This window comes from Peromyscus leucopus, chromosome 10, assembly GCF_004664715.2.
Source record: "Peromyscus leucopus breed LL Stock chromosome 10, UCI_PerLeu_2.1, whole genome shotgun sequence".
In the NCBI taxonomy this organism is placed as follows: domain Eukaryota; kingdom Metazoa; phylum Chordata; class Mammalia; order Rodentia; family Cricetidae; genus Peromyscus; species Peromyscus leucopus.
The window spans coordinates 53385632-53962347 of NC_051071.1; the positions used below are offsets into that span (position 1 = coordinate 53385632).

The 576716-nt window shown below is 45.4% G+C and overlaps 3 protein-coding genes across 17 annotated transcripts; 2 read left to right on the top strand and 1 right to left on the bottom strand.

Annotated features, from left to right (window-relative positions):
* Positions 1–87036: 87036 nt before the first annotated feature.
* On the top strand, positions 87037–133121 carry Nsun7 (NOP2/Sun RNA methyltransferase family member 7). Of its 5 annotated transcripts, none has more exons than XM_037209067.1 (13): positions 87174–87377; positions 87679–88077; positions 94064–94122; positions 94892–95022; positions 108520–108672; positions 109001–109184; positions 110244–110454; positions 114921–115064; positions 115481–115582; positions 119279–119396; positions 129634–129757; positions 130203–130401; positions 132937–133121. In XM_037209067.1, exons 2-13 carry the CDS (start codon positions 87747–87749, stop codon positions 132963–132965), a joined length of 1785 nt encoding a protein of 594 aa, XP_037064962.1. In that variant the 5' UTR covers positions 87174–87377; positions 87679–87746; the 3' UTR covers positions 132966–133121. The 5 variants fall into 5 exon arrangements, with proteins under 5 accessions (XP_037064961.1, XP_037064962.1, XP_037064964.1 ...); XM_037209069.1 differs by lacking the exon at positions 132937–133121 and adding an exon at positions 130491–130582 and having other exon boundaries at positions 87175–87377; XM_037209066.1 differs by lacking the exons at positions 87174–87377; positions 132937–133121 and adding an exon at positions 87037–87134 and having other exon boundaries at positions 130203–131874.
* A 1345-nt stretch (positions 133122–134466) lies between these two features.
* Positions 134467–484638, bottom strand: Apbb2 (amyloid beta precursor protein binding family B member 2). 11 transcript variants are annotated; one of them, XM_037209060.1, is made up of 18 exons: positions 484556–484638; positions 401082–401237; positions 338206–338320; positions 302621–302689; positions 290244–291059; positions 236538–236743; positions 228121–228183; positions 227615–227700; positions 227461–227521; positions 200715–200861; positions 198407–198534; positions 157771–157776; positions 148508–148622; positions 147382–147469; positions 145934–146017; positions 144378–144493; positions 142962–143141; positions 134467–138007 (listed from the first exon to the last, which is right to left on the bottom strand). In XM_037209060.1, the coding sequence occupies exons 4-18, from the start codon at positions 302637–302639 to the stop codon at positions 137840–137842; spliced, it is 2283 nt and encodes a 760-aa protein (XP_037064955.1). In that variant the 5' UTR covers positions 302640–302689; positions 338206–338320; positions 401082–401237; positions 484556–484638; the 3' UTR covers positions 134467–137839. The 11 variants fall into 11 exon arrangements, with proteins under 11 accessions (XP_037064955.1, XP_037064956.1, XP_028738083.1 ...); XM_037209061.1 differs by having other exon boundaries at positions 145934–146014; positions 236538–236746; XM_028882250.2 differs by having other exon boundaries at positions 236538–236746.
* A 64941-nt stretch (positions 484639–549579) lies between these two features.
* On the top strand, positions 549580–562485 carry Uchl1 (ubiquitin C-terminal hydrolase L1). The gene is made up of 9 exons (XM_028882259.2): positions 549580–549776; positions 549919–549930; positions 550437–550565; positions 555275–555425; positions 558057–558142; positions 558229–558276; positions 558832–558898; positions 559889–559947; positions 562079–562485. The coding sequence occupies exons 1-9, from the start codon at positions 549744–549746 to the stop codon at positions 562163–562165; spliced, it is 672 nt and encodes a 223-aa protein (XP_028738092.1). The 5' UTR covers positions 549580–549743; the 3' UTR covers positions 562166–562485.
* Positions 562486–576716: the final 14231 nt, after the last annotated feature.

Consider the following 576716-nt stretch of genomic DNA (forward strand, 5'->3'; position numbering starts at 1 on the left):
ATTTCCCCCTTCTTACCTGGAAACAAAAATGACCTGCCCCGTCTGTAGCCGATGAAGATACAGGAGACAGGGACCCTCTTCTTTCCCCCTCCCCCTCCTCCTTCTGATTTCTCTGTCCTGGAACTCACTATGGAAACCAGGCTGACCTTGAACTCACAAAGATCTGCTTCCCAAATTATGGGGCCAAAGGCATACTCTTTTTTTAAATTTAAGATTTCAAAATGTTTATTTTATGTGTATGAGTGTTTGCCTGCACGCATGCGTGGTGCCTGTGGCAGCCAAAACAGGGCGTCAGATCCCCTGGCTCGCATCACTATCCCCTCTCACTCTTTCTTCTCCTTTTTTTTTATTCTTTTTTTTTTTTTCTGAGACAGGGATTTTCTGTGTAGCACTGGCTGTCCTGGAACTCTGTAGCCTAGGCTGGCCTCTAACTCAGAGATCTGCCTGCCTCTGCCTCCTGAGTGCTGGGATTAAAGACATGTGCCACCATGGCTGGCTTCTTTTTTATTTTTAAATAATTTATTTTATTTTATGCGTATGAGTGTTTTGCCTGTGTGTGTGTGTGTGTGTGTGTGTGTGTGTGTGTGTGTACTGGAGATTGAACCCAGAGCCTTAGTGCATGCTAGGCACCCTACCACTGAGTATATCCCCAGCCTCCAAAAATTAGTTAATTTATTCCTTTCTTTATGTGGTATTGGTGATGGAACACAGGACCTCATGAATGTTAAGCAAGCATTCTACCACTGAACTACTCCTGTTGTGTGGTATTTTGAATGTGTTCTGACGAATAAAGCTTGCTTGGAGTCAGAGGGCGGAGCTAGCCACCAGCTGACTGAAATTAAGCATAGAGATTTGGAGGACTGTGGACAGATAGGAGACAGGAAGTAGTAAAGCGGGGCTGAGAGAGGGTCTCGGCTCTTTGTGGAGGAGGAATGGAAGAGGTAGGAAGGGACTGTTGGATGCTCCCTGCCTCTCTGATCTTTCAGGTTCTTTTAAAAAGTTTATTTTATTTACTTACTTCCTTATTTATTTATTTATGGTTTTTGAGACAGGATTTTTCTGTGTAACTCTGGCTGTCCTGAATCTTACTCTGTAGACCAGGCTGGCCTCGAACTCACAGAGATCCACCTGCCTCTGCCTCCCAAGTGCTGGGATTAAAGGTGTGTGCCACCACCACCCGGCCTCTTACCCCAATATCTGACTCCTGATTTTTATTTATTTTTTATTTTTATTTATCTTTTTAATTACACTTATGATATTCATTAATTCCACTCATGATATTAATCACATTTGTGGTATTCATTAATTACATTTCAGTATTCCTTCAATAACTATATTTATGATATTCATTAATTATGTTAATTGTATTGATTTATTACATGATATTATGTCCTGATATTACTGTCTGTTTTGGGGGCTTTTCCATCACACAAAACAGAGATTCTGTACTTAGGAAATCATTGCTCTATATTCCTTTCTTCTCCATCTTGATATAATGTCTAACTAATCTTTCTGTCTCTATGAATTTGTATATTCTATATATATCATGTAATACAATTCTATAGTATTCTTCCTCTTATTTAAATGTAAAAACATTTTATGTACAACTGCAGAAGAAATAATACGCAGATAGCTTGAACATAAAAACTGGTTATAATTCAAGAGTTCAGGGTTATTTGAAACTGGAAAATATTTTCTCTGTAGAAAATAGTAAAAATGATAACATTTCCAAATAAGCCAAATAATAGCTGAATTATACATATAAATATTGATTAGATTCTGGGATACAGAAGAAACCTATCTTCATCTGGTCAGAGAGCTATGTTTTACTTAAGTTGTGTAAGTGAGATTCCTATTCATCTTCCCCTTCACTCAAGTCCAAGTGGATCAGAGACCTCAACATAAATCCAGTCACACTGATTTTTTATTGATAAAGAATAATTAAATATTTAAGAATAATTAAAGCTTCACACACCCCCATCCCCAAGAACATATTTGTTTGGAGTCAAGGTCTTACTATGTTGCCCAGGCTGGCCTTGAACTCACTATGTAGCTCAGGCTAGCCTCAGGCTCTTGCATTAGCCTCCTAAGTGCTGGGATCACAGGCATGAGCCACCGTGTACAACTAAAGCGTCTGTTTGCCACAGGTGATGAGAATTAGCATGATAGATTAGCTCCCCAAATCATTGATTGTTTTTTTCTTTTAAATATTTTCTTGAGTTTTGAGACAGGATCTTGCTAGCCTACCTAAACCAAACGGGCTTAGAACTTACTATGAAGCCCAACTTGATCTTAAATTCACCATCTCCTGCCTCACCCTCTCAAGTACTGGAATTACTGCCGTATGTCACCATGCCCAGCTTTTAAAAAAATTTTCAGTAGTTATCCCGGAAGAGCTGGGAAATGCATGCCTGACATGCTCTTACCCCACTTCAACCTCAGCTACAAACCATCCATGCAGTCACCACAGAGTTGAGCATCGGCATTTGGTCAAACTGCCCGAATTCCCATACTGCTCTTTTATTTTTTTATGTAGAAGTAAAAATCAGAAAACGATGTGAAGCTCTGTGTGTCGGCTTCTTTAGGTGCAAAATGAGAATGTTAGGGCTGAGAACCTCGGCTGGTAAAGTGGTCACCTGCCATGCACAACGCCTTGGGCGTGACACCCAGCCCTGCATAAGTGAGGCCTGGTGGCAAAAGACGGTATGTAATTCCAGTCCTGGGGGTGGGGGACAGAAGGAGAAGGATTAGGAGATCGAGACCATTCTAAACCACACAGTGAATTTAAGGCCAGTCTGAGCTGCATAAGATCCCATCTAAAGAAAAAAAGACAGGGCTGGAGAGACGGCTGAGAAGGGAGGAGCGTTTGCTGCTGCCTCAGAGGACCAGAGTTCGGGTCCCAGCACCCATGTTCATCAGTTCACAACCTCTAGCTCCTGGGGACCAACACCCTCTTCTGATCTCCTGGGGCATCTGTACCCACATACACACCCACAAGCACATAAACGTCATTTAAAATAAACTGTTTTATAAAAAGGAAGACAAGTGAGACTATTAATAACAGCTCACATGCATGTAGTAGGAGTTTCTCACTGTCTTCTGCTGTTTTTGCTGTTATTATTATTTGGCTCTCCTGAGGTTTCCATTCCTCATTTATCAATTCAGACACTTGGGGGAGATAACCTACAGAGTAGTGGGCATGGTCTTCTCTTTTGGCCAGAAGGGGCACTTAAGGATGAAAACTCTGAGCTCTGTTTAGAGGCACATTCCTGCTGAGCTCCTCCTTGCCCCGGACTACACAGTGGTCATGTGCTAAAACTCCTTGTGCTGGATCTTTTTTTGGGCGGTGGTGATGGTGAATTTCATTATCTCTTGACTGGATTTAGACTCACCTCATGCCCTGGTTAAGCCTAAATTGTTATCTTCACACAGCCTAGAGTCACTGGAGAGGAAAGCCTCGACTGAGAATTTCGCAGATCAGGTTAGCCTGTGTGCATGTGTTTAGGGAATTGTCTTACCAATTGATGCAGGAGGACACAGCCCACTCCGGGTGGTGTCATTCCCTGGGCAGGTGGTCATAGGCTATAAAAAAGGTAGTTGAGCATGAGTATGAGCAAGCCAGAGATTAAGCTGGCAAGCAGTGTTCCTCCATGGTTTCTGCTATGCTTCCTTGGCTATGAATTCCCTGATATGAGGAAATAATACTGAATAAAATCACAAGCCTCTGTGCCTTCAGGTTCCTGCCCTGACTTCCCTCAGTGGTGGACTGTGACCTGGAAGTGTAGCTGAAGTTTTCTCCGGTCCTGTCCAGCCCCACAGACAACACAGCCGCTTATAAAATAATCACCCAGAAGTTTATATTAATTAAAACTGTTTGGCCATTAGCTCAGGCTTTCCACTAACTAGCTCTTACATGTAAACTCAGCCCATTTCTGTTAATCTATATGTTGCCATGTTTTCTGAGGCTTTACCTGTGTGGCATTACATGCTGCTCCCTGGACAGTGGGCTGGCATCTACTGACTCAGCCTTCCACTTCCCAGAATTCTCCTCTCTGCTTGTCTTACCTATACTTCCTATCTGGCTACTGGCCAATCAGCATTTTATTTATCAACCAGTCAGAGCAACACATTCACAGCATACAGAGCAACATCAACCATCACGGAAATATAATTCAAATAAACCTATTCTTCCTTTCCGTTGCTTTTGGTCTGGGTGTTTTATTAAAGCAACAGAGGGAAACATACCTCTGGGTATTTCCAGGAGGTTTAACTGAGCAGGAATATCACACCCTAAATGTGAGTAACACCATCCTCTGGGCTAAGGACCTGCATAGAACAAAATGGAAAAAGAGAGTTGAGCACTCTTTTTCCATTCATCTCCCTTAGCTTCCCAGCTTCAGAAACAATGCACCCAACTGCCTCATGTCCCTGCCACCATGCACAACCCGCCATGATGGGCTGGCTCTGCCCTCAAGGTGTGAGCAAAAGGAAACCTTCCTCCTTCCAGTCCTTCCTGTCAAATATTTGATCACAGGAGTGAAGAGAGAAACTAACACACTGGGTCTCACTGCTTTTTGTTTTTGTTTTCTAGCTGGCCTGGAACTTGCTATGTAGCTCAGGATGACCTCAAACCTCTCATTCTGTTATCTGGAATTATAATCGTATATAGTGACACTATATTTGGCTGGTATTAGCTCTGACAGACTGTGAATATCTGGTTCTTGCATCTTCCAAGAATGTGATGAACCAGTAATTAAACACAGTAATTATGAAAATAAAATTATATAAACTTCAGTTAGGTAAATTACATTTAAAATGAAGTGAAAACTAGCTCATTGTGTTCGCCTCCTATGATGATATACCACAGCCATCTGTTTTGCACTGTCTTTTAGTGGTGGGAAAAGTGTGAAATGGTGTGCCAGGGTGGCGGGTGAGGAGCCTAGGACTGGCCGTGGCTGGGAGCAGAACAATAGTCTCACTACAGAAATCCACAAATCCTGCAAAAACCACCCTTCCATCCCCCCAAGCTGCTGGTTAAATGTTCACCATCGTATCACCAGCTCAGACGGCGTGTGCCACCCCCATGGGTCTCTTATGAAACTTCCCTCTGCTGTCCAACCGAAAAACGCATAATTATCATCTCCTTGCACTGCACTCAGTAGTAGACACGGCCTTCTTCTCTATTTCCTTAACCAAAATAAAATAAATAACTCCGAGTGCTTGGCTGGTGGCCAAAGACCTCTCAGGTTCAATTCTTCATCTTCTGCTTGCAAGAGTTAATTACAGCGAGGGGCTTGGGAAGCAAGAGCTCTTTGTGTTCCGAGTGAAATAATGGCTTAGTCACCCCTGAGACCACAGAGGCCCTGGACTGCAGCTCGGCACAGCGAGCGCAAATCCCAATCTGATAGCATGTGATTTTCTTTTTCAAATGAATCAGACGTTATGAATAGACATCTCGTTTCCGTCCCCTCCCCCGCCGCCCGAGCCCCGCCGAGCCCCGCCGAGCCCCGCCGAGCCCCGCCGAGCCCCGCCGAGCCGGTTAGCGTATTTTCTGCTTTTCAAGTTGAGTTGACTCATCAATACTCTCATGAGCTTGTTCCCTTCTGCCAGGAAGCTGGGGTCTCCGCTTTGCACACCCCCTGATTGTATAGTGTACATTTGCCTCTGTTTTTTTGTTGAGAGAAAAAGAAACTTACTCCTGAAACAGAGAATTGAGAAAAGGAGTCTTTTTCTCTCCAGGTTTCTGGGGCAAAGGCAGTGGGCCAAGCAAGCCGAAGTCTCAAGTGCCTTTTCATAGGCCCAGGGCTCCGAGTGGAGGTATTGAACTGCTCACCAGACCACTACGGTTACCTATGGCCTGCAGAATCCATGCCTAGCTGGATTCGGGGACACACATCTGTCATACTAGTTCTTGAGTTACAGGTCAAGACCTTGTGTCAAAAACCCAAAAGCTGGGCCGGGCTGTCACTTAGGAGGCTAAGGTAGGATGAATGAAATTTCAAGGTCTGACTGGGGCTATGGAGCAAGATGTGTTTCAAAATGATAACAACAACAATAACAATAATAATAATAACAACAACAGCAATAGGTTTCATCATGACATTTTCATGCATGGTTATAATGTATTTTGATCATATTCACCCCATCACCCTCTCTTGACCCCTCCCACTCTCGCTGATCTCCTTTAAGTAATTGAAGATGCAAAAATGTAGTCAAAACTGATCAAAGAGTCCTCTCTCAGCCATCTTTTCTTAATGTCTACATTTTTTTTTTTTTTTTTTTTTTTTTTTTTTTTGGTTTTTTCGAGACAGGGTTTCTCTGTGTAGCTTTGCGCCTTTTCTGGAACTCACTTGGTAGCCCAGACTGGCCTCGAACTCACGGAGATCCGCCTGGCTCTGCCTCCCGAGTGCTGGGATTAAAGGCGTGTGCCACCACCACCCAGCTTAGATACAAGTTTATTAGGTGAACTCTAAACTTTATGTGTATTTCATCAGTTTCTGCTACTGTCTGTGGTCCCACCCTGGCTCTTACACTGCATCTAGCTGATGCCTCAGCCTCTTCATTGACTTCATGACCGTGACACTATTGGGAAGCAGCAGCCCATTGTTTTACAGAAGTCTCACAGTTGGGGTGTCTGGCACTTAACACGGACTGAAGTTCAGTGTCCTCGAAGGAGTACCATTCAAGCAAGTGAGGTTGAGTTTGGGGCCATCATTTGCGGATAGGTATGGTAGTTTAAATGAGAATGACTCTCATAGGCTATGTATTTGACTACTGGGTCCCCAGATGGCAGAACTGTTTGGGAAGGATTAGGAGGTGTGGCCTTATTGGAGGAGGTGTGTCACCAGGGAAGGCTTTGAGATTTCGAAGGACTCCCCATTCCCAGTGTGTTTCTCTCTCTCCTCACAAATGTGGATCACGATGTGAGTTCTGAGCTGCTTCTCCAACTGCCTGTAACCATCCATGCCTTTGCTCGGCCATCATAGACTTTAACTTTCTGGAACTCTAAGCTCTGTGGGAGGCCATTTACAGGTTCCCTAGGGGCTTTACCCAGCAGGTCTGCATAAAGCAGATGATTGGACCACGGGCCTGAGTGCAGGTGTCTGAGATGGTCTGCACCTGGCTGTGCTGGGGGGAGGTCTTTTGTTCCACCCCTTGGCGTCTCTATCAATACCCTAGGGCAGAGACAGTTGGGGACGGATGGATAAGGATCCAGGCCCTCTGGAGTCTATCCTGTGTTTTCCCTCTGTTTCTCTCCCTTCTATTTCTAGCTAAGTCTCTTATTCCTCAAGAGTCCTTGGGGTAAATAAATGTGGTGTCTTAGCATAACAATGAACAAGATAACAAGCTAGATGTCAATGTCTCCTTGTGATGGTTTAAATGAGAATGGTTTCCTCAGGCTCACACATTTGAATCTTTGAACCCCAGCTGGTGGAATTATTTAGGAAGCTTTAGGAGATGTGGCCTTGTTAGGGGAGGCAGGTTACTGAGGGCAGGCTTTGAGGTTTCAAAAGCCCATGCCATTTCCTGTTAGCTCTCTGCTTCCTGTTTGTGAGTCTAGATGTAAGCTCTAAGCTACTGCCCCATCACCATGCCTGCCTGCCTGCTGCCGTGACCATGACGGTAGCTAACCCTCTGGAATCATGAGCCCCAAATTAAACCAAAGGCCTTCTTTTTTACATTGCCTTGGTAATGGTGTTTTGTCATGACAATAGAAAAGTAACTAAGACACTTAATTCATATTTTTTTTGGTGTTTTGAGACAGGGTTTCTCTGTGTAGCTTTGCGCCTTTCCTGGATCTCGCTCTGTAGACCAGGCTGGCCTCGAACTCACAGAGATCTGCCTGGCTTTGCCTCCTGAGTGCTGGGATTAAAGGCGTGTGCCACCACCACCCAGCCTAAGACACTTATTAATGATGATATTTGTATTGATTACTTAGTTCATATTTCCTATTGTTAGTGAGATTAGAATAAAAAAGGTTCTTTTTGCATAAGCAAACTCTAGATGATATTCTAGATTTATGCTTGTCCTAGGAAATATTTCATACTTCTTAGCCAGCTTTCAATGTCCTTTTGTTTTATTTATTTATTTTTTATTATTATTGTTTTATTTTATTTTACAATACTATTTAGTTCTACATAACAGCCACAGATTCCCTTGTTCTCCCCCTTCCTGCCCCCCTTCCCTTCCCCCCAGCTCACCCCCCTATTTATTTATATTTTTAATTTCCCTGTGCGTGCGTGCGTACGTGCGTGCGTGTGTTTGCATAAGAGCTAGAGCTGCAAGTAGTTGTGAGCAACAGGACGTGGGTGCTGGGCACTGAACTCAGGTCCCCTGGGAGGAGCAGCAAGCATTCTTAACTGCTCTGCCATCTGTTTGGCTCCTATTTATTTTTATCTTTATTTTTTTGAGATAGTGTCTCTCTATGTAGCCTGTTTGTCCTGGAACTCACTATGCAGACCAGGCTAGCCTCAGACTCACACAAGTCCTGCCTCTGCTCCCAAGTGCTGGGATTAAAGGTGTGCATCACTCTGCCCAGACCTCCTATGTGTATGTTTTTGGTTTTTTGTTTTACTTTTTTTTGAGATATGGTCTCAATGTGTAGACTTGACTGGCCTGTAATATGATATGTAGATCAGGCTGGCCTTGAAGACATGGAGATCTGCCTGCCACTGCTTCCTGACTGTTGAATTAAAGGCATTAAAGGCATATACCACCATGCCTGGACTTTATATATAGCTATTTAAACAAATAAATAAATATGAATATACATGTATTATATATCATTATTTAAATAAAGGAATAAAAAAGTATATGCATATATAATAAAATATTAATTTAAAATAAAATTTATATTTTTTATGTTTTAATATTTTGTGTGTGTGTGTGTTGTGTGTGTGTGTAATATGTAAGCATGCACATGTCAGCACTTATGTGCAGGTCAGAGGAACAACCTTGTGGAGTCATTTCTCTCCGTCCACCTTTCCATGCATTTGGGGGGTCAACCTGAGGTCACCAGCCTTGCCTGACAAGTGTTTTACCCACCACACCATCTTGCCAGCCCCCACACTTTCCCCAGGGTAAGAGGCAATGTCAGAACATGACTACAGGTCTATGAACCTTACAACCCATGCCTTACTCTCACTTTAAATGCTATTCAGTTTCCCCTTCCTAACCAGAGAAGTTTTTGAAGAGGGTCAGACCTGGATGTGATGGTGCACGCCTGTAATTTCAGCACTCAAGAGCTGAGGCAGGAAGGTGGTAAGTTCAAAGATTACCTCTACCTCATGTAAAAATCACCAACACCACCAAAAACACCCAGGGTGCTGGCACACACCTTTGTTCCCAGTATTAAGGAGGCAGAAGCAGTCAGATCTCTGTCAGTTCCATGCTAGCCAGGACTACATAGTAAGATTTTTTTTTGGTCTCAAAAAGAATAAGGCGGGCAGTGGGCTAGAGATGGCTCAGGGGTTGAGCACTTCCTGCTCTTGCAGAGGACTTGAATTCAGTTCCCCACACCCACGTCATGCAACTCACAACTACTCATAACCCCAATTCCAGGGGAGCTAACACCCTCTCCCCTCCAAGAGCACCTGCACACACATGGGTGCGCACAAACACATACATACACACAATAAATATTCTTTTAAAGACTGGCAGAGCACGAGACTCCAGGAATTAATTGGTGCTGCTGTTAGTTCTACAATTTACTACAGCTTTAGGCAAATTACAGACACCTGCTCTTCCCCAGCGCCTGTAAAACGTGATTCAGGCAATTAACAACTGAGAACAATCATTATGAAAACTAATTAGCCGCTTTCGAAGTACTCTGAACACTAGTGTTAGGGTTTGGATGGGGAACGTTCCCAGGGCTCCCGTGCGGGAGGCTTAGCCTGATGCAGCAGGTTCAGAGGTCAAGTGTTGGGCAGATGCAGGGCTCTATGTCAGGGTTTGATGGGCTACTGGGAGGAAATGGAAATTTGGAAGGTGGAACCCAGTTGATAAGAATGGGTCGCGGAGGGCATGTCCTTAGGGATTACCTGCTGCCCTCAGTGCCACCACTACTTCTTCACCTTCATCATCCTCATTGTTTTTTTCTTTTGGTTTTTTGAGACAGGGTTCCTCTGTGTAGCCCTGGCTGTCCTGGAACTCACTCTGTAGCCCAGGCTGGCCTCAAACTCACAGAGATCTACCTCTGCCTCCTGAGTGCTGGTCCTCTATTTCCTCCTTTAGCACCTATCATGAGTTGAAAGAAGAAAATCTTTTCATCTTTTCGTGTCTCACAGAAAGAACAAACACTTGGGCTGGAGAGAGGGCTCAGGGGTTAAGAGCGCTGACTCTTCTTCCAGAGGACCTGAGTTCAATTCCCAGCACCCACATGGCAGCTCACACCTGTCTGAAGCTCCAGTTTCAGGGGACCCTGACACCCATGGCAAAAACACAAATGCACATAAAAATAAAGTACATTTAAAAAACAAACAAAAACACTTCTGACACCCGATGTGCGGGGTTTCCCTTTGCCTTACTTTTGTTGACCCGTCTGTTCTTGTTGTAGCTTGTTTTCTCGTCTCTCTAAGACAAGGTCTTGTCGTAAAGCCCAGACTGCCCTGAAATGTGCTGTGGTGGTTTGATTGAAAATGGCCCCCATAGGCTCATAGGGAGTGGCACTCTTAGGAAGTGTGGCCTTGTTGGACTAGGTGTAGCCACTAGTGTGGCCTTGTTGGAGGAAGTGTGTCACTGGGAGCGGGCTTTGAGGTTTCAGAAGCTCAAACCAAGCCCAAAGGCTCTATCTTCCTGTTGCCTGCTGATCCAAGTGTAGAAATCTCGGCTCCTTCTCCAGCACCATGTCTGCCTGCATGCTGCCATGCTTCCTGCCATGATGACAATGGACTTAACCTCTGAACTGTAAGCCAGCCCCAATTAAATGTTTTCCTTTATAAGAGCTGCCGTGGTCATGGTGTCTCTTCATAGGAATAGAAACCCTAAGATGTGCACTATGTAGCACAGGCTACCCTCCAACTTGTGATCCTCCCGTTTCTGCATCCTGTGAGTGCCAGGACTACGGGGGTGTTCCACCACATCTGTGTGTGTGGGGTTCCTTCCACCACATCTGTGTGTGTGGGGTTCCTTCCACCGCATCTGTGTGTGGGGTTCTTTCCACCACATCTGTGTGTGGGGTTCCTTCCTTCTTGTTTTTGCTTCTTGCAGCGTTGGAAGTCAAACCTGGGGCCTTGAACACTGATGCAGGCAGTCTACCACTGAGCTACAGCCCCCGGCCTATGACTCCTACTCATCCCTACCCCCCACATTGTCTCTCCTCTTTCCTTTTCTGTGTTTTTAGACACAGTTTTGTTATATAGCCCAAACTGGCCTTAAACTCACAATTCTCAGGCTTCTACCTCTTCAATGCTGGAATTACAAATCTCCTTCCCGGGCCTGGAGAGATGGCTGGGGGGGGGGGAGCGGGGTGTTGGGGGGGTAGTGTTAAGAGCACTGGCTGCTCTTCCAGAAGACCCAGCTTCAATATCCATCAACCACATGTCAGCTCACAGCTATCTGTAACTCCAGTTCCAAGGGATCTGACACCCTCACACTGGTATACGTGCAGGCAAAACACCAATGCACATAAAAAATAAATCAATGCATTTTAGAACAGCAATGAAAAACAAGTCTCCTTCCCCCCTACCCCCCTTTCTTCCTCCCTCCCTCCCTTAGAGACAAGGTCTCACCCTGTTGCCCCAGCTGGCCTGGAACTCACCATGTCGTCAAAGCTGATTTCAAACTCATTGCAATCCTCCTGCCCCACCTCCTAAGAGCTGGGCTTATAGGTATGTGCCATCATGCCTAATTCGTATTTTAATTATATCACAATACCTTGCTGGTCTTGATTTATTTTTTAGTTTATGATCTCTTTTGAATGTAGGAGGGTGTGTTCCCAGCAGATGGTACATAGAAAGTGCTCCCAACTGAGTGGCCGGGGCTTCTGTCTGTAGCCAGGATGTTGACTGAGCTGAGCTGTTATCTGAGACCACATCTGAATCCATGAGCCAGCTGCAGCTGGGGTCTGTGTTGAAGTCTGTGGCCCAGGTTGCCACTAGGGCCCATACGGAGGCTCAGGATCTGGGCCACAGCCTGTGGCCTCGTTGGAGTCTGGAGGCCACGCTGCAGCAGGGACCATACAGATCTATGTGGTTTGTGTTGCCATGGGGGGCCATGTCCGGGTCTGTGTCCCTATAACAGCCAGGGTCTGGATTGATGTATGTGGCTCCTGTTGCCAACGAGGGCCATGATGATGCCCAGGGTCAGGTCAGCCACCTGAGTCCAGGTTGGTGTCCGAGGGCCACGATGGAGCTGGGTTCATGCAGATCTGAGTAGCCTGAACTATTACCAATGCCGTGGTGACATCCAGGCCAGAGCTGCAGCTGGGTCCATGGCCCTACTTCAGCTAAGGTCTATGTTGATGTCAAAGGCTCCTGTTACCACTGAAGGCCGTGCAGACGTCTGAGGTCTAGGGCCATGTTGGTGTCCAAGGGCCACATCCCCGCTGGGGCCCGTGCGGATTTGAGTGGCCTGCACTGCCACCTGGGCCAATGGTGATATCCTGTCTAGGACCATGTCTGGGGTCTGTGCTAAAGTCCAGGTCCTGTACTGCCACCAAAGGTCACATAGAAGCCCAGGGGCCATGTTGCCGTCAGAACCATCCCAACCTGAACGGCCGCTGCTTCCACCCAGAGCCAGGATGCTGATGCCTAGGGCCATGTCCGGATCTGTGGTCCAGCTGCAGTTGAGGTCTGTGACCTGTGTCTCCTCAGGGGCCCATAGAAACCATGCGAGATGAAATCACAGGGCCATGATGAGCAGGGCGCGCCTTTCACTGGCCCAGGGAGAGCTGGCCATGCCTCTCCCTAGACATGGCAGCAAGAGAGTTGACCCCACCCCTCACCACAGTTGAGAGTGAACCAACCCTGAGGGCTTGGGCCTAGGGGAGCTGACTTTGCACCCCGGCCTGAGGCAGGTGGCCCCAGTGGCCTAGACTGACCAGCTCAGCTACCACCCAGGCCCACAGCCGGGCCCACCCTAACATCCACCCCATCTAGGACCTGCTGGAGCTCGTGAAGGGACAGGTCCTGTGGAACAATACTCGCAGGGTCTCCATGACTCAGGACGGCCAGAGGATGTCCCAGAGGAGTTCTGGTGAGGATCCAGTGAGGATGGTGTGCCAGAAACCAGAGGCCTTGAACCAGACCAGTGACTCATTGCAATGAACATTTGCAAGTAAGGCTGATTGAACCAAAGAGTCTACTGTGTGCCACACCGGGGTTCCAAATGCCACCAGGACAATGAAGAGGTGTTGGGAGGCAGGAGGGATTTTTTTTTTAATTTGTTTGCTTTGTTTTGTTTTGATTTTTTTCCTTTCCTTTTCTTTTTCTTTTTCTTCTTCTTCTTCTTCTTCTTCTTCTTCTTCTTCTTCTTCTTCTTCTTCTTTTTTTTTTTTTGAGACAGGGTTTCTCTGTGTAGCTTTGGAGTCTGTCCTGGAACTCACTCTGTAGACCAGGCTGGCCTCGGACTCATAGAGATTCACCTGCCTCTGCCTCTTGAGTGCTGGAATTAAAGGCGTGCGCCACCACTGTACAGCTGCTTTTTTTTTTTTTTTTTTTTTTTTTTTAGTTTCTTTTGTGAGGGGGTGCTGCAGAGTGAGGGGAGAATATAGGGGGACTGGGAGGTGAGTAGGATTGGGGTTCATGATGTGAAACTCCCAAAGAATCAATAAAGAAGTTGAATTTAAAAAACAAAACAGAAAATGCTCTGAAAATATTTTTAGACTAGTATTTTAGTCTTAAGCCTCACCCTATTGAAGAACAGGTGGATCCATGTCTTAAAGAACAGAGGTAAGTAAGGGCTCACAAATACCAGGATGTTAGCCAAGCTGGTTCCTACTCAGTTCCTTCAAAGAGCTGAGCTCTGACCTCAGAGGGACATCGGAGAGTTTAGTTTATCTGGAGGCCTGGGGTATGGGGATGTCTACAGGACTTCCTGGATATACACACCTAGTGTACATTTAATATAGAGCTAAAACCAATATTTCCTACCAACTGGGTTCTAGTCTCAAAGAGCTGGAGTACAGGAAGAAATCTCCAGACCTGCCGCTCCAGCCACTTTACACACGACCCACCACCATTCCCCCAGCAAGATAAGCCGTCTGGACCGCTCCCTGTCACGTGACTGCCAAGGGCAAGGAGGAACTTCATTCCTGTAGCATCTTGATCATCTGAATTTTATAAATGCAAGCAAGCAAAGGAGCTTTTCTACTTTGGACTTGTTAGCAAATAATGCAAAAAAAAAAAAAAAAAAAAAAAAAAAAAGGAAGTGGGGGGAGGGAAGGGGCCGAAGGATGTTCAGACTGAATGAATTGAAGAGATACAAAGGCTTTTTGTTGTTGTTTCTGAGTCATTTCCTCATTCAGTGTCTCCTGAGCCCCTACCATGAGCTGGGAATTGTTCTGGACACAGGAGTTTCGATGATGAAGAAAACAGGAAAGGTGGGTATGGAGGCCTGTGCCTATAGCTTCAGCTAAAAGGAGGCCGAGGCAGGAAGAGCTCTTGAAGCCCTGACAGGAGTCTGAGATCAGAAGGGAATATAATGAGATCCAGTATCAAAAAAGCACATGCACGGCCCCCACAGACACACACACACATACACATACACATACACACACACACACACACACACACACACAGTGTCTCTCTGCTGTCCTAACTGATAACAAATATATGTATCCTTTGGTGCTGGGGATGAAGCCATAAGCTTGGCTCCTTTAGGTTGTACCCCTAGCCTCTGTACATTTTTGTATGTAAGCGTATCAGGTTGCCAAGGTGCTAGGGGAGAAAAATTAATCAGGGAGCTGGGGACACAGCTCAGCAGCAGAGCATTGCCTGCAGGCGTCAGCCCCTAGGTTCAACCTCTAGTACTGTAAAAAGAAGAAGGAGGAGGAGGAGGAGGAGGAGGGGAAGAAGAAGAAGAAGAAGAAGAAGAAGAAGAAGAAGAAGAAGAAGAAGAAGAAGAAGAAGAAGAAGAAGAAGAAGAAGAAGAAGACAGTCCAACGGCTCAGTGAGTAAAGAGAGGACCCGAGCACCCAGAGCATGGAGAAAGCATCTGCGATCCCAGTGCTAGGACGGGAGACCGGAGGATCCGGGGCTCACCAGCCAGCTAGTCTAGTCAAAGCGGTGAGCTCTAGGTTCAGTGAGAGAAGCTGTCTCAAAAACTACGGTGGAGGATAGACCGAGATGCCAACGTCAATTTCTGACCTGCACACATGGGCACTCATGGGTGTCTACATTGGCACCACCCTCCCCAGCCCTCACACATATGAAAAACAGGGTGAAGTGATAAAGACAGGCAGGGAGCACTATCCGTAGGCTACACACCCTGACTCTTGAAAAAAGGAAGTGCCTCTTGAGGAGAGATCTGAAGGCAGGGCAGAAACTCAAGGACAAGGTTCCTGCCATGCTTGGGTTAGCACGGCCTGGCTACTTAAGGAAGCCTTGTGAGTGGAGGGCAGTAAGCCGGAAGGAGGAAAGGTCACCGGAGTGGGTGGGGGAAGCCAGGGATGACAAGTGCTCTAACAGCTCCTCCCTTTTAAAGCTGACAGGTCTCTGTGGAGCCAGGGCTTTGTTGGGTGTGTTTGCGTTTTTTTTTTCCGAGTGTGAATAAGGCCCTGGCGTTTGTGTTCCCTAACTGCTTCTTCCTGCCAATCTACCTAAACCCACTCAGCTTCCCGTGTGTAGACAACCAGTCACCTGGTGCTTTGTTAAAAAGGGAGGCCAGTCACACACTTTAAGCCGACGTGGCCACTCCCACAGATCGCCATCCTTGCAGAAAACCTCACGCAGGACAGTTTCATGTTGGTGTCTAAAAATAAGTAGGAATCTGAGTCACCCCCTTTTCGGGGAGGGAGCGCTTTATATTTCTCTTTGATCATTTGCTAGCCATGTGGGCAGGAATGGCTACCTAGGTCAAATCCCACCCTCACCACATTCACGGGGCGGTTCTAAGCAGTTATTTGAGCCCCAGTTTCTTTCTCCCTGGCAGGATTAAGGCTGCAGCAGTGCGTCACTGCTGCGTAACAAGTGAGCACAGCCAGAGGATGGGAGCTACACCGGTGTATCTCCTCGGCCTTGGAGCTCAGAAGTTTCAGTGGGCTTCGCTGAGCTCAGTGCTGACGCAAGGGTTGGTGATTTGTTGACAGCTTACAGCTCTCGCCCAGAGCTCTTCTCAGGGTGTTCTCGTCAGGAGAATTATCATCCTTCAAAGGGTAGGACCAAGGTTCCTGTCTCCTTGCTGGCTGTCAGTCAGGGGCCTTTCCGGGCTCTCTGAGGGTGCCCACATCCCTTCCCTCTGTCTTTGCACCAGCAACTCCAGCTACACATTCAGTCCTTGTCCTTCAAATGTCTCTGAATTCTGGTCACTGTCAATCCCTGAGTTCAAAAGACGGAGGCAGGAGAGCAATGAGGTCTAGCTGGTTACATAATGAGGGGCTGGAGAGATGCCCACTGGGTAAAGGGTTTGCTGTGCCAGCGTGAGGACCGGAGTTAAGATGGCCAGAACCCATGTTAAGGGGAAAAAAAAAACTGAGGCACAGCAGTGCATGCCTGTGACCCCAGCATGGGTGGGACAGAGACAGTTGGGTCCTGGAGGCTTGCTGGCCAGTCAGTCTAGCCAAAACGTCAGCTGTAGGGTCATCGAGAGACTCTGTCTCTAATAATAAGATGGAGAGAAATCATAGGGCATTGACTTCTGTCATCCACACGTATATTTGCATATACGTACACAAATACACAAACTAAAAATGACAGCGAAAAGCAGGGTACTTGAGAGGTGAAGGCAGGGTGACCAGAAAGCCAAAGTCATAAGACCCTGCCCGAAAGCAACAACACCAAACTAATTAAATATATACCCAGACTTGGGGTTATCTTGGGGTTATTGTTATTTTGCATTTGGGGAGCTAAGAACCCGAGGTGCTGGGCAAGTTCGCTGTCACTAATCTGCACCCCCAGACCCTCTAAACAGTTATTATTAATCTCTCTCTCTTTTTTTTAAATATGTGTGTGGTTTTGCTGTTGTTGTTTGACTCCTTTTGGGGACAGGGTCCCATGTAGCCCAGGCTGACCCACTATGTAGCTGAGGATGACCTTGGCCTTTCTGTTCACCTTCCAAGTGCTGGGGTTGCATGCATGCAATAGTGCTGGTCATGGAACCTAGAGTTTCATGTCTGCTCGGCAAGCATGCTACCAACCGAGCTGCATCCTACCCCCAGGGCTATGGTTTTTCCATCCGTGGAAGGCAACGTCATATCTGTAAAGAGGTTAAACTCTGGAGTCACTCTGCTAGGGTTCAAGTCCCACCTCAGACATTGTCTGTCTCTGTGACTTTGGGCAAATTGCTTAACCTCTCAGTCCTCCAGTTTAAGCATCTACCTACTGGGTAGCTGTGTGGATTGAATGAAAGTGTTTACAGTGGAGACTGGTGGAGAACAGAACTGTGGTAAGTGTTGGCTGAGCGAATACATCTTCCCACCATAGTTTCCTGTGGTGCTAAGGATTAAACCCAGGCCCCTGCACAATGCTAGGCAAGTCCTCTACCATGAGCTGTGTCTCCAGCCTTCTTCATCATCGTTTTCTTCAGAGCTGCTGAGGGGTACCAGAATGAGTCATTGCAGCACCTTTCTTATTCTGTGATGTTCTCTCTCGCCTTTCTCTCTGGTTGGTTGGTTTGTTCAGATGGGATTCTAAGGTAGACTCAAACTTGATATGTAGCCAAGGTTGGACTTGAACTGCTGATCCTCTCGCATCTGCCCTCATGAGTGCTGAGATTACAGGCAGGTGCCACCATACTTGGTTTTTATATAATATGTATCTTCAGATAAAAGAAAGGAGAGAGAGAATGGGGTGGGGTAACAGTGACGGAAAAATGAAACAAAACCGAATAAAGAAAAAGAAATTTGTGGTTGTATATGTATTTCCTTCCGTGATATTGTACCATTTTACATTCTTTTGTTTTGTTTTGTTTTTTGAGACAGGGTTTCTCTATGTAGCCCCTGGCTGTCCTGGAACTTGCTCTATTGACCAGGCTGGCCTCGAACTTGCAGAAATCCACCTGTCTCTGCCTCCTGAGTGCCGGGATTAAAGGTGTGCGCTACCACCGCCCGGCCCAGTTTACATTCTTAACAATATGTCAGTCCTAATCATCAAAACAGTAAAAATTAATAATAATAAAAAGCTTTCCTTGTGGATGGGAACCCTATCTAACGGCCCGGGACACAGCACCGGTGGGAACTTGCCGGCTTTGAACAAGGACTTCTGGCACTGTCACTCTGAGGATGCTCTCATCAGGTTCAGCAAAGTCCTTCCTGCTCAGAAGCCAGAGGCAACTGTGTACGTGTGGTTCCAGCCAACAGTGCAGTCAACCAGCAAATGCCGGAGTCAGCCAATGACTGCCTGCTACCTGCACTGGATAGCACAGCAGCTCCAGCATGCCTTGTCCTGCTGAGAAGCAGCCTGTACTTTTGCCTGGGAAAGCCCAGGGGCCGCCAGGACGTGTACTAGCTGAAGACATTCCTTCTCTGGATTAACACTTCATCATTGGTCATTCCTGATAAGGTACTTTATACCACTTTATTTCTTTTTTTATTTGTGTGATAATTTAATGCTGCAAGAGTGATTTCATGTAGCAGAACAGAAACAGCTCTGTTTATTTTGGGGAAAAAAAAACAAACAAACTGAGAGGGAATAAAAAGCTGCAAGACCAAACTAGGCAATGTGACGCATGCCTGTAACTTCAGGACTCTGGAGGGTCAGCAGATCAAAGTCATCGTCAGCGACAAAGAGAGTTTGAGGCCAGCCTGGGCCAATGTTCGCAATCACTACCTCAAAGGAATAGCACATGTTGGATTCTTTTGGAATGCAAAAATGGTTCTTGACTCTTTAATACCCAGAAAGTTGAATTCACATATCTACCAGTTTTGTTTTGACAAACAAAACCAAACAAAACTAACTATGAGGGAGTTGAAACTAGGGGGGAAAGTCGCTTTATATCCTCCTTCATGACCCATGTAGCTTTTGCTTACACTTGGTTCTTCCTTTGACAAGTCTTCTCAGGTCTCCTTACTAAATTCTAGAATTTACTTATGCTTAACGGCTGTCTATATACATACACGTATAAATTACAGGCTCCGATCTTCAGGTGGGAGAATGTGTTACTTTTGTTTGCTTGTTTTTCTTTTTGTTTTCTTTCTGAGTTTGGGTCACCTTGCCTAATAGCAATAATTATTTATCATAACATAATCATTGCATCTACTTTGCATTCCCAAATACTCCAACATGTGTTATTGCTTTGAGTCAGTGATTTCAAACATTGACCTTTCTTTTTAATTCCATTCGTTGTCAGTGTGAAGGGCATTAGACATCTCTTGTCACATTGACCCACTTAGAAAAAGAAATTTAGGGGCTGGAGAGATGGCTCAGAGGTTAAGAGCACTGGCTACTCTTCCAGAGGTTCTGAGTTCAATTCCCAGCACCCACATGGCAGCTAACAACTGTTTGTAATTCCAAGATCTGACACCCTCACACAGACATACATGCCAGCAAAACACCAATGTATATAAAAGAATAGTAAATAAATTTAAAAAAAAAAAGAAATTTAAAAGAATAATTTTTTTCTGAGGGAGGATGTCTTATAATCTGAAATTTTCCATTTTTCTTCTATCTAAAACAATATCAAATCATTCTATTATGGTGTTTGCTGTGGAACAATCTTTTTGTATACTGTGAATATTTGTTGCTCTCATTGGTTTAGAGAAGGGCTAATGGCCAATAGCTAGGCAGGTAGAAGTTAGGTGGGACTTGAGGACAAAAGGAGATTGCAGAGAGGAAGGAGGGCAGAGTTACCAGCCAGACGAAGAGGAAGCAGGAGATGAATATGCTATGCTGAAAAAAGGTACTGCCACATAGTATAGAGTATAGACAAGAAATATGGGTTAATTTAAGTTAAAAGAGCTAGTTAGTAACAAGCCTAAGCTAGTGGCCAAGCATTTATAATTAATAATAAGCCTCTGCATGGTTATTTGAGGAGCCAGCAGTCCTGACGAAAAACTCCGCCTACAGGTGTTATTTATTATGTAAATTGTATTGCTATGCATAAAATAAAGCATGCTTTTAAAAAGAAAATTAAAAAGGCATGCAATACCAAATTAAAATTCACTTTGTAAAAAGCTATAAAGTGTAATTATAGTTTTTCCATGTTGGTTTTATATATAGATGTATACATTGTATATAGATACATGCATTATATATAGATACATGCATTATAAATAGATGTGTGCATTATACCCAGATACCAGGACAGCCTGTTCCCAGCTTTGCTGGCAAAAGCTTATCAGTTTTTGGAAATTTTATCTTTGAGCTGAGAGTTCATATTTTTTGTTTTGTTTTGAATCTTAATCTAACTTGAATGGAAGTTTGATAAAACTCTATTTTTTTTTTTTTGTTTCCAGATAAGGTTTGACTCTATTCCAGCATTCATTAAATAACATAACACTTTCCCTACTTTCTTCTCATGATCGATGGCATTTAGCTTATAAGAACTGATATCATGTCACATACAGGGAGAATTTAGATGAAGCCAGACGTGCATACGGTGTTTGCTTGCTTATTGCTAATTTGGATGACAAATGAACTGCCCCATCTGATCGTGAGCATCAACTACAGGAAGATCCCACAGATGCAAAAGCAACCACGCAGCAGCCTTGGTCTGCTAAGCCCGGAACATCTGGAGGAGCAGCCAGCTGAAGAGGCTTCTGCCAGCCGGTGTTCCCGGGCAGCGTCAAGCTCTGAAACCAGTGCTTGTTTGGAGTTTAAGAGTCAACTCCAAGCCATCAGAACTGTATTCAGGGGATGGAGGGATGGCTCAGAGGTTAAGAGCACATATGCTCTTGTGGGTGACTCAGGTTCCATTCCCAACACACATGGCCTGTACCTCTAGTTCCAGGGGACCCACCCCCTTCTTCTGACCTCTTCTGCAGGTACCAGGCATACACATGGTACAAATACATATATGCAGTTAAAACACTCACACACACACAAAGTAAAATAAATAAATCTTAGTACAACAACTGTATAATCAGGCTAGCTAGATGGCTCAGCATTTACCTTCAAATCTGAGCACCCGAGTTCAAGTCCCGAAACCCGCTTGGAAGGAGAGGACTGACTTCCAGAAGTTCTCCTCTGACCTCCACACACATTCATGGCACATACAAACATAGTGATTTTGTTTAAGCAACCCAGACGCTGGTATTTTGTTACGGTATCTCTAGCAAAGCAATCCATTGGGGTCAGCAGGAAAAAGTACAGATGTTTCTACTCTTGTTTGCTTTTTTTTTTTGGATAGTATCATACTTGTGTATAATGCACTTTGATCACATGAATCCCTCTTCCCTCTCTCACTCCCTTCTCTCTCCATTTTCATTTTAATTTTTAAATTACACTTATTTGTAATTTATGTGCACTCATGTGTGTGCACAAATGTCACATTTTTTGTTTCTTGATACAGGGTCTCATTGTGTAGCCCTGACTGACCTGGAAATCACTAAGTAGACCAAGCTGGCTTTGAACTCATGGCAATTTTCCCTACTGTCTCCTGGGGTTACAGGTGTGTGCCACCACAGGTGCCAAGTTTTGATGTTTTGAGCATAAAGATCTTCTCTTAGTCAGAAGACGTAACCTTCTGAGCGAGTTGACACACATTTGATTGAAGGTAGTTTCAACAGAAGGGAGTAGGTCTGAGCTATTAGGAGCCAACACTCAGACTGGATGACAGGATTGCACGCATGCAGATCAAGAGAATCTGGGCAGGACATCGATAGTATTCACTCCACATCTAATATTGGGGGATTGGTGAGTTGGGCTTGCCATAGAAATGCCAGTTCAAGAGGAATCATCTTCTGTTTTAGATGGAGTTTCCATCACTGTACCAAAACATCTGACACAAACCACTTAAGGGAGATGGATTTACTCTGCTTGCGATTTCAGGCGATTTGTGGCTGAACCTGGGGAGCAGCCAGGCAGCCGAGAAAGAATGCCTGTGCCCCCAACCAAGCACAGTCTTTTTGCCCCTGTATCCTATCCAGCTGCCAGCCTATGGGATGGTGCTATCTACATTGAGTTCAGGTCTTACCCCTAAGTTATTCCTCTATTTTATTTTATTATTTATTTTTAAAAACACCCGATCGATTGCTTTGTCTCTCTGGTATTGTCGTCTCTCGAAGGAAGTTTCTCCACTGTATAGTTTTCTGCCACAGAAAATGAAATAATATTCCCCTCTTAATTTGACAACATGTGCAGAATGGGCAATGAGGGACCAGTGTCAGGACAGGAGACAGGGAATCCCAAGTTTGGGAAATGCCAGTTTGAGCCAGCCCTCCAGCAAAAGGACAGTTTTGAGTCCCTACTCAGAGGGATTTATTCAGGAAGGTAAATAAACAAATAAATGGAGACACTGAACCCAGGTGGGATCCCTGGAGTGGCCGCCAGCAGGTACATGGGTGTCCTGTGTACTGCCTCTCTGGCCTGGGCTGGTCTCAGAGGAATAACTTACTTGAAGTGAGTCCATTGGTTTCTCTGCCTAAGGAAATCTGGACTGTTAAACTGAGAGTCCAGGAGCTTGGACGACATTCAGGGCTTTCAACATAACCATGATCTTCCACTCCCAAGATTCCGTGTTCAACTCTTACTTGAAGACTTTTTATGTTGTTTGGGGGTCTTTGAAACCCAAGGTCTTATGCATACTATGTATATGTGCCATCACCAAGCTATACCCCAAGAGTCAGGGGCTTGTCATGTAGCCCAGGTTGATCTGAAACTCATTATGTAGCCCAGGCAGGCCTCAAACATACTATCCTCCTGCCTCAGTCTCAGGAAAGTATCACTATGCTTGGCTACTTGTAATCTATTCTGATCAGGTTCTATTTCTGTTATTGTAACCAAAAGAACATTAGGTAATATACTCTGTAAGCAGAAGACTGGACATGCCTCATACATAACTATTCTGTTTTACAATATTATATTATTAATTAACAATTATTAATTATTATCAGTATCATTAATTAACAGATTATAAATTAATGCTGATAACGACTCTTCTCTGTGACAAATTTTCTCAATAAATAATAAATGTCCAAATGAAGTAAAGATGTGTTGAAATTACTAAGAAGATTGTAATTAGGGAAATGTAAGAAACTATTGATCTAAAACTTTCTTTTAAGAATCATTTCATTTATTTGTGTGTGTGTGTGTGTATGTATGTGTAATGTTGGGGATCAAACCCAGTTCTTGTGAATTTGAGACAAGCATGTTATCATTGAGCTACATCCCTAGCCTAGAGAGTAACTACTTTGATAAGAGTAAAATTGGAACTCATTATTAGTTGAATAGGAAGATTATGTTGAATACTCATATGATGGACATTCTTTCTTGCTGATTTATTATTCCTCTTGAGATTATAGGGTTGTTTTTTTTTTTTTTTTTCTCTTTTGTTTTTGAGGTAGGCTCTCAATGTAGTCCAGGCTAGCCATCACTCATTGCAATCCTCCTGCCTCGATCTCCAAAGTGTTAGCATTATGGGCATGGGCCACTCCCTGGCTTGAGATTGTAGTTGTGAATGATTATAAGTATCATGAATCTTTCATAAAATTTTAATTGAACTATAACATGTGGTTCATTTTAATCAATTCATCTGTCCAAATAAATGGAAGAACCTTGGGTCCTATTGTAAAATTATTTGGAATTTTCTACCTTTTTATTTTAAAGACTCATTTATTTTCTGTGTCTGGGTGTCTTGCCTGCAGGTATGTCTACCACTTGCATGCCTGGTGTCTGCAGAGGCCAGAGCCCATCAGAGCCTCTGATTCGGGGTTTACAGACAGTTGTGAGCTACCCTGTGGGCGCTGGGAATCAGAGCCTGTTCCTCTGGAAGAGCAACCATTGCTCTTAGTCACTGGGCCGTCTCTCCAGCCCTGATTATTGAAATTTTAAAGATAAACTATGTGTTTAAGCATATAAAATCAATAACAATTATAGAAAAGCACATTAGGAGCTACACGCCATTTCCTCCAGCACCATCTCCCTATAGCCTGCCCCCTGCTTGACCCGGATGAATCACAGAAGCAAACACAGCCCGGAGCATCAGTGACTGACTCAGAAGCCACGCTATGCGCTCGCTACCCCTGGCCCCTGGCGCTCTGCCGGGCTGACGACCCCCCTACCCTGCTCTAAAGGCCCAGTGCTGTCCATCGCACTTCAGACGGACTTCCTTTCTTTTTGTTCTTTTCTGTAAAACCGAATACCACCATTTCAAGGTGGCCTGGTTCTGCACCACAGAGAATTTCAGAATGCTAAGGTAGCCTGCCGGCTCCAGTTTTGTTTTGGTTTGTTTTTTTCGAGGCTTTCCCAGGCTGGCCTCGAACTCACAGAGATCCACCTGGCTCTGCCTCCCGAGTGCTGGGATTAAAGGTGTGTATCACCACTGCCTGGCTTGGCTCCAGTTTTTGATATTCAAAATAATTTCTGGAAAAACAAAAACAAAAAACAAAAAACTGAGAGGTCTTCACCATTGGGGAAAACTCAGAACAAAGACCATCTTTCATTTCTTTCTAAAACTGGCGAAAGTCAATTAGATTTTAACTTAAAATGCAGGTGCTCAATTAGAGGCAGTAAGTTTTGTTGGGCAGGGGAGGGTGTGGAGAGATGCCTCAGTGGTTAAGGGCACTTTCTGCTTTACAGAAGACCAGAGTTCAGTTCCCAGCACCACATTGGGCAGCTCACAGCTGCCAATAATTCTAGCTCCAAGGGATCCAATGCCTTCCTCTGGATCCTAAGGGCACCCATGTGCTTGTGAGCATACAAACATTCACATTCTCACACACACACACACACACACACACACACACACACACACACAAATACAAAAATTAATCTTTTTTAAAAGTTGGGTTGGAGGAGGTGCTAGGGATTGCACCCAAGGCTTTATATATGCTTATCACATGCTCTGCTGTAGTTAGATTTTTTTTTTTTTTGGTTTTTGGAGACAGGGTTTCTCTGTGTAGCTTTGCGCCTTTCCTGGAACTCACTTGGTAGCCCAGGCTGGCCTCGAACTCACAGAGATCCACCTGGCTCTGCTTCCCGAGTGCTGGGATTAAAGGCGTGCGTCACTACCGCCCGGCTGTAGTTAGATTTTTATTTGGGCCACCAGCTCACAAATAACAACACAGAGACTTATTATTAATCATGAAAGCTCAGCCTTAGCTTAGGCTTGTCCCACCAGCTCTGATAATTTAAATTAGTCTATTTATATTAATCTACATTCTACCATGTGGCTTTTACCTCTCTCCCATTCTGTGTCTCCAACTTAGTCTCCATCTCCACGAGAACCTTGTTTATCCTCTTCCTCTCTCTTCCCTGAAGTCCCGCCTGTCTCTCCTGCCTAGCTATTGGCCGTTCAGCTTTTTATTACACCCATTAAAGCAATACATTTTCATAGTGTGTAAATACCCCACAACACTCCACCCATTAGCTACATACTCTGCTCTCAATACATATTGCTTTCGTTAGTGATAAATTGAGCCAGGTGTAGTGGCGCCCGGCTTTCATCCCAGCACTCGGGAGGCAGAGGCAGACAGATCTCTGTGAGTCTGCGGCCAGCCTGGTCTCTACAAAGAGAGTTCCAGCACAGCCAAGCTGTTACACAGAGAAAACCTGTCTCACAAAAACAAAAACAGAAACAAAAAAGTTAAATTGTATTTATTATTATTGTATGTGTGCTATGTGTAGGGGGAAGGAGGCGTCTGTGTCGAGGTCAGAGAACTTTGTGGAGATGGTTCTCTCTTTCCATCTTTACTCTCATTCTGAGGACAGACTTGAGGTTGTTAGACTCACTCAGCAAGCATTTTTATAACCCCCCCCAGTCATCTTGTCCCCTGATACATAAATTGACCAGAGGAATATTTGACTTTCTTTTCTAGTTATCCCGGTACCCCCAGATGGAACAGTGACTGTCTGGAAACGGGATATACCTCCATCTCTGAAACAATACATGAAATGTCAGCAAATAATTTCACCCCGCCTGCAATTTCTATTTTTGTCATTCATTTAGATCTAAGATAAAAAATGACTGGTCAGGTTCCTGGTCTTTTGCCTGAATACATTCAGAAAATGGAGGACCAGCAATTATACCAGACTGTACTAATCAACATTAAGGATACTTCACTAATAAAACTTAAGCCGGGAGGTGGTGGCACACACCTTTAATCCCAGCACTCGGGAGGCAGAGCCAGGCGGATCTCTGTGAATTTGAGGCCAGCCTGGTCTACAGAGTGAGATCCAGGATAGACACCAAAACTACACAGAGAAACCCTGTCTCGAAAAACAACAACAACAACAAACAAAAACAAAAACAAAACAAAACAAAAGAAAACTTAATATTGAGGCTGGTGAGAGGGCTCAAAAAGGGAAGGTGTTTGTTGCCAAGCCCATGACCTAAATTGTTGTGGAATATTGGTTTAAGATGTGTTACATTTGTTTATGCTGTGGAACATCTGTTTAATGATGCAAAGATGTGTTGCATTCTTTTATGTTGCATTTGTTTACTCTGTAAAGCTGTGTTACTGTGCCTGTCTAAACACCTGATTGGTCTAATAAAGAGCTCAACGGCCAATAGCCAGGCAGGAGAAAGGACAGGTGGGGCTGCCAGGTAGAGAATAAATAGGAGACACTAGGCTTGAGAGGAACAGCAAAGAGCGAGGAGCAGGAGCAGGAGAAGGAGAGGAGGGTGCCAGGGTCCAGCCACACAGCCAGCCACAGAGTAAAAAGGAAAGAAACATACACAGAATAAAGGTGAAAAAGCCCAGAGGCAAAATGTAGTTACAGAGAAACAGGATAATTTTAGTTATAAACGCTGGCTAGAAACAAGCCAAGCTAAGGCCAGGCATTCATAAGCAAAGCCTGATCCTCCTGCCTCCACCTCCCACGTGCTGGCATTATAGGACTGTACAGACACATGTGGCTTCAGCTACTGCCATTGGAAAGCACACTTGGAGCTCATTTTCTATTGGGAATGAGCGGGTTTTTGTTTTTTTTTTTTTTTTTTTTTTTTTTGTTTTTTTGTTGTTGTTTTAAATTGTTGTGGGGTTTTTTTTTCCCACACACACAATATGCTAAACTCTGGGCAGACCTCCTGCACAGTTGCCCAGCTATTTAAACAGGTGCATTTGCCATATCATATGACACATTTTTCCCAACCAACACTAGCACAGCTGTGTGGTTGCTTAAGCTTTCTTATCTGTAATCTTAAAGCTTTTATTTTGCAGCCACCAACTATTGGCTGGAGCTGTCTTTGCCTCTGGGGAAGGGGCAATAAAACAAGAAAACAACAATCAATGGTGGGGAGGCATGAATCTGAAAGAGAGAAGGGAGGGTGGTCCAGGAGGGTGTGGAGGGAGGGAAAGGAAGGGGGGATGATGTAATCATTATCATCTCAAAAAATAAATAATTAAAAAAAATTGGCTGGCCATGCACACCTTTGATCCCAGCACTTAGGAGACAGATCACTGTGAGTTCAAGGTCAGCCTGGCTACATAGCAAGTGTCAGACCAGCCAGAACCTGTCCCAAAACAAAAAATCTTCTGTCACTTTGGAGGCATCTTTGCTTTCCAGAAGCAGTTTCCGCCTCTCTGTCTTCTCTGCGGACCGCAGCTACTGACTTCTTCCAGTCCATGAACTGCTGGCCCAACGTGGAGCAAGCCAATGTGTTGTTTCTGAGGTTGGACACTAAGTCATGCCTCCTCTAACTGCCAGCCTTCATTTTCTTTTGTTCTGAAGTTATAACCCATATAAGCAGTTTTCTGGGCGAACTTTTTTCTCCAAGTCACTACGAGCCCATGGGCTCCACGGCACATGGCATGTGCAGGTCCATTTAACCCCCTATTTCCAGATTCAGTAATTATAGCTCACCCTCATCTCCATCCTTAGCCCATCTGGTCTTTGAGAAGCTTAGAGAATATGCTCTAAGATTAGAGCCGGGCAGTGGTGGCGCATGCCTTTAATCCCAGCACTCAGGAGGCAGAGGCAGGCGGATCTCTGTGAGTCTGAGGCCAGCCTGGGCTACAGAGTGAGTTCCAGGACAGGCTACACAGAGAAACTCTGTCTCAAAAAAACAAAACAAAACAAACAAACAAACAAACCAAAAAAAAAGGGGGGAGGGCTTTTGAGTTCTCTAATTCAGAAGTTTTGCTATTGGATGTAGAATCATGCTAATCTGGTACCAGTGGACAATATAGATTCCAGAATCTATTGTGGTCCACACCGATCAAATTGGAAAGAAGGGGAAGTTGACTGGAAAGTCTCAGGCAGACTCTTCCCCAGTCATAAGTCTGACGATGGAAGTGAAGTGGGTTATAGGTTCTGAGGATGCAACGGGAGGGACTTATTCTGAGCAGAAATGCGGCAACAAACATCCGAAGATGCTGGAGCTGGGGATGAAGGGAAGGGAGAAAGTGTGCTGTAGAGAGAGCAGCAATTCTTCAAGCCTTGTTCTCCTCCCACTCTCCTTTTCCTCTGCCTCCTCCTCCTCCTTCAGTCAAACAGGATCTCATACCGATCCAGCTCCGAGGACTGGCTATGTAGTGAATGATGTGATGATAAATGGCACTGCCGGTTACCAGCGGAAAAGTCACAAGTCACGGCCACGACTACCAGAGTTACAAAGAGCTTTATTAGAAAGAAGGAGAGGATAGGAGGGAGGAGAGCCAGGCCTGGAGAGAAAGAAAGATGACGGGAGCGGAGCAGAGAGCAGGGAGCAGAGAGGGAACAGAGAGAGAATGTGTGGGGTTCTGTGTCTGGCGTTTTAAGGAGGGTACGTAGTCACTCGTGGCCGCCGATGACATAAGACGCAAGACCTCAGGCTGCTCATGTGCCGGAGTGAGGGAAGGATCCCAACAGTGAAGTCCCTTCTCATCCTGCCTCCACATCCCTGCTGCTAGGATCACAGTGTATGGGACCACTACCGGTTTATATGGTGCTGAGGATCAAACTTGGGGCTTGGTGCATGCTAGGCAAGCGCTCTGCAAACTGAGCCACACTGAGCTGGCTGGTTTGAGCAGTTTTGAAGACAAACAGCCTGGTAGGCAAATGTCACCCGAGGAACAACCTCGGATGACAAACACAACCAACACAGCAGCAGTAGGGTGGCCACTGAGTGTGACGGAATCCAAGGACCTGTGGGTGTCCGTGGGCAATGAGGCTAGGGGAGCAGTCCAGTCGTGGCCGTGGAGAGTTGACCCCGCTCAACACCAGGAGCAACGGATGTGTTGTCGATGAGGAAGCTGCTTACAGCTATGATTTGAGTGTGTCCCCCAAAGGCTTAGGCACTGAACACTGGGTTCTCGTAGCTGAGTTGGGAAGTAGTAGAACTTTGAAGGAGGTAATTAGCTCGCTGGGACACTGCCATCAATCAGACTGGTTGATGTGGTTCTCGGCGGCTCTGCAGTGAGTTCCTGTGAGAAAAAAGTGACATGCTATCTCATGCACACAGTCCCAGCACTTTGGAGGCTAAGGTAGGAGGATCAATGCAAGTTCAAAACCAGCCTGTGGGCAGCCCACAGAGGTAGACGGGCCCAGCGGCGGCCCGCTGAGGTAAACGGGCCCGGCGGCAGGGGCTGACAGGGACATTCAGGCCCGGCGGCAGCCCACAGAGGTAGACAGGCCCGGCGGCGGAGACAAGCAGATGCAGGTAGGCCTGCGGCGGCGGCGGCCCGCAGAGGTAGACGGGCCCAGCAGCAGCCCGCTGAGGTAGACGTGCCCAGCAGCGGCAGCCGACAGGGCTATTCAGGCCCAGCGGCAACCAGAGAGACATTCAGGCCCAGCGGCGGCCCACAGAGGTAGACAGGCCCAGCAGCGAAGACAAGCAGACGTAGGTAGGCCTGTGGCGGCGGCCCGTGGAGGTAGACAGGCCCAGCGGCGGCACCCAACAGGGATATTCAGACCCGGCTGCAGCCGGCAGAGACATTCAGGCCCAGTGGCGGCCCCCAGAGGGAGACAGACCCAGCGGCAGTTGGCAGGGACATACAGGCCCGGCGGCGGACCACAGAGGTAGACAGGCCCAGGGACGGAGACAAGCAGACGCAGCTTGGAACAGGGACTCCCCTAACCCCAACATCTGGGGAAGAAGCTATCTCCGTGGGTCAGAACCAGAACGAATCTGAACACTCCTTCTGAGGACAACCCAGGGCCCAGCTGCTGATCCTTTGAAACACAACAACTTGGAGGTGTTGGTGAGACTACCCTGCTCAGCTGAAACCCATCTGGGAGAGGATTCAGATGCCTACAGTTTAAAGTCTGAAGAAACAAGATCAGCTGAGGAGTTGACAAATGAACAAAACGTGACCTGGGCCGGGCGTTGGTGGCTCACGCCTTTAATCCCAGCACTCGGGAGGCAGAGCCAGGCAGATCTCTGTGAGTTCGAGGCCAGCCTGGACTACCAAGTGAGTCCCAGGAAAGGCGCAAAGCTACACAGAGAAACCCTGTCTCGAAAAACCAAAAAAAAAAAAAAAAAAAAAACGTGACCTGGGAACACAGAAGAAGGCGCTACCCAGACACCAAACCAGATCACCAGAATCATAAGTATATAATTCACCGATCGAAATCAGCTGCCCCTGAAGAAATAGCCCAATAGCACCAATTTAACCAAGAACCACTACTAAACCAAGACTAAAAATTAGAACAAGAGAGGCACTCTCAGACACAGACACCACCTGCACCGCACAGAGGAAGAGATGAGTAGACGCCAGTGCAAAAATACAGGCAACAGCATAAAGACCTATATGGCAACATCAGAACCTAGTGATTCTACACCTGCAAGACCTAAACATACCATGACAGAAGAAACAGAAGAAATCAACCCTAAAAATGACTTTAAGAAGATGATAGAGGCCCTTAAAGAAGAAATAAAACATTCCCTCAATGAGGAAATAAAAACTTTCCTTAAAGAGGAAATGAAAAACTACCTTAAAAGGAAATAAAAACTTTCCTTAAAGAGGAAATTAAAAACTCCCTTAAAGAGGAAATAAAAACTTCCCTTAAAGAAGAAATGAAAAACTCCATTAAAGAGGAAATTAAAAACTCCCTTAAAGAAATGGAAGAAAAACGAACAAAAAATGGGAAGAAATCAAATCAAGCCAAGAAAAAGCAATTAAACAGATGAAAGAAACATTCCAAGATCTGAAAAATGAATTTGAGACAATAAAGAAAACACATGCTGTAGTGGGTAGCCATTCCAGCTTGGATCTGGAAGCTCCAACCCCCATTGAGACTCTGGCAACTGTCACGCCTATGAGGCGGGGCGAGGGGAGGTGCTGGAAACCTGAGAGCTGGATGGGCAAGCGCTCGCTCTGGGCTCGCGCTCTGCGCCTGGACCCTGGATAGTGGAGATTGATTGTGCAGAGCTCCAGAGAACACCGCTGGATTGCGATACACTTTCCCCAGACCCCCGCGACCTATCCATTCCTTCATTTGTAAGTCATCCACTAAATAAATCTTCCTTTTAACTACGTGGAGTGGCCTTTATAATTTTCGCCAATAACATGCTGAGGGAATGCTGGAAATAGAAATCCTGACTAAATGAACAGGAACTACAGAAACAAGCATAACCAACCGATTGCAAGAGATGGAACAGAGAATCTCTGACGCTGAAGACACGATAGAGAAAATAGATTCGTCAGTCAAAGAAAACAATAAAGACAAAAAAGTCCTAACACAAAACGTCCAGGAAATTTGGGACACCATGAAAAGACCAAACCTAAGAATAATAGGGATAGAAGAAGGAGAAGAATACCAACTCAAAGGCACAGAAAATATATTCAACAAAATCATAGAAGAAAACTTTCCCAACCTAAAGAAAGAAATACCTATGAAGATACAAGAAGCTTACAGAACACCGAATAGGCTGGATCCAAAAAAAAAAAGTCCCCTCGCCACATAATAATCAAAACACTAAACACACAGAATAAAGAAAAAAATATTAAGAGCTGCAAAGGAAAAGGACCAAGTAACATATAAAGGCAAACCCATCAGAATAACACCAGATTACTCAATAGAGACTATGAAAGCTAGAAGATCATGGACAAACCTCATGCAGACACTAAGAGACCACGGATGCCAACCCAGACTATTATACCCAGCAAAACTCTCAATCACCATAGGCGGAGTAAACAAAATATTCCAGGATAAAACCAGATTTAATCAATACCTGTCCACAAACCCAGCCCTACAGAAAGCACTAGAAGGGAAAATTCAACCCAAAGAAGTTAAACACATCCATGAAAAATCAAGCAATAGATAATCCTACACCAACATACACCACAGAAGGACAACACAACACAACCAAAAAAATAACAGGAATTAACAATCACTGGTCATTAATATCCATCAATATCAATGGTCTCAACTCACCTATAAAAAGACACAGGCTAACAGAATGGATAAGAAAACAGGACCCATCCATATGCTGCATACAAGAAACACACCTTAACTCCAAAGACAGACACTACCTCCGAGTAAAGGGCTGGGAAAAGGTTTTCCAAGCAAATGGACCTAAGAAACAAGCTGGTGTAGCTATCCTAATATCTAATAAAATAGACTTCAAACTAAAATCAATCAAAAGAGACCAGGATGGACATTACATATTCATCACGGGAAAAATCCACCAAGATGAAGTCTCAATTCTAAACATTTATGCTCCAAATACAAAAGCACCCACATTCATAAAAGAAACACTACTAAAGTTTAAAACGCACATCAAACCCCACACATTAGTAGTGGGAGATTTTAACACACCACTCTCACCAAAAGATAGATCTACCAGACTGAAACTTAACAAAGAAATAAGGGACCTAACAGATGTTATGACTCAAATGGACCTAATAGATATCTACAGAATATTCCATCCTAACACAAAAGAATATACCTTCTTCTCAGCACCCCATGGAACCTTCTCAAAAATTGACCACATGCTTGGACACAAAACAAATCTCAACAGATACAAAAAAATTGGAATAACCTCCTGTATCTTATCAGACCACCATGCCTTAAAGTTAGAACTCAATAACAACAAAAATTATAGAAAACCCACAAACTCATGGAAACTGAATAATGCCCACCTGAAACATCAATGGGTCAAGGAAGAAATAAAGACAGAAATTAAAGAGTTCCTAGAATTCAATGAAAATGAAAGTACAACATACCCAAACTTATGGGACACTATGAAAGCAGTGCTAAGAGGAAAATTCATAGCTCTAAATGCACACATAAAGAAGATGGAGCAATCCCATACCAATGAATTAACAGCACAACTGAAAGCTCTAGAACAAAAAGAAACAAACTCACCCAGGAGAAATAGACGCCAGGAAATAATCAAATTGAGGGCTGAAATCAACGAAACAGAAAACAAGAGAACAATACAAAAAATCAATGAAACAAAGAGTTGGTTCTTTGAAAAAATCAACAAGATAGACAAACCACTAGCCAAATTAACCAAAAGGCAAAGAGAGAGCACCCAATTTCACAAAATCAGAAATGAAAAGGGAGACATAACAACAGACAATGAGGAAATCCAGAGAATCATCAGATCATACTTCAAAAACCTGTACTCCACAAAAATGGAAAACCAGGAAGAAATGGACAATTTTCTGGATAAATACCACATACCAAAATTAAATCAAGACCAGATAAACCATTTAAATAGACCAATAACCCCTAAAGAAATAGAAACAGTCATCAAAAGTCTCCCAACCAAAAAAAGCCCAGGACCAGATGGTTTCAGTGCAGAATTCTACCAGACTTTCAAAGAAGAACTAATACCAATCCTCTTCAAAGTGTTCCACACAATAGAAACAGAAGGAACACTACCAAACTCTTTTTATGAGGCTACAATTACCCGGATACCCAAACCACACAAAGATGCAACAAAGAAAGAGAACTACAGACCAATCTCCCTCATGAACATTGATGCAAAAATACTCAACAAAATATTGGCAAACCGAATCCAAGAATACATCAAAACAATCATCCATCATGACCAAGTAGGATTCATCCCAGGGATGCAAGGATGGTTCAACATACGGAAATCAGTCAATGTAATACACCATATAAACAAACTGAAAGAAAAAAACCACATGATCATCTCCTTAGATGCTGAAAAAGCCTTTGACAAAATCCAACACCCCTTCATGATAAAGGTCTTAGAAAGATTAGGAATACAAGGAACATTTCTAAACATAATAAAAGCAATTTATAGCAAGCCAACAGCAAACATCAAATTAAATGGAGAGAAACTCAAAGCGATACCACTAAATTCAGGAACAAGACAAGGCTGTCCACTCTCCCCATATCTATTCAATATAGTACTAGAAGTTCTAGCTAGAGCAATAAGACAACAAAAGGAGATCAAAGGGATACAAATTGGCAAGGAAGAAGTCAAACTTTCACTATTTGCAGATGATATGATAGTATACATAAGTGACCCCAAAATCTCTACCAGGGAACTTCTACAGCTGATAAACTCCTTCAGTAAAGTGGCAGGATACAAGATCAACTCAAAAAAATCAGTAGCCCTCCTATACACAAATGATAAAAGGGCTGAGAAAGAAGTCAGAGAAACATCACCCTTTACAATAGCCACAAATAATATAAAATACCTTGGGATAACACTAACTAAACAAGTGAAAGACCTTTTTGATAAGAACTTTAAATCTCTAAAGAAAGAAATTGAAGAAGATATCAGAAAATGGAAGGATCTCCCATGCTCATGGATAGGTAGGATTAACATAGTAAAAATGGCAATCTTACCAAAAGCAATCTACAGATTCAATGCAATCCCCATCAAAATCCCAACACAATTCTTCACAGACTTGGAAAGAAAAATACTCAACTTTATATGGAAAAACAAAAGACCCAGGATAGCTAAAAGAATCCTATACGATAAAGCAACCCTTGGAGGCATCACCATCCCGGACCTCAAACTCTACTATAGAGCTATAGTAATAAAAACAGCTTGGTACTGGTATAAAAACCGACATACGGACCAATGGAATCGAATTGAAGACCCTGACATTAATCCATGCACATATGAACACCTGGTTTTTGACAAAGGAGCCAAAACTATACAATGGAACAAAGAAAGTATCTTCAACAAATGGTGCTGGCATAACTGGATGTCAATATGTAAAAGATTACAAATAGATCCATATCTGTCACCATGCACAAAACTCAAGTCCAAGTGGATCAAAGACCTAAACATAAATCCAGTTACACTAAACTTAATAGAAAAGAAAACAGGAAGCACTCTTGAACGCATTGGCACCGGAGACCATTTCCTAAATAAAACACCGACAGCACAGACCCTGAGCACAACCATTAATAAATGGGACCTCTCAAAACTGAGAAGCTTTTGCAGGGCAAAAGACACAGTCAATAAGACAAAAAAGACAGCCAACAGACTGGGAAAAGATCTTCACCAACCCCACATCTGACAGAGGATTGATCTCCACAATATATAAAGAACTCAAGAAACTAGACATCAAAGCACTGAACAGTCCAATTAAAAAATGGGCTAAAGAGCTAAACAGAGAATTCACAAAACAAGAACTACAAACAGCTGAAAGACATTTAAAGAAATGCTCAACATCCTTAATCATCAGAGAAATGCAAATCAAAACGACTCTGAGATACCACCTTACACCTGTTAGAATGGCTACGATCAAAAACACCAATGACAACCAATGTTGGAGAGGATGTGGAGCAAAGGGAACACTCCTCCACTGTTGGTGGGAATGTAAACTTGTACAACCACTGTGGAAATCAGTATGGCGGTTTCTCAGAAAATTAGGAATCGAACTACCTCAAGACCCAGCCATCCCACTCTTGGGCATCTACCCAAGGAATGCTGATTTATACCATAAAGATACATGCTCAGCTATGTTCATAGCAGCACTATTTGTAATAGCCAGAACCTGGAAACAACCTAGATGCCCATCAACGGAAGAATGGATGAAAAAAATGTGGTACATATACACAATGGAGTACTACTCAGCAGAGAAAAACAATGAAAGCATGAAATTTGCAGGCAAATGGATGGAACTAGAAAAAATCATCCTGAGTGAGGTAACCCAAACCCAGAAAGACAGTTATGGTATGTACTCACTCATTGGTGGATTCTAGATATAAAATAAAGAACAATCAGACCACAACCCACAGAACCATAAAGGCTATATATATATATATATATATAGCATGGAGGTCCCTAGGACAACTGTGGCTTATAATAAATTTCAGTTTTACTCAATTATTGAAAAAAAATAGCCAAATGAATGGAAACACATGAACTATGAACCAAAGGCTGAGGGGCTCCCAGCTGGATCAGGCCCTCTGAATAGGTGAGACAGTTGATTGGCTTGATCAGTTTGGGAGGCACCTAGGCAGTGGGACCAAGTCCTGTGCTCATTGCATGAGTTGGCTGTTTGAAACCTGGAGCTTATGCAGGGACACTTGGCTTAGTCTGGGAGGAAGGGACTGGACCTCCCTGGACTGAGTCTACCAAGTTGATCACAGTCCTCGGGGGAGGACTTGTCCTGGAGGAAGTGGGAATGGAGGGTGGGCTGGGAGTAAGGGGAGGGCGTGGGAGGGGGGAGAATAGGGGAACCCATGGCTGATATGTAGAACTGAATGATATTGTAAAATAAAAAATATATATAAAAAAAAACCCAAAAAACAAAAAAACAAACAAACAAACAAAAAAAAAAAACCAGCCTGCACTTCAAAGTGAGACTCTATTTCAATCACCCCTACTCCTCCAAAGGTGGTGGTACAAGTCCCCTCCCTGCCTATTTGTTCAATAAGATTATATTTTCCTTTAACTCGTGGGTTATGTTTTTAATAGTTGCTTTAGTGTTCTTGTCTGCTAAACCCAATCTCTGACTCGCTTTCTGTATTTCCTTCATTCCTTTCTTCTTTCTCTATAGTATGTTATTTTCCTGCTAATCTTGGCAAGCGTTTGGACTCTGAGCCGGGCCTTATGGCTGGGTTCTTGTAACAACATCAAGTGAAGAAGAGTCCAGAATCAAAGAGTCCTGGGGAAACCACCAGATTCCCGACTGAATGAAGGATAAGGCTTAAAAGGGACACAGAAGGAGCAGCCCAGGAGGTGGGAAAGGACCCAAGTGTCCCAGGGACCATTCTTCTTTTCTTTCTGAGGGGAGGGTCTCACTATGCAGCCGTCTATCTATGTCGGCTTCAAAATCATGACCCTCCTGCCTCGGTCTCCTGAGTGTTGCTCTGAGCACACCTGCCTCTGCTCTGTGCATCGTGTCAAAGCTGAGTTTTAGACTGTGCACAGAGTTAATGTGTGTGCGGGCTTTTCTCTAGAGCAATGGTTCTCAAGCGTTAGTTTGTGTTGAACGCAGTAGGAAAGCCAGGTAGCGTGGCACAAAACTGTCATCCCAGCAATTCGCAGGCTGAGGCCGGAGGATCAGTATAAGTTATCAACAGTCGATATGAGTTCCAGGCTAGCCAGGACTACAGAGCGAGAACCAGTCTCAACAAAACATCAAAGAACTGCATGAGCCAGTTCTCACGGCTTATATTTCCAACCTTCTTTCTTTAAGTTTCTGATTCAGTGGTTCTGAGGGAGAGTCCTTGAATTTAAAAAAAATAGAGATTTATTTATTTTATGTGTATGAGTGTTTTTCCTACCTACGTATATATGTACCATGTGCAATCTGGTACCCACAGAGGTAAGAGGGTTTTGGATTCCCTGGAACTGGAGTTACAAATAGTTTCAATCCACCATGTGAGTGCTGGGAAATGAACCCAGGTCCTCTGCAGGAGCAGCCAGTACTTTTACCAGCTGAGCTCTGTCTCCAGCTCTGGCCTGAGTTTTCATTTCCAATAGTCCATCTGACAGATTTCCAGGTGATAGTGGTGCTGTTAGTCAAGGGATAGCACCACAAGAAATATTGTTCTAGAACATTGTTCTGGTTAGAGTTAATTATCAACTTCACTGAAACCAGAATCAACTGAGAGATGGGCCTCTGAACACGCCTGTCTTAAGTGGTCTAACTTGGGTGGGAGGACCCATCATGAATGTGGTTGGCGTTATCTCATGGGCTGGAGCCTGGGCTGAATGGGAATGGGAGCTGAGCAATAAGCATGCGTGCATGAATTCATGGCCCTCTGCTCTTGATCACGGATATGACATGACTAGCTGCTGCACGCCCTCACCGTCTTGACTCCCCTGCAATGATGGACTGTAGTCAAGCATTGGGAGCCAAATCAATTCTTTGTCTCTGAAGCTGTTTTGGTCAGGACGCTTTTATCACAGCAACTGGGAGAAGAAGGGAAGACAAACATTTTCTGACATCATCCTTCTGCCGTCCAGGTTGGATGTCAGTTGTCATCAGTGAAGTGTTAATGTGGCTTTCCACTCACTGAGCCACACTCCCATGGTCTCCTCCCCCCCCCCCTTTTTTTTTAGACAGAGTTTCTCTGTGTAACAGTCCCGACTGTCCTGGAACTCTCTTTGTAGACCAGGCTGGCCTTGAACTCACTGAGATCCACCTGCCTCTGCTTCCCGAGTGCTGGGATTAAAGGCCAGCACCTCCATCGCCAGGCCAGTGTCTCCAGTCTTAACTCCAGTATTTCTGCTCAGCTTTCAGCCCAGAGGAACTGGTAATCCTTCCACAGGTCAGCAAGTATCCAAGGAGTCTCCACGAGGCCCCTAGGCTAGCATTCATCGGGTCCTCTTCTCCCTCCTTAGACCGCAGACCACTGCTTTTCCATCAGGAAAATGCCCTAGATAACAAGCTAGGGTGAGTTTCTCTTCTCTCAAAGACCCCAGGCTTGTCCTGTCTGTAGGTCAGTTCCCGAGGAGTTGACTTATGTATTCTGTCTGATTTAGTGCAATTGTGTTCGCCCTCCACCCCCACCCCCTCTAGCCCATGCCCTGCCTTTCTGCTTCCACAACCTCCCCGTCTACCCTCTGCTTCCCCCTCCTTCCCCACCCTGGTGCAAAGTGATGACTAGTGACGGTTTTAAATGATGGGTGACTAGTCTGATTGACATCAATTAGTATTCCATCCCAGGCAGACGTTTTAGGCCTTCTGAAACTTAGGAAACTTGGATCATCCAGATAAAGAAATGGATGGAGGAGGAAGAAGAGGAGAAACAGCTGTTGTTGGAAGGCAACAGTAATTAGATCAAAAGGTGTAAAACATATGGAAAGTCATATTGTAACTCGGAGGGGGGGGGGAGTTAGGACTCCTCTAGGAAAACTCCATGCTGAGTGAAAATGGGCTGCCTGCAGGAGGGGACCCCAACACTTGTCTCCCGGGAGAAAGACGATCTCCATATGCATATTTCCCGACCTTTGTGACACTTCTGTAAGCTCTCACGCTGCTGTGAGCAAGGCTGAGAATGCCTCTTCACTCACCTTTGACTAAAACTGTAAATAAATCCATTTTTCCATCTCTGTCTGTATTGTGATGTTTTTTCTAATAATGTTGATGAGAGCTTCGACCCAGAGTGAGGCCTTATGCCTGGGTTCTTGTAACAACATAAAATCAAGAAGAGTCCAGGATCAAAGACTTCCGGGGACACAGGAGTGGTCCAGGGGGTAGGAAAGGAGCCAAGTGTCCCAGAAGACTGTGTGCGTGTGTGTGTGTGTGTGTGTGTGTGTGTGTGTGTGTGTGTGTGTGTGTGTGTGTGTGTGAGAGAGAGAGAGAGAGACAGAGACAGAGACAGAGACAGAGAGACAGACACACAGAGAGAGATACAGAGACAAAGACAGAGAGAGACAGAGAGAGCCCACAGGTATGGAGGTCAGAGGACAATTTGTTGGGAGTAAGTTCTCTGCCCCCATATGCACTTCCAGGATCAATCTCTGACCTTTGGGCAGCAACTTTCACTTGCTGAACCATCCTGCCGGCCTCCAGGAACCTCTCCAGAACATAGTTTGAGATTTGTGTGTGCCCTCTTAAGAGGTTTGTATTTTTAAATTTTCAATCAATCTTATAACAATATTATCAACATCAAGACCATTTTATGGATGAAGAAACAGTTATATGACTCCATCGAGGTCACAGGTGTGGTAAGAGGCAGAGACGGGACTTGAACCCAGGCATTCTGGCTCTAATAAAATACTCTATACAGCCTCCCTCAAAACTAACAGGCTGGTACTGCAGACAGCCCCGGAAGATGAGCTTTGAAAGGTGCTAAGGATTAGAGCCACTGGCGAGCTCAGAAAGAACTCCACAGTAAACAATAGGTGCTAATGAGCTGCTCGAGGTGGCTGGCTCTCGGCCCGGCCATTGTTTTGAGCCAGGGGAGAGCCAGACACATACACATGGCCTCTCCCCTGGTCCTCAGAAGCCCATTTCAGGCTTAAGGTCAAAGAAAGGGAAGACACCTCCCTAGGGACCCAAGGAAAACGAGGCGTGAGACTCCAGCCACCCGAGGAGGTGGAGGGAAGGGGAAGCACCCATTTCTAACCTTGAGGTCACTCGGGAGTGCAGATTTACAGGCATTTAAACGCAGGCAGCCTCCACTCAATGACCTCCATGCAGATCAGCCTCCTCAGCTCCGTGAGCTCCCACGGCTGGCTTCAGGTGCTCGGAGGATTATCATGCGGAGATGTTGATGAGCTGGTCTCCGCGTCTCCTGCGGGGCACAACAAAAGGAAGGAAGCTTAAATGTCAGTGGGAGATTTCAACTGAAGGGAGAGCTCGGCGAGGCAGGGAGGTCCGGGGTAGCTTCCAGCCTGCCTGTCTGTCTTATGCTGTTCTTCAGTGGTCCCTTCTGGCCACACTCGTTTTTTTTATGTTTATTAACATCAACAGTGACAACAACAATAATAGCAAATGCTTATATTATAGTTCATTCTTTGTGCACACGTTTTCTAGGGGCTTTTGTTTTGCTTAGTGGTGGTGGTGGGGTTATATTTCATCCTCTAGTTTGTAGTCCATCATCCAGAGAGGTCAGGGCAGGAACTCAAACAGGGCAGGAACCTGGAGGCAGGAGCTGATGCAGAGGCCATGGAGGAGTGCTGCTTACTGGCTTGCTTTTGTTTTGTTTCTGAGAGAGTATCTTACTGTGTACCTCTTGCTGGCCTGATAGTCACTATGTAGCCTAGGCCGGTCTCGAACTTGAGACAGTCCATCTGCTTCACTACCCAGAGTGCTGGTGTTACAGACCTGTACTGCCATGCTTGGCACGGGCCCTGTTTTCAAGTCTTGCTGTTCTTTATTTTGTCTTTAATTTATATCCACTCTTTCAATCCTCACAGCAACATGATGACGTAAATACTATTGCCAGATTCATCTTATAGGTAAGTGTTAAGTCTCTAAGAAACCTGGGACCAGTCTCACTCAGTACCTGTGGTTCCTCCCAGCACTTCTCACCCCGCCCCCTTGCCCTAAACCTCTTCCTCCCAGGGCCTGGGTTTCAATTCTGATCCCTATATAACTCAGCCATTGTGGCTAAGCCTGTCTCTTGGCCTGGGCCGCCTTTCCTAGTCAGCGGCTCCTCTCTGGGCCCCCCCTCCCCCTCTCTCCTCTCATGGTCCAGTTTAGTCAGTCAGCCAGGTTCAACCCAATGCTTGCTTTCTCCCTTATGTCTACAATAAAGTCTTCTTACTTTTTTTTTTTAATTTATTTTTATTTTATGTACATTGGTGTGAGGGTGTCAGATCTTGGCGCTACAGATGGCTGTGAACTGCCATGTAGGTGCTAGGAATTGAACCCAGGTCCTCTGGAAGAGCAGCCAGTGCTCTTAACCACTGAGCCATCTCTCCAGCCCCAAGTCTTCTTACTTTTATGTGCTTCTCCTTTTCTCTTCCTTCCTTCCTTCCTTCCTTCCTTCCTTCCTTCCTTCCTTCCTTTCTTTCTTTCTGTCTGTCTTCCTAATCCGACAAGGAAGCTGAAACACAGAGAAGACAAATAACTTGATACAGGTCCCGTGACAAACGGCAGAGTTGAGGTTTGAGGTCTCAGAGTCCCTCCTCTTAGTCATGACCCTGCTAGTCATAGACGGTGAGAAGAATTCAAGGTAAGGAGACAGGGTAACAAACTGATACAGAGACTGTGTGTGCACATTGTCATATAATGGCCCTGAAGGAACCACTGGCCTCTGAAATCTTGGGCCATTTGCTCCCATGTGGAATCCGTGGCAGCATGATGGCTTCATTGAAGCAAGAAGATGTGGTGTAATTAATTTTTATGAGACATCAAGCCAAGCCTTAAGCAGTCTGAAGCGTCTCATTTTTCTTAGATCCTAATTGCCTTGTAAAGAAGTCTAAAGCCCCAGTGAGAAGGTAGCTCGGTAACAGAGTACTTGTCTGGCAGGCACCAGGCTCTGGATCGGCTCCCAGCATTGCATTGCAGAAGACAAACAACTGTCTAGGCCATCCAGCCACAGACAGAACACATGTAGAGAGGGGGCCTTGGAGGCTGAGAGGCCACAGAGAGTGAACAGAGGCCTTCTGCTCAGAGTGCCCACCAACAGAACAAAGAAAGGTACTCCTTGTCACACTGTCCCAAGAGACATCGCATAGGGCAGAGATGAGTTAAACCTGCTAAACTCCGCCCCCAATTTGATTCTAAAAGTGTTGCATTTTTAATTTACAATTTTTACCATTGCTAACGATGCACACTGCCTCCGAGCATGCCCCAGCCCAGCTTTAACCATTTCCAAGAGTACAATTGAAGGGCAGTAGGTGCGCTCACATTGCTATGCAACCAACACCCACATCAATCTTAAAGGTCCCCATCATCTCACACTAAAGCTCTGTACCCATGAAACAACAGCTCCCCATTCCCCGTCACCAAAGCCTGCTGGGCCACTGCCTTACTGCCGCTGTCCGTGTGAAGGTGTCCATCGGTTTGAAGGTGGTTTGCTAGGCAACATCTTACAACTTAATACTAAGTTTAATGATCACTTTAAGCAAACATTAACGAGGTTTCTCGATTGTCAAGCATCAGTGTCAGAGAAGAACCTGGAACCAGCCCAGAGCTTCAGTTCACTCCGTCATCTGCACATTTAATTCTACTGCACCGTGGACTACAGCGTTATGAGTACAATTATAATCACACCTAACATTTACTTTAAAATTGAGAGGGTGGCTTCATGCTCAAATGTCATTTTTATCGTTCACAATTTCTTTGCATTTAAATATTGCTTTTATATTTTACAACAGAGGAGTTAAAAACAAACAAACAAACTTCATGAACCAAGGGACTGAGCATCAGAGAGTGTAAGCACCTTGCCCAAGTTCACAGAGGAGACTGGGTAGGTTTGCAACTCTTTATTGGCCTCTCCTGTTCGAAAAGGAAATTAAAGAGAAGGCTCAAAGGCACAACTTACCATCTTGATAGAGAAGATATGATTGTGCCTGGTCTTCGAATAGCATCTACTTTTGTGGGCAACATCCTGGGTAGGCCCACAAGAAGGTCCTTGGGTGATATCAATTCAGCTAGGATGGCTCCTGGCAAAGTGTTTTGTAGGGTGTTGCAGTGAAGCAAAAGGTATGTTCAGCTGCAGGAGGGCAGGAGAACCTGAGATCACAGCCCAGGGAGAGTGCCACGAGGTAAAGCCACAGAACTGTGTCCTATGCATAAAGAGGAGTATTGTGTGATAGCTTGATTACATTCTGGCAATAAAGTTTGCTTTGACTCAGAGGGCAGAGCTAGCCACTAGCTGACAAAAATTAACCATAGAGGTTCTGGAGGACTGAGGATAGATAAAGAGACATGAAGTAGTTAAGGCGGGGCTTAGAGAGGATTTCAGTCCTTTTGGATGGAGGACCAGAAGAGATAGAAGGTCACTGGTTGCTTCTCTGCTGCTTCTCTGGTCTTTCAGGTGCTTACCCCCGATATCTGACTCCCGATTTTTTATTGATAAAGAACAATTATATAGCTGGGCGGCAGTGGTGCACGCCTTTAATCCTAGCACTTGGGAGGCAGAGCCAGGAGGATCTCTGTGAGTTCGAGGCCAGCCTGGTCTACAGAGCAAGATCCAGGACAGGCACCAAAACTACACAGAGAAACCCTGTCTCGAAAAACCAATAAATAAATGATAGATAAACAAACAAACAAGCAAATAAATAAAATAAAAAGAATAATTATATAAATATATTAGATGATATTAAAATCCTTTCAATGGGTGACTAAAAGTTTTTGATGAAACCTCAGAATTCATTGCAATTGAATGGGCAAAGAGTTTTTTTTTTTTTTTTTTTTTTTGACTTTTAGTTGTTTATGTATATACATATAAATACTTTCATGGCTTGGTCACTTGGGAAGTAAGTCATGGCACAGGATGTGTGTTTAACTGTGGATGCCGAGGAAGGCACTTGATAACCACTGCCCTCGCCTGCTTCTCCCCTGGCCACGGCCTCTCTCGAGTGTAGAAATGCCCTGCAGATTCTGGGGAAATCTACTTTTGCCTCTGCACACCTTGTCTAACACTGTAGAAAGGGACAGGCGTGACCGTGACCCCGAGGAAAGGTGAGCCTGGGGTCACTCGGGTGCCGAGCTGATTTCATGGGGAGAGGTACGGACCGGCCGGCCACGATGCTGGAACACTGGGCTCCCCCCAGAGAGACTGAGGACCCAGCCTGTTCCTGCACCAGCTCGTTCATTCTTGAGACCCCGTGGGCTCCACTTCCTCTCTGTGGAGCAGAGGTCAGATTAACGTATCTTTAGGTAAGTTTCCGCCAGGGAAGGAGTCTTCAAAGGCTGGTGTAACTACCTCCTTGTTTTCCCAGGACACACACACGGACACACACACACACACACACACACACACACACTTCATCAGCAAACAAAACTGATGGAACAACAGAAGCCTCTTTTAAAAAATGAGCCCCATTTTGGGTTTGTTTGTTCTTTTTCTAAAGTTAGTACAGATAGATAAGTACATTTTTGGGATATGATTTTTACTTATTTATTTGTACGTATGTGATGTATATATGTGCACATGTGTGTACTTGCCCATGTGAGCATATGTAGAGGCCAGAGGAGGGCATGGTATGTCCTGTTCTGTCACTCTCTGCCATCTTCCCTTGAGATGAGGTCCTTTCAGAAATAACCAGCTAGAAACCAGCCATCTTTTGGTCCCCCCCACCCCCACCCCGCTACACTCCAGCACTGAGAATATGGACACATACTCAGCTTTGTGTGTGGGTACCGAGGATTCGAACTCAGGCCCTCATGCTTTCATAGCCACTGTTCTTACCCACGGAGCCATCTCCTGGATCCTCCTAAAGCCACTGAAAGACCGCTAACATATTTTTCCACTCTGAGGTGGGGGAACTTACTTTCAGTGTCCTACCCAATGGGGTAAGCCTGTGTTCGTGATCCTCACGTCACTTTATTCTGATCAACCATCAGCTGTAACGTCAATGTGTTAGTAACTCAGCCACACGTACGATTCTGCCTGTAAGTTAAGCCAAGTGTATGAAAAGGTCCTCGGAATTAACTCCTCAGGAGTTAAAAGCGTGTGGTCACGGTGATCTTTTGCTGGCTGAGCAAACATGAACGCCTTGTTGCGGGCCGGGTTTCGATCCTGGTTCCCAGGCAGAAGGAGGGGAGACTCCCAGACTTTGAAAAGTCACCTGGTAGAAGAGAGGGGAGCCCCGACTTGGACGGCAGTCCTTGTTCTGTTTTCTAGTGCTGACTGTTGTACCCAGGGCCTCCTGCATGCCAAGCAATATACAAAAGGCAGAGGTAGGCGCATTTCTCAGTGGCAGATCATCAAGGAGAAAGGCAAAAAGAGGGCTATGTTTATGGTGCAGCGCCATCCCCAGGACTGCCAAATAGTTCTTTGGGTTTTTTGTTTTGTTTTGTTTTCTTAAGAGAGGAAAAGAAAGAAGTGGGCAGCACAGGACTCTGTTCTGCCATCTGCAGCAGCAGGGCAGGTACAGCGTTCTGAGTGTCCCTTCCGGCTGACTGGGGACCTCCCCGCCCCTGCGCTTCTCTGGGTTAAGAGCTCAGTGAGCAGCTGGCAGCCATAGGCAGGTGGGTCTGGGGAAGATGCTTTGGCTTTACAGCTGTCTGTAACTTCAGAGCAGAAATCGCAGTCATCAAACCGAAAATATTCTGGGGCACTGAAGTTCCAAAGGAATGCTTTCAGAGATGATTTGAGCACGTTAGTTTTCGCTGGGAGAATCTGACACGTTTGCTCAATTTCAGGAGAACAAACAAAATCTCTAACTGTGACTTGGGATATGAGGAGAATCACTTGGTTTGCCCCGCTCTCCACACCCCACCCCTTATGGTGTAGAGAAATGTATGTGATTTGATAGCTGGTTTCTTTTCATGGTTATTTTTTTAAAGGAACTTCAAACAAGACATTCTTATTGCCCAACTCTCTGGATATGTGTGTGTGTGTGTGTGTGTGTGTGTGTGTGTGAGAGAGAGAGAGAGAGAGAGAGAGAGAGAGAGAGAGAGAGAGAGAGAGAAAGCACAGAAGGATACAAGTTGAAGGAGAACGTTAGGAAAGATTAAAGGGCAGGGAATTATATTATTAAAACCAGTTGCTGTTCCCTCCTCCCCTCGCACTAACCCCAAGTCCAACTGATCTTCGCAAGCCAGGGGAAATTGAATCCTGGCCTATATGTTCAGTACCTTCTGGCTGACACTTGAAACCCTGTTTGAAAGCTGGTCGGCTTCCAAGCACACGCAATACTAGAGTGGAGAAATGGTACAGATGACTATCTCATTTTTTCTTTCTCCCCGAAACCCTGACAATGATTCTTTGTACAACGTCTCAGGACACTGAAGGAAGTTATCCGCAAACATTCTGCAGAAATCTATCCGGGGCTGATGATTGCAATTTACATAATGTGGCTATTCTACCTCCTAGGCTCCGTGTGTTGTATGATCAAAACACGCGTGGAAGGCAACAGGGTCTCCTAGCTGCCAAACACAGGGGTGACGGGACCCAAGGCTTAGGTCTAAGGATGGTTTCGGTTCCCCCGAGGACAGAATGAGGACCTCAGGTGACAGAGGCAGGACTGTCCCAGTCGCTCCCAGCTACTGTCCGCATTAGCCAACAGAACAGAAGTTCCTCTCTCTTTGGTTTCTCAGAAAGCTTTGTGAGTGCCCCGGCTTCAGGGAGGAGCCCATGTTAGCATTTCATGTTATTCAGATAAGGCTGACATCTGGGTTCATAGAGAACCCCTTGTCCTTACGATAGCCATTTAGTTGAAGTAAATTTATTTCACCAAAACTGTTACCATGTACCCCCTAGCCAAGGCCTACCTTGTAGGCAGGTTTCTACTCCTTCCCCAACTACAACCTGCAAATCGACCCATTGAGTCGTGGAGTGTGAATTGAAGATACCAAGGCCATAGTTCAGGTCCCAGATGGATGATAATTATTTGGCAGCAGACACCAGAGTGCATCAAAAAGTCTCATTGTAGTGATAGACAGGTGACAGGTTTACCTAATTCTCAGAATCAGCCACCCAAGGCGACCTCAGATCATTCTCCCGATAGTCTCAAGTCTTCATGTAGGGAAGAGACACGCAAGTCATGTGGGGTTTTTAGTTCAGAGCTCACCCATGCCTACCTACTCTTTACCCAGAAAGAGCAGGGCGTTTGCAGCCTTCCCCTAGCTGTACACAGCAATGCCATGCTTGCAAATGCTGAGTAAGCGCCAGGCCACAGTCTTGTGAGTACAAACAAGACTCAGCAAAGGTGATGACATTTTCTTTTATGACATTGTACCTTAACACATCAATTTAATTAAACTATTTGCCTAGAATGAATTTATGTGGAGTAGCCAGGCATGGTGGTGTGTTGTGGAACAGAGTATTTGTTTAACTAAGCAAAGATATATTACTTTTGTTTATGATGTATTTGCTTACCTATGTAAAGGCATGTTGCTGTTTCACCTTGCCTGCCTAAGGCACCTGATTGGTCTAATAAAAAGCTGAACAGCCAATAGCCAGGCAGGAGAGGGACAGGCAGGGCTGGCAGGCAGAGAGAATAAGTAGGAGGAGGAATCTAGACGTGAGAGAGAATGAGGGAGAAAGAAAGGGGAGGGCCTGGGGACAGGGGAATGACCAGCATGGAAAGCAGGACATACAGAATGTGTAGCTAGAGTTTTCCTGCCTGGCCCACAGTCAGGACAAATCTTTGTCACCCACCAGTACCACAGCTCAGACCCAACCAAGTAAACACAGAGACTAATATTGCTTACAAACTGTATGGCCGTGGCAGGCTTCTTGCTAACTGTTCTTATAGCTTAAATTAATCCATTTCCATAAATCTATACCTTGCCACGTGGCTGGTGGCTTGCCGGCGTCTTCACATGCTCCTGGTCATGGTGGCAGCTGGCAATGTCTCTCTGCCTCAACCTTCTGCTTCCCAGAATTCTCCTCTCTTCTTGTCCCAACTACTTCCTGCCTGGCCACCTACTTCCTGCCTGGCCACTGGCCAATCAGTGTTTTATTTATTGACCAATCAGAACAATTTGACATGCAGACCATCCCACAGCAAGAATGAAAGAAAGATAAAAAGCCACTAGACAAAACATAGATGCTGCCGGGCGGTGGTGGCGCACGCCTTTAATCCCAGCACTCGGGAGGGAGAGCCAGGCGGATCTCTGTGAGTTCGAGGCCAGCCTGGGCTACCAAGTGAGCTCCAGGAAAGGCGCAAAGCTATGCAGAGAAACCCTGTCTCGAAAAACCAAAAAACAAAAAAACCCATAGATGCCAAGCATCTCACAGGCAATACTTTTAAAGGTTATTTTATTTTATTCTTTAGTACTGGAGTTCAAACCCAAAGTCCTGAGCATGGTAGGCAAGCAGTCTGCTCCTGAGCCATATTCCTAGCCCCCCAAATAAATTCTTTTTGTTGTTTTTGTTGTTGGATTATTTGTTTGTTTATTTGGTTTGTTGTTTATTGTTGTTTGTTTGTTTGTTTTAGTTCCTACTGGCCTAGAACTTGCTTTGTAGACCAGGCTGGCTCCAAACTCACAAAGATCTTCCTGCTTCTGCCTCCTAAGAGTTGAGATTAAAGGCACATGACACCACACCCAGTCAAAAACATTCTTTGTAGAGATACTTTCAAATAATCATAGCAGCTGAGACTTCTTCTTTTTGTTTATTATTTATTTATTATTATTATTATCATTATAAGATAATTTAGGGGCTGAAGAGATGGCTCATGGATTCAAAGCACTTGCTGCTCTTGTAGAGGACCTGGGTTTGGTTCCCAGCACCCACATGGCATCTTACAACTGTTCTAAATCCATTTCCAGGGGATCCAGCCCTTTCTTCAGGCACCATACAGTGCACGGGCATACAAGTGGGTAAAACAGTCATATGCACAGGATAAAAAGGAAAATTTAAGTAATTTCTGGTCGTCAGTTTGTTCCTGCTGTAGAAATGCATCTGTAACTGAAGCCTTGTCTGGAGACGGCAGGGATGAAGGTTTCCATAGAAACAAAAGACTCCAAAGTGCATAGAGCGGCTTCCTTGCCTCACTCATCACGACATCTTTCCTGTCAGGACAGGACACTTGAGAGAAGCCCTTGGAGTGGTTGTGTTATGAGATCCGCATGTAACTATGGCTTTCTTTATAACAATTGGAATGGCATCATACAGCTCACAAAGTATGTGTTTAGTGTCTCAGGATCCCGGAGAGGTGAGCAGAATAGGAACTAGGATTTTAAAAACTGGGACACCGCCAGGTGGTGGTGGCGCACGCCTTTAATCCCAGCACTCAGGAGGCAGAAGCAGGTGGATCTCTGTGAGTTTGAGGCCAGCCTGGTCTACAGAGTGAGTTCCAGGACATTTAGGGCTGTTATACAGAGAAACCCTGTCTTGAAAAAACAAGCAAACAAACAAAAAATCGGGACGCCAAGGCCAGAAAAGGTTTAGTAACTTGTCACTTGCGCACACTTGTGGCCCATGCAAACTCATACTCTCTTGCCCAATTCACTGTTATGACTATACACCATGCTTCAAAATCGAAACAAAAAAGATGCTGGTGTGCTTTAAGATAGACCCAAACTCCCACTTGCCAGTTCCTTTTCTGAAAGACAACGAAGTATCTCATGAGGTAATGTAGTGTCTCTACCTATACAGTAGGTCCTTCATATTGGACAGCAGGATACAGTCCACCTGGTATGCCAGGGACAGCTTTATAGTTCAGCATCAGCTGCCCTGCGCAAAAATATCCTTGACTTGGAGAATCTCCAAAGCTCTGTGGTTGGGCCATGGCCACCAAATGTTCCTTCCAGTCCAGCCCTGTGGCTCCCAGCTGTATTTGCCACATTCTTATTGTCTGATAGGGCCCAGGAGTGACCTGGGAAGAGGTGTCACAGGGCGAAGGGTTGGCAGAGCTCCTTGTAGATACTTGACATGCACAGAGAAGCAGGAGATCGGAGCGATTGGACACAATTCTTGGAACTGGCCCCAAGGCGGAGAGCCAGGAAGTGTTTGCACAGAGTACCGGGACACAAAGTGCCAGTCTTGGTTCAGCAAACTGTAGTCAGTCAGGTGGGAGGAATTTGGAGAGGTCATCAAAGCATTCATTCATTGATTTATCAGGTAATTATTGAACACCTCGTATTGATAGAGCTAGGAACGAATCAAGGTTGGGGGAGAAAAACCATTAAGCACCAAAACAAAGTAAGTGGTGTACCAGCTGGTCATAAGTACCTCGCAGAAAAGGGGAGTGTCTGAGACACGCATTAGACCATTTTCCATTACTGTAGTGAAATTCTCTGGGCTCAGTAACCTCAGAAAGAAAATGACTCGTGTTTTACTCATATTTCGGAAGGGCACAGAGCTGGCTCAGGCCATGTCTAGTGAGAACCTTGTGGTAGCTGACATCACACATGTGTGTGAGGGAGAGGTCACATGGTAAGAGGAACCTGAGAGTGACTCAGGGGTGAAGCTTGCGATTGCTATGGCCGTTGTATATATTGCTAGGGTGGAACCCAAGGGTTTATGCATGCTAGGCTGGTACTCTATCACTGAGCTCCATCCCCGGCTTAGGCTTTTATAACAACTATTTGTCACGAGAACCCTGCGTCCCATGAGAATGACGCTGGTCCCTTCGCAGAGCACCATCCCCAATAACCAAACCAAGTCCCACCATGCCACACCTCTTGGGGTTCCCACTACCTGCCAACGCTGCTTCTCTCCAGGGCCCGAGTCTTTGGGGGAACAAAGGCAAGCCATGTCCAACCATAGCAAGGTTGGAAATAGGATCCCATTTATGCTAGTTAGTGCTGATGAAGGGTGAGTGAGCCCTTGGTGAAGCCATTTGAATAGAAACGTGATGGAAACGAGGGAAGGAGCCTTGGGGATGTTTGCAAGACAGAGAAGCCTAAACACAGAGACCATTGCAAGTGGAGACTTTACCATGGCATGGCACCTTTAAGGGGCACAGCTGGGAGGCCAATGGCATTGAAGTGGCATGAGGCAGAAATTGAAGAAGAGGTAGGTGAGATTATGGGACCCGAGCTATGGGCCAGCTCTAGTCAGGGGACACAGGACCCACTGCGGGGCTTTAAGCCGGGAAGTGGTAGATTCTGCCTGACCCCCATGTTGGAAAATACCTTGGAGCTCTGCCGTGCACTTCGATGAAAACCCCTTCTCGGAGGACATCCTGCGTGACTCAGTCACCCTGGTGTCTTCCGAGTTGGTTTGCCTACATCTCATGATCCTTTAAAATGAGCAGTTTGAACCTGTCATGTCACTGTTCTTTCCCAATCCCCCCAACGGTTTTGAATGGGTTTCACTTGCTCAGAAGAGAAAGCACAGTTCCTTTTCTGTCCCAGACTTAGCCCTGGGCCACCTCTGCTTCCCACTCTGCATTGCACGTCTTCCTCTTTCCACACCGTCCTTGGCAGTGGGCCAAGGCCTTTCAGGTCTTCCTAGAACAGTGTCCCCCGACCACAGTCCTTCCTGGTATGCTCTTCCTGTGACCAGGTGTCCCGGGTGTGAATCTCCTTTGATGACCAGGTGCTAGGAATCGGCTGGATCTACTCCATCAATCAATTGTGGTCGGTAAAGTGTAGTTATCACTGAATCCACCCTTTGGAGTTGCTCGTTCTGGAAAACAGACTAGATTTCAATAATCCCGAAACTCTATTTAGTGTTCTTTTAAATTATGCCAATGGATTTTGTAATGAGCACATATGATATCAATACATTATGATTTATAGTACTGGTGATTTCTGTCTTGGGGGCGGGCGCTGGGGATCGAACCCTGGACCTTGCAAATGCTAGGCAAGTACTCTACCACTAAGCTATATTACTTATTTTAAATTCTATTTTGTTATTAGTGTATATATGATTATAGGCACATGCATATGGATGTCACAGCTTTCAGGAGTTAGTTCTCTTTTCCACCACGAGCTCCAGAGTCTGAACTCAGGCTCTCAGACTGGTATATGGCAAATGATTTTACCTGTTGAGCAATCTCTCTGGCCCTATTTATTTATTTTTGAGACACAGCCTTGCTGCTTTGTAGCCCAGGCTGGTCTTGAACTCACAATTCTCTTACCCCAGCCTCCCAAATGCTGGGGTCACAGGCATACACCACCACACCTGGATAGTATAGTTCTAACACATCCTCTCATACCATTGCATCATGACAGATTATGTGAGCATTCTTACTAAATATAAGCTTGTTCCCCAAGATGTGGAAGAATATGAGAAGCATATTCCTAAGTGAAAGATATCAGTCCGGGGCCAGTGAGATGGTTCAGTGGGGGAAGGGTGCTGGGAGCCAAGTCTGTTGACGGAGTTCAGTCCTCAGAACTCACATAATGGAAGGAGAGAGCCAACTCCTGCAAGCCTCCCTCTAACCCCGACATGTGTCGCAGACATGCAGACAGAGACAGACAGACAGACAGAAACACACACACACACACACACACACACACACACACACGAGTAAAAAAATGTACAGTTTAAACAGAGAAGTAAATTTGAAGAGATTACATACATGTTTGGGGAGAGGAGAAAATGGATAGACAACACACAGGAATTTTTGAGGCTAGTAAAATATACTCTGTGGGATACTCTAACGGAGAACGTACTATTCATTTGCTCAAACTAATACAATGCACACCACCTCAAGTGAACCCTCATGTAAACTATGGACTTTGAGTGGTAATCTGTCAATCCAGGCGGTTTAAAAACGTACTGCTATGATGACATTTGCTTCTCAAAGGCTAAGCATTGATTAGACATTGACCATGGTGGTAGTGGAATATGGAATATCTCATGCCATTTCTCAGTGTTGCTGTGTACCTAAAACTGCCCTAAATTGTCATTAATGTGTGTGTTTCTCTCTTTGTGTATATATACATGTTTGTTTACCATAAATTTTAGTGTATTTATTTTGCTAATATTTTGTTGATATCTTTGTTGTATGTATATAGTTACCCAGCCTTAGGTACTTAACTATAGTAATGAAAAATTGATAAGTACAATGTCTTTTCAGAGTCTGGAGGTGGTGTGCTTTCAAAGGTCACAGGATATTTAAGTCTTGGGCCAAAAGATAGAGGACATTGAAATTTGGAGCCAAGAAAATGTCTGGGCATAGTGTTCTTTTCTGAAGAAAGGCAATTTATTCTTTACCAACCAAATTACAGAACCCTTAATTCACTTCCTTTAAACACTTTTTTTTAAAACTTTTTTTTTTTTTCTGGTTTTTTGAGACAGGGTTTCTCTGTGTAGCTTTGCGCCTTTCCTGGAACTCACTTGGTAGCCCAGGCTGGCCTCGAACTCACAGAGATCTGCCTCTGCTTCCCAAGTGCTGGGACTAAAGGCGTGCACCACCACCGCCCAGCTTTAACATTATTTTTTATTTTTTGTTTTTTGAGACATAGCTTCTCTGCATAGCTCCGGCCATCCTAGAACTCACTCTGTAGATCAGGCTGGTCTCGAACTCAGAAATCTACTGCCTCTGCTCCGAGTGCTGGCATTAAAGGTGTGTGCCTGGCTAATTTTTATGTTAAATTATATGTATATTTGTGTGTATGTGTGTGTGTGTATATGTGTGTGTTTGTGAGTGTGTGTACATGTGTTTGTGTGTGTGAGTGTATGTGTATGTGTGTGTTTGTATGTGTGTCTTTGTATGTGTGTATATGTGGTGGTATTCTAATTGTACTGAAATGTGATTTTGATTGTATGTTAATAAATAGTTACCCGGGGGTCAGAGCTATTAGAGCCATAGACAGAGTGTGGCAGTGGTGGTACACGCCTTTAATCCCATAGATCTCTGTGTGTTCAGGGATACAGCCAGCATTGGAGACATATGCCTTTAAGACCTAGAGGGCTGTACATACAGACAGTTACGAGGCAGTCACGTGTTTGGGTTTACAACCAATGAGAAGGCAGAATGACTATGAAACGACTTACACACAGGGAAATAGCTCTCTTTCGGGAAGCTGGAACCACGGCAGGAGGAAGGGTGAGATTTTAGCTCTGAGCTCTGACCTCTTGGCTTTCTGTTTTACATTGGTTCTGTGTTTCTTATTTAATAAGACGGTTGGTTACATCTACATGTATGTATATATGTGTTTGTTTGTATGTGTGAGTATGTATATGTGCGTTTGTGAGTGTATGTGTATGTGTGTATTTGTATGTATGTGTGTGTGTGTGTGTGTGTGTGTGTGTGTGTGTGTATGTGTGTGTGTGAGTGACTGTAGGTGCCTGAGAGGCTCTAGAACAGGGTTGTCAGACTCCCTTGAGCTGGAGTTACAGGCAGTTGTGAGTCACCCGATGTGGGTGCTGGGAACAGAACCTAGGTCCTCTGCCAGAGCAGTCTCTGCTCTCTTAATTACTGAGTCGTCTCTCCAGCCTCCCTCAATTCATTTCCCAAGAAATGGTCTGCTTGGAAAATTATACAGGCAAACAGGTATGGGTGATCACACAGACACACACACACAGAGGAAGAAGACAGGAGATGCTTTGATAGCATAGAAGACAGAAAAAAAAAGACCTTGAGAATTTAATTTGAATTATAATTGACAAATACATCCTTACAAGTTAACTCAGCCTTTGGTGTCTGAGAGAAAGCAACAGGTGAAATAGAAAAAACTAGCAAGTGGGAAGGCAGTCCCCAAGGACTCCATACAAGATGCATGTTGAACTTTGAAATGATGAAGGATTTGGGTCTGTTGGTAGAAAAGCATTTTCTCTTCACTCCCATTAACAAATAATCAGTGATGATGTAAGGAGTATTGCTTTTTACTGGGTGTGGTGGGGCAGGCCTGTCATCCCAGCACTGGGGAGGCTGGGGTTAAAGAGGATGGAGAGTCCAAGGTCAGCCTGGGCCACACAGTGAGACCTTGTTTTTTACCTAAATAGTCATCTGGAAAGAATATTGGTTTGAAGCAAGTCATTTAATTAATACCTGTAGCTCCCTCAGAGCCTGGCTTAGCCTTAGAACTATCAATCTATCAATCAGTCTATCTATCTATCTATCTATCTATCTATCTATCTATCTATCTATCTATCTATCATATATATATATATATACATACATATATATGTGTATATATATATAACAAAACTGGCCTCAAGGGAACTAAGTGCTGTGTTTCTTGAGTCATAATTATCAGAATTGAAGCCTGAACCTAATCGACACAAAAACTATATTCTTTGGTGCTAGAAAGATGGCTCAGTGAAATCAGAGTCTTAAGGAATGAAGAGAGATGTGAATGCTCACGAATGTGATGAATCTGGCTTCCTTTCCCTTCTTGCTTGTTCGGCTTACATGGTTATGACTACTTTAAAGAGATGAGAATGAGAAAAGCCATACAAAGATAATTTAACATCTCTGGGGAGGAGCATTTTATTTATTTATTTATTTATTTATTTATTTATTATTTTTTATTTTTTGCCGAATGCCATTTATTGAAGGAGAGAGGAGGTCTTAAATACAGGCTTACAGCACAATGGGAGAACCCTAGAGGGCAGAAGTTCGCTACCGATGTTTTACAATCTTGCATCTAAACTGTTAAGGCCCATTATGCAGGATACACAGACAAGGAACTTCTCTTAAGCATTCAGGAGGGTGGGACCTTGCAGGGAATTAGCATAGGGAAGATATCAAGGTCAAGGTAAGCAAGCAAGGCAACAGTAACCCAAAACGGGGGGCCAGGTCTCCCTTTTACTAGAAAATGAGCTTCTGACTTGGGTTGTGTGGGACGTCAGCAGGTCACCTTACCCGTCATGGAGATGCCTGCCCAGGCCACATAGGCGCTCTGACTTAGGTTGGTGAGCACCCCCCAGGCATTACCCGTCTCTGAATACTCATTATCATACAGGTTCAATTTTGTGTGAGCTGCAGAGTTAATTGCTGCCAAAGATCTCAAAGTGGCGCTGGGCTTGCAATCTGTGTGTTTGACACAGAAAAGACCAACAGAAGTCCTAAACCACCCATAGCCAGTAGGCTAAAGGCAACTGAGCCATGGGGAGGAGCATTTTAAGGTAAAGAACTTGGGCTTTTATGAAGTAACTTTTTCAAGACTTTTTATTTCATGTGCATAAATGTTTACCCAAATGTATGTGTGCACGCCACATATGTGCCGGATGCCTGCAGAGGCCAGAAGAGGGCATTGGATCCCCTGGAACTGGAGTTATTGGTGTTTGTGAGCCACCATGTGAGTTCTAGGAACTGAACCCAGGTCCTCTACACAAACAATAGACTTCTCCCCTCTGAGCCTCCTCTCTAGTCACCCCCACTCCCTTAATATAAACATAAAAGGTTTATTTGACTCACGGTCCTGATCCAGGGGCAAGACCGTAACTCTGGAGGTGGCTGAGCTCCAAGGCTGCAGTACATGATACCACACTGGGTATTTTTACCTCTTGAGACGGTAGTCATGGTATCAAACTTACTGTGTATCTACTGTTGGTCCTGAATGCCCGATCTTCCTCCTGCTCCACTACCCCAGTACTGGGATTACCAGCATATACCGCCATACTGGATTTTTTAAATATTTTAAAACTAAAGGAAAGTTAGAATATCTACCATTATTACTTCATGTCTTAGCATAACGCAGTGGCAAAAATGCAATATACTTGTTATTAGAAATTTCTCCTTCCCTCTGCCTACAGTTTTAGACCACAGTAATGCAAACTCTGGTTGGGTGTGCTGACACACTTATAACCCCAGCATGTGAGATGTGGAGGCAGGAGGATCAGCCTCAACTGCATATGGAGACCAGCCTGATGGTGGCTATTCTCATTCAAACCACCCTGACATCTTTTGGGGATGGATCCCAAGATCTAAGGATGCTCAAGTCTTTTATGGCATAATATTTGCCTACAATCTATATACATGCGCCCATATCCAGTCCTTTAAATCAGCTCTGGATTACTCAAAATAACTGACATAAAAGAAGTATCATGTAGAGGGAGTGGTTACATTTTTCAGAGAATAATGATAAGGAAAAAGTCAACACATGATCAGCATAGGTTCACATTTTTAACTATTTTTGTTCAGCTACTGATTGGCTCTTCCGATGCTGAACTAAGGGTCTAGAGAGACAATTATAATAACCCACTTTCAGAGAAAAGTACAATATCATGTTCTCACAGGCAACAGTCACCAGCATCATGCTCTTTTCTCTCTTTATTTTTTATGACATTTACTTGTCTATAATATGTCTGGGTGAGTGTAGGTGTGTATGTGCCAACGTACTTGTGTGGACCCGGTTGGAAGGCAACTTTTGGGAGTCAGCTCTTTCCTCTACCATGGGGGTTCTGGAGATCAAATTCAGGGAGTCAGACTTGGCAACAGTAGCCTTTACCCTCTGAGTCATCTCCTGACCCCCATCATTCTCTTTGTATTATAATTCACAAAATGGACACTAAACAAATAAACAACTAACAGAGGTGTGGTGGCACGTGTCTATAATCCCAGGGAGGTAAAAGAGGCAGGACCTTCAGAAGTTCTAGGTTATTCTAGGCTACATAGAGTTTGAAACCAGTCTGGGACACATGAATATGTGTTTTTTGTTTTTTGTTTTTTTTTTTTTTGTTTTTTTTTTTGTTTTTTTTTTTGAGACAGGGTTTCTCTGTGTAGCTTTGCGCCTTTCCTGGAACTCATTTGGTAGCCCAGGCTGGCCTCGAACTCACAGAAATCCTCCTGGCTCTGCCTCCTAAGTGCTGGGATTAAAGGCTTGCACTACCACCGCCTGGCGAACATGTGTCTTTAAAGAAAAAAAAAAAAAAGACGGAACAAATCTGCCTCCCAAGTGCTGGGATTAAAGGCATGCGCCATCACTGCCCAATGCTGATTCTTTCTTATTAGGTGCCTCCCACAAAGAGATGAGAAGTTGTCAAGAAGATGCAGAAAATCATTCACTGACCCTTTGCAAGACAAGCTGTTATTAGTATAAATTAAAAAATACTTTCAACACCAACAATATATTAATGGAAATAAAATAAACTAAAAAAAAAAAACTTTGTTTTTTTTCTCCTGCCCAACTTCTCTTATTTCCCTTTACAATCCCTATATCACCTGATAGAAGCAGTCACAGTTCAGAGTCCAGCATAGTGACACATACTACCAACACTGGAGAGGCAGAGCTGAGAAGATCACAAGTTCAAGGTCAGCCTGACCTACAAAAGAGAAACCACAGCACACCAAATGAGAGGCCACGACTCAGGGGCCCTCCAGGGTGCTGGTGGTGGGATGGTTGGAATGAAAGTATCAGGGCGAGAACCCATGGCTTCAATTTTTAAGAATTCCCCCTTTATCCATTATTTCTTCTGTGAAGAAATCAAATCAACAATTCATCGGAACGGTAGCTCCGACTTTGAAAGCCAACTCTTTTTTATCCACAGCATTTGTGTTTAAAGCGAGCAAAACAAGGAGACCCCCATCCCCTCTTCACACCTTAATTCCATACACACAGAAAACTAGAAAGCCAACTCTTTTTTATCCACAGCATTTGTGTTTAAAGCGAGCAAAACAAGGAGACCCCCATCCCCTCTTCACACCTTAATTCCATACACACAGAAAACTAGAAAGACCAGACAGACCTGGAGCAATTACTACTCAGCCAGCTGAACCTTTTACCTGAAGGATTTCTGTCTGTGGGCCACAACCAACCACAACTGCAATGTGACCATCGGTTGAGTCGCTGGCGTAGGTGGGTGGTGCTTCCTTGAATAAATGATCATTTTGTCTCCCCATCGCTGGGTCCTACCATCTCCTGGTCTGAGAATGGACATGACTGCCTTTATCCAGAGGTATTTTCCACTTCTGCTTATAGCATGGGGTGGCCACAATGTTAATTCTTTTCCAAGAGCATTTGGTGTTGAGAACGATAAAATGGTCTAAGGGGCACCAGACGCCATTCAATTCTTCCTGCTTACGCCTTTATCCCCCAAGCCTGGTTGAAGGCTGAAAAACCCCTGGCATCCATATGGAGCAGGATTGCCAAGGACCACTGCTGTTCTAATCTGGTCTGGGAAGATCCCCAGATGCTGCGGTTTTTTTCATGTAAGCTTTCAAGGTAGCTAGCTACAGGCTGGCGGGAGGGATTCCCTTGTCCAGGTCAACTTCAAGCCTGGAGCTAACCAGGACGCACACGCTGATCTGGTAGTCACTGAAAGCGGTACCGTCCTCTTTAAGAACGGGGAGTCAGGCCGCAGGGCACGGATAATGGCCACCCTGTCCAGCATGGGCTCAAGTTCTACTACCCCCGAAGCCTACACAAGGTAGGTTTTAAATCATGGTTCTGGCACCTCACATCTCCTAGTCATTCTGAAATTAATGTATTGTGTGTGTTCATGAAGATGTGCGTGCATATGCGCGCACACACACACACATATGGAGGACAGGGGACGATCTTAGATGTTATTTCTCATAAGCCATCACCTTGCTTTGTGAGACAGGGCCTCTCACCATCTGCTGTTAACTGGGCTAAACTGGCCAGCCAGCCTCAGGGATCTGTACTAGGCCTGGAGGGTTTTTCCCCTCCTTGGTGTGTTTGTCTAAGAATGTATGGATGTGCAGGCAGACATATGCCACATTGCACTTATGGCGGTCAGGACAACCTTGGGTGTCGGTCCTCGTCATCCTCTACTATGGTTGAGATGTTCCTTTGTTAACTCCTGAGTACACCATGCCCGCCCAGTGTCCCGCTTTCTCTTGTTCCTGCCTCCCACCTCACTGTAGCAGTATTGGAACGACGAACATGCCTCAGTCTGGCTTTCCAGGGGTTCTCGGGACTTGAACTCAGGTCCTGACACTAGCGTGGCACTGGCTTTACCCACAGAGCTGTCATCTCAGCTGCCAAACTAGGATCACAAGCACACACGAGGCTTGGCATCTACACGTGGGTTCTAGAGGTGGCGCTTGGCTCTACAAGTTCGTGCAGCGAGCACTTCGCTCGGCTCTCTCCCCAGCCCGGGGCTAAGACTTTTGTGCTTTGACTTTTTTTTTTTTTTATGCTGAGAATTGTAAGACCTCAAGTCTTCCCTGGAAAAGAGAGAAACAAAAGAAAGCGGAAAAAGCACAGTGCTGGTGGGGATGTAAGATGGTGTGGGCTGTGGAAACAAATCTTGAACGTAAGAGTCACCATCTGAGGGAATGCTGTGTAGGAATGTAGTTCAGTTGACGGAGTCGGTTCCCGTGAGTCATTCCTTTATTACTGTGGATAAGGCCACTGTGAACATGGGTGTACATATATCTCTTCAAGAGTCTGATTTTTTTAAAAAACAACTTTTGCCGGGCGGTGGTGGCGCACGCCTTTAATCCCAGCACTTGGGAGGCAGAGCCAGGCGGATCTCTGTGAGTTCGAGGCCAGCCTGGGCTATAGAGTGAGATCCAGGACAGGCACCAAAACTACACAGAGAAACCCTGTCTCGGAAAACAAAACAAAAAAACAAAAACAAAATAAATAAATAAAAAAAATAAAAAAAAATAAAAACTTTTGGGTCACATAGTAATCCCATTTTAAATTTTTCTGAAGAACTAACATACTCCTTTTTAAAGCAGTGACTCTGTCTTACATTCCCACCACACACCACAAGGATTCTAACTTCATTTTTCCAATATTTTAGTATCTGAATTTTTGTTGAAATTTTGGTTTTGTTTTGAAATAGTAGCTAGCCTAGTGGGTATGAGGAAATACCTCATTGTAAATTTTGATCTGCATAATTTCCCTGATTAGTAACGTTGAATGTCTTTTAAATTATTATTATTATTATTGCTGTTGTTGTTATTGATGGGGTGTGTGTGTGTGTGTGTGTGTGTGTGTGTGTGTGTGTGTGTACTTGTGTGCTTACCTTCGTGGTCATTTCTCTGGCCTGTGAACATCTTTTTGCTTGCTTGCTTGTTTTAAGACAGGGTCTATGTAGCCTTGGCTGTCCTGGAACTTACTCTCAAGTGCTGGGATTAAAGGCATGTGCCACCACACCTAGTTCAGTTCTCTTTTTAAATTTAATTTTGATGTGTGTGTGTGTGTGTGTGTGTGTGTGTGTGTGTGTGTGTGTGTGTGTATGCTTGTTTTATAAAATGAGTTAGGAGAGAGTTTCTTCTAGAATAGTAACTAACCTTGTAATTTGCTCCTCTTTTTTGTCTTCAGTTCGTTTATTTGCTTGTTTTATTTTGTTTAAGACAGGGTCTCACCATGTAGCCCAGGCTGGCCTTGAATTCACAGAGGTCTTCCCACATTTGCCTCCCCGGTGCTGGAATTAAGGCGTGTGCCACCATGCTCTGCAGTTTTTGTGTTTTGACAGACATGCTCTGTTGTCTTGTCTTACTCTGTGTACATCAGCTTAGTTTGAATGCTCGCTTCCTCCTTTCTACTTTTGCTTATTTCAGTAAATTAATACACTTCCACTTTTCTTTGTGTTAACTAGGAGTCCTCCTGCATTTATCTGATTCTAGTTATGGATATGGTTATTTCCTTTTCCCGCATGCTGTAACAGACTGTATATCTTTAGTGGGGTTTTTGTTTTGTTTTCAGACAGAGTCTCATGCACCACTGGATGGCCTCAAGCTTGCTATGTAGCAATGACTTTGAACCTCTTACCTTCCTGCCTCTACCTCCTGAGTGCTGAGATTATAATGTAGTGCGGGGTGTAAGTGTTCCTAGGGATCAAATCCAGGACTCTGTGCAAGCCAGCTGAGTTTTGTACAAACCAAGCTGCATCACAGTTGTGTATCTAGTACCTACTATTACTTATATGTCACCCTGAGAGATGCAGTACCTGTCCACCACAACACTCTATTGCTGTTCCTTCCAACTCAGCTTCACCTGTTTCCCCTCACCTCCCCTTCCACAATCCTCTTCTGCTTGGAACTTCTAGGAACCTTCTTCTACAGACTTCAACAGTCAGAACACCTAGAGCCATCTAGTCTCACTTTAAAAAAAAATCAACATAGCACTGGAGAGATGGCTCCTCGGTTAAGAGCACTTGTTGCTCCTCCAGAGAGCCAGATTCCTAGCACCCACATCCTGTGACTCACAACCACCTGGAACTCCAGCTAGGCTTCAGTGCCCTCTTCTGGCCTCAGCAGGCACTGCACTTACAGGCATATACCCACATGCAGACCGATAACAAAATAAATCTTTTTAAAAAGCAATTTAAAATTGACATCGTGACATGAATGATGTTGACTTGTGTGTGAAAGGGTTGGGGGTGAAATGTGAAAACTTTGGGCACTCTGTGGATTGACGTGACATATCAACATCAGACCCAGAGATTTGGAAGAATGTTGGTGGTCAGTAAGGAGACACCATGTTTCTGTGCTGTGAGCAAAGAAGAACGAAGTCAACACCACTTGAGATCGACTTCTCTCATCAAGGTGGTTTATGAAAGTGTAAACGTACTTCAAGGGTGACATCCTGAGACTCTATTAATACCTTGGGAAGCTAAACATCTGTAGAAGAGGAAAGCTCTGATGGGAAGACAGGACCATGAAGCATAGAGAACAACTTGGAAATAGCTCCCAGGAAGGTGTCTGTTGTGGATTATTATTTTAACTAGACAAAGATGTGTTACATTTGTTTATGCTGTGGAATATTATTTTAACTACATGAAACTGTGTTACATTTGTTTCTGCCTCCTTTGTTTAATTATGTAACGATGTGTTACATTTGTTTATGCTGTGGACTATTACTTTAACTATGTGAAGGTGTGTTACATTTGTTTCTGCCTCCTTTGTTTAATTAGGTAAAGATGTGTTCCATTTGTTTCACTGGTCACCTTGCCTGCCTAAGGCACCTGATTGGTCTAATAAAAAGCTGAGCAGCCAACAGCTAGAGAATAGAGGGGTAGTGGGGCTGGTGGGCAGAGGGAATAAGTAGGAGGAGAAATCTAGGCTCGAGAGAGAAGAGAATGAGGGAGAAAGAGAGGGACACACCAGACAGCCATGAGAAGCAGGAAAGTAGGACATACAGAAAGAAAGAAAGGTAAAAAGACCTGAGGAAAACATAAAGAGAAACAGATTAAAATAAAAGCTAAGATAAGGCCAAGCACTCATAACCAATAATAAGTCTCCATGTCATGATTCGGGAGCTGGTTGGTGGCCTAAAGGAAAGCCTAGTACAGGTGTCTGTGGAAAGCTGATGGCAGAGAAGTCAAAAGAATCCTGCAGAACTGGGAATTTCCCTGGGTGTTGTCACCTGGCCTTCATGATTGAAAAGAGGGCCCTTCAGCAAGACATCACTGCTGTCTAATATAAATATAATCACAGCTGAGTGCAGTGTCATGGACACAGACACAGACACACCACACACACACACACACACACACACACACACACACACACCACACACCACACACACACACCACACACATCCCACACCACACACACACCCTACACACCACACCACACACACACACACACACACCACATAGACACACACATACCCTATACACCACACACACATCCTACACACCACACACACACACAGATACACACAGACACACACACCACACACCACACACACACCACACACATCCCACACCACACACACACCCTACACACCACACCACACACACACACACACACACCACACAGACACACACATACCCTATACACCACACACACATCCTACACACCACACACACACACACAGATACACACAGACACACACACCACACACCACACACACACATACACACACATACACACCACACATGGATATTTGAGAAGCTAGACTAGAAGAATCAGAAGTTCCAGACAAGCCTGGGCAGTTTAACAAGACCTTGTCTCAAAATAAGATCAATAAAATTAGAAAGTGCTGAGATGTAGCTCTGTAATAGATGGAGCACTTGCTCAGAATGTACAAGGCTGTGGGTTCAATTCCTCTAACTCTTCCTCCTCCTTGTACCAAAAAAAAGAAAAAAAAGAGGAAAAAAAACAGCAATGAGAACAACACACAATTAAATTAAATTCTAATAGCCACATGTTAAAAAAGTGAAATCTGTAATTAATTTTATTTCATATGCCCACAATGTTATTTGATGTGTCATCAATATGAAAATTATTAGTGAAATATTCTACCTTCTTGTTACCTTACTAAGTCTTTGAGTTCAGTAGGCACACATGGCCCATGGCTGTCTGATCATGTGTTCAGTAGGCACATATGGCCCATGGCCATCTGATCATGTGTTCAGTAGGCACACATGGCCCATGGCCGTCTGATCATGTGTTCAGTAGGCACACATGGCCCATGGCCATCTGATTACATGTTCAGTAGGCACACATTACCCATGGCCATCTGATCATGTGTTCAATAGGCACACATTACCCATGGCCATCTGATCATGTGTTCAATAGGCACACATGGCCCATGGCCATCTGATCATGTGTTCAGAAGGCACACATTACCCATGGCCATCTGATCATGTGTTCAGTAGGCACACATGGCCCATGGCCATCTGATCATGTGTTCAGAAGGCACACATGGCCCATGGCCATCTGATCATGTGTTCAATAGGCACACATGGCCCATAGCCATCTGATTACATGTTCAGAAGGCACACATGGCCCATGCCATCTGATCATGTGTTCAGTAGGCACACATGGCCCATGGCCATCTGATCATGTGTTCAGAAGGCACACATGGCGCATGGCCATCTGATCATGTGTTCAATAGGCACACATAGTCTGTGGCTGTCTGGTCAGTCAGCTCTGCTCTGTAGTGAGGACAGTAAATACAACACAAAGCTGAAGCAACTCCGCCCTCCCTCCTGTAAGCAGCCCTACTGAAGCATGTTGGGTCATTAAAGGAAAAGACCAGTTGAGAAAGGGTTGGGGTTCAACATGAGCGTGAGGAGAACAAGAGAGGGAAATGGGGTAAAAATAGTCAAAATACATTATGCGTGTGTATGAAAATGTCAGAATGGAGCCTATTCTTTACTGTAGGAGACCAGCTCCCACATTTGTTTACCCCAGGGACTCTTAAGGAGTGAGGGATAGGAGCACTAGGTAGAAGTATAGAGGGGAGAGAGACAGAAACATAGGAAAGCCTTGTGTGGATCTGGATCCTTATCCACTGGCCCTCCTGGATCTTCTCAAGGGCTGTTTATAGGAACGCCAAGGGGTGGAGCAAAGTCCTCCCCCAGCACAGCCAAATGCAGACCCTTCCAATCACCTGGTAACCATACACATGGTCCAGCCATCCTCTAACGCAGCCCTGCTGGGTGAGGTCAGCTCAGATCTCACTAGGAACCCTTGTGGGCCTCCACAGTTTATAATTAACATATGCCAATAAGAACATTTAAAAATACCAAATGAGGAGGAAGAGACCAGCCAAAAGTCTCTTGGGACACTGGGGACAAGTCTTTGAAGGATAACGGGGTCTAGCCTCCTCTATGCTCTCTCTCTCTTATGTCCTAGCCATGAGGCGACTGTTTTAGCCATGTGTCACTTCCAAAATATGTCACAGGCTCAAAAGCAAAGGGACTAACCAGGAGACGAAATTTCCCAAATTGTCAGCCAAAAGAAGACCATCTTCTTTAGGCCGTTTATTTCAAGACTTTTTTCTTATTTTGAGTGTGGTGTGTGGGGTGGGTGGGTTTGTACACATGAGCGCCTGAGATGGCCAGAGGGGTTGGATATCCCTGGGCTGGAGTGACAGACGGGAAGTTGTAAGCTAGGAATCGAACTCAGGTCTTCCATAAGAGCAAAAGGTGCTCTCAACAGCTGAGCGTCTCCAGTCCCTTTAGGCATTTTCTTACAGTAAGGGAAAGCTGACTATCCCAGGGTCTGCTCATCTGCTTCAGTGTCTTAGCATTGCCTGGAATGGAATGCACACTCAACACACTCTTCTTCAGTGACAATTTAATCCTAGTGGTATGGCTAGTGAGCGTAGCTTGTTTCTAAAAAATTATTGTCTGAGAATGGTTTGTAAAGTGAAGAGCAAACATTACAATGAGAAGATTTTGAGCCATGTAGATTAAAAGAAAATTCTAAACTAGCCTTAAAATGGAAAAGGGTCAATTTTTTTTTCTTTTTACACACACACACAGAGACAGAGAGAGAGAGAGAGAGAGAGAGAGAGAGAGAGAGAGAGAGAGAGAGAGAATTCAGAACTATTGCTGAAAAACAGCAAAGGAATTTGTCACATGATTGTTTATTAAAAAGCCTAGAGTCAGGCTGGAGAGATGGCTCAGAGGTTAAGAGCACTTGCTGCTCTTCCAGAGGTCCTGAGTTCAATTCCCAGCAACCACATGGTGGCTCACAACCATCTGTAATGAGATCTGGTGCCCTCTTCTGACCTGCAGATATACATGCAGGCAGAACACTGTATACATAATAAATAAATATTAAAAAAAAAAAAAGCCTAGAGTCACAGTTTTCCAAATATCACATAATAAATTTAAAACACTGCAAAGTTTTATGTAATTTTAATCTATTTCTTAAATTCTTTATTTTATTTTTATCTTATATGCATGGATATTTTGCCTGCATGTAAGTCCGCATACCACGTGTGCCTAGTACCTGAAAGGACCAAGCAGATGCCATAACAGGCTGCACTGTCATCTCTCGGAGATCAGACCTCAATTTCAGTTTCCTGAGACTTGAGCAAGCCGTTTCTGGGAGGGCCATGAACAAAAGACCTAGTCCTTTCTGCACGTATTCTGACCGCTCAAGGTTCAGCCAATTGTTTAATGTCTGGGACCCCTCACCAACTTAGAGCTACGTGCATGGCCGCTCAAGGACAAAGCCTGGGACCTGTCCAGGCCTGCCCCAAAATGGATAACTGTAACCGCCCCCCCCAACTAACCCTAGCCAATTAAAAGTTACTAACATGATTGCCACTCGCATAAACCAATCCTGAGTCTGTTCCTGTGTAGTCTGTAGACACCAACCCCCCTTGCTTTAAAAACCCTGTCCCTTTGCTACTCAGGGTCTCTCCTGCTCTGCTGACGCGTCAGAGCGATGGAGAGCCCTGAATTAACTCATAACAATACAAAGACTCTGTACTTTTGCATCAGGTTCGGTCTCTTGGTGGTCTTTGGGGGACTCTGGGTACAACAGATGCCAAACCAGGTGCTGGATCCCCCAGAACTGGAGTTACAGACAGTTGCTAGCTACTGTGTGGGTGCTGGGACTCAAACCCAAGTCCTCCAGAAAAGCAGTCAGTGCTCTTAACAATTGGGCCATCACCCAAGACCCTATTTTCTTAAATTCCTAAAGTTTGAAAAAAAAAATTACTATTAATGCAAGTGTGTGCATGCACATGTATGTGTCCTGGCACATGTATGTAGGACAGAGGACAACTTCTTCCTGGAGTCCTTCCACCTTTGTGTGGGTTCTGGGGGTTGGATTTGGGTCACCAGGCTCGCACAGCAAGAGCCTTGCCCACTGAACCATCTCGCTAGCCCTATTTCTTATTCTCTTAAGCATAGTATCACATGAGCAGGCTTATTCACAGCAGCCGATCTCACTTCAGATACATGTTACTGCATCTTAGGATTTTTAAAACGTCTCTTGAGAACCGCGTTAATTATGGTCATTAACATAATTATTATTATAATAACCAGCATTTGTTGAATGCTTATGTTCTGATAACAATACTAAGGGTTTCACATACATTATCTCATTAAGGCTTGAAAATAATGCTAGCCGGGCGGTGGTGACATTCGCCTTTAATCCCAGCACTCAGGAGGCAGAGCCAGGCGGATCTCTGCGAGTTCGAGGCCAGCCTGGTCTACAGAGCAAGATCCAGGGCAGGAACCAAAACTACACAGAGAAACCTTGTCTCGGGGGAAAAAAAAGATTTACTGTATTATTTATGTACATGAATATGTGTGTATATGGGTATGTGAATGTGGCCATGGAGGCCAGAGAAGGGTATCAGATCCCTTGGTGCTGAAGTTACAGGTGGCTGTAGCCCCCTGATAGAAGTGATGGGAACCGAACTCCAGTCCTATACAAGAGCAGTGTGTGTTGTAACCGTTGAACCAGTGCGCCAGTCCCCAAGGTGTGTTTATTCATTTTATTTTCTCTTTTGTGCTTTTCTGAGACAGGGTTTCTCTGTGTAGCCTTGGCTGTCCTGGGACTCTATCTGTAAACCAGGCTGGCCTCGAACTCACGCAGATTCCCCTGCCTCTGCCTCCCGAGTGCTGGGATTAAAGTTGTGCACCACCACCACCACCTGGCCCCCAAGATATGTTGTTGTTGTTGTTGTTTTCTGGAGCTGAAGACCGAACCCAGGGCCTTGTGCTTGCTAGGCAAGCGCTCTACCACTGAGCTAAATCGCCAACCCCCAAGATACATTTTTTTTTTTAAAATCACCGTAAGTACTTGGGTTCAGTGACATGTGCCTGGTAATCGTGGGTACATTAGAGGTGGGAAGGTCATGAGTTGGAAACCAGTCTAGGTAACCTAATAAGGCTTTGCCCCCCCGCCCCCCCAAAAAAAAACAAAAACAAAAACAAATTGAAATGTACACAGAGAGCAAACTAGTCATCATTGGTTTGTAGTCCATTTTTTTCATCAATAGCAAAGTGTCATACTTGGGAGCCAGGAAGGATATTGGAGGGCTGAGGGACAGAATCAGTGACTATGGTCCCAAGTGATCGAGTGGATCACTGTGTGAAGCTGGCGATTAGCCGTCACTATGGCAGCCGCGACAGAGGGCTTCCCGAAAGAGCACAGAATGGCAGCAGTAACCCAGGGCTCCCGGAAACAGCACCCAGGGCCCTGGGTGGAGCTAAGAAGCATGAAAGGTGGTTTAAGGGGAGAGAGCTGTCCTGGGCTGCTGACAGGTGAAAAGTCTCGCCCCAGATCCCCGCAAAGGTCTCTTCGGTCCACCTCTCTCTGCGCCTTTGACGCTCCAGTTCCCCCATGGCTGGGGGCCAGGAGCCCCGGGGCCCAGGAGCGTCCTTACCCTGGGTGTTTCGGCTTTGGGAAGCAGTGGGGCCTTGTCACTCTCTCTAAACCCCGCAGAACAAAGGCCTCCTCAGTCCTGGTATTTGCCTTGGATCTCTCCAAGGCCACCTCCCTTTCATTTAAGTCCCTTTTTATTGAAGGCAGCTGAATGCTATCTTATCCGCATTAAGGGTTTTGGGGGTACTCGTGGCTACAATTAGGTTTTAAGTCACCTGAGCACACAGTACACTCAGTTCATTTCCCATGTCCCACCATTATCATAGGTTTTCCACTTGGAAGTTCACAGTTAACTTAAATATTTTCAAAAAGGTTTTTTTTTTGTTGTTGTTGTTTGTTTGTTTTAATTTATTTTGTGTGAAAGGATGTTTTTCCCTGCATGTATGATGGAGCCCAGGGAGGCCGGAAGAGGGTGTCAGATCTCCCGACGCTGGAATTGCAGGTGGTTGTGAGCCACTGGGTGGGTTCTGAGACTCGAACCTGAGTCCTGGGGAAGAGAAGCCGGTGCTCTTAACCACTGAGCTATTTTCCAGCCCCACAGTTCACTTTTGATTAGCAAACTATGAGAAGAAAGGAAAACTGGAGCAGCATACAGTAAACACAAGCTGCATCTTACAGGAAGGGAGTCCAAGGCAACCTGACTAACAGCCAACCAGGAGAGGACTACTCACGTGTCTCGGTGTAGACAGCTGTCACTGTTCCCATAACTCCCCTTGCTGGCCATTGTGAAGAGCGACACAGGGGAAAAAATTACTCACTTCCTGCTCTTATAATACCTTCAGGTCCAAATGATTCAAGGTTAGAAAAAAACCCAACAGGGTCCGGGGCTCAGTGGTAGAGCACTCGCCTATCATGTGCAAAGCTCTGGGATTAATTTCCAGCACTGAAAAAACAAAATGGAATTTAAAAATAAGTCAGACATGGTGGTGCATGCCTTTAATGCTAGCACTCAGGAGCAGAGGCAGGCAGAGATCTGTGAGTTCGAGGCAGGCCTGGTCTACAGAGTGAGTTCCAGGACAGCCAAGGCTACACAGACAGGCCCTGTCTTGAAAAACCAAAAAGAAAAAAATGAAATAATTGATAGCTTTTGTTTTCTGTTTGACCAGCGGAAATCTGCCACTCCCATAGGAAACAGAATGGCATCATCGCCAGGATGAAGAAACGGACCCTCCCCACGGTGAACACTGCATGCCATTTACCTTCTGATGCTTTGTAAGGAAGGACAGAAGCGTCCCTGGCAAGATTTATCACCGCAGCACCGAGGAGCCGAGATATGTCAAAGCCATGGCATCCAGCTAATCCCAGAGTAGTGAGTGAGGGTGAATTTTATTTGTTGAATCTGGCATTAACTGTGATAAGCTTCAAATGCAAGAATGCCTCGGCTCAGTTATCTCACTGAAATGACGTTTTTAATTCAGAAAGAAAATAGCCGCTGTGGATACACAGTGAGAAGTTAAAACACTAACACTACCTTCAAGTCACTGAATCTGATGGGAAGTGGTGTGGGGCGTAGAGCCTGCCGCCAGCTACACAGTGTTCTGACAGAATAACCAGGAGACCATCAGGAGAGCTGTAGGTGGGTATCTGCTATAAAACTCGCCGACATCTGAAATGAGAAGTAGTGGCCCTGCTGCCTTGGAGACTCATCTGTTAACAGCGGATTTGGGCTTTCTTGTGACCTGGCCGTCATTAACACGCCCATCCCTAGGTCAGCTTCTAATTGAATCTCATGAACAAATTCTGTATAACAGAGGGATGGTTTTCTCTTCTAATCGAAACTCATGAACAAATTCTGTATAACAGAGGGATGGCTTTCTCCCAGTGGTTGGTTAAACAAGCTTACTTGGGGGCCATTTTGAGGTTTCCCATTAACTCTCTGAAGTTCCCACACACTGAGTACTTTTATGCTTTTATAATAGTTTGCCAACTAGTATTCATGGCATTTATATGTGCTATTGATGATGTGGAGTGATTATTTATTGGCAGTCAGTTGCAAATACAGAGCAGAAGATTACTAACATAAGATCATTTGCATTAAAATGTTAAAACCATGCCTGTCTCTGTGTCACCTCGTTTATCCTGTGTGGGTCATGAGAACTCTAAGTTCTTCTGATGACATTGGCCATTGGGATCTTCCAAGGATGATACCTAAAATAAGATCAATATAGACCGGGCAGTGGTCGCACACATCCCAGCACTCGGGAGGCAGAGGCAGGTGGATCTCTGAGTTCAAGGCCAGCCTGGTCTACAGAGGAAGTTCCAGGGCAGTCAGGGCTACACAGAGAAACCCTGTCTCAAAAAAAAAAAAAAAAAAAACCCACAAAGCTAAAATAATAATAATAGAAATAATATAGTTTTCATCAGACCAAGCTGGGACATGAGATGGAGCGGGGCTTGGAGCTGAATGCCACTTTCTAAAAGAACTGTTGCTAAATGGTAAGGCCAAACTGACAAAAATGAAAATAGGTAATGGAGAGAGAGAGAGAGAGAGAGAGAGAGAGAGAGAGAGAGAGAGAGAGAGGTGTGAAAAGGAAGACTAAAAGTTTATGATGCCAGGAAAATATGGCTCCTTCACCTTCTCTTTACATCGTGTCTTCCTCCAGCTTCACCTACTTTGCTTTTGAACTTGAGGTTCTGTGGGACAATTGTAGTTAGAAGTTTTCCTGTGTCCTGACCGGTCCCCCAACCACTCAGACCCAAATAAACACACAGAGGCTTATATTAATTATAAACTGTATGCCCATGGCCTATGGCTCAACCTTCTTGCTAGCTAGCTCTTATAATTAAACTCAGCCTATTTCTATTAATCGATATGTTGCCATGTGTTCTGTGGCTTTACCTGTGTGCCATTACATGCTGCTCCCTGGGTGATGAGATGGCATCTCCTTCCTCTCCTTTCTCCTCCCACCATCTCTCTTGGATGTTCCCACCTGGCTCCATCTTGCCCTGCCATGGGCCAATGCAGCTTTATTTATCAACCCATCAGAGTAACACATATTCACAGCATACAGGAAGACATCCCACAGCACTTCCCCTTTTCTATCTCATCAAAAAGGAAGGTTTTAACTTTAACATAGTCAAATTACATATAACAGAACAGTTATCAAGCAAGAATTACAGTTATAATATCTAGTCTCTTTGCATTTGGCAAAATTAAAGAAAATATTCTAGCTATCCTATATTTGTGAGTCTAAAGTTTCATATCTAATTTATCTTTTATCATAACTAAGAAAAATTACAATTATAACTATTTAGTCTTCAACTACATCAAAGACCCCAGTGTTAAAAATGATAAGTGGCGCTGGTTACCATGCGGAAAGGTCATGAGGCACAAGCCACGACAAAACCCAGTATCAGAGCTTTATTAGGAGGGGATGGGGATGACAAAAGAACCAGGCCTGGGGAAGAAGCATGTGCAGAGAGCAGAGAGAGGGAAAGAGAGATAGAAATAGTGGAGGACAGAGAGAACAGAGTGTGCAGGGGTGTGTGTGTCTGTGTCCGGCTTTTTAAAGGATTCCCATGAACACACCTGGGTGGACTTACAGAGCTATGCCACACATGCGCAGATTGCGTGACCACGCCACATCACACATAATCACCAGCTCACAGTGATGACGTAAGACACAAGACCCCTTACTTAGCTGCTGAACTGCCCATGTGCGGTCATGTAGCTGGAGTGGGGGCAGAATCCTAACACCCAGAAGGATATAATATTACCTAAGTAAACAGGAAGTGCATTGTAAAACAACTTCCAAAAATCTAGAATGACAGAGACAGCTGGCTGCCTGGACAGTCACCCAAAGTTCCTCTGCAACACTGGGGCATCCATCTTCAGCCCACAGGCCTAGAGTCTCTCAGTCGCTTCTCTCTGTGTCCTGTCGAATGCCTGGCAGTTTCTTCTGCAAAGCAGGAACCTGAAACTAAAATCCACAGCAGTGTAAAACATTTCAAACAAGTTGTTGCCCTTTAAAAGTGGATTCAATAATCTGCCCTTTCATCCTAGCATCTCTATATCCTACATCTCTCTACCAGACAGCAGTCGCTGCAGTTACTCTCTCATACTTATCCATATCAACTGCCAGGTTGTAAATTCTGGATCAACCTGGGCTACATAGCAAGACTTTGTCCCAAAAAAAAGAAAGTTCTGAACCAAATCCCTGTCCACTTCTTAAATTCCCGCTGCTGGGCTTGCAGAGCTCAGGACAATATGTACATTCCTCCCGCCACAAGTCAGTTTTGGTCATGGTGTCTTATCACAGTAACAAAAGGTAACCAACACACTTTTCTTCCCCCCATGACAGTGTCCGCTCTCCCAGCTGAGTAACTTCCCCTGTGCGCCCCTCCCCGATCCTGCCTTATACAGCATCTTGTTCCATTAATCACATCTTTCTCTCCTGCATGTTCAACGACTCTTCCTTGGTTTGTTGACAGCCTTTCACCATTTAAACTTAGTTGACTCTGTCCCATCTCTTGTTTGTTTGTTTGTTTAAGAAAATTTCATTTGGACTGGTCATTTCTCTCTGGCTCTGCCACAGACCACTTTCTTAATTCTTTCTGGTACCTTATTTTCACGTCTCTCATCTGCCTGTTGAAAATTAGACTTCCACTGAAGTCTTCAAGTTACCAGCAACTGCCTTATTACTAAGAATTTCAAAAGAAATTTCGACTCTGTCCTACTGACCTTCCTTCAGCTTTGAGTGTATTTCATCATTTCATCCTCTCTTGGCTTCAGTGACATACAATGACCCCAGGCTTCTCCTCTTTCCTCTTGGCTGTGCCTCTGTCTGCTCTTCAGGCTCCTTCCTTCTATCGGTTTCTTGCCTCATGCTCCTCCTCATGGTTATGCCCTGAGATTCTCTTCTCAATATACCTCCCCCAAGCTCTCCCTCGTACGGCTCCCGTGTCCACTGATTCCGTGAGTCAGCCTCCTGTTACCACAACACCGCCTTAGTCAACTTCAAAGAGGAAAAACGTCTTTAGGCTCAGGGATTCAAAGGCTCAAGTCCACAGTCTCTTGCCCTGCGATGTCCCAGGATATTGTGGTGCAAGTGTATAGAGAAGGAGACCTGTTCACCTCGAGGTAGCTGGACAGCAGAGGAAGCAAGAATGGGTCAGCATCCCACTAACAGCTTCTAAGGGGATGCTCCAGTGTGTGACCTCTCTCCCTCCCTCCAATGAAGTCCCACCTCTTAACGGTTCTGCCACCTCCCAATACCACCGCCGGCTGAGGACCAAACTCTTAACAGGCGGGCTTTGAGGAGCATTTCAGATCCATACTATAAGCAGTGACTCATTTGTCCGTGGCTCCAGGTTAACCTTCTATGCTTTAGACATGGACTACTCAATGCCTTGTTGCCATCCATATTCAATTAAATGTTTGTGGAAGCATCTAAGTCCAGATGTCTATAACTGCAGTCTCCCGATTCTCCTCTCCTGTGTTCCCAAGATAATGAATGATCCATGTAGCTCACGGCAGAAATGTGTGATAATCCTAGGCTCCTCTCTATCATCTTACCCCTAATTGTTCTTTCTAAGTCCTCCTGATTCAAGTTTTGACACATCTGTTCCCTGGTCTTCAGTGCCACCACCCTGGTTAAGGCACACAGTGTCACCAAGATCACCCCTCCCTGTCTCCTAAATTAGTTTTCCTGCCCCTAGCCTTCCTTCACTCCAATCCACTCCCTGTTCTGCAGAGACTCAGATCAGGCTGTGTCACTTGCTTTCTGAAAACCTCTTGACAATATCTACTGTCCCATGTGATCTGACTCCTCCTCTCACTTCCCCCTGCTTCCAACTCTGTTCCAGCTGAACTGATCCACCTCCTGCCCCCCAGTATTCTAAACACGCTCCAGATTGTTTCCTTTAAGCCCCGCCCCCCCAATCCACCGTTTACTTTGCAGGGAGCATCATAATAGATTTCCTGCTCCTCCAACTAACTTACCTGTTCGTAAATGTCGCTCCCTTTGTAAAATGTCACAGACTTGGCTCTTCCCTTTCCACTCATCACATTTAACAAACGGGGCCGGCATGAGGGTTATTCCTGTCTTCCTTCCTCATAGACACTAATCTCCATGAATACATTGGCTGGGCCTATTTGCTCTACCATTCTGTCTCCATTGACGTGAGAAATCAACAGCCCCCATATCCATGAACACACTCCCCATTCCACCTCTCACCAGCCCTTGACAGCCTCTAGTCTACACTCTGTCACTATGAGATTACCTCCCTCAGTAAGGTGACAACCGGAAATAATAAGCTTCGATCTACTACTAACTTCTAAAATAAGAGTACTGAGGAACTTGTGGGAAATGATTAGACACTCTTACACCAATTTTCCTTAACTTTGAAAGGATGCCTACTCATCCAAGGGCCTGGGCCCTAAGCTGGACTACAGCTTTTAATAAATCAACTGTATATAATTTGACTTCCATAAAAAAAATTTTTACATTTCCTAGTTTCTCACTTCTTGTTTTGGTGTATTCCTAGAATTTCCAATTATATGAAAGTTGCTTTCTGTTGTAATGAGCAAAGCGCCTGCGTTCACCTTGAAGAAGCCACCAGAGCTGCTGTGACTTCAGGTCCCCACCAGAGCCGCTGTGACTTCAGGTCTCTGCCTTCGACTCCCCAATCTCTCCTGTTCTCCAAACTTGAGTTTCTTCCACTTGGATCTCAAGGAACTGGGATTGTTGTAAATCAATGTTTAAAAACATGCCTTACGGTATCACATTGTTTCTACATAAAATCTATTTTTTTTTAGCTAATATTTAAAGGCCTGTTTTCAGAAATATGTGATAAAAAATAGTAGTGGAAAAATGATAGTCATTATCTGACGGGATTGAGAGATCCATCATTGTCGAAACTTGGGGCTTATTTTGTGAATTTTAGCTAGAAGGAAAAGCTGAGCAATTCATCTTTTCCTCAGACCCATAGTTAATGTTAATAGGAGACTATTGTACAATGCTAAGGCAGCTTTGTTACTTTATTCAAAATCCAGGACAGACAACTCAGCAAGGTGGAAGATGTCCTCTTCTTCATTTTATGGAGGAGGAAACTAAAGCCGAGACTAAATGGCTTTCCCAAAGTCACACAGGTAACGGTGACAGAAAGTAGTGGGTTAGCCTCTGAGCGTCGCATCCAGAATCCACCGTTTTGTTTTTCCCAAGGAAGTCATTAATGGTGAAGTTAAACAGCAGCTAATCTCACGATATCTGTCCCCCTGAAAAATACTAATAAATCCACTTCAAACATTCACATCACTCCTTTTGGTATCTTGATAATAGAAAAATAGAAAAATGTGCTTATGTGAGCCTGTCAAGAAACACTGGTGTTGGGGCTGGAGAGATGGCTCAGCGGTTAAGAGCACTGACTACTCTTCCAAAGGTCCTGAGTTCAATTCCCAGCAACCACATGGTGGCTCACAACCATCTGTAATGAGATCTGGCGCCCTCTTCTGCCACATGCAAGGACACACGCAGGCAGAATTCTGTGTACATAATGAATAAATAAACCTTAAAAAGAAAGAAAGAAAGAAAGAAGCACTGGTGCTTCCTAACCACAAATTCCCAGGGCCCTGGTTTTCCAGCTGTTGATGTGATTATCACAGGATAGACAGGACTAGGGAAGTTCAGTAGTGAGAAAGAGCTGCTTACTGGCTTAGTAGATCAGCAAAATCCTTCCTATGACTAACTTCCCACAAGGCTACGGGAATGTTTTTATAATGAGTCAGATTATTAGAATTTAGATGTCTGTTCACAGTGGGTACTTACTAAATACCTAATTGAATAGATGATGTTTGCCTCTTTGTGGAATTTTATTACCCTGACTTCTGTCAGGAAAGACTCACAAAAAGAGGACTTAAGGATAAGTGGGTACCAAAAGAATGGAATTCAGTGGGTCTAGACGTAGCATTTGCTTCTAACATGTTTGGCTAGTTATTCCATAGCTGCTTCAGGCTATGTTAGCCTTGTTGCCATAGCCAGATTTCAATTGAAATTTGCCGTTTAAATCTTGTATTAGCCCCATAGAGCCTAGCGTAATGCTGACCTTAGTTGGTGATTTAGCAGAATCCTTATCATAAATGATAAAGGTTTAAGGAACCCTAATATGGTTATAAAATTAATTTCCAGCTGGCGCACGCCTTTAATTCCTGCACTCAGGAGGCAGAGCCAGGAGGATCTCTGTGAGTTCGAGGCCAGCCTGGTCTCCAAAGTGAGTTCCAGGACAGGCTCCAAAGCTACACAGAGAAACCCTGTGGTGGTATTCTAATTGTACTGAAATGTGATTTTGATTGTATGTTAATAAATAAAGTTGCTCAGGGGTCAGAGCTATTAGAGCCATAGACAGAGTGTGGCGGTGGTGGCACACGCCTTTAATCCCATAGATCTCTGTGTGTTCAGGGATACAGCCAGCATTGGAGACATCTGCCTTTAAGACCTGGGGGGCTGTACATACAGACAGTGAGGAGGCAGTCACGTGTTTGGGTTTACAACCAATGAGAAGGCAAAATGACTATGAAACGACTTAGACACAGGGAAATAGCTCTCTTTCGGGAAGCTAAGACCACCACAGGAGGAAGGGTGAGATTTTAGCTCTGAGCTCTGATCTCTTGGCTTTCTCTTTTACATTGGTTCTGTGTTTCTTATTTAATAAGACAGTTGGTTACATCTACAAAACCTTGTCTCGAAAAACCGAAAAAAAAATTAATTTCCATTTGACAAAATTATATTAGAGACACCAACAGATTTGTTCTTTCTAATATTTACAATTTGCCCTGTATCTTTTTTTCTATGGTTAGTGTATGTATGGTGAGCAATTTATATTGCTTTTCAAATTTTCTTATTTCGTTGTGTGGATGGGTGCTTGCACATGCGTGTGTGTGGCATAGTACATGTGGAGGTCAGAGAACTTGCTGGAATCGCTTCTCTCCTCCCGCCCTGTGGACCCCCGGGACTGACCTCAGGCCCCTCAGCTTTGGTTGGTGTCAAGTACCTTTACCTGCTGAGCACCTCACCGGCCCTTGACTTGATTTTAATTCGGATAATTCTCACCCTCCTTATGACTGTCTTTCTGTAATTTCCCAGAATCTTTTGCTCCTCGGGGAACATTGACCCCCAAACTCCAAACCACTGTTAAAGAAAGCACAAATCCATTTACATCTATCCCAAGCTACTTGGGAGAAAACATTACCAGAAAAAGATTCCCTCCTGAGAGGAAGATTTGAAGTGGAAAAATACCTTCACTCTCTTGGAGACCACACGGCAAGTCCTTCAGAGTGTGTTGTGGGAAGCTGCTGGGCAGGGTGGAGAAAACAGAGAGGACTGTGAGGTGGGCCTAGAGCCAGGTGTGTGGACCTCGCTGAGGAGGAGGAGGAGGAGGGCCTAGGAGTTTCTGTGTACAGGAAAGTTTTAAATTATGAAGATTTTAAGGGGCCTGGCAAGACGGCTCTGTGGGTGAGGGCGTTTGTTTACCAGGCCTGATGATACAACTTTGTACCCTGGAACCCACAAAAAAATGAGTGGAGAGGACTGACTCTTCCAGGTCATCCTCCAGCTCTGTGCACACATAGTGTAATAGAAAGTTGTAAAAACAGGTTTTATACCAAGCGGTGGTGGCACACACCTTTAATCCTAGCACTCTGGAGGTGGAGACAGGCAGATCTCCATGAGTTCAAGGCTAGCCTGGTCTACAGAGTGAGTTCCAGGACATCCAGGATTACATAGAGAAACCCTGTCTTGCCTGTCCCCCCTAAAAAAAAAACAAAACACAAAACAAACAAAAAACAAGTTTAACATGAGATAATTTGCACTTGTACATGAAGTCTTTAAAATTTTTATTACATTTATTTATTTATTTATTTATTTATTTATTTATTTATTTATTTATTTATGTGTGCGCGTGGAAGTTAGACGACCATTTGCATGAATAAGTTCTTTGCTCCTCCACGGAGGTGTCAGGGTTCAGACTCAGGTCTTCAGGCTTGGTGGCAGGTCCCTTTCCTGCTGAGCCATCTTGCCAGCCCAAGGAGCGTTTGAAGTGTTTGAGAGAACACAGGGTCAACTTTCTCTTCAGGATGACTTTGACGCAGCAATGCCGGTCTGCGATTGTCCTACGGAAGCCCCTGCTTTGTGAATCTTCTCTGCTCGTTTGCAATAGCTGGTTAGGAGGGCAGTTAGGACACGGGAATGAAAAACACAAGCCCGGTGGCAGGCGACGGAGGACATCCCTTGTCAGGTTACAGAGGACATCCCTTGTCAGGTTACAGAGGACATCCCTTGTTTTGTACTTCTGGGTACCTATTTCTCGGTAAGAGAGAGACAAAGCTGGATGAGCTACGTTCCCTGTCCTCTGTAAGATCATTGCCTAGCAGAAAAGAAGAAATGTCATCAAACATTTGGTTACAATTCAGACGTAACCAGGGTTTATTGAGTAGATTCCACTAAGGGCCAAAGAGTTGCTTTTCTAAGAAAGAAACCAGCAGGGCCTTGATGTACAGAGGTGGGCCACTTCCTGTCCAGCTAGCCCTGAGTGTTCTCAGAAGACGGCCTGCTACTCACAGCCATAAATCTCCTCATAACCTCATGGAGCACTAATGCTAGTCAAGGTCACCCTGCGATCCCAAGGAAGGGAAAAAGCAAACAGACCATTTCCCAACGCAGTCTAAGCTCAGCCATGGTCACTGAGTTCCGCGCACTGCCAGCTAACTCCTCTCTGAGCCGTTGGAGTCACAACTGATTCTTTCCTTTCCAGCGTTCAGCCTCCCCAAGTCTACCCTCCATATCATTAATAATGAGCCTTGGTCACAGAGTGCCATTGCTTTCGGAGAACATTTAACCCAGAGCACACCCAGGCATCTTTGGATCCTCCTACAAGCCCCATGGCCTGAATCCAGTAACGGGTCCTCCCCATCTCCTGCTGAGCAGTCACAGAGCTGCTACTGATGATGAGGATTCTCCATCAGGATGCGTACATACCTGTTTGTTCAACTGCACCCTTTGTCCTGGTGGGCTTTGGATCGAGGCCTCTGTCCCTTCAAATGTTTAATTTTTATTATGAGCATAGTTGGGAATTTATAGATGACATAAAGGTCATCTGACTTTTAATTCAGAACTACAAACCAAAATCCATAATGCTGAGGCTTTGAGAGCCACCATCTAATCTCCTGTACCTCTGCCTTCAGTAATGTACCTCCTCATGATGTCACCATCCCAAAGTGTCTTGGTTTCTTCCTTCTGCACACAGGAATTTCCAGGTACCTGAAGGATAGGCTGGGTGACTTTTCAGTGCATATCTTTTGCATCTTAGTATTGGTAAAGGTTGGGACTATGTGAGCATGTGCTTAGCATGAGCGGGGTCCAGGTATGATCTCTGGCACCAAAGGAGGAATGTGTAAAGGTGTAAAGGTCAAGAATAAGCTATTCATGTAGATCCCTCTTATTGCTCCAAAACAGAATCTTTAGCTAAGAAATTACAGAGAATATAATGAATTTTCTTTTGGTGTTTTATTCACCAAAAGCAATAGACACAGATTGTTTAAATGTGACTCTGGAGTGGGAAAAATGCCAACCAAGAATACCAGTAATTCCAACGATGGGGAGGTTGAGACAAGAGGATCTAGAGTTCAAGGCCAGCCTGGACTAAAAAGCCAGACCCTGTCCTCAGAAGAAATAAAACAGACAAACAAAAGCCCATATCCCAGCAGCAGCAGCACCACCATCAGAACGTGTGGACAAGAATTCAGATGCCAGGAAGAAGCGGGGAGGGCAGAACTTTACATTGACGCAATGGGAACAGAGCAAGGTAGATCAGCAAGTCTAAATAACTGTGCTGTTTACAGCAAGGACTACATACAGAGACCCTGTCTCAAAAACAAAAATACAAAGCCGGGTGGTGGTGCACGCCTTTAATCCCAGCACTCGGGAGGCAGAGGCAGGTGAATCTCTGTGAGTTCAAGGCCAGTCTGGTCTACAGAGCAAGTTCCAGGACAGGCTCCAAAGCTACACAGAGAAACCCTATCTCAAAAAAACAAAAAAACAAAAAACCAACCAACAACAAACCCCAGTAATTGTGTTGTTTGTAGTTCAAGAAAACCTTCCAGAGTCATTTACAAGTGTTTAGAACAAAGTGGCAACGGCATGTGGAACAAATATTGTGTTACCTTAACACATGTAAACACTGAGAAATTATACATCTGAGATTTAACTGGGCAGCTGGGCAGCTGGGCAGTTTTCTGGAAACCCAAACAGTAAGTCCATTTAAAAAAAAAAAAAAAAAATCAAAGACGACTGTTTGCCAGCAGATGGCTCTCTGAATCCAGTTTATAATAAAACATGTTTGGCCCTCGTAACAAATCTTATTGTTTGGGGGTTTTGTTGTTTAGTTTGAATTAATCAGTCTTTCATGCGGTAGAGGAATAGAAAGGTTTTATTTAGTTATATGAAAATGTTAAATATGTCTCTCCCTCTCCACCATTTCATGTCATTCTTCATGATCCTTCATTTGTTTGCACTAACATGCTATAATGATACGTATGTATGGAGCACACTCCGCTATTTCTAATGTGTGTATAGTGTATTTTGATCCTATGCAGGCTCCATTCCCCTCCCTTGGCCTCCTCCACTCTCTCTGGAACCTTCCCTTCCTAATCTTTCCCTGATGGCTTTTTTCTTTTTTCTTTTCTTTTCTTTTTTTTTTTTTTTTTTTTCCGAGACAGGGTTTTTCTGTGTAGCTTTGAAGCCTTTCCTGGATCTTGCTCTGTAGTCCAGTCTGGCCTCGAACTCACAGAGATCCGCCTGGCTCTGCCTCCCAAGTACTGGGATTAAAGGTGTGCGCCACCACCTCCCGGCTTGTCTGATGTTTATATACATATATATATATATATATATATATATATATATATATATATATATATATATATATATATATAATGTGTAATGACCAAAGCAGGGTAATTAGGATTTCTATCTTTTTATCGTTTGTGTTTGAAGCCTTAGAGCTCCTCTTCTACTTCTTCTGGACCACATTCCAGCTTGTTACATAGTGCAGTCACCCTGCCGTGCTGGTCTAAAATGCATCCTGCCTGTCTGACTGTCCTCTGGTGCCTGTCACCTGACCTTTACCCCCCCACCCCCCATTGTCATATTGTCCTCAACCTCTAGTAATTACTATTCTACCCTTTAATACTCTGAAATCAACACTTTTGAGCTTCAAATCTAAGATAAAATATTCAGTATTTGTTTTTCAGGGCTTGCCTCATTTCACTTAACATTATACTGTTCCATTTTGGTGCAAAATAAAAGGGTTTCACAGGGTCTGATCACATTCTATTGTGCATGTATGTGTTTGGGGGGTATCGTGTCTTTTTGATTTGTTTTGTTTTCCTTTTTCTGTATCATATCTTCTTTACTCAGTCACATGATCCCTAAAATTCAAGTGAAAAATAAATAGTAACTTAGTTTTTCATATTTCCTTTCTTTAGTTATAAAAGTATTTAAATGCTAGAACAATGTATAATAAGATACGACATTTCACAAGGGAATCCTATATCCATTGGACTATATGCTGAATATTAGGGAAAGGATCTGTGTTAAAAATCATATCTTACCTTTTTCATAAAGTGAATGAAATGTAGATGCCAGAATATTTTGAATTTTTAAAACCAAAACACACCCAGGGGATAGAGCTCAGTTGGTAAATGCTTGTCTAGCATGCATGAAGCCCTAGGTTCAATCCCCAATACCGTATCAACTGGGTATGACACACCTGTAATCCCAGCATTTGGGAGGATAGAGGCAGGAGGATTAGAGGTTCAAGGTCATCTTCAGCAGCACAACAAGTTCAAGGCCAACCTAGGCTACATCAAACCCTGTCTCAGAAGGATAAAAGAAGGCCATGTAAAAGCAGTGTTCCCGATGAAATTATTGGTTCAAGTAGACTCTTAAGGCTCGCCACAGTTAGCCTTGCTGAAGGAACACTTCATTTTGAATCTATTGCGGTTTTGTACAGGGCATTCTCCGGACTGGTTTGTTGTGGTTACAATGTAATTACACAGACAATTTATTGGTATCTATTCCAAACTTGCGTGTTCCGTGTTATTTCCCCCCCTTAATCCATGCAAATTTTGATTTGGATGCCATTGGAGCTGGGCGTGGCGGCGGCAGCGGCGGCGGCAGCGGCGGCACACGCCTTTAATCCAAGCACGGGGAGGCAGAGGCAGGGGGAGCTCTGTCAGTTCGAGGCCAGCTTGGTCTACAGAGTGAGTTCCAGGACAGCCAGAGCTGTTACACAGAGAAACCCTGTCTCAGAAAAAACAAACCAAAGCAAAATAGCAACAAAAATATGTTGGAAATGTGAAAAAAAGTTGAGGACAAAAGTGTTGTAATGAAAATCAACCACAGGCTGGGGCACGGCGGCACACACCTTTAACCTCAGTACTCGGGAAGCTGAGTCAGATCGATCTCTGTGACGTCCAGCCCGGCTACATAGTGAGGCCCTGTCTCAAAACAAAAACAAAATATAGTAACTCTAGTTTCAAGTATATTGAGGCCTGATGTTTAAGATGACCCAATGAAACCCTTTACATCTCATATTCCTTTTTTCCTTTCTATAACAAGCATCAGTGGAACTGGACATAGTTTCCTATGTCCAGGTTAAATTTAAGCAAGTGAGCAAATATTACATAGCTAAATTATGCCCGTGCTCGAAGTCACATGTAAGGAATATTAATTTATAAATATTTCACATATTCTAGCTCCCAAGGGAAAACCATTCTTTTAAATTCCTTTGGCAGGCAGAAAGCCCTGGGTATCTAAGTTTGAATTCTATACCATCTCCACTTCAATGTTCTGATCATGTTACCGAGTGTGACTTAGACAAAGGCTACCTATTTTTATTTTCCAGCTTTCACAACAATTGAATCCACAGACTTATCCCTATGGCTACCTGTTTGCACTGTACACTGAAATTTAATATGTTTTTCGGCAGCCTTCACTTCCAATACAGCAAGTCCACAGTGAGGCCACAAACCAGAAGTAAGAGCTGAAGAAGCAGGATTATAATCATTTATACACATGATTAAAATAACTAGTAACCATGGATTTACTAACACAGCTATTTTCGGTGGTTGATAGATTGTGCACCCCAATAAACTTCTCTGGAGTCAGAACAGAACAGACACTAGACAGACATAGAAGCCAGGCAGGGTGGCACACACCTTTAATCCCGGGATTTGAGATCTCTTGTCTTGCTTGGGAGAGACACACGCCTTTAATCCCAGGAAGTGATAGCAGGAAGCAGAAAGGTTTATAAGGTGTGAGGACCAGGAACTAGAGGTCTTTTTTAAGCTTTCAGGCTTTTAGCAGCAGTTCAGCTGAGATCCATTCCTGTGAGAACTCAGAGGCATCCAGTCTGAGGAAACAAGATCAGCTGAGAAGTTGGCAAGGTGAGGTTGGATGTGGCTTGTTCTGTTTCTCTGATCTTTCAGCATTCACCCAAATATCTAGCTCTCAAGTCTTTTTTTTTTTATTATTAATAAGACCATTTAAGATTAGTGTTACAATTTGCTAAAGTTTTGCTTAGAGAGTATGGATTTTCTTGTTTAATCTCAATTTCAGTGCAGCAAAGTGTCACACAATGAACTACTATGTAAAAAAAAAATTCCTCAAATTATATCCTGAAAGTTATACTTAAAAGTTTATAGCTATCTATTGTTTTATATTCCTTACAGATTGTACTGTGCACTGTGTAATATACAATAAAATAGATTATGACCTTCAAGACACCTTTCATATTTGTGACCTTCTGAGACAATAGCACTTTACTAGCATTTTAGAATAAAAAGGTATGTAATAAATTGAAAATAAAGATCTAGCATAACTATTTTAGAGTGTGTGCTTTGTATCTAGAAATCAGGAGGAAGGTCTATACAGGTATGTACACAAATGTCTACAATCAAAATTAAAGGATGCCAAAACACCACGTTCTCGATGCTAGGTCCCTAGTCCTGTCTGTATTTACTTTTTGCTCGCTCTCAGTACTGAACACAATGACAAGCACACAGTAAGATTTAATACAAACTTGTTCACGTCAGGGGGAAGAGGCATGTCATAGAAAATGATACTTTCGATTCATTACCAATTCTTCCAGGGGTTGTCGTGGGACACATTTCCCAACCTTTGTTATGAAACATGCTACGTGACTAATTCTGGTCAATGGAAATCAAGCAAAGGTGATGTGTGTGTGTGTGCATCTTCCTAGTCCTGTCCCTGAAAGGCATGGTGAGCACGCCTTCTTCCTCCTCACCCTCCCTTTATCATTGTCTGCAAAGGGGCATGGGATGAGCCATCTTACACTAACTTGACAAAGACACATGCCTTAGATGAAACCCCTAGGAAGATCCTGGGTCCGTGATAACTTTGTGCAGGACAGTCGAACTATTAGTCTAACAGGATGAGGAAGAGGAGGAGGAAGGTTAAGATAGAGTCTTACTGTGTAGTCTGGGCTGGCCTGGAACTCCCTATGTAGAGCAGGCTGGACTCACAGAGATTTGTCTGCCTCTGCCTCCCGAGCGCTGAGATGAATGATAAGTACTACCAAGCCAGTGCCAACAGGATTTTGAGTGAAAACTTCTGCCGTGTTTAAGCCCACTGTGCTGAGATCTCTGCCTCAGCATCTAAACTTACATTCCAACAAAGGCAAATGTTAGAAAAGGCAGAGATTTTGTAGTTTGCTGGGTAGACAGAAGGACAGACTTTTCAAGACAAAGAGAAGCCTCACGGGAGTGCAGGCCTGTGATTCCAGCCCTGGGGAGGTTGAGGCAGAAGAATCAGGATCTGAGTTTGGAGTTGGGGTTCGGGTGGGGTAGAAGGAAGAAAGAGGAAGGAGAGAGGGAGGAAAAAGGGAAACCTCAACGGGAAGCCATAGCATGTAATACACACGCGCACACGGTAAGCAAGCTTGAAGAGGCCGAGCCATTAAAGATGGAAAAGTACCAAGGGCCATCTACCAGAAGACCTTGCCTTTCTCAAAGGGTTGGAATTTACCGTGTACTAAGATACTGTACGGCAGGCGCACAGCAGGATGGAAGATTCAAATATCCTATCACGACCGGCATGCAAAGCAAGAGGGATCATCAATCTAGTTTACAGAAGGAGCAGGAAGGTCAAAGGACTTCCTATAAACTAGATTGATGGAGTAACTAGAGTTTTTCACACCGCGGCCTTTGGGCTAATTGCATTGGGATTACAAGAGTTACAGGGGAAAAAAAAAAATTGCTAAATCTCGAGTCCCGTGCCCAGACTCAGAATCCTTGATGATGGGTGCAGAGATCTCCAGCTTAACGAGGCCCTCAGGTGCCTGAGGATTAAACCACGGAACTAACACCTGAGATTCTTCAAAGTATCTCTAAGAGTTCACGAAGGAGACCAAGCCAACCAAGGTGCTCAGGGACTGAGCGGGTGTCACCGCCCGCCCGCGAGGGGGACAAGCAACTGGTGAGAGGCAGCCAGGAGCCTAGGTACCACCCTCCCCTCGGGGTTGCCATGGAGATCCGGGCCCTGCTGGGCCGGCCAACGCCTCCGGGCCCAGTGGGAACCCCGTGCCTCTCTCTCTCTCTGCGTCCGAACCCCCTTCGGGCGGCCTCGCGAGCTCAGGTGCGGGCCGAGGAGCGACCCCTCGGGGACCCCGAGAGCGGAGGGCGCGACCCCGAGGAGCGGCGCCCCCCTCCCCCGCCCGGAGCCGGCGGGTGGCGTGGCTGCACTTGAAAGAAACGGCCTCCGCGGGCCGCCGCCTCCCGGGGCTCCCGAGGGCCTGGTACCGCCCCCAGCACCCCAAGTACAGCGGCTGCCAGCCCCGGGAGACATCCCACCCCAGCCAAGGGCGGGTTCGCGGAGAAGGTGACAGGGCGCTCAGTCCCTTGGATGCTGGTGATGCGAGGCCAGGGCCGCCTTAGGACCCTTGTGTGTGTGTGGGGGTCTGTCCCCAGTGGGTTGTGGCAGAATCCTCTCCTTTCAGGGGACCCAGTCCTCCAGCCGGCCTTCCCATCCCCGAGGGCAAGTTTTCCTTGCAGTTGAAGTATGGGATGTCCGGGTGGGCTAGTCCATGCCAAACCCCCGGTGTCTAAGGTCACCCGAAGGGGACCACCAGGAGAGGGGCTGCAGGGACAGTGATGTACTGATGTACCTTTTCTTTTCGCAGAGACGATGCTTAAGGCTACAAGGACAGCAGTCTCCTGGACCACCTGAATTGCCCTTGAAGCTTGAGTTATGACATCAGGGGCGAATATGCTGGACCCCCAAAGTGAACTGGAGTTTTTTAACCAAGACAATATGGAGGAGATCTCCCAACTCGCTACCCTGGAGATGTCAAGGGAGGCAATAGCCAGGAAGAAATCTTTAGCCGTTGTCCCGGAAAAAGCTTACTATCCAGACTCCGTGTACGTTATGGCAGCGAACATTTTTCAGGGTATTCAAATCGAAAAGTCGCCAGACAGAGTCATAATAAAGTACGGGAATGAACCCCTGCCGTGCTGGTTCCAATCTGAGGATGAATCTTTTCAGCGTTTGTCCTATGAGCTGGCTTTCAGTACCCTGAAGTGTGAGTAATACCAGTCTTGAAGGTCAGCGCTAAAAGACAATAGCAAAGCCAGGCATGGTGGCTGATGCTCAGTTCAAGGCCAGCCTGGGCTACAGGGTGAGATTCTGTTTCAGAAAACCAAAGAAAAAGAAAAGCGTTGGGGTGGGGGGAGAAAGCAAGGAAATTTCTAGGATGCAGAGGGCACCACCCTAGCCCCTCAAACATGCTGAATTTTGTTTTGTTTTGTTTTTTTTTTTTTACACGTGTATGTCTTTGGCCAATTACAGCAGTCTAAATGGGTGAGTCCTAGTGAAATTAGAAGAGTTTTCCTGCACCTGTCCTTAGACAGTTTGTAGTGCAGTCATTAAAGTGAACAGGAGTCGGCATGGTTATCCAGGCCTGTAATCCCAGCTGCCGAGCCAGGACTTGTGTTCCAAGCTAGGATGGGCTGGATAGCCAGACCCTTCTCAAAAACAAAAAGAAAAGAACAAACTTCTCTCTGTCTCTTTCTGTCTCTCTGTCTCTGTCTGTCTGTCTGTCTCTCACATGCACTACTACACTCCGATGCTTCACTGCATTCTTGTTATATTTGCATCTTTTATTTTAAGTTTATGAGGCATCACAAATACACAGGAGATTGGGGAGAGAAAAAGATGAAGGAAGGTACAGTCTTTAAAAAAGTGAATACTACAATTAAGTCAACCCCAATCGTGATTATCCAATTCTTAGCCAATAGCTTTAATCTGGAAAGCCAAATTTAAGTAGAATTCTCCTTTCTAATTTGTCTCCAAAGTGCTAGACTCAAGTTTCCCGAGCCCCTTCATGATAGTTAACTATCAGCTTTGGAGGTAGGACACAACCAGATATGGGTTCTAGGAGGAGAGCTGTCAGGAGGTTTCTTATATAGATTATTTTTATTTTATATACATGGGTGTTTTGCTTGAATGAATGGACACTACATGTGTGCAGTACCAGAGGAGGCCTAAAGAGGGCGTCAGATCCCCTGGAACTGGACTTAGAGATAGTTGTTAGGTGGGTACTAGTAAAGGAAACTAGATCCTTTGGAAGAGCAGCAAGTGCTCTTAACAACTGAGCCAGCTCTTCAACCCCCTGGAGTTGTATTTTATACTAATTGCTACTATAAACTTGATACTGGTTTGTAAAACTAAATGTAGGTCCAGAGAGACAGTTCAGAAATGTTTGAACATCAGCAGCAAGGCTCAAATGATGAGTGAATGTATAAGAGATCACTTGGAAGAGGCTAATGGCCTTTTTTTTATGATTTCTTTAGTACTAGAAGGCCTTGTAGAGAGGAGGAAGTAAAAAAATGTTAGGTAAATTAAAATGTTCCTATTGATTAATTAGACATAAATGTACCTTGTCTTCAACTCTGAAGGCAGGAATTTGTTGTCACAGAGAAGAAAATGTAATGTCTAAAGCAGTGGGCCCCAGCCTGTGGGTCACAGCCCCTTCTGGGATCAAACGACCCTTTCACAAGGGTTGCATATCAGATACTTATCTTGCAGTCCATACAGTAGTAAAGCTACAATTATGAGGTAGCAACGAAAATAATTTTCTGGTTGGGGTCACCACAGCGTGAGGAACTTAAAGGGTTGGGTGGCAGCCTTAGGAAGGTTGAGAACCACTGGTCTAAAGCATCTGCTCATTACTTTCAACTCCTTTGTTTTCCTGTGCTCATGATTTTTGTGGGTTTTTTGTTTGTAGTTTGTTTTTGAGACAGGGTTTCTCTATGTTGCCCTGGCTGTCCTAGAACTCACTCTGTAGACCAGGCTAGCTTTGAACTCAGAGAGCTACACCTGCCTCTGTCTCCTGTATGCTGGAATTAAAGGCGTGCGCCACCACTGCCCAGCCTGATTTTTTTCTTTTAGATTCTGTTTTTGTCTCCCACACTTTCCCCTCATTACGATTCTGCATTTTGCACCAAGAGTCAGTTGTACAACTTTGCATTTTCTCCTGGAACAGTGAAATGCAGCTTGATGAGCTATGTTAATTAATTGATATTTAATGTTAATCCAATTGTAGGCAGTTTTCCTAATAGAGTGTTGAACCTCATCTTTGGAAACCAATAATAAAAGCTTGAATTTTTCTACATAAAAGTAAATCATCAATTACACGATTGTTTTTGTACCAGTAACATGAAGATGTGTAGTAGATTATAGTGTCTTCTGCCCAGTACTGTATTCTGTTTTCTGAAAGGGCCTTGTGACTGTTTGATATTTCTTACTGACCCAGATAATCTTACTCAGATAATTGTTGTCCTGAGCCTTTACAAACTTGCTTATTATTTATTTTTCAGGGTCTTGCCATGTGGCCTAGTCTATATGATAGGCTCTGGGTTTGATTCCTCCAGCACCATATTAAAAACAAACAAATGAACAAATCAGAATTCCAGTATAGTGAGTTTCCCAAGAAAAATGCCTAATACTTTGCTTTAAAAATTCTGAGAGTTCTTATGCATTTTATTTTATCTTCTGTATTATCTGTGTTCTACAAATGTTTTCATGTGATACTGTGTACACTCACACTCTGCTTTAACATTTTAGGTTCCAAGAGTCACAGTTTAGAAAGTAGATTTCAATTTTTTTTTTATGACTCTTGCCAAAGACAATCACTTGTGTGCTGTCTTTGATATTATTCAGAATGCATTAACTTTGAGTAGTATCTGAAATTAATATGACATCCTTACATTGAGATACCAATTTAAACAATAACTATACTATAGTAAAGCTATAACTAAACAATAATAGATATGATATGTTTTATGTGCAAGCTCTTTCAAGGGAGTCTATTTCTCTGACTCCCCTTATAGCTCAGTGTGATACTTCTTCAAATGAAGACCACAATTAGATCCTCTTTGTCAAATTAATCCTAAAGTAATCCACTCTCCTCAAATTCACAGAGATCCTCTTGCCTCTGAGAGGGCTGGGATTTAAGTCATACATCACTACACCCAGCTCCTCAGGTCAATTTTTGATGAAACAAGATAGTTATTAATAAAGTCTGTTTTTCTAAAATAGAAATTAAGAGAAGCTTGACCTTTGTCAAAATAGAGTTTGAGTAGTTAATTTTAAGAAGAATATCTACATACTTCAAAGGAATATAGATTTTTTTTTTAAAGAAGGAGTGGGAATTGGATATATCTATTATCCCAGCACTCAGGAGGCAGAGGCAGGAGGATTGCCTTAAGTTCAAAGCAAGTCTACATTACATACCCATACCCTCTCTAAAAAAGCCAAATAAATAAATAAATAAATAAATAAATAAATAAATAAATAAGAAAAGCCTGTGAAACAATCTCTTGAAAAATGTATGAACAACAAATAAATGTTTTAAAAAGCTTGAGGAAGAGAAACTCCTGAAATTGTTAATCTTTTTTCCAAATTGTGTTTCTCCAACTTCTCTAAGTGTATATAGTAGTTGATAAATTTCACTCCCACAAATAGACCATGTCATTAACCTGGACTTTTTGGACTTTTGTAATCTGCCAATGAATAACCCAATAAATGCTTAACATGCATTCAGTTCTAGCTTTTGTGACTTAGTAATTATAGCTAAGGGTTTTCAAGACCACTCTTCAACAATTCCCTAAAAGGGTTTGTAGAACCCAGCAAATATTTTATATGTATGGTTTAGTACAACAAAAGAATAGGTATTAAGTTAGCAAGCAGTATGCACGCATAGGGCAGAGTCCAGGAGAGACCAGATACCAAGGGCACATTGTCCTTTCCCGAGGAAATCTCACGACAGAGCTTGATGTCTGACTGTGGGAAGGAGACATTGCTAATGAGGGGAGCTCACTCTGCCCTGGCTGTGTAGAGTTTGGATTGAGATTTGTCCTTAAAGGAGTGCATTCTTCAGCTGTGGTTGACTGACCGGTTACTCAACTCTGACTTCTGTAAAGGTCAAGATAATATGGTGTGGCACAGAGGTCCAAGGTAAACAAAGACAGTTTGGACCAGGCGAGTTATTTCAAGTGTTTAAAGGCAACCAACCTCCTAAGCCACTCAAGGGCTGGGTCTTTCTTCCTAATGTGGGGTTTGTCTTCTAAAGGCTGTCGGGTACTTGTTGATTGTGTTGTGATTTGTTAGGAGGATGAGCTAGAACTCCAGTAACCGCTTCAGCTATCACCCACGAGTCGAGGCAATTCTCTTCAGTGACAGTAACAGCACTTCTTACTTGTTTAATTTTTTTTTTCCACAAAGCACCTAATTTCATTTGATAGAAACGGGAAGAATATTCTCATTACAAATGAAAGAAAATGGAGGAAGCTCAAGGAGAAATTAGATGGTATGCCTAAAAAGACAGCAAGGGGAGTAAAAAGAGAAGTACATTGTCTGGCTGGGAGAGTAACACCACCTACCCATAACTCTAGTTTTCTATGCCCCACATTGTTTTATTTTGACTGTATGGTTATTTTGCGTTTGTTAGTGGCTGTTCTAATTGTTCTCAAAAGACTAAAATAATTTTGTCAAGTTTCCTTTCCTTGCCCAAAACATAGAATACATTGAATAAAGTATAGCTATTGTTTAAACTGATATTTCAAAGTAAGAATGCCGTATAACTTTAGATACATAAGGTTAATGTCTTCTGCGCACCACCAAAGGCAGGCAGAGGTGATTGCTTTGGCAAGAGTCCTGGAGAACAGGTGTAATGCTGGCGAAACCACGTTCTGTTTTCCTTCATTCTACCCCTGGGATTTATAGCGACTCCAGTGGTCAGAGTTTTATAGCCTACACACGTCTTTCATGTTAGAAGTCCTTCATGGTTATGGAAATTCTATAAATTTTACTTATAAAATAAATGTTATTTTGTATACAAAGCTGGTGGCTTAAATATGTATAATGTTTCCTAAAAGATTTCCTATGAAAATTATAGTCTCCACTTCAAAATTAGTCTTCTTTGAGTTTCTAATTTCCCAAACAAAGATTGAAATTCAGTGTCTACATTATAAATAATAGGTTTTTTATGAGTGTTGAATGAATCAAGACTAGGCCTTGCTTCCTGTTTGCCTAACTAAAATATACATGATGTTCATAGTTTAAGTCTATCAAAAGTACTCATGAATCCAGGGGAAGGTTGAAAATATGTTAAACTGTTTCTACTTAGCACCTGTGCAGTAATTATTCTGTTCTCTGTTTGGACTGCTGTCCTTATTAAGATCCTTACATGGTAATTCCTGTCATTTGGATCTTAGGTTAAATATTTCATCTGTGTCTTCACTAGTAAGTTTTACCAGATACTTAAGTTAAAATTATGTCTAATAAAAGTCATATAAAAGAATAGAGGAAGATAAAACACTTCCGATTCCTAAGGCTAGCAATAACCCTAATAATTAACACCACACGGATGTTAAAAGAAAGTACCTCGCTTATAAACATAGAAAATCCAGAACAAAATATTAACTCTACTTAACAACTAATACAACATATCAACAATACTTAAGGCTGAAAAGAGCAAGGCTGTTTAACATTTTTCATTTTTTAAATGTAAAATGGTTGTCTTGCTTGCATACCTGACTGTGTGCCATGTATACACAGTGCCATCGGAGGCCAGAAGAGTACCAGATTCCTCTGGAAATGGAATTCCAGAGTCAAATGTGAGTCACTGTCTGAGTGTTGGGAACCTCTGGAAGGGCAGCCAGTGCTCTTAACTGCAGAGTCAACTCTCCAGGCCTGCCGTTTAATGTTATTAGTTATAACTTCTTCAACGACTTTCACAGGTCCTAAGTTAAAAGTCAAAATTCCTTTATGACTACATTGGTGATGCTTTAACTATGAGTCTCTGTAAAGCCTGAACTATATGAGCCTGGGATTCATGATGATTATAAATAGTTCACTTGCTGCTGTAATTTATGTCTTTATGAGGAGTTGAAGTTCATTTTAGATGTGAAAGTAATTTTACAACATTATTTCAAGTGTATTTAATTCAAAGGCCTTTATTTTAAGATTTGATATTTTGGGTAATAGACTTTTCCCTTGTCTTGCAGATCAAGATATTTTGGAAACTATATTAATAGACAGCTATATCTTCCCAAGTACCAAAATAGTAAGTAAACAACTTTTAGAATTAGTCTGCCTTGCTAGTGGTGGTGGTGCACGCCTTTAATCCCAGCACTTGGTGGGAGGCAGAGGCAGGCGGATCTCTGTGAGTTGGAGGCCAGGCTGGGCTACAGAGTGAGTTCCAGGAAAGGCGCAAAGCTACACAGAGAAACCCTGTCTTGAAAAAAAAAAAAAAAAAAAAAGAATTAGTCTGACTCATTATTACCTTTTAGAAAGTATGAAAATTCCCTCAGATCTAAATAATAGTTTGCCTAGTGTTGAGACCTCTTTAAAATATATGTTCTTTCCTACTTCTAATACTTGCATTTTGACCCTGGCCCTGTTATTTTGACTCATATATCCCAAGTTGTCTTTTTGGAGAAGCTTTTCTTCTCAAACTAGATTTTCCCCCCTTTGAAGACCTTCTCTTAGCCGGGCGGTGGTGGCACATGCCTTTAATGCTAGCACTCAGGAGGCAGCGGCAGGTGAGTCCAGTCTACAGAGTGAGTTCCAGGACTGCACAGAGAAACCATGTCTTGAAACCCTCCCCCCAAAAAATCATCTTTATTTCTAAATCTAACCATACTATGTAATCATGTTCTTGTTCTGTTATAAAAAGTAATGGAATGCAAAGCATTACTATTATCCATATTCACTCTTACCCTCAGGGGATCAAACCCAAGGCTTCCTTCAGGCAAGCATCTACTCCTGAGTTATGTCTCAAGCCTTTGGATATTGTTTCTTTAGTCCTCTTCATGTGTGTTTCCCCTCGGTAGCCAGATCAGTTGAGCAGTCTTATTATTGTGATGCTGTACGATTTCCAAGATAGAAAATTTCAACCCCGTGTCCTTCCCGATAATGAAGAGTCCATATCAGAAGTTCAAGAAGTAGAGAGCCTTCTTAACAGGTAACTACAGGTAAAAAGGACATTCATACAAAACCAACATTAGCATTTTTATTTACAAAATTTATGTAGTATAATTTATAGATACCTATGTCTTAAATATTTATAAAAGATATCAAAGTACCTTGAGTTCTTTTACAAACAGTCTTGAATAGTTTGAATAACTAACTTTAGAGCAAATTGTTTTAAGATGTTGAATTGTATGATCCAGTGTATAAACATGGGAAATCATTACAAATTTCTAATAGTTTTAGTATATGCATAAGCTAAACTTAATTTGAAACAACTAACTTGTTTCTTTAATTGATGTCTTTACAAAAACAATCTAACTTATAACAAAGGAGAAAATTCCAACACTATACAAAATTTCACTGTTCTGCCAAACTAAAAGAAGTCTGTCTAGTTAAGAACAAGCTGATGTGTTCTAGTTTCCTCTTCATCCTAAAGATGAACAAGAGACTGCCATGTGGATCATAAGTAAGTACTCCTCTGGAAGGGTGGCCAGGAAGGATAACAGATTAACAGTGGAGTTAGAACTGGACACGTGGTAAGTATGTCCTGGGTGTTAACGCTACTGTGTGTTGTGTTTTGATGCTGGCCCCAGAGTTCAGATGTTGAGATCTTAATTCTCATGTAGCAGTGTTGGGAGGTAGAGCCATGTGAGGGGTGCATTAACGACTAGGGCTTTGTATCCCAGCATGACTCGGAACTGCTTCTGTGGCTGAGAATGACTTCGATCGTCTGACCCCCCGCCACCATCTCCTAAGTGCTGGGGTTCTATAGGCTTCTGCAGACACACACACACACACACACACACACACACACACACACAGACACACACACACACACACGCACACATGCACGCACGCATGCACGCATGCAAGTACGCACACATTTTCTCGGCCATCATAACTTAGTCTCAGTGTGGCTATTGGGAGCTCAGGTTAGCTGAGTTAGCCAGAAAAGCCACAGCACTCCAAGAAAGGCCAGTGCGTGGTTTCATCATCGATAGATTGGTGACAGAGCTAGGAAGGGCCTGCTTTAGAAGGCCAGAGAAATCAGAAGGTTTTACTGCTTAATGAAGGACTCCTGATCCCTGGATATTTTCTTTTCCTCATAATACACAGCATCCTCCTTTGGACCATAACACAGATATGGCTGCATTGCTACCCACATAGCCCACCCCACCCCACCCCAGGTTTATATGAAACCGGGTCTGGTGGTACATGCCTGTAATCTTGGGAGACTGAGACAGAAGGATTGTGTGGGTCAGGCCAACATGAGCTACACAGTGAGACCCTGCTTTTTAAAACTGTCATAAAATGCAAACCTTATCCAAAATTAGTCAGTCACATTATACTCATATTCACAATATTCTATGTAAGGAATGCCGTATTTAATAGTTGAATTGTAGAGAACAGCAGAGCGATTCAGAGAAATATATATATATATATATATATATATATATAGAGAGAGAGAGAGAGAGAGAGAGAGAGAGAAATATAAATATATATATATAGAGAGAGAGAGAGAAAGAAAGAAAGAGATAGATAGATAGATAGATAGATAGATAGATAGATAGATAGATAGATAGATAGATAGATAGATAGATATAAAGGTATACGGGGCTGGAGAGATGGCCCAGTGTTAAGAGCACATACTGCTCTTGCAGAGGACCTGAGCTGGGTTCCTAGCACCCACTTGGATGGCTCACTACCTGTAAACAGCTCCAGGGGACCTGATGTTATCTTCTGACCTCTGCCAGCACCGCCCTCATGTCCACAAATGCCTCCTTCTCAAACACACATACAAATAATTAAAAATTTTAAAAATCAAATCTCTAAAGAAGATACTCAATGGTATTTTTTTGAATACCATTGTTGTTGTGTTGCTGAAGTTGGTTTCAAACTCCTAAGCTCAAGTGATCCTCATACCTCAGTCACCAAGTGCTACCATGCCCAGCAAAACCGAAGTACTTTAATTAAGGGTCCTCACTCTCCAGAAGCTGTCCTCAGCTTGAGCAAGAACAGCCAGTGTTCCCATAGAGGGAGTTCTCACCTGGGAAGAAGTGGGGTTAGGATGGAGGGGTGGAAGGAGCTTGGCTGCTTCTTCCTCTTCTTTTTTTTAAGATTTATTTATTATGTATACAAATGTTCTACCTGCATGTATGCCTGCAGGCCAGAAGAGGGCACCAGATCTCATTACAGATGGTTGAGAGCCACCATGTGGGTGCTGGGAATTGAACTCAGGACCTCTGGAAGAACAGCCAGTGCTCTTAACCTCTGAGCCACCTCTCCAGCCCGAGCTTGGCTTCTTTAAGCCTCACCCTTTATATCACTCCTCTGCCTTTCTGTCTTGGTCTCTCCCTCTTTGCAGCTCTGTCTTCTCCACATGGGAAAGCCTGGTTGTTGCACCCTAGAGCCTGAGTGTTTATGGTATAGTCTTGTGGCTACTTTCTTTTCTTAGATGAACAGATTAGCTCTGTAGCCTAATTCTAAATTGTTATCAGAGGATTCCCAAACTGTTCAGCCTCAGGTCTTCCATATTATAATTAAGGCACTATCATCTACCTAAATATTTAACTCATCTCTCCTTCCCCCTGTTACACTCTGTGATACCTAATGAACCCAATCCTGTGACTCCAAGTTCAAAACATATGCCGAATCTGCTCATTTATTCCCATTTTTACTATAGCCATCCAAACCCATACACTATGAATAGACTCTTCATTGGATTCCCTGCCTATAATTCTTACTTTACCATGCCCTGTCCCATAGGGCAAGTGGAGTGAGGTTTGTTTATCACTGAGACAAGATCTCATGTAGCCTCGGCTGGCCTTGGACTTGCTGTGTAGCTGAGGCTGGCCTTGAACTCATGACTGCTTTGCCTCCACCACTCAGATGTTGAGATTGCAGGTGTGCACCCACCCACCCCACCCCCGTCCAGCTAGAGTAATACATTTGAAAATTAATTATGTGGTCAAAACAGAATGTGGTGGAGCAGACTTAGAAAATGTGAAAAAGAAACGAGGTAAATGTTCTGGCTGCTGTGCCAGCATAAAAATTTGATCCCGAGAGGACAAAAACAAGTGAGTTGAGCCTTAAATAGTCTTGGCTTCGTGCCTAGAGGGACTTTCCAAATTGTATATAGGAAGTGGGAACAACAGTCTTGCTGAGTTAAGAAAGCAGAGATCAGTGTTAAACAGCTGCCGTGACGTCTTTCTCACTCTAAGTGGCGACGACATGTATTAATGATTTGTGACTATTAAGCTATGCAGGTAACTCACATTTGCTCAGACGTGGTTTTCTTATTTCCTCCAATTTTCTCTTTGCCCATCATTACTCAGAGTGTGTCCTTTGGCAAAATATCCCTTACACGACTCTTAAAAATGAGTTTTTCAAAACTCTTGTGTTTTTTTCTGGCGTTTCTTGGAACCGCTTTAACCTTTCTAGTGGAGAATCTGAAACAGCTTATCTGTATAGGGTCTGGTCTTACATTTTCAAGCAGAAAGACTATCTCCAGGCCCCAAGGAAATGTTCAGGAATGTTGGGAACTGGGGCCGATAGTGACTTAGCAGCCACATCGGGGTAAGTGGTTGATCACAGGGTAATTAAGGGACTGGCACTTATCAGACTTCTCTTGTCTCTATAATCTACTTGCTTATGGCTCCCCACGAACTTCTCGCACATCAGATCAGTAGATGCTACTATAACCACTGTGTGGCTGCCATAGACCCCTGTAGGGCCAGCCTGAGGGGCCTTGCCCAGGAAAGCTGCTGGAGCTCTGTCACTAGAGATCTAACAGAAGGGGCCCCCACTGACCAGTGCCCCAGGAATGCCCTCAACACCCAGCAGGGAACCCAAGACATCTGGGAAGATGCTCAACCTCCAAACAGTGCTTCGGCTGGATGTGACTGTTTATGTTGCCTGAGTGCATATCTGTAGTCTTCTCTCTCCAACTGCCTTTAACAAAAACTCCCATACCTCCAGCTCTTTTAACTACCATTTCCCCACTGATGTACATTACCTTCCTCTACTTCATGACTAGCAACCTAGTACTGATCACTGGTCTCACCATGCTTTCTTCTCTCTTTCCACTCACATCCATAATAACTCAGTACACACAGTATGGTCAGTACCCTTTACTCTCTAAAGCAGTTGGTTCAAAGGAGAGATTGCTTAGCGGTCAACCACTACTCTGTTTCATAATGGCTTTACTGCTGCTCGGGCACCACTTTCAGACGATACTCAACTGTTAGGGGAGAACTTGGGATAGATCTCAGTGCTTTGAACACCAGTTTAACAAGGGAAGACATCGTCTCAACCCTTCTGCAACTAGTGTCCTAAGAGCTCTACAAATACCCCCACTGCATGAAAAAACAAAACAAAACAAAACAAAACAAACAAACAAAAAAAAAAAAAAACAGAGTGACTTGAAATAAGAACAAATTCTGTCTGCCCCATTAACCAACATTCTAACTTCAGATGGGCAAGCCCCAGTACAAAACCATAAGAAACATGAGAAACCGAGACCACACACCTCCTTTAAAAATTACCAATTCTGGCCGGGTGGTGTTGGTGCATGCCTTTAATCCCAGCACTTGGGGTGGGGGGCAGAGCCAGGTGAGTTCTTTGTGAGTTCAAGGCCAGCCTAGGCTACAGAGTGAATTCAGGAAAGACACAAAGCTACACAGAGAATCCCTGTCTCGAAAAACAAACAAACAAAAAAAATACCAATTCCATAGTAACCCCCTGTAAGAGCGACTTAGATAAAAGTCCAGACAAATATACAAATCAATGATTATCATTATATTCAAATAATTTTTTGGACACAAACTCTTGAATGAATTCCAAGAGATCAAAAACAACTTAATGAAATAGATAATTACTTTCAAGATATGAAAATAAAGAGATTGCTGGGCAGTGGTGGCACATCCCTTTAATCCCAGCACTCAGGAAGCAGAGGCAGACAGATCTCTGTAAGTTCGAGGCCAGCCTGGTCTACAGAGTGAATTCCAAGATGGCCAGGACTAACTTGAAGCAGAGGCTGGCAGATCTCTTGAGTTCAAGACCGGTCTGTTCTACAGAGTGAGTTACAAGACAGCCAGGACTACACAGAGAAACCCTGGAGGGGTGGGGGGAGAAAAGTCAAACAAAAAGGTGAGTGGAAAGCCTCATCGATGGAATGAATCACGTGGAGGACAGAAGATCAGGGCTGGAAGACAAGGGAGAGTATTTAGATCATACAGCTGAGGCCAATGATACATTTTTAAAAAGTATGAATGAAACATGAAAGATATTCAGGATACTATGAAAAAATGAAATCTAATAATTATGGACACAGAAGAAGAAAAAACATCATGCCAAAGAAAGACTTAGAGAATATTTTCAGTAAAATCAAGAAAAATGTCCCAGGCTGGGGAGATGGCTCAGTGGATAAAGAGTTTACTGTGCAAGCCTAAGGGTCAATGTTTAGATCTCCAGCATCCACAGGAATAAAATATCCAGACCTAGAAAATAAAGTGAGGAAGGTGTTAGGATACAGCATGCGGGAGGCTTTGGCGGGTTTGGACCAAGGTGCCCTGCAGTGGGTGAGACATGCCATGCCGGCACGGTGGTGGATGGCATGGCAGGATGGAAAGCTACTCACACCCCAGGCACAGGTCCATGGGGGAAAAGAGTTTATTTGGGGGTTTGGGGAGAGGGGAGGAGATAGAAGAGAGAGAGGTGCGTGCTACTTCTGGCACGCAGGGGTGGGGTGGGGTGGTGGTGGTGGTGGTGGTCTTAAAGGGGGCTTTAACGTAAGATGATGTCAAGATGCTTGGTGGGTCCCTAAGGGGTGGGTCAGAATACTAACAGAAAGATTAAGGAAAACACCTGATATCAATCTCTGGGCTCCAAATCCACACACATACAAACACACAATGATACATACCACACATACATACATGGGGAAATCCCAGCCAGATCAAAGAGGTACCCAAATACCAGATAGATAGGACCAGAAAAGAAGCACCCCGTGCCATAGTTAAAATATTGTTTATACGGAACAAAGAAAGTATATTGAGCCCGGTGGCGGTCGCACACGCCTTTAATCTAGTGCTTGGGAGGCAGAGGCAGGCAGATCTCTGAACTGAAGGCTAGCCTGGTCCATATAGTAAGTTCTAGGACAGCCAGGGCTATGTAGTGAGACCCTGTCTTAAACAAAACAACACAACATTAACAACAAAAAGCTGAATATTAATGGTCTTGGTTCCTATTTAAAAAGACAAAGATTAAAAATTTTATTAAAATAGGACATTTTTCTTTGCTCCCTCTAAAACGCACACCTCGTATCAAATATAATCACTCTCTTAGGGTGAAAAAAATCAAATGGGACTAGAAAACAAGCTCCACTATTGTAATATCTGACAAAACAGATGCCAACCAAAGATCATTTCACACTGATGTGCTCAAACTACATTCCTAGAAGTGGTTAGGTAAAAATGTTAGGAGTCTATAATGTTAGTGTAAATCATGAGTAAACTAAAACTGCTTATATTTCTTTAGGGCTTAAACTGTCTCGGTAACTCAGTTGTGGTGTTTTCTGGCAGGGCGGGGATGTCTAGGCAGCTGTGTCACAGCTTGATGCACCTGGTTTGCAAAAAGTCCTTTTGCTCTAAGTTAAATGTTGAAATGGAAGTTCTAGAGATACTGCTAAGGTTGTAAAGGAGGGTCTGAGCTTAGTTTGCACAAGAAACAAAGCTATGCACCTAATGTCCAATGTCTCAGTAAGGTTGTTTACTTTAGTTTAGGTGCCTAGTGGGTGGTCTGTCCAGCTATTCTCCCTGTCACTTTCCTTGGATGCTTTGTTTGGAGCGGTCCCTGGTTTTGAATGCTTGTTAAAGGAGAATTGCAGAAGGCAGACATCTAATTCAAATGCTGAAGAGGAGCAGAGAACTTGGAGATGGGAACCTTGCCTATGTGACTGTATTCAAGTACCTTTAAATGTACATGCTGAAGGAAGGATCCATCCACGCTGTTTAGAAGTTGTTGGGGCAGCTATGAGTATGCACATGGAATTCATAGCAGGAAACAGCTGATACATTAAAAGCTGAGTAACACTAAATACTCCTTGAGATTTGGCTTTTCCTCTGGAAGAATTCTGTGATTCTTCCAGGTATAGCTTTACAATACACAGCTGAATTCCTACTACATTCCTGCAGCTCATAGCACAGAGTAATAGTAGGTGACTTTAATACCCTGTTCTCATTATTAGATCACCCAGAAAAAAATAAAATAAAGGGTGGATTAAAATGATGTTATAGATCAAGAGGACCTAATAGACATCTTCAGAGCATTCCATCCCAATACTACAGAACATACATTCATCTCAGAAGCCCATTGAACTTTCTCTAAAATAGATCATATATTGGGAAACAAAATCCATCCCCTCCAAATATAGGAACACCGAAATGATGTTTTGTATTTGAAGCAGTTACACTAAAATCAGGACTAAGACAAGGTTTTTACTTTCTCCATTCCTATTCAATATAGTATTCAAAGTCTTAGCTACAGCAGTAAGACAAAAGAATGAAAGAAAAGCAATATAAGTAGGAAAAAAGGAAGTCAAATTATCTGTATTTTCAGAGGATATAATTCTATACATGAGACCCTAAAGACTCCACTAGAAAACTCTTAGTGCTGAATACTTTTGGCGAAGTTACAGGATACAAAATAAATACACAAAGATAGGTAGATTTCCTATGACAAACATTAAGAAAGAAATTAGAAACAATCCCATTCACAATAGCTTAAAAAAAAAAACCTAAGGAGTGAAAGACCTCTACTGTGAAATTTTAAGACACTGAAGAAAGAAATTGAAGAAGTAACTAGAAGATGGGACAACTATCTATGTTCCTGGATTGGTAGAATTGATGTGAAAAATGGCCATCCTACCATACTGTGGGATAATGCTTTTGTACACTGGTTAAATAAAACACTGATTGGCCAGTAGCTAGGCAGGAAGTATAGGCGGGATTAGCAGACAAAAAGTATTCTGGGAAGAGGAAGGCTGAGTGGGGAGACGCCAGTCCATCGTCCAGGGAGCAGCATGTAATGGCACACAGGTAAAGCCACTGTACATGTGGCAACATATAGATTAACAAAAATGGGCTGAGTTTAAGTGTAAGAGCTAGTCAGTGGTAGGCCTGAGCTAATGGCCGAGCAGTTTTAATTAATATAATCCTCTGTGTGTTTACTTGGGTCTGAGTGGCTGCGGACTGGGTGGGACCAGGAAAACTTCAGATACACTACCATAAGCAATCTACCCATTAAATGCAACCCCAATCAAACTTCCAGTGGCATTCTTCACAAAAATAGAAAAAATATTAAATTTTACCCAGAAACATAAAAGACTCTGGATAGCCAAAGTAATCCTGAGTAAAATGAATACTGCTGGAAGTTATCACCATACCTGATTTCAGAGTATACTGCAGAACCACACCAATAAAAACAGCATGGCACCTTCACAAAACATGCATGTAGATCAGTGGACTAGAATAGAGGACCAGATGTAAGTCTATGTTACTACAATTACCTGGCTTTGACAAACATAAAAAACACAGAAAAAATAGCCTCTTCAGCAAATGGTGCTGCAAAAACTGGATATCTGTATATAGAAGAATAACACCAGATCCTTTTCTTATCGTGCACAAAAATAAAGTCCATGTGAATCAAGGGTTTTAAGACTTGAAACTCTAAAAGTGCTAGAGGAAAAATTAAGGTGCACATGTCAAGTTGTAGGCATAGGTAAGGACTTTCTGAACAGGACTCTGATGTCTCAGGAAATAAGGACAGCAAATGACAATGGGACCTGATGAAATTAAAAACTTCTGCACAGGAAAGGGAGCTGTTAATCTAATCAAGTGGAGAGGCAGCCACAGAATAGGAGAAAATATTTGCCATCTATATATCTGACAGAAGATTATAGACAGAGAACTAAAATACCTAAATATTATAAAAACAACCCAATCATAAAATAGGCTATGGAACTGAGCAAGGAGTTTTCAAAAAGTAGAATACAAATGGCTAATAATTTTTTAAAAGTGTTCAACATTATTCACCATCAAAGAAATGAAAATTAAAACTACGTTGAGACTCTATCTTACCCCAGTCAGAATGGCTATTATCAAGAAAACAAATGAAGGGCTAGAGAGATGGCCCAGGAGTTAAGAGCACTTGCTCCTCTTGAAGAAGACCCTGGTTCAGTTCCCAGCACCCACATAGCAGTTCACAACAGTCAGTAACTCACTCCAGAGGATATCCTGCCTTCTTTTGGACTCTGTGGGCATTGCATGCATATGGTACAGTTGTATAAATGCAGGCAAAGTACTCCTAACCAAAATAAAATCTTTAAAAGGGCAACAAATGACAACAAATGCTGGTGGAGATGCAAAGAAACAGGAACCTTGTTTACTGTTAGTGGGAATTTAAACCGATTCAGCCACTATGGAAACCAATATGGAGGTTTCTCTAGAAGCTGAAGAGAACTGCCATATGGCCCAGCATATCACTTCTGGGCATATTCCCAAGAGACTTAATATACCATGCTAGAGCTTTTTACATGTCCTTGTTCACTGTTGCTGTATTCACAATTGCTAGGAAATAGAACGAACAAGCCTTGGTGTCTATCATTTGATGAGTGCATAATGTAATTATAGTGCCTATACATAGTGGAATTTTACTCAGCTGTAAAGGAAAATGAAATTACAAAATCTGTAGGAAAATGGATAAAACTAAAAAAATACACCAAGTGAGGTAACCCAGGCCCAGAAAGACAGATTTCACATTGGCTTGAGCTGCTCCAAATTTCCATTTCTGTTTCCCTTTCCTCTACATAAGCTCTACATATCTTTATCTGTGGTACATATTTTGGAATTGGTAAGTACTTTCTGGGTTGAAGGTTCCTCCACTTTGACTGTTGGCAACACATCTCATTATGTTCTGCTTTATCTTAGTTGGAATTTAACTTCTAGGAAATGTCCCTTGACTCCCATAGCAAGTACCTTTTATTACACCATAGCACAAATGCAATGCCTTTCCTTGTTATTAGCATTTAGAACATCTCAAAAGGGTTTTTTGTTTGTTTGTTTGTTTGTTTGTTTGTTTTCTACCAGACTCTAAACTTTTTATGTTAGGAGGAACTTAGAACAATGCCTGTAATAGACAGTAAGAAAACAAATGTATTTGCTCAATGAATTCACTACTGTTTCTCTACTTTTAAGTATCCCTCTGTTTTCTGCACAGAAAGTTCCGACATCCTAGCCTTAGTATGCGTGATTTGTTGTGATTTCCCTCTGGGTCTCTCCACCCTCTGCTCAGTAAATGTGCTGTGCTGTTTAATGTCTCCACATCTCTGTGGCACTGTGCCTTTTGTCTGTGTGTCTTTTCTCACTTGTGTCTGGGAAACTCATGCTCTGTCTTTTCTCCTTTTATGATCTGGAAATTGTTGCTCTTCCTTTGCTAATTAACTCAAGCTTTTCTAGAAACCCCTTTGGACTGATATCAATATATTTCTTCTTAACACATTTACCCTACTCTTTATTTATGTATCTCACAGCAATCATCGTATTATGCTGGGATTGTTTCTATGTCTCTCAGCATCAAGCTATCACGTACCTAAGGATCAAAATCAGTTTTTTTTTTTTTTTTTTTTTTTTTGAGGGGGTAGTAGTGGCAGGGTTTTATTAGGTAGTGCGGCTGGCTTGAAACTTGCCAAGCAGACCAAGCTGGCCTTAAGTTTACAGCAATCCTGGGTTTGCTTTCCTAGTGCTGGGAAGTCTTAGCTGAGGTTTCTGTTGCTGTGAAGAGACACCATGACCATGGCAACTCTTATGAAGGAAACATTTAATTGAGTTGGAGGCTTACAGTTCAGAGATTTAGTCCATCATGGCAGGGATCACGACAGCATACAGGCAGGCATGGTGCTGGAGAAATAGCCAAGTGTCCTACATCTTGCAGGCAACAGGAAGTTGACTGACACACTGGGCATTATCCTGAGTATTTGAAATCTCAAAGCCCACCCCACAGTGACACACTACCTTCAACAAGACCATACCCACTCCAACAAAGCCACGCCTCCTAATAGTGCCACTCCCTATGAAATTTTGGGATGATGGGGGCCAATTCCATTCAAACTACCTCATGGGATTACAGGCAGATGCCACTGCATGCCCAAATTATCTTTTAGTCTTTACAAATCCAGATCTCATCACAGTATTTAGTCAATAGCAGAAATGTGATAAACATATTAATTATAATATTTTCTTTTTTTAAAATGTATTTATTTTTATTTTATCTACATTGGGGTTTTGACATGGTGTTAGGTCCCCTCGAACAGGAATTACAGGCAGTTATGAGCTGCCATGTGGGTGCTGAGAGTTGAACCTGGGTCCTCTGGACAAGCAGTCAATGCTCCTAACCATTGAGCCATCTCTCTAGCCCCATAATATTTTCTTGACTAGCCTGATTTTAAGGAAATTTTCATAAGTATCTTTGCAACAACCCTGCTCATTATCTACTAATTACTAAAGTAATTACTTGTAGAGTTTAGAAAGGTTAAATAACTCGTCTAAAGCCATGCTGCTAATAATTTGTGGAATAGAAGTTTGAATGGGCTGGAGAGATGGCTCAGAGGTTAAGAGCACCAACTGCTCTTCCAGAGGTCCTGAGTTCAATTCCCAGCACCCACATGGTGGCTCACAACCATCTGTAATGAGATCTGGCACCCTCTTCTGTATAAATAATAAATAAATAAATATTAAAAAAAAAAAGAAGAAGTTTGAACTTAGGTAATTTGATTCAGAGGCCAGGCAGAAGAGAGAGAGGGAGAGGGAGGGGGAAGAAGGAGGGGTGGAGAGAAAAAGGGGAAGAGAAAGGGGTGGGGAACATGTGTATTATAGGCTTGCAAATAGTTGTATATATGCCTACGATAGACTTGTGTCAGGGAGGGGTGGAATTGTGGCGGGAAGAGCTGGTTGAGGCTGAATCACTGGTATTCTAGTATATTATGGTAAAGCTAAAGGACTCTGTTCTGTGGCTAATGAAATTCATTTAAAAGTTAGGTCTTAGAATTAAATAATAATGCTTAGAAAGGAATCTCTCTGTGTGTAATGGGAATCCTGGTAAAGGAGGCAACCGGGCAGCTTTGATAGCAGAAATTAATCAGATAATTCACTCAGTGGCATTTATTATGTATAGCAAACTTGAACTAAGTTGATATTTGGAAATAATCTGTCAAAATATTCTGTAATCAAGCATCTACACATGTATACTATAGAACAGTAATTTAGTCTTTATGTTTGTTCTTTGGTGTGCATTAATACGTTACCATTTTTAAGTGTCTCCTGCTATAATTCTATAATATTTAGACATAAAATTAGATACATTTAATTTTACTCTAGCTCTAATAAGTTTACTGCTTGCCAAACCCTCCCTCCTCAGGTGCTCCTAATTTCCTCTCTCAGGCCTTCAAATTAAGATTTTTATGTTGGTTAGCGGAGAAGTTTAGACTAGGGAGTCTGAACGGCATAAGGAAAAGACAGCGGTGTCCAGCACTTGGTGCTGAGATGGTAACTGGGGTGGTAACTCATTCATCACCGAGTTCTGCACTCTAGTATTCTTTCAAACAACTCTGCTGGGCCACATAACAATTCCTCAAGGATGTCCTCTTTTGTCTAGATACGAGTGGACCTCAGTTTGTACTCAACTTTTTGTGACATCTCTTCCTTATTTTTCCTTTATTGCAGTTGGATTCCTTCTGAGAAAGTTCTAGAAGAGCCCCAAAGAAATCTTATTTACACTTGTTATAATGTATTGTGTCTTCGTAGTATTAATGTTTTTCTTTTCTCTTGCTTAGGGCTTTGAGTCATGGGATATTCAGAACTAAGCAGGGTTTGAGAGAGATTAATGAAATCTTTTGAATGTTGTCAGCACATACTATTGATATCTTGGTAATATTAACTGATATTAACCAGACTATAGTGGCTGCCTGCTACGTGTCTGTCCTGTGCTAAATATTTTGCACAGGTGATTGGTAATAAGCACGTTAATACTAAGGTAAGCTGGCTGCCTTTAAAGATGGGAAACTGAAGCTAAGCGAAGGAGTGACAGCCCCAGGGTCTCACAGCTGGTAAGTGACAGAACCTGAGTTCAGCTCCCACTTCGTCTGACTCCAAACTCTAGAGACTTACTCCTTCAATGACTGTCTCTTAACGACCGATGTTGTAATAGTTTAGGAGTGTATAACTATATGGCAGCAAAAATAGAACAAAAGATCAGGACTATTGAATTTCTAGTTTTGAATATCACAAAATTTTATTTTAGCCTTCAACAATTTGAAATGGGACGACAGATGAATTTGTTAAAATTCTAAATGGGATTATTTTTAAATGTTTCAAATGGAGAATGGATAATCTTATTTCAAGTCCATGGTCATCAAGAATGAGTTTTCTGTCTCCAGCTTTAAGACAAAATTGGCTGCAGCATTGGCAAGATGTCGGATCAAGCATGATGCTCTCTCGATTTACCAAATCCTCCCGGAGACAGTCAGGAGACAGGAGCAGAGGGCCTCCACTCTGCCTCTCTATGCTTGGATAAACACTGGTAAAATCAGGTATGCACGTCAGGCCACTTCTCATCCTATTTCAAAATCCTGTTCTCTTAAGAGAATGTAATAAATATTTCCTTCCTAAGGGGTGAGGCCACATTAGGGAAATGATTAGAGCCACAGTTTAACTTTAGCTCTTACCATCAATTTACTAAATTGATAAGATTCTATTAATACGCTACACTTTCTGTTTCTAATTACCTTTTAACTTTGCTAAAATTGTTTTTATCACATGCAGTATGTATCATGATATTTTTTACTGTTGCAGGAACGAAAGTATTAATGTTAAATACGTTTTAATGCATTCTGTTTGTAATTATGTTTGTACTTACAGCCCTGAAGAAGTTTATAGTAGTTTGAGGAGAAAAGGTTATAATAAAGTCAAATCTGTATTGCATCTCGATGAGAAAGTGTTTGCTGTGGATCAGCATTGCTATGATGTCTTGATTTTCCCATCTCATCTCAAAAAAGATCTTGCAAACATAGATCTTTTCAAAGATTATAAACTCATTTTTCAGGTAAACTACTGTTTACTTACATTGTGAATCTGAAGAGTCTTGTTTGCCCAAAGAATCCTTGCACTTGAAAATGAGTTTAAGGTGGATTAACTCAGTGCTCTCGGGTTATCCCTCCCCTACACCTATATTCTTCTGTTTTCCTGAGATAAGATCTTGTTATATAGTTCAGGCTACCCTGGAACCCTTTGTCTTGCTCAGGCTAGCCTCAAATTCCTGGCGGTCATGCAGCTTCGGCCTCTCAAGTGCTGGGATTATAGATCTATGCCATTATGCCCAGCTCCCACCCCCATATCCTTAGGTAGAATCTCTTTTCCTTTCTGCCCAGTTTCCTTTTATAATTTTCTCAAACATCTCCGTTTTAAACTGAGCTAGCAGCAGTTTAGATGCTGGTGTAATTGGGAGTTAAAAATGGTAGTAGTGGGTGAATGGGGTTTCATTAATGGAAACTAAGGGACTGGAGAGATGGCCCACAGGTTAAGAGAGCACCTACATCAGGCATCTCACAACTGCCTATAACTTGGGCTCCAGAGGACCTGATGCCACCTTCTGGCCTCTGGAGGCACTGCATTCATGTGCACAAATCCCCACACAGCCACATAATTAAAAACATTCACAACTCTTAATCCCAGCACTCGGGAGGCAGAGCCAGGCGGATCTTTGTGAGTTCAAGGCCAGCCTGGTCTACAGAGTGAAATCCAGCAAAGGTGCAAAGCTACACAGGGAAACCCTGTCTTGAAGAAAAAAAAAATCACAACTCAAAAGAATGGAAGCCAAGCCATAATAATCTATAAATTTTGATGTTTTAGGATTGGTTTGTCACTATACAGGGAATAAATGGTATACATAATTTAGGTTAAATGAGTAAGCCTTTTGTTTTAAATATATTTATCAGTTATCTTTGTTAACTTTCATTTAGACATATATTAAGATGCTTCACTAAAATGGATCAGGTACCTTTTCAGAATTCCTACCAAGTGTTTATTTGCATTTAAAGTAAAAATAAGTCATCTTATTTTTCTGTTACACACTTTGAAATTCTAATCATACTATTCTCTGTAGGATAAATCTCGAAGTCTTGCTGTCCACTCTGTAAAAGCTTTATTAAATATGGATGATGATATCTTAATGGTCAACACAGGCTCATGGTACACAGTTGCCCATATGTCAATCTTAACAAATAATAATACTTCAAAAATATTTGTATGTGGGATACAATCACCAGATAAGGAACCTGACGTGAAGAAACTTTTTACAAAAATGGGATGTCAAAGTATGTACAAATATTATTTGATGATTATTGTTCCAAAAGAATCTAGAAATAGTCAAGTGCTTGAATTTACTGTCTTTGTAATATAAACTGTATGTGAACTAGTCTTCTAAGATTCTCACAAATCTACACCAGGCTGTTTGTATTTAATATTGGGTTAATAGGTCTAGGTTAAAGTAATTAGCACCTAAGTATTTTGGGATGTAGTTTGCTTTTCTGTCTGACATAATAACATCTGATTCAAGGCTTATCGTTTAATAGATAAGAAGATGTTAATGCAGATGTTTAATTGACAAAGGGAACTTCAGGAAATAGAAATGAAGTCTTTTATGCTCCCATTTTTAAAGTTCTCATTGGGTCATGAGAAGACCACACTTTACTAGAGATGCAGTAAGACTGAAAAGTAGACAATGTGGCTGGCGGAGTCACAGAGCCAGAGAAACAATCTGTATGAAATTGCAGGATTGACTAGGAAAGGCAGCCTGGAAATCCAGGATTTCACTCAGAACACAGAAGTGTACCCTGGGAGTGGTCAGTCCTTGGTCCTCTAGCAAACTGAATCCCCAATGTCTTCCCTCTTAATTTCTAATTGAGTTAAGGTGAGGTTACCTGGGGCTTATAGTAAGCAGTCTTAGGTGGGCCCACACTACCTGCTAAAAGCAAAAGTAACCCCTCTGGGGGGGAAAAATCCAAGTTCAAGTTATCTCCTAAATATTTCCAAATGCAATGTCTAGTGCTCAGTTAAAAATAGATACAAAGAAGGGAAGATGTGGCTCAAAAACACTGAACTGAAAAGAAAAGAGACTATATTATTTTAGCCCTAAACCTGAGAAACGATAGATAGGACTCAAAGAGAGGACCCTAGACGGGAGTGAGACCCACCGAGGACTCAGATACTGGATCTGTCAGCTGCGGACTTTAACTGGAGCTAATGGTTCCAAGCTACTCAGCTAAGTTAATACTGCAGACGTCACAGTATGGCTGCTGGAAGGCAAAGCATAGCCAGCAGCCAGGCTCACCATCAGTAACTGAAGAGACTGATGGTAAGCTATAGACTTTGACCAATAACGCAAGCCCAAAGAAGATTCTAGAAATATAAAAATGCGGTGTGTACAATTAAGAAATACAGAGGTTGGGGGAGCCCAGTGAGGGGAATGTGTACACAGCATTGCACAGCATGTTCATAGCATGGACACCACCCTGGGTGTGATCTCCATTACCAAATAAAAGGAAAAAGAAGAGAAGAAAAGACTTGAGAAAAATTTCAGACTGAGAATGGATACATCCATGCATACATACATGCCTGAGCCAGCTCCCCCCATACACATGTAGTTATAAATAAAAAATAAATGTTAAAAAGAGGGCCAAACGTATAAGAATATACTGAAAGCGAAGCACAAAGGAGAAAATTTGATAATATGTAAAAATCCACCACAATGGATGCAGTGTAAAGGGGGTAAGGAACACGAGGGGACAGGGAGGGTCTAGACACCGCCTGCACATATAGTACTTCCCTTATGACTAAGGCCACCCTGCAGAATGCTGAGGAATACATCTTCTTGGTAAACTATGCTAGGAAGAAAACTGATACTTCATTTCATGTGCACAGCTAGAATCTCCTAGAACATGTTACAGGAAAAGAGTTCTTCAAAAGAATGTATAATATGTTTATCATAGAAGAGTTATTAGCTAGACATCAGAAAATATTAAAAGTTCTGTTCAGTAATAAAATAAGCTATAGAAGAAGTATATCAATTGATTTTAACAATAATACATAAAAATTCTTATGAATTAACAATAAAAAACCACATGCTTCAGGATGGCAAGATAGCTCCCTGGGTTAAAAAAAACCTGCTGTGTAAGTCTGATGGTTTGAGGTCAATCCCTGGAACCTTTATAAAGGCGGAAACAGATTCCAATGCCCTTAAGTAAGTTGTCTTCTGACCTCTGCGTGTGCACATGACACATGCATGCACACACACTCACACACACACACACACTCACACACACACACACACACACACACACACACACTAATGAGAATAACAATAATAATAATATATCCCATATCTCAATAGAAAAAGTACAAGAGACACAGCCATATATTACACACAAGAAAGAATATACCCAGAGCAAAATCAAAACAAAAATTTACATTAAAAGTAACAAACCTCAATGGTAACCAGAGAATTGTAATTAGAATTATAATATTGCAACATTTTAATCTTTTAACATTTAACATTCATGCCTACAGAATGATTAAAATAGAAAAGATTGGCAATACCATGTATTGACAAGATAAAAAAAAGCATGAGAAATGTTCTAATACCACTTGTGGAACTGTAAATTTAAGTAACCAATTGAGAAAAACTAGTTATTTATTAAAGTTGCATGTATACCTGTACACCCAGAATTTCAGGTCTGTGTTGATTACTGCCTTGTGCAGTAATATTCATAGGAGCATTATATATTTTCTAACAAAATACTGGAGGCAGACTAATTCATAAGAAGTGAGTTGTTTAGCTCACAGACGACACCAGCATCTGCTGGCCCCGGCAGGGCCGGTCTACATCACAGCTTGGCAGCTGGCAGAATTGTGGGGCCATGTACAAGATGAAATACATGGTCAGAACAGGAAGCCAGAGACCACAGAAAGCGAGTTATGCTATCTTAAAATAGTCCACTCTCATAGGAATTGAGTCACTCAATAAGACCCTCATTAGTTCCTTCTGGGGGTAGTGTCCAAAATCATCTAGTTACTTTCCATGAATCTCACCTCCTGGAGAGTCCATTTTTTATTTAAATACTGCCACATTGAAAACCAAGCTTCTAACACATCAACTTGTTGGTCACAGACTACATCTAAACTATAACATGTTACTTTCCATAGCCTCAAACTAGAGACAACCTCAATATCCATCTAATGGAATTTTACATGGAATAAACTATTACCATACCTAATAACACGAATAATTCTTACAAATGTAATAAACATCTTCTAACTAATATGGAATAGATTTTTAAGACAAGTAGTGTTAGTGAGATTTAGAGCAGCAATATTAATAAGAACTATCTACACAAATTTTAATGATTTTTTCAACAAATATTTATTGACGTATGTTATATATCTACCTTTCTGCCTATCATTGTCTTAGAGGTCATGGCATTAATTTTGTTCTGTTTTGTGAATACAGCTGTGAAATACAGTTTCACTCATAAAACTTACATTGTAGTATGAGTATGAGAAGAACAAGTGTTTAAAAAGTACACACACACACACACACACACACACACACACACACACACACACACACTAGACAGTCCTTAAACCCTTGATCTTCTTGCCTCAGCCTACAAATGCCAGGATTACAGGCTAATTTAGTTTGATTTCTGTTGCTGTATAAAACACTCTGATAAAAAGCAATTTGGGGAGTAAAGGGTTTTTATTTTAGTTTACACTTTCAGGTCGTAATCCATCCTTGAGGTAAGCCAGAACAGGAACTCAAGGCAGGAACCATAGAGGAAGGCTGCTTACTGTTTTGTGCTCAACTAGGTTTCTTGTACAGTCCAGGTCCACTTGCCTAGGGATGGTGCCACCCACAGTGGTCAGGGCCTTCTTACATCAATCAAGAAGATGCCCCCAAAGACATTCTCACAGTTCAATCTACTTGAGGCAATTTTTTAACTGTTAGTCCCCCTTCCCAGGAGACTCTAGGTTGTGCCAAGTTGACAATAAAAACTAACAACAACAACACCACACACACACACACACACACACACACACACACACACACACACACACACACCCCTCACAGAGCAGTCAGGATAAATAAACAATATTTACAAATAAGTATTTAATAAAAGGGATTTTGGGCTGGAGAGTTGACTCAGTGGTTAAAAGTACTATTGCTCTTATAGAAGACCCAGGTTTGGTATCTGGCCCCTACATGGTAGATCTCAGCCATTTGTAACTCCAGTTTGAGGGGATCCAACACCCTCTTCCAATCTCTGGGAACCAGGCATGTATGTGGTGCCCATACATACATGGAGCCGAAACACTCATATACATAAATCTAATGTTTTTAATAAAAAGGGGGGGAGGCAAGCGGGTTGGCTTCGTAGTTAAGATCATGCACAGCTCTTGCAAAGGACCTGAGCAGTTCTGATCACCCAAGTTGGGCCACTTACACCAGCCTGTATCTCAGTTTCAGGAGCTCTGGTACCTTCTTCTAGCCTCTGGGAGTAACCGCACACATACACCCACTTAAAAATCAAGCTTAAAACAGAAAGAAAACCACTTGATTGGCTTTGGGATGTCAATGGAGAAGACCGGTTTCCTTTTCTAATTACATCGGGTTTAGTTTCTGTGGGGCTGAGGATTTGGAAATGAAGAGTAAAGAGTACAATCCCATGCTGCACTCAGATTTTTAATGTTTGACGTGAGTTTTTTGTTTATTCTTCCTTCCCAGATATTGAGATCCTTCCTGAGACATTTATTGGCCTCGAATCCAAGGACCACAGGCTACAGAATGTCAAGGTCATTCTGCTGTTGCCTCGCTGTTCAGGACTAGGTGTTAGTAACCCGGTGGAGTTTATTTTAAACGAACATGAAGGTACTTGTTTTGATTTCTAAATTAATGAAATTCGTTGACTCTAACTCATCAATTTCAACATTGGAGAATTAATCTTAGTTTTTATTTTCTGTATTGCTCTTCAAATTAGTTGTATTTAGTGTATAAATGGCTTATATATAGCTCTTTGAATGACTATTTCATAGAAACTTGGAGAAAACCAATATTAAATGTTTTCTATATTCATTTTGAAAAACAATAAAAGCTAAACATAATTACCTTTATTGATGTTTCAATTTCGAGTCAATGTTTTAATATTATCAATCACGTTAGTAGGAATTTTCTGTAAAAATTTATATTGTTAGATACTTGATTGAAAAATAGTGTGTCAACAGCAATATATGAAAAGTACCTATAGTACTGTATTTAAAAGTACTTATTTACTTTTCAAAATTTAGATACAAGTTTACTTCAAGATCTTTCTCAAGGCGGTCCACCAAAAAGTAAACTTCAGATTCTTGTTCAGCAGCAATATGAACAGCTAACGCATGCAATGAAATGTAAGTTTATTATTAGTGCTGGTTTATTAAAATACAGTGTTAGTCTTTGAATCGTAAACACACACTTTGTTTATCTATTGGAATAAAGCAATAATTTGTGGACCACAAGCAAAATTTCAATCTTAGTGTCTTCAAATGAAATGTTCATTTTAATAAATTTAGTAAGTTTTTTAAATATATGCTTTACTCTCATAAGCTTAGTTATCTAGTATAACTTAGTAATTTATTAATCTGAGGTAAAATAATTCTGTGAATCTATAACATTACATTTATTTATACCTAGTCTTGCGGTGTAGTCCAGCTGAGCTTGCCTCAGTCTCCCAAATGCTAGGGCTATAGGTCCGTGCTACCATGCCTGGTTCGTGAGAGCACATTTTCGCCTTTCCTACTCTGTCCTGGGACTTCTCCCGTGGTGTGATTCTTCTCTTGTCATTCTGTCCATTCCTGACAACTTTTCAACAGTTTATTATGCTTTTTTTATTTACTTATTTGGAGACAGGCTTTCATAGCCCAAGCCAGCCTGGAGCTCTCCTGCTTTGCGTACTGAGTTCTGGGATTACAGGTCTGCATTTCCAAGCCCAGTTAAAGCAGCCCTCATATCGGCATTCTTCCTGTGGAGAGAAGAGAGGCGCAATTACAGATAAAGACTAGATCTCCCAGCTTGAAGTTTGAGCAACAACTTTTTTTTTTAGCTTTTAATTTTTTATTAAGAAATTATTCATTTTACATACCAACTATAGATCCCCCCATCCACCTCCTACTTATCCCAAGCCTTATCACCCATCCCATCCCCCATCCTCTCCTCCGAAAAGGTAAGGACTCCTTATGGGGAGTCAGTAGAGCCTGGTACATTCAGTTGAGACAGGTCCAAGCTCCTCCCCCTGCATCAAGGCTGTTCAAGGTGTCCCGCTGTAGATAATGGGCTCCAAAGAGCCAGTTCCTGCACCAGGGACAGATCCTGATCCCACTGCCAGGAGCCCCTTAAGCAGACCAAGCTACACAACTGTCTTGCTTATGTAGAGAGCCTAATCCAGTCCCATGCAGGCTCCACAGCTGTTGGTCTAAAGTTCATGAGTTCCCACTAGCTTGGTTTGGTTTTATCTGTATGTTTCCCCATGATGATCGTGATGGCCCTTGCTCATAGAATTCAAGCTGAGCAACAACTCTCGAAGCACACACATCGCTCTTCAGTCCCTCCATGCAGATCTGAGTGCCTCCACTGCTCTTCTACATTTGGATGCTAAGATCTAGACATCTATGAGAATCCTAGCCAAACATGGTACCCCAGGCCTATTGATCCTAGCACTTAGGAGGCACAGGCAGGAGGGTCAGTTACCATTGGTTACATAGCAAGTTTGAGGCCAGCCTGGGCTACATGACATCCTGTCTCAAAAAGTAAACCAACAAATCAGTGTGTTTTCTTTTACTTCAGTGTAAATTTATTAAATGTCTCTGGTGGGCCAGGTGTCAAAAAACTGCATATTAGGCTTATAAGTGAGAATCCATAGTTGGATTTTTTTTACTCTTTGCTCTTGTGAGTGCCTGCCACCCAGCTCCCAAATAATCACATGGAGATTTATTCTTTCTTTCTTTCTTTCTTTCTTTCTTTCTTTCTTTCTTTCTTTTTTTTTTTTTCGAGACAGGGTTTCTTTGTGTAGCTTTGCGCCTTTTCTGGAACTCACTTGTTAGCCCAGGCTGGCCTCGAGCTCACAGAGATCCGCCTGCCTCTGCCTCCCAAGTGCTGGGATTAAAGGCGTGCGCCACCACCGCCTGGCCAGATTTATTCTTTCTTATGAATGCCCGGCCTCAGCATGGCTTGTTGCTAACCAGCTTTTCTTAATTTTAAGTTATCCCATCTACCTTTTGCCTCTGGGCTTTCACCTTTTTCTGTTTCTGCATATCTTTTCTTTCCTTCTTATTCTGTGTCTGGCTGTCTGGCTATAGGCTGTGTAGTTGGGTGGCTGGGTGACTGGCCCTGTCATTCTCCTCTTCTCCTTTTCTTGTTCCTTCTCTTCTCTTTTTCTCCTATTTATTCTGTCTGCCTGCCAGCCCCGCCTATCCTTTCTCCTGCCTGGCTATTGGACATCCAGCTCTTTATTAGACCAATCAGGTGTTTTAGGCAGGCACAGTAACGCAGCTTCTCAGAGGTAAACAAATGCAACATAAAAGAATGCAACACATCTTTACATCATTAAATAAATAGTCCTCGGCATAAAAGAATGTAACACATCTTTAAATAATATTCCACAACAAGAATACTTATGAAAACTCAAAGATGAGTCTGTAGGAACAGAACTTACTAATACTGATCCAGTGTTCATAAGGAAAAGTAAGGCAAAACAGCATGAAGGAAGTCTTCCCTTGGAACTGAACATGGACACAGCCATGGAATGAGCTGGGTGGGAGGTTAGGAGCCTGTAAGTAATGTACATTTACTAATGAACTTCTACTAAGTTTAATGGAATAAGGCAGAGAGTGGTGGAACATTCCACCTGCCATCCTGCACAGCCTCTGCACACGTGCACATGTGTGTGAGGAGGAGAGTGGTGGAATATTCCACCTGCCATCCTGCCAGCCTCTGCACACGTGCACATGTGTGAGAGGAGGAGAGTGGTGGAACATTCCACCTGCATCCTGCACAGCCTCTGCACACGTGCACATGTGTGTGAGGAGGAGTGTGGTGGAATATGACTCAAAGATCCATTTGAAATCAACGATGTGAATGATGGTCTGGTCCTCTTACTATTTATGAAAATATTTTAAATATATTTGGATGCTGGCTGAACAGTTATGAGTTGCCAGTCACCTCACTCTGTGCTTTATTATCCGGTCCTCATAGAATCTTCTTCCTGAGCGTCTCTGCCTTTTTTGACCAAGGAAACAGGGAGAGGGAATCAGAGTTCCTCCTTCCCCTGCCATCTAAGCCTCACAGCCTTTCACAACCCTCTGCTCTGAATTCGTCCAAACCCACATGCTTCTATCTCTAAACTAGCGGAGGCAGTGAAGTCAAGAAGCCCCCCAGGTCATTGCCCATCTCTGGTTGCAGGTGTCCGGAACTCTGCGTAGCCCTTGTCTGCCCTCCTCTCCCAGTCTGTGCTCACTGGAACGAGAATGGACAGGAATCCCCTACACTGTAGCTTTTCAGAGTTAAAGGTGGACATGGAGGTTCTGCAGTTCCCCCGCCCCACCCCACCCCCGCACTGCCATTCAGTTAGGGACAGTATCAGCAGCCCTCCAAGAAGGGTGACATGATAATGTGCTGTATTTATTGTGTGGGGACTCCATGGGTCAGGATAATCAAATTCTTGTTTGTATAGTCTAGCTGAATTTACTTACTGGTCACTGTTTACAGAACGAATACAAAGCTCTGTTGTAAAGGGGAGCCATTCAGGGGGGACAGTGAGCAGGTGAGGGTGCTCGCCTCTGTGCCCGATGGATTGAGTCTGATGCCTGCCTGGACCTCCATGGAAGGAGAGAATCAGTTTCCACAAGTTGTCCTCTGAGCTCCACGTGTGTGTGCCATGGCACACACACACACAAATGTGATTTTTAAACTAAAAAAATAAAGGGGACGTATTTAAGCATCCATAGAAGTCATTTCCATCACTATCTGGTGGTACTCATTAACAAATGTGTGTCTGGAAACAGCAGATTTGCACTGGGTCACCCTACTGACTCTGTCTTCTTTCGATACAGTTACTAAAGTGCAGGCCGTTGTTTACTGCACATGTTCTGTTTATACAGAAGAAAACGAAGCTGTTGTTATGAAGGCACTGGAATGTCAAACCCAGGGGATTAAAATACAGCCTTACAGGTACGGAAATGACACTAACCACTGTCACACAAAGACTTGAAAAAGACAAGTATGATTTTTAGAGTTATATAAGTATTATACTTTTTTTTTGTTTTGTATTGTTTTGGTTTGGTTTTGTTTTTCGAGACAGGGTTTCTCTGTGTAGCTTTGCGCCTTTCCTAGAACTCACTCTGTAGCCCAGGCGGTCCTAGAACTCACAGAGATCCGCCTGCCTCTGCCTCCGGAGTGCTGGGATTAAAGGCATATGCCACCCTTGCCTGGCAAGTATTATACTTTTTTTTAGGATTTAATAAGATGAAACAACCTAAATTTGTACAGCTTTAAAGTGGATTCTATAGAGCTTTTGAATGAACACTTTAATAGTTTTATATGTGTTTTGTGTGTGTGTGTGTGAGTGAGTGTGTGTGTGAATATATACAGATGGTCTCAGGGATTGAACTCAGGTCAGTAGACCTGGCAGCCAGCAGCTTTACCCTGGTTCATGAACATTGCATTGTACATAAAATGAGTCTTCTGGTTTTGTTATTGTAAAGCTAAAGGCATTTGACTTTGGTTTGGCTGATTCCTGAATAAACGGGGTCCAAATTTCATGTCCTTCTTAGATACATGTATTATTCCACAGAGGAAAAATAAGTATACAAAGTATTTTTAGAAAGTAGACAGAAAACTGGATGTGTATTATCTTAAGCTCTTTTAGTATTTTATACCCACTGGGACATTGGTAAAACTGATGAAGGTGTCTATGGCAGCTTCCAGATAAACTACAGCAGTAGAGTCAGGGGACGGAGAGGGCATTAATGCTAACTACAACCTGAGCTGTGATGGTTCACATTCCAGTCTCCAGCCCTTGGAAGGCTGAGGCAGGAGAGTTGCCACAAGTCTGAGGCCAGCCTGGGCTACTTAGAGAGACCTACCTCAAAAACCCAACACTGCAGGTCTGGGGATATAGCCCAGCTGCAGAGTGCTTGAGGTTCTTGGTTTAATCTCCAGGACTGCCGAACACACACTAAGTAACTCTGACCCCCTAACTTGATACCTTCCCGTTTTTCCCATTTTTCATTTCATAAGCTGACAAGTTAACCACACCAACGTTTCCTCTCTTGCTGACTTTCCTTTCTTATTTAGAAGCTTCTGTTGTTGATAGCTGTCCTAGTTAGGGTTTCTGTTGTTGTGAGGAAACACCATGACCAAAAACAAGTTGGGGCTCTCACTTCCACATTGTAGTCCATCTTTGAAGGAAGCCACGGCATCAATCACTGGGTAAGAAACTGCCCTCCAGCGGGATCTTCTGGAGGTGTTTTCTTCCTCAGTTGGAGTTCCCTCCTTTCAATTGATTCTAGCTCATGTCAAGCTGACAGAAAAGTAGCAGCACAATTGAGCCCCTGACAACTTGACACGTGGACACATCACGGTTAAGCGATGACCTTTCCTTTCTTGTTTGTCCCTGAATACCAACATTACAATTTAAACATTTCAAATTTTAAAAGCCCCACAGTTGAAAATTTTAAACACTTAAAAAGTCAGTATCTTTTAAATATTCAGAATCTTTAAAATATTCCATCTCTTTTCAAATCCAAAGTCTGTAACATTCCAAAATCTCTTTAAAAGTTCATCTCTCAGCCGGGCGGTGGTGGCGCACGCCTTTAATCCCAGCACTCGGGAGGCAGAGGCAGGCGGATCTCTGTGAGTTCGAGGCCAGCCTGGACTACCAAGTGAGTCCCAGGAAAGGCACAAAGCTACACAGAGAAACCCAGTCTCGAAAAACCAAAAAAAAAAAAAAAAAAAAAAAAAAAAAAGTTCATCTCTCAACTATTACAAAATGAAAATTAAGCTAAATAATTTCTTGCTTCAAGAGGGAAGAACCAGGGTACAGTCACCATCTTAAGAAAGAAAAACCGAACTCCAAGACCGTACAAGTCAACGTCCAATACTTTGGACTTAAATCGTCCAGGCTCCTCCCAGGGGGCGTGGTCACGTCTCTGGCTCCGCCCTCTGCAGCACACACAGCTTGTCTTCTAACTCCAGGGCTGCTGCTTTCTTGGCCATGGTCCCAGGGGACTGGCATCCAGCTGCACATTCACCGATAGCCTCTCCTGGGCTCTCTTCATGGTACCAAGACTCATCTTCTCTATGTGACCCCTTCAATCCTGGGCCTTTGCTACTCAGGCTGCACCTTCACCAAAGGCCTCTCCTGGCTTCTCACAGAGCCAAGCCTCAGCTGCTCTCCATGGCCCCTTCATGCCTTCAAAACCAGTACCACCTGGGTGACAACCAGTACGATCTGGGTGACTCTTGGTGTGGGGGAACCAAGTTCAGCTGCCAGAGTGAGGTACACTGTGGCCACCTCTGGAACACAGCTTCTGTGTGCTGACTCTCGGGAAACACTTTCTAGAAGATTCCACCCCAGTGATGCTGGTCTCTTAATCACCACTGTTTTCTCAGCTCCACCGAACAGCATCAATTAACCCAGCAAAGCAAAGACATCACTTCAGTGGCATTGGTCTTTTGTTAATTACAGCTGACTCTTCAGCCCCTGATGACCAGAACCACAGAATTTTAATTCAAAATAGTAAATATGCAAGTTTCCTGATAGTCTTAAGTAACTCTCAAACTTCCCTCTGGCAAGTTCCCTCCAAAAGTCGATGCAGTCAAGAGTCACTATGCATTGCCTTATGGAGATAGACTATATGGTCTATAATAATTGTTCACTTTTTAAAATTACATTTATTTAGTTATTTGTGTATGTGTGTGTGTGTGTGTTTGTGTGTGTGTGTTGTATACATATGCCACAATGTGCCTTAACACCACAATGTGGAGAGTTTAGAATGGGGTTTAGCTGGGCAGCGGTGGCGCACGCCTTTAATCCCAGCACTCGGGAGGCAGAGGCAGGCGGATCTCTGTGAGTTCGAGGCCAGCCTGGGCTACCAAGTGAGTTCCAGGACAGGAACCAAAACTACATGAAGAAACCCTGTCTCGGGGGGTGGGGGTGGGGGAAGAATGGGGTTAAATATCACATGCCATCTAATCTAGTCACCTACCTATTACTTATATTACCTTATACTAGCCCCAAAATATTTACTTCATTTTGGACTGAGCGATCATGATGTTAACTATAGGCCCAGGTCAATGCTTTACTTATTCAAATCTCACGTGTAGGCTGGGGAGACTGCTGAATGGGTACAGTGAATGGTGTGCAAGCGTAAAGACCTGTGTCTCGAACCCCAACAGCCTTGTAGAGACTCGCATAGCTGTACATAACCCCAGCACAGGCATGGAGGGCAGGACAAGATGGAGACAGGAAAAGTTCCTTTGTTAGCCGACCAGCCTAGGCAGCCGAGGAACTGTCCTACAAAACAGCAAGGTAGAGGCCAACAGAGGCCGATGTCAAGTCTCTGACCTCCACAGATGCATGTTTTGACACCCCCCCTTCCCTGTACATACCCAAACATGCACACACACCAATCTCATGTGTTAGAAGTAGTAACCTGAAAAGATGTCATAGGGCTGGAGAAACGTGTCAGTCTTCAAGACCAAGTTCAGTTCCCAGGATCCGCATAGTGGCTCACAGCTGAGTATAACTCCAGTTCCAGAGGACTTCTGATTTTCATGGACTTTTGAATGAATGTGGCACACATACTGATACTTAGGCATTTATACATAAAACAAACAAATACATATTTTTAGAAGAACTTCTTAGATATAGCCTGTAGTTCGTACCTATTCCACCTATGACCTTGAGGTACCAGCCCCTAGGGCGTGGCCTCAGGGCTAGCTTAAGACCTGAGGGGCACATAGGCCTCACTGTCTTCTCTCCTTCGTGGGCTTGGGTGGTGTGGATTTACTCAGGGGGCAGAAGCAGCATGGGACCAACCATCAGCCTTCCAGGACTCGGCGCCGATTTTGGCCAATCCTGTCTAGTGAGTTGTTCTCCCCAATTTATATCACAATAAACTCCCTAATACTCATTAAGCAGACTTGCTTGGATTTCTCATTATAATAACCATTTTTTAAAGTTTGATTTATAGTCTAGATTGTTCTGGCACAATAGAACGTGCATAGTTTATTGCTAATTGCCATTGCCAAGTTATCCAACAAAATAATCACTTAAAATTTTATTTTATGTATATGAGGGTTCACCTGCATGTGTGTGTGCACACCATATGTGTGCCTGATGCCTGCAGAGGCCAGACGAGGGTCGGGTCCTCTGGAACTGGAGCTGTGGATAGTTGTGAGCTGATGCATGTGTCCTGGGAACAGAACCAGGTTCGCTTCAAGAGTAGCAAATGCTCTTACATGCTGAGTCATCTCCCCAGACCCCAAATAGTCACTTGACAAATCTGTGGCTTTATAAATGCTGGGTTTTATTAGACTTACATCTTTACCAATCTGAAGGGTGAGAAGAGTCCCTTTCCTTGTGGACTAAACTTGTGTTTATCTGTGTCTGAGGTTGCACATGTTTCCAGTGTACTGACTGAGCAACAGAGTGGAGAGAGTCAAGAATGAGGCTCTAGAACAGAAAGAAGCCTTCAAACTTTTAAAACAAAGTCACACTACAATGTTTAATAACTCTGAAGTTGATAGCTAACATTTTTCATTGCAAATTTAGATAGTTGTGAAATGTATTTTCCCGGAATATTTATTATTTCTAAAATATTATAGATAGATTTTTAAATATGTTCCTCTTAATACAAAAAAATTCTACTAAATATTTAGACTTACAGTAAGCTTTGCTATTTGACCTATGGAAAAATGATTAATTTATTACTTGTTTTATATCTAGCTTTCATTTTCAAAATCAAATTTACCTTGCCAGAGGAGTCTTAACTTATTCTTTGGTTCAAATGAACATATCAATATGATTTTGTGACTTAAAAATTTTAATCTAAGATACATAGAAATATAGATTCAAATGAATAGAAGACATAACAAGAATGAAAAAAAAGAAACTCTTTCTTTAGGGAGTAGTTAACAAAAACTGAGGAGGTCTCTGCCAGAACCCCACTCGTCACCAGGCAGTCAGTAAACAGCAAACACACTCAACCTCTCTAACAGAAGAGGGGAAATGTAACTAAGGGGAACAACCCATCTCCTCACCCCGCACCCAACAGTTCTGAAGCTGTGGGGAACACACTTATGAAAGTGGATATCTTACAATACCGGCTGGAGAGGGAAGCAGAGGAGAGGAAAAACGGGTCTGTAGTTCAAGAACAGAGCTGAAACCCTCTTAAAAATCCCCACCTTGGGCTGGAGAGATAGCTCAATGGTTAAGAGGCTTGATGTGCAGCCCTGAGCAACAGAGGTCAGATCCTGGCGCTCACATAACAAGTTCAGCGGGACCACCTGTAATTCCAGCACCCAGGAAGCTGAGACAGGATGATCTCTAGTTCAACAACAGCCTGGGTTACGTTGTGTCTTAGTCAGGGTTTCTATTGCTGCAACAAAGCACCAGAACCAAAGAGCAAGTTGGGGAGGAAAGGGTTTATTTACACCTCAACATTGCTGTTCATCACTGAAGGAAGTCAGGACAGGAACTCAAACAGGGCAGGAACCTGGAGGCAGGAGCTGATGCAGAGGCCATGGAGGGTGCTGCTTACTGGCTTGCTCCACATGGCTTGCTCAGCCTGCTCTCTTATAGAACCCAGGACCACCAGCCCAGGGATGGCACCACCTAGACTGGGCTGGGCCCTCCCCCATTGATCACTAATTGAGAAAATGCCTTCCCGCTGGATCTCATGGAGGCATTTCCTCAACTGAGGCTCCTTGCTCTCTGAGGACTCTAGCTTGTGTCAAGTTGACACACAAAATCAGCCAGCACATATAACAACAAACAAACACACTTACCCAAACTCTGCTCCGGATGGGAGAAGGAAGTCACACCTGAGTTGTTCCTTTGTTGACCTCCCTAGAGATTTTGATCTTGTACTAAACAAGATAGGTGGCAGTTAAATGAGAAAGGCATTGTGAGTGGAGGGTAGGGAAATTTGCCTGTAATACAGTTTCTGTTGTTACTTGCTTCAGTGGGTCTTTGTTGGGATTGAACATACTTAACACATGAATAGTACTTGCTCCAGAGATGCTGCAGGATATTTTATCACACTGTGTGAAGATGTGTCGCCAGTTTGCCTTATCTGCCTAAGGCACCTGATGGGTTTAATAAAAAGCTAAATGAATGGCCAATAGCTAGGCAGGAGAGGTTAGGCGGGACTTCTGGGCAGAAAGAGGAACTCAGGGAGATGAATTTAGGCGCACGAGAGATGCCCGTGAGACACTGAGGAAGTCGGATGTACAGACTGGAGGAGAGGTAAAAAGCCACGTGGCAGAACATAGATGAATAGGGACAGGTTAATTTAAGTTATAAGAGCTGGTTGGGAAGAAGCTGAAGCTAGGCCAAGCATTCGTAATTAATAACAAGTCTCTGTGTCATTATTTGGGGGGCTGGTGGTCCCAAAGAAAGTCCAACTACACAGAGAAAATAGTCAACATTTTTAAATTGCCATGATTATTAATTTGTACATTGCATACTTAGCTGCTTTCCAATATATATTTCCATAAATATTAAGAGTATATGTCTTCATATAAATTACGTTTCACATTATTGCTTGCTTTTTCTTTTTCTATTTCCTCCCCTTCTTCCTTTCTTCCCTTCTTTTCCAGTACTGGAGATTGGACATAGGGCTTTACCCTTGTAACCGCAATCCTACCTCCCATACCATTTCATTTTTAATGTTTTTTTTTTTTCATTAAAAACTTGAACCCTTTCCTTTATACGTATTTACTCATGCATGGCTCTGGAGGTCCAAAATCCTAAAGTCTCCTCTGTTGACAGGGTCAGTCCCTTGGGAAGCCTGTGGTGGAGACTGGTCCATGCTTTTGGTGGTTGCTGGCAGTCCTCGGCATTTAGTTCACAGCTGAGTCTCAGCTTCTGTGTTCATGCAGCCCCTTCTCTGCATGTTGGGGTGTCTTTCTTTTCTTACAGGAACGCCAGTATTAGATTTGGGGTTCTCTAACTCCAAGTGGATCTATTCTCCAACAAGGTCTCATCTTGTGATATATTGTGTACCCTAATAAACTTGCGTGAGGATCAGAGGACAGAGCCAGCCACTAGATTAGACATAGAGGCCAAACAGTGGAGGCACACACCCTTAATCCTATCACTGGGAGGCAGAGATCTGTTTGGATCTCTGTGAGTTCAAGGCCACACTGGAAACAGAGCCAGGCAGTGGTGGCACATGCCTTTAATCCCAGTACTGGGAAGCACACATGCTTTAATCCCAGGAAGTGGCATGGCTGGGCAGAGAAAGATAGATAAGGCGTGAGGATACAGGAACTAAGGCAGTTCAGCTGAGAACCTTTCCGGTGAAGACTCAGAGGCTTTCAGTCAGAGGAAACAGGATCAGCTGAGGAACTGGCGAGGTGAGGTTGGCTGTGGCTTGCTCTGCATCTCTGATCCTCATGCAAGTTTATTAGGGTATACAATTTATCACCTCATTGAGGTTTTGAGTGGACTTAAATTTATTGGGTGGGAGTTGCTGTTCATCACCCAACAGTCTATTCTGTGGCTGCCCAAAATTTACACTTTTCGTTTACAAAATACATTTACTCTACCCCAACACCTCCAAAGATTATAAATTCCAAGATTATAAATCCGCACCCTCATATTATCATTTAAAAAACAAAAACAAAACAAAAAAAGTCACCATCTAGATCAGAGGTGAACAAGATTCTGAGTGCGGTAATAGTTTATATTTAAAGAAACAGGTTATAAAGTGGAATTCAGAAACCATTCTGTAGGGTCAGCTTCTGTGAAGATGACTTGTCTAGTCTTACTTATGAATTACTACTATCATTAGAATATACGAATGTAGCTAAATGTAGTAGCATTTTAAACAATTATATGTTGAATACCTAGTACGTGCCAGGCACTCTACTAGATACCAGCAATTTATCAGTGGAATATTTGTACACACATGAGGTATTGGGGTAGGGATGGAATGCAAGTCTATACAGAGTTCACTTATGTTTCATATGCTTTTTACACAGTAAGCCCAAGGGTACCTTTTGACAATATTTCATGTATTAGTGTTTTGAGTGCGACCTGACACCTGAGGTCCAATGTGGACCATTGCACTGTGGCATCAAGTCAGCATAAAAAAAAAAAAAATACTTGGCTGGGAGTGATACTGAGTACATTTGATCCCGGAACTCTGGAGACAGAAGCAGGTGGATCTCTGAGCTTGAGGCTAGCCTGGCTGACATAGTTCTAGGCTAGCCAGGGCTACATGGTGTGACCCTGTCTCAAAACACAAACAAAAGATGGACTTCTGTGCACAGTAGCCCTCAGGTGATCTGGCGAGGCTGTCTCCTCAGAAACCGAGGGCTGGCTGTGTGGTTGGTCAGAGGAAGAACTTGTTCTCCACCACAATTTGCTGTTCTGTTTTTCTTCAGCACCATCACATGACAGACTCTCTGATGAGTCATTTGAGGTCATGTATGTCTACTCCTTTCCCAAGTGGCATGTCCTTATGCACCTGTTGTCCCAGGCACATGGGAAATACTTGTGACACAGCGTGATTTTTGGGTACGTGATTTTCCTCCTTTTCTGTTCTGTTCACGCTCTTCACTACTTTAGAACTACTAACTCGTCAAGATGCAGCATTGGTGCCCCACTTCTGTGGAGGCTCCCTCTTTGTGCTCTCCACGGTTACCGTCAGCTGCTCCTTACCTCTAGTCTCCTGTAGGGTCTGTCTCTGCTTGTCTCGGCATTCATTCTTGGCCTTTTTTGTATTATTGGAAGTTGATTTATTTTCCTAATGTATAAACTAAGTGAGCTACAGTTCTATTCATGGGCTTTGCAGCTAGTAGGCAAATAATGAAATAAATATACATTTTAAATTGGTTTAATTTCACAATAGACAAGATGAATGAAGTATTCCTGATGCTTTAATTCATGTGGACAGTGTTTTATTGCTTTGATTAGATAGATTTCAAGCCTCAATTATGGAAACATAAGTATGTTATCAAAATAGGTGAGTATAGCAGTCATGTATACTACCATAATCACATTTAGTAACATAGTATGAACATAAACATCTTACTTATAAATGATATTAAATATACTTATAAACATGCTAATAGTTAAAAGTTTTTCTGGGGCTGGAGAGATGGCTCAGAGGTTAAGAACACTGACTGCTCTTCCAGAGGTCCTGAGTTCAATTCCCAGCAACCACATGGTGGCTCACTACCATCTGTAATGAAATCTGGTGCCCTCTTCTGGCCTGCAGGCATACATGCAGGCAGAACACTGTATACATAATAAATAAATCCTTAAAAAAAAAAAAGTTTTTCTATTTGTGTTAGAAAGTCTTTATTATATACTTTTCTTTGGTGACACTGGCTCTCATGTATCTTAGGCTGGCCTCAAACTCATTGTGCAGTTGAGGATGACCTTGAGGGGTGTGTGTGTGTGTGTGTGTGTGTGTGTGTGTGTGTGTGTGTAGTGTAGTCTTGAACTTTGTGTGTGTGTATAGTGTAGTCTTGAACTTTGTGTGTGTGTGTGTGTGTGTGTGTGCGCACAAGCCACCAAGCACATGAGGTGGTCGGAGGACACCGTGGGGGTCATTTTGGTTCTCCCGTGTGCCCCAGAGTTGAACGCAGGCATCAGCTTCCTGCTTCTGCTGCTGCACTATCTCCCCAGCACTGCTGTTGTGTTGTGTTGTGTTGTTGTTGTTGCTGCTGCCACTCTGAGACAGGATCTTCCGTAGCCAGGTACTCCGTGCCTAACTATGACCTTGAACTTCTGTCCCTCCTGCCCTCCTTCCCAAGTCCGTCACAGTGCCCAGCTGTGCAGTGCTCAGGACCCAACCCACAGCTTCCTGTGTGTCAGGGACGCATGTGACCCCGAGTCACATCTCCAGTCCTGTGCGAGACAGTTGTCACTTGTGATTGCTGCAGCCCCTATTTCCATAACGTGTTAATCCTTGGCGAGGCTTTCGGCTTGTTACGAGGTTATTCTTGGCACAGTTATTTAGAGACTTTGGAAGGATAATAAATTATGAGCTAACATGAAATACTGAGCTTTCAATTTAAAATCTGGGGGAAGACAGCTTTAACATTTTTTCTTATTTGGGATTTTTTACTTAAGTGACTGGCAAAACAGAAACTAGAGGTGAGAACACTCTCTTCCTCTCTTGGGTCAATAGTCATCTGAACTGCTGACTGTCTCTTTTCTCTATGGCAGACTCAGTCCCCCCGTTCTTCCACTGTGCTCCCTAGAAGAAATACAATTGTCTATGGACAAGTTTTTCAGAGTGGAACCATCCGATGTTACCAATGGTTGTTTCCTTTCTATTTTAACAAGAGAGGTAAGTAGGAAGAAAAAATCCAAATCCATGACATACCTTGCAATTGAAAACAACACACTCTCATCATTGGAACCCACTTCATGACCATGTTGCCATAGCTGCTCAGATCATCACTGTGCAGCACACAGTCTCTGCTCTCCATGCTTCTCCTCAGTGTTCCTCTTTGACTCATCCATTCCTACCCCTCCCAGCAGTGTGCCAACTGTCAAGTGTATCTTCCTTAACATATAAGAAATAAGCAATGTGATTCGTATGAGGTTTGTAAATGGGGAAGTTGAACTAAGAAAAAAAGTTATTTGCTGGGGCTTATGAATTATGTTAGGGACTAAGGCCTAAAAACCATTTACTTTAGTATGTTTTAATTTTCACTAAATCACCGACAATTATTTAAGATTTGCACACCGATGGTGGCCTCTCACATTAAGAGCTACTGCTTTCATTGCAGCGAGATCCCTCCGAGACAGTGTCTGTGAAGGATGTTCTGGCCCGAGCTGCAGCCAAAGGTCTACTGGATGGGGTTGACGTTGGGAAGTCATTGAAACGGGAGAAGAAGAGGAAGAAATCCAAAACAACACTGCCCAAAGCTCCTGCTCATGATAACAGTGGCATCCAAATGAAAATCACTGAGTTCCTGAGTCGAGAAGGTAAACTGAGTACTTTGCAAGGCGAGGTATTAACAGTAAAAACACCTCTCCCACCAAAAACGGTGTCTCAAGTGGGCACTTCCTCCCAGGTTAGAAAAGCCGGCAGGCCTGCCACCAACAATACTTTAGTGACCACACTGATGAAGACCACCTGTCCTCCCAGGCCAGAAGAACGGCCGACGAACTTGAGACGAACTCGGCCAGAAGGCAGAGTGATTCCTCTGAAATCCGTGGAGATTGCCTTGCCGCCGGTGATGTTCCCATTCTCGAGTCCCCAGGGGGTCAGAGCTCAGATCCCAACAAACAATTTTTACTATCGCTTGGTTGGAGCAAAGGCTACTATGCCGGGCTATGTTCCACCCTCCCCGCCCAGGAGAGGGGAGAAGTCTAAGGAAAGCACCCCCTCCTCCTTCCTTAAACACCCTAAACCATGGCTTTGACTGGGCGGCCCTCCTTCTTCCAGGGTGGCTGGGAGTTCTCTACATTTAGACACCCTTACACAAGATACTGGGGCTTTGAGTAGCTTAGTATCTTATAGTGCAATTTTACCTCCCGAGAATGAAGACAGATGAGAACTACCAATGGAGGGGATCGAGTGAGCGAACGGAGGTCTCATCAGCTCAGTGCTAATCTGTTTTAGGATGCCCAGTTTCAGACCGGCTCAGCTGGTAGAACTTGGCTCACTCACTCCGGGGAGTCTGAAGTGCGGGCTGAGCAGCTGTCTTACCTGAAGGGAGCCGAGGATACCTCCCAGCAGGCTGCTCTGCAGACTTCCTTGAGGGGCTTGGGAGAAGTCCTCAGATACAAAGACTGCTGTCCCCTCCTGCCCGCTCCAGCTCCAGCCAGGAACCTGAACCCACTCCTTAGCCAGGCAGTTACTGTGTGTAGTTGAAGCCTCTTGAATCCCAAATGAGGCCAGCCTTTCCCTTTAGCATCCCACTGTTCCTGAAACAGTACTTGCCAGGAGGTTCTGTAATGGATTGAGCTTTGAGTAGGAGGACAGGAAATGTCTAGTGCCAGGTGTGCAGTCCAGACGTCCACACAAAAAAAGAGGGTTCTGGAGAGTTTCCAGATTCCCTCCCTTCTGTTTACGTCAAACATTGTTGGAAAAAGGACAGTGAGCAAATTTCTACCTAGTTATTCTTGTTCTGAGAAAGAGGCCTAACTATTGAACACACGCAATGGATCATTGAAAAAACTCCCAGATTTCTGATTCTATGCAATGATCAAGTGACAGAGCCGAATGTACAGGTCATTTCGATGGCACATGGTGACCAAACCTTGGTAACTCATTTCTGATGCACAATTAAAATATATTGTAGCACTATGTTAATACATTAAATGTCAATTACTTTTAGCTATATTAACAATTGCCTGCCAATATTGACATGATTATCGTTTCTGGGTCTGATTTTTTTCATCATGGCAACAGAAATTGTTTGACACTAAATAAAGTTATGACTAAAAGTCTTATTTTTAAAGAGTTCCAACACATTCGGAGTTTGAACACAAAGCTTTCTCTTCAGGCTTCAGCCGTGGACAGGCGTGAGTGAGTGCTAAGCGCTCGGTTTCGGTGGTGGCACTTTTGTAGACCGGGGTCTGTTTTTAGCTCTGCTGGCCTTTCCTGGCTCACCTGAAGTGGGAAGGACAAAGGCTTGGTGGGTTTAGTTCTCCCAGGACAGTTTTCTTTCAGCCCGAGACTGAACTTTTCATTAAAATTTGTGAGTGAAGAAAATGAGCTTATACTTCAAGAGGTTTATATTTCTATTCCAAAGAAACCATCTTAGTTATGACTCTTAAAATGCACAGAACGTGGGATGAGAGATGGCTCAGAGGTTAAGATCACTGGCTGTTCTTCCAGAGGTCCTGAGTTCAATTCCCAGCAACCACATGGTGGCTCACAACCATCAATAATGAGATCTGGTGCCCTCTTCTGGCCTGCAGGCATACACGCAGGCAGAACATTGTATACATAGTAAATAAATAAATCTTTAAAAAAAAAATGCACAGAACATAGGAAACAGGTTCCTTCCCAGTTTCGGTCTGGCCAGAGCTACACAGTAAGATCCTGTCTGGGCTGGGATGTGGCTCAGTGGTACAGCCCTTGTTTAGCATGTACCGGGTGTCGTTTTCCATCCCCAGACTTACAAAACACCCCCCACACTGCTTCCATTGCTTAGTTTACGGACATATAAAATACATCTCTCTTCAAATTATGTGTTTTGAGGTGCAGCCTAACCATTCAGAGGGGCTGCTATTGCATCCCGGTAACGGGAGCTCAGGCTGCAAACCATTCCACCCGGTTTGAGATTTTGATTTTCAAGTGTATTTTCTGGGTTAACTCTTGGCCTTACAGAGGCTCAAGATATCTTCTTGTCTCTAGCAGCACGTGATTCATGCCACCACTTGGGGCCACTTCAGTGTCTCTAACAGGCACCTTGGCACAAAATTAGTTTTCTCTTTGCACATTCATGGAGGTTCTGAATGGAATCATCATCTATTAAGCTTGTATGCTCTTCTTTGGCAATCTTCTAGGGAAGACAGCATCAATTATTTACTGGTAAAGTAAGAAGGAAAACGGTGTAAAAGCAACATGAGAGAACGCTAATGAAGATCCCTGACCACACTGGCTTTTAATTTACATTTTGCTTTCTTGAGCTTCTTAAAGTGTTGCAAAATAAAAAAATAGTCAAACGACTTGTTTTTAAATACTGACATAACAACTCATGTTTTTTCATTTCATTTACTTACTTTGTGGTACCGGGGACTGATCTCACCCAGAGCCTTGCCCACACAAATTCAGAATTTTTACCTGAAACTCTTACCAGCGGAAAACCCCTGGAAGCAGGCTGAAACGCTGTTCACTGAGAGTTCCTGTCTTTAGTAACATAAGAAGGTGGAGTGTGGTGGCACACCTCTCGAATTCTGGTACTCGGGAGGCTGAGGCAGGAGGATCACCTTGAGTTCAAGGCCAGCCTGGGTTACATAGTGAGATCGATCTCAAAGACAAAACGACACAACAAATGAATAAAACCTTTAATTATCTGTCTTCTGTGCGTCAGGGAGTTAAAGCAGATCCAACGGACTCTCCAGTTAGCACCGTTCGTCTTAGATTTAATGCATTTGCCACCTCCACTCCACATTCTAGGAATGAAAGGCAGACTTGAGTGTGCTGACATACCTTAACTCTAAGAGATTGCTTACAAAAAAACTCCAACTGATGACTAGCTGGGTTTCTGTGTTCAGAAGGCCAGCTAGCTCTCTTCACTGACCAAAAAGTGAGGTTAGAGCCATTACTCAGTTAAAGAAGCTAGTTCACTCTCGCCAAGCGGGGAATTGCAAACACTAAGGAAAGCAGAATCTTACATTACTAAAATGATTTTGAAAAAGTTTAATTTGAAGTAAGAATAATACAAAAATAAAAGAACGACTGTAGAGACACTAAATTTGTGTCTGTTTCTTGCATCTGTGGCCGTTTGTCAGGGAAGTGAGTCAAACATTGTACGCAGCTACATTTATTCTCACAACATCTTACATTTCAATGTGTAGACGTGGTCAACAGCAAAAGGCATCAAAAAGAAAACAAGATGTCCTCCCAGGAGGAAGTGGCCCATGTGGCTGCCTGGCAACGCTCTCACAGATGTTGCAAGCAAAGATCTTTGCCTCGAAGTGCAAGCCTTCCCCACCCTGTGGTTCCAGGGATTAAACTCTGAGCCCTGCAAGGCACGGCACGTCTTATGCAAGCTCTACCACTGAGCCACAAAGCCACACCCCCAGTATGCTGAAACAAGGCCAATTGCTTTCTTACTGGCTGTAAACACATCAGACGTTAGGTTAAACCCAGCCAACTAGAGAGAGCTTTTGGTTTGATTAAATTGTGCCAATGTCAGGGAGGCATTTTTCCACGTGGTTTTTGAAATCTTGTGTTGCAGTGCTTATAAAGTGAGTGTGCTATACATGAAGGGAAGCTTTGGGACTACACGTGGCCCTGTTTTGAGTGGTTTGTTATGTGTCCTCCTTAAACACCTACTGTGGATTTTAAAAAAAAAGCATCAGTGCCAACAGTTGTATCACCAAGAATTTGTTTTAATGGAAATGGGTCTAATGTCCCTTCATGCAATAAGACAGACAGACAAACCAAACAATGGTTCTAATTAGCTGTAGGTGATCTTGAATCCAGGTGGAAACAAAGGGCACATGGAGATACGTGTATCTCTCTGATGAAATCACACGCTTTATGAAGGATATAAAAATGAAGCACCACACAGTGCCTTAGTCTACAAAGGAAAGTCCTTAGCCATAGGCATGTTGGCTACCACGTTGATGATGCCAAGGAACACAGGTAAGGTGGGAAGAGCACATCTACCTAGTTGCTTTTAAAAAATAAAAGGAACTTTAAGCGTTTTGCCCTTGCTTCTACATAGTCCAATAGAAATGTGACTACAAATCATTACAAAGCCACCGTTGAGGCGATGTAGTTCACTGAGATTACTTAGATCCGGGTACACTGACATTATACCCGGGAAAGAGAACACATTAACACAACAATGCAGTATATTTCAGTAAAAATAGAATAAATAAAATAAAAATATTTTAAGCTGTATTTAACAAGTTAATTAAAAAAATGATAAGACACACAAGGCATATAGTGACCGCGGCTGCCTGTTCACCGAATCACAGATATACAGAATGCATAGATAACCGAAGTATCACTAAGATCTCAGGGAAAACATTGGCATCCTTTCACAGACAAATGCAAACATACTTTCATACATACTTTTTGGCCATGGCAGAAAGTTGTCTGAACATATTGTTTAACATAACAAATTTTATAAAATCAACCTGCAGTTAGTACGCAAAGCTATTTTCGAAACAAAAGACCTGCAGTAAGAGTGTTTCATGGGGTAAAGGCTACCATTCATCTTACCGCATCCTAAAATTGCATATAGAAATCAGTCTGCTACTTAAAGCTAGCTCAGTATTCTTGATCCTGAAAGCAAACAAATGTATGTCTCAAAAAACGAACAGGGTTTGGGGTAGAGTCTTCCTATAGAAACATGGATGACTTTAGAGTTTTGAAGCGGAGTGCATTAAAACATTTCACCGTGGAGCTCAAAATGAGAGACCATGAGAACGGGATTCTGAACAGTTTTTCTCTGGGCACAATAAGGTTTTCTGAACGCAGACAGGTCTCAGGAGGCACCAGTTACTTCAGCTAGTGTGCAAGTTGGCACCAAGTGTTAATGCATTTTCTCAAGTAACATCACTTTTACAGTAATGTGCGGATGCCAGCAAACAGTCCAGGTCCTCTGCATCTGACTCTACGGGTTTTCTGAGGGACCCACGGGTGGAAGATACTCACTCACTTCATCACACTCTTGTGATTACCACAACGTAATGTAATTTCTAGAAAATCTCAGCTTGGAACAGGAGGCCGAGGACAGACATTTGTCCTCTACAACATTTTTGAGGAACACAGTCCTGGACTAAGAAAGGACAATGGTCTTAACAACAAATGCCACTGGACATTTTCCTTAACACACACGGGAATTCTGAAATTGCCTGACAGTATTTTCAATACCTGTTCTTTGTCTGGACCCAGAGTCATTTGTGAAGGGTCTTCCTGACTGTGTAGAGGAGGCATTTGTGAAGGGTCTTCCTGACTGTGTGGAGGAGGCATTTGTGAAGGGTCTTCCTGACTGTGTGGAGGAGGCATTTGTGAAGGGTCTTCCTGACTGTGTGGAGGAGGCATACTGTGGCAAAGCTGGGAGACGTGGGTCCTAATTCTGGCTCTCAGGAACTTTGGTGAGACCCTCGGCCACTTAGCCTCTTAATACAAAACACTGTGCATTTTGATTTCTTCAGTGAGTTCAGTACCTCTTCTACCTCATAAGGCTCAAATGTGATAAAACTGGTGAAAGCATTCCCAACAGCTGCAAAGCAGTGTATAAACATAAAGCATTACTTTTATAATGATATTAATTTTGACACTAAAAGTCAACAAGAATAATATTAAGATTGATCGCCTTTGCAACTTCTTTTTAAAATAATGTCAACAAGAGTCTAAATTGGTGTATCTTTATAGTTAGGTTTCTTAGCTACATAAAAAGAGGCAAGAAAATGATATCTGGGGGACATTATCAAACAATCCATTATTTCTGTGTATATTTTGTTCAGAGAAGAAAAAAAATCTTTTGAAAGTAAAATGGAAAAATAGAAATATTAAAACATACTTAGTCAAGTCTTACCAAATTTCTAACATTGAATACATAAATTCAAGAAAAGTACAACTTAAATTGTTGCCATGGACAAGATATGATGGGTAGACAGCTTTCTGGACAAAAAGCACAGAGAAAGGTGGTAGCAGATTGGAAATCCTAGGAGGACATTTACCTCCAGGATGTGAACAAGAGTCAGACAGTGGAAATCTAAAACCATAGTGTGTGTGTGTGTGTGTGTGTGTGAGACAGAGATATAAATGACATTTCCTCAACTCTAAAGTGCATATTAGCTCGTTATCAAACTAAGGATGGAAAGTGTAGGAACATTTCATTTTCAGGTGTGGGTAGAGAATGGCCATAGTATACTTGAATTCTCTAGCTGCATTGTACAATGTAAGGCAGAAGTTTGAAATACGTCCCATCCCAAATGCACGATGACTGTTAATCTCTCTCTCTTTTTTAAGCAACCAGTTTGAAAACCATCTGAAAAGAAAGGCTATTTTTTTTTTTGCTTGATTTTAACTCCTCAAATTTAGTTTTCTATCAATTTTAAAGTTTTCCTTTGCCCAGCACCCCAAACAGCTGGAGACATGAAACCGTGTCCATGCATGAGAAAGCTCGCTGAGGAAAATGGCTGGGTGATGTCTGGATTGATGCCAACAGCCAATATCTGTCAACTGACAGGTTCACTTTTATGAAAAACTGAAACCCAAATGTGTCACCTTATTTTTGAGAGCAATTCAATGGTATCTGTAACTCAGGGTCTGACTGTGTGAAAAGCCGAAAACAGGGCACAGTGCCGAGGGACCCCAACGTTGCTTGTGGCAGTTCCAATCCAGAGGACAGAGAAATGAACTTGGGCATTGTTCACTCCAAGCGCGCAGCGTTCGTTCTCTCGGAAGGGTGTGGCCCCATCCTTCTGAGTGTGTGTGAAGTCCTGTTCACAATATTTACAATAAGAAAAAGACCTCCCACTCCTCATGATGTAACTTAACAGAAAAACAAAACAAAACAAAACAAAAACTCATGCTTCTTTTCATATCACATGATGGCGGCAGGACGAGATCACATGCTTGTTGAACACTGTTTGCTTAAGGATAAAATTCTCTGGAGACAAAGCATCAGCAACTGAATGGAAGGCCAGCCGTCAGCTTCTTTAGTGGAGCTGTTTGATGTTTTTCAGGTAAAAGTGACAGAATCCTTCGAGCCCCGAGCTGCTAGGGTGCTTCTGTGACGGGGCGTTTCTGTTTCAAAGTGTCAATGAGAGACAAGACCCCTCGTTTTACATTAGTTGTGACTCTTCTAGTCATGGAGTCCGCGGGCGGGGGCGGGGGTCGAACTTTCTGGGAAGGTGGCCTGGCTACCAAGCATTTCTGGTATCGCAACTGGAACAGAAAAAAAGCAAGCAGCATTTTAGGTAATATCATTTCCTCTCGGTCACTGTGCTTGTGATTCACTACCAATACGCGGACTCTCAAAGGTTAATGGCCTGGCTTCTATAGATATAAATTTAGGAGCTCACCACCACCACCACCACCACCACCACCACCACCACCACCACCACCACCACCACCACCACCAATAATACTATTAGCAGCAGCAGCAGCAATACTATTACCATCACTACTGCTACTACTTTTCATCACCATGACAACCACCGCCACTACCCGCCCCCATACTAGCACCATTACTATCGTGGGGTAGGGAAGATTGATTCGGGTCCTTGTGTATGCAAGGCAAGTGCTCTATCACTGAGCACATCTGCAGTCCAGATTCATTTCATTCTGGATGTGGGATGTTCTCAACTCCCACCGCTGCGGCGGTCCCCACCCTTTCCTTTCCATCCACTGCTCCCAGCCAACAGCTAAGCAAGCGGAGAGGGTCAGCACCCAGAGAGCGTTAACCAAGTTTTCCATCAGACACGGGCATCCAGGTAAGTGCTCGAGACGCGGCATGATAGGGAGGACACAGCCGGCACCCAGGCTCTATCGCTGTGAGCTCTAGGAACCCCGTTTTTATATTTCTCCAACCCTCGGTGTCTTTGACTCTAAAATGGTCTTGATTTGTTCCTGTCCCTGTTTCCTACTTGAACAGAAAATGTCGTACTGAGATTTCAGTCTCTCTTCTATGTTCAAGTATAAACCCCAAGAGATTAAAAACAAAACAAAACAAAAACAAACAAACAAAAAACAACACCCTGCCCTTAGCATTGGCAGCATGGGCATAGGTATCCTTCAGAAATATAACAACACAAGCCTGCTGTTTGATGCCAGAAACCACAGTAAGAAAGAACGAACTCTCCAATGTTGTCACCTGATGTCTACATGTGGCCCCTGGGCACGAGCACCCCTTTCCCAGGCACACCATTTACACACATACACTCATAACTTCTTTTTCCCCCCAAGACAAAGTTTCTCTGTGGAACAACCCTGGCTGTCCTGGGCTTTGTAGACCAGGCTGGCCTCCAACTCACAGAGATCCACCTGCTTCTGCCTCCCAAGTGCTGGGATTAAAGGCGTGCACCACCACCACCTGGCAATAAAAACTTTTTAAAGGGAGAAACACATCAACACAGCCCACTTGCTTTTGTCCTAGTAGGAAGCTAAGTAATTCTTCAATGTTACATGGGAAGATAAGGCTTATCATTCTGATCTCCAAAAGTCAAGTTAAATGTCCACAGACTCCTCAGCATAGTTACAGCCGATTCTCCCTCAAACACATGGAAACACCCACCAAAAGATGGGACAGGGTGTGTTTAGAATGTTCTCTCATATCCTACAGGCCAGAAAACTGGTCCCTTCGACTCAATACATACAAAAGGATGGCTTACCATATGTCTGCTCTGTGGAGAACATCTTGCTAGGTCTGCGTCACCAATTACACACCCCTAAAGCATCAATTTATCAGCAGGCACATGGGGCTGCATTCAACTCTGGACTTGAAATTTCAAATAGTAGCTTGTATGTATATCGTGAATCAAAACTGTGCATAACTGATGAAATTCACAAATAAAGAATCCCCTCTGACCTATTTTAAATTTCACTCACGTGTTTTCACATAGGCCTATACAACACAGCTGCAAAACGGGCCTCAAAAGGATGCGTCACTACCATATCTCCGATGGAGAAGGACCTGGATTGAAGGAGGCAGGGTACCGCTGCATTGGGGAGAGCCGGATTCAGAGTGTGGTGGGGAGCTTGGATTGTACCCACATGCCTCTACCACACTGCCTGAGCTAATCCAGCTGGTTGCATCAATAAAAATTTTATTAAAAAAAAAAAAAAAAAGAGTGTTTTCAAGTGGAAAAAAATGACTCTGGGAATCTGGAAAAACAAAATTGTAGCCACTGATAAAACTAATTAGCTAGCTGTCATTAGCATTTAAAATGTATAATTAAGAATGAAAGCCATTCATTTTAGACCCAAACCATCTGTTAGGCTCCATTTCAATTTTGCAAAATATCTAGTTTTTTTTTTTTTTTTTCTGGACTGAAATCACACTTGTTTATCTCCCACAGCCCCTTCCTCCCTCTAGAGGCTCTACACCTGGATCCCAGGGTCACCTCATCCTTCACCCCCTGCTCCTCTCCTTGACGTCCAGGCTTGTGAGCCTTCGGATCCTGGATACGCAGCACTTGAGAAAACACCCATCCCACTGAGGACCAGTGAGTGGGAACCAGATGGAGCGTGGATCCCAGGTCTCTCTCTTCCTCCCTCCCCAGTCAACAGTGTCTGAAAGATTAAAAAAAAAAAAGTGCATGTGTGTGTGTGTGTGTGTGTGTGTGTGTGTGTGTGTGTGTGTGTACGTACGTGTACCGTGTGCTACAGGACACATGTGGAAACCAAAGGACAACCTGTAGGAGTTGGTCTTTTCTCATATGGGCTCCAGGGCTCAAAATCCAGGTTTGGTGGCAAGTGTCTTTACCTCCTGACCATTTCACTGGCCTCAGCAGGTATCCATAACCAATTTGTTCTTTTCCTATTCCGTTGTCCTAAATAGTTATCAATGTCCTTCACCCTGGGAAGGCAACAATACCTGAGGCAGAAATTTAGGAAAAGCCTCCGGAATGAACAAAATGTACGAAACCACACCAGAGGTCATTTTTTGTGTCCGGATTCAGAACTCATTTTGGGGACGACGCAACAACAGGCTTTGGTGTGATTTATGATGCCTGGGACCGTGCAAAGAAAAATGAGGCCCGGCAGCCTCGCAAGACATGGCCTGTAGGAGAAGAAAAAGATGCCAAGAAAACAGCCAAAGGAGCTGGTGATGAGTGGGCGGGCGGGGCGGGCGAAGGGCAAAGGCAAGAGGGGGAAGAGTCTGCGGGGAAGGATCTGCGGGGTGCTGCAAACTTTTACACAGAGGACTGGAAACTGCAAAAACTTCAAAACAAACCAACCAACCAACCCACAAATGTGCCGCAGGCAACAGGTAATTTCCAACGCTACTGCACTTTCATGAAACCCCTGTCTTCTGTGTGGCCCGTCATTCACACAAATGTCATTACGTGGCACGCGATAGGCGCGGAGTCTTTAGCACACGGAAGTGGGCAGATCGCCTCCATCGTAGACTAACAAAGCTCACCGACCAGCCACGGTTGTCCCTTAGACGACCCCTCGACAGACTTTCTTGGCCCCCACCTTCAGAGTCCTTCTCTGTCCAACTCCTTCTCAATTTCATGCAGTCTCGCTCCATCAGAGCTCTCTCCACACACCGTGGGACTTTGTATTTTGTGTCTCTCCCATGACACCTGAGCTCCCTGACTCACGGGATCATACCTGGGGCTCTCTGGGGTCTGTGCAGCTCATGGACACAGCAGAGGGGAGTCCTCCATGCCCACTTAAGGAAGTGCTCCATCTCATCACTCAGAGATCACCACCTCATTAGCCCCCTTCTGACTGCCTCCTGCTGAGGACCCCCCTTGTCTTTCTTGTCTACACTAGCTGATGAGCCCCGGGGGTCAATCGCTACACCTCAAGCTATACTTTAAACCTGTCCTCACGAGGAAAGATCTCCAGAAAGACGGACTGTATTCCTTTTGAATGGCATACTATTTCAAAACCCAAGTATGAGCTGGAAGTGGAGGTACACGCTCATAGTCCCACTGCTTGGAAGGCTGAGGCATCCGATGCTGAGAGTTTGAAGCCAGTCCAGGCTACACCAGGAGTTCCGGGCTAGCCTTGGCTACTGTGAGACCTTACCTCAAAACACCAAAACCAAACCCAAAAAGCTCCAGAAGCTAGAGATGACCAGTGCCTACTTGGTAATCTTTGCTGGAGAGAGTCAGACTTCTCCAGTCTTCCCTGACCGGGGTCCTGTTTCTTCCAGCAGTTCCCGGGACTCAAACTACTATCACTAGACTGTGCCCTGGACCTCAGGCTCTGGTACCTACCTTTACAGTTCCTTTGCTCTGAACAGAAGCTTTTCCAGTGTGTGCACATAAGCTCAACGAAGAGATGTTTCTGTCTCAAATTAGACACGATGTGAAGTGCCCTGGCCCTTATGACCCAGAAGCATGGGGCTGACCCTAGTTTGTTATTTACTGATCTCTCTCTCCCTCCCTCCCCTCCCCACCTCACTCTCTTTCTCCTAATTTTTTGAGATAGGGTTTCTCTTTGTAACAGTCCTGGCTGTCCTGGAATTCACTCTGTAGACCAGGTTGGCCTTGAACTCACAGAGATCTCCCTGCCTCTGCTGGAATCAAAGGTGTGTGCCTCTGGTCTCTTATCTCATAAATAAAACAAAATCAACTACTGGTTGGGGTTGTTGTGAGGATTAAGAGATAAATAATAAATAAAATAGATAATAACAATGTGCTGAAAACAACCATGGGCAAAAGAATCACTTGTTACATTTTTTTTTTAAAATACCAAGTTGAAGGCAGACTTTGATAACTCACACACAACTAGCATTTTTTTTTTTTTGGTTTTTCGAGACAGAGTTTCTCTGTGTAGCTTTGCGCCTTTCCTGGAACTCACTTGGTAGCCCAGGCTGGCCTCGAACTCACAGAGATCCTCCTGGCTCTGCCTCCCGAGTGCTGGGATTAAAGGCGTGCGCCACCACCGCCTGGCACAACTAGCATTTCTTGATCACATACTGAAATTATTAATTTGGAGTCCAGAATAGATGATCCTTAAGTCTTACCAATTCTCTACAGAGCCCCGCCTCCTGAGATGTGCTCTGCCGGTCATAATGGATTCTGGCCACCCAAATGAGAGTGCTCTACAGTACAGGGCTTTAGGAGTCAGACTCTACCCATTTAAAAAGGATTTACACTCTAGTCTACAGCATCTAGAACAAGCAGAATAGGGAGAGATGAGCGCCAGGGCTCTCACTCACCATGCAGGCAGCCTGGACGGCTTCTGACACATTGGCAGCGTTCGGCTCACACCAAAACACGTGGCACTCAAAGCGTTGGTTCCCAGTGTCCATGATGAAGGCGAATGTATGCACATCCTTCCCGACGCCCATGAAGGACAGAAACCGCACTCGGCACTCCACCAAGACTTCCTCTTCGTTCTGCAAGAGACATCGTTCAATGCCTGTGCTCTCCGGGATGCCAGACAGCCATCAGCAAAGACTTCACACCTTAAATACCCCAGGGAGTCCAGCTTCCAGAGCCAAGTAGGATGCAAATCTTACTAAAAAGTCAAACCTTGGTCAAGTGGACAGAGAGGCCATCACCGCCGTGGGTGCCTCCTGGTATCCGATCTCACGGTGAATGACATTATGTTAAGAAAGGCACGTGTGTCCCATTCTCTGGCCACCACAGCCCACATCCGCTCTTCACTGGGAGGAACAACGTCATACACACTTCTCTAGACTGCCCAGCGCAGGACACTCAGTGGCTCAAGACCTCTTTGTCTGTGTGTGAACCTCGAGGGTCCAGGAGAAAAAGATTCCTAAGTCTCCACATCCGCTGATCAAATCACCTGCCTCGTACTTCTCCACACACCAGGCAGTGTGGGATTCGTTTCGTAGCAGCAACCACAGGCAATTTGTGAGTTAGTAAACACAGCTAGAATGCCAGCTTTCCAATCGGAATATCCTGGCTTGTTAAATATGCATTCAGGAATGAGGCACATCTCCCACAGGTAGACTACCCGATACGGGGGGTGGGGAGGAGGGGGGTGCACACTATGTGGAGAGAGCTGTGCCGGCCAGAATACTGCAGTGGGCGAGGGCAGCATGCTTTAGGGGTGAGTGAAATCCAGCATGAGCAGAGAGGCAGGCAGGCTGGGGAGGATTCGTCCCACTGACGGGGGTGACCTGCAGGTGGCAGAAGCTGGGACAATGCTGCTTCCCACATCTTTGCAAAGTGAGCTGGACTTGACAGCCTGGCTTTAGAGCCCGGTCCTGGGCTTCTAGATGTTATAGATCATTGGGCTTCCCTAACACAAGCAACGTTTGCACCCATCGAACAGCATGGCCCAGTCTACATCAGAGCCCCAATAACAAAACCAAAATCCACAGTAAGCTACGCCTAGTGCCACATGATCACCTCAAACAATTTTAATCTCTCGAGCAAGGGAGGAAGGCAGAATCAGGGCATCAGGAGAGAAGTTTCCAGGTCCTGAGGAAGGCACAATTAAACTCAGACAAAGCCCCCAATCGACTATAAACGGAGGCCACTTAAATCACAAGTCAGTACAGCTTCCAGGAGGTCAAGCCTTGACTCCATTTCCAGGTCTTCTGAAAGACCACTGCATTCAAAACCTCCCTGTTAGCCCAGGCAAGCCAACCCCAACTCCTCACCTTCTCACTGATGACGGTCACAGTGGCATCCGCCACGTTCATGTTCACCGAAGGCCAATCCTCCTTGCTGGATGAGGTCATAAGATTTTCTATGGCACTGTTCAGGGTGTCCATGCCTATGGATAGATAGGACAATTAAAAATTCACTCTCTAATGCAGGCCCAGGCACTCAGGAACAGCCATACCCAGGTTGACCATTGCAGGTTCCCGGAGTCGGGGCACCTTATCGCTTTATCCTCAAGTTTGCTCAGGAGAAAAAAAGCCAGTTTTTCTAAGACAGAGTCATGAGCACCTCCAGGGATCCAGTGTATGTGCGTGTGTGCGTACCTGTGTGCATGCATACGTGTGGTGTGTGTGTGTGTGTGTGTGTGTGTGTGTGTGTGTGTGTCCGTCATGTCCTGTCTATGAACTATGACACTCCAACCTCAAATCTGCTCCAAAGATCCCCCCACTTCAAGGGTGTTGCCTTTGAGATCCTGGGGAAGGAGACCCCACAGAAACCAGTTTCTACCAGAGTGCCAACCCCTCCTTCATCACACTTGACATTTAGTCAGCCAGAGTTGATTCTTAGGGGTCACTCTCTATGTTCCTTACAGCCTAGCCCCAAATCAACTCCTTACTGGCTGTCTAGTTGTAGGGACTTGCCTATTATTAGCATTCATGTTAAGAATCCCACACGGAGGAGATTTTTTGAGGGGAGAGGTGATGTCTTTCATTTGTCTCAATGTTTCAAGGGTCACACATGCTGTGGCATGTTTTAGTACTTTTCTTTCTTGCCGGATAAAATTCCATTACCTGAAAGTATTTTATTTATCCATTTAGTCTGGCGATGGGCAGTGGGAGTCTTTACTTTTTAAAACTGTCACGAACAAATGCTACTATGAATGTTTCGTAGTTTTGGGGGGACAGTGCCTCTGCTTCTCTCGGGTGTGTGCACAGGGACAGAACTTCTGGGCCAAACAATGGTTCCGATCTTTAACCTTCTGCGGAACTGCCCAACTGCTACCCACGGAGCATTTGACTTTTATCCCCAGCAGAGCCCAGGGCTCTGATTTCTCCACAGCCTCTTCCAGTCAGGGAGAAGCTACAGCTCCCCGCCTCTCTGTGAGCTTGGGCAAGGGGAGCCTCTCAGTTCCTGGCATTGGGGGAGGACCCGAACACTGGAGATACCACTTGTGGGTCATAGTGTAAAGATAGGGGGACTCCATCAGTCTTCCCTTCCTGTCCCCAGTGGGTAAGAACGGAGGCAGGAGCCTGGCCTCAAAGCTAGATGCCAGAGACCTCTGCAGTCCTGGGTTGCTCTTCTCTGGAATGTTGGGAAAACAGAAAATCCACCCCTGTCTCTTTAGAGCATTTCTCTGCATGCTGGGATCACACATCAAGTCAAGGTCAGCTTGCCCTCTATTGCCCACGTGATCGGGATGATTATGTGTCCAGGCTGGCGTCACCACACAGGTGTGATTCAAGTCAGATGAGGAGTGGCACAGAGACCCTCACCCTCATGGGAGAGCCAATGGCTCCTGTGAGCTTTGGAAGTCTTGCAAAGTTTTACCTACCGACAGGTCTGTCTACAGGTAACATGCCCAGGTACTGCACGTGGAACTTCTGCACCAGCTCTGTCTTTGGTGTTGGAAAATCTACTACAGGAAAAAGAAAAGCAGTGTGTTTCTCAGTAGTTCTGGGAGACAGGGAAAACCCAGTTGTGCATCTGGCATCTGCAGGCCCAGGTGGCCGCCCATCCCAGAACATCCTGTTCCCAGACATTCTACAAGGACCGCATTTCTCGACTCTAGACGTAGGGGCTTGGTCAGTCTAACCCCTCCTCATCTCTCTTTCAAGGTGAAATGCTTTGGAAGGCAAAAACCAGATAAGTCTTTCGTGTGCTAAGAAACAGCTTTTCATGCCCTAGTTGTGAGGTGTGGCTGGTGCCCAAAGAAAGTTTAATCAGAGAGTCTATATGATCAAAGGCACAGGAGAAATAACGTAGTCTCCCCAACTAACAAGCTATATACCTTTAAACTAGGGAGTCCTGGGCTGGAGAGATGGCTCAGAGGTTAAGAATACTGACTGCTCTTCCAAAGGTCCTGAGTTCAATTCCCAGCACCCACATGGTGGCTCATAACCATCTGTAATGAAATCTGGTGGTGCCCTCTTCTGTATACATAATAAAAATAAATAAATCTTTTAAACTAGGGAGTCCTTACCCCAGGGCTATACATGAGATTAAAAAACAAAACAAGGGGGCTGGAAGGATGGCTCAGCGATTAAGAGCACTGGCTGCTCTTCCAGAGGTCCTGAGTTCAATTCCCAGCAACCACATGGTGGCTCTCAACCATCTGTAATGAGATCTGGCGCCCTCTTCTGGCCTGCAGGCATACATGCAGACAGAACACTATACATAATAAATAAATAAATCTTTAAAACAAAACAAAGCGAAAGAACTCTGCTGACAATATTCTTTAATTTGTTCAACAGAAACAAAAAACAACGGCCCTCTGTGTTCAATACTATGGACAAAAGCAACTCTGTCCTCTGCAGGGCCTGGAGCACATGTTCCTTTCCCGCTCCACCACCCAGGCAAGGTCTCACCATGCAGCACCCAGGCTGGCTCATGGTCCTACTGCTTCTACATCCCGAATTCTAGAGATTGGATTCTAGGTTGGGGGCCACCATGCCAAATTTTAAGGCCTATTTTTATTTTCTATGCATGAAATGTTTTGCTAGTTTGCATATATGTGTGGCACATACATGCAGTGGCGGCAGAAGCCAGAAGAGAACAATGGATGCCCTAGAAACGGAGTTACACATGGTGGTGAGCAGCCCTGGGGGTACTGGGAATCGAACCTGGGTATTTCTGTAAGGGTAGCTGCTGCGATCTCTCCAGCCCGTGAGTGTGCTTTTAAAGGAGACCTGAAACACCAGCAAACCCCTGCAACCCTTCAGTCTTGCCTGTCTGGCTAGAGCCTCGGAGGAGGAGCTGGAGGAGGAGCCGCTGCAGACGTACCTTGCAGAGGGACGTCGAGACTCATGTTGGTCCTCTCCTGTAGGGAGCTGCAGGCCAAAGCTTTGGCATTCTTCCGTTCAGCCATAATCTAGACATCAAATGAAAGGGCAGCTTGGGTTCACAGTTACAGACCCCACGTCACCAGCCAGCCCTGCCGGTCAAGTGTCTGGGCTGAGCCTGCTGGGATTTAAACTAGCGTTCATCTTCTGCCTCTCTTACCCTGTCAGTCTCCTTGAATTACGTGTGATTTCACTTTTCCCTGCTGGGGATGACGGGTGAAGACTTCCTCAGGGTAACGGTTCTCTTAAGTGCTTGGAAGTGACTTCTTCCAGCTCCTGGTTCTCACCTCTGTGGATCAATCCAGCATGCACACTCTGGGGACACCTGGACCTTCCACCCCCTGTGCTCAGGAGCTGACCCATGTCAACTCTTAGATACTCCAGGGCTCTGGGGACAGAGTGCATGGTTCCGATCCCGCCACTGCCCTTACGAGCTGTGGCCTTGGCTCAGGAAGCTGCTCTTCCATATCCCATCGCCTTCACTGAATACAGACGGGAGTATGTATGTCACGGCGCCATTGTGTGGAAGAAGCGGAAATTAAAGGAGTCCAGAGGGCTCAGGAATGGCAGCTGCCATCATGGCTATTCTCTGAGTCTTCTGTGAGGGACACTAATGGTCACTGTGTGCGGGCATCACGCTGCATGTTCTTGTTCCCTACCGGGGAGTTACACAGTGGTGTAAGCCCAGTCACGGTGGCCCTGGGAGTAACTCACACTTTCAGTCCCAGCCCAAGATGCCCATCGCAAGGTGATGAACGTCATCTCTCTGGGTGTACGTAACTTGACATTCACAGGAGGATAAGCATAGGTTACACGCAAATACTCCACCATCTTGTGAGGGACCCACATCCGAGGATGTGAGTGGGTGACCCCGATGGGACTGTTATCGATATGCCCTGGATGTCGAAGGTCCACGACACATTAATGATACGGGCTGAACACCACCCTGCCTGCTTCTTCCTGAGTTTGATTCCACAGGCAGCTCTCCTGCCCTTCTGCTTGCCTCTGTCTGCTCAGGCGGGGAGAGGAAACAGGGAGGTCAGACCCTGCGCCCCGACCCACCTTACCTTGGAACAGATTTCGTGGAGACTGGTGGCAATGGCTTTTGCTGGTGTGTCACATCGAAACACGTGACATTTCAGAAGCCTCGTGTCCTTGTCTCTTGCGACATAAGCAAAATCCCTGTGCAAAGGAAATTTACCAGGCTATTAGGCAAAGGAGACTTTCGCCCACGTGTGCTCTAGTTATGAATATTAACTGAGCTCACAGCCAGCATGTCAGTGGTGGTGAACTGTGGATGCAGATTAAAAACAAAAACCCAAACATCAACAGCTACAGACAGCAGAAGCAGGGTTCATGGCTGTTAGGGACCTGTTGCTAGGCAACACAGGAGCGTCTTTTAAACCCAGCTCCTGAACTTAGGGATGGGGAACACCCAGTGAACACTGAATTCGGCAGAAAGCGTCTGTCTAGAGCAGAAACAAATAAGACAATGAGACGATGAACATGGTGGGAATGGGAAGAATATGAATTGCAGAATGATAATAATGGCAGACAGCAGAAGAGGAACAATGGGCTGTGATGTGTGGACCTGTGCACTGAGGACGGGCCAGCCCCACAGCTGCCTGGGAAAGTTGATGGGCAACCAGAGAACACTGGAACGCACATATCCTGTGGACTGGACTATTACCAAAGGCATGTGACTCTGCTAAAACACCCACACTGTGGCTCTGGGGACAATGCTGGTCTCCTATGTTACACAGCTGTTAGCGAGAGCAAGAGGCCTACGCTGATTGCTCTCTCTGTGTTACCGATACCCACGATGACATTACTTGGCTTTACCATACCACACAATTAAGTTTCTTGCTGCTATTAATGGAGACAGTGGTTCTCCAAAGAGGAAGTGAAAGGTCTCACTGTGTAGCTGAGGCTGGCCTGGAATGCCAATCTTTTTTCCTAACCTCTCAAGTGCTGAAATCATAGCATGAACTACCTCACACATTGATTGAATTTATTTTTATATTACTTGTCTTCCTGTTTTTTTTTTTTTTCAGTTTTAAAGATACCATCTATTTTTTAATTCTATGTATGTGTGTGGGAATGCAAACATTGTGTGCAGGTGCCCCGAGGCCAGAGGCATCCGATCTCCCTGCAGCTGGAGATGCATCTGGAGCTGTGGGGTGGGTGCTGGGAACCAAACTCGGGTCCTCTGCAGGAGCAGTACACACTCTTAACTGCTGGGCCACCTTCCACAGCCCTTATCTGTGGACTTTTGAGAGATGGCCTCACAATGTGACCCAGGCTGGCCACAAAATTACAGCAATTCTCTTGTCTCCACCTCCCCAAGGGCTAGGATGAGGTGTGAGCTACCACGAAAGTTAAATTACTTCTCTTTATCTAGGAGCTGGCAGAACTGCATAGAGGACCACATGAAGGACTAGCCAGAAGTGTGGTACTGGGATGGGGGAAACTTGGTGATCTCGAAGGATTGGGAAGAGAAACCCACCTCCTTGCCTACGAGTCCTGGAAAGCCCTGGAGTTGGTCCTAAACATGGTCTCCAGGCTAGGGCATCCCTGTCTGCTACCTCACGGCTTCTACCCTCAGCCTGCCCTCACCTGCCCTCAGTATCTGTCCTAACTGCCTCCTGCCCCTTCATTGACTATCTCAGTTGCTGGAATGAAATGTCCCCTAGCCTGCCGGCCACAGCCCTGTACCGATCCCAATGTTTTGGCCGATCTCACCACCTGGACATCTCCTGAATCCCTTGCTCCCCCTCTAGCCTGAGCAGTGCTCAGCGTTTTAGCACGTTTTTTTTTTTTTTTTTTTTTTTTTTACGCTTGCCTTTGCTTCCTGTCTCTACTCCATTGCCACTGCTGGGCTCAGGTTCCCTGTATACACCATACTCTCCGGTGGGCATCCTGGAAGTCCACGAAGCTCCAGGAAGATGATTTATATCTTATTCCCTATGCCTATCCTGGGCCAGGCCGCAACAGGAATTAGTAACATCTATGGACCGAAGCACACGCTGGCTCCCCGTGTCCCTAGGGCCTGTAAGCAATAGTGGCGTCACACCTGGGGGTGTGGATGGATACCATGGCACCGAGAGATGAGTTAGGTTTGGGGGCGGGGCGGACTTGGAGAGGTGAGCACAGTCTTTCTCCACACTGTGTTCCCAAGGCCTTCCCATCCCCGTCTCACGTGCCACCAAGGAAACACATGACCTAAAAAAGGCAACAGTTCACTTCTGGAGACCGCTCAAGGGAAGCCCCGTTCTTGGCTTCCTCCCCAAGCTCCCTTCATTCTCCAGCTGGTTCAGATAGTAAGGCACAGAGTCTTACAACTCTTCCCCTTCAAACGCCCAGGTCTGGCTGCTGTACTTCTGAGGGCAAATCTCCCCAGATTCCCGTGGGTCACTCACAGAAAGTGAAAACCCCCTTGTCTGGATTTTAAGGGTTGTAAAATGTCTGTAACATCTTCTAAGCACCATCCCCTCTGTCAAGGTCTCTCCCTCTCTCTACTCAAGAAGAGGGTCTTCACAACTGCGTGTTGTGGTGTCTTCCCTCATTTGGTACCCATCCACCATCCCCCTGCACTGTCCAGAGCTCACCTACCTACCCAGCACAGCCCACCCGAGGTCTGCCTGCCCTCTGGCCCACAAGGCCTTGCTTGTTTAAATGTTGTCAGCATGCAAATTCTGCTTGCTGTACCCTCTCTTGTAGAAATGGACAGTTCCTCTTCATATCTGTCCTTTCTAAGGGACAGGAAGGAACAGGGAGAAGGGTACTGGGTTCAGGCAAAGAAGCTTAAGTACATTCCTGGTATAACTTAGCTAATAGCCCTAACTCCAAAATCCTCAAGCCAAAACTTTCTGGGTGCTGACAGGGCACCACCAGTAGAAAATTTCATACCATGAAACTTTTTCTTCTACTTTTAATGAAATTATCAAAATGGTGTTAAAATTGCCTATGACTTACGTGAACAAGAAATAATTGTCACATTGAGTTGTGGGCCTCATCTCATCATATAGGTGCAAACATTCCAAATGCAGAAATCCTCCCAGACCTAAGCATCTTGGAGAAGAATACTGGACCTGAGGGACCCCAGGCCTGGATATTAACCCCATCTTTATGTGTGGAAACATTTACTTCCATGTTGCTTTGCTTCTGATGGAAGCTTCCAAGACCCAGCCTCCTCTCCCTGCCTGGTGGATGGTTAGCAGGAAGCACACATTCCCAAGGCTCCTGGCAGAGAGGATGGGACACACCTGGACCGTGAACCTCTGGATCTGTCCTACCAAGCACCAGCTTTGTGCTGTCCTTTCTTCCATGTGCAACCTCAGGGGCATCATTTAAAAAAGTCATTATTATTATTAATCTTCGTTTTCTTTTGGCTCAGGGGAAGGTGATGAATGCCTCAGGGCAACTGTCTGGAACCTACATCTTCCCGAAGGAGAAAGTGTGCAGCCTTGGGCTTGGGGGGGTGGGGGGAGGAGGGCTTTTCACAAATTTCGAGCAGCCTCTCTCTTTCTAGTTCTTCTTAGGTAGGTAACAGATAGGCAGACATCTGCGAAGTGACAGCAGTGTGTGAGACCCTTCACTGACCCTTAGGAGGCTTCATCGGCCTCCTCAGCGCCTTTCTGTAGCGTCAAGAGGGCTGCGTGTCTCTAACTTTATTCCACGACATATTTCAAATAACCCTAAGATAGCTGCTAGTCCCCGACATGGAGGTCTGCACGGGTGGCGAGGCTTGTCTCTCAGACAAGCATCTCTTCGGTCAGCAGTAAGTCCAAACACCTCTTCACTGGTGTACTAGAAGCTGTGTTTTCAGCACCTCCTTCTGGAAAAGGCGGCCGCAGCACAACACTAATGGCTTCCCTTGTTCCCCAAGGACGTTCTTGTCCTAATTCATGGACTCTGTGAAAAGTGTCTTTGCAGATGGACCAACTTAAGGATCGGACATGGGGCTTTTTCTCTAGATTGTCGGACTGGCTCAGGGAAATTCCGAGGGAAAAGAGGCAACGCCTGCCTCAGAAATGAAAGGACAGGAACAGGGCTGTGAGGGAAAGGGCAGACATCTTCTGAAATTTTTTTTTTTTCCTGAGACAGGATTTCTCTGTGTAGCTTTGTGCCTTTCCTGGATCCTCGCTCAGTAGATGAGGCTGGCCTCAAACTCACAGAGATCCACTTGCCTCTGCCCCCCTAGTGCTGGGATTAAAGGCGTGCGCCACCACCGCCCGGCTGAAATTTCTACAAGAAACACAGCGGCGTTATCTTGGAAAGCCTCACTGTAGACCTCTGACCTCTAGCCCTCCAAAAAAGTAGACCTGTTGCTTTAGGCTGCTTAAGCTCGTGGTCATTTGTTATAGTAGCAACAGGAAGCTATACAGCTGCCCTAGGACTTGCCCCAAATTGTAGGATGGCATTCAGAATTTATATATATATATTTTTTTTGGAATAGCCAGTTCACTCCCACAGTTTCCTTCTGTGCTGTTGCCATGGCGCATCAAAGATGCAAACACAGACAGACAAGGTGCCAGCTGGGAGGCCCGCTGGCAGACTTCACACTGGGCAGAGGTATGTGAGCTGCTCCTTAGAGCCTCTCCAGGGTCAAGGAGGAGAAGGCGGCTCAACTGACCTCCGAGACTAAAGGTGAGTGAGTATCCCCAGGAGCCTGGAAGAGCCCCGGGTTAGCCTCTGCATACCGCAGAGGCCAGAGTGGCGGTGTGGCTGTCCAGATGCTGTCCCAGGACTCTACGATCCCTCTGCACAACACCGTCCCCGCTGTGTGTCTAGGCTTGACTTGGAGGCATCCAAGTCTTGCATTCTTACATGGGCCTCGCCACATGTGGTATGTGCTTCAAAGACTTTGTTCTGAGGGTGGGCACTGAGGTGTTTTAAGGGCAATGGTGGGGAGGCCCAACATAGATACTTGGTCCTTGAGGTCTGTGAGGTCTGTCAGGGAGACAGAGACTGGAGAAGGAGCTGAAGTCAGAGAGAGGAGTGTGGAGAATGCGGAAACAAAACAAGGCAGTCAAGGGAGTCGAGGAAAGGCATATAACGCTCGAGGCAGGAGCCTTGAAAGGGACGTGAGGAAGAGTAATAAAGGGAAGGAGGCCCAAGGGGAGGCTGGGAGAAGTCACTCCCAGGCCTGAGTGACTGAGCAGTAGGAGACAAACTAGACTGTCTGGGTGAAGAGGAGCCTGGCAGGTACCTTGGCCTCCTGGACCCTGAACCAGAGAAGGGAATTTGAGATCCTGGTTAAAACAAAAATTGATCCCTTACTTTAAAAAGAAAAAAACCGCTTCTCTCTTTGGACGTATCAGTTACTTATGAAAGCGGACAAGAAATGAACTCCCATGTCTAACTAGCTCGGTCTAAACTTTTACTGCCCCTGACAGTGATGCCTTCACGATTCTACCTAGGGATTCTTCCATGTTTCCCAGTGATTTTCCTGCATTCCGAGGGAATAAAGAAACCATATTGTACATATCCTCCACGGTCAGAGGACCCTTGGAAGTTGGGCAAATGACATCTCAGTGCTAGGCTGAGGAACTCAGGAGGAGACTACCAGGGGCCATGTGCCTATCGGGTGTTACATCCCAGTTGGTCTACAGCAGCTTGGATACTCTGTGGGCTACGCAGCTAGCCAGTCCCTATGGCTCAGGCATTGTGGGATAGGTAGCCGGCTGGTATACAGTAGGGACGTTTCAAGAGCCACCCAGAGTCCAAATGTATTAGCTTCCAGAGCTGTGTCCTATCTCTAGAGCCTGGCTCCTCTGCTGCCCCCTGGTGGCGGGGCATCTTCCGAGGACAGCATCTCATCTATAAAACCACCCCACTAGTCTAAATGGTCACCAGACCCCAGTCACAACAAGGCTTCTGTTTTATCACACATTCTTCTACGTATCTAACTGTCCCAGACATTCTGTCTGATGAGAGGAACGCTTTGCTCCTGCTCACACCGTGTGCAAGGCTGGACCAGGGGCCACCTTGTCAAAGCCGGTGCGGGGCAGGTCATCTTGCCCAGAGACCCCACTCCATTTGTTTCTTGCCGTCACGGGGGTGGTGGAGTTCTGTTGTATACATCAGGCAGTGGGAGGCTAACAGCTGTAACCTCATGTCTCCTCCTTAAATTCTAGCAGACGCTAGTGACAAGACTCGGGCCCCTCGAGCAGCTTGATGACTGAACCCGGGTGCTTCAAGCTCTCCCCTTCGCGTTCTTTCGCTATTCTCCCCAGTAATTATTCCCCCAGAGGACCAGCCTCAAGTTCTGCCGGAGAGAAAAGCGTCAGTGCTGAGACATCTTTGACAGCCTCCAATTTCTTAATGGCAAAGTGAAGAGCCAGAGACTGCTTTCATTATTCTCTGCTCCACGGCATTCCAAGCACCCTACTGGGGCTCGCTCCGGCTTTATGGAACGAGCGAATAAACAATTCTCTATTCCAATGGCCTCTCTCAAAAACAGCGTCTCAGTCTACGCTTTCTGTCTCTCCGGCAACTCTCTTAGGGTATCTGGAATTTACGTATGGACCTCTCTTTCTGCCCAAGGAACTGAAGAGGTGTCTGAAGACCTCTTAGCCGCTCTATACGCCAACTGTCCCTGCTACAGGGACCCTGAGAGTGGGACCCAGATAGAGAATCTCATTTCCTTCTGGAACCAGCCTGTCTTGTTGGAAGGCTTCCAGTGACTGGATGGAAAAATATATGTATACACATAAACATAGTTTGTGTCTCTTAATGAGAAACTGGAGTCCCCCTTCCCTGTACGTTTGCTGGCTGAACTAGTTTTACTTTCTGGGGACACCCAGATGTGATGACCCCGTCCGCTATACTGCTGGCCCCGTAATGGCCAGTGAGCTCTCTCCTCCTTTTTTCCATCTGCCTCATTTCCGCTACTGTCTCATTAAATCTCCTCTACTGGAATTTCTTCTCCTTCTCCTTCTCCTTCTCCTTCTCTCTCTCTCTCTCTCTCTCTCTCTCTCTCTCTCTCTCTCTCTCTCTCTCTCTCTCTCTCTCCCCATCCCTCCCTCCCTTTCTTTCTTTTTTCCTTCTTCTTTGTTTTGGTTTTTTTCGAGACAGGGTTTCTCTGTGTAACCCTGGCTGTCTTGGAACTCGCTCTGTAGACCAGGCTGACTTCGAACTCACAGAGATCTGCCTGCCTCTGCCTCCCAAGTACTGGGATTAAAGGCGTGCGCCACCACCGCCTGGTTCTACTGGAATTTTTTTTACCAAGGCTCCACAGACTAGATGACACCTTTCACGTAATTCGTATTTGTTCAGGCCGAATGGATGTTTTCATGCAGAGAATTTGTGAAGGCTGGTCTATGACAGACATCTGGTGAGTGGCAGCCGCCATCATCAATGAGGAGAAAGGGAAGAAGGACCCACTTGGGAATACAGGTTCCTTTCCACAAAGGATGCTTTACTCAATGCCCCTGTGGCCTGAACGACGTGAAAAGTTCCCATACCATGTAGAGTCACCCTTCCTCCCAGCCTTGCCTTTTTATGGAAGCTACAGGTCAGCAAGCGGTTCCCGAGAGGCCGAGGCAAGGCCTCAAGTCAGGACGAGATGGCCACCAGGGGACTTGGGCCTAAACACTCCCAGCACCTTCGGATGAAGGCTTTCTCACCCCTTTCCTTCACACACAGAGCTGAGCACAGGAGTTTGGAATTTGGAAAAGTCAGCCCACACCAGGACACAGAGTGCTGACTGGGATGCCGGGACATATTAAAACACATCTACTAACACCTCCAGGACCTGGGGGGAAAATGAATCCTATGTCCAAGACTGTGTGCTCTTATTTTGAGCTCATACTTGCGAAGTTTTGTGTTAAGGCTGGGAGGAACAGGGAAGAGGGAGAAAGGGGCCTGAGGAATTTCACTGCCCTAGACGGCCAGTCTAGAAGGCCTGTCTGCGTGGCTGTCTCTGATGGTGTTTCTCTGTCTCATTTTACCCAACATTAGCTGGGTATCAGGGGTCTCACCAAGCTTGGGTTCCATCTAGGTAAACTTTACTCTCCTGCTTCTTCGAGGAGGATGCTAAACTTGCACTCTGAAAAGGGGCGGCCAGACAACCTGCGATCTGGGGTGAACACATTCTGCACAGCCAAGTCCTCTCCAGGCACTTCCCTGCGATGTGGATTGTGTCAACAGCATGTCTGAATTCTACCATCTGCCGCGAGCGAACGAGGGGGGCTTGAACAGAAGGTTCACATTCTCTAGCGCAGTCTTCCTGTTAGGATTTGGAACATCTGTCACAGCTGTCTCCGAGTAAGGAGACCTGGACACACAGGGAAGGAAAGAGCTGGCAGATGTCTGGAAACCTCCCCACCACGGATTCCAGTAGGACTTATGATGTACAGAGGTAAGAACGCTTCCAGCTCACTCTTAGGCCCAGGATGTGTCCGCCCAAAAGGAGAAATCCTCTTCGTCATATCTGCTAAGTATGACCCGACAGGTCCACGTTGCCTCACTTGTCCAATCCCTGAGCTCATCATGGGCAGGACAGAAAAATGGTTACTAGCCACAAGACCGGAAGTGTAGCCAGGTGTGAGCCCAAAGCAAAGAGGAACTCATCCTCGGGTCTCTTCACTATGGCTGGAACGTCTCAAAATGCCTATCTTCTACCAAAATGGTGTGTGTGTGTGTGTGTGTGTGTGTGTGTGTGTGTGTGTGTGTGTATGTGTTAATGACACACAGCACTGGAGAATGATGGCGCTTCAAGCTTCCAGACTGTCGATTGGGAGGCTGACATTCAGAGCATTTTAAAACCACAGCTGATACACAGGTTATCTTGAATTTCATGGTTACGTCCTCTCCACGGACACATCCTTCAAAGGGGGAAGTGAGGGTGCCCTGCTCACACTGTGGCTAATAGCTGATACTGAAATGGACTGTACTTCTGGCGAGCCACCCAGGAAACTCAAGAGAACACGACAAAGGAACGAACTGCCACTCTTCAAGAAACAGGTGTGAGGTGACATGGGACGACCCAAACATGTCCGTCACACTGACTTCCCAGCATGCTGAGTCATGGGTGCAGCCATTAGTGAGAGAGACCCGGTGGGACGGGACGGCTGTTATTCCTAGTCACTTAGCCCATCACCTTCCCCACACAGGACCAAACACAGGAGGAGGTTAGGGGCCCAGAGGCCACTCCAGGCTCAGGTGCAAATGATGGTGAGCAAAGGTTAAACAGAACAAAGGTCTGCCTTCGGGGGGGCAGAGGAGGCCGTGAGGATGGTGACGCCATGGGAGAAGCAGTGAGTTTTACACCAGACACAAGAGACACCAGGGAAGGGGGGGAGAAGTGAAAAAAATCGCTGGTTACCTCTCTCTGAATCCAGGAAGGCATGAGGGGAGAGCAGAAACAGCAGGTTAGCACCCTTGCGGCATCCAGTCCACAGCAGCAGCTCTCAGCATCCACATCCCTCCCCCGCCCCCCTGTGTTTCCCAACTTTGCAGCCATTAATAGCCTTCCTGAGCTTATTTTAGCCAAACCCTACCACCCGGAGGAGTGTATTTCGAGCCACGTTATGATGATGCCAAGAGTTGCCAGCTGAATTTACAGAGGCAACAGAGCAGCCCGGGGGAGGTGACCAAGCCTAAAATAATACCACAGTCAAATACAGGAGACTGTTCTCGGGAAACACTGGCTTCATTCTCCAATCCCCCTCCCCCTTCCCTCGCCCCGGCTTCTCACAGTTTAGAAAGAAAAACAACAAAACACACAGCAACAATGAGGCAGATGTAGCCTTTACCTGCTTCACAGCACCTGGACATTCTAAAAAAGCTACAGTCCCGATACCAGGGGTTTAACCAAAGGGCATCCTTGGAGGGAAATGGGGAGGGCCATAGAGCAGGAGGTGGAGGGCAGAGGTGGGAAAGGAAAGAGATGGGAGAGGAAAACGTCAAGGGTCTGGGCACAGAGCAGTGCCAAGAAGGGGTGTGGGTACAGAGAAGTGCCAGGGAAGAGAAGGGGGGGGGGTGCAGAAGGGAGCTGGGAGCAGATGGGGGTGGGCTGGGCTGGGGACAGCAAGTTTGGAGTTCCATTCTCAGAGCTACCCTGGGTTGCCAGGTGACCCTGGAGATGTCGCTGACTCCTCTATCCCTTTCTATCCTGTCAGAGGCAGTGCAGAGGCGCCCAAAGGCAGTCCTCTATGTGACACATAGGTGTTCTACAGAGCAACAGGTTGAGGAGGCACAGCCCCAGATGGCTAAGGGATCCACAGGGACCCTGCGGCTACTGTCACCCAGGCCAGCAGGGCCCTGCAGGATCATAGTTAATACGCAATCAAGTACACCAGACAATGAACTGGAAAGGTCGAGGGAGCCATTATACCTCACCTCAGAATAATACCTGTGTCATAGTCCCCCAGGGGGGCTGAGATGCGCGCCTCCAAACCCAAGTGGAAGTTACAAGGTCTCAAGTGAAAAGGTTTGAGTGCATCTAAAAATTGGCACTGTAAAAAGGCTGAAATAACACAGCATCCAAACTCTCACCTTGGGGGAAAGATTACCGAGAATTTAATTCAACGTATTTGTTTGAATATTATACAAGAGGCAAGAATTAATTTTGTGATACAACATTCATATCTACCTCGATATTCAGGGGAAATCACTGTGGTCAACATAGGCGAAGTGCCAGCACAGGTGACACCTCTAACATTTATGACTACAGCGACACACCCTAAAACTACCCTTCTTTGAGCGCCGGAGGTATGTGGCCCATGTGGTCAGTGCGGGCCCTACCAGCAACCTGACAAGGTCATTACTACGGTGTTCTTGGACATATGAAAAAACGAGTTCAAAGAGTTTGAGAACTTGGCTAGGTCATACGGCACATCCACGGCGAACGCAGGGTTTGTGATTGCAAGTCTCTCCTGGTCTGTCTCTCAGATGCTACATCCACCAGGCTGAATAAGTCTGCTTAAACTAGAGCCAAAGGGATCTGGGTTCTTGGAGGATCAGGCAGCCCAAGTTTCCTGGAGATGCTCTTCAGGCTAATGAGGTAGACAGAGTCAGGGTCTTCCAGAATGGTACTTAACCTTCTTATCGTCAATTTACTAGGCTCTCCCATGCGTTGGGCACACTGTGTTCGATAGCATACTCCTGACCTAGGTCACCCATCAGTGAAGAGGGGACAGAGACTCTAGCTCAGGACATTCAGGAGACCAAATGAGATGGCTTTTAACCAAGATGCCATGACGTGCATCTCGGAACTGTGAGCACAAAGCCATGTACCGGGTTCCGGTCTCCGTGAGGCTGGGGAGGGCAGCATTTGACCTCCAGGACTTGTCTGGAGGTTCCAGCAGGGGAATGTAGCTATGTGGATACTCCTGACTGAAGGATGCTCCTTTCTCCACTGGAGAAGGTCATCGTCTATAGAGCATGCGGCTTCAGAAGGGACATGTGGGACAGCAAGGGAGCGGGAGGACATTTACCTAGCTAGCCAGATCAGCTGAATCAACACTGGGAACCAGTGAGATGACAGATGTCAAAGCCATATTGTCCTCATATCTACGGGTGGCATTCGAGGAGGAGGACTGTCTCTCATGGGAAGACATTCACCTAGGAAGGGGGTGTTTCTTAGACTTTCTGGGCATTCCTTGGGATAACACAGTTGCCTTTGGTTAAGGCTCCTCTGCGCTCTCCTGGCTCTGCTATCAAAGCCAATCTTTTTTTTAATTAAATTTTTTTTTATACTTTAATTTAAATTTTATGTGCCTTGGTGCTTTGCCTGCATGTATGTCTTTATGAAGGTGAAGGATATCCTGGAACTGGAGGTACAGACAGCTGTGAGCTGCCATGGGGATGCTGGGAATTGAACCCGGGTCCTCTGGAAGATCAGCCAGTGGAGTCACCTCTCCGGCCACTCAAAGCCAGTCTTTAGAGACAACTCTCTGTAAGTCAATGACCCTCTGGAGTCTCAGATGTCCCACCTCAGACGAAAAAGGCTCCTAGAATGTCCCAGTCCGTTTCTTTTTAGTAACAAAAAGATACGTGTTTTCTGAGAAAGAGAAAGCGATGATTCTTTGATTCAATCTTGACTTACAATAACAGCTTTTAATTTCCTACTTTTCACAAATGCCTATGTCTAGTGTATGACAACTTTGCCCAATGGCTGTAAATCTAAAGACTGAGAATAGGATGTTTCTTTTGTGTAGAGCCTTGGCTATTTACAATCAGACTCACTGCAAGGGACTCATCTGAACAAACAACACTACACTGACATGCAGCCACTGTGTTTCCCGCTACGGGAAGAACTGGGAAATATCTGAATAGAGTTCATTCCTTGGGGGCTAAGAGATACGGCTTGTTTTAAGTGTTGAAGTAAAAACCAGCCATAAATAGAGATTCCAGGGGAGCCCTGAAACGTCATTCAAAAACCCCAAAGAGTCACAGTCAGCGGCAGCTGCTCCACCACTAGTATAGCGTAAGTGCTGGATGAGAAACAACAACAATAACAAACCCATTAGCCCAGAGCTGGGCTTTTACACAAGATGAGCCATTCCGAGAGTGGAGGAGGCTAAATTTAGTCAGGCGCAAGCCTATTCCCTTCTTAGTGTATATGATACCAGCGGGAAGAACCAAGCCCGATCAGTTCTACTGAAGTCGCTCACCAGGGCTGTCCGATCAGCATGCTCTTGCTGCAGCTCCTTGGAAAAACAAATGCAAGGCAAACTGGCAATGTTTTCCTTAGCATAAGCCTGAAACAACAGAACTACTTGGCATGTGCAATCGGCATTCCCCAAAATTCCTGGAAAACACCACCAGAAACGGCACACCAGAACGCACAGTATAGTACAGTTCTTTGAAAGGGCACATCATCATCTGAGCCCTGGCCGATCGTGGGGCGTTTACCCACCAGCCCCACAGCTCCCCAGAGTTTTCTTGAGTGCGAGCAGCAGGAAATATTAGATAGAAGGATTTATTGCCGAGAATCTTGCGGAGATAAACAGATAGAAAATAAAGGATAGCCTTGAGAGGGCCTGGAACCTATTCCAACGGGCCCTGACTGTCTCTGCCCCAGAGTTTTTATAGAGACGCCAAGGGGTGGAGCAAAAGACCTCCTCCCCCAGCACAGCCAAGTGCAGACCATCTCAGACACCTGTACTCAGGTCCTGATCATCCTCTATTCGGACCTGCTGGGTTCCTCGAGGAACCCGAGAACGGGCTCCCACAGCCGATCCACTTTCTACTCACACAAAAACACAATTCTCTGCTTCTCACATCCTGAGCTCACAAGGCAAGGCCTCTACTACTCCCCACTTGCCCACTACTGTGGAACCTGTACACATGCTTTTTGATGCTTCTCTTCATCGCTGGGGGTCGCTGGAACCCCTGGGCACGGCGTCACCATTCCTCACGTGGCAGTGAACGAAGATGGAAAGTCTTACACCTGCTCTTGCACCCAACAGTCCATTTTCCTGCCTCGCTACACATCTCCACTTCCTTAGTAAACGATGTTTATTAGCTGTCTGCCCTTGGTGGGGGCCCTTGGCTTCTTTGTTCTTCAATGTCATCTCTAACATGGGCAAACCGGAGGGACGCACATCTTAACAGCTGGGAGTTATGTCTGAGTCTATCCACAGAGGGCTGTGATGGGTGGCGGTGTGAATTTGATGCGATTGTACAGGGGTAAGAAAGGCAGGTTTGCGAGAGGACTCACTTGTTTTGAATCACGACATCTTTTGTGACCTGAACAAGGAAGGCCTGCACTCACAAATTTGTGTTCAATTCTGGAGGGGACGGAGATGGAATGGCCCAGCAGACCCCTGTGGGATCGCCACCTCGCTGGTGAAAGACCTCAGAACTGAAATGAATAACAAGTTTATGCAAATTTCCCATCTGGTTTCTGGCGAGATGCACATGCTTCAGCTCGGGGACAGGCTTTCTTTCCTCCAGCGGGGGATGACAGAGACACCTGCCTTGAACTAGGGACACTGTCCTTTCCACAGCAGGCTCCTTCTTACCTGCTCCTGCTACCAGCCCCAGCCCCCAGGACAGCCATTAACTGGGGCAGGAGAGAGCAAGTACCACTGAGGCTTTACAGTGGGGTAGCGAGATTGAAATTCAGGGCACACTCTTCTAAACAAAGGGTTTCTCATGACACTGGAGAGAAGAAGACTCAACAGTTAGCTGGTAGCTCACTGATGAGGGGGGAAATCTATTTAAAAGCAACCAAGGAAGGGGTGTTGTTTTTGTCTATCTTGTGGACAAGAGTTCATGAGTCCCAGTTTCCCTTCCTGCAATGTTACAGACGAAAACCCCGCCTCTCGGATGGGGAAGGAAATTTAACGCTTCGTTTTCGAAAGAGGGCTAGCTCATGCCATGCCACGGTTTGAAGGGAAAAGTTTGAGCTCATTAAAGAATACAGTTACATAAATCATACATGGATGGTGAAGGCACGACTTTCTTTCTGAAACAGAGATGGTAAACCAGAGGTACGCAACCCACCAGGGAGGCTCGTATCTGACAGGGTAGAGGAATGCCTGAATGCTGAAGGCTGACACAGAGTAGGGATGATGACAGATCTCCACACTGTGCACCAAGTACCCGGAGTGTGTAAGGACTAGACAAGACTCCCTGAGCACCAAGTGCCCGGAGTGTGTAAGGATCAGACAAGACTCCTTGTGCACCAAATGCCTGGAGTGTATAAGGACCAGACAAGACTCCTTGTGCACCAAGTGCCCGGAGTGTGTAAGGACCAGACAAGACTCCTTGTGCACCAAATGCCCGGAGTGTGTAAGGACCAGACAAGACTCCTTGTGCACCAAGTGCCTGGAGTGTGTAAGGACCAGACAAGACTCCTTGAGCACCAAGTGCCCAGAGTGTGTAAGGACCAGACAAGACTCCTTGAGCACTAAGTGCCCGGAGTGTGTAAGGACCAGACAAGACTCCTTGTGCACCAAGTGCCTGGAGTGTGTAAGGACCAGACAAGACTCCTTGAGCACCAAGTGCCCAGAGTGTGTAAGGACCAGACAAGACTCCTTGTGCACCAAGTGCCCGGAGTTTTTTAAGGACCAGGCAAGACTCCTAGTAAAGAAAAGACGAGAAGCGATGTGCTGGGGATGTGGCTCAGTGGTACTGTGCTTAGACAGCATGCATAGAAAACAAACCCCAAAACCACACAGCAAAGGCACACTGTGCCGGTAGGTGAATCCCCTTCAACTGTATACCTGGCCATCTTGAGGGTCTCTTTTGGGTAAACCATACTTTCAATCACTTTCTGAGTTTTCAAGGTAACTTGGGGTGATCACTATATATATAGCCTGGGCCCATGTCCTTGGTAGATGGGAACACTTGGGTAAGAAACACCACAAATGACTTTTGTCAACTCCCACGCAGATGCAAGGATTCCCGATAATCTTTAAATCCAATAGTGTCTAAGGAAATACAGACACACTAGAAAGAGTTGTCAAAAACTCCCGGGGCACGTTTCATAGAAGAGAATCCAAGGTCCAGGGAACTTAGGCTAACCTGCGCCAACCCCACAGCTAGCAGTGGCGATCTCGGACAGAGCGGGCTCCGGGCTGCACTTGGCTGAGCTCTTCCCTGTTCTGTGTGTCCTGTGGGAAGCTGGGCCCCCAGCATGGCTCTGATTAGCTGACTTTGTTAGGCTCTCCTTCCTATATGCGGTCTTAGTTCTTGTGTTCACTCTCTCTGCCATTTCCCTTCTCTTATTTCTCTGTGTCTCTGCCTCTCTGTCCCAACCAGACTGCAGCTCTTCACTGCTGGGTTTGGTTTAAATTTCCCTGCTTCTTCTCCTATTACTCCCGAGTCTACAATCACCCTCAGATTCCCAACCCCGCAATCCTGGGCTCCCAAACACACCAGTCTCTTCTGCTTTGGAACTCTGTCTACTGCCCCCCATCATTCCACATTCTGTGTGGGTTTCTCTTGATCACTACTGCCCCTAACAGGTGTCACTGTCCCCAGCCCTGATTATTTGTGCATAAGTCCCTTTCTCCTCAGGACCAAAAAGTAAGTTCCATGGGCATGGGGGCAGGAGGAGCTTTACCTCAATTACCCACCATTGGTTGGCATAGAGTCAGCAATTGACAAACCCTTTGGAATGAATGAAGAGCTTGAACAGACAGAGGGCTTCTCCCTCAGCCCTGAGCATGCTGCTGAGAACCCAAGGGAACTCTGCCTACCCAGCTGGCTGGATTTCTCTTTCTCTTATTGTTATTCACTACAGATGGTCCTTTCCAAATGACTTGGGTTCCTATTGCGTTTTCATGTCCTCTGAAGTCATGCTAATAAGACATTCGCTCCACTGCAATGGGCAGGAGGAGAGTTCTTGGACGTTCATTAATCTCTGTGACTATCTGAAAGCCAAGCACATCTGTGCTCTGATTAGCTCCAGCAGCAGTGACGGTGATGTTTCTAGGGTCCCTAACCAGATTCCTTCTTTGGGACATTTGTCTCAATGACAAACAGTTCCTCGGCTCTTACAAATCAATACATAAATTTCTCCCATAGATAGATTTATCAAGATTTATTGGCTCCTCAGATGATTCTCTCTGTGTTTGTACTCTGAGAAATAAACTTTAGCCTGTTACTCGGGGAAAAGACCCAAGATAACAAAGATAACATGCATGCTGTAGAGAATGGGTAGTCACTGCTGGAGATCTCGAGAGCACCATCCCTAGAGGGGCAGAGTATCCTGGCCAGAGTCACCTCTGACAGAGCGACGTGTTTATGTCTTCCTACATAGGGGAGTTTATTTATTATAAAACTCTGTGTGTGTGTGTGTGTGTGTGTGTGTGCTGGGTGTGCACACACGCACTTGTTCACTGTTTATGCCATGTGTATGTACACGCACATACAAATACATACATTTTTTTGGTGCCTGTATTTGAGGTTTGGCTTAGAGCTTTCTGCATGCAAGAAAAGGACCTTACTCTAAAGCTGCCTCTCTAGGCCTGCCTTTATTTTGAGTCAGGCTCGCTAAAGCTTACTCAAGCTGGCCTTGAACTATGGATCCTCCTTTCTCAGCCCCCTACATGGCTGGGATTACAGGCCGTTATCACCAGACCTGTCCTCAAAAAAAATCAGTCATCAATCAATCAATCAATGTATCTTAAGAAATTAAAAACGGCAATGCTGTTGATGTATCACTCCAGTTTTACTGTTTTGAGTCCGCCGTTCTGTTACTGTCTGTATATATTGATATTTGGTAATTCAAACACATATATTAGGGGAGAGTGTGAGATTAAACAGCCTGACCTACAGAAACTCTCTTTAGGGACTGTTTTTCAGCACACCACAGAGCTAGATAAAGACGACTGTGTCTTCTGACTTCCAAAGGGAGGAGGGAAAAGTTCATTTCAGCTGTCGCTGTGGGTTTTACTCCTGTGGTCTCAGATCAGGCTTAGCAAAGCATGAGCCACCACAAGTGGATTTCATGACTGAAGCATCTATGGGACACGGTGACACCAGTCCACTTTGGTGTAGGCGAAGGCTGTAGGTGCTGTAGACAAAGTCACTGAAACGGAGGCCACAAGGGCAGCAAAGACTAAAGCATTGGCTGCTTGGCCTTTACAGGGGGAGTCTGTGAACCCTGTTCTAGATCATCCGATTCAGTGCTCTGGCGCACGAGGTAAGCAAGCATGCGCTGAATAGTCTATGGAGACAAAACAGAAACATACAGCTGTCTGCTAAGGAAATTATTCAGTTTCAAGGTGGTCCCCGATCCCTGGCCTCACCGGAAGGACAGAGAAAAACCAACAGACCAAGTATGGGGCCCGGTGGCATGGTGAGGCAGCAGAGTCACTTTTATTATAGAGAGGTGTCAAACTCCAGAACTGGCTGGAAACGATTCCATCAACGCATCAGTCTACTTTGTGTTGCTAGATCAAAAATACCAGCGACGGGGTACTTCACACAGAGAAGAAGTTTATTTAACTTACTGGAGGTCCAGGAGCGTACATACCACCAGCTCAGCTCTGGTGATAGTCTCTGGCTACGCTGGATTTGGTGAAGGCACCATAATGCAAGCATAGAGTCGCTTGGCAAAGCAGGAAGCCAGAGAGATCTGGGAGAGATGCTAGCCTCCCTTCTAAAATTCAGCTCTCATAGGACTTCCCTGCATTAATAACTTATAGGATGCGGTCCTGTGACCTAATTTCTTTGTACTAAGACCTGGGTCTTAAAGACCCATCATTTTAACATCAGCCAAGCAAGGACCAGGCTTCCAGAACATGAACCCTGGGAGATAACTTCAAAGTGTAACTATCATTAACAACCAAGATGCAGGAACAGAAGTTTCTCCAATTTGTAAATCCTCTAGACTCGAAAAAAGCCAGCTGTGGATGCAGCTCAGTGATAGACACAAAAGCCTGGGATCAATCCCAGCGTCTGTCTGTCTGTCTGTCTGTCTGTCTGTCTGTCTCTCTCTCTCTCTCTCTCACACACACACACACACACACACACACACACCAAGAAAAAAGTTTATGGAAATCCTGCATGCCCACTTAGAAAGACAGCATCCATGTGGCTCTTTGATTCAGCCATTTTATTAAAGCAGGCTGTGACACTTAAGAGTCTTTGAAGGGGGAAGGGATGAAGATGAGAACACACCAGACCCTCGAAAACAGCCTGTGCAGGTAGCCTGGCAAATAGACGCGTGCTGTGACATGACAGAATCAGGCCAGCTCGGCCCCAGTTGACAACCGTGCTCTTGGCAGCTGCTTTCATTCTATCATAATTATTTTAACTGTCATAATTTATTCATCCCCGCCGACAAGCTTACACACTGTGGGGTAACCAGTCCAGGCTTCCGGGTCAGAAAGGCTGGCAGGACCCACTCACCCCTGCTCCTTCCCAGCTGCTGGAATACTCACCGCAGACACAAGATTTTGGATCCAGACAGTTTGGCAAAAGTAAAATTATTTTCAAAACCCATGTTTCCCGTCACAGTTGCCCTTAACTTTGGGGTTCATAATACTGTAGTGAAGAGGAGGTGACAGAGGAATCAGGAACTAAGCACAAACTGCCTCCACTTAAAGTGTCTCCACGTGACCATTTCACAGCCTTCTGAGGGTGGGAAAGCGATACGCATCCAGTCGAAACGGTACTCTGAAGTTTGATCTTTTCTCAGGCTAGCAGTATTTGGTACAATGCTCCCTTGTGATGTGGAGCAGTGGGCTGTGGCTCACAGTCGGCCATGTGATCGAGAAAACAAAACAAAACACAACTGTACAGTGTGTTGGCTTGCTAGGCAACAATGTTAGTTAGGGGCTTTAAAGACATTTTCTGCATATAATATTTTCAACTGACCACGGGTTTATAGGGATGTAACACCAATTTAAGTTGAAGAACATCTTCACGTCATTTCCCTATTTTTCACATACAAAGAAATGACCCTTCTAGTTCCCCAAATGCTAGTGCATTTTCTGCAGAGTTGCTACGGGAGTTCTGCCTTTTCATTTGCCATACCTACAGGAATGTTTTAATTATCAGTTGCTGCACATATAGAAAATGGGAAATCTTCAATGGTTCCTCAGAAAACTGGAAGCAAAGAGGAATAACTTCATATATAGGTTTAAATCTTTCCCCCTTATTTTGAATCTTTATTTTTAATCCAGAGCAAAGAAAAAAAAATGCTTGAGGCCTGATAACAAGTAGAAAATGACAGTCAAGAGCACCGAAGGGTAAAGTGTCTCGGAAAAATGGTCAAATGCGTTAAGAGTCTACTGAGTGCATGTGCTCATCCACACTGCAAGAGACAGCAAAATGAAGTCAAGGTCTCGACACAACATAAATTTAAAGTGAGTCACTTCACTGCTTAATAACTCTGTCCTTGAACGAGCATTACTTCCATTAACATGCATTCCCAACAGGAATAACCAATGAATCCAGATCACCGCCTTCCTGCATCTTCCACATGCAACCCGTTGGCTGTCTCTACAGCATCTCCTCACCCAGCTTGCTTCTTCTCTTCATGCCCTCCATCATGTACTGACCTCACCCAGACCGGGGCTGGCTAACTGGACCCCTTGTTCACAGTCTCCATCGTTGACAGCCTTCTCCAGGATCTTCTTGTATGAAGCAGATTAAATACCAGCATTCCCCTGGTTACTACTCTTTAAGAGGTCTCGTGACCTTTGAAACAGAAGTCAGATCCTCAACCACAGTTCAAGGGCCCCGCATGATCTCATTCCTGCCTCTCTTCTGTCTGCACACAGACACCTGTTCTGGCCACACCAGCCTTCAGCCCAACTCATGCCTCACCTCCTGGGCTGCCTCCTGGTGGCCCCTCCCCACGGAGCTCCTTACTGTCTGTTAGGCCATGCTATGGACTGTCTTCAAGGAAGCCTGCGTCTATAGGACCCTGCTTCCAGAATTGCTTTTCTAGGCTTCCTGGAGCACGGACTGTCTTCTTCTCTGTGTACTTCCTCAAATGTCTGACTCACAGCCTCTCTATAGCTGCTAAACAGATTAATCTATGGCGATCACTATCAAGATGACTGCAATTCACATCTAAAACAGACAATGAAGAACTTCTGTCTACATCTGTCCATGGCTATGCCCAACAGCTTAATATTTTATGAGACACAGTACCACAATAGGGCCCACGGTCCAATGGTTTAAGAACTCAAAAAAACAAAACAAACAAACCAAGCCACAGTTTGTGTTTAACGTGGGCACTTAACAAAGAAGAAATTATGTTTCTACTTAGTCTATGATAGCTGAGACTGAAAATCCAGATGAACATGAAGTTACCTGCTGCCATTAATCTTTTCCCCACATTGGTGCATCAAGACTATATAGAGGCTTCCCAAATACATCTGAGGTCTGTTGCACGCTGGGGGACTGTGGGAGATGTAAGGTCTGCTTAGTCAGTAGTACAGGATGAAATTCATTTTTCTGAGGGTTTGTTCAAGACAAAAGCTGCTCAGGTGACAGCGAGAGTCTGCATGACTGATAGTTTTTGTAACAGATTAGAATTACCACAGCTGAATGAACAATGTCGCTGCTGAGCCTCTCAGAACCCAGCTCTCGCTCTGCTTGCTGCCCAGACTTCTCTGGGAGGCCTCTATGATGGACAGGAAGTTCAAGACTGAGGGACCCACTGATTTGACCGATATGGCCCCACCCCTTCTTCGAGTAGAGATGGCCTGGGCTTCATCTGCTTTCACTCACAGCCCTGGGCTCAGCAGCCAGCAGCAACATTCCAGCTATGCTCAGGGTCATCCAGCCTGCTCTCTAGGGATGTTCCAGCCCGGGGAGACCGGAAATAGGCTTCATGCTAGCACAGCGGGAACTCCAGGAATGCAAGAAGGTACCTACTATGCTTACCACTCCATCCCCGAGATTAGGGCTTTAGCATGCTGGAGTTCAATAAATACTTGTCAAATAAATAAATGACTTCCCACTGTTTAAAAGCTATGAAGGGGGAAAAAATGTGTTCATCGTTTAAAAAAGTGGGATCCCCATTGCCAAGCCAAGAACCATCATGGCACGTTCTTTCTAGAGAGTAGCTGATGCTTGATGGAAAATCTTCCCCCTACTCAGTTTAATCTCCATCTCATGCTGGAAGACACAGTCGTGGGCAATTTTACAAAGTGACAGGTAAAAAATACATAAATACGAATTTAGAGCTGGTTTGCTTCAGTTTCTGCTTCTAACTTCTTGGGAAAGAGCTCTAGTCATTCGCCCCCCAAAACAACTAAGATAGAAGTAGCCAAAGATCTGCATGTTAGGTAGAAAACTTAACAACATGCCTTTGTGCCAGAGCAAGGCTAGAGGATGGGAGAGTGCTCAGTGGTCTGAGAAAACTAGAAGGAAACAGGCAGAATCCCCCCACCCCACCCCCACTCCCCCCACCCCGCACCAAGTGAAAGGCAGGCTGCAGCTGCGGAGTTATCAAAAGAAGGGAAAAGACTAATGGGATTGTCTTCTCCCGCCTCCTCCCGCCTCCCTTCACCCAAAGCAGTAATGAAGATTCACAGCTACACATTCATTAGGGGATCGATAGACGTGCCTGCTTACAATATTGGGACAGGGAAATGGATAATTGCTAGAAAAGGCGCAGCTTCTTCAAGAATTTCATCAAGTGTGGTAAGCAATATTTAAGCCGCCGTGGGTTTTCTTTTTCAAAAACACTACTACTTCTTCAACGCCAAGAACATGCACGAGAGATAAAGTTGGCTGTGTTTTTACATTTGGGGAATTTCAAGCATTTTCTACCCATGGAAATCACATCAATATTCTGTCACATAAGTAAAATTACTTGGAAATGAGGTCTTTCTACACAAAGGATATTGCCTTTAATTCAAATACTGCATTAAAAAACAAAACAAAAAAAAGCCTGTAGTATTTTTCACTCCTAATTTAGAAAAGACGTACGTGAACATTTCCCCGGGGCACATGTGAGAGGAATACACTCATCCACAGGACACAGGCCATCACAGAAATGCCCGGTGAAGACCACCTACAGTCCATCACTTCCTGCTGCGACGGTAAACTGAGATCAAAGGGATGTCTCCAACTCATTTCACACAACCCCCAGTCTGCCCTCCAGAGTGGCAGGGAGACCCCTCCGCAGCCCAGCTGGCCGCCCTCCTCCGGGCATTCTTGCTAATCGCGGTGGGCAGGGAGGCTGCGGCCTTTGTCCCGCGTGTCTCTAGGACCCACCTCGCTGCCTCCAAGCCGGGTACCCCACGCACCTGCAGACAAAGGCGCGCCACCCCTCCCCAACTTCCTCACCTTGGGTTCTCGGTCCACCGGTTTCCGGGGCAAGGCGGGAACGCTGTCCGAAGCTCTAGGACGAAGACCTGGTGCCCTAGCCAAGGCAGCCGGCTGCACTTGCTTAAGTCAGCGGCAGCAGCAAAGCCCCGGCAGAGGCGCGCGGTCTTGGCATCTCAAGTTCAAGCTAGCTGCTTCCGCGCCGCCCCGCCCCGCCCGCGAGGCCGCCGCCGCCCATTGGCTGCTGAGCCCGGGCCCTCCTGCGGCGCCCCGCCAGGTGCTCCGGCCAGATGCTTAAGCAGGTACTCCAGCTGCAGGGGCCTCCCGGCAAAGAGGGGTGCCAACTAGCCACCCCAGACTACATGTCCCCTTTCTGTGACCAATGTTCCCCCTTTGTGCACTCTCAGGACTTGTAAAGAAAAGTTCTGACTCCAGTGTGTGTGTGTGTGTGTGTGTGTGTGTGTGTGTGTGTGTGTGTGTGTGTGTGTGTGTGTGTGCGCGCGCGCTACTACCCACGGTGGCCAGAGAGCCTCCACGACAGACTCTGCAACAAAGCAGAAAGTGAATGAAATGAACGGATTTCAAACGTGAGACCAAGGCAACCGAGCTGGACTGTACGTTACAGACGACCTGCTAATTTCCACAAAGCTTTTACTCATCTCTCCAGTCCCTGATTAAGGCACCTCTTAGGAACGGCTGACTGGAAGCCAAGCTCACATTGGCACTCTTTAACATGGTCGTTTCTAGCTGACAGCCCCACCCCCATCTACATGGAAGCAGGAAAGTGTCCAGTTGGCTAAGTGACAGCATTTTAAATGGGGACTGGCGGTCAAAAGAGAAGTCTGAAAGGAGAAGGCAAGATCATTTGCTGATTATGTTGTGTGCACGGAATACTCCTTTTGTCTAATAGTTTCTGGGCAAGAAGAAGTTATTCGATTGATTAATTAACAAAATGAAGTAGAAGATGACGTTGGCTGTGTTTTGTTCAAACTCCCACACACTCCTTGTGCAGAGAAAAGAACAGAGAGCAGGAAACAAACACGGAGAGTGAAGGAGTGTGTTAAACAGGAAGTTTGTCTGTTCTGGTTATGCACAACAGGTGTACAGGAGTCTCTTCCTCGTGTTTTAAAACAGGCCCAAACATTCACTTATTTGTCCAATATTTATGCTGGGCATCTGCTAAGTACCACGTGCTGTGCTGACAATTCCCCTTTCTGGTCAGCAGGTGTCTCTGCGGAGAGAGCGCTCTTTAATTCACAACCATCCGAGTCTATGACCAGTGTCACCTCTGTTATTTAAAAGACTTAGAATCGGCGACTCACAGCAACGTCCAGGTTTGGATGAAGCCCAGCCCGAAAGTGGAGCTACGAGTGGATTTGAGGTTGGGGTTCAGCAGCCAGGACTGACGTCACTAAGGCTGGAGATGAACCGATTTCACAGGACTGCACCTGTTACCACTTCCAAGGTGGCTCTCCTCCCTTACGGGGTTCTAGCGCGGTTGTCTGCCTCTCTCTCTGCCTGTAGCAGGATTGGGGCAGCAAATCAGTCCAATGTGGCAGCGAGGGATCTCCTGGTAGGGAAGTCACACTTGACAACAGCCAATGCTCTCTTTACTACTCTCCCAAATGCGTCCCCTCCCCTTCCCTAACTCTGCGCTGCCACCCTGGTCCCCACGGGTCATCTTCTCTCACTAGGATGGCTGTAGTCGTGTTTCAAGTCTCCCTGCCTCCACAACAGACTGTCTTCATACAATCACAGGCAGGTCCCTTAGAACTGTTTCAGAGCTTCTCGTGGCAGCACATGCTTGTTGTAATCCCTGCGCTAGGGAGATGGAAGCATGAGATCAGGAGTTCAAGGTCAGGCTCAGCTAGCCACACAGTGAATTCAAGGGCAGCCTGGACTATGTAGGCCCTATCTTGAAAAAATACATAATAGTTCCAAGTATGCGCCCATGCCCTGTGCTTAAAATCCTCTCATGGTCTTCCCCTGCGATGAAAATGAAGTCCACAAATACTTCCGGGGCCTCTGAGGTCACATGAGATCAGATTCCTACTCTTCTTCCCAGCCACTGCTGCAAATAGTTCTTGCTCTTCTGCCTCTGGGTTTCTTTTGGTTCCTAGAATGTGTTTGCACTAACTGTTCCTCCTGAGGTGCCCTTTCCTACACCATTTACCTGGCCAATCTTCCCTCCATTCTTCAGATCTCAGCCCACGCACTGATTGCTTCAGAAAATGTTCCCAACTGGCAGCACCTTCATTGCTTACGATGATGGGTTTTTTCCCAACAGCCCTTGCTGTGGTTTGGCAATATGCATTGGGATTATCACCCTCTTATTACTTACTCACCTCACTGTACAGTGAGCTTTGTAAGCCAACAGTAGTCTATTGTTCTTGTGTGGTGAAGAATGTAAGCCTGGCCACAGAGAGGCTTGGCATCTCTGTTCTCCAAGATGTTGGGATGCCGTGCCTCCCCGGGGTGGTGTCTGCTGGAGGCTTTGGATGCGGCGGCATTAGCTCTACCTCTGCAGGCACCAGGGCTGAGCTCAACCCCTGGATCAGTCAACCCACACAATGGAGCCCTCATCAAAAGCCTGGCCACCAAGGCTGGGATAGAGCTCTCTTGGTTGACAATATCCTGTGTTATTGTCACACGGCAAAGTCATGTAAGGCATGCTGTCTCCAACCTGCCAGGGACAGAGCAAGTCCATGCTTCACACTGAGATCTGCCTCCGCGTGCTTCTTCCTATGGATGACTCCAATCGACCTCCTTCAAAATAAACCAGCCATTCAGGAGGTGCTGGCAGTCCTGGGAGTCAAAGGCGGAAGTGGGTGGAGCCAGGGTCCTGGGGACTGTTTACACCGTGAGCCCATGTCCTGACATAGGATAATGCCTCCATACGAATGGTTATGTTTAGTGGCTTTCGTTCTTTTACAGTTTTTCAATGACCATGTTATTAGCACACGGCACAAAGTAAGGGGCAAACATCCATCCCCAAACACCCGTTAGGAGCCTCTCAGGAGACTCCCCCTCTTTCCCCAGGGCTTGACCTCCTTGCCTTTGTTTTCTCTGGCCCATGGTCCTGTGTTTGGCAATGGTCAGCAGTACTGGAACATTTGCTTTTGTTTATGACGTGTGCTACATCAACTCCCAGCCTGTAGCATCCGTCACAGTACCCACCCTATACAGCCCTACAAAAGATGCTTCCAGAATGAAGACTTATCTTTTCTCTCCAAGTACCATAGCAGGAAAAAAAAAATCAATTTTATTTCTTTCAGACCTGCATTTAAACTGGTTAATAACTGCTATAATGTGCAGCAGACATAGTCTGAGTTCATAGAAACATGGGTTCAGTCATATGTAAAATTTTGGTACTTAGCCCAACATTTTCCCTGATAAATAAAGAAGCCGTTACTGTAGTAACTGAGTGTTATAAGGGCGTACTCCACTATTCTGTTTTTTCTTTCTAAAAATAAAAACATTGCTCAAAATTATTATCCTCCTTAAAAACCTGACACGAAAATAAACCTGACATGATTTATAAAAACAGGGATGCAGATCACCAAACTCTCAAGTCATTGTACTTCCTAATTAGAATGAAATATTGCAGTTTATTTGCATAATATATTAAGGGGAAAAAAAACCCGCGGCTACTTATCTTTTCCTCCCCCGGACAAAGTTGACTGAAAATACAGCCAGAATACCAATAACCCAGGATACATCCCCAAGAAGCATGGCAGGGGAAAAAAATCAATTTTATTTCTTTCAGACCTGCATTTAAACTGGATAATAACTGCTATAATGTGCAACAGACATAATCCAATTTCAATTTGTTTGATTAGATGAGTATAAACATTAAACAAGAAAGCCAGGGGATTGTCATAACAACATTTACACTCTTAGCTCATTATAGAACAAAGTGTTCTCATTTGCTCCTGGAAAGCAAGCTGCTAGGAAATATGTAATATGAATTTGAACTATCCTTAGGCACCATCCACAAAGATGTTTATTTTGCCTCAGCCAGAGATCAAAGCAGCTTTGAACCATCAGCCACTTCAACTTCTTCCCAAGGAAGAAAGCCCTGAGTGTTCCTGAAAACACTTGAGACTGTATTTAGGTATTCCCTTCCCATCACACAGCAAAATCAAAGCCCCACCCAGGTCAGTGGGTCTCACATTATAATGTGCGCAATGACTGTTAGTTACAATGAAGGTAGTCGGGGTGGGGGTGGAGTGAGCAGGCCTGGGGCGGAGTTCCTGCTGTATTATATGAGCAGCCCCCCTTCTGGACCCACAAGAGCTCTGGAGGCAGGTGTCTTGTGGAGTGCACCTGAAGAAGGCATTTCTAGCCTAAGCACCTACTATGGTTGACCCGAGTCAAAAGACAATACCACACGGTAGGGCTTCTGGTGCCTCCCTCTCAGGAGAAGGTAACTATGCCTCCCTTGATTTTGGACCTCTGGCGCCTGAGCAGGACTCTGTAGGGATCGACACCTTTCAAACTTCCTTATGTGAAGGCATCAACCATCTGGGGATTGGCTAAAATGCAGAGGTCTGGGTCTGGTACACAGACCCCTGGTGATGCCATATCCTTATTCAGCTGATTATATGACTTTGAATAGCAAGATTCCTAGTGCAAATTACGCAAACAGTGATCACAATTCAAGCAATGGACAGAAAGGAATTTAGTTCAGATCTGCAAAGAACCCAGGCAATGAATGAATCAGGAATATTCCCAATTCACAGGATCCTGTGCCTGAGACGTTCATTCTCGGAAGAGTCTGTGGTCTGTGTCTGCAGAAGAAAACCCACTCTGCCACCCCAATCCATAAAACAGAAACGTGGCTTGCATTTGGATTAGGACATGACCTTTATCAAGAAGACCTCTGGGCGTTACCACATTATCTCAAACTCAGCTCTCTTACAGAAAGCTTGTCCCCTCCCCAAGACACTCTCCTGCCCGGTGGTCGAGGGTTTTTGCCTGTCCTGACCTATAAAACACTGAGACTTTTCATAAGAAATGTATGCTAACAACAAAAACCTTTGTATGTGGAAGAGTTCCAAGCCGTAGGCAGGCCGCACAGCTCATTTTCTTTATGCAATATTCAGCACACAAAACCTCCTACTAGACCAAAGACCTTGGGCAATTCCCTGGCATTCCGTAGACTATAAAGAGATTTGACTAGTCCCTCTACCCAACCGTTCTCATGTTCCCAACAGCCGGGGGAGTGGAAGATGGGGGGGGGGCCATATAAAATCATCATTCTCTATGATTCAGAATCCTAACAAAAATCACAAGCACTCAATTCCCAAGGGGCTCAGTCCTGCTGAGCCCCTCCCCTGCCTGCTCAGCCCCTCCCCTGCCTGTTCAGCTCCTCCCCTGCCTGCTCAGCCCCACCCCTGCCTGCTCAGCCCCTCCCCTGCCTGCTCAGCCCCTCCCCTGCCTGCTCAGTCCCACCCCTGCCTGCTCAGCCCCTCCCCTGCCTGCTCAGCCCCTCCCCTGCCTGCTCAGCCCCTCCCCCGCCTGCTCAGCCCCTCCCCCGCCTGCTCAGCCCCTCCCCTGCCTTTTCAGCCCCGGGGCCTCTTTCCCCAGGAAGTCCCCCCCCAAAGGCAGGGGACAAAGCCAGCTGCCTCCACGCTCACAATGAACACAGGCAGGAAGTGCAGCAGCTGTTTGACAACATCCATGATCACACCTAGAGAAAAGTCATGCCTGTATCTCTACACCAGAAATTCAAGCCTCACTTGATGCGGAGTACATGACTGGGAAGATGTAGGACAGGGAACAAGGGTAGAACACTGGAGTGTAGCCAGAGAAATTATTTTAAAAAAATATATATTTTAATGATACTGTTTTTGGTGGGTACAAGTGTTTTTGCTGCATGTATCATGTGCATGCCTAGTGCCCCCGGAGGTCAGAAGAGGGCATTGGGTTCCCTGGGACTGGAGTTACCGATGGTTGTGAGCCGCCAAGTGGGTGCTGGAAATTGAACCCAGGTCCTCTAAGAGAGCAGTCAGTGAGCCATCTCCCTAGCCCCAAGATAAATGCTTGCATGGAAGGGAGCTGTATTTTCCCCACACCTTACTTATCACGATCTGGTTTCTGTCTCAATAATTTTACTTTTCCCAGAATGTCATATAAATGAAATTACATAGTATGTGGTTTTTTAATTTTTATTTAAAGATTTACTTATTTATTATGTATAGTGTTCTGCCTGCATGTGTCCCTGCAGGCCAAAAGAGGGCACCAGATCTCATTACAGATGGTTGTAAGCCACCATGTGGGTGCTGGGAATTGAACTCAGGAACTCTGGAAGAGTAGCCAGTGCTCTTAACTTCTGAGCCATCTCTCCAGCCCAGTATGGTTTTTAAAGTCTCATTTCTGTCACTCAGTTAACTGTTAAGTTTGTTAGGAGTTCATTCATTTTAACTACTGAGAATTCTATTTGAAAAAAAAAAAATCCATTCCATTTTCTATTGTTTGGCTGTACCATAGCTTATCCATTTATCAGTGAGTGGGTATTTCTATTGCCTCCACCTTGGGACAAGTTTAACTGAAGCAAGTACTAATAAAACAAACAGGTAGGTGTGGTGGCACATGCTTGCAAGCTAAGCTCTGGGGAGGCGGATACAGGAGAATCACAAGTTCGAGACCAGCCTAGGCTACATAGCAAGACCTTCTTAAAAAATGGGTAGGGAATAAAAGGATGGAGAAGGTAGCTGTTAATATTCTGACCCGCCCCTTGGGGCCGCTCTTCATCCTGATGTAGAAGCCTCTTCTTAAGGAAAAACTCTGCCCCTTTCTCTCTTTCTTCTTCCACTACCATGAGGTATGCACCCCTCGACACCTCCCTCTCTCTTTCTCTCTTTTCTCCCTCTTTCCTATTTTCTCTTCATCTCTCTATTTTTTGTTGTTATTGTTTTGTTTTGTTTTTCGAGACAGGGTTTCTCTGTGTAGTTTTGGTGCCTGTCCTGGAGCTCGCTCTATAGACCAGGCTGGCCTCGAACTCACAGAGATCCGCCTGGCTCTGCCTCCCGAGTGCTGGGATTAAAGGCGTGCGCCACCACCGCCCGGCTCATCTCTCTATTATAATAAACCATTTCCTTGCGGATGTAGCATCTGGGTTGTGAATGTCCACCCGCCGCCCTGATGCCATGCCCGCATGGAGTCGGTCGCCCGCCAGCCTGTCACTGCCTCTGCCCAGCATGCCAGCATGGCTCCCAGCACGGAGTGGGATACCCTGGCTTGGCCAGCACGGGGTTTCCCAGGCATACATAATTCATTACAGTAGCCTCTTTGGTCTGGTGAGTACGGAGCATGCATCATGTTTAGCTGGAGTCTGGATGAAACACAGTTGGCTGCGCATCACCCTCCAGGATTCTGACTCCTTGGGGGAACTGTGGGTGCTCTGTAGCAAACATGGGTCCTCCGAAAGAGCAGTTAGTGCTCTTAACGAGGGAGCCACCTCTCCAACCCCCACCCCATCCCTTCTCCACTTTTGCTGGATGTTTTTGTTTGTTTGGTTTTGGTTTTTTGGAAGAGAAGAGGGGAAGGTACATCACTAAAGCAGACCTTACGATTTCCTTTTAGGAACACAGTAATCAATTTCAGAATTTGAGAAAAACCTGACGTGCGCACTGAGTCAAGATGAACCCGGAGGAGGCAAGCGGCCGCTCGCAGCTCCCCGTCTACTCTGATGGCTTCTGACTTCTCTGATGAGAAATTAAATGGGCTCATGACTTATTAACTGGATGGGAAAATGTATATTTAAACACTCCCGATCCGTTCAGAAGACTAAATCAGTAATGCTAAACTCTCAATCATCTCCGAAGTTGAAGGAATGTAACACAGGGAGCTGAATTACTCACCCCAAGCAAAATGCTCTGCATTTACAGAGTGCTGGTTAGACCGAATGGGTCTTTTGACCACCAAAGGGCATTTTTACTCTTGGTCAGTCACAACTGTTAATTTCCATATCTACTTTTTATATATGTTACCTCCGACTGCATCCACCCCCGCTTTTATATCAGCCAGAAGGATGTGTGTACACTAATTATCCACTAGCCAGTGATGGCTGAACACAGCTTCAACCCTGAGGTGACTGTATTTTTTTTATCACAAGCAAAGATCCTTAACATTTTGGTGGGCCTTGTGTGATTTTTTTTTTCCCTTTTGGCCTTGTTGCATTTGCAAAATGTAAATAATAAAACTGGCTTCCAAATGTTGAGGTGAAGACGGAGAGAAAAAGGAAAACCAGAACAATAAACAATCAAAACAGGAAACACCTCTTACTAACAGGGCACTCAGCAGGTGACAGACAGATGTCCATCTAGCAGCCCAAACCTACAGCCTCCAGCTGGGCTGGCTAAAATCTTGAAGTGGGTTTCTTAACCAACACTGGCTGGCTTGTCTGCCCTCCCCCCCCCCCCAAATCCGGGAAACACCACACTGTCGTCGTAACCCACACGACCACAGGAAAACCATAACTGACATTTCTGATGAGGTGGATTTTGTACAGGTAATGAGATTGGGGTGGACACTCGGCCTATGTTAGGCTCCAATTTCTTCTCAGAACTAAGAGCAAGCAAAAAGGAGGCAGGTCAAAAGCAGATGTGTATGTCCACACTACCTCAGCATCCCCTTTCTTGACTGTGTCTGAGCTTAGGAGTCCCATAAGGTAATTAAGGTGTTTTAAGATTGTTTAAATTGTTTTCTGCTGCTTATAATCAATGATCTTTGTGTTAGTCATCGTTACCATAACAAAATGCCAGAGAGAGTCAACTGATGTGGTGGTCTGAAAGAAAATGGCTCCCAAAGCAAGAGGCACTAATGGGAGGTGGGGCCTGGTTGGAGGAAGTGTGCTACTGTGGAGGCGGGCTTTGAGGTTTCATATCCGCTCAAGCCTCACCTAGTGAGACAGTCTACTTTGTGTTGTCTGCAAGATAGAGGACTCTCAGCTCCCTCTCCAGCACCATGTCTGCCTGCATGCCACCATGTCCCACCATCATGATAATGGACTAAACCTCTGAAACTGTAAGCCGCCACCTCAATTAAATGTTTTCCTTTATAAGAGTTGTCGTGGTCATGGTGTCTCTTCACAGCAATAGAAACCCTAACTAAGACAACAGATAGAGAGAAAGGCTCACTTGGCTCACAGTTCTGGAGGTTCTGGCCCATGATCAATTGGGGGAGTGCTTCCTTACTCATGATCAGGAAGCCAAACAGGGAAGAGTGGGTAGAAGCTCATCAGTCCATTTCAAGGGGACACCTTCAATGACCTAAGTACCGCCCACTACACGCCCTCCCGCTTACAGTCTCCACAACTTCCCAATAGTGTCACCACCACCAGGGGGACCAAACCTCGGCCCCTGGGCCTTTCAGAGACACATCCAGGATTCCAACCTTAGCAATCTTTGACATCTCACTCTCCATGACGGCAAAGCCCTGCGTGTCTGAGGTGACTCTCAACTTGAATAGCAAATGACTCCAAAAGCATACACCAAGAGGACTGGCTATATTCTCCCCCAAGCCCATGTCCAGCTGAGCCTCTGATAAGTGGGGGTGGGGGCAAAAATGAGGGAGCTGTTGGGGCAATTTCAAGTTTAGAATAATGAGAGTCCCAGGTCCCAACCCATCCATCCGTAGGCTGCGGGAGAGTTTTGGTGAATAGGTTTGGTGCTGGGGAACTGTGGGACCAGCTTGGGTTGCTTCACCCCGTGAGCCTCGGGTGCCTTTGTGACAGTGACAACAGGAAGAGCCTGCACAGGGCTCCTCAGTCAGAGCCCAACGGGGAAAAGGAGAAACCGCTGGAAGACTATGAAACAGAAGGAGCTTGGCTGGAAGTGGTAACATGGGTGAGGACAGAGTTAAAAAAGCAAGCAGGGGCCCATGCTGGTGGTCCAGGCCTGTAACCCAGTTAACTCAGGCTGGAGGACTCCAAGTTCAAGGCTGGCTTGGGCTAGGAGGGGAGTTTGAGGTCCACCTGGGCAATTTGGTGAGATCCTGTTTCAAAATAAAATATAAGAAAGACCCGTTTTGTAGCTTTAGTGATAAAGAGCTTCTTCTAGATCCAACCAGCAGCAGCAGAAAGAGGAGGAGGGGAAGGAGGGAGAGGGGGAGGAGGATGAAGAAGAGGAGGAGGAGGAGGAGGGGAAAAAGAGAAGGAGGAGGAGGGGGAAGAGACCGCCATTGTTGCTTCCACACTGAAGGGCCCAAGGGAATTCAGAGTAGAAGGAGTGGCCAGGACTAATCCAAGCAACCACACCAGGGCTGGCCTGTGCCCTGAGGAGACCCAGCTGCTGTGGGTGAGGCCACCTGTTATTCTAATCTTAGATGGTCTTTTAATAAAAAAAACCCAGAGCCAGACATCAGGGTGAAAGGTGAAAGATCAGAGAAGCAGAGCAGCCAGCCACTCATTCTTACCTCTACGAAATCCTCATCCTAAAGAGAGTGAGTTCCTGTTTCCTCACACCTTATATACCTTTCTCTGCTCTGCCATATTACTTCCTGGGATTAAAGGCCTGTATGCTTCCCAAGCAAAGGCATGAGATCTCAAGTGCTGGGATTAAAGGTGTGTGCCACCACTGCCTGACTTTTATGCCTGATCTGGTGGCTGGCTCTGTCCTCTGATCCTCAGGCAAGTTTATTAGGGTACACAATGTATCATCACCACAGCCACCCACCTAGGCTGAACCTGCAAACAGTGTGTAGGAGTCAGACTGCACTTAGGCTGTTCCACCACAAAGGCTGTACAGGTAGGTGTTCCTGGCCATTCTAACACTGCCCACTGCTCTGCACCCTGGAAAATACAAATTCAGGGCCCTCCTGGTTCACACTCCGTTCCAAACGGAACACTTTTCCCTCTGCAAACATGGTCACCAGGGTCTGGGAAACCCGACTGTCTGGGTGTATCCTTCATTGAGCAGCTGTCCATCAAGAAAGGTCTCCAGTTTAGATTGGGATGGTAAGTATATTAGACTGACTGGGGTCAGTCTGAGGTGATAGGACATCGTGGCGGGGGGACCCAGTGGTAGGAGCAAAGGGCATCTGGTCACAGGTAGCTGACAGTGGTGAACGCTGGTGCTCACGCTTTCTCCCCTCCCCCCTCTATTTTTTCCCCAGTCCAGGGACCCCAGCCCACATCCTGGGTGGATTTTCCCCTCCTAGGTTAAACCTCTCCGGAGACGCTCTGACAGACACGCCTGTGTTTCCATGGTGATTCTAAATCTAGCCAAGGTGACGGTGAAGATTAACCATCACGGTGACAATTCAAGAACTCTTTTTTTCCCCCCTCTCTCTCTGTAAAAGTCATTGCTATCCAATGATTCTGGGAAGTCAGAGCATAAGGGCCTCACTGGAGTCCACAGCCACAATGCACATTCAACAGGTATTGCTGTGCCACATCTACAACACCCTACAACCTCAGCAGACAGGACTAACCGCAAAGCAACCTAGTTTGGGTTTCACAGCTTTCAAAGCCTCACATAACTAATGTCACTACATCAGAGATAGAGTGTAATCGGTATCAAGACTAGCACTGGGATAAAAAATGTCCTAAAAATAAAGGAAATGCCCGAAGAGACCATTTTTTTTTTAAAAGATTTATTTATTTATTATGTATACAACATGTATGTCTGCAGGCCAGAAGAGGGCACCAGATCTCATTACAGATGGTTGTGAGCCACCATGTGGTTGCTGGGAATTGAACTCAGGACCTTTGGAAGAACAGTCTGTGCTCTTAACCTCTGAGCCATCTCTCCAGCCCCGAGACCATTTTTTTTTTTTTTAAATAAACTAGGCTATGATTTTTAGATTCTAAAGGCAGACAGTGAATATACTGTAAAGTTAACCTTTGAGAAAGAAAAATGACTTCTTGGCCGGGCGGTGGTGGCGCACGCCTTTAATCCCAGCACTTGGGAGGCAGAGCCAGGCGGATCTCTGTGAGTTCCAGGCCAGCCTGGGCTACCAAGTGAGTTCCAGGAAAGGTGCAAAGCTACACAAGAGAAACCCTGTCTCAAAAAAAAAGGAAAAAAAAAAAGAAAGAAAAATAACTTCCATGTTTTGAGGTTTGCACCTATATATTGGAGGATTTATTAAGGCAACTCCATGTAGTTAAAAAAGGAGTTTTATTTTGGGGGGTAACTTACAGCTAGTTAAGGGGCTGGTTACAGCATCCGGGAGAGGTGAGGTGCAGTCCAGTTGAGTTCTCTGGATCACCAGGAACCAAGAGTGCTGGCATATCTGGATCTTGAGTCTTAAGGGCTCTCATCTCGGGCCCACATAGGTAGGCATGACAGTTACCGGAAGCCTCACTGGGGGTAGTGCTTCCAGGTGAAAGCTGGAACAGCTACCCACTACACCTATATATCAGGGTTTTTTGCCCATTATTAATATTAATCATTATTTTGAGATACGTTTCACTATGTCATCTCAGAGGACATAGAAGTCACTATGTAAGCAGTCTAGCCTTGACCTAGAGGTCACCTTAACCTTCTGAGTGCTATTTTCTTTTTTTTGGTTTTTTGAGACAGGGTTTCTCTGTGTAGCTTTGCGCCTTTCCTGGAGCTCACTTGGTAGCCCAGGCTGGCCTCGAACTCACAGAGATCCGCCTGGCTCTGCCTCCCGAGTGCTGGGATTAAAGGCGTGCGCCACCAACGCCCGGCTCTGAGTGCTATTTTCTTGCCAATTATACTACTGTTTATTCTTCTTCTTGGACCTATTATCTATAAAGATATATTATCTATAGTGTTTATCACTTACAGTTTATTGAAATTCTTGAATTCTGACATATGAGGCTCCCATACTAATTTAGAAATAGAAAAGTACAGTTGGTTGTGGTAGTGCACACCTTTAATCCCAGCAGAGGAGGAGGCAGAGGCGGGCAGATCTCTGAGTTTGAGGCTAGCCAGGTCTATAGTGTGAGTTCCAGGACAGACAGGGCTACACAGAGAAATCCTGTCTCAAAATAAATAAGTAGATAAATAAAATAAAATGAAAGAAATAGAAAAGCATGGGAGGGAGGGAGCCCCTACATCCCCCCTGCATGCCTGTGTATCTCCTAAGATGAAGCACCTATGAACACATGTGCGCTACACCGCCCAGGCTTCCAGGTTCCACACCAGAGAGGAAGAAAATCACATGTCTAAGGACTTAAGACATCACATCGTACTATACGTCATTTGGAAGAAGACACAGCTCTCTAGTAAGAGCTGCTCACCCATGAAGTCAAATAATCCTCTGGGAAAGGATGATGAATTAGTTCATAAACATTGTATGGTTTTAACTGGCCTGGGAAAAATCATGTAGAGGAGGCACAGTAGGAACCTTATTGGGCAATATCCCATCTGTAGTGTTGTGGGATATTTAATCGAACTGTAAAACTCTGAGACTGTGTTAATAAAATTAACTCTGGATCAGGGGGTGAAGCCAGCAACTAGCTGACAAGAATTAGCCACAGAGAGGATGGAGGACCCAGGAAGGCAGATAGGGAGACATACAGGAAGGAGTAGGGAGGGACTTAGAGATTCATGGTCTTTTTGATTTGGGACAAATGAAGAGACGCTCTCTTGCTGCATCTCTGGCCAAAAAGGAAGGTCAGCTGGTTGCTTCTCAGCTTCTCTGAACTAGCAGATGTTCACCCCAACATCTGAATCCTGAATCTTTACTGGCAAACAGGATGATAGAGACTCAGTTAAGATCTACATTTGGTGGCCACAGCAAATCCCGACAGGTCACGGTCTGAGCAGCAGCGTGCTGACTCTGGGGCAGAGGGGTCGAAGATGGCAGTTAAAGTATCAGTAGGTTCAGGTGTGGCCGCTAAGTGACAGAAAAACATCACTCTAGCCCACTGCTCCCAACACCACGGTGCAGATGGGTTGAGCATTCAGTGTGGACAGTGCTGTGGGAAGTTTGGAATGTTCCTTATTATCACACAACTCCACTGCATGCTGGCTCTAAGGCTTCCACCTCTCCCTAGAGATACAGAGGGTGTAAGCTGTCCAGAGTCACATGGGCACAGAAAGGCTGGCAGTGGAATCTACCATACCGCATCTTACCCCAGTGAGGATCACAGGTAGCACCCTGAGGAGGGAGTGGGAAGTGGAAGAGCAGAGCGGGTCAGAAATGGGAAAGAGAGCCTGAGGGGCCCCCCACAACAACAATGACCCCAGATCCCCAGCTCTGGCACCTACAGGTAGGTGTCCCCTGAAAGGAACAGTGGTTTTGTAGATGTGGTCAGGGTAAGGATTCTTATGGGTGGGGTTATTACCCAAGTTGGCCCCGAGGCCAATCATAAGTGTCCTAACAGAGAGGCACAGGGAGATGGCACACTGGAGGAACTCAGGTGCTGTGGAGGTAGAGGCCGATGTGACACAACCCCATGAAGGAATGCTAACAGCAAGCAGAAGCTGGAAGGGGTGAGGGGCGGGCTCTTCCCTTGACTCAGCTCGGTGAGGCCAACTGACCCTCTGACCTCCAGACCGTGGGTCCGCGGTGAGTCTGCGGTAACTTGCTAAGGCAGCTGAAGGAAACACATAGGCTGACCTGCTGAATGTACACTTGGTGCCTCTCAGCTTTGCCCCGTCCTGGCCAGGGACCGCCAACTCCTCATCTGAGGATGCTTCCATAGTCCTCAGCCTAAGGCAACTGTGTGTTCTTGCTGATAGCTCACAGGCGTGGGTCCAGCACTGAGCCAGCAGTTAGAAGTCAAGGTTTCAGACCAGGTTTGGTGCAACACTGAACAATTCACGTAAAACTCAAGGCTTTACTTTCTTCATTTATAACGGGGTACAACATGTGCTAAGTTCCTGCAAGGATTAAAAGTGATCAAATAGACCCTCAGAAAACCATAAGGCACGTCAGAACATGCACACAGTCCCGATTATTCTCTTCTCAGTCTCCCCTTGGTTGGACTTTCCAATACTTTAAAGCATTGACTCAAAGGACTGTGTCATATTGAGTCGCATACAGTACAACATAAGACATGGTGCTGCCTGTCAAGGGATTTACAGTCTAGCTGGGGGGCCTTCACACCCACAATGCTATGATAAAGAAGGTGGAAAAGATAACCACATGGCTGTGGTGAAGAAAGACCTCACAGGGTATGATGCGAATACCCAGCTCCCCAAAGGAGCATCACTTCTAGGCAGAAGTTTTAAGGACAGTTAACAATACTTCAGCAACTATGCCCAATGCAAGAAGTGGCATCTCCATCCAACCTTCAGTGGACCTAACCTTCAGTGGACACTTGACAGAAAAGATGTTGCTTTAAACCATCAAGATATTTGGTTTAGTTGTTACTGCAGCATATGCTAGCCTGTGCTGACGAATACCAATGCTTACAGAAAGACTATGGAGGAGATGGAAACAGGACTTGAGTCATAAGCCCAGCAATGTCACATGACACTTGCATAGCGCTTGAGAGCTAGACCACAAAGTGCTTCATGGGACTTGAAGACTCATAGATTTGCTTGCGACGACCACTTGGTACAATACGTCCTCTGAGGGCAGGACTAGGAAGCTCTGGCTCATGCCTGCACTTTGGTGCCAAGCATGGTGGCCAGTCAACTGTGAAGGCTTACTAAATGCATATTTAATAAACCCTCCAAGATGTAGATGGTCCACAACAAAGGGGTGGGGGAGAGAGAAGGAGAAAGAGAGAGAGAGGAAAAGGGAATTACACAACTTGACACCTTGAGGTAGTAAAGAAGAGAGAAATCCAACTTTACCCCACATCACTTCGAAGTGTACAGGAACAAACGTGGTTGACTTACCATGATATAAGCACAAAAATACAGCGCCCCCTTCTGCACTGTGAAGAGCACGTCTAGTCCCCTGCCTCATTGGCAGGCTTCTAGGTACAGTCTCTGACAAGAGGTCCCAAGGCTTAAGAGGATGATTAGCAGTCTTATGACTAAAAGCAACTGAAACTTTATGCTGGGAGTACAGCTCGGCAGCCGAGAACTTGCCCAGCAAGTGCAAATCCCTGGGTTCAATCGTCAGCACCACAAAAGTGAACACTAAATAAAAACCTGCCAATGGGGAGCAAATTTGGAAGACAAGGCATATACTATCCATCCCCATCTTTCATTTGTACAGATAGGCAGCTTCTCAACCTTCTCTTATTTTAAGAAACTTTTTCCTTTGCTTTCAACCCCCAGCTTAGTGAATTTAATGAATAGTATTAGGTTTTATCTTTCTTATAAATATCTTCTACAGCCTCCATTACGTCAATAAAAAAGACAAAGCAACTATTAAGTTAGAGGGGAGAGAGAGATAAATCAGACCATTTCCTTTAGGCACGAAAGGGTCACAAGACAATGACTCCGGGCCACTGAATTTGTAGGGGAAATATATTAAGAAATTTCCCTCCATCTGTTACATACAATGCTTTTAGTAATCGCCGCTTATCTTTGAAATGGGATTCCTGGTGGCAGCGGAAGCTGGAGTGCCGAGCACCTTTGGAGGGGGGCCGGCTTCTGTCATACTTTATTGTTCTCTAATTCACATAGAAAGCCAAAAGTGTCACTTGGATTGGCCAATAAATACTAACTGGCTGTAGGGAGGTATTTTTTACCTTTGCTGTTCGTTTTACTACTCGGGAACTTTCCAGGGAAGAAAGGAACACCCTAAGACACTCCTGTTTGAGATCGCTCCCCACTGCCCAACCTGGAAATGGGGATGTCAGAGGAAACTACCTGAAACAGTCCTGGATGATGTACTTTAAACTGGACGATGGGGCATTATAACCATGCTCTGTTTATTTATTAAAACTGATATTCCACTTGCTTTTCAGAATGAATCAGTGGCTTACAATAAAAGGCACGTGTTATATCAAGTTTTCACATTTTCAAAAAAGTGAAAACTTAAAATCAAGTGGAAGGCAGGGGAAGTAATTCTAAAAGTCAAGAAGGGTGAATGTTGGAAACCCAGTCAACCATTTCTGGCCCATGGAAATGGCCGTGGCTGTGGTTCCAGGCACAAAAACTCCTATGACTGAGAAGTCTACTGGAAACTTCCTCGTAGAAAGGGGAACAGCAAACTATGTAATATTCACCAATAACCAAGTTCTCCTGTGCAAGTTCTTTAAGAGATAGTGTTTTCTAGAACATTTCAAAGAAATGTACATCCAAATTTTCAGTTCCAGGGCCACTTTGTAATGTGAAAGGACCTCTTCCATGATGACATTATCAAACAAGTAGGGACTTTCTTCATAAACGTTGTGTCCTTAAGAAGGAACACTTTGCCAAAAAAGAAGCAATGCTTTGCAAGAAAAGCATGGGACAAGGTACCAGCAGATAAGTCTCAACAATATTCCTTTGCCACCATACAAGATGGTTTAAGTTAGTGCAGAATCAATGTTTTTTAGTGTTTTCTAACCCAGCAGAAATCTCGATCAGTTTGTGGTTCACTGTTCTGAAGCCAAAGGTGTCTGGTGCTCACAAAGATCATGTGTAGGACACCTCAGAGCCTTCAAATGACTGAGGCAGATGTTGGGGCTCTCCCCAAGAACAGGGCACAGCAGACAGCGGCTTCTAAAATCATTTGGGCCTGGCAGCCTTTTTTTTCCTTAAGCAACCAATATTGAGAGGGATGATACTCAAGCTCAAAAACTTGGTAGCAAAGTTGACTGGAGTTGGTGGTCTTCAAGCTGTGACTCCTCGGTGGCTATCAACAGCAGGTGTGAGTTAGACAGACGAGCAAGAAAAAGAACAACAAAACCCCAAAGGCCCAGCACTCCTGGAGGGCAAGCTCGCTGTATTCAAATTTGGTTGGTTACCCTTGAGGAGAGGGAGGAGAATGCTGGGCCGCAGCACAGACGCGACTCCTTACAGGTCACGGCAAGGAAACTTGAAGAGCAATACACAAAACTCATGAGTAAGTATTAAAGACAGGGCTTCCTATGACCTTAGAGGAACTATTCCTTGTACAGTCTGCTTGCGTGTGAGAAGAGACACACACTTACTCTGTCCTCAGTGGGGCCGAGGGAAAGTGTCCCTCCACTGCTGCTGTGTCGGGGGTGGGGGTGGGGTGGGGTGGGGGGACACGTGGCATGTGCAATCTAGGGAAGCAGGCGTCATGAAGAGTCCTTGGGAAACAAGCGGCTGGCAGGCATGGGTGTGTGTGCTTGTAATCCCAGCACTCTAGAAAGCTGAGGCAGGAAGGTGATGAGTTCCAGGAGGAGGAGGAGGAGTTCTGAGCTAGCCTGGGCTATCTACTATACCTACAATCAAAATACTGAAAATGCCTCTAACTCCCCAAAATTCTTTATTTTCCCCAAAGGTTGTTTTAGCCCCTTTATAACCCCTACCTTCTGTCACCACTGGGTAGTTCATCTTGCCTTTTTTTTTTCCACCCTAAGAATTTTATATTAACAGAGCCATCCGGTGTGTATTACTTTCCTCGGTGTGTATGGGAGTCTTGTTTCTACAGTTATTTTGAGAGTCAGCATGTTGCTGTGTGAATCAGCAGCTGGACACTCGTGTCTCTATTTACCTGCTGACGGATCTTGGACCTGGACACGGCTTTGGCTACTACTCTACCCCCGAGAAGCCAAAGCTGGGTAGGTGCCGGGTGGAGAGTTGTAAGCGCTAGCACATGTCCCCACTGGGAAGGAGCCTGGGTGGCTTTCTACTCCAGGCCACTGGTCCTTCCCTTGGGCTCTTTCCTCCCAGGGTTCTCTCCGGAAAACAGCCCAGGAGACAGGCATGGCCAGTGGGCGTCACAACACAGAATGTGGAACGTGGCACCTGTGGGGTCTTGCCCCAACGGGGACTTAGGTCACCTGTGAAGAGGTGGCCTGGAACCGAGGAAAGGTAAGTGCGCTGCCTTCCTCTTACCATGAGACAATCAGACCCAGGGGAGAGTCAAGTCAAGCAAGGATTCGTTTATTATTAGGCAGTAAGCCTCTTTTATAGCAAAAACCTCAGAACCCGGGGTGAAGGAACCGACCAATCACTTTAAAGGTCACCCTATACTCATTTCCTTGTTGTTTATGCCCTAACATCATCTCCTGATCTTAGTATCTTATCTCAGCATAAACAACTTGAGCTAACTTCCTCTCGGCACCCTTTGTATCTAATCTCAGTGTAAACAATTTAGGCTAACTTCCTCTCGGCACCAATTTTATAGCTCATGTATGCCCCGCAGCACCTGGATTCTAAGGTTGTGAACTATGAGGGAGTGAAGGCATGATTCTCTTGTCCTTGGAGTGGACAGGGAGGCCAGAAATGAGGGCCAGTGAGCAGTATGGCCTTGGTACCCTAAGTGTGATGGATGACAGCAAGTGATTGGCTGAGAATTCTTTAAGGTAGAATATTCATAAATTCTCACTTGTCTCTATCAAAAACCAACTCTTCCAAGTACCAGCTCTGATTCTTACCATACCCAGCCTGGCTTCTTGAGAAACCCAGGGAAATACCATGCCATCCTGGGGGCTCTGAAACATATTGGTTTTTGAAGAACTTTCAGATTTCTCTGAGGAGCTCCATGAAGGGATTTCACATCATTTGCCATGATCACAGAGGACCAGAAAGTCACAACTTTTATAAAAAGTCAAGGTCAGAATAACGCTAACCAAGCATGTTAAATTTCTTTAAAAAAAATTTTTTTTTGAGACAGAGTTGCACTATGTAGTCCTGGCTGGCCAGGAGCTGATTATGTAGACAAGTGAACCTTAAACCCACACAATCTGCCTGCCTCTGCCTCCCGATGCTGAGATGAAGATGTGCACCACCACATGTGGCTCTGTTGGTTTCACGGGGTCTCATGGATCCCAGGATGACCTCAAGCTCTCTCCGAAGCTATGGGCGGCTTTGAACTAACCTTCTTGTAACCTTCTTGCCACCATTCCTCAGAGCTCGGATGGCAGGCAGATTCCACACCCCGGTTGATTTACACTGCAGGAGATTCCTCACAGGGATTTGGGCACACTAGGCCTTCCTACTACTTCCAGAAAGGCTGATTTATCACTTGGCTCAGGACTCAGGATTTGAAAGATGGACATTTTTCAGGGAGCCTCGAACTTGTGTGCATCCTCTAGAAACAGCAGGGCGAGGCCTAAGGCTAGTGCTAAAACCCACAGAGGACACCGGGTAATGAGCAGAGCCAGAACCACCCAAACGGAGGAGGCACTTCCCACAAGGATATGGCTTCTATGTCACCATCAGGGACAGTGCCACCTGACTGATGTGATTGAAGATGCCCACCTGAATTCCCTGAGGGCAAGTTTCCTAGGCAATCACGTCAATGTCTTTCCTTAAAGGTTATTCTCTGCTCCAAGTGCAGAGAGCACCTCAGCGTGATTAATGGGAGGCAAGGATGGTCCTTGTGAAGAGCTATGCTATCCCTATAACGTGAGTCAGTGGACTGGCCAAGAAAATCCTGGTGCCCCTCCCTGCTTACCATGAGGCCGTATTAAAAAGATATTAACTCTAGAGGTCACGATAATACTGTGGCACAGGGGGAGAATTATTATTCTCTCTCCAAAGACTTCTCTCCCTCAGGCATGGCAGCAGACACCCCAGATTAAACTTTCATCAGCAGAGCCTGGGGTTCTATCAATCTTTCATTACTGTCTGGCTCATAGAATCCTCAACTGGATGGCATTAGGAAACTGTCTCCCATATGGAGACCCAGCAAATTACATCTAGGCGAAGCAATGGTAGTCAAGCAATAATTATCTATCTATCTATCTATCTATCTATCTATCTATCTATCTATCTATCATCTATCTATCTATACACACACACACACACACGCACAAAACTTTCAGATTAGCTAAAAAAAAAAAAAGCTAAAGGTGGGGTATGGTCAGGGTAGACCAGATGGCCCAGTGGTTAAGAGCACACACTGCTCTTGCAGAGGATCTGAGTTAGCTTCCCAGTACCCATATCAAGTGGCTCACAACTTCCTCTGCCTTCTGAATGCTGGGATTAAAGGCGTGCACTGCCTAGCACCCTTCCCCTTTCAAAGGCAATTATCTCATGTATTTTGTCACAGTGATTGAAAGCTGACTGATACCCCGCCCCCAATATGCATGCTGAGTGACACAGCGTGGTACAGCTAAACAACAGAACAGCCACAGCCATGCACTTAACACAACTCTCCCAAGTGCTCTGTGCTGGAGTTTGCATACGAAATGTCTCCCAAAGGCTCCTATGCTAAGGGCTTGGACTCCACCCTGGGCACGAGTGGGAGATGGTGGAACCTTTAAGGGTGGGGCCTAGTGGAAAAATGAAGGGTCACTGGGGGCACACTCTTAAAGGCATATTAAGACCCTGGCTCCTCGTCACCCTCTTTGCTTCCAGGCCACACGTTCCTACCATGAATGTGGAACTAAGGCTTACGTACAAGCAACAGGGCCAAATAATCTCAGGCTAATGTGAACCTTTCCACTCTTTAAAGGGGAGGATCTCGGGTATTTTGTCACAGTGATGGAAGCCTGACTGGCACCTCCCCCACAATATCACAGACTGTACAAGCAGCTGTCTCCTTCAGTCTGTACTAGTTCATGTTTCACTGTCAACAAAGGCCCCCACAGGACCACCGAGAAGCAGAAACAATACCAGTTATCTGAAAGGAGAGAAAGAAGAATTGCTGCTGGTAACTCGAAGGCCTTGAAGAGAACGTTAAAGGGAGGCTCACGAGAGCAGTCATTCCAAGACAGGGCTCTGACCCGTGACACATAAAGATCTAATTAGTCATTGAAATCAGAAAAGAGCTACACAAAGCATTTTCTAAGAAGAGGTCTGCCCTACAAACCACACTTCAAACAGTTCCACAGGGTACGCGTTCCATCTGAGTAAGAAGGGAGGAGGACCAGTTACTAAAAGCACATGTACACAATGCTGTTGACGGCTGCTATTAATTATGGAAAATTTTATCTTCATTATGGGGGCCCAATGGGGTCTCCACTTACAGTCATTATTTACTGAATGCAATCAAATTTTTCTTAATAGACAAACCCTAGCAATTTAGCCCTGCCACTAATTTAAACAAATGAGTTTACTACCTTGAGAGGCCTTTTCCAAAGTGTGTTTCATGTGAATGTATTTCCATGAAGGAAACGGATACATATCCATACATACCCCCTCTGCCAGCCTCCCCTGCCTCCCCCGCCACACACAAAGGCTTGGCCCTCAAAGTAAGGCCTAGAGGAAGGTGTTCCGGTCACATAGGAACATGGCCCTGATGGGGACACTGGGACCCTGGCCCCCATTTCTTTCTCCCCCTGGGTTCCCAGCCGTGATGATGGAGATAGCTCCCTCCACCACGTTTACCTCAAGGTTTACAGCCACCTTTCCACAGTCCTAAAAGCAATGGTGTTAACAGATCATGAACCATAGTACCCTTTCCTTTAAAAAAAAAAATTGATCACCTGAGGCACTTTATCACAGCTACACAAAACTGACTAGTATTCCAGTGTAGACTGCGGTACAAAGCCTCAGAGTGTGAAAGGACCTGCCACTCTGTTTAGCAGTTTCCCAGGGGTCTCTAGACCCGAAGTCTAGACCTAGACTTAATGCCTCGATGCTTTTGAAGGGACTCTAGCCAGCCTGAGCATGGCAATCGTGGCTCTGGCAGGCCTTGCCATTCTCCCCATTCCCTCTGCCTTGCTAAAAACCCTTAGATCACATTCCTAAAGCTGGCCCCCAAGGTCTAGTCCCTTACTTGGCCACATCCTCCTCCTCAGGCTGACTACCAAGGTCCAGCTATCAAAGTACCGAAGTCCAGCAATCAAAAGCCCCCTTCGGCTCACCTAATTAACACGCCCAATTAAAATTAAACCCCTCATCCCGACACAGGGGTTTCCCTTGTATCTTTATAAACTACCAATTGCCTAAGGGCCACGTCTGTCTTCCCGTCTCCCTTGTCCTCTATCTCTTGTCTTTGTCTCTTCTTCCCTGCGGTACAGGGGGAGGGGGAATAAATCTCCTTGGTGCTGAGAACTTGGTCTTGGGGGTCCTGAGCTGACCTTGTTCCCTTTCACCTTTAACACAGTTCCTCACGTAGTGGTGACTCCCCACTTATAAAATTATTTCTTGGCCACTTCATAACTGTCCTTTTGCTACTGTTATCAACTCTAATATAAGTATTTGTGGAGACAGGTTTGCCAAAGGGGTCGCCACCCACAGGATGAAATGCTCTAGACCCTTTTACTATGGATATCTTACATGGTACACCAACATGAAAGTTTCCCACTAGTGAGAAACCCTGACAGACCCATCTCCTCATGGGAAACGAGAGGGCTTAGCTACTGCCTTTGGACAATGGATACAGGATCTCGGTGCCCCTTCCTAGAAGATGGGTTCATATCTGTGACTGGAAACAAAAACAGAAAAACAAAAATGGGGGTCGTCTCTGCTAAAGTCCCCTTAGGTTGAGAAATCAGGTTTGCTTATGGTTGACCCTTTCATTAAAGAGTGAGGAGAAAATTGCTCCCCATGGTGAAAAACTCTGGGTTTAAAGTCTACGCGGGCCTTTGAAACAAGGAAGTGACATTCCTCGTACCCGAGAGTGGAATGGTGGCCTGGCAGGCCCAGAGAGACCAAAGGAGAGGTGGTTCTCCGCTCATGCGCCTCAGTGACCGAGGACAAAACACCAGCTCGAAAGCCCAGGGCCAGCCGCGCACTGAGGACACCCTCTTTAACGCAGTGGTGGGGACACAGCCCATCGGTCTAGGTGCTCCTTGGGGGAACACACTGCCTCTAAAACTCCTCACCAGTCTCCGTCTCTCGATATTCATCTCCCTGTGACTGAAGGAGCCAAAGTGTGGTGTGCCAGGCAGTCAAGCAAACGGGTTCCAAAAATCCATACCGCCCATCATGAAGGCAGGCCTCTCAGCCAGTACGAAGCTGAGGCCAGCTCTGAAACCCCATGTGCAAACCCCACAGAACCCACCTCAGAGGCAACCCCAACTCCCCATCCCGTTCATAAGAGGCCTTTCCAACTCAGCCCTGGGGAGGCAGCAGGTGGGGTATGATCACCCTCCCCCCCAGATTGCCACTTCACCCAAGGTAAAACTACTACCAGAGGAGTTGATTCCAGGAGATAGAGTTGCTTGAAGGCCTTAAGAAAATGTTAAGCCGGGCGGTGGTGGCGCACGCCTTTAATCCCAGCACTTGGGAGGCAGAGCCAGGTGGATCTCTGTGAGTTCGAGGCCAGCCTGGACTACCAAGTGAGTCCCAGGAAAGGCACAAAGCTACACAGAGAAACCCTGTCTCGAAAAACCAAAAAAAAAAAAAAAGAAAAAGAAAAGAAAATGTTAAACCCAGAACACTTTCAGAAAGCTCAGTGGGGTGCAATACATTATTGGGGAAGGTTTGGCCCTTTCAGTCTGGCACACATACTTTTCTTACTCATTTTAACCACCTCGGGAAACCCCCCAAGAGAGACCGTTTTCCCAGCAAGGCACGTTACAAAAGAGAATGCGAAATGGCCTTGTTTTCTCCGGCAAAATGAAACGCTGCTATGTTTTATTCATGCAAAGTGAAAACCCTTTCCCTTTGCAGGGTTACAAATCGAATTTGCTCTTGTAAATTGCTGTTAAGGAAATAAAAAGAGAGAATCAAAAGCAAAGGAAAGTTAAACACACACACACACACACACACACACACACACACACACACACACACACACACAGAGCCGGAATACAAAGGCTCCTTCTTCCAGGGCATGAAAGCTCCGGGACCAATGGGAAGAAACAGAACCGTTAAGTGGCAAACTTACTTCTTTACTAACAGCTCCCAAAGGGCTCAAAGACACCCCCTACTCCTAACCACAGAGACACCCTGGGGTCCCAAAGGGCTCAAAGACACCCCCTACCCCTAACCACAGAGACACACTGAGGTCCTGACAGCCCGGGGCACTGGCTGTGCTCTTTGGTGGGGATGGGGGTAGAAGGAGATCTTCCCACTCTGCAGGTAAACTGAAGTTATCAGGGTTTGCAAGGGCTTCCTATCGTCTCTCTCCTGTGATCGACTGTCCTCCAAGCCACCAGAAATCTGACCCCTCCCCACGCAGAGACTTGAAAAGGAAGCCATGTAATTAGATGGATCTGTTAAGTACGTGTTGCTTAAAAAAAAAAAAAAATCAAGAGTAAACATTCATTAAGCACTTGCATGTTTTCATGATTGTGCCCATTATTCTACACAGGCGTTGGTGCACGCACACACATGCAGTTGTTCCCTGGCAGGGTCTCTGTTTCTCAGAGGAGAGAAAACGAGGCACAGAGAGCCCCAGCATTTTACCATCTAGAATCCAAATCACATCCTCTCATACACATGTAGCAACTGGATTTATTTTAAAGACATAGTGTCGACCGAAAACTTGCATGGGTAAAATCTAAACCAAAATATACGTAACCGGGCTGAGGACCTGCCTCGGTGGTGGAGCACGGGCTTGGTAGGCTTGGGCCCTTCAGTCAAGGGACACTGTGAACAAAACCCTAACAAATAACCGACCTGAATACACATTCCTAGTCCCGGGAATACATAATGGTCCCGGCTTTGGCTCCTGCCGCACAGATGGACGTGAAGGACAGAATCAGGAATGTAAGAGCCCTCTACAGAGGCTGCATGTTTTCAAAGACAGTAATGGCCACCTCAGAGTTTCTTTGTAACAGTAATTCTCTGACGTGAAGGCAAGCACTCCAGTACTCCAGCACTCCAAATGAACCGCAGGCTCTATGAATCATCTTTCTACACCCCCCCCCACACACACACCCTAAAGCACCTGCCCCAGCTGCTGGGGCTCCTCACTCTGGTATAGATAGCTCAGAGATGTGCTACGCTCCCAGGAAGGTTTAACCCCGTCAGCAGCCAGAGAATTCTCCTTTCTCAAATCTGGCTCCAGCATAAATGCTTGGTCTTTGACGGTCAAATATCTAGTCAGAAGCCTTCGTTTCTGGTTTAGGATGTGGAACTGGTCAAGGACAGTCGAACACACTGATGCTTCATACAAAGCATGGCTGTGTTAAGACAAGGTAGACCCTCCCCTTATAAAGGACCGCGTGATCCAACTTCAAACACACAAACAACGGACACGCCAGAATGTCGAGGAAAACCTTCCCTGTGACACCTGTGATTTCTATCTCCTTTTGTAACATTTTTGTCCATTTCAACCATGATACTTGAAATGTCTAACAGACTGACCCAAGAAGCTGGAAGACGCCCCTACACCCTGGGAATTGCCAAACACTGATTATAACTTCAGTGTCAACCGAATTGTACTTTTGTCCAATTATTTTGCAGTGGGGTTCAAGTACGACATTAGTGGTAACAGCGGCTAAAATTATTAGCACGACATGGGCTTGAAAATCAGAACATCAGTTTCCTGTCACCTTGGAGAACAGAAGACTCACAGTGCTTGTGGTAACTCATTTTCAGTAGACTATCATAAAAACACGCACGGAATGCAATTGTTATGACTAAACATTTCAAGTGTTAAACTTTCGGCAAACTCAAGCCGCTGATACTCCTGACTTAAAGACTGAAGGTTCAGGCTTGAGTGTGACCTCATCCTTTCAAACAAGTCCCTTATGAAGAAACGTCACTAGTGGCGTGAACCTGAAGTGGCCAGGATGCAACCAAGTTGAACAACATTGATTAGAAAAAGAACGTGGAGAAGGGAGAAATAAAGGTGTGCGGATTGTCTGATGCGTAGGGAACTTTGTAAAACCAGAGAGGAGAAGTATGTATGTAAGCCCCCGAGCCACACCAATGGCCAGGCCCCTCCCCCCAGGACCTCTAACATTAAGGTTCCACCCACAGAATACTCTTATCGGCCCTAACTGCTGGACCCCATCCCTATAGAGTAAAAAGTTCAATCAATGGATGTGAAATCCCACCAATCCCCACCCTGAAAAGTTCCACCCACTTCCCAAGAAGCTCTATATAAGCCCTGTATCCTGTTCAGTTTGCTGCTGTTTCTCACCTGAGCAGAGGCAGCCACCCTCCTGGTTTTTTTTTCCCCTCCCAATAAATCTCCTGTGTGAGGATTGCTGTGTGGTGTGACTTGGAGATATTCCTCGGCTCCCGGCTGCCAGGACACCTTTCCATCCCAGCTGTAATGCTTACAATGTATAACCAAAGGCACGAGTCAGAGCTGACCAAGGTTGGAGGGATGGAAGCCAGGGAGGGAAAGCCTGGATATCTTGGGAGGCAGCGGAGCAGAGCAGAGACTCACTCTGGCCTATTACATCTCTAATCAGTTTCTGTTAGGATTCATATTGAGGGAGGGAGGGAGGGTTGGGTTGTACCAACCCAGGCACTCACCGGCCATTGTCTCGGCCCACACCCCACACGCGGATGCTCACGATGGGCTGGGAGTGTAACACGGAGCGGTCCATGGGGTCCACCAGGCTGAGCATGTCATTTTCCAAAATCAGATACATGTCTTTGCCCTGGGAGTCAACAAGAAAACATGGAGACCTTACATCTGATGTGTCCCGGCCTGCTTTCTAGCCAGCTCTTATCTTAATCTATTTATACTTGTGGATCTAGACAAATTACTAACAGGAATGCCCCAGAGCATCCTCTCTTATGAACTCTACCTGCCACCCCCCTCGCTGTTCATTCTTTATGGCAAGGACAAGCCCCTTCCTTGACCCATAGCCATGTCCATCTCCTCCACTTTCCCATCTTATGTCCACAGAATGTGGCCAGCAAAGGGTGAGCATCACTTCCCTGTGCTTGTTTATTGAATGTCAAGTATTACTCTGAATGTCTGAGGTGCACAGAACTCTGAACTGCCCCATGAGAGCTTGGCTTATGATCTCTAACTAGCAGTTGCGGACTCCGAGGCTGAGCGCTAAATACCTGCCCAACATCTGATGCGGAGAGCCTGTAATGGATGTCACCGTCATACTAAGAGGGAGACCTCTGGCTTTTCAACTCTTGTGCTGCAGTTCGGATTTATAGAGTTTATTCATGTCCTTTCTCCTGATACAGGTTGGCTCTTTAAGGGCAGGAATGCAAGCTTATGTAGCTTTCTTCTTTCCTCATACAATCCTCAGGCACACTTTCAAGGAACGATGAACCATCTACTATACAGCTGAAAGATGGTCTCTCAAGAAGGCAGCCCAGATGCCGTCACAGTGAAACCAGGGAAGCCTGCCTGAGCTGAACCACGAGGCCTCCTGGTGGGGCTCCAATCCCAAAGGGATGGATGGGTTGCTCTTGGCACAATTTTTGAGAATGATGTCAAAGGTTCTTAGCATGATTGAACTGTGAGGCTTGGGGTGGCAGGGGCAGGTAGGTAGTGCCTCTGCCAGATAGTGATTAAGAGTGGCCAGTGTCTGCAGCTGGCATTCAGGCTGATTGAGAGCTTTCCCTGGAGAGCAGACAAACCACTTGCAGATGAAATCACGAACAAAAATGTAACTTGCACAGACTCGTGCAAAGCCTTCCCCGAGAGCCTAAACGGATGGCCTGCTGCCTCAAACCTATGGTATCTGCAAATGTCTGCCGTTCTCGTTAGCGTGAATCACAGCAAATTTTCTTAAGCACGGGGAAAGCTAACACTTTGGAGAAGAACAAAGACTGCTTAATTTCAAGAATGTGTTGTGAGATCACACACTTCACTGCCAGAGTCGGTCCTTGGTGACTGGATGTGAGAGAGCCAAGTCTCAAAGGGGTTTTCTTGCAAGGGAGAGAACTCTTCCTACTCCATGCAGGGATCAGAGAGTCTGGCTGGCAATGTGGTCCAGTCCCATAGCAAGGCTCCCCCTTGGGGCAGACTCTGCCGTGGGGAGGCTCGGGGACCCGCTTCGCGTCATGACGCACTGCTGGGAGAAACCGACGGTGGAGCTGCTAACAGTCCAGTCCGAAAGGAAAGTTTCCTACCCCTGTTCTGCTGGTGACCCAGGCAAGCGCAATCTAAGATGCCCGTGATATGCTCTGCAGGCCACAGGGCACGGATACGGCTTTCTCTATTTGGTGTAATCTTAATGGGAATCTGGGGCGTTTTCTATTCAGGTATCATCTCTTTCATCTTCTTGGTTGTGAGCCTAGCCTTTAACAGCTCAGCCATCTCTCCAGCCCTCAGACATGATCTCAACTAACAGTTCCAAGTAGACTCACTGTATGAAAAGTGAGACAAACGGTAGGCATCCACTCTACAGCTCATGTACAATGAACTGTCGGCTTACAAATGAGGAAGTGTGCGAAGGGCAATTAGTCACCTTATAGAGCAGAACATCAGTGTTCACGAGTGCAGATGTGGGAATCACGGTCACTGTGAGAGTCATGGGTTGTTCCCCCAGAACACGGTTAATAGATGACATTCCATTGTGCACAGGCACATGGGATGGCTTCTGAGCTGTGAAAGTTCACTGATGGACCTTTGAGGATCTGAGGGTCAGGGAACTCAGCCCCTGAGAAACGTTCTCTCCTGTAGGGGCATGGTCCTGAGTGGCATGTGGTGGGGTTAACCATCCTCTGGTGCATCATGCCGACAGTATTTGTCCCTTGCCATTGGCAAACACATCAAGCCCCTCACTGAAAGGCTTCACAGAGCCCCGTGCTTAAAGCAGCATGGCAGAACACAGGAAAGTCGCCACTGACCGTTTCCAGGGTGACTCACCTCTCCCCAAATGCCGACTGTGTCTCGGATGTCATTTTTGCAGTAGGAAAGCTGCCGGATGCAGTTGTTGACGGCAACGCTGCTCTTCCCGGGGGCAAGGTCCTCCTCTGCCATCTCTACCCAGCCCAGAGAGCGCACAGCAAAACACTGGAGGACGAAGTCAGAGGACACAAAGTGACTCATCGGCAGGGGACAATCTGCATCATATTACTTGGAACCACAGAGCAGTTACAGGGTCTGCTCCGTGCGCGCCTTTGTCTGCCTCACTGTGGCTAATCATCCAAGTCAGTTAGCAAAACCCTCTACTGCTGGGAGACAAAACTGCGACAATTTGTAGCTTTGCTATTTTGAAAAGCATGGGGGCGACCTTCTTGAACTAGTGTAGTGTTCTCAGATATTCTCCTTAGAAGAAGTACACTCAGGCATAATTACAGCGCTAACCAACGACACAAAGGCTTGCAAGTTCCCAGGACCTGTGATAAGGCAGACTGGTTTTCAATGGTAAGAAATGTAACCGGTGAGACCTGGTATTATTAAGTACCTAAGCAAAGGAAATAGAAGAACGCGAACTATGTGCAGCAGATGGCCGACAGAAAATGAACTCAATAGTATTTTTGGAGGGTTTTTTTTCCTTCTCATAATGTTTTGTCTGGACTTTTTTTTTCCCCTTACAGATACTTTACTTATACATTATGGTTTTTGATTTTTGTGTCTTCATGGGATTTCTGGGTGTGTGTCTCTGTATCTCTATATGTTTCTTATGCTTTTTCTTTGGCTCTTTTAAAAAAATTTTCTGTTCATTTGTTCATTTTCTTCTATTCAGGTTTGTTTTTTAGTTTAGCCTATCTTTGTTTTTTATTTTCATTTTTTTTTTTAAATAGATGCCTGTTTGTTTTCTAATGAGAGTAAGAAAGGGTGGAGGTTTGGGTGGGCGAAGGGATCTGGGAAGATGTATAGGAGGGGAAACCATAATCAGAATATACTGTATGAAGAAGATCTCTCGTATATATACAAGCCAACAACAACAACAACAACAACAACAACAACAAAAACCTCCAAAAAACCCCAAAACAATTACATACTTATTTTAACGAGCACAAGGCGTGAAACACAGCATACAGCATGGCGATGCTCTTGACTATGAGAGTTGCCATCCTGAGATGACCTCAAGTTTCTCTCATCCCTCCCTGCACCCCAAGGTCCCCTCGAAGTTGTACACCAGTTTAAGAGACCAGTCTCCATGGCCAGGTAGGGCAGACAAGCAGCCACCTTCTTCTTTGAAAGCAAAGAGATTGACTCTCAAAGAGAAGCTGCCAAGTTTATAAATGTAAACAAGATGAAATGAAGAGCCGGCGGTGGTGGCGCACGCCTTTAATCCCAGCACTCAGGAGGCAGAGCCAGGCGGATCTCTGTGAGTTCGAGGCCAGTTTGGTCTACAGAGCGAGATCCAGGACAGGCACCAAAACTACACGGAGAAACCCTGTCTCAAACAAAAACATAAACAAAAAAAGACGAAATGAAGAAACGTGACCATCTATCCCAATGTGACGAACATCGAGTCTGGTCTAACCGTCTCCACTCCAACACCACGATCGGAGTGGGCATCTCTACCCGAGTTGCTAGTCACACTTCCTCAAGGGGGAGAACTCAACAAAATGCTAAACACAGATGCTAAACACAGTTTGCATACCACTCACAGATGCTCTCTGCCTAGGGAGGAGGGCTGGGTTTGCTGCTGTGAGGTCAGGATATGCACGAGCAGCGTCTATTACACATAAATCCCGAGGAGAAGGTAATCCTAGAGACTGAAAGCTGCCTGTCTTCCGGGGCACATCTGTGGCAGAGCCCCTCACAGTTGTTCTGTGAAGATACTGCTCTGCTGGCTGGCCCGCCCTTCCTGCACCTCTGCTTTCCCAGCCCCCAACACAGACTCTATTTCTCTGGGTGGCTAGGCAGAAATAAATGCCCAGGCACACATCACCGAGCACCCTGTTTTATTAAAACCCACTTCCTGGATCTGAGCTCATGGGCACCCTGACCCCCCTACTTCTCCAGGGAGCCAAGGAAGCTCAGACACGTCTCTCCCACTGGTTCCAAACACAAGCACTCATTAGTAAAGTCAGTGTCACGACCCACCCTCTGGCCTTGTCCTTTAGACCCTGCCAATTCCCCGCTGCCCCTAAAAGAACTAACTTTTGGTTTGGATGACACTTGCTTGCATTGCGCCCACTTTATTTATGCATTCTTACTTATTATTATTTTGTGTGTGTGTGTGCACACGTACACACGCACACTTAAGTACGAGGCCTGGGATGCTTTGGCTTGTGGCTACTACTCTTTGTGTGCAGGCGCAGATGTGTAAATGTTGGGTGTCTTCCTCACGCTTTCTCCACTTTGTTTTCTGAAACAGGATCTCCTCATGGCATCTAGAACTCACCAAATCAGGCCGGCCGGCCAACCATCAGGCCCCCAGCTCCCGTCCACCCCAAAGACCATTCCCTTTTGAGTGTATCACAGGGTCCCTGTCCAGGCCTCAGGATTTCCACACAAAGGCTGAATTCACTAGGGTTTGGACTAAGATAAATATGTATTTACTGTCCAACCCACCACTTTTGAGGGCATAAGGGGATGAGTCCTTATTAACAACAAGGCATAAGAATACTGGCTACCTTTTGCCCTTGAGTGCAAGAACACATGAATTTCAATCTAAACAAACTCAGTAAAACACAACGGTATTTTTCCTGGATTAAAAAAAAAAATCACCCAATAGCACACTCAGATTATCATTTTGTTATATTGATAAGAAAATAAAAGCCCAAATTATCATCATCATCATCTTCATGAATTTATTTAAAATCACTTCCCTGCACGGTCATGAAGTTGTTTAGTTTCTGGTCTGAAAAGCTTCACCACTATTCCATGTAGCCAAAGAAAAATGGGATAGAGGAAGACTGTGCTCCACCATGGAGGGCTTCCAGCTGGGTCCTTTCCAAAGAAGAGTAAAGAGTGCCAGCACTCCGTGGTGCTGCCCCCATGTGGTCAGGAAGCTTTAAAACAGTCACGACGTTACCTTCAATTCGGGAGGTAAACCAAATTGGCTCTTGGGAACAAAACTTCACTGGGGGTAGGGGAAGAGTCGAAAATATTTATTCAAATCACCTGCCTTTTAAAACTTTTAAAAAAATAGAATTAAATATGAAAAAAAATCAATATAAACTTTTTTTGTTTTGTGTTTCAAGACAGGATTTCTCTGTGTAGCCCTGGCCATCCTGGAACTCGCTCTGTAGACCAGGCTAGCTTTGAACTCACAGAGATCCGCCTGTCTCTGCTTTCCTAGAGCCTCCTGAGTGCTGGGATTAAAGGTGTGCGCCACCACCGCCCGGCGGATATTCTTTCCTGCTGGTGGGTTTTAAACAGTTCCCTAGCTGAACAGATTTCAGCCAATGTTAGCGTGTGGACGAGGTTTCTGTAGACCACGGTGCTCTGAGAACTGCTGCGGAGGGGCAGCCCTGCTCTCTCCCCAGAGCTGCGCTGCTCTATGGGCTCCGAGTGTAAATGCCTGGTTCGAACCCCAGGTCTGCCATTTGCCACTCCTGCTCATTGCACATACAGACATGCGTGTGTGAAGGCCAGAAGTCAGCCTTGGGCCCTCCTCAGGAACCATCCGTTCTGTTTTGTGAGACCGCATCTCTCTACTGGGCTGCTAGGTCAGTGAGCTGCTGGGATCCACCTGTCTCTGCTTCCCTAGTGCTGGGAATGCACGCATGTACTGCACCATGCCCTGCATGCCACCATGCTCGGCACTGTACCATGCCCTGCACTGCACCATGTACTTCACCATGCCCTGCACTTGGATCTGAGCTCGTCCGGCAAGCACGTTACTGACCGCGCTGTCTCTCAGCCCCTGTGTTGGTTACTCTGAGTGCCATCTTCACAGAGACGTGCACCGGGGGAGAACCTCGACGGAAGGTCTGGGGTGGCGAAGAACAGTTCTAAGCCCTGCTTTATCACGCCACAGTCCCGGCTTCCGGTTTCTCTACTCCAGCCGGCAGGTGCTCAGCCCCTGCAGCTCTAAGTCTGCTGGAAAGTCTGCTAACACGTAAGCTCACAGAGCTGCCAGGAGAGTCCAAACAAAGCGGGCGCCATATTGTCTGGCATATTGCAGGGACTCCTGATGCTCACTTTCCCTCTTCTCCATGGCTCCAAAAGACAAACTCCCTCCCTCCTCCCTCCCAGCCTCCCCGCTTCTCTCAATCATTTTTCTTCCCCAAGATAGATTGTTTCTCTTTTCCTCAGCTAAGTCCCAGGTCTCTGCCTTTTTCCTTCCTCTGACCTTTAATACAGACCAGCAAGATTCTCGAGAATGCTGAGAACACTGCAGATCACCCCTGGACCACGAGAGGTGGTACAAGAGAGGGTGAGGGTAGGACCAGGGAGTTAGACCTGGAGGAGAGAACCATGGGCGCCCTTGTCCCTAGCCAAGTAACAAGTCAGCCAGCTCGTGTGTGCAGAAAGAAGGCAGTGACCGATGCCCACAGAGTACCACGCCGGCCACAGCATGGTGAGCACTCTGTAACTGCTCCACAAAGGTCAGAAAAGGGTGTTAGATTCCTTGGAACTAGAGTTATTGATGGTTATGAACCACCATGTAGTTGCTAAGCATCAAGCCTGGGTCCTCTCCTAGAGCCACAAATGTTGGGAGGTGACAGTGGTGTCAGAGTAGATACTTACCAACTAAAGAGACCCACACAGACAAGCTACCGAGTTAAATACCACCACTGCCAGCCCAAGACACTCATTTGTAGGAATGACCACTTTAGCTTAATTACTGGGGACCACAGTAACAACTGTATCTAAGAAAATGGCATCCAATTAGCTCCTGGAGACCCACACAGGTGAGAGAGGCCCGGTCCCTACTCTTGAGGCTTCTAATAAGTAAACACACAGTGGGAATCTATTGTGTGGCACCTTGAAATGAGGGCACAAAAAGGCACACGCTCTATGGGTGGGGAGCCCATAGAGCAGGTTCCCAACCTGTGGGTTGCGCCCCCTTTGGGGGTCAAATGACCCTTTCACAGGCATCGCCTAAGACCAGTGGAAAACACAGATATTTACATTACAACTCATAACAATAGCAGAATTACAGTTATGAAGTAGCGGTGAAAATAATTTTATGGTTGGGAGTCACCACAACATGAGAAACTGTATTAAAGGGTCGCAGCATCGGGAAAGTTGAGAATTACTGCTATAGAAGGTTCTGGACTCAGAATGAGTTACAGACAGCTTCCTGAAGGGTGTGGTGCTGTGTTGAGTGTGTGAGACAATAGGTTCACTCACTTATAAGCATTTTTTGATGCTTACTGCATGCCAAGGAAGAGGGATGTCTCAATGAACACTCATACTAAATACGGATTTAGTTATGATCTTTAAGTGGGCGCTGGAGAGATGGCTCAGCAGTTAAGAACATTTGTGGCTCTTGCAGAGGACCCAGGTTGGATGCCTAGCAACTGCATGGTGGTTCACAACCATCAGTAACTCTGGTTCCAAGGAATCCAACACCCTTTCCTTTCCTTTGTGGGCACCAGGCACATACGTAGTGTACAGACACATATGCAAGCAAAACATTCATGGGCATAAAAAACTCTACAAGTGCACACATCCTTTTGGGCTGCCAAAACCAAGGGGTTTGCAGCTTCATCACTGTGGACAAACGCATGGGGGGTAGGTAGAGCAATGAGCGCTGTGACTCGTGGCCCAGGGAGAACGGCTGAGGGAGGAGGCCAGTGTGGGCTCCAGGTCAAACGTGTCAGCGCTAGGGAACACTCCCCAGAGACAGCGGTGCCAGTTCTCAGTTGTGTTTCCAACTAGAGACGGTCCATCACTAAGGACACATCGTGGATGGGATGAAGGGAGACAATAGGGCCTTAAGAGGAGCTGGCTTGCTCCACCCTCTGCAAGAAAGCCCCATCACCCGGCTTTAGGGGCTTTAAAGAGGGCCGACAGACCTGCAAATTCCATGGGTGGACTGTGGGTCATTCCAAGTCTGCTGACATCCAAATGGTGTGTATATTTTGAAAGAAAGGCCCAGTATTTTTTTTTTTTTATCTTTTTTCAAAGGCTATGAGAATATCAAGTACTAAAATAGGGTTCTAAGCAAGCTGGGTAAGAGTACCCACTGATGAACATAACAATTCAAGCACATGCTCTGAGAGGTGGGGTAGGGTGTTTCCATGCCTCTGATGATAGCACTGAGGTAGAGGAAGCAGAATCTATCTAGAGTTTACAGCCAGCCCAGGCTACAAGAGACCTTACCTCAAAACACTGAGGAGATACCTGTCCTGGTGGCGCACACCTTTAATCCCAGAACCCAGGAGTCCAACGCAGGTGAGTTTGAGGCCAGCCTGGTCTACAGGGTGAGTTCTAGGACAGCTAGAGCTACATAACAAGACCCTGTCTCAAAAAAAGCCCAAACAAACAAATGAAACAAAACAAAACAACAACAAAAAACCCACTCCCAACAACAACCCCTCCCCCCAAACAACAACAAAAACAAAAGCCCACACTGGAGGAATAACACACAAAAAAGTTACCAGCCGCATCCAGGAAAGTGGTTAAGGGGCGGGGCTGTAAAGAGGCTAGGAATTTAGGAGTACCTAAAAGAAATGACCCATGCTGGGCTGTGGTGGCACACGCCTTTAATCCCAGCACTCGGGAGGCAGAGGCAGGCGGATTTCTGTGAGTTCGAGGCCAGCCTGGGCTACCAAGTGAGTTCCAGGAAAAGGCGCAAAGCTACACAGAGAAACCCTGTCTCGAAAAACCAAAAAAAAAAAAAAAAAAAAAAAAAAAAAAAAAAGAAATGACCCAGGAAGTAGCCAGTAAGGATGAGCTACAGAATCTGTGGGGGCCCCAGCGAGAGCTGCAGGTGAAGGGAATCCAAGAGCCCAGCTCTGAATAGAGGAACAGGGTTCAAAGCAAACCCCCTGAGACTGTGCTTGACACCCCAGTGACAGTCCTACCCAGGGAGCAGGCAAGGCTGTCAGGAGGAGGAACATGCAAAAGCTTCCGAGGAGAGAAGACTTCAGTGGAAAGACAAGCCCCAGGGAGCTGGCTGAGCTTCTGTGAGGACCTGTGGGGGTCCACAGGACGGGGGACTGGGATTCAGGTCTGCACTGCTAGACCACAGGGCATGGTTATCCTGGCTGCCGCCGTAGTCACAGAGATCAGTCCTCTAGAGACTCTTCCCATCCGTAAAGGTTAGAGTCAGGAGGAAAAAGGAGCATGTTCTTGCCATGTATGAAGGACTTTAAAAATGCCCACCTAGCTCAAAGAGGGCCAGCATGACGCCCATCGCATTTGATCCCCTGTTCTCTGATGCTTTCACAAGAGTAAAGAAGGGGACAGGAGGGAAGAAAGACAGAATCATCCTCTGGCTGGTCACAGTGATGCACACCTATAATCCCAGCACTCGAGGCAGGGGGATTGTAAGTTCAAGATCAGCCTGAGCTATTCAGTGATTCCCTGTCTTAAACAACAAAACCAACCAGCATTTGGACTTTCTTTTTATACATTTATCGAGAGAGACTGCGGTGGCTCCGGTTTCCACTCTGAGTCAGATCTTTCGATTGTCCAGTCAACACAATGCTTTAACACAAAACAACCTTCAGCACCCCCTGAAAATGCACAGGGACTTGGAGTTCAAATAGCCCGGTGGGATGTGGCCTCTACCGTAGGGCAGTCATTAGCCCACTGTGGTTACTCCAGGCAGGAATGACGAGCACTGTCATCACGCGCATGCTCATAAATGAACTCAGGCTTTGTTACGGCTTGGAAACAGCGAAAGGCTTTCCAACTCCAGGATGTTGTGGGTTCTGTGGGAACAGGTGTCTGGGGGCTCCCTTGAGTGGGGTTTGACCCAGTTTTCCCTCTCGAAGGGAACAAGTCATTGGCCCGGTGAATTATTCATTTACCCATGGCCGTGACCTCGGCCAGGGAGGCCCCAGAACACATTCTGCCCCAGCCCCCAACAAATATATCAGCGGCTTCTGCTGCCGCCTTAGACTGCCTGCAACATTACGGGCAAACACGACCCAGGAACCCTCTGGGAGACTGGGCTGACTTGTGCCATTTGTTTAAATTGTCCTCTTCCTGTTTCTCAGAGCAAGACGGCCCTATAGTAAAAGTCTGTGCTGCACACAGATCTGCCAGGCCCATCTATAAAGATGAAGGTTAGAAGGACAGCTGATAACCCTGCCATTTGGTAAGGAGTGATACATGATGGAAGTATCTCCAGTACCCATTCTTGAGCCTGCCTGCTCACCCACGAGCACCTACTGCATGCACCATTGGGAAGGTAGTGCCCAGCCTGGGGCAACTCTGCCAATGCATCATTAGGGGGCCTAGCCCAAGGGGACTGGTGCTGAGCTGCAGAGTGGGTGGAGCCACCATACCAGGAGCCAGCCATACAAACGTAAAAGGGCCAGAGTGCCAATGTGTTCATTTACACAGAGAAGTGCAAGTGTCTGACTTAACACAAGCACTGGCTGAGGAGAAAATGTGCTCTCTACTCCAAATCCACTCAGGTTTCTACTCGGTGGCCCACGGCAAGCTGAGCAACAGAGAGGCATGCAGTTTAACAGCCCGGGCCAGCATTTGAATAGCCAGGATCTTGGAGATTCTCCTCTGGTGCCAGAGATAGGCCTTGGGGTTGTGGTTTAGTATAGGTTGGCTTAATTGTGTTAGTCATTTCCTGCCCAGCAACCAGCCTGGCATTGCGGTCTTTTTAATTAATGGAAAATTTGAACAGAGGGAGGTTTAACTTAGAAATGGAGCTCAATGTTTCAAAAACATACGTGGAATAGGTAGAACTGTGTGTGTGTGTGTGTGTGTGTGTGTGTGTGTGTGTGTAAGCACAAACTTGTAAGCATATTACAATGTTCATCATCATACTGGCCAAGGTAGTTTATTAAATCTTATTCTGTGCTACCTGATAGACCAAATTAGAGAGTAAGGGTTTAGCAGGGAAATCATGAAAGCCACTTAAAGGAGTGGCCGCTTACAGATCATAGTCCAAGTGCTACATGCTTGATAACATGCAGCCAAGCATGTTCTTACAATACCACCGCCTCAGGTGCCGTAGCTCTTGTTTTCTGAGTGAGAGGTGAAGCACAGAGGTGTAGCCGCGCTGCCACACCGGAAGCAAGCTGCATTAGCTTCAACCCTCATGGTGCATGAGGGGTCCTGTGATGTCCCGACCTGACAGGAAACCGGCACCATGAAACTCAGGAAGGGACACCACGGAGGGACAGAGGCAACCCGAGTGCAGCATTAATTCTGCCATTCTCCGCTCTGCATTTGCTGTTCTAGAAAGAGAGATATCCGACCCTGCGGCTCTCTGGATGCCCACTGTCCAAAGAAGTGCCAGGCCTCTGCACTACACTCAATAGGCATCTGTTGAGAGAGGAGGACCGGCAGGCTTTATCTAAGACACATGGGAGTATCACGGCAAGCATGGAGTAGCCCTGGCGGGGAGTCCCGGACCTCGACTCTCTGCCTGTCCCTTCACCGTGTACCTCGAGCTTCGCTTCCTGGCTCGCATCACTGGAGGGACCGCATGGCCCCTGCCAGGGCTGCTGAGGGCTGGATGGGTTCCACTCTAAGGAGGCCTGGTACTGCCTACAAGAAGCAGGTGGTTTGGCTCCAGTAATTTCAACCACGTCCACAGGGTCAACTCTGAAGCCACAGCACTCAGAACCCTAGAGATCCCCCACTTAATTCCTAAGTGACACAGGACCAGTTCCCGAGCTGCCTTGTGCCTCTCAGGAACGCTAAGTACTCCGTGACTAGTGCCAACCATATAAAGTCCCGCAGAAGACCTAGATGACCTCAGTGTGCTAGCTGTTACTGGTACTACCTTCAAACGACTGGCAAATGAGCCACATCAGCTCAGATTTAATGACCAAGTCCCCTTAGCCGGAGCCCTAGTCACAGCTCTTCCCAGACCACCCCATCCCACTGTGTCCCCGGGCCCAGAAGAACAGCTCTAAGTTACCGTGATGCATCAGCAAAAGTCACGTTCTAAAACTGACCCTGGGAGTCCTCACAAAAGGGAGGCTGACTGCAGTTGCTGCTGGAGATACCCGAATGCCGACCGACTTAAGCCAACGTGTTGCCCATGGATGTCAGAGCCGCCCCGCCCCCCACAGTGTCGGTAGGAGCCTGCGCAAGTGGAGGCCAAGAAGGTCCCCTGGCAGAATTCTGCTTTTTTGTTTTTTTGGTTTTTCGAGACAGGGTTTCTCTGTGTAGCTTTGTGCCTTTCCTGGAACTCACTTGGTAGCCCAGGCTGGCCTCGAACTCACAGAGATCCACCTGGCTCTGCCTCCCGAGTGCCGGGATTAAAGGCGTGCGCCACCACCGCCCGGCCCAGAATTCTGCTTTTATTCCTGCCGATGTGCAGCAGACACTTGCATGCCAGGAAGCCATTCTTACTCCCCACAAGCACGAGTGTATCTGTTTTGTCCCCAAAGGAGTCCTGGAAACGGCAGAGAGGTAAGCTCTCGTGTCCACGCAGCTGATTTACGCTCCAGATTATGTTTCGGCTGCAGAGCCGAGGAGGTTATTTGCAGAGTAAGCGCAGAGCAAAGCCACACACAATGCGTGTCAGGGCCCCGCACGTGAGCTGGAATGCTTGATTTTTGCCAGGGAAAGCGGGATGGTCATGTGAGCTCTAGGAGAGATGCTGAGCCAGAAGGAAGGAGCAGAGAAGGCCTGGAATCAGGAGAGACAGGTGGGCCCCATCCTCACCTCCAGCCTGGGGAAGCGTGGCATGGCCAGTTCTAGGGTACCCTGGGAAGAGGGGGAAGTGACAGAGTTCATCTGCAAACAGCAAAAGTGTATTTGCAATACAGGAAAAATGCAACACTATAAGCAAAACTACTATTATTATTCTAGCCAACAGTTTGATATAAGTGTGTTTTCTAGAAGTGTCTGAGGCAATTCAGAACCCGTTTGATCTTCTACCCTGGAATGTGCTCAGGCAGGTGGTTCTACCACAAACGGAGCCACCTGGGGGGCTTGAATGAAGTCTCTCCTATGAGCAGCTCCAGTGCAGAAGCCTTCGGTACTCAGTTTGTGCCTTGTGGGCACAGACCCTGCTTTCAAGTTTGTTCACTTGCCAACTTATTGGTAACCCCAGAGTGGAAACTGAGGTGAGAGCCACCAGTCCACACGCTCCCAGCAGGTGTGCAGCAAAGTGATGCTTTGTCCTCTCGGTCCAGCTCTCACGCTTGAAACAAGTGTCCTCTCCCCGGTCCACCCAGTGCTCGGTTTTCCCACGTTTTCCTACGGAAAACCCCCCTCGAAGGGTTTAGGATGATGGTTCCGTCAATAAAGCGTCTACTTACAAGTATAAGGACCCACATAAAAGCTAAGTGTGGTGGTGAGCATCTGTAATCCCAGTGTTCGGGAAGCAGAGTTCAGCAGATCCCTGGCTGTGCACCGTTCAGGCAGCTGTTGTGGGATATTTAACTATGTAAAGATGTGTTACATTTGTTTATGCCGTGGAATATTACTTTAACTGTGTGAAGGTGTGTGACATTTGCTTATGGTGCATTTGTTTAACACATGTAAAGATGTGTTGTGTTTGTTTCACCTTGCCTGCCCAAGGCACCTGATTGGTCTAATAAAGAGCTGAACGGCCAATAGCTAGGCAGGAGAGGGATAGGTGGGGCTGACAGGCAGAGAGAATAAGTAGGGCAAACAATAGCTGCTGAGAGACATGGGATTGAAAAAGGGACTGCTGAATTAAACCAGCCTAGATACTTTAGGAATACCTTAACTTTAAAATGGAAATCAAAAAATGTATTGCTTTGGGGAAGAGGTTATTTCACCCCACCCCCACCCCCCACAGGAAACAAAAGGCTATGTCAAGGTTAATAGAGATCAGGTTTGATTGGAGAAGACCTCCTGAAAATCCTGGCTACAGACATAAAAAAATAAACCTAGAAAAATTACAAGACAGGTGATGTGTATTTTACCTGCTCAAACATTAAAAAAAAAATCATCTTTGGCTGGCTTGGGTGCAACGTACCAGTTCATACTTGTGTTAATGCAGATATGTATGTTACCTTTGAAAGTCTATGTGTTTTCAGAACAAGGGGACCAGACACCAATGAAAACAGGTAGTCCAGTCTCTCAGAGTGCCTATGCTGTAGTTTCCTCAGAGATCTGCATCCAGAACAGCTTCAAGGCTGCTGGCTGAGATGATCCAGACTCAGACTACTCTAGGAGGACTTACAGATAAGCCTTGTGCTTTCCCATTGCACAGAGACTGGACAACAAATCTTATAGCTAGTTTTCTTAGGGCTTGACCATTATCTCAATTTCCTCAGGTTCCCTAAAGATGCCGTCATCCACGGACAACAGGAAGCAGTCTAGAGAACACAATGCCCACATTATACTGTATGTATGTATGTATGTATGTATGTATGTATGTATGTATGTATGTATGTTTCTACTCTTGTTTGGGGTCTTGTGCTTATGCAGCTCACTTAAAAATGTAATTAAGAAATACAGGTTAGTAGTTAGTCATCTATAACAATCAAACTTGTAGTCATGTTAGGTTTTCAAGGTTAAACAGATACATTTATAGATAGATAGTTTTCAAACACTTCAAAGGCCTACAGAATATGGCATTTAAGATGTTTAATAACCAAAGGCTTTTCATGACAGTGAGACACGTCTGCTCCTGGCAGCACCGATCTACTTCATAAATGGATGATGAGCATTGAAGGACCTCCATATGGGTTTTGCTTTCACTGTGGCAAAGTTAGCCACAGTGCTAACTTTTTTTGCTTTTGCCTTGACTGCTACAGTATGCTGTACAAACTGGACAATCAGGACACAAAGGAAAAAGACTGCCGAACTTTGTGAAGACAAGGTGGGACAGTCCTCCAAAATTCCTGCTTCATAGAAGAGTTTGTCAGATATCCTAAGCCTGCAGGCTGAAGATGGATGCCCCAACGTTGCAAAGGAACCCTGGGTGACTGTCCAGGCAGCCAGATGCCTGTCATTTCTATAGTTTTGAAAGTGGCTTGCACTGCATTTCCTGTTTATCCAGGTAATATTATATCCTTCTGGGGTCCTTGATGGAGTTGAAGACTAGAGAGTTATAGTTATAGTTTTCCTTAGTTATAACAAAAGGTAAATTAGGTACAAAACTTTGGACTCACCAAGGTAAGATAAATATGGAGTATTTTCTCTGAATTTGCCAAAACAAATGGACTGGATATTGTAAATGTAATCCTTACCTGATAATTATTCTTTTTGTATAGTTTTACTGTGTTAAAGTTAAAACTTTTCTTTTCATTTGGACAAAAAGGGTGAGGCAGCCTAGCCTAATTGATGGGCTCCAGGTTCAACAAGAGACTGTGTCTCAAAAAATAACAGGGCGAGAAATTGAGGCAGACACCTGACATTAAGCCCTGGCCTGCATGCATATACACATAATACCTGGATATATACATACATATTTGCATACAAGACATCCCCCCCGCCCCCCGCCTCAAGAATAGTGTCAAAATGCTCCTAAGCCCTAATGAAGACCTAATGAAGACAAACATGTTAGACATGTAGTTCAGACAAGGGGTCAACACTGATAGTGATGTGTTCAACATTAGGGAATCAATAATGCATGCTAAAACTCACAAAACAAGGTTGTCTATTGATCTCAACACGGATTTGACCACAGGCTGCAGGAACCTAATCTTGAACTTCCTCTGGCTGCAGTATTTCCACATTCACCATTTTGGTTCTGGTGGACACTTCATAGAACATCTCTTTCTTGGAGGATGAGATCCGCCAGTTCACAGGGGAAGCATGGGGGGGGGGGGATCCGGGGAGGGCAGAGGGCTTAACCTACTCCCAGGCTTTCTGGATATCCACCAGTCCACGTGTAGGGGAAAGGCATTCTTTGACAAGGAATCCTAGGCTCTCGTCTAGGTGGTGTGGTGAATAATGATCTTTAGGATGTCATCTGATTTAGCGAAGCCTTATTCTCCTCACCTGACAGAAGACAGACGGACGGCTGGGACGGTTACGAAGGGAAAAGAGAGGGGTCTGGGCTGTGGGATCTGTCTGGCTGTTGCCCTCTGCCTCTCCCGTATCTTGTCCAGACGCTCACTCACTCGAGACAGATCCCTCATTCCCCAGGCATGGCAGTTCTGTGGTCTCCCAATCTTCCTGCTTCCTCAGCTCACATCATTCAGTGTTCCCCTCTCCTTACTTCTGAAAGCATCAGACCCCTGGGCATTCCCTGGCTCTCTTCCTTGCTCCGCCTTCCTCCATAGCTAGTACTTTCATTTAATTGGCTTACCTTGAACTTGTGAGTTTTGTGGTCGATCTCCTCCCTCAGCTGGAAGGTAAATCACATGAAGGGGGCTGAGGTGCAGTATGCCCAGCCCCTCAGCACACAACCTGATCTCTGTAAAGTGAGCTCACACACAGGAAGCTGGGCTTGCCAACAATCCCCGGCACTCGGTAACTTAGCTATAATTAGTGCCATTCCCAGGACTCATTTTAATTTTTATTGTTGGTCTTCAAGAAAGGTTTTATTGTAGCACTCATCAAAAAAAAAAATTAAAAATCTGCAACTTTTTACTAAGTGTCTGAAATGAACTCAGTGAGTTCATAACACGTGAAGACCCACAAAGACCTCAATTAAAAAACGTGGCTGTTCCCAGGCTCTAGGAGCACTTAGGAGTCATTTAGTTCTCAAAGCTGACTCTGAGCAAGCTATTCACTCAGGAAGAGCATTTAACCACAGCACGGAGCCCTGAAGACAGGGCTCTGGGGACCCCAGAACCTGACCGCCTCATTTCACAGTCTAGTAAACCCAAGTCCCCAGAGTACCGCCATTCGCTTTGTGAGTGACAGGCGTGCAGGGCAGTGAGGGGCAGAAGGCTGTCCTGAAAGGCGTCCTTGTCAGTACCATCCTCTCATGAAAATGTTCCTGGCCTCAGGCACTTCCCATGCCTTACAAAGAGGCGGGAGGTCAGCTCATTACCAGAGCGATTTAAGAATGTGCTTTATAGATTAGCTATATTGAATTCTTAGAGTAGAAATACATGTGTTTGGGTTTTTTGGTTTTTTTTCCTTTTCTTTTTGGTTTTTCGAGACAGGGTTTCTCTGTGAGCTTTGAACTTTTCCTGGAACTCACTCTGTAGCCCAGGCTAGCCTCGAACTCACAGAGATCCTCCCGAGTGCTGGGATTAAAGGCATGCGCCACCACCGCCCGGCTGAAATACATATGTTTGTAGGAAGTTCGCTGGGTATGATTATTAATCTCAGTACTCAGGAGACAGAGGCAGGTGGGTCTCTGGGGGTTCAAGGCTAGCCTACTTTACACAGTGAGGTCAAGGCCAGCCAGAGGTACCATAGTGAGACCCTATCTCAATAAATAAATAAAAACTAAGAAATACATGTGAGAAGTAAAAAAAGGAGACCATTGAGGCTCATTCTAGAGATGTGGAAGTTGTAGATGTATATCAAGCTTGACCTGCAGGCAGACAGACGGAGAGACGGAATGAAGACACTCCTTGTGTATTCTCACTAGAAACGAAGCACAAAGCGAACGCTACCATGAACAGGCCCCCCTGAGAAGCAAGAGTAGAGTTCTCCAGACGCTCAGTTGCCTTCCACATCATCCGTTGGACTGGGTGCTCTTATCCGGTGCTGTGGTTTTCCAATGCACGATGTGTTCGCGCTGGAATGAACAGCCGCGACCCCTGTAGACTAATGCAGGCTATGCCTAATCTTACCACAACCACATTTTACCTCGACTAGGTCTATGCTATGTGTTCGCATACATGAGTGTCTGCCTGGAGAGGTGGCCGGGGGCCCTTAAGACGTTCAGTAGTTCCAAGGGTAAGCATGACCGGCCAACCCTGTTGATCACAGAGCAAAAGGAGACAGACGGTTCGAGGTCATGCTGCAAGGCACCAGGACCCATGGGTCCCCAGATTCTAAGAGAGGTGACCACAGAGATGGTCTGATCACAAAGGCCGGGATGCCAACCAGGACAGAAGGAAGCGGTAAACAGGCAAAGACTAACAAAGACTCACACAGAGAGGGCAGGAGCAGCTCTGGTGAGGAGTCTGTGGTGGAGAAGGGGTAGAAGAAAAAGGGGGGGCTGCTGAGAGGGCGCGGCAAGTACAGATGCTCGATCACGTGACAGGAGGAGAGAACGGACTCCGGCAACCCGTCCCGTCACCCACACCAACTGCACCCCCTTTCCAGACACACACACACACACACACACACACACACGGACACGGACACGGACACGGACACACCCAGACACACATGGAGAAATGTAATTTTTTTTTTTTTTAAAGAAAGGAAGGCGAAGTGTTTATTGGTTCACATAGCCTGCAGGCTGTGAGCACTGCATCCCGGGCTATGCCTGCATGCTGACATTTGGAGAGTTCCCATGTCATAACAGCCTCTACTGTGCAGTATTGGTTGCCCCTTGTTACGACCACATTGGGGACAGGGGGCTTGTGCCTGCCGAATGGGCCTGGGGTGGCTCTAGCCCCTGGAGATCTTCTCTAACCCATCTCCCCACTTCCCTGAACCCCTACCCCGGCACTCAGTAGCCCTCTTCTCAGAGATAAGCTCAGGACCCCCTCTTCTCTTTGTTCTCTCTTCTTGACCAATACGGCTTCTTCATGGGCAAAGGACTTGCCCAAGGTCTCATGGCCATGAACCAGACAGATGAGTGAGTGGAGGTCTCTCTGTCCTCAACACAATCCTCCTGTTAACAACTATAGCCACCTAACATGTGAGCAGAGGTCAGGGTCCCCACATGTCAGGAGAGGTCAGGGTTCCCACATGTGAGCAGAGGTCAGGGACCCCACATGTGAGTAGAGGTCAGGGTCCCCACATGTCAGCAGAGGTCAGGGACCCCACATGTGAGTAGAGGTCAGGGACCCCACATGTGAGTAGAGGTCAGGGTCCCCACATGTGAGCAGAGGTCAGGGTCCACCCCACATGTGAGCAGAGGTCAGGGTCCCCACATGTCAGCAGAGGTCAGGGTCCCCACAGGAGTTCATTAAGTGCAATATTTTAACCAGGATTTGATAGCTGCTCCTGTTTCTCCCAGTGAGAAGTACCCAGAGAAAAATCCTAAGAAAACAGACAGACAAACACCGAAGTGACAGAGGTCCTGTGAACCACAAGGAGAGTGGAGATGGTCAAGATGAGCCTCCTTATCTCGTCATCCACAAGTCCCCACATGTCGGGGGAGAATGAGACAGGTACCTTCTGATATCTGAACAGTGTGAGAAAACGAAAACACCTGCCCAGGGTCACATGCAAGGGGAGGTGGAATTGCAGGGAGAATCTGGGCAGCAGAAATGATGAATTCTGTAAAAACAAGACAAAAGCAGATAGGCACCAAGGACTCCTCCAGGAAAAGCCCTTCAACTTTAGGGGAGGGGGATGGGTGGGTGAAGGTTTAAAACCAGGATGAGGGCTTGGCTCTCCCAGGGGACCTTCCCTGGACCAAGAGTGACAATGGGACCAGAGTCAGGGACTTGATTCTGAATCTAGTGATCTCTGTGTGAAATGTTAATTCTGGGAACAGACAGTGCTTAGAGCTCTGAACATCACAGCAGCCCCCTCCTTCATCCCTTCTCTTCTTTTCTTTCCTCCCTCTCTCCCCCGCCTCTCTCTTTCCAGGGTCTCGCTGTACCACCTAAGCTGGCCAGAGACGTGCAACCCTCCTGCCTCTGCCTTGGAACCGCTGGGTTACAGGAGTATACCACCACACCCAGCTGACCCATCCCAGCTTTCCAATCACTTTGTGGAGAGCCTTCCCACCCCAAGGGGGAGGACAGAAAATAGACTAAAGTGATAAAGAGAGGTCACAAATATGCATGCATGCCTTCAGAATCTCTGCACTTCTCAACAGGGCAATGTGCCCAGGGTTGGCCACGCTACCTCTGCACAGGTTTGAGCCGCCTCCTGTAAGTGGGCAAAGTGATTTCCTTCATCTAGTCCTTCATGGCCTATGGACAGTTCCAAAGCACTGGCCATGCTCAGACAGACAGAGACACAGACAGAAAGACACTCCCCCACCCCATGCTTGCTGGCCACACACACAAAGTGTTTGCTATTCACGTGTGTGTACATATGAGCCTTTCATGTAAGGAAGTTCATAACAAAGTTGAGAGGAATAGCATGGCATTTGTGCACAGTACACGACGAAAACATGCTCTCATGCCAGCTAAACGCCGCAGCTTCCCATGGCAGTTTCTCTTCAAGGTTAACAGTTTATTAAGTTACAAAAACAAACAAAAAATGGGGATAAAATGTTTTATAGATGTTCTATTATTTATCACAGCCCCACTCTTCGGCAGAAAGTGTTTTTAATGCCGTTAATGGCGGTGGGCCAGAGGTGGGCACAATCCCTCATCTTTGGCAGTTCTTGTCACTCTGAAGATCAATGTCAATGCCCTCGAAGAGTACAGGGCAAGGAGGCCACCCTCTCCTGTACAGCAGGGCAATCTTAGTATCATCCATGGGACTGACATTTATGTAGAACTTGGAGTTTTTTAAAGCTAAACTAGAACTCAGTGGTAGAGCATTTACCGAGCATGACCAAAAAGCCTGGGTTCCATGTTCAGCACCATGACACAAAATAACAATTTCAACAACAGTCCGGCCTCTACTCCCTAATCTAAAGCCAAGGTGGTAAGATCAAATCTTCCCCACCAGGCCTCTGGAGGCTGAGCTCGGACTGGCCTTGAACCAGAGGGCCCAGAAAATGAATGTCTACGTTTTGAAACTGGGTGCCTCTTCCCACTCCTGCTGTGCCCATCAGGAACTCTGGATTGGTTAACTGTTGTAGTAAGTGTGCTCCAGCATAAGGGGAAGGGGGAGTGGTCTATTCATGTGAAGTGAACGACCTCTCTCACACGTATAGACACACACACACTCAGTGCAACCAGTCAAAAATTGCTCCTGGGCTCACTGCGTCTATAAAACACGCCAGCAAACAGCCAGTTCTATTAACACACGGGAAATTCTTTACACACCGTCCCTGACTCCTGTCTGCATGCAAGATCAGAACTTCTTGTGCAACTGGTCGATAAGCAGGTCCTTTCTACATTTTCACCAAGGCCAGTGTACGCCACACATCTCCTGCGCTGCATTCATGACACACTCCAAGGCACATGGTAAGTCCACCTGCTGAAATCATCAGTGCCAGGCTCAGAGACTGTATGTGTGTGACACCTTAGAGATGGGAGAGACTGGCCCCAAGGACTAGACTAAGTCTCACAATACCTGCAGGGAAAATATCCACACAACAGCCCAAACAGTAACCCACACACATGGCAAGACTGTTGGGAACAGTCTCATTGGGTTATTTTGGGAGGTAATAGTATTTTATGTTGCCTCTAGACTAACTCTGTAAGTGCACCAGGCTAAGATCAACATTATTTTGTTTTATAGATGAAGAAGTGAAGTCCGGAGAGGTTACGTGGCTTGGTTAAAGTCACACAAAGTACTACCAGCCGATTAGACTGGGTCTAGACCTCAGATATTCAACTGAGACACTAGGTGGTATCCTGAGCATAGGAAACCTCAAAGCCCATCCCCACAGTGACACACTTCCTCCAACAAGGCCACACTCACTCCAACAAAGCCACACCTCCTAATAGGGCCACTCCCTGTGAGATTATGGGGGCCAGTTACATTCAAACTACCACACCCCTTCTGGCAACAGAATATCACCATGTAGTCCTGGTTTGTCTAGGAGTCTATACGTAGACCAGGTAGCCTCAAACTTGTGGCAATCCTCCTGCCTCCAGGGTGCTGGGATTACAAGGCATGCACCATAACATCTGGCTTCTTCATTTCTAAAACTGTTGCACGTCCACAAGTGAACTTGGGCTTATGGTATGGAACACCCACCACTCTGCCCCCCAGAGCACCTGAGGAGTGAACTAAACACACTCTTCAAGGGCTCGCCCGCACCCGCAGCAAGAGAAAGGACGGCTAGATGGATCAAAGCTGCAGCTCAACCACCAGACTGCCTGGGAGCCTGCAGCAAAAAACGGAGAGTGCATCTCTTGGGCTTGTGGGAGATAAGAGCGGGCGAGGGCTGTGGCGGTGCCAAGAGCAGAGGGTAAGCGGAGCAAGGTGTAGCTAGAGACCTGGTTGGGAATGTGCTGGTTCAATGGCCGAACAGGCTTTTAACGGAGACTTTCCCCTGAAGTTCTCTCAAAGCCAACTGAAGTAATGAGCGTATGAGTTCAGTGAGCTGATCTCTTCTTCAATTCCAGCCGCATGGTAACTGCCTATAGTAACTTTTGGCCTGCTGTGACCACCGTACATCCTAAGAGAGAAAGGTCTGTTTTGGCCTACGGTTTCAGAGGTTCCAGTCCATCAGGCAGATGGCTGTGGGAACATGTGGCGGAGGCTCCTCACGTCATGGCACATGGGAAGAAGAAGGAACAAGGTGGGAGCCAAGGGCTGGGCCGCAACCTTCAAAGGTCCTTTCCAAGTGACCTACTTCCACCAGCTAGACTGCACCTCCCAAAGGCCCCACAGCCCACCAACACTGATGGCAGTTATGGTCTCAGCTCACTGCCATGGGGGCCATTTCAGATAGAAACTGTACCCCCGTCATGTGAAATGACGCCACTAGGGTCTCTCTTACACATTACCAGGCCTTCCTCCCAAGTCCGATGGCCGCATACCAACATGCACGCACTTGCCATTGAGTAAATAAATACCCAGAGACCAGCTGTTACAGACAACAGCTGCAAGAGAGCCCTCACTGCTGCAGTCAGCGTAGAGACGGGAAATACAGGAGCCTAGCTACTGATCTGATCTGATTTCCTTACAAGTACCCAAGCCCGGGGCCGAGGAAGACCTGAGCCCCTGTTCTTCCCAGTGGAGCTGGAGGGCATCAGACTCATGAGCTTTTAAATAGGAGTGAGGGACTGGAAAGGGAGGCAGAAATGCCTTAGGTAGGCAGCACAATCCTTCTCGCTGACATATACAAGAACCGTCTTTTTATTAACCGCAAATAAACAAGAAACGTCTTCGTCACTACTAAAATTCTATTACCCAGCAACCAGCCCAAGAGAACAAGGCTGGAGATGTGTTGGCTCTTTTGGGGAGAGGCCATGGGAAGACATCTGCATTCCAGGGACCTCCCTGGAGAACCCGGCACTGCTGAATGTGTGAACTACAGTTGCGTCTGTCTGAGGCTGCGCAGTTCTCAGAGTGTCTATCACCCAGAATTCCCTCCCCCGGGTTCGGGCACCCGCTGGCTCACTCTGCCAACACAGCCACCACTACACTGTTGCGGGCTGTGGCTCACCCCTTCACCCGGTTCCCTCAGAGCTCTTTCAGGGAAGAGGGCGAGCCTGTCTTTCCTTAATTAGCCTCTTCAGGCATCTGCCACCAGGCCCAGCCCACCAACAGTTGATAACGATGTCTCCTGTCCCAACGGTGAGCTTCAGATTCCGGAGACTCACCACCCATGGCGGCCGATTCCTGGATTGCTCACTTGGACAAACGCAGTGACCAGAAGTTAAGAGGGGAAAAGAAGCCGGACTTCTGCCAGGACTTCAGTATTGTGACCGGCCATGTTGGCAAATAAAGCCAGGGAAACAGCTTTAGAAATAGAAAATCTGTCCTCTGGGCTAAGAGGCAAATGAGCTCTAGCCAATGGCACTGTGTGTCAGCACTGCTGGGGGCCGGCAGAATTGGGGGAGGAGACGGACCAGTCCTTGCAGAGCTTGGCTGGGCAGCCTGGCTTCATGCCTTGCTATTCTGTGGTCAGCTGTGCCTGAGCAGAGCACTGGGCTCTTCCTTCCTGGGGGCTGAGACAAGGCTCTTACTATTTCCTCCATGAATGTCCCCCAGAAGCCATGCCTCAGCAGGTACATCTCTTTTGGCCAGGATGGAGTACCTCTGTCAGTGGCTCTGGGACCTGGTTCCTTGGCTGAGTCATGTAGATACGCAATGCCCTTCACAAGGGGCCTTCTGAATGGCTGATGCACAATAAAGTTTCTCAACACACTCTCCCTACATCTAGATGCGCCACTCTCCCACCAAGAGTCCATTTCTCTACCTCCCAAATCGGAATTCTATTTTTGACTAACACAATATGATGGCACCATTTCCAAGAGAAGCCTTCTCTCCCTTGGTAGCCTTGGCTTCCTTTCCTTCCTACCCAGCGATCTCTACTGCTAAAAAGCCCAAGCAACATGAGGTGGCCCTGGAGGATGTGTCCTGTGAAGGGACGCACTGGAAGTAGATCCTCCGGGTCCTGCTGCCTACTAGTGGACCAAAGAGGAACTGCACTGCTGTGTTGATGAATTCTGCACCAATTCCCAAACTCAAAATAAAACCATGCCCAGCTACCAAGTTTTGTAGCAGTTTATGATGCAACACAGAGGACGAGATCCCAAAGTCACCCAGGTAATAAACAGCAGATCTTGATCTTGAACCCAGGCAGTCCAGGTCTAGAGTCCACGTCTCAACCATTACTAAGTTTGTTTGCTCCTCTGGCATTAAGCATTCGAAAATGTTTTCGCCCAGTTAATGAATCCTCCATGCGAATCCAACCCAACGGAAGAAAACTAAATCTAAACCACAGAAACATTTTGAATGGCATGGACTTGTGCACAGCTATAAATCCCCCAGAAATGCCAAGCAATGATAACAAATTTGTCACAGACCAGAAATAAATCTGAATGAGAGAAGACACTCGCTGCGACTTCCTGTTTATCTATTAGGGTTAATCTAGTCAGCTGCCGGCTAATATAATTACCTCATGGAAATATATGCTAATAGGAACCCAGGGAAGGCTCAGATAAATGAATCTCAAGAGAAATGTTTAAACCCCGCGCTCACGTTCGGTTTGTTTGAGAGTTCCTTCGTCAAGCATACCTAGCCCTGATTGGCACCGTTCAGTTCTTTCTTTCTCCGTGTGGGGCAGGGCGTAGCAAGGGCAGGACACAGGCAAAGCTCCCCTCAGGTCCAATGCCTGGATAATAAAGCCCCGGAGAAACCCAGCACTCACTGCAGCCACGGCACTGGAAGGCGCTGCAGTAAAAAACCACGCTGGTAGCCCTGCAGAAGACGCACCAAAACCATCTCTTATTTTATTTTGACCAAGTCTCAGACCTGACTGTGTCGCCTGCATAGTGTCTGTTCTCTGTAGGCATGCCACATCCGTGGCTCCTGGGCTCAGCGGTGTGATCCTTTGTCCCACACCAGGACAATCACACCGAACTTTGCCAAGGACAATAGACTACAAGGCGATGGGCCACAGGCGCCTAGAAGAGGGCGAGGAGTCCATCCTCAGCCAGTGACCTTCCAGCTCCACAACTCACGTCCACCTCTAGCAACTCTGCTACCTCAACCCCATTGAGCCAGACAGCCAAAGTGACCTTAAGCCGGGGGAAGCAGTAGCTTGGGGTATGTGGAACTGACGCCTGCTTGGACTCGGGAGTCCTGTGTACCAGAGTTCAAGTCTCATTTCCACTAGCTCCCAGGTGAGCACACCGATGCAATGGACTACTAAACCCGCCCAATGCATCACTTATCTGCAATGTGAGGAACCCTTGCACGCAGGACAAGTCCATGAGCGGAGCCCAGGCCCGTGGAAGGAGAAGCAGTGCTACACCCTTCTCTAGACTCGACCAGACATGACCGACTCATCTCCAAATGCTGCAGACTAGGGCTGCTCCATGTCACACGCGGTCTAACGTCGTCTCGGGATCCCAGGGTACTTCTAATATGAGGCGCCATCATTCTACAGATGAGGAATTTGAAACCCAAAGGAGCTGAAGCCTGGGACAACATAATCTTGCTTATTCATTTCCTTTACTGCGAGTTCAAAGAGCAACGACCTCAAAGCCCTTCCTCACAAAAGTCACAAAAGGCATACGCTACAAAACAAAGATAGCATTGAGTGGCCAGAGGCTCAGGAGAGCCACGGTCAATACCGTTTCTGATACTAATTGTAGAACCCTAGAATTCACTTAAAAAAATATTTAAAACCACTTGAAGTTCTATCCAAATTCAATGATTCCAAAGGAAATGTAGCCCTTTTCTTTGAAGGTGTAATGCCCAATACTTTCCACCAGGTGGCACAAAATCTCCTTTACAGAAACCTGAACAGTCACAACAAAGGAGGGAAGGAATTGGTGGGGGTTTTTTTTTTTGTTGTTGCTGTTTTTCCAAAGCATTAACTTTTCTACATTTTGATTTTATTTAGTGTTAATCATGCATTTGGTCACCGATGCACTGTATGTATGTCACAGGAGAAGGACTAAACTCAGACTTCAAAGCAGGAATGTGGGATCTCGGTTAGCGCTTCCCACCTGGCCGCCTAAGTACAGAGAGGAGTAGTCATTTTGTGATTATTTGTGAAAGGCCTGGATGTGCAGGGGTATTGAGAACACTTTCTTCTCCGATAAAAGTCAGTGAAAAGGAAAAAGAAATAACTGGAGAGAATCATTTAAGACTATCATGGCAGAGAAGTTTTGCATGTATAAAAACCTCTAGGGACTAAATGCAAGTGGCTTCGGGGATTATATCCTGGAGTCAAAAGGGGACAGGAGAAGAAAACCTGGCCAAATCACAAAGACATGCTTACTTAGGAGCTTTAAATTATTCCGTAAGAAATGCCCTCACTGAACAAGGGATTCTGAAGACTGGCCACGGCTCTCAGTGATAAAGTATCTCCTTGGCATCCCTACAACTAACTATGGGTTGAATCTTTAAGAAACGAAGGAAGGGAGGGAGGCAGGGAGGTGAAGGGAGAGGAGAAATTTAATACTAGAAAGTAATAGTTCACGTGCAATCAAACTAAGACAAACAAATACAGAACGACAAAGCCTCAGGTGACCTGGGATGTGGGTGGGTGGTGGGTGGGGACTCTACGGTGTATTACTGATAGAACTGAATGTTACTGTAGACTCTCTGAAAGCAATTTTACAGGAAGTGACAGGAGCCAGAAGACTGATGGCCTTTGACCCTGCAATATCGGTTTCGGCTACTTCTACCGAAGCAGTAATTGAAAAGGAGAAAACCGTCGCCCATTGTTTTAGGAAGCCGTAGTTTTGCTCTGTGTGGTTTCGAACCACGCCAATGCTGTCACTGCCTAAATGGGGCAGGGGGACAGAGCTACTAATTAAATAGCAATAACGGCTAGCGATAATGAAATTAGGGAGGACGGACCAGAGAACTGCTGAAAGGGATATGTGCAATAACTTCCAAAATGCTCCTTATTTGCACGTAGAATCGTTGGGATGCCAGGGTAGAGAAAGGATATTAGTGAGAAACTGCCTGCCTAATGGCTCTATGATTATGAAGATGTTAATATTAGGGAAAGCAGGGTGAAGGGCATATGGGGACTCAAGCTTGAGAACTTTTCATGAATCCGTAATTATTTCAAAATAAGACTAGGTTTAAGAATTACATTCAAGCTCCCACACAGATGACCGCCAATTACAAACCGTGTTTAATGTCTAAAACCTTAAGAAGGCTCACAAACACTTTCAGAGTTGTGACTATACTCTGCCCTTTTGGGGACTGTGCATCTGTGGCCATGTGGGCTTGTATGGACGCCGCCATTTCTGTCTACAAGGTTCACCAGACAACTGATCTAGCAATCATTCTTATCTTCCTAGCGTGTAAGCTTTATATATGTGACATATGTATATATATGGGAAGACATTTCATAAAAAACTAAGTTTATGTGCATGAAAGAGTATATGCTTCTGCCTTAGGTGTGCCCATGGAGGCCAAAAGAGGGCATGAGCTAAATTACAGATAAATTATAGACAGCTAAATTATAGGTGGTTGTTAGCTGTTGGAAACCAAACTCAGGTCCTCTGGAAGAGCAGTCAGTGCTCTTAACCACTGAGCCACCTCTCCAGCCCCAGGTAGACATTTTCATAGAGATCTTTTGGATGATCACTCCTCATAGACTATATTTAGAATTCTATAGAACATGGAATTAAATATTTTTTGTAGTGCTTGTCCATGTGTGTGTGTGTACACAAGAACACATGTGTAGGCCAGAGGCCAACCTTGAGTTGCGCTGATTGTATAACTTCACTGATTGTATAACTTCACTGATTGTATAACGAAGCACAAGTTAGGGACTATAAGAGACAGGAGGGCCAATGTCCACTGTGATTACTATAAAGGTACCGAAGCCCCTTTCCCCTCGTAGTGAGTTTCTCCGTCATGGGGGACCTTCTGGATCAAGGGTGGGACAAGAGTAATTTGAAGTAGGTTTACGTTTGAAGATGTCCTTGTGAATTTCTGGTTTGGTCCTCTTCAGGATGCACCCCGTCCTCCTAATAATTTTCACTGAACTACAGGCGCCCCTAGACTCAGCGGTTATCCCAGAGCCTGGCCACACCACCTACTGTCACGTTTCTTGTTTCCTCTTTTCCGTCTTTGGGCTGACTGAGGGCGGCCACTCCTGTCCTGTCACAGCACAGTGAGAGTTTACATGGTGGCGATTACAGAAGTACCACAAGCCTCAGCTGGAACAGGGGCTTTCTTAAAATGTCACAGAGACGAAGAAGGAGAGAAATGAAAGGGTGATTACTTAGGAAGTGGCGTGGGGGGTGGGATGGTGGCATTATTCAAAGCCATTACTCTGGTGTGAGAATACAAGCTAGCGGCTGAGAGCATCTTTCTTACAAACCTTGGCTTCTGGGTCACTGTTGACGCTACAAGAATCATCGTCATCAGCATGAGGGACGTTTCTAGAAAGAACACATAAAACCGGTCTTAGAATTCTGTTGTGAAGCCTGGATGCCGAAGCCACCCCCTCTTGGCTGGCCCCTCCGCCCTCCTACCTGAGTTTCAAGGATGCATAGCGTAGCGTGGCCCCTTCGAACTCTTTCAGACTGGGGTCTGGGTTAACTGTGGCTGCGTGCAAATCCTAGAGAGGGAAAAACGTCCTGTTAGGGTACAACGGAAGGACCCGTTCCCCTGCCTCAGATACCGAAGAGGAGAGGATGCCCCCAGCAAGAGGCGGCGGCGGAGAGTGGATGTGAGCTTAGGCAGAAAACGGCATGCAAGGGCTGCTGCGTGCGGACGTGGCTCACAAGCTCTGGCTCCCACAAGACAACAGGGGACCTGGTGCACACCAGCTGGAAACCATTCACAATGGGAGACATCAAAAAAAAAAAAAAAAAAAAAAATAGACAACGTGAATGTGAGCGGCACGCCCCGGAGAGAAGCCCCGTCACTTCGTCCCTGCAGAATGCATGATATGCATGGAGAAGAAAAATAAACAGCCACAGCCATGCAGAAAGGAACACAAAATATTAAATGATCTAAAATCTGACAATATACTTGCCTTCCAAATGTCACTATTAATCTTTCCCCCATTCAGAACAGCAAAATCACTCCATGGCTGTTTCTAGACATATAATTATTCACATAGGGAAAAAACAAAAAAAGCACATCGATTTAAAGACAAAAAAAGAAAAAAAAACACAAGGAGAAAAAAAAAACACAAGACACTGTTGTTAGCATTGATATTCACAGGACGCGTTAGGGAACATATTAAATCTAACAGTAAGTAACTTGTTAGTGCTCTAAGCTAGATTATTACCTGACTGGGGCAGCCTTCAAACCACATAAAAGACTCAACATTATTAAAATGAGGTGTAGTTATTTCCTAAATGTGGTCCCAGAAGCAAACAACATGCTTTCCCACACTCAGTCCCCGGTCTACACAATTCTACAAAGACCGCCCCCTCCAAACACACACACACACACACACACACACACACACACACACACACACACACACACACACCACTATACACATGTTTTCTAGAGATGGAAGTGGAATCAGGGATGTCTCTATGCTGGCTTGGGAACTGGGGGATGCCTCTATCTAAGAGCACAAGTCTGGAGTCAAGGTCCTGCTACTTCAGGAGGGAAAGGACAATGAAGAGAACAGAAGCTTAGTCAGGAGCAAAGGCTGACACCACCAATCCGGTGAGATTCATTGCACTCAGTGAAAGATGGCCCCACCTACCCACCCAGTCTACTATCCACGACTGATTCACAAATGCTCTACCTCGATGCCACACAAGTCTGTCCAGAGTGCACACCTGTCAGGGAAATGATTTCCTAACTGGCTGCAGACCACAGCCGGCAGCCCTGCGCACTGGAAAAGCTCCCACAGCAGACCTCCACACAGAGGCTACTCCTTCCACTCAGCCCAGACAACGAGGAAACTTGTGTTTTCCTACTGTGCCCAGGGGATATGCAAGTATTTTTCATCGATTTATGGAACTAAACGAAGCTACTAAAACTCACGGACGGCCTTGTGAATCTCTCCTCGGAGGAAACATCAACAACACAGAGTTTTCGACCAAGGAACTTTTCAACTGAAGCCTGTTGCGAATGAGCAGGGACCGGTGACCCAGAACTTACAGTCGGCCCCCTAAGGCAGGTTTTCACTAAGAACAAATCAACTTCCGGCCAAATGCCCTGTGGAAGGGTGGGCTGCTTAACAACTCAGACTTGGCAGGGTGGATGGACTGCCGCTCACTCCCACTGCCAACACAACTGGCTTTCTTTTGGGGGGCTAGGGGTCAGAGATGCCATATCCATCATACAAGAGAACTCAGACCACAACACTAAGTTTGAAAAGTAATCTCTTCTAATGAATGTAAGGACAGGCACGTTGCCCATCTTAGCTCTCTCCTTACTCGATATCTCTCAAAGTGTGTTCAGCTTCCACTGAGAAGTGTAACTTGGGGAAACTGTGGCCCGTTAGCTCAGAAGGGCTGGGAACCAGAGATGGGCACGGGGTTTTATGTATGTGTGTTTTCCTGGGAAAGGCCAGTAAGCTTTGCTCCTATTTTTAATATATATTTAAAATTTTACTTTGTACGTGTGTGTGTATATACCCGAGTATATGTATGTGCACCAAATGCATGCACAGACCTGCAGAGTTCAGAAGGGGACATCAGATCCCTGAAAACTGGAGTTACAGGGGATTGGGAGCTGTCACCTGGGTGCTGAGAACCCACCCGACTGCCTTGCAAGAGCAGGGAGCCCTCTTACAGCTGGGCTATCTCTCCAGTCCCACTCTTCCTGTTCTCAGGGGGACCAGTGGTGGCCAGGCTGTCACTGCTCTGGAGCTATAGAAGATGCTCCTCGCTAGAGCAAGCAACAAGGGCAGAAGTCAACAACATCAAGCTGCAAGTTTCTTTTCCAAGCAAAGCCCCCACGGCTCCACATCAGGACCCCGGCTGCAGGGTGGGCTCCACATCAGGACCCCGGCTGCAGGGTGGGCTCCACATCAGGACCCCGGTTGTAGGGGGCTCCACATCAGGACCCAGATGCATGGGGGGCTCCACATCAGGACCCCGGCTGCAGGGTGGGCTCCACATCAGGACCCCGGCTGCAGGGGGGGCTCCACATCAGGACCCTGGCTGTAGGGTGGGTTTCACATCAGGACCCTGGCTGCAGGGTGGGCAGCTTCCCTTCTCCCTTTAGGTTGGACTTTGAAAAGGGGCGTCAGATGAGGAGCTGAAGAGAGCCAAGCTAACTATGTTTGTGTGGAGAAACTTCAAAGGAAAAGGAAAGAAGAGGAAGGAATGGGAAGAGAACGGGGTGGGGGGTGCAGGGAGAGAGGGAGGGAGGGAGAAAGGAAAAAAAGGAAGAAAGAAAAGGGAGGGAGAGAGAAAGGTGAGGGGAGAAAGAAGTCAAGAGTGATGTCTGAAAAACAGACACTTGAAATCAGAAATTATCCAAGAAGGGCTCTGTGTGGACGGAAGAATATTTTAAATGCGGCATTCAGAAAAACTCCAGAAGTGAATTAAAACAGGCCTCTGTGTGGGTGTCGAATTTGAGGCCTTTTTATATGGCTGCTCTCTGGACACAGGAGTCTCTGTAAAGGGAGTGCTGACCGTGGTCTCTCTGAAGCGAGCTCTTAGGCCGTGGAGTCAGTTGGCAGCCGCCGGCCGGTCACCCACGTCTACATAAACAAAAGCCCTGTGCAGTGACCTCGCAGGAGGCAGCAACAGTGAAGGCTTATTGCAAAACTCACGTACGGAACAGCAGCGACGGCGTTGTGACTGGGCCAGAGGTATTTATGTTCAAACCTCACTTTAAAGTGATTCATTGATATCAAAGATGGAAAATTCTCCTTCGCATAAGAGCAGCCATAACTTTTCCTTTCCCCACCTTTTTTTAAACAAAGAACAACACACTTTTTCTTAAACGTTAAGAACAACATTGTATGGCCATTTAATTATTTTTACTTAATAAGAGAAAATATTTTCTACACTTAGCCAACTATGTAATAAACTTATTTATTTTCATAGTGCTGGGGCTCAACTTTCAGCCTTGAGCATGTCAGCCAAGCGCTTTCCCAGCTCTAGTAAATAATGTTAGCTGATAAAAATGTAGAAGTGAAAAAAACAAACCCTACCAGAGGTTCTTTGGCTCAACAGAAAGTCTACAGTCACTTCGGTCTGCAGCGGGGAGAATGGGAAAGATAAGAGGGGCTGGGGAACCAAGAGGAAGAGGTAAAAGAGGAAACGGGAGGCGAGCCCTACGCTTCAGATAGGAAGAGACACACACGATAGGGTGAGAGGGCAAGGACAGAGAGCATCTCCTTATAAGCAACCTGCCTGGGAGCCTTCTAGGTAGAGTGGATAAAGTCTGGCACGGCCACGAGATGTCCTGGGCCAGAGTTCTAGCTGGAATCACTGCCTCCTAGTCCTTACCCTGGCCCTGCCCAGGGTGCAGCATCCATGGCTCTAAATATGAGGCCCAGGGTGCAGCATCCATGGCTCTAAATGTGAGGCCCAGGGCGCAGCATCCATGGCTCTAAATCACGAGTGATGGGAAAGCTGCAGAGCCCTGGCTCCCATGGTGTACACTGAGTGACTGACGCAGTACTCAGAACACAATGCCTGCCCTTCTAGACCTACGGCACCACGCAGGGCCTGTGCAAGGGTGGGCCCGCTAGGGAGAGCCAAGCACATATCTTGGATGACTGAGCGCTTTTATTCTAATTTCCCTTGGGGTGGAGGATCCTGGAAAACAATTCCACAAATCAAAGAGAAATGGACCAGTGACCTTCAGTTGGAAAAGGCCCTGCTTCAACAAAGCCGGCAGGGTGTTCCTGAGGATGGCTTCTCAGGAGCTGGGAAGGAAGTCCTTCTGAGGAAGCCATCTTTACTATGTGCTATGAATGGCTGGGATGTGTCCTCTCAAAACTCTGCGTGGGAAACAGTCCCAAAGTGTAGCAGTGTTGGGGATGGGGTGGGGACTAACGGAGGTGGTCGGGTCATCAGGGCTCCGCTCTGGTGGATGGATTAGTGCTCAAACCTGACAGTCCATCCTCTTATTCCCCCTTTCTCCTCTTTGCTCGAGGATGAGGCAGCAAGAAGGCTCTCATCAGATGCAGCTTCTCTAACCTGGACCCCTGCCCCTGCTCCAGCCTACGAGGCGACATGTTTCTGCTCGTTATAAACCACTGTAGTACTTTGCCTCTCGAGCAGAAACCAAAGGCCCGGGAATCCACCCTCAGCTCACAGGCTGGGAAACGCTGCCCTTGCCATCTACAAGGTCCATCTCTGAGGGTCTTTGTGGCCGTCCAATGTCACACTCACTTGACCGGGCTGTGCAATTTGATGAAATGACAGAACGGTCCTTCGATGGGGCGACCTTACTCCAGGGACACACGGAAATACACAGGTTTTGAACTTGGACATGGGTGCTCTTCCTGGGCGTGGTAACTGTTTAGGCAGCCAATGGCCACAAGCACGTTAGCAAGCAGAGAGACTTCTTAAGGAGACGAGGTCTCCTCTGAGGGTCCCACTTCCCACACTTCTTGAGAAACCCTGGCAATCACGACAGGAAGAGTCTAAGCAAGTCTTGGCCGCAGGCCAAGAGCTAGTCATAAAAAAATACCTTGTATGGCGCCCCGTTTCTCTTTTTAAAATTCCACATCCACATAATTTCAGAGGTAATTTGGAACAAGTAAATGGTTTGGGAGGGGAGGGGAGGGAGAGGGCTGTGGGCCAAGTTTCAGTAGCAAATACTTCTCGGCCAGTTGATAAACTTTCAGAAACACTTGCTGGCGCGTGCGCTGGAAACAGTATCCGATGTGCTTAACACTTCCCGGGTGAACTTTGGAAAGTGAAATGCAAAATTTCCAAACTGTAAGGAAGCCTGCAGCCCTAAAGTTTTGGTGCCGTCAACAGATCTGGCGCTCATCTATCTGATTTTTCTTTTCAAGCCAGCTCACAAGAGAGCTCACTGAAAACACACATCTCTGACAGGACACATTACAAGCTACTTCTCTCTCTCTTTTAACATTTTGCTCTTTTTTTTTCCCATGCTTTGAAATTAGTTGAAATGGATTCTATTTAGGGATCAAAGAGACAGAGCGAGAGAAATAATCATTTCCGCTGTCATCGGCACCTGGGACGACGTTATTAAGGAGTCATTTTCTGGATGGCTCTGTGTGTGACGCAGCCCTCCCTTTGGGTGAGATGAAGAGATCTGGGAGTCTCCACGTTTCCTAATATAGCATGTCAAGTCTCAGGTGGGAGCATGTGGGGGGGGGGCAGCGGATCCAAGTTCAAGGTTGACTGCGCCACATACTAGCTCTGTTATCTTATGGATGCCGCTTAACCTTTCCATTTCAAATTCAAATGGGAGTGACAGCCACCCTTGGTGACAGGCGTGTGTTTTGTGGGAATAATGGGGTGAGACACTGGCCTGGCCCTGTAGACATGTGCCCCCTCTTAGGGCCCGTGGTTTGGTATCATCCTCAATGTCCCCATGTTCTAGGTATGTTATGCGGCTGGCTGCCTGCCTCTTCCCTTACTCTCATCTCCCTCTCCATCCGCTCAGCCCTCTGCTCCTGTGATTACAATGCATCGGCCCTCTTACGTCTGCTGGGATGTTTGCCTTAATGGATGGCCTCACGTACCGGGGACATTGTGCACGAAGTCAACAGTCAAAAGGTTCATCTGAGGAACCGCTATCCCATCTGCCAATCAAAGGGCTGGTGGCCGGGGGAATGTAGCTTAGTAGCTGAGTATTTGCCTAGCCTGTGTGAGGCCCTGACTTCCGTTCTTGGTACCTGGATGGATGGATGGATGGATGGATGGATGGATGGATGGATGGATGGATGGATGAATGAATGAATGAACAAATGCATGTATGAACAGGTAAATACCCCAATAAATGGTAGTGGTAGAGTGCTTGTCTGCCAGGCATGAGGTCCTGGGTTTGACCCCTGGCACTACAGTAAAAACAAAAATAAGTAAGCCAGCAAACAACAAAGAAACGGCTGAGCATGCGTCAGTCACTGCCTGTCTGAAACCTCCAAAACCATTCATTTTCTGAAGTTCCACTGAAGGAGAAAACTGCACAGGAAGGACAAGTGGAAGAGGGGGGGGGGCAGGGGACCTGTAACGCCAGCTGCAGGGCTACTCGACTCTGATTCTCAGACGCCATCTTGTCTGCCATGGAGAGTCCTGTAAGGGTCAACCGTCGTATTTACAAAACCCTCACATTTCGTTCCCTGTGGCGCCGGGGACTGAACCCAGCTCCCTGTGTAGGTAAGTACTCTATCACTGAGCTACTCACTCAGGCCTGACAATTCTTCCTAAGTGACCAGGAGGCTGAAAACTCCAGAGGAGAAGGAGGATGTGATAAGTCCCGTGAAGCTGGGGAAGGGGCCCTGGACAGTGCATGGGGGCAGGAAGCAGGCACAGGATGGGAAGGAACAGGTAAGAGTGGACCCCAAGAGCCTCGTGGATGAGAGAGGCCCTCCACTACCTCACAGTTTTACCCAGGGCCAGCTGCCCGGCTCTCCTGCGTTCCTCCTAACACATCTGCACACAACACTGAAACAAAACTCTACCATATTAAGAAAAGAAATAAAAATCCAAGCCACACATCCCCAGACCACACCCCTTGGATGCCACCAGGCAGGCACAAAGGAGGACGTACTTTCTTCTAAGTATGGAGGGCACAAGGCACCTGGAATAGGGAGCGAGTCTCCAGTTAGTCCGACCTCGTGACTTCAGGGACAACAAGAGGCCGAGGACATTGAAAACCTAAAGCCAGAGACACCGAGAAGAATCCTGGCCAGGGATCCAGAGGCTCTGGGTGCTGCTGTGTGTCACTGATAGCTCCGTGCCTCAGTTTCCCTATCTATAATGTACTTTCCTGGTTGAACACAACTAAACAGTTAGGATAGAACGACTCAGCCCTGTTACAGCAAGATCAGAGGCATATACTGGTTGGCTCTGCATGGGGACGGGGACGGGACGGGACGGGGATGGGGATGGGGGGAAGGATGGGAGGGGAGGGCGCATCTGCAGTACAGAGTGTGAGCCCAGGGATGTCCGAGACAGGGCAGGAAGTAGGCGCCTTCACATCAAGTTTGTTAAAGACGAGAGCTGCACTGGTTTATTCCTATTCCAAGCACACCTAACACAAGGTGGATCAAGTCACTGGATAGAAGTTGCTTAGGATGGACAACTACTAGGCTTCAATGAAATGCGATCAAAATCATCCAGTGCTCAACAACAAAATCCTACGTAGTTCACTGGCACTGAATCACATGACCAGGGCAGAGTCCAAACCAGCCACGGCTCCCGTGTACCGGGGGCGTAGCTAGTGCCAACCCTTCTGTCTACAGATGGAGAACTGGGGTTAGGGCCGGGGAAGGGAGATGCCGAAGAAGCCCGCTAGAGCAGGAAGCCGAGAACAATACCAGTCTTCCTGCCTCCCGGAAACGAACAGGTCACCGATCAGAAAAGTCAGGAACAAGAGGCTGGCTACTTTTAAAGACAAGGTGGATGATAGGAAAGGTAAACGCAGAAGAGGCTGGCCAGTTAGGGTAAGGTTCAAATGCACCCATTTCTCAAACCAAAAGAAAATGGGCTTGTTTAAAGAATAAAGGATTATCATCAGCAGAAAGGGGAGGGGGGGGCAGGAAAGATAGCCTGCTAGAGAAACCATTCATAGAAATAAATATAGATAAATAAATAAAGCTGTCTGTCACCTGGCTGTGACCTTTCCTGGTGACAATTCTCTTGAGTGTGCTGTTACTAGGACTGACAAATATTTGCAGCAGGAATCATTACATGAATGAATACCACAATGAAATTCTTTAAGGCCTCAAGTCTTTGTTTAAACATCCTGATTTCTTCCTCGGGGATACCCAGAATTTATGCCGCTAATTATTTTCAAAATAATGTCACTTCTGCTAAATAAACACATCTCTTTTTTTTTCTCCTTAAATAGGAATTAAGCCTTTAAGTGCTCCCAAGGGTTATTCCTGCAAGACATCTTCGGCATGCTAGCAAATGAACCCAAGGCTAATAAGATACATGGTAATTATAACATGTCTGGCCAAGAGATGTTCTTCTATGTGTAAATATTTCATGGATCCAGCACCATGCAATGGTACCTGCCAAGTAAATTGCCGCCTCCATGAGCCCGAGGGAATCTTAACCACTTCCCACTAATCAGCTCCTCATGTTTTTGTACTTAGAATGATGCTTCACGAGACCAGAATCTGTCAAAAGTGAAAACAGCCCTGAACGACAGACATATTAACACTATTTACTGAAAGGCTGCATTACCGAGCTCTTGAATACAACATGCACGGCCATCGAAAGGCTTTACCTCAATGACCTGTTGGGGCAGAGGCTGTGAGTCTAAAGGGAAACTGAGTCCCGTCTACTAAGCATGTGAAAAGATACTCCACTTTACCTCATTCTCTGGGGTGGGAGATGGCGTTACAGAGCTAAGTGACCCTTTCCTAGAGCCCTGGAGGTCCACTGGGATGGAGACAGGTCGTTCCCACTGCGTCGTTCCTGTCGGGATATGCCAATAATAGGTCCCGGCAATGTCGCTGACTCTTTTCCAGCCCGGCGGTAAATCTGGATCGGTCTGAAATGAATGGTCACTCCAGAGATCTGCTGAGAAATGAGAAAAAACAAAAAACAAAAAACGGGGATTTTACTAAAAGAGAAAAAGGAAGCTTCCAACAGCCAGGTAAACCCCACACGCAGAAACATCTACATCCAATGAGAGGAACCTACCATATAAAGTGCCATTAAAAGGGAAGAAACAGAACTGGAAAGGCTGTTTGCCATCTGTGAAGAGAGGCATGAAGACCTCATTTTCAAGTCCGAGAACCCCAAGCTAGAGTTCCATGAATCGTAACCAACCATGCAGGCAACCTCCACATGTTTACACACACAGCCTACCAGATCCCGCTCTCAATCCGGGAGAAGGACAGGTTGGCCCTGCGCATCCTTCCTGGCTACAAGTCTAAATTTCTGTTACCCCTTTCTATAGATACGCACGGTGTTTGCGCTGGGCCACCCACAGAGGAGCAGTGTCTCTTTAAGGCCTCGAGGGCTCTGAATTGCACACTTTTAGGAAAAGCAAACTGAAATAAAGAGCCGTGGAATTCAACAAAGGGCCAGACTGGCTTTCAAAGTGGGCCAGTGCTGTAAAAACATGAGAGAAGGTGGGAGTGAGAGGTCATACGGAACGGCGGAGAGTGTGGTCAATGGGCAAGCGTCTGCCAAGTCCAAAGACACTCAAATTCAATAAATAACTCTTCAGCATTGTGGGGGCCAGATAAAGTTTACCCGCTGGACAGTTTCGGGCACACTTAGCCTTCCTCAGTATTTTCACTATGTATTGAGTAATTATTTGCTTCATTCTTTTCTTACCCTGGAGTTGAATATTAAAGGGATAAAATGTACAAGAGAAAAGAGTGAGAAATTCAGAGATGAAGGATTGTGGAGAAGTCACAGCGCCAACGGTGTCTGTGTGGCAGGGTGACAGCCTGGGCTCTAGACCTGAGAGCACTGTTCTATTCTGAGGGACAGGCCCGTTTCTATGCAGCCATACAAAAAAGCCTGAACGCTTTATTGCATTTCCAATGAGAACACATGTGGGCTTCGCTCAATACTGCATCATTGTGTAACGTGGGCACACATTCCCAAAGCTGTTACAGGACAGAAGAAAAAGAGAGGCCACACAAAGAGGCTGGCGAAGTCCACGGGCAGAGATGTGTATCTACACTGTTGATGGCGTCCCGGCATTCCCTTCTTCCATTTCAGCCTGCCAGAGGCCAAACTGCCACAGGTCTCGAATGACAGTGGAAACAGTGTCCCCAGCCATAGGAAAATTAAGCATGATTACGCAATTCCAACTTAACAAAATTTGCAGAAACAACTGAACCCAACGTATTTATATCCCCCATTCCCCCCCCAAGGAGGTCAATGGGTTGTTCCTGACATCCCTCTGTTGTGAACATCTCAGCTGGGGCAGGGAAAGGAAAATGCCGAGGATTTAAGTTGGTGAAGTCTGGAGTACGTGAGTACCCTCATTGGGTCTCCTTCCGTGGCTCCCAGACGAAGAGGTCTGGGGCAAAAATGGGAAGGAATGAAAGGGTGCCTGTTCCTACCTCTGTGGTTCATGAGGTCTACGCATGTGTGCCTGAGAGCAAGGAACAGCCACGCACACCATCAGGGTAGGAATTCACGCCAGACCAAGGGCAGAGTGCAAGGGCAGTGGCCTTGAACCTACCTAGAGTGTGTGAGGGGAACTTGGCACTAGAGGGCACGACCTGAGCTGTTCTATGTTGAACCAAACACCCTACCTACATTTCTTACCTGGTTTGTATTTTAAATTTCTGCTGAGATCGTGTTAGGAAAAAAAAAATACTTGGAAGGGGGGGCTTATTCTGTTGCTAAAAATAGATGACATAAAATAAAAATAGATGGTGGAGGAAGTAGGCAAAGCTCCAAGATTCACGGTTCCAGCATCCTGTCCAGAAGCACACCATACTCATGGGAGGGCCAAACGCTGGGAAGGCAGGAAGACATCACGTCCATCTCATCCATCAGCCTACTTCCCATACCCCAGATCAGGCTTTCAGTATCAAGTAGATGGGTGGATGGATGGATGGATAGATGGATGGATGGATGGATGGATGGATGGATGGATGGATAAAGGAGGAAGAAATTACCGCATGAATTAGTTTTTCCAATAGCAAACCTGGCATCAAACAAAAGAGGAAATCTGTAGAAATGAGTTCTGTACACTGTCACAAAACAGACATTCATCCAGGATCAACGTCTATTTCTTTTGATGGCATATGTGACTATTCTCACAGGCAAACAGAGATACAGCCAGCCTTCTACATCGACACCGCAGGCTCCACATTTGTGGATGAAAGCCGTCAAGGAGTCACACGTGATAGATCTGCTGGGAGGGTCGAGAGCACAATGGGGTATGTATGCTTGGTTTCTAGTGGGAATATTCTAAAAGACATCAATGTTAGAAAAATTATTTTTCCTTGGGTGGGTCATATCCATGGTAATCTTGGATGTTTGAGCCAGCATCAGAACACAAAAAGTACACCATGGAGCCGGCCATTGGTGGTGCATGAATTTAATCCCAGCACTTGGGAGGCAGAGGAAGGGAGATCCGAGTGAGTTCAAGGCCAGCCTGGTCTACAAAGTGAGTTCCAGGACAGCCAGGACTGTTACACAGAGAAACCCTGTCTTAAAAAAAAAAAGGTACACCATGGGATCCTGTCTGTTTCCCACTTTCAGAACTGGAACTGAGATCAACTGTGGGGCTCTCAACGAAGGACGGATAAGAGTCAGAACGGCAGGACACACAGAAAGTCGCCAGAGGACTCTATCTCACGTTTCAGCACAACATTCTTACACAGCCATCGCTTAGTAAACATTAAAAAGCACCACACAAGAGGGCAGGTGGGTCAAACAAGGAGAACTTGTCTACATCACACAGACTTGTACATATCGGAGGGGAATTTTAATAGAAGCATGCTGAAAACAAAAGGTTATCATTAATTAATGAAGAAGCTATGCTACATCACGACTCGGCAAGTCCACCCCTGGAACATGTCCTAGAGAACCCACACATGCATATTAGGTATGCAGACCACGGTAGGAACATTAAAATGGCCCCAGACTCAAAACAACTCAGACCTCCTCTTAGAGAAGAATAGGAAATTACAGCGGAATAAATAAATAACCAAAAAGAGCCAAGCAGAGCTGCACATCACAATACAAAGTGTACAACATGCCCCTGATGAAAAGGACCAAGACAAAAGACACCATACCCATTACATATCCATTCAGATAAAGTCCAACCATTAATTATTTAGTGACAGACACAAATTGTTTAAACTGTCAAAAAAACGCAAACACATAGTCATCGTGTACAAAAAAAAAAAAAATTACAGGCTGATGAACAGCCAAAAGTGTGTGGGGGTAGGGTGGGGTAGGGGGTGTTGGTTTTGACTAGAAAGGGCACACTCCTGGTCTTCCACAGTCTAAAATTTTCATTGGTGGTGACATGGATGCTTCCTTTATAATTATCTATTAATCTGCATGCTTAATCTACATTTCTGAATGTTTATTTTTCACAAGTGGAAAAACAGAGGCTGGAGAGATGGTTCAGTTGGTAAAGTGTCTGCCAGCCAAGCCTGATCTGAAGAAGTCACATAAGAGGGGGGTGGGGCAGTGTGTGCTTGCAATCTCAGCACTGGAAGGCAGAGATAGGAGGTTCCCTGGAGGTCTTCTGACCTCTACATGCACACTATGACACACATATACAACACACGTACAAGGAGGGGGGAGGAGAGAGGGAGGGAGGGGGAGGGGAGGGGAGGGGGAGGGGGAGGGGAGAGGAGGGGGAGGAGAGGAGAGAGAGAGAGAGATTTGTTATCCAAATCAAGATATCTTCAATGTCTACAAGATCCACAAAAAACAAGGGGTTCATTCAAGACTCTTGATGGCTCCATTGAGTACAGACAATTCAAAGAGCCCAGCAGCGGCTTTATATAGCTTGGCCTGGGAATGAGTGGGAATGCCCTGGGGATTATCTTACCTGGCTCAGCCATTCACTATTTGAATGGCCCAGGCAGCTTCTTAGAACGCCAGGTGTTTATCTGTAAAACACAGGTCACAGTAGCAGCTGCCTTACAGGGTTGTGTGTCAATACTCAGAACAGAGTGGGCCACAGGACAGGAATACTTCAGCAATATAGCAAGGTATCCAGTTCACCGAAGTTCCCCCACTTCAGTCCAAAGGAAAATGCCTACCGGGTACAGACATCACAAGGTTAAATGGCCACCGTGGTTCCAAGAATGAGGACGAAATGGAGATAATCTCCTGGTGACTTTTCAGTGAGAAGTCACTCCAGTTCACTCCAGCAAGACCAGCCTGAGACAACGCCTCCCCTGCTGGCTCTCCTCTCTCACAAGACAACCTCTTCTCCTCCAAATGTCTGACTCTGTCTGTCTGTCTGTCTGTCTGTCTGTCTCTCTCCATCTCTCTCTGCCAATGAGGAAAAAAAATCACTTCATGACTTCTAAAACAAGCATGCCCCGTTTAGAACACCATGAAGGCAGAGGCTCCACTTTGCCTAAGCGTCTCTCAAACACAAATCAACCCCAAATGAAGACCCCAAATGTGTCTGGATGGGCTTTTCGGTTCCCCCCTGCTGTGGGTCTGCAGTCTTCACTGGTGAAGAAGTCCTGCTCCCTCCACTGCGGAAGGCATGTCTTGACTGCATTTAATGCTCAAGACAATCCCTGCTGGAAGGCAAGGCCACATGCGGGCCTCTTAGGCATCATGACGCCGTGACAGTACAAACGCCAAGACTCGAAAGGGCAGCGGGGCTGGCTGGCTGGCTGTGGATCGTGTGCCCTTCACTGCAGGGGCACGGGGCATGTCCACAGCTGCCCCGAGAAGAAGGCAGCATTGTTATCCCCACTTCTAAGGCTTGCAGAAGACAGTAGACGGATTTAAACCAAAGAAATAAAGTATGTCCTGATACAGAACAGGATCAACTTTTCAGAGACCCGAAAAAAGACACCAGCGTGGACAGCATGGGGAGAAGGGTAATAAAACAAAAGGATCAGAAAATAAAAAAGAAAATAATGATACAGGGACGAGATTATGAGACCAGCGGCCTACCTGACGAAGGCCAAAAATTGAGTGACAACACCAAGACTCTCCATGGTTGCTGGCCTGGAGCCCCCACCCTCTAGCATTCTGGGTCCCTAGACACGAACACGCTCTAGTGCAGGCCCTCCTTAAAATGCCCGCCCCCCTTACCCAGCCCTGGTAAAGCGGCCCAGCCATTCCAGATGGCACATCCTGTTGGAGCTAAGAAGAAATCCCACCCTCAGGCACACCGTGAAACTGATGCCTGCCATGCTTCCCTTTCCTTCCCTCCCCCTGGATCCTGTACCTAAGATCCCGGTTCCCAGGCTCCTGTGGTCACTAAAGGTCAACAAAGGCTGTCTGTCACATGCTGAGAGGAGATGTGTCGGGACAAGAGCTGGGAAGTCACAGGTCTCTTTTCAGAATGAGTCCATGGTCCTCCCATGCCTTCATTCTATTTCATTCATTCATTCATTCAACAACAGGAAACAGGGACTGGAAGTCAAAGGGTAAACATAGCAAGGCTGATGGCCCCATGATGGCCCCACAAGGTCCCTCTTGGGTCAAAAGTAATAGGCTTTTCAAAAGTAATGGAACAAGAAGCCTATTTATGAGCAGCAAGGCCCCATCCATTCCAGCCACCTCAGGCACCAGCACATGGCTCCACCTGGCTCCCTCGAGGGTCTGGCCAACTCTAGGGACCTGCAGGGTGAGCAGCACACTTGCCTCTAGTCACCCCTTTCTTTCCAGAACCCAGGGGCCAAAGAAAAACAAATTAGCATGGACGGCAGCTGGAAATGTCCTCGCCTGTACAGAGGGCGGAGGATGCATGGATGAGAGAGCTGAGAGTCTGTATTTCTCCCTCCTGCACAGAGGGCGGAGGATGCATGAATGGGAGAGCTGAGAGTCTAGATTTAGCGAGGTCTGCACTGCTGAACACAGCCCATTTCCCCGAGGCCTTAGAATGGCATTGGCTACCATCATGTGCCCAGCACTTCCAGTGGATGCGGCGGTGAGGAAGACGGATGAAAGTAATCCACAAGCATTTCCTGTCTGGCCTGGGCCAGGCTCTGCATCGGGGTCCAGGGCACAGATATGATTATGATAGACAGGGTGCTGCCCAAGTGACAGAAGGCAAGACTCCTCACACACATCCAGGTAACCTGGTGCTGCCTAGGGTGATGCCCAGATGGGAGGAGGTACAAAAATGTGCAGCTCTAACAGTCCCGATGCTTAGTCCCGAATGCTAGGCTTTTGACAACTACTGGTCCAGGAAAACAGAGGGGCAGTCATTACTCTCTATCAAATGTGCTGTGCTAGCTAGTTTTACGTCAACTTGACACAAGCTGGAGTCATTGGGGAAGAGGAAACCTCAACTGAGAAAATGACCCTACCAGGCTGGCCTGTGGGAAAAACTGTGGGCATTTTGATTGATGACTGATAGGGGAGGGCCAGCTCACTGCAGGTGCTGCCACCCTGGTCAAGCGGTCCTGGGCGCTGTAAGAAAGCAGGCTGAGCAAGCCACGAGGAGCAAGCCAGTAAGCAGCATCCTTCCATGGCCTCTGCATCAGCTCCTGCCTCAAGTTCCTGTCCTGACTGTGTAGAAGATAGACTATTGCATGGAAGGGTAAGAAACCCCTTCCTCCCCTAGTTGCGTTTCGTCACGGTGTGTATCACAGCTATAGGAACACTAATTAAGATGTATTCTCTAAGCACTGGCTACCGAATGAAATATACACACGAATGGAAGCCATCCTGGCATTCACTCTGCGTGTCAAGAACTTCCTATTAACACTCACCAACACCCAGAAGGAAAGGAGGGCACTGTAATGAGTAAGATGTAAACTGAGATGCAGGGTCAGCACTCATGGGGACTGGGTGAGCTCTTAAACAGGATGGTCTGCAGTGTCTCCAAGGAAGCCAATCCTTCTTAAACCGGAAGGGGTGACCTTCCTGGCAGATGGAAGAGCAAGTGCAGAGGGCAGGTGACTGGAAAAAGCCAGCCAGGCCACCACAGCAGGAAAGCCACTCTCTGGGGTCAGAGGGTGACCACAGAGACTCCACTGGCTAAACATCTCCTCTTTATGCAAATGGCCAATCTGAAGGTCGTGCTGTGTATTTTCAAAGATCGGAAGAACAATTTAGTCACTGTTCCCATTCTCAAAGAAGAAAATGTTCTATTTTTCAAGGTCTTAGTTTATAGCCATTGCAATTTTCACTTTTAAATTATTCCTGATTGAGCCAGATACTCCCATCTAAACTACAAAATTTTAATTTAGCTTTAAAAGTATCTGTTGTTTTGAGGTATGGTCCCGTGCAGCCCAGGATGGCTAAGAGCTGGCTGAGATGAAAGATGACCTGTACTTAGACCTCTTGGTACCACTCTAGACTACTGGGGTTACAGGTCCGTATGCCGGCATCCCAGGTAACAGTGGTACTGGGAATTCAACCAGCATCCCAGGTCACTGTGGTACCAGGGATTCAACCAGCATCCCAGGTCACAGTGGTACCGGGAATTCAACCAGCATCCCAGGTCACAGTGGTACCAGGGATTCAACCAGCATCCCAGGTAACAATGGTGCTGAGGATTTAACCAGCATCCCAGGTTATGGTGGTGCCGGAGATTCAACCCAAGGCCTATGCCATGTTAGGCCAGTACTCTACCAGCTGAGACGCAGTCACATCCCTTAAAATGTTTTTAGGCTGCATAGTGGCCTGTTCAATTGCTCTCCCCATCCCTTGTTCTTTTTCATCCTTTTGGACCCAGATCAGCATAGAGGCAATAAATCCCTTTGTTTCCTCCAGCAATCATCACGAAGACAATAGCACAGAGCCAGGACTCGGAGGCTAGCTGCTAGTTTTAGACTGGTGGAGGGTTCTAAGCGGCGGATAGGTGTGGCTGAGGATGGGGTGTGAAACCTTCCTTAGTCAGAGGGATTGACAGACATACTGGCCATGGCAGGCAATGAGCCCCAGAGTGTCTCACTCCCCAGGATCCTGCTGACCCAGCAGCCACGGATGAGGGAGAAAAGTTCCTCCCAATAGCTTAACATTTCTTGATATCAACTTACAAGACACAGTTGAGACCATAGTTAATCCATCACAGCCTTTGGGAAACTGCACCCTGAACTCAGCTGAGTTCTCCCACGGTACTGAGAAAATTAGAATAAAACCCTGAGCAGTTTGGGAGTGTTAATGTCCCTCATTATTCTGCATATTTTCCTTCATACACTTACTAGGAAGATTTTTAAAGATTCCAAAACACAGAGATATTTATAGTTGAGGGTTTTCCCACTGAAGTTGAGGAAATATTCCAAACAGTGTGCTCCTTCATGAAAACAAGACCTCTGAAAGGCTGCCACAGACAAGCTTGGCTCCCCACCCCCAATTAAAAAGGCAATTTTTCTTTAATTCAAACAAACTAGATAACATCATCCATCCAGTCTCATGAAAGTTTGGAAAAGATAAATCATCTGAGACCAGCTTGAGAATTTCCCCCTCCCCCTCCCCCTCCGGCCCTGGCAGTGTTGGAGATGGAGCCTGAGGCTTCTTCAGTCACACTAGGCAAGCCCTCTTCCACCAAGCTCTTTAAAGTGTAACAAACCAGGATCTGAACTATGCTAAATATTAAAATACATCATGATTCTTGAGAATCTCGGAAGTGGAAGCAAATTTTGATAATGGTTGCCTTTCAACAGCAGATTAAATGAGTAAGTTGCCATGGGCGCCATGGTCTTTAAAATCAAAGTCTGTATGTTGGCAACATTATGGCACTGAAATGTCAGAAATTAAAATGTGTCTACTGTGCTTCTGACGTACAAGGTACCGCCTGCTCTTTTATGCATAACAGCGTCTTCTGAGTGCTATGCCTGATCCATCTCAGCTGACCCACAAAACTAGGCACAAAGGTGGAGCGAATACTGTTTTTATGTTCTTTTATTTTCTCTCTCTCTCTGTCTCTTTCTCTCTCTCTCTCAAACAGGGTTTCTCTGAGTAGCCCTGGCTGTCCTGAAACTCACTTTGTAGACCAGGCTGGCCTTGAACTCAGAGTTCCACCTGCCTCTGCCTCCCAAGTGCTGGGATTAAAGGTGTGCGCCACCATCGCCAGGCAAAAAATTATTTTCTAAGTAAAAAAGAAATGACTTTAGCAATGATAAGGAACTTGCGCCCACTCTATGTGCTGAGTGAATTTTAAAGGTGAATAACGTGCTTGTTCAAGAACTCAGCAGCACCAAAGTAAATTGTTCAGGCTGCCAGAGGTTTATTGCACAACCTTTAATATTTGATGCAAAAACTGGATTTTAGTGTATGGATGGAGAGGAGCATGCACACACACAAAAATATTTTTCTGAGATGAAGCTTTAAAAACACATTTACAGGGATCAAAGCAAGGGGTTTAAAAATGACTTTTCTGAGTTTCTATTTTTTATTTTTACAACTGGGATCTTCACCGTGTGATACCCTGGCTGTCCTGAAACTCATGATGTAAATCTGTTTCTGCCTTCCGAGTGTTGGAGTGCTGGGATTAAAGGTGATTAAAGGCATGTTCCCTTACACCTGGCTCATATCGGAGATAAGTGTTCCCCACCACAACAGAATTAAGTGTCATACATAGAAGGCACACAAATATTCCAATTACTAAAATGACAGAATAGAACCACAGAGTTGAGAAGGAATTTTAATCTCTCCCCTCTCTCGTCCTCCCTTCCTCCTTCCCTCCTCCTCTCTCTCCCTCCTCTCCTCAGATCTCACTTCCTTACTTTTGTTTTTGTTTTTTCGAGACAGGGTTTCTCTGTGTAGTTTTGGAGCCTGTCCTGGATCTTGCTCTGTAGACCAGGCTGGTCTCGAACTCACAGAGATGTGCTTGCCTCTGCCTCCTGAGTGCTGGGATTAAAGGTGTGTGCCATTACTACCCAGCTTTTGTTTTGTTTTTCTTCAGAACCGGTCTTGTTATGTTGCTCAAGCTGGGTTTAAATGTGATGAATTCTTTTCTTTTGGTTTCATTTTCTTTCTTTCTTTCTTTCTTTCTTTCTTTCTTTCTTTCTTTCTTTCTTTCTTTCTTTCTTTCTTTCTCTCTCTCTCTCTCTCTCCCCTCTCCCCATCTCTTTCCTTCTTTTTATTTATTTATTTATTTTTTTTATTTTTAGACGGGTCTCACTATGCAGCCTTAGCTGGCCTGGAATTGACTATGTAGACCAGGCTGGACTTGAATTCCTAACCTGCCCCTGTCTCCTGAGTGCTGGGATTAGAGGCATATACTGCCATGCCTGGCAATACGAATTATAATTATTTCCTCAAAAACTCCATGAAGCCTTATGTACCTAGTGGAAGAAGTTCATCAGAAAAGAACCATTTTCCTCACACCACAGTGACAGGGGAGTTAGCGTATGGGACACAGTGTGGCTGTACAGAGGCAGTAACTGACGGAGAGGGCTGTACATTGTCCCTGGGCTGTTTGCATTTGTAATCACATTATACAGTGGGTTAATTAAGTGTAAACTAAAAAGAATATATAAGCAGCTCATAGCAAGACACCGAAATGTGTTTATCCATCTCTCTTTCTCCACATCAATATAAACTTTGGTTGGACACATGACCACCACAATTTTCCAGCCTTCCTGGCAGCCAGGCTTACATTCTTGAGGTGTAAAGCTAAGGGATTACATGACAATTTCTAAGAGCTTGCTTTGAAAGGACTCTGGCTGGCACACGCTTCTTGCTGCCTGAAACAGCGCTATTGCTTGGAGCCATAAAAAAATGACTCTACCTGAGGCTAGAGGAAGAAGAGAGCAGAAGAAAAAATGGTTCGTGAAGCCTTTGGCAGCAAAGCCATCCTGTTAAGCGAATGCTACTTCCGGTTGCTCTGTGAGAGGGAGACACATTCCTGTTCTAGAAAGTCCCAGTTATCTTAAAGCCTTGTATGATTAGCAGCGGATCCTAATTCATGCATCTAAGAGGAGGAAAATGAATAGCAATCCTCTCACCGAGGAAAGAAACAACCCTAGCCGATCTGCTTTGTGCCCTCCCAGGCAAACCCAAACCTGCCGCCGCCGTCTACATTACAGTCTTTCCGATCCCGGCTTGCGGAGTACTTGTTCTAAAACATCACACTGTTGGAATACAGCTTCCTAAGTTATCACTCAGTCATTCTCCACAATCCCCAGTCCCAGCGTTTTAACTTGACTTCCAAACACTGCCAAATACGACGAGTGTAAGCGATGCGCTCGGCCTAATTTGTCACAACTCTTAAATACAGACGGGATTCAACCCAGACCAAGCAACCGCCTCCATCCATTTTATCCAATGGTTTTAATTCCTTAATCTGCACCTCTTCTTTCCCCTCCCCGCCCCCCTCCCCCAAGCATGCACAATTCTAGATCCAGAAAGCGAAGTCAAGACTCTCCAGGGAAAAAAGGGAACACAACAGCTTGGCTTTTCTTTTCCAGCAACGAGAGAGTGGTACAGAGAGCTAGCTCCAAGTTCTTTCAAAGATGCTGGGCTCCTGGCAGAGAAGAGGCAGGGTATTTGCGGATCCCATCTGCCAGGGATGCACGTGTAGAAAGTGTCTTTTTTTTTAAACTCAAAACAGAATATAGTATAATACAATATTAGGCAACTGAGCCAAAATTCCAGGAAGGGACAAATCTGAAATGGTGACTCTCAAAACTCTCAAAGAACAAATCTGTGCCCCAAGTTTAGGAGGGCTTTTTTTTTCCTATATAGATTAGGACATGGAGCTAGTTAGGGCTTAAATTGCGAATTCCCAATAGAAAAAGGTTAAAAATAGATCTAAACTCCTTAATGAAAAGATCACATTTGCTCCTCTCCAAATCCATCTCCCACCCTGCAGGGGCGCAGTGTAAGCTTTTTGAAGCTAAGTGAATACAGTTAGCAATGGTCCCCCCTTTTCATATTTCATTTTCGGAAATTCCAGGGGATGTCAAAATAACATGTACATGAATGAAAGCTTTGGGGGAAAAGAGGAGAATCCTGAAGAGCAAAGAAGAAAAGAAAGGAAAATGGGAAATGGGTTGGGGAGGGGCAGTCAGTGTGCCTGCTGAATCTGAGTCCTACTTGGCTCTGATGTCCACAAGGAACCAGCATCCCTGCTCGTTATTTTCCGTCCACGCACAGATGTACCAGTTAACCCACTAGACTTCAGATCCCAGCCAATATGCTCAAATTACATTTCTACCAGAAAAATGTTCCCGAGGCAAGCGTTAAGAGATTTCTGATCTGCAGGGTTTCGGGCATGGGGGTGGGGTGGGGCTAGGATTCTAAATTTATTACACTACAGGAATAGTTATGGACTCCTTTCCCCCGCCTCATCTTAGAATCCCATCCCTTCGCTTGTAAAAACCCATTTATACAAGGTTTTGTCCTGAATTTGCTCCAGTTTTTTTCTTGCTAGACATACTGGTAGCAAGTGGCCATTTATAAATAATGGCTTCTGTGTCCTTGAATTCTGAATGTCCCTCTGCTTTAAGGCTCTCCCCATTACTTACTCTAGGAGAGAAAGCCCTAGGAAGGAAAGGCTTCTGAGAGGAGACGGCTTGTCACACAAAGGTATCCTTATGTCTCGGAAGTGGGACTAAGGAACATTCTTTGGAAGCCAATGAAGCAGACACTGTCAGTCTTTCTCGGGGCAGACAAAACAGGGCACCATCGGTGGGCACCAGGCATCTGGTGATGCGGAGGACTTTTGTGTGCGCGCTTCCTTCCTCAGAAGAGAAACAAACCGTGTGTCTTGCTGTGTTACAGATGTGCTTTGATGAGGGAACTGAGAACACTTTCAGGCCTCCCTTTAGAAGATATTACAGTTCGGAGGACCTAACCATGCGGCCAGGAACACAACAAAAGAACTGAACAAATGCAATCTTGTTGTTGATTCCCTTTGAAGAAACAAACAGTATAAAACAGCTTTTTAAAAGCAGGAGTTTATTTGTAGTGTAAATTTCCTCTTCTGGTTCTTTCTCCTCTTCCTTCTTTTAAAAATATAGAACAAAGCATTTTAATGCCCTTCCCCCTTCTGCCTCAATGACTGATTCATTTAAAAAAACAACAACAGTCTGCTTTGCTGACAGAGCAAGAACTACAAAAGTTTTTTACCGAGGATGGAGGCTATACCTACTTGCACTGGGCGGATATTTCACCTGGCCACCCCCTGAAGGCTTTACCTTTGGGTCAGTGGAGGAATAGACGGATAAGAATTAAGTTGGAAAGCTACGCCTATGTGGTAGTTTGAATGAAAATGGTCCCCACAGGCTCACAGGGAGTGGTGTAATTAGAAAGGATTAGCACTATGGTCTTGTCGGAGTGGTGTGGCCTTATTGGAAGAAGTGCCACTGGGAATGGCCTTGGGGGTTTCCGAAGCTCAAGCCAGACCCAGCGGCTCACTCTCTCTTCCTGTTGCCTGCAGATCCAGATGTAGAACTCTCGGCTCCTTCTCCAGCACCATGTCTGCCTTCATACTGCTGTGCTTCCTGCCGTGACAAAAATGGACTAAATCTCTGAAGCTGTAAGCCAGCCCCAATTACATGCTGTCCTTTAGAAGAGTTTTAGCAGTCATGGTGTCTCTTCACAGCAAGAGAAACCCCAACTAAAACACCCCTCCCCACCAAAAAAAGGGAAGGAAGGGAGAAAAGAAACCATAACCCAATTCACCCTTCTATCACTACAATCTAATTTGACTAACTACAGCACTGTTGTATTCTCACCGGAAGAAAGGGATATGCAATTATATCTATATATCTGTGAATTAAAATATACTTTCTTTTCTTCTGTAAAGAAAAACAGAAAGTATATATTTCCTAGTGATACAGGGGGACTAAGCAGTCTTAAGTATATCTGCCACACACCTGTGCATCCAGTTCGATAGCAGATATGTGCTTGGGCAGTCCGAGCATGATTGTGGGTGCTTCTAGAAAAACTGAAGCCGGAGAAGCCTATCATTATACAAGGGAGGAATCTGTTGTGTAGGAGTCAAACCCTGGAGTAGCAGTTAAAACCATGCATTGGATGTACATATACTATATGGACAGAAATTACACAGAGGTATACGGAGGAGAGAGTCTGTAAGTGGATTTTTGTCTGCTCCCTCCCTCAAAACACTGATGCACACTGTAAGACCACTTCTGGAGAAGGCATTAGCCGTTACACACACAGCAATGATGGCTATGGGTGGAAGGCAACTGGTCATTTGTACTCTTGCTTAGACATTTCTCAGACAAGACCCATTTCTACCAAGCCTTGCCTCTTATATTTCTGTATAGAACAAGCCGACTCCCATTAATATGGCATTCGATGCCCTCTTCGCCACAGTTTTTTTTCTCTGTCATCTTACTCCTTCGGGCCACTTCTAATCTAGGGTCACCTAGACACTGTTAGTCTCAGGGAACACCACATTACTGCTTTCCAAGCCGCTGTCTATGCTGCGACTATAGGCTGGAATCATCTTTTCTCCCTGAAACTAAAACCTGGCTCACTTGTTCCGCAAACGTTTTTTTAATTACTGCTCCCCCCTCAAAGAATCTCCTCTCCCAGTAGAGAGAGAGCCGTCAGACAATTTTATGTTCAGCATCATTTTCTGCCATTAGACATTTGTCCCGGCTCTGAAACCGTGGCGTCAAGGACTCTAGATGTGTGGATCTATAACAGATACCAGAGAAGACGGAAGCTCTTTGTTGGTTTGCTTTGGCGGGTCTTTATGTACCACAGTCATGTATTTAGAATTTAATATACAGGCAACAAAATGCTGACAAAAGTTCTGAGCAGGGAAATCCATGTGCTTTGAGATTATTGACAACACAGAGAACAGATGAGCGGGAGTCGTGTGTTGTTATATACAAATTATGCATCCTAACACATGCTCGAATATTGCACATCAGGAGCAGAAGTGAAAATTCACAGCCAAAATGGGATTATAAACTCTCTATGCCTATATTGTTCAGCTATCTATATTTTGGAGATTAAAATCCCAGCCACTGGCCATTTAAAAGAATCTTTCCTCCCAGTGTGTAACCGTTGCCATGACAACATGACTTTCAGCTATATCTCTGTGAACAAGCATGCCCTGGATGAGAAAAAAAAAAAAAAAATGAAGCTCAATCAGATTAAATGAAGAATATATTGACCAGTTTTGAAATGGAAAGAGAACACGCTTTAACCCAGGGTTACCCAATATAACATCTTTGAAATCCTTGTAAGTTACTGAATCAGGATGGGTTTTGTGAAAGTAATTAAATCGTGCTTAGCATCTATCTATCTCCTTACATGTAAGAACGGCCCAGGTTAAGGTTTCACACAGCGGTCCTTCACTCAGTGAAGTATTTTCCAAAAGCATGTCCGGCTTTCACTTCCTGCTACCATCCTGCACCGGCCCCCCTCAGAGCTGGGCCACCTCTCTTCTGCTTCAACCTTCTAAAGGATGCGTTCTCATCAGGGATGCATCCCCTGATTCAAAGGGGATGAAAAGGAGAGGGAATCCGGGCTCATCATCCTAAAGTGGTCCATTAGCTCTCCAACCCTTCCAAATTATCTTTATGTTGGGCACTGCTATAATGGCCTTATAAATTCATTTGGAGACTATGTAACGTCCAATAATGACTCATAAATAGGAGCCACAAATGGATGAGGATTTGAGTAAAATTTTATAAATTGAATCAATTTTCTCATTTCCTCCCCACCCCCAATGCACTGAATTTTCAATTAACACTGACCCCTCTCCCCCACTCCACCGTTTCTGAACCAAAACTATTTAAGAGAAATGAATTTAGGGTGTGTGTATTATTGCTGGTGCGTGCGTGCGTGCGTGCGTGCGTGCGTGCGTGCGTGCGTGTGTGTGTGTGTGTGTGTGTGTGTGTGTGTGTGAGAATACTTCCGATAACCATCCGGGTAATGAAGCATTTCATTGCTCAGGATATCCCTACTGACTGGGAAACTCCAGCTGCACCTAACCGAAGGGCTGTTCACACACTTCTTCCCTGCAAGACTCCAAGTCTGGGAGGAAGGAAAGATTTGATTCTAACCATTTAGACTGTGCGGAGAGAAACACTCCATTGTCTGTACAAGCCTGTCTCCACTTTTCTCTGCATCCCTTCATTCATTTTTTCCCAAGTAATTTCCCCATTACCCCGGAGCCGAGAAAGGCATTTTACACCACTGACAGGCACAGGGAGTGAAGTCTCTGCTCCTCTGAACACGGGGTGCAGAGATGGAGTGGGGTCCCCGAGGAATACATTATACAGCTTTATGCAGAAATGGGGAAACGGCAAAGTCAGGAGCAGGCCATTCTCTCCCAACCTCCCCATCCTCAGCCTGTTAGAAAGACAACGGCTCGGGGATTCTGCAATATTCCTCCTCAAAATGTTTTCCTTATATGGTCATTCACAGGAGCAGCGGTTTCTCCTTAGTACGTGACATTTGAATAACACCCCGAAGAGTTAACAGCTCTAACTTAATACCGGCAAAATGTCTTAGCGTACACAAAGAAAATCCATCACAGCGCTGCGTTCCCTCTACACCGTGACTCCTGATCCAACAAGTGTCTGAGACTGCATTCGATCATTAAAATTAGTGTGGTGTGGCGGGACATATAATCTCAGTAGTGGGGAAACTGAGGCAGGAAGATTTAATTCCAGGCTAGACCTGTCTTAAAAAAAAAATTAGGGCTGGGGGATGGTGACACACGCCTTTAATCCCAGCACGCCGGAGGCAGAAGGCGGCAGATCTCCATGAGTTCTAGGCCAGCCTGGTCTACAGAGCATGTTCCAGGACAGGCTCCAAAGCTGCACAGAGAAACCCTGCCTCAAAAAGACAGACAGACAGACAGACAGACCAACAGATAGATAAGATAGGTAAATAAATAAATGAGGAAAGGTACTTCCCTAAATTCCTAGTCTGGAACTGAACATTGGCTTAGATGTGACCAGGTCACCACATATAATGTGTCCCTTCATGTTCTGAGTTGAGATTTTGAAGACAGGGTCTTAATACATAACCTGGCTGGCCTAGAACTACTATGTAGACTATGATTAAAGGTGCATGCCACCATACCCAGCCCACGGTTGAGTTTTAACTTCAGTGCAGATCTCTGGAGGGCCAATCAGTTTATGAGAATAGTGACCAGAGAAAACACAAACAGAATACTTAGTTTCCGTCTCTAAAACTGGATACAAGTGCTCTCAACAAAACTCCAACTCCCTGAATACCAATCTACACTTGGGAATCATCTTCTAGCATGCTTCCTTTGGAAAGGACTAACTCGAACAATCCTTTAGAAAACCAAATCCCCAATAGATTTAAATTTTCCAACTTCAAATATCATAAGCCACCCACAATTCCTGAGAAACTTTTACACGGTAAATATCAGACATGAGTTCACTCACAAATCGGGAACAGCCAAAAGGCACCAAGCAGCTATCTAGATGATGGAGCTTAGCACTGAGCACAGGGGACCCCGACACTGGCCTCACGGAGCTCACAGCCCACAGGAAAACGGTGGCATCTAGCCAGCAGTTTGCAGTCACCCTGAACATTCTAAAAGAAATCACAAGTCCTGTGGGCATTCTGACCACAGCTAACACAGTTGGTGCCCAGCGGACTGTAAGTTCTCTAAGTGCCAGGACAGATCTAATTTTGCTCAGTGCTCACACCCCAGGGCAGGTCCAGGAACTAGCATTACAGCAGGTGTTAAAAGATACTTTGTGCAATGAGTTCCACAGCCTTGAATCTTAGTCTCCAACATCACCGTCTAGGGAGGCCTGTATCCTCAATCACAAATACATGCTGAACTAGCACTGTATGAAAGACTATCTCAGAAGTTAATTCTTTCATCGGCCAAGCAAATCCGAATGACATACGTCCCTTACCTCAATATGAAGGCTAGTCTCCAGTTCCCTTCCAGATCTAGTCACCACCCTACCCACCTCCTTCCATTCTGCCCTGTGTCCCAGGAGACTAAACTCTGTCCCATGTCACTGGACATGTGAGACTCCACAAATCATCAGAATGGGGAGGAAGAAGAGGTCAGAATACTAATTCCCAGGCTCACTGTTAGGAAGCAAGTCATCTGGGGTTAGGGTCAGGCCACACCTTCCTCCACCCATATGTACAGGTCCAGCTCTGCATGGGTTCTGGGGCCTCTGTGCCACTTGGCCCTTGGGAGGTTGCTCGCCCACTCTTTGGAGATCTCCACCTTGCTCTCACTCCTAACTTCTTTGAATTGGTAGCGTTTCTTTTATTAAAGGTCCTCTTTAAACTCAGCTTCATCACCGTTCCGGAGTGGTGGTTTCGCTGTAGGGCCCATAGTCATGGAGGAACATACTCAGTTGTATCTGTTTCCTTGGAGTGCCGTAATAAAGTATCACGGATTGAATGGTTTAAAGCAATGGGAATCTATCGTCCCCTAGCTCTAGGGTCTAGACATCCAGAATGAAGGATTTGGCAGACCCAGGCTCGCTTCCAAAGCTCTAAGGGAGATTTCTTCCTTGCCTTATCACTTCCTGGCAGCCCTGACGTGTCCGCAAGGGTGGTGGCACATCTCCAGACCTGCTTTGTCTTTATATAGCCATCATCCTGGGTCTTCAAGGAGCTGGATCCTCTCTGCCAGGGGTTGGCATTTAATAGCTCCCTCAATCACTTTCCACATGAGTTATGAGATGGAGATCTCTTGCTGAACCGGGAGCTGGCTGTTTAGGCAAGATTAACTGGCTCACTAGCCCCAGGGATCCACCTGGCCCCTGCCCACTTCATGCTGGGTTAACAGGCAATGCACTGCCACTCCTGGTTATTTGTGTGGAGACTGAACTCAGGCTCTCATACTTGTGCCATGAGCACATTACCAAGTGTGCCATCTCTCTGGCCCCATATTTCCCTGCTCTTCTAAGACTACAATCATACTGGATTAGGGCCCACCTAAAGACTATTTCACTTAGCTAAATCTACAATACCACAATAAAGTCAGACTCACAGGTACTAGGGATTCCCACTTCAACATAACCTTTTGGAGGACGTAATTCAACACTTTAACACCCAACACTAACAATAATTACTATACCTGGAAATACTTCTACCCAGAATTGTCTGAGTGTAGGGAGAAACAGTTACCATAATATACTTTCACGGTTTTGCCCAGGTCCAATCACACAGCAGATATAATGTACACAGTCTCATTATAGTAAACGACTCTTCAAGCTACAAGGTGCCTGCCTGGCCACCAGGTGGCTGAGTGTTAGGAAGGCTGCATGCAGTTTGCCTATACACGTTATAGTGTTAGTCATCTCCAACTCCAATGTCTCCATGAACCCTGGAGAAGCAAATCTCCTTAGCGTGACCTGAGAACACTGAACAAGTGATCACGTTGGGCTGTACTCCAGCTCACTTCTGAGGATACACATATGAATGCAGTCACAAGATCGCTGCCTTCAGGAAACTCACGGTGGCGCTAGTGAGGCCAGAACTTCACATAGAAACGTCGAAGGACTCTGAAGGATGCTGAAGCCGAGCGCTCATCCCTCTGCTTTATTAATGTACCCCAAGCTAATTTTAGCTCTTTCTAGAGACTCAAGCTATCGCTCCAAATACCAACCGCTACAACTGTTTGTCTGTGGCGCTGCAAAGGACATGTTCGCAGCGCTCTCAATGTCAGCGCCAAGTCCCTTCCTGCCCACCGGGACCCAGGGCTGTGCTATTTCCTTACCGATATCCCCTCACTAATAGGCATCAGCTCTCTCCATCTTTTCTTCTGCCACCCCGCTTCCCTCTAACCTGCCACATTCCGGAAGTCTTTGACGCCTATGAAGCAATGTTAGAAACACGTCTAAATGACAGTGAGGAGACCAAAGCGGTCTGAAGGTTCTTCCGTCTTCATTTCCCCCTCCCCACACAAACATCCCGGTATTGAGAATGAGATGGCTTTGATGGTCAGCTGCATTACTATTTTCCAAACACCCCCGTCATCCTTAGAAGAAACACTGCGGGCGGTCTTCGTTCCCTAAGACTAGTGGCCCATCATCAGCGCTTCCTTGATGCTCTGGACCTGGAAGTCCCAGAAGCCACTGGACAGCAAGGCTTTTGTTTTCTTGTTCTTCTGATCAATGCCCACTAAGCTGGTTTTCGGATCCTCTCCACACCCTGTTGTCAATACCTCTGGGTTTCCACCAATTATACGTGGTTTTGATAGATTGGTTTGACAGGTGCTGGATGAACTTGGTTCTCTTTTGGATGACCTTGGACTTCAGGAGGTCTGAGGGCAGCCATGGTGGGAGGTGCCTACTACCTTCCCATGCATGGCCAAGGCCGAAGAGGCGATGAGGCTCTTCCATCCCTGAAGTGAACATGTTTCAGAACATGGCTGAAGAGGCATTTATTTCCCTGGTTTCGAAAGGCTTCTGCCCTTCCTCCAGCTTCCAACCATGGGTCTAGCTCTCCATCTTCTCCCCACCACAGTGGTTTTCTGTGATGAACCCTCATTGTAGCTAATAGCATCTAATTATATGTTTAATTACCGTCAGACTCCTGAGGTAGAACTGTAGCTCCTGGAGGCTCTAGCCCTCATGGAAGTACTTCTAGCACGGTACTTGAAACACGCCATTTGTTACTGATAAGTACTTTCAGGAATGGGGTAGAACAAGGGTGATCAACAACACTGAGTTATAATTAAGGAGGAGTAAGACATCCTGGCCTACTGTCGTTCATTACAGTGACCACAGACAGGGATAATCCAGGGTAGGCTGCAGAAAGCTTAAAATGGGGAGGGGAGGGGGAGACGGGTTGAATGCTATCCCCATATAGAAATGTTAATTGCTGGAGGCAAAAGGCAGGTTAACCCTGATTTAAGCATTATGCAATGTTTACATGTATTGACCCATTACCTTGTAGCTCATAAATATGTATCATTTCTACATTCGATGTATCGGTTAAATAATGATTAAAAATATACCTTCCTCTTCTAATATTTGTAAGTCCCGACCTCTCTGGGCACTGTGTGAAACATTCCACCTCACACAGTTTTAAGTTAGCCTAGAAGGGAAACCATGACTGGGAGGGTTCCTGTAAAGGGTGTAGATAACCTTCAGGTTAGGGAATCTCAGTGAAGTCAGCAATGATGCCTACTTTCTCCTCTGAAAGCCTTTGTTCCTTACAAACCAGAGAACAGATTCTTTATTTCATTAAGACTTGAACGACTGAGATTCTAGGGACTCTGCTGAATATACATATATATGCACCCATGTTTATCTCTACCAGGGAATGCAAGTTAGCCAGAAGACTGCATTTAGGGCTTTTTGTTTTGTTTCCCCTTTTAAGACTCATAAGGGTAGGCTGGGCTCCAAGTTACTATACAGCTGAGAGTGAGCTTGAATTCCTGATCCTTCTGGCTCCACCTTTTGGGTGCTGCGATTATAAGGCATGAGCCACTATGCCTTGCTCAAACACATTTGAAAATGAAGTTTTATCATTCCTTTGGGGCAAGATTATTAGGAAGACTGTCAGCAATAGAAAGATTCATATAAATTAATAAAAACTAATTTTAAGGATATTTTTGTGTCTATTATAACCACCATGATTCTTCCTTTCCTCTATAAAATTCAGTTGTATGGCAGTAGCGATCTATAAAAATTTACTAAAATTAATTCTAAATTATTAGTTAGACCTAGAAAAACAAACCCAATGCTGAATACAAAGAATATCCATTTTCATGGGAGCAATTCAGCAGCAATTTTAAATAGTATTTATTTTATGTGAGATGCACAATTTACCATTAAAAACTAAATCAGCCAGTAAGATTCAGTAAGGAAATTCACCAAGATGCTAGGTCTTCACCGGACACCAGGGGGCAGGCTTCTGTTTCAACGTTAAATTAACCAGTGCATCTTCTCCTTTAGTGTGGGGTGCCCTGGAGAATATTACTGTAACAGCTCCCAAGTTTTAAAAAGTTAGAAGAGTCTCCGGATGACAGAGTGGCTCCACACACTTAACATCTATGATCACAGAGACCCTGACCACTGAGCAGACAATGAACCTACTAGGCGAGGGTGGTCACAATCTGGCAGTCAGTCACATTTCTGGCGCCTGGAGCTTTCAGTCTAGGGTCGGAGATGAATGCCCACAGATACTCATTCAAATAACAACATGGTTTGGGGCGCAGTGAGCAGTGAGGTCTAATTTAACTGTCTAACCTCTTCCACACCTCACAGATGAGACAAAGCCAGCCCAGACATCTGAGTCTTGGAAATAGTCCCCAAACCTCCAAATGCAAAGCCGTTTACCAGAGCACGGGGCACAGAGGCTCAACACCCAAAACCAGGGTGTCTTTTGATGTATTCTTAGTAAGTATTGATGGAGAAGCAGTCTGAAGTACAATGAACTCAGCCTATTTTTAAAGACACTTGGGGTTTATTAGTGTTAAGAGCATCTAAGTATGTTGTCACACATATCAAAAACATGTTGAGCACACAGAGTGAGACACCTTCTCATTCTTAAAGCCTAATCTCAGACTAGAGCGTACTACAGTGTGTGGCAGATATTTAAACAACTACCAGAAGTCTAGCTCAACTCATTTTCTTTGTATTCAGCATTATTGTTTTCCCAGGCCTAACTAATGATTTAGAATTAAAGTCTAATTTAGTAAATTTTTATAGATCGCTAATGCCATCCAACTGAATTTTATAGAGAAAAGGAAGAATCATGGTGGTTATAATAGAAACAAAAATATCCTTAAAATTAGTTTTTCATTAGTTTAAATAAGTCTTACTACTGCTGACAGTCTTCCTAATAATCTTGCCCCAAAGGAATGATAAAACTTCATTTTTAAGTCTTTGAGCGGGGCGTGCTGGCTCATGCCTATAACCCCAACATGCACAAGCCCTGAGTTCGATGGACATCACCTCATTAATCGGATATGGTGGTACTTACCTGATACCAGCAGGTGGAGGCATGTAGGACCAGAAGCTTAAGGTCACCCTTGGGGAGTTTGAGGGCAGCCTGGGCTACATGAGACTCTATCTCAACCAATTAGTAAATGAATAAGGCTTCCAGAAAGACACAGGCCACGCCATCCTTAACCATAGCTGCCTTTGTTCTGATGGAGATAAAGCAGCTAGACACAGGAGTTCCTTATCACATGGAAGATAAAATACAGTGTCCCGCTCCAGGGCTGTGGAAGGTGTGGCAGCAGTGTGACATGCAGTGAGAGGCTGCAGGATAGCACACTGGCAAAATGGTCCAGGTATTTTCACATGGATGTAAGGGAGATGTTATCCTCTGTACCCATCCCCAAGGGCTGATGCAGAAGACAGTAGGAAGGATAGACGGAAATGGTTTACCCCCCAAACTGCATCAGCTTTGGGGGTCTAGCCCATAAACCTGCCTTGACAACTGCCAAATATGCGCAGAGGTGTCAGCAGGGATGTGCTTCACCTAGAGAGCCCTGAGGGGGTGGAACCAATGCCACCCCCTTTCTAGTCACACTGGCTGGTGGAGGACCATGAGCCGCTGAGATTTGCATTGGGCAATAACCTTCTCTTAAGATGGATGTAAATCTCTTGGCCTGTCAGGTCCCTAGGTGAGACGGAGAGGAGGTGGGGAGATGCTATAAAAAGCGCTGTCCTGTCAGAGAAAGATTTTACTCCAAAAGAAAAAGATAACTCGTCAATCATATCTACACTTAAGTTGTGTTTTTTTTTTTTTTTTAAAAAAAAAACTATCAAGCGTCCATGAATGCCTTCCACTGGGAAAAAGGCTAGAAAATTACCTAATGGGTATCAATCCAACTGTCAACTGCAAAAAAAGGATTTTTTCCAAGGCGGCTGACTCATGGAAGCTTTCCCTGGTCCCTACATCACCCTCGGTTCTGCGATTCCCTGACTGTGTTTGCCATTATGAAGATTATTCAGATTTTATGCTCATGAGTAAACAACAAAATCTCATTTTATCCAAGATTCCATTTCACTCAGTAACTAATTCATAACACATTAGAAAGAAAATGCTCTAATTCAAGACGATAATGGCAAATAAGGGAATTATTCATTAATTCAACGAACTCTGGCTTTATTAATAAGAATACTTGGAGCACATCTTTAAAATATGCAAGAGCTACACAGAAAAAAAAAAAAATGCCAGAAAGCGCCTGGGTTAGGGGCCTGGGATTTCTCTCCATGTGGCTGCAACGGGGATGTGTGGGGGTGTGGGGGTGTGTGTGGGGGTGGGGGATGGCTTCTCAGTGCACCATGGGTGCAGGTTCCTGGGCAGGCTCGAGCTTTCCCTAGTGCTCTTTGGTTTCAAATTGCCAAAGGATTAGGTAGCATACTTTGTTCTGCTAACCACATTCCTCAAATAAATAAATAAAAGAGAGAGAGAGAGAGAGAGAGAGAGAGAGAGAGAGCGCTAGTAGTTAGAATCCATACCATTTAAATTAGAGATTCACCAGAGGTTAATTTTTGTAGAGAGATGTAAATCAATTATTTTTTAAAAAATCAAGATTTGGGGCTGGAGAGATGGCTCAGTGGTTAAGAGCACTTGCTGCTCTTGCTGATAGTCTGAGTTTGGTTTTAGCATCCATGTAAGGAGGCTCAAAATCACTTCTAATTCCAGCTACAGGGGGATCTAATGCCCTCTCCTGGTATCAGAGGAAACTTGCAACACACATGTATACACAGACAGACAGACAGACAGACAGACAGACAGACAGACAGACACACACACACACACACACACACACACACACACACACACACTCCTCTTAAAATATAAATCAAGATCTGATACTTAATACTACAATACACATCCTTGAACATGCAGGCAGAATTCTCCCGATTTACATGCTCAGAATAGCTTTTCTCCTGAACATGGGCGAGAATTATGAGTAATATCCTGCGAATATGCTGTATTATAAAGTGACGGAATTTTTGCATATTTGAGTAATTTGCATATTCTCTCATCAGCCGTCTTCTAATTCTTGGGAAAATTTATCCAGGTGAGCCTGGTCCAATTAAGCAAGCCCTAATCCAGAAAAGCAGAAGTACTCCAAGAGGAGAAGGTTTGAGATAGTGTCTATGGTTGGACAGCTCTCTTTTTATAGCCTAATTGCTGCAGAGAGGCACAATATGGAATTCATACTAGGCAGTGTCTTAGTTTGCATTGTGTTGTTATGATAAACACCATGGCTAAAAGCAACTTGGGAAAGAGAGGGTTCATTTTATCCTACAGCTTATAGCCCATGGAAGCCAAGTCAGGAATTGGGGGCGGGAGGGGTGGCGGTACGGACCATGAAGGAGTGTTGCTTACTAGCTTGCTCCCCATAGCTTTCTCATCTTGCTTTTTTCTTTGTTATACCACTCACTACCACATGTCCAGGGGTGGCACCACCCACAGTGAGCTGGGCCCTCCTATATCAACCATTAATCAAGGAATGCCTCAAAGTTTGCTCACAGGCCAATTTTATGGAGGCATTTTTATCAACTGAGGTTCCCTTTCCCAAGATGTGTGTAGCTTGTATCAAAACTAACCAGGACAGGTTGTTCTGGGGACAGGGACCAAAGGGCAGGAGGCAATGTCTATGTGCATGCACTCTTTATCAAACTAGGGCTTTTTCTCAAATGCATCCCATTGCCCAGGTTCATCGTAACTGAGAGAGAGCGCCCAGTCCTTTCTCAAGGACAACGGAGTACCATCGGCCTTAGATTAACTTACGAGGCGTTGATTAACAAGAAGAGTCCTTGGACCCTACAAATCAGAATCTCTCTGAATGAGATCCAGCACATACGTGCTTTTCATCACAATAAATCCTCTGCACACTAAATTTACAAGCAGATCCAGCGAGATGGTGCATAGGTAAAAGCTCTTGCCAGCAAACATGAAGACCAGAGTTTGATCCCAGATCCTACACAGTAGTTGAGAACCAACTCCTGAAAGTTGATCCCTGACTGCAACACACACGTTGGGATGCACATAAAAGGCACGCGCTTGCACACACACACACACACACACACTAAAGAAATAAATGTAAATGTGCAAGCCAACCTTCTCCCTTGCTTTACAGATGAGGTATGTGAGCCTAAGTAACAATGTTTACAGTGCTATATTTGGCGAGGAAGAGACTTACAATTCGAAATCTAGAATATAAAACCAACCAACACTTATGGGGAGCCAAAGATGGATTTCCATTGTCTTTCCATTTTCCCCATGAATACTCTCCACCATTAATACAGATAATTTAGCATTGAAGACAATGTCTTTGTAGTGCTTGGCAACCCGCAAACACATTAGGAAAAGAAATTCTTCTTCCCCAGTGTCTGTATTACTTCATTCAGGCCGCATGGGTGGCTGCTACTGTCCACAGACACTGAGGCTGCCAGGCTGCCCCATTCCACTCACAGACTCCTCTCATTCTTCCTCTGCGGCAACTCAATGCCCGGGGGCTAGCCTCCTCCACAAAGACAAAGCAACAGAGCAAAATCTACCCTACAAGAACTTTCCGTTTCCCTCAATTCAAACAACCCCATCTCATATAGGCTAAACTGTGTGCCTTCAAGATTCTAATACGAAATGTATATATAACCCCGAGGCTACAAAATATTTGCATTTGGAGACGGGTCCATTACAGAGGCAACTATGGTTAAATAAAGTCCTCATGGTGAGATTCCATTCCCACCATGACCAGTATGTATAAGAAGCAGCAGCATCACACAGGATGCTCACGGGGAGGAGACCATACATAATGACAGCATCTCAAGTCAACCAGAGACCTCAGAGGAAACCTACCCTACCCACACCCTGACCTTGGCGTTCCAGGCTGCAGAATTGTGGGAAACAGATGTTGGCTGTGTTAAGGCATCCTGTGTGTGCTGTTCTTAAGGGCAGCCTAATAGACTTATCTACAGCAATAACCCTCAGGAAATATGAAGCCCCTTCCTTGCTTGATAAGCAAAGCTGATAAATGACGTGTCTGAAAGTGCATTTTAGCCACTCTTCTCCTCAGTCAGGGGAGATTGGCTTTCTGATTAAAGCAACAACTTCTCTCTCGTCAAGATTAGACAGAAGCCATTTATTTAGTGAATTTAAAACACCCCATATTTTCTCTGTAAGTGCTCATATTTGGTCATTTCTTAAGCCATCAAGTAGCAAAGAGCCAATAAAAAGAAATCCCAAGTACCTGTGTGTGTGGGAATCACATGCGGAGGCCAGGAATTCACATGGGTGTCTTGATTGATTGCTGTCTGCCTTTTATTTTGAGCCAGAATCTTTTGCTGTGCCCAGAACTTGCTGGGTTCAGCTAGTCTGGCTAATTGCCTTGCTTCGGGGACTCCTTGTCTCTGCCCTCCAAACACTAGGATGACAGGCCAGTTGCCATGCCTGCCTAGCTTCTCTGTGAGTCTTCACATTTGCATACACTTTACCTCCTAGCCCCAAATCACTTTTTAAAAGATGCATTTGTCTTGCACCACATACATGCCTGGTGTCCTTGGAGGTCAGAATCCCCTGGGACTGGAATTACAGACAGTTGTAAGCCACCATGTGGGTGCTGGGAATCACCTGGGTCCTCTGGGAAAGCAACAAGTGCTCTTAACCACTGACCTAACTCTACAGCCCTCCCCTCCCCGACCCAATTCTTATTTTTAGCAGTTAAACACAAACACATACAATTCAGTAAAGAGGCAATTAATTCCGTCCCCTGGACCAGAGTCATGGCCTGTGCCAAGAGACAGATGGACAGGAGCAAACCCAAGGCTGTACTTCTTTCTGTCCATCATCCTTCCAGGATGTGGAGCACCAGGATGGTCCCTTCTCATCACTGGAATGGACTTCCTTTCCCACAAAGGAAACATCAAAGTTCCAAAGTCTTCCTACTTGCTCAAATGCAAATAGATAGAAAAGGTGCAAAGCACCCTTCTGGAAAAAACAGGGACAGACCCAAGCCATATATATGTACAAGTAGATTATATGGTATATACAATGTATATGTACATATACACATGTATATGCATGCTATATGTATATACATACACATACAGTCTGAGGGAGGGTAACTGGAGGTAGACAAGGGAGGCAAGCTTGCCTATCTTTATTTTAGTTTGCAGAAAGTAGTAGGAGTGGCATTTACTAAGCACTTAGAAGCCACATGTGGCTCTGAGCACTGTAGCTACACCGCTCGGTTAATTCTCCATCACTCCCCTGCACAGACCAGGCCAGTGGGGCAGCTGAGTGGCTTTTCTGAGGTCACACGCTCCACAATGGTGGGACTGTAATCTGAGCTCTTCATGAGGAGGGGACACCAGGGCAAAGATGATTTAAAAGCCTTCTTTTAGCAATCTACCTCCTGCCGTGTTCCAAAGAGCATGGTGTCTGGGGATAAAAAGAATGAAAACCACACCTCTATCATTTAAATGTAAAGTATTAGGAATGAACAGTATTTCCTGAATGTTTTCTAGGAAAATTCTAGAGGCGGGACAGCTCACCTCGGCTTTCATTAGGTCTTTTATGAGGGAAAAATATTCTCAATCGCAATGTAACTAGAGAGCCTGATGGTTAATGAAATGACCTAAGGAAAACCTGGGATCAGCAACTCCGAGCAAGGCGTCTATGGTGCCACGGACCATTCCTGAGCAAGATTTGATCCTCAGAGGCAGCAGGTGACAGTGCACAGGCGCCTGTACCAGGGATGGTGGAGGAGCTTTAGGAAGGGGCCTCCATCATCTAAGGCCCCTAAGCAGTCAGATGGCAGGTGTGGGGCTCTGAAATCCGAGGACATCACAATACAGATGTTGGTGTCGCCCCCCCACACAACCGAACACAGACTGGGTGAACTTGGCCCGAGTTCTGCACTCTCTTTATTCCAAGGAAAGTAGTAGATGCAATTTATAAGAAAATGGAGGTCAAACCAGAGTAGACAAAGCCAGCATCAGCTGGGGGAGGGGATTAAAAGAGGGTAAGTGTTAATGGTCCCTGGGAAAAGAAAGTGGCAAGGGGTGGGGGAGAGACAGAAGGATAGGAATGCAGAGTTCCTGACACCCCACCACAGGAGCGTTTTTTGCTCTGTGAGAACAATGCGGCATTGGCCAGAATTGGTTCCTTAGTCCACACGGAGGTGTCTGTCTGAGGCCATCCAGACTCCCAGGGCCCCAAGAGACAAGGCGACACTAAGAAGAAACAGAAACCATGTGGTGGTTTGAAAAAGAATGGCCCCCTTTGGCTGATATATTGAATGCTTAGGGAGTGGCATTAGGAGGTGTGGCCTTGGTGGAGGAAATGTGTCACTGGGGGTGGGCTTTGGGGTTTCAGGTGCCCAAACCAGGCCCGGTGATTTATTCTCTTTCTACTGCCTTTGGATCCTGATGTGGAACTCCTTCCTGGCAGCTCCTTCTCCAGCGCCACGTCTGCCTGTGTGCCGCCATGCATCTCACCAGGATGATAACGGACTGAACTTCTGAACCTGTAAGCCAGCCCCAGGTAAATGCTTTCCTTTCTCAGAGATGCTGTGGTCGTGGTGTCTCTTCACAGCAACAGAACACTGACTAAGACAAGCCAAGAAAGCTTGACCAGGAAAAGCTGGAAACTGTCTGTGTGTTGTTCCCCACCCTCCTTGCCTTTTTGGGGGTAAACAAATATAATTTGGATAAAGAGGATGCTACCACCCAGTATCCATACTGGGGGCGCATATAGGAAATTAACAATGATAGCTTGTAGTAGTAACATGCCTGAGACTGGACGCTTTAAGAGCAACATCTTGGCAAATTGTACACAAAGTAGTCTTGCTAAGAGTTTCTAAACAAGAAACAGCCCAATGAGCAGTATCTGTCACAGCCTTGTCTACTACAGTAAACCTCCTTGAAGGGTCCAAGATTCTTCATGTGAGTAAGAATCCTAGAAAAAAAAAAATGCCTGCATACATATTCTTGAGTTGTGTAAGAAATTTGTAAATTGCAGACGTCTAGAGTATTATGAGGAAAGCAAAGGTCTGTCATTTGGGAACAATGACCCAAACACATTTCACCTGTATCCTAGAACACCACGGCAGAATAATGATTGTCTCTGCATTCGATCTGGAACTGTACTCATCCGGCAGGCTCCTCAAAGCAGTCAACGATGTGTGCTACTGTGAACAAGGCTGTGACAAGTTTGCTGGTGTGAGGGTCTGGCCACACTGCCTTAAAAAAACCGTTCTGGGACTTAGCTCCCCACACTGTAAAGCACAGATCACTGCAGCCTCCTTACTGGCCCATGTGAGTGAGCTTCATAGTAAAGCGCCAGGAACACTGCCTGGCACAGAATAGGACCGTGGAGCCTTGGCTACCGGTGTTATCGGCCCAGTATTTAGTGTGCAGTTGGAGAGGGAAGACACACAGAGCATTACCCTCTTTTTTTTTAAAGATTTATTTATTTATTATGTATACAGTGTTCTGCCTGCATGTGTCCTTGCATGCCAGAAGAGGGCACCAGATCTCATTACAGATGGTTGTGAGTCACCATGTGGTTGCTGGGAATTGAACTCAGGACCTCTGGAAGAACAGTCAGTGCTCTTAACCTCTGAGCCATCTCTCCAGCCCTGCATTATCCTCTTTTTATAAAACAAAACCAACAGGCAAGACCACATGTCCCCTTTCCCACAGTCTCTCCAGAGAAAGGAGACGATGGACGCAATGGGCATGCTCTGACTCGTAAGTCGGAAAATGCTCTGACTCACAAGTCTACCCATCAGAACTGCCATCAGAGCACATCAGACTGCAGCCATGGCTTTCTCCAAGTCCTGCAGGGCCACTAAGAACGGAATGATAAAGATGTATCTAGGGATTTGGCATGTAGCTCAGTCGGTAAAGTTACTTAGCATGCATGAATCCTGGGTTCTGTCCTAAACCCTCCAAGAAAAGACGGGGAGGAGAATATACTCATAATTCCAGCCCCTGAGAGGTAAAGACAGGAGGGTCAGAAGTTCAAAGTTATTGTTGCTGGACAGTTCAAGGCTAGCCTGGGCTACCTGAGATCTTATCTAGAAGAAAATGTGTGTGTGTGTGTGTGTGTGTGTGTGTGTGTGTGTGTGTGTATTGATTGATTGATTGACAGGTAAATTTACCAATATACCCAATATTTAGTAACCCAATATTTAGTATAATAATAAATGAAGAGTATAAACTATCAGATAATACATCTCAGAATTTCACTCAAGAAAACTGAGAAAAACAGACATTAATATCTGTTTGCTCACATAGGACAAAGTCTGGGAGTTTATTCAGAGAATCTGTAAGTTTTCACCTTTGGGTAGTAAAGCTGGAGATGGCTTAAACTGCAGAGTTGCATTTATCTGTCTATCTCCCTTGTCTTCAATGAACATGCCTGTTCAGTTCACTTAATAAGCTAACAAAAATTCAAACTTTGTAAGCTAATAATTAAAAAAATTAATCCACCAATAGGTGATTAAGTTACATTGATCGAGGTTAACTCTGGTCTGCTTCAGAGGCACTACTATAAGAGAAAGTAGATTTCCCAGGAGGCGACAACAGGAACTACAGGGCCCACTTACTCATGGACCATGGTGAGCACATGCTAGCTGTGAAGCAGACGGCCATGACCAGGACAGAGGCCCTCATGTTAGTATCCATTTCATTATCATGTAAAACCACTTCAGGTATAATATTGAATTTCATGTTCAATATATTGACTGCCTCATCCATAGAGGAAAAATGAAGACAGAAATCATAGCAGTTTTAGTTACTATTAAAAGTATATTTCTTACCATATAAACTACACTGAAAATGATATTTTCCCCATTCTGCAACAGTTTCACCACATTAAATCTCTAAGTACTAAGATAATAAAATTTTAAAAAGATCACGTCCCCCAAAGCCACTTTGAACTAGAGTACAGCTGGGTAGGTAAAAAGATGGCTACCCGAAATTTCTGTCGACAGCTACAAGTCAAATTCGGTGAGAAAACACACTCCACTGGTCATAGTCACAAAGGTTTAGGCCCATTTTGTATTTCACTCTGACAGAAAGGCATTTTACCGTGAACAAAATCGTTTGGATGGATAAATTTGTAGGTTTGTATTGAGTGCAGACTTCTACTTGAGTCACTTGGTAGGGGTCCTTGAGGAGGACTTAGCGACACCTGAAGAGAAGACAGAAGCAAGAGGTTCCCATTTGAAATCCCCCCCCCCCCCCCTGCACAGATCACAGGTTCTGGACTTCAACACTCAGACCCCAGGAAAGCCGAGAACTTGGATTTGGAGCAATCTCCTCGAGCTGCTTTATCAACTCCAAACTTCTAACAAAAGAGAAAAGTTAAAAAGAGGAGGAGGAGGAGGAGGAGGAGGAGGAGGAAGAGGAGCAGGAGGAGGGAGAGGAGGAGGAGGAAGAGGAGGAGGAGGGGGAGGAGGAGGAAGAGGGGGAGGGGGAGGAGGAGGAGGAGGAGGAGGAGGAGGAGGAGGAGGAAGCAGTTGTTCTGCAGCAACCCCAGGGAGATACGGCCCATGATCAGAAAACTAAGTCTCGCTGTGACTGCTCCTCTTACTCTCAACTCCTCTGCTCCCAGCATCCTCCAGGTTCTGAGTGACATGGCCCGGAAGCTGCCCACCCTTCTTCACAGGCTTCCAGATTAGCTTCCCCTTTGAAGCGAGATGATCAGTTTCATGTAAACAAGAATTCAGCTCAGGATTCCGGTAGACTCGGACTGAGCGTGGCAGAATGCAACCACCTCTTCCAAACACGCTTGCACGGATACCGACTCCACACCTCCAAAGCTCCTCCTGACGCTGTCTCGATGCCCCCTTGTGTGGACTCACTCGGAACAAGGAAGCTGTGAAAGGTGCATTCATCCCAAATTGCCTCTGGTGTGAATGCCACTGACGCATGATCTCCCTCATTCCAGACAAGAGATGAGATCTAGAAACAGGAGCGTATAAACCATGTACCCACTGAACTAACTGATCCATCACTTTTGAGCACCACCTACATGGTGACATCCCTCACACATCCCTCTTTCAAGTGCCACGTAAATCGCTTCAAATGACTTTATTTCAGGGAGTTTGAATAAGCATGGGAGGGGGGGCTGCAAATCATGAAAAAATTAAGATTAATATTAAAATAAATATTAAGATTAACTTTAGGAGACACAAAAGTTCTTCCCAAGGTTTGGAAGCATCAACACCCTGAATGGGTGTGGCAGGGATGGTAGGAATTGATTTTGTGAAAGGCTCCTAACCAGAGTGCTGTTCTCATCAGAAAGTCCTTCCCCTTTTAACGGTAATCAATCATTTAAAGCCAAGTCCCAGATCACATCAGCCAAAACGGCCAAGAAAACTTTTGTCTTATACAGCACAGAGGTAAAATTGACTTTGTAGCTCCAAGATACTGCTCTTGAGAGAATTATAAGCTAAAAATTTTAAGTCGTTTCCAGTTGGCCATTTTACTCTCTTGAAAGAGAAGCTCAAAGTATTAACAACAAGATATCAAATGGATGTATCAAAAGAACACTCACACTTCATTATTTAGATATTTGATTTCCTGTCAAAAGTCTATGCTGAGTTATAGCAGAAACAGACATACAACATAATTCAGAATTTGGGTAATACAACTATAAAATATTTGCTTCTTCAGTTTAGCATATTTTTAATCTAAAGTTACAAAACCATGCTTGCCTACAAATCATTCTGAACCAGCTCTTTATTTCTTTTTTTTTTTTTTTTTTTGTTTTTTGGGTTTTCGAGACAGGGTTTCTCTGTGTAGCTTTGCGCCTTTCCTGGAGCTCACTTGGTAGCCCAGGCTGGCCTCGAACTCACAGAGATGCGCCTGGCTCTGCCTCCCGAGTGCTGGGATTAAAGGCGTGCGCCACCAACGCCCGGCCCAGCTCTTTATTTCAATGTGCCTCGTTCTTTGTTGGTATTGATTTGTGCCTTAAAGGAAATCAAGGTTTATTTAATATTTCAGAAGACTTTTCAAAAATCTGACATTTCAATCCAATGACTAACTCTTTGAAATGTATTAAAAATTACAGAGCATGTTCTCCACAAAATGAAGGGCTGTGTAGTCTCGTTGTGCCCAGTTCTCTTTAAGTAGGCCATGACACTTCCCATGATGCTCTGGGCTGAAGACCGCAAAATGGAAAAAGTAGAAGAGCTTTAGAAAGCAGATGGATACTGTCATGTTCATGTCACCCTGCTTCTAGAACTCTTTAAGCTGCATTCTGTCAACCTGAGCTTCTAATAACCCCGAGTTTTTATCCTAAGTGTGTGCCACATGGCCATCTCTTTTTGACACAATAGAAGGGAATCAGAGGAAGGAGGGATTAGATTAAAAAACCCAAGGCCTCTTCACATTCGAAAACTGTCCTCTCCCATAGCTTTCTGGTGGGATTTTACATCCAAACACTAGTGTCCATCACATCAAACCAGTGTCTCCAAACCTCAGCCTCCTTCTATGAGGAACATGAATAATTTTATGCAAGACTGTTTTGAGTACCAAATGAGGTAACAGGGGTGAACAGTGTTCCTATGATGGGCAAGAACCAAAGGGTTAACAGGAATGACTGACTGACTGCACTCCTATAATTCAAAGCGAACTCTGTGGTGATATTGTGTTCCCCAAAATATTGTACACCCTAATAAACTTATCTGAGGTCAGAGAACAGAACAGCCGCTAGATATAGAGGCCAGAAAATGGTGGCACACACGCCTTTAATCCTAGCATTCCAGAGGCAGAGATCCGTCTGGATCTCTGTGAATTCAAAGCCACACTGGAAACAGCCAGGCGCAGTAACAAGACCCTTTAATCCCAGGAAGTAATGGCAGGAAGCAGAAGGTATTTAAGGCGTGAGGACGAGGAACTAGGCTGATTAAGCTTTTAGGCTTTGAGCAGCAGTTCAGCTGAGATTCATTCTGGATGAGGACTCAGAGGCCTCCAGTCTGAGGAAACAGGATCAGCTGAGGAACTGGCAAGGTGAGGCTTGTTCTGCTTCTCTGATCTTCCAGCACTCATCCCCAAAACTGGTCTTGGGTTCGTTTTTATTAATAAGACTTTAAGATTCATGCTACAGAACTCTGATACAAGAACTCCAAAACCGCATCACGGCTGCACATATAATGCTGACAGCTGCGGAACCAGATTTGACCCAAGAAGTCTTGGTCCCGTGACACTAATTCTAAAAGTCCTGTTTTGATACATACTGTGCTAAATTCAAATGAATTAAATCTAAATTCTTCCCAACAAACAACTCTTTCATTTTGAAATGTCAGCGACTTGTTAATAGTCAGCATATAATTAATACTGCTGGTGCACCCTTTTAATCCCTGTACAAGGGAGGTAGAGGCAGGTAGAGTTCGAGGCCAGCCTGGTCTACAGAGCCAGTTCCAGGACAGCTGGGTTACACAGAGACATTCTATCTTGGGGGGAAATTAAGAAAAAGAAAAAGAAATGTAAAATAAACAAGATGTTTTCTTCTGCCATCCAAATCTCTCCCCTCCCCGAACTTTTCAATGTTCACAGAGTGAGAAAAAAGTGGACTTTTTGGCGAGGTAGAGAAGAAAGAAGTTGTCAGTATACCTTGCCATCTTCTACTCTTTTTATTGATGAGCAGCACTAACAGGCAGGTAATTATTACTACTTGACCTGGATTCCCAAAGATGGCAGCCAGCCCATAATGCCTTGCCTCCTTGGTACTTTTCAGGGGCCTTTGGCAGAAGGCTGGGCAAGGACAGCTAAGGGGGGGGTATGTGTCACCCCCCACCTCCCCCTCTGTTGCCGCATACTGCAGTGGACATGAAGGCCCCTTCCAGGGTGGACACCTCTGAAGCCACAGTTCATTTCCCAGAAGCAAACCCCAGATCTCTGCATCTAAAAAAATCTATGCTTCCAAAAATGAAGGTCTCTTTATCATCACTTAGCTTTTGTAAAAATAATGTTCAGATGAGCTCAGTAGAAATCAATAAAACACAAGAGTTTTTAATTTCCCTTGAGGACAACAGAAAGCATAGTTTTTCTCAAAGGCATCAGTTTTCCAAACCAGCTACATATTTACTTTGTTTGTTAATTTGCTGGTTTGATTATTTATTCTCTACTGCACTCCAACAAAAAATTCATAGAGACCTATAGACATATGTACACTGTACGGACTATTCTACAATCTACTGAATTGTGCTGTCTTGCTATGCTGAGTTCAGATCTGTCAGCTTCAACTGAACAGAGATGGGGGGGTATGAGTGTGGGGGAAGGATGCCTGCTCCAGTTGCTGAACTGGGAGATTAAACATCAAAAGTCTAACAGCGGGGGCTGGAGAGATGGCTCGGTGGTTAGGAGCACCGACTGCTCTCCCAGAGGTCCTGAGTTCAATTCCCAGCAACCACATGGTGGCTCACAACCACCTGTAATGAGACCTGGTGTCCTCTTCTGGACTGCAGGACACATATAGGCAGAACACTGTATACATAATAAACAAATAAATTAAAAAAAAAAAAAGTCTAACAGCACCAATCATTGATGGCTCCAGAAAAGTGAGTCTGTATCTCAAAGAGTTCTTCAGTAGACTGTTTAAATCAATTGGGAAAGGGGAAAAAATGGAAAAGGAGGAAGAGGGAGTATGAGAAGGAGACAAAAAACCATGCAAAATGGTAAACTATGCTGTCCCACAAGGGTCCCAAAGACAGACTTGGCAACCTTGGGTTTAGTGCTCCAGAAATACACAGATCTTCCCTAGGCTGCTCTGTCACCACACAGAGTAGTTCTCAGAACTACAAAAGAATGGGGCATGGGATGTGGGGCAGACTCTGATTATGGCAAACCTTTGCGTGAGTTCTCATCTCTTTCGCTCGCTTAACCGTGGGACCGTATCAGCTCTATCTCCTTGAAAAGTTCATTTTTAAAGAAGCTGTCTTCCTGCAGGTGGGCTGTGGTGAGGATTAAACGCCATCTTATTAGCAAGGGGCCCAGTAGACAGGAGACAGTAAAGGGGTGTAATTATTATCCAGCACAGGTTACAAATGAAGAAAGTGAATTTCTGAAAGGTTGGTCAATGATTCACAACCTGAACCCCACAATGGAAAGATATGGAAAACTTTAACAAACACTGCCGCAATCACAGACCAAAGCAGAATCTATGTGAGAACACCCCAACTCAACTATCCTTTTCAATCCTTCCATGGGTACATCGTAGTTTCAGGTCCAGAACTACAGGAGTGGCTGAACCCACTGCCAACAGTGACCACACACGGTTTTCTGATGACCCATCACCTATTTATCTGCTGTGAAGTCAGTGCCCTGCCTGCCACATCAGTGGTCAGCAGGCCCTTAGATCAGGATCCATCACGTTTTCCTTAGTGCAAGGTCCAGTCTGTTGGCTTAAAGATAATGCCTTAGACCCACGTCAACCCTACGTCAAAGGAACGCCCCATGAGCATCACAGAAGCTTCTGGGAAACAACAGGCAGTAAAGGGAGGGAACAAAGGCCACTGGTTCCTGTCCCCCATGCCAGGCCTGTACTGCACATCCATCTGTAAGCACACACCTCACATGTGTTTGGTTTTTTTGTTTCCATACAGTGTAAGCTCATGCGATCACTGCAGTAGCCGTCCGAGAAATAAGAACTTGGAAATGAGCAACCAGTCTGAGGAGATGAAGGCTCAGTGGATAAAAGCACTTGCCATGTATCTCCAGAATACACAGACACAGACAGACAGACACATACACACACATACACACACAGACACACACACATAGACACGACACACACACACCAAAGATAGATAGATGATAGATAGATAGATAGATAGATAGATAGATAGATAGATAGATAGATAAAAAATAAACTTTTTAAATGAGGAAACTTGGGCTTAAAGATATTTAATAACTTTCCAAAGGCCCAGGTCATCTAAACAAGAGATTTATAGATAAATTTGATACCAAATGCACATTTTGCCCACTTTATAAGGTTGGAATGTTGTCAGAATAAGAAACACATTTTTCTCTTATGATCCAGGAAATACACACATCCAACTGTAAAAATGTTTCATAAAATACTTAGCCTAAAGTCCACGCTTCGCCTCTCTGCTTCCAGTTACGTCACATAGCCAGGTAAGAAAAGTGTCCCTTTTTGTGTGTGACAGTGGCAAACAAAAGGTGCTTAAGCCATAACCACTGGGAGGGAGGGAAGGAAGGAGAGAGAGGGAGAGGGGAGGAAGAGAGGAAGGGCAGACCGGCTCAGCATTTCCATACACTGCCATCTCAAATCTTTCATACTCTCAAAAGGCTCTTAAAAGCTGCAAGAAGCAGCTTTTGGAGGAAAAGCTTCACCCAGATGGCATCCAGACCAAACATGCCTGCAGACAAGAAAAGGGAAGTGGGTCCAAGTATGCCCATATGGGCCAAGGAACACAAATTAAACCATAGCACGTCACCTCAAGTGACTCCACCATTTCAGAAACCGTTTCTTACTGGTGTACTCCCAAACGAATGGCGTGTCCTTCACCTTGAAGCGAAGACTCAGGGACTCAGGCCTAAAGGCGCAAACTGGGTTTATGAAAATAACATTTGAGGAAGGAGAAAGCAAGAAACCCTTGAAAAGTGGCATCCTTGGTTCAGCTCTGTCCTTATCCATTCCGTATCCAATCACCAAGCCCTACACACTTGGCCTGTCAGCCAATAAGGACGTCCTGCAGTCAACTGAACACAGTCCTCACCACCTCAACTGGATGACTGCCAATTTTCATCAGGACCACCTTCCTTGACCCACTAACGTATTCATCAGCGCTGGTCATATCTTACAAATGGTACCCGAGGGCTGAGGATGTAGCTCTGTGGCAGAGCCCTGGCCTAGCTTGCTGAGTTTGATTCTTCACATCATAAAATCAAAGTACAATAAAAAATAAAAAGAAAGAAAGAGAAAAAGAGAAAGAAAGAAGAACAAGGGAATCTGTGGCTGTTATGTAGAACTGAATAGTATTGTAAAATAAAATAATAAAAAAAAGAAAGAAAGAAAGAAAGAAAGAAAGAAAGAAAGAAAGAAAGAAAGAAAGAAAGAAACAAACAAACAAACAAACAAACAAACAAACAAACAGGCACTTTTTCTCCCAAGCACTCACAAAGGTGCGTTCAGTGAAACACCGGTACCCACCAATCTGGTTTCCATGTCAACCATGGTTAACCTATTGACCATCTCTCTCATCAGTAGCACCCTGCAGACTCTCTTCTGCAACCAGATTGCTGGGAGCTTTGATTCTCAGACCCAAAGATGAAGCCCCCGCAAAAGGAATTCAGGGAGCCTATAAGACTGAGGCTATTCTTAATAATGAAGATTTTTTTATAGCTTTCTCATGTGTTGACATTTAAATGATGGGGCACAAAAACAGTAATTTTGTGGTATCTCAGCACACAGTGGCGCAAACCATGCTGGTAGCTGCTGTGCCCCCCAGTGCCACGCTCCCCGTAAGAAAGCCACTGAGGAAGCAGACACGCTTATTAAACTGTCATTGAATCCCAACCCTCGAGAGAGGGTGCTCTTTTTCACGAAGGCACAGAGAGCACCTGAGACTAAGCTGTGCAGTGACCTCCTAGCCTTTTCAGAAAGCGCCTCCTTCAATCGACAGAGAGACTGACAGCCGAAATCTGCAGCTGTTCAGAGGTGGTGCCTGGGCAGATATTTTCTAAACACTGCACACGGTGTACCTGTCATTAAGGAAGACGACCAAGTCTATTTGTTGTCAGTGGTAAAATGCAAAAGCTTTCTGGATTTAGGAAAACTTGCATCTGTGATTGTGAGCTTGGCTTCCCTATAAGGGCTTTCTGATGAGATGATGGATGAACAAATGTGTCATTTTTCTCAGGGCATAATGAAATATGTCAACAATTGAAGACTTCCATAACTCACAAAGCCAATATTCCAAATAACCAACATATCACAAAATTATGTATGGAAGTGGCTATGGAGACGGCCCAGTGGTTAAAAGCACTGGCTGCTCTTGCAGAGGATTTAGGTGTGGTTCCCAGCACCGATATGGAAGCTCAGAATCATCTGTAACTCCAGTTCTGGGGATCTTTGAGGCCCTCTTCTGGTCTCTGCCAGCAATGAATGCTCACAGTTCACAAAGCATACAGGCAAAACACTCTCACACACACAAAAATGTAGGCATAAACAGCCATTCAAAATGGGTTGCACACAAATAGATTTTAATATAACAGAGTACAAAAAAAGCTTACTATGAGAATTTCAGATTCTACACTGCACTGACCTGTAAGGAACTATCTGCTGTGAAACTGCCATGTAACTTTAATATACAATATATGTACTTAATATATCGTCTATAGTGACCTGAAAGGCTATCACAGTATTCTTCTTTTCCACCTATTTAGATATATGAGAGGAAGGACTTGCTTCATATACTTCTCCTGAAATTATTTATCAACATACACTGGGGGTAGGGGTCTGGGAAGGTAGCTCAGGGATACAGCCCATGTAGAGCAAGCGCAAGGCCCTTGGTTTGAACCCGGTTCAGGGGAGGAGGGTGCGAGGTGACAGCATGTCTCTATCTAGCCAGCTATCTAAAGGGTAGAATGGCAGAAGCAGACAGGAGGACTGGGTTGTCTTCAAGTGTGCCAAGCACTAAGGAGTTTAAAAAAATAAATAAAACAATGTCTCTCTTCTCAATACATGAAATTTTAGAAAAGTGATTTCCATAAAAATTAATACATGACATTGCCATTAGTGGCTTTCTTACTTTTCTAATGAACGCTGTGAGTACCACTTTTAATTCCTAATACAGTAAACATTGGTAGATAAGGTCTCCATCTACAAACCTCGAGAACACAATGGGATCTCCGAGACTGAATGTCTGAGCTAAGCATCACCATTCCGGCAGCCCCGACAATCAACCATGGGTCTGCTGGCAGTGCTGAGCCCCGGCTCAGAAGATGCAACGTTTTCTTTTCCTTCCCTTCTGTCCTCCTTTTTCAGGTGCTGGCTACAGCTGAGTCTACCTTTCCTGGCTTTCTGGGCTTCCTTACTCTTTCTTTGAAGACTCCCCTCCCCCATTCGCCATGCAGCTGAAGGTTGGCCCAGTGCAGGGACCTTCACGCCTAGCTCAGATGGCTTGGTGCACCCTCTCCTGCTCTAAGGCTCATTCTCTCCCTCCCTCTCTGTGCCCCCCCCCCGTAACCAAGAAGCTATAAACTTCTCTTTAAAATGAAAAAAAAAAAAAAAGCATTAATATTCTCCAATCCCTCCCCTCCACCTCTGGCACGTGCACCCCCAACACATCTGAGTGTTTAGCTCTAAAAGAAAAATGGTCATAGCAGTAATCCAGCCCCAGCACAATTCTGAGTCCACAGAAAGCGTTTTCACTGAGTTGTGAGACAGCTCACCGGTAAAGCCTGAGAGCCCATGTTCAATCCCTGGGGCCCACATGGTGGAAGAAGGGAGTCAATGCCTACAAACTCTCCCCCCACTCCACATATGCGCCTTGGAACATGCGCACATGCGTATGTGTGCACACAGTCACACACACAAATGAATGCCATTTAAAGGTTTCTAAATTGAAAGCATTTCCAGAAAATATTGACTCTCGCTGTAATAATTTATGCTATGAAATGGGAAATTTCATCAGACTCTGGACTGTTTTTTAATTTTATTTTTAAAGTTTATTAGCATAGGCTCATTATATCCTAGATAATGTGATTATTTTGAACATTTTTATGCATGTATATAATTGGATCATCATCGATCACCCCAAATAGCCTCTCTTACCCCCTTGCATTTGTTTTTGCTTTGACGATGCTGAGGACTGAACCGAGGGAGCTCCGTGACAGGCAAGTGGCCCTGCTTCTCTGCACTACGTCTACAGTCCTGGGTTTGGTTTTTGTTGTTGAGGTTTTTTTTTTTTTTCCCTTTTAATTCCTGGAAATGAGTTTATATAATTATGTTTATTTGGATGAATGATTAGCACAATGAATAAACTGTTATTTCATACTAAAAATGCTACCCAATTCACGCAGTTAGTTAGCTTCTGAGATGTTCACATTAGTTATAGTAGGGAGATGGGTAACCCTTTGCTTCTCAACCTAGGCTGGGAAATCTGGATCTTGTTGAAACACAGATAGTGATTCAGTGGCTCTACACGGGGGCCTGAGACAATTAAACAAACAAACAAACAACAAAAAAAAACTTTAAAATTTTTACTGTGAAATCTTGAGTTTTTTTAGTTGGTTGGTTGTGACCTTAGAGCCTCGAACTTGCTATGTAGACCTAGCTGTCCTTGAACTACATTACAAAGATCTGCCTGCCTTTGACTCCTGAGTGCTGGGTTTAAGGTTTGCGTCATCATGTCTAGCCTGAAGTTGTATTTTTAATGAGTTCTCAGTGTTGATACTTTGTTGAACCCACCAGTAGAGAATAAGACCACTATCACAACTTTTGAGCTAAATTTGAAGCAAGCTTTAATTAAATACTGGCCAGGATGATGGACTCTGGCCAGGACCATTCCCAGGTTCCCAGAAAGTGCGAGTCACATTTTGCAGAGACTTATAAGGCAAACCCACAAGGCTACCGCATTTCCCATAGGTCAAAGCGAGGGCAGACAAACATCCTGATGCATTTCCTGCCTACATACCCCCCACCTCCATGTGATCAAGTACATCCGGTGCAGCTGGGTCAAACAAACTCATTTTGGGGAGTGAGAACATGAACAATCGTCTCCAGCATTTCAGGAAGTATCGGTCCTTGGGCGAGTGGGACTACTAGGTTAACTGTGGTCCTTACCACCTCTGGTGAGTGGCCAGACAGGCCCCTAAGCTGTAGCAGAAAGGACCCTGCTTGCTTGCTTTCTGGCACCTAGGGTAAAGAGTGCTGAGTATATGCCTGCATTTAAGTACAGGTCGGGAGAAATACACTCACCTCAAAATATAAGGAGTGTTGTTACCCTGCAGATTTGAGTCAAGCACTAAATACACAGAGCAGAAAATGATCATGGAGTTCCAGATAAAGAGGTACTTACTGGGTTCATGTTGAATCAAAGAAAGAAAAGAATTGACTAAAAATGGGATTTAGGGAAGTAAAATAGTTAAGATGGTCAATCGATAAATAAAGGCCAGATTGGAGACTATTAATGCTCCCCCCCCCAATTTTAGAGAGACATTTATAGCGTCATGGGTACAGGAGGGGGGAGGACACAGAGAGGGAGGGAAAGAGGGAGTCCTAGAGGGCCGAGAGAGCTGGAGAGGGTGCACCAAGCATTTCAGCCTGGCGTGAAGGTCCATGCACTGGGCCAACCTTCAGCTGCATGGCAAATGGGGGAGGGGAGTCTTCAAAGAAAGAGTAAGGAAGCCCAGAACGCCAGAAAAGGTAGACTCAGCTCTAGCCAGCACCTGAAAGGGGGAAGAGGGAGAGGGAGGGGGAGGGGGAGGGGAAGAGGGAGGGGGAGAGGCAGTGATGGAACTGCACTGAGGGAACCCCAAAAAGTGACACATGCCTTACAAGAACGGGGGGTGGGGTGGGGGGGTGGGAGGGGGAGATGGAAAAGGAGTCTGGGGAAGGTGTGAGTGAGCCCTCTGAAGGGAAGCCTAAGTCATCACAGAGCAGTAAAGCTCAGCTGTGTGCCTACTCTGAAGCCTGTAGACACGCACTACCTAAAGACACATGAACCGATCATGGCCATTTTGCCATCCTTATTAAAAGTACTGTGAAAATACTTATTTCTTTACTTATTCACGATTGATTTGTCACTAATTCAGTATCGTCCAGTACACAGACAAGGAACCCGAGGTGAAAATGCTTCTCTCCAGTTTATCATTCATGGAGCTCACTCTCTGGTCTGGGCCCTTGTTCCACAGTACATAGAAAAAAATCAAAGAGGTGATAGAGGACAGGAGAGCAGCTAAAAAGGTGTCAGCCACTCTGAAACCCTGAGAGGTCGCTGTCTGTCCTGGCACAGAGGGAAGAGAGAACACCCGTGTCTTTGTCCTCTCCATACTGAGCCAGTGACGCACAGAGGTGATGGTCCAAAGTTCCCCTAAGGAGAGCAGAGCAGGGACTGAGCGTTAGTGTCACTGACAAGTGTGTCTAGAAGCTTCTATTGCCAAGATGTGACCCTCCCCATCCCTTGGACTTCCTGTACGCCTCAAACCAGTCTGTCCCCAGTGACCGGAGGTTGGGAATCACCTTGGATTTTAATTTCTGACAGTTCCACATTTTAAAAAATTAGCCACATTTTCTTCTAGAGCATTCTGAGAAAGGTTCTATTAATAATATTCTTTTTTTTTTTTTTTTTTTTTTTTTTTTTTCGAGACAGGGTTTCTCTGTGTAGCTTTGCGCCTCTCCTGGAACTCACTTGGTAGCCCAGGCTGGCCTCGAACTCACAGAGATCCGCCTGGCTCTGCCTCCCGAGTGCTGGGATTAAAGGCGTGCGCCACCACCGCCCGGCTTATTAATAATATTCTTTACATCGGCTAGTGACTAAATTGGCTTTCATGGGTCAGGGGTCTTACAGAGTTGACACAGTCCTTTGTAAGGGGCACACTATCCTGGTAACCGATGACAGACCAAAGTCAATTTCCCAAACAAGCAACCGACAGGTTAGAGAACTAAATCCTCAAGATGAACTAGTTCAGTACAGTTCTATACGAAGAATTTTCCAAGTAATGCTGAAGGAGAAAAACATCAACTAACAATGTCCCCAAGGACACTAAGGGAAAATTCTTCCGAAGATCCCAATCTGTCATATTCGAGGGTAACTGATGGAAAGCTAAACAAAAAGAAAACAAGGAAAGCTTGCACACAGGAAGTTCAGCTCTCCTTTTAGGTACCAAACACCAGGTAGAGCGATCTCATTCTCTTACTCTGTGCCCATAGAATGCAAACCACACAACATTTCCTAATAGCCAAATCATTGGACTGTTTGCCAGTCATGATTGAACATGAAGCTTTTATTCCACCATTTTTCATCAAAGGTTCCAATAGGAATGCACAATACATAAATTATATGGTTTGGGTTTCGGGGTGGAGTTCATATAGGGCTCATGCTAAGCATGTACAAGGCCCAGGGCTCAATGCTTAGCACCAAACAAACAAAGACTAAGAGTGAGAGGTAACCGGTAACGGGTAACCACCACAATAACAAGCACAAAGTGAGTGTGTGTATGTTAACCGAGTCAGCCTCATGGCATGGGATTTATGAACCACCCACATCCTGGCTTTCAAAAGCTAATGTTTACCCTCCTCTAACCAGACTCATAGATGGAGAACTCTGAGAAGTCATCTGCAGATGTCTTTGGAAATTGCAAGTGTGTTTTGCTTAAGGGTTCATGTCACACTTTACGATTCAACCAGAAGGCACGGGACTGGGGCTTAGATGCCTATGATTAAAAGAGGCGTCTCATCCTCAGGCTGTTGCTATGATGTCATTATACTGGCGTGCAGCTGCAACAGCAAAAATCAACATTAACCTTCTTCTTTCTACTATAATATTCCGTGTGTGCATGGCTGCTGAGGCCATCAGCAGCTGGAGCAGAGGACCCCCAAGCCTGACAGATGCCCTGATAATGCAGAGGGAGGGCCTTCTTGTCTCTGCCATTTGGACTCTGGGTAATGAGATTTCTGAAATGATAAGAGAAGTAAGAGGCCTGTATTTTTTATGTAAAATCTCTCAATGGAAGTACTAGCATCTAAATCAATATTTTCTTTTGAAAAGATCTGATTTAGTATTATTTTTATGAGTATGGCTATGTGTTTATACACTATATCCACGACTACAATCAGCTGGGGCCAGAAGAGGGCATTGGTCCCCTGGAACTGGAGTTACAGATAGGTGTGAGCTGCCAGGTGGGTGCTGGGAACTGAACCCAGGTCCTCTGCAAGAGCAGCCAGTGTTCTTGACCACTGAGCCATCCCTCCAAATCCTGATTCAGTCTTTTCTACAAGTCTGTTTATGGAACATCACAGTCTGGAGTTGCCTTTATTTCTAAAGTGTCCTGGGGTACATAAGGAGTACAGGAGAGAGGTGACAAGAAATACTGGTTGTGGTTAATCCAGAAAATCCTTCTGCTCCCTGAAATACCTAGCATTCTCCACAATAGCAGGTAATGTTTACCCTCCTCTAACCAGATTCACAGATGGACAACTCTGAGAAGTCATCTGAAGATGTCTTTAAGATTATCTTAAACACACACACACACACACACACACACACACACACACACACACACACACACATTTTTTTGAAGGTCTCACTACGTGGTTGTGGCTGGCCTGGAACTCATTTTGTAGATGAGGCTGGTCTGAATCTTGCAGAGATCTGCCTGCTTCTGACTCCTGATATTAAAAGTGTGTTGCACACCGTCTACCTGAAACATATTTTTGGCCTAAAAAATTCAAAGACTAAATTGGGCAAAATTTTCTTCCTTAATTTCATGAGGTAAGATAAGAAATATTTTCATTCATTTTACCCTGGAGACAATAAAATCTAATTCAGAAACGTGGCCTGCCCCAGAATCCAGTGTGCTTGACTATTTTGGAAACATCTCACATCTGCCTTCCTGAGACCCTCCTGTGACATCCTGGGGCTCTCCACTGAGAAGTCACAACCAGAAGGCTAGTGAATCACTGCAGGTATCTGAGAGAGGTGGTGGGCAAACAGGATGGAAACCGCACTTCCCCAATATTCTGAAAGTTTAAGAAAAAAAGGAACATCATAATTGGATGGCTAAAAAGCCATCTGAGATATGATGAACGCTTGGAAGAAATTTTTAAAAGTTTGAGAGCCATGCATTTACCCACAGCTCAGCCAGTCTTCAGTGCTGGTGGCCCCGTTGACAGACTAGATTTGTGCCTGGCCTCAGCCTCCATCTGACTAGTCACAATGACAGAAGCAAAAACTATGCACGCAAAGGAGTTCCACGGTGGCCCAGGACAGGATTAACTGTTAAGTCCGGGTAAATGATGAAGGCCAAGCGGCTCCTGTCCTTGGTGCTGTTCCCTCTGACGGACAGACCTAACAGCTCTGAGAGGAAGGCTATGGTTGACCAAGTTACTGATCCCAGTGTGTCCTCCCTGAGCCTCCAATACGAGTAAGAACCTTGTCCAAATGCTCTCAACACTTCTTTCAAACAGGCTGCACTCACTTGTTCTGTGGATGCACGTGTTTTAGTAAACATCAGAGAGCATGTGCAACTCTCATCAGCCAGTTCCATCCACCCAACCAGCAAATGGGTATCATGTATGTGACCTGTTACAATGTGCCAGGAAGTGCATTGGAAGTCCCTCATGCATGCATCATGGAGACCTGCGGAAACTTTCATGGAGTTATGTGTTTATGTGGTAACTTTCGAGCTGGGCAGCAAAGGATGGGCAGAACTCAGTAACGCACTTGGAACTATTTGGGGGCTGGTGTACAGAGAATGGTTCTCCTAGTGTTTCACAAAGTTGACAGCGTTTGAGTCAAATCTTAATGGCCTATAGGCATGAACATATCTGCTAAGGCATAATTTCCATTTTCTGGGTTCTCTCGATGATCACCACACAAACAGTGAACAGGATAAAATCAGAGGTATTTAGTTAGCCCTGGGGCTACATTCTACATGCTTAAATCCCACGACTATGGGACAATGGACACTCCAAATGCCGCTGTGTCCAAAGATCTGGCTTCACATGCTAACCCAGTCACCTATGTTGGACAGGACTGGGCACGCTTTCCTGATCACCTTAGTCATTCAGCATCATTCAGTATGAGGCAGTGTGATCAAGTAAATTATGAATATATAAACAATACCAGAATCAGATACTGAGTAAATATAACATCAAATGTCCCATTCAACACATGAGGGCTATTTGGGAATAGATAGATGACCTCCATTTTTATTCAATTTATCATGACTTCTTTACCAAGCTCGCCTGTACTTTAGGTACTGACAATCTACAGACCAGGATGTGATCCTTGACCTTCAGGTTTACAAAATCTTAACTAAAATCAGCTCAACATAGAGGTAACTCAAAATTAAAAAGTAAACTTCTGGAGTCTAGAGCCCAGTGGCTAAGGGCGCTTGTTGCTCTTGCCAAGGACAAGAAAGTGTTCAGTTCCCAGCACCCAAGTCAGGCAGTTCACAACTCCAGGGTATCCAACATCCTCTTCCGGCCTCCATGGGCATCCTCCCCGCACCCCCACACACACACATACCCCAACACAGACACATATACACATAAATAAAAATTTTAAAAATACTTTAAAAGTCAATGTAACTTTAATATCATACCACTGTACTGATAAAGATCACCAATAACAGTGTCTATATTTATTAAGCCCTGCCTACGCTACATACTACATACTACTACATAGTCCAAGAGCTCTTTCTGGGGGCCCCCTCCCTGTCTTTAACAGAAAGTCTATGCAAAGGCTGGGACCACCCCACACATCAGCCTTGCATGTGGCTGGGAAATGGACTGCGGCCATCTCTGGAGCCCATGCGCTCTATCTACAAGCTCATGGGGTAACTGCAACCACAGCCACACTCTCTGGGCTCCGCCAGCTCAGTGTGGAGTCCTGGCTTTGTGTACCGCAGCAGTGAGTTCAAATGAAACAGCCAGTCTGTAAGTTCCATCTCAGGCTGTGGTGATAGCTCAGCGGGAGAGACAGCTCCTTAGCTTGTGCAAAGTTCGACCCCCGGGAGGGTGGGGAAGAGGAACGGACATCCATAATCTACAGCTCCCAACTCTGTGGGGCTCATATAAATCTTAAGTTACCAGTTCGGAAGTGAGGTACCTAACACAGAGCGCCAAGCGATTTACAGAGAGACTATACAGGGTCTGAGCAGCGTCTATTCATCTGAGTCATCCTGTCAACCTTGGGCCACTGAGGGAACCAGACCTATGATGGAATTCTAACCAGATCCAAAGTCCTCACTTTGAAAACAATGCAACCCTTGGGGCTGGAGAGATGGCTCCGCGGTTAAGAGCACTGACTGCTCTTTCGGAGGACCTGGGTTCAATTCCCAGTACCCATGTGGCAGCTCACAACTGTCTGTAGCTCCAGTTCCAGGGGACCTGACACCCCTGGCAAAACCACTGCACATAAAAAAACAAACAAACAAACAAACAAAACAATGTAACCCTTTGTTTCAGAACCAAAGCTAAGGCACACCAACTTTCCCCTTGAAAGCCTGGTAATGTCACAGATGCGTTCCTTTTTGGAAACAGTCTCTTCTTTTCTCAAAGGACAAATGACACAGAGGAGAAGGTGGCAACATATCGTACACATGATTGATGGAGCAAAAATGTCACTGCAAAGCTGGTGGGGGAAATTCAGAAAGAAGGGAAATACGGCGTGGTCACTCCTGGGGTTGGGCACTTTATCGGGTCAACAGCACACTCTGACTCAGAAAGGATGCCCTCGGGTACACAGGAGTCTGCTCTACCTTTCCGGGGCTCACCAACGCACAATCGAAATCCAAGGACAATTACATCAGGACTTAGCCACAAAACACACTCCCGTGTGGCGCCTGTTCACTTAACACAAAGCAAACCAGCATGCCAAGGCACACTTTCTACACACCCCCAGGGTGCTGCATGCCAATCAATGTCTCAGGAATGCTCCCTATCGCCTTCTGTTTTCTTTTCAACAGGTAGTATTCATATTGATCACGACTGTCTTCAGTAAACAGACTGGATAAAACGTAAACACTAATTTTGCCTTTACAAGCGACACCCGATTAGTCATTTAAACCGCGAGGTGAGAGCTTCAAACGCTAACGATACAGCTTCACTGGATATGAAAGACACGATGCTGGAGAGTACTCCTTCATCTCACTGTGTCAGGTTCACTCCTAAAAACTCTCAGTTAGAAATGAGCGAGCTCTCATTTCAGGAGGAGTCCCCAAACCGGCTATGAGGCCATTCTAAGAGGGTCCCCCAAATTATACTAGACCAGAGACACTGGAGCCTGTCAAGCCAAGTGGGTGCGGGATCCCAAGGTGCCCATTTTGTAGGAAAGCTCAAGTTTAGCTTATAGTTATTAAAAACACATACTTATTTACCTTTATTTATTTATTTATTTATTTATTTATTTATTTTTATTTTTTTTTTTTGGTTTTTTCGAGACAGGGTTTCTCTGTGTAGCTTTGCGCCTTTCCTGGAGCTCACTTGGTAGCCCAGGCTGGCCTCGAACTCACAAAGATCCGCCTGCCTCTGCCTCCCAAGTGCTGGGATTAAAGGCGTGCGCCACCACGCCCGGCTCCTTTATTTTTTTAATGTAATGGGTGCTTGCCTGCATCTGTATCTGTGCACACATGCATGCAGTGCCCATGGAGGCCAGCCAGAAAAGGGCATCAGGTCACCTGCAGCCAGTGTGACAGACAGTTGTGAGTTTCTACCTAGGTGCTGGGAACCGAACCTGGGTCCTCTGGAAGATTCGTCATTGCTCCTAATTGCTCAGCCAGCTCTCCAGCCCTGAGCATGGCACTTTCTTCATTTTTTGTTTGTTTGTTTGTTTGTTTGTTTTTCCTTCCTGATACTCGCAGTCAATACACAAAGAGGCAGAATTGTTAAGTCTTCATCAATGAGAAAACTCACTTGAACTTGTCCATGGTAGCACAGCATATACAATAAAAGAGACTGCAGTGGGGGGTTGGGGAGATGCTTGGTGGGGAAAGCATTTGTTATGCAAGCAAGAAGACCTAAGTTCAGATCCCCAGAACCCACGTAAAAAGCTGGGTACGATGGCGCACTGGGGTGAGGAGCAGGCAGATTCCTGGAGCTGACCGGACAGCCCATCCAGCCAATGTGAGGACCAGGTCCACCAAGAGACCCTGCTTCAAATAAAAAATAAAAGTGAAAACAGCGGAAGGCCAGAAAGATGGCTCCGCCAGTCAAGATGCTTGCTGCCAAGCCTGAGGACCGGAGTTCAATCCCCAGACCTGCACGGCAGGAAGGAACTGACTCCTACAAATGTCCTCTCACCTCCATGCATGCTCCTCGACACATGACCTGAGTACATACGCCTGGGCACACACGCAAACAATAATAAAGAATAAACCAATAAGTAATTGTTTTCTTGAACAGTGGAGGGTGACAGAAGAGGACACTGGACATGAACCTCTGGCTTTCATATACAAACACACAGGTGTATATACCCATATGTACACATACTCCTCCGACACAAATCCACATGAAAAAATTATAATAACAAATTTAGGATCTTTAACTTAACTGTTGGGAATAAAAGTATTACAGTAACTACTCACGTGCAAAGTAAAAAAAAAAAAAAAGTCACTAAAATAAAATACCAGGCAAGATCTTCCAACTACCTCCTTCCCTCCGTCTTTGCGATGCTGGGGACCAGAGCCTTGTGTATGATAACCAAGTGATCTACCAAGCTACTGTCCCAGTGCACATAGAAAATACACTCTTTAAAATGCGAAGCATGAACAGTCTAATCTGAATTCTTTTTTTTTTAACTTCTCATATGGAATTTTTAAAAACGAAATTTTAAGAACAGAATGTTGAACCCTGGTAACAATAGCCCAGTTTTAATAGGTAGTAGTAAATGGATGTTTCTGTAGGGATTTTTAAAATCCTCATCACAGTGTGCCTGCATCAAACCCCTGCCCCTTATATTACTTAAATACAGTTATCTCTTAGTGTCTACAGGGAAATTGGTTCCAGGACCCCCCAGGGACACCAAAATTAGAGGCTGCATGTAACAATGCAATGTACATGCTACACAAATAGTTATTATACTATTTTAGGAAACAATGACCCAAAAACTCCAAGCATGTTCAGTACAACTGTAATTTTATCCCAGACATTTTCGATCCACAGTTGGCTGAATCCACAGCTGTGGAACTAATGGCTATGGAGGGTCATCTGCATCATGGAGATTATGTGATTGCATACATTAGTTTATTACTTCTAAGGGGCAAGATCTCTAAAAATAACATCCCCCGAATTTTACAAATTTTTAAAAGATTATAACTACAGCCACATGCCTAAAATGTTTTCTATAGGAAATTCCCTCCTTAAAAGGTCACCACTAAGGAAAAGGGGCTGGAGTCGGGGCAGCGGCTTCGCTCTTGGCTCGAGCTCTTCTAGTTCATTTAAATGTAACAGCAACAGAACCCACCGTGCCTGCAAGAACAGCAGCAAGGCTGCATCAACCACACACACTCAAGCAGCGGTCTGAACGGATTCGGCCACTAGCAGGTGAAAATGTCCATCAGGTACAGGACAGGAATTCTCTCAAGTCCCAGAGGGCCATGGGCATGATGCTCTTACTAAACATAACTATGACTCTGTGCGGGGCCAGACACTGAAGACATGAAGTGACTCACTCAAGCTTTCTGACTGTCACAACTAGTCCCAGAAGGCTGACGAAAGCTAGTAGAAAGAACCGGGGTTTACAGGACACTTCAAATTGCTCCTTTGTCCTTCTTCTTGTGAACAAGTCAGCTCTCTCTCTCTCTCTCTCTCTCTCTCTCTCTCTCTCTCTCTCTCTCTCTCTCTCTCTCTATCTCTCTCTCTCATCTTCACCACTTGTGCTTTCTCTGCCTTACCTGTTGGAAAATGTCATCTGGCTCCCTGGTGTGCCATCTGGTCTACCTGACTCTGAGAGCCACATGTGTGGATGTTATTTACACTGAATTCGTTCAGCACAGAGTGCTCCAGAGCTTACCGTTTTCTGACTGGTCGAGTGGGAACTTTGAGAAGATGAAATGGAAGGGTAGCTGACTGTTAAGACTTCTTCATTACTGTCCCAATGCGTCTCCGGACAAAAGCAACAGACATGGACAGAGGCACTGATGGGCCATGATCGCCAACACTACTTAAAATCTTCAACTTTGAAATACATTTCAGAGTATCATTTTTCCTCACTTCCAAATATTACTTAAATAGGCTAATAAAATATTTCCCAGTAAAGGTCAAGAGGAAAATGTGTTTAAAGACCTGACTTTTAACGTTCTAGACTTTTTAAAGTTTTCATAAGTTCTGAGAATTTTGAAGTAGTGGGTTCTTTTAATTAAATTACAGCCTGCCCTTGGCAATGATTTTTCATTTATCTATCTGTCTATCTGTCTGTCTATCTATCTATCTATCTATCTATCTATCTATCTATCTATCTATCTTTCTATCTTTCTATCTTTCTATCAAACAAGCCTGATGTTTCTAGACAGTTCTCCTATCTATCTATCTATCTATCTATCTATCTATCTATCTATCTATCTATCTATCTATCTATCTATCTTTCTATCAAACAAGCCTGATGTTTCTAGACAGTTCTCCCAGAACTAGCAGCCTGATGTCTACACCAGAGATGACAATTTGCCATATTTAAACCAGATGATGTGTGCCAGAACAATTTATACATGACCCCCAAAATGAAGTGAACCCACAATATGGCTGGGAAGCCTAATGATAGTTTCCACACACTGCCTGATTTCACCCACACGCTCCACAATTTTCAGCCCAGAGAGATTGACTCCACCGCTAACACCAATGGAAAAGTACCAGGTGGAACGGTCTGGGGTACCTGTTTCATCCGGGGAGCTGGGGGAGGCGCTGTCTTGGGACAGTGTTGTCCAGCTGGATTCCTCATCACTCGGTGCCAGGTTCTGGATCCGGTGGAGCGCACAGTCAGTTTTGGCTCCTGTTTTAGGGTGGTCCTTCTTGGTCTCTGGGCTGGATGACACTGTGGCTACTTGGCCATCCTCTGGGCTGGACTGGGGTCTGTCTGGTTTCTGCAGGAGCAAATCACCATTCCCAATGACTACAGGGGCCTGGCCTGGGCCTGGCTGGGCTTTCTCCTCCCCGACCCCTTGGCAGGGGCCCAGATTCTGTCCCAGCTCTCTAGCCGAGGTTTCTAGATCTGCATAGTAATTGAGGAAGCTCTTAGTTCTCCTGGGCTGGGAGGGCAAAATCTCACAGCCTGAGGACTCCGGTGGGTGGAGATCTTTAACCTCCAGCTTCTCGGAAGTTAGGTTGATGACCCCTGTGGGGCTGATGTTTTTGTTGGGGTCCTGCTGCCCCTGTTCTGCAGCCTTGCGGAGTTGGTTCTCCCCATTTTTCACCAGTTTGATGTTGGCAGAGCCGTTTCCCAGCAGAGGCTGTACGGCTGGATCTGAGAGACCCATGGCCGCCTGGATGTTAGTCAGTGCATATTTCTTCCTGCATTTGGGGGGTGTGCTGTTCCTGGCATCTGAGTGTTTGATCTCAGCGTTTAACAGTTCATTGTGGGAGGAACGGAGATTAAGGGTGTTGGGTGGTGTGGCTGGGCTGTTCCGGTTTGCAACGTCTGTGGTTCCACTGCTGGCCATAAACACTGCCAAGGTGACACCACCTGAGTCAGCTGTGGGGACAAAAAGGAAACTGGACGTAAGGCTCAGGTCATGATCAAACAACGTAGCACACCATGTGAGTGACCACTTCTAAACAGAGGGTCATAAGAGCAAACACTCGGTCAGATGAGACCTTCTTATAGAAACCACCCATTTCATGTCCTAATTTATTCATAGATTAAACAGGAGGAAAGAAAGGTTTTATTGTGGAAACCCAAAAGCTAATCTACACAGAAGTTAAGAAGTCCTAGGATCTACATTTTAGTGTAAAAACCTTTTTACACTTTCGTGTCTGAGCACTCTCTTCTGGCTGGCAGTCTTGAATCGTCGCAACTTTGAAAATCATCCCCTTTCCAAACAGCAACATCACATCAGGTCTTTAGTTTTCAATCTCTGCTTCCTTTTGCCAACAGCATCATCAACAACAAAACTGTTCCGACAATCCTTCTGCTTCAGCATTCTTAATTAGCCCAAAAGGTCATTGTTCAATGACATCCCATGTCTTCAACATAATTCCCCCTAGTCACATTCTAAGATTATATGCTGAGTGCCCGGAAAACCAAACCTCCACCAGAATTTGCTAACGTCCTGGTGAACATATTTGATCTGGGCTTAGTGTCAATATTTGAAGAAAAAAAAAATTCCAATAAATAGCTTCATTTCTCAAGACCACAAACTAGTACACAAGTGTGTGCACACACGTACACACACAAAACACCATTACTAGAGATGCAGCCCTGGGCTACAGACAACATGTTAGAGCCCCCAGGGAGTCTGAATGTATTCCCCTGAATTAAACCACAGGCTCAGCTGTTTGCAGTCATCACATGCCCTTGCAAAAGATACCTAGCAAACAACCTGACGGTCGAATTTATCGCAAACACTCTTTGTACCATCAGAGATTTATTTCTAGGTCTCCTGCCAGGAAGAAAGAAAGGCTTCTGGGGCTAGAAGTGAATGAAAGTCACCAGCAAGGATTCCTAAGGTTCAGACTTCTGTCTGTGAGCAACGGCTTCCTGCTTATCTGATTCTCAGCTCTCCAGAGAGACCTAGGGTCTCCACAGCAGCAGCAGAGAGCTTCTTCTAGTCTTGAAATTGTATTCTGGTCACTCCCTCCCCCTGTCCTGGGCAAGCAAGGATCCCCACAGAGGAAAAGGACAAGAATTTCCTGTGGTGGGGAGCTCAGAGGCATCTCCGTATCATCAACATGCACTGGGCTGGCCATTTTAGGAAGAGCTGCTCAGAGCTTCTAGAAGCCCAGGCTTCCGGGAAGTACCCATTCACTGCAAGCAACAACCGTATTAGTCACAGATGCCCATGTGGCTGATGAGACAGTGAAGGGCCGTGATTCCCAGTGGTTAGACTTTGGACCCTCTCCTTGAAAGCTATTATTTATAAAGATTGCTGTATGTCCAGTGTTCCAATACTCAGCTCCTGTGTCTAGTTTTCAAGTCATAAAAATTAAAGTGCTTTTTCCTTTTAAACAATATTCTGTCAATTAATATTTACATTTTTTAAAAATGACAGGCTACTACTGTAATTTTATTGAGAACATACATTTCTGAGCCCCATTCAAAAAGTAGCATTTGAGATGAGCAGGTCACGCTCTGGACCTACATAAAGTTTTCCCCAAGACATCTCTATAGCATGGAAAGTTACTTTACACCCTTGGGCATTTACGCTAACATTATGAGAAAGTGGAGCTAGCTAGTTTCCCCCAAGGCATGACAGAAGTTTCCAGGAGGTTATTCTACAATGTTAGGTATCATATCCTAACAATGTTATTAGGAAGACATGCTTGTCTACTTCACTTATAACCATAAATGTTTTGCAGAAAGAATGCCATCACATCGTTGGGGTGACTTTAATCTTTAGTAGCTCGGTTGGGATGTAGCTCAGTGGTTAGGGTACTTGTGTAGCATGGGCAAGGTTCAGAATAGGCCTATCTAGTACACACGATGTCTAACCCATCTCCTTTAGAGGTGTTTTTATTCATCCATGGGGAAATATAACTGGGCATCTCTTAGATACTAAATAATGGTATCGTTTGTAAATGGAGAACTAGAAAACGATCTCACCCTTGGTGAAGTGCTAAGGTTAAGGATGCTCCCCCCAGAGAACCTTCCCAGACAAGGAGCCAAGTAAAGACAAGCAGAGAGATTAAAGGGACTTCCAAAGGGTTCAAGGAAAGGAGAGCATGCCTTGCGACAGCAGGCAAAATGGGCAAATGGGGTGGGGAACATGAGGCTTCACCGAGATGACATAAGCCCTGGGTCTCTCAGCCAACCGGGAAGAAATAATTAGCCGCATTTTAATATTGCTGGTTTAACTTTACAGTCAGTAAAAGGGCATTGTCTGTGGTCCCAAACTCAGGCTGGATGTTCGAGACAGAAGACAGCTAACTGACCTAAGACCACTAGTTCATGTTTTACCTCCTGTCAGGAAGAAACAGCTAATTGTATCGATGACAGTAAATACAATCTACTTGAGCTCTGTGTCTGGTTTAAAGCCCTAAGCTGCTCTTCTGGCTCAGTCTTAACTAGGATTCCTTGCTGAAATGTCAGCATTCAAAATTCAGAAGATGTCTCTGAGAACATGCCTCCTCTCCTAGTTCTTCAACTGCTCACTGACCCCAACCCACCGACAGGCCAAAGAGAAGGGCTGGACTTAGAACTAAGCGCACGTGCTAAGCCCTGGAGCGGGTGGATTGCTTCTGTGAGTTCCCACATCAGTTAGGACTCGCTGTGAAATAGCTCAAGGTTAGCAATGTCCTGGAAAGCACAAGGCTACAGGAAGGAGGTCCCCCCCCCCCCAGTGAGAGAAGATGAGGGTCAGGGCACAGATCCCCAGGCCAGTGAGGCCAATGCTAATGACCTGCCCAGGCTTCTTACTAGCTGAATCTAGGACCATCTACTCCAGTTTCCTTCTCTGAAAAATGGGTTCAGTAGCATTGCCTGGTTGACTGGGAATTCTGGTGAATGCCGGCAGAGAGTGTAGCACAGTGTGGAATAACACCCGGGCACTCCCTCACTTCTGTGTCTCCAAGTGCAAAGTAACAGAAGTAGTTCTTGTGGTAGACACACGGAGAGCGAGCAGGTAGGTAACAGAGGGGCAAAGAAGCCGGGGCGCTGAGGGCTTCGGTAGAGGCAGAAAATTCCACAGGTGATTTGGCTGCAGCAGGACAGTCAGGACAGCAGAGGGGACGGAAGGCCTGAGCGAGTGGACTTCGAGTCTGGCTGTTTCCAGGGAGCTCCGGTTCTCACCCCTCCTGAGCAGGCCCTATTGATGACGAGGTGCTCAGCAGCCACCCGGATTTAGGGGCAAGACGGAGTTGAAGCCGGTGACCTGAACAGGACACTGACTTCCATCTTACCAGCTCCAAAGCAACGATACAGGTGGGAAGAAGGTGCCCCGTAAGAAGCGTCAGGAAGAACAAGGGGGAGAAGACACGGGCTGGAGGCAGGGGCGGGGTCTAGGAAGCAACGGGACTCTTGGTCACCGTTTCTTGTTTTAGAGGCGCTAACAGCAGAAGTCAATGGAGAGGGGGGTCGGCGGCAATAAAGAACAGCGGTTACGAAGTCCAGTCCTGATGATAAGAGAAGAGAAAGGGGCCATGGCAGATGCGCGTGGTGGGCCTTCCCTTGAGGAGGGGTCCATACATGAGGAGGGAGGGGGGAAGGGAAGGAAGGGAGGGATTGGCCTCTGGGATCCATGGAAGGACAGAGTCATGAGGGAGTGAAGAGCTGGGGGAAGAAGAGGCCAGAGGATTAGAAGGATAAGGAAGTGTTCTCCACCCCGCAAAGGTTTGGTCTCCTTTAGCTGAGGACTAGGACTGTGAGGGTGCAGGGTACTGTGGACGGTTGTTGGGCAGGGCTAAGGCAGAGCAGCACCCGAGTCGGGAGGCCATAGACATGGAGGAACGGACTATCTACACCTGACACCCAAGGCCAGAGGTGAGTGCAATGCTCTCACTGCGCACGTCACTGTCTCAAGCTCCACTCTTCTATGAGTCACGGTAGACACCGCCTCTTTGTGAAAGCCTCTCATCCCTCTAGGCGGGCTCCAGGGCTCCTGGACTCCATTCCCTCCATCTTTATGAAAACATCTCTAGGGACAACATCACTCCCTTTCAGATGTCTTTATCCTTCTGTACTTTCCTGCTAGACTGTGGCCTCCACCAACCAGCGCAACAGCATACCACAGCTGTCTGCAGGATAGGCTGCACAGCGTTAAAGACAGCAAGCATTTCACTAACATCTAAAGAAGTCAAACGGGAGCCAGCTGTGATGGCTAATGCCTGTAACACCGACACTTCAAAGGATGAGGCAGGAGGATTGTCACGAGTCCATGAGCAGCATGGTGAGATTCAATCCAGCCTGGGTTACTGAGAGAGCCTGCCTTGGCAACTATCACCCGAAATAAAAGTCTAGGCAGACTACTACTACGGTGCAGTTAGCAGAAGGGTCGTTTTTTGTTTTTTTTTTTGTTTTTTTTTTGATTTTTTTTTTCCAGAGAGGGGGATCAATGGTCATTATCTCAGCTTTACCCACACATGAGCCTGAGCAGGAGTTAAATGAAGCCCTTCAAGCTAATAGCCAGGTCGATTTGTCTTGCTTCTCGGTCTTGGCTCAAGGAAATTCCTGCTGAAGTCTGCCACGACTCCAGGCAAGAAATGAGACTTAGAGCTGCAGCTGGATTTTTGTGCCAGAGCTGGCGGATGCCTTTCTCTATCCACTATGACTGGTCCTCAACAGTCAGCCTACTGAGCCACGTGTCTCCATGTGTCGGTGTGAGAGGCCCCGGAGGCCCAGCCAAAGCTCCGCTGCATCCCCACACACAAATGTCCTGGTTATCTCTGTGGTCCCCACCATCTGGTCCTTCCACCAATCCTTGCCTTCAGGTACATCTAGCACCCACACTACTAGTAAAAAGGAAGCGAAGAAAATTAAGCAGACCAGGAAAGAGAGACATAACACTTTAGTCAGTTTGGAGAAAATATGTCTATAAAAATGAAAGGATGGCATGTCCTCTCTTGTACTTCAATCTCAGATTCTTTTGATTCCTCTAGTCAATATTTATGACCCTTCAGCCTGTAGGACTCTTCACTGGGGCCATGCTCAGACTGTAATCAATAGCTGGTGACTTTAATCAACTCTACTTTAGTATTTTTTTTCTTTTATTTTCAGAAAGGGTCTCATGGAGCCCAGATTGGTCTAAACTTGCTCTGTAGTCAAGGATAACCTTGAACTCCCAATCTACCTATCTCTATCCCCAAGTGATAGGATTGGAAGTTTACCATCATACCTAGCTCTCCCTCCTCCACCACACACACACACACACACACACACACACACACACACACACACACACACACACAATTTCCAGTTCCTTTTTTTTTTTATAACGTGTGGCATACTCACGAATTCATTTTCTCATTCATTAAATATTTATCAAGCATCTACCATTCGACACACTCTTCAAGTCCAGGAGAACAACAGTAAACAAGAGAAGCACAATTGGTGAGCAATGAACACACAGAATGCCAGTGGCTATGAGACCCGGTCTTCCACATGGAGATGGCATTCCTTCGGGGATCTGTCACTAGCTAGCACACCCACCATGACTCCGTTACCACACTGTTGGGATTCTGACTTCTGAAGGCTTCGATAGTTAACACTATTGCCAATCTGACAAAATCTAAAATCATCTGGGAGACAAATCTCTGTACAAATCTCTAAGGGACTTTCCATGTTAAGATAACTGAGGTAGGTAGACCTATCCTAACTATGGGTGGTACCATTGCAGGGACGGGGGCCCTGGACTGAATAAAGAGAGATCATGGACTGGGCATCAGCATTCACATCTCTCCATTTCCTGATGGCAGATGTAATGTAAGCAGCTGCTTTAAACGCCCGCCACCATGACGTCCCTGCTGTGATGGACTGTACCCTCAAACCGTGAGACAGAATAAACCCTTCATTCTGTCCCTTGTTGTTGTTAGGGATTTTGTCACAGCACAGAGAGAAAAGTAACTAATACAAAGGCCCAACATCAATTCCAGAGGATCAATTTCTATTTCAGATTAAAGAGTGTGACAAAAACAAGTGTCATCATTCTCCTGCGTATGTGAGAAATAACTATTACCTCTTGGCATGTATTCCTTCCTCCTTTTTCTGTTCCTGAGGTCTCACTCTTTCTTGGGGAACTAAGCTTCCCTGACATCCATTCACTCATCCATTCAACTGATTTTCCTCCACTACTCTATGAGACAGGCTTCTAAGTTGAGGCTGTAACAGTGAACAAAACTGACTAAGAAGGAAAATTCTCCCTCATGGTTCCTAGGGTCATGGGTTTAGCGCAAATGCTGCTAACTTGTACCTCTTATTTGTGTGTGTGTGTGTGGGGGGGGGTGCCTGCACACACATGCATGCACATACATGCACCTGCGCACACATGCATGCACATACATGCACCTGCACACACATGCATGCACATACATGTACCTGCACACACACGTATGCACAACCGGTCAGAGCAGCAAATCTTCATGATTCTGGTGGCTGGTTAAGGATGAGCATGTGACGTACAACGGCCGTCCAGAGACTCAAGGCAGTGGTTAGAAGAGAGGTGGCAGCCAGGGCTGAGAGGATGAGGCAGGAGGACCACCAATCGAAAGCCAGCCTGGGCTCACCAGAGAGACTTTGCCCCAAAGAACAAGGAAGAGGGAGAAGGGAGGAAAAGGTTCCTCTCAGCCCCCGTTTTTTCAACTGTGTTTAAGTCCAGCTTTAAGGACTCACAGAAGGGGGGTGACCCTCCAACAGACCAAGCCTAAATCTGAAAAGTCCGGGTTTCTCAGACCAACACACTGGTTTACCTAGTTATCCTGCTTCAGCTAAAACACAAGTATCTTTTGCATAAAAGCCTGTCAAGACTAAGTAAGCCAGAGCCTCTTTATAATCTTATAAAGATGGCCTACCCCACCCAGAGACAAGGGCCCCAGCACAGGTATGGCCAGCCCTTCCTCTAATACAGGGATCTACTGGTGAAGACCTAGGTTAGATTCCACAGTGAGTAGCAGCTGACCTTATTTATTTATCTGTTTGTTTATTTATTTATTTATTTATTCATTCATTCATTCATTCATTCACTTGGTTTTTAGAGACAGGGTCTCTCTGTGTAACAGCTCTGACTTTCCTGAATCTCGCTCTGTAGCCCAGGCTGGCCTCGAACTCACAGAGAAGAGATCCGCCTGCCTCTGCCTCTCGAGTACTGGGATTAAAGGCGTGCGCCACCACTGCCCAGCCATTTCCTTTTCTTTTTGGAGACCTCTAGTCTTCCTTTTTCTTTAGTAACAGACTGCTTTCTCTCCCATGACATGCGATACAGTTAGAAGTGGATTAACAAATAGGCAAGGAGGCCCAAGGTGTGCCCCACATTTGAAGAAAACTTTTCTCTTTCTTTCTTTCTTTCTTTCTTTCTTTCTTTCTTTCTTTCTTTCTTTCTTTCTTTCTTTCTTTCTTTCTTTCTTTCTTTCCTTCTTTCTTCTTTCTTTCTCTCCTCTCCTTCCTCCCTCTCTCCCTCCCTCCTCCTCCTCCTCCTCCTCCTCCTCCTCCTCCTTCTTCTTCTCTCTCTCTCTCTCTCTCTCTCTCTCTCTCTCTCTCTCTCTCTCTCTCTCTCTCTCTCTCTCTCCCCTTTTCTGCCACAGGATTTTATTCCCACTGAGGAGTTAATAGCAAAACTTCTTCCCTGAGGAATGCTACCTTTTGAACTACATCTCAAAGTATAAAGGAAATGAAATAAACTCAGATTTTTCACCCTCTTCCTTTTGGGGAGGAGAGGCAAAATAAAGCCGGTTTCCTGGTATTATCCACGAAAGCAAACTGTCCATGTGCCAGAGGCGATAAGCAGCACTCTGTGAACAAAGAGGCTGCAGTTGGGGAAGGTAACTCGGGCCACAGGATCCGGGAGACCGCAGCGTTAGGACCATGGATTTTCCTAGGGCTGGGAGAACGACTTCACAGGCTAATTTTCGGGGTTCATGAGATCGCTGCTTCAGCTCCCACGCCTTACCCACCTGAGGGTTTCCTGTGCCCTTTTCACCCTAACTGCCTGAGGGTTGGCTCTGTTCCACAGTGCGAGGGAACTGGGGGGATTCGAGACACAGGTTAGTCATTCAACAACGTATACACGACACGAGACACAGTGAACATACGAAACTTTCATTTGTCAGTTATTAAAAAGACTATGACGTGTTTTTTTAAAGCTCAACCTGATTCGGACAGTGAGAGAAGAAGTTATCACACAAACTCACCGTGTCTGAAGTGGGCAAAGGGTCTTATCAAAACATGGTATTTGAGATGGATACAGAAGTTCAGGGAAGGTTTCTCAAAGAAGGGAATGCTGAATTAGCTTGAGGGACAGGCAGGAAGCCATCGGTGGCTAAGAAGGAAGACATCACACCCGGGAGATGCGATGAGCGGCTACTTGGAAAATACAAAGCGGGATGGGTACGTCTTGGTGAGAATCGGGAAATTATACAGATGTATGTGATCCCTAACCCAGGGATACGTCTCTCTTGTCATTTTTAAGCTATGCTTTGGAAAAGCCTCTGTCCCTTTCAGAGATGAATTTCTTTTTTAACGACCCTCTAGACTTCCATGGTCACGTCTGATGAACAGTCGATGCTCAAGCGTGGGAACACTGATGGAGACAGAGAAGGAAGGCGTGCCGGAAAGGAACATTATACCACTTCTTGACCAACAGATCAGCTGGCTCTCAAGCCAGTTCCAAAAGGGAAATAACATTAAGAAAAGCAAACAGCAGAATCTATGAAACGGGAAAATTCCTTCACTTTGTTGGGCACTGAGACCTGCTCAGAAGGCACTCCTGAGCTCAACCTTCAAGGACAAACAGGAACTTTCTAGGCAGATGACCGCATACACCTGGAAGGCTTGCTTCAGAAGGGTTCCCTGTGGTCCCTGGAGTTGGAGGATGGGACTGAAGGCAGACTTCATCTGAGGTGCTGGTCAGTCCATCCCTCACCAGTTGCCATGTGAGTTTCTGGGAATGGAGAGGGGAACTTTTCTGAGGGGGGCGGGGTTCAAGACAGGATTTCTCTTGTGTAGTGTTGGTGCCTGTCCTGGATCTCGCTCTGTAGACCAGGCTGGCCTTGAACTCACAGAGATTCCCCCTGGCTCTGCCTCCCAATTGCTAGGATTAAAGGCATGCACCACCACTGCCTGGTGAGAGGGGAATTCAGAACAAGATATACCATGGAAATACGACACTAACATAAATTTTGGTACCTGCTACACCATCACCTGGCAGTATTAGCTTTCTTTTAAAACTAAGCTTGATAACTGTTCCTGTACCTTATTGTAGTGGTCTGAATAAGAATGGCCCCTACAGGCTCAGATATTTGAATGCTTAGTCATTGGGGAGTGGCACTACTTGAGAAGGTTTAGGAGGTGTGACCTCATTGGAGGAAGTGTGTCACTGGGGGTGGAATTTCAGGTTTCAAAGCTCAAGTCAGGTCCAGTGGCTCTGTCTCTTCCTGCTGCCTGTGGATCTGGACAGAACTCTCAGCTACTTTTCAAGAACCATGTCCGTCTGCATGCCACCATGCTCCCCATCAAGACGATAGTGGACTAAACCTCTGAACTGCAGGCCAGTCCCAATTAAATGCTTTCTTTTATAAGAGTTGCTGTGGTCATGGTGTCTCATCACAGCAATAGGGCACTGACTAAGGCCTTTATGTAGCCACCAAGGAATAAAGCAACTTGAACATCTTCAGAGAGGATGGGTAGAGCTGAATCGTAGAACACCGCAACAGAAGACAGGTTCTAGAAGTGCCTGACTGTTCTCCCTCCATTTAGATGGAAGCACATTACTTTGTGTATTTGCTGGCCTCGTTCTTTTATTGTTTTGATCCTACTACATTAACAGAAAGGGTTCCTAGAAGGAATTATTCTTGGTACTTAGAGTGCACAGTTTACCTATGGGTTTAGTGAACTGGTGGGTTTGCTAGGCTTATTTACAGGAACATGGGGAGGGATTACTCACAGGAATGTGTGGAATTCTAAGACAGCTGCATCTCTGAGAAGTCCTACCCCATCATAGGTCACAAGGTAATAGCCTGTATCATAGAGCCCTGACCTCAGTTCATTTTCCACCCTCGTATCTGCTCAAGCACCTTCTGACACCACATGTATGAAGGGCAGCAGGGAGTGGGTGGTGGAACCCCAGGTGGGCGCACAAGACCGTCCCTCCTCTGCATCCACTGGGGAGTGTCAACAATCCCATTAGGATGACCTAAAATGCCTTTTTAAAAGGACATATCTGCTTTGAGTTTCTAAAATTAATGTACATATTTAAGTACATATTTATTCAAAAAATCTACTCCCTCTTCAAACAATCACAGCTAAGAGTCAGCTTTAAACCTCTGACTATCCTGCATGAGCTTAGGTTTATCACATTTTTCCCCACTGATTTTTTTCCTCTCCCCTCAGTAAAAGTGGGTTTCTTGGGGCTGGAGAGGGGGCTCAGAGTTAAGAGCACTTGTTGCTCTTGCAGAGGACCTGGGTTCTATTCCAAGCATCCACATGGTAGCTCATAACCATCTGTAATTCTAGTGCCAAAGATTCCAACGCCGTCTTCTGACCTTTGCAGGCACCAGGCACATATGTGGTATACATATGTACATGCAAGCAAAAAGCACATACACATGAAGTAAAAACAAATAAATCTTTAAAAAAAGTAAATTTTTTTGCCCTTCATATACTAACACCAAGCTCAGTACTCATTTGTAATTTTTTTTTTTTAACCTCTTTGTGGAAAATGTAAGACACAGAGTTCTAGGTAACAGAGAAAGAGATTTGAGAAAATTTAATGACAAGGTTAACTTCAGAATTTAAAGACACTGACCATGGTTAAGTCTAATTGGTATAAAGACCTCAGAACTGGCCCCTGTCCAGGGAAACAGAGAAGCTACACACTGTTGGCCACTTATAGAGTTTATCTCAAAGAGTTACCACAATTGCTTTTTCCTTATATTACCTCAAGGTCAATAATTAAATCCATACTGTGGTATGCAGACTAGCATCTGTCATGACATAAAGAGAGGGACATGCAATAAAATCAAGACCGTCTTCTTCAGGCCTGGAATTAATCAGGGCCAAGGAATTAGGAAAGTAGGGAACTTTTGTCTTGACAAATCCCATGACATGAGATGCTGTTTACAAAGACTCAGCCACAATACCTTCTCTGCCGCAGATCAACAGTTCACAGGCTACAACATACAATACCAGGTAGTGAAAACTGAGCCATAGTCAGCTGTAATCTTTTTATATGACATCGGTGATGAACAATAACATACATGCGGTTAAGTTCAAATGACTTTTTATTTTTTAAATACTTACTTTTTCTATTATAGTATAAAGAATAATGAAAATTTTAAAATGCTATTTTAGCAAATATGAGTTTAAATTAAACATTAAAATAACTATCCTATACATTATTAAGCTTTGATGTTCAGCTGTTCCTGGGTATAGAAGTAAGTAAAATCATATCTGACCTGGAAGTACTTCTGACATGGATTTCTGGGCGTCAGCAACGGTGTCAGAAATCGGTTATAATTTGCAATCTAAAATTGAAAAACAAAAAAGCATTTGAGAAGTTAGAACCTCAAATAAAAAAGCATAAAAGAAAATAGGCACTGAACTAAAAATCCCTCCAAATTTGGGTCACATTTTAAAAAAAAATTGGGCAGGCAGTGGTGGCACACACCTTTAATTCCAGCACTCAGGAGGCAGAGCCAGGTAGATCTCTGTGAGTTTGAGGCCAGCCTGGTCTACAGAGTGAGCTCCAAGACAGGCACCAAAACTACACACAGAAACCCTGCCTCTAAATAAATAAATAAATAAATAGATTTGTAGATTATGTGTAAATGTTTATGATTTATAACAGCTCACACCACTTCTCACTTGAATTTCAATTGCCATATAATTGCATTTTGCACATTAAAATCTCTGCCCACTCCAGGCATGTCTGTCTGTCTGTCTCAAGCTGCCAATGCTTTTCCTTGCTAAACATACACACAAAGCAAAAGCCACTAGGAAAAAAAAATTTAGTGAACTTTGTCTTTTAAAAATTAAAACCTGATTGAAAGAAAACTGAGTGGCAAGAATCATGATAAATTTTTTTCTAAAGACTTGGGAAAAAATTACCATCATAAGAGGGTTATCTATCAAAAGGGCTCCTTAAAATCATTAAGAAAAATATGAACAAGTCGGCAGAAAAGGGAGCAAAGAAGGGGGATGATGCCCACTACACATAAGAACATCAGTCCAAAGGCAGCAAATGTAACCTGAAATGACAGTGACTCTCGCTAGGTCAGACCACAAAGACGGAAAAGCTGGACAAGGCAGAAAGCAAGGCAGGGACACTGGAAACAGGAAATGTCAACAGCCGGGTAGTAGTGGTGCACGCCTTTAATCCCAGCACTCAGGAGGCAGAGGCAGGTGAATCTCTGAGTTGGAGGCCAGCCTGGTCTATGGAGCGAGTTCCAGGACAGCCAGGACTACACAGAGAAACTCTGTCTCAGAAAGAAAAAAAAAAAAAAGAAATATCAATCTTCCTGGCTGGATTAAAAGTCACCAAACTTTTTGGGAGACTACTTAGAAACATGAGAAAATTTTCGATGGGTGGAGCCCACTGCTGGGCAACTCCACTTTAAGAATGTATTCGATAGGTATCTCACATGGACTCTACTGTTCAATGGCCATCAACATCCTGTAACAGCCACACTGTTCTTAGGTAAGCAGCTGGCTCATTGCAGTGAGAGACATCTACATCTCAACAGAGCCACATGATGCCAATAGGGGAGACGTAATGGGTCTCGGGGTGCAGATAAGAAAAGCACATTAAGATGTATCACTGAGAAATGAATATTATGCACACCATGGCACAGTGTAACGAATAAAACTTTATATTTTTCCCATTACAGTGGGGGCGGAAAGAGGTTGCCCTCCACTATTGCTATCCACCTTACCTTTTGAGACAGATTATCATCTCTCAATGAACACAGAGCTCAACAACTGGCTAGACGGGCTGGCCAGTGAGCTCCAGGGATTGACCTACACTTCTGATCGCCTCTACCCCATCTACTGCCGCCTCCCCACCAACCAGCTGCTAATGCTAGGGTTATAGACATGTGCAACTGTGTCCGGCTTTTATATGGGTGCTAGGAACCTCAACTCAGGTCATCACGCTCACACAGGAAGCACATTATCCACTGATCCATCTCCCCAATCCCTAACACGAGTAAAACCTCTTAAAGCATGTATACATAAGTGTGGACAGACAGACAGACACATTCACACAAACACATGTTTTCACAGAAGTGTTCCTAAAGAGGGGCTGAGGAGATAGCTCAGTAAGCGAAGTACTTGTCATAAAAGCATGAGAATTTGCCTTGATATTCTAAACCCATAGAAAGGAAAAGGAAAATAAGTCAGGCCTGATGGCCTATGCTTTAAGTCTCTGTGCTGCGGGGTGGAAACAAAGGAAGCCTGACCAGCAGCCAGCCGAGCCGAATTAGCAAGCCTCAGTCCCTAAAGAGAGACCCTGTCTCATAAAACAAGGTGGACAGTTTCTAAGCACTCACAAGACTGACCACCAGCCTACACACACACACACACACACACACACACACACACACACACACACACACACACAAGCCTCAGTCCCTAAAGAGAGACCCTGTCTCATAAAACAAGGTGGACAGTTTCTAAGCACTCACAAGACTGACCACCAGCCTACACACACACACACACACACACACACACACACACACACACACACACACACACACTTCCTAAAGAAAAAAACAACAACAAAGATCCAGAAACAACAGGAAATTGCCTCTACCAATTTAGCTGTGCCACAGGGAAATCTGAAAACAGGGTTTGTTCTCAGGGAGTCCATCATGAGGACTGTCACTCAGGATGAAAACCCATTACACTGGGTTAAGAGTGGGACTGTAGGATCCCATCATACAAAGTACACAAACAGGAAACACTCCAGTGTGTCAAGACGGGGTGTGGGGGTTGGGAGAGGAAGAGGAAGTAGCAAGAGAGCGGCCGCAGGGATGCTGGTCAAGGTGATAAAGCACTTCTGGACCGATGGGAGAAATCCATCAAGCTGTGCCCTCGTGAGCTGTGTCCTTATGCACAGTACCCTTCCATGAAAAATTACAAGAAAAAGCCAGATGCCGGAGGTGTTTTAAAGTATCCTTCAAATTGGAAAAATTCTTATTTTCCAAAACTCTTGCTTCCTAATCTAACCTTTTCCAAACTGGTAACCTTTAATGGGCATAACTTCCAACTTTATGATTCAGATAATGACCTGACACCTGGTCTGCTGGCCTCCAGTACATTTCTAATTATGTTTCCACATGCTGTGGAGTAGGCTCATTACTCCGCTATAATTGAAGGGGTGGGTTTGTTTGGTTGTCCTGAAACACCAGGAGATGCCTCTCTGCACCCATTTGTCTTTGGGCTGGGCATTTAGCACTTCACAATACACCTCATTCTTTGTCTTCAGTGTGCCTTATATGACCCGCACTGACAAAGATAAAACTGATAGACACTTCTGGAAAATGAACACAGATAAAGCAACACAGGAAGCCAAGAAGAAGATCCTTACTGGCATGAGTGCTTCCTGTATACTTTTATTGTACAGAATCCCTAAAATAGTTCTGTTCCCTTGACCTGAACAAAACTCTATCTTTTAATATAGGTTAAAAAAAAAATCAGATCCTCTTCTAGTCACTGTTGTGAGCTACATAGCATCTATTATATGTTCTGAACCTGCCCTACACTGTGACCATGTATGATTAGGATACAGTTGCTGCTTGCCCTGTGCCATTATTTCTATTATTATCTATGACATATCCCTACTTGTCCTGTGCTGGTAACTGTACATTACCCATTACACATTACACCTTTGCCTGCGCCATACATTATGCATACATCGGGAGATCCTCTAGAGAATAAAAATACTTCTCTCTCTCACAGAGCAGGCAGCCTCATAGGGAAAGGGGTATTAAGTTCTCAAGCCAGGAAGCGTGTGTTCTGGTGGCAAAGAACCCAGCTGTGGGACATAATGAAGGAAAGAAGAGGTGCCAGACAGGACCCCCACGATAGTGAAGTTTAAGATGCAGTGTGAGGCGGCAACAGGATTTAGGTGAGAAATTATTTATCCATCCCTACTCTCAACAAGACATCCCCGGCCTCGAAGCTGAAACACAATATAAACCATTTTTCCTTAGTAATGTGGTGGTTTGAAAGAGAGTGGTCCCCTGTACACGCATATATTTGAATACTTGGCCTCCGGTTGGTGGAACTGTTGGTGAAGGATTAGGGGGTGTGGCCTTGTTGGAGAAAGTGTATTACTGGGGGCTATTGAGGCTTCGAAAGCTCCCCCTGTTCCCAGTTAGCTCTCTAGCTCGCTCTCTCTGCATCATGCTTGTGGGTCAGATGTAAGCTCTCAGCTACTGCTTTAGCGCTCTGCCTGCCTGCCTGCCTCTCGCCCTGCCCCCTGCCGTGAGAGTCCTAGACTCACCCTCTGAAACTCGGAGCCCCCAATAAACTGTTTCTTCTGTAAGCTGCTTTGGTCATGGTGTCATACCACAGCGACAGAGAAGGAACTGAGGCAGTGAATGAACTAACTAACCACATGGTTTCTGAAAGCTTTAATAACACAGAACAATTCAACTTCGGTGGCAGCTTGAGAGAACACAAAAGCAGCATGCAGGCACACTACCTAGGTGTGTGGCCTTAAGAACACTCTACCGCTGTATTGTACAACAGAGAAGCCACTGGCAGCCACACAGAGCTAGTCCATGCTTAAAGCGTGGCCGGTGCAACTTAAGAATTGAATTTTCAACTTTATTCAACTGTAATTAATTTAGGTATAATTTCATAAGTTGATATCTGACCCCCAGTGGGAAATAGTTAATTAAGTTTGTGACTTCACGTATAGCTGAGTCTACTTTTTCAAATACATCTTGTAAAATCTAAAGACAAACTGAGTACTTCTGATCAGCGGCTTACAGCTGAGTCCAGGGCTGCTGAGTGTAGAACACGCCGACTTACAGGAGACTGTTCAACTTCACTTTTATTTCACTGTGGTACCGGGGATTTCAAAAAGACCTACGTGGGCAACATGACATTTCTTTTGCAGAAAACATTAATCACAATATTAAAAATAAAGACCGGCAGAAATGCCACCTCAGCGGTAATGTGATGGATTTGGCCAGCATTCACTGCAGGTACCCAGCTTTCCATAAAAATCATACTGAGGTGAAAAAAAACTTAGGGATTAATGCCAAGCCGTTCCCAGTACTGCATGAAGAATATATTCGTGGGAGCTGGGGGGATGGCTCAGTCAACATGAGGACCTGGGTTCTTATCTCCAGCACCAGGCATGGTGGAATGTGCTTGTAATCCCAGCGTTGGGGAGGCAGAGGCAGGAGAATCTCTGGGGCTTCCTGGCCAGCCAGCCAAGCCTAATGAGACAGCCCCAGGCCTATCCCTTAAAAAAGATGGACTGCTCCTGATGAACATTCTGGGCTTCCCATGCATGTGCATACATGCAAACAACAACAACAACACACACACAAAGGTTGTGACTGTGACTCCGGGATGAAGCATAAAGGCACTGAGGTCAAGCAATTTAGCAACAACATGGTGGAGTTGATGCTAAGTTAAAGCCAACAGGATCACAAAAAGAGCTGGCCACAGAGATCATAAAGCACTATTACACAAGCACATTGGTGAATGACTGAAGGAACAAATGAATGAATGATTGACCCAACTACATTAATGTTCAGTACAAAGTAGTTTGTACTTTTAAATGACTCACAAGGGAAATGAAACATTGAATAAAAACATGAAAGAATTCAGTGTGTGTGTGAGAAGCATAGTGGTGCATGCCTTTAATCCCAGCACTTGGGAGTTCATTCAAGGCTAGCCTGGTCTACAGACTACAGAGCAAGTTCTAGAACAGCCAAGGCTACACAGAGAAACCTGTATCAGAAGAAGGAAAGGGGAGAGGAGGGGAGGAGAGGGAAGAGAGGAGGAGGGAGGGAGGGAGGGAGGGAGGGAGGAGAGAGAGAGAGAGAGAGAGAGAGAGAGAGAGAGAGAGAGAGAGAGAGAGGAAAGAAAGGAAAGGAAAGGAAAGGAAAGGAAAGGAAAGGAAAGGAAAGGAAAGGAAAGGAAAGGAAAGGAAAGGAAAAGGAAAAGGAAAAGGAAAAGGAAAAGGAAAAGGGAAAGGGAAAGGGAAAGGGAAAGGGAAAGGGAAAGGGAAAGGGAAAGGGAAAGGGAAAGGAAAAGGAAAAGGAAAAGGAAAAGGAAAAGGAAAAGGAAAAGGAAAAGGAAAAGGAAAAGGAAAAGGAAGGAAAGGAAAGGAGGAAGGAAGAAGGAAGGAAGGAAGGAAGGAAGGAAGGAAGGAAGGAAGGAAGGAAGGAAGGAAGGAAGGAAGGAAGGAAGGAAGGGACACAGTCTACCAGTTTCCCCCACAAATACAAGCAAACAGATCTGATCACTTTTCCCTCTGGACTCATCTATTCTCTGTCCTGTACACTGAAGTATTCACTTACTTCAAACCTTCCTATAGTTTGGATATAAACTGTGTTCCCCAAGTATCCATCAAAGCCTTGATCCTCAGTTTGGAAGTGCTGGTAGGTGGTAGATCCTTTGGGAAATGGAACCTATTGGGAGTTCCTTAAGCTGTTGAAGGTATGATGTATTTCTCTGTTCTGGTTAGTTTTTTTGTTTGCTTATTAATTTGACACAAACTAGAGTCATTTGGAAAGATGGAATCTCAATGGAGAAACTGACTCCATAATATTGGCCTAGAGGCAGGTCTGTAGGGCATTTTCTTGATTAATAATAGATGTGGGAGGGCCCAGTTCACTATGGGCAGTGCCAACCCTAGGCAAATGGTCCTGGGAGGTATATAAGAAAGCAGACTAAGCCAGCCACGAGGAGTAAGCCAGTAAGCAGCATTCCTGTTCCTCCATGGCCTCTGCATCAGTTCCTGCCTCCAGGTTCCTGCCTTGAGTTTCTGTCCTGACTTCCCTCAGTGATGGAGCATGACCTGAGAGTTTTAAGATGAAATAAGCCCTTTCCTTCCCCAGTTGCTTTTGGTCATGGTGTTTAATCATAGCACTAGAAACTCGAAGACATTATCCTAAAAGCCCTTGGTAGTTCTAGCAAGAGGGTTACCATAAAAGCCTGAATCTGGCCCCTGACCAGTTCTGTCTCTCTTTAAAATTCAATCGCTTGGTTACTTCCACTGCTAGTCACTGGGATGTGGCTTTGTTAGTTTTCTGTTACTATAACAAAATACCTGAGACATTTAACTTATAAACAAGAGAGACTTATTTTGGCTCACAATTTTGGAGGTTTTGCTCCATAGTCGGTTTGCCCCATGCTTTGGGGCCTGTGGCAAGGCAAGATAGCAGGGCTGATGTGCACGGTGGAGTAAAGCTGCTCACTTTATGTCAAGGGTGGAGATAGTAAAGGAGAGATTGGAGTTCCACAACCCCCTTTGAGGACACAAAAATGAATGAACTAAAATCTCCTGCTAAGCTCTCCCTTCCAAGAGCACCCCTACCTCCCAATAGCACCAAGCCCTCAGCACGTGGCCTTTAGGGGACATTCTAGATCGAAACTACAGCTGTGATGAAGTTCTCAAAATAATGGAAGGCAGGAACCACAGCCACAACCTCTAAAACTATAAGCTAAATTCTTTTTCTTTGTAACTTGCTGACTCTAGTATTAACACTGCAGTAACCCATGGAGGAACACTCCACACACTTCCACAACCTCTCTCCACAGCCTCCACCAAATCCTTCATCTCACTCATACCCTTACCTCCCCCTACCCCCACCCCAAACCTCAGGAACGAAGTTCTTTAGACCACTGACGATCTCAAATCCTTTACTAACTTCGAGTACCTGCCTTCCTAAAAACACTTCCCCGGTACAATCTTATGGGATCCCACACAGCTCCCTGACTATGACGTAGGACTTTAAAAGAAATCCTTTACGTTCTTGAAGTGAAACTCGTAGATAACTTAGTGACACACAAAAACTATTTAAAAAAAAAAGTAAAGTTGGGATGCATCACAAAGGACAATTTCTCAGGCACGAGAACACCAAGGGTCACAGTGAAGAGCCACCAGGGGCTCACCTACACGCAGAATCACTGTTCTTCTCACTGCTAGTCACATAGACTGACAGGGCTGTGTACCTTTCTGTCAATTCAGACAGGATGATACACACTGCAGTCATCAACACTGACTTGAAAATGCTAATCGATTCTTAGAAAAGCCCCCAAATTATTCAGCACTATTATCTTTCCTTTAGAAGTTTTATTCCTGGAATCTCCGGTGCATATTAAGATGGTAAGCAATAACTTGTATTTAGAACTTCTAGCCATAGGTAACTATAAATATACACCAGTTTACCTGAAAGGATGGGTCTGTGAAAGTGTTCTGGAGTACAGGGTAGTCCTGGACACTGTGTGGACATTATGTGTGAGGACATACAATGATCTTTCCAGCTCTCCACAAAACAGCAACAACATCTGAACAACGAGTCCTCTTCTCTACCTCTAAGGAGGCCAGCCACACCTCAGATTCTCCACTTTGAAAATCAGGACCTCAGCCCTGAGTTCTAACTTGACACCTGGGTCCTTTATGATGAGAACCAATGCCTTATGTTTGTCAGGGGGTTCAAATGTCTTCAAGTGGATCCTGTGATTATCATCATCAATCTAAGTTACTCTGGGATCAAATGGGCAATCGCAGGTTGCTTGTCCGCTTGCTTCAGTAACTAGCACATTCTAAGTACTCATAAATGACAACGGCCACTCGGTTGCCCACATCTCATACATACGTGATCCGTCTTCTTCTCAAGCAGGCTGTTCTCCTTCTGAGGAAAATCTAAGTGTTCTGGAGAGCTCTGTATACCCATCATAAGCACCCTATAAACTTCAGTGGGTCCACATCCTCTACCTTCTTTCTCTGCCCTAAGTTTTTGTGGAAATGTTCACAAATAGTGAACTGAGCTCAATATTTAATGGAAAAAATTTCTTCTGACATTATTGAAATAATCATCTTATGCTGTCAAGCAAGAAGAGATGGTCTGTCAAAAAGCTGTATCAATGTACAACAGACCTTGAAAATGTGCAAGCTTACGGTAGTTGAGAAATACTTTTAGACACCGTATACCAGGATTAAACCTTTCTACATCTGATACTGGGCTATTTATCTACTAATCCAATCTTCAGGCTTTTCATTACTTTCCCCTAAGAGCTACATCTCTATTTCAAGGTCTCTAAAATGGAGCAGCTCCATCAAATGAGCAGGGTACCAGCACTTGGCACTCCTGTGGCATGGACAGGACACTTACTGTGTGTCAGGTCCGATGCCAAGTCAGTGCTTTGGAAGGATGGTCCTATTTCTTATTTCCAACAGACTTAGACAAGAGGTCCTGTGACGCCGTCCATACTACGGACGGAGAAGCAAGCGCACACCGTTGGATAGCCTGGCAGAGGTCATACCAAAGGAGGTCAGGAGCTGCTACCATGGCATGCACCTGTTCACCCCTGAACACCAGGCTCCTGGCAGCGCCACACTCACGAGGACTTTTCGCACGAAGATGTCTCCACTTGAATTAATGAATGCTGTCTGATAATTCTTGCCACGTTTTCCAGGTTCTTTTGGAGTTGATGTTTAACATCTTTAAAGATGCAAATGAAAACAATGGCTGCCGAGCAAAACTGAACCCCCTTTCTTTGCAGTTCAGGAAAAACCAAACAATACGACCGAGAGGAAGCACATGAAATTTCATCTGACTCGGGGGTAGCTTCTAAAACCGGAAAAGGGGCAGAACTCAGCTTTAACCTCCATGTTTAGTACAACACCCAGTGTGAATCAGGCGACTGGTGCATGTTTAATTTGTAATGTGCGCATAATGAAAAGCACATGATAAGCATAGGTACATGCAGCATTTTATTCCAACTTAAAAAAAAAATTTCTCCAGGGAAGAGAGTAAAGGTGCGCACACTGAATTCACATATAATACTGGACTGTCTGGAAACAGGCTCGAGTTTCTTATTCCGGGGGACATTAATCATAGTTAGTAATATGCTTTTTGTCATCTATATACCTAGGCACATGGCATATTTCCTAAGAATCACTGTTTTCTGTAAATTGACCACTTACTAACTTAAAAACAGAGTGAAAATGCAGCTCTCCTGACGAAGTTATGGGGACTGATCGTACCTCTGATTTTCATGCCTTACACAAAACCCTTAAGGATGTAGAGGCTGGTTCTGTACCTTCCTCATTGGTCTTCTCCAAAAGAGTTTAAAACCAAGCCTAAGAGCAACATCAGCAAAGAATGCTACCCACAGCCCTGGAGAAGAGAGCTGTCTACACACAGTCCTGGAGAAGGCAGCTGTCTACACAGCCCTGGAGAAGGCAGATGTCTACACACAGCTCTGGAGAAGGCAGATGTCTACACACAGCCCTGAAGAAGACAGCTGTCTACACAGCCCTGGAGAAGGCAGATGTCTACACAGCCCTGGAGAAGGCAGATGTCTACACAGTCCTGGAGAAGGCAGATGTCTACACAGCCCTGGAGAAGGCAGATGTCTACACAGCCCTGGAGAAGGCAGCTGTCTACACAGCCCTGGAGAAGGCAGATGTCTACACAGCCCTGGAGAAGGCAGCTGTCTACACAGTCCTGGAGAAGGCAGCTGTCTACACAGCCCTGGAGAAGGCAGATGTCTACACACAGCCCTGGAGAAGGCAGATGTCTACACAGCCCTGGAGAAGGCAGATGTCTACACAGCCCTGGAGAAGACAGCTGTCTACACAGCCCTGGAGAAGGCAGATGTCTACACAGCCCTGGAGAAGACAGTTGTCTACACAGCCCTGGAGAAGGCAGATGTCTACACAGCCCTGGAGAAGGAAGATGTCTACACAGCTCTGGAGAAGGCTGCTGTCTGAAATGCCGCTCTGGGGTAAACACCAACAACAGGAAAAGAAATACTCAGTACAGATCATTAAACATGGCTTCTTTTCCACTCAGGGTTTCTTCTGTAACTGTGCACCAGAACTTTTTAAGAGGAAGTGGAAGAACTACGCTTCCTTCATTCATGTACCTGATGCCCACTTTTTGCATTTCCAAGGCATTATACTTGTGGTTTACAAATAACGGCAACGTTTAATGCTTCAAAGAAGTGCTGATTCCAAATGCACTGCTGGGTGGTTATGGCCGACGGACTGCACTGGCATGCCCATCACCAGGTTCCTGGACCCCTGCCCCCTGGTCTCACTATGCAGACATTCTCCACTGTTTTGGTTAACTGTCCACATGGGAGAACACAGGAGCTCACCATAGGGGGCAGGCCCACATCCAGTCCCCAAGATCTCTGCTCCCTTCACGAGAACATGCATAGGCTGGCCATGTAAGAGATTCTGGTCGGGTGGCTGAGTCCTCTTGGTCAAGACCGTATTACATCAGCAAAGGCTGGCCAAACAGAGGACATGTGGGGACACATTGCAAAGAGGAGGAGATCTGCAGGGGGCACCTGTGGCCGACTTACACACAGTGAGCAGGGCAGACTCCTCCAAGACTCACTGAGTATCCGAAGACGCTGGTGTGATTGTGTGAGCCACTGAATGTTAAAAGGCTTTCATCCACATTGTGAAGGAGAGAGAGACAGTGATAAACTAATTACACCCCGAGCAACCAAATATGATTATGCACGAAGAGCTGCCGGGATTAAACCTGAGTTGATCTAGGAGAGAGATGATGCTCTGTGAAACAAGATTTTTCTGCGATTCAAGCTCTCCCTAGGTTCCATGGGGCTGGCTTGATCCTTACAGACTGCATTAACCTCTTCTACTGTGCTTATTCAACAGCATGCTGCCATTTCTACTGTGCGTAACACAACGCTCTGGGAGAGGAAATCCCGAGTATTTATAGTAAGGACAATAGTAAGGACACAGAAACAGCATTATGTCCACTAGGCTAGCTGGGGAGTGGCTTGCCTGCTCTTACCTGCTCGTTGGACCTTCTTTGCCTGTTTCCGTATTTGTCACTTTTTCCAAATTTTTATTTATTCATCCCATTTTGACTTTGAACTTTTTCCTCCTTTTGATTTCTCCAAGGGCAACTTGTGACAGCTAGTTGATTTTGTGTTCCTTTTTAGAATTTATTTCTAAAATGATTTTTAGATTTTTTTTTTCAACTTTTAGAAGTCTCTGGAGTTTTGTCATCATATCTCTGAGGGTTTTTTTGTTGTTGTGGGTGGCCACGTGGGTGGCACTAATTGAGATAAATGGGTTATTTTAAAAAAAAAAAAAAAAAAAAAAGGCTGGACGGCAGTGGCGCATGCCGTTAATCCCAGCACTTGGGAGGCAGAGCCAGGCGGATCTCTGTGAGTTCCATGCCAGCCTGGTCTACAGAGTGAGTTCCAGGAAAGGCGCAAAGCTACACAGAGAAACCCTGTCTCTAAAAACCAAATTAAATAAATAAATAAATAAATAAATAAATAAATAAATAAATTCAGGCCTATGCTCCTCTTTTGACTTTTTCATAGTATCATGGTAAATTTTAACTTCTTTTGAAATATTAATTACATTTTAATATTTGCTTATTTATTTTTGTTTTGAGCATATATTTTCAGAGTGTTTTCATTGACTTCAGTGACATGTTCTCTTTTGATTCAGTTTTTTAGAAGATGTATTTTATTATTTTTTTTAAAGATTTATTTATTTATTATGTATACAGTGTTCAGTCTGCATGTATGCCTGCAGGCCAAAAGAGGGCACCAGATCTCATTATGGATGGTTTTGAGCCACCATGTAGTTGCTGGGAATTGAACTCAGGACCCCTGGAAGAACAGCCAGCGCTCTTAACCACTGAGCCATCTCTCCAGCCCCAGCATTTCATTATTTTTAATTATTCACTATGTGTAGGCATGGGTTTGTGCACATGAATGCAGGTGTCTGTGGCTGAGGCTGCGGACGCCTTGGAACCTGAGTTATAGCCACTGACCTGGGTTCTGGGAACCGAACTCGGGTCCTCCAGAAAAGCAGGCAGCGCTCTTAACCGCTAAGCCGTCTCTCCAGCCCCGTCGTTATATTTTTAGTAGTGAGTTTTAAATGGATTGAGTTTGTAAACACGGAGTCTTTTTATGTAGCCTTGAATTTGTCATCCCCCTGCCTCCAGCTCCACAGTGCCAGAGCTGCAGGTGACTGTGACCACTCTTAGTGACACACCACCCGTACTTTTCTAAAATCTCACATGCTTTTAATTCATACAATCTAACATCTCTTCTCTCACCATGAGGTCAAGGACTACGTGGATTCCACCCATCAATACACCCCTAGTACCTGGCGCATGGCAGATGCTCCATTGAGATTTGCTAAAGGAATGACCAGAAAATTTCATGGAAATGTTAACGGTGGTGACTGCAGGATGATAAAATTCAGATAAATTTCCTAATACTTCAGGTATCACTAATTCACATAATTTTTTAAAATAAAGATTATTAGTGCATTTTAAAATTACTAACAAGTTATTTCATTTTTTTCTTTTTTCTTTTATTTTTGAGATAAGGTTTCATTATATAGCCTGTACTAGGCTTGAACTCATGACAATTCTCCTGCCTCAGCTTCCTCAAGCTCATAACTAAGAAAAGACAAGCCTGTATGAAGCTCCCTCTTTATCCTGCCCACCCCACCTATCACACGTGGCTTCTACTCACTAATGGAAGGTCTGGAGTGAGCAGAGGTGATAACACTGAACTTGACTAAAGAAACTGATGCATAAATCTAATTAATCTTATCAATAAAAACCAGGAGTCAGATATCAGGGTAAAAACCTGAAAGATCAGAGAAGCAGGGGAGCAGCCACCAGTGACTTCCTATCTCTTCCATTCCTCAAAACCAAAAGGGCCGAGATACTGCCTCAGCCCCGCCTTCCCACTTCCTGTCCCTCTCTCTACAGTCCTCCAAACCTCTATGGTTCACTAGTGGCTAACTCTGCCCTCTGACTCCAAGCAAGCTTTATTTGTCAAAACACAAACAAAATATCACACAACAAGAAGAAGCTGCAGCCACCATCTGCTTCCCATGCCACTTCTGACAGATTTTTACTCTGCAGCACAGAAAACACATTAACAGGACTTCTCGTGAGAAGTGAGGAGCCTTTCCAAGAGCAAACAGCCCCGGAGGGATGGTGTGGCTGGTGTGGCGGCACACACAAGCGGTTCCCAGTGCCTGTAACAGTTCCCAGAACAAACATGTCTCTTTGTAAAGCTGATGCTCCAAGACACCCCACACATCCCGCTGAGATGTACAGGCAGTGTGACTGAATGACACTAAACGGAACTGTCCTGGACAAGAACACAATAAGCACATAAAATAAAAATAAATAAAAATTACAGAAAGGATGGTACTAACTTCTCTGAACAGAATGCTTCAAGATTTGTTTTTCAATGTTTCTTTACCAGCGTATATTAATTATACAAAGTGACGGGGTTTGCGATGACATTTTCATACATGTAAACATTTAACCACTGGCCTCCTCATTGGCCCCGCTCCCTGCTCCTACTGATGTCCTTCTCAGACAATGCTCCACCTACTTTGGTGTCTTTTGTATAAATCTCGATTCCATATAGGAGAGAAAAGAAGGTGTGAGGTCTGAAAGGAGGAATCTCATTGTTTCCCATGAGGCCAGCAGGTCTGCGATGAACTCCTCCATCAAACAGAGAAACCAGCATAAGGGAATGGGCTCCTGGAGAGCCTGGAGCACCTTAGGACAGTTAGCAGATGTGGACAGGAAGCTGAGGAGGGCAGAACTCTGTGAAAGAGCATGGGGTAGGGAGCCAGGACACCCCCGACGCTGGGGACTGAACCCAAGGCATGGACATGCTGAGTGAGTACCTGCCCTAGCACCCAGCGCTACCCACACCCTTGAGAGGTGACTCCCCTGACTTGAAGTCCCGAAGGGACGCGGTTCACTTTTATCATCCACTAATTTCTCTTAGCAAAACCCACTGTTGACTCGCCCGTTCTGCCTTCGGTGCTGAGAATAAATAAGAAAAGTCTCCAGATAGATAAACACACATATCGGAGTATAAAATCTCTTGGTCTAAAATGCAATTTTCTTACACAGTTCCAACGGTGGGTAGAAGTGGAATTCTCGCCACACGGAACGTGAACAGATAATGTGGGGAAGAGAAGTGGGTGAGGGTGTTTGGGACCCAATAAAGAAAAAGCTGTTTCCCTAGGACGGCTTCTCATCTTTTTGAGGGAAAGAAGAACCAGGGAGATGGCTGAGTATGTACAGTGCTTGACACACACGCGTGAGGACCTGAGTTCGGATCCCCAGTACAATCATAAAGCCTAGGCACATCTGTACCACAGCACTGGGGTGTGGGGCAGGGAGTGAGTTGGATCACTAACACTCAGTGGCCAGCCTAGCCAAGCAGTGAGCTCCGGGTTTACTGAGAGACTCTGTCTAAAGATAAGGGGGGAGGGTGTTCCAAGAAGATACACAACATCGACCTTGGGCCACCACATGTGTCTACCCATGCGTGTACACCCCACACACAAGTGTACCTCCAAAGCACCCCAGGGATTCCATGCCAGGATGCTTGGCTGAAACAACAACAGGACCCAGAGGTCTTCAGGGTCCCGGACAAATTTCATCCAGAGAGGGTGCTGCCTCCAAACATCACCACTTCTGCCCTGCCTGCGGGGGCTGAGTTTCCTACCTCAGACCAGCAGCGGACAGGTCCCGAGCAGTAGGAGGTAACTCACATGGCTGAGGACCTTCCTGAGGGCTGAACAAGAGCGGCACCTGCTCTTAATTCTTACACAGACCCTAGCGGGGAGGCGCCACCCTTGGCTCACGTGACAGAGCACGGAGTCGAGCTTCAGGGAGCCCAAGGCTCACCCAACGCCAGGCAGCTGCAGGTGTAGCAAGGTGAAGGTCCCCCCTGCCGAGCTGACCTCTCTGACCCACTACTTCTGGGGGAAGACACGTTGCATAACCCCAGCACCGGGGACCTGCTCCTCGGCCACCTCACATGGCCACACAGCTGGCTCTCAGACCCGCTCTTTGGTCATCTCCTGGTCATTCCTATTCACCTCTCACCTCCAAAGTCCTCTAGACTTTTCCTGAAGTTTCTTTTCCTTTTTGTTTTGGGGGAGGGGGAATCGCTGTATAACCCTGGCTGGCTTAGATCAAACTATTTAGACCAGGTTAGCCTCAAACTCAGAGATCCGCCTGCCTCTGCCTCCTGAGTGCTGGGATTAAAGACATGTGCCACCACGCCTGACTTTCCTGAAGCTTCTATCTTTACTTCCTCCATGAAAACCAAATCAGTTCTCATTTTCAAAACTGGCAGTGAAACCCCAAGACACCAAGCTATTGAACCAAGCCTGATGTCACCACACACTGGCTTAGAAGACATCTGGAATTTTGATAATGATTGCAATGTCTGCCGCCATACCTCCCTGAACACACCTGATCTCATCTGAGCTCTGAAGCTAAGCAGGGTTGGACCTGGTCAGTACTTGGAAAGGAGATAATGATTTCTAAAGCCTGTTAACACACATGGACTAATTTACCAAGCACTGTGCTAAGGCTTTCTATATATTTACCACAGGGATTTTCCTAACCATCTTGGGAGGAAGAAAACACCATCATTCCCATTTTAGAGAGGAGGCTGCACCTATAAAAGCAAGAGCTAAATATTAGGAGGTGGTGAAACTATTTTGTTTCAAACTTCCCTAAACTTCAGCCATCATCTGGAATAAAGATAATATTTACTTTGCATGGTTACTATGCAGAAATGGAATAAACACACATATAAAGCAATGAAAGATAACGCTTAGATTCCCCCTGGGCTTGTTCCCTGATACAATCCAGAATTTTTTATTGAGAAAACAGCAAGATGAGAGACATGCTTGGTGTTCTTCCAGACACACCTCATTTCTCTGCCATACATCTGTTCTGAGGTAAATGTCCCTGTGATGGTCTGAAGAAATGGCCCCCACAGAACCCGTATGGAGTGGCTCTATTGGGAAGTGTGGTCATATTGGAGCGGGTGTGGCCTTGTCGGAGGAAGTGTGTCACTGTGGGGGCGGGCTTTGATATTTCAAATACTCAAGCTGGATCCAGTGTCGCTCTCTCTTTCTGCTGCCTGCCAATCCAGGTGTAGACTTCCTGGCTCCCTCTCCAGCACCATGTCTGCAAGCCACCATGCTTTCCGCCATGATAACGGACTAAACCTCTAAACTGTAAGGCAGCCCCAATGAAACGCTTTCCTTTAGAAGAGTTTCCTTGTCATGGTGTCTCTGCACAGAAAGAGAACACTGACTAAGACAGTCCCCACCCTCGTCATACACGTGAGAGACAAGGAACACACGTCAGGCATTCTAGTGGCAACAGAAGAGGATCTAAGCCCGCATTGCTAACTGCTTTTCCAGAGGCTTTCAAGGGAGTTGAAAACAGGCTAGTTCCTTCATGGTCCCCATGAGGCTGGGCCCAGAACAGTGTGCAGCTGATCGTCCCATGGTGCTGCTTAGGGAACTTGCCAATACCATCTTCCCCTAAGACATCAAGACCGAATGTCATAACTGAAGTCAAAAGAGGTGAGGTCACAATGGCCAACCTCCCACACTCAGAAACTCTTCTGATGAGGAAGGAAAGAGGGATGCTGGGGGAGGGGGAGAAGGAGGGAGGGGACAGAAGAAACTGTCCCACCCGGAGAAAGGGCAATGAAATATCAACCCAGATTGAAACCCTTATGTCTTCCAGTCTCCTTCAGGACCTTGTGGGGATTTTTAGTACAAGGGGATCAGCTGGGCCTGAGCTTAGAGAGGACACACAGATCAGGAGCACTCCTCAGGGGGGAAGCAGGCAGGAAGAAAATCATGTTCAGTCCTGACCTGGGCTAAGGACCCAGAACGACCAGGGACAGCACGGAGTGTGTGCGTACAGAGAAACATAAGGCCATCCTCTGCCTCTGGCCACCGCTGTGTTTCCTCATAAGAACTCTAATCAAGGAGCTGGGGGGGGGGCGCGGGACACTACAGTCAGTGAAGCACTATCCATGCACCTGAGTCCAGTCCCCAGTACCGACATAAAAAGCTGGGTGAGATGGTGTGGGCTTACAGTCCTGTGCACTGGGGAGGTCGAGGCAGCTTCCCGGAGCTTGCTGACCATCCAGCCTTGCCAGCAAGTCCTAGGTCCCAAGAGGGGAACCCTGGCAGTTTGTCTCAAAACATTTGCCGCATGGCTTCTTGGAAAGGCCACTTGAGGCTGACCTCTGACCCCCAGATGCATGGGCACAGACATGCCCCCTAAGACGCAATCCCACCCCCTCTTCCTTCTCACCTTCCTCTACCTCAAGATGGAAGGCAAGCTGCCACCTAGATGTCTCATTCATGGCTATCTAAAAAAGCTGCCGAGACCCTGCCATGCCACATACTGTGTTGTGAGGCAAAAGAGCTTAGGAAGGTCCGTCAATTTAAAGAACATCCATTCGAGAAGCTTCTTTACCAACAGTTTCCCCCAAATTCTCAGGCTAAAGCCCCTGCACTAGTAAGTCAAAAAGTAAGAAAACAATAACTAATAATGCAAAAAAGGGACCATGAACTCAAGAGGACCCGAGGGGCGTTCTTTAAAAACCCTTCCAGTTTGGGTTTGAAAGGTCCTCCCCTGGCAACTCCCCTGGGGGTGACAGCTGAGCTTTGGACCCACCTCTCTGCTTCCACAGCAGTCAAGACGTAGCACACAACCACCTCACGCCGCTCCCACCACAGGGCCACCTGTCATGCCCTCCGAGCCATGACTCACTGGACTGGGAGCGGAAATAAATCCTGTTCCCTTAGCTCTTGCTTTCTGTCTGGAATTTGGTCACAGTGAAGAAGAAGTTCTATAACCACCCTCCCAACATGTCTCAGCTACAGGGGGAAGCCAAACAATATCCTAGCCACCTGTCACCCCAATACTCCTAAGCCCTCACAACGGGTCGGGGGCCTGACCCCATCAATTCACCCTCCAAAGCTACAAGCTGAGATCCTCTGCTGTCACCGCCCGCCACCATTCTGATCTGGGTGAGCTTTCACGGGTGCCCAGGGACGCCCGCAATGCATCTTCCCGCTGCCGCCTGCCGCCCCACCCCCACCCCGCTCTGCCTGCAGAGTCCTGCATCCTCTACCATCACTACCATCCATCCGCACGGGTCCCAGATCACCATGAGCCACGGGAGGGTCACCATCTCTCCTGACCTCCGCCTCACCCCCTTCTGTGAGCAGTTCCCTAAGTGAGACAGCTAACTTCCGTTTCCTAACTAGACAGGGCAGACAGAACACCTGACACGTCAGGCTTGTGTGGGAATTAGACAGGTCCGCACGTGTAAAGCACTCAGAAAAATGGAGGGACAGTGAAGACTGTGTGTTAACCGTCTAACCGGACGTAAGGCACATTCAACAGGAGGAAAAAAAATCACACCTGGTATTGCAAGGCAACTACCCAGAGGTAGTAAGGTCATGAACTTTAGAGAGGCACCTACTACCACCACTTTCTTAAATGAGCCTAATTCCTAACTGCATCCCAAATATTTATCTTTGACCTCTCATCAAAGAAACGCATCTTGGCAGCAGACGGAGACCCTTATGGAAAACCACCACTAATCAAATGTAGTCCCAGTTTGTAGCAGGAATCTTAAAAGTTCTTATTAATAAAATCAAACCCGAGGCGAGTTATTGGGGTCCATGCTGGTAGATCAGAGAGACAGAACAAGCCACAGCTATCTCACCTCGCCGGATCCTCAGCTGGTCTTGTCTCCTCAGACTGGAGGCCTCTGAGTCCTCATCCGGAATGGGTCTCAGCTGAATTACTGCTCAAAAGCCTGAATGCTTAACCAGCCAAAATCTTAACCAGCCAAATGCTTCTAGTTTCTGGTCCTCACGCCTTATATATCTTCCTGCTTTCTACCACCACTCCCTGGGATTAAAGGCTGGCTTTCTGGGATTAAAGGCGTGTGTCACCATGCTTGGCTATTTCCAGTGTGGCCTTGAACTCACAGAGATCCAGAGGGATTTCTATCTCTGGAATGCTAGGATTAAAGGTGTGAGTGCCACCATTTTATAGCCTTTGTATCTAGTGGCTGTCTGTTCTCTGACCCCAGATAAATTTATTAGAGTACACAATATTTTGGGGAACACAATACCACCACACCAGTTGATACGTCTTCAACACAATTCCTGTACCTAAGAATCAGAGAACATTCTGGAGGAGAGGGAGGAAAGACGGTACGAGCCAAAGGGACCAGGAAAGCTGCTGTGAGATTTTATCTCCTAGAAACAACAGAGGGGCTTCACCCATGATGCTTCAACAACACAACTGCCTAAACAAGACCTCAGCAAGGGCACACACCGACAGACATGCTAACGTGGAAGGGGAGCATCTCACAGGGCCCACCCCCGATGAAGAACTTCAGCAAGACTGTGGACAGCCAGAGATACAGTCTTCCTTAGGGAAGATGAGACCCCACTGGTTCTCCAAAACCAGTGGTCAGCCCTGAAACCAAGTATGTACAACACTCAATGGACTATTTCTATATTAAATGTGTGTGTGTGTGTGTGTGTGTGTGTGTGTGAGTGTGTGTGTGTGTGTGTATGAGAGAGAGAGAGAGAGAGAGAGAATGTGTGAGTAAGTGTGTGTGTGTGTGTGTGTGTGTGTGTAAAACAATAACTATTAATGAAAAAGAGACCATGAACTCAAGAGGGAGTGAGGGAAGATACATGGGAGATTTTAGACGGAGAACAGAGAAGGGAGAAAGTGACATAATTATATTTTTGTTTTTAAAATAATAATAATTAAAAAGGACTGTGTTAACTGCTATCATCACATCATTAGTTACTTTAAAGAGCTTCCATCCACCAACTTAAAAACAAAAACCACGATGAGCGCTAAAGAACACCTCAGTCCTGGCTCAATCGGGCCAAACTAACCAGTTCACCCCAGTTCACCCCAGTTCACCCCAGTTCACCCCTGCATGATCTGTTCTCTACCACTTGATTCCTAAGGGGCCCCAGACATGATATCCAGCTCTTTGGGGAGCTCACTGAATGTTTCCCATGTGCAAGGGTCTTGGTTTTCTGGGCATGGGCTGGCCTGCCTCCTATGGGGCATGCGCAGCACCGCCCAGTTCCTCAGTTTGCGCTCCAGTGACTCCTACCTGGAGCATCATGAATTCCCCAGACAGTACTGAAGTGAGCCTGGCAGTTTCTGTTATCCTGTCCAAAAGTGTCTTGGGTTAAAAGAAATACCCTTTCCAATGGGGAAAATGAGGCAGTCCAAACACGTGGCCACGTCTTGGGGTTCTGGGTTCCAGTTCTTAGATGCTCTTCTGGGAATGTCAGAAGCTACACCCATCAAAGTCTCACCTACACCACTGCCTAGACACAAAGGGACCGAGGACAGCCAGACATGCTTACATGGATGGAGACAGCCCAGGAGGCCTCAACCCAACACAAAGAACTACAGGGCAACGAAGGAATGCTGAGAGAGAGCAGGAGAAACAGTCTTCCCCAGGAAAGAGCACCCCAACTGGTTATCCCATACCAAATGGTCAGCCCTGAAAAGGTAGATATGCAGGGAACAGTATACAGATGGAGCAGGCTGAGTTATATATTTAGGAATAGCTATGTACATACATATACATATGTATATAACAACAATGAGTGGAAAAAGAGGTCATGAATTTAAAAGAAAGCAAGGAGGGGTAATATGGGAGGTTTGGAGGAGGAAAGGGAAAATGATGTAATTACATTGTAATCTTAAAGAAGAAAGAGCGTGCAGAGGGTAACCCCAAGTTTTCCTTTTTTTAATGAATGCCCCAAATCCTTCTAGGTCTCAAATTATAAGGCTATGACTAGAAGTAGGATTTATATTAGATGATGTCCCAAGTCCCTGTCTCTCTCCATTATATCTCCCCTATGACTTACTATCTTTTTTCCCTAATGGTCTCGCAGATGATTTTCATTTCCTACCCTATCTCCATGAGGCATGTCACTGACCATTCCTACCTTCCATATCTGCATGAGACATGGAAAGTCTAACATGATAAAGAAGAAAATCCAATTACTTTCCTTACCCCACCTGGGCCACTGAGCATCCCAAGATAATTTTTTCCCCATAAATGTACAGAGCCTCAAATTTCTCGAAGTCACCAGCTTGGAACCTGGCCACAATACATTTTGGAAAGAGGCAGAAAATTTAATAACACCATTACCCTGAAATCCAATAAAGCCCGTTGGAGCTCCACATTTTCAAGAAATCAGACTATTTATGCTATTATCCCAAGTGTAGCTATCGTTTCCGCCACGGCCATAAACACATGCAATGTACTTCCCCAGAAAGTGAGACTGTCGTAAAAAAGGCCCTAAGAAGATACCGCCCGTGAACAGCAGCTTGCCAGGACTTGCTCCGGGGAGTTTATACACATAAGTTCATTTATTCTGAAAGTTACATTTCTAAGTCTGCAACTCATCACTCTCGACTGTTGAACACTTTTCAACCCAAGGCATTACATTCTCCTTCCAGAGGCTGTTTTCAAGCAGGCTAACGGTCATCCTAAAGATCACGGACATTATGAATTCGTCACAGCATATAGGAAAAGGCTCACGATAGATTTCCATTTACTCCATCTAACATTGTGTTTGGTTTTCGGGATCAGAAAACCTATCTAGGAACAGATTCAACCAATAAGGGCTTGGGATGCTCAGGGCTGCTGGCCATGACTAAATCCAACAATGTCAAGGCAGCCATCTCTCTATGGCTCTTGGTCTTTCCTTTATTCTTGTCCCCCTCATGGTGGCAGGATGGCTGCTCTGATTTGGTCACCTCATCAGCTTCCAAGGACAAAAGAAGGGAAAAGTGACATTTATAGACTAATTTGTCACGGTTTATCAGGATGCTAAACACTGTGCCTGAAGCCCTTTGGACTTATTCTAGGACCTTAATGGTTAGAGTGAAGTCATATAAGCTATGTTCACTACAGGGAATTCTGGGAAGTTGGGCCTTGGGATTCTTATGTTGGCTTAGACTATCTATAATAACAACAACAACAACAATAACAGGAAGCGCAAGAGGAAAAAGTTAAATCTATGAGCTCACATACTCTGGTTTTCCTCTGCTTACACAAACAGGCATAAACTGGCAGCCAAATGGCCAGCAGGGGCATGAATGAAATCTTGCTGCTGTGAACCCAGACGCAGCCTGAGCACTGAGAAACTCTGCTTAGGGCCAGGCTCCCCAGTCCCCCAGGAAGGGCCTGTGAGCTGCAGTGTAGATGCCTAGGATGTAAGGCAAGGAAGACTCCTTCTAAAGGTACTGTCCCCTAAAGGTGATGCTCAGTTCCCATCCCCTCCTGCCCCTGCCCATTCACACAGGCACATGCAGTTAGCATCCTGCATCCCATGAGGTCAAGCCTCACGCCTCCTTAACCTTCAGGGCCTTCTCACTTCTCTTAAGAAACAATCAAGACTCCTCAGTGAGAACCTTGAGTACCAATCGGCTCAGGCACCTTTTCCAACATCACCCACCACCCACTATGCACACTCTGCTACCTTGTCCCATCCCAAACCCTGAACACACGACACTCAGCCCCTTCAGCTGAGACAAAGCTTTCCCCAGTTCTTCTCAAGCTGGGTTTTCCCCACGTTTCCGATATCTAGTTAAAAATCCTTCGGTAAGATCGACCGTGGCCGCCCAGCGTTATGTGGCCCAGTCACCCTCTATTTAATTGCCCCACATGGCCATGATCCATAAAGCTTCTCTGCTGGAAGTCTGCTTCCTGTCCATCCTCCATCCCTGGCGACCTTCTCTGGCCTCCTCAGCTCTCCTGCTCCAGCATCAAGCCCCCTCTCACCAGCCAGGATCTGTTTGATGCACCTCACCTCTAATTTCTCCGGTGATACTGTCCACAAGAACGGCCTGTCTTAAGTGTTCTTGTGGCTTTAAAAAATATCAACAAGGGAGGGAGGGTTTATTTTGGCTCCTAGTTTGAGGAATACAGTCCATCATGGCAGACAGCTCCGCAGCAGTGGGAGTGGACAGAGGGAATTCCTCACCTCCTTGCATCTCAGGGGAACAGGAAGCAGAGATGGGATAACATTATCTCACCAGATCCTGACCCTGGCACATTTACCCTGCCAACCTCTCACTCTTCTCCATCTACAGGAGGTGGCACACAGTGGGTCACAACAAAGACTGCAGAACTACATTCAAATTTTATCTCCACGACCTCCTGTAGAGCCTTAAGCAACATACTTATTGTCTCTGTACCTCAGTTTCTTCATGTGACATTGAGGGATGATGGTAGTCACTATGACACAAGATGAAAGTAATGTACATGAAGAACTGTGAGCTGTTTCTATGTATTAGACATTAATATTATGAACACATTCTCTGTTTTCACCAGGGCATGTGCCCTGCTAGCCCTTTCCCATCTGATCCAGTGTGTCATGTCCTTCCATAACATCCCACTTCCCGTGACCTCCAAAGATCATCCATGGCACCCTGAGTCCCACATCTGACCTGCCAGCTACATGACCTGAACACCATCTACTCCCACAACACTACATTCCAAAAGAGGGAGAGTCTCTAGTCTCCTTATTGGTCCACCTCTCCTCTCGGCTGATATGAGACGTAATTTGATTGTAAATGACACAATTATGTGTGGCCGCTGGTCACAGGTACAGTAGAAAACTCACGGTGGGGTGAGCAACTCCCAGTGATGTCGGGACAACCCTTGGATTCCAGCAGGTGGAATCTAAGCACCCTGTGATCTAAGCTTCACTTTCCCCTCGAGCAGAAAGCTTCGATCTTCTGATGCCCCCCAAACAATAGGAAATGTTCTTCACTTCCGCTAGCCTCCTGTGGCAGGACAGGGCGGTAGTAGGGTGCATGGTTTCGGGGTTAGCCAATCTGTCGATTTTAATGGTATCAAGTTCCAGATAGGCAGCATGAAACCGAGGCTCTCTGCGGACTCGCTCTGCACCCCGGGAGCCGGGGACCAAGTTCCCCAGTTTTCAGATGACAGAAAAGAAGGATTCATGGGGAAAACACGTGGGAAAACCTGTGGATTTCACTTTCCATAAACCTGAGAGAATACTGACTTTAGAAACCAGATATTCTGCGGAATGTTCGGTGGTATGGGCTCATTATTCCTCAGTTATAGTCACGAAGAAAGGTCTAGAAGTGTAGAAGCTAGCCATAAGCTCTGAAACACACCAGGTCAGTTTTATTTTGTAAGGATTTCCACAGCTTTCATTTGACTCATCAGGTTCACTCCCTTCAAAGCAATTCTGGGTTTATATAAACAGGCCAAGAAACCTGGAGAAATTATTCTACTGGCTTCAGAAGCCCACCCCCCCACCCACCCGCCCCTGCATGCAGCTGATCACTTCCCTGGGGCTGCACTCGGAAGGGGGATCTCTTTGTTGTTTGATACAGGGTGTCACTGGTAGCCCAGGCTGCACTTGAACTCCAATCAAGGGCTCAACACACAGGTTCCCTCAACTAGCCAGAGAAGGGAAAAGGAAGACACACACAATTCCCTCCATAGACGGCTTTCCAAGCCTTCTGCCCCAGAATAGGGAACAAGCAGGCTCCTTGCTGGAGGGCCAATTCCTGCTACTGAAGTCTTGCCATGGGGCTCTTTAGCTTGGCCCTCTGTTGTTGAAGGGGACCATGCTTACCCCAGAGTACCTGGGTGAGAGGGATGCTTGCTTACCATATCAAAGTAATAGTCCAAGCCAGGTATGGTTAACACATGCCTGTGAACCCAGCCGTCAGGGTGCTGAGGCAGGACAATCATGAGGATGACGCCAGCCTGGGCTACATACCAAGGCCTTGCCTGAAAATGCAAACACACACATACACGCATACATACATACATATATATATATATACATACATATGTAAATACATACATATGTACATACATACACACATACATATATACATACATACATATATACATACATATGTACATTAACCTTTGCTTAGAGGAGAAGATGGGACATTTGAGGAAACAAAAATAAAATAGAAGCAAACATTCACTTACAAGGAAGTCAAAATTCACTTCTCTCTTCAGAGAAAGATAAATATACACAGATAACCTTATGTTAGTATATGTAACTAAGTCACTGGATATATGAAACATGGTCCAGTATGAGTGAGTCCCAAAAATAAAGGTAACAGGCAGGCCTCCAGGGTACAGTCTAGACTGGAATACACAGACCTGGCCAAGAGGTGTGTCCTGAGGGATGAGCTGACATCACGTGCCTGCACTCCACCACACAGGAGAGTGGTGACTTGCATGTATAGCATCTCTATAGATAGCTCTGCAAACACCTAATGACTGAGTTAATATTTATCTGCCACTTACTACATTGTGTAGAAATCAGACATTGCAATGTGATGCCTCAGAGGTCTTAAATTCTTTCATCAGAGTACAGTGATAAAGTTACCAGTCATTATGGTGAGTGGAGATCATCAGGAAGGACTCGGATGCTTCACGGAGATGGACAAAATGAATTGGACACCATTGAATAGGATACCATTTCTTAAAAAGCAGAGACTTTTACATATGTGTAAAAAGCCTGGCAGCCAAGATTCGCGTGACTCACAGAGAAGAAAGAGTCATACGTCAGCAAGAGGAAATCAAGCTCTCCAAACAGAAGCAACAGGTCTGGAGGTATGGAGTCAGATAACATGAGGTCCCTAGGCCAAAGAGTGGATGCCCTGACACCATGAGACCAGACACGATGACCCAATGGGCACCAAGATGTCATGAAAGCAATGGAGAAACTGCCCCGTTTGCACAGTCCTGTTCAGGTGGGACTGACATCAAATAACCCCACAGATACATCCCCTCAGAATCAGGGGATAACACCAAATCAGAAACCAAGAAGGCACAGCCAATGCATGCACTACATTAACCTAGAAATAGTATAGCCAGTCTCCAAACAAGTTGGAAATATATTGAAATAATTAGAAAAAAACAAAAATGGACTTACATAAAAGGACTCCGGTGAGCCTGCAAATAAACGACATAAACCTACAAAATATCTTGAGAGTGAAGACTGAAGAGAGGATAAATAAGTATTTCACTAAAATGAATAATTAAATGGGTCTCAAGACTAACATACAAAAATCAATTGTTTCCAAATACTGTAATAAATAATATAAAATCCGGTGTGTGTGCGTGTGTGTGTGTGTGTGTGTGTGTGTGTGTGTCAAAAAGTACAAGAAGTACAAGCATAAGGACTAGAATTTGATCCCAAGCACCCATATAAAAGCTAGGCACTGTGGCGCATGCCTGTGACACCAGTGTTGAGGGGCAGGGAAAATTCCTGAACTTCTCTGGCCAGGAAGCCTAGCTGCTGTGGAATAGTCCTTCTGTACACTGTGAAGATGTGTTGCTCTCATTGTTAATAAAAAGCTGATTGGCCGATGGCTAGGCAGGATTTGGAGGGCAGAGAGAATGCTGGGATGAAGAGGGGCAGAGTCTCAGGAGTCAGGAGGACACTCCATGAGAGGCAGAGCAGGCAGGATGGGAAGTACACAGATGAGGTAAACGAGTCTCGGGTGGCACATAGATGAATAGAAATGGGTTAATTCAAGTTATAAGAAGTAGCTAAAAACAAGCCTAAGCTATCAGCTGAGCATTTATAATTAATATTAAGTCTCTGTGTGGTTATTTGGGAGCAGCTGGTGGAACAGAACTGATCAGCCTACTCTTCCTACACCTAGCTGAATCAGCAAGCCCCAAGTTCCAGGAGAGTCTGTCTCAAGAAATGCAGATGGTTTCCAAGGAAATAAGGATGACCAATTGCCTCCACGCATTTATATATGTGTGCATGCACACCATACACACACGCATACACACATAAATACACACACAAATGCACACCTGCACACACACACACACACACACACACACACACACACACACACACACACTAAATTTTAAAAAGAGAAAAGTATGCCATCAATTACAATAGCATCAAATATTGGAGTGCAAGCTGTCTACACTGCAAACTCTAAGAGATCAGTGAAAGAAAGAAAAACAAAATAGATAGGAAATGAGTTTCTGTCTGGAAAAAAATATCATTGAAATAGTTCCCAAATGATCCAAAGAGAAAACGCACTCCCCACAAAGTCCATAGACTTCTCTGCAGAAGCTGCCAAATTGGTCCTCAAAGGAGAAGTCTTTCCAACAAATACCAAACAGTAAACTCAGAGGACAACACTGGCTTACACATAGAACTTTAATCAAACCTAAGAGCTAAAAAAGAAATACATGGGTAATCTCCAACAGTTTGGTAATGATTGGTATATATATATAACACCAACCATAGGGTAGGGGTTAGGGGAGACAAATGAATGGTACGTCATCAAAATTCAAAAGTGTTGTGCTTAGAAGGACATCTCACAGGAGTAAAAGCATCTGCAGGAAGCTGGGGACTGAGGAGATCCTGCTATCCAGCAAAAGGAAACCTTACAGTCTAACAACAAAAGACAAGGGACTCGAGTTTGCAAAGACCTAAGGCTTTGAGTATTTCTCTAAAATGAGCCTCAAAAAAAAAAATGCTCAACAGCATCTTTATTAGGGAAATGCAAATAATACCTGCAATTATTAACACATGAGAATGGTAGGATGGTTATAACCAAAATATACAGAGAACAAGGTTGGGAGGAGCGCAAGGAAACAAACACCCATAGACCAGAATGATGGCAAAAGTGTCCAGTTGTTCTCGAAAACTCTTGAGCCGCTCCTCAAAACACGAAGCAGAACAAGCTGGCAATTACACTCTCAGATAAAGCCCAAGAGACGTTAAAACACGTGTTACATGGAAACATATATAGAAATTTCACAGTTACAGTATTCATTGTGACAAGAAGCAGAAATAACTTAAATGCCTGTGACGAATGAACGGGTAACAAGCGTGGCATGTATATTAACAACAAATGCCGTTTGGCAATAACAAAAGCATGGTGTACAACATGGATGAATGTTGAAAGTACTATGCTACATAACAAAAGTTCATAGACATAATTCCATTTATATAAAATGTTCAGGACAGGCAAATCCATTGAGACAAAACAGATCTGTGGTCACGTAGAAAGAAGGGGAGGAGTGTGAATGATGAGTTAACGGTGGCCCTGTGATTTCTTTTAGAATAAAAATTACCCAAGAATCCCACAGTGGTGTTGGTCACACAACTTTGTAAGTATTTTAAACACCTCTAAACTTTCTACTTAAGAGTCTGTAAATGTAAATGTAATATGTAAATGAATTATATCCTGTGAAGGGTACAATTTCAATAATAAAAGTCAAAGAGAGAATGTATGACCTAGAATAGCTTGGTCAGTGACGATAATCACTCAGCCAGCACAGAGTTGGCTCCAAAAGGGGGTGGAGATGTGTCAGCAATACAATGTTTTAGGGCCTCCTATTTTCTTTACTGTACGCTTGCCTCTTCATCCTATAAAGTAACAAGGAATCTGACCCTTCTGGCTCGTGTAATTGCACCAATTCTGATAGGGCGCATTCGTTTGAGGGCAGGATTCTGTGCCTTTTCTACATAGGTGTGTATACAAGCACTCATGTGGGTTTGTGTACATAAGTTCCTATAAGTAGTAAAAAGCAAAGGCAAAGGTTGAGGCACGGAAGAAAAAAGGATGGATATGGCCTCTGTCTCTGGATATCCACCATTAACCATGGGACCCGTGGGTGTCGCTTTCCATGGCCTCGTGGACTCTGTGATAAAGGCTTCAGAAGAGGAGGTACCCTGAATTATCTCAGACCCTGACTTACAGCCACAGTTGTCTTTACAAGTATAAGGCAGGGAGACCTGACTACCAACGACAAGGGGATGTGAGCTTTGGGAAGACGGCTCTACCCAAGTCAAAGAACACAGGCCGCCATGAGAAGCAGAACAGTCAGAACCGTGCATTCTCCTCCGGAGTTCCCATGAGGAGTCAGCCCGGCTCACACTATGGCCTGAACCCTGTGTCTCCAGACTGAAAAAACTTCCAGTCTCCAAAAGTGTAAGAGAATGATTTGTGTTGTTTCAATTATTAAATGTGCAGCGAGTTAGAAGAGCAGCCATAGGAAACGAAAGAACAGAAAAGAGGGATTTTGTGACTTAGCCTTGAGGGCCACAAAGAAACCCAACAACAAAACACACCGGGACATACAAATGACCTTCTGGGGTGCAGAGGAGAATATTAGAGATGGTGAACCCAGGTGGGTGGGAATCACAGGACTGTTACCAGGACCAAGAAAGAGTCCTGAACACAGTGCAGCAGCAGAACCAATGTGGGGAAAGCTGGAGCGTGAAGAAATCGCCCTTCTTGTTGCTGTGCGAATTCAGAAAGCCCTCCTCCCATCACTCAGTCTTTTTCTACTGAGCTCTAACTATGGGTCAGGTCCTGTTCTCTAATCACATTCAGAATGGTTCCTCGGAATTCTGCTACCAGAAGCATTTGCGCAATTACGCCAGGAAATGGATGTAAATCCACCTGTTTAGCAAACCAGATCACCATTACAGTGTAAGAGCATTTTCTATTTCTGTTAACTGCGATTATGCATTCAAATTACTACATGTACTTGACTGTGATGGCTCTCATTTAAATGGTCTTTGACTCGGCCTATTTGCAGCTATTTTAAACAGTTAAAAAAAAAATTAAACACTACTTACTAGCTGTGCTGGCTAGTTTTAGTTCAACTTGACAAAAGCTAAAGTCATTGGAAAGAAGGAAGCCTCCGTTGAGAAAAGGACTCCATGAGGCTGGGCTGTACATAAGCCTGTAGAGTATTTTCTTAATGACTGATGTGGGACAGTCTAGCTCATTTGTCATCCCTGGGCTTGTGGTCCTGGGTTCTATAAGAAAGCAGGCTGAACGAGCCAGAGGTAGCAAGTCAGTAAGTAGCATCCCACAACGGCCTCTGCATCAGCTCCTGCCTCCAGGGTCCTGTTTTTGAGCTCCTGCCCTGACTTCCTTCAAGGATGGATTACGATGTGGAAGTGTGAGCCAAACGAACACTTTCCTCCCCAACTTGCTTTTGGTCCTGGTGTTTCATCATAGCCATAGCAACCCTGACTAAGACACTAGCCGACAGTATCCTGAGTTCTATGTCTTGAGTACATTTGCTGCTTCTCCCTTAGTCCTCCCACCAGCAACACTCCATCTGCATGCCTCTCTCTGGAAAGCAAAAGCAGCGGAGTTTTTGAGCCAATGCTTTCCCATCAGCCAGTCCAGCTCCTTGGCTTACAGAGGTCAAAAGTGATACTCAAGTTGGGTTAGATGACGTGGTCACAGCCCTGAGCCTAAGCATAGTGGTGCAGGGTTGGGCCTAAGGCCCCGCCTCCCAGCGAGGGCCTCTCCCACCATCACAGACTGCCGCTCTTGAACATCAGCCCAAGGAATCTGTCTTATATTTCACCTCCCTACACTGTTGCCACGTGGAAAGTTGGGCCAGTCGTCTCTTCAAAGATCGACTTGAACCTTAAAACTAAGATACACCAGAAATAATGAAAACCGGTCACACTTTGAATACATATCCAACATTGACATTTGTCACTTGGGCTGCTGGACAGGGGGTTAAATGTGAAGCCTCGGTGAGGCAGTTTGGATAGAAATGGCCCCTACACACTCTTAGGGAGTGGCCTTATTTGAAAGGATTGGGACTGTGGCCTTGCTGGAGTAGGGGTAGGCTTATTGGAGGAAGTGCGTCACTGGGGTTGAGCTTTGGGGTTTCAGAGCCCCAGCCAGGCCCAGGGTTACTCTCTCTTCCTGCTGCTGATCCAGGTGTAGAACTCTTGGTTCTTCTCCAGCACCGTGTCTGCCTGCACGACACTGTGCTTCTCACCATGACGATAATGGACTAAACCTCTGAAACTGTGAGTCAGCCCCAATTAAATGCATTCCCTTATAAGAGTTGCCATGGTCCTGGTGTCTCTTCACAGCCACAGTACATTAACTAAAACACTCAGTTTTAGGAAAATATGAGGAGATGCAAACAGTTAAGAGATTCCCATTGCTGGGGATGGCCCTGTCTTTCCTTTCTCCAGTGAGATGGGCCCACAGGAGGATGCTGGAGCTGGGAGGGACAGGCATCTCCAAGAACACCTGCACAGATCCAGCAACTTCTTGAGCATACACAAGTAAATCTTTTAGCTGAACAATTTCATACATTGACTATTTTTACTGGAAATATGTTTTTCCATACAATATATTCTGATCACGGTTTCCCCTCCCTCTTCTTCCAGATCCTCCCTACCTCCCTCTCTATCCAACTTCACACCTTCTTTCTTTCTTTCTTTCGAAAACAAACTGAGTGTCCACGGTCTCCCACGCTCTGCACACCATGCACATTTGGGTCTCTGTGTTAGTTTCCATCTCTTGCAGGAGGAAGCTTCTCCAATGACACTTATCTGAGTCCCAGCCCAGTGTGGCCCCTAAGGCATTTCTTTTTTTTTTTTTTTTTTAAAGAAAATATTGTAAGAATTCTGGGCAGTGATGAATCTCAAAAGATCACAAAAGGAAAACTCCCTTGATGTTAAGCTATGGGTTGCTGTGAATGACGGTTTCATTTATAAAAGGTCATGAAGTCTATTGTCACACACGAGTATCATCAGAAGGATCCACATGAAGTGCCCTAGAGATCAAGTTCATCCGCGCAGACTGGGAAGGCGCATGCAAGACATCATCACGGTTTCTCCCTATGCAGTCCTGCTACATCCACACACGATTTTAAAAAAAAAGGGATGGTGGGTGCTGCTGTCATTTTAAGATCTGTTGTCTCAAACCTCTCCCAACTCCCACACGCACTCATTTAAAACCTTGACTTCCCCCAGGACCCCAGCTTCTCTGACCTTCACAATCCTGCCTCACGCACAGGGCAAACTGTCTGAGCAAGTCCTTCTTGGGGACCGCATCCTGTCTTGGTTCTTCTGGGCACTGAGACTCACTTGGCTGTTAGCAACCTTGGATTAACTTGTCTACTACGTATGATCAAATTTGAAGGCGGAGGGACTGTAGGGCTTGGGGTTGGGTAACTACCCAAGAGTTCAGGGCCTGATGTCCATGGCTCCAGTGGTGGCTTCGGACATGCAAAGAGACGGACAGCTGGACACAAACAACAACAAGCTATGACGCAACTATATTAGCAGGTCTTGGAATACTTTCAAACTCGGGTCTCAACAAAAAGCACAAGGAACTGTTTTAAAAGATCAGGAAATGTCAGCTGCAGCTCCTTCATTTCCTATTCTGGGGCTCAGTGGATGCCAGTCCACATTCCATTACAGGGGAACATCCTCCCTCGTAAAAGGATACTTACTGCTGCAAGGCAGATCCCCAAACAGAAAGAAAATCAAAACCCCAACTTGACACAAGAACCTCAAAAACAACCCAAAGTATAGCAGTGTGTACTGCCAACCCTTGACTGCTATTCTGATCACACTTGATGATAAAATTATACACACAAGAGATATTTTTGTTGTTGTTTTCTGTGACATAAAACCCAGGGAACAGTATGACCTTACTACGACACAGGCCTGGCACTGGGACCTCAATAATCTTAGTTTCCTCGCCTTCTGTGAGAGCAGAAAGGGGCCACTGAGTCCAAGGTTGCCTAGAAGCCAGGGCGCAGATCTCCACAAGCAAACCCCAAGGAGTCGTCAGGACAAGCGAGAGACAAAGGAGAGAGGAAGAGAATGGAAAAGAGAATGGGACACATGGATAATGGAGGCTGCCGAGGCAGGGACTGAGGAGTGATGCCAGAAACAAACAAACAAACAAACAACACAGAGATGGAAATAAGAGGGGAGAGCTCCTGGGTTGGGCAACGCCAGGTGACATACAACCCTTGGAAAAGGGGGTCACTCATTCTCCTTCCATCCCAAAAAAGACACAAGTGACCTTCTTAGCGGGAGCCTTGGAGCAGCATTTAAAAGCCTCCTCCACTGGGAGGCCAGCTAGGTATGTGTGGCCCAGTGAAAGTGGGGTAGGGATCGTTTTCTCCTAGAGAGCTCTAGGTAGGAGACACCTCTGGAGGGAAAGGAGTGATTCCTTGAAAGTGACAGGCAGCACAGGCCTGTGCAACTCAGAACGCTACAGAACATTCTAGAAAACCACATGGCCGGCAGGTGTTGTGTCTGTTCCCAGACGGTGGGGGGAAAGCGTTTCCACAAACATGAGTCTTCTGCATAGATTTATTTCCTCCTCTCCTCTCAGAGCCCAAGCCATGGAACCGGAATCATTTTGAGGGAAGAATCCCCCTCACAACATGGGGTCTGAGCAGACCCCGGGAAATCAGCATTTTTGTAGGTCAAGAAGGAAATGTCAGCTCCTACCAAGACACGTGGATCAATGGTGGTACATTCCTTTCAGCTTCCCCTTACGGAAGGGGTAGGGAATCCCCACCCCCCCACTAAGATCACAGTTTATTTCAGCTTTGAGGGTAAGGGACAAAATAGAGATTACATGGGAACTTACATAACCACTTAAAATGTTAAAGTTTAAAAATATAGAAATCCACCCTCAGCTCCCACAGGCATTGGCCACAGTGTGTCCGTCTCCCTTCGCAGCACCCAGGTACACGTGTTACCCTGGTGACGCTCTTTCCAAAAGCAGCTCCTTCTACTTTTTGTTTGAATTATGTGTCTAAAGACTTCTTTCCTTTTATTGCATGTGTATGGGTACTTTGCCGGCGTGTATGTATGTGCGCCAAATGTGTGCCTGGTATCACCAGAGGCCAGAAGAGGACAAGGATCCCCGGGAACTGGAGTTACAGATGGTTTTGAGTCACCCTGTGGCTGCTGGTAAGCAAACCCGGGTCAGTCCTCAAGAAGAACAGCTATTTGATCACTGAGCCATCTCTCCAGCAACAGCAGAGCTCTTAGAGAGAGAGAGAGAGAGAGAGAGAGAGAGAGAGAGAGAGAGAGAGAGAGAGAGAGAGAGAGAGCCCCAAGGCTGCCGGCTTGCTGCTAGTGGTTGATGGGAATCTCTGTTATTGTGATGAGCAATCCAACCATGGCTGCTGAAACGCCACTGCTTCCAACGACCAGGCTTCCTACACAAGCATTCCAAGAGGTTTCCAACTTTTCTAGGGAGCAAACAAAACCTGATCTGCGTGAGGAAACAAGGCTGCAGGTGAAGATAAATAAATATCACTCTAGGAGGAACACAAGTGTGGAGGAGACATCCCAACGCACCCCTGACCTGAGGCCAGAATTCTAGAGAGTCCAAAGGGAAGTCATGAAATAAATGAATTATCTATACAGCTAGAAGACCAAAGCAAGTAAAAAGTAAGGCGCTCAAGGACATCAACAGAGGGAGAGACCGTGAGATGGGAGGTAGTCAGTTCTCTTCCTGCGGTGTTCCGTTAATCAGGGGGTCAGGACCATCAGGAGAGCAACCACAGCACTTCCCAAAGCCTGCTGGAGGAGCTCCAGTGTAGAAAGGCAGAGAGCCATCCAGGGCCACGTGTCACCCCACCAAGAGCACTGAGACACACAACAAAAGCACACTAGCTGGTGCCTCTCTAGGACCAGAGTAGGGTTTTTTTTGTTTTTGTTTTTGTTTGTTAATGGAATTAAAACAGTCACTGGGAAATGCTTATTAATTTGTGGTATTCCTATTGTTTTAAATGTTTTACACATTGTGCTGAAAAAAGAAAAAGCATTTTAAAGGCTATGTATGGATGAATACATTGAAACACAAAAGACTCATCTGATCTTATAGAAGTACTCGATTATAAAAATACTGATTTAGGTAACATTTTCCACCATCTGATAAGAAAAACTTAGAACAAAATATTCTTCTCCATTTCTAAATACGCTCACATACATCTTACAAGCGCTCACAGGTTAGTGTCCTGTGATATTCCCCAAGAGAAGAGAAAGGGGAGGAAGGAAAGGCAGAAGGAGAGAAGGGGGAAGAGAGACACACGTGCATGGTGGCATACGTACATGAGCTGCTTGGACACCCTCGAGCCTGGGGGCACCTTCTGCCCATAGCGACAGTCAGCGTGTTAGCAGGGGACTCCGGAACTCCCAAGGACGCTGGAAACAGTGAGATGGCTAGCTGTTGGGGGAGAGGACACAAAAAAGGTAGAAATAAAACAGTCTTAGGATAATGATCACATTTTTTTTCATTAAAATGCTAATGATAACCACCTCCTTCCAGATAACCATGTTTATGAATTATTCATTGTCACATTCGGGAAGAAATCGCTCTGTCCCCTGCAGGCAGGCGTGGAGCCTGCAGAGGGTTAGCATGTGGCCCCTGCAGTGAGTGTGACGAAAGGGTAGGTCCCTAAGAATCCCTGGTCAGGATTGTGAAGTCCGGCAATCCCACAGCATTGAGATGATTCTGCATCTCCTTAGTCAATGTCAAGGATGGTACCAGCCTGGCTCATCATGACACCTGAACTAACATCCCATTAATATTTTAAAAACTCAAAAGAAAATGTATTGAATTGGAGAGGCCACATGTCAAAATGATAAAGGAAGGAGGGAGGGAAGGAGAGGGTGGAAGGAAGGAAGGAAGGAAGGAAGGAAGGAAGGAAGGAAGGAAGGAAGGAAGGAAGGAAGGAAGGAAGGAAAAAAGAAAGAAAAAGAAAAGAGAGAAAGAAAGAAAGAGAGAGAGGAAGGAAGGAAGGAAGGAAAAAAGAAAGAAAAAGAAAAGAGAGAAAGAAAGAAAGAGAGAGAGGAAGGAAGGAAGGAAGGAAAAAAGAAAGAAAAAGAAAAGAGAGAAAGAAAGAAAGAGAGAGGAAGGAAGGAAGGAAGGAAGGAAAAAAGAAAAAGAAAAGAGAGAAAGAAAGAGAGAGAGAGGAAGGAAGGAAGGAAGGAAGGAAGGAAGGAAGGGAGGGAGGGAGGGAGGGAGGGAGGGAGGGAGGGAGGGAGGGAGGAAGGAAGGAAGGAAGGGAGAAAGAAAACACTCTGGGCACATCAATTACACTCTGTGTATAGAAGGCCCTCTGTGTTCCCCTCTAAAGGTAACAAATATGCACATTTTTACACATTTCTGTGGACATTAATTAACTTACTATCATTAACATTTCCTTTAAAAAGCACAGGTTACATCCTTACTCGAAGTCAAGCATTCAACAACAAGAAGAATACAACAGTGGCTCCATTTCAGAACGGGCCCCGTAGGGCAGTGGGTAATGCAATGATTTGATAGTCATCCAGCAGAGGCCTCCAGCCCAGACAAGAAGAGATCAGGGAATGCATCCAGGAACAAAGGGTGCCTGATGTGTCTAAGGCTGTGCTGGAGTTAGCCAAGCTTGCGCACGCCAAGACAATGGTAAAGGCAGTGGAGAGAAACTGCGTGGTGTGGCGTTCAGGTGTTGGTCGCACTCTAGAATGACACCCATGTTGTCATCCAGGGTGGAAGACTGGAGCCAGCTGGCAACTCTGTGCCTCTTTCAGAGACCTCTGAGCAGACCTGGTTGTAGACAGCTAAGCCTGGGTCAGATGTGGGTTTCAGATGGATTACTCTCTCTGGATGGATCCAAAGGGGCGGGGTGGAAGCAGAATGAGTAGAGAGGCCAGCCTGCTTGTTATAACCATGCACACAGGAGAGGCAGGGGGAAGACCATGCAGACAGGAGAGGCCAGCCTGCTTGTTATAACCATGCACACAGGAGAGGCGGCCGGAAGACTGGGATAGCAGAAGTGAGCAGGGCCAGGATGAGACAAAGTAGCATTTGGAAGCATCTAAATGCTAAAGGGAGAACCAGTTGATCAACTACATGCAGACCAACGTTAGCAGATGTGAAGTGTAAACCACCAGGGAAGGAACAGCAAGACCCAAAGGTCAGTCTGCAGCATTAAAAACTGAGGCGTGGAAGATTCGAGGCCTGGGGAAGAAGACAACAAAATATAAAGCAATAAGGAACTCAGAGAGAAAGGCAGAGACAGAGGCAATGTCATAGAATCACGGAAGGGTTACGGGCAGAGAGAAGCCTGTCCCATTAGCACCAAGAGACAGGCGCTAGCCACGACAGACCAGGAAGCCAGCCACGATCTTGTAGCGAAAAGTAGGGTAGAGAGGTCTCCGGAGAAGTGCCGTGGGATACGGAGGCAAATGAAAACAAAAACAAAAACTACTTTTGGTTTTGACACTGAAAAGTCGCTGGCCACCTTGACTGAGGGCTGAGTTAGCGGCATGGAGGAGACAGGGAACGGCATCAGCTGAGTAAGCGGAAGAGCGTGTAAAGGGGACGAGTCACTTTGTGAGAGCTGAAAGTGCCGGCAGATGCACAGAGCCGTGCACTGAAGGAACCAGGAGAGTTCGGAGGGAGGCGCAGAGAACCGGAGGGAGGAATGGTGAAGAGATCGCCAGAGGCAGGAGAGTGGACAGGAGTTCAGACGAAGGGACTGGCCTTGAAAAGGCAACCCACACCCCCTGATATCAGAATGAGCGTAAAGGCTCATCTGGTCATACTCCTTTCACAGCGGAACTAGGGAATTACAGAAGGCAGACCAAACGACATGTCCATTCGTGAGCATACACGGCAATGCACTGGGGAGATGACAGGTCATTTGTAAAAAACACTTGGGGTGAAAGCAAGAGGACCAGAGTTCAAGGCCCCAGAGCGCACATAAAAGCTAGGTAAGGCCTCATGTGCTAGTAAACGGTGGAGGGGTGCGGTGAGGGGGGCAGAGACGGGCAGATCCCAGGAGCTCACTGGTCAACCAGCACAGCCTAGTCAAAACAGGAAGTTCAGGTCTGTCTAGAACCCCTGTGGCAGAGAGAGACAGACAGACAGACACAGAGAGGCCGAGAATATCCTAGAGGAGGGTTTTCAATGTCCTCCTCCGTCCCCTGCATTTGTACACACTGACATCTGCACTTGAGCACACACGAGCACACGCACACGCATACACACACACACACACCATACACAGAAGGAAAGGAAGGGGGAGCAAAAGCTTGGGACAGCTCTGTGGGGAATGAGTGACAACTAGTTGAGGAGACAGGTCTCGTCATTATTGGTCTCTGGTATGCGACCCCCTCCCCGCCCCTCCCCATGAAAACCATTTAACCCTGTTTGAAGGTAAACAAAGGTGCATGCCGGTAGCTATCAAAGCAAGGAAGCCCATTTCCCGCTAGAATTAAGGCAGTGCACAGGCGAATGGTGTGGAAGAAAGCCCTTCCTGAAACCACCTTAGGCTTTGGGTGTCCACGTTCCCAAGGTTTGCTTACAGTTTCAGTAACTAAAGTCATGGCTATGACTCACCACCTGCCCGTCTCTGTGAGCCATATTCCAACATCTAAAAGCAGCGTAACCCACCTAAGCAGCACCAGGCGGACACTGGCAAATAAAAGTGGGAATGAGCGGGGGAGTGGAGTGGAGTGGAGTGGACAGCGGCACCCGCCAGAGACATCCTAGCCCAATGCCTCTGAAACTGCCCACACACATCCCACCTCAGGCTTTCCCCGACAGGGTTAGGGATGCACGGAGCAACTCAGCTACCGGAGTAAGTCCCGGTAACGACAAAAGCAGGAACGTTCACTAGAAACCTAACACAATGGAAAACACCTCGAGGAGCAGATGTGTCGTCTCCCAGTGGTCTCTGTGATCTCAGAAGTCCCGAGGCTGTTCTAAAGGTTTGCCTATTCTATACGGCAATGTGATCCAGGCCACCACTGGGGTGACAGTCTCCAAGAACCATGTGGTCTTCACTGGGGTTAGCCACCATGGATCTGGTACTGAAGCCAGCAGAAGCCACTAACTGGGTCATTCATTTTTGTACCCCTGGAGCATGGAAGACAGTCAGCATGCAATAAATGTGGAATGATTCAATAAACCAGTATATGACTGAATAATTTTCCCAGCTAAGGGGTAAGGAGGCCAATTAAATGGTGAGAACAGAAACAGCCCGGCTGTCCTACCCTGACAGACTCAAAGGAAAACTGTAAATTGCATCCAACTACATTCATTTTACACAAAAGAGAGTCTTTATGGATTCATAAATAAATAGCACAAGGTTGGACTCTGAAATTATGGGACGGTGCTCTTTAAGTGGGAAACAAGCAGGCTCAAAGATTCTGAGCAAACAAAGGGACAGGAGTTGAAGACAACATCTGTTTACCTGCTTTGTTGTCCTTCTGGAGGGCAGGATCATCATTCTAACAGTATGGTGCCTCTCCTCCCAGATGCTCAGCCTTACAGCAACCTGCCTGGCTTCAACCCATGGGGACCACAAGATAAACAGTGAGGAGAACATCAAGCCTCACGACCCCGAAAATGCATCCCAGGGGCAGTCTGTGCTGCCCTGATACATTTGCAATTCCCTTTCAACACCTAAGCACCGAGGCCTCACAGATCCTACTGAACACGTCTCATGTAGTACACGGAAGAAGAACACTGTGATTGATATCTGTCTGGAAATTACTAGTATGTGACAGATTTGCTGTTTTTTGTTTTGTTTTGTTTCCCTAACTTGATCTTTCCAGTCTGATTCTGTCCATGGTCAGTAAGTAATATGCTGAGAACAATACATCTCCAACACACTTTTTTCCAGGCTTGCACTTGACCATGGAGCGAGCAGAAACAACCCTCTGACACAACCATTCCCCTTTCCACTCTCAAGAAGGCAAGAGAGCAAGATAAACAACACACTACTCACTTGAATGCAAGCCAGGGCATGGAAGGAATCTATCTGCCAGTCCAAAGTGTTTAGTGTGCAGCTTTTTAATTACTGTATTTATGATACTATCCATAACATATTCCCTACCACAAGTGCTCCAGCAGGTCATTAATCCTTGACAAGTACATTAATGTGCCCCCCTCTCCTGCAAATTCTTGTTGTGCTGACGCGGGGCAAAAATGCTAAGAATTCTCTTCAAAGTAAATACTTTATGTCAACAGCCCCAGCTACCACTGGTCCTTGCTTAACTACTTCAGGATAGCATTCCTGTGCAAGTATTTGGTGATACTGACCTTAAAGATGAATTTGCAAACAAAATTTGAATACTGGCTTTGCCCAATGAACATTTTTTTTGGGGGGTCAGAGGAATAATGGCATGAACTACCAAGAAGGCAGCTTGTGTTCTACATAAATAACAAAGCCTGTGACTCATTAAATCACGATACACCATCATCCTGCTGTTACAACTTGGTGAGATTTCTGCTTTAAAAAAAAAAATCCCAAGGAGCAAGTCATTGAGAACGGTCAAGATTTTCACAATAATTGACAGGACTACCTGTCTCAGCACTAGATGGGTTTAATTTCAACCACAGAGGATTAATGTTTTTCTCTGAGAATTCGAAGTATGATTAATCATTGTTGGGTAGCAGACGGTCATCAATGACACCACTAATTATTTTGCTGTTGGAACATGAGCACAGGCGCTCCAAGGAGAAGGAACATGTCTGCTGTGATCCACAGGAGCTGGCTTTCTTCCACCCAGAGAAACACAGGACAAACTGACAATCAGAAAGACCGAATAGCTCCATCACCAGCCACAAACTATACTACAAAGAAGTAGTTACAAGCAAGTTCTTGACACAGGCTTGGAGCCAAGATCACATGGAGACAGAATGAAAACTGACTTCGCGTGCGTGTGTGTGTGTGTGTGTGTGTGTGTGTGTGTGTGCGCGCGCACGCGCGCACGCGCGCCACAGGGACCTGGATGTGGGCAACCTGATAAAGGCCAGTGGCAAGGTTTTCAGAATCTTCAGGCTGCACAGGGCTTTTGTCCTCTGGCCCAAGGCCTGTCTGTGGTCACTAGGTTTGGAAGGATGTTCCACTGCCTTCCTCTTCAGGCCGCTTCCGCTCTCACCCTGAAGAGCTACCTGAAGTCTCAAGCGTCCCTTTTCTTCAACTCAGCAATGGTTTTTAAAACCAAAGTAGTGAAGTATGAGAGAACGAAGCTTAACATACCAAGCTACAGACAAGATCTGAAGTATGCAAGGTGACTGAACACACAAGACTGTTGAGATGCCTTCTTTGTTTATTTCTTAGCTCTTAGAAAATTCCAGTATTAGTCCTTAAGCGTTTGAAGTCACGAAGTACAAACACAGTCCAGTCTAACCCAGGCCCTTTGATGTTCCTTGTTGAGTGACCCCTGTTCTTCCACGAGACTTCTTTTAAGAGAAATTTAACAAGCGAAATCTCCAGAAATGATAGAAACAGTGATTCTCCTGCAAGCTATCTCTGGAAACGTGAGAACATACTTGAAACCTGGAGAACTGAGAGCTTTCTCACTGTACTTGTAAAAGGTTGAGAGGGCAATGAGCCTTTGCATCTGTAAAATGGGCTCATGATGCCTCCTCCACACAGCTCTCAGTGAGAACAGAAGGCTCTAGAGAGAGAGAGAGAAACATGAACAAAACTTTTAAGTAGAAACAGAGTACATAACCCACTGTGACACAGCCCTATGTGATTTACATTACCCTGCCAAGGCACTTCTCCAAACAGTAATAATAATGATTATAATTCTTTGTACTCGAGACAGAGTCTCATGTAGCCTAGGCTGGCCTGAGCCAATTATTTTTGATAAACACTGCTTTTTGGCTAATAAAATGTCCTTAACTACTCAAAAAGAAATATAAATATTATATGACTTCCAGATTTGAGTTTTTATTCTCTATTCTGTTTTTCTGCTTGTGTTTCTTCTTTAGCATCTAGCTGAAGTTTTTTCTTTCTTTATAGAATCTTCCTGGGCTTTTTCTCTTTTTGAGGATAATCTTTGCGGTAACTGTTATAGAACAAATCTGCTATCTAGGAGTGTGTGAAACATCTTCCTGTACCTAATTGTAGAGGGTCAAAGGTTCTCATGCTCACAGGTAGCACTAGAGAAACCAGGAACATTAAACCTGCAGGCTTTTCTCTTCAATGGAAGGGATTTACGTCTGTTTCTACCAAGAAGACTGGAAGTAGATGCAGTTAATAATCTGGTGATCTTTCGCTATCTGGAGAGCCGGACTTTACCCAAATCCCCGAAGACTCCTGAGCATTGCTTCTCAGTCAACAGTACCCACTTTTATCAAAAAGGTCTCATGTACTTTGCGAAAGAGTCCGCTATTATGCTCACCCCAGACCCTCCCTCCCTAGACCCTTATCCTGAGCATCATTTCTGGGTTAAGAGAACCCATTCTTATAGAAGAGGTGCTTTACCAAAAAGGTATGTGCTTTGCAAAGAAGTTTCCATGCAATCATGCCTTAAGCTCTGTTGTGATAACTGTCACAGGACACTTTTCTCCAAAGGTGTACCGTGCTCAAATATGTCAAAAATAAACAGCTTGGGGTCAGACTCTACAAGTGTGACCCGGCACTGGCTGACAAAGTCGTGATGAACTGGATGTCAACCTTGCCTCTCATGGGTCCTTCCTCTGCCAGCCAGCATCTGTGGGGACCCACCCTTTATTTCCCTCCAATGATTTGGTTTTCTCTTTATTTGCTTTTACTTCACTTTCAAAAACAGAGGCAGAACATTCTGCAAAGCAGCCAGCACTCAGGAGACAGGCAGGCAGATCTCTATGAGTTCGAGGGCAGCCTGGTCTACAGAGTGAGTTCCAGGACAGCAGGGACTACACAGAGTCCTACTACACCCAATTCTTCTTGAAAAGAATTACTGTGTCCCCAGGTCTTTTGATGTTAAAACAGCGAGGAAAAGGGGCTGGAGAGATGACTCAGTGGTTAAGAACCCTGGCTACTCTTCCAGAGGTCTTGAGTTCAATTCCCAGCACCCACATGGTGGCTCACAACCATCTATAATGAGCTCTGGTGCCCTCTGCTGGCTTGCAGATACAGTACTCATATACATAAAATGTAAATAAATCTAAAAAACAAAACAAACAAAAACACTATATCCCCAGCCCCAAGATAATCTAAAAAAAGAAAAAACAGTGAGAAAAGTATACATCTACCAAAACATACTAAAGACAAGCAAATCTCTTTAAGAATTGTCAAAAATAATAAATGAAAAAACACACTACAAAAAAAAAAAAAACAGAAAGAGAATAAAGTTGTTATTTTAACTTCCAGCAACATCTCCATCATCTGTTTTACCAAGGCCACTTCCCCCTAAGCTCTACATTAAATAATCTGATCATTAAATCTGTGAAAACCACAAGGGATGTGCCCATCTCATTAAAACTGCACGCGTGTGAGCTACGATAATGAGGGAGAGCATCTATTTTGGTTTTAAGGACAGAAGTACTTCCTGCCCGTTGCTTAGTACAGAGACACTTCTAGGAAGTTTTACCACAAAACAGATGCCCCTGGAGTGCGTCTGTCACGATGGCAACAGAAGTCCTCAGGCAGGAACGCTTCCTCCCAGAACCTCCGCAGACTCTCAACCTTGATTTACCAACAGGGATCACAAGGTGTCCAAAGCAGAAACCACTAACTCCACTGTATGGAGCTGCATACTCCTTTAAAGTGTTATCAACTCTCTACCAGAAGCCAGATCATGTTGCTTTATTCACTCAACCCTGGCAGGATTCGAAAACCCTTAAAATTGGAACTGGCTACCATTACAACAGGCAAGTAAAGCCAAATAATTCTTGATGTATCTTAATTACATTAAACACTGCACGGAATTCCTCATTCTTCTCCTTATATTTTAGAAGAGTGTATTGATAACTAGGCTAGAATTTGCTAGGGTCTTTTTTTAATTTAAATTTTGTTTTTTATAATTTTGTGAGTATTGAATGTACATCATTTCCACTTCTTCCTCTATCCACTCCAACTCTTTCCATGTCTCCCCATTTCCTCTTGAATACATAACCTCTTTTTAAACTATTATTGTTACAGAGAGACAGACAGACAGACAGACAGAGACAGAGAGTACAAGCCCCTGACGACTCCATTTAGTGTCGCTCATATGTGTACATTTAAGGATGACAAGGAAAGCTGGACGAGAGGTGATGTCTGGTCCTGATTCTGGAGTTGTGTTTATATAGCCAGTGACAGAAGCCGTTGGCACTACTGTCTTCTGAATGAATTTTACCGTGGTCATGGAGGATGGCCCACCATTCTTCCCTTGAATCTATAGAGGTGTTCTTCATGGGAGCTCAGTCCTTGCAGAACACAACGCTGGAGGCAGTCGTCCTCAGAAAACAGTGTTTCTTCCAACTCAGATACAACTCAAGCCATTTTATAAAGAAAACTAGGAAAGACTGACCCACCTGGGATGATGGTTCTGGAACACCCTAAGGTAAAGAAGCCATATTCTAAAATGTTGGAAAAATTATGCTTGTGGTATTATTCTTATGGCTGGCTTTCAGGCCAGACTTGAATTTGTAGCATTAACTGACTTTCCCCCCCATTACATATATACCATGCTAGTCAGGATATCTCACTCAGTTCACTCTGAAAGTAAGAGTGACAATCTCTGAATAAACCTGAAAGAAGAGAGTAATCCTTCCTCAATGGGCCAGACAGCCACGGGCCCAAGCAGCGGCAAACCTCAGAAGCTTATTAACTGGTGACTTCAGTGACACGTGGCAGATGATAACCATGTGTGCAACTCCATTCCCTCATAAATGCCACGAAGTGAGGGCCAGAAATAAACTCCAAAGATGCCAAAGAACAGAAGAAGAACAAAAGAAGTGGAAATCATTTGGAAGGCACAGACAACAAATCGGCCTCTAGTGAGTGACTCTTCAAAGCCCAGACAGAGAAAAGTTAAATGTTTACCCTCAGAGCTGTCAAGACGTTGGGCAGAGAACCTCACAAATGCCAAGGTGCAGCTCCACCGGAAGAGGGGCTGTAAGAAGAGGGCAGGCGGGGGTGGTCGCCTGCAAAGCATCTTAAGAACTAAGTTCCAACACCTTTCCCTAACGATGAAGCTGCCACTTCCCTTCTCTTCCCTCAGCAGGAAAATTCAGGTTCGCTCTTGGCTAAGGATGCTGAGAGGATCCAGACTCAAGGACCAGGAACAGTGAGTGGTGGGTAATGGGGTGGTGGGTGGGGGTGGGGCTCCAAATTTGCACTCAGCCTAGAGAACCCCAAAGGCCTTTCTCTATTAGGCTCCCAGAGCACTGGCAGGGTAGGAGATGTGGAGATTTTTCTGGAGAAACTACCCAGGCCAAGACAAGGAGCTACAGTTAGCACAAGGGGCATAGGGACTTCTGAAAGCCATTCTATGTCAATGCCACCAGTTTCCATGCCTTGCCCAGGACCGTCACACCACAGAAAAATGATGGGCTGGACCAGCAGACGTGTGATAGAGAAGCTACAGCAATAGTCACGAACACAGGAGGGAAACAGAGTCAACCCTGGAAACAAACTTCAAATACACACGATCAATAATAATTCACACACAAACGAAAACAATCAGCCTAGCAGCCAAAGAGATGTCTCAGCCATCTATGCCCTCTGCTGGCCTCCATGGGCACCTGCACACACATGGCACACACACACACAGAGGTAGACACACAAATAAAAATAAAATAAAATAAAATAACTCCTTTAGCTTTGCTCTCAAGTCACATACAGAGAAAATGTGAGGAGCAGCACCTCATAATACAATTAAAACACCAACAACAAACCAGGAGCAGAAGAAAATGGCAGAAGCCCTCCAGGGTTTTCAGGGAAAATGAAGCCTACTTTAAATTCAGCATACCATGAAAGGGGGGAACAAAATGATATTTTCACACAGGCCAGATCACATCACCCACACTTTCTAAAGAAGCCACTGGGCAACGTGCCTCCCCAAAGGGTCTAAGTCAAGAGATGGCATCCAATAAGCAGGCCAACCAAGAATTCCCACATGGGGGTCCAAACCACTGAGCAAATGGCCCCAGGGGTAAACCATCTAGAGGGACAAGAGAGCAGAGGACACCAGGAAAAAAATGTCACGCAAAATAAAACACAGAAAATCTGTAAGACAGGCTAGTGTTTGATCCTGTTTGAGAATCTGAGGACAAATAAACAGGGTAGAAAAAAAAATACAGAGCAAAAACAGAAATTAGTATGATACACAAGAAAAAAAATAAAGCCATAATAAAGTGCAGAGACAGCCTGTGAAAATATGTAAGTACCTTGAAGAATGAAGGGCAGGTATTAGAGGAAGAATAAAAGACCTAAACCTTTAATACCAAAAGCGTCCTTGAGAGGAAGTCAATGTTTAGTGTGCAAAATGGTATCCTAGCTCCTCTTTTCTGCTGCCGTGCTAACAAAAGGGTTTGTTTCAGTTCATAGTTCAAGTGCACCATGGCCGGGAAATCAAGGTGGCTAGGGCTTAGAGAAGCTGATCACATCTCCTCCGTAGTCAGGAAACAGAACGTGATCAAGGTATACTGCTGCCTTGCTCTACCTCAAGTAACATCATCAATATAACATTCCACAGAATGCCAGAGGACCACCTCACAGGGGATTCTAGATCCCGCAAAGGTGACAACCAACATGGATCACCACAACTTGGAATCAAATCAAAAAGAAACTTCAATATAAACTTACTAATTGGTCATATGGAAGCTAATAACCAAAGAAGAACTAAGTGAATTCAAAGAAGGTGCACTACTGAACTGACATAGCAAACGAACGGAGCAGGAACCAGCAAGCTATATATCTGTATGGCTGCAACTTAAAAATGAAATTTTAGCCGGGCGGCGGCGGCGGCGGCGGCGGCGGCGGCGGCGGAGCACGCCCTTAATCCCAGCACTCAGGAGGCAGGGGCAGGTGGATCTCTGTGAGTTTGAGGCCAGCCTGGGCTACAGAGTGAGTTCCAGGTCAGCCAGGGCTACATAGAGAAACCCTGCCTTGAAAAACAACAACAAAAAGACAAACAAAACAATGAAATTCTAGGGCTTGGAGATGAGTCAGTGGGGAAAAAGGGTTGGCCGTGCATGAGGACCTGTGTTCAGATCCCCAGCCAGGCATGGCAGTGTCTGTAATCCTGGGACTGGGGAGTTGAGGGGTAGAGGGGGACAGGAAGACATTGTGGCTTGGGAGCCTCCGGTATAGCTGATAAACTACAAGTTCCAGGTTCAGTGAGAGACCCAGACTCAAGGGAAATACAGCAGAGAGAAAAAGGACACTTGATGTCCTGTGCTGGTTTCTGTGCATCCAGTGGCATGTACACATCCACACATGTATGTCATACACACACACACACACACACACACACACACGATCTTTAATAGAGTGAAAATCAATCAATGAAATGCATAAAACCACCCAAGTATAAAAGATAAACTGATGGGAAAGTTCAAGGTCTGGTTTATAAACAAGGAAACAGATAAATCTTAATTAGCTCCTTCTGGGTAATCAAGTTGCTAAGTCAATTTCATTTATTTCATTTTATTACTTTGGGGAACATGATGAGAAGTCAACGATAACCAGTCTCCACAGCTGTAGTTTACGTCAGTTAACAGAGAGCAAAAGCAAAAAGGGCCCCTGGACACCACTCCACCAGGAAGAATTGGGTGCCCTGGCAAGATGGTTCACAGTGGCCAAGGTCACCTGTCACCAAATCTGAGGACCTCAGTTCAGTCTCCAAAACCCACTTAACAGAGAACTGATTCCTACAAGTTGTCCTCTGACCTCCACACATCCACCATAGTCTGTGTGCACCCACACGTACACATCGACAACAACCAGTCAATCAATGTAATTTAAAAATGAAGTCAACCATTTCGGCTGTCACAAGTTCACCCACTATCATTTCAGGTGGATAAACACCTCAACCACTACCTATCTCCTCTTCTACCAAATCCAACTGTAGCTTCTTTCAGTGGGTCTATCTGACAGGCAAAGGAGAGAGAGAATATACAGCATTTGAACCCCAATCCCATAATTAGGGAATCCCTCATTATGTGAATTTTGCTAGGAGACATCCTTTTCAACATATAAATGGCCACATACTCATCTTCCCAGAGTCCTGAGTGACTAAAGTGTGAGCACATGACTCAGCCTTACACCAACCAGGAATTTAGAGCCATGGATACGAAGAGGATGTCTGGAGCTGCAAGGATCTGTCATGACATGAGCCACAGCCACCCCCAGCCCAGGGGCAGCAAGGGCCAAAGGACCAGGGTTGGCCCTGGCTGTCTGGTCCATGTAGGGCTGTTACTATAAACACTGACATCCAGTGTTCAGGAGTGTCGACCCTACAGAGAACTAACCCTAATGGATAATGGCTATACCGACTGGTCATCGAGTCTTCCAATCCAGAGCCTACCTGGTATGTCAATCTGTTTCCTCTCTTCTTCAATCCCTCAGCCAGGCCCCACTGCTTCTATGTGAGAAGCCTGACCTGCTGTCCTGCCCAGAAGACACAGGTAGACAACAGGAATGGTCTTCTGAAGGAGAGGATGAAATGTTTATGGTTCTTCAAATTCCAGAGCAGAACAGATGGCCAAGGAGAAAGGTCATATTTAATATACAAGTGAAACTTGTTTCTGCCATCCTCTAAGTTAAGGATGGTTTTCATTAGCTCTCCTCTGCTTTGCCTTCTTTTCGTCCATCAACTACCACATGCCAAGTTCTAACTCTCCAAGAGACTGGACAAGTAGCACTCTGAATGGTGGCATCCAATGGGAGTAGCCGCTGTTCCCTGCCAGCCAGGGATTCACACTCAGGAGTCCAGTTGTGTGTGTATGGGGTGGGGAGGGGACATTGGGAGAGGAGGAGGTGTGGTTTTTCTTCGCTCTCCTGCTGAGACTCAGTTTTCTGTGAAATGAGGCAGTCTGGACTGAGCAGTCAAGAACTACACATAACCATGAAAATGCAAACCCAGACACCCCGAGGTTTAGACTCGGCTGTGGACCATCAACATTGCTGAAAGGCCGCAGCATCCATCAGCACAGGGCACAGCAGCATCTTCAGGTCCAAGTCTGAGGATGCTGAACCCAGGCAATTTATCTGCACATGTCTTAGGCTAACCACACACATTTTGCAGACCAAGCTAGAAGCGAAGACAGATATCTCAGAATAAACTGTTGATGTGACTGAAAGGGCTTCATAAAAGAGTCAAATGCCTAGCCGGGCGGTGGTGGTGCACGCCTTTAATCCCAGCACTCGGGAGGCAGAGGCAGGTGGATCTCTGTGAGTTCGAGGCCAGCCTGGACTACCAAGTGAGTTCCAGGAAAAGGCGCAAAGCTATACAGAGAAACCCTGTTTCGAAAAAAAATCAAAAAAAAAAAAAAAAAAAAAGAGTCAAATGCCATAGTAACATTAATAGAAATGAAGACCCAGAGAAAGAAAATGCCTCACTGTGGTAACCATTTGTCTCTGGAAACTGAGGAAGCCCTTTGTGACAAAGAACAGCTCATTTTTATTGGCTGTGCTAGACAATACACACTCTGTAAAGACCGTTTACAGAATAAATGAGAAATTTGGTGAACACATCCAAGTTTCTTTACTGCAATGCCTTCCAGAAAGACTTGCCAAGAAATCAGTCTCTTAGTCACAGCAGTCAGGCTAAACATCATTCTGGGGGAGGGGGATGATATCATTGGGGATGATAATGTAAATCCTACTTCAAATGCCATCAACTGCCAGGCCACCTTTACTAAAGATTCCCTGTGCTGTGAGTCCCCTTAAAACAGCTAATGGTCACTAGAGAGTTTCATTTCCCAGTTGTCCAAATGAGTTCATGTTGTACTCCTGTGGTGCTTGTGTGTGTACGTGTGTGTGCGCGCAGGCACGTGCGGGCGGGCGTGTGCATGTGTGTATGTGTGTGTGTGTGTGTGTGTGTGTGTGTGTGTGTGTGTGTGTGTGTGTGTGGGCATGCGTATGAAGACCGGAAGTCAATGCCGGTGTCTTCCTAGATGGCTGCTGATTTGTTGAGACAAGGCTCCTCAACAACAACTGATTGGCTACACTGGCTGACCCGCTTCAGGAATGCTCTGGTCTCCCCCAGTTACAGACACTGGAGGCTGCTACAGCTGGCTTTGCATGGGTGTCAGTGAATCCAAACCGCAGCCATCGTGTGTGCGCAACAGTTACTTTATCGACTGAGCGTTCTCTCCCCCGTTCCCATGTGTGTTTTCATTTTTTTTTTAAAAAGTTAGTGTGTAAAGTAATGGGTTTCCTTATAGCATCCTCATATATAGCTTTTGTCGATCATCCTCTACCACCACCCCCCCATGCCCTTTGCACTCTCCCTCCCGGAGTAGCTGCCTCTCTCCCTTCATGATGTCTGCGCCCCACCCCACCTCCTCAAACCTCTTCTTCCTCACTTATGGTCCCCATGTTAGCTTCATGACTCATAGCCACAGTCACACCATCACATATAAAAACGAAAATCGAAGATCCACATATGAGTGAGGGCAACAGGTGCCTTTCTCAGTCTCACCCTTTCTAGATCCATCCATCGTCCTGTAAATTTCGCCATTTCAATTTTCTTTGTGGCTTAGTAAAATTCCAATGTGTATACGTTCCATCGTTCATCTGTTGATGGGACTCTGCAGTAGTCCTGCTTCCTTACTATCAAGTATATCAACCACAGATGTTCAACACTCTCGGTGGAAGTCTAACTATATGCCCAAGGTGGAACAGCTGGGTCATATGTGAGTTCTAGGTTTAATTTTTTTTTTTTTTCCGGAACCTCCACATTGATCTCTAAAGTCTGCACCACACCAACTGGCTCTCACCAACGGTGAATAAAAACTTCTCTTTCCCTGCATCCTCACCAGCATATGTTACTTTGTTTAGTTTTGCTTTCTGATGACAGCTATTTAACTGGAGTGAGAGGGAATACTGAAGTCACTTTTAATTAGCATTTCTACTCCCAAATTCATTCTATAGAAAGAGCATTATCTGGATTATCTCTTATAAGCATACACATATAGATATCTAAGTATGTATGTATATATGTATGAGGATTAAACCCAGGACCCTTTGCATGTAAACTAGACACTCTATCACTGACTCACACCCCTAGCCCCTCTATAAATATTAAACAGCCTCAACAAAATAGTAGGACAAGTTCAATAGTATTTTTAAAGGATTATACACCATGTCTATGATAGATTAGTTTCTGGAATACAAAGATAGCTCAATATATGAATTATCAATTAATATATATGAATTATCAATTAATATATATGAATTATGTAATCATACATTAGCAGAAAAAAGAAAAACATCATCTTGATTGATGCAGAAAAAGCATTCGACAAATTCAACTTTTCATGATAAAAATGTGCAATGAATGTGGCATAGAAGGAAAACTATTTCAGCATAATGGAAACATATGAATTGCTCACAGTTCATATTTGATACGTGACTGGAAACACTTCTTCTATGCTCAGGAAGACAATAACAACATTAATTCTAATTATGCCTTTCAATATATTACTGCCTGTCTCAAAGTCACCATGCAAGACAAACAGCTCGAGTTGTATTCTTAGCTCTGTTTGCAAATCATACTATTTTACATGTACAAAATCCTAAATATTTACACACACTCACATGTGTAAATGTACATGCATACATGCAGGCATGTGTACCCCCCTCCAAAAGTTAGAATGAATGAATTCAGCAAAATTGCAGGATATAAAATGCACATACAAAAATCAGTTGTGTTTCTATGTAATCGCAAATAATAATAATAACAATAACAATATAATAACAATAATGAGGAGGAGAAGAGGGAGGGGGAGGAGGAGAAGGAGGAGAAGAAGAATATAAACAGGGGAAAGCCTGAACTCTAAACACCATTACTACATGGTCAAAAGGAATTAAGGAAGAGCCAAATAAATGGAGAGGTGTTCTATGTTCATCAATTAGAGGACCTAATATTGATTACATGTCAGTACTACCCAAAAGATTTGTGAATTCAATCCAATCCCTATTCAAAACCCCAATGTTTCTTGTAGAAACTGAAAACTCTATATACACTCCCTACTTTTTATAAATTGTATAGCTACCAGCCATGTCAACAGCTGGCAAAACCAGGACAAGGCAGCCAGTTTCCTATGCTTCCCACCTTCCTCAGTACCAGCCTGAGGGCACCGCCTTTGCCTCCTGGCAGAAACATCAGCAAAACAGTTCCTTGAAGACTTGTAAAATGCTGTATCTCTCCAAGATGACCAAATCACCTCTCCTCCATCCCAGGAAGCTGTCACATGTGTGGAGTGTCTACATTCACACTAGACTGTTGACAGCTGAGGCTCTGGCTATCTCCTCCACACAGAAGGCACTGGGATCCATGTGAGAGATGGAGTTCCTACTGTCAATCATCCAAGGAGGAGGCAGATCTCAGATGAGACATGGGAGCCAGCAAGGAAAGACTTCAAAAAGAGAGGATGGAAGCCCTCTCCCTACTCTTTGGGGTTTTAATGTCTTTTCTGTCTAGATCCTATATCTGTTTACAGGCACTTCTGCAGGTAGGGCCTGGTGGCCTAGCCCAGAAAGTACAGGACCCTGTAAGGCTACCTAAGGATGAGTCTAGGCCTGCAATTTTAGACTCACAGAGTTTATTTTAACAGCCATAAAATGTAACTTCTATCTTCTGAGGGGAATTAAAGACTTGTTTCCAGGATGGGATTGGAATGGAACATGGAAAAGCATGGCAACATGATTAGCATGGTCCCCAAAGGAAAGAAGATCCTCTGGGACTGAAGTCAAGCACAGAGGCCATGCCTTTCTGCAGCATATGAAGGTGTTTTCCTTTCCCAATCATTGCAGAAACGGGCATTCATTTAACCAGGAGATGCCATGGGCTTCCCTGCAAAGAATCATAGGCTAGACAGCATGCTAGACCCTGACAATTCAAGGTGATATTGGAGAGGAGGTCCCATGCTGACCATTTGGAATTGGTGACAGCCAGCATCCATTCAGATTACTAGGCACTTCCTGCTAGTGATTCCGGGTCTCCCTCTTCCATCAATCACATATCTCTCCATCCTGAGCTTGGTAGAATACTGCATGTGATATTAATCCCAGGTTCAGAAATGAAGAAGCACACTGTTAATAAACCAAGCAGCAAATATTTAGTGTTTCCCTTGTACAGGCTAGAAAAGGAAAGACCCTTTCCCAAGCAGCCAGGAGCTAAGTGAAAACTTAATTCAAGATGATCAGCCTTTCCAGATTATCCAGAAACTGTGCCCTTGTTATAGGTAGGGTTTCTATTGCTATGAAGAGACATCATGACCATGCCAGTTCTTACAAAGAAAACATTTAATTGGGGTGTCTTGCTTACAGTTTCAGAGGTTCAGTTCATTACATCATGACAGGGATGATGGCCGTGTGCAGGCAGATGCGGTGCTGGAGCTGAGAGTGCAGGCGACAGGAAGTCAACTGACTGTCACCCTGAGGGAAGCTTAAGAAAAGAGACCTCAAAGCCCGCCCCCACAGTGACACACTTCCTCCAACAAGGCCACACCTCCTAGTAGTGCCACTCCCTTTGGGGGTCGTTTTCTTTCAGACCACCACACCCCTACTCTAGAAGTCTAACCCCTTTAAAAGACAGCACCTCGGGGGACAAGTAAGTATAGGACCTAAAGATAAATACGTCACTGTCTTGTAAAAGATTAAGATGGAAAACACTGGTCAACAGCACACATTTAATCCAATACAAAAATCTCATATTGCAATGTTAAAAAGGTAGATTTGTTTTTGTTTTATGTGTATGAGTGTTTGCCTGCATGTGTGTCTGTGTACCACATTCATATAGTGCCACAGAGGCCAGAAGAAGGTGTCAGATCCCCTGGAACTAGAATCACAGAGGGTTGTAAGCCACCATGTGGGTGCTGGGAATCGAACCTGGGTCCTCTGGAAGAGCAGCCACTGCTCGTACAACCACTGACTCATCTCTCTAGCCCTTATATTGCAGTTTTCGTCAAGCATTACCTAAACACGAAAAGCTCACAGCCATGGATGTGAACTATAAGGCCAAGTCAACCCTACTTACTCGGAGGAAAAACCCCAACAGACATTCTATTAAAGCTCATGGAGTCACTACCTACTTCACTGGATTAAAATGTCGACACAAATCCCAACAAAAGCTACAATTTAACATAATATTTAGGAGGAATTTTTAAATTTAACTACTTTCCCCCTAGTCATTTCTTTGAACCTGACAAAACCTTTGTTCTAAAAAAAAAAAAATTATTGTTTAAATGTTCTACTTTGAAACGCATCCGCATTAGATCATCATTGGCGGAAACACTGAAACTAAATCAAAACCTGCGATCGGGCTTTCTAGGAGGGTGAGTCCCTCCATGTGACCCACCATCCGGTAACCTTTCCATGCCCTTTCTTGACGGCTCTGCCAGCAACCAGCCGCAATGACAGCCCTTTTCCAAACAACTGATTCCCCCAGAGCTGACTCTTTGAGCTCTGTGCCTTTTCTTTTTTTCCCCACTGGTTATATGATATCAGACACCAGTCTCATGTCAATGTGCTGAGGATACATTCACATGATGCTAATTGTCTGAATGCCATAAAGATTTTAAGAGACGGGACACTACACAACCCTTATGAATAAGGAGCCGTTTAACTTATCATCTAAAGCAGGTTCAAAAATTGTATCAGAAGGGCAAATATGACTAGGGCCATACCAGAAAATGGCCTGCATGGTCCACCGGCACATGAAGAAACCACACACTGCCCTTCAAAGCAGAAACCTGGGAGACGAGTATAAAGAGCATGCTGTCTACTTGGGGGAACTGAGAGGCTCCTGCATCGGCAGAAAAATGCAGAAAATCGGAAGAGGCACTCCGGTAGACACAGGAAAGCTGCAGGCCCCTCTGCAGTACTAAAAGCCAAATGGCATTTCCAGCTGGCCCGGCTGGCCACTGCTCTGCCCGCCCTGGGCGTGGTTTGTAAGTGTAAAGGCCCTCATCACATGCCATGTGCCATCCATGCTTACCTGCTGGCTTGTTTGCCGCCACCCTCAACTTCTCCCTGGTCCAGCCTGACCTCCTCCCCTCCCAGACTGGATGTTTTCTTTCTCTCCTCCTCCTTTCTTATCTTACTGCCCATCACTGAGCCAACAGAACCAGTTGTCAGGTACCAGCTATATACCAGGCAGAAGGCTCGGCTACCCCAGTAAAACGGGGAGCTTGGAGCTGGACGGGATGCAGTTCTCGCCAGGTAACTGTCCAAAAGTATTTTATATCTCAAAAGACAAGCCTCCTCCACCTCCACCGAGGAGCTGGAGCCACAGCAAGCGCATGGCTTCCCCCTTTAGTTTATGACCCGACTCAAAAGGATGAAAAATGAAAACTGTTGTTAAGGCGTCCCTGTTTCCACACAGTAAACAACATTCTAAATCCTCTGAACCAAGACACTGTAGCCTTAGGGGGAGCAGTGCATCATGGCCTCTCTCCTGCGACTTCTTTCCCCATAGATCAGGTGAGGGACTGACTTAGTCTTACTTAGCAGGGGATTGCCAGCACCCTGTGGAGCACCTAGCACCAAGCACCCATTCAATACATATCCCATTGAGTAAATGATAAATGAGGGGCTTGTGGCTAACTAGTTTTTTCTTACCCCCATTCCTCAAGATCTTTACCCCCCACTTAATACTGGATCTCTGGAAGCATCCCCAGCTGGGGAGTGGGTCCAGAGAGTAAAACATTTGGATACAGGAATTAGGATCAAAGTTTGGAATCCCTGCACACGTGATGGCACCCGCAAAGGCAGCCCCGTTATAATAACTCTTAGAGGCTTGTCAAAACCCCAGGTCAAATCCCCAGACACTGACTGGCAATGTTTTCTAAACACATTCTATACACGGCTTTTCTTATCAATAAACAAGACACAGTTTGCAAGGCTCCGTGGTACTTATGAGATCTGAAAATAACTTACATAAAGAGCCACACAGGAAACCCTGATGGATGAAATCATCTGCCATTCTATTCTGCAGCTCCAGATAAAAACATAACTACCCAAATCTAATTTGCCAGAGCCAAAGTTCATTCAAGCAACAGATCTGCATCGGGGGCTAACAATACACAACCCGAGTCGGCCTGCTGTTCAACATCAAAGGAATACTTTAACATCTGCCTTTAAGTGCAGGAAAACAACAATTAGTTCACAAGAGGGGAAAGGGTGCACAATCCAATCTGATTTTCTTTATTGAAGCATTAAAGGATTACCCAGTCACAGCTGACTGGAGCTTTGTTGCAGGAATCACAGAATGGAGGAAAGTAATCTAAAGTTGTTTTTTATAGTCCTCAAGTGTTGACAGTTCTTTGTCTGTCTGTCTGCATGCATGCATACGTGTGCGTGTGCGTGTGTATGAGTGTGTATGTTGTGCATCATGAAAGTCAACTTTGAGGATCCTCCTCACCACGTCCCACATATTTTTTGAGACAGGGTCTCAACTGCATCTGGAGCTTCTGGATTGGCTGGACTGGCCAGTGAGGTCAGGGCGCCTCCTGTTGCCAACCTCCCAGGGCGAAAGACCTTCACCACCACACCAGTTTTAGGTGGGTGCTGGGGGGCAAGGAGGTTGAACTCGCTTTTTTCACAGTCGATAATGATGAGAACAAGTTTGTTTTTTGTTTTATGTTTTGGGGGTTTTTTTGTTTTTTTGTTTTTTTTTTTGCCTTAAAAGGGCAAAATTAAACTGCGGCAAACTGTAAGAATAAGACCTGCTCTACACTGAGTCCACCCAACGGTGCTTCTTTGTCCAATAATCTATCATAGAAAAATCTCAAAATGGAGAAACATGGTGTCTGTGCAAATTGAAATACATGGGGAAAAAAATGAAATTTGACACAGGCTACTGTTCAGTTGATTCTGTGGTGGAGGAACAGCCATGGTCTCTGGTTGATTCTGTGGTGGAGGTACAGCCATGGTCTCCGAGCCTGGTTGATTCTGTGGTGGAGGAACAGCCGTGGTCTCCGAGCCTGGTTGACTCTGTGGAAGAGGAACAGCCATGTTCTCCGAGCCTGGTTGACTCTGTGGTGGAGGAACAGCCGTGGTCTCCGAGCCTGGTTGACTCTGTGGTAGAGGAACAGCCATGGTCTCTGGTTGACTCTGTGATGGAGGAACAGCCAAGGTCTCCAAGCCTGGTTAACTCTGTGGTGGAGGAACAGCCATGGTCTCCAAGCCTGGTTGACTCTGTGATGGAGGAAGAGCCAGGGTCTCCAAGCCTGGTTGACTCTGTGGTAGAGGAACAGCCGTGGTCTCTGAGCCTGGTTGACTCTGTGGGGGAGTAACAGCCGTGGTCTCCCAGCCTGGTTGACTCTGTGGTGGATGGACAGCCATGGTCTCTGAGCCTGGTTGACTCTGTGGTGGAGGAACAGCCATGGTCTCTGAGCCTGGTTGATTCTGTGGTGGATGAACAGCCATGGTCTCCGAGCCTGGTTGACTCTGTGGGGGAGGAACAGTCATGGTCTCCGAGCCTGGTTGACTCTGTGGGGGAGGAACAGTCATGGTCTCCGAGCCTGGTTGACTCTGTGGGGAGGAACAGTCATGGTCTCCGAGCCTGGTTGATTCTGTGGTGGAGGAACAGCCATGGTCTCCAAGCCTGGTTGACTCTGTGATGGAGGAACAGCCAGGGTCTCCGAGCCTGGTTGACTCTGTGGTAGAGGAACAGCCGTGGTCTCTGAGCCTGGTTGACTCTGTGGGGGAGTAACAGCCGTGGTCTCCCAGCCTGGTTGACTCTGTGGTGGATGGACAGCCATGGTCTCTGAGCCTGGTTGACTCTGTGGGGGAGGAACAGCCATGGTCTCCGAGCCTGGTTGACTCTGTGATGGAGGAACAGCCATGGTCTCTGAGCCTAGTTGACTCTGTGGTGGAGGAACAGCCATGGTCTCTGAGCCTGGTTGATTCTGTGGTGGATGAACAGCCATGGTCTCCGAGCCTGGTTGACTCTGTGGGGGAGGAACAGTCATGGTCTCCGAGCCTGGTTGACTCTGTGGGGGAGGAACAGTCATGGTCTCCGAGCCTGGTTGACTCTGTGGGGGAGGAACAGTCATGGTCTCCGAGCCTGGTTGACTCTGTGGGGGAGGAACAGTCATGGTCTCCGAGCCTGGTTGATTCTGTGGTGGAGGAACAGCCATGGTCTCCAAGCCTGGTTGACTCTGTGATGGAGGAACAGCCAGGGTCTCCGAGCCTGGTTGACTCTGTGGTAGAGGAACAGCCGTGGTCTCTGAGCCTGGTTGACTCTGTGGGGGAGTAACAGCCGTGGTCTCCCAGCCTGGTTGACTCTGTGGTGGATGGACAGCCATGGTCTCTGAGCCTGGTTGACTCTGTGGGGGAGGAACAGCCATGGTCTCCGAGCCTGGTTGACTCTGTGATGGAGGAACAGCCATGGTCTCTGAGCCTGGTTGACTCTGTGGTGGAGGAACAGTCATGGTCTCCGAGCCTGGTTGACTCTGTGGGGGAGGAACAGTCATGGTCTCCGAGCCTGGTTGACTCTGTGGGGGAGGAACAGTCATGGTCTCCGAGCCTGGTTGATTCTGTGGTGGAGGAACAGCCATGGTCTCCAAGCCTGGTTGACTCTGTGATGGAGGAACAGCCATGGTCTCCGAGCCTGGTTGACTCTGTGGTAGAGGAACAGCCGTGGTCTCTGAGCCTGGTTGACTCTGTGGGGGAGTAACAGCCGTGGTCTCCCAGCCTGGTTGACTCTGTGGTGGATGGACAGCCATGGTCTCTGAGCCTGGTTGACTCTGTGATAGAGGAACAGCCATGGTCTCCGAGCCTGGTTGACTCTGTGATGGAGGAACAGCCATGGTCTCTGAGCCTAGTTGACTCTGTGGTGGAGGAACAGCCATGGTCTCTGAGCCTGGTTGATTCTGTGGTGGATGAACAGCCATGGTCTCCGAGCCTGGTTGACTCTGTGGGGGAGGAACAGTCATGGTCTCCGAGCCTGGTTGACTCTGTGATGGAGGAACAGCCATGGTCTCTGAGCCTAGTTGACTCTGTGGTGGAGGAACAGCCATGGTCTCTGAGCCTGGTTGATTCTGTGGTGGATGAACAGCCATGGTCTCCGAGCCTGGTGACTTTGAGACTCTGTGGGGGAGGAACAGTCATGGTCTCCGAGCCTGGTTGACTCTGTGGGGGAGGAACAGTCATGGTCTCCGAGCCTGGTTGATTCTGTGGTGGAAGAACAGCCATGGTCTCCGAGCCTGGTTGACTCTGTGGTGGAGGAACAGCCATGGTCTCCGAGGCCCACCCTGCCACTGTCTCCCTCCTGTGGGCCCACAGTGACTCCTGGGAATAAGAAGTTCCTTGCCTTCTATTTCCAGAACACCTGAGCTCAGAGCGCTAGATAAAGTCCCCCTTCCCGGGAGAGCAGCACAGACAACCTCTCCCCAGAGGCTACTTTCCTCTCTGGGCTCACGGCCACTCCCTTGGTAGACAAGGAAACCCTATTTTTCCAAAGCCCAGAGACAACACTGAGCACCACAGCATTTTCCATTCTCTAAAAAGCCATCACTTCCTGCTCTTAGGGAATTCTGAGCAGGAAGCAGAGTCTTAACGGTGCTGGGGGGGGACAGACAGGGTAGCTGTAAGACAGGGCAAACTTAGACTGAGAAACAGCAAACGGATTATCCCGGGTAGGCATGGCAGAGCACATTGTTAGAGTCCGGACTAGAAGCTAGCAAGCACGGCCTGTTGAAAGGTATTTAAATGAAAGGAGTTCCCATCTGGGTAAGGCTCATCTTCCCCCTGAAATCCCAATGAACCAGGTACACAGACCTATTCCCACAGCCTGAATCACATAAACTAAGATCAATCCTACTAGAAGAAACTATGACCATATTTATATACAATCATAAATGGTGTGCTCCAAATTTATTGCACAGTTTATCAATTCAATGTTTAAATTAACCCCTCCTCCCCCAGGTTGCTAATTTAATAGATAGCAGCAGACACAAGACACTTAAGAAAATATCAAGGAAGATAAGAGTTTAAAAGAACAGAGATGTTCTATCCCTGGCTTAGCTTAGAGGGTGTGAGTCAATGAATAGCACTTGATTTGTAGTTGAATGTCTCACTGAAGAGGATCCCGTGTGCTGCTTGTCATGTGGTACATGCTAAATACATGCTATTTGGCATCTGAATTTGGAACTCATTCCTTAACCATCTTTGAATAATGAACTTAATACCTGGCATGTAATAGTGTGTCAACAAGTATTTGCTTACAAATTAATTAAAATTTCGGAAATCATGCGAGGTCTATACAATCTTCCTATCTCTACATAATGCCGATCGCAAGCCGCTCCATAAGAAAACTAGAGCCCAACATCCCTGAAATGCTCCCCCGGTGCCATCACTTTATCTAAGATATCTGGTGTGTTTGCAGAGAGAATACACTGGTAGGATTCTGACAGGCTCAGAAACAGTGCTTAGGGTAACCCAGCAAAAGTACATGGCCCAGCCTCTTATGACGACGGGACCACAGAAGGTGCTCAATAGACACAGTATGTGCCAGACGGTGACACATTCTGATCGCACACTTATCCCCACAAGCCTCCTGGTGAGAATGTGTCTGGTTATCGTAAACACTGCAGAGATTTTAGAATACAAATCCTATTCTCAGGAAACAAGTATCTCCCACAACTGCGCTTCTTTCTGAAGGCCAGGGTGGAGTACACAGAGGCTGAGATTCCACTGTTTCTCTGTCACTAAAAATAAAGCTGTGGTCAACGTTCATTAACATGGACACTAACCGTAGCCTCGTGGAAAATAGGGGTTGCTAGACCATGTCTAGCACACATTCTTCTATTACTATTAACATAAAAATAGAAATATACGCCGGGTGGTGGTCGTGCGCATGCCTTTAATCCCAGTACTCAGGAGGCAGAACCAGGCGATCTCTGCAAGTTCGAGGCCAGCCTGGACTACAGAGTGAGTTCCAGGACAGGCTCCAAAGCCTACATAGAGAAACTTTGTCTTGAAAAAACAGAAAACAAAAAAAGAAAGAAAGAAAGAAGAGAGAGAGGGGGAGGGAGGGAGGGAGGGAGGGAGGGAGGGAGGGAGGGAGGGAGGGAGGGAGGAAGGAAGGAAGGAAGGAAGGAAGGAAGGAAGGAAGGAAGGAAGGAAGGAAGGAAGGAAGGAAGGAAGGGAATAGGATGACCTAACAACTTTGTTTCCACTTCTTTTCATAGGGCCCATGGCTACTTTTTGAGCATGTCTCCATCTGTCACCAAGACAGGCTCTTTCTCAAATCTTAAATACCCAAACCAAGAAGACCTTTTTCTGATTTCGGTTTGCTGTTCCTTTGTATCCTTGACTCAGGTCCGCTCTACACAATCCAGGCTTGGCCTCACCCCCAGACCCCTTGACTCAGTTTCTGACGGCGTGTTGTGATTACGGGCATGCCACCACACTCAGCTAAAGAAGGAAGACTTTGGAACCAGATCTACGGGCCAGCAAGATGCCTTAGTGGGTAAAGATGTCTGCGGCCAAGTCTAGCGACCTGTGTTCGATCCCTGAGACACACACAGTGGGAGGGGAAACCAACTCTCAGAAACTGTCCTCTGACCTCCACATGTTTCCCAAGGCATGTGCACTTCCCATCCCACCCAATACACAATAACAAAAAGCAATTTTAAAAAGCCTTCACAAATAAAACACATGTGATTAAGAAATGCTTAATATAAAAGAAGAGGATTTTTGTTTTTTGGTGTTTTTTTGTTTTGTTTTTTGTTTTTTTTGTGGTTTTTTTGTTTTTGTTTTTGTTTTTTTTTGGTGGTGGTGGTTGGTTTTTCAAGACAGGGTTTCTCTGTGTAGCCCAGGTTGTCCTGGAACTCACTCTATAGACCAGGCTGACCTCAAACTCGGAGATCTGCCTGCCTCTGCCTCCTGAGTGCTGGAACTAAAGGCGTGCGCCACCACTATACCCCACGCTCCAGCTAGAAGGTTTTTTTATTTTGTTTTTTGGTTTTTTTTAGTGTGAGATTTGTTTAGGCTGTTCGATTTCCTCCAAAAGAAGCCAGCCATACACTTAATTATCTTTATAGATTATAGTTTATTATAGATTGTCTTTATATTTATAGTTTTTCAAAGTAGTGTCAAGAAGATGCTCACGACGTTACTAAGTTCAAAACAAGCGGCTCCCCTCTCCCAGCCCACCCTGCCCTCTTCACGTCAACCTCTCTGGAAGCAGTTCCAGGCCTTGCTTTAGGAGCAGGACCTTTCTGGACTGAAGCCTTCTTTGTCACGGTGGCTTTGGTCTGCTGACTTCATTTTTAATCTAAGAGTAACTGTGAACACGCTGCCACGCACCCACACATTCCTTCATGTCAGCAAGCTTAGGACTAATCAGGAATCTTTCCACACAGTCCCTCCAGTAACACAAGGGATGTCACTTCAGCTTGCCACCGTGCACCGAAGTCCACGGACGCCTTGCCTCTACAAAATGGAAATAGAACTTTCACAACAATGCCACGATGCGTCCCAGAGGGGAGTATTTTGGAATAAGGGGAGGAAAATCATTTCACAAGAGACTCTATTAGATTGTAAAGAAATGCTAAGTTCTTTGGGAGATGGTGTAAGTAGCTTGCTTCTGGGGACAGTCTTCTGACAAAATACCACTGCAAAGGCCTGAATCCCAACACTGAGAAAATCAACCTTTTATCTTTTCATTCAATTTCTGCAGATGGATTGGTGCCTTCCAACACAATCCTCTGTCCAATATTCTTCCATGACAGACTAAAAATACAACACTAAGGGTTTCCTTTAAAATTAATAAGCAATTGTAAGATAATATTCAACTAAACAAATGCCTATATATTTGTATTTCCACCAACAATATTTTACTACTGTGAATATTTCATCATTACAACAACAAGAAACTGGTTTTGATGAAAAATTTCAAATTTCTTGTTTCTTGATGGATTTGTATTTAGAAATTTGAAAAGAATTAGTACTAGAAATTACATCTATATGTATATACAGTATGTGTGCACATATATGTGGATATATTTTAATACAAATATTTAAATAAGCCACATAATCAAGAGTCTTACCTTATCATTACTTAAAACAACACACAATAATAATTAAATCTGTAGTAAACATAATAAAATATATGAAGTTTGATGTTACTATTTTTTGTTTATTTGGCTGGGTTTTTTTGCTTGTTTGTTTTTCAAGACAAGGTTTCTCTGTATAATAATTTTGACTGTCCTGGAACTTACTCTGTATACCAGGCTGGCCTGGAACTCACAGAGATCTGCCTGCCTCTGCCTCCCTAGTGATGGGATTTAAGGTGTGCGCCACCACCGCCCAGCAATGCTACTATTTTTTTTTTTTTTTTTAGATTTTTTTCATTATGTGTATGTTCTGTGTGCCAGTGCCTCCAGAAACCACAGGAGAAGCTGGAACCCCTAAAATTACAGGCAGTTGTAAGCAAAAGCATCCACACAGGTATCATCTGGCACAGCTAGTAAAAGCCATTGCCGGGCAAACCTGAGGATCTGAGTCCAATCCCTGGATCACACAGTCAAAGAGATAAAGAGAACCAATACCCAAAAACTGTCCTCTGATCTGTACACGCCTGCAGTACCACACATATGCATTACATACCCATGCATTCTGTGTACGTGTGCATGCATGTCTGCAAAACACAACAGGAAATTAAACAATGCAGAAAGTCCAGGTTTTAATCAGTTGAGAGTCTCTGTAAAGACGGCTCTGAGTCCCCTCCAAACTTAAAGTCCATAAAAGCCAATGAAAGGTACCTATGCCGTGAATTAAAACAGAAAAGATCCGCTGCAATCTTTCTGAGAGAAGTAGCACAGACCTTAAAAAGGCACATTAAAAAACGACTTTGCTTTTTCCAGAGCTCTGGTACAAAACTCAGAAGGCCAGCTCTGCCTTCCCACAAAGTCTGTTAATTAAGAGCAATCACCCAAAAAGGTCAGGCAGTCCAAATATATGTAGAAATTGTGTCGCGGCAAAAATTTTAAATTCAAAGTCAGATTAGAAATTAAAAATCAAAATGCCCTGTTGCTTTTTGGAGTGTCCCCGCATAATTAAAACCATGATTTCACTGAGATTCCTACACCGTGAGATGTGCAGGCTAATTCTGTTCACAATATACTAACAAGGCTTTCGACATCTAGATGGCATTCTGATCTGTCATCTTATTAACATTCCTTAAGCAGGAACTCTCAAGGCTTCTTGGCAACTAACTGATCATGCTAACACATGTCCTTCTCGGGGCTCTGCACGTCTAGCCATACTGTGTTTGGGATGGGAGAGAAGGTCATCTGAAATCACACCTGCCAGCAACCCTCTTCCAACATGAGTGCCTCGTGAACACAGACAGCTGTCAACAGCTGTGAACAGCAACAACCGACAGAAAACGATGAATGCCTCCTAAACATTCTTTGAATGCGTGCGATGATGCACCGTTTACCTCTACAGGTGTGAAAATGACAGTCCTGGATGTCTTCTATGAAAACAGGAAACACAAAAATTCTACACGATTGATAACCTCACTTAGAGCCAGCGAGATCGCTCAGTGGGTAGGGATGCTCGACACCATGCCTCACCACCTGAGGTCCTTCCACAGGATGCATGTGGAGACAAGACACAACCTCCACAACTTGCTCTCTGACCTCATGTGTATGCCTCGGCACATCTGCACACATATACATACACACATTTACATAAGTGGAAAACACTCAAACTCACGTCGCACATAAGTTAGTTCCCCAGCAACTGTCCAAGGGGATACATCGGTAACCATCCATTAGTACACTATCAGTAGACACAGCAGAAACCACAAGGAACCTACAACCTAAAGGCTGTGCCCTTCTCAGGCGCTCCCATTCATGCCTTGCACTGGATGAACTGAGACTTGTATAAGCCACAACACCCTGAGACATCAGTAGACCAGGAAGAGACAAGAAACGCCACTACAGTAAGCAGCAGTAAGCAAACAGCAGCTGATTCCATAAACACCAACATCAGCATCATTTTTATGACTGTTACCATCATGGCCAACATTTAAGTATTGTTGATTCTTAGGCCAGATTGTTGCTTTTAGCATAGCAATTCTACCAGGATGGGTACAGGTGGACCGCACATGCCAGCCATCCCTGGGACACCACGTTTCACCACATGGTATGCTGGTTCTTGCTGCAGCATCCACGGATGTGGTAAGAGAACTCTCTGAGCGCGGCCTGTTTGTGCATGGCTTCACTTTTGGAAACACTAGGTCATCACAAAAGACTGCACCCAGGCTGACGCCAGTTCCATATGGACGGCTAGAACATGCAGAGCCCAGACCTCAGGCACCTACCAGCCACCTAAGTTTGCCACGTGTGCTGAGCCACACCTGGTGTCCCAACTCTCCATGTAATTTCAGGTAGCCCGATGCCCCTTACTTTACAATAATCCACAAGCGGCAACACTTCAAGGCACAAGCTCACTACAATCGGCAGGCGATACAACATGCCAAGCACACATGCTCACCGTATTGATTCTTTCTCACTCACTTGCTTAATTAAAATAGTCGATACAGTGTCCTAAGCACTGGACCCAAGCCCCACAAGGGCTATGGGTTTTGCATGGTATGTGTTTTTTAGAGCCACACAGAATATATGGGAGCAAAGCCAACTACATATATGAAGACATGTGACCTAGGCACAGAGATTAGATTATGAGTCACATCTTTCGTCGTTCTATTTAAGAGAACACTAAGGTATTGTCGTACGATTTTTTAAAGGATTTCAATTTCCCGTGTTCATAGCAGCTAAGAACACTTCAGGGTCAGTGATGTGGTAAAATTTACTTAAGAGAAGTTTCCTAATAATGTTAGGACAGATGAGGTGTCAAAGCACAGTTTTGAACAGACCAATAGGACCATGGCATTACAGGTGCCAGCTGGCTGGAACACGCCACTGTAAGTGCTAGAAAGGAAAACCAAAAAGGCTAAGTTTTCATTCCTTAAAAATCAATACAGACTTTTTGTTTTTTTGTTTTGTTTTGTTTTGTTTTGCTCGAGACAGGGTTTCTCTGTGTAGTTTTGGAGCCTGTCCTGGATCTCACTCTGTATCTCAGGCTGGCCTCGAACTCACAGAGATCCACCTGGCTCTGCCTCCCGAGTGCTGGGATTAAAGGCGTGCGCCACCACCACCTGCCCAATACAGACTTTTAAAGAATGAATTTTCTTTAAAACCTTTCAACACACACAAAAGGATGAAGTTTTAGTGTAATATTTTAAACAAGTTAAAAATTTAAACACACCCACAAAGAATAGGTGAGATTTTTTTTTTAATGTGTAAAACGTCTACTAAAGTGGGGAAACATCTTAAGGAAAAGTAAGCGACAATAAGTCAGTCAAAAACGGTCCCTGTATTGCTCAAAAGTGTTTATGCCCAGGAAAAAATCAGAAGGGGAAAAAAAATCACATCTGAAAACCTGCTGGCTTCCAAGAGCAGAGCTAGAACAAGATGGCTTTTATTTTCTTCAGTCCGCATGGGATGGGGGAAATTCTCCTTTCACACCCCTTTTAATGTCACCCCTGAGCCAGGCCAAGAACAAGGACACAGAGAGCTTCCTTGTCATCAAGACCCACGTAAGGGGCCCAGCTGGGAGGCCAAACCTCTCCAAGCATTTTCTCCCTCACAGTCAAGGTCAAATATAGTCCCAAGACGGGTGTTTAAAGTACATAAAGCAACCACACAAGCCAAAACATAATCTGCTTTTACTGGCTGCGACAGTCAGGACTTAGGAAAGTCCAGATGAAAGATTCTTTTTCAGCTTATGTATTACTAAATTACTATACCCAAGCTGTGTGAGCACCCGAAATGTCATCCTGAATAAAGACATTGTGTTCTAGGTGGAGTCCCTTCAAATGGGAGCAAGATGAGACAATCAAAGGAGGAGGAGGGCAAGCCGAACTTGGGGAGCTATAAGAAAGAAAAGAGGGGTCAGTCATTAGATCCTTCGCAGGAGCTTGGCTATAATGAACTTTTCTCAACAAGAATTTTAAAACATCTTTGAAACAGTCTCACCTTGACTCAAGACCCTCTCACTTCAGTTCCTCAGATGACAAGGGCATGCCACCACACTTGAGAATACCAAAATAATCCATATGCACCAAACACTGACTTTGTAGTCCGGAGTGTGTAAACTTAATCTCACACAATTATCTCACCGAAGAACTGGGCATTGACGATGCAATGAATTTAACGGTCAGTTTGGGGCCATTTGCCACACCTCTGCTGAGTTCCCTCATCTGTGCTTGGGCCATCTATGTCTTCCCTGTCCCTGCAAGAACTATTGGTAACCAGACAGTTACTTCACAGTGACCCTTCATCTGCAAGAAAGTAAAAATTAGTAACCACAGCATGCCCCAAGGCTCAGGGAACGCCTTCATGTGTAAAGAGAAAAATGAAAGGGCTGGGGGGGGGGGCAAGGGGGGCGTGCAATGGACACAACACGGCCATCACACCCAGGAACTCACGGTGATTGGGGTCACCTGCACAGATTAAGGCAGACAAAATTCCAGCACAGACAGGGAGAGGCTCCCAAGGTCCCACCCCTGGCTGAGAAGCTACTGGAGAAAGCAGGGCGGGACTGGGCGGGACAGGGGAACAATTTATCTTCAGTAATGTAGCTACTAGTAAGTTGTCCGTACTCCAGTTACCAAGCTTACACCCACGGTCATTGCTAGCAGCCCTGATCACACTTGAGTGTGTCATTAACAAAAAAAGACAGCATAGTGGAAGAGGGACTTGGGAGGAAGACGGTCCAGAGGGAGCAGACGGGGGTAAAGGCCAGCCACTGGGAGAGAACAGAAGCAAAGCACAGGCACAAAATGGTCAAAGGATAAATTTTAAAAACATCTTCAGAGCTGACTATGTTTGGGGGTGTTACAAACTTACAGAGCACTTGAACAGATGCATAAGCAATTAATAATCATGTCCTGGCTACACAAAGTATACAGCAAGTATCCTTTGTCTTATAACTCCCCAAGATGCTAACATAGATTAAAAACAAAAACAAAACCCTCATATTTCAGACATACTTTTGTTTATAAAAGTATTTTCAATGGTTCCCCTGTGAAATTACTGACTTCATGTTTAGTTTATGCTAAAAAAAAAACAGAAGCATACATTTTGTTTATGCTACTACTTTTTTAAAAGAAATTTTAGAGGAAGTTTTGAGTTCCAGAAAAATCAGTCGGTCCAAAGTCAAGATTTTCCTCAGAGACTTTATCACAACAAATGCATGCTGATTGTTTTGAGAAATAATTGTGAAGTTCTTGGCCTTAATATTTCAAAAGTTACTGTCTAAAATACTGTACATATGTACCTTTGGTGGCTAATAATTAAACACTACCATCAGCAAGCAGATCCACAGACTCAATCTTACCCTGCGGATTTCAAAATGAAAGCTATAAATTTTTATTTTTTAAAGAGGAGGCACTGGAAGATGCACCCATCTCTGCAGACCTGACACTCGCTGAAAACACAGAACTCTTGGTATAGAAACTAAATGTTCCCCATGGCTTTTAGACCCAGCCTGTGAGAAGCTCAGAGGAAACATCTTCTTGCTGCTGTTGGAGATTTAAATATACATGTATATATATATATATATATATATATATATATATATATATATATATATATATATATATATATTAAAGGCAAGCAATTTTCAATCAGTCTGGAAAACAAAAAGAAAGCATCTACTCGAGGTCTCTAGTCACATCCTGGGCAGAATTCCAATGCGCTCTCAATTGGTCTTTGGCACTGCCCACAGTTCTTTAAGCATCCTTCTGTGGGCCTCTGGTCCAAGTCTGAAGCCTCTGCTCGGTGGGGCCTTCTCCTTCATTTTTTCCTACCAGAATCTAAACTCCCAATGCCAGAGGGAGATGGAGAGGACCTAAACAAATCATTAATTTGTGCTGGCATTCCTTAAAAAAAAAAAAAAAAAAAACAGATCTTGATTTAAACATTTTGGCTCACTGGGGAAAAAAATAGCTGGGTCCAAGTAATGGCCAAAAGCACAAAGTAAGTCTAGAACATCTCATTCTGCCAGAAAGCAGAAGGGTGCTCCAACAGTGTGCAGACGTGACAAAAGCATGTGGGAGCTGGTTGGAAGGGGTATCTACTGGCCATATGTGGGACAGCCTGACCAAGAGGAAAGAGTAATACTGGACCAGCAAGATGGTTCAGCAGGTAAAGGTACTGACAACCTGACAATCTGAGTTCAACTCCCAGAAACCACATAAGGATGGAAGGAGAAAAATGACTCCATAAAATTGTTCTCTGTCACACACACATAAACACACACACATACACACAACACTGATGAATTATAAAACATCAACACCCACAAAATCCCACCTCACCACCAAGGCGTCCACTGATTCAACCAAAGACCATAAATAAATGCTTAGAATACTAGAGAAAGACTTCTGCAGAACACAGTACTCATACAATCCAGAGTCCCACCGCACATGGTGCCCATCACTTTCCCAGGAGAAATGGGTCCCTACAATGCAGACCTCTGGAAGATCACCTCATCTAAGTGACGCTTGCCATAATCATTCAGAAGACAAACACTGCACCAAATGTGTTCATCTATCTGAAATCATAAGGTGACAATGAGACAATCAGACTATGACCCATTCTACCAGATCAGTGTTCTGGTACCTTCTAAACTAAACAAAGTTAGGGTGACTGTTCTAGAGTAGAGGAAACTAAAGAGACATAGCAATAATGATCATGACTGTCTTAGATTTGGATAAGTGTTAAAAATATTAATAATTAATATATTTATTATATAAATATTACATATTTAGAGGGATTTTAACATGTATTCAGATATTATGTGTTAGTAGTTATGATGGCATTATGAGTCACATGGGAGAATATCCTTCTGCTTGGGTGATACATATTGAAGTTTTGAAGGGTAGAGGGTCATGACCTCTACAACTAACTCAATTTTGAAGAATCTGTTTCTGACATTCTGAATGTGTATGAGGAGAAAGAGGAGAGAAAGAGATGTCTACAGACAGCAGAGACACTAAAAAATGGGAAGAAAATAGAGATAAAGTAAATTTGGCAAAATGTTAACATCTTATGTGGCAGGGTATCTGTAACCTATAAAGCCAGTAACCATGGTAATTTGTACTCTATACCCACCCTGCATAAAGGAAGATTATAATGGAGTTCATGGAGAAAAGAAACTGACAAGAACAGGAATGTAATTTCTCTAGTGTAAGAGCAATTCTTTCTTTCTTTCTTTCTTTCTTTCCTTTCTTTCTTTCTTTCTTTCTTTCTTTCTTTCTTTCTTTTTTAATCTCAACTCCGTTCTGAAGCAATCGTTGAAGAACCTCATGAAAGAAAAAAAAAAAACTGCTAGGCGGTGGTAGCACATGCCTTTAATCCCAGCACTCGAGAGGCGGAGCCAGGAGGATCTCTGTGAGTTCGAGGCCAGTCTGCTCTACAGAGTGAGATATAGGACAGGCATCAAAACTACACAGAAAAACCCTGTCTCAAAGAAAAAAAGAAATCCAAGGAAAAAGCAGCAGGTGGAAACCAGTCATGGAATAACTCAGCTCAACTGTACATATGTTGAAGAGGAGGCAAAACTTAAGGTCTTAAAAATTCTGCCTTCTCTTCTCTTTCTGGTAATTAACCCTGTACATAAATAGATCCTTCCAATGGGCCCTCCAAAGAGTCATGTTCTACACTGACCCGACACACCTGGCCAGGGAAGGCAGACAACTTCACTCTGTGCCAACCCTTGGATGAGTGTGGAAAAATGGCAACCACCCATGAAACACCTCGTGTAAGCCATCGCGCATCCCAGTTCCACTGTTTATAGGCATTTATTAAATAGTTTTTAAACTATTTATTAGCTATTTTGAACTTGGCGTACCTGAAACAGAATTTACCCCGCCAGACACGATGCCTCTTCCCTCCTTCCCTATCTGGTGTCAAAATTTCAACATCATCTTCCTTCTCTTCCCAGGGGCCCATCTCCTCCACTTCCTCTCTACACAGGCTACACAGCCTCAAATATCCCACACTATTTCATCTTCCTCAGTATCCTCCTGTCTTTGGTAGTTCTAGAAGGCCTTTGCCACACGCCAGTGACTGCATAGTCCCTAAAAATCTACATGTTTTGCTGTGCGGTCTCACTTTAGAAAGAAAAGCATCATAATTCTGTAAAATAATTGTTATTATTTTCTACCTATTCCAGAAGACAGAGATGATCAGTCAGTAACTCGGAAATAAGCTTGTCCAAGGACACAGAATTATGGGGCTGATATTCAGCCCCTGATCTTCTGGCTATATCCTAACGCCAACATGTGTTGTATTATTTATACTTTATTATAGTCTTCTGTCCTTTAACTCAGCACAAGGTCTTAAAAAAAAGGGATGCACCTTATCCATCTTTGTGCCTCTCCGAACCTAGCGGCACTCATAACTCATGCTCATTGATTTTTGCTTTGAGATGCCACCCAAACCCCATTTTCCTCTCTGCCCTTCAGCCCTGCACAACCAATCCTCTCCTCCTTGCCCTTCCCACACTTCAACTATAATATGTGCTGAACGGCTGCCCCTGGCTTCGAGGCGTGTAGGAGGCACTTCAGAATGTTTACTGATTGAAACGATGACATGTGAGACGGTCAAGTTTGTCTCTCAGGTTCTGCCTCTTGTGGGTTTGTTTTAATGACTTCATTTTTATCTTTATCACATGCTGAGGATGATCTCAAGAAAAAAGTGACAGAAAACGTGAAGAACTGAACCCAGGATTTGGCTACTGGGGTCTCTATTCACCTGCTTCCCCGGGTGATGCATCCTAAAGCCACACCCCCAAATTACAGTGCACAAGTAAGCGCGTTCCAGTCAAGCTGGGATTCAGCGTGTCCACCGTGGAGTCCCAGATCCAATTTCTTTTTTTTTTTTTTTTTGGTTTTTTTCGAGACAGAGTTTCTCTTGTGTAGCTTTGCGCCTTTCCTGGAACTCACTTGGTAGCCCAGGCTGGCCTCGAACTCACAGAGATCCACCTGGCTCTGCCTCCCGAGTGCTGGGATTAAAGGCGTGCGCCACCACCGCCCGGCAACATACAACTTTTTTTGGCATGTGTATATTTAGCATTTAAATATTTTATTTCTGGTAACACAAGTCATCACAAAGTACTTGAAAATTCTAGAAGAACAGGAGAAGGAACCCAGAGACAATTACATTAACAACCTTTTTTGAATCTATGTGATACCATCTTAGAGCACAGGGCTTGCTCAGCAGCATTAGTATCTCCTGGGAGGTTGTTAGAAATTGGATCTGGGGCCGGGCGGTGGTGGCGCACGCCTTTAATCCCAGCACTCGGGAGGCAGAGGCAGGCGGATCGCTGTGAGTTCGAGGCCAGCCTGGGCTACCAAGTGAGCTCCAGGAAAAGGTGCAAAGCTACACAGAGAAACCCTGTCTCGAAAAAACAAAAATCAAAAAACAAAAACAAACAAACAAAAAAAGCTGTATGTTTGGACGTTCCCATTCAACACGGCAACATCTTTATTTAAGAGTGTTAAAAAGACTAAAAGGACAACACTGGCAAGTTTAGTAATTCCCCTCTCCTCTCTGAACACCGGAAGTCACAGAAAACCTCAATTACCCTTTACTACAGTTACAATGTACAAGTATTCTTTTCCTCCGTACAGTTACAATATACAAGTATTGTTTTTCTGGGGCTCCCTGGGAAGAGAAGGAGAAGATGAGAATCCTCTCAGTTGGAATCCAATAATAAAAGACAAACCAAATTAAGGACGGAGAGGAAGTAACCAGGTGCTGTGCTGAACCTTTGCCAAGTGGGTCAACAGGAGCACGTGGAAGCAGGAAGGAGTGCTCTCTCTGTTCAGAGCACAGGCACGAGGGAGCCGAGTTCTGCAACAAGACTCCACGGGATAAACTAGGGAAGAGTTCACGACTGCAGGGGAGGGGGACAGAAATGCTCCTCGGGGTGCGCCCCTTCCAAAGGCAACCAAAGCCGGAGGTAACACAAGAACCGGGAAACATCCCTAAGTGTACACTTCCTCTTCTGGGGTCCCAGTGGGTGCTGCTTTATACAATTTGAGCGGGAGAAGGTGCAGCCCCAGCTGGTGGGCGTTTCTTACTCCTGCGTCAGTTCCAGACACTTGCTTGAGTTCAGGTGTCTGTGATCCAGGAAGAGCTAAGATGGGCGGAAGCCCAAGCGGCCCACGGCATCCCCAGGACTCTCCCGTGTTAAAAGCAAAGCCCTGGAGTTGGCTCTTCACTCTCTTCCTACTTACAGGTAAGGCTCATCTAGGCTTTGTGTATCCCAACTATGGTTCCACCCACAGTGCCCTTTTTTTATTTTTTTGGCCTTAAAGGAAAATTGTGAAACTCACCGTGAAATTCTACCTAAGGACTGAAACCCAGGCCATGAGGCTTGCCAATGCGATGAAGCCACAGACCGTTCCTCTGCTGTCTACTCGGTGCTATTCAGGATGTGGTTTCCTATCTGGGAAGCCGAGACCCAGGCGACTCGGGCACAACGGAAAACAATATGTCATTGTATACGGATTGCTGAGTCTAGCTTAGAGTTTATCTAAAACAAGGAAGCATTTGCCGGGTTGGGAAATGTGATCTGCTTGAGATTTCAAAACCAGTTGCAGTCCTCACCCTTACAGAGGAAAAGTCGGGATTCATTTGGGCTTCATCCACTTACTTGATTGAAATCTGTAGCATTTTTATTGGAAATTGCATTGGAAATAGATATGGATGTACAGGGGAACCGCCTCGACCTTCCCATGGCTCCGGAGTCTCGGGTCTCACTGACTACTGTAGTTGCAAGCTAGAGACTGGAGAGAACTGACGAGCAAGGGCAGTGAGACACACGGTCCTCTGCCTGGATTCTAAGTTCAAATCATGTCAAGATACTAAAGGAGGCCAAAGTCGGTAACTTCCACTATGAACAAGTATGAAATAACATTTAGGGACCGGCATTCATTTTGTGGGGAATGATAATGGTACTACTGTGTCTAAATAACACTGCTTCCTTATTTGGGACACACGGTTATGTTGTGGATCTGTAATTTGCTTTAAAACAGTTCATCAAATCCATACTAATGCATTATATGTATATAGCTAAAACAAATAGAGAAGAGTGGCGATAATGATGGGAAGGAGATGGGGGTTGTCTGGGCAACGTCCTCCCTTCATCTATGTCACCGTGTGTCAAACAACAGTTGTCCCCTGTGATGGCCAGCCTTGAATTCCAAATGTAGCAGAGACTGTTTTGAGCTCCTGATCTTTCTGCCTCCGAATCGGACTCTCAAGTGCTAGGGTGAGCGACATGTACCACCACCACACCCAGTAAAGTCGGTATTTTTGATATTATCATAAATGACCTCTTAAAACTAACTGCATAATGGCCAGTCGTCGTTAGCAAGAGGTTGGTACAAGAACACAGGAATAGTGTTTATCTGGGGAACTTTTAACCTAGGATCTTCAATGGAACGTGTAACGTGCAGTTTGCAAACTTCCTCTCTCCTACTTTTATAAGCTTCCCGTGTCACAGGCCCTGAAGGCATTCCACACTTCACGCTCTCCAACTCAATTCACTGTGCTTATCTCCCCCTCTACACCAAATACCAGATAGACTTTAGGAAATCCAACAGCAGGACCACAGAGACAATCCCATGTCCCCAGTTCTACAATCTAAAGCCTAAAACTTCAAGAATCTAGAAGCTAACACATCCCAGTCATCTACCTGATTCCGCTCTAAAGAAGGCCACTTACTAGGGTTGAGAGATGGCTCCACCATTAAGAGTTTCCCTGTTCTTCCAAAGGGTCCAAGTTCAGTTCCTAGCAGTTCAGAGGCTCACAATAACTCCAGCTCCAAAATATCTGATACCCTCTTCTGGCATCCCTGCGCGTGCGTGCGCGCAAACACACTACACACTACACACACACACACACACACACACACACACACACTCACTCAATCTACTTTTAAAAAAGAGGCAGTTCAGCTATTTCTGAGTGCATAGGGAGGATTGTCACTACTTACTCAGCAGTGGACTACTCATACACCACCACCAACTCACCAGACAAGGTGTGTCTGTTACAGGAGTAGCCAGCCACTTTCTGGTTGGGCTTGAGGCCTGCACCACAAAAGCAAATGCATGTGTGGTACTGTTAACCCAGTCCGAAGCTGAAGCCTGTGGTGGTCACAGCCTAGTAGGGGAGCTACTGCGGTTGTTTTGCTAGAGGGGCGTGATGGACTAATCACATGACCTTCTAAATAATTGCTTGTGCGCATAGGTCAGTGCCGCTGTCAGCCTTTGTCAGACTTTCTGCTTTCTGCCGTGGTCGGTGGTGACTGCGGAGACTCGTAACTGAGAATCAATGATGACTGAGTGCCCGGCCATAAATATCGAGATCACCGACCCTGTCAAAGATCAGGGGACATTGTAGAAGGGAGTTGAGAAAAGAAACCAAAGAGCCGGAAGGAGGAGTAGACTGTTACGGAACACTGTTTCCGGGGCGTGACATGGGCTGGTGCATTCTGGAATTCACAGCAGCTGTGGTCACCTGCACACGATGGGACCCAGCAACATCCTGCCGTGGAGCAGGGGGAGCTGGTCCTTTATGGATGAGGCCCCACCCATCCATAAAGATGTACAGGCAACTGAGAGATGATGGGAGAGAGAGTCAGTTCTCCAGGGTCGCCTCTGCCAAAGCTCCTGTAAGCAACTCCAAAAAACTAGTTATGTCAGTTAAAAAAAAGGAGAAAGAAAGAGAGGGAGGGGGGAAGGAGGGAGGGGGGAGGGAGGGAGGGAGGGGGGAGGAAGGGGGGGAGGGAGGGAGGGGGAGTTGGGAAGAGGGAGGGGATCAACAAGATTGGCAGAGGACGGCCGGGCGGTGGTGGCGCACGCCTTTAATCCCAGCACTCGGGAGGCAGAGGCAGGCGGATCTCTGTGAGTTCGAGGCCAGCCTGGGCTACCAAGTGAGTCCCAGGAAAGGCGCAAAGCTACACAGAGAAACCCTGTCTCGAAAAACAAAAAAAAAATAAAAAAAATAAAATAAAAAAAAAAAGATTGGCAGAGGACAAGACAGAGTAATGAGGAGTAAATAAAATCAATACATTATAGACATGGGGTGAAATGCCATAAGAAACTCCTTGATACATATAATTAATTTGTGTTTTTGGAAAACACTTCTTCTTTTCAAAAGGAAGGCAATTCGGTCCTTCAAATACCCTGCACAACATCCTTTGCCCTGTTCCTCTGTGGGAAATAGCTCTCCAGAAGGTTTCGGTGCGACCTCGGAGGCTGCCACACAGAATGACCTTCCTAGGTGAGGCTGGCCTAATAAAAACCACTGTGGCTGACAGCAATTCTTCCTCAGACCGAACTCCCAGGGATCGAGAGCTGGGCCACAGAGACACACACGTTTAATAAATGCCATCTGGACATTCCAATGACAACATGAAGGAACAACACTCCAGCATTTCCTGCTTGGAGGCGGGGCATAACAATATGTGGTATGAGCAGGAGAGACAGGATCACTTCCAACCTGAAGAAAACGGATCCGTGTGAGCTGAAGTCAGACACGGAGCCCACTCAGGCCCTCGGCCGCTGCCCACTCCTCCTCTCAGATCCTATGAGGCCTGGCTCCCTGTCAGCTGTGGCCTCTCTCTCTCCAACCACCAAGACAGGACCCCTCTCTGTGATGTCCACAGCCCACATATTCTCTGAGTTCCCACCGGGTTGCATCTTAAGTGACGTATCATAAGCTGAAGATTCATTTAACTTTCCTGAAGTAGTGGGTGCCAAGGCTCGGCAACACACATGCTGTAGACTATGGGGTACATCCCCTCATGACCTTGTGGGGAGCTGGGAGCTGAGACTCACTGATGCCCACCAGCACTATGGGGGAGTATCCTACCACACAGCACTATCCAGGCAAAGATTCCCTAGTTCAAAATTCAAAGCGCAGTTTGCACTGGATGTGTATTGCTTTTTTGCACTATGGTAAAGTTGAAAAAAAAAAAAAGGTTAAATTGAATCACTGTAGTTGTGGACTCCATGTGTTCCCTGTATCCCTGGTCCTTCCTCCTTTCTGCAGGCCACACCCGGGTCATGCAATCCATCTAGAATTGTGTGACCCCACCTTTGCAAGCTAACCCAGTGCCGCCTGTACAGTGGGAGGGAGCTCCCGGTCCCCAAGGCCCACCACCACACGGATACCTGGCCCCTGAGGCTGACTCACAGAAAAACAATTACAACCGAAACATGCACTACTCTGGTTCTACAAAACTTAGGGGAAATTCAACGGGGGATGCTTCTTCTCCTTGGCTCTAAAGGAACATGGATCATGTTTAAGTTTCACACTGTGACTGGTAGTCACAAAAAAAAAGAGAAAGAATTTTTGACCAGACGCCTTCTGTCAGGCCTGCAAACTGAGGCCCAAACCAATGTGACAGCGTGCCGAGATTCCTGGACAGATTCCAGAAAAGGTGGGAAATGAGTTTTACCATCCATCCAAGTGGGTTCTTTCAAAGGCATCATCGTCTACAGAATAAGGCCGGAAGTTGGCTCTGGTATGTTCCTCACTGTTGACTTACTGGCTACATTGATGGTTTTGTTACTCAAATCTTCCGATCTCAGAAGCTAATGAAAAGTCAAGTATGTTCAAAAGATCAAATGATTTTTTTAAAAAAACTTAGCTTTGTCTCTGGTACAAAATGTAGAGCCGCTGTCTATTCTCAGAAGTGGCTAAGTCAGGGTGCTGACTGGGCACCACAGGACATCACAGACATTGTTGACAGAAGTAGTTTCATGAATGAGATCTCTGTGTCTTCAGAGTTTTAATATGTCCGGTGGCAAAACACACCAAAGCCATTAGGATTGAAGTAGCTGAAAGTCAACGTTTGCTTTGCTGGTTTTTGACCAGGAAAGCCAAACCCAACATAGGTCTTAGATTTCTCCACACCAGCGGTGTTTGTCCTTCTGTGGCCGCCATAAAAGGCTCTATGTTTCAAAGAGTAAGGTGTAACTCTACCATCAGTAGTGCAGTACTCTGAATTAATCGAGAATCAAAAATGGTTTATGTAGCCCTATTTAAACCCTCCTTGCATATGCAATGGACAGCGTGTTCTAGATTCCAACAGAAATAATGAAAAAAAAAATTCTCAAATTTTAGTGAATGAATAGGTCCTCTGCCACAGTTGGAAAAGTCATCATAGACATTCCAAGGGGATTCAGATATATTTTTTTGTGTGCACCGCTTCATGTGCACACAGTGGAGTATGTCTTGGGGGTGGAAGAGGAAGGGTGTGTTGGTGAAATTTTCAGTTGCTATGAGTAAAATCCCTGATAAAGACTAAAGATAAAAAATAATGTTGGGGAGCCGAGCGGCAGTGGTGCACGCCTTTAATCCCAGCATTCGGGAGGCAGAGCCAGGCAGATCTCTGTGAGTTCGAGGCCAGCCTGGTCTACAGAGCGAGATCCAGGAGAGGTACCAAAACTACACGGAGAAACCGTGTCTTGAAAAACCAAAATAATAGTAACGATTATGATGATGATGGTGGTGATGATAATGATGATGATGTTGGGGAACATGATTTTAAGGTGTGTTACTTTTGTTTATGTTGCATTTAACTCTGTGAAGCTGTGTTACTGTGCCTGTGTAAAACACCTGATGGTCTAATAAAGAACTGGCCAATAGCAAGGCAGGAGAAAAGATAGGCAGGGCTGGCAGGCAGCGAGAATATACAGAGAAAGAAAGAGGTGGACTTCAGAGGCCAGCCACCCAGCAGCACAGCAAGCCATGGAGTAAGAGTAGGATTTACAGAAGTAAGAGAATGGGAAAAGTCCAGAGGCAAAAGGTAGATGGAAGTTAAGGAAATCTGGCTAGAAACTAAGCAAGCTAAGGCCGGGCATTCATATTTAAGAATAATCCTCCGTGTGTGATTTATGTGGGAGCTGGGTGGCAGAACCCCCAAAAAGAGTTAAAAAAAATCCCAATAACAAAAGACAACTTTAGGGAACAAGGATTTATTTGGTACAGACTACCATGGCGGGGAAGTTGTGGCAGTTGGAACCTGAGGTGGCCGATCACACTGTGTCCACAATGAAAAGGTGGACAATGAAGACTGGTCATGCTCAGCTAGCATTTTTCTTTTCAGATCTTTTTGATTCTTTGGTAATTATTTCTCCTTCTTTAATGTATATGGGTGTTTCATGTGTGTATGTCTACGAACCATGTCTGTGACTAGTGCTTAAAGAAGCCAGAAGAGGTCATCACATCCCTTGGAACTGGAGTTATGGATGGATGTGAGCTGCCATGAGGGTGCTGGGAATTGAACCTGGAGCCTCTGGAAGAGCAGCTGGTGCTCTTAACTGCTGAGCCAGCTCTCCAGCTCTTTGGTAATTTCATACATGTATACAATTTATTTACATAATATCAATCTCGTTCCCTGCCTCCAACTCCTCCTGGACCCCTCAATCCTCCTCCCAACTTCAGGACTTTTTTTTTTAATATTCCACTGAGTTCAATTGGTGCTGCAAGTAGAAACATGGGTATAGTTTCAGCCATTGGAGTATGGCCATCTACCAGGGACCATGCTCCTGAAGAGACAAACCCTGGCCCTCCTCTCCAGCACCCATCAACTACCAATTCATTCTTTCTCCCCCCACACCCCCTCTCTGCAGCCTAGGGTCCAAGTCCAGGGAATGGCGCCACCCACTATTTTAAAGTAGGTCTTCCCATCTCAATTCACCTAGTCTGGAAAATCCTGCACAGGCAAGCCAAGAGACTAACCTAATCCAAATTACTCCTCGCCTGAGTGCCTTGTCTCCAAGGTATTTCCAGATACTGTCCAAGTGTCAACACTAACTATCACAGTGGGAGGGGGCAGGCAACAGAGAAGGAACCTCAAGGTACCCTCTGAGATAGAGTCTTCCATTAGAAGCTCTGCTTTTCCACACTGGTCTATGTTCTGAGAGGCTGAACCATTAAACAGGGGGCTCTCTTACCTACTGGCTCCCTGTTGGGTTTGGCTCCCTGGGGCAACCCAAAGGAAGAAGAAAAAAGTTCTTTCCTGTGGGTTCCCTAGGTCCTTTCAGGTGATCTGTCTCCGCAGAGAGCTCTGTCTCCCAACAATGCCCCTGTCTCATCCATCAACCCAGGAATAGGAAGAATTAGGCTGCTACCAGTCCAAGACAGGCACTATATTTTGGAGTCTTCCTGCCATGTCCATAGTACGGATGTGACATGTTTCCTGAAGATGCTTGGATGGATAGAGAGAACTAAGACCTTTGGATCCTCACCTGACAACATACTACCCCGTGATTACTATTGTTTGGCCCCACTTTTAGGACAGCTTTACATCAATGTGCCAATGAATAACTCAAAATATCTCAGGCCATTTTAAAGCTAACTCTTTAATCTGGAGCTCTGGCAGAGGAGGGGCAGGTTAAAATCCACAAAATGTCACCTGTGAAAAAACACACTAAGAAAGATTTCTTCCTTGATCCTTAAGTCATATCAAGTCAACTCTCAAACACACACACACACACACACACACACACACACACACACACACACACTTGTGCGCGCGTTCACTAGGCTGTTGCAGGAGGATCAAAAGCACTGGGCAGCCAGGGCTACACAGCCAGGCCTTGTCTCAAAGCAAAGCACGTGCCCCTCACTGCCCTGCAGCTCCTCTCCAGCCCACCCACCTCGCACCCTCCCCCCTGTAGTTTACTTCTGGTGATGTTTCTGCCTCACTTGTGTGCCTCCTGCCTGGGGACATCTTCCTGGCTTCTCAAACAAGCCAAGCCGGCTCCACCTAGAAGCCCTTGGCCCCAGAAGTTCCCTCAGCCTCGGACACCTACTTCCTGGTCTTCCACCATGGATTCCAGCTCACCTACAAGTGGCTCAATGCACAGCATACCATAGGCAGCTTCTCGCGGCCCCAAGCCTGTTCTCCTTGTCTTTCTTCTCTATGCTTCTGACCCCATTCCATTATATGTTTGTTTATGATCTGTCTCCCCTGATAAAAATGTGTGGTCCAAGCCAGAGGGGCCATGTCTGTTAGGATCCATTCCCACTGCCTAGAACAGTGAACGATCTTCAGGCAGCACTCATTTGGCATATGTTGAAGAAATGAATGATCTGTCTAGGAAAAAAATAAAAAGAACCGCTGATCTGTTTTCTCAATGGTTGCATCTATGTTTCCTGTGGCCAAGGCAACCTGTAGTCACCATGCTACACAAAGACTCTCCACACTGCACATCAGGATCAGACAAGACACAATAAAGTAAAAAGTCACATAAACTATCAGCAACTATTTATGCCAAGACAGCGAACGCATCCTGTAACCTGCTAAACAGAAAACAACTTAGATTTCGAGGGCTATCTGTCTTAACCACTGCCTGCAGCTCTACCCAGAATGCACCACCCATAACATAAAGTACATCAGCGCAGCGGGGTCCCAGTAAACAAACACATACAGCCACTGCAGTGTACATTCCCTGTCATTTCAGATGTCAGGAAAGCACCCATCCACTAGGGAAAACCATTTTGCTTTGGGGGCATCACCTCTGCATCTGAGACAAGGCGGACCGCGTGGTGTACAAGCTAGTTTGCTGAACTCTGGTTCAGACCACGCTAAGGATGCCTTGGCGGGAGGCAAAGGGCTTGTGCGGCTTGTGCAAAGCTCTGGGCTTGGGCTTCCACGCTGGGGAAAAACAATGGCTTTTTCTCCACTTAGAGTAAAATACATCTGGCCCTTAAGTCTGTTAGCTATCCCATAACTAACCACACATGGAATCACAGTGTTTGTTGGGGAACAATAGGCCGAGGGAACTGTTTATCTGAGAATGTGAGCATCTGTAGCTCATTTGGCTAACACTGTCTCTCCATCCCAGAGTTTGATTATCTTCTCTCACAAGTTCTCTTAGCTATTTTTTCCCTCGGCCAAGTAGCTCCATCTTTTATCCTAGTGAAGAAATTCAACTCTGGTCCTCCTTCCTGTCTCAGAAATGAGAGGGAAATAGGGGCAAGGTGGTATGGCAGTTCAAGTCCTTACTGCACAAGCCTGATGACCTATGTCTGATGGCTGTGACCCACACAAAGATAGGAGAAATCAACTCCACAGAGGGCACGTGCATAACACACACACACACACACACACACACACACACACACACACACACACATTATAATGACAATAAAGCCTTTTTTAAAAAAGAAACAAGAACTATAACGAAATCTGGGAGACAGAGAGAGAGGAGGGGAGAGAGAGAGACAGAGGAGAGAAACAGAGACAGACAGACAACAGAGACAGAGGAGAAAGACAGAGACAGAGGAAAGGAGAGAGACAGAGACAGACAGAGAGATCGAGACATAGGAAGGGAGGGAGACAGAGACAGACAGAGAGAGAAAATGAGGGGCACAGCCTCCCAGGCTTTACACCAAGGGAGACTGTAGGATAATGTTTTATGATCAAGACTACATTGTATTGCTTTCATGACCTTTCCAACTCTTCCAAGCACACCCTCTTCTGTGGGCCCCAGAATAAGAGCTATTTTGACTACAGGTGCCACAGGAATTCAAGGTCATCCATCCCCATGGGCCATAAAATTAGCTGAACAGACCAGGCTGGGCAAAGGAAGAGCCAAAATATTTCATAACTTGAAGCAGATGATTCAAATTTTCACTGTGCAATAATGACAGTCTTGTTCCCCTTACATAACAGGAATATGTGAAAATACAGAGTTGGAAGCCACACTCCTTGCGATAATAATCACACACGGAACAGAGGAGGCACTAACATCAAATATGTGTACTTGACCTTGGATACACAGTAGAGAAAAAGATACCTCGCCCTGGGTTTTAAATATCCAGATGCTATGTGTTCCAGCAACCAGACAAGAAAGAATTAAACATTACTACCTCTCACCATCCTGCAGACTCTATTTACCCTACCCAGGTTGCAAAGAAATCTACTGGAAGAGAAATGAATTTTTTTTAAGTTCTTTGCAAGACCTCTCAAGTGTTCTGCTTTTTAAAGAATTTCCATGTAAATCAAATTCAAATAAACAGGCCAGAGGGAGCCTTCCAATCCCTACCATAAGTAACATCCAATCCCCAGATTCACTCAGAAAACCAAGGATTCCATTAAGCCTTGCTCAAATGCCAGGATGCCAGGGACAGTCTCCTGAGAAAGCAGATTTGGCCTCAAACGCTCGCTTCTCCGGCACATCGTCCAATTCATGCCAAAGGCAGCCATCCGCAAAGCCGCCCTGTCTTAGCAGGCTGCTCATCCACTCTGCTGAGCTTAGAACTATGCAAGTAAACGAAGGTTGAGGCTTCCCATCACAGAAAGCTGAGGGATAAACACCCTGGCTCCATCTCACTCTCTAATGGAGTTTCTGAGGGAAATGGAAATGCTGGCATGCGGCTTCAAGAAAAAAAAAAAAAAGACGAAGAAATCAGAAATGGAGAATAAAGCAGCTGAACAAGGGCTGCCTGTCGATTCTGCACACGTCCACATGCACTTGGCCTTCTCAGGGGGGCCTAGGGCCCCACAGGAGAACCGCCTCATGGCTCCCAAGAGCTGTGAGGCTGGAAGAGTTGGAGCTTCCTGCTCTCACAAGGTGCTACTGACGGAGTGGAGGGATTGCCTTAAACAACAGAAATCTGTTCTTCTTACCACTCTGGAGAGCAGAGGTCTGAGGTCAAGGGTCTGTAGCTGAAAGTTTTCCTATGCTCGCCTGGCACCAAGGTCCCACAACCACTTATAAAATTCCTATGTCCCACCTGGTCCTGTAACTCTTCAGACCCAAGTAAACACACAGAGGCTTATATTAATTAAAACTGCTCAGCCATTAGCTCAGGCTAACTACTGACTAGCTCTTACACTTAAACTCAGCCTATTTCTGTTAAACTATATGTCACCACCTTTTTCGTGGCTTTACCTGTGTGCCATTACATGCTGCTCTCTGGACGACGGGCTGGCATCTCCTGACTCAGCCTTTCTCTTCCCAGAATTCTCTTTGTCTGCTTATCCCACCTATACTTCCTGCCTGGCTACTGGCCAATCAGCGTTTTATTAAACCTGTATACAAAGGCATTATTCCACAGCAAGGGTCCATAGGGTTGGTTTCTCCTATGGCCTCCCTCTACAGCGTGTGGATGGTTGTTGAGGTCAAAGGTCTAGAGAGTTGGTTTCTCCTATGACCTCTCTCTGCACTGTATGGATGGTTGTTGTTCCCTTATGGGTTCACCTCATCTTCCCAATGTTATTATGCCTGCACCCAATCTCCTCTTCCTGCTAGATACCTCTCTGGCTGGAACGGAGCCCACCTCGATGGCCCTCAACTTCATCTGAATTGAACTCTCTTCAAAGATAGTGTTTCCAAGCAGACTTCCATTGTAAGGTAGGATCTGAACACATGAACTCTGATGGGGCACAACACAGCCTATGACATCGTCAGAGCCATTGCATGGCGAGGCTCTGCTTCCATCCGTACTAATCAGAGCCACCAGGGCCACACAGGCTCAATGAACCGATCACAACTGTCACTTGTTTGAAAATGCACCACTTTTATAACAAGAGGATATGACACACTGCAATGTCCCAACATGGCTCCGACTGTGACTAACAAAGGCAAATGTGGCTTTTATTGTCCTTAGGAAATGCTGCATTTCATACCCACTCCATCCATCACGAAGTCTCTGGGGGAGAGAGCAATACTCAAAGATGGCTGAGCACGAGTTCACAGTGTCAGACGATCCCACACAAGGGGTTTCCCTGACATCCATGTATGCATGCCCTTCCATGTTGCCTTCCTCTTATATCTCCTTTACTATGTTATTCTGGATTGCATGTTCCCAGTGTAACACCAGGGTCAACAAATGATACTATCAGAGACAAAATCAAGAGGATGCTCTGTGCTATGGTTTGAACAAGAAACGTCCACCAGAGGCTCCCATGTTTGAACACTTGATCCTCAGCTGGCGGCACTGTTTGGGAAGTTATGAAACCTTTAGTAGGCAGAGCCTTGCTGAAGGAAGTACGTCATGGGGGTGGGCCTTGAGGTTTTATACCCAAGTCTCTTTCTGGTCTCCCCCTGCATCCTGGTGGCTGGTACAATGTGTCAGGCCGGCCTAATACTCCTACCAACGTATCTTCCCCACTGAGGTGGTTTGCATGAGCGTGGCTCCTGTAGGCTCCTCTGTTTTAACACTTTGGTCCCCAGTGGATAGAACTGTTTGGGGAGGATTGAGAGGTGTGGCCTTGTTGGAAGTGGTGGAGGCTTTGAAGTTTCAACAGACTGGTGCCCTTCCCATTGTGCCATCTTCTCTGACTCCTGCTTTTGGTTTAAGATGCAAGCGCTCAGCTGTTCCTGCCACCATATTAACACCACAGACTCTAACCGTAAGGATCACAAGCCCAATTAAACATTTTCTTTTATAAGTTGCCTAGACCGTGGTATTTTATCGCGACAATAGAAAAGGAAATACTATGCTCACCATGACGGCCTGCACGCACTCTGGAATAATGAGCCAAAAAAAACCCTTTCTTCCTTAAAATGCTTTCGTCGGGGTGTTTTATCATAGCAACAGAGAAGTAACTAATACAGCCTACAAGATGGATTACTCTTATTTCAACAACCAGACAATCAAAATGATGACCAGATTTATTTTCAAAAAGCCTTTGATTTCCATGGAGGATTTCTAAAAGCTTTCTGTCTTCCAGCCTATGCTGTTCAGGAATTCCAGACATCTGTTGAGAACGTATCAGGTTCGAGGCAGTGTGGGAGATCCTAGAAACACAGCACTGAGGAGACAAAACCGTTGCCTTCCTCCACCCAATGTCCTAACCTTATAGTAAAAACACACATGTACATGAAAATAAATGTTTACATGTTAGGGTTAAAATAGAGAGGTTGAGAACACGGAGTAGAGCTTGTAGCTGGGTATGAACAGCCAGGCTGACCAGATAAAGGAAGGATGGAGCTGACTAATGTCTGACTGTAACTCAAGCTGCTCAGACCCCAGACACTAAAGGGCTAGATTCCTCCTTCTAAAGACCGCAGAGATGGGGGAGGGTCCCATCAGCATGCTCTGCTTAGGGCCAGAAGGGCCAGGATGCTCCAACACCCATCTCATAAATATTCATAAAACTTCTTTAAAAATCCACAATGCAGAAATGGTAATCAGCTCGCAGCCGTGGGCAGTCTACTCCAGCCCCTCTTTGGAGGGTTCCACTTAGCTGTACTAACTAAACAGCTGCCTTACTAGGTAAATTTCTACTTAAGCATCCACCTCTTGACTGAATGCATTCCTTTAAGAAGATAAGAAGCAAGGAGTCAAATGCATGAGGGCGTACACACACACACACACACACACACACACACACACACACACACACACACACACAATTCACCACATCCCTAGAACTGCAAACCGTGCCCCCTGGTAGTCTATAAGTGCATACATAATTTCTGGTCAGTGCTCTTGTATCTTTGGGCTATAGTCTAAAGACAAAACATATGAGCTAGCATTTCAAATGTTTTACTCTCCTTCACAGCCCTCTGGAGACCTCGGATGGGCATTCCCAGTCTCCTCCCCACACCCTTCCTGATACAGACAACATGATGACCACCCGTCGACTCACGAGTCCTCACTGTGAACCAGAGAACTCGACCGACCACCTCCAGCCACGAGACTTGTCATTCGTCAAATCCTCCCAGCCCTTATTCCTCCAGGGCCTCCCCAGTCTCCTCTAAACACTAATCCTGTCTCTCCTCCATGACCTCCGCATCCTCTACAGAGGATGAACACGGAGACTGAAGAAGGGCCAGCTCACCCCTGCAACCCTGGCACCCAGCCCAGTACCTGACGTACGCACAGACAGAGCGCCGTCACCACAGGAACTCCAAGCCCTGTGCGCAGCATTCAAGGCCCCTCAGTCTCCATTCCGGCCTTACCTTAGGTCACCCTCACGACCTCCACCCTTCCGACAGCACTCGTGGCTCACCTGTACTTAACTTGAGGCACGTTCCTGCCTCTAAACTATGCTTCCCATGGCTGCTCCCCTCGAAATATATCATCGCAATCTGTGTGCCCTTGGGGGTTCCTATCAGCTGTCGAGACCTGGCTCAGAAAGGAGGACCTCTTCCTCCTTTGCTGTTATCTGCAGGCTCGGGATGCCCTGTAGGAAGTCCATATACTGGCCTCGCTGGCTGAGGGTGGGGCTTTTTTCCCTCCACTTCAAATTTTCAGTGCTCTACACTCAGTAGATTTCAAGGGCCACTTGAAAGCTCCTTATTCAGTCTTTCCATAAATATTTGTTGAGCACCCCCAATAAGCACTAATTCTAGGTGGCAGGGATATATCAGCAAGCGAAAACAAAGAAGAATTCCTGCCTTTTAGAATATTTATTAATATCTTCTGAGGGAATATATAAAAACATATATATATTAATATGTAATATTAACTTTTTAAGGGAGGGAAAAGAGACTAGACTAAGGTGTAAGTATAGAATGTGGCGAGTTAGAAGGTGGTAAATTCCACAGGGAGAAAATGGTAAGAGCAATCAGGGCTGGGTTTCAGGAAGGTCTGCAGATTTCACGTCAGTCAGAGCAGGGTTCAACATGGACAAAGACCGAAGTAAGAGAGGAAGTGACCGTGCAGATGTGGAGAGAAGTGAATACAGGCAGGAGAAGCAGGCAGCGCAAAGGCCCTGAGGAGAAACACGACCAGGGAGCCCAAAGGCCAGTGTGGCTGGAGAAGTCAGCAAGGAGGAAGAGGGCAGCGGACGAGGTTAAAGGTCAAGAGCCAACAGCATCTGGAGCCTTCCAGGCAATTATCAGAACTTCATCTGTCACCCTGAGGACGGTGAAGCGCTCTCCTAAGTTTTAAACGAGATGGCATGTACACCCTGAGTGTTGACAGGGTCATTCTATTGAGAACAGATATAGAGGGAAGGATATCAAGTCAGAGCCATCAGCTAGGAGGTCACTGGTGTCAGCCAAGCCAGTCAGAATAAAGGACGAGGCCATGGTGCAGTGTGGAGGTACTGGGGACGTCAAGTCTGTTCAGTTTGCTGCCCAGCTAGAGCTTGGAAGCAAGCCTTTATTCTTCCTTTCTTTTTCTTTCCCCCTTTGCTTTTTAGGGAGATCGGTTTCATTTAACCCACGAGAACCTTGAGCTCCTGATCCTCCTGCTTCTGCTTCCATATCCTGAGTGCCGGGGTTCCAGGTGTGTGCCACCACAGCCAGCTCCCACATTTCTTTCTCTTCCCTAACCATGACTGGCCCCCAGCTTAGACTTCTCACTCAGGATGGCCGTGGGAGGCCAGACTTGGCTCCCCCCATTTTAAGTCTGCTCTCTGCAGACTACAAATCACAGCAGCAGTAGCATGGGCAGGCTGTTCCCACTGTGCCACCAACTGCTCAGCATGGCTCTCTCTCCTGCACAAACCTTTTCCAAGATCCCCAGCTGAGGCCCGCCTCCTGGCTTGCCCATCCTGCCCCCATTATCCCCGCCTCTACATCTGTCTGTTCTCCTCTCCATCACTCACCCGTTTCCTTAAGACCCTCCAGGCTCTTCGGAGCTCACTGCAGATGTGGTCCACCCTGGAGTCGTTCTGGGATGCTCTGCTCACGCTAATGTCCCTCCTTGCCCAGATCTCATGACCTTTGCCACCCACAGCATGAAGGTCACCCCTTCAACTGCTCCATGTCACACCGGTCCCACTATGTCACCCCACTGGGTACCATCCCGGTACTGAAGTCCTGCGAATCCTGCGGCACAGGAAGTGATTAAGGAATTAACGCCGATGGGAGAAGTAGGTCACTCGACAAGAGCATGGTGTTCTAATTTTAATGTTGGTCACATAAAAGTACCAACTCTGGTCCTCCCTGCAGTCTGAGAAGAGTGTGCCACACTAGAACTTCATTAGCAGAGGTAGGCAAGCTGTGCCCTTCCTTCCTTCCCTCTGTACCTCAGCTCACAGGGTCAATTTTCTGTACCTCAATTTCACAGGGTCATTCATACCCTGAATGTTTTAATTGCCAGATATGAGAGACAACAGAGAGTCTACTGAAGCCATTGAATATCTCCTTCAGGATCTCAAGGGGCAGTGGTGGTGTTTGTGATCTTTTATATCATAACCACGAGTAATTACATACACATAAATAAATATATATTGTATACATATGCATACACACACCCAAGTTTGGAGAACTCTGTCCTTCATCTCCCTAATGCATTACAATTCCTGCACTGCATTTTCTAAGTAGTTAGAACAAGGGCATCAAAACTCCCAACACAACTAAAGCGGGAAAATCAGGTATTAATACAGAAGTCTGAAGAAAGATGAACCAAAATATTGGATAGTCACATGAGGTATTTCTCAAACCATTTTAGGATTTTAAAAGTCTCTAAAGTTCTGTTGACATTAGAAAACTCAGATATCAATTTTTAAATGATATATCAAGTATTATTTATTAAAATGTGGATGTGTACAGGATAGCACATGGCTTCGTCTCCAGATTACCACTGCCTATAGTCTGAAAACATCACCTTTACATCTTTTATTAAACTTCAGTGTTCAAATCAAGATCAAAATCATACCAAAGAAAAACAAATGCAAAAAATATATATATATATTTCCAGAGAAGCCTTAAAAAGTTTAAGGAATCTGTACGGTGGTGGTGCACACCTTTGATCCCCACACTTGGGAGGCAGAAGTCAGCATATCTACAAGTTCAAGGCCAGCCTGGTCTACAGAGTGAGTTCCAGGACAGCCAAGGCTACACAGAGAAACCCAGTCTCAACCCATAACCCACCCCACCCCGCAAAGAGTTTAAGGAAGTCACCTCCTTTGACTTGTGATCTTTGTCTAGGAATTTTAATGGAGAGAAATACAAAATCCTGGTGCAGAAGTCACTTAGCACTGAAGTGGCTTTATCTGGGCATCATCAGTCAATACTTCGAGTCCCACCAGGCAGCAGGCCTTTCTCAGCAAACAGCTCTCTGCTCTGCCATCAGACTGACCTCCCAGAACCATCCCTGCCCTGCAGCCAGGAGAGCAGAGGAGACTCACGCAAACAGACCGCACAACGCTACCTCCTGCACACTTCAGCACCAGGGCCTTCTCTGTCCTTCGGTCATAATAACTAAATACCTGTTCCTTCCTGTTTCTCAGCTCCAGTGGGTAAGAGGGTGAGCGGCTGCCGGGCTCAGTGCTAAGGATCCATCCCAGGCCTCATGCGTGGCAGGAAGGCAGGCAAACTTGCTATTCCCAACTACATCCCTGGCCCTCAGTGCTCTACCTAACAAAGTTTCAAGACAACGTTTACTGACTTTGCCCCTACACACACACACACACACACACACACACACACACACACACACACACACACTCCACCTACTTCCTCTGCATTTGGAGAAAAGTACTGAAAATGTGAAAACTCTAGGGGAAATCGTCTCAATGTTTTTCAAAATACTCAAGATTTTATAACAAACATAGTACGAAGGAGGGAAGGAGGGAGGGAGGGAGGAAGGTAGCCATGGCTAGAAAATCCAAACAATATAGAAAATGAGAAAAGAGAAATATTCTAGAGAACCCGTGGGTGAAAAGTGCACATTGCCAGCACATATGTCTGAAAGGGGTTGGGGCACAACACATGAATTTACAAAACCTTTTTCACTACATGTGTGTATTTGTGTCAGAGATCTTTGCGACCCACCACGCAGACTGACTTCATTCACTACCGACACGCTACCGGGTAGCTTACACAAACACCCTGGCAGCAATCTAGCAAGGCTGTTTGTGAGACCTCTGGTGGCCCTGGGGTCCAGCAGCATCTGTTGGAGAAGCTGATTTAATCTCACACACCAGTCCCTTTTCCGCTTGTAAGAATCGCACTGCCCTGCTCTGTCTCCGGCTGCATCTCAGCACTGACAGATCGCTGCTAACAGGCAGCCGCCTTGAATCTGGCTCGGCACGGCTCCCTGAAGAGCCACTGGTTGGTTATTACGGCTCTCTGAAGGGTCCCAAGCAGCTCTGCTTTCGCATCAGTGGTTCCTACAGCCTAAACCGCAGGCATAAAGCGGGGTTTGGGGGGCGGGGGAGGAGGAGGGGATAGATTCCCATCTACTGTGTACAACACCACCAGCAGAAACTACGGCAAACGCAGTAGACAGACCACAGTCTCAAACTATCAGCCGTAAAGATCTTGGTCCCTGCCAATGTCAAATTCTAGAAGGCTCCCGTAGCAGTCAACACAAAGAAAGCGGAGGCTCCCACAGAAGGTGTGGAGTCCAGTAAGACTGTTGGGCAGCCAGGAATGGGCCCTCCTTGTCTATTTGGGAGTATCCGATTCCCCCTGACAACCAGACCACCTGGGGTACCTCCCAGCAGGTTGATGGAGCGCAGAGCTGGGCCACACACATGCGCCAGGAAACATGGGGAGACTTCTGAGCATGTTCTGCATTTTTATTTCCACTTCCGGGAGTCAGATGAGACATTTTCCACAGGTAAAAATGCTTGAGACCCTCGTCCACCGACACCCTCTCTACCTTCCACTAATTCCTCGAAAATAACAAGAGGCCACTTTTTCCAGGCTTAGCCTACATTCATGCTTAGCACTGTCTCTGGAAATTCCCAAGTGTCTTATTCATCTATTACACTGGTGGAGCCTTTATACCTCACTTATTATCATTTTCTAAAATGAGAGACGTATAGAGACACATAAAGTTTACTATATGCAAAAAAAAAGCTTGCTATATGCAAAAAAAAAGTTTGCTATATGCTACCCACTTTGCAAGGGTGCTTTTATTTATATGGGTATGCCAGGGAGCTTGGGAGGAAAAAAATCTGGTTTCAATTATTAATTATTGTGTGAGGGAGCAAGAATGGGGGGGGAACACTAGCATGAATCAGTTTTTTCCTTTCGCCATGCAGGATCTTGGGGATTGAACCCAGACAGACCATCGGGCTTGGCAGCAGGTGGCTCCACCCACTGAACCACTTCACCAGCTCTGGATTCGAATTTAAACGAGTAGATGTAAGATCTGAACAAAATCATCGGCTATCTCCAATGCCAAAGTTCTGTGGCCGTTTAAAAAGTGAGGTGATGCTCTCTCCTCATTTGTCGGTTGTAAAGAGCACACACTCGCACACCCTCCCCAACCCCAGAAGGGCTTGTATTCTGGCCGTCTCCCGCTAAAGGCTGCTTCACTCCTGGAACTCCACCGCACATCTTACCACATTCCTCTGGAATTTAACAGGACTGCACTTTAACATACAGATCTAACTCAGCATCCCTTATCTCTCCTAAGTCAATGCCTGCTCAAGATCAGTGGTCATTTTCCATCCAGTTCAGAGTCAGGAACTGAGAAGCAAAAAGCCATGGCTGCCATTTCGCCATTTTATTCTGAGACCAATTTTGGGAAAGTCCCTAATTATTGTCCGACTTTCCTGGTCACTCAGGCACTTTAACCAGGCACCAGAAACAGAAACACAGCAGTTAGCAAACTAGCCGTACAACCTTAAATATTCAAGAAAACTTAGCTTATAAAGTCAATATGGAATAATTTACTAAGACACTAAATTTTGTCCACAGATGGGCCTCGGTTACATGGCAGTTATAATAAAAAGTCATTTTCTTTCATTTTCAAAAAGGGCAAAGTGCACAGAACAATTTTCTAGTGTAAGCTAGCATGGTGCTGATGTTCATTTTTTAAATCAATGACTTGTCCAGATACTGTCCGTGTGAAAGCATTCAACAGGCTACTTTTGTTTATGAATGAAAATGGGAATCGATACTTCTTGGAGCACATAATTTGTAAATTTCCATTTTGAATAGTTATCGCGTAAGGATATAGATCTTACTGGAACAGTATAATCAGACTAAATGTTTTATTCATCTCAGATCAGTACGGGATTCAGAAAGTACTGTTTGTTCTTATATCAGTAATTACATTAAAATACATAAGCATGGACTACATGTCACTTACATATGCTTTCAGTCACAGCTTTAAAGGAAATCTGTATTTCGGATTACTTAACACGAAAACTATACAGATAAGTAAAATATAAAAATATATAATATTCCAAGCAAGTACTTTATCAACGTACTTACCAAATGTGGCCTCTTATAATGGAAGCAACCTCACTCTTAATCCTTTCATGGGCTCAGTGAATGGGAATAAATTGACCAGATTTTGTGTTTATGGTCAAATTACTATAGCCTGGAGGCTTCACAATGTAACTGTACTGTAACTTCCATGGATCAACCTTCCTGGACCCCTAACTTTGGCCCCTCCCTCAAAAAAAAAAAAAAAAAAACATTCAAAGTAAAGGTAAGGGGTTCCATTCACCGACTATAATTTTTTCAGTTCCGAAAGATGATTAAGGTACAGATCATGGAAAATGTGATGTTTTATTCAAAGAGAAAATGGGAATCAAATTGTTTATCATCTTTATGAAAAGCAAAGTATTGCTCAGATTTTAAGTAATATAGGACTAAGGCCACAGCTCAGTGGTAGAGCCTAAGCTCAGCATGTGGAGAGAGCTGGGTTCAATACCCAGTGTCAAAAATAAAGACAGTTAGACGGGGCGGCAGATACAGAGCTCTAAAGGATGCACCTAGATTGTCTGTGCATTGTCTTCCACCATCTCAGATTCTCATTATTAAGTCAAAGGAGAGTTCATAGACACTAGTATAAAAAAAATGTAAGAAAGAAACGCAGACATAAGGTCGCCAGGATAACAGAAGTTGCTTTTTTGTTTGTTTTGTTTTTTAATGGAAATGGATGGGCTGCAACAAAAGCCTAGTTCTCAAACCTTTTCCACAGAAAAGCTGCACTACAAAAAGCACTGGCCTAAGGATAAGAACGTGTCTCAAACAGGCGGGGTACAGAAAGAAGCTGTACATCTTCTTTGAGGAATTGATTTCTAAACCGTATCATGACAAGCAAAGGATAAAGGAGCTCTTTTAGCGAGTGGTGCTAGAATCTATATGCAAAAAATGAAATAAAGGTACTTTGGAACTACCAGCAATAATAAAGATTAACCTCAAATGGATCAAAGACTAAGATGTAAGGCCTAAAGGAATAAAAGTTCTTAAAAAAATAAAAGCAACAAAAATATCTCAACTTTTATTCAGAGATAATTAAGGCAAAGAGTTTCTTAACATCAAAGTCATGAAATTTATATGCTAGCACACGCTTGCAATCCCAGGTCTCTGGAGGCAGAGGCAGGACTATCCCAAGTCTGAGGCTAGCTTGGACTACAATTTATGCTAGCCTCTGCTACAAAGGGAGATTCAGAGACAAGAAGGGAGCAGGGGAAAGGGAGGGAACCTTTAAAAAAATAAATACATAAACTGAACTTCATTATAATCAAATATTTCTGACCATAAAGAATATCACCAGTACAAATATCATACATATATAGTTTCCTATACTGCTGTCATTTAGAATTAATTAAAAGTTATATTTTATTACTGGAGGACATTGTACTGGCTCGTTTTATAAGAACTCAACCCAAGCTAGAGCCATCAGAGAAGAGAGAGCCTCAACTGATAAATTACCTACAAAAGAAATTGCATCTTGTATTACTGTAGGTAAACATGAGGGCATTTTCTTAGTTAGTAACTTATGGGGAAGGACCCAGCTCTTTGTGGGTAGAGCCCTCCTTTGGCTGGTGGTCCTCTAACCATAACTAGGACAGATGTAGAAGAGAGACTCCATCAAGAAGGCTCATGAAGGCAGTCAGCAACTAGGTGGTGGAGGGAATGTGTGCAAATCTTATTTCCAAGCTATACACACACACACACACACACACACACACACACACACACACACACACACATATAGAAGGAAAGACCAACAACCCAATATAAAAGTGAGCAAAAGATTTGAAGAGCCATTACCCTAAAGAAGGAATGACTTCAGACATATAGCTAGACAGGACCTGCTATGAAAAAAAACCCTAAGAAAATCACACATCCAATTAAACACCATCAGGGCTGAAAAACAAGGTCAATGTGGCTGTCATACAAAATCAATTGTACTTCCATACACTACTACGCAAATCATCTGAAAATGAAATTGTTAAAAATTCTATTTGTAAAGGCGTGAAAAGAACAGCAACAAGAATCTCTTGGGAAGAAAAACATGAAAGTGCAAGAGCTGTACCCCGAAAATAACATACTGCTGCTCAAAGAAACCAGACCTAAAAACAGGGAGCTAGGCTCCAGGTCATGAGTTCACGAACCAACACTCTTCATATTGAGATCTCGTCAGTGTGATTGCTATCAAAAGGCTGGTTCAGCATTCAGAATGCAATGAATACTAAAGAAAAACCACAACAGCTACTTTCCTTACACAGCCCAGAGAGGGCACCACCCACAGTGGGCTGGGCTCTCATCCACCAATCAACCGTCAAGAAAATGCCCCCCCACAGACATGCCCACAGCCAATCTGACGGAGGCAGTTCCTCAGCTGAGGTTTTCTTTCCTGTGTCAAGGTGACAAAAACCAGCCAGTACAATTGTATCCATGTTAGGCTATATTATCAAAGGCCGCAAAATACATAAACCACACAAAAAGAAAACAAAATAAGAATATATAGCATAAAGAGCGAACCTAAAAGAAAATTCAGACTTTAGTGAAGTATATCAAGACTAACACATGTGCCAAACTGATATATAGACCTAAGTAAGAATAGGGGAAAAGGCGGCGACAGTTATATGCTAACTATATTTTCTGCTCAATTCTCTTATAGCCTAAACTTACCCCTGAAGAAGTCAACTAATTTCAAAATAAATAATGTTAATTATAAAAAAAAAAAAAAAAATAGCCGGGCGGTGGTGCGCATGCCTTTAATCCCAGCACTCGGGAGGCAGAGCCAGGCGGATCTCTGTGAGTTCGAGGCCAGCCTGGTCTATAGAGTGAGATCCAGGAAAGGCGCAAAGCTACACAGAGAAACCCTGTCTTGAAAAAACCAAAAATAAATAAATAAAATAAAATAAAAATAAAAAAATAGTGAAAATAAAGCCTAGTATTCATCAGGGTGGAGAGGGCAACTTCAACGCTCACTGCTGTGCCTGGATTCGCTGGGACTGAAGCCAGAGGAGGTTTTGGGGAGAGCAGCGGCCCTGCCCAGGCTATTAAACTCTGGGCAGCTTCCTGACAACCCCTCATTTGGCTGCCTCCCCAGCCATTGTATTTACAGTAAATAAGACACCACACTAGCATAAGGAATTATCTTCCTTATCAGCAATTTGCTCTAAGTATAGGCTCTGGGAAGCCTTCCTTTTAGATTCAAGAAGCAAGTAATTGAGTTAAATAGATTTTCCAATGTTCCCGAAAACTAAATCCCATTTCCCCTTTGTGAACAGCCCTCTCTGCGAGTGGAGTTCCATGCCTGCTTCCAGGCAGCCTGTTCCAACTCCAGCAATACTTCCACAAGGTCTCTCCGCTCCCTCCGCACTGGCCCGACCTCTACACCTTGACCCTGTGACAACAGACTACTCCACAGCTATCTCACATGGACACCTCACAGCCTGGAAGCCACTGCCGTCAGGGTGTTTTAGATGGGACAATCACCTGACCCCCCAGCTAATCTGTAGGGGGAAACCGGAGACGCTGCTTTAGGGCTAATTCAGGGGTGGAAACTGTGTGTGCAAGCATCCGGGCACATGTGGGTCTGCTTATGTGAATGTGTTAGAATGTGTGTGTGTCTATGTGTATCTGTGCATTTGTGTTGTGTATGTGTGAACATGTGATATATACATAGATGTGTGCATGTATGTGTATATATGTACATAAGTGTGTACAAAGATATGTGTATATATGTACATGTATATGTTATCTAGGAATACTTGTATGTGTATATGCATTTCTGTGTGTGTGTTCATATATACGCATGTATGGGTATATGTGTACATATTCATGTGTCCATCCTCCCCAACTTCTGCCCCTCCTCGAATCTCTCTGCTCCGATTTCTCTGGTCAACTTATTTCTCCTAAAGTTGCCTCCAGCAGCCCCAGCTTAGCAAACTCACAAACAGGAAGAAGCTCTTCTCAATACTTTTCAGTGACTGCACTGAGGCCTCCAACCCCTGACCACTGTGACCATGACTGGCCAGGCTTATGTCATATGCCCAGAGTGAGTCAGTGTGTCCTCTCCCCCAGAGGGGGAAAGTGAGGCCGGGGTAAATGCCCAGGGGAAATCTGGGAGACTTATTAAGGATGCAGGGTGATCAAGGCCAAGCCATGCTCTCAGACTGCTGGGTCCTCCTTCCTGGTGAGGACCTGTCTCGTGCTTACAGCTCATGCTGAGGACCCTGCCGCTGACAGATGCCTGCAGCGCGGTGGTCCCTGGACACGCACTCCTCAGAGTGAACTCTCCACATCATTTTATTCTCCTGACACACAGGCCTACTAGTACACATTTATCTAAATGCTATTATTGTTTGGGAGGCATTTCCTTTCTATATGAACATCTTAATGCCAAATGTACGAACTGCTGAAAATGAAGGGTTCAGTAGTTTTTGTTTGGGCAGAAAAGCAATGATTTTGTCAAACAAAGTGCGAACAGCCAGGAATCTCAAGAGAAACGAGCCACCCTTCCAAGTATGAACCTAGATAAGTTATAATGCTTTGAGTGAGGACACAGTTTCCTCTCTACTACAAAGCCAAGACTGTCGAGGCTGTTGCAGGTGGCCTCTGGTTGTAACTCTTTCCATAACTGTACTGAAGATCTTCTCTGTATGAGAGAGAAAAGGAAGATGAAAGAGAGGATGAATGGACCAAAGGACAGAAAAGAAAACAACAATCTACACTGAGAAAGCAATCAGGATACCTCACTGACATGAACCTGGGAATCTCTCAATTACCTGGGGACGACCATTTAGGATTGGCTCCAAAACACAGGAAGACCAAAACCACGGTCCCAACCACACCCACTTTCTCCAGACCCTGTCTTCAACACCAACCTGGCCGCACTGAAGTCCGCGTCGGAGTGAGCTTTTCACAGGAGCTTTCTCTTATGGATTTTCCATCCGGCCAAGGGTTCTACTCTAGGGCTGGGCAGGTCCGACCTCAGCATGCTTGGCTAGCGAGCACAGCAGATCCCCCACAGACGCGCCAACCTGGAGGGTAGAGGCAGAGAGCCATCACTAGGCGTGATATTCTCATTCATAGATATTATCCCTCTCTCCTTCTCACTCTCTCTCTCCAACATAACCCAAACAACACCTCCCAAAGGTTTAAAATCACTAAGGAACAGAACCCACTCTCGCAGGTATACCCTAAACACAAGCTGAGCCCACTGTGGAGGGGGCTGGAGCATTGAATCATGACTAAAAAGGGTCTCTGACCGGTGATGCCCTCTGTCTGTGGAAAGTTTTAAAGCCAGATGTTTTAATTAACCACGGAAAACACAAGCTACAACTGAAATTTCATGAACACGCTGATCTGCCCCATGGAAAACCACAGGAATGTTCTGGCAAGACCAAGTCTGAATTCTTGGGACACAGCAGCCTGGAGTCATTCCCCTTAGGAACTCAAACAGAAAATTAACTTGCTCAATATGTTTCAAAAAAGCAAAATGAAACCCAGATTTAATCTCAATCAAACACGAAAAACATTTCAGAACTTCAAAGGACACCACAAAGACACCAAAGCAAAAACCACAAAGCAAGCTTTGTGTAGTTCAGGAATTAGAATACATTTGCATCGCAATGTGAAGAGAGCCACAATTTTATGGGTCATCTAACAAAGAGACACTAACATCTTTTGTTTCCTAATAGGGGAAATGATGTACAAAACCAATCAATCCTCAATAAGTAAGCCGTAAGTATTATCAAACATATACTGTATCCATAAGTATTATCAAATATATATTGTATCCATAAGTATTATCAAATATATACTGTATCCACAAATATTATCTAATGTATACTGTATCCATAGGTATTATCAAATGTATAAGGTATCCATAAGAATTATCAAATATATGTCGTATCCATAAATATTATCAAACACATACTGAATCCCCATAGAAGCAATCCATAACTACTCTACTGCTACAGAGCCGTGCCTTGGCTCCAGTGATCAGACACTCAGACAGACGGTGTTAAAATAACTGACGCTGAATAATATTGGGGCTGACAACTTCAGCTCCCAATAAGCAAATGAGGCAGTCTTCTGACCGCAGTTCCTGAGCATCTAGAGCTAAGAGATTAAGAAGTCTTCGCTTGTTAGCGTGAAATATACTAGTAGCTATGACAACATCTATACATTCCAAATATCGAAAGTCTGTGCAAGGAGGAATTGGGCCAATGCTATTCTCAGAGATCAGTCTAGAATTCTTTTTCTGTAAGTCAAAACAGTATCCATCAACCCTCACAAATGTGCCAAAAATAGTATCGTATTAATCTCTGTCTTCACTTGAAACTTCAGCCCCAAACACCAAAGATAATAAATCATATAATCATGGAATAGTCCATGGATAGTCTAAAGACATCAAAACATGAATAATGGCATTCTAGAATATATTTATATTTCCTTTTTGATGTTTTCTAGTTTTTAGGCAATTAACATATGTGGTTCTCACAATTATAAAGTTTTTGAGGTTTTTTTTTAAGACTATGAGAATTTTGGGCTTCTATCTATATCGACTTTCTCTGTAGACTGCCTTTTATCTGAATAATAAGGGCTAAGGACGTATTTATTCATCTAAACTCAGTACAGACTGGTCATCCCTGATGTAAAAATTAAAAATATTCTAAAACCTAAAATGCTTTCAATGCTAACACGGCCCCATAAGTAGAAAATTCTGTGATACAAAACTGAATTTCATGTGGAAAAAACTTCAAAATATTGCATAAATTTCCATTCAGGGTGCATGCATATAGTGCCAGGAAACAGAGATTAAATTTTCGTTCATACTTGGACCTTACCCTCAAGATATCTCATTATATAAATATCTCAAAATCAGAAAAAAAAAAAAAAGATATCTGAAACACTGCTGGTCCCACGCAGTTCACAGAAGGGGCATCACTGTATAGCACTTCACTTAGAAATTCAAAACCCCAGTGTCCAGTAACATTTCAGGCTGATAAACAAAACTTTCCTAGAAATGTACTTTCTTGCTCTTTTCCACAAAGTTTCCACAGATAGAAAATCCTATCCAAATTTTGCTCTCAATAGTCAGCCGCACGTCCAGAATTCTAGACTGATCTCTGAGAATAGCATTGGCCCAATTCCTCCTTGCACAGGCTTTCAATATTTGGAATGTATAGATGTTGTCATAGCTACTAGTATAATTAGCACTAACACGTGAAGGCTTCTTAATCTCTTAGCTCTTGCTGCTCAAGAACTGCGGTCAGAAGACTGCCTCATTTGCTTATTGGAAGAGTTAACAGTTTCACAGTACCAAGGGCTTTAGCTACCCTAGATGCTCTAAGTATCCCAAGAAACAAAGAGTACAGTGGTAGAATCTTAATCCTGGGGCCTCAGTGACTTCACTCCTGAGAGCCCACATCCAGAGAGGTCAAATGTTTTCCTCTGCCACACTGCAAAGAAGTGGGCATCTAAATCCAGCTCATTCTGGATGCCTCCAACTCTGACCCTGTACATAGCTCCTTCTACCCCTGAGATACCTCAGCATGCACTCTCAGAAGTGACACTTGTATGAGTCACACACACACACACACACACACACACACACACACACACACACACCTGCTCAATCTATATCAGCAAAATCAGAATAGATAGGAATTTGTTCCACTGAAAGCGAAATTCAGGCAGGAAGAAAAAGAGAGGACTCAACTCCGGGCTTTAAAAGTCACAGCTCTGCTCACAATGCGCTCACAGAAGGGACAATGGCCGTACTGTGCCGTGGTGGCAGGTGTCCTCAACAGAAACTGCCTGTCAAGCTGAGAGCTTCTGGTCCCAGCACTGGCCTTGTTGAGAGCAGTGTACTGCCCCCCAGTTCAAAGCAAGACAAGAGCCTTTCAACAAGATAAAACTATGCTGCACCATGCCACTCGCAAGACACAGGAAAGACACATGCTCACCTCTTTTGGGAATAAGTGATTCACGGTATCAAATCCTGGGGGGGGGGTACCTCTAAAATAATCTACATTTTAAGGGAAAGCCGTTAGCAGTTTGGAAACTGGAGGAAGCAAGTCGTTAAAAACGAAAATAAACAAAGCGATCTCTGCAGCCTCAGAGAATGAGTAGATTTTCCTTTCCTTCAGATTATTTCTTGAAACAGAATCACCTCGGCGTCGGCTAGCTGTCCACCTACAAGGTCCATGACACATGCATCGGATGCCTAGGATTTTCACAAAGTGTGACCGGCTTGAAGAGCAAGGGGCAGGCAGATGGCGATAACCAACTCAGAAACTCGCCCTGAAAGGCCTATAATAGGCCTTCCCAGCATCCTTTCCCTGCTGCATCCCAGGATAACAAAGGCCTCAACTGTGAATCAGCCACACCAGGGATGATGTGGCCCAGCTTTGTCACAGCCCAGCACAACACAATGGTTCTGCCTTGACTGAAAAGCCAGGCACTGGATGAAAGAGGGAGGGAGAAAAAAAAGCTTTCTTTCTACCCCAAACTGCTCTTAACATCTCCACCTCCCATTTCCTTGGCTGTACCTAAAGAGAATACAGCGGGGACCATCAGCTGTCTCCTCAAATGCCTTAGTTCTAATACTACAGCCCAGTGTCCACACAGCCAAAGGATGGATGTTTTCCAATAGCACCAGATCCGGGTGACAAGTCATGTTCTAATAATGTTCTACGGTCATTTGTCAGAGAATGACACTGTTTAAATTTAGCAGTCTAGTCAGAACTCCGACCTACCAACCACAAACTGGACAGAATCTTGGTGAAGTTACCAAATTATCTTTCTCAGTAGATGACTAAATAAAATATGAGAAGGACGTGAGATAAGGCGCCTTGAAGGCTTGGTGACTTGGTTGTGTGTTGTTTGGTTTGGGGCTATAGCTAAAAGGTTTCCACAAAATGAGCACCCAGGAAGAGCTACCCTTGGAGAATCGGAATGTTTGGCCAGTATTTTCCTCTTCCTCGTCTGCTGTTCCATGGAAGATGTCTGCTTCGTGGGCCAGATTCCAGAAATGTCAGCAGAGCCAATTTATCACTGCTTAAATTTCTATCTCAAAATGACCGGGCCGGGCATGCAAGCCAAGAAAGAATGGACGGAGAACAGTCCTCTCAGAGAGTTTGAATTTAGAACTCAGAATGCGGGCTTTGGGTGATGGCTCACTGGATGAGCAAGTTTGATGACCTGAATTCAAATCCCCAGAATCCGTGTAAAGGCTGCGTGTGGTCACGTTCATCTATAATCACAGTGCTGTGAGGGACATAGAAGGGATAAATGCCACCAGCCTAGCTCCAAGTTCAGCTAGAGAATGATAAAGCAGGATACCCAATCTCTTTCTTTCTCTGGCCTCTGCATACATAAAGGGGCATGTGTACACACAACACACACACACACACTAAATAAACAGAATAATTTAGGTTATTGTATTTACATTTTCAATGTATAAGACAGAATATAAGTTGTTTGTAAGGAAGACTAGTTTAAATCTCCACCACCACCATGATGAAGCATTATCACAGGTTCCTACCACAGATAACCCCAGGGGACTATTGTGAACGATCCACACTGGCACCCAGCAGAATGTGTGGTCGGTGATGAAGACATGCTATTTGGAAGATGCTTCATGCAGGAACTCTGTGTCCTAGTTTAAAGTAAAGAGGGTCTCTTTAAAGAGAAAGCAGGGGGAAATTGCTGTTAACTAATGTTCAGAGACTGTTTGGACAGGAGTGCGGAAATCAATAGATCTGGAGCTTGGAATTCTAGCTCTGCTACTTATGACCAAGACCTTCTGAGAGAACTAACTTGGCCTCCTTAGTCCTCGGGTGCATCGTTCCTCAAACCAGGAAGATGCTATCAGCCAGGCTCTTGAAGGCACCAATTATTGGAACCAATCAGGAAGGTGTTGTAAAAACTGTAAAGCGCCATGCCAACAAATAGTGGAAGCTAGAATGCTGCCCGAGACGGTGCTGTGGAGACAACCGCAAGTATAGGACATATACGCAGCTCCTTCTGAGGAGAACACAACCTTCCAGGAAAGATGAGTCTGCTCGCGCAATACTGGCACAGCTGATCTGGGGTCACCAACCGCTCTCTGATTAAACTTGGGGCCCACACCAGAGACAAGGAACCGTGCCTGGTACTGTAAAGCTAGTCCAGAACTCATGGCTAGGAAAGCCATAGGCTCTGGTGGGTAACTTACTACTAGTTAACTACATAGACATAGTATCTAAATATTTCTCTTTACAGTCTCTATAGACAGATGCTATTCTCACCATCTCCCTGCAAGTGACTGCAGGCTCTGACGGCTCAAGGTGCTGAGAACACGTGACAGTTGTTGAATGCTTGGCTATATGCAGGACATTTGTACCACTCCCTTTGAGGAAGGCTCGGCGAACACAGCAGAAGGAGCCAGGAGAAAGGAGAAAGATGCAAAAAAAAAAAAAAAAGATGCAAAAAGATGCAAAACCCACAGCAACTGTAGTTCCCTGCACTGAGCCAGCACAAGGCTGGCCCGGTTAACAGTCACAGATGGGAGAAAGGGGTCACGGAACTCTACTCCTTACTGCTGAACTATTGGCTACCGGTAAATTCTGGGAGAGAGGAATTACTGCGTTCAGTTGTGTGCCTAACGGGGAGCCTACCTACGGCGTTCCAATGAATACTCTCAAGTCCATGGTCACACCGATGGCCCTGGTGAAACTCAGAGGGTCACAAAGGAAAACAAAAGGACATGAGTGTGGGAAAGGGACTTACAGGGAAAAGGACCTGACATGGGTAAGTGGGAAACAGACAGTGGGGTGAAAGCAATCAGAATGCACTACATGCATGTGTGAAATCAAAAAAATAATTCATTAAAAAGGGAGGGAGGCAATGATCTGTGAGGAGACCCAGAAGCCAGGGTGGCTGCAGGCAATATCGAATCAGCTACCAGACAAACATCGGATCTTGTCAGATGGACAAGTCCCTAACAACAGCCACCAGTGAAAGGGTGATCGATGTGGTCATTAAGTTGGGGTTGTTTAATCATTGGAAGTGTATTAATTTAGCAACCACTCTGCACCAAGTACCACCGGCGATGCTGGAGGCTTGACACCGCACATAGTTTCCATCTAACACAGCCAACTTTGCAGTCATTCCTCATCCGTGTGACCTGTAAAATACACATCCTAAACATGCAGATGTACCAGGCTTTCTTTTGGCTACCCACCAACTCCCAAATCATGACACAGACGACTTGTTAGTTATAATGCTCAGCCTTATCTCACACTTGTCCCATCAGCGCTCATAACTTAACCTGTTTCTCTTCGTCTGTTTTGCCTTGGGGCGTTTTACCTTTCTTTCTGCATGCCCTACTCTGTGTCTGGCTGACCCTAGGCATCTCCTTCTCTTCCCCCCTCATTCTCTTTTTTCCTCTCATTCTCGAGCCTAGATTCCTTCTCCTACTTATTCTCTGCCCGCCAGCCCCACCTGTCCCTCTACTGCCTGGCTATTGGCCGTTCAGCTTTTCATTAGACCAATCAGGTGCCTTAGGCAGGCAAAGCAACACATCTTTTCATCATCAAACACGAGCAGCATAAACAAATGTAACACGTCTTTGCCTAGTTAAAGTCACATTCCACAACACATAGACCCACTCATGTTGCTCTGGTTATAATGTTTTTTTTTTTTGTTGTTGTTGTTGTTTTTAATTAAGCAAAATCCCCAAACGAAAGCGTTAATAGGAATGTTCCACTTGGTCTGAATGCAGTAAATACTTTATTCCCTGTTTTAATCTTCAGGGCACGTTTTACAGCATACCAAATAGCTGCCACTATATGAGAAGGACATTAGAGAGAATACTGTGTGTGTGTGTGTGTGTGTGTGTGTGTGTGTGTGTGTGTGTGTGTGTGTTTTGGCTTGGAGTACAACACTCCTCCACATTCCCTCCTTCACCCCCAAGGAAAAAGAAAGCATGCTGGAATCCATCCAATAATAACCCTGGTTTTAACAAGGAGCATATCAGTTATTTTAGAAGCATTTCCTGCAGACATTTTTTTAAAGAGTAAAAATATATATACATATTGAATTATTTATTTTAGAAACTAAACTCAAGTTCAATTTTTAACATGCCAAATGGCTGTCTTAGCAAAGTTTCTATTTTAAAAAAATCTGTTTTACTTAATTTAAAAAAATGGGGGGAGGGGGCTGAGAACTAGGCTGCCCAAGACATAAGTCATCCCTGTTGTCCAAAAATTCAATATGAGTTGGAAAGGGAAAAGCTGGTGAAGGAGAAATAGAAAGCTATGGAATGCCCACAGGTTAATATTTCAGACTAATAATCTTCAAACCCACACACTTGAGACATACTGACAGCCAGTGTTGAACAGGACAGCAAAGAGAACAGACATCCAACTAAATGTAGGACAGGGAGGCAGCCAGCGTAAGATCACTTGCCTAGCACTTCTGATGCTCTGGATCTGACTGACCCCCAACACTAAAAGAAAGAGAGAGAGAGAGAGAGAGAGAGAGAGAGAGAGAGAGAGAGAGAGAGAGAGAGAGAGAGAGAAAGAAAGAAAGAAAGAAAGAAAGAAAGAAAGAAAGAAAGAAAGAAAGAAAGAAAGAAAGAAAGAAAGAAAGAAAGAAAGAAAGAAAGAAAGAGGAGAAAAAAAGTGTCTAAGATGGTATTCAAGTCCAGAGCCAGGATCCCCAAATCCAGCCTGGCACAGCAGGTCAAGGACAGAGTATAGGAATCTGCACTTCCACGCTTACCACAAATAATCAAGTAATGTTGATACAATCCTGGGAGCCTCTGAGTCGCTCACTGCATTTACTTGTTGAGGGAGAAAGGTGTTGAAAGGTTCGTACTGGAGTAACAGGAGCCATCTGGCTGGTGGGTCCCATTCATCGTTACTCCCAGCCTGTCCTAGGAACCATTACAAACAAGCAGATTCGAGGCCTGGGGTGGTGAGATGGATTGACTGTTACACAGCTTTTAAATCGAGGGTCTGGGGTTTCCAGCCGTCTTACCAGCCACCATGTTTTCTTGGTGCTCTGATTGGATAAACTCCGAGCAGGCTAATGATGCCATATGACTACTCATCTTACAGATTTACAACAAGTACTAGTTTAAGATGGTAAAAAAAAAAAAAAAAAAAAATGAAAATTCTACATTAAATCAGATCCTACCTGTTCTGGTGGGAACTCTACCTCAGCCCCTGGCACCCTGGCATCATATACCCAAAGAGTCTGGAATGTTCTGGTGGATGTTCCTCTCAACTCCCCTCCCCCATCTCTTTCCCCAAACCTGCCCCCTCAAAGCCCGCCAAACACAGCTCCTCCCCCAGAGAGGCTCAAGACCACTCCCACAGGGTATTTAAGCTGCACAACACATGGTCTTCCAGTCTCTCTTTACCTTCTCCTCTCTGGGGGCTGGAGAATCACCCTGGAACACTTTACCCATTAAACTGGGGCTTTTTCTAATTTGATCTGATTTGGCTTGATTTGGATTGTTGCATCAGCGGAGAGGCTTACCGGGGTGCAAAAACCTTTCACTACCTTTATAATAAAAGGAGTCTAACTTAGAGCGTGCTAATGTATTTAGTCAGGTCTGCAATCCTTATTATCTTTCAACTAAAGGGCAGAGATGTGGCTCAGTGGCAGAGGGCCCACCTACCGCCCCAAGAGACTGGGTCGTGGAGGCGAAGAAAGACTAGCATGCCAATGAATCATTGCTCGAAGCCTAGCCCAAACATAACCCCCTCACAAAGCCCTCCCTGCTAGCCTGGTATAAACACTTATCGGGGGCTTTGCGATTTCAGTATCCTCCTACAAAGAGCACAAGCTGGTGTTTATTCCCAAGATTCAACTGGCTTACCTTATCCAGGTCGAAAGCGCCTCACCTCCTTACCCTGTGCGCAAGCTGCCTGTCTTCTGGTTCTCCGCGACCTCTCCACCTATTCTTTTATGGGTTCCTTTCCATCTGACCTCTGGATATGAAAATGTTCAAGCAGCTTCATCCTACCCTGCGATGTTTAGTACTGAGTGTCACGCGGAAAGGATCTAGAATCATCGAGAAGGCAAGCCTCTGGGCATACCTATGAGGATTTCTTTAGCTTAGGTTAGCCCCTCACCACACCCGTGGGGGATTATCTAAGTTAGGTTGACAGAAGTGGGGAGACCCACCTTGACTGTGGCCAGCATCATTCCAGGGGCTATGGTGATGATTAGGGTTAACTTTCAACCTGATAGACGGCAATGGAATCATTTGGGGGAGAGGCCTCTGCAGGTGCTTGTAGAGAATTATATTGAATGTAATAACTGAGGTGTGAAGGCACACTCACTGTAAGTAGCTACTCCGTGGTTGGGACCTGGACTGAAGAAATGGAGAAGAGAGCAGAGGAGCAACGTTCATTCGTCATTCTCTGCTTCCTGATGGATGTGATCATGAACAATTCCATCAGGCTCCTCAGCTTTGACCTCTCTGTCGTAGAATATTATTTTAAGATGTGCTACATTTGTTTATGCTCTGGAACATTTGCTTTAATGATATAAAGATGTTTTACTTTTGTTTATGTTGCATTTGTTTAACTCTGTGAAGCTGTGTTACTGTGCCTGTCTAAAACACCTGATGGTCTAATAAAGAACTGAACGGACAATAGCGAGGCAAGAGAAAGGATAGGCGGGGCTGGCAGGCAGAGAGAATAGATAGAAGGAGAAAAAGAAGGAAAGATCAAGAAATGAGAAACTAGGAAGAGCAAGAGAGGACAAGGGGAGGAAGATGCAAGGGGCCAGCCACCCAACCACACAGCCAGCCATGGGGTAAGAGTGAAAGTAAGATATAGATGTAAGAGAAAGAAAAAAGCCCAGAGGCAAAAGGTAGACGTGATAACTTAAGAAAAGCTAGCTAGTAACAAGCCAAGCTAAGGCCGGGCATTTATAACTAAGAATAAGCCTCCATGCATGATTTATTTGGGAGCTGGGTGGTGGGCCCCCAATAGAGCAAAAACAAACAACACCTCCCCACCATGATGAGCTGTACTCTGGGACTCTGAGCCAGAATAAGCTCATGGTCACAATGTGATGAGTCACCTCTCCTGCTACCGTGACTTCTTCACCAAGACAGACTGCCCCCATCAAACTGAGAGGCAAAATAAAGCTTTCCTCCCTTGAGTTATTTTCACTGGGTATTTTATCATACCAACAAGAAAAGTCACCGAGATCCACACCTCCTCACACTTCATGGAATCCTTCCAAGAGAGATAGCCAGGCCCAGCTACCAACTGTGCTCTGATGAGTCCCGCCGTCCCACCATCCTATCAGCACACACCCATTCATTCATCCTTCGCTAATGTGTCCTAAGCACCAAACACTACATTCCTAGCTGGACCTCCCTTGACATATCTACATCCTGACAACTATACCAAAGTTCAGAGGCTTCTGTGACCCTCGAACTCTAACCTACATTACAGCTGTTCCCAGAGACACATTTAGGACATAACACTGAGATGTGTCTTACGAAAAATTGACTTTTTAAAAATGGCACTGCTTTTATTTAAAATATCATGGTGGCCTTAAAAAAAAAAAACTGTCATCCTCTAGTCAATGCCTGTGAAAGATCTCAGTGGACGCTCCCCTCCACTGCCCGACAGCAGCACTACCTAACAGAACAGTCTAAGGATGAAAATGTACCACATCTGTGATGCTCATTACAGCAGCCACTGGCTACATATACCTTGCAACTGTGACAAATGTGACTGAGGAAGTGAATTTTTAAACTTGAATTGCTCTGGAAGAGATGCCCGGTTTCTTGCTCGCCATCCCTCTCTGTGGTTCAGCCCTTCTCCAAGTGGTCGCTGCCTTCTCCCTGAAACACAGCCTTCGTAGTTTGAATAGGTATGGCTTCCCATAGACTGCATGAATGCTTGGCCCATAGGGAGTGACATTATAGGAGATATGGCCTTGTTGGAACAGGTGTGGCCTTTTTAGAGGAAGTGTGTCACTGTGGAGACGGGCTTTGAGGTCTCACTAAGAACAGTCTCCTGCTGCCTATGGATCAAGATGTATAACTCTCAGCTCCTTCTCCAGCACCACATCTGCCTGCCTGCTGCCATGTCCCACCATGATGATAATGGACTAAACCTCCGAAACTGCAAGCCAGCCCCAATTAAATACTCTCCTTTCTAAGAGTTGCCGTGGTCATAGTGTCCCTTCACAGCAATAGAAACGGTAACTAAGCCCTTTAAGAACTTTCTTAGTAAAGACAAGTGATAGCAAAATTGGGTTGACTATTTTTCCAAAAGTTTATCCCCCACCCCTCCTTTGTTTTTGAAGGACAATCTGACAGCACAAAAAAACAACAATAACTTCTTTAAGGTGTTGTTACTGTTTGCAGTACCAGGGATCAACCCCAAACATACTTACTTGGTCAAAAGGGGGTTTGTATATACGTTTTGATCTTATTAAAATTACCTATGATAATTTTAATTATCAAGGCCAAGTAAAAATAGAGGCAGAGCTGAAGTCTGAGTCACTAATTCTGCTAAATGAAGGCACAGGACAGACAGGAAGCTTAGACTACAGAGAAACAAAGGGAGGGCTGAGCTTCCCAAGGGCTCAGAACAGGCACTTCGGCTGTCAGGAACGAAATCGTGTTTCCAAGGAGAGGTTTAATTTAGTCAAACAAAATTATCTGTCATGATAAATTATGTTAATTTGAATTTTATTGGTTTATACTCTTGTTTGAATTTACTCTATAAATTTTTCATTGGTTTATAGTGATAGAAGAGCTAGGAGCATGAAGTTTATATACCTGGTTTTATGTTCGGGCATATTTAAGGAACATCACAACAAAATTATTTATAACTGAGGATTTATGAGGTTTTTACCCCTTTAAATAAAGAGGCGCATGAATTACTGAGGTTTAAGGCACATTGGTCTTTAGATACTTGGCCACCTTTGATACATTCGTCATACTCCCCACAAACGGAGAAGCGGGACAGAATGGCACAAGCAAGCCATCGTTTGCTAGCTCCACCCCCCCACTCCCCACCCCCGGGCACCCCAGGTCTCCAGCTCCATGAATCATCTATCACTGTGGAGCATTTGGAGGCACCTTGTCCTCTCTTTCCTCCAACAGGAGTCGTTTCTAATAGAAAAGATGACTGGAAAGACTGCTTAGCCCGGCTCCCGCCACCCCCCACTTTGACTAGACTAGTAGTTAACACAAATGTACCTGGCGACAGTACAACAGGGACGTGTCAAACAAAGAGTAATCCCCGGCCCAAGGAAGCCCGTTTCCTGGTGGGGCTCAATAACCGGACCGGGGAGGAATGGAGCATTGTTTTTTTCTGAATGAGTACAAGGAGCCTGTAAGCATTTAACTCTTAATTCCTTGTTCTTTACTGACTGTCCCGCCTTCGCCTCCAAAGGGTTCATTTTAAAGTCCTGATGTCAAGATGCAACTTTTTGCAACATAGTTGCCATATGTCCCTACCTTATGCTTCTCTTTTCGTGGGTCTGCCTAACCCAAGAGAGAGATCACAGCATTCACATGTCTCCCTTACGGCAGAGAGAGGGGCACTTGGCTGTCTGATGCCTTGAAGATGATGGCAGAGACCTTGCTGATAGGATTTAAAATGAATGTGTGTTGTCACTATTAAGATTTATTTAGTTTTTTTTTTTTTTTTTTTTTTTTTTATTAATCAAGGGACAGAGAGGGAGCTCAGTTGGTCAAGTGCTTTTACCTTGCAAACATGAGGACCTGAGCTGGATGCCCAGAACCCGTGTGAAAATGGCAGGCATGGTGGCTCGTATGTGTAATCCCCATGGAGGGAAGGAGAGATAGGCAGGTTTCTAGGACTCTCTGGCCAGCCAGCCTCACCTGATCGGTGAGCCCCAGGCCAACGGAAGACCCTGTTCCAAAGGAGGTAGACAGTATACCTCAGGATAACACCCAAGGTTGTCCTCTGGTCACGATGTGTGCACACATACACGTAAAGTAGGGGTGAGGGAACTATTGCAAGTGAGACAGCTCAGGGTTTGATCTATCCATGGAATTCAGCAACAGAAGCTCAAGAAATTACCCCCGGTTATAACACAGACGGCAAGCTAACCCCAAACACTTTACCAGCTGGTGGGAGAAAGGACAGGGCCAATACTCAGACAGCCAAGTGCCCCTCTCTCTGCTAAGGGAGACATGTGAATGCTGTGATCTCTCTCTTGAGTTGGAGAGGCTGTAAATGTGTTCTACTAGCCCCACTGACTCACCACCACACACAATTCCCCAGTGCATGGGCAAGCATCCTCCTGAAATCTGAACTGGGCCTGCATACACTCGGGAATAATGCAAGGTCTGTGCGACCAGCTACCAGCTTTCACCAAGTTTCCAGAGCCCACAGACAAAAGCTACACACTCCAACATCTATGTCCAAGGTAATCCCGCATGAAAAAAAGAGAGGTGGATATGAATAGAGACAAGGGCACCAGTTCTGGAGAGTGACCTTGGACGTGTCCCACGGGAGGCATATAATGACATCATCTAACTTGTAGGACCATTATAAGAACTAAATAAATTTATATATGTAGAAGGAGCTGGGTGATTGTTACTACATACTGAGGCAGAGATAAAAAGTGTATACGCATTCTGTCTGATCTACAAAGAACTCCACATCCCCAAGAAGACTAACTTGAAATCCAGTTCTAATATGAAACGTCTCCAGAGCAAAGCCTTGTATGTTAATCACCTGGTCCTGAGGGGCTGGAATTCATTTGAAATGTTCTGGAAAGTTTAAGAAGTAGGCCTAGTAGGAATAAATAGGCCCCTTAGGGCCAGTTTGGGAGGTCATACCTGCCCCCAGTCTCTTCCCTGGCCTCTGCGCTCTGACAGTTAGGAGACGAAGAGTCTACTCTGCTATACAGTGCCAGGCCAGGCAATGGGGCCAAGCAACTGTGGACTGAATCCTTTGAAACTGTGAGCTGAAATAAACCCTTCCTCTTTCAAGTTGTTCTCCAAAGTATTTTGTCACGGCGAGAGAAAAGTAATGAATACGGATGTATCAGCTACTTTTCTATTGCTATGACAAAACGCCATGAGCAAGGCAACTTATAATAGAAAGTGTTTGATGGGGCTGAGGTTTCAGAGGGTTGGAATCTATGCTGGGGGGGGCGGGAACAGCTGTGAGCTCACATCTTGACCCCAAGCAGGAGGCAGAAACAGACACTGAGAGTGGAGCCAATCTCCAATATGGCCACACCTCCTAATCCTCCTGAAACAGTTCCAATGGGGACCAAGCATTTAAACATATGAGCCTATGGAGGCCATTCTCCTCCAGCCCAGCACCACAGAGACCCAAGTCGGAGTTCTGTCAACAGTATCGCGCTGCAGACCTACGAAGCAGTCACTGTGGCTTGTTGAAGGCAGCAGCTCTGAGCTCCAGCGGTATCGGCACATCTGGGAAGCTTCTCCCAGGGGTACACATCCAGACAGCTGTCTGGTCTGGGGCCCAGAACGTGCATTTTCACAAAGCAGTGCCACTCTAATGCCCAAATAGAGACAGACAGATTATATATATATATATATATATATATATATATATATATATATATATAAAACTAGACAGAAGCAAGAACTCTTGAACACAAGCCTTCACGGGAGGGTGCGGTCTGAAGGGTACCCCTCGCCCACAAAGATGCCTTTTGCAACCTGTTTGCTGCTGTCTGGAATTCCTTAAGCGTGAGTTTCCCATGACGCAACCCAGAACTGCACACTGCGCGGGAAAGCACTAAGACTAGGCACTCAGGGCCTGCCGGGTCCTTTGTGCGTCTCCCCTGCTCCCCACAGCTACTTTCTCCCGTAATCACTATATCTACAAAGGGGCAGAGATTCCCCGACAGAACAGATTCCATCCCAAGGGGTCTGCCCGGCCCACGACACAGTCTCAAGAGCCCTGGGTGTGGCTCCTGGTGCGGACAATGGAGGTGAGTGGAGGGGTTATGTAGTGGGTAACCATTCAGCTTTGATCTGAAGTTCCAACCCCCATTGAGGCTTCGGCAACTGTCACGCCTACAAGGCGGGGCCAAGGGAGGCACCTGGAGACCCGAGATCTGCATGGGCAAGCGCTCTCTCTGTGCCTGGACCCTAGACGGTGGAGGTGAACAGAGCAGAGCTCCAGAGAACACCGCTGGACTTCGATACACCTTCCCCAGACCCCACGACCTACCTATCCCTTCATTTTTAAGTTACCCACTAAATAAATCTTCCTTTTAACTACGTGGAGTGGCCTTAATGATTTCACCAATAGGGTTACCGCATACCTCCCGGCCCACCTCCTCTAGGTGCCAAACCAGCCACAGTTTAACACAGGAAGGAGCCTGGCACTCCCCTTCCCTGCCTTCTCCAAGGTGCCAAGCCTTAACCCTGAATCTGTACAAGACAGACGTGGACCTTAGATCACCTCCACCCACCCTCGCCTCCCCACACTCCCCTAAGTGAAAGGGAGAAAGGGTGAGGAATGAATGAATTCACAGAAATTGTCAGATAAAAATAAGCTACATCAAAAATGAGTCTTTACTGTGAAGTTCAAACATCACAATATACACAGTAGTAATAGTAACTCAGCCTTACTAAATCAAACTGGTGTCAGAACACATCATTTCACAGCCCCCAAGAAACGGATACTACAATTTCCACTTTTTTTTATTTAAAAAAAAAAAAAAAAACTGAAGTAGGAGAAGATAAAAATAGCTTTCCCAAAGACCCACCTCTTAGGAATGGAAGTAAAAACCTGGGATTCGGTATACCTTCCACACACCCGACCTGGTCTAATAATCAGGACTTAACCTGTCGAGTCGGGGAGAAAGAGGACCTCCCCTTATTAGGAATCTTCCTGAGCTGTGAAGTGCCTCTGAGCCGCAGAGGAAGCAGAGGGATGTAGAGATTCTATAACCAGAGCCCCAACCCTGGAATAAATCAGAGGAGCCTGTAAACGGATTTCCAGCTTAATGAATAGAAAATCAACAGAAGCCAGCAAAGAAAATGGAATCAAGACAGAGCAGAAAGGGGAAAGCAATTGGCTTAAGAAGCAATTGGTAGAGAAGGGAGGGAATCACAGGATGCCGCTTCAGGGGGAGGGGGAGGATGCTACCCGGAAACTCAAAGAGTGGAAGCCCAGGCCAGCAGGTGACTCAGTGCCCAACACAATGACAGCGTGACAGTCTGCTGTGAAGAACTGGAGGGAGGCCCTCCCAGGTGCTGCCAGCCTGGCCAAGACGCTCACCAGGCCTTGGAGAGGAAATGACAGCAGCAGCTGGTTGAGGGATTAGTCAGAGTGCTGAGGAACACCAAGCACACTCCCATTTCCCCTGCCTGCAAGCGTTGTCGAAGGCTTTCCTTAATGGAGGGGTTGACTCTGTCCACGGCAGACAAACCGGGGAATTTCTCTCCACGGAACACGCTCGACCAGCAAGCAGGATGCCAAAGTGAGACTCCAGAAACCAGATAGGGCAGCAGAAAGCGCCTGTAGCCGGGAGACCAGGGTTCCAGGCAGACAGAGCTCTACCCACAATGCCCCGGCCAGGCAAGCCCTCCAGTGACTCAGGAGAGTGTGAGCTCTAAAAAGAAGGGTGGGGCAGATGGTCTCTGAAAGGCTCCCTTCTGATGCCAAACATGCTTCTCTGTTGCCCTGGTCCTCTTCCTTTACCAGAGAACAACAATGAGCTTTCCAATATGTCCCTAGCCTGGAGCAAGGGAAGGAAAGACGGGAGAAGGGATGGGAGAAATTAAAGGTGATGTGTACTAAACCTTCAATGAGTATTACAAGACCTAGAAACCCAAGCAACTCACAAAACTAATAGAGCCAATGTAGCTGTTACTCCATGGAGGGGGTAGTGCAGGGGCGCATCTGTGGTTGAGGGCCTGAGCTTGCCCTCCTGGACCCGAATTCTATCACTTAACGCATGAGAAGCATCAACTTGGGGTTAAGACGACCCAGCCAAATTTCAATGGGATGCTTCTTTGCTGTGACCGAAATTCCATCAACTTGAACTGACAGTCTGGGTCACTGAACGTTCTGCTCTCCTGTACACGAGGCAACAGGCTCAGAACTACAACCTGACAAGCACACATCTTGAGCGACACCAAGACCTTCAAGGTCATCCACACTCGACCGTGAAACCTTTCTCCCTGTGCCTAGGCCCAATGTCTCTCTCAAAAGAACAGCCTTGCAGCTGAGCCCTGGCAGAGGGGATCCACCCTGCCAAACACTACCCAGGAGAGTATTCGAGGCCTGGAATGCTGAACACGGGGCTCTCCGTTGGACAAACAAGCAAGGGGCAGGGGCCCCAATCTGAACCTCCCAAATCCAGTTCTGGCAATTGTGCAAAGACAAGACCCATATCCTCTCGGGGGTGTGGGGGAGTGGGGGTGGGGGCTGGAGAGATGGCTCATGGCTCAGCGGTTAAGAGCACTGGCTGCTTTTCCGGAGGATCCCAGTTCAATTCCCAGCTCCCACATGGCAGCTCACAACTGTATGGAACTCCAGTTCCAGGGGATCTGACACACTCACAGACATACATGCAGGCCAAACACCAAGGCACATAATGTAAGAATAAAAATGTGGCTGGAGAGATGGCTCAGAGGTTAAGAGCACTGGCTGCTCTTCCAGAGGTCCTGAGTTCAATTCCCAGCAACCACATGGTGGCTCACAACCATCTGTAATGAGATCTGGTGCCCTCTTCTGGCCTGCAGTCATACATGCTGTACTAAATAAACAAATAAATAAATATGAATAAAAAGTTGAAAAGCATCCTTTCATTAAAAAAAAAAAACAAACAAACTTTCAAATGGGCAAAAACAGTAAACACACACATACTCATAGACACATCCTCCAGCTTCAACAATTATCAACGGGTGGCAAAATCTGTTTAAACTGCCTGCTTACGCTCTCCAGCACTCAGGTGGCAGGAAAGAGACTTAGGAGTTTAAGGGGAGCCCCTTAGAGTGGCCTGAACTACATAAGAAAGCTATGCCACAAATAAATAAATAAATAAGTAAATAAATAAATAAATAAGTAGATGAATAGATGAATGGATGAATGGATGAATGGATGAATGAATAGATGATAGGTGAAAAGGAGGAAGAGAAAGAGAGAGAGAAATAAAATGTTTACTTTGACTGACATTTCTGGAGGCCTCATCACCAGGCCTCTTTCCGGGCAGCACATTCCATCAGAAGAACATGGAGGACTACAACGGCTCACCTCGTGGCCAAGAACCAAACTACAGGGCAGCAAAAAGAACACTGGGTCCTAATCCCCCATGGCCTAAAGCCCAGCCCACACTAGGCTCATTTCTTAGACCTTGCACCCCCACCCAGTACCACCCCCGAGAGAGCAGGCCTTGACCACACAGGCAGGCTCTTAACTGTTTCAGTGGGATTCTCTACAGCATTCTCTCACGCCTGCAAAAATGAGTGATAACTTCTGATCAATGCTGATGCATCCTCAAATCTTACAGTGTTTTTATTTCCCCGAGATTTGCTGAACTGCGTACATCTTTTGTAATCTCTAGGTCTTATGTTCATTTCCCTCTCTTTTTTTCTTCTAACAATGTATTCACTAAAATCGGGGTCAACTGCCCTGTAGGCTTTTTCCCAATCTGGATACATTGCTAAGTTTTCCGTGATCTCCTCACAAAACCCTGCACTGCACAAAGGAAGCACCTTGAACAAACACATACACTCCCCAAAAGAATAAATCGTAAGTTCCCCTTAAGTGTTGATTTAACTCAATGACTAGGCACTGAGTACCACTAAGAGCCAGGTTCATGTCCCAAGGTAAATAAGGCACAATCCAATGAGGACAACAATTCCGCTTCAACAGATGAGAACTATCTGAGAAGGTCCTCAAGGAACCTTCTTGATGAGGAGGGCCCTAAGCTAGACTTTGAAAATGGTCATTTGGGCCCACGAGTGTAACGCGGGATAAAGGACAGCTCACACAATGTTAAGGACAGAATGCCTTTAGCATACTTGAAATTGACAGCAGCGTTGTTAGGTAAAAAGATTTTATGGGAAAAGAGCATGGTCACGAAAGACCAAAGAGACACTGAGGAGTCAGGGAACCATCACGCAGCTCAGCAACGCTAGGTCTGCAGGTCAGCCGCAGCAGCGGCTGAAAATGGTCTCCATCCAGTTTGGATTACAATTACCTGATTGGCCCCTGAGCTAAGCCAATGGGAATCCAGTTTGGATTACAATTACCTGATTGGCCCCTGAGCTAAGCCAATGGGAATCCAGTTTGGATTACAATTACCTGATTGGCCCCTGAGCTAAGCCAATGGGAATCCAGTTTGGATTACAATTACCTGATTGGCCCCTGAGCTAAGCCAATGGGAAGGGCCAAAGAGAGAAGAAAATGACAGTGTCAGCTGAGTACCTGAAGCCAGAAGTCATGAGGAGTAAGAACAACGACCTGGTTTTTAGCTATGTGGAGAAATAAATTTTTGTCTCAAGAAAAGATCAGTCATTGCTAGAGCACCGGCTCCAGTCTGACCATGTCTCGAAAGTCCCCGCCGTGTGTGAAAGTCACCCCAATGCAACGGTGTTGGTTGGTGAGGACTTTCCTGAGCTCTTGCATACTCTGGATGTGGGAGTTTAAGAAAAGCATGCTTCCACTTGAATGGAAAATTTTCAAGCCTGAAAATCTGAGAGCAGCAGTCAGTACTCTCCCAAACTTCAAATACCACACTTCCATCTCTTCGTATTAAATCGACAGCAGACAAAAACACTCGCTACTGTTTCAAAGTGGGAATGTGGGAGGAAGGAAATCAGTTGTAAAGAAAGGTTCGTCTTTCATCTTGGGTTGTAGGCTGTGAGCAGGGAGCATGGCCATCTCTGCTTTGGTATTCAGGAGCTATGTGAGGTTGCCTACAGATTACGATCAGGACCACAGATTCCTAAGAAACTGACGTAGGACAGAAATAAGCCTCCTTTACCAGAGAGGAGATTGCCAGTCTCCTGACTTGCCTTTCATCTAATTAAGAGACCACCACTGTTTCTCTTCCTACCAGTTAGCCCACACCCAAGGGCCTACAGATACTATCTGGAATAAGTTATAGAAAAACTCAAAACAAAATAAAGCCCTACAGAGTTCAGATTGCCGGAGAACGTGAAATAGTATTGTTCCTCCTTAAATGTTAGCTTTGAAGTAACTAAAATGGCTGTTTTATTCTCAGAATTTTAAATCTGACAAGACACTAGCTTTAACACATCTATAAACAAAATTCCCATGTTTAAAGAACCAAAGGCTCTACTTTTAGAAGTGGATTCCTCTTAACCTAAGAACATCCCCAACCGGTCTCTTATCGCATGGATGTCTCAGAAGGCAAGTACTTGCCTACATATCAAAGAGAACAGAATGTCCACCTTCTGGGAATGACTTTGGATTTTTACTTCCCTCTTTAACTTTGATTTTACACAGGATTTTAAAGAGCTCACATTCTCTTCAGCCCCATTTATAGAACATTTCACCACGGCTGTAATAAACCTTCATTTTCCCTCAACTATTTAAGTGTCTCCGGGACACTCACATAGAGGAGATAGTCTTCGACCCGGAATGGAAATATCTTCTTCCCCTTGCCCTTTGCATCTGTACAGTGTGGGCCAAACCACTCACCTGGCTCCCCACTAAACATTAGGGTCCAAAGATGTTCTGTGAGCTATCCTGACTCTCCAATTCTACAACTTAACTAGACACACCCCACCCGATCCCACTCTGAAACCAACTACCCAGAATGGAAACCAGATGCCAGGTTGAGGCCACATGTCTGTCCTCACTGAGGTCGAAGCCCATCCCTGGTTACTGACACTTCTGATTTGAATATAAACCAGGCTCCATAATTCACTACAAGAGCAGAAAGGACTCGGGAAAACAGGCTTACCCATTTATCATAAAGGCTACAACTCGAGACAGCCAAATGGGAAAGGCGGAGGGTACCCTCAGAGTTCTGTGACCCTCCCAGAAGCTCTCCCAACCCCATGCTCAGGGGTCTTTTAGGGACATTCCCACATGGAGGCATGGCTGATTAAATCGTTCCACCTCTCCACTCTCCCTGGAGGCCCAGAAGGTGAAGAAAGGTAGAACTTTCTAATCATGGTTTGGTCTTCTCAACCACCAGCCCTCAACCTAATGCTATGTAGCCATCAGTTCCTTCCCTAGGAGTCACTTCAACAGTACAGGGAGTTCAGAAGCCAAAACAAAAGCAAAAGTCAGGAATGCAAGCCTCTTACAGGAGTTACAAGGACGACAGGAGCCTCACCACCCATCCCTAGCACCATACACCTCCCAGCAGAAGTTCAAGGAACAGAATGATACTCTAACCAAGACAACGACCAGCTTTGAGATGATCAAGCTGGTAGATGACTCGACACTTTACAGTAACTGGGAAAACTCTTTCCCCAGATGGGAAGGAAGCTATACAACATTCTGGATATTACCAGAAGCAATTTACCACACTGAGGAGAATCACATGGAATAAAGGGTACCAGGAGATTTAGTTCTTCCCAACAGTCCAGAACGAGGTTAGGTTCAGAAGCATTTACAGTAGTAGGATAGAATAATTTTACATCTGTTAATTCAGTAACTGTATTAGGCTTATACAACAGTGTCCCCTCATTCATGGGGGCCATTCCAAGACCTTTAGCAGATGTCTGAAACAATGGGTATAGGAATGATATATATTCCTATTAGTAACTCTTGGTACTAAGTTGCTTCTTATACATGCATAACTAGAGTAAAATTTCCTCCTTTTACATAAAGAAAGCACTTTGTATATGTTCTGTTGGCGGGTCGGTCTACAGGGCTAGCATCATTCCTCTTATGTCGCTGGGGTGATTATTAAGTAAAACAAGGACTACCTGAACACAAGCTCTGCCATAGCAACAGTCAATGTGGTAACCAAGAAGGCTGCTTAGTGACTAATGAGTGGGTAGCATATGGACTGTGGACATGCTGAGCAGAGGAATGACTCATGGTGTTTGGGTCGCATGTACACTAAGGACATGCTAGATGGACCTGACTTTCTGCGAGCAAGTAGTATATATAGAGTGAGACATGCTGGGCAGGGGTGACTCATAGCAAGAGGGTAGTATATACAGGGTAGACATGCCGGGCAGGGGTGACGCACACCAAGAGGGTAGTATATACAGAGTAGATACGCTGGGCAGGGGTGACTCATAGCAAGAGGGTAGTTATATACAGAGTAGATACGCTGGGCAGGGGTGACGCATGGGAAGAGGGTAGTATATACAGGGCAGACACGCTAGATAGGGCTGACTCCAAGTCCAGGAGGACCAAACAGGGCTGTACAAGGTTTCATTCTCCCACTCATGTGAGCACATAATTTAAAGCTTGTGAAATTTTTGTTTCTAGAATTTTCCATTTAGTATTTCAGGTCGTGGTTGACCATAGGTAACTGAAACATTAAAATCTAAAAATCACAGTCGGGGGTGGTAGTGTTCTATACCGGTCCTTCTTATTTTTCCTTTTGGTTTGCTAGTACTTCTTTTTCACTATACAAGTGATGATCTCCACCAGCTTTGCTTTTTTATTATTACTTGGAGAGAGTCTTGTCTTTGTTGGGCTTTGCTCTTTTTCTCTTTTGGGGATCTGCCACGCAGCTCCCAAATAAATCACACACAGAGGCTTATTCTCAATTATAAATGCCCAGCCTCAGCTTGGCTTGTTTCTAGCCAGATTTCCTTAACTTATCCCATCTACATTTTGCCTTTGGGCTTTTCCTGTTTTCCTCTGTAAATCTTACTCTTACTCCGTGGCTTGTTGTGTAGTTGGGTGGCTGGCCCCTGGAGTCTTCGTCCTTCCTCCCAGATTTCTCCTTCTATACATCCTCTTTGCCTGCCAGCCCCGCCTACCCTGACTTACTAATGGCCCTTCAGCTCTTTATTAGACCATCAGGTGTTTTAGACAGGCAGAGTAACACAGCTTCACAAAGTTAAACAAATGCAACATAAACAGAAGTAACACACCTTAAAATAATATTCCCCAACAGTCTCACTACATATTCCAGGCTGACCTCAAATGCCATTTTCCTGCCTGTGCTTCCTAGCCTGTTAGGATCGCAGGCCTGTGCCACCACCATACCCAGATGACTCAGTACCATGGAAAAAAAATCTTCTCCTGGGCTGAGTAGCTGAGAAATCAAAGCATGGCCCTGATCAAGCCTAAACCCAAATCTTTGTTCTTTTGGTTTTTTTTTTTTTAAAACTACGGTGGAAACTGGGGATACAGCTCAGTGACTAAAGTCCCCGCTAGACAAGCAGAAGGACCCCCAGAACTGACATTAATATGAGGTGGGCATGGTGCCTGTCGGAACACAGTCCAAGAATGGAGTCGTGCAAGGGGAATTCTGAGTGCTTGTGAGAAAACTCCAAGAAAATACGACAGGAGTCTTGTGACCTCAGTTTCTTCAAAACCATGAAATTGCTCTTGGAATGTGCTTCCGTGTACTCTGGCTATTGTTATTCATGTGCAAATGTGGTTTTGCCACCTGTGGCTTGTCCTTGTGATTGAACACCTTATTCGCGTGACCTTTCTTAACCCTTGGAGTATAAACTGCCTGATGCTCTGAATAAAGTTGGCTATTGCATGAAACTTCAGGCCACCTCATTTTTAGGCCCCGCTCTCCTAGGTTCACACTGCCAACTAGAGCAGTAAACAGTGCACACCTGTAATCCCAGCCTCGGAAGACAGAGTGGGGATCCTGGCCTAGCCAAATCAGCAAACTCTGTGTTTGATTGAGACCCCCTGCCTCCATTAATAAGGTGGAAGAACTATCAAAGATGTTAGTCATGACATAGTGTTGAGCCAATACATGCACGGACACACTCAGATTACACCCCACACATACCTGTGTCCACATACATGCAAACATGCATACACATACAAATGCGAAAATGGAAATAATATTTTTTTATTTATTTGAGGGGAGGACACTTGTGTACAAAGGTAACACATGTGCTACAGTGAATATGTTTCGATCAGAGGACAATTTGGGGGAGCTTGATCTCTTCTTTTACTATGTGGTTTCCAAGGATGGGTCTCAGACCATCAGGCTGGGCCCCGAGCACCTTTATCCACTGAACCATCTCACCAGCCACCGTTTCTCCTCTTTTTTTTTCTTTTTTTTTTTTTTTTTTTTTTTTTTTTTTGGTTTTCCAAGACAGGGTTTCTCTATGTAGCTTTGCGCCTTTCCTGGAACTCACTTGGTAGTCCAGTCTGGCCTCGAACTCACAGAGATCCACCTGGCTCTGCCTCCCGAGTGCTGGGATTAAAGGCGTGCACCACCACCGCCCGGTCGTTTCTCCTCTCTTGAGGTAGGCTATCCAACAGTACCCTTTGTTGCTTTAAATCTAGTATAGTTGGTTTTTCTGTCATATAAAATCAAAACTATTCTATCTGGTGTAGGACACGAACTTGTGAGCTGGCCAAAGTCAGGTACAAGAGGGAAGAGACCAACCGATGAGGAGCAGAGAATTCCAGGCATGGCATAAATCCGCCACAGGAAGCTGAAGGGAAAAAACCATTCAGGCCACATAATCAGATAAAGGCTTTTCACAGCCCTCAATTAAATGGCCACCTTGAAGGGTTTCCTTCCTCTCCATGGCGAGCCCAGGCTCATTGTTCCACCAACTCGGTGACTGCCAATTTGTAGCCAAATGAGTTTATCTACAAGCAAGTATCACATGGTGAGGAGCAACTGCATTTCCCTAAACTGTTCCCCAAGCTTTCCCTGCTGGAGCTTCCAAAAGGAGAAAAATGACAGCTTAGAGGTGAGAGAGAAACAAGTTCTTTCCAAACAGCAGCTTGGAGAAGAAGCAAGCTTTCTCCAAGACGCCTCCACGTAAGGGTTCTCAGAGCTGGACGCCGGCCACCTCCGGCTGCCCCCGCATCTGTGCTGAAGTTCAGGAGATTTCTTCCCAGACCACGTTCACAAGGTGAATTCCAAAAAAGAACAGGAAGAAAGAAAATATGACCGCAGGTTTAAAAAAATGAGAACTCGAAATGGGGACGGGAGAGGAAGGCACAAAAGAACCGTGAGTGAACTTTAAAAAAAAAAAATGGTTTCTAGTTCTGTTTTCTTAATCTAAGACACTCCTAAAACACAGTGAGGTGACTCTAAGTCAAATTTTTATCTGTAACACATGGGTGAGCAGGTAATGGGGGGAAATACCTACCCTCAATTAGTTCAAAGCCAAGAAACTCCTAAACCTCTTAACAGAATGGTAACGGTCCCATAGTGAGGTAACGGGATGGGTAAAACTGTTCAAAGTTTCCTAATAGGGATCCAGGGATGGTTTCCTCTGGGGTTTGCCTGCAATGCAGAAGTTTTCTCTCTTCTTATTTTTATGAATATTTAGAAAACTAACATCCTAGACCTTATCACCACTATGTAATCTCAACCCTGTGTGGTTGATATATTGTGCACCCCAATAACTTATCTGGGAGTCAGAGAAGAGAACAGCCATAATATTAAACATAGAGGTTAGGCAGTGGTAGCACACACGCCTTTAATCCTAGCATTCCGAAGGCAAAGATCCATCCAGATCTCTGTGAGTTCAAAGCCACACCGGAAACAGCCAGACATGATGACTCACACCTTTAATTCCAGAAAGTGATGGCAGGAAGCAGAAAGGTATATAAATCATGAGAACCAGGAACTAGAGCCTGGTTAAGCTTTTAGGCTTTTGAGTAGCAGTTCAGCTGAGATTCATTCTGGATGAGGACTCAGAGGCTTCCAGTCTGAGGAAACAGGATCAGCTGAGGAATTGGCGAGGAGAGGCTGTGGCTTGTTCTGCTTTTCTGATCTTCCAGCATTCACCCCAATAGCTGGCCTTGGGTTTGTTTTTATTAATAAGACTCTTTAAGATTCATGCTACAACCCTGTGCGTGCATTTATAAGCATACATGCACCAGAACCACTTAACATGACAGCAAAGTCCACTTTCATAAGCTTTGTGGTCCCAGGCACGGTTTAAGAGCCCAACAATATCTCTTTAAGCAATTGTGTCCTATTCATTTGGAAGGGAGAGGGAGTCAGTTTGGATTTAAAATCAGAGAAGGACGATCTGTCTTTAAAAACATACATCACTTCAGAACCACCCCAGAACCAGGTGTTGTCACACAGACCTGTAATCCCTGGCTGAGACGTGAAGATCTATAGTTCTAGACCAGCCTGGACCACACAGCGAGACCCCGTCACTCCCTCTATAAAAACATGATCTTCAAATGAACCTGACCTAAGGCTGGCAACAATGGCTCACCAGCATCCCCGTCCCTTGGTCGGGTCTGCACAGACGGTGCGTATGAAGAGGCAGCCAAAGCAAGTAGACCCAGCCTCACTCGACTTCCTCTGCAACCCTGCCTCTAGACTCCTGTCTATGCCCCTTTTCAGCCCTAGTCTCCACTTGACATGGGCCATCTGGCTTTGGAGTTTACCGGAGTCTCTCGGGACTGACGGTAACAAGAACCCGTCTCCCTGGGGTCTCTGATCATTATGCAGGGCCAGCTGAGAAAAACACTGACTTCTCCAGGCTACCAAAGCTCAGAGCCAGATCCTGACCTGTGGTGAAGAACCTCGTACCCGAAATACCCTACACAGACCATTCTGCAAGCCTGGGGCACTAGGAACATTGCTGTTTCATAGCTTCTTGTAAAGGCAGCGGACTGCTCTGAGTGAAGGAAAAAAAGGCCTTGTCATAAGGCAATCTCCCTGGAAAGCAGGGAAGGCATTGTGGCAGACTCTGGCCTTGCTGAACAAATACAATGATGAAAGACAAAATACAGGCTAAGAGGCAAAACTAGATACAGCCCAATGAAAGGTTTGGAGGGAAGGTCTACAGGAAGCTAATGCTTAGTGGTAGGGAGGGGGGCTCCTTAGTGCTGTGGCCATGCTCCTGAAAACCACCTCTCACTGGATTAAAAAATGAAAACAAACAACATAAAAACGCCACATGTCCTGGTTTCATTTTTGTGACAAAATACATCGACAAAAATCAACTTAGGGCCAGACATAGTGCCACACACCTTTAATCATAGCACTTGAGAGGCAGAGAGGCAGGTGGATCTGTGAGTCGGAGGCCAGCCTGGTCTACATAGTCAGTTCCTGGCCAGCCAGGGCTATGGAATAAGATCCTATTTCCAAAAACAAAAACAACCAAAAATAAAAATAAAAAAAGGCAACTTATAAGAGAAAGAGTATTCTTTAACTCACAATTCGAGTTTACTATCCATCACTACAGGGAATTCAAGCGGAACCCAGAAGCAGCTGGCCACGTTCTCTCTCTCTCTCTCTCTCTCTCTCTCTCTCTCTCTCTCTCTCTCTCTCTCTCTCTCTCTCTCACACACACACACACACACACACACACACACACACACACACACACACACACACGACTCAGTATCCAAACCCAGGGGAGGGTCCCACTCATTCTCACCCTAGGTCTTTCCAGATCAGCTAACATAAACCAGACAATTCCCCACACGCATGCCTACAGGCCAACATGATCTAGACAACCCTTCTTTGGGACTTTCTTCCCAGGTGATCCTAGACTGTGTCAAGTTGACAGTTCAAGCTAACGGACATGACATGGGGGTGGCGGGGGAATGCAAATCAAAACTATTTTGAGATTTTATCTTACAACCCTCAGAATGGCCCCATCGCTGAAGACGGCACCTACACAACTCATTGAACATGGAGAAGTCGAGCTGGGGCCTCCACAGAGCCTTCACACCCATGTGCCAGCATCTTTGGTACAGAAGGTACTCGGCACACTACCAAAAGAGAAGTGTAAACATCAACCCAGCTGCAGACCCTTTGATCTACAGTGGTGTCCTGCCTGCAGGATATGCCAGTCCAGAGGTGGAACAAAGCTTGTGAGAGTGACCAAGCAATATCTGACTTGACTGAAGGGCCACTCCATGAAATGGAACCCATATCCAACACTGCTTAGGTGACCAAGAACCAGAGACTAGACAGCTCTGGGACGTTAGGGTAAAAACGAAATACCACTGTTCTAAAAAACAAAAGCAAACAAACAAAAAATAACAATAAAATGACTCCTAATGATATTTTGCTGTACTCAGAGATCAGCGCCTTGCTCAGCCATTATCAGAGAAGCTTTCTCCTGCAGCAGATGGGAACCAATATGGAGACCCACAGCCAGACATGATGCAGAAAGTGAGAGAACTTGGAACACTCAGCCCCTAAAAAAGATGTCTCCATCAAATCCCTCCCCTGCAGGGAACCCTGAGGAAGAGAAGGCAAAAAGAGCAGAGATGATGGAGAACACCAAGAAAACAAGGCCCTCTAAACGAAACAAAATCAACATCTGAACTAACTCACTGAGACTGAGGCAGCATGCACAGGGCCTGCACAGGTCTGCACCCGATGGGGTCCTAGAGCGGAAAGAAGTGGTGGACACGTGTCCCAATCCTTAACCCAGAAGAAATCTCCAACTGATAACACTTGCAAGTGAAAATTTAATTTACTCCAAGGGAGTCTCACTGTCCAAACAAACCACTCTTAAGTGTAGGCCGCATGCCCAACAGTAGATGGTCAACCAAAAACAAAGGTGATGGCATCTCTGGAGGATCCTTGTCTCATGATGTCATACCAAGGCTTCTCCTTTTTCCCCCTTTCTTTTATTTTGTTATGTTTTCTTCTTCTCTCTTTTTACCCTATTTGCACATGCAAATGAGTGGGTCTGTTTCCTGTGCCTTCTCTTGGGCTCTTTTCCTTCTTTCTGTTCCTTTGCTTTGTCCTATTCCGATGTGTCGCTTTTTGTTTTACCTTATTTTATTTAATTATTATCCCTTAAGGCCTGTTTTCTAATGAGAGGCAGAAAGGGGGCGGATCTGGATGGGAGGGGAGGTGGGGAGGAACTCGGAGGAGTAGATGGAGGGGAAAATCACAATCAGGATATACTATGTGAGGGGGAAAAATCTGTGTTCAATAAAAGAAAAAAACAATAATGAACCTGAAGTAGAGAAGGAGAGGCTGAGAGAAAACAGGATCAACGGGAGTGGGAAGGGGACAAGGGGGGGTAATGGGACTTTATTTGTGGTGGTTTTAATGAGAATAGCCCCCATAAGCTCAGATATTTGAATGTCTAGTTCCCAGTTGGTGGACCCTTTAGAATTAAGAGGGCCTCGTTGGAGAAGGTGTGCCATTGGGGGTGGGCTTTGAGGTTGAGGTTTCAAAAGCCCACACCACTCCCATGCCATCTCTCTCCTCCCTTCCTCTCTGCCTCCTGCCTGCTGAACAGGATGTAAGTTCTCAGCTCCTGCTCAGCATCATTTCCCGCCTACCCACCTACCCACCCTCCTGCCCACCTGCCCACCTGCCCGCCTGCCGCCATGCATCCCACAAGGATCATGGGCTCGCCTTCTGAAACTAAGCAGGTCCAGTGCCTATTTCAATGGTTTTTGTTATAAGCTCCTTGGTCATATTGTCTCTTCACAGAAACAGAATAGTAACTAACACAATATAGATGTATAGAAATATCATAAAGAAACCCACTAAGTGTATAATTAATATAGGCTTAAAAAACCCACTTTTAAAAAGGTTTAACAGTTTGAATTGAGCACCATTTTGAAAGGTTTCCTTAGGGCCTCTATCTATTGTGATCCAGAGTGAGCCTTATAAAATATAAATCTATCCATGTCTTTCCTACTTCAAACATTTTAATAGTTTTCTATTGCATTCAAAATACAGCCCAACATCCTGATCATGGCCTGGCATCCTGATTGCCGCTCCATTACTTCCTCCAGCATCCCTCACCCTTCTACACCATAGGCCCTAAGCCAGCCTTCAGCCTTGATCACTTCAAAGACTTCAACATTCCTGTGCCCTCTACCCAGAATGTCTTCCACTGTTACCCACCCTTTCCATACAAGCCTGATCCACGGGCAGCAGAGAGAGGCAGAGAGGCAGAGAGAGAGAGAGAGAGAGAGAGAGAGAGAGAGAGAGAGAGAGAGAGAGAGAGACTGGGCCTGGCATGGGCTTCTGAAACCTCAAAGCTCAGGCCCAGTGACACACCTCCTTCAACAAGACCACAAGCCCTAATCCTTCCAACACTCTGTCAACTGGGAACCAAGCCTTCAAGCATTCTCCTTCAGACCACCACACTAATGTGTTTGACAAAGGAATTCCTGAGGCGGGTAACATTCAATCTTCAGCATGAGCATCACTCACCATTCCTATGCAAGACTACCATGAAAAAGAGCAACAAGTGGGAAGAAAGATGTATATATACATAAAAATGTATATATGCATATATGTGTGTATCTATATAAGTATATATGTATATATAAGTGTATATATAAAGATATATATATATATATATATGCTCAGTTTATCCATAAAACGAGCTCAAACAAGGATAACTTCATAACCAAAGACCAACATGTAGGAGGAGGAGGGAGAGGAGGAGGAGGAAGGGGAGGAGCAGGAGCAGAGGAGTTGGCAGCAATTATGGAATAGAAACACAAGCCCCTGCCCTGCACTGAGTCATAGAGAGGTGCCTGAGGGCAAGAGCCCACCCATCAAAGAACCCAATGTGTGGAAATGCAAATTCATTTGAAAAGGGAAGCCTAAACTCAGAGTGCAAAAGATTCCCCAGGCTGCTGTGATCATGAGTCCATGGGATGGATGCCAGGCCTGCATCCTTGATGGGATGAAAGACCTCCAGATAGGGGTAAGTATTGAGGAAGGGAAAGCTGAGGGAGGGAGGGAGGAGGGAGGGAGGGAAGCAAGGAGGGAGGGAGGGAGGGAGGGAGAGCACATGCAGACACATCGAAATCACTTCCCCAGCTGTGCTGGAGATTTCCCATTGCTTTTTCTTCCACCTGATGGAGGAAAAAGACAGCCTGGCAAAAGATGCCAAGTTGTCATTTTCTCAATGACACTTTTTGATGATCAAGCGAGCTCATTTTAGGATACATATTGAAAATCTTCAAATTGCAAGGTGTAACCTTAAGAAAGGAAATGCTTCTAAAATTAACACACTGCTCCTTTTCAGAGAGATAAATCTACACTCGTCATCAGTACATCTTCACTTAGCTCTGCTGCCTCAATTTACGGTCTCTTTCAAAACCTTGGTTATTACCACTCCAAGGACATTCCGTCCTTTTCTCAAATCGTTAGACTTCCTGCTAACTGTCACGAGCAACAACTTCAACTGTAGCTAAAATTGCATTTGGCCAACTCTAAGAAGTTAAGTGCTTAGGTCTAAACTATAAACTAATAAAGCAAGACAAACTAACCCAAATAGTCCTGGAGCATAGGGCTATTTTTAAACTCCTAGTTAAAAGATTGGGTCTAATTTATTTTTAAAAAGTAGATGTTAGTTTAAAATGAGAAACTAAGAACCCCCAATTGTTTCCTTCTTTTTTTTTTCCAGAGTATGTTTATCTGGCAACAGCGGGATCCATCTGGGCCAAGGGAGAGAAGGAACCAAATGCTGAAACGTCCCAGGAGATAAGCAGACAGATTCCTACTGACCAGGAAATGCACCGGAGAGTTCCAACCTGTGTCAGCTCCTTAGCAGAGAGCGAAAGAGAGAGAGAGAGGGAGAGACAGAGACAGAGAGACAGAGAGAAGAGAGACTTTAAGAAATGTGAAAAAATGTGGCTCTCGAGAATGTCTACAACGATGTGGCCACATCCCAGATGGCAGCTATCTCTAAAACTCCGAGGACAAAAGAGATGGAGGAAAGCACGTTCCTTATTCTCACGACCTTGGAATAGAATGGTATACAATACAAACATGCCTGGTAGTGAGGATTCTAATCTTTGTTAAGTCATAGAATCGTATGAAAGGTGTGGACCTTTCTGGGGAGGCAAACACTTACCTCCAAAGAGAGGCTCTCTGAGCCAACCTCTGCCCAACCCCACTGCCGGATTAGCCAGTACCCTCTCCTTGCTAGAGAGAAAAAATGTCGAAGTGTGAACAACTAATAGATTCTAGCTGAGCACAGGGCTATCCTAAGTGTGGGCCACAGACGGGAGCCAGTCTGCAAACTGTTACCAGATGAAATGCACATAAGTGGAGAGTGGACATTTAAAAAGTGTGCACAGCCTGGGGCTGGAGAGATGGCTCAGTGGTTAGGAGCACTAAATGCCCTTACGGAAGACCCCGGTTCAATTCCCAGCACCCATATGGCAGTTCATAACTGTCTGTAACTCCGGTTCCAGATGATCTGACGCTGTGGTGGTATTCTAATTGTACTGAAATGTGATTTTGATTGTATGTTAATAAATAAAGTTGCCAGGGGGTCAGAGCTATTAGAGCCATAGACAGAGTGTGGCGGTGGTGGCACACGCCTTTAATCCCATAGATCTCTGTGTGTTCAGGGATACAGCCAGCATTGGAGACATATGCCTTTAAGACCTAGGGGGCTGTACATTCAGACAGTGACGAGGCAGTCACGTGTTTGGGTTTACAACCAATGAGAAGGCAGAACAAAATACTATAAATAGACGAACAGACGGGAAATAGGTCTCTTTCGGGAAGCTGGAACACCGCAGGAGGAAGGGCGAGATTTTAGCTCTGAGCTCTGACCTCTCGGCTTTCTCTTTTACATTGTTTCTGTGTTTCTTATTTAATAAGACGGTTGGTTACATCTACATGATGCCCTCACGCAGATGCACAGGCAGGCAAAACACCAATGCGCATAAAATAAAAATTTTAAATTTAAATTTTTAAAGTGAACATCGCTATCGGGCAGCAAGGTCACTCTAGTCGTCCCTGAACAGCAAACCCTCACCTCTGACCTTGCAAGTGGGTACCCATCAGGCCAATCACCACCTAGTCATGCTCTGAAGAGCCATGGGACCACAGTGAGTTTGTCCATTGTAATTATAAGAGATGATCAGCTTGTCAAGTGTCATTTAAAAATATTAAAACTGGGAGCCCATTTTTAGAGGAGAGATCCTCTAAACCATAATTGCGTCAATTACTGAAACTGGCTACTGAGGAGGTTTGGAGACAGACTGGAATCTGTAGTTTCTAGCACTTCATTTTGGAGGAAAACTTTAAGTGAATATTCCGAGCTGGAACTGCTCTAAAGTGTCACGCTGACTGCACGAGATGTCCTTTTCACTGGCCTCGGTATCCCTTCCTATGTTCTCTGCTGTAGCCTGAGCAGACACTGTACTCAGCCCTGAGATGAGCTAGCAACTACCCCAGCCGCCAGCAGACAGGCTTCATGAGCAAGAAGTAAATGGATTTGCAAGGAAAACGTCATCGGTAGAATGGCACATGTTCAGAGGTGCATTCAACTGGGATAATCAGTTTTCAGTCTACCATTCTGTCTAGTTACAATGGAAATTAAAAAATTAACAAGCACAACAGTGATTTTATGACTGCACACTTTTAATGAACATGAACAAATTTTATCTTTTTGCACTATATTATGCTGCTTCTAACTATATTTACTGAAACAATTTTATCTGTTGTCTCTAAAATTAACTTTAAGATTGGGATTGTATTTTATGTGCCTTTTATTTGTTTTTGTTTTTGTTTTTTTTTTTCTTTCTTATAAAAGTATTAAGCTCATGGCAGACTGGAAATCAGAAAGATCTACACACAGGGTGGGAAGCAGAAATGGGCTCCCAGCCACGAAGCTGGCTCCTTCCCTGGGGTGAGATGTGTTTATCTCTAAGGTATGTGCGTCTCTTGTCCTTATAATTTAATTGTATATCAACACAGTACATTTCATATGAAGACATAAAATATGTTAGTTCAGGAAAATTAATGTTTCTATGGGAACGAAACTGGAACACTTGAGTGATTTAGAATAATTCAATAAAACTGAGCCATGGAAATAATTGCCATTATATTCGGTGTGAGGCAGAGATGGAACGAACTGAAAGGCAAGAGGAAAACCTATGGTTTTGCCATCGAGGTATTTCACAAGTACCTTAGGGCTCTTTTTCTACGATTCTAGGAGCTGAACCCGAACTTTGGGCATGCGCGATGGGTATTCTACCACTGACCTACATCACCAGTCTTTATTTACTTATCCCTGTTTGTTTGTTTGTTTGTTTGTTTGTTTGTTTAGAGACAGGGTCTTAAACCCGCTGTGTAGCCCAGCCTAGCCTGGAACTTGTATTCCCCTGCAAGCTTCTCAAGGAGCGGGGATTATTAACGTTCTCACAGTCCTTTGAAACCACCCAAACGGAAAGCGGGCAGACTTCACTTTGTTATCACTGTTGTAGTGTGAGCAAAAATCAACACAGAAACCTCTTATCCTGGAAACCCTATTCCAGAAAGATGCAAAACAGATATGTATGTAACATTTTTGAAAACAGGTCTTGTTGGTGTGTGTGTTTGTCTGATGTATTTATGTGCACCACATGCGTGAAGTGTCGTCAGAAGTCAGAAGAGGGCATCAGGCCCCCTGGAAGTGGAGGTACAGATGGCGGCGAGTGCTTCTCAGCAAGAGCAGCAAGTGTTCTTCACAGCTGAGCCATCTCATGACTCCTTTTACATTTCTCCACTCTAAATAAGGGCTCAGCTGCTTGTCCTGACAATCCCAGACAAAAGAGTTCATACCGTAAATACAAAATCCCATATAGAATATTCAAGAGATTCTGGTTCCCTGGCTCGTACTGAGATATAAATGGTTCGGTGATAAAAGGAAGACAAAATACAATGTATGGGGAGAGTCATACCAATCAGGAAAGCATAAGGAATCCAAAAAGAGATCCTCACCAAATAAAGACAACTGTTTTCTCTGTGAAATTGCAAGCTGATGTCTCTCTCTTCATAACCTTCTGTCCACAGCCCTCTGCTGCGGAGGATGCACACGTTAGCAGTCAACAGCATTAAACAAATCAAAAAAAGAGCCCTCGGGGTGAACTCCGCTAACAACCCAGAAAAAAAAAAAAAAAAAGCATCATTTTCCAGGCAGAGCCCAAAGGTCAAAAAACAAAAGCAGAATCGAAAAGTAATATATAAAAAGTCCCCGCTGAGATGCCACGAAACATCTCTCTCACCATTGCTACAAAAAAACTCCAGTGGAATCCTGAGCCATAAACCAAATGAATCCAAAGTTGGGGTTTAGCTTTACTCTGAATTGAGACTTTCTGTAGACTATCCACACTGGCCCAGAGTTTAGGATTACATTTTTAATGGAGTCCTAAGAAAAGTAAGTCAAACAAATGGGAAGTGTGATGAGCGACATTAACTCACGGAGGCTCATTTCCTAAAACATTCTGAATTGGCAAAAACTAAAAGAACAGGGAAAACAATATAACTTCTCCCTGTCAATTACACTGCACATATGCAATAGAATGGAAATAATAGACACACACACACACACACACACACACACACACACACACACACACCCTCCCTTATCCCTGCCCCACCCCACCCCCACCCAATCTCACACACTCACAGTAAGTATCTGCGAAGGCCCGAACAAATGGTACAGATAGAGGGCGGATGCTCTGGGGCCGGTTTCTATCCTGGTTCTGGCTCTGTCTGAGGCAGGATGGAAACAGGGAAATTATAGGAGAACAGGGAAGAGAGAGGAGCCCTTCATCTTAGAAAAGCCTCTTGCCAGATGAGCAGCAAGAATTCCGGCACAGTTAACAGTATCTGCTATCAAGGATGCCACAGAGAGTCAGCACTCCTTTCTTATATATTGTATGTTAACCATGGATCTAGGCCTAGAGTCTGGATATACAGTGTTAAGACCTTGCATAGGCCCTCATTTCTTTCCTCGGACATTACAAGAGAATCCCAAAACTGCTTTCGGTTAAGATATCCCACTTTCCTGATTCCCTGTGGACTAGACTTTTACTTTCTCAGTTAGCAGTTAACAGCATTCAACAAATGAAAACCAGAACCCTCAGGGGATAAACCCAGCTACACCACAGAGAGGGTCTCACCTTTCCAGGCAGGGCCCAAAGGTCAAAAAATAATCCCCGTCAGATGCTAACCTCAGAACCACCCACTGAAAGGCAGTAACTGTAAATGCCACCGAAATAATCTCTGTAACTATCGCAAATAGAATAAAAGTGAATGCGAGGTCCCAGGCCTTTGAGAAGCCCACACCCATGCTCCTGGGTCTGCATGGCTCTTGCTTTCTTCTGAGTGCTTTTTCTCCTAATCCTTGGGCAGTATCTTTAAGAAAATCACCAGCTCTGCTTCACAAACCAGTTAGTTCTGAAATTCTTTTCCGTGTCACAGCCACAAACCCTGGTTTGGCCTGGGTCTGATCCCTAAAACTCTAAGGGAACTCTTTGGGCTGCTCAAGGTGTCTAGAGGGAGCTAGTTGTGCCTGCTTTCCCTGTACCCCAAAATGCACACATGCCCATCATTAGTACCAGGGCCTCATGAAAGGGGCTCACCTCCTTTTGAGGCCCCCAACTATGAAACTGAGGAGTCGATGCAGACACACAGCGCAGATGCCATCCTCTAGAAGACTCCCCCGCCCTAGGTTCAAGTCCAGTGGATACGGCACTAAAGCTTTCCAGGCAGTAGGAGATGGCTGGAAGACAAGCATGGGCGCTGCCCTGTGGGCACAGCCAAACACTGACTGGCACCACTGGCAGTTAGTCTAGCTACAAAGCCAGACAGACACAGAGAGCCACGCAGTCCACCAGTAACGCCGGGGGCCTTCACTACAAAATCTGCACTGTCTGAAATGGGTTTCCCGGCTGGGCACCGTAAACCTCACCTTAATCACAGCACTTGGAGGGAGAAGGCAAGTGGATCTCTCAAGTCCAAGGTCAGCCTGCTCTACACAGTGGGTGCCAGGCCAGCCAGGGCTACAGAGTGAGACCCCTATCTCATCAATTAATTAATTAAAATTTATCATTTTTTAAAAACTTGGTTTTTGAAATAAAGATTTAAAAAGAAGGCTGGGCAGTGGTGGCACACGCCTTTAATCCCAGCACTCGGGAGGCAGAGCCAGGCGGATCCCTGTGAGTTCGAGGCCAGCCTGGGCTACCAAGTGAGTTCCAGGAAAGGCACAAAGCTACACAGAGAAACCCTGTCTCGAAAAACCAAAAAAAAAAAAAGAAGAAGAAGAAGAAAGCCTACTCAGACAAAAGGACACATGTTGGCCATTTAGACGATGGCGTCTTTGTTTTTGCTTAGAGAATGTTAAATCCTCTGTGTTGGGACAGAAAGTCAAAGGCGCAGTGAAGAGAGTCACTAAGGCTACATGGCCTGGGTCCAAGTCCCAGCCACACACCCTGGGAAGTTTCCGTCTCCTCATCGACAAAATGAAGATAATGGGGTTTCAGTCCCACATGGGATTCCGAGTTAAATGTACACATGACACAGTGAGTATAAGGTCTCTAGAACACAAAAGAACTTATACAGAGAAGTATTTACCAATATTTTACATTAAGCAACTTCATGCATAACTTAAAATGTTCACTAAAATTTTAAATAAAAACTATGTAAGTATCAAAATACCCAAAAAAAGACATGAAAAGATCAACGTTGAACAATTAAACAATTACAGGTTGAGCCGGGCGGTGGTGGCGCATGCCTTTAATCCTAGCACTCGGGGGCAGAGCCAGGCGGATCTCTGTGAGTTCGAGGCCAGCCTGGGCTACCAAGTGAGTTCCAGGAAAGGCGCAAAGCTACACAGAGAAACCCTGTCTCGAAAAACAAAAAAACAACAACAACAAAAAAAAAACAATTACAGGTTGAATATTCCCCTAAAAAATAGCTAAAATGTACAAATATGGATTCTGGTACATTTTTGAATTTTGAATTTTTAGATTGGGGTGTTCAAACAGTAAACCCCCATATAAATATTCCAAAATCTAAAAAAAAATTAAAAATCTGAAACATTTCTGTTCCCTAGCATTTCAGATAAGGGATATTCAATCTATAAAACATTAAAAGGTCTAAGCTTTTTATATAACTATGAGAATAATTTCATTCACCTCTTTTCTCAGACTCAATCCTCCATCTATCTACCATGATAGGTTAATCTCCCTAAAGTGACTTGGGTTCAAGTCCCTACAAAGGACATCTGGGTTTCCAGGAAGAACATCCAAGCCCACAGCTGAGCTCTGTGCCCTGCCCAGACTAGAATGAGCCTTCTGGCCTCGTTCCTCACAGGGTACTTAGGAAGGCTTACCATTCTCCACAGAGTGATTACTAGATACCATCTTTCTTCTCCATTAGAATGACAGCCAGGAGCTGTGACTGTATCTCACCTGCCAGTACTACCAACTGTCACAGAGAGCAAGCGGACCACTTCATCTTCTATCACAGCTCACACAACACCGTGCGAGACCCTTCACAATTTGCTACACATTCTTCTCCACCATCTTTGAGCTTCACAATATGCCTTGGGGAAAGGCAGGGCAGACAAGAAAACAACGCCCTGAAGTTCACTGAGTCACCCAAAGTCACATTCTCAGGAAGTGGCAAGGAACCAAGTGTGTTAATTCCTAGTCTAGGGTTCCTTCCAGAACTTTCTGATGCCCAAGTTAAAGCCAATAAAGCACCAAGGCCTCTGCCTTGCTTTGTTACCTTCTAGTCTCTTTAGCTTTTACTGTTCCCTTCTACCCACCTACAACTGCTCCCTCCTACCTCCTTTCCCAGTTTTCATTCATGAGACAAGTATTAAGGACTATGATTGATGAGAAAACCCTTCATCTTCCTCTGGGGGTAAAGCCTTCTGGAGGTGTCACGTATGTTCACCTATTTACATACTAACTGAAAAGGAACACAGATTCAATTTACATACCATCATTAAGAAACCAGTTCACACAGCAACATCGGTAGACACAGTATCTCCAGACCTACTCTACCAAGATACTCTTCTATCCGCCATGGCCACTAAATAGTTAACAGTCCTTCTTGAACCTCTCAGCCCAAAGCACACACAGTTAAAATGAGAACAGATCTAGGATCCTGTATCTCCGGATTACAGCACAAAACCACAGCTCCAAACACAGCAGCAATAAACCTGCAATAATCTTCATGAAATATAGTATCAATTAAATGTTGGTGCAAGAAATGTAATGCACAATAACTGCCATATTAACATTCTCTGAAGATAAATCTCCAAAGAGTTTAAACAAGTAAAAACTGAGTCCATGAATATTTAACACAGCTGGCTTTATTTAAAATTTCCAAGTCAGGCATGGTGGCTCACGTCTGTAATCTCAGCACTTGGGAGGCTGAGGCAGGATTGCCAAGATTTCAAAGCAAGCCTGGGTCATGCACAGTAAATTCAAGCCCTGTCTCAAGAAAAAACATTACAATGAAATGTCCCATAAGAGATGGTAATGTGGCACCTGCCTTTAGCCCCAGCACTCAGAAGGCAGGGAAAGGCAGCTCTCTGTGAGTTCGAAGCCAGTTTGATCTACATAGCGAGTTCCAGGTCTGCCAGAGCTACATAGTGAAACTTTTTTGTTAAATACCGTCAGAGTCATACAATGGCATAGACAAGAATGGCAAAGGGTTAAGAAGACTGGGTTCTGTAAGAGTGCAGGAGAGAGCTATGTTCACAACCGCCATCTTTTAAAGCCCCAGGGAAGGCGGCACACAGAGCAGTATTCCACAATGACACCATTTATCAGAAACAATTCCCATCCTTGGGCCTCTTTCTCGCTCACACCTACAAGTTCCATGTTGAATTGAAGAGACCAACCTCAGCCAAGACAAAGAGGGGGAGGCATAAAATATCTCCTGGAAGGAAGAAAACTGAGGGATCCCTTGTCTTTGGAGGGAGGACTTCCCGTGGTGCACAGCTGCAAATGAATGCTCCACTTCACTGTCTGCTACAGGATCAAGGCTTTTACACACTGTAGCTGGAGGGTCTGGGCCGTGCTACGAGTCTCTGCTTCAGTCTTTAAGGGGGAGTAAAACCTACTCAAACCTTTTCCCCTAACCGCCAGTGAACAGCCAGATCTGCCCAGGCCTCCTCCTCCCCTGAGCATCCTTGAAGGGAGCCTCATGGGAATACTCCCCCAGTGAGCAAAAGTTCTAAGCACACTTTGTTCCCTTGTGGTTCTCTCCACTCTGAACCCGGAAGAGGAGAATCAACCACTGAAAGCCAAGATCCTCTCATCTCACGTGTAATCGGTCAGATAAATTCTCAACTCGCTGCCCTCACCAAAAGCACAGGAGCATCACCAGCTAATTCCGTTGGGCATGTTTATTTCTTCCAGATCCACTAACAGCTGTGTAGAAATAACATCTGTTATCGTCCTGACTATGGAACTATACAAGTCTCCTTGAATGGAACTGCTCTAGTTTCATCTCTGTGGCTATAATAAAACACTCTGACCAAGAGCAACTTCGGGGAGGAAGGGGATTGTTTCGGCTTACACAGTCCAGTCCATCATTGAGGGAAGTCAGGACACGGACTGAAGTAGGAACCAAAGCAGAAACCATGGAGGAACACTGCTTGCTGGCTCACTCACAGGACCATACTTAGCTAGCTTTTCTTACACAATCCAGGACAGACCACAGGCCTAGGGATGGTGCCACCCACGGTGGGCTGGGCCTCCCCACATAGATTAACAACCAAGACAATGTCCCACAGACATGTCTACAGGCCAATCTTATCTAGACAATCCCTCAATTGAGACGTTCTTCTCAGATGACTCTAGGCTGTGTCAAGTTGGATATAAAAGCAAACCTAAGAGTCACTCATATTCAGCTCTAGCGTTGGAGTTTCCCAAGAATCTGTTGATGGAGTCATTAAGAGGAGGAAGTCTAAACTCATGGGCCATTCAGCATCACCTCTGTGGATCTTTGCTCTTACCTTAGAAAACTGTAACACTGAGAGGAGGTCTGGGTGGGTTGGTCAATTTACTCTAACTCCTGGTTTTAAAATACATGAAGGAATAAAAAATAAAAAATTAGGGGTATAAATTATCCTGGAAGCTAAGTATGTACAGTTTCTCCATGCTCTTTTTTCACTTGCAAGTGACTACCAGATACATTTCCCTTCGGGCCACACAATTCTTCCCTTCTGATTCTATGACTAATCCTATGCTGCCTGAATGCTCTTACACTCACCCCTCAGGAGTTCAGGATAATAAATACCCTCTTAAGAGAAAAGCCACAGGAACATGCTTGAGAGACAGACAGGCATAACAGACTTTGGCCAGAAGTTATCAGCACTGGGAAGGCCAGAAGTCCAAAAACCCAGTATCAGGCACAGAGGACCTGGAAGGCCTATGCACTCCATTCCAAAGTTACAGAGTCTTCCCTGAGGTCTCTCCTATCCCAGCATCCTCTGCCCAGCGTCTCAGGTGTGGACATGGGATCACGCCCCTAGGAAGCGAGTCAAGAAACTAATGAAAACCAGGAGCCGTCCAAGTGTCCAGTCTCTGCTTTCTCTCCTCTCGGTGATTTCGATGCAGTCACTTTGACTGCTACATTCTGAACAAAACCAACTGCCAATGTCACCAATGACCTCCACATTTCCAAAGCCAGCAGCCATTCCGAACCTCCATCTTTCTGGACAACTACCTTAAAACGCACTGCCTGTGGCATCTAAGGTTCCCCTTTCTTCATGTTTTCTTCTGACCTCACTGACTCCTCAGTCCTTCTCTGCTGGTCCCCTCTAAGATTCTCCCACCTCTAGACTCAGGAGTGACACTGTGCACAGTTCTCAGACTCCTTAGCTATGGGCACTCTCTGCCTTGGTGATCTCAACCAGCCTGCAGGTTTTGAATACTTCAACACACTCACGAGTTCCAAATTACATCCCTGGCTGAAACTGTGATTTCCACATTCCAGAATCCCTCCTATACCCAATGCCCGCTCACTGTTTCTCCAAGAACGTCTAACAGGCACAATATGCCTAGCCCCAAATGCTTTGTCCTCAAACCTTGATGTTATGGTGTTAAACACACTTTGTGCTCCCAAAACTCATGTTGAGGTTTCACCTCTCTGTGTAGCCAAGGTGGGAGGTGGGTCCTAATGGGAGGGCATTTGGGGTGGGGGAGCTTCATGTACGAGTGAGCTCCCCCTCCTGTGGGACTGGATGAGTTACCACAAGAGTGGGTTGGTCTAAGTCCCTCCTGTTCTCTTCCAAATGTGCCTGCTTGCCTTCCCACCTTCCACCATGACAGGAAACAGCAGGAGGCTCTCCCCAAAGGAGAATCCATGTGGCCACCACAATCTTGGACTTGTCAGGCTCCAAACCAGGAGCCAAAATCAGTCTTTTTCTTTTTGTTACAAATCACTCAAGCCCAAACGTTACGATATAGCAATAGAAAGCAGACCAAATAGTCTACTACTTCACTGTCCTTGGTTTGCTTTCTATTGTTGCAATAAAACACCTCCCCAAGTGGCTGTGCCCAAAGGCAACTTGGGAAGGAAAGCGTTTATTTCAGTCTACAGTAAAGGAAGTAAAGCCAGGAACCGAAGCAGAGGCCGTGGGTGAATGCTTGCTCTCCATGACTTGCTCAGCTGGGTGGCACTACCCAGAGTGGAATGTGTCCTCCCACACCTATCATTATTCAAGAAAATGCCCCACAGGTTTGCCTATGGGTCAATGTGATGGGGGCATTTTCTCAGTCAAGGTTCCCTCTTCCCAGACGATCTAGTGTCAGATCCAAAGGAAAAGTCACTTCCCCAATGTGGCAGTTTGAATGTAATTGGCCCCCATAAACTCATAGGGAGTGACACTATTAGGAGGTTTGGCCTTGTTGGAGGAAGTGTGTCATTGTGGGAGTGGGCTTTTAGGTCTTTTATGCTCAAGCAACGCCCAGTGTTTTCAGACCACTTCCTGTTGACTGTGGATCAAAGATGTAGGACTCTCAGCTCCTTCTCCAGCACCATGTCTGCCTGCATGCCACCATGTTTCCCACCATGATGATAATGGACTAAACCTCTGAAACTGTAAGCCACCCAACTAAATGTTTTCCTTTATAAGAGTTGCCATGGTCATGGTGTCTCTTCACAGCAATAAAAACCCTAAGACACCCAAATTCTGGTGATTCCAGCATTCCTCAGGAACTTGTGAAGCCAATTCCCCCTCTACCAAAGGAGTCATTTCCTTTATCAATGGCGGAAGGGACAAATGGCTATCTGCAGTGTCTATTAGCATACCAGAGCTCATGCTGGCCTCCGGGCTCCCTCAGTATCACAAGTACCTATTACACATTTCTGAGTCCATGTTCTTCTCAGCTCGTCTCACCCTCTCCTACCCCTAAACTTCTCCAGCTCATGCACCCCAGTCCTCCCCCATACTCATTTCTCCTTATAACCCTGCATTTCAGCTGTGTGCTCTCTTGGTCCACACTGTCTTCCTCTCTCTCTCTCTCTCTCTCTCTCTCTCTCTCTCTCTCTCTCTCTCTCTCTCCCACCTCTTTCTCACTCCCCTCCCCTCCTGCTTCTCTCCTGGTCATGCGCAGTCTGCTGGCCATGTTCAGTCTACTTCTTTCTCTCTCTGCTCTGGACTCCTCCAGATGCCTCTGACAGTTCTCTCCCTCACATCTATGTTGTAGACTATTATTTTAAAGTGTGTTACTTTTGTTTATGTTGCATCTGTTTAACTCTGTGAAGCTGTGTTACTGTGCCTGTCTAAAACACCTGATGGTCTAATAAAGAGCTGAACGGACAATAGTGAGGCAGGAGAAAGGATAGGTGGGGCTGGCAGGCAGAGAGAATTAACAAAAGGAGAAATCTGAGAGAAAAGGAAGAAATAGCCAGAGAAGGAGGAGGACATCAGGGGCCAGCCACCTAGCTACACAGCCAACCACAGAGTAAGAGTGTAAGTAAGATACACAGAAGTAAGAAAAGGAAAAAGCCCAAAGGCAAAAGGTAAATGGGATAATTTAAGTTAAGGAAAGCCAGCTAGAAATGAGCCAAACTAAGGCCGGGCATTTATAATTAAGAATAAGCCTCTGTGTGTATTTATTGGGGAGCTGGGTGGCAAGCCCCTCAAAAAAGCAACAAGCAAAAATAAACAATACACCTGTGATTAAAAAAAAAAAAAAAAAAAAAAACTTTCCCCTTAACCGTACCATGGAGCAGCCATGTTTTCAGTTTATCTACCTAGCTTGTGTCAAATTGACAGAAATTAACTACTACGCTCTCTGAGTGGTAGCTCCATTCTTCCAGCTGCCTGTGCACACGGTCGGTCACCCTCTACACATCTCATTTACAAGGGAACCCTACCAACACTTGTTGTCTCCAATCTGTCCACTCACCACTTCCATCCCTACAAAACAGTGATCTTTCGTCAAGCCTAAGTCAGAGACAAGGATGTAGTTCAGCAATCGAGGTGCTCACCTAACATCTGTGAGGCCCCAGGCTCAACCTCCAGCCCTATCAATAACAAATAAATAAATATTACAAGTCAATTCTCAATCAGTAGCTTGACAATTTTCAGCTATTGCCATTACATTTTCTCAAGAAATATTAAAAAGTCAAAAACAACAAAAAAACAAAAACAAACTAAAGCTGCGCTGATGCCACTAGACTGTAACTTTACCGGGAGCAGGGGCCGTTGCATTCTAGCTTTGGAGACTAAATCTGATATGAAACAGGAAATCATGGAGGAGGGGGTCGGATATTGGAAGGAACAGCAGCAGAGGGGCAAGGAGTTATCTATCTCAGGAGATAAGCAGACCTGGACACAACAAATGCACCTTTATATAGTCATCAGAGTCCCAGGCAAAAGGATTGTAAAATATTATAGTACCTCAAGGTATAAAGCTGCTAACATGCTCTTACCTATTGACTCGGGAGAATAAAAAAATAATGTGTGTGAAGTTCCTAAAAATCACTTATTCTCAGGCAAACGGTGGTGGTGCACACCTTTAATCCCAGCACTCTGGAAGCAGAGGCAGGAGGATCTCTGTGAGTTCAAGGCCAGCCTGTTCTGCAGAGTGAGTTCCAGGACAGCCAGAGCCACACTGAGGGTTTCTACCTCAAAAAACCACAAACAACAACAACAACAAATCACTTGCTTTCTTTCCTTTCTTTGCCTTTTTTTTTTTTCCTCTTCTGTTTTATTCTAGTGTGCTGTTGTCATTTTTTGTTGGGTTAGGGTTTTCTTGAAACAGGATCTCCCTATGTAGCCCAGGCTGGCCTAAAATTTGCTATTAGGTCTGGGCTGGACTCTCCTCCTCCCTCAGAAACCCAACTGCTTTACCACCACATCCTGCTCATTTACTTTCTTGATAATCCTGTCTATTACTGCCTCATGTTTTGGATCAGAACCTTGGATTCTAGTATGAAGAGGGTATTATTAAAACTGTTAACATTTAAGGCAGGAAAGATAATATTATTATTGTTGTTGTTGTTACAATTCAATGCTGTGTGGCCTCTTATGTTAATCTCTGATTCCCTTGAAGAGAAAATTGCCCTCCATTTGATCATTACAAACAACACTGTTTTCTCTCTATTGATTATGCCTACATCAAGATTTGCCTAAATCATTTTTTCTCATCTTTTGTGGGGGACATGATGGGCTGTTTGAGACAGAGTCTTGCTATGCAGCCCCTAACGCGCATTGCAATTTGTGGTCATCTTCCTGCCTCAGCCTCCTGAGTGCTGGCATTACCATCACGCCTGGCATCTCTTTTCTTCAAGAATGGGCTCTCACTTCACTCCCACACTTTAACTGCGTTCAGTTCTGGCAAATGGTTTAAAATGTCTTCTCCATGCCCTGTAGTCAGTTACTCATGTAGCCCCAAAGCAGACTGGTAGGTGTTCCCATCTCTCACAGCAATTCAATCACAAATCTGTGTGGTCTGACTCAAAAAAACAGAGCTGGGGGAGGGGTGCAACGTCTCGTGTATGGACCAGTTTCCTCCTTTTACCTATCTTTTCGTGATGAGACCGTGAGGAGACACTACCAACAAAAATCACCCCCGCCCCCAGACCGGAATTAACACTGTCTTAGTGGCCCGGGACCACCTGCAACACTCTAAGGCAAACACGTTTAGCATACGGGCTGTGTATTTACAGCACAGCAATGTCCTATTATAGACGGGATCAAAATATTTTACAACCATAAACATAAGCAACAGTCTTCCCAGGCAGGCCTATCTAATTTCATCAGCTTTCTGAAATTACATCTTTCACTAAATCAGCCTCGGGGCACACATGCAGTAAGATAACATTAATTAAAATGCATAAAACCATCCAGGCGCGTAGAGTACATTTTTTTTTTTTTAAAAAAGGGCAGAAATTGAACTAAAAATAGTAATTGCTTTTTGGCCAGCTCAAAAGGCTTGGTCTTACCCAGTGCCTGAAGCTATGATTCTACCAGACTTTCTCCGAAGTAGGATAACAATTAGTGTGCTAGTCACTTGTCTGGTATGCAGTAGCTTTGCAGGTTGTGTGTGCATGCTCACTTTGCAACCGCAGGCTCCCTGTTTGCCATCGAGCAGAACTTAATGAGTACTGAAGCATTATGTTACCACTCTACAACAAATTCGCAATTCTCACAACAGTCGACGTGTTCCTGGAGAACCCCAAAATAGCATCACTGAAGTTCACACCTCTGTTTCATTTTAAAATAAATTCTTATGGACCATACACAGACAACGGCTGTGGAATATTAGTTGAAGATTGTGTTACATTCATTTATGCTGTGGAATACGTGTTTAATGATGCAAAGATGTGTTGCATTCTTTTATGTTGCATTTGTTTAACTCTGTGAAGCTGTGTTACTTTGCCTGTCTAAAACACCTGATTGGTCTAATAAAGAGCTGAATGGCCAATAGCTAGGCAAGAGAGAGAAATAGGTGGAGTTGCCAGGCAGAGAGAATAAATAGAAGAAAAGAGAAGAAGGAGGAGCAAGAAAAGGGGAAGGAAAGAGGACACCAGAGGCCAGCCACACAGCCACCCAGCCAGCCATGGAGTAAGAAGGAAAGAAAGGTATAGAGAATAGAGAAAGGTAAAAAAAAAAAAAAAAAAAAAAAAAAAAAACACAGGCAAAAGGTAAATGGGATAATTTAAGTTAAGAAAAGCTGGCTAGAAACAAGCCAAGCTAAGGCTGGGCATTTATAAGTAAGAATAAGACTCTGTGTATTTATTTAGGAGCTGGATGACAGGCCTCCAAAGAGCAAAGAGGTAAAAAAAAAAAAAAATACCAACAACAGACAACCATAATTATGATTATCACTAATAGTCATACTGCCTTCACACTGGCATGATCTCAGTATATCTTCATAGAATCCCATCAGGTAAGTATTAACTGAGAAACCTGTTTAAGGTCATACAAGGCAATGGTAGAGTCAGGACCAGAACCCAGACCCATCAGGCACTTGGTGGAACCGTGTGTCTTAGAGAATCATTTCAAACATAAACAGCTACTGATATGCACAGATGTGAAGGACTCAGTGTTATCACTAAGATAAAGGGCCTCTGCCTACACAGAGGCATCATAATGTCACAATGGTATTTTGAATTTTACCTGTCCATATCAGGCTGTCTCAAGTATCTGCATTCAAATAACCACAGGAGAGAAATGAAAGCAGGTCAAAGATGAGTTTCAAACAGCAATCTGGCTGATGAAGCGGAGATGTAATGAAACAAGACAGTATCACCGGTAACAGGAGGCGGGCTGTTCGACTTCGAACATTAGGATGTGACACCTGTCAACGGGTGGGATTTCAATGGTGCTCCACAGTACCATTTTATGCTCTCTGGTATATTACTGTGCTTTAGACTAAAGCCAGTGCCATTCTTACAACATGAAGAACAGGAGCCCTTGAGAAAAGCAACACCAACAAACAACGCGCAGATACACTGGCAGGCTCCTACTGTCGAAAACGGTGCCGCTGCAGCTCGGCGCCCACTAATGGAAGCCGCGCGGACATGAGCTGTAACTTGATCCGATGGCCAGGCAGGCGCTATGAAGTTCGCGTGCGCGGTCATTCGGCTCCCACTATGGTAATAGTTAACACAGTCACCGTATCAGTCGCTTTTCTGTTGTGGTGATAAAGCACAATGGCCAAAGACACTGTAGAAAGGGGGCTTTGACTTGGGGCCTGCCGTCCATCGCTGTCGTGGCGGGCACACGGCAATGGAGCAGCAGCTGAGAGCGCACATCCTGATGCACACACAGGAAGCAGAAAGTACACCAGGGATCTCACACACACACACACACACACACACACTCTCTCTCTCTCTCTCTCTCTCTCTCTCTCTCTCTCTCTCTCTCTCCCTCCCTCCCTCCCTTTCCCTCTCTCTCTCTCTCTCTCTCTCTCTCTCTCTCTCTCTCTCTCTCTCTCTCTCTCTCCCCCCTCACCCCGAATGTCATCACCAAGTGGATGCAAAGCCACTACTCCAATACATATTTATGCAAAGAAGAGTCTGGACTATACATTCAAGACAGTTACAAGTGTGCGTCCTGTTTAACTCACATTGAAGTGCCTATAAATTGTGACTAGTGCTTTTAGTTACGCGCTCCTATGTTCCTGGGGGACATCCGGAGGCCAGCTTAGAGAAAAGAAAACCAGCAGGGAAAGACCCGGCGACAGCCATCTGCATGCAGCCCTCAAAGCGAAGGGAAAACAGAAAACTGTGGGGGGGAAGGGGGAGAGAAAACAGACTCTAGAGCGGTTGTTCTCAACCTGTGGGTCGCAACCCCAAGGGGGCAGACAACCCTTTCACGGGGGTGAGTCACCTGAGGCCATCAGAAAACACAGACGTGTACGTTATGATTCACAACAGCAGGAGAACTGCAGTTACGAAGGAGCAACAAAAATCATTGTATGGCTGGGGGTCACCCACAGCACGAGGAACTGTATTGAAGGGCCGCAGCGGTAGGAAGGCTGAGACCCACGCTCTAGAGCCATTTCAAAGCCATGGCTGCTCCCACCTATGTGAAGCAGGCAGAGTAAAGGGCTCGTCGGGAGCAGAGGGCCTCCGGCACTGGCTCCGACGTGACTGTCCTGTGTCCCTCCCCACCAAACGTCTGCGATCCTAACCACCCCCAGCACAATGTGTCAATGGGAGGTAGGACTTCTAGACGGTGACAGGACCCTAAGGACGGGCCCCTTCACCTGAAGATGTAATGAGAAGACGATGAGTCAAACGAAGAAGACAGTCACGTCTGAGCCATAAAGTAGGACTCTAATCTGCTGGGGCCCTGAGCCTAGATGTCTTGGCCTGCGGAGCCGTGAGCAATAAAAGTCACCTGCCTCTGACACTTTGGTTATAGCAGCACGGACAGGCTAAGAGAGAACGTGTTAGGGTGGCGGTGCTCACCCTAACCGCAGAGGCGACAGGTGGCCCCACAACGTACACAGCTGTGGGAGTGTAAACTGGGACAAACTACTTGGGACGGCTTTATTAAAGCCACACAACCCAGGCATGTCTTCCAACTCAGCGGTCCTGCTCCTAAGAACATACCTAACAGCCATGCGTGATGGTACTCACCGAAGGCATGCGCCAGACTCTCAAAGCAAATGACCCCCAACAGCCAAAACTGGGAACCTGAATGTCAACCGTGGTGTGGATGATCTGAAGTACAGTCGCATTATGGAGTATCATAAACAACCAAACGAGGAGACTATTAACTCCACAACCTCATGGCTGACCGAGCAGAAGACACAAAGAACACCCATGGTGTGATTCCGTTTAGACGGAGTTCACATGAGGGAGAGCTGAGCTTTAATGATAAAGATGACGGGAGTGTACGCTCTGAATGGGACATGAGGAAAGATGGATTGGACTGACCTGGGTAATAGTCACATGGGTATACGCATATGGCAAAAGGCATCCGGTGACACACTTGTGGTTTTTGTGTGCTTTACCTTAGTTTTACAAGTCTGAGAATCCGCTATGGCGACCCACAGCAGTCATCCCAGCACTCAGGAAGCTGAGGTGGGAAGACCAAGGTGAGTCAGAGGCCAACCCAGGCTACACAGAAAGATCATGTCTCCAAACGACCACCTGGTGCTTGTCTCTGGCAGGATTTCTACTGCAGTGAGAAAACATCATGACTAAGAGCAGCTTGGGGAAGATATGGTTTATTTCGGCGTATAATTCCCAGGTCATACACCATCACAGAGGGAGGTCAGAACAGCATATTCGAGGCAGGAACTGAAGCAGAAGTCATGAAGAAACGCTGTTTACTGGCTTGTTCTCTTGGCTTGCTCAGCCTGCTTTTTTGTTGGTTGGTTGGTTGGTTGGTTGGTTGGTTGGTTGGTTGGTTGGTTGGTTTTTTTGAGACAGGGTTTCTCTGTGTACCTTTGGAGCCTTTCCTGGAATTCACTCTGTAGCCCAGGGCAGCCTCAAACTCACAGAAATCTGCCTGCCTCTGCCTCCCGAGTGCTGGGATTAAAGGCATGCGCCACCACCGCCCAGCTCAGCCTGCTTTCTTAATGCCCCTCGGACCACATGCCCAGGGCACCACCACCAGGGAGCATCTGTGGCCCCACTCACAATGAGCTGGGCCCTCTCAGATCAACCACTAACCAAGAACCTGACCCACAGGCTTGCCTGCAGGCCAGTCTTATGGAGATATTTTCTCAACTGCAGTTCCTTCTTAGCTGTGTATACATTTACATTTTGTGTCAAGTTGACAAAAACCAACCTTCACAGTGGTACAGCCTTTGGGAGGGCTGAAACAGGAGCACTGCTATGAGTTCGAGGCCAGACTAAGTCACATAGAATAAGACCCAGTCTTTTTTTTTTTTTTTTTTTTTTTTTTTTTGGTTTTTCGAGACAGGGTTTCTCTGTGTAGCTTTGCGCCTTTTCCTGGAGCTCACTTGGTAGCCCAGGCTGGCCTCGAACTCACAGAGATCCGCCTGGCTCTGCCTCCCGAGTGCTGGGATTAAAGGCGTGCGCCACCAACGCCCGGCAAGACCCAGTCTTTTATTTAAAAAAAAAAAAAAATACTAAAGGCTGAGTTATCTTATAAGTAGAATCCTTGCAAGGCCCAGGCTTGGATCCCCAACACAAGCTTCCCCACCAAAACGGAGCTAAAGAACATTCCTCTTTCCCTATAGGAACATACTAACACAAATGCCACTCCCAAAACAATTCTCCAGCCAGTTACCTGACATAAACACAAACTCTGGATGTGAGTGTGACTGTATGTGTGAGTGAGGTGTGTGTGGGCATATGGGGGTTTGGGGGTGAGGGTGTAAAACACACAGAAAGAGACCAGTCTAGACAAGCCCAGGGCTGCAGGCTTGTACTCCCAACCACTCAGAAAGCTGAGGCAGGAGGATCACAAGTTCAATGACCACTAAGCTACTGAATAGATAAAAGGCCAGGCTGGGTAACTTCTCAAAACAAACCATCTCCAAATAAAAATAAAATGGCTGAAGATGTAGCTCAGAGATAAAAGGCCCACCTATCACAAGGGAGATAAATCCCTGCTACAACCAGGACGGAAAAGGGAGAGAGAGAAAGGAGAGGGATTAGGCCTGAACAATTCATCAATTCAGTCACAAGAGTAGGCTGGCTTCTCTTGACTCTGCCTTTCACGTCCCCTCATGGGTTTTCCTTTTTATGTGTGGGCGTTTGGGCCCAGATAACAGCAGCATCCTCTCTGGATCCATTATCCGTCCCTGGAGAGAGCCCATCAGGGACCCAGTGGAGTCAGGTCACACCCGAGAGGTTACAGGCATCGGGCTAAGCAGCAGCCTTGCCTAGCTCAGGATGCCCGATGCTCGGACTGGTGAGCTACGCCGCTCACCAGACCAGATGACCAGGGTGAATGAAACTAACGCATGGCTATGCTCTCCTCCCTTGTCCAGTTTCACCCATCAACAGCTTTCTGCCCCCTCCCCTTATCAGGAAGGATAAAGGGAAAGGCAGAAGGAGACAGAAACAAAGCAGCAGCATCTACGTGGTCAACGAATGTGGCCAAGGAGGCCGAGAGGACACAATAGGAAAATGAGTCATAAGCGATCCTGGGATTTCCTCCAGGCCAGAGAATGACATTGGACCCTTAGCTGACACTGGACACAAAAATTAACTCCAAATAGATAAGAGATTGAACTGTGAGGCCTGAGACCAGAAAAATCCTAGAAGCAAGCTCAGAGAAGTCTCGAGACATCGGCACTGGTAACATGTCTGTGCCTCTCGCATTAAACGCTCAGGCTCCAAAAGCCAAAATAAATACAAGGCATGTCACATTGAACAGCTTCTGCGCAGCAAAAGAAACAAGAAACGAAACAGTCACTTGCTGAATGGGAAAAATACTCACAGTCCAATTATCTGATAAGGTGTTAATGCCCAAAATTCATAAAGAACCCAATTGGAAAAGAAACAAATAATTTCAGTAACAAACAGGCAAGCGATCTGAATAGACGGCTCTCCAAAGACAGAAGAAGATGCCCGGCAGGTGCACGGAAAGGTACTTCACCCAGATTCCTGCAGAAAGGCCACACGCGCCCACCCCCTAGGCAGCTGTTCTCATCAAGTCAGAAAATAACCAATGTCAGGGAGGGTGTGGGGGAGGGGAACTCCCGTACTGTTGGAAATGTGGATCGTTGCAACTGTTAGGAAAAACAGTTTGGAAGTTACTAAAGAAATTTTAGCCGGGCGGTGGTGGCGCACGCCTTTAATCCCAGCACTCGGGAGGCAGAGCCAGGCGGATTTCTGTGAGTTCGAAGCCAGTGGGTTCCAGGAAAGGCGCAAAGCTACACAGAGAAACCCTGTCTTAAAAAACCAAAAAAAAAAAGTAATTTTCATAGCAGCTAAACCTCCCTCCTTTGGATAGTACTCACATGATAGCACGAGGGGAAAGTTCCATGTTGAACTTCATGCGATGGTTGGCAGACAAACCACAAGTGCACTAACAATGCGTGCATATAAGAAATGTGTTTGGAGTTAGGTGTATCTTTTCAAGGTGTCTCACGGTTTATCCACACATATGCACGTATTCCAAAATGACAAACAGTTCCGATCCTGAAACTTCAGCATGGGGCACTTGATCCATAGAATCTCCAAATCAAAGTTGGGCGCACACCTGCAAACCCATCGTGTGTGAGGCAGAGCGAGGGGACCACTGCAAGTTTGAGGCTAGTTTGGTCTGCGTAGTGAGTTCCAAGCCAGCCACGGCTATACGATGAGATCCTGACTTTAATAAGAAAAGGAAAAGGAAGGAGGATTTAAAAAAAAAAATCATCCTCCAAATGGTCCACAAGGAAATAAAATCCCCACTTCATACAGACATCTGCATTCTAGTGTTCATTGCACCATCATTCACAATCACCAAATAATGGAAATCATCTGAGCCTGATGATAAACTACATATATCTTTAAATAGTATTCAGCCTTTAAAAATGAGATACTGTCATTTGCCACAATGCAAATAAAACCTGAAAGAAATCATACTCAATGAAATAAAGCAGACACAAGGACCATTTTTACATGATACCATGTATACATGGAGCCCTTTAAGTCAATTCGCAGAGATACAAAGTGAGGAGCAAGAAGAAATGGGGACCTGTAGGTTAGAGGTCACAGGAGCAGATACACAGACTGAGCAAGTGTAAAGATGCAGCACATGGAAGACAATGTAGTACTGTCCTTGGGACACCTGCCAAGAGATTTTTTTTAAAAAAGCTGTTCTTGGCACAAAAACAAAACTTTAAACTGGGTAACTATGTGATATGATGGAATTAACCTGCTTCACTATAGTAACCACTTCACTATTTATGTCTCCCATAACATCATCTTAGATACCTTAAATATATACCATATTAGTTTTTTTTTTTTTAATTTTATGTGGATAGTTCTTGCCAAATCAGGTCACTGGCCAAGTGCGATGGTCAGCCAAGGAGCCTTAGGTAGACAAACAAATGTCCTGACTCAATCACCCCACCTACCTATCCCCAAACACTTCTGATCCCAAGAACCACAGAGCAGCCAGCATGCAGGAGGCTGCAGACACTGCGCTAACCTGCAGGCTTCCCAGCTTGGGATGGCAGATGCTCAGAATGACGGGTGTGCCAGCACCACACCAGATGAGCAGGGATGAGGAGGCTGGAAATCTGCAAAGCCCTAGGAGAGTATCCTGCACTAAACATCTGCAGAGCTGGGCATCAGAAATAACAAACCAGATGAAGTCATTTCCCCTACTTATTTTTAACTCTCATGCTACCACTGCAATTAAGGACCTGTATGCACAACCCAAGCTGAGCATGTTTAGTCAAAAACCATTGCGTGGGATAGACAGGTGGCACACACCTTTAATCCCAGTACTTGGGAGGCAGAAGCAGGAGGATCTCTGTGAGTTTGAGGCCAGTCTGGTCTGCATAGTGAGCTGGTTAGCTGGCTGGCTGGCTGATTGGTTGGCTAGATAGATGGATGGATGATAGATAAATGGATGGATGGATGGATGGATGGATGGATGGATGGATGGATGATAGATGGATAGATGATGGATGGATGGATGATAGATGGATGATGGATGGATGATGGATGGATAGATGATGGATGGATGGATAAACAGATGGATGGATGGATGGATGGATGGATGGATGGATGGATGGATGGATGGATGATGGATGGACAGATGGATGGACTATGGATGGATGGCAGATGGATGGATGGATGGATGGATGGATGGATGGATGATGGATGGATGGACAGATGGATGGATGGATGGATGGATGGATGGATGGACAGATGGTGACAGCCAAGACCATACCACCTGGTGCATGGATGGGTCTGTGGGGGTGTTACATTCTCCTGAGGTTACAGAAATTGCTGAAGATGGAAGAAGATTAACCCCTACTTTCCCAAAAGACCACCAAACCTCCAGAGCTGGGCTTGGCAATGACTCTGTTCTCAGTGAACCCTGAATGGTGAGAGACTGGACTTGAAATTTTAAAAAGCAGGAATTAGTTATCATGAGATTAAAATGTGAACCGTCTGCTACCACCTCTCACCTGTTTGAACTCTTGGTCTCCAGCTAGTAGTATTGCTCTCAAAACATTTTCCAATGTGGGACCTACCTGGTGGACACTGACCACTGGGGGCAAGCCTTTGAGGGTGATGTGACCCAGCTCTAACTCTGGTCCCACCTCAGCTAACTGATCCACCACAACTTGAACTAATAGCACCGCAATCTCCCACCACCATGGACTATGGCGCAACAGCCACCACACTGCACCCCACTATATAGACTGGAACTGGGAACCAAAGGAAACTTCTCCCAGAAGCCACTTCTGTCAGGGTACTTAGTCACAGCAACCAGAAAAGTGACACTGGGTAAATGCCAAGCTTTCCATCCAACTGGTTTATAAAGCCAAACGGTTTACCCTCCATATTCTTATCTAGACACCAGTGTGGGTGGTGGTTTGAAGGAAAATGGCCCCCAGGGGGTAGCATTATTAGGAGATGAGGCTTTACTGGAGTGGGTGTGGCCTTGATGGAGGAAGTGTGTCACTGTGGAGGCGGGCTTTGAGGTCTCCTATACGCTCAAGCCACACCCAGTGTGTCAGTTCGCTTCCTGTTGCCTGCCAGTCAAGATGTAGGGCACTCGGCCCCTTCTCCAGCACCACGTCTGCCTGCATGCCACCATGCTGCACCATGATGATAATGGCCTGAACCTCTGAAAATGCAGCCAGGCATGGTGCCATACACCTGCAACCCTAGCACTTTGGAGGTGGGTGTTGGCAGGAAGACCAAGGGCACCAGGACCTCCCCATGGCCGTAACAGTCCTCTGGGTTTTGGAGAGTTCAAGGCTAAACATGACTACACAGTGAACTTAAAAAGTCAGCCTGTCTACCTAAGACTCTGACTCAAAAAATATAATAATTTTTTTTATATTTTTATTTCTACTTGTGCATTGGTGTTTTGCCTACACATATGTCTGTGTAAGGGAGACAGATCCCTTGGAATTGGAGTTACTGACAGTTGTGAGCTGCCATGTGGGTACTGGGAACTGAACCCAGGTCCTCTGGAAGAGCGGCCAGTTCTCTTAACCACTGAGCTATCTCTCCAGCCCAAATTATTATTATTTTTTTTTTTTAAGGCAAACCTGCTTTGTGGTTTTCCAGCACCTCCCCAAAAGCTTCCCTGCTCAGGCTCCATGCCCAATGCTGCCTTAGCTGCCCCTAAAGTTGAGACATTCCCCAACTATGACTTACGTTCTGGGGGAGATAGCGCAAGTTGGAGGAGATGTCCCAAATGCTAACAATTATTTGCTCCCAATGGTGTCATTTCCGGTAGTGTTTACTTTTGACTTCCTTCTCGTCTGAGTCTTGTCGTAAGGAACACGTTTTTCCTTTTATGATTAAAACACACACAACTGAAGTGACCATCCCCCCCCCCTTCAGAAACAAAAATAACATGAGACGGGGCCATGGGCGAGGTCACGTGCACGGCACTCCCTCTCCTTTCTCCTCTGGCCACAGGCTGGGTGAGCCCCCACCCCACCCCCACCCCTGTGGCTGAGGTGCTGGGATGCTTCTCATTTGTAATTACATCGGTTCTGAACACCGAATGATGTCACTGGATAATCTGGAGACAATTAACAACAAACCAAAACCATCTTTAAATTGATTGCTTAAAAATACAGGTGGTTCGCCAGATTTAAAAACAAAATCATGTTGGCCCAACATGTTGGTTTATTTTTTTTATTTTGCCTAATCAGCAATCTGTACACGGCCTTGTGCCAATGTCTGGCCCATTTTAATACTCCTTCCTGTACTTCAACGTCATACGTTGCAAACTTCTCTCACTTCCTAATATCAACACTCAAACGGTGAAAGAGAGTATCTGGGCTGAGCATGCATCCAAGCCCACAGGAGCCACTGAACTTGGCTAAGAGTGTGGACTGCGGCATCCTAACCCTGGTCTTCCGAGAACAGCTAGAGCCCTAAAACCAATGTTTGTTTTGTTTTGTTTTTGAGTCGGTACTTTACTGTGGCCAAGCACTAATCTGAGTATGTGAAATTAGTCTGTTTATTTAATCACACTCCCATCCTGACTCCCATCCCCACCTCCAAGGAAACGTCTTTTATTCCTATTTAAAACATGAAACTATGTAGGCCTGTGAAAAACCCAGAAAGCAGCGGGATTTGAATCCCTCAGTGCCGGTATGGCCATAGCCCTCCTCTGCGGCCTGCCTGGCAGACTCCACTCAACCCTCTGAAAGAACCCTCCTTCCCAACCCTCGCAGCAGAACGTTCTACTTCCCGCCTCCATCTTTTTGGTTCACATGCTATTTTACTAAGAGGCACATTAGCAGATCCCTGCTGATTTGACCCAGAGCTCTGGGTGAGAAGGAGCTACAGCTGACTCACACCTGAATTCCCCACTCTTCATAACATGAATGTCACAGATGTGAGGGCTTCTGCATCCCCTTGGTAATACATGGACATCCGGTAAGAGTTCAGAATCCTAGGCATCTTTTTTTTTTTTTTCCCCAGACAGGGTTTCTCTGTGTAACAGCCCTGAGTGTCCTGGAACTCACTCTATAGACCAGGCTGGCCTGGAACTCACAGAGATTCACCTGCCTCTGCTTCCTAAATGCTAAGATTAAAGGTATGTGCCACCACCGCCCGGCTACACTGTGCGTATCTTAACTCAGTTAATCTTTATGATAACCCCACAGAGGAAGAGCCCAGCATTGTCACCATCTTGAAAATATGTGGGCCTGGAAAAGTTTAAAAATCTCACCGTCAATCAAGGTCAGTTCTAAAAAGAACTGTGTTCAGAGCCCCCCAAACATACTCATATCTGAGGTCCGGAAGAAGGGATGGAGCGAATTCTAATCCCAGGATGCCACCGGGCACAATCTTCCCCTTTCCAGAAGTAAGCACTTAGAGGGCGGACTCCTGTTCTGGGCCCTTCCAGAGTGGATGGCTTCTCTCCCAGCTGCAGAGACAAGAGGTGATGGCCAGGAAGCCTCCTCCAGTGGAAGCTCCGCCCTGATCTCACCCGTGGCCTGCCTCAGGCATGTCTTTCTTTTGGTGGCCTTACTCCACACTCTGCCTCCGTCTCCACACAGCCATCCCCCTGCAGTGTCTCTTTCCGGCCTTCTCCAAGTGTCTATGTCTCAATTTCCTCCTCTAATATGGACAGCAGTTGTGACAACTTTAGAGCTCAGGCTAGTCAAGATTGGCCCCATCTAACATGTTTTACATCTGCAAAATTCTTTTTCCACACAAGGTCAAGTTCAGAGAGAGCAAAGACCAGAACAGACTTCCAGGAACTTTCTTGAGAGAGGTACAGTTCAACACATCTCAAATACCCTCTAAAAAGGAGCCCAGCAATACAGAGAAGTGACTCTAATCAGTTTCTCCAATCTAATGCTAAGACCTTTGGGACCTCACACCACTCCTGTGGTAAATGGTTTGAGGTTCTGGAGTCTTGCTATAAACAAAGTAATAAGAAAACCAACAAAACATAACATGCTTTAAGTAAATGAGAAACTTCCTTTACCATGAGAATTTCCCTATACCGGAAGCCAACAGATAAACTAAAAATAGTCAAAGTTGGCTCTTTCAGCCCGCTTCTCTTCTCAGGCTGCTCACTTAGCATGAACACTCTTCTTCCCAACAGAGCAACATCTTGAAATTTTGACCAATCACTAGCAGTCAATAATATTCTATAATGGTAGCATCTAATCACTGAGACTTAATGTGCATGTTGTGTGTGTATGTGTGTGTGTGTGTTATATGTGTGGATGTGCATGTGCACATGTGTACACCTGCACATGGAACCCAGAGGTCGACACCAGGTATTTTATAATCAGTCTCCATCTTGTTTTTTAAAGACAAGGTCACAGAAACATACAACACAGAAAAAAGTGCTTAATGTTACATGCTTTTTGATTTGAAACAAGGTCTCACTATACAGCTCAGGAAACCTTTGAACTTGCAATCTTCCTGCCTCAGCCTCTGCATTAGGATTCTCTAGAGGTACATAACTTGATATAATGAATATATGCACACACACACACGCGCGCGCGCGTGTGTGTGTGTGTGTGTGTGTGTGTGTGTGTGTGTGTGTGTGTTAAGGGTTTACTAGAGTGGCTTAAAGGCTGTGGTCTGGCTAGTCTAATAACGGCTGTCTCCTGATGCAAAGACTAAGAGAGTCCTATAATTGTTCGGTCCATGAGGCTGGGTGTCCCAAGTGGTCTTCAGCCATCCTAAAAACGTAGGTTTTAATACCACTGAAGGAATGCCTTAGCAGCCCGATAAAGAACTTGCCAGTGATAGTGAGAGCAGGAGGCATCCATCTTTCCATGGTCTTTTATGTGGGCTGCCATCAGAAGTCCGTCTTCCGACCTCAAATGAGCCAATCAAGAAAGTCCCTCAGAGGTAGAACCAGCTGCTTAGTTTTCAGTTGAGTCCAGATGTAATCAGGTTGACAACCAAGACTAGCCATCACAAGGCCACATGTCCCTTTATGTCATACTTGGTGTCCGTCCGTGCCCCCCCCACCCCCTCACCCCACCCCACCCCCGTTGGTGGAACTATTTGGGAAGGTGTGGTGGTCTGAATGAAAATGGCCCCAATAGGCTCATAGGGAGTGGCACTATTTGAAAGGATTAGGAGGCGTGACCTTGTTGGAGAAGGAGTGTCACTGGGGGCGGGCTTTAAGGTTTCAAAGGGCCCATTCTGAGCCCAAAGTTTCTCTCTTCCTGCTGCCTGTGGATCTAGATGTAGAATTCTCAGCTCCTTCTCCAGCATCAGTCTGCCTGCATGCTACCATGCTCCCCACCATGATGACAATGGACTAAACCTCTGAAACTGTAAGCCAGCCTCAATTAACGGCTTTCCTTCATAAGAGTTGCCCTGGTCATGGTATCTCTTTATAGCAATGGAACACTAAGACAGAAGGATTAGGAGGTGTGGCCTTGCTGGAGGAGGTGTGTCAATGTGGGAGGGCTTTGAGGTTTGGAAAGATCCGCCCCATTCCCGGTGTGCTCTCTGCCTCCTGCATAAGTTATGAGCTCTCAGATGCTGTCCCAGATGTCTGCTGTCACGCCTTCCGACTCCATCATGAACTCTAACCCTCTATGAGCCCAGTAAAATACCTTTTTTATAAACTGCCTTGTTCATGGTGCCCCATCACAGCAATAAAAAAAAAGAAACTCACACAGCCTTCATTGTGCCATGATTATACCCATGTCCTACCTCGATGACTTCAACCTTTACATTCTTCCTTTGGTTCTGTCCAGTGAGACACCTTCTTTGTTATATAGTGAAATACTATACCCCAAGAAAAAAATCTCAGGATTCTCTCTCCTGTGTTTGCATCTTGCTTCTTCATGACGTGTGGCCAACTGAAGTTACCAGTACAGAAGCCAAACTATGGAGAAGAAGACCACTCTGCCCTCTTTCTACATCTTTGAGCTGCTCATCAAATGAGAGGATGGCTGGGCATGGAGCAGACTGGTAATCCCAGCACCTGAGAGGCAGAGGCAAGCAGATCTCGGTGAGTGTGGGGCCAGCCTGGTCTACATAGAAAAGCTATTCAGGACTGCATAGTGAGACCCCGTCTCAAAATAACAAAGGGGGGGGGGTGTTGATTACTCTTTACTCAATCTGCCTGTGATGATCCCAGTTCTGTGAACATCGATGATGAACTTTACCAATGTGCCCATACTTCCTCATAAGAGGTGACAAAATTCCACACTATTGATGCCCTTCAGGGCATCAGATATGACAGTCACCATCACACAGCACAGAAAATGACAACTTTCTAAAAGCAGCCACTGTGATAAAGATCAGCCTTCAAGGAAAGAGGGGGACAAAGTACTCAATTATTTAAATTATTTTCTCAATGAGAGAGCATTCCTGTCCTCTGGGAAGTCAGTAACATCTGTACATTTGCTGGACATCCACTGGACTTTGTCCCTCTGTGCACGGTGAGAACCACATTCACCATGAACTTGGCAGTCTGGTGCTCTCCAGACACCAGGAAAACAATTAAATATTTCTACAACAGGCTAACTCAGACTTTGGCCACTTAAACAGATTTGGGGGAAATTCCTTAGTGTGTATAATTATTAGCAAACCTTTGAAATGACCCTGTGAGCTGACCTCATCATATACAACTGACAGGAAGAACCCACGAGTCAGCAGTACATCGCCTGAATGACAGGGACTGCCAAATTCACAGAAAGGAGCAGGGATACCGAAGTCCGGGGGAGCCCTGGCCAAACAGACATCAGACATCATAGGTGTGAACACGTCCCAAGATCAAACTCTCACCCCAAACCCCACGCTGCGGGCTCGTATTCCACTAGTTATCTTGACTCAAACACAGATGAACAGTACTAAGAGGTTATTCTAAAGAGCAACCCAAATTGGTTTTGGAAGAAACAATATGACCTCCACTAAAAAACCAAAACCCAAAAACAAAAACTGAAGTACCAGTCTTCCTCTGGAGAAAAACACGGAGCTGTTTAGCAAGTAACTCCTTACTGCCACGCCACAGGAAATGCAATTTTCAGACCATATTAAATTTATAGAACACTCGGAGGCTGCCAGCCACTCTCCCCTGGTAGCCAGGACTCATCCTTTGCAATTATACCGAGCACATCTTCGGGATACAATGTTCTGTGATTACAGAAATCCTTGATTTGTTTCTAGAGAAAACATCACACCAACTACAGCTTTTTAAAGCATATATTACCTTTCATAGACGGGAGAAATTTTCTTTGTTTCAAAAGCCAAGTAGTGGCGAGGGAGACAGCTCAGCGGATAACGCATTTGCTGCTTGCCAGCGTGAGGACCAGAGTTCAGATCCCCAGCACTCACGCAAACGGGGCAGTGAGGTCTGGCTTACCAAAATAGCTGAATCGGCAAACTCTGGGCTCAATGGAGGGGCCCTGCCTCAATAGTGATTCAGGGAGATATCCAATGTGAAATCTGGGCTCCACACGTGTTCCTACAAGCACGCAAACATGAATACACCCACACATGCAAAACCAACCAACAAGTAAATAATTTTAAATGTATTGAAAAATTAAGGCCCGAGGGATGACTCAGAAGATGAGGGAGTTTACCACCAAGCCTGACAGCCTGAGTTCAAGTCCCAGGACTCACATGTTAGAGAAAACCAACCATCACAGGTTGTCTCCCTTCCTGTATGTGTACGCTAGCACATGTGCGCACACACATGCACAAAATAAGTAAGTAAATGTATCTGTTGTTTTAATTAAAGAGCAAGCAGAGAGGGGCATAATGGCCCCCGTTGCTAAAGAGGCTGAGGCATGTTAAGACTGCCACAAGTTTAGCGCCAGCCTGTGTTACACAGTGGATTCCCAACCAGCCTGGGCAACAATGTGCCAAGGACTCATGTAAGGACATCATGCTGATCAAGTGTGACCCAGGAGCAAAGCCTAACCCATACGTCCTCCAAGCCTATCAAACCCTGATCCCTGGTACCACACTGACAGTCTATCAAAGGGAGCAGCAATAAGAACCCAACCCAGGCAGCGGAACGCAAAGCTGATTGCTAATCTCTTTCCATGAGCTTTTTTAAAAGATCTGTCCTGGGGCTGGTGGGATGGTTCCGTGATTCAGAGCACTGGCTGCTCATCCACAGGACCCAGGTTTGATTCCCACCACCCACACAGCAGCTCGCGACCATCTGTAACTCCGGTTCCAGGGGATCTGATGCCTTCTTCTGACATCCATTTGGATAGGCATAACACAAAAGTGGTGCACAGATATGCATGCAGGCAAAACTCTCATGCACATAAAACAATAATAAATTATAAATAAATCTTAGAGAGAGAGAGAGAGACTATCCTTTTTTTAAAATTCTAATGAAGGATAAATTGGATAAAGGACCATCATTGGTAGCCCAGTTACAAAAAAGCAATCAATTCAGAAGGGCTGCCCCAACTGATGACTATCTGATTAAAAAAAAAAAAAAAAAAAGCAAGCCGAGAGGTGGTGGTGCACACCTTTAATCCTAGCACTTGGGAGGCAAAGGCAGGTGGCTCTCTGTCAGTTCAAGGCCAGCCTGGTCTACAGAGCAAGTTCCAGGACAGCCAGGGCTACACAGAGAAACCGTCGGGGGGGGGGGGGGATTAAAAGAGAAGCCGAGTACGCTGGCCATGCCGCTCACTACTCTAGATAGAGCATCCATTTCACTGTGCCACAGCCATCCACCCACCAGCAAGGTCCCTGGCTGTCCTGCCAGTACCTCACAGGGAGAGTTTACTGCTGCTCCTGCTGACTTTTAAACCCAGATCCACCTGCATCTAAAGGCTATGGCTTCCTCAGAAGAACACGGGCCAAAGGGTAGACGGCCTAGGCTCTGAGGGTATGCTTGACAGAATAAATAGGAAATTGTCATGGTTGGGGGGGGGGCAATCCAATGAAGGTTCATTTTTACCAAATTAATTCTTCTCCAAAGGACCTCAGTAACAAAACAAGCACAATGTGCCCCATGACATCACATTCAGTCCACAACCCCAGACTAGTCTGGGTGAGTATGCGTTTTCTGCAAAAGAAAACTGCTGACAAGGACTTGGTGTCAAGTTCAAGTGACCAGTGAGTGCCATCTGTCCCCTCCCCAGTCCTCAGAGCTTTGGGCCTGGAGGCAGACCGCCCTGATGTTTGAACATGCTCACAAGGGCTTCAGTCCAGGACAAGTTAACTCCTCCCTGGAATTTTAACTGTGTCACCCATTTTTAAATGTATAATTATACAGAATTAATGACATTCACCCTGCTGTGAAGCAAATGTCACCGGCATGCGACCTCTGAACCTTTCTCCCCAAACAGAACCTTGGTCCCACAGAACACCAACTTCCAGCGGCCCTGGCCAGTCTAGCTTCTGCCTCTGTGAACTGACTATTCCAGGAACCGCAGGGAAGCGCAACTGTACGCCTTCTGCGTGGCTTATTTCACTTAGCATAATGCTAGCTCTGATTCCCAATTAGTCTCCAAGACATAGTCCTGAGCACATGACTTTCAGATGAAACAAGGAGGAACACATGATAATAATTTTACACCGTTGCTCATTGCCAAAAGGATACAAAAGCTTGGGAAGGGAGAAAGAGACAGAAAGACAACAAAATCACCCACCATCCCTTCCCAGAGACAGAGCTTATTTCTGAGTCTGTCCACTCTCTGCTATCGTTTGGCTTTATGCAAACCAACTGTTAACGATTACATCACCTTAGAACATTCACTTGGGGACATCACATCACATTCTTTAACATAAACATCTATCAAAATGGCACAAGGCCAAGCATTTTTAAATGAATCCCAAAGTCAACATGAAGGAAAAATAAAGGCGCTTTCATGAAAACCTGCACCCACCCCATGCTCCGATTACACACTGAAGCGGCCTTGAGTTCGCCCCGATCGCAGGAAACTGTTCTTGGCAAGACATCATGGTATTGTTTAATCGCTGGTGCTGCAGATGGAAGGCAATACCTTCCCAAACGTTCCTCCAAGAACAAATGTTAAGCAAAAATTTATACAGACTCCGAACATAGCCGTCCATCCTCCTCCTATCTCTCCCAAAGGGAAACAGCACAGCTCCATTGAATGGAAATCCTGCTTTACTCTTACAGGAATAAAGATAATAATAACGCCACAAATCAATGCACTCTAAGGCCTTTTCGTTGTTGTGGTCTGTTTCTTTCTTGCAATTCCCATGTCCTCAGAACCAAGAGAGAGAGAGAAATTCAATGAAACTCTATACCTTATTTGAAAAAAAAAAAAAAAAAAAAAAACAAAAAACAAAAACCAGAGAGACAGCTCACTTGGAACTATAACTAGTCGCCGCAGGAGATGACTTGGATCCGTGAGACAATGACACACAAGTGGATGGAATGCAGGACTTCCTGTATTTATTTTAGTAGAAATAACCTCAAGTCCTGCGGGGAGGAGTCATTTTTAGAAACTGACATTGGCCCGTTGCTACACCCCTGCACGGCAGTTCCGGTTCACTGCACCATGGCTCCTGTTCCTTCTGCCCAAATCAGTGGACTACATGAAATGTGAAGGCAGCAGGATTCTCCTCAGAGCTTTGGGACCTGGGGACCCTGTCCATAGTGACGGTCTCCAGCACCATCATCCTCCCTGACAGATTCCCCGTCTCCTCAGCACACAGTAGGAAAACACATTTCAACAAGGGACCCGAGAGCACAACCCGTCCAAATCCAAAGCCCTGAACTAAAGGAGCCTCCCTGCCCGCTCCTCCCTGCCCCGCCCCTCCCTGCCTCGCCCCTCCCTGCCCCGCCCCTCCCTGCCCGCTCCTCCCAATCCTGCTAAAATCATTTCTCTGGTTGTTCCCTTCAATCCCAGCTCCTCTCAATGTAAAATCCCAATGCATCTTCTGGAAATTACTCAAGGCAAAGGAGAAAGCAATACAGATAGAAAGAAGCCTCTTCACTCGCCTGATAACTGAGTCAAATGTTAGAGTTAGCCCATGTAGCCCAGGCTGTCCTGGAACTGTTGATCCTCCTGCCTCAGACTTCCAACTACTGGAATCACTTATAGGCATCAGGCTCTCTCTTAACTACTGTCCCTTCACATATGTTCTTTTCAGACTCACCCAGAGATCCCTCACAAATGAATATTTTTGGCAGGCTCAACCCTCCCCAACCCCTTCTGGGTTTGCTATGCCAAAGAACCATAAGGGATCAGAAAAGAAACCTCTTTGAAATGGCTGACCTAGATCACCTGTACTCTAAAGTCAAGAAAAAACAAACTAAACAGGCCTCAATTAAAAGTAAATCGCAAAGTCAGTACATAGTGGCTGATGGCCTGTAATCCTGGCACTCAGGATGCTGAGGTTTGCAGATAAAGAGTCTAACACAGTGAAGCCAGCCTTGGCGATGCCGCTCTGAGAAAGGGGTGGGGTCGGGGGAGGAAGATAGAAGGAAAATGAAAGGAAAGAAAGAAGAAAGGAGAGATATAGAAAAGACGGAATGAGGAAAAAAAAGATTGCTTCTGTCAAACTTGGTGCTCATCCTTGGACACCCATAGGTCGGCCACTTTCTCTCTGCCTTCATTCCCTCAGTCAGCTAACACCCAAAGCAGTGTCTGCATTTCCAAACAATGAAATGACATCATAGTATCCACAGTTCAAGTCAAAACCTACTATCTGTTGAACCAGGGAAGGCAAAAGCATGTGAGAAATGGGTTTGTTTGGTTTTTGTTTTGCTGTGGTTTTTCTATCAAAGGTAGTTAGTCCGGCAAGGACTGATATTTCCTGAACCTTTCTTTTCTTTTCCCTTTACATTGCCAATCTCATCAGACCATGAAGCGGGGCTCCCACAGATGGGTCGCCTATACCACCTACGTCAGGGATAAAAGACACAACCCATCTTGGCCATACCTAAGTTCTGGCGGCCCTTTAAAAAAAAATTGTCTGGCCCGGTTACGTTCACTTTGTTCCTATGTTCCTTTGTGGGATACCAAGATTATCATTTTTGTTTCTAACATGCGTGTGCTAAAAACAGCTGATTTTAGAAGTCACAGAAGCAGTATGAGGGCTGAGACCCAGACAGCAGGCACCCTAACAAGGTGAGAACCATGTCTGCACGACTGTAGATGTACTAGGGATCAATGAAGACATGTTTTTAAACGAAACCCCTCTGAGCCTTCTCCTGGCCTGAAGTGGCTCCTCTCCACATCACTCCGCTTTGTCATTTGGCTTTGCTTGTGCATTCTTTCAAATTTACATTGTATACATTCACTATACGATATGGCGTTGGATAAACATGCCAGGCTCTTAACATGGCTCTCATTTCCTGTGACTCGGGGCAGACAGACTATCACCCACCCACACTTCCCGATCTAAAGGGACTCTAGACCCTCTGACCTCATCACCCTTCTATTTCACAGATGATGATAGAGTAGAAAACAGAATGGCTTGGATGGAGACCTAACATCTCAAGGGGGCGAGTTTAATTACCTTGGCTAAATTAGGACCTGGGAAAGTGGGCTCACCTTAAGCCAGGCTAAAGAGATAGGTGAAATTAGTTCTCCGATGAAATTCTGTACTTTGCCTTCCCAGAATCCCCACCTCTGGTGCAGAGGCTCAGAAGGTGCAACCATGCAGAGTCCTAGGTCTGTCCACACAATGGGATTTTCCCAAGTTCTGCTCTGAGAAAGTTCCTCCCAGAGTCCTAGGGAAGACGCTACGTCCAGCATGGGTTATCTGAGGGAAAAGAATCCACATACACCATGCTTTTTGTCCATTTACGTTATTCCTCTAGGACAAAATTCTACCTACACAGCTTCAGTTCCGCCCTGAGTCTCAGTTCCGCTCTGTACCTACTTTTTCTGTCCCCTCATAGCCCTGATAATAACTAAGCCCTTATGCTTTCGATCTCATCTTCGTCCCCTGTTCCTTCATCCTCCATATTTCCTTCCTCTTCTCATCTCCTGATCTGAGTCACCTACAGTCTACAAGAAACTGTTCCTTGCTCCTCACTCCTCGGGCTGAGCCACTCTGTCTTACCATCTACAGAAACTCTCCTTGTTCTTTCTTTCCAGGCCAGGCGACTCTGCCTGCCTCTGGAATTCCCCTCCAGTTCTCACTGCACCTGGTTATGCAGAAAGCCCTGCTGTCTTCAGTCAGTCTCTCTGCCATGCCACTAGGCTTGAAGGAAGGGGATGGTCTGAGCTTCATTTGCATAAGAAGCAAAGCTGTGCATCTACAGCCCGCCTGTCTGCCTGTCTCCTAGGTTCTGGGGGGGAGGGGTGCTGGTTACCTAATGGATCAGTGTCTGAGAAGCTGAACTGTTTGCCAATATGGTCTAGTAGTATACAGGCCCACACGAATTTCATAGAAGACAGCTGAAATATTAAAAACTGAATAATACCAAATATTCCTTGAAAAATGGCTTCCTCTAGAAAAACGTTTTGAAACCTCTAGGTATAGCTTTAATACACAGCTGAATCTCTATAATATATTCTTGTGGCCCGCAAGATCCACCTTTCTGAATTATTTTTAAAAAGGTTAATGTGTCCTTTTCTTCTTTCTAAACATGCTTTTCTGAAACCCTCGGGGCTTTTCCCCAAACATTTGGGGCTTCCTTTCTTTCTCTCAGGCCTCCTTCCTTGTAGTGCTGTAGAATATTTGTGCACTGTGAAGATGTGTCTCTGCCAAGGTACCTTCTGATTGGTTTAATAAAGGGCTGAATGGCCAATAGCTAGGCAGGAAGTGGTTAGGTAGGAGTTCTGGGCAGAGAGAGAGAAGAAGAGGAGATGAATCTAGGCACAGGAGAGACTCCAGAGAAGATACAGAGAAGAAAGAGGAGGTGTAAGATGGAAGAGAGGTAATGCCATGTGATAGAACACAGAGTAATATAAATGGGTTAACTTAAGTTACAGGAGCTAATTAGGAACAAGCCTAAGCTATAGGCCAAGCTTTCATAATTAATAATAAGTCTCTGTGTCAGCTTTTGTGAGCTGGCGGCCCAAAGAAAAATCTGTCTACAATGTGGCTGTGGCTGGCCGTGTGTCTGACCAGCCTGCCAGCTTAAACAGCATGGCTTCTTCTCTTCTCCATTTCCCTTCTCCAGGCAGCAGCTGAAGTTTACAGCTTGCCTGCTCTGGTTTTTTTTGTTTTGCTTTGTTTTGTTTTTTATTACTCTCTACTAAAATTGTCCTTGTCTTTCTATTTGAGTTCACTTTTAAATTCTTTTATCAATGAAACTATGACCACCAAAAGGTGACCCTGATTCCTCTTGTATCAACGAGAGCACAGTACCTTATACATCGCCACTTGCTCAAAGGGCCTACACTTTGAAGAGAATGTGTGCTTAATAAACATATGCTCAATAAACACACGAGGAAATGAGTGAAATGCTTTAGCAGTCCTTCCTCATTCACCTGCAGAAGTGATGACTTCAGCATCTGGTTATATGGTCTCAGTTAAATCTGACTTAATTTCAGTTCAGTATGAGCTAGTGGTTTTGTCTGTAAATAAAAGGGCAATTTCTATGCTATTTTATTTGCTAAATTAAATGTCCTTGGCATTTCTCTTGAACACATTTTATTTCTACATTGGTCACACTGAAAAAGTACAAGAAAACTATGTTCTAGAAACAATCATGGGTTCTCTCTCCAAAATGTTCTAGAATTTAGAACAACAGAGAAGCAAAAAAAAAAAAAAAAAAGACTTATATGTAGAATCACACTGACCTCATAACATCAGAGTATATTGCCTATAAATTCTCAGGAGGAGGAGGGAGAGGGGGAGGAGAGAAAGAGGAGGAGGAAGAAGAAACAACAGATGCAGAAATGCAGAAAATGTGTCCTGGGGTCACATTTATTTATATTTATTAAATCCTGAAATAACAAATTTTTTTCATTAAGTCCATTCTTCAACAATATATATTGATCCCCAGGGAGTTTCCAACACTGGGAACTCAAATATAAAGGAACTCAGAAGCATCCCACAAGGATCCACAGACTATTACAGAAGCCAGAGAAAAATGTGGATGAAGATGAACGGTGATGGACTTTGGGGGTGAGAAACCCCCAGTGGTAGCAAGGAAAAGAACCCCTGGACCCTGACCTGGGGGATCATGCACACAGTGCCTTCCCAGGTGTGTCTCCAGTCCAGCAGCACAGATGCTTCCTGGGGAATCATTACAAATGCAGACTTTCAACAAGCCACAGCACAGAACAGGGAACTCTGGGGCTAGGGCCAGCAAGATCTGTTTTCACAAGCCTAGGGGTGACTCTGATGCACAGTGAGGTGGGCACTGAGTAAGTGACTTCCTGTAGGAGGACTGACATCCAGACAGATGAAAAACAGTCCAATAGGGATGCATACAGGCAACAGAAGTCCTCTCTGTCCAATGCCAAAGAATGCATGGCACATTGTACAAACAGTGGCGAGCAAGCCCAGGGCATGACAGGGAAAGCAGATCACCAACGGTGTTGGGTGCCATGCCAAGCAGCTGGACTTTCAGCCTGCAGGCAGGAAGGAGTCCCCGGAGGGGCAGAGTGGGCATGCCCTCACCTGCAGAGAATTTTAGAAATAGCACAGAGAAGACATGAGCAGCAGGCTCATGTGGAGAATGACTGGAAACTCTAAAGAGAGAGGCGGCGGCGGTGGGAAGAAACTGGAGGCTGTGGGGAAGGGCAGGGCTCCATGCAGGGGCTGGAGATAAGGGCTGGCTTAAACAGCAGAGATGCAGGGTGGCAGGGGCACTGTGGGGCAGACTGAGCCGAGACTTGACTGACACACCTGAAACCCAGCCGGAGTAGGCAGTGGTCTGGGCAGCAGAGCAATTCTCTGCCCTAGGTAATGCCATCATGCTGTATTGTAACAGGCTCTTCAGCTGTCAATTTTTTTTTTTTTTTCCTACAAATGAGAGTTCTAAACAGGCAGAGTGGCCATCCTGGTCAGGTTCAACACAGGGCATTGGGATCTGAACCTAGCTTCTGTGAAGCCAAACAAAGAGATGCTAAGTAAGAAGAGGTCATGACTCTCAATCAGGCGACAAAAAGTATCATGGGTAAGAAATTAGAAAAGTACCTTGGGGTGGTAGTGTGAATGAAGATGCACAACCCCCCATAGGCTCATATATTTGAATACTCAGTCCCCAGTTAGTAGAACTGTTTGGGAAGGATTAAGAGGTGTAGCCTTGTTGGTGTAAGTGTGCACTGGGGGATGAACTCTGAGATTTCAAAAGTCTATGCCTGGCCCAGTACCTGTCTATCTCTGTCTCTCTATCTCTCTGTCTCTCTGTCTCTGTGACACACTCTCTCCCTCTTTCCCTCTCTCTCTCTGTTTCTCCCTCTCTGCTTCCATTTTGCAGATTAAGACTTAAGCTCTTAGCTGCTGCTCCAGCACCATGCCTGCCTGCCACCATGCTCCCCGCCATGATGATAATGAACTAAATGTCCAAACTGTAAGCAAGCCCCCTGATGTGGGATGTCTTTCTGTATGCTGCGAATATGTTGTTCCCACTGGTTAATAAATAAGCTGCTTTGGCCTATGGCAAGGCAGCTTAGTGGCAGGCAGGAAATCCAAGAGATACAGGAAGCAGACAGGCAGGAAGAGGAGATGCCATGCCGCCGCCAAAGGAGCAACAAGATGCCAGCAGATCAATAACACCACGGCCATGTGGCAACATATAGATCAATAGAAATGGGTTAATTTAAGATGAAAGAGCTAGCTAGCAAGAAGCCTGAGCCATAGGTCATACAGTTTGTAATTAATATAAGCCTCTGTGTGTTTACTTGGGACCAAGCAGCTGCAGGACACAGGAAAACTTCCAACTACATCTGGCATTCCAACGTTGAGCAAGAACTAACACCTAAAACTTGAGAAAGCTTTTAAAAAGGGTTCTAAAATGGTGCCAAGAGCAGCTTCCTAGTTTGTGTCTCTCATGCAGGACACGGCACAGAGACACCGTGGCATTTGAGCTTGAGCACAGCATGGCGGGTTCCTGCTGCTGTACACAGAGGCGTCTCCAAGTGGCCCAGCACACTGTGTGGTGGATTTAGCTTTTGATGGAGGCATAGACCCACTGCTTCCGAGTTGGCAGTGAGCATGGCACCCAGAGCTGGCGGTAAACATACCTCCACCATGTTGAGAAGCCTAACAGGATGGAGTCCATAGCCAAAGCCACTGCACAGCTTAGCAGGTTAAAATCTCTCCTGGTCAGAAAAGGATTATAGACACACAATAAGACAGATTCAGATAGAATCAACCTCTAAATGGTTTACAGTGTGTGTAAAAACATACGTAGGCTTGGAAGAGGGAGAAAAATGAGTATAGGCAGTTATATAAAGAAAAATGTTTTAAAAAAATAAAGTCTTTAAAGAGACAGTTCTTGCAGGCCACAAGAATATATTACAGAGATTCAGCTGTGTATTAAAGCTATACTTTGACCAACCAAGGGTCCGTCAGATGGGAAGCCATTTATCTCGGAATATTTGGTGTTATACAGCCTTAATATTCAGCTGCGCCTCGCTATGAATTTCTTGTGGGCCCGTATACTATAGACCATTTGGCACACAGACCTGCTGAACCTCTAGGTAACTAACTCCTCCCCAGGAGCCTAGGAGACAAGCAGGCTGTGGATGCACAGCTTTGCTTCTTGTGCAAATGAAGCTCAGACCATCCCCTTCCTTCAGGCCTAGGGGCATGGCAGAGAGACTGACTGAGGACAGCAGGGCTTTTTGCATAACCAGATGCAGTAAGGACTGGAGTGGAATTCCAGAGGCAGACACAGACTCCTGTGGCAAGAGAAAAGAGAGGAAGACAGAGATTCTGGAGAGGGTAAGGCAGAGCTCTGGTAGAGTGTTCTGAGAGCCAGGAGTAAGGAGCTAGGAAGGCAAGATGGAGGATGAAGGGACAGAGGACGAAGATGAGGAGGTCAAAAGCATAGGAGCTTACTAAAACTATGAGGACAGGAAAACTGGGCACAGAGAGGAGCTGAATGTGAGGATGGAGCTGAAGCTGTATAGACAGAATTTTGTCACTGAGGAATAAAGTAAACGGACAAAAAAGCATGGTGTATGTGGATTCCTTTCCCTCAGATACCCACGCTAGACGCAGCATCTTCCCCAGGACTCTGGGAAGAATTTTCTCAGGGCAGGAACTTGGGAAAATTCCGTTACCTTTAAACAGTAAAAATAATATATATATAAAAAAAAGTCACATAAAGATGAAAAATACACAGAGAGTCTCGATTATGTATATTGTGTTTTCTTTAAATATTTTTACTCTTAATAAGCTAACTGCAAAAAGACATTTGATTGTAAAGACTACTAAGTTAAATCAACATGTATATCTTAAAGGTATCTTCTTGACTTCAAAATTTGAGTCTAAGGATATGTTGTTTTAGAAAAGAGATTCTGCTTTTGTTTCCACAGAAAAGGAAAAGCTGTGGATTCCTTCCAGGTTAATGTCGTTCCATCAAGGAAGACCCCTTGAGAGGTCTCCAGATGATCCAACATCCAGAACAGCTTCAAGGCACCTGGCTCAGACAATGCAGCCTCATGGACTAAGACTATTCCAGTCAGGACTTGACCATAATACTAAAATTTTCTTTGTGGCCCCATAAGACTACCAGCACCCCCTATTAACAGGAGGTAGCCTAGAAAACTATGCCCACATTCCCCAAAACTGGATTATGGATGTTTGTCTTTGTTTAGGGGTTGGTTATAAATTCTTATTGGTCATAGTCAATCTCTTTCTAAAAGAAGTAAGGGGGATATGATATAGAAATATAGGATATAGATATGATAGGACAAAAGGATAGATTATTGAATCTACTTTAATCAAAAAAACAACTATTAATCTTACATATTTTACATTAGCATAGATTTGGGTTGATGCAAATTTAAAGTTAATTTTGTTATACTGTTTGTATATTTCAACTCTTGTTTAAGGTATTATGTTTATGCAAACTCATTTAAAATTGTAATGTATAACTATGAAATACAGATTAATAATTAGTCATCTATGGTAATCAAATTTATAGTCATGTTAATTTTCTAGGTATACATAGATATAATTCAATTATGTAGGTAATCTTCAAATACTTCAGAGGCCTATAGAATATGGCATTTAAAATATTTTTGAAACTTAGACTTTTCTGGACAGTGATACACGTCTGCTCCTGGCAACACCAATTACTTCAGAGAAGATGATGGGCATCAAAAAAAAAACTCCATATAAAGTTTGCTTTCTTTATGGCAAAAGTTAGCTATTTGGGCCAGAAACTGCTCTTGCCTGGACTGCTTGACAATAAGCTATATAAATTGGACATGCAGGACCCATAGGAAAGTGACCACTGAACTTTGCCAAATTAAGGGGAGATGGTCCTTCAGGTTCCTGCTTCACAGAAGAAACTGCCAGACATTCTGCAGGGCACAAAGGAAAGCAACTAATTTACTTTGCCAATAGGTGAGACAAGCCTTCAAATTTCCTGCTTCACTAAAATGTCTGCCAGAGACTCTAGGCCTGTAGACTGAAGATGGATGCCCCAATGTTACAGAAGAACTTTGGGTGACTATCCAGGCAGCCAGCTGTCTCTGTCATTTCTAGAATTTTGGAAATTGCTTACAATACACTTCCTGTTTACTTAAGTAATATTAATATCCTTCTGGGGTCTTTGATGGAGTTGAAAACTGGATAGTTATAATTATAGCTTTTCTTAATCATGATAAAGGGTAAATTCGATATGAAACTTTAGACTCACAAATATAGGATAGATGATAGAACATTTTCTTTAATATTATCAAATATAAATAGACTACACATTGTAACTGTAATTTTTGTTTGATAACTGTTCTGTTATATATAATTTTACTATGTTAAAGTTAAAACCTTCCTTTTTGATTAGACAGAAAAGGGGAAGTGCTGTGGAATGTCTTTCTGTACACTTGAATATATGCTGTTCCTATTGGTTCATAAATAAGCTGCTTTGGCCTATGGCAAGGCAGCTTAGAGGCAGGTGGGAAATCCAAGCAGAGATACAGGAAAGAGACAGGCGGGAAGAGGAGATGGTATCCCGCCGCCCAAGAAGCAACAAGATACCAGCAGACCAGTAACACCACAGGGACGTGGCAACATATAGATCAATAGAAATGGGTTAATTTAAGATGAAAGAGCTAGCTAGCAAGAAGCCTGAGCCATAGGCCATACAGCTTATAATTAATATAAGCCTCTAGTCTATGTGTTTACTTGGGACCGAGCAGGACAAAGAAAAACTTTCAACTACAGCCCCCCATTAAATGCTTTCGTGAATAAGTTGCGATGGTCGTGGTGTCTCTTCACAGCAACAGAACAGTAACTAAGACACTTAGTGTTTTCCTTTCCCTTTTTTTTTTTTTTAACATTCTCTGTAGTCTGTTGACAGCATCCAAAGCCCGAAACTCCTGTTATGAAAATTCAATGGTAAATTTGATCCACTGAATGGAGTCCACAAAGGCTCATATCCCTGCAGAAAGGGCTCTGAACACTTTTGCAAAAGTGGAAACAAGGCACAGTTCTAGGCCACGAAGCCACAGCCACCTAACTGAGATGACAAGTCGGCTTTCCTCTCGTTCTATTTTGGGAATAACCGTAAAGCAGAGGGCAGAGATGTTTCAGATCTCACTGATAGAAGTCTGCATCTTTGCTTTGATTTTCAGAAAAGATCCCTGGCAGGCAGATAATGTTGTGACCCAATTACTAGATATTTTGGAAGTAGTAGGCACTGAGCTTGGGGGATGAGCTAGTGAGTGCAGAGGGAGGAGTTACAGGCAGGCACTGCCACCTGCCTCCCACTTTTGAATCTCGGGGTGGAGGAAGCCATGCCGTTTGGGAAGCGGTGCGCCAGCTCCCCCCGACCTGTTTCCCGCGTTCTCACCATTCCCAAAATAGACAGAGCTAAGGAAAATCAGAAATATCGCTCTCAGCCCTCTAGGGGAAGACTTGGCAAGGGCATAAATTCGGGTCACTGGGAAAAGCAGATGAAAGGCGAAGCTACTGAGCCCCAGAATCAAGGGGTGGGAACAGTGAGAGAGAATGAAAACAGGATTGAAAGAAACACACAGCCAATTCTTACACCGACGTCCACCCAAGGGGCGGGCTAGGGATTCCCCAAAGTTGAGCTCTTTGAGTCAAAAAGGCAAACCTTGGTAAACCAAAAGCAGTAATAATGGCTAAGGTCTTGCTGCCTGCCAAGTGGTGGTCTAAACCCTTAACCCCTATTAACTCCTGAAATCCTCAGAGCCATGTTACATACACACCTTTAGCTTTCTTATTCACAGGTGAGGACAGCGAGGCATCGCATAATTATGGTGTTCAACTAGAAGTCTATCATCAGTGGACATGTGGCTACTACCTGAGAGAGCAATACCAAGACCCTAAGTATAACTTTTCAACACCGAGCCCCGATATTCTCGCTTCATGGCAAGGCTGCCCTGTATACTGGCTGATAGCATCGCCGACCACTATCTGCAAAGGCCAATAGTTCTCTCTCAAGAGTCAAGATAAAATGTCTCCAGGTAGTGCCAAATGTGTTTGCCCCCCATCCCACCCCAACCCCAACATCCCAACATCCATACACACACACACACACACACACACACACACACACACGTTCTACGGAGATGTGAATAGCCAGCCACATTTCTACCTTCACAGAAGGATCCCGCATTGGCAGAGGAGACCAGCTCCAAGGGTTCCAGGGAGCCAAGTGTGGGGAAGGAGCCAGGAAAAGGCTTCTGCAATGGGGACTTTCGGAGGCCATCTGCCACAGCGCCTCTTCCATGAGGCATCCCCCACTTCTGTGAAGGAGGGACCACTTGCTTCCTCTCTCCTGCAAAACCCCATGCAGGCCTCCACTGCAGCACCCTGCCACCAATGCTCTGGCACATTCCTCCGTCTCCCTGGACTTGGCACGGTGCCTGGCACCAACTATGTATTCAATAAACATTTGCTGCACAAAGGAATGAGCATGTGAAGAAGCTGAGGCCTCTGGGTGTCACCAAACAGAAGTCTCTCTCCGCTAGTAACTACCAAGACATATATGAAGCTTGTTTCTTGGGGGGGACCCAAGGTTCTGTTCTAACAGCAGGAAGACTCTCGGGCTCAGCAATGCCCCAGTAACTGAGTGTTCTCATCAGGCCTCAGGCACGGCCACAAATTACACTACATTAGCCCCCCCAAGAATGAAAACAACCCGGAAGCTGACATGTGCTAGACATCGCTTTCTACCTACAGACACTACTGCCCAGCTACACACAGTACTTCCCCTACAGACACTACTGCCCAGCTACACACAGTACTTCCCCTACAGACAGTACTGCCCAGCTATGCACAGTACTTCCCCTACAGACAGTACTGCCCAGCTACACACAGTACTTCCCCTACAGACAGTACTGCCCAGCTACACACAGTACTTCTCCTACACACAGTACTGCCCACTATACACAGTACTTCCACCTACAGACAGTACTGCCCAGCTATGCAAGATATTCAATGTAGAAGGTAAGCTGGCCCTTGCCTAGAACAGAAGTCTACTGGACAAACTAACCAAGACCCCACATTAAGAACACAGTCAGCAGCAAAGAAGAAGCAGGATGCCCAGGGAAACACACCATCTCCCAAATGTCAAGCCAAGGCCACAGGAGCCAGAAACTCGTGCCAGCCTTGGGCCTGCCAGGGAGGCCCTGAAATTCTCAACCAACCACTCAGCCTCCCAGCACTCGAATGACAACTAGATCCCCCTGGACTGTACTTTATTTTATTTTTGGTTTTTTGAGACAGGGTTTCTCTATATAGCCCTGGCTGTCCTGAAATTTGCTCTGTAGACCAGGCTAGCCTGGAACTCAACAGAGCTCCTCCTCCTGCCTCCCGAGTGCCGGGTACACCACTGCTGCCCAGCTTTCCCCCTGCAGATCATACAGAAGGAATCCATCCTGGGATCTTCCCAGAGAGTCAACGGAGAAACTCAGTTTCCAACATGTCTAGAAATCACATCCTGGACCCTGCTAGTCGATTTGTGTTCGGATGGAAAACACGCTTAAGGTCTAGAACTGGGAGGAGATCACTGCACCACCCAGGGCAGACAGAGTCTGGTTAACTGTGGGCTTTGGAAAGCGCTGAAAGGTCAAATCAACAAGACTGGCTGGTCAGCAAGCCCCGAGGATCCTCCTGCCTCTTCCTCTCCAGAGCTGGGGTGACAGGCACAAGGTCCAGCTTCTAAAGGGCAGCCGGGAATTGAACTGGGGTCCTCACGTTTGCATGACATGGTCCTCTACTGACTGAGCCATCTTTCCAGGCCCACTAAGAACAGATTTCTAAAGTGTTGCCTGAAACACATATTTATTTTGGAAAACTATGATTTCAAACCTAGAAACTTTTTTTCTTCCCCTGACCCCATCCCAACAGCAACATCAACACCAAAGAAAAGGTGAAAACCAGCAATTCCAGGGATCAACCATGCTTAGGCTTCCTCTAGCCATCTCAGGCTCATCCTGGAGGGCAGGGGAGCGTGGGGGCCCCCACTCAGAAGACTATTAAGCAACTCTTGATTTCAGTTGTCCCGATTCCAACAGCAATTCCTAGAATCACCATCTCCAAATTGCAAAAGCACGTTGTTCTGCCAGAAAGAGGTCTGCATGTGAAGAAACCAACGCCAAGTTACATCTCCAGGCCTGCCTGCCCAATTCACATTTCAGCCCTTCGCCCTGTCTGCCCTCCCAGGCCCAGGGCTTTCATCTTGGCATTCAACTTGTCATTCTTGGGCTATAATTCAAAAATACTCATTGCTTCCCAGGGCACTTTCAAAATGAGCTTCCTTCACAGCTCCTGGGACTCTGGGTGACTCTCCATTCCTGGAAGGCCCGGGGCTCCAGCAGCCCACCCACAAGCTCTACGTGTTGGTCGGGCTTCGCTACTACAACTCAATCCCAAGGGTAGAACTCGGCATCTCAGGACCAGATTCCCAGACTTAGCAATTTCATGGACCATTAAGCTGCCAAATGAAAATATTCCCATCCCTTCACAAAAGATTCTTACCCCCAAATTGGAAGGGTATAATCTCAAAGAAAGGGGCACCTCTTCTCATCTGAAGGCCAATGAAATACCAGCTCCATCACCATCATCACCATCGCAGGAGGCACAAAGACAATGTCACTGACAGATTCTCAGCCCTCAGGCTTGCACTGTGCTTTGCATACACACAAAACACTCACTTTTACAATGCATACGCATTAAGATCTGATTTGTAGGGTAGTGGATTGGAAATGCTACATCCTGTCCCACCGGCCACGCCAAGCCTTCCTTCCCCGGCAAAGGAACTCGCCCTTCCTCTCCAGAACTCTGCAAAGTCCCTCCGGTTGCATCTTCCCAAATGCATGCTCCTCCTTCTAGCTCAGTTCAAAACTCTGCATTTTTTTTTAGACAACTAAAAATAACAAAGCCACACTTCCTCCCACTCCAAGCATTCCTGAAGCATACTTGCCAACAGAGCCAAACTTCAGAAACTTCAGGTGCTGCCCAGCAGGCAAAATCCTGCAGCATCCACAAGGGGGAAGGGGGACGATGGCTAACTTCCTAACCTTCTCAACTCATTAACATAAGGAAAACCTTTAATGCATATTTCCACCTCATTATTCTTCTCTATGTTCTCTCTCCTTTGTCTCTGTGAACTCATGCATTTTATACATTTTATATACCAGGAAATTATACGTTGGGATATTTTCCCCCTTAATACTTTGCTTTCTTCTGTCTGTGTCTTTTGCTGTTAACTAGTGAGTGAGTGTGCTGACTGACCCCCCATGCCTTTCACTGGATGCAGGCTCCCTAGTCCTCACCATGGTGATGAGTCACCTCCTTCGCTACCTTCTCTTCTTAGTGCTCTCTTCCTGTGCATGCAGGTTCCAGGCTTGCTCTTACAGGGGTTCAGGATCCCGACCCCCGGTCAAGGTCAGTGGCACTGGAGTCCCTGCCCTCACCATTTTTTAAGTGGTGCAATAACTCTGGCTACCCTCTTCTGCCTCATTTAAAGACTAAAGGCTGAGGTTTGTGAGCATTCTGAAAGCAATGCACACATAACCCAGAACAGGACTGGTCCCCTATGCGCTCTATCCCATCAACATCTAACTGGTCCTCCGGCTAGGGCAGCAGCCGACCATAAACACCGGCACAAGCCAGTAAAGATGCTCACGGTAAATGACAGTGGCAATCAATTCCTAAGGCCAAGAGTTGCAACTCTCATTAAGGGCAGAAGATGAAGGATAAAAACATGGGAAAGACCGCTAAAATCCTACAAGACAGATCCCAGCATCCAAGACTCGGAATGCCTCCTCTGCCGATGGTAGAATCTTCTTAGATGACCTGGGGGCCTAAGAGCAGAAAGTCTCTCTTCAGAAGATGGTACAAAAATTTCCAAAGTCTAATGCATGTTAGCCAAGTCTAATCCCAGCTCTGTCTCCTATCCAGAAAGACGTGAGGACACAGAGTTCATTTATGACAACTCTTTTGTGGCAAGGGAAAAACTCAATGAGAGGCAGGAACTGAGCAAGAAGGAAGGATATTAGACAAAACAGGGACAGGACAGGCTCCGAGAAGCACAAAATCAGCCTCTATGCTCTACACGAATTCCTCCCTCCTTGAATGGCTGTATTTTAGACCTCTGGACCGGGCCAAGAAGGACTCAGGAAACCAAGCAGAGGGCATATTCTACCGCAAATCTCATTCTACAAACGGGGAAACTGAGACCTCAAGATGTGAGCCGACTTCTCCAAGTCACAGAGTGACTTGGAGCAACAGAGGAGCAGGACGCACGAACAAAGTCTATGGAGGCCCTGCTTGGTGGTCTTTCTGTCAGATCCTACCAGACCCTTAATTATAGGGCTGTCACTTTGCCTCTGACAAGTCATTACAGCTGCAAAACATGCCATCAACACATCTCATCACACAGAATGTGCACTAATAACACTCCAAAATGGGTAATTCGGGCTCAGCCTCTCTAGATTTAATTCTATTTGCTGGTACCACAGCCCTGCTGAAAACAAATGAACACAAAACAATTTTAAAGTACAAATGGAAGCGCCCTATAAGCATCCACCTCATTTTGAAGAGGTGCTATTCTAATCAGACCTAATCCTAAGCAACAAATCAAAGATGTCTTGTGAGAGAATGCTTAGGGAATAATAATGGGACACACTGAAACAGTCTCCTAGGAGGGAAAATTTCACAAGTCTCCACCTCTTAGAGGCATTTTCTTGGGCAGGTGACATGTATGTCAAGACATCATTAGACCTGAGTTTAAGTCTCAGAACCTTCATTAAAGCCAGGCATGGTAACACAGTATTCCTACTGTAATGAAAGATGGAGACTGGATAATTCCCCCAAGGCTCTCAGGCCAGTTAGCCTGGCATACATAGAAACCAACAATGAAGAAGAAACTTTGTCTCAAAAAAGATGAAAGTACCAGGATCTACATCAAAGGGTCCTCTGACCATCACATGTGCACATGACAAGCACATGCAAACACATACACATAAATGCATGCACACACATCACATGCAGACACTATGTAAAGAGATTGATGTCAGTCTTGTCGTGTAACAGCCATTAACCAAATGCTAGTTTCCTTACCCTGGGAGGGGAAGTATCTCCCACAAAATCAGTAATAACTTAATACAACATTTTCCTAAAACTCATCCTAGGTGCCTTGTTACCGTAGTAAGTAGCTGTCAGTCTCACAAAACACTGTAGTATGTCTCTGGAATACATAAGGTGTTATATCACCAAGGTATTATCCATCATAAAGGTGTAGGGGGGAACAAAAAGATATTAAGATTCCATTTCTCTTAGATTAAATTAAGATATCCACTAGTCAGGGTAAGCAACAGAACACAAATAATCATGGGAAGGATTTCAAGTGTTGATTCCTGTTGTAAAAATGTTTATTTGCTGTTTCTCCTCTGGCAGGAAAAGTCCTCAGAAAATAGAAACATGACATACAAAATAACTGTTCTAAGATATTGTTTGCACACATGAGTTCTGGAAATATCTGTCTTTGCCTAAACAGTGTTCTAGTCTGGGTTCCTATTACTGAAACTAAACGGAAAAAATATTCCTCTGTAACACTGTAGATCCTCAAAGCTTTTCAACCACTACTCTACGAAGTTTCCGAAAGCAGGATTCAGCGGGTACCTTAGAGGTGAAGAGTTTAAAGTATCCATTTGAGGAAGCAGTAACAGTGTAAAAGGACATCAGCACTTTCAGCAGAAAAGGGTCTCAGCCTGAGTCCTTTCTCAATGGGTCTGAGCAAGTCCGGCGTTCAGTTTCTGGGAACTTTCTGAAGGCATCTACCAATCTACCATCAAGTTCAGAAGGGTGGTGGTAGACATCCTGCACCCGTGGCACCGCCCCCCACGCCCACGCTCCACAGAGGGGACCACTCTGTACTCCTGCCACCCGTGGTGTTCTCATCATATTTCTGCCTGCCTAGGGGGAGGGGGGTCCCCATCCTCAGGACAAATACCATCTTTCCAAACAGATGCCATTTCTAAGATTCTGCTCAGAGTCTCCGAATTCTGAGAAACTGTTGAGCAAATTCTGCTTTCAAGGTACAAACAGAAAACAAGACAAAGCCTGTTCCTAAGTTCATAAGGAAATGTCCCTCGAGTGTCCTGTTTCCGCAAGGTCAGCCACACCAATTCAGGTCTACCATGCCATTTCAGGGAAGGAGCTGTAATATCATGACAAGAAAGAAAAAAAAAAAAAAGATTTGAGACCTAAAACAACTGAGTACCTGCTATAATTTATTCTTAAATCAGTGAAGTGATTTAATGAAAAGAAACAAATAACAAAAAGGGCAGCATCCCAAAGTTTCTTATTTCTTGGAATTAAAATGATATTGCTGTTAACATTTTATGATGTTCTTTTATGACTTTCATTTATGTCATCCATTGGGTGCAATGCAAAGGACTTTTTAAAACTGCCCCCTTTAAGAGCCCAGTGGGCTTCTGACACTGACCTAATTCTCTCCACGTGAGCCCTCTCCAATCACTCAGTCCATCCCCAAGCGATCGGGACAGTCGTGGCTCTGCGGAACCTGGCTACAAAAAACGGTCCCAATTCTCCATCTGATTTCTCCAATTTTTTTTTTTTTTTTCTTGAAAGCCCCACACTCCCTTGGCCTTTTGCGCCTGACCTCCTGTTTCCAGACCTCTCCGCCGGCGATGTGGAGGGACCACCTCTCATTGTTTCTACGGGACTCCGCATCCCTCCCTCCGCCCAGCTAGTTTTCGTCGCACAAATGTCATTTCTGGCGTAGGAGCCACCATTCCTCCCAGCGGGCAGCACTGGGACGTTCGGGACCCCGATGACCGGCTTCCCTGATCCAGCCCTCGGCACACTGCCATTTTCTAGTTAAAACGCTCCCTGCTTTGCAGAAGAGACAGGAACTTTGCCCCCTTCTCCTCTCTGGGCAGCTGGGCTCTCTGCACCCCTGGAGTCGTCGGCTAGGTCTCTGAGTCTCCTGCAAGAGCGCGCCGCCGGGTGGGCAGGCCGGTTCCTGGGCAAGGGGGCGTGCGCTGCTCGTCGCCCGCGCCCACCCGCACTTTGCCCTCCGTAGTCTCCGCCTGGGCACAGCCCAGCGACCCAGTGTCCTCGCCCTTACCCTGCCGAGCCCCAGCTGCGGATGGGAGTGAAGGAGCACTGGGAGTGACGGGGCGAGCCCGCAGCTAAAACACCGGCCCTGCGGCGCGGGCGCGGGGTGCGCGGGACTCCGCAGCGGGCGCCTGCTGCAGATGCAGCGGCAGCTGCTGCAGCTGGGGCTGCGGCTGGGCGGCCGGCGGTGACCGCCAGAAACCCAGCGGCAGCCGCGGAGGCACCAGGAGCCAGGCTCGCCGGCTGCCGGGCTCCCGCGCCACACTCTGGGCCAACCCGCCCCCCCAATCCCCAGACGGAAGGCATGGAGGGAAGCGGGGCTCACCCGTGCTGTGCAACGCTCGATCGGCTCCGGCTCCTGGGTCTCGCAGTCCGCTGAGCGCCGGGATCAGCTGCGGGCTGCAGCACGCGAGCTTCCTACTTAGAGCAGCACTGGCTCCGGCGACTGAGCATGCCCAGTGCGGCTCCGCGAGGCCCGCGCAGGGAGCAGCGGCGGCGAGATTCCACTTCTCCAGGCTTTGGCGGCGGCTGCGCGAGCAAAGGATCGGAGGGGCCTGGCGGAGCCGGCGAACCCAGCAAGGCGGGGCCGGGGGCGGAGGCCGCAGCGGAAGGGGGCGGGCCGCGCTCCCAGGGCGACCCCTGCAGGTGGAGGAGGCCCCGGCTGCCGCACCGCAAGGTGGCCAGGGGGCGCCAGGGTGACACCCAGACGCTGGGGGCGCGGGGCAGCCGGGGTATCCCCTCCAGGTGGCCTGGCGTCTGTCTGCACCAAAAGGCAGTTGGAGGAACTCGTCTCCCACACGTCTGCGTTCCTTTAGATGGGGAAAATAGTCCCAGATGAGAGCTGCCCACAGCCGGCCAGGCGAGCTGAACATTAAAAAGGTGAAACTTCTCCTGCCTTCTGCCGCCTCATCCCCCACGCCCAGACATGTGCCACACACGAACATTCCTGCACTGGAAAATCACAGCCAGATAACGCCGGGCGAGAAACACACCTGCGAAAAGGAAAAGCATTATCTCCTTTGCTACCGGTTTGTTAACCGTAAGTGGACCTACTGCAGGCGTCTGGACATCCTTAATTTGTTCTTCACCAAACCAAGGGTTGTTAAACGGGAGCCTGGGGCAGACTCACTGGGAAGGCTGCTAGAGCAGCATGCTAGGCCCCTCTCCCAGAGTGGTTGAGTCCTGCCGCAAAAGCGCCTGTAAGTGACAGACCCCAGATGCTGGTGTGGCTGCGCTAGTCTTGAGGACTCTCATAGACACAAAGACAGTGCTACCCACCATCTCCTTTGGAAAGGTAATTCTGAAAATAATTGTAACCACTAAGTAATGGCTCTTTTCCAACCCACTCCTCCCTCGGATAATACACTCAGGCTGTCCTCCTTACACTGGAGGTGGGCTTTTTTTCTTCATCTGCATTGATTATGAGTTTACTGAGGTGCCATAAATTCTCCTACTAGACCCAGGAATAGAAGCAAATTAAAAATCCCAGCCTCTGCCTTCAAGGTGTTACAGTCCAGCAGGGTGACTGACATCCATCTACGAAATGCTATTTCTGCTATCTCCAACAGGGAATGTGTTAGGACCATACACAAGGTATTGACATGTAAAAGAGAACTGATCGTGCTCAGAGCTGAGCTGTTGGGAACGGAGGGGCCGCCATGGGTTGGAGGAGTGCCTGGCTCTTTCATCCCTTCGTCCTCTTCTATGGTCAGTATTTCCCTCAGTCTCAGCTGAAGGCCAGCCGTACTGCTACTGAAAAATCTCCATAAATCTGTGCAAGTGTTCACTCTTGGGACCGAGCTTCTGCAGCCCAACAGAGGCCTAACGAGCCCTGTGAACCACGGACAGTCGAAGGCCAGGGATCAAATACCCACTGGGGAAAAACCAACTGCAGAGAAGCCTTGAGATGCTACTCTGTGTCCTTCAGGCCTAGACGGAGGAGGAAATGAACCCAAGCCCACCCTGCCTGTCCGTCATCGCGGCGATCTCAGCAGGCTACCACGCCAGCCCCCTTCCACTTTGACCTTCTCCCTGCTGATGACCAGAGCCCACCCTGCCACCGGCTCCTGGGGCTCCGGGGTTGAACCGCGCCTGCCCCCTCCAGGCTGTCTACTCCGATGCGCAGGAAAACCCGCGCTGGAGTGCGCCGCGGCGGCGGCGGCGGCGGCGGGCGGGGGCGGGGCGCGGCGCAGCGCGCAGGCGCGGTGGGCGCCAGGTTGGGCGGAGGAGGAGGCGCCCTGCTCCACACCTGATGCAATCACCCTTCCGGAAACCCGCAGGGTCTCCGGGATCACCCGGGAAACGCTTCCGCGTCTGCTCCAGCAACTGGGTCCCGCCCGGGTTTCCGACTTCCCAGGTTCATCCCCCCCGGGGCTGCCCGCGGGAGAAGTCGGAAAGTCACCTCCCGGCCAGTCGTGAGGGGCTTGCTACGGAGCATCCTGAGGAAACTCCCTCAATTATTCCCCAGGAGGACTGGCGAGGACAGGAGAGCAGGCTTTGAACGCCCTTTGCTTCCTTCCTGCGTCCTACCCCCATTTTTCTCTCTGTTCCTGAAAGGGGCGTTTAAGGGGGTGAGAATCGCTAGGTACCCTGGCAGGCTAAGGCTGCAACACCTCCTTAGATGGGCTGGAGAAAGCCTGCCACCTCACACTCAGGTTATAAATAAGTAATGGGCTTTCTCTCTACCTCATCGATAGAGTTTACAAAGAAAAGCATTCCTCATTTTACCACCTCATGCAATTTTGATAGCTATTGTGAGTGGATTTTTCCCTTAGTGCTGACTCACACGTGAACTGTTTTCCTGGGAAATGAACTATTCCAAGAATATTCTGAGCTCTTGTTTTATTAAGTATGAAGTAAATCCTGGGAGCAGCGCATTAAAAATTACCGCTGTAAATTCCATAAGGCCAAAAGCCCTCCACCTAAGTGGAAGTGTGGGGGTTTCGAGGGATTTTAGCGGAAAGGACACTTCCAAGAACATTATAGAATCAACCCTACACCAAGTCTTAGATCCCATAAGCATTTACCTCTTTATACCCCAGCGATGGCAATGGCTCCCTTAAAGAAGATAGGTCAGCCTGCTGTGCTGGCACGGGGGCCAGCAATCCTAGCACCTGGAAGCTGAGGCAGGAGGACAGTGAATTCAAGGCTAGCCTGAATTTCACTGTCAAAAAGACCGAATGCAAATCTGGGTGGCACTAGCCAGGAAACGCCTGCCTCAACTTCCCCAGTCAGTGCTGGATTACAGGCATCCACCACCAGGCCCGGTTTTATTAATACACTGCTGGTTTTGAGTCCAAAAATTAAAAGTGGAAACCAGCCGCCGCAGAGAACCTACTACTCCTTCCTTCCCTGGAAGTCCGTTGAGCTTTGTGGACATCCCTCGATTGACAACCTATGGAACCACGTGTAAGATAGCCAGACCCTAGGCACAAAGTGTGTCAGTCAAGTGGCAGACGTCTTCAAACACAGGGCCTTAGGAAGGGTTTTGTGCCAACACTTAGAGTTTAAGTGCTTTTGTTTGGCCCTCTCTTGTAATGAGCCATTTGAGGTGAAACCAGGGGAAATTTAATGATCGCAACAAAATGCCGGGGTCCTCATTTGCTTTGGTAAGGATTCTAAATACTTTCACAGTATGGAAACTAAAAATGAAGCTGGGTGTGGTGGCCATAGATTTAATCCAAGAGCTCCACCAGGCAGAGGCAGGCACATCTCTATTGGAGACCAGCCTGGTCTACATAGCCACTTCCAGATTAGCCAGGGTTACATACTGGGTGTGGGGGGGGGGGAATACAAAATGCATGCTTGTAATAATACCTAGATAATAACTACCCACAACACTACCGGTTTATCTCGGTGGGTGTGTGTTTCCTTTGGGAATGCTCTGACATTTAGCGATCTGAGAGAATACCTTCTTCATAAGCAAAAATAGAGTGGAGTAAATGTCAGAACACAGAGGTGCGAAGTAGGAAGACTTCACAAGGTGCTGCCTATAGAATGGCTAGCTTTGCTGAGCATGTGCCAGAGGCTGGTGAGACACTCTACATAGCCTGTTTAACTTAATCCTCACCAGTACCCCTCGAGGGAGGTGCTACATATCCCCACATTACCCGTAGAGGAGTGCTGTGTACCCCCACATTACCCACAGAGGGGTGCTACATATCCCCACATTACCCGTAGAGGAGTGCTGTGTACCCCCACATTACCCATAGAGGAGTGCTACGTATCCCCACATTACCCATAGAGGGGTGCTGTGTACCCCCGCATTACCCAGAGGGGTGCTGTGTACCCCCACATTACCCACAGAGGGGTGCTGTGTACCCCCGCATTAACCATAGAGGGGTGCTGTGTACCCCCACATTACCCATAGAGGGGTGCTGTGTATCCCTGCATTACCCACAGAGGGGTGCTATGTACCCCTGTATTACTCAGAGGGGTGCTGTGTACCCCTGCACTACCCACAGAGGGGTGCTGTGTACCCCTGCATCACTCACAGAGGGGTGCTATGTACCCCCGCATTACCCATAGAGAAGTTAGGCTTTGGCCTGTGACCTAACTGAAGACGGACATAGCATGTTTCAAGGCAGAACTAGGTTCAGCTAGGATTTGAACTCGGCATTTTGCTTAGTGCTTATACTCTGGTTTGTCTGGCTGGTTGGTTGGTTTGGGCTTGTTGGGTTTTTTTGTTTTTGTTTTGAGTCAGGGTCTTAATTGGCCAGGCTAGCCTTGAACTCACTATGTAGCTGAGGCTAGCCTTGAACTTTCTCCTTCCTCCAATTCCAGAGAGCTGGAATCACAGGCGTGTGCCACGTGTCCAGCATTGCTTGTGCTCTTAAGTAATACCACACCCAGAAAATGCAAATATGGAGGAAATGATTATCATGTTTCTGGTTTATGTAAGAAAGTAATCTCAGCACTGAGGAGGCTAAGACGTGGAACTTTCATATTTTTACTCTTACCTATTTATTTGTGTTCATTTGCTGAGACAAGGTCTCACTTTGAAGCCTGAACTGGCCTTAAACTCATGGCAATCCTCCTGTTTCAGCTTCCTGAGTTCTGTAATTACAGATATGTGTCACCACATCCAGCTTCTCCTCCTCATTCTCCTTTTCTATTGTTGGTGGTGGTGGTGGTAATGGTGGTGGTACTGGTAGTGGTGATGGTGGTGGTGGTAATAGTGGTGGTGGTGGTGGTAATGGTGGTGGTGGTAGTGATGGTGGTGGTGGTGGTGGTAGTGATGGTGGTGATGGTGGTGGTGGTGGTGGTGGTGGTGGTGGTGGTGGTGGTGGTGGCTTTTTTATTTTTGTTGGCTGGTTGCTTTTTCTTTTGTTGCTGCTGTTGTTTTTCTGTGTCCACACAAAAATACAGCTCTCAACACAAAGAGAGTAAGAGGTGGGTTATTCTGGAGCTAAAATATGAGTGAGCATGTCTTGGGAACATAGACTTGGGTCTTCCCAAGCACAATATTCCAATGAGGAAGCAGTTTTTTGGTTAACAGAACAAAGAAAGTCATAAATCAAGACATTTTTAAAAACCCATGGATGGGAATATCAGAGAAGTGGTTACTGCAAGATGGGGAATCCCAGTTGCAGACCTCAGGTGCTCCAGACACCATGCTTACCCCATCGGTGTTGGATAGGTTTGTTTTAAGTTACTACATTTCCAAGTTTTTCATCTGTGTACTGGGATGTTAGGTCTGACACAGAGGTGGGCAAGGAATGACCATTTGGTAGGCTGAAGATTGCCAAAGATAAATTATAATTGGGCTGTAGAACTGTAACATTCCAATTTTCCTCAGTCGTTGGAGTTTTAGTTAGCCGGCCTCTATTAGCAAATTACGACCTTAAACTTAGGCCTCATCTCACCCACAGGTGCAAAGCAGATGAATCTATACCTACTGATTTCTCAGGGATGCCAGTCAGGCTCTCCAGTGGCCACTCTGTCTAGCTAATAGCTCCAAGACTGTTCAATATGGTAACAGACTTTGTTTGTTTGTTTTTGTTTTCCGAGACAGGATTTCTCTGTGTAACAGCCTTGGCTGTCCTGGAACTCGATCTGTAGACCAGGCTGGCCTTGAACTCAAAGAGATCTGCCTACCTCTACTGGGATTAAAGGCATATGCTACCAATGCCTGGGGTCCTTTTTTTTTTTTTTTCCAGACAGGTTTTCTCTGCATTGCTCAAATTCACAGGAATCTACCTGTCTCTGCCTCCCAAGTGCTGAGGTTAAAGGTGTGTAGGACTACAGTCTGGTGGGGCCATGTAGGCTTAAAAAATCTCCAAATTGATTATAATCTATCAAGATCAGCATTTCAGTTCCTTAGGCACACCAGCCCCAAGTAGTCTTACAAAATGAGGACCATGTTGGACAAGGAATACTGTAGTTAAAAGTTTTCCTGGTCCCGCCCAGCTCCTATAGCCCCAAGGTTCCGCAGCCACTCAGACCCAAATGAACACTTAGAGGCTTATCTTATTTTTAAACTATGGCCATGGCAGGCTTCTTGTTAGCTAGCTCTTATATCTTGCCATGTGGCTTATGGCTTACAGGTACCTTAACATCTTGCTTCTCTTGGCGGCGGCTAGCAGCGTCTCGTTACCTCTCTCTCTGTCTCCTTCCTCTCTCTCTAGTTAGGATGCCCCACCTAACCTTATTCTGCCTCACTATTGGCCAAAGAGCTTTATTTATCAACCAATCAGAGCAACATGTACTCACAGCATACAGAATGACATCACCCATCAGAATACACAGAACAAGGCCGGGAGGTGGTGGCGCACGCCTTTAATCCCAGCACTCGGGAGGCAGAGGCAGGCGGATCTCTGTGAGTTCGAGGCCAGCCTGGGCTGCCAAGTGAGTTCCAGGAAAGGTGCAAAGCTACACAGAGAAACCCTGTCTCGAAAAAAGAAAAAAAAAAAATACACAGAACATCTCCATCTCCAGTGGAGAAGAGAATGCCCCTGAACCGCACTGGTTCTTCATCCAACAGCACGGCCTTCAGATCTCTGCATGATACACTATTCTAGGAGACCACGTCTGTGTGTCTGCCCATCCATGCTTCACAAGTTAAGAGTATCATCAGAGTACAGAATCATGTCCTGGAAAGATTATGGACTTTGGAGGTAAGACCTTCTTTGACAGTCCTGCTCTCCACAAGCTGTGTGACCATGAGCAACACACTTAACCTCACTGGACTTCACAATTGTTTTGTTTGTTTCTTTTTCTTTTTAACCTGTTTAACGGGCATCTGAATCATGTCCATGTGGGGCTGTTGAGGACTAAGTGAAATCTGGTGGCCAGCTTCTAGCAGGCCTCCTGTGGGATGATTTCTTTACTTCTGCCCCCATGCAGGCTGCCTCTTAGATCTAGGCCCCCATGCCTGTCCCTGGTCTCGCTGTTCTCCTGGGCCTTTCCTGCACCTTTTTAGAATCCCGCTAACTGACCTTGGTGACACCCACCAGTCTTAGGTCAAGCGCCTCCCTTCAGCCTCCAGAGAGATCCTGCCAGAACAAAGACATCACCCGTGACAACATCATTCTCCCTTCACCCACCTTTTGGCTTCGTGTTGCTTTAGGATAACATCTTAACTCTAAATCTTCACTACTCACACGGCCAACCCCTCTCTCACTGCAAATGCACACTTTGACCTCCTCTGCTACCCACCCTGTCCAGCCACCTCTCCCCCAGCCTCTACCTCCTCATAGTCCCCACCTGCCTGTGAGCATCCCTGGAATACCAAATACACCCACCTGTGAGCATCCCTGGAGTACCAAATACACCCACCTGTGAGCATCCCTGGAGTACCAAATACACCCACCTGTGAGCATCCCTGGAATACCAAATACACCCACCTGTGAGCATCCCTGGAGTACCAAATGGCTTTTCCCAATGTGCTCTTACAGGCATCCTACTCAGGCTGAGCTCATGCTCATATATCTCTAAGGTCTTTTTTTTTTTTTTTTTTTTTTTTTTTGGTTTTTTGAGACAGGGTTTCCCTGTGTAGCTTTGCGCCTTTCCTGGAACTCACTCTGTAGCCCAGGCTGGCCTCGAACTCATAGAGATTCGCCTGCCTCTGCCTCTCGAGTGCTGGGATTAAAGGCGTGCGCCACCACTGCCCGGCTAGGTATTACCTCTTCTATAAAAGCTCTTGAAGGAGAGAAGCCACCAAGCTCACAGAATGGATATGCTGTGTTCAGCTCTCCAAGTTGAAATATTGACTGTACCACGTCCTCCTCGAAAGGGGGTTTCCTGGGCAAATGACTTAACTTCTCTCAAACTTGGTTTTCTTATCCAGTAACACTAGTAACCAAAGCGTGTGCATTGCAGTTCTGTCAGCTAAGAAGAGGAGACCCTGCTCATGAATCTCAGAGGGAAGCACTCAATACAAATCACCTTAAAAATCACTGCTACTGCGCCTTGACATCAGTCTTATCCTTTTATCACCGTGGATCTGTTCTCTGATGTCACCTTAATTGTTCATTTAAAATTTATACCTCAGGGCCAGCAGGTAGTGGTGTTTGCTGCCAAGCCCGATGACCTGAGTTCAAGCTCCAGGACTCACATGGAGAAAGGAGAGAACTGACTCCCACGGTTGTCCTCTGACCTTCACACATGAGCCATGGCATGCACACATTTGCACATGCATGTACACACAGTAATTATTATTTTTTAAAAGTTATTATTCACATTTTCATGTGATTTTTCACATTAAATTGTTTTAAATAGGTGTGGGAGCCCACAGAGATTTCCTAGTGAGATCGGAGCTTGCTTTACCCAGCAGAGATGCATTAGGGGATGACGGGACCCCCTGCGTGGTTACCAGGTGTTTGGGATGGTCTGCACTTGGCTGCGCTGGGGGCAGGTCTTTTGCTCCACCTCCTGGCATTCCTTTCAAAGCCCTTTAGAAGAGACAGAAGGAGCTGGTAAGTTTTGACCCAGGCCCTCCCAAGGCGATCCTGTGTTTCTGTCTTTCCTCTCATCATCTAGGTATCTCTTTCTATCTAAATATTTCCCACTTCTCCCTGATCAAGAGTACCCTGATCGTAAAAGTGGGGGCTGGTCCCCCACAAATAGGAGTATTTCATATTCATTGAACAAATTTTAGGACACAGATAACAAACCTATAAGATTAAACCCTCTGTTTATGAGCGATCTCTTGCATACAAGCAAAAGGAACTTATTGTCATTATTGTACCCACAATAAAATGGGAAGGTTAGTTGTCTGATACCTCACAGTCAACACAGAGTAATTTAGGGTAGTATATGCCTCCCTCCAGATTCCAGGGAGGCATATACTACCCTAATGGGGGGGGAGCATCTTCTCTTCAGAACTCATTCATTCCATGGAAGACTCAGCAAGGAGAGAAGGAATGTCTCATCCCCTCTCCCACTCAGTCACTCATGATGCTTTGCCAATTCTTGATCATACACTGGCAAACAGTGTATGATCTTCCATGCACCAGTAGGCCTTTCCCTGAGCCTGGGATACAGCCCCTGCTTGGCCCAGGCCCTCTCCTATCTCCTTCACCTTGTCCACTTTGTAAAGTCCTTCTTTCTTCCCCGGGCCAATGCTTCCCCGAATCTACCACGCAAGTCAGCTGCTCACATTTTAACTCACACCAGAGTGTGTCGACTGCTTCCACAGCGTGCCGTCCATCCAGTTCCACGTGGTACCATTCTCCGTTGCTGTGGAAACTCCTCGTTCCAGTTTCATTGCATAAAAGATAAGACATACCTGTTCCATGAAGGAAAAGAAGAAGATGAGGGCAATCGAGCTGGCTCGGTTGGTAAGGGTGCTTGCTGCCAAGGCTGACGACCTGAGTTCGATCCCCAGGACCCCCACAGGAGAGAGAACCAACTCCTGTAACTTGTCCTCCACACTCCACACGTGCCCCCATGGCATGTGTGAGCATTTGTACACACATTAAAAAACAAACAGATAAATACTTCATCTTTTCAAAGGAAATTAGATTTTAAGGTACTACGTACTGAACATTATGCAAACGCAAACTCAATTGAGTCTCCATTTCTAATAGTGTTTCCTCCAACGGGCAACTCACAGTTTCACTTGAGAGGAGAGTGCTGCCGGACAGACTAGGTAAGTGACTTCCCAAAAGTCACTGAACGACTGGGGAAAGAAGCCGGATTTCTTCAAGGCTACTGCAAAGCATAAGCTCTTTCTCGATGAGATGTTCTTTCCTGTGAGAAGTCACACCTGGCCCTTTCCCAGGGAATCCCACCACACAGATTTTCTCATCTTTTATTTTGTTGTTGCTCAGTTGTTTGTTTGCTTTTATTTTTATTTTAATCCCTGATCGACTCTGATAAAAGGAGAAAATGAATCAAATGCTTCTGTAGATGTTGACTGTTGGAAAACCTAGTTAGTGCGTTTCACTAAAACATCCTGGTTTCTGAACAATGGTAGCAGATGGATGTAGACAAGAACTGGCAGGGATTCAGTTCAATGCACACCAGAGCATACAGCGGCAAGCACCACTCCTCCCCAGGTCACCAGGGGCTGTTGCTGTGGGAGCTAGCATAGTAATGAACGGACTCTGGCTGCCAAGAATTTATGTTCTCCTGCTCGGGGCAATCTCTACCCCAGGCTACATGCTATCTCCTCACCCTTCCGGATTCCCTGCCCTGCTTCCCTTATCACAGACAGCAGAAATTTCAGTCCAGAGAATCAGTGTGCACAGTGTCTCCTGGTTAATCCTCAGCCCAGATAAGGCAAGAATTTAAATCTTGTCCATGGCAATGGGAGTGGGGAGTCACCTTTATATTCAAGGAGTGCAATACAAATCACACCATGCAACCTAGAAAAATGGTCGTTTAAACTCATGCAAACATAATTACAAAGAAATGGGGAATGTGAGATGAAGAACATTGAGAGAGGAGATATTTTTAAAAGAACTAAGAATCACTCATAAGAGGAAAATGCCTTATGCCAGTGATAGGTAAGAAATATATTGACAGTTTGCTAAGGAATTGAGAGTCTCCTTGATCAAATAAAGAACTGATAGTCTCCAATCTCTCTCTGTTTTTACCAAATACTTTGCATTCTAAAGGGCCACATTATAAAGTCTGAAAAAGAAAAGGGGGGAAGGAGGAAAAAAGATAGATCTTCTGGGGATTTGTTTTGTTGGGTTGTTTGCTTTTTTGTTTATAGGACTTTATTTTATTTTGCCATTTTTTCTGGGGTGGGCGGGCAGACTCTCTTTACATCTCCCAGGCAGACAATCTTCCTGCTTTGGCAGTCACAATGCTAGAATTACAGCGTGTGTCATCATACCCAGCTCCTTCTGGTTTTTAAGAAATTGGGGCTGGAGAGATGGCTCAGCAGTTAAGAGCTCTTGTTGCTCTTGCAGAGGACCAGGGTTTAGTTCCCAACACTCTTATGGTGGCTCACAACCATTCATAACTCCAGCACCGGGGGATCCAATACCCTCTTCTGACCTCCTTCAGCACCAGGCATGCAGATGGTTCACATACATTCATGCAGGTAACATGTGCACGCACGCGCGCGCGTGCTTATGTGTGTGTGTGTGTGTGTGTGTGTGTGTGTGTGTGTGTCACACACACACACACACACACACACACACTGAAAATATAAATAAATATTTTTAAAAGAGGCAGAGAGAACATTACAAGTAAAGAAGCAATTGAGAAAAGCGACCCCAATATCAATCTCTGGCCTCTACCTTACATGCCTACATGGAAGATCTCTGATATCTCTCTCTCTCTCTCTCTCTCTCTCTCTCTCTCTCTCTCTCTCTCTCTCTCTCTGTTTCTCTCTGTCTCTCTCTCTCCCCCCTCTCTCTGTGAGACAGAGACAGAGAGACAGAGACAGAGAACTCATTAATAGCAAACATCTACTTCTGGGTTAAATGGAGACTAGCTTCTGAAGGTGGGGACTTAGTTCATTGATAGAGTGAGTACCCAGCATGCCTGAGGTCCTGAGTTCAGTCCCTAGCACCGCATAAACTGGAAGTGATAGCTCACACTTGTAGCCCTAATACTCAGGAGATGGAGGCAGAAATGATCACAAGGACATCCTTACCTACATAGTGGGTCTGAGGCCAGTGTGAGCTATATGAGACCCTGGAGAGAGACAGAAAGACAAAAAGACAGAGAGACAGAAAAAGGATATCAATTTTGTCAGAAGTAGCTGAACATATAAAAACTGAATTTGGGAAGAAAATGGCATTCATATAGGAAAACAAAGCAATCAAAAGCAATAGTATATAATAATATTTAACATGAAGGTTTCCTATTAGAAAGCATTCTTTGTAGGTTCAATAAGATTAAAAAAAAAAAAAGACTTCAAAGAGATGTAAGGAGTGCTCCATCCCTTGAGACATTTAAAATTTACCTGGACAAAGAACTAGACTATATTTTGCAGACAGCGGCCCTTTCTGACAAGCTGGTAGATTAGCTGGAATTGATTTTTCCACCTCTAATTTCTTAGACTATCAGAAATGCTATTCTTAGGAGACAAATGAGCCTTCCCCGAGGTTGAATTTTCTGTCTTTATTTTAATCAAATGAGATATGATTTCTCATGAAAATAGTTTCCAAGTCAATGACTCCACAAGACATAATTCTAACTCTTATTTAGACTATAAAATTTCAAATCCCAGTCAGAGCACCAGTAAACATGATCAGTCACAACCCACTGCCCTCCCCTGTATGCTCAGGACTGTCAGAGAATCAAGCTGACAAAAAAAAAATGAATGAGAGGAGTAGAGCATAAAAACAGTGAGGGCGGGGCATTTACTATTCTAGTACTTTCCACACTTTCGTTCTAGGTTCACGTGCTGTCTAGACAGCCATCAGTGAGAGGGAAAACACTAAGTGCCATGAGAATTATGTCAAGTACATTCTTGATCAGAAGACAGTTTGATTGTATGTTTTGGGGTTTTGGTTTCTTGAAACAGGGTCTTCGTGTATACCAGGCTGAGCTGATAGTCACTTATAAAGTCCATGCTTGCCTAAAACTCATTATGTAGCTGGCCGAGAATTCAAGTTCACGGCAATCTTACCTCAGGCTCTCAACTGCTGGAATTACAGGTGTGTGTTACCACATCCAGCTCAGGTAACCGTGGTGATATTTTATTTGTGCAACCCAATAAAGTTCATCTGATGATCAGAGGAAAAAACCAGCCACCATATTAAACACAGAAGTCAGGCACTGGTAGCACACGCCTTTAATCCTATCATTTGGGAAGCAGGGATCTGTCTGGATCTCTGTGAGTTCAAGGCCACACTGGGAACAGAGCCAGGCATGGTGGCACACACCTTAAATTCCAACATTAGTTAACCATAAAGATTTGGAGGTCTGTACAGACAGACAGGAAGTGACAGAGCTGGTCAGGAAGAGGAAGTGATGCAGCTGGACAAAGAGCAAATGAGATGGCAGAACAGAAAGTCATATGGGCGTGAGTATACAAGAAGTAGGTCTCTTTGGAAGCTGAGGTGTTGGTGAGGTGAGACTGGCTTTTGGCTTTTCCTATTCCTCTGATCTCTCAGGTTTTTACCCCAATATCTGGTTCTGTGTTTCTTACTTAATAAGATCATTTAGCAATTCATTTACAGGTAACTGTTGTGGAATATTATTTAAGGTGTGTTACTGTTGTTTATGTTGCGTTTGTTTAACTCTGTGAAGCTGTGTTACTGTGCCTGTCTAAAACACCTGATGGTCTAATAAAGAGCTGAACAGCCAATGGTGAGGCAGGAGAAAGGCAGGGCTGCCAGACAGACAGAATAAATAGAAGGAGAAATCTGGAAGGAGGAGAAGGAATGAGAGAAGGAGGAGAACATCAGGAGTAAGAAGGGAAGAAAAGGTATACAGGAATAGAGAAAGGTAAAAGCCCAGAGGAAAAAACTTGACAGGATAATTTAAGAAAAGCTGGCAAGAAACAAGCCAAGCTAAGGCCAGGCATTCATTAGTAATAATAAGTCTCTGTGTGGTTTATTTGGGAGCTGGGTGGTGGGCACCGCCCCCCCAAGAGCAAAAACAAACAACAGGTAACAGTTTTGAGGAGTAGAACAAAGTATCATATGCACCTTTAACCGTGGTTTATTTTATTTATATGTGTGTGGGGAGGTTGCTTACCTGTATGTCTGTGTACCATATTCATGCCTGATGCCCACAGAAGCCAGAAGGTGGCTTTGCATCCCTTGAGATTGGAGTTACAAAGAATTAAGAGCTGCCATGTGGGTGCTGGGACTCCAACCTGGGTTCTCTGAAAGAGCAAGTGCTCTTAACCACTGAGCCGACTCTCCAGCCCATGGGCATCTGATTTGTTGCAAGAGAAGCGCTAAGTCAAACACGCCCAAGACAAAGCTTTCCTGGCATTTTTTCACTGTCTGAGGCAGCTCTGTGCTTAGGGTTTGATGCCGAAACACCGAGTGAAACAGTGGGGGTCCTTTCTCCCTACATGCCTTAAGATTTTTCCAAGTACTTTCTTGGCACTTTGATAAATTCTATTCCTCTTCCTTCAGTTAAAAGCTGGCCAGAGGAAAACTTCTTTGGAATCCTTTTCGTAGCCAGTAGTGCTGGTGCACACCTGTAATGCCAGCATGTCAAAAGTGGAGGAAGAGGAGTTAGAAGTTCAAGACTAATCTCTGCTACAGAGACCCTGTCTTAAAAAAAAAAAAAAAAAACATAAATATACAAGCTAACCAACAAACAAAAACCTAAATACAGAAAAAGTTAGAAAAGAAAACTTTTTATGTCCAGATCATATATTTTTCCTAGTTTGATAAATTGAAAGTCATATTTCTTTTACTTTGTTTTGTCATACATTTAAATCTATGGATTTTTTTTTATTTTTAAAAGTGTGTGTGTGTGTGTGTGTGTGTGTGTGTGTGTACACGCGCGCGCGCACACACACGCACTCACGTGTTTATGGGCCACAGCATGTATGCAGGGGCGGTGCTCACGTCAGCAGTACACATTCACCCAGGACTTCATCTGCTCCCCACTAGGAGGCAAAGACTGAAACTACAGATCTACAAGTCAAGCAACACCAAAGATCCCCAGACATCATCAGAAGACAAGAACTAGGCATAGGAAACGGATGTAGCTCAGTGGTGGGGCATTTGTTCAATAAGGGTGAAGTCCCAGGTTACTCCCCTACAACACAAACACACAGATACACAAATGCATGCATGTGCGCGTACACACACACACACACACACACACACACACACACACACACCTGATATAGAGAACAAACTTTTCCTTCCTCACAAATTAGCAACATCACTGACACTTTAATCTTAAACTTCTAATGTCCAGAACCACAAGGAAATATATTTCTGTTTTGAGTTATGCAGTGTGCATACTTTATTCTGGCAGCCCTGAGAAACTCTATTTCTACCCAATAAAACGTTTATAAATTGATTAAAATTGTCCAGGAAAATCTTTATTACTATAAGTGAGTATTACTAAACTTCAGAGACTGTTAAAGGTATCAAAGATCATATTAAGTGAGGCCTGGAAAATTTCTCACAAAATGTTGTCATCCTTTTCTGTGGTGGCTTTAAAACCCTCCCTAGATTCAGGGGATTATTTTACCTCATTTTATTTTGGTATTGATTTTTGTAAGAGTCTGTAGAAAGAACTCCAAATCTGGTAAATGACCCTCCAGTGTGATTTGTAAGGCGAGACGGGATTAATGCCTCAAGTTTTGGAGTTCAGCCTCTCAGAGGGAAACCTTACACACTCCCCTATATTTAAAATACAATCAATGCTGCTGCCGGGACTTGTGGGAAGTGGGGTTAGGAAGCTGCTGTCTGTGGATACAGAATTACAGCTTTGCACAACGAAAAGGATTCTGGGGCTACATGATGGGGGGGGGGGCATGTTGCACAAGAGGAAGACACTTAATGACACTGAACTGTATACTTAAAGTGGTTATCGTGGGAAACCTTGCTCCGTGCGGCAGACAGTTCATATCCAAACCACAACTTATAAGAAAAACAGAGTTCTTCCAACTGGTCGACACGGACCCCTGAGCTCACAGACAAGATTTTCCAACAGGAGGCAATAACATGGATAATTTAAAGAGCACGAACTTTTTTTTTTTTTTTTTTTTTTTTGAGACAAGCCTCACTACGCAGCCCCGACTGACTGGGAACTCCTCAATGTAGACCAGGCTGGCCTCGAACTCACAGAGATCCATTTAGCTCTGTCTCATGAGTGCCGGGATTGAAGGTGTGCACCTCCATACCTGGCCCAAGGGCACTAACCTCCAAAGCCTCGCTTTCCATAGTAACCCTTCCTAAATGTCAGCCTGGGCGACTGCTCCCAAGAGGCTCCTCCTGCTCCCGGAAAGGAGAGCTTCCTTTCCACAGGCGCCCCCATCCTCTCTGACAAGGAAAGGCATGCCTAAGTGTCAGTGGAACTTGACTGGGCGAAGGTACAGTTCCACAGGATGCTGACCGTGCTGAGTGACACCGTGAAGACCTCATTCCCTGAGCCCAGCGAGCTCCCAGGGAAGGTAGAACAAGACGCTGCCAGCCGATGGACATGCAAATGACATGTTCATAGGACTCTTGGGATACAGCTTAGGGGTAAACAAGTAGACCTGAGCTACAACACGACCCCTCCAAGGTCCCATCCGTTCTTTTTATGAACACAGCGGGCTTTCCTCGCTCTTCTGCTTACAATGCTGAAAAATCGGAAAATCAAGTGGCTGTCTGTCATACCTGTCTCAACAGCAATAACAGTGAACCCTCTGGCAATAGTAATACTTTCATTCATCCACGAATACATAAACTATAAAAAAAGTAGCCCCATTCATCTCATTAACAAGTTCCCTTTCAATAAAATTTTACTTTTCATGTTACCCATAAAATGTGTAACGTATTTATGATATGTTGATTATGTCCTAGAGATAGTAACTCAAATGAGATATTTTGAAATGCTTAAAGCCCAAGGATACAGGAAATAAAAACAAAATTTAACTTCAATATATATGCAGAGGTGTATCTGTCACAGCAAATGATGCTAGAATGGACAATAAAAGACTTTCAGGCATAAAAATACATTACACTGAAATAGAATTTTCTAGGTGAAATGGGATGGAAATACAAGAGTTAAAAAGGACTAAATAAAAATTTCAAACTGTTAATGGAGAGCTGGCGTAAGCACCTGAAAAACACACGGCATTGAGCATCTGTAGTAATTAACTGATGGAACACATTTAAAAGAGAGACTTGTTTTCACTGTGTCTGCTGCACTGGAAGTTATATCCTTTGCAATGATTTGACCTTAAAATACCAATTTTAGGTATCTAATTAAAAATACCTGAGAGGATACACGATCTGTGCTATCAATAAATTTTGGAAGACAGCTGTGCTCACCACCAGACTAGCCATACTGCACCAACTAACCAAAAAATTGTGAAGTCAGAAGAATGATTCCTTATCCTATTATTATTAGTGTGTGTGTGTGTGTGTGTGTGTGTGTGTGTGTGTGTGTGTGTGTGAATGTGAGCACGTATGTACCACAGTGTGTGTGTCAGGGGGTCAGAGGGCAACTTTCTGGAGTTGGTTCTCTCCTTGCACTGTGAGATCTGGGGATCAAACTCAGGTCATCAAGCCCACACAGAAAACACTGTTAACCTGCCAATCTTGCTGTCCTGACAAAATGGTACAATGTTTTCAGACAGGGTCTCACTGTGTAGCCTGGGATGTCCTGGAACTCACAGAGATCTGCCTTGATTCTGCCTCCTAAGCTCTGGAATCAAAGGCAAATGTGTTGGTTTGACAGAAAATGCCCCCCAAAGGGAGTGGCACTATTAGGAGGTGTGACCTTGTTGGAGCAGCTGTGGTCTTTTTGGAGGAAGAGTGTCAATGTGGAGGTAAGCTTTTAGGTCTCATCTATGCTCAAGCCATGCCCAGTGTCTCAGTTCACTCCCTGTTGCCTGCAGATCAAGATATAGAACTCTCAGCTCCTTCTCCAGCACCATGTCTGCCTGCATGCCACCATGTTCCACCATGATGATAATGGCCTGAACCTCTGAAACTGTAAGCCACCCCATTAAATGTTTTCCTTTATGAGAGTGGCCATGGTTATCAAGTCTCTTCACAGCAATAGAAACCTGAGCTAAGACAGCAGAGTAGGGAGGGATTTTGTAAGCTTCAAGCTCCTGGAGATGTCTTGTCTCTGCTAGAACAAGGTTTCGCAGACTAAATGATGATAGAATGAGCAGTTGTATTAAAATCAAGTACCAGTCCCATCATGTGCCAACCACAGGGCATGTAAAATGGAACACACAACAAGATAGTACTTTAAAAGGGAAGCAAGGGCTTGGGGATGCAGTTCAGTTGGTAGTGTTTGCTGAGCTTGCATGAAATCCTGGGTTTGGTCCCCAGCAATGCATAAACTGAGTGTGGAGACGCAAAACCTGTAGAGGTAAAGAGAGGAAAATCTGAAATTCACCATCAACCTCTGCTACATCATGGGTTGGGGCCAGCCAGAGATATGCGAAAGCCTAAACAGGAAACAGGAATAATAATATAGAGAAGTAAAGGAATAAGGAAGTGGCCACGGTCCTCCAAGTGAGAGACCAGCAGCTCCGTCGAGGCACTTGCCATGAAAATCACGGGAAGAGGCAGAGTGAGTTGGCTCCGAAAAGGAGGTCATCCGCTACCCTACAGCTCTCAAACCATTTAGTCAGAATATTTTGGAAGCGTCATCTTCATCACACTCATGTATTACCAATGCAAAATAAGACCTGAAGCTATCAGATCCACCAGGACAGGAAAGAAGCCAAATGACAACCGGTTCCCTGGCCATCCAACAGAATCCAAATCAGGGCTGAGAACATGCAATGCAAACTCCCAAGGCTGTGACAGCCAGTGGCACCTGTACCCCTGCAGCGAAGGGCACATGTGGGTGTTCCAGGTAAACCTGGGTCGGGTGTCTTGTGGGCCAGGAGATATCCCCTTCAAAGAGAGGGATTTTGTCAGCTTCCAGCTCTTAGAGATGTCTTATCTCTGTGGGACAAGATTTCTCAGAACCGTGACTCAATGATGATATAGTGCTCATTGATATCATAATCCAGTACCAGTCTCCTCAAGTGTGAACAGCAGGCCATGTAAAACTGAACTTCTGAGTAGCCCCACTTTTCAGGCACACATGTACAGTCGGTATCGTGGCTTTCTTCCAACACAAGGTAAAATGCATCCGTTTTACACAGCTTTCTTAATTATCCTGTGAATTTCATCTCCAAGTCCTCCGAGGAGGGGGGATGGCAAGGATCTCATTCTCGTGTCTTATCCATAAAGCATGTAACAAGTGCAACTATAAAATTAACATAGGGAAAGATAATTGAGCTGCTAAATATTCAAAATGAGGGTGAGTTAAGATCATTCATACCATCCTTTAGAGACATGTGGCTAAGAAGGAAACTAAATTACTCCAGCTAACACTTATTGAGCACCACTAGATACATTAAACCATGCCAAGATCATGCTAAAGAAGGCAGCAAGGCAAACCTTGTGGCAGAGACTTCAAACATGACCAGGGTTCTAATACACGGAATAAATACACAATCATCTTCTCAGGAGGTCAAGGCAGGAACTCTTAGGCAGGATCCTGGAGTCAGGAGCTGATGCAGAGGCCATGGAGGGGTGCTGCTTTACTGGCTTGGTCCCCTTGGCTTGCTCAGCCTGCTCTCTTATAGAACCCAGGACCACCAGGCCAGGGATGGCACCACCCACACTGGGCTGGCCCTTCTACATCAATCATCAATCAAGAAAATGTCCTGAAGACTTGCCAATATGTCAGGTGCCTTTTCCCAACTGAGATTCTTTCTTCCCAAATAACTCTAGCATATGTCAAGTTAAAAACAAATAATCAGCTGGGCGATGGCGGCGGCGGCGGCGGCAGCGGCGGCAGTGGTGGCGCACGCCTTTAATCCCAGCACTCGGGAGGCAGAGGCAGGTGGATCTCTGTGAGTTCGAGGCCAGCCTGATCTACAGAGCAAGATCCAGGAAAGGCACAAAGCTATATAGAGAAACCCTGTCTCAGGAAAAAAAAAACAAAACAAAAAACAAATAAACTGGGCCTGAAGAGATGGCTCTGAGGTTAAGAGCACTGGATTTTCTTCCAGAGGTCCTGAGTTCAATTCCCAGCAACCACATGGTGGCTCACAACCATCTGTAATGAGATCTGGTGCCCTCTTCTGGCCTGAAGGCATACACACAGGCAGAACATTGTACATATAATAATAAATAAATCTTAAAAAAAAAAACAAAAACAAATAAACCAAAGAAATTAGCCAGTACAGCAATCAAGGACAGTTACAACAGAGCTGGACAGATGGCTCAAGAGTTCTCCCTGAGGTCCTCGGGGACCTGAGTTGGTTCCCAGCACCCATGTCAAGTTGTTCACAGACCCCTGTAACTCCAGCTCCAGGGAATCTGATGCCCTCTTCTTGCCTCTGTGAGCACCTACATTCATGTGCACATATTCACACACACACACACACACACACACACACACACACACACACATATACATTAACTAAAAATAAAACATAAAGGCAGTCACAATGGTACAGTTGAAGGACAGAGGGACAAGGAGTCATTTTGCTGTGGGATAGTGCTCTTGTGCACTGGTTTAATAAACCACTGATTGGCCAGTAGCCAGGCAGGAAGAGTAGGTGGGGTGAGCAGACTAGGAGAATTCTGGGAAGAGGAAGAGCAGAGCCAGGAGTTGCCAGTCAGACACAGAGGAAGCAAGGCAGAACTGAGAAAAGGTACCAAGCCACGTGGCTAAACATAGATAAGAATTATGGGTTAATTTAAGTGTAAGAGCTAATCAGTAATAAGCCTGAGCTAATGGCCAGGCAGTTATAATTAATATAAGTCTTTGAGTGATTATTTTATAAGCAGCTGCGGGACTGTGGGGCCGGGCAGGACGGGAAAAACCTTCTGGCCACAGTCATTTGATCTCCATCTTGAAAAAAAGTGGAGAAATTTACTAAGAGGAGACAGGGAATGCCCATTCAATATTGAGGAAGATGGAAATGCTGAGGGAGATATCCAGAGACCTGCAAAGACCTTTGTATCTTTCTAGATAATGTAAGTTCAGTACATCTAGAATATACAGCCTCACCCCACCCCTGTGGTGGAGAGGGTAGGAAAAATGGTGGAAGTTGGAGTTTTACTTATGTGCAATTGGACTGTATGAGTAAGGCTTCGTGTTGACTGAACCTGTGGGTAAGCAGGAAGTAGCATCTACCTAGACACTTTGGGAAGACACAGGGGCTCGGGCAGAGACTAAGATGTAAAAATACAAAAACCAAGCAAGTGTACCACTGCTCTGGAACTGCATGAGAACAGGCTTGAGCCATGTCAAACTGAGTACAGTTCTGCATGCCTGTAATCCCAGCACTCGGGAGACTGAGGCGGAAGGATCATGAATTCGGGGCTATGTAGGAAAGACGCCTTCTCAAGAAAACAAACACTTAACCCAATGATTCAGATGAGAGGCACTATGAACATCCTGAGAATGTCAACCGTTCATAGAAGCAGACTTGGGCTCGTATTTCTGGCACGGATTGGCCTGTCCAGCCCATAGGACTTATATGACTTTGCCATCTCTAGCCCAGAATCTCACACATCATCACAGCAAACTAGGACACCTACTTTACAACAAAGGAAACTTGGGGTTGAGCTCTAGGCCACAGAATCCGCTGTCTGTGCCCCACACCTCACCACTCAGTGTGAGCTCTCCCACTGCTGAGACACATTGCCTGAGAGAAACAGTCTGAAGCAGGGAATCTCTATTTCAGCTCACAGTTTCAGAGGTTTCCCTGCATGAGCAGCTGCTCCTCCGTCTCTGGGCTCTGGTGAGGCAGAACATCATGACAACAAGAGCCTGTGGCCGAGCAAAGTCCTCCACCTCAGGGACCAGGAAGCAGAGTGGGCAGGTCTTTCCTAGTCCACTTCCTCATGCTCTTCTGGTTCCATCCATAGCTCCTAGCCTATCTGGTGCCACCCACATTCAGGACAAGTCTTCTCCCGTTAATTCATCATCTCTGAAAACACCCTTACAGACATAGCCAAAAGTGTACCTCATGAAGTTCCTAGGTATGTCTTAATCCAACCAGGAGTAACCATTTTTGCTGGGAGCTCAGAGTCTGCTGGAGCAACAGCCCACCAGGCCTCACAGACAACTGACTGACTCTGACCTGTGAAAAGCGGCTCACCTTGTCTCAGAGAAGAGAGTTCTGCAGTAAGGGAGATGTGGGAGAGGCCCTCCCCTGAAGACATAGCCAAGGTCCGGCTTCACATGGGCCACATCTGGGCGCTGCCATTCCCCTGCCTTCTTTTGCGTCCCCACCACCCACCTTTACAGGCTCTACCTGGCCCCTGCTCTACCCACACATCCAGGAACACTGAATTCCTCTCTCCCATTGCTGCTTTAGAATCCAAGGCCCTAAGTGTCTGGAGAGACTGCTCAGTGATTAAGAGAACTTGCTGAGCAAATTGTGAGGCCCGGAGTGGATTCCAGTGCCCGCCTAATAAGGTAAGTATCCTGCAATCACCTAAAATTCTGCTTCCAAGGCATCCGGCTCCCTCTTCTGACCTATAACAATACACACAGAGAGAGATAGAAACAGAGAGAGACAGAGAAAGACAGACAGACAGAGAGACAGACAGAGACAGAGAGACAGAAAGAGAGATAGAGACAGAGACAGAGAGACAGAGACAGAGAGACAGACAGACAGACACAGACAGACAGACAGAGAGAGATAAAGACAGACAGAGAGCACACTAGTGTAAGATAGGTAACAGAAAGGAAATGCTGCGGAGAGGCCGTGTCTGGGAACCACAGGGCCTCAGAAGAGGCGGGATTCCTGCAGGAGACAGAGGACCTAATTTCAGCAACTTCTTCCAACTCAGCAGGTCCTAAAGCCTGAGGCTCAACCTCAGTTTCTCACAGTGGGTTCTTTATGTCCTGAGAACAAGCCAGCACACTCCAGGAGTCACTGGAAATCGTAGGGTTGGCCCATATCCACCTGGAGAGGCAAACATGCTAGGAGATTGAGAGGAGATGAGTTATAACAAACGAGTATCTCATGAAGTAGAGTACCAAACGGGAGGAAGGTCACTCCCGAGGGCCGACAGCCGAGGGCTTCTGGATTCAATGTTCTTCTGTATAACGCCTTCAGGGAGGAAGCTTCTGGAGTGTGGGCAGAGCTAGTGAAGTGCTTTGAAGAAGCCAGAGAAACAAGTTCCATCCTAAAGATCAAGTAAGAAGAGGAGGAGTTGGTGCTGGGAGAGATGGCTCAGCGGTTAAGAGTGTTTGTTCTTCCAGAGGTCCTAGGTTCAGTTCCCAGCACCATCTGTAACTCCGGTTCCAAAGGATCAAATGCTGCCCTCTTCTGGCTTCCATGGGCACTGCATACACAGTACACAGACATCTACATATACATAAAAGAAAAATAAATCTTTAAAATATATATATATATATATGAAAAGAAATGATGACCGGGTGGTGGTGCTGCACGCCTTTAATCCCAGTACTCAGGAGGCAGAGGCATGTAGATCTCTGTGAGTTCCAGGACAGCCAGAGCTGTTATACAGAGAAACCCTGTCAAAAAAAAAAAAAAAAAAAAAAAAAAAAAAAAAGTGGACCAGGAGCAAGTGTGGGTTTTCTTGGCTCCATGAAAGCAGCCTATAGTGGTTTCCCCTTCTCTATGGTCATGTGTGAGAGTGTGAGCGTTTCCTGTTTGCTCAGCACTACATTCATAACCTTCATGAATCCCAGCAGGTCTCTAGGTGGTGGGCACATTTTGCATATGGGGAAAGTGAAACCCAGGGAGGGAAAACAACATTACCAAGGTAATTGAAGAGCATGTGAGCAGCCTCAGCTGTTCCCACAGTCTGTGTCTTCACCACTTTGTACTCACAGAATGTAGGACATTCAAAAATAGAGAGTTCCAGGAACTTGGTATCTCTGAAATGAAATGTCACTGGAGTCAGAAAGAGATGAGATCCTGCCCGAATTAGGACATTACACGTCCACCTCTTACCCCACTGTTCACATCACACTTCTGTTCTCTCGATTCCGTGGTTTCAGTTGGGTATTGAAGCAGAGAACCCTGGCTTCTTTCTTCCGCCATGCTCTATGGGATTCTCTCTTGACACCCATATACATTTTGCCCTGTATCTAACCTCCTTGGCTTGGCATGCTGCATAAAAGCAAACCAACCAACAAATAAATTAAAGATAATATCACAGATGCCAAAAATACCAAAAATAAGACTAAGCAGCTTTCACAAGCGTGGGAGTCATAAAAAGTCTCCTTGCAAAGGTTACATTTTGTTTATTTCTTTGTTAAAAATTTGCCAGGTTCCATGTATACAGTTCACTTACCTCTAAAAAAGGGGGGGAGGTGTTTAAATGCTGTTTCGGTCTCATAAATGCAATCTCAAATCTATAACCTAGGACTTTCCAGGAGAAGGATTGAGGCTGACTTAACTCCCTATCACATATCATACTCTTAAAAAATGTTTATTACTTTCTTCTTACGTGGTTGAGTTACTAGGCATAAATCTAAGAACCCAAGGCTTATACAGCCAGACTGCAGGGATGATTTTTAGTCCTTGCTGGCTTAGGTTTTTATAAATCTGGTTCATGTATCAATTAATGTTCACATTGACATATTTCCCCTGGAGTATAAGCTTGTGTTTCATGATAGGAGAACTATCATCATTTCTTCTAGCTCCTTAAAATCCTTCACCCCAGGGGAGATGTGTACCCTTGACAGGCCGGTTAGCCAAAGCCCTAGGAACTCTGCTGAAGCACTTGGCATCCAACATTAAACCCAGCACACATGGAGCACAATAGTTGCACGTGGTCCTAATTGCGTTCTAAGACATAGGATGTAAAAACACTGACAGAGGCCAGGAAGATGGCTTGGGGGTAAAGCATTTGCTGTACACAGCATGAAGACCTGAGTACTGATTCCCAGAACCCACATCAAAAGCCAAATACAGTAATGTGCAGCTGTAATAACCCTAGTTCTTCTACAGAAAAATGGGAGACAGAGGCAGGAGAATCCAGGAGCTAATGGGTCAGCAGCCTGGTGCACAGAGTGGTGAGCAAAGACCCTGTCTCAAACAACATGGAAGGTGGGGATGAACTCCTGATGCTGCCCTCTGACCGCGAACATGCCATGGTACATGAGTATGTGTACATGCATGTGTGTGAGCATGCACGCGCGTGAACATACACACACATACACATCATACTACATTACACACCCACACAAAGATGAAAAAGCAACACCATGGAGATCTTTTCCTCATCTTTCTGGCAACCACTCAATAACTTCAATGCCATGTTCAGGGTGTCATTCTCTTATTCATTACATAATTGTTTCCTGGCTTTTGAAACGTGTTTTTCAACAAGTTAACAACCTTTAGCCCCTGACCACATTCTGCAGGCACTAACTGGCTTTGTAAGGCAGAACACATGGGATCACTCAGCTATCAAGGCATTCGTGATGGTGTCAACTCCATGAGACTAAGAATCACCATGGAAACAAGACTTGGACATGTCTGGGATTATCTAGGTTGGGTGAATTGAGATGGGAAGACCCATTCTAAAATGAAGACTGTACCTTTCCACAGACTGGGGGGCCTGGGTTGAATCAAAACAAGAAAGCAAGCTGAACCCCAGCATCCATCATCACTTCCTGACTGTGGATGCCATGTGACCAGCTGCCTCATGCTCCTATCATTGCGCCTTTCTTGACACAATGGACCATATTCCTTCCAACTGTAAGCCCAAATAAACCCTTTCCCCACAAAGGAGCTTCTTATTGGCATTTGGTCACAGTAAACAAGAAAAGCAACTCAAACCCCCTGGAATAGTGAACCCCAAACTAAAAGCTTTCTAAGTTGCCATGGTCTCATCACAGTAATAGAAAAACGACTAAGATAGCAACTAAGAGAAGTCTATAAGCTTAGCAAATATACTGATCAGAAATTAAGCTGTAACAACAGGGCTGTTTGACAAACAGATATTTTTGCTGCTATTTCATGCATTACTCTCATGGTTTAGACCAACTGGAGCAGAAAGCAGGGCTACTGAAGGAGCTGATTGGGACTAAGTGAGGGTGAGCTCTTTGAGAAAAGTGGGGGCTGTAGAGATGGTTCCGTGAGTAAGAGCGCATACTAGTTACTATTTCTGCAGGGGAACCAGGTTCAGTATTCAGCATCCACATTGGGTAGCTCACAACTGCCTAAGTAAGTCCAGTTCCAGGTGATCTGACGCCCTCTGCTGGCCTCCACAAGCACCTGCACTCATGTGCACATACTCCCACACAAACATACACATACATATAATTTAAAAAACAGAACAATATAGAAATAGAAGTAGAAAAATAGAAATAGAAAAATATAACAAAGGAAAGAAGGAAGGGAAAGAAAATGGAGAGAGGAAAGTGGAGACACGTGGTAGGAGAGGAAAACAAAATTAACCAACCAATGGTTCTTTCCTGAAGGAGACAAGAACTGGATGAAAATAAAAGACAGCTTCTAAGGAACTTGACTTCTGTGTTCTGAAGGTTGGAGGCAGCCTTTGCCAAAACCTCCCACACTGAATTTTCTATCTGAGACCATTGGCAAGGTCAAGGCAGCGACTGGGACTTCTGAAAACACCGTCTCAGTGAAATCTAAAATGAACCTCATGCTCTTTCCAGGAGCCACATCAATAACTAGGACAGTGAGCGGCACAGTGGGCTTTGTCCTACTTGGGCCACTCACTGGTGAAGCAACTCTGAACAATCCATTAGTCTTCCAGGACTTCGCTTTTAACACACTTGCTAATAGGCAACAATCGGTCGGGATCCCAGGCCCACCGCTGTGACTGCGGGATTTTAGGAAGTTACATAACTTACAGGAATCTATTTTTCCAACCACACAATTCGAATAAGACATCAAAGCGTTGAGTGGAAGGAGCCAAAAAGGATACAGGATGTCCAGCTCTGGTTATGTCAAACTCGAGAACACGCGAACAATCTATAAAAGCCGGAAGTTGATCGGAAAGGAGGGGGCGGTGGAAGGAAAGGCTGGGGTGGGGGGGATCTTCTGAGGTGGTAAAGACGTGGCCCTGATCTGAGGACGGTCGCACCCACAGCTACACCTCTCACAACAAACTGCACAAGACATTTTGGCCACTTACGGAATATCAGTGATACCTTTTAAAAAGATTGATGTTATTTTAAAACTTATGTGTATATGTGTGTATCTGTGGGTGTCCGAATTACTCTTCCATTGCTGTGGAGAGGTACACGGCCAAAGCAATTTACCAAAGAAAAGCACTGAATCAGGGCTTGCTTACAGTTTCAGAGGGTGAATCCACGACCTTCATAGTGGGGTGGGGAGCATGGCGACAGACAGGGGGCAGACGTGGTGCTGGGGCAATAGCTAAAAGCTTGCATCCTGGTGGGGGGGGGCGGGGAGAGGGAGGGAGGGAGAGAGAGCGCAGTACACAATCATAACCCCTAAACCATCTCCTTTGTAAAGGACAGAATTAAATCTACACAAACCAACTGCACAAAAAGTGCCACAGACAAGCCTCCAGAAACAGCCTCGTTTCTTGCTCTTGCCCTATTTTGGTAAAGGACTATTCGAAATGGTTCTCTGTGACATAAATACCCATGAGTGTTAGAAACAGTAATTATGGGACAATATGCGAATACCTCTATGTTTTACTTAGGGTATCATCTTTATTAGCCATGTTTTATGCTGTTAGAATCACATTAGGGGTTGGGGATTTAGCTCAGTGGTAGAGCGCTTGCCTAGCAAGCGCAAGGCCCTGGGTTCGATCCTCAGCTAAAAAAAATAAATAAATAAAAAAAATAAAAATCACATTATATACAAGAGACCCCACGGTCTATCATAAAAAATGCATATGTGCAATGTGTATGTGGGGCTTTGGAGATGGCTCAGTGGGTAAGAATGTTTGCTTATGCAAACATGTGCAAGCACATGGCCTTGAGTTCCAATCCCCAGCATCCATGTAAGAAGCCAAGCATGGCTGTGTGGGCTGTCTGGTTTTATACCAACTTGACACAAGCTGGAGTCATCAGAAAGGAAGGAGCCTCAGCTGAGAAAAAGCCACTATACTATCATGCTGTAGGCAAGCCTGGAGGGCATTTTCTTAATTAGTGATTGATGTGGGAGGGTCCACTTTATCGTGCGTGGGGCCACCCCTGGGCTGGTGGTCCTGGGTTCTATAAGCCAGCTAAGCAAGCCAGAAAGAGCAAGTCAGAAAGCAGCCTCTTCCATGGCCTCTGCATCAGCTCCTGTCTCCAGGTTCCTGCCCTGCTTGAGTTCCTGTCCTAACGTCCTTCAGTGAGGGACTATGATGTGGAAGCCTAAGCCAAATAAAGCCTTTCCTCCCCAAGTAGCTTTGGTCATGGTGTTTCATCACAGCACTAGTCACCCTAACTAAGGCATTGTGTGTCCCTGTGACCCCAGCATTGGGGGTGGGGCAGACACAGACAGATCCTGGAAGCCCCTGGCTGGCCAGCTTAGCTGAAATGGTGATCTCCAAGTTCAATGAGAGAACCTTCCTAAAGGCAGTAAGATGGAAAGCACTGTAGGAAAGACAACTGACATCCTCCCTTGACCTCTGCATGCCAATGCAGGTGCATGCCTGCATGTGCACACACACAGTGTGCATGCTATTTTTAATGGCTAACTCATGGTGTCTCAGAGATGAGAATTCTGGACACACTCTAAAAGCAGAAGTGTCAGGATTTACTGACAGATTGAACCCAAGATGTGAGAGAAGGAGGACCTCGGGATGACGGTGCAGCTTTTGGCCTAAGCAATCAGAAGTCGTCTGGAGAAGCTGACATTTTCTGAGAAGGGAAAGACGTGGAAAGGGCAGCTTTGGAGGAGGAGGTGAGGAATTCAGTGTGGAGGACAAGTGTTAAATATCAAACTGGGGATGAGGAACAGGAGGTGGATGCTAGATCGGGGGAGGTGGGGTGTTGGTCCAGCTGGAGACACTGACATTAGGAGTCTCCATCATGAATGTGGTATTGAAAACAGTGAGCTGGATGAGGTCTTCAAGGGCACACGTATGAAGACAGAGCAGAAGGGGTTCTACCATGACATTGACAGAGTCCTTAAATGTCAGGACATGCTGGATTTGGGGAAGGACCAGCAAAGGTGACAGAGAAAGGAATACCAGCAATGAGGAAGAAAGTCTGGGAGCGTAGACTATTCTGGAAGCCGTGAAAATAGGAAAGAAGGTGCTTATCATCCAGCAAGAGAAGGGTGAAAGGGACACTCTTGAAATGAGTGGCTGTACCACAGGTGTTATGACTAGAGTGCCACCAAAGCGTGGCAGCAAACAGAAGAAGGTCCTAACAAGGCATACAAGTGGCCGGTAAGTAGAGCAGCCAACGCTTGACAGCATTAGCCGTGACAGAAATACACATCCACACCATGGTGATGTAGCACTTCCCATCCCTAAGGATGGCTGGAAGCTGAAGAAAACCCTGCTCACAAATGTGACATGGTGTAGCCTTTTCGAATGCATGGGTGAGTTCCTCAGGAGAAACAGAGAGTCCTCAAGTGACGCAACACTTCAATACCCAGGAATACCCAGGGACGTAGCCCACAGAAGGGCCACCGTGTATCACTATGAAGCTTGTAAATCAATGTTCACAGAGAGATTACTCGTGATGGCTAAAAACTGAAAAAAGCAAATGTCCACGTCTGGGGGGGGGGAGGGAGAACAACCACCTTGAGACATGGAAAGGAATGCCACTTGTCCCTGGTGGGGGAGGGGGGAGAAACAACCCAGAGAAACGGAGGGGGTCTCTAGGATTGGACTTACTGGACAAAGACTTTAAGATCGGGCATTTTAAACATTGTTAAAGAATGGAAGGACGCTTTTTCTAAAGCAGGCAAGCGCAGAGGAGAGCAGGGAGGCAGAAGTTATAAAGAAGTGAGGCGGACGACCTTTGCCGTTGAACCAAACGGGACACGAGATGTCATTACTGTGCCGATGATGAGACTGTACGCCCCCTCGAGGGTTAATACTTATTTGCTTGAGCCGGGCGGTGGTGGCGCACGCCTTTTATCCCAGCACTCGGGAGGCAGGGGCAGGCGGATCTCTGTGAGTTCGAGACCAGCCTGGGCTACAGAGCAAGTTCCAGGAAAGGTGCAAAGCTACACAGAGAAACCCTGTCTCGTAAAACAAACAAACAAATACTTGTTTGCTTGATGACTTTTTCAGACTAATTAACTATATTCTTTGTTGTACATGACTCTGAAATCCTCACTTAATTACCTTAGTGACCAACAAACGCTTGGATGAAGATTTTCTTAGTGGCCAAGAACCAATACATCTATCTACTGGTCTCTATACTGGGAGGTATAGTAGAAACAGTCTTCCCCCAGCCTCAGTCTCCATACACGGTCCAGACTGATCAAAACCTTGCAGTCCTCCTGCCTCGGGCTTTCCAGCTCTGGGATTACAGGTTTATATCACTATGTTCAATAATGCTCTGTCCCAGTCGGGCGGTGGTGGCACACGCCTTTAATCCCAGCACTCGGGAGGCAGAGCCAGGCGGATCTTGGTGAGTTCGAGGCCAGCCTGGGCTACCAAGTGAGTTCCAGGAAAGGCGCAAAGCTACACAGAGAAACCCTGTCTCGAAAAAACAAATAATAATAATAATAATAATAATAATAATAAATAATAATAATACTCTGTCCCAACTTCCTGCTTATGTGGCAGCTCAAGGTCAGCTAGAGTTGAAAGCTTAGAGATCGTTTCTATTTTCCTGCGCATGCGTACAGCTACACATGTACGCGTGACTTCCTTGATCCCCAGGCATACACTGAAAACTTTCAAAAGCCCCCTTGGGCATGTCAGTGCTCAGTTTTTCTTTTCCTCTCTCCTCTCCCCTCTCTTTTTCCTCTTAAGACAAAGTCTCTGTGAAGCCCACCATGTGGTTCGGATGAGACATGCCCCCTGTCCCTCCCCCGGCAGTCTCGGGCATTTGAACACTCGGCCCCTGTTTGGAACTATTTGGAGAGGCCCAGTTGGAGCAGCCTCGCTGGAGGAAGTGTGTCCCTGGGGCCAGCCTTGGAGAGCCAAAGCCTCATGCCACTTCTAGTTCATGCTCTCTGCTTCTTGCTAGTGGTTGAGGGTTCAAGCTCTGGCTTCCTGCCTCTGCCGTCATACCTGGGGACAACTGTCCTGGCTCCCTCCCATGAGGGACTCTTCTCTCTCTCTGGAACCATAACTCCAAATAAACTCCTCCCTGAGTCATTCTTGGTCAAGGTGGTTTCTCACAGTGACAGAAAAGTTAACTAAGAAACCTTTGATGGCCTCATATTCATGATGTGACCCCACCCCCCAGGGCTGGGGTGACATTGCATACCACCACGTCCTTCCAGCTTCTCTTTCTGCTCTTTTTAGCTAATTATCTGCTCCAACCGTTGCCCACAGCATCAGCCAGCCACAGATTTATTTCTTCTCTTTCTTCTTGGTTCTAGGGATTGAGTCCATGGCCTCACACATGCTAATCATGGGCTGGACCACTGAACACATCCATCCAGGCGGCCATTAATATTTGTTCACTGGATTTTTTTTTTTTTATAAACACCCTGGCCTAGACCTGTGAGGGAAGGGTTTAAGCCCTGGGTGCTCTGTCAGTTGAAATAAATAGAAGGCTTTCCAGTGAGGTCTTCCAGTAAACCAGAAATCAAGTCGCTCTTATGAAGAAGTAACTTTGGGGAGATTCTTAGCCGTCTGTTTTCCTGATGTCAGCCATAGTCTCTGCCCTCTGTGAGAATGGAAAGCCCTCTTCTTCGAATGTTTGAGAGGGCTGTCAGAGAGAGCATCTAAACAGCTTTTTTCTTCACGAGGGCGTATTTAATGACTGCTTAATCAGCTCTCCCAGTGCAGGACTTTGTTTTCTATTTGTAAGTTTTCTCTACATTTTCACTTACTGGTATACAATTTTTCATGATCCTTGACACAGGGGCACACACCTGTCACCCCAGCTCTTGCGTGGTGAAGGCAGAAGGATCCTTAGTTCAAGAGGCCATCTTGGCTACATAATGAGTTTAAAAATGAGTCTAGGCTACCTGAGACACACTCTCTCTCTCTCTCTCTCTCTCTCTCTCTCTCTCTCTCTCTCTCTCTCTCACACACACACACACACACACACACACACACACTTTTTACTTAATTCATCTCCAACTGGATACCCACTTGTCCACACTCCCCATTAAAATCTGTTTTAAAGTTCTCACACTTCAGCTACAGGGGTTGGAGGTGTAGCTCGGTGACAGACCGTTTGCCCGGCATGCACAAGGCCTGGGCTTCACTCCTGAGCACCCCTCAAGAATGTCAACTGTGACTTCTGCTTTGACCCATGATTATTAGAGTCTGTGACTATTTTACTTTTCAAAGCTAATTTTATGAATCTCATCTATCATATTATTGGCATTTAGATTAACTTGGATGCAGTTAGAAGACGCAGTCTGCATAGTACCCAGTTCCCTCAGATCAGTAATGGTTGAATCATGCTTTCTGGCCAGGCTCTTAATCGATGTTCGTAAATGTTTCATGTGTGCACAAGAATATACATCTGCATATTACTGAACACTTAGAGGAAGATTCTTTTGTACTTGTATTGGGAGGGGATGTATGCTCATGTGTGTGACCAGAAATTGATGCTAGGCGTCTTTCTCAGGGACTCTCCACCTTAGTTTTTGTTTGGTTTTGAGACAGTACTCCAGGCTATGCTCAAATTGACTATGCAGCTGAGGTTGGCCATGAACTCCGGACAGTCCTGCCTCTATCTCCTGAGTGCTGAACATACCGGGGTGTGCCACCATGCTTGACTGATGGGGTGAAATGAGACCCAGGGCTTCATGCACACTAGGCGATCCACCCGCTTATCTCCCTCTATTTTATGTTTTGAGAAAGGATCGCCCACTGAACCTAGACCTTACCAGTTGGCTAGACCAAGTGGACAGGAATCCCTGTTTTCATTGTCCCAGCAATGGAGTTATGGGCACTTGCCACTGTACCTGACTTGAAAAATGATCACCATGTGTGCGCATGTCTGTGTATGCCTCTCAGGTGTATTGTGTGAAGGTCGGAGGACAGCTCTCTAAGTCAGCTTTCTCCTTCTGTCTTTACGTGGGTCCCAGGGAGCCAACCTGAACCATCAGGTTTCCACAGCCAGCACCTTGACTTGCTCCCCAACTTTACTCACCTTTACAGCTTGCTGGTTCTATCTCTAGAGACTTGAACTCAGGTTCTCATACTTCACTTGACTGACTGAGCCATCTATCCAGTCTCCAGATTATGTGGGGTCAGCATTCTCTCTGTCTCTGTCTCTGTCTCTGTCTCTCTCTCTCTCTCTGTGTCTCTCTGTCTCTTGTAGATGTAACCAACCATCTTATCAAATGAGGAACACAGAACCAATGCAAAAAAGAAAGCCAAAAGATCAGAGCTAAGAGCATTACCCTTCCAGCTGAAGCTAGCCTCTTCAGCCAAGAGACCTCTCCGAAAGAGACCTACTTCTTGTGTTTGTCTTTATATAGTCTTTCTGTTCTGCCTTCTCATTGGTTGTAAACCCAAACACATGACTGCCTCATCATTGCCTGTCTGTAGAGACCTCCAGGTCCTTCTATGGTATTGAGATTAAAGGCGTGTGTCTCCAATGCTGGCTGTATCCTTGAACACACAGAGATCTACCTAACTCTGCCTATGAAGTGCTGGGATTACAAGCGTACACCACCACCATCATGCTCTTGCTATGGCTCTAATAGTTCTGACACCCAGGCAACTTTATTTATTAACATACAATTAAAATCACATTTCAGTACAAATAAAATATCACCATATTTCCCCTTTTCTATTTTAATAAAAAGAAAAAAAGCAAAAGGTTATAACTAACAAAAGAAAAACTATATACAAAAGTACAATAACTATATACAATATATACAAGTAATAAATACCTAAACAGGTATTTGACAAATCAGAGAAAATAATTCCATTATCTATCCTATTTTGGTAAATCCAAGATGTATCTAATGCACTTTCTATCCTAATTAATTTTCAACTATAACTAACTAATCTTCAACCATAACTAACTAATCTTCAACTCCCTCAGAGACCCAAGAAGGGAATAATATTAGCTAACAAAAATAAAAACAGGAAGTGCATGCAAGCAACTTCCAAAAAATTTGTGAGTTGACAGAAACAGCTGCCTGGGCAGTCACCTGAGGTTTCTCTGCAGTGTTGGGGCATCATCTTCAGCCTATAGGCTTAGTGTATCTGACAGACTCATTTGTGAAGTAGGATGTACACAAGGTCAACAGTTCAACCTCACATTGGGTGAGAGCAGTCCACGTACCAGAAACACCTGAATTCCACTAGTGTCCTGTCATGATTCAGGATTTTAAATTCTGGAAATTGTTGACAGTTTTCGAATTCAGCTGTCCATTCTTCTTGGCTGTGTATATATGGCTTCATCTCAGCATCCCCTTCTTCTCCACATCCCTCTATTAAATGCCAGTCTACTTTCGAGAGGCATGAGCTTTCAGTTGCTGTTCCATTGTACAACAGAATCCATCGGCCCTCTGCCTGTTAAGCTGCCTTCGAAGAAAAGGGCACTGTACCTTTTCTGGATTGCGAAGGCCACTTCAGGGATGGGGCCATATTGTCCTGGCCTCAGAAGATGCCTTTTGATAAAGCCATAACCACACTTGTTTTGACAAGAATCAGTAGTCCTTTGTTTCGTGTTCTGTCTGTCCATTTTGTCCTAATTCGAGGATACTTTGTTGTCCAGTGGCTAACTTTTGCCACAATGAAAGTTGACTCCATATGTAGTTTCTTCAATGCCCATATTTTCTCTGAAGTAGATTGGTACTGCTAGGAGCCGACATGTCTCAAAAAAGAAAATTTTCTAAGTTATTAAAACATTTTAAATGCCATATTCTGTAGATCTCTGAAGGGTTTGAAGATGACCTGTCTAAAACATCTCTGCTCAATTTTTAAAACATATCTAATATGACTACAAGTTCTATTGTAATGTCTAACTACTAACTTTCATTTCTTTATATCCTAATAGTTGGTAATAATAACATTCAAGGATCAGAAATTGCATTACATTGTTAAATGAATGGTATGAATACAATTAGAAATATACATATAGCATTTTCTAACAATATCAGTTTCAAATTTGTATACAATATAAAACAATTCAATCCAATGTAAAGTATTTAAAACTAGTAATTATCTTTTTCTTTTCTTTCTTCCTTTCTTTTTTTTTTAACAAGAACCTTAAATCTAATCTCCTTTGCTTAGCCTTTTTCCTAACCCTTGACAACAACTTGTAACCAACCCCCCCTAAACATTGAAAATTATCCCAGACCCAAAACCCATTAAAAAGACCAAAAAAACACCCGCCCTACACCACCTCTTTGGGAATGTGGGTGTCGTATTCTTAAAATTGCTTCCTGCTGGGTATGGGTGAAGTTTTCTTTATCCTGAAAGAAAAATTTTAGGCTAATTGTCAAATTCTAGGAAAGGTAACTATATCCTTCATTATCCAGTCTGTGTATAATGCCAAAGTTCAGGGTTTATCTCAAGTCCTTATTCAAGTAGTCTTTGAGACTGGATCATCTCAGCTAGTCATCTCAAAATTGCTCTGAGCACCTTGTAGTTCAAAGCTGATCTGTAGATGATGTTTGTCAGCTTAATGATATTATTATTGTCCACATGGAATTGTTGTTGTTGTGGGGCCCCATCTTCTTTCTGGAGACTTCAGTTGATGTTAGGCCTGGCCGTGATTTCCTGCAGAAAACTGATAAGAGACTCGAACACAAAGACATATATATGCAGCTAATTGAAGCCTTTTTTCTAGAATTAGTTAGTACTCTATATGACCATTCATATCTTAACAAAGTTTAAAATGTATAAATATCTATATATATTAATCTTGTAAATTTTGATATAAAATTCATACTTTAAGAAAAGTTTAAAGAATCAGAATAGAATCAAAGAGTTGAGAATAGTAATAGAATAGTCCCTTAAGTAATTTAGCTTTTGTCCTGTCCCATAGCAGAAGATGGCTCTTTTATTCTGGCATGATACAAGGAATTTGCATTTTCATTTTAACAACATGCTTGAGTTTAAAGAAGGAGAGAGCCATTCTCCAACTCCAAAGTCAGCTTTAAATTTTAATTGGGCTTGGGCTTCTGGAGGGCCTTGGATCAATATCCAGCCATCCAGTCCTCTATTCAAAAGGGCTTTTTATAATATGCCAAGGGGAGAGGCAAAATACCTCCCCCTTGCAAGATCAAAGCACACCGTACAGCCAAGTGTAGACCTTTTAAAATACCTGGTACTATGGCCAAATCATCCCATTATGCAGCCCTGCTGGGTAAAGCAAGCCCAGACTCTCTGACCCTGAGTAAGGTCTCACTAGGAAGCCTCTGAGGGCCACCACATCTCTCTCTCTCTGTCTCTCTGTCTCTGTCTGTCTGTCTGTCTGTCTGTCTCTCTCTCTCTCACACACACACACACACACAAACATACACACACACACACAAATGTAGTTTTAAAATATCTTTATTGTGATACTCATTTGTTCTGTATATGCTTCCCACCATTCTAGCAACCCGAGTTCAATTACCAGGACCCATATGGTGGAAGGAGAGGACTCCCCAAAGGTGTCCTCTGACCTCCATGGCATGCCATGTGTGCATCCACATCACACACAAATAAATAAACGTAATTTTTAAATGTTGTGAAAGCACTACTGATTTGCAAACACACGATAGAGAAACCAGAGTTCACCTGGCAGGCCTCCTGTGGTGGGCTGCCCTCCTCAGGCACACTGAGGCATGCCCCCCCCCCCCCCGTTTATTCATTTGCTAGAATGGTGGGGAGCACTTTGCCTGCCGAGCCATCAACAGGGGTGTGGCCAGGTTTGCCCCTCCCCTGTATGACCTGCTAGACTCACAGCTCACTGAGCAGTAGTCCCTGCTGAGGGGATGGGGGCGGGAATCTGTTTCCCCGGGTCCTCTCAATTTGGGGTCTATAAATTTGAGGCTACTTCATTAAAAACACACAGTTTTAGAACCATGTGTCTTCCTGGTGAGTTTGAAATGGGACACATTGATGCTGTCTATCTTTAATAACGTCTGGTTCACAGTGATCGATTATGCTGGTATGACTATACCAGACCACCCTGGTTAATGTTTCTCCTGGGTAATTTTTCTCCGTCTTTTACTTTCAATCTGGCCCTATCTATATGCTGTAACTCAAAATAACAAATCTGGAAAATGTAATTTGACAAAACACGTATGCTTGGTTCGATTCTTCAGTCGTCTTTTTTTTCCCCTACCATTTTACCCTTCTGTTCCTACTTGTTCTGTATTTTCAAGGATTTTTTTTTCTCTGATCCTGATCTTTGGAGGAATTGATTGTATTTACATATTTTTTAATTAATCTTCCTTGTAATGCTACTATGATCACTTATCTAGACTGAGTCTGAAATTAAATTGTTTCTTGGCCAGTGGTTCTCAACCTTCCTCATGCTGCGACCCTTTAATGCAGTTCCTCATGTTGGGGTGACCCCCAACCATAAAATTATCTTGCTTCTACTTCATAGCTGTAATTTTGCTACTGTTGTGAATCGTAATGTAAATATCTGATATGCAAGATATCTGATATGCGACCTCCAAAGGGGTCGTGACCCACAAATTGAAAATCACTATTCTTGACCTTTGCCAGAACAATTAAGGACCTTTGAATATTTTTTATTCCCAATAAACTATGTTCCTATGCAGAACAGTATTTCAGTATTAGCTTCTTATTAATGCCATAAAGCAAAAAGTATTTTACACAAGTAATATTTATTTGGAATTATATACACACTTCTAAAAAACATTATTTGAATCCTTTCTCTTTAGACCATCTGTTGGATTGTTTCCTTCCTTAATTGTAATTCACTGGGACTGATAGCAAATGTATTTCCTGTTTATATGTAAATTGTTGCTTTTGTTTTGGAAGGTAATTTTTCTGGACATGGAATTCCGGGGGTGGCAGTTATTCTCTCTAAGCAATTGTTCTCTGAGGCAGGAGCTCATGCATCCCGGGCTGGCCTCTGGTAACCTATGTAGCAGAGAATGACCTTGGATCCAGGAGTGCAGGGATCAGGGGTGTGCATCACTATGCACAGCTTTGTGCTGGGGACGGGGCCGGGGCTCTGTGCCCCTTGTGCAAGCACTCCACGGACGTGACACAGTTCCAGACCCCTCTCAGCCTTCTGGAGAGGCTCTCCCACTGGCTTCTTGTGTCCTAGTCGCTGCAAAGGACAGCGGCGTCATTTTCATTCCGCTTTCTCTGTGGCTGATTCTAAAGATCTTGTTGTTTCTGGGGTTCGGCAGCTTCACAGCTCTCAGCTAAGCATGGGTTCCTTTGTAGTTCCCCTTTTATAGGAAGGATATGGAGGGGTTTTGTTGGTTTAGTTTGGTTTTTTTAATACAGGGTTTCTCTGTGTAGCCCTGGCTCTGTAGCCCAGGCTGGCCTCTACATCAGACATAACCTCTGCCTCCGCCTCCGGAGTGCTGGGATTAAAGGTGTGCGCGCCACTACCGCCCCAGCTAGGTTGTGTTTTTTAACTTGTATTTTTAAAGATTATATATATATATATATATATATATATATATATATATATATATATACACACATACACATTATATATATTATGTATATATATTACATATATATATTTTATATGTGTGTGTATGAGTGTCTCCCCCCCACCCCCAATCTATGTACACACATGCCAGAAGAAGTCATCAGAGGCCCTGGAACTGGAGTTACAGGTGGTTGTGACCTGCCATGTGGGTGCTGGGAACCAAACCTGGGTTAATCTACAAGAGCAGGAAGAGCTCTTAACTGCTGAGCCATCTCTCCAAGCACCAATGTGGATTCAAAACATAAAAATAAAAATAGAAATAAAAAACCATAATTCTTGACATGTAATGTGGTTTTCATTCTCCTTAAGTGATTGCTTCCAGGCCAGGTGGCGGCGGCGTTGGTGGCGCACACCTTTAATCCCAGCACCTGGGAGGCAGAGGTAGGAGGATCTCTGTGATTTCAAGGTCAGCCTGGGTTACAGAGTGAGATCCAGGACAGCCAGGACTGTTACACAGAGAAACCCTGTCTTGGAAAAAAAAAAAAAAAGTGATTGCTTCCTGCTTCCTCTTACTGATATAGGTCTGAGGTCAGCTCTGGGCTATTGGACATCAGGGTACTTTGTGAGCAGAAGGGCTGCTGCTCAGCATCTTACAGCCTATATATAAGTGTGTGTGTGTGTGTGTGTGTGTGTGTGTGTGTGTGTGTGTGTGTGTCTCACTTGCTATCTGCTTTGGTCATGGTGGCTGCTGCTCTAGGGAGAAGCTCCTACTCAAATGGAATGGGAAGAAACAAAGCCGGACACGGTGGCTCACGCCTTCCGCCCCAGCACACGGCAGTCAGAGGCAAGTGAATCGTGTGAGTTTGAGGCCAGCCTGGTCAACACAGTGAAACGCTTTCTTTAAGAGAGAGGGAAGGAACATATAGACCAGGTAGGATAAGTGTAGGTCTGTAATTCCAGCACCTCAGAAGCCGAGACTAGTGGGTCTCCATGAGTTCAAACCCAGGCTGGTCTAACACATGTGGTTCCAGGTTGGCCAGGAATACACGAGTCTCTGCCTCAAAACAAACAAACAAACAAACAAAAAATAAATAAAGGGAGGTGGAAACCTGTGAAGAAATGAAGCTGGAGAGCCGGGTGGTGGTGCACACCTTTAATCCAAGCACCCGGGAGGCAGAGGCAGGCAGATCTCTGTGAGTTCGAGGCCAGCCTGGTCTACAGAGCAGAACCAGGACAGGCACCAAAACTACACAGAGAAACCCTGTCTTGAAAACCAGGAAAGGAAGGAAGGAAGGAAGGAAGGAAGGAAGGAAGGAAGGAAGGAAGGAAGGAAGGAAGGAAGGAAGCTGGAGACTTTTGAAGTAATAGACCTGGGATTTGGATGGGTTTTTATCCTCCTGATTTTGATGTGTTTTTGTGAGTATGTGTGTGTATGTGCGTCTCTTGTATGCTATTTTTTTCCTTAATATGTGTATTGGTGTTTTGCCTGCATGTGAGTCTGTGTGAGGGTGTTGGATCCTTGAGCTGGAGTTACTGGCAGTTGGGAGCTGCCATGTGGGTACTGGGAACTGAACTCAGGTCCTCTGGAACAGCAGCCAGCAGCTCTTAACTGCTAAGCCATCTCGCCAGCCCCCCTACAATATTAAAGTTGCTTCCTATGCTTAGGGCACTAAAGCCTAATATCTAGAGAGGAACAAGACAGGAGACATCTATATATTGATTTGTTTAACTGAAAAAATGCTTTGTTAGGTCTTAGAACTCAACAGTATACTCAAAAAAATAAAAATATCTCTCCCTGGTGCATTTATAGATCTTAAAAAACACTTGCTTATCATATTCCTCACGTACTAGTCTTCTTATAAAAGAAAATAGATGACCTGGCTTAGAAGCACATGTGAGAAAACAGTTTTAACTAGAGAGTCCTGTCTGTTCTATCCCAATGATATAAAAAGGGTCTAATGGCTGAAGGTAAAGGATTAAAAAGTACATTGTTTGCCCTTCATGTGATGTTTTTTGTTATTGTTGTTTTGATTTCTGGTTTCTGGTTTTTGTTTTTGTTTTTTGAGACAGGGTGTCCCTGTGTAGCCTTAGCTGTCCTGGAACTCACTCTGTAGACCAGGCCGGTCTTAACTGCCTCTGTCTCTCATGTGCTGGGAACAAAGGCATGTGCCACCACCACCTGGCTTCATTTGATTTTCTGAGCATGCAAATCTATGAAAAGTTTTATTCATAAATTAGGCAGAGCATAATATTAATTGTAGGATTTAATGACAAATAATTCACTATGTACAGCTTATGCAAATGTGCTTTTCTCAAAGTGCCTCACTGCGCTCTTTTGACCACACTTGGCCAATACTTCAGAAGCAGAACGTGCATGTTAGGGGAGACCACCACAGACTTAACTTAAAATGTCTTTTTAGAAAGGAGTTTAAAGCTAGCCTGGTCTACAGAGTGAGTTCTAGGACAGCCAGGGCTACACAGAGAAACCCTGTCTCAAACAACCAAACCAACCAACCAAACAACCAAACAAGATTCGTTCACAGTGTATACACCTGAATGCAGTACCCACAGAGGCCAGAGGAAGTCACTGAATTCCCTGGAGCTGGAGTTACAGGCAGTGTGACTCATCTCACCTGTGTGCTGGGAACTGACCTCAGGTCCTCTGCAAGAGTAGTCAGTAATTGCTGTTAACTACTGAGCCATCTCTAAAGCCCCCATTAACTTAAATTTTCCTATAAATGGGTCTGGACATTTCTTATTTTCTGTTGCTTGAGGTCTTAGGCATTCCAGAACTGTAAAACTCCCCAGAGGTCATCTTGAGTAAAATGCTCTAGAGATGTAAGAAGTCAATTAACCCTATCTACATTCCCACCACTGGAGATGGGCCTCCAGCTTCCCAGCCACAAGAAGAACCCAGGGACCACGGGGCAGGACCAGGCTCTCACTTGTGGGACTCCAAAGATGGATCAGAAGGCAGAGCGCTTGCTGTGCAGACATGAGGACCCAAGTTCATATCCCCAGGGCCCATTTTAATCCCAGGAACTAAGACAGGTGAATGGGGAGGGTTGGCTGAGCAGCCCAGTCTAGACCCAATGACAAAGCTCAGTGAGGCCTTGTCTCAAAAAATAAAGTGTGGAGTGATCAAGTAAGATACCTGATATCAACCTTTGGTTTACACCTACACACACACACACAGCTGAGAGCACTTGTACACACACACACACACACACACACACACACACACACACACTATAGAGAGAGATTTGCTTGTACTGAATACACCTCTTGCTACCTACTATCAATGTCACTGTATTGTCCCATGTCCTCAGTCCTCTTTCTATACTTCAGGAATTTAAGCCATTTTCCTTTCATTGTGAGCAATGCACACGGTCAGCTACCCTGAACACAAGTAGACTGTAAGGAACTATTTTATTTATTTATTTATTTATTTATTTATTTATTTATCTATCTATCTATCTATCTATCTATCTATCTATCTATTTATTTATTTATTTATTTATTTATTTATGGTTTTTCAAGACAGAGTTTCTCTGTGTAGCTTTGCGCCTTTTCCTGGAACTTGCTTTAGAGACCAGACTGGCCTCGAACTCACAGAGATCCGCCTGCCTCTGCCTCCCGAGTGCTGGGATTAAAGGCGTGCGCCACCACTGCCCGGCGAGAAGCTATTAAAAAAAAAAAAAAAGACATTGTGTGGTTTTCTGGCTTCTAAAATGCATATACTTTATGTTTAAACAATTTAAAAAAGATATTCATTGAATGAATGTCTCCCAGAAAGATTATCTGCTCTCCCAAAAAAGTAGCTATGAAATTGATGATTTATCTTAAAATTGAAAATTTAAGTCTATAAAAACATTGGTCATTGGCCATCCTCACTTCCAGCCCAGCCTGGCACAGTACTTTGCATGAAGATACGGAGTGCGAAGAGAGGGCACGGTCTTGTTAAATTTCATCTCTTGCATTTATCTTTTCCTTGCTCCACACAGACCTCTGAGTGTTGGAAATTGGAGGCAAATTGACTTTACCATGGGAACTAAGTGCAGGCATTTCTTGGCATTCTGCATCATTTGAACTGTGCTATTTTTATACCTAAAACATCTAGATGTCAGAACCTCACTTCTAGAGCAACATTATGGACTGAGGAGCTGCCAAGTATGTTTAAAAAAATGCCGAAGAAGGACTTTCAATAATTAATGCCGTGCTAATTATAAATTCCAGCCAGACTCAGAAATCTCAAGGTGAGTCAGGCTCATCCGAGAGCTGGGGGACCTGCTGTGGCTAGGATGCTGTGGGGGCCGCTTAAGCGCCCTCCTCTGCAGTGGAGCTCGGTCTCTCTCTTCAGCAGTCATGTCAAAGGCTCCAACAATGGGCTTCAGGAAGGAGGTCGGCAGGAGATTCAAATAGAGGAACTTTGAAGTCATATGAACTCCGATACAGACGCTTAGCTGTGTGACTTTTCACAGCCTCCTGGAAATGCAGGTATCAGGTGTCAGTATGAGGATTCAGTGGACACAACACAGACGATGTCATACGCGAGCCACGGATCTCACTCCTTCCTCACCTCCTTCCTCACCTCCTTCCTTCAGCTACTTCTGATGTCACACAGAAATCCTCCTCAAATACTATTGGTTCTGTGCTCGAATATCCCGCCTTCTAAAACGCACTGTCTGTTGTAAGCCCACCCTCCTCAACTGGTAAAAGCAAGAGTCCTTTGTCCCTATAGCAGAGCTAGCCCACATTCAGGATTTGGGAACGACCGGCCCAATTTTTGCCATCTCCATAAACACCAACGTTATTTACCTAGTCTTTCAACTTGGTGTCTGTTGTGATAAACACCATGACTAAAAATCGACCTGGAGAGGAAAGGGTTTATTTCTTAGGACTCCCAGGTCACAGTCACTGAGGAAAGTCAGGGCTTGTGTTCTCAGCTGCCTTCCTTATATACCCTAAGCCCGTTAGCACAGGGATGGCGCTGCCCACAGTGGGCTGGGACTGTTATGCCCAGATCGCAGGGACCACCAAAAGACCACCACGGAGACTGAATCCCATATGTAAAAGCAAAGAGCCTTTATTATCTTCAAGCTCCAGGGCTTGGTCTCTCTGTCTGTCCAACACAGCAGTGAGAGCAGAGAGCCCAGAGCCCAGGCAGGGTGGGGTTTTTATCATAGCAGAGGTTGGGGTGAGGGTATTTCCAGGGTTCAGGACCCTGCTTGGCTGACATTTGTCTAGGGGTATAGGGAATGTTTGGAAAGTCAGGTATTTCCTCTTAGATGCAGGACCCACTGGGTGGGGTCAGCTTATGGCTAGGTCCAGGTGTTGCCTGCCAGAAGCTGTGTCTAGGCCTCTAAGCCTGTCATGGCAGCTGTGTGGCCAAGCTGTTTGGGGGCTCCCCACAGGGACCTCCTACATCAATTGGCAATCAAGAAAATGCCCCACAGACATGTTGTCTTAGTCAGCTTTCTAATGATGGGATAAAGACCATAACTGAAACTCGGGGAGGAAAGGGTTTATTTCCCCTTAGAGCTTTTAGTCCATCATCAGGGGAAGCAAGGCAGGATCTCAGGGCAAGAACCTGGAGGCAGGGATGGAGGCAGAGGTCACAGGGGAGTGCTGCTTACAGGCTTGCTCTAATAGGGCTTGCCCAGCTCGCTTTTCTACAGCACCAAGGACCATCTGCTCAGAGGGGGCACTGCTCCCAGGGAACCGGACCCTCCCACATCAATTATTATGAAGAAAATGTCCCTACAGACCTGCCTACAGACAACGTGATGGAGATATTTTTCAACTGAGGCTCCTCTTAGGCGATAACTTTGGTCATGCTGAAAAGGAAGTGACGGGGCCATGTGCCCCCAGGCCAGTCTAATGGGGGCAATTCCTTACTTGCCCTCTTCCCAGACTGGCTGTGTTAACTTGATGGTGGATGTTAACAACAACACCTAGTATATTTGAGACAGTCCAAGACTAAATGCCTGTGAAGTCACAGATTTAACACACTAATTACATAACACACACAGACATGCAACTTTCATACGTACTAAATCAAATGCACCCGAAACCTTCTCCTGTTCTCTCATGCTATACATGCATGATACATGCGAGTTGATACAGGAGTCCGAATGATTCATGTCATCTCAGCAGACATGGGTACGCAGGAAATTCGACGTTTATAGAACCTTTGGGGGTGCCAGGGATCAGATTTGGGACTCAGTCCTCAGGATTGGCTCTCACCACAGCAACCTCCCAAGGAAACACCACCCCTGGGGCTATGTATGGAACAGAAGAACACAGAACCATCGCTGCTATCACCGCCATGACGGATCCCCAAGCCCACAAAACCTGCAAAAGGGTATTACAGATTCCAGCTGTGGTGTGCTGTGATCAGCTCTCAACATCCCAGGAACCGGCGCCCAGACATGAGACGACAGCCCTTCCTTCTCATCAGAAAATAGCCCGAAGAGCAGGAAGACAGCTCTGTCTGATGTCTACCTATTGCTAAAATGCCCTCCCCTGGGGGACAGTGTCTACCCCTCTTCCAAAGGTCCAACAGCACACTGAGGTATGATACCTCCAACGTTCACTCGGGGAACCCGTGCATTTTCGGCTTACTTACTGAGCACTGGGGTTATGAGCAGGGGTGTGGATGGTCTTGAAGTAGCCACACCAGAATGTCTATACCCAGCATGGATGAGGACTTCTTCACGCCCGCACAAATGGAGACCCCTCCCTAATCCTTCCTCCCTATACACTTCAGGCCCTCCCCGAGGCCCTGGGCAAGTCGGGCAGAGCTGGATACACCTGGTTGAGAGGCGTGGCTGAATACTCCTTCTGTTAAAGAATGCCAACAGTCATCACGTCCAGCTGCGGGGATGTTTGCAGGCAGGCACAGCTGACCTCATGCAGATGGTGGCGGTTTTAGCTCAGAGGACAGTCCTGTCCAACACCGCCTTTCAGATTTCAGGTGCTCCCACACAAGTGGTGGGAATTCATGTCAGCCAGGACGCTTGCTGTCAGGGAGTCTAAAACGCATAGCTGGTAGCTTTCCAGCCTCTGCTATTTGAACAGACACACCAGAGACAGAGTTAAATGAAACAGCCTGGCCTGTCTGCTGCACACCACAGGGCCTACTCCCACAAGCAAAGGACTCTGGGATTCACATTCCTTAAGCTGTGTCTTCTTTAGTCTGCCATCACTGCAAGGCTGATGACAAATCACTCATTTGTCAATCGGACCTGGCCTTTTGTCGTCCCCCCCCCCAACCATTTAAAACATTTTATTAAATTGTTTTCATACAATACATCTTAATCATATTCTTCCCTTTTTGCAATGTGTCCCAGATCACCCCCCATCTCCATACCCACCCAACCTCAGGAGGGAAGGAAAGAAGGGAGGGAGGGAGGGAGGAAGGAAGAAGGGTGAAAGAAAAGAACAAAGAGAAAACCAGCAAGACAGAAAATACCAGAGTAAAACAAAAGCCGTGGAGTCTGTTTCCTGTTTGCCGTCTACCAGGCATGGGACCTGCCCTGGAGTGTGCTCACGTTCTTACTGAGTTTGAGACCTGTGTGAATGAGAATCAACCGGAAGCTTTATTTCTTTCTTTCTGTTATCGCATCTGGTCAGCTTTGACGAACTTCCTTTGTTCCTGTTTCAGGTACTGGTGACTCAAGAAAACCCAGTTGTCTTCAAGGCTTTAGACTACGGAGTGACAGTGGACGCACGGAATGGCGTCCCATTTCAAGTCTCACTGAAAAGCAAATGAGAAGAGGCTGAGTCCTACAACTCCTGGGTCCCACATGGTGGAATGAGACAGTCAGTTCATGCAAAGTTGTCCTCATCTGTACACATGTGCACTTGAGTACGCAGGACGGATGGACACACACACACACACACACACACACACACACACACACACAAGAGTACTTGCAAAAAAAATGATTTTTTTAATGGAAGAACCCGACCTTGAAAGACTCCATCTTGCCAGTCTGGAAAGGTTAACATGCAGTGGCCCTTGATCCCTGCTCCTGGCTAATCCCTGGAATAGGGAGGCTGGTCCAGCCAGCTGGATGCATGGCATTGTCTTCCTCAACAGTGAACCCTGGATTTCAAACTCTTTTTAGGTGTTATAAATTGTCACTTGTTTAAGGGACAGTTAGAACTGCTGTTTCCATTTCAGCAGGGAGCGTGAGGACCAGTGGTTTGCACGGTGTGACAGAACTGGGGAGAAGCACCCCCCCCAAAAAAAGCTCTGTGAGGAAAACAGAATGCTATGGGAAGGAGTTGATCATTAAACACCAGGCCAGAGACAGGAATGCAGGAATGTGACACGCTGGTTAGTGAACCTGCTTACCGCCAGCCTCTGGGTTTGAGTCAGCCAGCACCCTAAAGCTCAGCAGTTCGTTTTTTGCAGGCCTCAGCTTTCTGTCTGTAAGGCGGAGCCAGACATCACCACCCTCGCGGGGCTGCTGTGGAATCCAGCTGTGCCTGGATGCAGGAAGTGGATAAGTAAGTGTAGTCAGGCTCTCTTCCACCTGCCGAGAGGCAGAGACAGCAACACCTTTCTGGAAAAATCACAACCCGATGTTATTGTCAAGGCTGCTGTTTTTAGGGTTTAGGAAATTGAGGGCCCCATAGCTACCTACACAAAAAAAGCACCCTGGCCTCTGGGTGGAACCTGGGTGCCATGGCATGTGTTCACTCTCAGGGGTACCCTCTACCTTCACCTTCAGAGCGTGGAGTTGACCTTGAAGACCAGCAGCAAACAAGGGCAACAATGTGATTTGGAGTTCAAGTGGGGGCGGGTCAGAAATGACCGTCCCTCCCCCGTCCCCCCACTACCCTCCCCCTCCCATACCAGCAGCTTCTGTCTGGTGGTGATCTGGAACGTTTTCTTTTATAATTAAAGTCATAATTAAAACTAAACAAGTATTTTTTAAGAGAAGGAAAAGTCACTTCAGACTTGACAGCTTCTCAGACCGGAAATCCGTTTCCTGAACCGAATGCAAACCCACATTCACAGATGGAAACCTTACAACCTTGGGAGTTTTGATGATGACTGCGGACCAACACTAGCTGATCGCTCTGCTCTGAAACATACAGCTCGATCTTTAGGAGAATAAGAATTATTTCAAACTAAAACCAGCACTGCAAAACACTGAGCGCAGATATGATGAGCAGCTGCACTCTGAAGAGAAAATCCTGAAGAGCCAATAACAACCATCAATAACAAGGATCAAAAAGACAGACTGTTTAGCTATGTTGTAGAAACACATAAATCTATTATGCTTTATGGATCAGCTATGGACAACCTGAAGATGAAAACAAGAAAAACAGTCTTGTTGAAAATGACGCAAAAATAATAAAACACTTACAAATAAAATTGGCAAAAGAAATGCAAAGCTTGTATATTGAAAATGGCAAAGCAGGGGCTGGAGAGATGATGGTTCAGCAGGTCAGAGGACAGGTGCTCTTTCAGAGAACCCAAATTCAGTTCCCAGCACCCACACAGGGCAGTCTACAAACGCCAGCAACCTCAGCTCCAGGGAACATGATGCCCTCTTCTGGCCTCCCCAGGTATCTGCACTCATATGTGCAAACATCCACCTTGCATACATATATACCATTATTAAAAATAAAAATAAAGCCTTTCTAAAAGAAAATGACCAAATATTACCCCCCCCCCATAAAAAGGCAGGACAAGATGGCACCACAATCTGATCCAGTGGTGTTGCCACTGGTGAAGAGCCCATGCTCTGGTAACGCCCCTCCTGCACGCAACCCCAATAAACTCCCTGGGTCATTAAGAAAAACAACAAATAAACAAAAAACTAGAAGGGGGAGTCGTTGGAATGAGGGAGGCACTTAGCGGGAATGGAAGCTGAGGACAGAGGGTAACAGGTATGAGTATGATAAAAAATATACACATATGTGAACATGCCATGGTCAACATATACATAGAGCAAATTATCTTTTTAAGGTGTGTTAAAAAGTGCAGGAAGAGCTGCCTACGAGCGAGCTCTGCCACAAATTCACATAGCACAGCACAGAGAGAGACAGCTCTGCTTGAGAGAAAGAAGGGAATTATGCTCAGGCGATAGGCTTAGAACTCAGGCCCCTCAAACTCAGGCAGCAAAATAGAGCCCAGTCCACATCAGACGGGAAGAGGAAGGTAGGCACAGGTGATTGATTGCCTTAGCGCCTAGAGGTGGGCTCTCTGTGGTGAAACCAGTTCTGGGGCCAGGGACTATGAGGCTTCTGCACCTCCCCTGGAGCCAAGCAGAGGCTTGTGGGGATGGACTACACTTGGAAGGCACCAGAGCAGGTCATCGCGTGCAGCAATTCCAACCACTGATGTGCAAGCACCCTGGACTTGGGAAGACCTCTAGTGTGAAGACAGGGCAATGCAGGAACAGTGGACTGGTGGCCAAGCTGGGCTTAGAGCGCCATCTACTGCTGGAGCCGCAGCAGTGACCAGCACCTTAGAGAAAAACCCCAAAGCCGCAAGAGCCCGGCGACCAAAGAGGAGACCCTATCAATCCTTCAAAATGCAGTGTCTTGTTACGCCAACAAACACAAACTTCAAAGGAGTCATGACCTCAGCTAATGGATGCCCAAAACTGGCCACTAAGAAACTGACACCTGAAATCTCAGGCAGGAGTTTTTGTTGTTAAGACTCATTTATTTTATGAATGTTTTGTCTCCATGTACCTCTGCACACCAGAAGAGGGCATCAGATCCCACAGGACTACAGACAGAGACAGTTGTGAGCCACCATGTGGGTGCTGGGAATTGAACTCAGGACCTCTAGAAGAGCAGCCAGAGAGCTGTTAACGGTTGAGCCATCTCTCCACCCCCTCAGATAGAGAATGTACAGTAGCTGGTTTAAGGAATCTCAGCAAACTTCAAGGAAACCCCAAGAAACAATTCCATCCTCTATCAAAGCCACAGCAGGGAGATGGGAGAATCTTGAAAACTCTAAGATCCAGGTACTAAAAAATGCTCAAATGAAATGAAAAACATGACAGACGCTGTCTTAGCTTCTTTCCGCCCTTGTCATAACAGAATGTCCTGACAGAGCGACTTAATGGAGGAGGGTTTATTCCCACTCAGCAGTTCAAGGTACCACTGTCCCTTGTACATCAGGGTGGGGAAGTCAAGGAGCTTGAAGCCTTTGATCACATTGTATCAACAGTCAGGAAGGAGAGAGGGATGAATGCTAGCCAATGTTCAGCTGGTTTTCTCAGCTTTATACAGTTTAGGATCCCCTGACCACGCGCAGTCAAGCTATACGTCTTTCCACATCAGTTAAGACAATCAAGATAGTCCCTCACAAGCATGGCCAGGAGCCTGCTTCCCAGGCGATTCTAGATTCAGCCAAGTTGACAATAACACTAGTCATTGAAGAAGGTATCTGAAAAGAAAGAAAAGGCAGATTAAAAAAAAAAAAAAAAAAGGCCAGAGAGATCAAAGGTAAACGTGTTTGGAGATGGAGGAGAAGAGATGGGTGTGTGTGAAATGAAATGGCCACACTCATATCACGCACAGAAAGAAGTCTTTAATTTGAAAGTAGAGAATGGGCCGAGGGAAGTCATCGTACAACGACAAAAGAGTCAGTCAGCAAGAGGGAATACTGTAAATGTGTGTGTAAAAACCCAATAACAGAGCACACAAACACAGATTAACATCGATCAACATGGGAGAACTATATTAGATGGCGGTGTGCGGTACCATAACTCCACATCAGCAATGGATGGATCACTCAGGCTGCAAACCATCAAACGGCCGAGTTTCATTAAATCATGTTGAAGTGATATTTTATTTGTGCTCTAACAAATAAAGCTTGCATGGGGATCAGAGGACAAAGCCAGCCACTATATTAAACATAGAGGTCAGGCAGTGGTAGCACAGGCCTTTAATCCTAGCATTTGGGAGGCAGAGATCCGTCTGGATCTCTGTGAGTTCAAGGCCACACTGGGAACAGAGCCAGGTGTGGTGGCATATGCCTTTATTCCCAGTACAGTACTAGTTAACCACAGAGGTCTGGAGGTCTATACAGACAGACAGGGAGTGATAGAGCTGGGTGGAAAGAGGAAGTGATGTAGCTAGGCGGAGAGAGGAAGTAAGATGCAGGGCACAGGAAGGTATGTAGGCATGAGTACACAGGAAGTAGCTCTCTTGGGCTGAGGATTTCCTAGCAGTAAGAACTTGTGGCTGGCTTGTTCTATCCCTCTGATCTTTCAGCTTTCATTCCAATATCTGGCCCTGAGTTATTGATAAGTCCATTTAGCAATTTGTGTTACAGTATGTCCTAGACCAAATGGACATAACAGATTTCTACAAAACATTCCATCCAACAGCTGTTGAATACAGTCTTCTCATCGATGCTGTGACATTGTCCCAGCTAGATCATAAAACAGACCACTGAACAGGTCTCAGTTTTCAGAGTGAGATCATCATGTTGAACGTCTCTTGCAACCACAATGCAATACAACGAGAACCAAGAAAAGCTTTAGGAACCACACAAACCTATGGAAATTATACAACACACACTCAAGCCAACTGCTGCAGGAGATTCGTTCACACTGTCACTCCAAGACTGCCAATAAAGTTAAACCTTGACTCACAACAGGTTAATGAAGAAAATAAGAAGTAACAAAATATCTTCAAATGCATGACGTTGGAAAGACAGCACACCGATGCCTACATAAAGCAGCATCAGGAGCCGTGCGGAGACATTGGACCAACCAACATCTCCATTCCATAAGCAGCACATAATCTCGAATAAATAACCATCTTGGTGCCTTAAGGACTTGAAAAATAAGAAGACTCAGATCCAAAATCAGAAAGAAGAAAATAACATCAGAGTGAAAATAAATGAAATGAAACAGTAACTAAAAACAAAACAAACAAAAAAAAAACAGATGAACAAAAAACAAGTTATTTTTTTGAAAAAGTAAACAAAATTGAAAAACTCACCCACATTAACAAAGGAAACAGAGACCACAAATAAAATCAGAGATGAAAATGGAAACATTACAACTGACATCAGAAACGCAAACGTTGTGGGATATTTGCACACGGTGTGAAAATGTATTGCTGTGATCCATGTAATAAAAAGCTAGACGGCCAATAGCCAGGCAGGAGGTAGAGGTGGGACTTCGGGGGGCAGAGAGGACTATGGGAAGAAGAAAGGTAGAGTTGCCAGCCAGACATAGAAGAAGTCGCATGAGCAGTAGGGAGAATGTAATTTAAATAAGTGGGTTAAGTTATAAGAGCCGGTTGAGACAAGCCTAAGCTAAAGGCTGAGCTTTCATAATTAATATAAGTTTCCATGTAGTGATTTGGGAGCTGGCTGGCAGGACAGAGAAAGACTCATTACACACAAGGGGTCACTAAACAATTATTTGTCAACAAATCTGAAAACCTAGAAGAAATTGACAAATTGTCTGGACAAATATACATTGCCATAATTGAATCTTTCTTTTCTTTTTTTTTTTTTTTTTTTTTTAAATCTTTTTTTAAAGACAGTCTCTCTATGTAGCCCTAGCTGTCCTGGAATACACTCTGTAGACCAGACTGGCCTTGAACTCACAGGGATCCACCTGCCTCTGTCTCTGGAGTGCTGGGATCAAAGGTGTGCATGCACCACCACACAGACACACGGCCACAAATCAGGCATGAAGAAATGGAAAACTGGGACAAGCAGACCTGTTGGGAGCCATGCAACCTGGTTTTAGACCAGTATAGGAGTGCTTGTCCAAAGGGTCTCCAGATGAGGCAAAAGCCCTTGGAGACAGTCTCACTCGGCAAGGACCAGAGGACATCACAGAATACTGCTGGGACCACATGGCCTGCCTGTGGTCTTCTTCTTCTTCATAATATTGATGATTCTCATAATATTGATGATTCTCTTGGCAGATTTAGGGTCATTTTGTCAGTCATGCATGGGACAGATGTGATCATTCCTGGAAACCCCATTTTTTCTCAGATATCTTCCCCTAAAATTCTTTGGGAGCTGATGCTTCTCACGTTTCTTGTCTGGGGATGCCAGCTGTCACTTCGGACCCCAGGAGCTGTTCTGATTCAGTGCTCAGAGGCAGATCACCCCTATTTCTGTAAGTATGTTTTGAATGGGGATTGTTGTTTTTTAAAATGTGTACCTATGTCAATCACCTTTTAGTTTTGTAAAGACAGGATGTACCTGGCTCCATATTTGGCCAAGCCAGCAAATTAATAAGTGTTGTTTTGGTTTAAAGATGTTTTGATGTAAAAGTTGGAAAAAACATATTTGACATATTTGTTTTTGCCGAGGTTTACGTAGGAGGATGGGAAAAGCTTGTTTGTTAGGACAGAAAAACATGCTTGTTTTTGATGTGTAAATAAACATGGCTGGAGCTACTGGGGCCAGCCACTTGTGTGAAACTCATCTGGTGGTCAGACACTTCATTTCTTCACACGGACGTCCCTTCCCCATCTCAGGACCTGAACCCAGGCTGTGGCAGGACCACGGCACAGACCAATGATGATGGAATAAACCAACAAGATTGAATAAATAATAGATAACAAAAAACTTCTCAGTCACATAAACTAGAACCACATGACGTCTGTTATCAGTAATCTTTGTGACGCTATAAGGAGATGCCTGACGTGGGCTATTTATGAAGAAGGAGAGGTTCGTTTGGCTCACAGTTCTGAAGGCTCAGTCTCTGAAACAGCGGAGTGTGCGGCGGTATGCTGAGGACTGTCCTTCTGCTGCGCCACCTCACCACCCAGCAAGAACAGAAACGTGTGTGGGAGGAAGCGAGTGTCAGCATCTCCAACCAACGGGGACACCACAGGCGAAGCTTCTCTTCCTTCTGTCCTGTCACGAGAACTACCAAAGGGGTAGTAAGAAAAATGTTATCTCCCCAATGACCCAAGGGTTTCCCTCGGGGCTCCCTCCCAGAGGATCCATGACCCCCTGACAGGGCAACCCGGAAGGCCCGGCCTTCACTCACCTAAACCATAGCAGCTTCCCTGTTGACTGCTACCGAATACTCCCCGCCCCCCACCCCCACCCCGGCCCCGGAGCTGAGGACTGAACCCAGGGCCTTGACCTTGCTAGGCAAATGCTCTACCACTGGGCTAAATCCCCAAACCCCGAATATTTTTAAAGGTGATGTCAATTCTTCATTTGTTAAAAAAAAAAAAATGATGATGATGATGATGGTGGTGGGTAGTGACGCATCCTATGGTGGTGCATCCCTTTTCTCCCTGGCACATGGGAAACAGAGGCAGGAAGATCTCTGTGAGTCTGGGACCAGCCTGGTCTACACAGTAAGCTCCAGGGTAGCCAGGGATATGTAGTAAGACCCTGTCTAAAATTAAAAAGGGTGGTGCTAGGAAGAGGAGGAGGAAAGAATTTTTTCCAAACTCACTTGATGAGGCCAGCATTATCTTTGTATTAAGATTTTTTTATTTTGAATTATACACACACACACACACACAGCATACAGAGCCAGAGGCATTGATTGCCTTGCAGCTGGAGTTATAGGTGGTTGTGAGCCGCCTGATGTGGGTGTTGGTTACTAAACTTAGGTTGTCTGGGTTTTAACCTACTTTTTTCTTTTTCTTTTTCTTTTTTTTTCTTTTTTTTTTTTTTTTTTTTTGGTTTTTCGAGACAGGGTTTCTCTGCGTAGCTTTGCGAGCCTTTCCTGGAACTCGCTTTGTAGCCCAGGCTGGCCTCGAACTCACAGAGATCCGCCTGGCTCTGCCTCCCGAGAGCTGGAATTAAAGGCATGCGCCACCACCACCCGGCTTAACCTACTTTTTTAAACCTACTTTTAACCACTGAGCCATTTCTCTGGCCCCAGGTCAGCCTTGACCAAAAGACAGCTTCAGGATGGAATTCCTAATAAACACCAAAACACAACTCTCCAACAAATACTAACAAGCAAAACATCCAACAGGATGTTAAGAATATTCTCCACCACCATCCAATGGGGTTCATCCCAAGGAGGGAAGGATGGCTCAATGTAAGTCAGCCAAGAAATGTGGTCAGTCACCCTGTCCTAGTTACTATTATGACCAATGCAATATGGGAGAAAAGGGTTTATTTGGTTTAGGCTGCCACGTCATAGTCCATCATTGAAGAAGTCAGGGCAGGAACCTGGAGGCAGGAGCTGATGCAGGGGCCATGGAGGACTGCTGCTTCCTGGCTAGCTCCTCATGGCTACCTCAGTCTGCTTTCTTGCAGAACACAGGATCAGCAAGAAGACAACAGAAAATAAAACAATGAATAAACAGCATCCCAAATGGAAATAATGCATGTACATCGGTAGCACATGAGGATACCACTGGCTCAGGGATAGCACCACCATCAATCTCTAATTAAGAAATGCCCGACAGTTAGCTCTTCTCAGTTGAGTTTCCCTCCTTTCAGATGACTCTAGCTGGTGTCAAGTTGACATACAGCAGGCCCCCATACCCCAACAAAATGAAGCACAAAACCATCTGAACATCCCAATACCCACGGAAAAAGTCCTTGATAGAATTCAAGCCTCTTGATGATAAAAGGGGAGAAATGTCTTTTAACATGATAAAGTTCAGATCTAACAAGTCAGCATCATCCTGAATGGGAAGAAAGTAGAAGTCTTTGTCTCCAGGTGATTGACCACGACAAGAATGCTGACTTATGACACTTTTATTCCACACAGTGCTGGGAATCCCTGTCAGCAAGAAGGCAACAGAAAAAATAAATAAATGAATAAATAGCATCCAAAGTGGAAATAATGGACAAAAGTCAGTAGCACTGGAGGATACCATGGTGTTAAACACGCAGCACCCCACCCAAAGACGCCACCAAAAATCTTAGAACCTATAAGTGAATTCAGCCAAGAGATAGGATTCAAAATGAACATAAAAAAATCAGTACCATTGCAGCATGTCAGTAGATAATTATCTGAAACAGAAGAAAGCAAGGCTGTTTGCAAGAACCAGAGAGAGAGAGAGAGAGACAGACAGACAGAGACAAAGAGAGAGACAGAGACAGACAGACAGACAGACCTGGAAATTAATTTAACTAAAGAGAAAACTGAATGAAAGTGATTGACGGGACACATAGAAGTCGAACTCCACCTGTGGGATTAGATAAGCCAGTGTTAAGCAGCTATCCACGCCACCTGAAGGGTTAGCAAATTTCATGTGATCCCTATTAAAATAACAATGTTGTTCTTTACAAAACTGAGAAACACAACGAGGAGAAATCCTCATTAAAACAACCTCGAATGGAAAGAACGAACTAAGAAGCACTAGGCTGTTGGTGTCCAAACACGGAAGCATCGCCCTCCAGTTCTCTCCGGGAGTCTCACAGTTTCCGCTCTTCCGTGTAGTCTGTAACATGCTTAGAGTCGATTTTGCACATGGTGAGAGATGAGGATCTAGTTTCTCCCCTCTGCATGTGGACCTCCAGTTTCCTCAGCACCATTTACTGAGGACACAGTCCTTTCCACAGTAACTATTCCAGTGCCCACGTTAGTCATTGCAACGCATACCTGAGATAAAACAGTTTAAAAAAAAAATTAAAGGTGTATTTCGGCGGCGGCGTCTGTCCATGACCAGTTGGTTCTATTGTCTTGAGCCTGTGGCAGGTGCTACATTACGGCAGAATGTGGGGTGGAGAAGGCCAGTTCAGCTATGAAAGAATGAAATGGGAAAGGGCTAGGAGCCAAAAATGTACAACATTCCCTAGCAACTGGGAAATCTCCCAGTAGGCTCCATTTCTTAAAGTTTCTACCCCCTCCCTAGAGCACCAGGGGCTGGGAATCCAGCCTTAGCACACGGGCCTCTGGGGAACCTGACCCAAACCATAGCGGTGGTTTGTCAAAGATCAGTTGACTGTGAATTCATGTGGTAACTTAGAGGTTTTGTGTTCCTTTGCATTTGCGTATTTCTGTCGGCACCGTGGCGTGTGTCAGTGTCCTGCTGCCTTGATTACTATAGCTGAGTGGTGTGCTTTGAGAAAGTACTCTCACACTGCACATCTGATACAGATCATTACCTAGAACCCAGAAGGAACTGACATGGCTCTGTAGCAAGCAGTCTAAATTAAACAACAGGCAACAGGTCGAAATCGGCACTGCTCAAAAGGATGCCCGCAAATTGCTGACAGGAATATGAAAAAGTGCATGAACGACAATCATGAATCACCGGAGGACTGAAAACGAAAAGCACAAGAGAGCATCACCTCCCTCCCTGGAGTCAGAATAGCTGTAATCGGAAGGTCACAGTGCTGCGAGGATGCATGGGTGGGATGCGAACTACTTATAGAAAACAGCACAGGGGGTCCTTACACGAGGAACAATGGGACCACATGATCCAGCTCTCCCAACACAACAGAACAACCGCATTGAGAGACCACGAGTTAGACAGACTCTCTGGTAGGCAGACAGACAGGGAGAAGGGCCATGGCTAGGTCATAAAGGTGGCGAATTTCCAAGATGTCTGGCTTTCGACCTCACCCTCCTGACTTGAGACAAAAGCCTGGCAGCTTCTGTCTCCCACCAGCGGGTCCCTGCTGATGGACTGGCTCAACCAGTTTCAGGCCTGATCAGGACAAGTCACACAACGGTTGACTACATGAGGGGAGGAAACCTCTTCAGAGGCTTTGAAACCCCCAGCCCTCATGAGGAGACCGATTTTGGGGCTTCCCAGTCCCCCCGCTTTGCAGAGGGTGTGTGCCTGCTGCATGTGTGTGTGTTTCCTCATCCCCAGCAAACGCCTTTCTTCCACTGCTGATTCTGTCTGGGTGCTTGGGACTTCTCTGCCACTACCTGTGGCCCTGCAGGTTGCTCTTGCTTTTTCTTTCTTTAACTGGCAGAGAAAGCGAACCCGACAGAGACCCCTAGACTGTATCACTATGATCCAGTTCTCTAGGTATGAAGCACTTACCCAAAGGAGACCATATCCATAAATCAGAGACACCTGCATTCTCGTGTTTTTATTTATTCCTAATAGCCAAGAAATGGAAATTAAAAAACAAAAAAACTTCCTATCAACTGATGACAGGATAAAGTAAATGAGACAGACATGCCAGTAGCTCTCTCTCTCTCTCTCTCTCTCTCTCTCTCACACACACACACACACACACACACACACACACACACACACACACACAGACACACGGATGAAAATTTTCAATTATTTTTTTTTCTTTATTCTTTGACGAATTTCCTGCTTACTTAGGGATATCATGTATTTTGGCCATTTTTCCCATATCCCTCCTGTGGCACTTTGAATGTAAATGTCCCCCATAATCTCATAGGGAGTGGCACTATTAGGAGGCGTGGCTTTGTTGGAAGAAGTGTGCCACTGTGGGGGTGGGCTTTGAGGATTCCTATGCTCAGGATACTGCCCAGTGTCTCAGTCGACCTCCCATTGCCTGCAAACCAAGATGTAGCCAGCACCACATCTGCCTGCATGCCGCCATGCTCCCCGTCATGATGATAATAGACTGCACCTCTGAAACTGTAAGCCGCCACCCCAACTAAATGTTCTCCTTTATAAGAGTTGCCATGGTCATGGTGTCTCTTCCCAGCAATGAAAACCCTAACTAAGGCCCCTCCCCGTTATCCCTTCTCATCCCCTCCCTCTCCTGCGGAACCTTTGCTTCTTCCTAAGTCTTCCTCCGACTCCCACATCTTTGTTTTGTCCTGGAGACCCACTGAGTTTAATTAGGGTCGCCTGCATGAGCAATTCCCTCCAAATTAACAGACCGATTCCATGTAATCCTTAATAATAATGCTCAAAGGGTTTTTTTTGGGTAGCAATTAATAAATGATTTCAAAATGTCTATGAAAATGTAAAAGAAAGCTAGACACAGCGGCATGGGCCTCTAATCCTAGCTAATTAAGAAGTTGAGGCAGGAGCGTGGCATGTTCAGGGCCTGCCCCAGCCTGCAAGATGAGCTGAAGGTCAGTCTCGACAACCGTGTGAGCTCCTGTCTCAAGATAAAAAGTGAAAAGAGGGCTGGGGTATTGGTTAATGGGAGAGTGTGGTGGTATTGTGTTCCCCAAAATACTGTGCACCCTAATAAACTTATGGGGGGCGGTCAGAGAACAGAACAGCCGCTCGAAAGACATAGAGCCAGAAAATGGTAAAAGAACAAAAAAAAATTTTTTTTTCATTACTTATCCTATTTAAAACAAGTAGTTCCTTTTTAAAAGTAGAGTTAATAATCTCCCTTTTTATCTTATCAGGAGAGCCTTTGCCTAGCATGTGTGAGGATTTGGTTTAACCTCCAGTGGGTGTCGGGTGGGGGCTGTAAGACATAGCCAAGGCCTTAGACTAGCCCAAGCAGGTTTTAAAAAGAAAAACAAAGTTCATGAATTTCTATCACCCAACTTGAAAACTTCCTGTAAGACTTTGCACTGAAGATAGACTGATAACTCGGTAGGGTAGAATGAACAGTCCAGAATAAACTGTTGAATTTATAGTCAGAATATCCCCTCTCCCACCCTGTGTGCTAGGGATCAAACTTAGGGCTTCACACAAGCTGGTCAAGAGCTCTTCCTTAACTACACCCCAGTCCTGCTCACAAGAGTTTGGACTGAGTTGCCAAGGTAATTAACTAGGTAACATATCTTTTTCTTTTTTTAAGTTCATTTCTTTTTATTTTATGTGCATTGGTGTTTTGCCTGCATGTATGTTTGTGTGAAGGTGTCAGATCTTCGAGTTACAGGGAGCTGGGAGCTGCCATGTGAGTACTGGGAATTGAACCCAAGTCCTCTGGAAGAGCAGCCAGTGCTCCTAACTGCTGAGCTATCTCTCCAACCCCAGTAACGTATCTTTTTAACAAATGCTCTGGGAAAATTGAATACACATATGCAGAAAAGAAAACAAATCTTTACTTTACTTTTACCTAAAATGCACTGAAGACCGAAACATAAAATTGAAGACTTCTTAAAGAAAATGCAGGGGGAAATTCCTGTCACCTTGGATTAGGCAAAGATTTCTTAGATGACCCATAAATGAATGTGGACCTCATCAAAGTGAACTCTTAAAAATTAGCACATGGGCAATTAAAATAAATTCACAGGCCAGGAGAAAATATTTGCAAGTCTTAGGTCTGATGTAAACAGTATCCAGAATATATAAAGAGCCTTTACAAAGTAATAATAAGATCTTTTAAAAACTCATTTTAAAAAGGGGCATGGATTTAAGTAGACGTTTCACCAAAAAAGAAGATTCTTAAGCAACTAGGAAACAGCATGAAGGGAAGCCACCTCTTAGTCATCAGGGAACTGCAAACGGAGTAACAGAGATTCCATTTTTACAGAGTAACAGAGAGGTTCCATTTTAGATGTGTCATAAAGGTCATAGTCAAGATTGACAACAGGAGGTAGAGATATAAAATAGTATGGGCACTGGGAAAACAATCTGGCATTCACTATGCAGCTCAGGGTATCCCTGAACTCATCATCTTCTTGCCTCAGCATCCCAAGTCCTGGGTATCACAGGCATGCAATGCCAAATCCAGCTTGTCGTACATTAAAAGGTTACAAAAATAGCCGGGCGATGGTGGCGCACGCCTTTAATCCCAGCACTTGGGAGGCAAAGCCAGGCGGATCTCTGTGATTTCGAGGCCAGCCTGGGCTACCAAGTGAGCTCCAGGAAAGGCGCAAAGCTACACAGAGAAACCCTGTCTCGAAAAACCAAAAAAAAAAAAAAAGGTTACAAATAATATAAACTTTAAAATAAAATAAACATTTAAAAAGTTAAACAGTTCCTAGTCAATCTAACATTTCCACTTCTAGAAGTGAGTGAGGGATGAAAATAATTGCCCACATAATGATTTATACAGAAATGTTCAAATTTTACAAAAATGTGCGTCAGGGTAACCCAAACCCGGAAGCAAAGCAAGCATCCATCCTATAGTGAATGGGAAATAAGATATGATGCATCTACAGAACGGAACACTTGTCAGCAATAAAAAAAGAATTGACTTCTGGGGTATACTAGCAAACAAACCTCAGAAACAGGCTAGATAGAAGAAGGTCGACTGTAAAGATATATATTGCATGATTCCATGTATATGAACTATCTACAGAGCCAGCATACATCAGTGGCAGGCTGACAGGGGAAGGAAATTAATTTCAAAAATGTGATAACTTTTGCAACAAAGAAACTATTTTAGCATTGGACCGCGGTGACACTTACACACGGTGAAACTCCACTAGGAAGTGCTGCTGTACTCTCACACGAGTGGATTTTATATGTCTGCTGTGCCCCGATATGTTGTTAAAGATTGTTACAACTGAGAACAAAATACCTTTAACTAAATTCCCATCACATTTGGCTTCTTAATCAATCTAAAGATTATTCTCTCCACATAGGAATCATATAATTCCTTTCTTCTGTAAAACAAAACCAAATTTCTTTGATCTCCACATCATACACTGTGTTGTCAACCATTTTGCACATTATTTTGGCTTTCTCTCTTGGTAAGATCTCAAGGTCTCTTTCTCTTTTTTAAAACACACTCACACACTCGTATGCCCATGGAGGCCAGAAGAAAGCATTGGGTGCCCTGGAGCTGTAGGTGGTTGTGGGATTCTGATGTGGATGTTGGGAACTGAACTCTGGTTCTCTGCAAGAGCAGAAAGTACTGAAGCCCTTTCAAGGTCTCCCTCGAAGGGGAATCTTCACAGTTTTCATCAGGGAATTTTTTTTCCAAGATGTATTTATTTATTACATATATAGTGTTCTGCCTACATACCAGAAGTGGGCACCAGATCTCGTTATAGATAGTTGTGAGCCACCATGTGGTTGCTGGGAATTGAACTCAGGACCTCGGGAAGAGCACCCAGTGCTCTTAACTGCTGAGCCATCTCTCCAACTCCTTCAGCTGGGAAGTGTTTATTGAGTGTTTATTATACGTCGGGTACTAATACCTATAACAGTTATAAGCTGGTCAATTCAGTTGGTGGAATTTCCTTCCCTTATGAAACAGATCATGAATATAATATAAATCTAGTCAAGTGACAGCAAGTATTTGTTGTCTTATGCTTTTGGCAGATAACCTTATTAGGTTTACTATTGCTGTGCTGAAACATGACCAAAGCAACTTGGGGAGAAAATATCTGGTTTATGCTACCACATCACTGTTCATCATTGAAGGAAGTCAGGACGGGAACTCAAGCAGGGCAGGAACCAGGAGGCAGGAGCTGATGCGGAGGCCATGGAGGGGCACTGCGTACTGGCTTGCTTCCCATGGCTTGCTCAGCCTGCTTTCTTATAGAACCCCAGGACCACCAGCCCAGGGATGGCACCACCCACACAATGAACTGGGCCCTCCCGCATCAATCACTCATTAAGAAAATGTCCTACCGCCTTGCCTACAGCCAGGTCTTACGGAGGCACTTTCTCAACTGAGGCTCCCCCTTCTCCAGTTAGCTAGCTTGTGCCAAGTTGACATAAAACTAAGTAGCACAGCAGACATCAGTAATCAATCATAGCATCCCCGCCCCACAAGGGACTGAAAAACCTTCTGAAGGCTGTGTGCTTGGAACTCACTATGATCGAAATTAAATTGAACCTCTTGCTTCTGCTAGAGACAAAGACCGAATTAGCTTTACACTCAAATTATGATGCTTAAAGTATCTGAAGCTGGGCATGGTGCCACTTGTCTTTAATCCCAGCACTTGGAAGGCAAAGGCAGGTGGATCTCATAAGTGCAAGGCCAGCCTGGGCTACATAGTGTGTTTCAGGCCAACCAGAGCTATACATCGAGACCCTGGCTTAAAAATTGTTTTCTTTTTGCTCCCTTTTTCACATACTATTCAGAAAGTCAAGTACTAGACTCCTGAATTCATGTTTAATTGCTTTTTCAAAACTGTTTTTCCTTATGACTTTTATGTATTAAATTTAATTAACTTATTTGGTATGGGTATGCAACAGGATCTTGCTAAGTAAGTGTCTCAGGCTGGCTTTGAACTTCCTATGCAGCCAGGCTCACCTTATGTTTATCATGCTCCTGGCTCAGCCTCACAAGAACTAGCATTACCACACTCACCTCGTGTATTTAACTTTCAATAGTTATCATCAAAATGTTTTGATTTGTTTTCAGTTGACATTTTACATAATTCACAATTTCGTAACCGTAGAATTGCAGGGGAGAGAGAATTCCGATGCAGATCAACAGCACTATAATGGCCACGTAGAGCTTCATACACATCCTTGGTATGTACATTAATACACTCACAAAGCTGTGCAACCATCCTGGGGTCCCTATCAGCCCCACTTTTTTTTATTTCAGGCTTATTTTTCTAAGTAATTCTGACATCTGGATGTTTGAGACTCAGTCGCAGGTGTGTCCTCTCTAACTCTGCTCTTTAAAAGACAACAGTACTGAACTGTAAAAGCCCCTCCACCTCAGTCTGCCTGGCCAGCTAGCCTTAATGCCAAAGGAGAAGCCAAGTATCAGCCAGCAAAACCCATTCTACACGCATCGTCCTATTCTTTTCTACAAGTCGTGAGTCCTAGAATCTGGCTGAGATCGTATGAAACGTCTTGCCCTGCGATTTCAATATTACCAATCACTCATCTCCCACTTTTTTTTTTGGGGGGGGGGTTTCGAGACAGGGTTTCTCTGTGTAGCTTTGCACCTTTCCTGGAACTCACTTGGTAGCCCAGGCTGGCCTCGAACTCACAGAGATCCGCCTGCCTCTGCCTCCCAAGTGCTGGGATTAAAGGCGTGCGCCACCACCGCCGCCAGGCTCATCTCCCACTTTTTAAAGATCAGGACAAGATAGATCTGTGTCTGCTCTCCTTAGAAGTAAAGAGTTGTTTATTGTTCCCGGGCTTCCTGGCATCTGATAGACCATACATAGGTATACACACACACACACACACACACACATATTTGTACCTCCCACAGACACTTCTGGGTCATGATGTATATGGTGCTCTAACCAGCTATTTTGGCGATAACTGTCCACTGTTGACTTCTGCCTATTCATCAGCCTTAGCTTAAATGCAACTTCCTGCCACGGCTTTTTAATTCCCTCCACTGAGTTAGGTGTTCCTTCCACACTGTATCATTGATGAGAGCTGCCTGAGGAAGTTTCTGTATTTGGTTCTGGACTCACCTTAGCGTCCACAAGCTCGGGGACCCGCAGTGGTAAGTGCTTAAGCAATATTTGTGGAATGAAGGAATAATGAGAGCTGGAAATGTCAAAAGACAAACAGCAGCCAGTGTAACCAGGTGTTGTGGATTATGTTCACCTGTCTTGAAGCTTTTTTATGTAGCAACTTCATTGAGATGTAATTTACATAGCATAACATTCACTCATTAGGACCTGACTAATGTCTTCTTGTCTCTCACTTGGTACGTGAAGGTCATTTTTTTTTTTCCTGATAGTGAAAATGGGAAGAAAATCGAAGTAGCACATTGCTGAACCCTCCGAGAGAATGGGCCCTGCCAGCCCTGTTCTCCAGGGCTTGTTTGCCTGCCTGCCTTTCCAGCTGTGACACCAAGCAAATTAACATTTCTAAGCCCCGGATCCGGATTTATAAAATTTCACTAATGCAGCCGCTTCGTTGGACCCTCTCGGGATGAAATAAGATGGCCTGAGTAAAGGATCCAACCAGGGAGACGGCACTGTAAAAACAATGCTGGTTCCCAGCATCCTGTCCAGCCCCTGCTGACCTCGGCCTCTGAAACGCATGTCTGTTCTCTGAGCATTTGTTCTGAAGCGTCCTCAGCCACCTCATTCTGGGGTTTAGCTTTCCTGACAATTGATGCAAATCTGGTCCCTCCGTGAGCATAAGCTTTTTCCTTGGGTCTCTTGAATGTGCCTAGTGGAAAGAACACATCCCACATTGCAGATCACTACAGAACCGTGCTTCCCTTATTTGCAAGCCTCTTTCTTCTCGGCTGAAAGCATTGCAGACCAGAATCTCATTATTCCAAGCCTCTGTTCTTTGAACAAGGCCTTTCCCGTTAAAAAATAATAAAAAAAAATTTTTTAAAAAACGCTTTTCCCTTTAAGCCTCTTGTCTCAAAATCGCCCATCTTTTCTTTGATCTCTTCTAAAGTGTTCCACCATCTGTATTCGCTGTGTCTATGACCAGTCTCTGCTTGTACCGCTTCCCCACGACCCACCGGTTCTTCCCCAGGAGTCACATTACATCAGCCTCACTAATGCCCTAACGGCTACATATCAGATGTTTTATTCTAGGCAGTCGATTTAAAAAAAAAAAAGCCTGGGCACAGGTTCGACTTAACATGGAGGACAAATTGCCTGAGGTTAAGTACAAACTGTTCCGAGATGGGAGGGGACGGACAAATATTTATATTCATATTAAATATCTATATATCTAATATATACCTGTTGATTTTGTGCTTTTTCTCAACGCTTCAGAGACCCTCGAACTTTGGAGTGATTGAGACGGTAGAGGATGGGTTTCCAGAAATTTCGCCCCGAATTAAAAAGCTCCATCAAAAAGGCTGCTCCATGCGCTCAAGTAACACCCACCAACAAAAACCATCCCCACAACCACAGATTATCTCACCGGCGAGTGAGACGGCAAGGTTTGGGGGCTCGGCTGTACCACTCTGTGCGGTGCATGGGGGGGTTCGAGGACGCCTGGCCATCTTCCTCGCCTTGGTTCTGCCCCTGACTCCCCTGCTTAGGCTTCCCCAGTGCGTCGGGCCATCGCTTTATAGGTGCAGCCTGGGCGGCTCCGCTGGCTGTTTTTTCGGCTGCTTAGGGTGGTGGTTGCTCCTGTGGTCCGCCAAGATGCAGCTGAAGCCGATGGAGATTAATCCCGAGGTAAGCGCCGCTGCTGGGCCGCCATGGGAACGCAGCGCCGGGCTTTAGCTCCGGCCAGATAGCCGAATCAGCTCGCTTTATTATCTTTTTCCCTTTTTTAATTTTATTTTATTATTATTATTATTTTGCATTTGCCTTTCAGATGCTGAACAAAGTGAGTGGCATGGTGCGCAGCCTCTGTCCCTCTCCCCTGGGAGCATCGTCGGAGACGCCCAGCCGGCCGCGCCCTGCGCAATGGAGATGGCCGGGCTGGGGCGCCCTGCTGGATGTCTTTTCGGCCCTGAGTTTAGGGGTGTGGGGGTGGGTGGGTGACTGAGAGAGCGATCACAGGGAGGTGGTGGAGGATGCACCGGGACAGGACAGGAGCGAGCGCCGGGGAACGGCTCTCGAGGGCGTGGCGACTGCCAAGCGGCGGGGACTCAAGTCCGAGGGCTTCGCGGGAGCCACGTGTGGGCCGAGCTTTGTGCTGTGTCACTGCGCGGCGCGGAGGGTGGGACGCCGCGGAGACTCCTCCCAGACTCGGGTGGGGAACCTGTGGCGGGGTGGGGGGAAGGGAGCGGGGTGCGGGGGGGGGGGATGCGCGTGCTGACCCCGCCCCCTAGCAGGGCCCCATCACTCGTCCGGCCCTTTGGGTCTGGCTGCCCTGTCTCATCTCTGCAGGTGTTGGCCAGGCTGGGGGTCGCCGGCCAGTGGCGCTTCGCGGACGTCCTAGGGCTGGAGGAGGAGACTCTGGGCTCCGTGCCATCCCCTGCCTGCGCGCTGCTGCTGCTGTTTCCCCTCACGGCCCAGGTAGGGTGAGGTCCGTGATGGGCGGGTCTCGGAGATGATGGATGCGCGGTGCTACGGGATGCGCTCTTAACCCACGCTGTCCCTCCCTCCTGTACAGTGGGGAATGAGGATTCCACCTCCTAGAATGGGAGGTGCCTGCGTTTTCGTGGTACCCATTCATTGGCGCTCCCGTTGTAATGGCCATTATTGGCTGTTTGCCTTAAATTTGCAAGAGAGGGAGCCTACTGATCCCGTCTATTTTTCCAGTTACCCGGAGAAAGAACTCCTACTCGGTTCCTTTATTTTTCTGAGCTTTGCTTTCCTTTGGGGATGGCTGTGGTTTCCTTGTAAGGTCACTGTTTGGTTCCCTCAGACTCCCACCTAGCTGTAAATTGAAGAGGGCTTGGCTCGCCCTCTTCAAAGGGTTTTTTAAATCAAAAGGTTCTCTTCATTTACCACCTCCCTCTGCTTTTCTGGTGGGTTCGGGTCTCTTCTCCTCCCCACGCCCCTCCCACCCCCACCCCACAGCAGGCACACTCTTGAACCTGATTTTTAAGGCTGAATCACTGGCGCACAGAATCTTTTCAGCAGCTGCCTCTACCTCTCTGACCTTGTGGCTGGATGGGTCTTTAGCACAGTCAATGGAAACACGCTTTTCATTTTCTGAAACGGTCTTCCGTCTTCCAGTGTCTGGGGATGCATGTGACTCAAAAGACTGAGCATCAGCTATAAAAACAAAGCAGTAGGCTATGTGTTGTCTTGCAGTGTGTAGAGTCCCCCTAAATCATGGCATCGTCTGTCCCCTGTTGCTCTCAGTGGCCCACACATTTAGGAGGGGATGGAATGGACAACACTGGGAGGCTTTAGCATGCCTGGCATTACTCGAAATGTTAATTAAATGATGAGGTTAATTAAATACCATCCTAAGGGCAGGTGTTCTAGAACCATCCTCTGCCAAAACTAAGCTGCCTGGGAAGGTCTAGGCCTTCCTCCTAGCAAATGGTCTATTAGGAGTTCAGCCGTGGAGTTTGGAAGATCTCAGTGACATGTTTTTATAGCCGAAGCTTTTATGGCAACCACAGCATGTCAGGTTGGCTTCCAGGACTGCACGGAAGCCGTCTCTCCTCCACTTGAGCCGTCCCTGGAGCTGTTCTTTCCGGGAGCCATGATGACTTGGGGGTTTTGAGCAGCGCTCAGGCAAAGCCTCTGGGAGGCAGTGCAGCAAGCAGCCTGTTTGCTTTCAGCTGCTCCCTGGTCTCATTTTGCAAGCTCCAGTGGACCTTTTTAAGAGAACATTCCAGCTTGTCTGGCTGCTGTTTTGCCCTTCAGCGGCAGCCCAGTCTGCTCCATGTATTGGGTACCTGAGTCTGCATATATAATGGGTAAAACACTGAAGAATTTTTAATGGAAAATGAAACTTGGTTTGACTTCCATCCACCAACTAATTTAGGAAACATCAGTCCTGACTCGGGTTATGTTGGAAAACCCAACATGGACATCTTCATTGATTTTTGTGGCGGTGAGATTGTTACAGAAGTCTCTCCATGCAAGAGCCCAGATAACTAAAGGGTGGCCAGTCTGTTTATACAGTTGTTGCCGATTAGCCTTCAGAGGTGTGAAAACCCTTAACAGTAAGTGGGATGCCAGAGCCTCCTGAGTGGAGTTTGAGTTCATCTCGTGGGACAGACCATCTTCCTCCCGTTCTAGAGCCACAGCGTAAACGCACACTTCATTTCCACGAACCGTCAAGGCAAGGCTGCTAGAATCGGAGCCATTCTGGCCGATGCGCTGTGTGTGTCCTGCTGGCCATGGACCATAGGCAGTTTCATATCGGTAGCACCTCCCTTAACTGGCAAGTCCTCACTTCTTCCGAACTCACTAGTGAGAGGACTAGACTGTGGTGGTAATCTAATTACACTGAAATGTGATTTTGATTGTATGTTAATAAATAAAGTTGCCCGGGGGTCAGAGCTATTAGAGCCATAGCAAGAGTGTGTCGGTGGTGGCACACGCCTTTAATCCCAGAAAGCCAGCCTTTAATCCCAGGGAGTGGTGATATAAAGCAAAAAGATATATAGGGCATGAGACCCAGAAACTAGAAGCATTTGGCTGGTTAAGCTTTCAGGCTTTGGAGCAACACAGTTCAGCTGAGAGCTATTGGGATGAGGACACAGAAGCTTCCAGTCTGAGGAAACAGGACCAGCTGAGGAACTGGTGAGGTGAGATAGCTGTGGCTTGTTCTGTCTCTTTAAATAGACGAACAGGACAGGAAATAGGGCTCTCATTCAGGAGGCTGGGACACCGCAGGCGGAAGGGTGAGATTTTGGCTCTGAGCTCTGACCTCTCAGCTTTCTCTTTTCCATTGTTTCTGTGTTTCTTATTTAATAAGAAGGTTGGTTACATCAATATCTGGCGCCCAACCATAACTAACTAATCTTCAACTCCCTCAGAGACCCAAGAAGGAAATAATATTAGCTAACAAAAATAAAAAACAGGAAGTGCATGCAAGCAACTTCCAAAAAATTTGTGAGTTGACAGAAACAGCCAGCTGCCTGGGCAGTCACCTGAGGTTTCTCCGCAGTATTGGGGCATCATATTCAGCCTATAGGCTTAGTGTATCTGACAGACTCATTTGTGAAGTAGGATGTACACAAGGTCAACAGTTCAATCTCACATTGGGTGAGAGCAGTCCATGTACCAGAAACACCTGAATTCCACTAGTGTCCTGTCATGATTCAGGATTTTAAATTCTGGAAATTGTTGACAGTTTTTAAATTCAGCTGTCCATTCTTCTTGGCTGTGTATATATGGCTTCATCTCAGCATCCCCTTCTTCTCCACATCCCTTTATTAAATGCAAGTCTACTTTTGAGAGGCGTGAGCTTTCAGCTGCTGTTCCATTGTACAACAGAATCCATCGGCCCTCTGCCTGTTAAGCTGCCTTCGAAGAAAAGGGCACCGTACCTTTTCCGGATTGGAAGGCCACTTCAGGGATGGGGCCATATTGTCCTGGCCTCAGAAGATGCCTTTTGATAAAGCCATAACCACACTTGTTTTGACAAGAATCAGTAGTCCATTGTTTCGTGTTCTGTCTGACCATTTTGTCCTGTTGATTCGAGGATACTTTGTTGTCCAGTGGCTAACTTTTGCCACAAGGAAAGTTGACTCCATATGCAGTTTCTTCAATGCCCATATTTTCTCTGAAGTAGATTAGTACTGCCAGGAGCCAACATTCTCAAAAAAGAAAAATTTCTAAGTTATTAAAACATTTTAAATGCCATATTCTGTAGATCTCTGAAGGGTTTGAAGATGACCTGTCTAAAACATCTCTGCTCAATTTTTAAAACATATCTAATATGACTACAAGTTCTATTGTAATGTCTAACTACTAACTTTCATTTCTTTATATCCTAGTAGTTGGTAATAATAACATTCAAGGATCAGAAATTTGTATTACATTGTTAAATGAATGGTATAAATACAATTAGAAATATACATATAGCATTTTCTAACAATATCAATTTCAAATTTGTATACAATATAAAACAATTCAATCCAATGTAAAGTATTAGTAATTGTCTTTTTCTTTTCTTTCTTTCTTTCTTTTTTTTTTAAACAAAAACCTTAAATCTAATCTCCTTTGCTTAGCCTTTTTCTTAACCCTTAACAATAACTTGTAACCAACCCCCCTAAATACTGAAAATTATCCCAGACCCAAAACCCATTAAAAGGACCAAAAAACCACCCGCCCCACACCACCTCTTTGGGAATGTGGGCGTCGTATTCTTAAAATTTCTTCCTGCTGGGTATGGGCGAAGTTTTCTTTATCCTGAAAGAAAAAATTTTAGGTTAATTGTCAAATTCTAGGAGAGGTAACTATATCCTTCATTATACAGTCCGTGTATAATGCCAAAGTTCAGGGTTTATCTCAAGTCCTTATTCAAGTAGTCTTATTAACATACAATCAAAATCACATTTCAGTGTAATTAGATTACCACCACACTAGACGGTCTCCTGAGTCATTGTTCAAGAAGCGGGCAATGACTTGGGGAAATCCCGTTCACACAGCAGTCTCTCCAGACCCTTGCTACTGTCCTCTGCTTAGACTGCTGTATTGTGCCTTGACTTCCTCTTACAAGGTGAAAAGGTTTTCAGTTTTGTTTGTTTTTTGAAATCAATCGTCGTCCGTTTCTTGTATCAATGTCTTTCTAAAACAAAACACACAGGAAAGGAAGTTCTTGTCCCTTTCAACGGTTAAAGCTTGTTTAAAGACGTCGACTCTCGGCACCAACGGAGCAGGTAAAGAATAGAGAAACAGACACCAGCTGGCGTTGCCACTGGGTGTTGATCAAAGGTTGATTGGGACACCTGTATGAAATAGAGTCATTGTTCCTGTGGTAGGAAGAAAACCCTGAGCGGAGCTCTTCCCAGATTTCATGCTACCCCATCGCCGGCTAAAGGTTGCCATGGTGTCTAGACAGCCTTGGGCAGCATCCAAAGCTGTTGCCTGCACTGCAGCATCAGGGCGGAGCCCTCTGGCCTGCTTGGGTGTGGGAGGGAGACAGGCTGGTCTCTGGTCATCGGGCAGCATCTAGAACCGTGGCCCCTGCTCCTCCTGGTCACGTATCCCACTGGGCGTCTCCTTAGAACTGGTTGGGCTGCCGTATGCATTTGCATTTTGAGATGAAAAAAGGAAAAAAAACCCAAACCACCTTTTCCCTCCATTCACAGCATGAGAACTTCAGGAAGAAACAAATCGAGGAACTGAAGGGACAGGAAGTGAGTCCTAAAGTGTACTTCATGAAGCAGACCATCGGCAACTCCTGTGGTACCATTGGGCTGATCCACGCGGTGGCCAATAATCAAGACAAGCTGGAATTTGGTACTTGTGGCTTAATCATTTGGTTATCCGCTGTTTTTATTGGTGTGGGTGTATGCCACAGCATGCCTATTGGGGTTATAGTACTACAGCTTTGGGGACCCTCCCCTGCTACCTGACATGGTTTTGTGATGGGGGGGGGACACACACTTGCCATCTAGCTGGTCCTCAGTCACCTGCTATGTAGACTTGAGACGTCACAGTTTAACAGTTACAGTTTATTTCAGCCACATATAAACATACACATACATGATGGGACAGGATACGATCTCACTCTTAACTGGCTGGCCTGGCTGGCCACGAACTCAAGGTGATCCCCTTGCCTCAGCTTCCTGCTGGGACTTCCAGGTGTGTGCTTCCACACGGATCTTTAAAGGTGTTTGAAGCCTGTTAAGTCACACAGACGGCTCACCCGGATACCGTCCCATGAATGGAGTTTGGCCGTTTCTCTTTTGAGGGGAGGAAACTAGTTCTCTAAGTTCAGGCTGCCTCCCCTACACAGTGAGCTTCCTGAGTAGCTTTCCTTTTTTTTTTTTTTTTCTTTCTCTTTTCTTGCAGCGTTGTGGGGGTGTAGGTGAGAAAAGGAACACTTGAGGGCCAGCTGCTGTACAGGTTCTCATATCCACTTTTTGTTTTGGTTTTTCAAGACAGGGTTTCCTCTGTGTAGTTTTGGTGCCTGCCCTGGATCTCGCTCTTTAGACCTGGCCAGCCTCGAACTCAGAGATCCGCCTGCCTCTGCCTCCAGAGTGCTGGGATTAAAGGCGTGCGCCACCACCGCCTGGACACTTTTAATTCTCAAAATTCTAAGAAATGGTGACCAGCCCTACTGATCCACATTTTCTGGCTATCTGCAGCGAGTCTGTCTCCTAATGGACAGAGGGTCCAGCACAGCTGAGAGCCGTTGGCACAGGAAGGCGTAGCGAGAGGTTGAAACCTTGAAGGATGCAGCTGAGAGCAAAGTCAGGTGGAGGCTTTTCGCCCTCTTCCAGCAGAAGCTGAAGGGGATGTAGGGAGAGAGGTCTGAGCCCTTAAGCTTGTGAGAGGAGCAAGAGCCAGCAAGAAAATGTTAATGCTCACGTAGCAGTTACATGTGATTTAGGCCAAGAATCAGCAAAGTTTCTTAAAATACCAGAGAGTAAATCTTTTAGGCTTTGAGAGCTGTGTGGTCTCTGACCTTGTAGCTGAAAACCTGCCATCACTGTGCTGGAAGCAGATGGGTGTGGCTGGGGTTGATTAAAACTATTTATAAAAAAGAAATAATAGTAATTTGCCGTCTACTAATTTTGAATGGCTACAAAGTGAATATCCTCAGCACTGTTGCTCCTGCAGATCAAATAAAGACCCGGCTACTCAGGACACTGAGGCAGGAGGCTCACTTGAGCTTATTCAAGGCCACTGAGTGACCTGTGTCCAAAAAAAATATATAGCTCAGTAGTTATGTCTAACAGTACAAGGCCCTGGGTTAATCTCACACATGTACACTAACATATAAAATCATTTCCACTAAGATGCTTGGATTAAAACATACCCTTGTGTATACTTTCAATTAAAATGCTTGCTTGTCCGTAAGTACCTAGGTCTAGAAGTTCTCTTTCAAGTATGGATGTGATGACGCTGGATCAGAAAGCTGTATCTTTGTCCTTTTTATTTCCTCTGGGAAGCCTTACTTTATCTAGAGTCTGTTCCTGGGGTCAGGCTGATAATGGAATGTTAGAACCATGGTAGAGGGGAGGTCCAAGAGGTCATTTGACTCAGCCCTTCTTGTGGAGTTAGAGGACCCCCATCAATTCTGGGTTTTGCTTTTCTTTTATTTATTTTCAGAGTGATAGAGATCAAGCCCAGGGCTGGGCAAGTACTGTACTATGGAGCCCACGCTCAGCCTCTCCAGATGATCCCCACTAACCGAATTTGTTAAATCTAGAGCTGGCAGTTGAGCTGAGGTCATTTGGAATCGTTCTTGTAGCTGGGTCGTTCTCCTGCCTCCTGTCCTTATTCCACTGAGCAGTGGCCGTGCTGATACCAAAGGCAGGCAGTCAGGACTGGGCACTAAGCCAGAGAGCATAGGTCCTCGCATTTCTACGGCCTTTATGCTAATGGCATTCTGTATTTCGTTTGCCTGTCTGAAATAGAAATCTGGGTTTTTGGAACTGTTGCTAGATTAGAGTGTTATTGTGGCACCATCTATATATATATAATAGATGTTCCATTTGAATTGGGGGTGGTTCAGAGTCATCCACAGACACAGTAGACTCTACTTTTAAGGGATCAGGACCCCACAAATACATGATTCAAGCGTATGGGTGCTGTAAGGAAGTGGCGAGATTTGAGACCTGAGTGGGGCAGGATTGGGGTGTCGGGGACCAGGTGAAAGAATGTGTGCATTGTAAGTGTGGACCAGCCTGATTGCAGCTGCAAGGAGTGGTCTGGGAAGCTCTGGGAAAGGGGGCAGCTTATCGACGTCCCTGGAGGCCGTGTGTGTGTGTGTGTGTGTGTGTGTGTGTGTGTGTGTGTGTGTGTGTGTGTGTGTATTTTGAGGTGGTTCACAGGGCCAGCCGTGAAAAGGCCTAAGTGGGCAATAAACGTGTGCCCTCTGCCCTGGTCTGATCTGTGCTAACGTGTACTTTTCTTTTTCAGAGGATGGATCAGTCCTGAAACAGTTCCTTTCGGAAACGGAGAAGATGTCCCCGGAAGACAGGGCGAAGTGCTTTGAGAAGAATGAGGTAGAAAGGGCATCTGTACACCACTCTGAAATCGTTCTGGAGGGCTGCACTGCATGCTGATTAATGGCTTTCTCTCTCCTCCGCAGGCCATTCAGGCAGCCCATGACTCCGTGGCCCAGGAGGGCCAGTGTCGGGTAAATACCAATGCGAGTACAAGGCCTGAGCCAGGCTGCCCCGCCCCCACGCCCTCTCTATGTCCTGTGGACTGTTTACAGGAATCACTTACTGCAATGCAGGGACCACCAAGTGTTGTCCAATAAGGCCAACTGACCCCAGAAAATCCTCCTCTTAGAACATCCAGACTTGATCTGTTCCCCTCAGATAGTTGGAGAAATCTACTTGGCCATCAGTGGTCAGTTCTGTGATTGGCTTCTGAGAGCCTGTTGCACCAAAAAATAAGTAAGCCATAGTGAATGAAGAGACGACCCTCTGCACAGTTTAACGTAGAAGCCAGGGCCTGCCTCGCCACAATGGTGTCTTCTGCCTTCTGAACTTAAGGCAAGATACCCTTCCCTAGGCCTGATCTCCTTCCCACGGAGAAGCGTGCAGCGCCTAGGCCTGCAGATCTGGCCCCACCATCCCAGCATTTCTGCCTTAGGTTCAGATGAAGTATATTCCCCTTGGAGAATGTTTTTAATAAGTTCATCTGCTACCTCATTAATTTTTTTTTTCTTGACTCTTTTTTTCAGGTAGATGACAAAGTGAATTTCCATTTTATTCTCTTCAACAATGTGGATGGCCACCTCTATGAACTTGGTATGTACTGCTCCATTTTGGAATCCAGTAGACGATCATGTATTTGTTCAGACTTAATCTGCCTTACAGCATTGGTGTGTGACTTCCTGGCAGTATGTATGCAGTGATTTATGAAGCCATAACTGTGTTCCACTGGGAACATTTGGCCCTCTGTCACACCCAGTTGACCCTCCTCAGGCAACTAAAATACCCAGTGAATGGCTTCAGTGACAGGCCAGTGAGAGGGGTAAATCAGATCGGCTCCAGGTGTAGAGATTCATGTGTTTCCTCACCCCGCTCACCTACAGTGCCCCTAATAACATCCATTTCCAGAGGGATCAGTGCCTGAATGTGACCTTCTGTAGTAGAACACAAAATGCTTCTGTAAAGTGAATTTGGTAAGATTGTTTGAGACAGGGTCTCTTCACATACGACTGGCTGTCCTGGAACTCACTGTGTAGACCAGGCTGGCCTCAAACTCACAGAGATCCTCCTGCCTCTGCCTCCTGAGTGCTGGGATTAAAGACGTGCGCCACCATCCCCAGGTTGTAAAGTGAATTTGGATCTGTTGAGCATCAGTTCTACTTATGGGAATTAAAAGGAATCTCCGTCTTGTAAAATCCATCTTTTTTAGTGGAAAAGGCTTGCAGCTGTATCGTCTCAGACTTAGACTCCCAGGGCAGAGGGACAGGGAAATCAGCAGTCACTGAAAAGCAGTTGGAAACACAGAGCCCTCTTTCCTGTAGAGACGGCCTGATGTTGTGCAGTTCTCCATTAGGGTAGCCTAGGGTAGCCGGGTCAGGCCCGTGTGATCTCAACTGTAGACTAGAATTGTTAGTGACCATCTAGGAACCACTTGAACCTCGTCGCGCCCTGTCGCTTCCAACTCGGGTTTCCCTCGTTGGGATGGTAGCAGCCTTTGGAAGAATGTAAAAATCCTTCCGGGTTGGGCGGCTGCCGTATCCTGAAAGTGTGCAGGAAAAGTTGACATGCTTGGCTTCTTTGTTCTAGATGGGCGAATGCCCTTTCCAGTGAACCATGGCACCAGCTCCGAGGACTCTCTGCTGCAGGTAATCCCTGGAATGCATCTGTCCGTTGTAGACGCGCATCTTTCAGCTACTTCTGTGTATAGTGCTGACATTCAGAATGCCAGGGCCAGTGGTGTTGGTTAGTCGCATTCCTTGGGGCTTAAAGATCACGTTAGTCATTCGGTCCGCCTCGCGGTGTGGCAGGTGGCTTTAAACAGGATCCTTCAAAGAAGGCCTGACTAATCTGTTTCGTGTGCCACCTTAGGTGGAACTGGCTCGGAAGCCATTGTCTGGCTTTAGTGTGGGATTAAGGTAGCCATTGTTTGCCTGTCAGGTTACACCATCCCTGAAGAGTGGAGTATCAACTTCCTCTACCTTCTCTAGTCCTCCAAGCCGCCTTCTGTGTGTGGGTCAGCCTTGTTGGGTATATATTACAAATTTTGGCTAGGTAAATTACATATATTTTTTTTCTTCCCACGTGGTCTGCTGGTATTGGAGAGCAGGGGATTCAGGACCGCTTGGCTAGAAAGGTGGCTCTCCCCAACTATTAAGAGGGTGTACTGCCTTTGCAGAGGCCCCAAGTTCAGTTTCCAGTACCCAGCATCCAGGCAGCTCACAGCTACCTGTGATTCCAGCCTTAGGGGCATCCACAAGCATGCACCAACCCACACATACACATACATACTCTTAACTAAAATAAGGGGCTAGAGAGACGGCTTAGCCGGTCAGTGCTGATGGACTTGCAGAGGATCTGGGTCTGATTCCTAACACCATGTGGTGGCTCCCAATCATCTACAACTCATTTCCAGGGGCTCTGATGCCGGTTTCATGCCTCATACAAGTGGTACCTACATACTCATGCAGGCAAAACTCATATACTTTAAAAATTAAAAAAAGAAAGAAAAGAAATCCTGAAGATTCAGGAGCACCATGCACCTCTCCTGTTAGAAGTAACTACTGAAAACTCAGTTCTGAACTGTTCTAGGCCTTTTTTGGCCTAAAAACGAGCCTTTAGAATAGAATCGTCATGCTGTTGCAAAGGAATGTCTTATAAAATACAGGACATCGACTTTATTTGTAGTAGCAGCAACAGCTAATCTTCCCTCTGTGCTCGGGTGTGCACACAGTAGGGATCAGCAAAGGCTTCCTGGGAGGAGCCAGATAGGAAGTACTGGGGCAGCCAGGCAGTGGTATTGGCGCACGCCTTTAATCCCAGCACTTGGGGGGCAGAGGCAGGCGGATCTCTGTGAGTTCGAGGCCAGCCTGGGCTATCAAGTGAGTTCCAGGACAGGCTCCAAAGCTACACAAAGAAACCCTGTCTTGAAAAACCAAAAAAAAAAAAAAAAAAAAGGAAGTACTGGGGCTTTGTGTGGCCTGTGTCTCCGTGGTAAGTGCCCAGTGAGGCTTCTGCAGCTCCGAGCTCTGCCAGACAGTCCCTAAACGAACGTGCCTGCCTGTGTCTGCCAAAGGTTTCTTCACCAGACTGGCAAGAGGCTGGGTTGGGCCTGTAGGCTGCAGTTGCTGACTCCTGGACTGGGAGATTCCCTAAGTGAGTCCTACCTCCTGTTGAGTCCCTTCAATGATGCAGAAAGTGAGACTCCTTGCCCCTCCTCCAAGATAAGGATGGGGCGGATGCTCAAGGTTCTGTGAATTCAACAGTGGAACCCTGGTTCTTGGCCACTGTGATTGAGACCCTTTATAGAGGACCGACTGGGCTTTGGAGCATCAAAGATCTGGTCACCTCCCAGCACAAGTGAACCAAGTTATACCAGACTGAGCACCAGTCACAAGAACATGGAGTCACTCGTCCTGAGACAAGTCTTGAGTTAAAGTGGAGTACAGTCGAGTCCCGGCCCCTGGGTCCTTTTCCATTGCCTCCCCCTTTTTTTTTTTTTGGTTTTTTTCGAGACAGGGTTTCTCTGTGTAGCTTTGAGCCTTTCCTGGAGCTCACTTGGTAGCCCAGGCTGGCCTTGAACTCACAGAGATCCGACTGGCTCTGCCTCCCGAGTGCTGGGATTAAAGGCGTGCGCCACCAACGCCCGGCGCCTCCACCCTTTTAAAGTCTACGAGGGTAAACTGCTCACCTAGGCCTTGGAAACACTTTCTCTTGTGATTTGAAATTCCTGTCTCCAGCGGGTTCTGTTTGGGTATTAATACCATCCCTCCTTTCCAGGACGCTGCCAAGGTCTGCAGAGAATTCACTGAGCGTGAGCAGGGAGAGGTCCGCTTCTCGGCAGTGGCCCTGTGCAAAGCCGCCTAAACTGCGCCTCGTCCAAACCAGCCGCTCCCCTGCCCCGGGGCAGGCCCACGCAGCCCTGCCTTTGACCTGCAGCTTTAGCACTTATAACCACGGCTGTCGTCCTATGTTCCGCAGCCCCCGTCACCTCCACCCTACCCAGGCCACCGGGGGGCTCTGTCACAGCCACGCCTGCGTGAACTTCAGAGGCGAAGCATTTCCCCGGCTGTGTCTCGAACCTTGATATCTATGGCTTTTTTTGGTTTATGTCTGTAAGGGAAGGCTTTGGGTGTGGTTTGTCTGTCCTTAAAAGGAATAGTAAAACTTTTCTGCTGGTAAAAGAGGATCAGCTGGTTTTTATTTTCTCTTTCATGTCCCCACCCCCACCCCCAGTCTCTCAGATTGTTTTGACAAGTGATAGGCAATTTTCTTACCTTCCATCTAATGGCGGGTCAGAAAAGTACCACAGAATAGTATTAGTTTAGTGTTTAATCCAGACTTATTTCTGTGCACTTACAGTCCTATACATACCTGTAGACAGTTTTTTTTTTTAAAAAAATGTTTATTATGTTTAGAGTGTTCTGCTTGCATATATTCCTGCAAGCCAGAAGAGGGCACCAGATCTCCAGATCTCATTACAGATGGTTGTGAGCCACCATGTGGTTGCTGGGAATTGAACTCAGTACCTCTGGAAGAGCAGCCAGTGCTCTTAACCTCTGAGCCATCTCTCCAGCCTGACACTAGTTTTTTTAAAAGTTCCTTGTAGGCTAGGCGTGGTGACTCAAGCCTGTAATCGTGGGCTGGCCTGAGGTATGGAGTGAGACTTAGTCTAAAAAAAGATATGAATAGGCAGTTTTAAGAATAATCTCAGTAAAGCCCACAGGAAGTTTTCTGTATTATTGATGTTTTATGTTGGTATCACATTATAATCAATCCTGATAACACGGTTAGCTGAAGTCCCTAGTCTGATACTTTCTTAGTGTTTACTGAACGTCACCTCTCGGCTCAGGATCGAGTGTTAACATGATCTTTTGGACTGTGTCCATTGCTCCAGCCTGCCTTAGTTTTGATGACCTGGATTGTTGAGAAGGACTAAAGGAACAGTTTGCAAGTTGCCCTTTGATTTCAGATTTTTTTCCCCCTTGACACTTTGTGTGTGTGTGTGTGTGTGTCTGTGTGTGGCAGAGGCACAAATGCCACAGTGAACACGTTGGGACCAGAGGACAGGGCATCAGAAGTCTTCTCTCCCGCCATGTTGGAGGCGGGGTCTCTGGTTACCATTGCTGGGGCTGCACACAGGTGCTTCCTGCTGACTCTCCTGTCTCCACCTCCCCATCTCACTGCGGGAGTGCTGAGGTTACAAATTCACACCCTTGCATCTGGGTCTTATGTGGGTTCTGGGGATCAGACTCAGCTCATCATAGTTGCTCAGCAGACGCTTCACCCACTGAGTCCTCCCCGGTCCGGAAATGGGTTTGTCTAATGTTTCCTTAAGAGCACAGTGGTTAAGTGCCACTTTCCTGGTGTCACATAAAGAGGACTGTCACCTTGACTCACAGCTTTTCCTCTTGAAATTTGTCACTTGGCTGAGGTTGAGGAAAGTCTGCAGGCAAAGCCCACAGCTGGAGTGGCCTTGAGGTAGACAGATTACAACTTAATCGGAATTCTTGAGGCAGAAAGGTTTGTCTCCTGTCCGTCATCTGCATCAGCAGGAACATACTGATGCTATCTCAGGTAGTTCCCATATCTGACATACTCCAGTCAACATCAGCATTTATGCTTTTTCCTAGGAGCTCTCCTTAAAAATACCCATTCCAAGAAAGACTGAATGTGGACATTAGTTCTGCAGCTGATCTCACGGTTCCTAGTCACAGGAATTCTGTAGAGCAGGGCCAGCTTCATGCTGCCTATCCTGACTCCATGAGAGCCCTGCCCTCTGGGGACAGGAGTCCTGATAACCTGGGTCCTTTATGTTTCTGGGGTGTTTGTCACAGTACGGTCAACTCAGGTGTCAGTCCTCGCTTTGTGAGTCTCTCTTGCTTGCTGCTGCTACATGAGGCGAGCTGGCCCACAGCATCTGGGAATTGCCTGCCGTTGCCTCCCATGTTGCTGTAAGCATGCTGGGATTACAAGCATGTGCTGCTGCGCCTGGCCTTCTGTGGCAGGCTGGCTAGTGTAGCTGGAGTTTTCCTGCCTGGCCCACAGTCAGGGCAAATCTCTGTCACCTGCCAGTCCCACAGCCACTCAGACCCAACCAAGTAAACACAGAGACTTATATTGGTTACAAACTGTATGGCTGTGGCAGGCTTCTTGCTAACTGTTCTTACAGCTTAAATTAATCCATTTCTATAAATCTATACCTTGCCACGTGGCTCGTGGCTTACTGGCGTCTTCACATGCTGCTTGTCATGGCGGCAGCTGGCAGTATTTCCTTCTGCCTTCCTGTTCTTTCTTTTCTCCTCTCTGTTAGTCCCGCCTATACTTCCTGCCTAGCCACTGGCCAATCAGTCTTTTATTTATTGACCAGAACAATTTGACATACAGACCATCCCACAGCAGGCTAGTTTTATGTCAACTTGACACAAGCTAAGAGTCCTTTGGGAAGAGGAAATTCCAGAAATTTCCATCTGAGGAAGTGCCCCCAGTAGATTGGTGTGTGGACAAGCCCATGGCACGTTTTCTTGATTGATTGATGTGGGAGGGCCCAGCTTTCTGTGGGTGTCACCCCTGGGCTGATGGTCCCAGGATGTATAAATAGCAGGCTGAGAAAGTGTGTAGACAGCACTTGTTGCTAGAGGGCTTCTCTCCAGGCTCCACCAAGCCCCGCAGTCCCACAATCCACTTATAAAATAATCACTCAGACGCTTATATTATTTATAAACTGTATGGCCGTGGCAGGCTTCTTGCTAACTGTTCTTTTATCTTAAATTAACCCATTCCTATAAATCTATACCTTGCCATGTGGCTGGTGGCTTACCGGCGTCTTCACATGCTGCTTGTCCTGGAGGTGGCTGCAGTGTCTCTCCCCCTCTTCTTCCTGTTTCCCCAATTCTCCTCTCTCCTTGTCCCGCCTATACTTCCTGTCTGGTCACTGGCCATCAGTGTTTTATTTATATAAAGCGATATCCACAGCAAGCACTCCTCCATGGCTTCTGTATCGGTTCCTGCCTCCGGGTTCCTGCCTGAGAATTCCTGCCCCGGCTTCTTGGGATAATGGACTACAAACTAAGATGAAATCAACCCTTTCCTCCTCAAGTTACTTTTGGTCATAGCTGTTTCATCACATTAATAGAAACCCTAACTAAGACATGTGGGTTCTGGGGATCTGAGTTGCCCCCTCGTGCTTGAGTGGCAAACACTTTATCCACTGAGCTCTCTTAGGCCCTGTTGTTTTGTGTTTTGCTTTCCCAAACAGGGTTTCACTGTGTAGCCCTGGATGTCCTGGAACTCACTCTGTAGACCAGGCTGACCCTGAACTCACAGAGATCCACCTGCCTCTGCCCGCCAAGTGCTGGGATTAAAGGCATGTGCCACCACCACTGCCTGGCAAGCCCTGTTATGTTTGGAGACAGGGTCTCCTGTGGCTCAGGCTGGTCTGGAATGGTGTACCTGAGGTTGACCTTGGCTCCTGGTCCTCCACTTCCTTAAGTGCTGAGATTATAGTACCAACACCTTGTTAAGGTCAACCCTTGCTGAGGGTCAAACCCAGGGCTTTGTTCATGCTGAGCAAGCACCCTGACAACTGAGCTAGCTGCAATCTGTAGCCCTTCTTTGGCTTTTCGCTTCTCTGATGATAGCACTTTCAAGCTTTTTTATTTGGGGGCCAGCAGGATGGTTTAGCCGGTAAAGGCATTTACTGCCATGCCTGACAACTGAGTTTGATTTCCAGGACCCACATGGTGGAAGGAGAGAACTGACTCCCGCAGGTTGTCCTCTGACCCCCACATGTACATTGACATGCACGTGCACACACGAGCACCAAATAGAAGACGTTTCTTAGTTTTGACTGAAAATAACTACATATTTTCAGGGGATAGGATGATAATTGATGTATGTATGTATATAAGGTGAAATCATCAAATCAAGGCAATTAGCATTTCCATCTCCTTAAACATTGATTATTTCCTTCTCTTGAAAACCTTCAAACCCCTGTGTAAAATATGTAAGGTGTAGACTGTAGTCACCTGCCTACCTGGAACACTAGAACTTTCCTTCTGTATAACCCCGATCTTCCTCTACCATAGCCCATTCACCAGCTCCTACCCTCTAGTGGCCACTCTCCTCAGTTGTCATGGGATCAACTTTGGTTTTAGCTTCCAGCAAGAGCATATAACGTTTGTCTGTCTGTCTGTCCCTGGCTTACTTCATTTAGCATAATGGGATCCGTTCCTCCCCAGGCTGCTCTAAACAATAGACTTTTATTCTTGTTTGTGGTAAGATAATATTCCATTGTGTGTGCACACCACATGTACATCTGCTGACATCTTTTGATGTCTGTGAGCCTCGTATTAATGTAAAAAATAATACAGCTGTCTTCCTTTCCTGTTGCTGTGATAAAATACCCTGACGGAAGCAATTTGAGGGGAGAGGGGGTCACTCGGGCTCACAGATCAAGGATCATTCATCCCATCATGCTGGGGAAAGTCAAGGCAGCTGGAGCTGGACACAGCTGGTCACATCACATCCACAGTCAAGAAACAGAAGTCAGTGCTGGGGCTCAGCTGGTTTCCTCTGGTTACGCCACCCAGGATCCCCTGCCGAGGGAATAGCCCTGCTCACAGTCAGCATGGTCTTCCCATGTCATTTAGCTCAACCAAGATAATCCCCTACAGGCATGCCCAGAGGGCCATCTCCCAGGTAATTCTAGACACTGCCAGGCTAACAAAACTAATCCACAAGGACAGTGACTCAAATGATTCCAGCAGCATGGAGCGGAAGCCAGAGGGATGCCTTTTAAATTCTCATTTGAGTTAGGGTCATCAGTTGATGCCAAGTTGATTGAACTTGTCCTTGACTTGGGTACTGTCTCAGTCACTGAGCAAAGAAATTGTCCCAACCTCGTTATTTCATGTTAAAAACACACTGAGAAATCTGGACCAGGGCTAGGAGGAAGCTCAAAACCTTGGATTTCATCTTCAGCACCAAAATAATATAAATAAACCATATTTAAAAACCGGTGAAGATGTATAGGAAGGACTTGGCCTCTAGAAGTTTCCATCTAGTCTCCCTCCAGTCAGTTACACAGTACTGTCCAGGTTGAATTCCATGGAAAGGCAGATCCATCTGGGATGGTGTGCCTCAGAGGCCCTCTGCTTGGCATCTTGGATTTGTCAAAGATTTATACATTAGCTTATTCTTTAATTCATTCCTCCTTAAAGTGGCACTACTGGTCTTAGGTGATGGAGGGGACTTTGTAATTTTCAGCTGACAAAGGTATCTGGTGCTAAAATCTCCGTTTAAAACAAATTCCCCTAATATCTAATTGGGTCCCTTGAGATCATAGACTACTCAGATAATCCCTGCGTTGACTAAACACCCACAGACATGGAGAAATGTTCGCAAAGGAAACCCATAAGACAGCTGGCTGACATGTGCATGCGTATGTCCTTAAAGCCAGGTGAAGTGTTGACCCCACTCCGTGCGCTACACATCTGACCGCACTATGTGGTCTTGGTGGTGTTCCTGTTTCTAAGATGGAAGACTGCCACACGGTGAAGCTCAGGCAGCTTGTCTAAGGTTACTTGTTTGTTAAGTGGTGTTGCTGACATTCAGACCAAAGCAGACAGAAACACATCACAATGGTATTTCCTGGGCACTAATGGGCCTGAAAAGCTAAGTGTAAGCTTTATGGCCTCACACTTCAATTGGATCCTTCCAACATTTTGGCTTGGATGTCCCCCTAAAATTCATCTCTCTCTCTCTCTCTCTCTCTCTCTCTCTCTCTCTCTCTCTCTCTCTCTCTCTCTCTCTCGTGTGTGTGTGTGTGTGTGTGTGTGTGTCTTTATTCTTTTTAAATTCTCTCTTTTCTCTTCTTCTTCTTCTTCTTTTTTTTTTTTTTTTAATAGACTCTCATTGTGCAGCCCTGGCTGGCCTAGAACTCTCTATGTAGAGCAGGTTGTCCTCAAACCCACAGAGATCCACTTGGCTTTGACCCCCTAAGTGCTGAGATTAAATACCTATGTCATCATACCCACTCTTGTATCTCTATTATTTATTCTTTATTATTATTATTTAGATTTATTTACCTTTAAATGTATGAATGCTTTTGCCTGTGTGTTTGCGTGCGCACCACATACGGGCCTGTTGCATCTCCTGGAACGAGTTACCAATGGCCGTGAGCCACCAGATGGGAGCAGGGAATTGAATCCGGGTCCTCTGCAAAAACAGCAAGTGCTCTTAACCACTGAGCCATCTCCCCAGCACATTCTAGCTTTTGTTTTTCTTTTCTTTTCTTTTCTTTTCCTTTCCTTTCCTTTCCTTTCCTTTTCTTTCTTTCTTTCTTTCTTTCTTTCTTTCTTTCTTTCTTTCTTTCTTTCTTTCTTTCTTTCTTTCCTTCCTTCCTTCCTTCCTTCCTTCCTTCCTTCCTTCCTTTCTTTCTTTCTTTCTTTCTTTTTTTTTGAGACAGAGTTTCTCTGTGTAGCCCTGGCTGCCCTGGAACTCTCTCTGTAGACCAGGCTGGCCTCAAACTCACAGAGATCCGCCTGGCTCTGCTTCCCCAGTGCTGGAATTAAAGACGTGCGCCACCACTGCCCGGCTTCTATCTTTACTCTTGAAAACACAGTTCTTCCTTGCTTCTGATCATCGAGATTATGATGGACTTAACTTTAGATCTCATTTTCCAAGCTTTCAAGAATGACTACATTATCTTTATAATAAAGTTTTAAGCCGGGCGGCGGTGGTGGTGGTGGTGGTGGTGGTGGTGGTGGTGCATGCCTTTAATCCCAGCACTAGGGAGGCAGAGGCAGATGAATCTCTGTGAGTTTGAGGCCAGCCTGGTCTCCAAAGTGAGTTCCAGGAAAGGTGCAAAGCTACACAAAAAAAACCCCGTCTTGAAAAACAAACAAACAAATAAATAAATAAATAAATAAATAAAGTTTTAAGTTCTTCCCCTAGGATTGAGAACCCTTCTCTGAAGGGTTAATTCTACACACACACACACACACACACACACACACACACACACACACACACACACATGCAATCACACACTCATGCACATGGTTGTTAATTCTAGCTTACTTTCAAGTTCCTTCAACTTATAGCTGAAACCGCTTATTTAGTCTCCTGTATCATAAAGGTCATTTGGTGTATGTGTGGGTGGCATGCATATGTGTGAGTGTGTGATTGTGTGTGTGTGTGTGTGTGTGTGTGTGTGTGTGTGTGTGTGTGTGTGTAGGCCAAAAGACAACTTGGGATGTCCTCAGATGCTGTCCACCTTGTTTCTCGAGCCCTCTACCTAGGACTTGGAGTTGTCCGGTTAAGGAGACACTGACTGGTTGGTGAGCTTCAGCACTGGTCTCTGGCCCCCCACCACACTCACCTTACACACTTGCTAGGGATTAAACCCCACCGACTGATCCATCCACCTCCCAGCCCTTGTACTGTCCTCTTCTCAACAGGCACTGTGACGGAGCTACTTTAGAACTTAATTATTTTATTTTCTCTGAAACCTCAGCTGATCTGGACCACACTCAGTTCCCTGCCCACTCTGCTGTGTTAGGTAATGGTCCAGTGGGCTAATTTGGCAGAGTTATTTTCTTTTCCTCGTTGAATAGTGTGATCTTTTAAAATCATTGCTGATCGGTTGGTCACCCGGGGTTGGCATTCATTGGGAGAACAAGTGTGATTTTGCCAGTGTGAACCCCTTGTATAGTCAAATTGTCTGGTGTCAAGTGTGGCACTTCTCCTCAGTTTTGTAGGATGTGGATGGCAGGGCCTCCCCACAGAAGGCCTGTGCAAGAAGAACACACGTAGGCCAGGCGGTGGTAGACTCAGTACCTGTGGGCATTCTTTTTTTTTTTTTTTTTTTTTTTTGGTTTTTTGAGACAGGTTTTTCTGTGTAGCTTTGTGCCTTTCCTGGAACTCACTTTGTAGACCAGGCTGGCCTTGAACTCACAGAGATCCGCCTGCCTCTGCCTCCCGAATGCTGGGATTAAAGGCATGCACCACCACCGCCCCCCGTGGGCATTCTTGAGTAATCATGGGGACTCAATGGGACTTAACGCTGTCAAAGTTGAGGGCTGAGCATGGTGGCACACACTAGGAGTCTCAGATGCTATGGAGTCTGAGTCAGAGCATCCCTTGAGCCAAGGAGTTTAGGGCTAGCCTGAGCAACATAGCTACATCCTGTCTCAAAATAGAAAGGCAACCAGATGGAGGACATTCCCTCCTAGTATAAAATATATGAACAATTTAAGGCATTTGATGGTTTCTTGGTCATGTTCACATTGCCAAGGACAGCACCCACACACAACTCATTGAACATGGAGAAGTTGAGCCGATGCCTACCTGGAGTCTTCAGCCCTACGCTCTAGTCTCTTTGGTGTGGGAAGGTACTCGGCAAGCTACTGAAAGGGCAACAGGAACACCAATCCAGCCCCCCAAATCTCTGACCTACAATCCTTCTTGCCTGCATAAAATGCTAGGGTGGGGTTGGGGATTTAGCTCAGCGGTAGAGCGCTTGCCTAGCAAGCCCAAGGTCCTGGGTTTGGTCCTCAGCTCCAGAAAAAAAAGAAAAGAAAAGAAAAGAAAAGAAAAAGAAAAATGCTAGGGCAGTGGTGGCACAGAGGGAGTAGCTAACCAATGTCCGAATTGACCTAAGGGCCACTCCATGAGAAGGAACCCACACCTGACACTGCTTGAGTAACCCAGAAGCAGAAACTAGATAGTCCAGAGACCTAGGGTAGAACCAAACACCACTAGTCAAAAACAAACAAAAACACCAATAAAATGACTACCAATGATATATTCTGCTATACTCACAGATCAGAGCCTTATCCAGTCATCATCAGAAAGGCTTTAGCAGCAGACTGGAATAGATGTCGAGATCCACAGCCAGACGTTATGTGGAGAGAGAGTCTAAATTGGAGGTCTCCATCAAATTTAAGGTGTTAAACCTGAATACCCTATTCACATCCAAAGCACACTGAACAGCTCACTCAAAGCTATGCTCATTATGCCCAGTGGGTGGCAGTACAGGAGAGCCTATGATCGTGTCGTGGCCAGGCAGCTGCAGCCGGAAAGAGCAGTGTGTGTGTGTGTGTGTGTGTGTGTGTGTGTGTGTGTGTGTGTGTGCGCGCCCCATTTCCCCAAGGTTTTGGGCTGGGTGACTTTGTCCAGCTAGATTGTATCCAGCATGAACCCTGTGAATTGAGGAAATAACAATTCTCAATTATTATAAAAATTATAAAAAAATTTATAGTTTTTCCAGGTTTTACTTATTGTATGGTAAAATAGAAATAAACAGTAATAAATTTTAGAAGCCCATTGTACCATGGGGGATGAGGGACGGGGCTTGGGGAGAGGATGAAGAGAAACAAAGGGTGTATGAAAAGGCTGTAACGGGATACATTACTCTGTATGCCGTTTAAAAAGCTAATAAAGTTAGTTGTAAACAAACTTTTCCCTCTGCTGACTTTGAGTTAGATTTTTATACCTAATATGATGAAGTTTACGGAGTCAGTTTTATGGACCAGGAAAGTCTTGCATTCAAATCTGCCTTACCATTGGGAAATACTGGAATTACCTGCAGAGTATTAAATGGAAAGATCCTTGCAGAGCCGAGTGTGGTGGCAGAGTCTACAATCCCGATGCGCAGGAGCAGAAGCAGGAACCGTTAGGAACTCGGAACCAGACTGAGCTACATACTGAGACCCTGTCTCCAAAACAACAACAACAACAACAAACTGATAAGATGAATTGTTAGGTCTTCAGGGAAGTATTTCCCTCCCTGCTGTGGCTAATGCTCCTCTCTTCCTCACTCTTCTTTGGTTTTGATCTTAGACTCAGAAACGGAAAGCTTTCTTAGATTCTAAGTCCTGTGTGTTATGCCTGACTTGTCTGTGTCCCGACCCCCACACACAGGGTTTTGTGTGTTCCAGGCAGGCACCATGGCCTGTTTCCTATAGTGCTGGAAGTTGAACCCAGGGCCTCGTGCATGCCGGGCAAGTACTGTTTCAACGGAGCCACAGCCTCAGCTCCACCTTCTCGTCTATTTGTGTGTGTGTGTGTGTGTGTGTGTGTGTGTGTGTGTACATGCAATGCACATGCATGTATCTGTGCGGAGGCTTGCGTCACCTGGCATCTTCCTCACTGTCCACTTTATTTTTGAGAAAGAGCCTTACACTGAACTGAGATGTGCCAGGCTTTTTTTTTTTTTTTTTTTTTTTTTTTGGCCGCCAACCAGTTCCCGAATCATGACACAGAGACTTCTGATTAGTTATGAATGCTTGGCCTTCTCTTATGCTTGTTTCTTGCTAGTTCTTATAATTTAACCTGCTGATCTTCATCTACGTTTTGCCTCGGGGCTTTTTACCTTTTCTTTCTGTATGTCCTACTTTTCCTGCTTCTGTGTCTGGTTCGCTGGCGGCTGCCTGGCTGGCTGGCCCCAGTGTGTGTCCCTCGCTTTCTTTCTCCTCCTCCTGCTCCTCCTCCTGCTCCTCTCCTCCTCTTCTTCTCCTCCTTCTCCTCTTCCTCTTCTTCTCCTTCTTCTTTCTCTTCTTCTCTTCCTCCTCCTCTTCTTCCTCTTCCTCTTCTTTCTTCTCTTCTTCCTCCTCCTCTTCCCCCTTCTGCCCAGATTTCTCCTCCTTCTTACTCTCTCTGCCCGCCAGCTCCACCTATCCTTTCTCTATCTAGCTATTGGCTGTTCAGCTTTTTATTAGCTCGATCAGCTGCCTTAGGCAGGCAAGGTGAAACAGCAACACATCTTTACAGAATTAAACAAGTGTAGAACAAACAAATGTAACACATCTTTACTCCATTAACAAAGGCAGCACAGACAAACGTACCACACCTTTACACAGTTAAAGTAATATTCTGCAGCATAAACAAATGTAACACTTCTTTGCCCAGATAAACTAATATTCCACAACACTGAGAGCTCACTGATTTGACCAGCCTTGCTGGCCAGGAAGCTCCAGGAATCCTCCTGCCTCCACCTCCCCAGTGCTGGGATTGTAAGCATCCATCACCACGACCATCCTTTTAGATGGATGCTAGGGAACAAACTCAGGTCATGCTTATTTGGAAACGCTTTACTCACTGAACCACCTGCCAAGCCTCTCTGCTTTTGTTTTAAATTGGGACTGACACGTAAATGTACACATTATTGGGATAATGTAACGATTTAAAACGTGTATATTTTGCAGTGATCTAATGAGGGTGATGGGATTTGTCAAAAAACAAAACAAAACAAAAACATTTGCATGAAGAGATTCAAAAGATTTCGCACAGGGTTTTTATCTACACAACTCCCTAGAGAGACTTTGGAAAGACTGATGTAGTGTGGCACTCGGTCTTCAGTGTGGGAGACTGTCTTTTGGTTAGCCTGGGCAGCACTAAATGCAAGTGGAACCTGCCTCTTGCTACCACAGTAAAGAATTGACTACAAATGTTCACCCCCATGGACTATTTAACTAGACTAGGGAATCTTTCCTAACAAATTTGTGGAAAGTGGAGTTCCGTATTGGTTACCATGCTCCCCAGGCCTATTCTCCTGTACCCAACACTCCTGAGACACCACTTTAAGGAGATTTTTACATGTGTAATTAGGTACCAATTACGTTAAGATGAGGATGCAAAGGCTCTGCTCAGTTGGCATGACACTCTCCTGGAAAAGGAATGTGGGCAGCGTGCAGGAGCGAGGGTGGCCCACAGCTACGTCAGCGTGGGAACAAGCGTGGATGTTCTCCCGCAAGAAGAAACTGAATTTGGCCAACAGCCTATATGAGCCTCTTCTACCCCAGAATCGCCAGAAAGGAACCCAGCCCACTCAACTCCTTCATTTCAGCCCGCAAGACCCTGAGCAGCCCACCAGCCCGTACCACACGACTCCTGACCTATAATAGATACTAACGCATGAGTCTTCGATTCGGTTTGAGGGTCATCGAGAGTGCAGCAACATAAAACTCATATCTGAGATGATGCCACACGTCATGGAAGCACAGAGGGACCCCCTGTTGTCCTGCCCCAACCACCCACAGCTTCTTTTGTAACTCAGGGATGGAGCAGGAAGAAGGCATGTTGCTCTTCCATCCCTTTTCCTCAATGTCCCCAACTGTGAGGGTGCAAGGGTCTGCTGAATTTCCAGGAGCTGACCCCCACGCCCCACCCCCCACCCCCCACATGCTAGGACCTCTTACAGATGGCTGAGGTCATTTGGGTCCCCTGGCCCGGTCTGGCGCCTTTGTCTGCATATGCTTTTCATCATGAGACACCAGGCTGGTGAGACATAAACAGGAACAGTGACAGGAGTCTCCGTTATTTACTGAAATCTGACCTGCTGCTGGGTTCACTCACGGCCGGGAAGGTTACAGAGATCCCATTTGTTTGAACCCAGTTACGGAAATGGTCTTTGTGTTCACGGGACCGAAATATTTCACATTTTGTGTGTGGTGAGGAATTCCAGACCCCCATGTCTGGCCTGCTGCCTGCTTCTCTCAGGAAGCATTGTCTGTGTACTCCATAGCTGCCCAGTTCAAAAAAAATGCCACCAACAGGCCATTTCAGCTACAGTTTTCCTTTATTTTTCTCTTTCTTATCTTTTTTTTTTTTTTTTTTTTGAGACAGGGTCTCATTATGCAGCCCTGGCTGGCCTGGAACTCTTTATATAAACCAGACTGGCCTTGAACTTAGAGATTTGCCTGCTCTGCCTCCCAAGGGCTGGATTAAAGGTGTGCCCACACCACTTGAGTTCTTTTTCTTTAAAAAAAAATATATATATATATTTAATATATATATACATGAAATATATATATATATACATACACGAAAACACATATCCACATTGAGAGCTTTATGACTAATCATTTTACATCAAAAACTGTCCATTAAATTTGAAATGAATAATAATGGATGGTTCAGAGACCTGGCCTACTCCCCTACATTAGCTTCAGAGACACTAGGAAACAACGTTCTTCCTTACAAAGACACAAAACGCCTGAGTTCACTTTTATTTTTTCATATTGACCACTTCCATGGATTTCCACTGGACTTCCTTCTGACACCTTTCTTTCTTGTCTGATGTTCCACTGCCAAAGGAGATCTCCGAACGCTGGGCTTTGGGGATGCTTAAGCTCCAGACTGTAATGTTAAAACAGCATAATAACATTTCTTAAGTTAAAAGTCTTTCTAAAGCATCTCTGTCCTTAGATCATTATTTAAATGGAAATTGACATCATGGTGCTTAAAATGATGGAATTGTTCTGAGGAAGACAGGGACCAGCACTTCACACAGACCCTGGATGGCAACGTAGATCTCTGTAAGTTCGAGGCCTGCCTGGGCTATGGAGGGAGTTCTAGGCCAGCCAGGGCTACACAGTGAGACCTTGTCTCTAAACAAATAAATAAAATAAAAGTAAGGAAACCAAAACATGTTCTGTTCCTAATTCTACGGAGGTGAAGCACCTCCGTGCTAGAAATCTAAGAGAGCCATTTTAAACTGAGTAGGTCTGATACACTGTCCTCTCTTGGTGTCTGCAGGGATTAGCTCCTGGGTCCCCATGGAAACCAAGCTCTAGGGATACACAAGTCTCTTATACAAAACAACATGGCCTGATACTATTAACTGTTATCTAAAGAGTTGTTATGTTATATATTGACAAACGTTTGAACACCCATGGTACAGACAATACCGTCTTCTTTTTTTGAGACAGGGTTCCATTGTGTGACCCTGCCGGGCTTTGGGCTCTGACATCCTGAGTGCTGGGATTAGGGATTAGCAGTATGAACCACTATGCCCAGTTTCTAGTACTTTGGGTCCCAGGTAAGTTGAGTCCATGGATGTGGAACTCATGGCCACAAAACACTGAGATAACAGAGAATATCTGCACTCCCAGTAGCCTTATTTGAGGGTGTGATCTGAAGAAATGATCAGGCTGGAAGCCTCTGTTAATAGGAACATTTCTCAAGTGTACCCCCAATTCCATGAAGCCCTTTGCCACCGATTGTAAGCCTTACTTATTTGCCAGGGCTGACCTGTGGGTGTTTGTGTTACACCCATTTTGTTACACCCATTTCACAGAGACAGTGAAGACGTTCAGCACCGATACAAGTCTCCACCGGCCAAGAGCATCATCCTGCCGTGTTCTTCTGATACCCTTTGGGAGGTCGTTTTCTTATGTAACCATATTCTCAGCTCAGCTGAGTCTCTTGCTTACATTTGTTCTGTATGGAGAAAGCCGATCTGGAGGGACAAGTAAGAACCAAGCAGAGAGAGGGGCCCAAAGGAGAGACCCAGGGAATGACGCTTGGTTTTGGACCCTGGCTCCAGTGTTCCTTGGGCACAGCCACGCTCCCGCCTGGTTTGGCTATTCTCATTCCCAAACTCTGTGAATGATTTCTGCAAACCAGTCAGTAC

Excerpts from the sequence above, each read along its gene's own strand:
- Apbb2 (XM_028882250.2), bottom strand. Across the intron at positions 200,862-227,460 it reads ACAGTGACCCAGAAGCCAAG|TGTTTTGCTGTGCGCTCTCT; the intron begins GTTTGTAAGAAA and ends TTCGTCCTCCAG. Across the intron at positions 143,142-144,377 it reads TGACCGTCATCAGTGAGAAG|AACGAAGAGGAAGTCTTGGT; the intron begins GTGAGGAGTTGG and ends TGTCTCTTGCAG.
- Uchl1 (XM_028882259.2), top strand. The coding sequence starts at position 549,744 with ATGCAGCTGAAGCCGATGGAGATTAATCCCGAG. Across the intron at positions 558,143-558,228 it reads AGTGCTTTGAGAAGAATGAG|GCCATTCAGGCAGCCCATGA; the intron begins GTAGAAAGGGCA and ends TCTCCTCCGCAG. Across the intron at positions 559,948-562,078 it reads CCGAGGACTCTCTGCTGCAG|GACGCTGCCAAGGTCTGCAG; the intron begins GTAATCCCTGGA and ends CCTCCTTTCCAG.
- Nsun7 (XM_037209066.1), top strand. The coding sequence starts at position 87,747 with ATGACATCAGGGGCGAATATGCTGGACCCCCAAAGTGAACTGGAGTTT. Across the intron at positions 88,078-94,063 it reads GGCTTTCAGTACCCTGAAGT|ATCAAGATATTTTGGAAACT; the intron begins GTGAGTAATACC and ends CTTGTCTTGCAG. Across the intron at positions 108,673-109,000 it reads ATAAACACTGGTAAAATCAG|CCCTGAAGAAGTTTATAGTA; the intron begins GTATGCACGTCA and ends TTGTACTTACAG.